Here is a 463569-nt window from a genome sequence, read left to right as displayed (position 1 = left end):
AGTAATAGATTTAATTAAATAGCTAAAAGTCTAGCTTAATAAAATACTTTCTTTTAAAATATATATAGAAATATAAGTAAATAAAGTAGATATAGTAATATACTTTTTATAAAAGATTATTTATATATATTATAGCCCCTTATTACTATATATTAAGAAAGTAATATAAGCTTATATTATTTTTATATTTTTTTATAAAGTTAAAGCCTAGTTTTTAAGTAAGGAAGTTATAAGTATATTAATAAATATATAGTATTTTATTAAATAACTATATTAAGTTTATTTATAAGCTTTAAAAACTATAATACTTATCTAGAAAATAACTTTAATAGTAATAGTATATTAAGAAATTAAACTCCTTTTAATAAACTAGCTATTAAAGATATACTAAAAGTATTTTATAGCTTACCTTAAAATACTTAATTCTTATTATTTACTAATTACTAAAACTTAATAAGCTAATACCTTTAATATAAAGCTTATAATATTTTATATCCTTACTTTTAAATAATTAATATACTTAATTTAAATAAATAAGCTAGCCTTAAAGGCCTTTAGATTATATTTTATACTTTTTATACTATTAGTAAAACTCTTACTTTAAAATAAAGAATTAGAAATAATAAAATTTAATAAGTAATTTAATTTCTTTCTTTAAAAAAAAATTATAGTATTTTCTAATAAGTTAATAATTAATAAAAGTATAAGCTATAACTATATTATATACTAAAATTAAAAACTTATATATAAAGGCTTTAGTAGACTTTAATAAGCTAAAGTCTATAATATAAAAATTAAAAGTATATTAATAAGACTTATAAAAGCCTTAACCTTAATAAAATAATAAAATCCTATAACTATTTATATAAATAATATATTAATAATACTAGGATTTATAAAAAAGTTAAAGAAATCCTTTTAATATAAATTCTTAAAATTCTAAAGCCTTATATAAAAATATAAATAAGTCTAGTTTTATTAAAGCTTAAAATATTAAAATATATTAAAAAATAAAAAAGCAAATATATTTACTAAAGTAAGATATAAACTTTTACTATTAAACTCTTTTTTAATTATAGCTTATATAAAATAGTAAGCTAAATAAAAAAGCTATAATAAATTTATAAAGTACTAAAATAATAGTACTTTAAAGTTATACTATATACTAGACTTAAAGGCCTAATTAAATATACTTAAAAAGTTAATATTTAAATAATATTTATTATATTACCTTCTAGCTATAAGATCTTACTATATAGACTTTATAAAATATTATAAGAAACTTAATTATAAAGATATAATATTACTATACTTATATAAGTAAAAGAAATTACTTTATTACTTTTTTTATTATTATAAAATAATATTATTTTAAAAGATAAAGCTAATACTTTTAGCTCTAAAGGTAATATATTATATAGTAAGTAATAATTTTAAGACTTTTATTAACTTAATAAAAATAACCTAGTTTTTTATATAAATCTGCCTTTATTAAGGTAATTAAAAGGCTTATAAAAATAAAAATATTATTTCTTTTTTCTTTTTTTTATTATAAATTATATTTTTTTAATTAAAATAGTTAAAAATATAAATATAATATAGCTTATTATTAGCTAATTTACTTATATTTATTTTCTTTTTTTATTATAATAAATAACTTTTAAAAACCTTTAAAAATATTAATAAAACTAGTATTATTATAATATTACTTTTAAAGAATAATAACTAAGCCTTATTTATTTTTTATAACCTATTAATAGGTATTAAATATAAATAAAAGTAATAATATATATTAAAAAATATATTATTAAAATATTAAATAGTTAAAAAGAAGTAGAAAAGTTAATATATAACTTTAATTTTTAGCTTTTTTAAAAATAAAATTAAAGATTTATAAGTTTACTTAAAGCTATTTACCTTCCTTAAATTAGTAAATATAATATTAGCTACCTTATATATAGAACTAGCCTAATATATCTTCTTACTCTAACTAGAGGTTAGCGGCCTAAAGCTATAAGACAGAAATTAATAAACAAATAAATAAACAAACAATCATCGTGTAAGATAATACAATAACCAGGCAATTCTTGTGGTTCAACCCTGTTCTTTCGCAGCTCGGTTACTGACTGACACTCAAAGTCTTGGCTACAGGTATTGGGCAGCCATTTCGTCCGCGTGAGGCAGACAGCAGCAAGGTAGCAAGGTAGCATGGCAGCATGGCTGTCATCCAACTCAACATTACAAGGGTTTAGCATGACTACACAATCATGAGCTTTGACATTCGATTAACTTACAAGTGCAAAACAACTATACATGAAGCTCTTACATGACTACGCACCTACAATAACTTATTTCAGGGTACCATGCTAGACAAACATGTCATATCATCACCCGCGTCCCCCCACCAGGAGTTATGTTAAATAAGAGCCATCCTGTTGGTTCGGATATGCCCCCCGAATATCACCGTAAAGAGATGAATGGCCGCTTTCGCGGGGAATAGGTTCTAAGGCTACCTCTTTTGGCAACTTGATCTCATCCCCCATACTTTGAATATGCGGAGAGATCACTCCACGTAAAGAAAGCATTTGATGCCGACGCGGCGGCGAACCGGGCTGTCAACCATCAAGGCTGCAGTTACAGTCATGGCATGTGAAGTACTAAATGGGTTCAGACACACAAGTGAACATGATAGACGGTTGCCTGCATGTACTGTAAGGAGGCAGTGTTTGGCGCTCCGTCAATCAAAGTGAGTTATCATGTTGCTTGGGCTGCTAACAATGCCAAACGTGCGTACAGCTCACAGCCTGGCTGAGCGTGCCTTAAACGTTACATGCTGTGCGCCCCAAGCATACTCTTCCAGGGGCCCAGGATGAGAGCATTTTACGAGCCATAATTCGGAGTCTTGGGAGCGGACTTCGGGGCCAGGACAGAACATCCGGCGGCAGTCCAATTCACCTTGGCACTTACACAGGCTCACGTACTACGGAGCAGGATAGAATCAATACTGGTCCCTAAGGTAGCTACAGCATGCATTAACCGCGCTTGATCGACAGTAACAAATAAAAATACATTACAGTCTTGCACCATACTCGTAGTCGCTGAACCAAGACATAGTTTCAGGAGTCGGAGAATAATAGGAACGTAGGGATTGAGCATAAAGAGCATACATGTTGTCACGAGGCATTGTACAACGGTGTCCATGCAGTATTACGGAGGATAGACCACTGAGAAACAAGCCAGCCACACTCGGTATACTGTACATACATATGTTCGATGAGACAAAAGGCCAGAAAAGCTGAGCAGTAAGAAAAATGGCCTATCGGGACCATCCCCGCGTTACAGTACTGGCCTGTGCTCCCTAATAATGGCAATCAATAAAGTCGAGGACAAGGAGTCTGAAGTGTCATGATGCATGGTTCGATAGACATGAATGAAACACGGACAAAATAAGAAAGGCAGTCAGCAGAGTCACGGTCGTGTAATATTCGCATGATTGATAAGAGTCATACTGAGACTCGTATCAAGCCATGAAAAGACAGGGACAGCGGCACAACGTGAAGGCTTCTGATTCATAGTTTATGATATCCAAAGCTTTGCTCGAACGATATTCAAGGCCAGTGCGCTGGGGAGACAAAAAGTGACTGGGACCCCACGGACGAATTCACGACGCCTAAGCGCCCACGGGTAAACATGATTCGTGGTGGAATAGGAGTTGAAAGGGGATGGAATGTTAGATTGGACGGCATTCATGCGAGATGACTGTCGCATTATTGGTCTCACCTCTATCTCACCGGGCGATGAGACGAAAAGACACGAGCAAGGAGCCAAGCGCTGAGCTGTAAAGCAAGGTCAGGGTGAGAGTGACGGTGACGGTGACAGGTCAGCCGCTAATCGAATTTCACATGTTGCATGAGAAAATGAGGCGCCTCTTTAACAGCATCGACCAATTCTTACGCATATTGTGAGGGTAATTCTGTATCTCTACCAACTGCAGAAACCACAAGAAGACCAAAGATAACGGTGGGGGTAAGTTGACTGTCCCCCTCATGCAATGCGATGCATGTGCAGAAGCGAGTTTAGTTTTTGCTCCTCGCTTGCTTCGCTTTGCTTGGCTTGTGAAGGTTCCCCCGCGGCGAGATCGGAGAAAGCTGCACTAGGGATGACTCCTTTTGGGTTGAGGTGAAAAGGAAGCAAGGATCTTATACCTTGTAGGAGCTTCCAGCGCTGGAGAAGAAGGTCTTGGACTGCAGTAGCGCGGCGTCTGTTTCTTTGAGTGAGAAAGGACTATTGGAGCTTGACTTGATGTGGTCTAAGACGGCGTATGCTTGGTAGGGGTGCCATGCATAGCTGCGAACAGAGGTTCGGGGTTTTAAAGTACCGCCGGATTAAGTGCACATTTTTTGAGATGAGAGACATGAAAATTAAGCTTGAAAATCACAATGTCATTGTAACAGGCCTTCAAGATTCGTTTCCGCTCTGACAGTGATGATCTTGATACTCAGACTAGAAGCAGCTGACTGCTAGACAGAGTTAATGTGTTTTGTGTGGCTTGCAAGGAGGGAAGGCATCCAAACATGAAAAAGACCCAAGCTACGGAGGACTTGGAGCCCTAATTGTCTGAAAGAGAAGTCTATCATGAGAAACGACAGTTTATATGAAATAAACTTGTCGTATAACTCAAGCAAGGTTCTGGCTGCAAGATAAATACTTTAACGGGTGTTATTTACAGTTATGGTAAACATTTAAAAATAAACATTAATATTTACTTGGGAATTGTAATGCATGCTCAAAATTCAGAGCATATTCTACCACAATGGACTGGGCTGTCAACTGACGCGTATGTTATCTTTAAAGCTTTGTAACACTAATGAGACCTATGATAACTACCCGTGGATCTGACTTAATAGAAGCCTTACTTAAAGAGTAGGCAGTAAAATTATAAAATAAAAGTAAAATTATAAAATAAGCTTTTACTTTACCTAATTATAATTCTATAATTTTTATTACTTAAACTAAAGATTTTAAAGATATTTTTAAGTATTATTTAATTATATTATATATTTAAAAATATCTTATTTACTAAATCTTTAAAATAACTAATTTTTATAATTTAAACCTTATTATAATAGTTACTTAAGTAATTATAATCTTATAAGCTTATTACTATAATATTAAAAAAAGCCTTTTATAATCTATATTACTATTAAAAGATATAAAGCTTTAAAGACTTTTATTAATTATTATTTTTAATTAATAAAGTTACTTAAAAAGCCTGCTTTTAATAATAATAGTATTAGTTATTTAAAAAATCTTAATAAAGTTAAAAAATATATTATAATTATATATATTATTTAATTTAAAAAAGGAGGTTTTTTTTATAATTAGTAACTTATTAAAATAATAATAAATAATATAAAGGTATTATAAATACTTTTAAAAGGCCTTATTAAAAATAGCTAATATAAGAAATTCTTTTATAATAATTTATAGCTATAAAAAAAGAAGTTAATTTAAACTTTTAATTAAAATAAAGTAAGATTTAAAGTTAAAGATATTTTTAATTTTAAGTAATTTTATATTAACCTTAATATAGTTATAAAAGAATAAGAAATTAAGGCTTTATAAATATTTAATATTAATAAATATAGTATTTAAATTAATACTTTTTATAAATAATTTAAGATTATTATTATAAAAAAAGAGTTTAATACTAAATATAAAGTTATTTTATTTATTAATAGAAAATTATTTATAATACTTAAATATATAAATATAGCTAAATATAAGTAATCTTTTAACTTTAAAGTATATATTAATATATTTTTTAATTATAATACTACTATTAATAGTATTTAAAATATAGCTAATAAAATCTTAAAAAGTTAATAATTTAAATAAAGGTATTTACTTTATAAGATTAAAAAGTAGTTTTTTTAATATTAAAATCTTAATAAATTAGATATAGTATTTTAATTATAACTTTTTTAAATATATTATAAAAGTATAGGTAAAAAGTATTATATTTAAAGATTAATTTAGCTATAATAAATTTATAAGAAATCTTAATAATCCTGACTTTATTTAAAAGAAATTATAATTTAAGTAATTTAAAAAGTAATAAATTTAAAGATTTTTTATTATTAATAGCTTTATTAATAAAACCTCTTTAAAGTTTATAGATTATTACTTTTACTTTAATATTAAAATCTTTATTTTACTTTTTTATTTTATATATTTTATATAGCTTTTTAATATTAGAGTTTTTTAACTATTAAAAAGCGCTTATTAATAATATCTTTAATATTATATTTAAAAAGGTTATTTTAATTTTAAATACTTTAATTTTATTAATAAGTTTAATAAGATTTTTAAAAAAAGCTTTACTTTTTATATAATTATAAATAGCTTTAAAAAAAGTAAAATTTTTCTTATAAATAATATAAAGGTTATTTATAAAATTAAAGAAAAAAAAAGTTTTTATTTATAATTATAAATCTTACTATTTTTTTACTTTTTTTAAAAAAAATATAATTTAAAAATATTTATAAAGTTTTTTATTATTTTAAATATAATTATTATAATAGCTTTAGTTTTTTTATTTATTATTTTTTTAATATTTTAAAAAATATTATTTATAAAGTTATTATTTTAAATAGCTTTATAAAAGAGTATATATAAAGTTAACTTTAATATATTATTTTTATAAATAATAAAAAAAATAAAAAGAAAAAGGTAATATTATTAAAGAAATATATTAATAGTATTTTTATAAAGTAATTATTTTAAGTATTAATTAGCTATATTTACCTTTAATTTATATTTTTTATATTACTTTATATTACCTTATAACTTAATTTAATTTATTACTAACTTATTAAGCTAGCTTTAGCCTGCTAATATTTATAGTTTTTCCTTTAATACTAAAACCTTTATTTTATAATTTACCTTTTTACCTCTCTTTTCCTTTTTATTTCCTTTCTTTTACCTTATAATAGCCTTTAATTCCTATAATATAATATTTATATTATTAATTTAATTACTTTAACTATATATTTTACTTTTATAAACTATACTTAATATTAGCTATTACTATTACTTAATCTAATAGCTATAATAAAAGCTTATTACTTTATTAATAAGTCTTAATCTTACTTTAAGTAATTAGCTAGGCTTTCTAAAGCCTTTAACTTAATTATAATAGTTAAAATAATAAATATATTTTATATATTTAAAAGCCTTATAATATAATTAAAAATTATAAAATTAACTTATTATATTAGTATTAATTTATTAATATATAGTAGATTTTTACTTATAATATTTAAATATTAAAAGAAAGTATATAAATTAAAGATATTATTAATATTAAAATTATTAATATTAATTAAATTACTATTTATATAGTTATTAACTGCTATAATAGGATAGTTATAGCTATTAATAATAATTATATAGCAGTATATTTTATAATAGTTTATTTAGTTTTTAGCTTATTTTAAGATAATTTATTTAAGTTAAAGCCTTAATATTAATTACTTTAACTAGGTAATAATAAAAAAGGCATTTAGCTTACTAAGGCTAAGGAAAATATCTTTTTATACTTATAGATTAAGGCTATTTATTTAGTTAAATTATAAGGTTAAAGGCTATAGTATTATATAACCTTAAGACTTGCTTTTAAAGTTATTATATTTTTTAGTATTATATATAATACTTTATATATAATATATTAAAAAATAAGTATTATATTATATTATTCTTATTATATAAGACCTTATTAGCTATATTTTATATATTACTATAAAGATATTTTAATATTTTAATAAAGTAATTATAAGAAAGTTTAAATACTTTAATAAAAAAAGACTATAAAAATAAGCTTTATTACTAATACTATAATTTAAAGTAATTATATAAAAAAGAAAATAACTACTTTAAAGAGAAATAAAAAAAAAACTATAAGTATAATATAAATAATAATAAAAAGCTAATTTATATTAGCTTTAAGTATTAAAAGAAATAAAAAGAATTAAATATAAAAAATAAGATTATTTTTATATTACTTTTATTATAAGAATTATTACTAACTTCTTAAAAAGGCTTTTTTATAATATAAGTAGCTTAATATAATAAAAGCATTTTTATAAATACTTTTATAATATTTTTATTATTAATTTTTATTAAAGCCTTTTTTAAAATATACTTATATTACTTTTAAGTAATAGTATTAAGATTATATTTAATAATTTTTAATAAAATCCTATTTATAATAGCCTTATTTTTAGAAATTTTAATAACTTTAAAGTTAATAAAAATAGCTTTAAATTTATTAATTTATTATAGGATTATAAAAAGCTTAAGCTATTACCTTTTTTTAATTTAATTTTTAGCTTAAAGATTAATTTCTTCTTTAAATATTATAAAATTATAAATACTTTATACTTATAAAGGTATATATAATAATATATTATTATTTTTTTTTCTATTAATAAAAAAATTAAGTATTAAATAAAAGTATTATAAGCTAAAGAAATATAACTTAATTATATTATAATTAAGCTACTTACTTTTAATTATAATACTATAAGAAATAAAGCTTATATAATAAAATATATTTAAAAATATCTTTAATATACTTTAATTTATTAACTATAGTAATTTTAAATTAATTATAATAAAATTAGAAGCTACTATTAATAATTTATTAATTTTCTTACTAATTCCTTATTAAGTAGGCTATCTTATAATTTTACCCTTATCCTACGATTTTACCGCCTACTCTCTAAGTAAGGCTTCCATTAGGTTAGATCCACAGGTAATCCAAAAGCTTTATCCCTTCCAGCCCTCAACAACTTCAGGAGAGACAAGTGCCAGCACAACAAGACACAAGCGAACCAGAGACCAAGCTCGGTGAGTTAGAGATTCATTGGTGCGAGTGTCTCAGCAAGGGTCAAAAGCCACCGTTCCGTGTCTCAAAGGCTCTGGTGAACCATTTAAAGCCAAAAAGCTTGGGGGGAATTTGGGGGCTTGTAAAAAGCATACTCACTGGAATCTTGTATAGGTAGAGTTAACAAAAGGAGCCAAAAATGGCTACGGAGTCGTGAATCCGAAGTCCTTGAAACTCAGCCACTAGATGTAGTCCAAAGGGACGAATCCGAGAGGTGCGTTGAAAATACATGCAGCATATCTCGGATTTGTGATACCGCCAGATGCCATAGATTTGAACAACCTTGTCCTGGACACGCAAGACCACGACATGCCATACTGTATGGTTATATGGCGGGATTCTCGGTACATGATTATGTGAAGGAGCTGGCAGGTGTTGAACTAAAGAAAAAAGGAGGCCCAGCTGGGCGGTACATATGCTCAGGGATCTCGGGTCCCGGGACATGTTATTTCATTTAAGATGCACATACAGTGCCTCAACCAGACCATATTGTTGAGAATGAGCCTATACCTGTTGTCTGCCTGGAACGTGCTTCAGTATACAAGCCCAAAAGGGGGTGGAAGTGACCTGGGATCTTGATGCAAAGTCGCAGGGCATGCTGTACCTGAAAGCCAGTTGGTGTGTAGGATGCACAGCTGAGGTTGGCTGGTTGGTTGAAAAAGTACAATGATGTAAGATGTAAGTCGGTACAAACAAGACCGAGGGATCGATCCAATGCAATGCAGCGCCACCCAAGGGCGACGAGTCTCGCGAGCCACTATCCCTAGGCCAGCAGACACACCTTGGCTTGACTTTCTGACCTTTCAGGCTTTCACCATAGGTACATACAGTTTCTGACAATTGACCTTATTATTGGCCCTGAAATTTACCTTGCGGTACAGTAGAAATGGATTTTCCCGCACACTTCGTTAGCTCAAAACCTGAAGTGCCTGCCTGAGCATTTGGGGGGGTTTGACTTTTGACGACTTGACTCTGCGGCCATTTACTCGGGGCTCCAGCTTCTCACCCGTCCGTTAATAAAACCACCGACACGGGCCCTCGACCACCTGGGCTCACATCACCTCACATCGCCTCGCTGCTCTCCTGATATTCTTTCAAGTGTACCAGCAACCCTAGTCAGGGCAACCGAAATACCCAAGCAACACATTTCGAGGCTACCAGTATAATAATTGCAACCTGCTGCGTTTCGATCTGCAGACCCTCTAATGGGCACAGCCTATTCTGGGTGACGTATAACAGACAGACACAACCAGCAAAAAGACAGGAAAAAACGGACTGCGCCAAGCACACGAAGTAACAAGCCTCAGCTCAGATTATAGGAAGGCGAGGCATACAGCACAGCACAATAACAACACAGAAAGTCACAACACACGGAGTTTATCGACTCATTGACACCAAACACCAAGAGACTGGAAAAAAACAGTAGGGCAAGGGCTCAAACTCAACAACTCCAAAAAAGGAAAGATCTCTATCAAGCCAGACCTCAACTTCATTTTATCCCATCAGGGCCTGGGCTCTTACAAAAACAAACCATCCACCCAGCATCCATCGATTCAACAAGTTCCCGCGGGATCAGACCCTCGACCCTCCACTCTCACTCCAAGCCAACCTTACCTGAACCTGGACGACATTAGCTTCTAAGCCTGTGAAGAAGCCAGCGAGCAACAGCCAGCGCCACTACCGCAACTTTTTAGGGTCCTGCATTCTTCCCCACTGCTAGTCGCGGCACGGCACCACCGAGCCCACCAACGACGACACCCCCAAGACCTCCAAGTCAGCCTCCAACTGCACTGGGACTGGGCTGCGTGCGACCTGGTGGAGGGCCCTCCATCTCTACCTGCCATCCATCCTTTCAGTTCACCTCACCTCACCAAGACTCGACTCGACTCAGACTCACCTCCGGTCAAAGGTCAAGACAGCGAAGCTAGTGGACGCCCCGAGCACCCCGACAGATTGACGCCACTAAAAGGTACATACAACAGCGGAGGAAGAGGGACCCCTACCTCAAAGGAAACACACACCAAAGTCCACTGAGGAGCCCCTGTGGACCACTACGCCGGACCTCGCTGGGGCGATTTCTATTGTTCATTGGTCGACGTGTTCCTTGCAGAGTCAGAGCCTGTCGCCAATTGCTCGATTTGGAGTTTAGCCTCCCTCGTTACTCAGATGCCTTCAGCGATTCCGGTGGCCCCTGCAGGTACGTACATGGCCGTGGTTTCCTTGTCCTTGCCTTGTTTCTCGACAGCTTCTTCCAACAATGACTACGTATTTGCCCTGCCATTCTCTCATGCTTTATTAGCCATTCAACTGCTGCTACACATCCGATCTTTCTTGTTGCTTTTCTTCTTCTCATTCAAACTCTGAATCTCCAAAAAGATCTTCGACACCCATTGCTACCTTGTTGTTTTTGATCAAATCAAATTGTTTCAATTCCGTTTATCATAACTTGAGCCCCTTATACCTACGCGATCGCACCTAGCACTCCGAGACACCAAACAATCAACCATCGACGTATCTAAAATTTAGACGCAGGTCGCCGACAATCAAAACAGTCCGGACTGTTAAAATCTGTGATGCATAACCTTCTCGGCGTATCACCTCCCTCGCCAGCGCTCCCAGCGCAACAGACATCCTCAGATTCTCTACCACCTACATCGAATCCTAAATCGAATCCGACGTCAAACCCAACTCCAGATCCTTCCTCGAATCCAAACAATCCAAATAACTACGCGGTTCTTCCTCCACCAGCAGATGGTGACCATGACCATCTTCCTCCTCCAGCAAATGCACCTTCCTCGTTGGCTGTGGCGCTGCGATCGCTCAACGATTTGACCGAAACCCCCACATATGCGCGAAGCGTCACTTCAACAGCGCCGAGCTCGCCACGCATGTAAGTGCCGTCATTTTTTCTGTTTTTTTTTTCCACAGTTGGGGTCGCGAACCACATATCCACCACCTTCGGCCCTTTTAGTACTGGCGATCCCGCTTTCAGAACCCCTCAGTTGACGTATGGAAATAGTCCCCCGCTACGACAGAATTCTGGACATCAAACACCACGAGTCCGGCCACATGCGACAACGCTCAACATCCCGGGCATGACCCGGTCAAGAGTCTCGCCTGATGGAAGAATTCCTTCTCGTGATGTTGCCGCAAAGCTTGTTATTGTCATGGTTGGCTTGCCGGCCCGAGGAAAGTCTTACATCACCAAGAAGCTTCAAAGGTATCTTTCTTGGCAGCAGCATGATTCTCGCATCTTCAATGTCGGAAACCGAAGACGTGTAGCTGCCGGGCGCAGAGTTTCTGTCCACCCAAAGTTGCAGCCTGAGCCGGAACACATGGATCCTCCTGTGCATGCGGCCTCCATTTTGCTAAATGGTAACCCGGCACCGTTTGGTCCCGAGCAGGCTGAGCCGGAGAAGCTTGATTTGAACGATGCCGCTCAATCCGAGGTGGATCAGTCCGCTACATTCTTTGATCCCAAGAACCAAACTGCCGCGGCCATGCGTGAGCAGTGTGCTATGGATACTTTGGACGAGCTGCTGGACTACCTTCTCGATGGAGGTGGCGCTGTCGGCATTCTTGATGCTACGAACAGCACTATCGAGCGAAGAAAGAACATCACCAACCGCATCAAGCAGAGGGAGCCTAAGCTGGGTATTCTTTTCATTGAGAGTATCTGTCAAGACCCTACTCTCCTCGAGGCGAATATGCGCCTGAAACTGTCTGGTCCTGACTATCGTGACAAGGATCCTCAAAAATCACTGGAAGATTTCAAGAAGCGAGTCGCTGCATACGAGAGTGCGTATGTTCCTCTTGGTGAATATGAGGAAAAGCACGACTTGCAATACATTCAGGTTTGTGGAATTCACCATGATTTTGACCACCAGTAGCTGACCAAATTATAGATGATTGATGTTGGTCGAAAATTGATCCAACACCGTCTCAAGGGTTTCCTCAGCAGTGGTATTAGCACTTACCTCGCTAGCTTCAATCTTGCCCCTCGACAGATCTGGATTACCCGACATGGCCAGAGTGTCGATAACGAGCTTGGAAGATTGGGTGGAAACTCACCACTTACCGAACGCGGCCATTGCTACGGCCAAGCTCTTCACAACTTCATCACTTACCAGCGCAAGCACTGGCTTATTGAACAGAAGAGCAAGAAAGCTCAGGCTACTTTCCCTCCCGTACCCGGTGATAACACACCTCCCTACCCTGAGATGTACCGGGAGATCGAGGACAAGAACTTTTGTGTCTGGACTTCGATGCTCGATCGCAGCGTGGACACAGCTGAGTATTTCGAGGCCGACGATGATTACGATGTGAAAAACTGGGAAATGCTCAATGAAATGAACTCGGGCCAGTTCGAAGGTATGACATACGCCGAAATCGCACAGAAGGAGCCCGAGGAATTCGCCAAGCGGGCACAGGACAAGCTCAACTACATCTATCCTGGAGTTGGCGGTGAAGGTTATCTGCAGGTTGTGAGCCGTCTGCGCGACATGGTTCGAGAGGTTGAGCGTATTGAAGACCACCTTCTTATCATTGGACATCGCTCTGTGTGTAGAGTCCTGATGGCCTATTTCATGGACCTGTCCCTGGCGGACATCACAGACATGGACATTCCCCTTGGCATGCTCTACTCTATTGAGCCCAAGCCTTACGGCCTTGACTTCCATGCTTACCGGTACAACGAGGACCAGGGCTGGTTTGACGAGCTCCCCAACTACAAGCCTACCAAGACGGCCCGCAACAGCATCATCAAGCCACAGCATTAATCGCTTCCGGCTGTTTGCCGGAACCATCCGGCTTGTACATCATATATACTACGATTTGGCATTTCCTCCATGTACTTTTTTTTCCTTTGGCGTTATAGCGGGGGCATGATATTATACGAATGACGCGCAAAAAGAGGGACTTTCCACACCATCAATGGAACGGAATGGCATCATACACAAAACAACAAAGGAAGGGCTGGCGTTTTCCGTTCAATTGATAAAGAGAGATACCTCCGATGTTGCGACGCAATTATTCGCATCGGTTATTTCATTTAGGCGTTTTGGGAGTAAGGTTTCTCCTCATATTGAGATGATCGAGACTGTATGGATTTGGGCGGTTCTGGTCGAGTCACGTACCAGCTTATGTTTGGAAGGTATCGGTCTCGGCCTACGGTGTTACGTGTTGTGTTTTATCCCTATTGTCTCCTTGCCGCAGGCAAAGAAGGAATGAAGAGAGATTCTCAGATGGGATTTGGAATGGGATGGATAGATACGCAGCACGACGCTCACGCCGACGGATATGCCGCTCATGAGAAACTTTAAAGCTTTGAGTGCTTGTTCGAAAGGGATCTTTTACTGTCTAGATCTAATAGTTGCAAGAAATTCACGTTTACACATGTATATTCCTCCAGTCTGTTGCCTACTTGATGTCTGGCTTAAATCAAATCGAAGTCAAACGTCTGACATCTTGCACTGAGGTTTGTCTATGAATACGAATGGTATATTCTTCAATAAAGTCATCTAGATTACCCATGAATAGACGACCCGAACGCCTTGCAATGCCCTTCCGTGCCTTTGTAATCCCACTGAACTTTTCTCATTGCTGCAACTGTAGTGTAAAATTTTCTGCACTCCCCTTACTTCTCTCTCGCCAGAATCATCTTTTCTCTCTCTCCCCTGCGTCTCTCGAATTGCTTCTTAGTATGACGACGCTCATTCTCCTCACGGCGCTTAATGCTCTTAAGTTCCTCAGCCTTAATCTCACCGGCCTTCTTGAGGACCTTAGGCACATGACGGTGACGGTGAATGCGGCGAACTTCAGGCATGTGCTGGTAACGCTCGATAAGGGCTTCGTTGTACTCCAGGGCTTGTCGTTGACGAGCGGACTTGACGCCTTCGCGACGAGAAGCGTTAGCGCGCCAGAGTCGAACGTTACCATCGTCAGATCCGGAGAGAATGTATCGCGCATCAGGGGTCCAGCTTGCTGCTGTAACACGCTGCATGCGCTTGGTGTGGTAGATATCTCGCGAGTGACCGCGGTCCCGGTTCCAGAGGCGAACTGTTCGGTCCCAAGATGCGGATACAAGCTCTTCACCTGTGGGAGACCACTCGACATCCATAACGGCGGCGACGTGATCCTTGAGAACGTTGAGAGCACGGTCAAACTTGCGCATGTCGAAGAGGTAGATGTTGTGGTCTTCAGAAGCAGCAGCCAGGTTGAAAGCCTCCATAGGGGACCAAGACAGGCGGTTGCTGGCGAACTTGAGGACGGTCTTTGTGACGGGTGTAGATGTGCGAAGGTCGTAAATGACGATGGAGCGGTCGTTGGAGCATGATCCCAAGATTGAGGTCTCGACGTAGTTGAAGGCAACGTCGGTGATGGTGTCGATAGATGTAGGCCACTTGAGAATTTCAGGCGCAGCGGTGTGACGTTCGAGATCGTAAATGTTGATCACACTGGAAGCAGCAGCAAACGAGTTCTTGGAGCGATGATGCGACAAGCTGGTAAAGGCACCGTTTCCAAGCCATGATGATATAGGAGCCGCTTCGCTAGGTGTGTTATAAGGATCAAACAGCTTGATCGTTTTATCGGCTGCACAAGTCAAGAGCTTTTGATCGCGGGTCCATTCTAGACCCTTGACGATATTCTCATGAGCTGTCGCATGCCATATCTCGTCTCTATCGGCTAGGTCCCAAACCTTGACCACACCGTCACCACTACCACTTGCAAAGTGCTCAAGAGAGTTGGGATCCTTGGCGATAGAATAGACACCGTCGACATGACCTCGTCCTAGCTGGCCTACGAAAGGCTGCGCATGCATTCGCTCGAGCTTGACGGCATTGAGGGCTCGCTGGTACTCCCGTGCGCGCTCAAAAGGATGGAGGGCGGAATCGAGGTTTCGTGGTTGCTTTGTAACATCTGAGCCGACTGCTTGTTGAGCCGACACGGGGCGGCTGAGGGCCTTGATCTTCATGTCGAATGGCCCTGTAGAGTTGAATTTATTGACTGTATTTGTTCTCGAGGCTGGTAATTTTGGCGGGGACTGAAGCCATGGATATTTTTTTTCTGTTATCGCTGAAGCACCCCTGTCAAATGGGACGATAAGAGCGGGATTACTAATGTTCCGGGCACGAGCCAGGTACACCAGCAGGTCGCATATGCACGTCTAAAGTCAGGGCCTCAGTTCGCATTGTTGCGAAAACTCACCCTCTTTATTCCATTTACACCTTCACCTCTTGATCCCCGCAGTTTCCAATCCTTTTCCTTCCCGCACATCGACCTTTCAATAACGGTTTTTGCTACTCGCCATACTGCGCCTACCTTGCTAGTTGATTCTTTCAGGCGCGCAACGCTTGCAAATATGGATGGAATGGATTACGACCCGATGGTGATGGATGGGGAGCCAGAGCAGCCCCAAGTGAAGATCTCTGCGGTACGAGGAGGCTCCCGAACCCTTTTCTCTTTCGGGGGACACTCAACTGATGTGATTTGATGCGACTCAGGCCGACCACACCCACGTCGATTTCGAGCTATCAAAGACGAACCTTGCTTTCGCCAATGCCGTGCGGCGAATCATCCAGGCAGAAGTGCCCACGATCGCCATTGATCTGGTCGAGATCGAGACAAACAGCTCCGTGCTGGCCGACGAGTTCATCGCCCATCGCCTGGGTCTGATTCCTCTGAACTCAAAAGGAGTTGACGAGCTCAACTACTCACGAGACTGCGACTGCGAGCAGTACTGCGAACAATGCAGCGTCACTTTGACACTGCACGCGAAGTGCACGTCCGACGAGATTATGAAGGTGTATGCGCGGGATCTGGTGGTGGATGGCCGTCATATGAATGGAGTGGGAAGCCCCGTGATCACAGATCCAGAGGGTTACGGCTGCTTGATCGCGAAGCTGCGCAAGGGCCAAGAGTTGAAGATTAGCTGTATTGCCAAGAAGGGAATCGCAAAGGAGCACGCCAAGTGGATGCCTACATCTGCAGTCGGCTTTGAGTATGATCCTCATAACAAGCTCCACCACATTGACTGGTGGTTCGAAAACGACACAGACCCTGCTGTTGAATGGTGAGTTCTATGAACAAGTGTTGAGGCTATGGCTAACGGCGTACTCCAGGCCCAAGAGCAAATATGCTGAGTGGGAAGAGCCTCCTCAAGAAGGCGAACCTTTCGACTACGATGCAGTTCCAAACAGGTTCTACTTCGAGGTTGAAACGTCAGGGAGCATGGAACCTGACCAAATCGTGCAAAACGGTATTAGAGTTTTGCAACAAAAGATCGGTGGTCTTCTCAAGGGCCTAGACCCTCGGAAGTATGGCGGTGACGAAGCTGAGTTTGATGGTCCTCGAAGCCCCGATATGAACATGGACGGCGGTACCACACCTTGGCAGGATGGAGGGTACACTACGCCTTACGGTGGTGGTGGCGGCCAGACGGCGTACGGAGGTGGCATGACAGCTTACGGAACAACACCGTATGGAGGATCTTCTTGGCAGTAAGGAGCAGGGGCGTTTGATGGGTTATGCAATTCGTAATCAAGAAAGGTTTGGAGGTATAAACAGGGGGTGATCTGGAAACCAGTAACAGTCTCGAAAAAAAAAGCATAGCACGGACTTAGAATGGGATCTTTTTTTCAGGAGACAATGTTGGCACGATGTATACATTTTAGTGCTTTGAACGACAATGCTAATTTCTATACCCATCCTTATCCTCCTCTATGTTGAGTATGTTTTACAAACCAGGTTCCTACACAAGATGCTCGTGTAAGAGATCTTGAGTAACAAAGAAGTAACGCCAACAGGATGATCGCCGCTCTTACGTGACGAAACGACAAAACGAAAACGCCAAAGCATGCCCATCTTCTTGGTCTATCATGTCATGTCAAGTCTACAGGTTAGTATCCAAGCCCTTGACCTTGCGGTAGGCCTTTCGGTGCATCTCTAGGAAGACAAATGTACAAATAGTTTGTCTGCGAAACCGTTAGGTGAGATTTGACACAGAGAAAGGAGATACGTACGGTCCGAGTCGGAGGAAGCTGGGAACCCAGCCCTTGAACATCCACATAAGACCGTCAGTTCGGTGAATGTCGCGAATCAGGTGCAAGATGTTGTGATCATATGCTGAAGACATAACACGAGTCTTGATGACGTCGATAGGGCTTGTTACAGTAGCAGCGACCAAACCAGCGATGAACGAGGAAGTAAAGTGAGTCTTGAGGTTATCCTCCATGGGCGTATACTGGAGAAGCAGACTCTTTGAGACATCGTAGCTGGCAAGCTGACCAGCAGTCATGAACATGGCACGGCCACTGTTGGGCAACCATCCACGGAACATACTCTTGGGCCCCTCCTCACGCGCCATACGGACCATACCGTCAAAAGCATGACGGTAGTTTCGGCGCTCAGCAGGAGGAAGCGCAGCATCGTGTTGCATGCGCACGTTGAGAACATCGGCAAAGTTTCCAGCAATGCCTCCTACGAAACCAGATCCAGCGGCTAGGGCAACGAGTGTCATGAAAGATGGATCACGACCTTCGTTACGGCGTGTAAGACGTGTCTTGACCTCTTCGTAGACACCGAATCGCACGGTTGAATATGTCATCTGGCGCAAGAGAGAGGCGGATATACCGCTGTAAAGACCGAGAGGACCATCGTGACGAAGAATGTGGACGAACGTGCCGACCATGTTCTTGGGCGCATTGCCTGTGCGCATTTGAAGACGAACCTAGAAGAGAGTAAGACTTTGTTATGCTGTCACGAGACGTTGTGAAGAGTTACCTTGACTGTTCAATGTTAGCTGAATTTCGTCATATCTCGAGATCGCAAAACGCACCAAGATCCAAAGGATGTGTAACGCAAGCTGCCATGCTACTGGCACTTCCGCCAAACCAAAAGGGGTATCTTATCGTCGTCTTCTTCGCATCAGCCGTCGCCTTTCCTGTCTTTACAGGCGCCATCTCCGTCGATTTGCTCATTGCTTCCTGGCTGGTAGCCATGACGTGGGTTGGTTTTTTTTTTTAGTTTCACAAGCCAAAGCAAAATACTGGGAAAAGGACGAGTTTAGCTTAGACTATCTAAAGTTAAGCTGCTCAATGTCGATCAACTGAAGGTTCCATAACTTGACTTGACTTGACTGTAAGTTAAGTTGAGCCAAGTTGAGATAAGAATGGAAGTGGATGATGTGGGAAGGTGAAAAAAGAAAAAGGTCGGTTAGTTATGATTACTACTACAGCAAGGGCTCGCTTTTTTTTAAAGTGCATGAGCCTCAGCTGTTGCTACCGACATCGCGGAAAGTTATCAATTGGCCCGGTGTTTAGCTACTGTAACCGGACAATCGGAGCGGGATCGGCTGTCAAGTCGCCGAAGCGACGCAAGGATAGCGCTAGGTTGTAATGCTATCTCTATGCGAGGCCGTTGGAGAAGAGCTGAAGTTGAATTTAATTGTGAGTGAACTGCATTGGACTGGTTATGTCCGGAGGAGCTGTAAGGCCGAACGCCGAACATTTTTGCAGCTTTGGTGATACAACCAACCAATCGTGGAACCACTTTCGGCGTTCGAGTATTCAATCTACGATAAAGCAATCAGCCATTGGCGTCTATTGCGTGGCCCGTTCGGCCTGTAATGTAATTGTCGAGCTTCACAAGTCTTCAGAATGAGACTCTACGTCCAGGGCATGCGGTGTCTGAGGGTTTCTGCCCCGCGACCTGCCCAGCTTCCCCGAAGCTCTATTCTTCTACCAACAGCTTGCGCCGCGAGGACTTACTCGTCGGGTCGGTCTACTTCCAGTCCATTACTTGCATGGACATCTCGCTGACTGGTTCGGCCTTGTTGCAGCACGCCCGACGGGAACTCCAGGCTCCGTGACTATCCGCGACCAGACCATCAAGACCGATCCTCAATGGTTCAACGTACCCGACAATGTCCTCGAGGCCACTGCAAGGAAACTTCACCTCTTGAAAGATCACCCTGTGTCCATCACCCGCCAGATTATCCAGGCCAACTTCCCTGAGCCGACGTTCAAGTATCACAATGAGTTCAGCCCTGTGGTGTCGACAGCTCAGAACTTCGATTCGCTAGGGTTTCCCGCGAACCATCCCGGCCGCGCCCTGTCCGATACATACTACTTGAATAGCGAAACACTACTGCGAACGCATACGAGTGCTCACCAGGCCGACACATTCCGAGCTAACCAGAGCGCGGGGTACCTTGTGTCTGCCGATGTATACAGACGAGATGCCATTGACCGCAGCCACTATCCCGTGTTCCATCAGATGGAGGGTGCAATGTCATGGGATCGTACCAAGGTTCCCAATGGTGATGTTGCTGCTGCGGTATGGAAGGACTTTGAGAAGCTACCCGTTCATGGAGTCAAGGTCGATGACCCAAACCCTCCTATGCATCCTGAGACAAACCCTCTCCAAGATGCTCATCACACAGCTGCTGAGGCTGAGGCTATCGGTGCTCATCTCAAGAGGTCATTAGAAAACATGGTCGTCGATATCTTCTCTCGGGCCAAGGCTACTGCCATCAAAGATGACCCCAACTTCGTGGACGAGCCTTTGCAAATGCGATGGGTAGAAGCTTACTTCCCCTTTACCAGCCCCTCATGGGAGCTGGAGGTTTACTATGCCGGTGACTGGCTCGAGGTACTGGGCTGTGGTGTGGTCAAGCAGGATATCTACATCAACGCTGGTGTACCTGACCAACTTGGTTGGGCTTTTGGCATTGGCATCGACCGCATTGCCATGCTTCTCTTCAAGATCCCTGACATTCGCCTCTTCTGGTCAAAAGACAAGCGCTTCCTATCCCAGTTCGAGGGCGTGACCGACAATCTCGATAACTTGAAGCGCTTCGTCCCCTTCTCCAAGTATCCTCCCTGCCCCAAAGACGTGTCCTTCTGGCTTAGCTCCACGACAGCAGCAGGTGGCAACACCAAGGGCACATTCCATGAAAACGACGTTATGGAAATTGTCCGTAACGTGGCGGGTGACGTGGTCGAGGATGTGCGCCTGATTGATGAGTTCACGCACCCCAAGACTGGCCGCAAGAGCATGGCGTATCGCATTGTTTACCGCAGCTTGGAGCGGACTCTGACTAACGATGAGGCCGTCGCTTTCCACGAGGATGTGCGCAAAGCTTTGGTCAAAGAGCTGGGCGTCGAGCTTCGATAGACTGGGCCAGAGCTAGGGTAGCTGAGCTGAAATAAACGTGTGGAGAAGCTGGTGCTTATGGGCCCAGCTCGACATGGCAGCTTGGACCCTTGATCGCCTTGAGCTAATCATGAGGCTGTATTGTAAATCTGTAGACTAGTCGCATCTGTATAGTATCTGCTGTATGAATCAATGAAAAGTCCGATGCTCGCGGGCTTAGCTCTCCTCTGACGTTGTCGAACAGTACTATCACGAGCCCAGCTGCTGCGCCATAGGAAAATCACGGGCTTCGTTTCCATATAAGCCAAGCCACGAATCAAGCGTGGCTATTTGCAAATTGCAGGATTCATGAATGGCATTGCTCGAGTGACGTTATTGTTGATCTGAGCCACGTCTGGTCCGGGCTCTGGGTTCCTTGCATGGATGAGCTGAACTGAGCTGCCTCCCGGCGGGGCGGTATCGAGAACAGGGATGAGACGGGTGGCTTGTGCGCTGTGGCGTTGCTGGTTTCGGAGGGTTTAAGGGATTTGGAGGCCAACGAGTTATTGGATTCCTCGGTGTCGGGCAGAGGAGACAGGAGAATATCACTATATTCTCGTATTGGAATTGGAATTGGAATTGGCTATCGATTCGAGACTCTCAATTAGACTCTGGCCGTATCCGCGAGAGATATCTGATTCGACCACCAAGCCTTAGATCAGGAACCGTAGTTACAGAGTAGTAAACCGAGGCCTCTAACCAGATCCCAGGGATATTCTCATATAACCGTTTTGTTATCTTGATTACATAGTATCACAACTTGTTCTACCGATCAATCAACCTTTTGAGAGTCACCTCAGACCTCGCCTAAAGTCCTTTATCGTGTCAATGTCTGGACCTCCAGATCGGGAAGGTATAGGAAGACTTTTTTTGACTCTAGTTGGTGTTGAGATAACTACCCGTCTGAATATCCCTGCAAGGATTTCGATTTTGTATGTCACTGGATAAAACATGGGACAATTGTAAAGCTTGGCTGAATTGAGGAGTTGTTAGTCTAAAGACAATGATATGTTGGCATATTCTGGGCTAATGTTGGCTTGAGGCGCAAGGGTTTAGTTGATTCAGAGAACAGTCGTCAAGAACATCATTGAATCGCATCTCGTGACTAGACAGCACGACAAGCTGCCTCTTTGTCCCGTATCGGAATGTAGACATTGCAGGAGTTGGCAAAAGTGACGACATTAACGATAGTCTCACCAAGAGTTGGCCAAGGCCTCACCCACGAAACGAAGCGCCCCGCTCGGCATAGAGAACTCCATATCCCGAGGCCATTCCTTGTATATGGGGTTGGACTAGACTAGGTAGCCTATGCCGTCGGTTTCGGGACGACCCCAGTCTAGCAAAGAGGGCGGAGGTTTACCGCAATCTCGCCAAAAGATATAGCCACAAGACCAAAGCTGGAGGCAGTACAGAATATTGATAGTAGGAGGCGTTCTAGGCTTTGCTGTATGGGCTTAGGCCTTAGGATCACACTTGAGGACCTCGATCGCGTGTTCGGGAGGCTCGGACGAAAGAGGAATGAGCTCGCTCGCTCAAAGATTGGGATTCAAATTGTTGTTTCTCCTCTTGCACAGCCCCCTTGGCCTTTGATGTTTTGAGAAGTGTCATCGGGTGTTTAAGAGCTGTGACTGGCTGCAGCTGATGTGCCGTGGGGGATCCTCGCGTTTAGATAGGTAGGGAGTCTTGTTAACAGTTCAATCGATATCTAAGAACATATGCTATTGCAAACTGATTGAGAATAGAACAACATGCTTTTAGATGGACATAGTATTCGCAAAATGTACTTTATTCACAGAAATATTGATCTCGTGTCGTGCAATCTCTTGTGACACCTGTTCATGGCAAAAAGTATATCGAGGTTGAAGGTCCGGGGTCAAAATGCAATACACTGCAGTAGCGCCATGCAGGCTTCCAGGTGGTGGGTGTGTCAAATTCATGGTTGGATCGATTCATGAGCGGTAAAACATTAGATGGCTTGGATGGAGTTTGAAGATGGCATTTCGAGACATACGATCAGACAAGCCAACCTCTGGTACAAGGGCTGTGATAGATTAACATGACAACTCACCGGTTTCCATAAAACGTTATTTTTGTCTTTTCTAAGGATGACAGTATGATTCGAGGAATTATAGACTTCCTATTCTAAAAACATACAAAGATGTAATACCTTGAATGGTAGCAAAACTTGGCCAACCAGGTTCTGTTTGATAGTCATGAGTCTCTAGTCCGCAGGACCATCATTAGTCGAGACGGAGCAAGACAACCTTGGACAACAACCATGAGTCGAGATGGCATTGGCATTTCTTAACACAGCCCTCACAAATCTCCTCAACAGAAAAAAAAGGATACACGGACCTTGCTCGTTTTGATTTATCGCAGGAGGGAAAAAAGCTTAACATTCTGGCCCGGACCAAATGGAATCGCCATCGCCAAAGCCGTCAAGGCCTCACTGGCCCAAAAGAGGCAAAATACTGGGACCTTGCAGTGCACAGCCCCGAAACTCCATGAACAACACCCCCTGTGAGTCCGCTAGCCCTGTTAGGCTCTGTTCTGTTCTGTACGTGCGTGCCCTGGCCACCCGACTGCACAAGGGCGAGCAGCGAGTTCCCCAGCCGCCGGGAGGCTTGGTTGACTTGTCGTCGTGTTCCTGAGGCGGGAGGCGGCGCTTCCATTGGAAAGTGGAAAACCATAGAAATATAATAGACACCGACCTTCGCACTTTTCCGTCCTATTCATTCAGCTCAACTCAGCAACACTCAGAAACAATCTAGAGAAACACCTTTTCAATACTCGATTCAAATATCAACAGATCGACAGGAACCTCCCGCAGATCTTGCACTGTTTACATCTCCGTCTCTACCAACATCCAGAGCCAGTTATCATAACTGCTCCTCAACCTCACCTCTACATCCACATCTAATACACAACAACCACCTTCAAAATGGAGACCTCACCGCAACACTCCCGATCTTCCTCCTCCGCTTCGCGTCGCTCAAACCTCACCCTCGACCTTTCTAATATCCCACCCATGACCCCGCCTACGCCTCCTTCAAACACCCTCCTCTTCACCAACCTCACCGACCCGGCCATCTTCCTCCCCGAGAACCTCCAGGTTATCCGCGATCTCATCACCCACTCCGCACCCATCCACGCTTTCGCGCCGCTAAAATCATTCCGTCGCATTGTCGTCTCCTTCTTTGACGAGCAGGCTGCTATCGCCGTTCGCCAAGTATGGGATAACGAGGCAATCATGGGTCAGCAGTGCCGAGTCTACTTTGGCATGCCTACACCCGTCGATAAGCGCGATGAGCACCTTGCTCTTCCTGATGCTGGCAAGCTCTTCTTCATCTCGCCGCCACCTAGCCCTCCCCATGGCTGGGAAATGCGCCTCGAGGATGCGCCCAACAAGCTGGTCCACGCTGAGGATCTCGCTGATGCGCTTGCTAAGCTGCACCACCGCCCTGGACCTATGGATGAGGACCAAGACTCACCTGTCACTCCTCCCGACTCTGCGCTGCCTGGCCGAACACGCTCGCGCTCTTCTACTCTCATCTACAAGCCTGAGGATGCGGCAAGCACCATGCCTGCCGTCATCGTCGACGACATGACGGATGAGCCCGAGGAAGTCAGCCCTGTGGAGCAGTCGAAGCCTATCTTGGCACACACTGCCCGACCTCCTGTTGAGCTTATGCACCACGCTTAAGCTTGTCGCATGAACCTTTTCAATCATATTGTGAATTACTTTGGCGTTAAGGGCACGGATAACGGTAACTGGGGATCGGTGACGGCACGATTGAGCGGTCTGTCTACCTAGGGTTACAATGGAGCATTGCATCCTCTTCAGCATGTGTTGTAGGAGTTGGTAAAATATGTCTTTTGGGGTTACTATCACGGAAATGGCGGTAAATATGCCACATATCGTTGGCTTTTACCTACTGGCGCAACTGTACAAAATAGCTAGTGGCTTAACAGCAGTTCTGAAATCAGAATGACACCACACATATTGTTTTCAACCACGCTCAAATGATTTGACTTATTGACGACCTTTCCCAGTAATTGATCAAAACACAATACTAATCAGCCCAGACGAGGCTTTGCTGCGCCAAGACAGCCGAGAGTAAATGGCGCGGTATATTCGATACGCCCACGAATCTGACGAGGCTCACCGCCGTAATAGCTCCAAGAACCGTGCCGACTAAGAGCACTGCCCTCCTCGAGATGGTCATGCTTTTGGAGGAGTCCGCTGACGTTGTCCTTTCTGCCTCAAGGTCCTTGCGTACGCCTAGTTCAGTGAGCATACCTAGGCGCGGAAGATACTGGAACTCAAAAGTGCTCGATTCACCGAGACCGCCCGCTTTATTATTGTGGATCATGAAATACGCAAAGTTTTTGAATCTCTGTTACACGGCGTCAGCCACAAGGTTCTCGGGTTCGTATTAACCGTAGATATAGGAGGGGTGAGTGATGAATACGTACTTGTTCTTGTCGCTTCTGCATGTAAGTGGGCATCCAGGGGTAGCTATAGCTTATGAAAAAGAGAATTGTGCATTGTATCCATACGACAAGCCGGGATCGCAAGTCAGGCTTTTCGATACCGAGTGCGCTGGCGAATTCGTCCCCATTGAGTCTGTATGCGTGTGCGGCGAGTACCTCGCGTGGCATATTCAGTGGCGGAGCTCGAGCTTCGGCTGTGAGGATATTGTTTGCGAGGATTTGGGAATTCGCTGATGGGGCTACTTCAGATACTGCTATCGACTCCAGCATGGCTTTGGCTTGTTGTGGTGTTGCCATCCAGTCCACAGGTGTTCCAAGTAGATATCCAACATAACGCCATAAAGCGAGATAGTCAGCAGTTTGTTGCTCGGATAAGTATATACCCTGACGCGGAAGAGCCATATAGACAATAGCAGCGGAATACGCTGAAATAGTGGCGATTGTATGCAAGTCGTTGATAGGAACTCCCCATTTCTCCATGTCGAAGTATCCCGGATTTTGATGCTCAAGTTGCATGAGCCGTCTTCGAACTGAAGCATGTAAGAGACGCACTCGTACAGAAGAAACATAGCCTTTCCCTCCGGGCTTTATTGCATCGAGATCATCAACGACTTCCATGAAATGCTGGAGTGTTTCCAGAAGTCGTCGCCTAGTGACATTGATGCCGAAACCACCAGTTCGAGAAAGAGTCTCGACAATTCGATATGCCCCCATTCCGCCTAATAATGACTTATACATGAGCTTACAAAAGAGTCAGTAAGTTTAATTCTTGATAGAAGTTTCATGACTTACACCGAAGAGAATCTGTCCACTGAACTGATACACAACCTGTTGTCCACGCTGAATCTGATCCCAGTCAACCCATTCTGGGATCGTAGAGACTTCTTCCCATAATCGACCGAGCATCTCGTCAGAATTGGCATGTTTCTTCAGCAGTTCGTAAATGTCTCTCTGGCCCGGGCCAGAACCGTGAGGGCACTTCCATCCCTTTGTCGTAGGTGGGGAGATGAGGTCTAGCCGATCGAGAGCATCTGTGGCCAACTTGTCGTATGAATCAAGGTAGTTGTCTAGTTCCTCGGTGGTCTTATGTCCAGAAGTCCAGTTGAATCTATGGCCACCGATGATTCTACTGTCTTTAAAGTTAGATGGGTAGCGGTAGTCCATAGTTAGATGTGTCACGGATCATAATAAAGTCTGGTGTAGATTCTCATAGACCAAGAGTCAAGAATATACTCAATCTGATTATGGGCAACAAAATGAAGTTGTTGTTACTCCCAATTCTTAACGAAATTGGGCTTCTGACTTATGCACCACAGCTTATGATGCTTCAAAGGTCTCTAGAGACAGCACTACTACCCAGGCGGCAGTGGTGCCAGCGTGGATATATACTATTAAAACACCACTGGGAATCTTCCATGACGAGGACGATGTAACGAATAGCAGCACATGATGCGGGATAGTTTCTACCACATCAACTTACACTCCATCTCGGATCGAACGACAGGGGCACTAAGGATGATCGGCTCGACTTTTACTCCAACGACCATGTTGTTGGCACGTTAGAGAGAACAAAGAAGCCCAATGATATTCATAAAAAGAGAAAAATGGGTAAAATGGGAGCGGGGGACAACACATTCCCATACGCATACATACCTTAGCCAAAACGAATCTGTAATGGTTCAGAGAACATGTTAGCTTGACTTTACCTGGAAGAAGCTCCGGTCCCCATCATGTTCCATCGTTATTAACGAGAGATGCTTCATAATGACATTGCGTTAGCATTAGCAGTCATAGCTACTTCAGCAAAGTCAAGGCTTCATCAAATCTGAAGTGGACACAAGACTAACGAGGTTGATAATGAAGCCTAGTTCCTGGGCGTTCGATGCACGACCAAAGACACTAGAGGTTCGCCTCTTGATCATCCCGTTACTTAGCAAACTAGACAGGTTCTTGTGTAGCCAATGGCAATGCCGTTGATATACTCGAGGAAGTGTAATGGTTGAGGGCATAGATGGGGCATGTTTGACAGCGTGGCTCAAGCAACGGTTTTCATTATCCGGCATTGGTATCGACACGAGCAAACGAAAGTATCTCGACTTATTAGACGTATAGAACAATGTAGCATAAAGTGAAGAGGAGTGACTCCGAAGATGAAGTGGCGAGACTTTATGCAACACACCAACACCACAAATGGAGGATGGTTTCCTTTTTAGCGTCCCTGGAATGGAAATTCGAGTCGTGAGGGGGGATCAATGACAACGACATCTCAATGGTAGTTTGGGTAGTATTGGAGAATAGTTAGGGCGCATGTGATACAGCATCGGGCTCATCGATAAACCCGATACTAATGGCTATGGGATTTTGCAGGAAATGAAGGAAGATCTGCAACGTATCATATGACTTATATCTGAAGGAGAAAGCAACGGGGCGGGAACCTTGGGCATCGTATCAAGTAGCCAGTGAAAAGCAGGACAGTAAGAGATGTGCCATTCAAATTTATCGCTGAAAGGACTGATGTGCTCATTAGAACAAAGAGACCTTTGAACTCCCATGATGCTTCCTATAAGCAAAGTTGTTGCAGCATTACACTGACGCTTGGCGTAGTGCGAGTGAGACATTTCATTCTCTTGCTGGCGTAGTAGATCCGAATCACATTGCATTCGATCATCGGCGATTATATGCCGAGTATCAATATGGATCTTAGTTGATAGCAAAAAAGGAATCTAAAGCCAACATTGTTATACTGAAATCATGAAACAATCATGTTGTAAGAGGGAGGTTTGGAGATGCGGACCAACATAAGTCCGTCGTACCAAATCGAGTCAAGCCCGCAACCTTCGGCCCCACTTCCGGACCCTTGCTCCCATCATGAAGCCTCTTTCCATTGACCAAATTTGGTTCACATTTTCTTGTCACTCTTGGGATCGCACTCGCCGATCCAACTTATCATGATGAGTTGTACATGTCGAGTCACGCCTCTAAAAATATTTGTACAAGGTCTATCTCAAGTTCATAAAGTCGACGCATCACCTTCCGTTCTCCGTCTGCCGATCCGAACTCGACCAGCGTTGTACCAGAATAATTTTGCCTTGGCGCGACAGGCCCGGTCTCTGCATTTTTCGAAGGCTCTACAAGATTCTTCCGGAGAAGCCGCTAGAGACGATGACCTTCTCTCTCATATTCAGCCAGAAGATGAAAACCCAGTCGTAAACAACGACGACCCTTTCGCCATTGACGAAGATCCGGAGTCGATACCATGGAAAGCACAACCAGGCACCAACAACGAGGCTCAAAAGCCTCGGAGGAAGAGAAGAGAAAAGCCAGAAGATTTCACGACCTTAAATTATCGCCGAAACCAGAGCGTGAGACAGCAACTGGAAGATGATGACGAGGCAGACGAGCTCAATAGCAGTCGCAACCGACGAATGAAGGGCCCTTCCTCGTTACAACCACAACCAAAAGAGAATTACTGGAAAGTCCAAAAAGCGGCTCTGAAGGAGAAATTCCCAGAAGGCTGGCGTCCTCGAAAGCGCCTTTCTCCTGATGCTCTGGCCGGTATTCGGGCTCTCAATGCCCAGTTTCCCGACGTCTACACCACCGAAGCCCTGTCGAACAAATTTGAAGTATCAGCCGAGGCTATCCGTCGTATTCTGAGGAGCAAGTGGCAGGCCAATCCTGAGGAGGAAGAGAAGCGAAATGCGCGATGGTTCCGTCGTGGAAAGGAAGTCTGGGAGCAGAAGGCTGCGCTGGGTATCAAGCCGCCGCAGAAGTGGCGACGTGAGGGTATCACGCGAGATCCTAGTTACCATGACTGGAAGAAAGAGGCGGTCGAGCGAAACCGTGCGAGAGAGGAGCGGGATGACTTGGAGATTAGGGGTGAGAATGCCCCCCGTCGACGTACTTATACTCCACGATCCGAGGGTTATACGCCTCGTTCCGGTCCTCGATCTGAGGGTTATACTCCTCGGGCTCGCATTCCTCGAACTGGCGATTATCCCTCCCAATCGGTCCCTCGAGCTGGACGAGGACGATCTTAAAAATGGCGAATGTACGATGGCATGATGAGGCTTTGCATATAGACCGGCGCTCGGGCATTGTACTATAGTTGTAAACCAACTCTACTATTGAAATGAATTACGCATGTTGGAAATGTATATCATGATGCAGCTCTGCAGGGTATCGGATAGGAGGAATTCAGGTATATAAACAATCAGTATAAATCTTGTTATATAAACAACGTATCAGGAGTGTTTCTACCAATGAATTGGCTCATCGCTATCACACTTTGTTGAATTCGCTCCTTGTCAATGGGTGTTCTCGTTTAAGAGCCTCGGGCGAGGTGGGCTCATGGTGACAGGGGTAAATGTGTTTTGTAGCAAGCTGGGCGCTTAAGTTAGAGATGGGTTTCACTGCCACATGCTAACGTTTATCGAGTCTTGGCTAACTTGACCACTTTCTGGCCTTTTCGTTTCTCTCATAAAAGGTTCATCTTGAACTCTGCACTCATCCAATTCCTTCGCAGATATACAATACTCACTTAATTCTTACTTGTGTATCATCCTCATCAGCCATACACCATGCCCACACAATACCCCCGGCCCCCGCAGCAAGAATCGTGGTTTGCGCCACTCTCCATTGACCTCTTCCTCAAGGTCCTCAACACAACACTTCTTCACCCCTTCGTCTGCTGGATCATACCGTTATGCTTCCGTGCGCAGACAGTGAAATGGGAAGCGCCGCCTATGGTAGCCTCTATTGCGTGGGCTACTATTGTGACACTATTCTGGATGGCCAACGTGGTCAACCAGCGCATTGCTCACGGGATCCCGCGTGAGGTTGACCTTAGCGAGGAGGTCATTGTCATTACTGGAGGTGCAAGTGGAATGGGCCTGCTCGTTGCTGAGGTTTATGGTATGCGCGGCGCGACAGTGGCTGTGCTGGATGTGAACGAGATGGAGAACACTGAGGCGAGAGGCGTCACGTATTACAAGTGTGATGTCGGCGACAAGGGTCAGGTTGCAAAGGTTGCGCTTGAGATTGAAAAGGATGTAAGTTTTGAGCTTCTGAGAACGTGAGATTCGTTATTAATGAGACACCAGCTCGGCACACCGACTGTGCTCATCAACAACGCGGCTATTGTTATTGGGAAGACTCTCTTGGATCTGTCGCTTGATGAGATCGACAAGAGTCTTACGACTAACCTCCTCGGACCATTCTACTGCCTCAAAACTTTCTTACCTGCCATCATTCGCGGTGGAAGGGGCGGTACCATCGTCAACGTCTCCTCTGTCATTGGTACGGTTGGTGCCGCACAGCTGACCGACTACGCGGCTGCAAAGGCCGGTCTCACAGCCATGCACCGCTCTCTGACAGCCGAACTACGTGAGAGCCATCCCGAGATCCGAACAGTGTTGGTTACACCTGGTCAAGTGAGCACGCCGCTCTTCTATGGGGTCCAGACACCCAACTCCTTCATCGCGCCGGTTGTCGAGCCCGTGGATGTTGCCAAGGAGATTGTAGCTGCCATTGATAGTGGAAGGGGTGCTACAGTTGCTATGCCACTATACGCCCGTTGGGTTGACTGGCTCAACGTATTGCCTGTGGGAGTGCAAACTATTGCGCGATGGGCAGCAGGTGTGGACCGTGGGATGAAGACGTTTGTGGGGAGGGAGGGACAAAAGCTTGAGTGAAGTTGACGCTGGCGTCAGTTTCGATGAATACGAAGAGTGTAAAGTTTCGACAGGATGAAAAATAATAATGTGAAATTAGATGATGCATGTTTATTGGAGCATTAATATACTACATAGAGTCAGCACAAGTGGTGACCGGGGGAGGTGATCCCGAGGAACTCTTTGGCTGAATGAGAATACGGTATTCAACTCATCGAGTTCTAGGAATAGCCAATGGAAAATATGCCGATTTTATCTGACCGGCTTCTTGACTCTTGTCAAGTCTGTCGGAATAGTACCGATCCATATTATCTCTTATAGGCAAATCATTCATGAGAGCCTGTCGTCGTCGTAGCCTACCACTCAAGTTGCGTGACAACCTAAGCGAAAACAACTTCTAAGCTTACAAATGCATGAAACATGCAATCAACCTTGAGGGAGAACGAAATCCTATAGGAGGAGAAAGGGGATCGAGCGATTGACCCCTGGCTAACCGGGCTTTAGACAGTTTAATACCGTTGACAGCTCTGGATAGGTCGGGTTGAGCGGCCGGGTACAGAGAACCGCATGGCATCATGAGCTGGAGAGATGGAAGAGGCCTTGTGCAGCTCTGCGGGCGCTATTTAGGTTGCTGTACGGCCGTTGGCCACATGGGATTTGTTTGTCGCTTGGACATACCGGTAAAGGTTAGGAATGGTTCATGATGAGAGCTCTGTATGGGGTGAGACTGTTGTCTCTACTTATTGTTGAGTCTGAGGAGTTGCTGAGAAGAGAGTAGACGGTACAATATAGTATGGACTGTGTGACTATATGACACAGGAATGAATGTTTGAGCCCTGGTTCTCCTTCGGTGACGAAAATGACACTGCGCCCGTTGTTACGGAAGAAGCGAGGCCGGGTGAGGTTTCATGGAATAACCCGAGAGAGTGGAAAGTTTGCAAGCCTAATGAAGTCTCTTTCTGCCTGTGTTGTTATTAACAGTCTTTGTAAGTGGTGAGAAGAGAGGCTGGGGCTGGTACATATTGGTGTACTGTACTGTACTGTCCTGTAGGTACCTACCTAGGTGTAGGTTGGTTGTCAGTCAGTGGTGGTGGGGATAATAGACCCTGCTTGGCGGGGGGAAAACCACCTAAACGTCATGTCACTTGAGCCTTGTCTACGCCCGCAGAAGCTGCACCTTGATCCATTGACGGGTGGATCGATGTTGGAAGTATTTTCAGCAGGTTTATGTACACTCGAGATGTGAATCGATCAAGTGCTTGCCATTGTATCTGTCTGATATTGTTTGAACGAGAGATCTAGTAGTTACCTTAGTCTAGGTATCAACGTTGGATCCGATATTGGAACATGAGCACGCGACAATTAAGCATTGGACCAAAGCCCCTGCTTCCCTTGGCTGCAAGATTAATTACCAACTACAAACTACTTATAAATCGAATCGGGACCGACGACCCGTTGTGCTGTAATACGCCCGCTGGTTCCGTTACTTTACGACATAAAACGCCCGCTACAGCTAACGTATGTAGACCCAGGAGTTACGGAGCTGGTCAACGCTTTGGAAGATGTTCATGATCATCTGGAATCAGACAATCGTCTAGCCACACAGCAAGCCAACTACATCATACATTGGATGGTACAACACACTTCTGTCTGTCTGTAATGATGCTGTAATTTGACAAGGTGATTTGCCCTATCCCAACTCGATCTTCAAAAGTTGTCACCCAAGTCCTCCCCCCCAGAGAGACACTAAAAAGAGGTGCTTGCACTCTACTTTAGAGGCTAGACCTACCTTATCTGACCCTTCTCCACCAATCCAATCACGCCGCCATCACATTCTGCACCCAGGCCAGGCCAGGCCAGCCCGCAGCCCGCAGCCACGGAGCGGGCAATCCCACTTTGGCTGCAGAGATAAGCCAGTCCAAAGCCAGTCCAAGCCAGTCCAATCCGTCCTCCATTTTCTCCCACGCCCTTTTCTTACATTCATTGCAACTACAACTCCAGCTTGAAGAGTCCAATCCAATCCAATTCAATTGCAATTCACTTTGTCACTCCGTTCATCCTACGGACTCTGTTCTGGAACTAGCCATGCCCATGCGTGTCCGTGTCACGCCTTGAACCATGAGGCGAACCCTGATACTTTAAACCTTATCCCTGAACATCACATACAGTACAACTCAACTCAACTCAAACTGAATCATACATACATGCTTTCATATGAAACCACTCAGGTCCCCTGCTCCCAGCCTGTCAACTGTCTGTCAACCACAACTGCAACTGCAACTATAACTTACTGCACCGCTTTCACTGTCACTGCTACCATCTCGCCGAGTATTCTGGCCTATCAAACTCTCATATTGCTTAAACTCAACCGTCAACCTAGGTAGTCGCCGAGACATACACTTTATTGGTGTCCGTCACCTTATGAGAGACTCAAGCAACTGCTATATAATCGGCCCCCAACTTCTCTGTCGACAACCACAGATGCAGGTCTAAATCACAAACATCGCACCGCAAGGGGTCTTCTCCTACCTTTCATCTCATTAACTGAGCCGATTCGACAATGGGACAGTGGTGGGTTGACTCTCGCATCGAAGCTACCGTTACCCGGTCTTATGTCGCCAGTCAACTCCTCCCGGATGAGATTGAGCGCCTAGATCGCCCAGTCGCCTTTGGCGGCGAGGACTTGACAGAGCGCACCTACTGGGAGAGCATTCGAAATGATGCGCCTCGCTTATTCCTCATTCTCGTCGACCTTGGTGTGCCAGATCAGATCTTTGGTGTTGTCGACGACGGCTGGGATGACGCTGAGCTACCGATTGCCCTAGAGGACGTGGATCGCCTCTTGTTAACAGCAACCCGTGATGAGAAAGTCGAGAAGAAGTTTTATCAGCGCCAGTTTCATTACCTTCTCAAACCCTTGCAGCGAGGGAACCATGTGTCGTACAAGGACAACGAAGTAGTACCCCTAGACGTGGTCGAGAAGCCTTCCTTGCCAACGCACAAGTCGCACGGAAACGACAAGGTCAGACTTCCAAATGTTCCAGGGGAAGTCTTTTATCGAAGACGATATGTGCTGGGTAATGGACCTGGGACTATGCCCGTGCAAGACTTTCTTGATGCTGTCCATGGGATCAAGGGTCTGCAGAACGAGCACATGATCTCTTATTGGGCGTCGTATACGCAGCATGGGTATGGATACGTTTTGTTTACGCCAGCAGGTGACTTTACTCTAAAGTCATTCCTGGCGACGACACCATCACAGTTCAAACATCTTGCCAAAGCTCGTCGGAGGGAGCTTGTGATGAACTGGATTTTGTGTCTTGTCGACACACTCTGTGACTTCCACGGAAAGAATCAATCGCATGGATACATCAAACCTTCAACCATCTTCTTTACCAACCAAAATCACGTCTTTTACTCCGACTCAACACGGCTCACCCCCGACAACGTGATTCTCCATACCGATAAATCGTCGTTTGACCGTGAACGGTACGACTATGCAGCACCAGAACTGTGGTCTCGACCTGCAGGAGCGACGAGCCCGACCGGTAGATTCCCGTCTGATGAGCATTTCGGTATGGTGCAGACGTACGACCCGAGCGGCTCACCAACCGCGATGTTCATTGCGCCAAACCCTCAGCTAAGCGGACAGCAAGCCGACATCTTCTCAGTAGGCTGCATCATCCTAGAGCTCTTATCATTCTTAGTCAAACGGACGACGAGCAAGTTTGCGACCTTTCGATCAGCGAAACACAAGACGGCCGGTCGAGGCGGCGCAGTGTTGGACACGTCTTTTCACAAGAACCTTGGACAGGTGGAAGCGTGGATGTCAGGTCTTGCCAAAGATGCGTCTCGGAAGTCATCGTCGAGCAAAGACGGCGCGAATATTCTCAAGGGTGTAACACCTATGCTGCACGTCGTGACGGGCATGCTGGCGATGAACCCATACGACCGACCTCCGGCGATTGAAGTGCAACAGCGCATTTATCAGATTCTGACTGAAGTTTGTGGTATCTCAGAGCCACACTGCGTACATCAGTATGCGCACGATCTCGAATCCTCGTTTGGAGGGCTGCAGATTCAGGCTGTTGGTGATGGCATGATGGGCGTCAGTCCGCCTGGGGGGTCCAACACCACCTATGGTACACCACGGACGTACGAACACAGCCGAAATGGCAGCAGTGGAGGTTATTCACAAGTAAGCCGGACGACAGGAAGCAGCGAAACCGACATGGATGCTATACACACCGTAGGGTCAGTCGGTCTTCAACAGACACGGACTCAGGGTTCATGGCCTCGCAATATCGCGTATACACAGCACACGAACGTAGCGCAATACCCCGTGGGCCAATGGGATGCCATGTGAAGACATGTGATGTTCTCCTAGGATGATGACTTTGATGAGCTTGTGGGGACCGAATCCTCTTTATTAGGATTGAGGAGATGAAACGAGATGGCATTTATTACCTTCTGTTTGCATCGCGCATGCGGTCAGCAAATTTGTGCTTCATTTATATGATGCAGGGCTGATTTTACGGCATATGAGGCTGACTTATACCAACATTGAATTTATTTGCCGGAGCAGGTGGGAATGGAAAAAGAAATTATCATTATCAACTTTTGATGAAACAAACGAGGTTGGATGGTGATTATTATTGATATGGGATTAGTTAGGATTAGGATTGGTCATGTGGAATTATGCACGATTTACGATTGAATGAGACTTCAATTTCGATTTTATCATATCATCAGCTAATAACTTGACCTACGCCGACATGGATTGACTGGAATGCATGCATGGAATTTATGCAGGGTTCAGCTTCGCTTCAGCTCAAAGGGTCCTGTCTGCTTCACGTTGGTTGTATGTGTGTTTGAGACAACCTAAGCGTGGAAATGAAACACTCGAAGGATTCGAGACTTTGGATGTCTTGACTAATAAGAAAACATCAACGTAGCAGTAGGAAACAGCTTCATAATTGCGATATTCTTCAGAATTTTCGGGCCTTGCCGAGTTAAGCATCATGCAAGACCGTTTCAAGACATGGATGGAATAGGATGAACGAACCCTTGACAAGACGTGATGTACGTTTACATGTGCCAAGAATATCCTGCAAGCTATGACTTTGGCAGTTTTTAATGATACAGATACAGATGCAGATACAGATCAACATTATTAAAGCGTTTATCCTCCGACAGATCGCTATCTACGTATTCATTCACCAGACACAAACTCAGTCAGGATGCCCTGGTCTGTTAGTTACGGAGCATCCAATCGGCGCAATAGTGGGACCGTGTTGCAATTTTTCGAGGCGTACGTCATGAGCTATGGGAATGTGGGGGATTAGACTGGTCTGGATGGAAGAGGAGTATGTAGGTATCCAGGCAGAGAAGAAACAGGAGAAACTTTGAGAGAGGAGAGAGGAGAGGGGAGAGGGGAGAGGGGAGAGGACACGCGGTAATCGCGCAGTCATAGGGAGGAGAGGGCGACAAAGCTAAAAAAAAAAAAAAAAAAAAGAGTGTCAGTATGAGGGGTTTTGTTTATGTTGATGGTTCCCTCTTGTTTGTTTGTTTGGCTTGGTTTGACTTTTGACAGCTAGTTCGAGATCAGCCTCGTCTCTTGCTTCGGGCCAGTGGGCGGCGGTACAGTACAGTAGTTCAGGGGCATTGTGGCAAAACAAGTGCTTTGCGTGTAGCGCCATGAGTCGTTAAACCTCCTGAGGCTTTACCTTGCCCAAGAGACTTTCTCTACCTCTACAGGCCACAATGTGTGTATGTATGTACGCCCACGATAACACAGAAGTGAGACTTGTTCTGCTTGATCAAGAAATGCCCGTACATTGAATGTGTCGTCAGTATGCAACTCAGCGTTACATTGGCACAATCCCAGCCCTGCTCGATCACTCGATCCCCCTGCTCTCCAAGCTTGGACTATTGTAGAACTTCTTGCTCTTCCATCCTAATCCCATGCAAGGCTGCCCGCCCAACGAAAAAGACCGGATCTGACTCAACCTCAGTTGGCACGCTGCACGTCCCACTAAAAGGAAAACACTAGCACAAGGCTTGCCTGCTTGCTTGGTCTTTCCAGCCCCGTTAAAGGGTTTTCTTGGGACGGAATCAGGAAAAAGAGAGCAAGAAAATTCGAGAGTGTCTAGAGTGTCTAGAGTGTCCAATCGGTTGAAACTGTTTTATCGGGATACCAAGCTAAAAAGGGCAATAGGTAGATCCACTTGAGCTTTAGCTCAGAAGGCTGCATATGCAAACTTGCGTAGCTTGAATCAAGGAAAGGGATGCGGATAAAAATGGTGCAGAGCAGTGCTTGCAGGGGGTCGATCCAATATCGATTGACAGACACACAGTAATGAATGAAGATGAGAGGATAAGGGTCAACCAACATTCGATCCATCATAAAATCTAATCCACTTCTTTACTAAAAACAAGGAGAGCAAGCGAAAAAGCTTGAACTACTTTAATATCTGGCTTTCCCTTACCCTCCTTCCCCAGTCAGTCCAGCGATCAATTGATTATTCGTTCCTCGCGTTATTATCCTCCTTTTCGTCGTCATCAACAAATTGACTTCTCCTTGAAGCTTATCAGGAAGCTCTTTTCGCCTTCTCCCAATCAGCTCACTCCCGATAAAAGGAAAAAGGCCTCTAAGCAGGACCCGAATCAACCCCCCACGATCGGAACGCCCACACACACTCCTCAGCTCATCACACCTCTTTCTAAGCCGTCGTACGCGTGGCCGGCCCGTCCAATCGTTTTCTCTGCATCTTCCTTTACGGTTTTACGGTTATTCAGCTTGGGCTGCGCGCACCAGCGAGGCTACCAGGAGGGAATATCCACCCGCTTCGAACAAGGTCTTTTTGAATCGGGGGCCTCGTCACCTTTCGTTACAAACAACCCAACCTTCGTTACAGTTTTTGGCTTTTTGTCGTAGTCTAAGGGACTGGAAACTTTGGAAGGAAGGGAGACAGAAAAGGGTTAATTGCCTTGTCGATCGATCGTTTGCGACATAAAGCTCTCTTGTCTTGGATCACTATCTTTATACTACGCCCTATCCGTTTGATCTTTTTTTTTCTTTCTGGAAATCTTCTGGTATCGTCTATATCGGCCCACCATGCGCTCGCCAATCTCGCTCCTCATCTTGCTCTGCGCACTCATGGCTTCAGCATGTGCTGCTGAAGTTCACATCTCGAATAACAGAGCTCCCACATCTCAATTCGCGACACATGGTGAGTTACTCCAATCGCGCGTTCTTTAAGCTTAAAACATTAACATCGTCAAGGTGTTGCTTCCCAATTACCTAACCGCGACCGAGACATTCACCCTCAAGACCGCGCGCGACAAATCGCCTTATCGCAAATGATCGGCTCAAGCGCGAAAGTATCCATCGTCGAGACCGCGTCTCTCAATGTCAAGGCATTTGCGCATGGCGGCATGAGCTTCCTCTTTGGTCTGGCATCTTCTTCCAACGACGTACTCGATTACATCAACAACGGTACCAACTCTGTGTTTTCACGCTCTGTCACCAGTGAAGAAGGCAGTGGAGCTTCAGGGCGAAAACACGTTGCTTACACTAGCGTCGCCCTGGTTCTCGTCATGCTCTTCTTTGCTGTGTGGATGTGAAACAAGAACAAACACACAGAGATACAGCATTCACTCTTTTTTCGCGCGCATATTATGATACCCCTACCGGATTTGGCGTTTCATCTGGGTCGGCTTTTTTGCATTGATTATTTACTCATTATTTACTTTCTCGCACTTCGGTACTGGTCCTCTGAGTGGATGCTGGTTCACGGTTTGGAGAAACATTCCTTGGTGGAGCTGGGCAGCTGTGCTGCATCCGGAAGAGAGTGTTGGTTGAATGGGTGGACGGATGGATGAATGATTATGGTTTGACAACTAATGATGGCTACGTAATGACGTGTTCGGAATATGATGTACATCACATCAAGGGTTAGGTTGGGCATACTCCAGGGAGACAGAAAACCTCCAACATCTAGCTAGGATGCCAAAATAAACTGGTGTAAAACCCTACTAAGATATACCAAACTTACTTCCAGTCTATTAATCACGTAAACAGAGGTCCTGAGCTTTCTTGCCTCTCCAGGCATATTCCAAGGACTACCGATAAAGTATATGGGGAGGAAATCAAGCACAGAGTTGCAGTCAGTTTCTTTGCGTTTTTGATAGAGCTTCAATATTAACGTCTAATCAAATAACAAATATTGGGTTTTGGCTTCCTCCTCTGCAAGCATGTAGGATCGGCTAGTAATAACTGCGACGCACTCGACTTGGGGCAGTCATGTTCTTCTCCAACAACCTCGTTGATCCTGAACTTGTTGGTAAGGGGACGACGACGTCTATGCCAAGAGAGGTGTTCACTGCTGTTTTGGTTGCATGATTTAACATCTACAGAGTGCGGCGGGTTAGTCAATTACGTTTGTGTTTGATGATGAGAATGAAACGGACCTGCGAAGTATTTATAGCGGTTGGAGCTCTTTAACACAAGAATTGGAACGACAACTGCAGCCACGATAATAAAGACGTAGAAGGCGATACGCATGATGCCGCCGCTCCCTCGGAGGCGTACCCTTGGGTGGTGGTGATGATGTATAAAAGGACCAGGAGGAGGAGGAGGAGGAGGAGGAGGAGGAGGAGGAGGAGGAGGAGGAGGAGGAGGAGGAGGAGGAGGAGGTGGTGGTGCTGGTATGACGAACGCCATACTGATGATCGCGGAATAGACCTGATAAGGATGTCGTTAGGTTATATAGCATTTGTTATGGCAGTTCAAAATGTGTGTCCCGAGTCTGTCTGAATGAAATGACGATGGAGTTGTTCAAGTCAAACACTGCTCCTCTCGCCGAGGGAATAAACAAAGGGCCCTGCCATATCTTTCCTCCATGTGGAGGAAGAAACCAACAACCCTCAGGGCAGCTCTGGGTAGGCAAGGTACCTAAGGTAGCCCTCGAGACCGTATGATTTCCTCAAGAAGGTGGAGAGTCAGGGCGGATTGCACTCTAGAACCAGCTGACGGCCCTGTCTTCTGGCCTGAGGTAGGTAGACCCGGAACCATTTTCGAAGCGGTATGGAAGAATCCATGCACCCGGAGTCATTCTGATTACACATCCCCCGGCTGTTAATGAGGGACATTGTTACTTCCAGCGACATTAGCTGTAGGTCCACCAATATGGTTAGGTACGTGATACACGACGAAAGTAGGGACCTGATATGATACGCTCTAACTTGTTATTTTGTAACAACGGATCACAATACTGAACAAACAATGCCAAATGCAAAGAAATCAACCAGTTGTAAAGTTGGCCTATAGAGAAGTCTATCATTATACTAGATAGGGAGAAGTTCGACGGTTTCTTTTGCTTTTCGGAGCAACATCTTGCTTCCTACCTTACTTCACGATGTTATTATTATCCTTCATATGGCAATAACTATAACTTCCTACCTTGGTATAGGTAAGGTAGGTAGTAAACTAGCATCAGAAGGAACCGTATAACTTGGAGATTGCGAGAGATACTTAGACAACTGTCCCTCTACCCCAACGATTCGGAGCTGGATACACTTCACTGTCAGCTCCGGAATGTTATAGACTCTATCATTTGTCCAGTTGCTAGTTGATAACTTCTTCCTTTTGCTGTATGTCTTGCAAAGCATTTCAATAACCACCTCTACCAGGTGGTATGAAGAACCCCCTGGAAATATGGCTAGGATAAAGAAGAGAAGATGTATCAGTGCCATGAACGAGAACTCGACCATGAGTAAAACTTGCTAGCTATAAAGTAGCACTAAAATGATTAAATAGTATCGCTTTTCTATCTGTTTACTATAAAAATAGTTGTGCATCTGCGCCCGATTTCTACACTCACGACTGTGGTTACTAGCACCAGTTCCTGAGCTGTCTTTTATCCCCCCCCCCCCTTTTTCTTTTTTTTTTTTTTTGAGGTGAAGTACCTCGCAGAGAGATCATGAGAGAGATCCTGGCACTTCTGTTTTTGAGTGCTCTAAACTGCATTTTCTAGGTATGTGGTGCAATGAACAAGACAGTGTAGGAATACTTTTTGGGAGTCTTTCACTTCTACACGCATTCAAGCTTGGAGGGCATCACTTACACGGACGAAGTATGGCCAATCAAGTCTCTTGCATTCAATTTAGGAATGCAATTTTTAAGAAAGCGTTTCCCTAGAGAGCTTTGCCCTCTTTATAGCCAATGAAACCTCGGGATCCCAATCCCCAGCCATCGTCTGCATCAATCTAAATCGGCGCTGGTAATGGCCGATCCCCGCCTTACCATGTCAAAAAATCTTCAGTCGAGGCAAGTACTGATCAACTTTTGATGGACCTCCCAGAAAAGCATAATTTTTTGATCCAATAACAGTATAATTGGATAAAATTATAAGCCTTTGTTGATTCAGAAGCACGCCAACTTGAATCTTGCCCTCGCTGCATGTATACATCACCAAGGTTCTTCTGTTTTGAGGTGACTTCTTCGAGTTTTACCGCCCCACTTTTCTTCTGTGTATCGATAGTAGATTTCGTAGGGCCGTTTTGGAGGGCAAAAACTTCCAACAATCATCATCCGCTGTATCAACGACTACGCCGCCGCGCCGAACAGCACCACGCCTCGAGCCTATCCCTGGGATATATTCTAAATCTACCGTTGGACACTGCTTTCACTGCTTATGCTTTAGTGAAGTCGAAGTAATGGCTGAGCCTGGCCAGCCGGAGCTCAACGGGGGAATGTCCCCGACGGGTGCGTACATGTCCCGCTGCTTCACGGCAGACATCTGTCGCGACGGACGAACTTTGCCCAATGCTGACTGTGGTGACTCTAGGGATCAAGAAAGAGCCCACTAATGAATCTGACATTCTCGAGGGCCTTGGCCTTGACCTCGATTCCATCATGCAAGCTGCGACTAAACGATCATTTGAAGACGAGTCTAACGGCGACGACCCGTCGAAGAGGGTCAAAACTGAAGCCGAACCTGCCTCTGAGCATGCACTCGATCTTCCCCAAGGCGCTGAAGAAGAACTCGAAGATGGCCTTGCGCTTCTCGTACAGAATGCGCTCAGCAATGTCAACGACTTCGTCTTTGGTTCCTCGAACGATCCCATGGAGATTGATGGCATTACCGACCATAGCTTACCTCCGCCACCTCCTCCTCCTTCACCTCCTTCAGTCTCATTCTTCTCCGACCCTCAGAAGTATTTGCGCAAAGCCAGTCGACATGCGCTTGGCAACTTGGTAGGTGGCGCGACTCGAGAGATACCGCAGCGCTTACATGGGTGGGATAGGCACTTTCTGTCCTCCTCTTATTCTCACAATCATTCGACGACTCGATAAAACCTATTCAAGATGCCGACTCACAGCACGCCAAGTCATTTCGCGACCTACACGCTTCTTTTGCGCAGATCAAGCAAATATATTCTTCGGGGCCCATTCTGTCAGCCGACGATCCGGACCTCCACGACCACGAATCCCGTACGATCCTCGATCTAGCGAACCTTGCTCAATTCGGTATCTGGCTATTACAAACCACGCCATCCTATTCCGAAGCTCATCAGCACTTCCATGCCATCTTCAGAGGCCAAGTTTCAGACCTCGGTTCGGATGCGCTCGATCTATACATTTCCCTCAAAACCCAAGTAGCCATCGATGCGCTTGCTACAAAAACCCAGGAACAATCCAAGGAGCAAGTTTTGGAAGAGGCACTAATCAATGGCATGGAAGAAAAGCTACGGGGGCTTCATAACGGGCTCGATCTTACACCCGCCGATTCTGAGTTTATCGCTTCTGTCCGAGCGAGGAAAACGTCTCTTGAGGGTGAAGCTTCTACCGAATCTGGTGAGTGATTTGTCGGCGACGATGTAGAGCTTCTTACTCACCAGTACTAGCTGTTTTGAGAGAAAAATACAAGGTTGACGATTTATTGCGGCAAGTCTCGACATGTGTAAAGACACGGCTCGCATTGATGTCGGACCTTGGATCAAGATTAGGCCATCCTATGCGATCTAGCGAAGAGACTGCAGTTGACCTCTTGGGCGATACGACCGGCGATGCGAATCTTGACTTGGACGAGCTCTCATCCTTCTTTGAGAAGACAGCTTCCGGGCTGGTTCAAGATGCTTTGGCTGGACTGACTGAGGATACCACTGCCACCCCTGCCGAGGCCAATCCTCAACCTGAGCAAACACCCACTGTCACCGAAACAATCGAACCGCCAGCCGTGGTCGAGCCTACCAAGAGCCCCGAGAAGGAACCTGCCTCGACTCCTCAGGCAAACGGCAAAGTGGAATGCACTCAACAAGATTACAAGGAACTGGAGGCGCTGGTAGCCCAAAGTACAGATCACTATGTCAAGACTACACTACATGGCTTGTCGCCGGTACCCTATCAACCTACAGTTCCCACAAGCACGAGTGAGTTAGGTTTCAGAAGAACGCAAAGATCATAAGCTAATGTGAACGCAGCCCAAACTTATCTAAACCAGCTCCAACAACAACAAGCCCAGAACCCGTACTTTTCATCATATACGCAGAGTATCCCTGAGCCACAACCACCGCCTCAAGAACCAGGCCATCAGCTCCCGCCACATCAGACCTGTTCCAGTGCATTACTGTATGACAAGGCTCGTCAAGCAGCCCTCTCTAAAAATGCGTCTCATACAAGAAGAGAAGGCATCCACTCAACACGTCGGCCGTGGACTCAGGACGAAGAGAAGGCTCTCATGGCAGGCTTGGACTTGGTCAAAGGGCCTCATTGGAGTCAGATACTCACCTTGTTTGGGGCGCAGGGCACGATATCAGATATACTTAAAGATCGGACACAAGTCCAGCTCAAGGACAAGGCTCGTAACCTCAAGTTGTTCTTCCTCAAGACCAACTCTGAGATGCCATATTATCTCCAGGCTGTCACGGGCGAGCTCAAGACACGAGCTCCTACACAGGCAGCGAGAAAGGAGGCTGAAGAACGAGCAAGGATGACTTCGGAGGAGGACCAGGCCAAGATTCAAGGAATCATGACACTGGCTGGAGGGTTGCAGAACTCTTCACAAGGACAGGGAAGGGCTGCAGGAACGCCAGCATCAGCCGTTGGTTCAGGAGTTATGACGCCTGCTCAGAATGCGGCTCAGGCAGCGTCGTCGCAGCAAAGCCAGGCGCACAATCAAGCAGCTGCCCATTCGTATAACCCAGCCACCTCATCGGGATATCCACCGTCGACCTTGCCGCAGTCAAGACCAAGCGTTATGTCGGCAACACAACAGTCGCCCCACCAAGCAGCACATCCTCAATCACAAATGTCTATGTCTCCTCAGACCCCGCGATCCCAGCAACAACAACTACCTCAGCAGCAGCACAGTGCTATGCACTCTCCCGCCCACGCCCAGGCTGCTGCTCAAGCTCGTTCCCATACGTCGACACCCGTCGGGCAGCTACATCACTCCCCGCCGCCACAACATACACCAACTCCTCAGCCAGTTACTCAACACCATCCTCAGCCTCACTTCCCGCCAGCTCCACATACTCAGCTCACATTCCCTTCTCCTCCTCCGCCTGCAAATGCCACGCCTAATTTACACACACATGGTCAGGTGCCAGTTCCAGATACGCAAACACAGATAGATCAACACATGCACGACAATGCTGCGGAGGCCGCACTGTTGCAAGGACTTCAGGCAGCAGTGGCAGAGTCTATGTAGCACAACGTTGGACAATATGCTTGAAGACACGACCACATACAGTGGGCTTTTTTGATGCACGACCTTGTTAGGCTCAAAGAACTGTTTGGTGTTTCTGTTCACTTTTTCTCCTTCTTATAAATGTTGATTTCGACGGCGGACCAGTTGCTTTAGAGCGAGCCATGGCAACTAGGTACGTATCAGGGGGTGCTAGGCGCAGTTGGCTATAGTCTTTTCCGTGAAAAAAAAAAAGTTTCTTCTTCTATAGATAAGAAAGCCTCGATGGCTGAATTAAAGGAAAAGGGAGGGAGGGGGAGAGAGACGAGAGGGATGTAGACAGCGCAGTGAAGTGGAGGTCTGGCTTGGAATGATACCACGAATTAGGAGGTGAAATGATAGATGATGACTGGAAACAGCGGGAGATAGACAATTGAATCATCCCCAACCTTCAACAAAGATTTTGTTCTGGTACTGTGATATGCCGTGCTACTGACGATGAGTCAAGATTGAAGATTGCCATCGTGGGTGAGGTTACTCATGCCACAAGGTTGAAAATGCCTGAGTCGCCTATTCGCGATCTTGCAGCCGGGAGCTTTCAAAGGCATCCCAGTGGTTCGTTTCATGATGTAGCTCGCCGTGTGTCCTGCATGAGTAGTGGTACAGATCCACGTTGGTGGCAGCCCATGACTTCGGCTCTCTATCTTGTGATACGTGCCGTGGACGTTCAGTTCAAGCGCAGAGCCGCATGGGCACGATAAATGAGTGCATAAATTGCCGCTCTGGTCCTGACTTCTGGGCCTTGAGTCTGAAGCGCAGGAAGACAATACATCTTACCCCTTTTCAACATGTATCACATGCCATATGAACTAAGGCGCGGCTGGCATTCGACCTGTGCGGCGACAGGGACCATGTGTCGCAATCAACCAGTCCGTATACAAGTGAATGGGCGGATGTATCCGTCAATTCATTGCCAGTTCCATGCGTGCTGGCAAGTTCAGAACGGGCGAGCATGCCCTATACAGACGTTACCCAGAGCCTCTGTATGCGCTCGGCGTGAGTTGTCATTGCCAATCTTTAACCAGGACCAAATGGCTGACGGGTAGGTAGATATTCAATGTCAGGCAATAGACAATGGAACGAAATGTAGATTGGAGGTCAAGGAAGGGGATATGTTGGCATACAGATATTGCCCACAGCTTCGTAAGACAACGCCTTTCACTCTTCGACTCCAAAGCTAACAATTACAGATCTTTGCGGGTATCAAGATTGTCAGAATCTGAGATCACGACATCATGATCAATACCTCCCCCTCTGCGACGACCACCGCTGCCAATACGACAGCTGTCGCAATCCTAGAGACGGCGGCGCTGGTGTGTTCTGTCGATCTCATACTTGTAACGAGCCTTACTGTGGTGCCTTTGCTCCAGGCACAGATCCAGACGATCCTCAACGCTTCTGTGAACGTCATCGTCAATGTCTTAGACCGCACTGTCCACGCCTCTGCCATACTCGCGAGAACGGACACCCCACACCCTTCTGTGGTGCGCACTATTGCGAGGCGCATGACTGCGACGATGGTCGTGAGAGGGGTGCTTTCTGCAATGCGCATACGTGTGTCGAGCCAGGCTGTGTAAGAGGGAGGCAGATCCCTGGCGAGTACTGCAGGGAGCATACGTGTAGGACTTGGAACTGCCACATGAGGAAGACTGGGAGGGAGTTTTGTCCGCAGCACGAGTGTGCCCACGATGGCTGTGACGCTGAAGTGGAGGAGGGTAGGTTTTGTGGTCCTCACTATAGTAGACATATGGGGGCTAGATATGGAGGAAGAAGATATCCGGCTCCAGGGATGAGATATCCTATCTACGACGACGGTGAGTTCACTCGATCTGTTCTGTTGCAGCTGCTGACTCAGGTTCCAAGGGATAGATCCCTATGATATGTGTCCAGGCATCCACGACAGACGAGGATGTGGCCGAAGACCTGAACATGGCAGTCCATTCTGCCAACACCACATCTGTCACGTCCACGACTGTCCAGCCCCTAGGACCCGATCATCCCAGTTCTGCGTTGATCACGAGTGCCCTATAAATGGGTGTCCTCGTCCAAGGAATACGCGACCCCGCGGGATTAGAGATGGTGATTCACGATTTTGCGACCAACATACCTGCAGCCATCCTGGTTGTGCTATGCATACTGAGGAAGGTTCAGACAGATGCATGCTTCATGGGCATGATATGCCTATGTATAGGAATAGGAACAGGAACAGGATGGCGGATGGCGATGGGGTCAGACTGGGGAGATTTCCTCGAGGTTTCAGAAATCGAAACTGCGATGATGAGGATGAAGATGATGATGGGCCTCCGTTTGGTCAAAGACAGTTTGGATGGGCTCAGCCAAGGCGCAATCAATTCGCAGCATGGGGTAGAGCAGTCTGATAGTACCAAGGGTGGCTCATTTCATCCAGACACTCAGCCACAGTTGACGAGGACTGATTTGTTGGGGGCGGTCTTTGGTGGGATACATTAGTGCCTAGAGTAGAATGTGAGGCTATTCACAGAGACATTTGCGATTGTGGATGCAGGCAGGCAGGGTCTTGACCGTTGCTGGGCCGAGCCGAAGAATAAAGTGCTTGCATTTTGGTTTCTGCAAGGGCGAGCGGAAGTGCAAGGGGTCCCGTGGTGATGATGCCTATTTTTGAAGATGATGGTGTTGAAGAGGAGAGACTGGAGGCCTGATGTACCTGTCAGGCGGACAGGCACAGTCATTTCCATAAATCACACTGTATAATCGCTAACGTCAGTATGGGTGTCTACAGTGTGTCTACGATACCTGCACAGTCCCCTCTAGGTCTCTTGACTATCAGCCCAACCACGCGATGTCCCGCTCACGCTCATCAGGAACCAACACCTGCACATGCACGTCACTCAGCTAAAGATGCACGACACATGGCTGTTTTGATCTTCTATAGGTGCCCTTTCTTTAGTAGTATTCATGAGCCGCAGCCGCCAGAGCTTTAATTTCGTTGATCTCTTTGACGCGCTTTGACAACTTCATTAATACACTGACCTATCAGTCCAACTCAACAGCTCAAAGAACTTGCAAGCTCCGATCAATGCATAAACATAGCATTATATATCATGACTCTTACTTCGTCAAGCTATTGTATCTAGTTGAGTCCTCTGAGCGTATTGCTGACTTTCTCTGTCTGTCTGTCTACCTGCTCTGTAAAATGACCACCATCATCAATGAGACAAACTCAACAGATGGCCACGCGCCACTCCAAGGACTCCAAAATATTCATGTTGGTTCTTCTTTTTCAACCCAAACTAATTTTAAAGTCCCATACTATGTAAATGCTCTGCCACAGTTTGAGTCCTACGCTCTAACTCAGACACTCACTCACTTACACTTTACCACATCATACGCTTCTATAAGCCACGATGTTGAGAATTTCGCGTCCGCGTGCTTCTCAAAGTGGAACATTCAAGTCAGAATGTCTTTAATGCGAGTTTTCTGTGATTGCGCAACTATAAGTGATTGCCTATAAAAAGCATTTGCTCTTCACGGGCATAATTCCCTTGTTCAAACACTTCTGACCTTCTTTGATCACCTGCATTGACCCGACTGTCTCTTTCAACTGTCATTCTTTATATCCGTGGGAGCTATTTCGAGACAAGAATAGGTCATCCATATCACCGCAAGACCTTTTCATAAGTCCTAACTCATCGAGACACTTTCCTTATATCTTCCATCATACCCAACTATCTTAAACCCGGATCTTCTGTCTTCTAAACTTGACGCAACTCCCGGTTATCTCGACTATCAAACACAAAAAGAAACTCAGTGAAACGAAACATCGATCGACATGTCTCGCCGCTGTTATGTCGAGACCAGTCCTGATGGACGTCCTCAACTCGTAACCATCAAGCGCTCCAGATCCTACCACCACTCCCACCGCCATCCATGCGAGTACTACAAAGTCAGTCGCGAAGAATGGAGGACTCTTGTACGACAAAACGAACTTCTCGATGAGGCCAACCAAGCATACGCTTCCCAGAACGAAACCCTTCGATCTCGGCTTCACAATTCCGAGGCAGAAACTCATCGACTATGCCACGTCGTCATCCCCTCTCTAAACGACCAAATCGCCAAACTATCCCGCGAGAACGAATGCCTCCGTCGTGCAGCCGAAAAGCCCTGTGATCCCCCAGTTCACACCTATCACTTCGAGCTAGAGAAACTGCGCGCCAAGATATGCAGACTTGAAAAGGAGAACAAGACTCTACGAGATGATAATGGAGATCTTCGCTTTAGAGTACGCGAGCTGTCTAAGCAGATCGACCAGAGCATCAGTCGAAGAGTTGCAGACTTGACTAAGCAGATTGAGTACTGGACGAACCAATCTGGATTCTGGAAGAAGAAATACGATGAACTACGCGAGCGACATCTTGGTCTGATTACAATTGTCGAGTCCAAGACTGAGAAGACGGAGTATTACGATGATGTTCTGAAGAGACGGCGCGTTTGTTAATTCTTTCATCGGCCTTTCTTTATAGCCTCAAATGGTTTTCTTGTGAGCATCATGATATTATTTAAATAGAACAATGGTCAAGGTCTAGACGGGACCCTGCTTTCCCCCTTGTCAACACCGCCATCATCTGGCACTATTCCCTTTCGCGATTCCTTTCTTCCATTGAGGTTTTGTTCTTTTGTTTCCAAGGTATGAAGAAGTCTCTCAATCTCATTTGGTGGTATACTGATACTCTGCAGTTGGATACTCCCCTGTCTGGATGAAGGCTAGATTTCAGGTCATATGAACTCGGTGTGGCCTATGTCTTTCGCCATGGCACATTCTACTACAAGAGAAGGCATAGCAATACATTAGACAGAGTTTGTTCATACACATATACCCTATGTGATCGAGTAGAGAGAATGATAGTCTCCCACTAAGAACAACTTGCACCCCTGTTGAACCTACCAACTATTCTATGTGACCGCGTGGCTAAGCTAGACTGCATGAAAGCTATCTTGTGACGTACAAATCCCATCATAAATAAAAAGGAGGGAAGGGTCATGAGAACTCGACTCGACCCAGGGTAGCATCCAGATATAAAATGTCTTAGAAACTTCACTTTTGCAACGACACTAAGCATCAGGTAAGCAAACTAGCAGAACAAAGATATCGTTAGAGATCTGCGGTTCCGTCCCAGCTCAACAGAATCAAAAGGAACAGGCTGGATTGTAATTGTTCGAGCATTATGCACTGCCATGGCGTAATGTGGCATGATGGCAGTGCATTTGAGCCGCAATAATCGCATGCTTTGTAAGACGGCGGATGTTCTCGACGGCTCGATATGCACACTGGTGCCTTACTGTCTCCTGGCGAACCATACTGCACTTGCATTTTTGTTTGTAATGAGCCGAGCACTCTACGCGGTGCAACGCGATATCCCGTGGTATCGCGCATCTTCTCCCGAAACTCGTGGGGCATGTCATAGATAACGACGACGTGAAAAGGAGGGGCAGGCGAGGCAACCAAAGAGAGAGGGGTAATGACTGAATGACCAATAGAGGCGGCCTCAAACTTAGAAAACAGGCGGGAAATGGCGAAAGAAAAAGTCCTATTCTAGGCAGAAGGGGACTTTGGCACCATAAGGATTGGTCGCCTAGTTTAAGTGGAAAAAGGCGACCAGGATAACCTTTGGGGGCCGACGAAACATTGGATATTGATGTGTGGAACTGGTGGAGGAGCGGTTTGAGAATATGTACGCATGCATATACATCCATATGGCAGTGCCTTGATCCGTGAGAGGGCAGTCTGATGAGGGTGTGGTAACAAGGGAAAATGGCAGCACACCGAACTAGTATCGAGGTTTAAGGGACCGTTCCGTACCGTGAATGAAAGAAAGGGTGTGGAGTACACGGGAGGGACCCGTAGTGGTGGTATCGTGACGGATGTGGAGGACGTCGAGCATGGCATGAGAGCGCCTAGAGGTGTGAGTCTGAAAGCGGGTGACCAGTGCGAAGAGGTTGCGAAGCCTGGCTCGAGGTTGTCTGGGTGAAGTAAAGTTGGCCTAGGAGCTGGGGTGCAGTATTTTCACATGACCTTTCCTAACAGCATTATCCAGTTTGACTCACATGGAGGGCCTCAGAATAAATTGGTCGCACTTATCAAAACAGGGGCTGTGTATGTGCAGTGTAGAGTCTAGGAATGACAAGCAATTTGATCAACAAATTGCATTGTAAAAAAAAAAGGCACACCTTGACCTCGAGTGTGCGTGACTTGAAAAGGCGATATCGCAATTTGCTACGCCTTTGGTTGAGAATCGCCAGCAAGCGGGTAGATCCGCAGTTTAATTGGCGATGCCACGGTAAAAGGTTTGGCGTTTACTTTCCGAGTTCGGAAATCCAATAGAAACCTGTTGACCGTGTTAAACCCGCATCGCAAGTCATTTAGCGACCGTTACCGTTATAGGCAAACGAAACCTGGAGGTGGAGGCCCGGTGAACGGGAGCAGCCTCCCGCTGGATCGGTAAGGCAGGGTACGTACCAGCTGGGCTTGGGGCTGGAGACCTCGGGTCGGTACACAGAATTCCACATCTGAAATTGGTCAACAAACTGTCAAATTCAGGGGGTGGGAGTTCATACGCACGCAATAAAGCATAAGGAGCTAGGGCTGGAAACGTGGTAACGGGGCAGCTTGGCGACGGAATGCGGGAATGCAAGGAGAGCCCACGATAATGACGGAGCTCGCTCAACTCTATCCACAAAAGAGCTCATAATCAAGCATTGAATGCCAGCAAGAGTCAAACTAGCTCGAGGCCACCTAACGAGCCGAAAACAAAGGGGGGCGCTTGTCAGTCTAATGACCCAGCCCCCAGTCAATATCAAACACTCCATTCCCGCCGAGTCAGAATTTTCTATTCTGCCCCAATTTTGTTCTGACAAGCGGGTAGGGAAAGAAGCTCGAGCGTTTACCGTAGGTTAATTATTAAACCCCCAGAAGCGGGAGGCCCTCCCGGCGGATGTCCCCCGGGTCCGGGCCCAGGCGACCGGCGATGGGCGGCTTCTCGAGGACTAGGGCATGGGTCTTGACTTGAAATAGTTTTGCTCTCCACACACAAGCTCTTCCATTCCGACCTGGTGAGCGATGTCTCCCCACGATTATGTATGTTGGAATACCAGCTAGAAGCGCAGCACGATATCGTACCTACATAGGTAGTGCAGTGTAGTGTAAATCGTTTCCCTCCATTCATGATGCGCATGATATCGCACATCCTGCAGAATACATCATGGGTTACCAACCGAAGCCATGCTGCCACTCATCTGCTCCCATATGCAAGAAAGCGAGCTGAAGGGTTGGGCGACCAAAGACAAACGAACAAGGGGGGTTTCACACGCATCACATCAATGGCTGCCCTGGTCCATAGTAACGCACCACGGGAGTTGAAGTTGGATGTGTTTGCACACACACGAAATAATTGTAAAGCTTTCTTTCCATGTGCCGAATAAGTCGCATTGACGACAAGGATGACGGCGCAGAAACGCAACCAACGATACGGCGAAACTTCCATGTTAACATGTCGCACGTCAAGCGAGCCCCCTTCCCTCCGCCAGCCCGATGAGTCACTCTCCTATAGCTTCCGTCCAAAACGGACTCTTTTGGGTGCTTTGTGGGCAGCGGAGGCGCTCCAGGGGCGGCGTAAGAAGTGACTTGGTCGCTTGCTCAGATGGCGGTGTCCGCACCGGTGACAGTACTTAGCCACGAAGCGGCATGAAGCGGAGTCGTCGGCCAGCAGATAATCAACAACACGACCTTTTGTCAAAAATAGGCTGGTGTTGGCGAACCAGTATTGTAAACGTTGCGACGAAGTGAATCATAGTTTCTTGCGTATCCTTTTTTGGAGGGTGGTTAGTGGGAGGAATGTAAAATGTTCGTGGATATCATGACAATCAACGGAAGTGAAACTGGCTGTTTCCGACCCCCCTGTCTGTCATCCAGGGTGTCTGGCTGATGACTGGGGGTAGCTTTTAAAGACGGTGACGATGTCGGCAACGCTTTTCTAAGCCCTCTCCTCTGTCTAGGCCTTTTCTCGTTGCTTTTCCGCTGCAGGTGTTTTCTTTTGCTTTGCCTAGGTTACGGCGTAGCACAGGCCAGGGATTAATAATATATACAAATATCCCATATCATGCCCCTTTTTCGGCGATATGAGGGATTCAGGAATCAATGTCCAAGCAAAGAGCCGGGGGTGGTATAAGAGCACAAAAAGACCAGAATTTAGAAGCCGAACCGGCAGAGAAACAGAAAAGGACCCCGGCTTTGACAGGGGTTTAACGTTTGGAGGTGTGGGCGAAGTGGGCATTGGGCTCTAGTCGGCTCCCCTTGGGCACTGAGCGTTGGTTGCGGTCCCTGGTGTTGGCGTCACAACGCTTTCACTCATCGACTCTTCGCATACCGCACTGGCGGGTTTAATGTGTTGAGAAAGGATCCTTGGCTTGTCTGAAGCGCAAATGCGAGTCTGAGTGTGTGCGCCAGGCCCAGTTTCCATTTACCATGTCTCTGATGTTCCAATCACGAGGTTGGAAAAAGAGCTCCCTTTCACTCCCTCTTTGGTGGTTCGCACACCCTCAACTCCCTTTATTCTCTCAGTCTGAACAGGGGTTGATGCTATTTTGTAACGCAGTGATGAGGATGGGAGAGGAAGAAGATGGCTGTTCTCTATTCCTCGGGTGCATGTGCGGTGTGGGTGTGTATAGTACTGCATACCTAGGTAGGTACACTAGTATGTAGGATCAGAGGAGGAGTCTGCATTCTGTCTGCCTGTCTGTCTGTCCCTTTCCCGTCTCTCCGTCTCTCTCCGCGTTTGCGTGCACCGCAATGTACCGACTCTGCATAGACGTGCAGTTGAGTATGTATAGGTGAGACCATAGCAGACCGCAGATAATTGTCTCCCCATCTGCGTTTTGTCGTCATCTGTCCATGTTGAGCATAGATTAAAGAAGAGCGAGCCTATGGATGTAAGTGTGTAAGGCGATAGTAGCTGAAAAAGCAGGGAATCTTTTCCCAGAAACTCTGAGGCAGACATAGACGACAACAACCATGTCTTAGAAGGAGCACCTCATTCACTTCAATTTCCTTTCTTTCCATATTGATACTCCATCCCCTGCCTCTGTGTCTGCCTACCTGCCTTGCTTTGTCTTAGGCCTGGCCCTTCCTTTATTGCGCCCCCCTTCTATAGCCCACCCCCCATTCCAGCAACTAAGACACCTGTAGCCTGTAGGCCTTTTCTTTTTTTTTTTCTCTCCCACAGCCGAGTTTGACAAAACCCATATCAACCCGAATATTCTACTTTTTCCCTCTTCTGCCTGCACCTGAACTCACTTCTCTTTTCACCACACACAGGTTTATTCCAACCTTTTTCTCTCGAATATTCTACTCTACTCTGTACTGTGCTACAGGAAAGATATCTATCTATCGTCTTTGTTTTACTTGTTGGTAAAGCAGTAGTTAACAACTAACTTGAGTTTACACCTCAACTCACCTCTCTTAACTCGACGTCACCTTTTTTTTGCCTTTGTGGCCCCTCGCGCTCCCGCTCCCGTTCCCGCTACAACCCCTCCAGTAGAGAGCCTCCAGCCAAAAACGCCCGCGCTTCTACCCGCCTGCCAGACCAAATTACACCGCTGGTCGTTGGGCAGAGCTGCACCGCAGCGAACAGAGTTAACACCACAAAACAACCACGAACACACATCATCGAGACGACTTTGGCGTCACTTCTCGCCTCTTCTCTATTTCTTCTTTCTTGTTGTTGGCGATCGTAAACAGCCCAACCCGACGCCATGCCTCTCCACCAGCGGACTTCTGCTAGCCCATCCAAGAGGAGCAGCTCCTCTGTTAGGAGCACTGTCTCCGCAAGAAGCACTAACTCTTCCTCCTCCTCCAAGTCAAGGGCCTTGACTGGTATGTTCAATGGTCGCCTTTCAAGTTCCCCGCCTCAGCCGACTAACACAACCTTTTCTTTTGTAGTGCAAGACCATGACTACGAATATGAATTCGATATCGAATCCGAGCTGCGCGACGATCTTCAAAAGGCCAACACAGAACTCAACAAGGCCAATGCCGAGAACGACAAATTGAGCGCCCAGAACGACAAGCTCAAGGCCACCATCGAGCAGCTCACCCGCAAGTTGAACGAGTCCAAGGCATCACTCGAAGAGACCACCCGCAAGCTCAATGAGTCTACAATCTCGTGCCGTGAGCTCAAGGCCCAGATCGAGGGTGTGCGCTCTGAGGCTGATGTCCTACGAGAGGACAACCGCCGTCTTAACACCGACTTCGAGGAACTCAAGGGCGATAAGCGCCGCCTGAACAATGAGTGTGAGGAACTCAAGGAGGAGAAGGAGGCCCTCAAGGAGGAGAATGAGCGCGTCAAGTTCGAGCACCATGATCTTGAGCAGCGCTTCATCGGTCTCCAGGCCAAGCATGAGAACCTGACCATGCGCCACAATGCTGTAAGCAGCCAAGCTCCCTCGTCTGCCATGACGAGCCCCATGTCCAGCCCAATGCCCAGTCCTCTTCCCGCCCCTATTCAGGAGGGCCGTAAGAACCCCTCCCGTCCTTCCAGCAAGGCTTCTAGCAAGGCCTCTAGCAAGGTTTCTACCAAGTCATCCAGCAAGCGAGAGCCTCGCGAGGACCGCCACCGTGAGCAGGAGGATCGTCACCAGTCTGAGCGGGAAGAGAGCTCTCGTGAGGAACACACTCGTGAGAGACGTCACCGGGATGATCGCGAACGCCGCGACCGCGACCGCGAGGATCGAGCACGCCCCCCGCGCAGCGAAAAGCCCAAGGACAAGGAAAGATTTGAGGCCAAGGAACGCTTGTCGAAGCGGTTTGATGAGCGCCCTGCCGTGGCACCTCGTCAGACCAGCTTCATCGAGCCATGGGGTCCCGGAGGTTGGTCTCCTCGTTATGATGCCCCTTCAAGCGACTTTGACGCTTACGGCCATATGGCAACAGGACGCAAGGCCGCCAGTGTTGTGTCTAGCGGGGCTTATTCCAATGTCCCTCGCACGACCAGCATTGTCAATGGTCACTTCAGCAGCGACAGCAGCGCATACGATGATGAGCGGTATGAGGATGGTTCTTACCATGCCTACCCCATCCCTAACTAATCATTCTCTTGTCTTGTTTGATCTGCCATTCTCGAGATTACGTGGTCTCTGACTGCATGCCACCAAAGAGAATGGGCTACAGGTCAAGACAGGATATTCATGGGGATCGACGTGATTCACATGAGCACACACTCTCTCCTCGAGACGCCCTTGAGGAGTGAGATCCTAGTAGGTAGGGCTTAACACCAAGCTCCACCTCTTTATCTCTTCCAATTGTTACCGATGATCGGATTCTGGCCAGTCACCTTCCTATTATGACTCAATTCCAATGGCGAGTTGTTCCAGGCCTAGTCTACTGATGTGTCGCCTTTCCCCCGCATGGAATATGGTTACCGACGCCGGCCGAGATATTTAAGCTCCCCACAGGATTATCCAATCCCACTCGCAGCATCCCAACTTAGACTTACATTTATTTTTCTGTTGGTTTTTGCAGCTATACACAGACCCCAATCGAGTTGATTGGGATCTCTGCTTTTCATACATACGTTTTACATCATCGCCATGAAGCTTTACCCTTCCATTCCTGAGGACCTCGCCGCCTGGGTGCAGCAGCAACCTGTATTCTTCACAGGCTCTGCTCCTACTCATGGCTCTCATATCAATGTCTCTCCCAAAGGCCTTTCAGACTCGCACTTCGCTGTTCTAGGACCCAACCAGTGTGCCTATATCGATCGCACTGGTTCCGGATGTGAGACGATTGCCCATTCCTACGATAATGGCCGCCTGTGTTTGATGTTTATGAGTTTCGGTCCCGCCCCTCGGATTGTCCGCTTCTTCTGCCGGTCCAGGATTGTCGAATGGGATGACCCAGCCTTCCCAGATCTGGTCCGCCGAATCTCCAAGGGAAAGCGTTCTACATTTGATGGCGCCAGAGCCATCATTCTGGCTGATGTTTTTGAAGCCCAGACAAGCTGTGGCTTCGGTGTTCCCCGGGTGAAGAGGGGTATATATGCACCTAATGAGACCTCTGAGAAGAACTTGTCTCTTGAGCAAGTCCTTCAAGAGGGTGTGGATGGTAAAGTGAATGAGCTGGCTGTGTTTGAGGAGAGGCCCACAATGGACATGTGGGTGGCAAAGCGAGTTGAAAACAATACGTTGTTGGATTATCATAAGGAAACCAACGTGCTGAGCATGGATGGTTTGCCTGGACTCAGAGCTGCTCGTCGGAGCGTGGGAGAGATGTTATGGTTTACGGATGCAAAGGCGCATGCAAGGAAGGTTTTTGCTCAGAGCGAAGCGATTGCAGTTGGATTTGTTCTTGCATTGTTGTTGTACGTTGTCATGGTTTCAGTTGGAGCGATTTCAGCGTCATGGCCAAGGATTCAGGCTTGAATGGATATAGGAACGGCGCAATTTTCGGTTTTGGGATACCAAAAAGTACAGTGTTGTTTGGCTTTCAAAAAAGGGTGTTCCCTCGAAGGGATTGGATTTCTTTACGTCTTTACGTCTTTATGTCCTTACTTTTTTCTTCTTCTTTTTCTGGTTCCTATTTTCTTTTCTAGATACACATTTTCGTTCTTCTTGTTTGACATACCAGATAGATTTGTAACGCGTTTGCTACAGGATACGGGTCCAACAGCCTGTGTAGCAACGATACCACCCATGTTAGGATAGTTTATTAGTATTGGTAGCACTAGAGTCTTTGATTTAAAAAGTTCTTTTAAAATACTTGCTTCCTTTTCTGCCTCTGTGACCATGAGTTCCATATCTGGTTTTCCCCTCACTTTCTTGACACCTTGTGAGTCATAATGGACTCTCCGCACTTGATTCAGGGGTTACGCTCCCATGTACGCAGTGACCAACTGAATGATGGCATTCGCCAAAGAGGTTCTTGCGGGATTTATCTGATACTATGGTAATAATTGAAGCCCTTCCTCGGTTCATGCAAGATCAAGCATCAGCATTGTTCTGGAGTCAAGTATTCGGAAGGCCCATGAAGCACCCGCATATGCATGTTGGCATTTTGTCCCAAGACCACACCGCACATCTAATTACATACTCAATGTAATCACTTATCAACACGAACTGTAGACGCAAAAGTCATATTGCTGCTTCGATCTCTGAACCTAGCATAATCACCCCCCTTCCTCGCTATGCAACCTGCCGCTTCCTCAAACGCCACTTCCGCTGGAGTAATCGTCTATCAAAAGATCGACTCTGTATTGGATTCGTCGCATGCGCGCGCAAGGCAAAAGCACAAAGACGATAAATCAGCCGTGCTCTTATCCGCTTGCAATGTTTCAGCTGCTCTGATGCCCGACTCCTGACTGCGTAGTGTCCATGCTTTGAGATAAGTTGGACTTGTTAAGCAACTGTGTTGCACATTAGGCTCATAACAGCGGCACAACGGCGCAGATTAGGTTGTTCGCTAGAGGGGTAAAATGTTCGAGAAAAGTCCGGAAAACATCTCTTCGCACTCAGCCACCAGCATTGGCCGGAGCTGGACTAGGAGGAGCAGTCCCTTGATTGTTGGGACCAGAATCCTTTGCCTTGTTGCCTCCACCTCGTCCACGTCGACCACGGCCAGATCCCTTCTCTGGCGCAGCAGATCCAGCAACTGGGGCTGGGGCTGGTGCTGTCGTTGCCGCGTTTGCGTTCGTGTTGGCAGGCTTCTTGTCCTTGCGCTCCAAAACTTGTACAGTGCCCTGTGCAACAGTGATAGGACTGGCAGTAACAGCCTTCACAAGACCCTCGTGTTCAGCAAAGTCAACATAGGCAAACCCCTTTCTCTTGTCAATTTCAACAAAGATAATTGTGCCAAAAGTTGAGAGCGTTTGTTTAAGCAACGCCTCAGTAACACCTTGAGAGGGGTTGGCATGCTTGACAAAACCACGAGTAGCGTCAGGAGAAACAGTAGGAGCTTTCTTCTGGGTATTGGACCCCTTATTGGGTCCGCCTTTAGAGCCACCAACTGCATTTTCTGCTTTCGATCTCCCTCCCTGTGAGGCCGGCGCTTGCGTTGCGGCATTTGCTGGCTTCCCCGGTGGGTTGGATTCGGCATCTGTAGCCTTTTTCTTGAGGAGCACAATTGGGGGGTTGGGAGCTGGTTGGCTCGATGTGCTCTCTTTAACTTTCTCTTTCTCTTTGCTGTTTTCCTTGCCCTTCTCCTTTTGATTACTCTTTTCAGCGTTCTTCCCGCCTCGAGTTCTGCGGTTTGCTTGCTGCTGTTTGTTCGCATTTGCAGCACCTCGTCCCTTCGGTTCTGGTGCTTCGGCATCTGCTGATTTTGCAGGTGTAGATGGGCTTTCAGAAGCACTAGCCTTTGTTTCGGCAGCAGATGTGTTCTCCTTTTCAGGTGTCTTTGCATCTGCATCTGCTTTGGCAGCGTCTTGACGTGCCTTTCTATGCGCGCTTCCGGGACTGAGACCAAGATCTCGTTGGAGGATCCTTGCCGCAGCCAAAATTCCCGCACGTCGACTCTTGGGTGCAGTTTCTTGGGCGCTGGAGTCATGGGACTGGCTTTTAGCGTTGGTCTTCGAGGCCTCCGCATTCGGCTCAGAAGTCGCCTTCTTGGTGAGGATCTTGACGGTTTCCTTGGGAGCCTTTTCTCCCTTTTCGGCCTTGGACTCTTTGCCCTTCTTCTTACCCGAGTCCTCATCCTTGGACGAGTTCTTCCCCTTGGTGCTCCTAGAATCCTGCCCGTGTTTGGAATTTTTGGAAGATGAGCTCTCTTTGGCTTTGCTCGCCTTCTTCTCCTTGAGGTACTCGATGAGTGGCGTAGTGGTGACTTTAGCCTCCGCCTTACCAAGGTCGTCGCCCTCTTCTCCTTCGACGGTTTCTTTTGGTGGTGGTGGATTCGCCAGTTCCTCCAAAAAAGCCATGAATTCAGGATCCTGATCGATTGTTCCCTGCCGAGCATCGGTGCGCTTCTTATTGCTTGGAACCTTTTTGTAAATAGAAAACTCAACAGAAGGAGGACCAATCAAAGAAGGGCTATTAAAAGATGCCTTCGCATCCTCCCAGACTGCGGTTCGCACAGCATTGCTCAGAGGCAAGATATCATCCTTTTTCATAACATGAACGTGGGCGCGACCAGGCCGGGAAGGTTTCGAGGGGCTTTGGACGGCGTTAGTAATATAGAACTCGGCGGCAGTATTCAGTGCCATACTCAGTAGAAATCTTTCCTTCCACGAAGGAAAACCAGTCAACCTTGCCCTTACCCAGCTCCCACTCGCTTCCAAGAATCGATACAAATTCTGTCTCAGTCATTCCAGGAGGGAGACGACGTATCACGAGCTTTTCACCCTCATTATGAGCCTTAGTCTTGGTCGGTTTTGGAGTTTCGTCCTCATTCGCATGCTTTTATCATAGTTAGTCAGAGTGTCGTCGTTTCTCACGAATCCCGTCATGTCACCTTATGGGCCTCGGTAGATCTTGCATTAGAGCCTCTCCCTCTGGCTTTTCCATGAGAACTGTTCTCTTGTGGCCCCTTTCCCTGAAACAAGTCAGATATCTATGTCCCTTGCTCCCGAACGTCACTAATCACCTTTGTTGGTTCTGAGGTCTGATTTGATGATGTCTGAGGACCTCCGTTTGCCCGTCGAGACAGGACTTGTGGTGTTTGAGCTGACATCTCGCATACCGTATATACCTCGGTTTGTAACTGATGATGCCGTAATGTTGATCGATATAGCGAAAGGCTCAAGTGAGTACTGTAAGGCTTGATGAGTCGCGGCCTTGCTGCCCCGCCAGTGGCAGTGGGGCGATACTGGAGAGATATGCGATTATCCACCGAACGATGAATTCCTCAGGTGTAGTCTTGGTTATTGGTTCGTATGATATTTTTAATGGTAAAGGGGAATATTTAAGTTAGTAAAAGAGAAATCACGAAGTGGGTAAGAATCATTTACAGGATTAACCAAAACAGCAGGTGAATCTTGTTCAAAGTTTCTCTCTCTGGTCATGGCCGAAGAATTCCCGGCGTTTCACTATCGCACCCCTCCATAGCAAGGCAAGCAGGCCTAAGCATAAGCCCCACCCGATTCGCCGCATGTGTACCAGTACCACGACCAACACCTCACATATCGCAGTACAGGCTTCGCTGGGCTGGCATATCTCTCCCCGCCATCATACTCCCACATAGACCTTTCATTGAAGGGGCATGCTAGATCATGGCTTCAGGCGTACCTCGACCGGGCCCTGCGAACCTGGGGCCCAATGCGGGCCTTGATGAGTGGCTAGAGGAGGCCAAACAATGTCATTACTTGCCTGAGCGCGCTATGAAGGAGCTGTGCGAGAAGGTCAAGGAGATTTTGATGGAAGGTGAAGACCGCCAGATTCAGATGCACCGCTGACCTGCTGACTCGGTACCTCAGAATCCAACATTCAGCCAGTCTGCACCCCCGTCACTGTGTGCGGCGACATCCATGGCCAGTTTTACGACCTTCTAGAGCTCTTCCGGGTATCTGGCGGTATGCCAGGCGAGTCCAACGTGCAGGCGCCGAAGACATCTACCACCGTCATCACCTCGGACGATATCGAGCCACCAACAGAGATCACAAATCCCAAGTTGAGGAAGAAGATAAAGTCTTCGGGCGAGAATGCAACATCCAGCGGCGCGGAGGAGACCGAGGCAGTCGAGGCAGAGGAGGATCCTGATTCCACAATGGCAGACCAAACCGAGTCTGGCGTCACAGTGAACAAGTCAAGTCAAAGTGCCGATACTCGATACATTTTCCTGGGAGATTTCGTGGATCGAGGTTACTTCAGTCTGGAGACATTCACATTACTAATGTGCCTGAAGGCGAAGTAAGCACCCTCTGGCGCTGGTCGCGTGTCTTGGCTAACCGCATTCCACAGATACCCTGACAGAATAGTGCTCGTTCGTGGTAACCACGAGTCTCGACAAATTACCCAGGTGTATGGATTCTACGAGGAGTGTCAGCAAAAGTATGGCAACGCCTCTGTCTGGAAGGCCTGCTGTCATGTGTTCGATTTCCTCGTCCTTGCCGCCATCATCGACGGTGAGATTCTCTGTGTCCACGGTGGTTTGAGTCCTGAGATTAGGACGATTGATCAAATCCGAGTTGTTGCCCGTGCGCAAGAGATCCCCCACGAGGGTGCGTTCTGTGACTTGGTGTGGTCAGATCCAGAAGATGTCGAGACGTGGGCTATCAGCCCTCGTGGCGCTGGATGGCTATTCGGAGACAAAGTCGCAACCGAATTCAATCATGTCAACGGTTTGAAATTGATTGCTCGAGCCCATCAGCTCGTTAACGAGGGTTACAAGGTATTTAGCGTCATTCTATCTCGACAAGGGTTGTACTAACGATGATCAGTATCATTTCCCAGAGAACTCGGTAGTGACAGTCTGGTCGGCGCCCAACTACTGCTACCGCTGTGGTAATGTTGCTTCTATCATGGCTGTGGATAAGGACTTGAATCCCAGGTTTAGCATTTTCTCTGCTGTTCCTGACGATCAGAGACATGTCCCAGCAAACAGAAGGGGGCCTGGTGATTACTTCCTGTGATGAAGAATGGTGTACGTATAACGGACTTAATGGCATATGTTGCATGTAGAATAGCATAGGGTCAAAATACCCATGGTCCATCGGTGATTTTTAGTGGGAATGCAAATGGATGGTTATGGATTGGGTAGAGTTGGTATCTCAATTGCGAGCAAGGATAATCACTTCGTTCATTACATTTGTGATATTCGTGATGTTTCCTGTTTCCGTAAACAGTAACTCTATTCTATCAAGTGGTTCCTCATGACATCGACAACTCTGTTTTGGTAGAAGTTATCTGAACCCTTCTCGGTGGATCATTCACCAAACTCCACCTACCACCAACATGTCAAAACTAAAGGCCCCCAAGAGCAACCTCATACAAAACACCATCAACGAATGGCTTGGTTCAGGACTGGTCATTGAAATAGGCAAAGATGAAGAACGGAAAGCCCAACTCTTGAACAGCGCACCCAAGCGCTTTACCATTTATGAGCCCATGGTACTGCTACCCACAGGAAGCTTCACATCCTTACCCTGGACAACCGCCTTACAAGACGCCGGCCCAGATTCATGCCAACAACTCTGGTCTAAGATCCTGGCACGGCTGTCGACACAGGCAAAGGAGCCATTGACCCATCTTGCCGTGAATGAAGGCATCCCTCTACACAAGGCAGGTGAGGAGGCGGATGAGAATGTGAGAAGAAGTCCAAGTGGGTTGCGCACTCTCTACGGAGATTTTGGGTCTTCAGATGCCTCAGCGGATGAACCTTCTGAAGAAGATTTTGAAAACACTTTATGGGTCTCGACGAACCAAAATGGAATTTTCCAAACTTGGGCACCCAGATGGACAATGTTTAGCCGGGGAAATGTCAAAGAGAAAGCAAGGTTGTTGGATATGGGGAACAAGACACTGCAGGGCTCATGGGCAGTTGATCTCTACGCTGGAATCGGCTACTTTGTTTTTTCATATGCTCGACTTGGCATGAGAGTCTTGTGCTGGGAGATCAACCCATGGAGTGTCGAAGGTCTACGACGTGGCGCCAAAGCAAACCGATGGAGCGTTCGAATTGTTCAAGGTGAAGATCTGGCCCTACCAAACGAAGACATCGTAAACGGAGGAGAGCAGATTATTGTATTCCTGGAGAGCAATGAGGAAGCTCGAAAGAGGATACGGTCGCTACAGGGTAATGATATGGCACAAGACATACGGCACATCAACTGTGGTTTCCTGCCAACAAGCGAACCAACTTGGAGAGACACGTGGGATATTTCCTCTCCAGGCAGTGAGACATGGCTGCATCTTCACGAAAACGTTGGCGCAAACGACACGGAAACAAGACGCCAGGAGATACAGCGCAAATTCGATGACTGGAGCCAAGGAACAGAGCGGACAGCCAAGGCTGAGCATATCGAGCTTGTCAAGACATTCGCACCAGGCGTCTGGCACTGCGTCTTTGACGTCCATGTTTACAAGATCTAGCTATATCGTGTATCATGCTTATTATCCCAATAATATCGAGTACATAGAATTTCAGATTCATCCATCATGATGTCATGCGCCCCTATCACACACGCCCCGAGTCCCTGCCCCAGTCATGGTATTCTAGGTAAAGTAAAATACAGTTCAGTATCGCGTTCTATCGTCTATTGTCGTCGGAACTTTTGAGGAATGTTGGCCTCGACGATGGAGAGCTTCTGCATTGCTTCGAGGCGTTCCTGGGCATCCTCCATCTCGTCGTGTTTCTTAAAATGCTCAATGTCTTCGGGATGTGTCAGGTCCTCGAGCTTGGTGTTGTCGTCGTGGTACTTTTCCCAATGATGGATCTCATACTCGTACTCGTCATCGCCGTGGTGGCCGGGGCCAGTGTTAAGGTCGGGGAGTGTCTTTCCAGACTTGATAAAGTCCATCCACTCCTGGCGACTGACAGAGGAGTCGCCGTCCTTATCGAGAAGACCCAGCAGAACATCGCGGACCTCGTCCTTCTTCTTCTCGTCCATGCCCTTGTTTGATTCGTCGAAGAGACCATACGTTCGCATCAGCTCAGCAGCTTGCCACCAGCCGTCGCTGTTGTAATCGTGGAGGGTGAAGAAGGAGTCGGCGTCCCAGCCTTGAACATGATGCTCCTCTGGAAGTATTAGGTTAGTATGTTTGTAGCGCAATTCAGAGGGAACAGGAGAGTAACATACCCGCCATATGTTTGGTCATCCAGTCTGCATTGGCATCAACCACGGGCTTCTGCGAGTGAGCGCCGCCATGAGCAAAGACGGTGGTCGCAAAAGCGACACTGAGCAAGATACCGGTGCGCATTGTACTGTAGACCTGGCGCGAGAAATGCAGAAGTCTAGACTTGTGCGATGCAGTTATAACGAGGCAATTGACGCTGGGAGAAGCCGACTTTAAAGGAGTGAAGTTCCAATCTGAAAGGACCCAACGGGACCTAGCAACGACTCAAGCGAACGTGGTCCCTACTGATCTGGAATTGGAGGTGGGCTGCCAGGGGTCCCGAAGCGCTGAGCCACTAAAAGCTTATCTCCCAGGTACAACGTTATGACTGATGGACGGCCTCAACACCGAGTATCAATAACCTGGGCTGGATCGTTCTTTTAACTCTGGAGGTATGTAAATTAACTTTTATATTTTCCGTGGTCGATCTAGAATGGGCGCAAACTTTCTGTAAGTTCACTGCCATACATACATACGCTTTAGGTGTGACTCTATTGAACTTCTTTGAGTCAATCCCTACAAACTCATCTCCATTCCTTGTCGTACCGAGGGATCTACAAGCAATATTTGGTGGGGGATTCTAATTAAGCATCGTCCATATCCCGTGATTTGGCGTCAGAAATAAACCACTGTCCAACGCGTCTCCATATCAACCGCGTTCTCTAGCTAAATATTGACTCCTCGTTATCACAAACTACCTACACCAAACCTGGTGGCCACAATAATTCAGACCTCAACATGAGTCGTCAAATTGAGCAAGCATTGCTCTCATTAATGCCAACATATGGCTCTGATCTACCTCCTGCTCTCGTTGAACTTGCAGGTTCTTTGCTTGCCCAGTCTCGGCATCAAGCGAGTACCCTGAAGGCAGATGAAGAGATTGCTAGAACATACGCTTGCGCAAACATTGCGTGTGATCGGTATGTGTTATGGAATCACTTGGGGATTCGAAGCTGACAATAACAGCCTAAAAATTACTCTTGATCTTCCACCTATCGAACCAAGACCGCCAATTCCTCCTCGTATCTACAAGCGTCTCTACACTCATCTTGATAATATTCTGCGCGGCAGCTCAACTCCTACAAGAGCTACTCCAGGACGAACAAGAACACCAGGTTCAAGATTCCGTGATGCCGATAACTCACCCTCACGACCACTACCGTCAAGAGCAACGCCAACAAAAGAACAAAGTTTAGCGCAATTCAGGACACCAACAAAGGGGGCTACCGGTACACCGACAAAATCTACTCGCAAGAAGGAAGCTTTTGCCGGAGTCAATCTCCATGCATGGATTCAACCTACCACAAGATGGGTATGTGCAGAAACTGACCACAAGAAGCTGGCTCCTACAATTTTAGCTGGCATGGAGAACATCATAACACCTGCAGGTCGACGAACAGATGACGAGTGGGTTCTGCAGAATCTGACGGCCTTGTTTGCCGCTGTCTACTTCTTCGTAACTATGCGGGTCAAAGCTCTTGCTTCTGGCGAAGGTATTGATAGGGAAGGATATGTCCCTCTTCGAAAAGAGATCCTTGCTCTTCTCGCCAGAGCACGAAATGAAGTAACAGTTAAGGATCTGGCGGAAGAGGATGCCTGGGAAGGTTGGTCGACCGTCAAGTCTAAGGATTTCGATGATGCGGTTGCCAAAGTCAACGAACGAGCGTGGCTCACGGGTGACTGGTATCAAGGCATCGCAGATGTCGTCAAGCTGTCCCAAAGAAGCCATCTCGAAGACGTCGAGATGCAGGATGAGGAGGTAATCCTGAAGATGCAAATCAAAAAAGCAGACACCATGTTTCAAGACAAGTACGACTTTCTCAGCGAGGCGAAACGGACAAAGTACAGTCACTGGAAGGAAGATATGTTCGCCAAAATTGCTCTATCGACAACTCAAGGTGCTGCCATGGAGGTAGATACATAGTGAAGTGCTAAGCTCTGCTTTTCACCCAAGAATTATAAACACGAACTATCCTCTTCGTTTCCTAAACCTCGAAGATCCATCAAAATCATTGTCTATTCAACAAGAATCCATTTACTGAGAGGATCGAGCTCGCTTCTGGAAGCCTCCGTTCTGGCCATCGCCACCACCGAAGCCTTGGCCGGGGCCAGCGACGAAGGTTGGGACAGCACCCCCGGACTGGTTTCCGCTGCCGCTGCCGCTACCGGCTCCCGGAGTCTGAACAGGAGTCTCGGGGACGTCAGGGGTGTTGTTGTTACCGCCACCGAGGCCAGCACCGGGAGTAGGGTTAGTGACGGCACCGTCACCACCGCCGAAACCGTTGCCGGGTCCAGCGACGAAGGTGGGAATGGTACCGCTGGGCTGAGTCTGATCACCGCCGTTTCCACCGCCGTTTCCGCTGTCGTTTCCGCTTCCGCTACCGGGTTGAGTAAGGTCACCTCCGGCTGAGTTTCCACTGCCGGGTGTCTGGACGGGAGTGTCAGGGCTGCCAGAGTTGCCGCCCTCACCGAAACCATTACCGGGTCCAGCAACGAAAGTAGGAATGGTACCGCTGGGCTGGCTTCCACCTAGACCACCACCAGGCTGGTTTCCGGTACCAGGAGTCTGAATGGGAGTGCTAGGGCTGTTACCGTCACCGAAACCGTTTCCTGGTCCAGCAACGAAAGTAGGGATGACACCGCTGGGAGCAGTGCCTGGGCCCTCGAGCCCACTGCCTGGGGTAGGGACAAGAGTGGGAGCGACGGGAGCATCAGTGGCACCGCCGTTTCCACCATTGCCTCCCTCGCCGAAACCGTTACCAGGTCCGGCAGAGAAAGTAGGGATGGCACCGCTAGGCTGGCTTCCACTGAGGCCGCCACCGTTTCCACCCTGAGAGCCACCACTGCCTCCAGGGGTTGAAGGTGAGTCTTGGTTGCGAGATCGACCACGGCCTCGGAAGGATGCACCTTGTACACCACCTCCGGTGCCCGGAGTTTGAATGGGAGCGGGGACAGAAGCACCACCGCCGATGTTGCCATCATTTCCTCCAGGCAGACCACCGGTTGGAGCTGCAGCGGGGGGAGTGTTGGTGTTACCTCCACCACCGAAGAAGCCGCCTCTGTTACCTCCTCCGAAGAAGTTTCCAAGGCCGGGAAAGCCGCCACCGCCAAAGAAGCCACCGCCAGTGCCTGGAGTGGTAGCAGGGGCATCGTTACCACTGCCGCTGCCGGGGAAGTTGAAGCCACTGCCAGGGGTTGGGATGGCACCTCCGCTTCCACCTCCTAGGCTGGGAAGGGCTGAAGGAATGAGGCCAGAGCCGCCGCTGGGAAGGGCAGTAGGGAGAGAACCACCGAGACCAGCACCGGGTGTTTGGGCATCGCCACCGTTGCCAAACTGTGGGCGAGGTCGGGCCATGGCCGGAGAAGAAAGGGCCAAAGCCAAAGTGACAAGGTTAAGGACAGCCATTTTGATCTTGAAAGAAGGATATAATGTACTTGAAGGAAAGAGAAAAGAGGGAATAGATCGTGGAAAAAGGACTGACCACAGATGCCTGCAACTGAAAGTCTAGTGATGAAAGAAAAGAGCGAGGGAAAGTGGCGATGGAGAGAATCAGAAGCTGAGCAGAAGCATCAGAGAAACGGACGTTTATATACAATGTGCCTCGAGACTAAAACATGGGACGGTCTTTAAAAGTCTGCCAACTAATTATTCCTATTACCGAACGTAACCCAGAACTCGCGTAGACGTTCCATATTGACACCAGCGAATCCCAGCTCCGATGGCAAGCTGATGGTTTCAAGATCCAGAGGCTCTGACAAACACAAGCAGGGATTTGATCAACGACGATTGGATCCCCTGGCGATCTCTGCAAGGGACAAGGGGTAAGCTTTTGACTGCATTAGTGGAAAGATCTGATGGATTGAGTTTGTTAGTCTGCAAGGAAAAAAGGCCGATGGATAAGGCTAACAAGCTCAAGTTTCGTATTTAGAGACCTTGTCGATAATCGATATATCGGGAGCCGATGTGGGCGTCTATCCGGAAGTCTTGGGCTTCACTGGTAATCAACGTTGAAGATGACGCGGCTCGTGTTTATCGATCACGTTTTTGGAGAATGTTTCCTTGCTGTTGCATGGATTGAAGCTCCGTTGATCCAGGGTTTCTCCGTCGTTGGGTGTTTCAGGATCCTTTAAGGGGGCATTTTGATGTTTGAGTCAGGATTTGGTTTCGACTAGAGCCGTACTCCGAAACTTGAGTATCCATATTTTAAGTCGACGGACATGTTTAATTCAAACGAAACGACATATAGATCATACCATCCTTTGAGGTAATGGGGGATCTAGAGATGGGTGTTGGTGGATTATTGCGTTTTGGTGATGGTGTGACGGAGAATTCCAGAAGTTTAAAGTTCTCCTGATGGTGTCATTCAGTGATCTTTGTTTGAATCAGGGCTATAGTTATTAGGCAGTAATAACGGCATGTAAACAAGGGCAATGATCAGCTTGTACCTTGACAACAGTTTGCCCGTTGCTGAAAGATCTATTGTATATACAGTGTCGTGAACAGTAAGTAATATCAGATTGATGACCATGAGGCGGTACACGGAGAGAACCAAGATAGTTGAAAGCGGCTATCGCAGCGAGTGAAAAGGCCAGAAAACACGTGGGAATATAGAATACGGGCAGAAAGAGAAACAATATCTGCCTCGAGTTGGCAAACAATCATCGTATCTCGCTCGATCATGATGCGATTGGTAGAAAGTTCAGTTTCGTCGGAACGATCATCACATCCAAGTTTCTGGACTCGCGGAGGTTACCGCCTGAGTAAAGACTTGCGTCGATCTTGGGACAGGTTTCGATGCAAACACGTCGCTGTTTGGCGGTTCAACTTGACTAGTTTGATGGGTATAACAAGTGTGTCTTGTGTTCAGATATAGGCTTGATGCAGCAAATATCACAGATTTACTCATAAACACTCCAAGGCAAGGAGGGAGAATTGGAAATTTGATACAGAAAGCAGCGAGTATAGTGATATGAGTATTCAGAAACGCTGTGGTATGAGCTGAAATACGAGTGTCTACACATGAGGCCTAGTGTCGTGGGTGGTATAACAGAGCTGAACTATACCGCCCCCCTGACAGACAATCAGCCCAGTTTTCCAGGGACAAAGGGGTGCCCAGCACTCAGCCCTCCATCTACTGCCCATGCCTGTCCATTAACATAGCTACTCTCATCACTTCCCAAGAAGAGCGCAACGCGAGCGATCTCGTCAGCATGTCCGCCTCTCTTCATAGGGTTCAACTGTCCGATCTTCTCCTCACTTCCACGGGCCCTCGCGGCTTCATACATAGGCGCTGTCATGCCAGTCTCGATGAGACCTGGGCAGATGGCGTTCATACGTACGCCGGTTCCAGCGAGTTGGTATGATATGGTCTGGGCGAGAGATACCACGGCTGCTTTGGAGGCTGAGTATGGTGTGGATCCGGCATTGGAGCGAATTCCTGCAACAGACGCTGTACCGATGATACTGCCGCTGGCTTGAGGCTTGTCGGCAGAAGTCTGCATCATAGCTGGTGCCGCGTACTTGGCCGCTAGAAAGACACTGCAACATAATTTAGATGATACCGATCCAGTATATACTGTGGGGAACGCCGCATACCTTGACGTGTTGGTGTTGAGTATCGACATAAACTCATCTTTGCTGAAATCAGAGAACAGCGTGGTTCGACCGACGACTCCAGCATTAGCAAAGAAGACGTCCAAGCGACCATAGCGTTGGATCGCGTCATCGACTACCTCCTTGACCTTGTCCTCATCGGCGGCATCGAAACGCCTCGTGTGAATTTCCACGTTGGGAAACGCAGCGTTGATCTCCTTTTTATGAGATTCAAGGTGCGTATCGTCAAAGTCGCAGAGATACAATGCTCGGGCACCGCTTTCAGCGTATTGATGCGCTGTAGCACGACCGATACCCAGGGGTGAGTTTGTACCTGCACCGGGTCAGCAGTGTTGATTAGAGGAGTTCTCGCGTTGTAAATACCTGTTATGATGACAACTTTGCCCTCGACGCGGAGCTTACTTGAACCCGGAGCTACCTTGTTGATAGGTGGAAGAAGTTGGTTGCCAATGGCATTGATACGACTCTGCGCCTTGTCAGACATGGCGTGAGTGTGTCTGTGTCTGTGTCTAGTCTACCTGCAACTGTGGTATTATGTTAAGTAGACCGAGATTACGAAAAAGGCGGGTTTTTATTCTATTAATGTCTCTATCATGGAGCCGAGGCTTGGGGGTTGTTGTATCTGGGGTATGTCCCTGTTTGGGCAAGATTTAAAAGAAGCTTTCCCCGGCTAAAGTGGACCCATGAGGGGAGTTCACCCCGGAGCCGAGGCTCGGGGAATCTATTCATGTCTTCCGGGCTTTGCTTCCGCTGAGTCACGTATACCTTTACATACCTTACATACATACATGCAATCGTTCATTACTCATACTGCCTAGGAGAGTCATAATAGTTACACAAAGCCTACTCAACTTCAACAACATCATAAATTGGAACCATCTCCAAAAGCGTCGCCTCCAACATCTCCTTCTGCTCCTGAAGAAACTCCCTCACGGCGTCGGGGTTGAACTTGATACCCGCAGCTTGCTGCTCACGAAGTTTCTTTGCGTGTTCTCGAAATCGTATCTCAAGGACGTCTGCTCGGTAGGTGCAGTAGTCATACACAAGTTCTGACTGATTACTTATGGGTCGAGAACCTGTGAGGACCATCTCGTCCTTGACAAAGGGAGACTTGGGACGGAATGCTGTGATGAAGGAGATTCTTTCTTTACCAATCGCCTTGAGTGCAGCGTGTTGGACATAGCGACCTTGAAGAATCACCGCAGTGCCCTAGAAAATATTAGTTTATATGTTCATGTTAAGTGACAGGTAGCTCACCATGGTTGGACCGCGAACTTTGAGAACTTCAGCGTCACCTTTGAGGACTGCAGTCTCGCCACCCTTCATATCCGAACAGTCAGAAAGCATTGTAACACAGACAAACGGAAAGCTATCATAGTGCCAGGAAAAGCCAACGTTGTCGCTAGCTCCCTTCTTCTCGTCTTCGCCGTCGCTAAAGAGCAGGTTGCAATGGCCGATCTCATACTCAAATGCGTGAACTAGATCAATACCAGCCACTTTTGAAACAGCTTGCTGAACTTCAGGACTCTTCCAGAGAGCGTGAGCAAAGGGTGCTTGCCTGTAAGATCTTAGCTAAATCACCTATCATTGTGTCTGGAGTGATGTACTTTTGAGTATATCCTCGAATCTGGTTCTTCGTAAAGGTCGAAGCATACTGGCACGTCCTAAGAACATCCTCACTGAGAAGTTCACGTCGGACTTGCTTCACGGCAGCTTCAGTGAAAAGAGAGAAAGGGTCCGAGGCAGCAATGGGGGAAACGCCCAGGTCCTCATATCCCCATTCTTTCATGGTGTAAGTCCGCTTGGGGAACTCGAAATTTACATGCTTCTTGGCGTCAAACTCTTCGATGGGTGTGGCCCGAGCTGTATCGATGATATCTTGTGGGATCTTGTTGGTAGGTCGGAAAGGGGCTTTGTTGGTTGGGCCGATAACGAAGGGTGCTGGTTTTCGAACCGGAAGGGTGGTAGGTGTGTTGTAGATGACTGAAGGCATAGTAACTAGAATTTACCGAGATTCTATACTCGTCGTTAGTGTAGATGAAGTCCCAGTTGAGATGGGTGTATGTATTTGTCCTGAAATTGCAGAGTTCTAGATAAGAAGGGCAAGGCATAAAGGAGGTCCAACGTTTTATATCTTAGATGCTCCTGGCTGGCCTGCATCTGACTACACCAGATACACTATATTGCCCAATGAAAGGGGTGGTCCCTATCATACATGTATCCTTGAGGGAAGGGTGTATATCGAGAGCTTCATTCTTTGGTCAAATGATCATGAACTTCATTAGTTCATGCCAAATACCGATGCAAGAAGGGGAAAGAAGCATGTCAATCGTTGAACCAATCACCCAAAATTGACTGATATCTCGGATCTCGACCTTCTAGCGCTTCTGTTACTTCTGGGGTTCATGCTTCTATTGCACCGCCTTGTCGAGTTTGGTGATAGCTCGGTTCAGCTGGTGTGTAGGTCGGATAAAGTTCCCGCGACCAGGGAACCTGGCCTCCGGTTGAAGTTAGATAACGACAAAGATGATCAATAACATGAGTCCATGTGATATCAGACTTGAGTTTTGTGCAGATGATATACAAAAGGCGAAGAGTTGGCAGTCACCAAACTTCCCTGGGGGTACAAAGAAAACAACACTGGTCAAGAACATGACAGCAACAACAAAAGAGGCATAAGGACTGATAAGGCATGTATATTTCTTAAGAAGAGACCCTGTGGCTGCTATCCATATGATTACTTCCAAGTCATTTCCCATCATTCGCAAACACCCGGTCACAATTGTGTAGTCAAAACAACAGTCTATTTAATCTTTGGGAAACCAGATGAAACCCAAAATGAGAAGTGCAGTAGCTCAATCTCTGCATACCAGACATTGATACCACACCCCGAGCATTATCAGTATGAGATTCATGTTACAACTCTTTACTTTCGTATTACATGCACTGACACAACGGGGTTTCATCTCTCTATAAAGCTCTTCACTCGTGTGACTTCCTCACCGTGCTTCTTGACTTGTACGAGAAACATCTAAGAGGGTTGGAGGTGTAGATGATGTGAATTGTGGTATCTATCCCCTTTCCTGTCTTGCCATGATCGTGTGCCACCTTATCTCGGCAACATAGTTTCGTATCGCTGGCTAGCTTTCTTACATCTATCACTGAAGATGTCCTTGTTCAAGCTAAGAAGCCTGCCTCCATGACAACCAAGTAAGGCGTGTGCTTCTTGACATACATCGACACCCCGTACAAAGTTTGTTCATGAATAACTGCATGGCATATTAAATCATATAGATGCATGATATATTGATTACACAGTAGGCTGTCGGCTATTTTTCTCTTATCATCTGGTACAGCATAAAGGTATCATCAGCATCCTCATAACGCTTCCACTTGTGTGTATGTCAATAGCTTCACATCCCGCTCCCCTCCGCTTTGATTCTCATGCAAGACTTGCAAAAAGGTTTCCTTGGGAGGAATGGTGCACGGCTGAGGTAGTGTCTTGATAGTTGATCCCGAGCTCACTAGCCATCAGACGGTACACTCTGTATCTAGGCTCGGCTTCGATTCCGATCGGCTCTGAACCCCGAAATGCTATCGCGAGCGCAGCTTTCGAAGATCAGAATTCAATTCTTGGGGTAAAGAGGGGAATCAATGTTGGAGAAGGACCCTAAACAATTTGATTTCGGTTGCTGACCCCGACGACGGGATAAGCTGACCCAGGGGACGATGCTTGATACAAGACTACTTATTTGGAGAACGGCGGCATAATAACGACGCGTTCGGTTGCTATTTCCAACTCAAACATGACAGCGTGGCTTTCTAACTTTAATGGAACGTTGGAGAATAGTGTGTTTGGCATTGGATCTGGTCAACGATGTCCAGGATATATACGAGCTACGAGCTTTCCGACCTTTTACAGAGCGAGATGCCGCCCCTGAACAATACTCTACCTAAACCCGCATACTCCCTCCTATTCCTATCAACCTTTAAATCCTAGTGATATAAACATGGGTGTAAAGAAATGGCTCGGCGAAGCTGATTTTTGGCTCTGAATTGTCAAGGTTGTTCTCTTCTTCACCGTATTCTTCGTCACCTTCATCACAATGGTCGATTGTAATTCCCAACACGACGCAAAGAGCAATCCAGGCTTTTTATAGAGTGCATAACAGACGGAGGATATTTTGGAAGGCCCCAAGAGTTCATCAACCCCCTTTAGATCGTAGCTTTCACCTGTTTCGGCCCTGAGTATGTCTCTATAATCGCCAGAGAGGCCAAGTTGCCGCGCGTTTATCTCAAGAATGCCTTCAAAATCGGATTTATCCAGTTCTGTATTTTTCTATCCTTTCATCTTTCTGTGTTAGTATCATTCTCCCTTACAATAACCCTACCCTCATCGTGGGCATTGCCAACGAAGGTAATGGTGCTGGAACAGGAACTGCTTCCCCTTATGAACGGATTTGAGGAAACACATTGAATCGTAACGGTGTAATCATTGCTTCATCTATAGACTGGACTTTTTAAAGGAAAAACAGGAAAGGAGGGCCATATCAAGTGCTACCTCTCAGTGGTAGTCTGGGTCTCCTTTCCCTCTTCCTCCTTCTTTTCCTCCTCCTGCTCTCCGTAGTTTTCCAATTTCATGTCCTTGAGACCAAGCTCCTCCTCTTCCTCATCTGTGCGGGTATAGTTCTCACGGTGAATCTTGGGGTCGGGAGCAGGCGGGTCTACGAGAGGCTGAACGTAGCTGCTGGCGAAGGGGTCGGTAAGGACAATTGTGAAGGGCTTCTCGCCACGAATGGCGGCGTCAAGGCCGTCAAAGAAGGCGGTCCACTGAGACTTCTCGTGGCTGGCAAGGGAGTCACCACCCTGGCCCGAGCCGTCGGCCTCGAAGATCTGAGAGTGAAGATCACCCCGGACCTGGGTCAGGAGACCTTCAACAGTGGTGAAGCGGCCACCCAGGGTACCGGGGTTGACCTGGAGCTTAAGCTCGGGGCACTCAAGGCCGCAAGTCTCACTCTTGAGAATATCGCGTGCCAAGTCAGCACCGTCGCTGACTTCAAGGATAATCTTCTCGCCCTTCTCAGGAATTTCACCACCTGTCTTGACGTCGTTGGAGCGGTAGCCGCAGTCGTCACAGACAGTGGACATGAGAACTACCTGCTTGAAGTGGGGAATATCGACCATCTTCATGTGTGTAGTACAAGGATGCATGCAGCCAGGGCATGTCGCGGGGAAGCTGTAGACTTCATTGGGGATGATTTCACCATCAGCCGTCAAGCCAGGGTTTTGCGGTTGCTGAGCGTTGGCATCGGAGTCAGAGAGACCAAGGGCGGCGTTCTGTTCAGCAGTTCGGGCATATTCGTGCTTCTCCCACTTTCCAACACCATCCTTGAGATCAGGGGCAATGAACGAGTTTCCGGCAGGGTCATCGACCCAGACACGGAAGGGAAAGGCGTCACCCAACAACATGGCGCGACCCTTGGCGATAATCTCAGCAACCTTAATGTACACCTCAGGAGCCTGCTCCTTTCGCGCCTCTTGTCCCATCTCCAGATCCTCGATGACAGTCGTCAGGAGACCCTCGACATTTGTAAGCTGGCCACGGCCAGCAGGAATCTCGAGATCCAGCTCGATGAACTTGACGGTGGAGGTATCGGACTTGACAACCTGTCGCGAGAAGTCGGCGAGGTCTGTCAAACGCAGCTCGTAGTGGGTTCCCTTGGGCTGGACGGTTCCGGCAGCCTGGATCTCGTTGTTCTGGGTATGGCAGTGCTCGCAGGAGAAAGACATGATAACGACTTCGCGGAAGTAGGGGATCGCAGTGAGAAGAAGTCTGGTGACACCCTATACAGTCCTGTTAGCCAGATTCCTATGCGACTTGTTCGATGAAATGTTGCCTCACATTCTTGCCGCAGTTCATGCAAAGAGACTCAATCTCTTCGACAGCGCGCTCGTCGTCGTCGGCATTTTGGGCATCAACAGTAGCAGGCGCAAGTTTGTTGACCTTGTCACCGATGCTCTGGAAGAACTCCTCGGGAGTCTGCTTGGTTGTGTCTTCGGTAGCCATTTTCAATTTTTTGTCTGCTGGATTCGAATCTTGAAAATCCAATCGTCTTTTGGTGGTTGAATCCATGGAGGGGTCATGAAATTTTTGGAGGGGCAAGCCCAGTTATGTCATGGGGTCCAGGGTGCAAACTTTGGAGGCGGGCATGCACTAGAACGTTCGGGACGGCGATGACTCAGGATAGCGGGTCTAGATTCATCCGATAGGCCTACACTCAAGTCTCATGAGATGGAAAGAAGTCATGATGGCAAGGCGCCTACTGATATTCCTCATTTCATAAAGTGAGAAAGACTGAGTGGGTTCGTTGTTTGTTGCTTTTGTCCTGAAAGCAAGGCTTGTAACCCAGCTTTTCGGTTTTTAGCTCTTTTCTTGCTGCTGGCATTCGATGTTTGTTTGGGCTGCTCAACAGGTGTAGAAATTTTCTTGACTTTCGACTGTGCTGTTTTTCGCCTCACAGCTGGCCCTGGATGCGGCATAACAATCTTAGTGTCCCGTTGGCAGTTGTCGCAGTGCAAAATCTTGCAGGGTCCCTGGAGATCTTCTGTTGGTTTAGGAGTCAAGTTGCCGCTTGACTTTTGGCTTTTAGCCTTCCTCCTCTGAAGACTTTTTCGAGCATCCAACTTCAGTGTTGCTTCTTGACCTGGGATCATGATAATCCCACAGCCTCCACATACGTGTTGTCGCTGAACATCCGAAAGTGTTATGCCATGTTGTTGAAGAAGATGACCGCGTTGGCTCATGAGATGAGCAGAAGTCTCTGGGGCCGTGGCCCATAGGAGATGTGCTGCATCGGTGAGAAAATCGATAGTTCCTGGAAGTTCTGATACCGCCATTTTGCAAGTCTGGGGCCTCAGAATCTTTTGATTGTTGAAGTTGATTCGAGATTGAAGCTCAGGTCGCTTGAAAGAACCTTTGCGGACAACCTGAGGTAGACATATGGTGAAAGCGGGTCTGATAAGATAGATTATGGAGATATGATTGGTCAAGTTGTTGACGACCTACAAATTAGGCAGGGGACGATTAACCAACAACTTATATCTTTCACATTCGAAGCCGGTTTGCTTATGACTATGTTGTAGGGGCATCTCACTCCTCGGGCCTGCTCGAATGCATCTCTTTTATATGGCTTTTCTATCCTATCCGAATAACACAACATCTCTGCCCCGACGCTCCAAAACACCAAACAGCTCAACCCAACACCTACATATACCGAACTTCAAGTCATCTTAAGAGCGGCGGACTTCCCACTTGGCATCATTGATGCTCACTTCCTCGTTAGACTTCTCGTCATATTCGAACCACTCGCCCTCCTCCAAGTCGATACCAGTGAACTTGGTCCCCGTCTCGGCGCCTTCGGCCAACCATTCACCCTAACAGTTCGTTAATATGCTCTCCAACTATTTGGTTTTTCACATACCTCAGCCTTGAACTCAGTGAACTCGAGACCTCTGCAGTCGAACTCGAGGATCTTTTGAGGCTTGGCTGGTTCAGTTTGCTCATAAGGAAAAGGTCCAGCCTTGACAGAGGCTGACGACTCTCGCTTTGCATAATATTAGTAAGATGAAAATAACTCGATATCAAATAACTTACCTTGCAGTTCTTGCACTTCCATACAAAGTTGGCCTCTCCTCGACTTCCACTCATCTCATTGGTCTCCTTCATAAGGTATTAGTATACGGTTTTCAACCCTGGCGAGCCGTTACGTACAAACCGGTTGACTCCAACATGGTTTGCATGAGTCTCTCGACAAGAAGTACACTGAACCTTGAACATGTACCAAAAAGGGTTGTCTTGAGTGTCGTCGGGGCGCAAGTTTGTGACCCTGTCATATTGGAATTGCCCCTCACGTCAGTAAAGCTTGTTTGAGTTGGTAAAAAGCTTTTGGTACATACCCTTGCAAGTCAGCCGTGAGATATAGAGCAAACATGTTGTGAAATGCGAAAAGGGGCCGAGTTGATAGGTTTTGTAGATGGGTATGAAATTCTCTGACATTGGAGGCTTTAGAAGCAAAATACAGCCGTTTCAAAGAGCTCCGGCGTCGATGAACATCTAGTGGGATGTGGTGGGGTGTGACGATAGCGCATTCCAGGTGCACCCGCGGTAACCCCCACGTGACTTCAATAATCGAATGATCTGTGACTGGCCAATTTCTTGATTGATGATGGCTCCATGAAACACCTCAATTGAACGATTGCCGACAGCAACGATTCTCAATCGCTTCAGAGCGATGTCCTGAGCTTCAGACCGCCACCTAAAATGCAGGCTTTGTGGTCGAGGGCCGGCCAGGTCCATCGCTGCGGATGTCGCGCCTGCGAATCCGTCGTGAGCTCTCTCGGCCGGCGAGTGACTACCGCGGCTCGACCACGAAAAGTCACCTTTGCCGATATCTTCACAGCATGCTACAGCTCCATGTTTGCGACTGCCGCCATTGTTGATGCCGTACGAAAGGAGGACCGAAGGCAGGAATTGGACCGGCAATTAGAGGAGACGAGGCGTGAATTGGCACAGCTGCAACTCCGGAACCTCGAAGCAAGCCAGACGACGAATGGCCTTGACTCCGCCCAGAACGAGGTGACGCTACACCAGATGGATCAATTATGGGGGGCCATCAAGAGTCTGTACACAAACCGACCATATATGAAGGAGATTTACAGACCTGCTACCATCCGAATCGACGAATTCTTGAACCGAGCACATACCGAGGAATACGAGTGCCCCGACCAAGCAACGATGGATGCTCTTAGGCGTACGGACTACAACCATCTTGAGCAAGAGATCATCCGCGAAGAAACAGACGTTAGCATCCGTCAAAGAAGCCCGTTGAATACCAAACAGCTCCACAACGCCGGACGAACGCTCAGCCATCTCGTTCAACAATTACTCAAACGCGCCAATGCCCATGACAAGTCGGATATGCCGAGCCCCAGCTTCGACGAAGCCATGCAACTGGCAAATGACAAGACTTCTTTCAGATATCTTGTGGAGAATGATCCTGAGAGAGTGATAAAGAACCGGGTCGATCTGAACTCTGATCTCCGCAAAGTCGTTGGCTCATCACTGAGCCTCAAGGAGAAGGTGGGTAGAGTGTGTTATAATCTGCTTGTATCTGCATATCCAGCCGATATGCACACGTACAACACGTTGATCGTTGCTTTTGATAAGCATGGTTACAAGTATCTATCAGAGCCAGTGGTCAACTCCTTCTACTACTACCGCCGACTAAGACCAACTCCATCAACATTTGTGGCCATCTTGAATCACTACAAAAATTCAGGCAACCATGGCCGCTTCTTGCGCAGTCTTGCAAGTCTCGCTGGTCTCGATGGCGAGACAGGTGCCAAACTGAGACGAAGACTGGTGGACGAAACATATGATGGAGCAGTTGACGAAAGGCGCAAGAGATACAAGGTTCAGACATGGACCCAGACGGGCGACTACTTCTGGGAACATGCGCCACTGGACAAGCCTCTCATCGAGGCTGCTATTCAAGGCCTCTTACACATGAAGCTCTTTGATCAGGCTGCTGAGTTTTTCGTGACGTGCATGAAGGCCAGGGTTGTGCTCAGCACGCATGTAATCAGGCAGTTGTTTGATGAGTGTATAGTGGCTCTTGACTGGAGATCTGCTGTTCGCCTCATCCAAGGTTTCACTGACTGTGCAGTTACATGGCCTTCGATGCTTCTTGGAAGGGATCAAGACACTTCTTACCTGATCAGTCGGGTGCGTATTCTTCTCGACCTAGCTGGTCTTCAAGATGCAAGCGGCGAAGTGCCCAAATCTACCCTCGACAATTTGTCTATATCACATTACCGTTTCTGCAAGTTCCTGTGTGATCTGGCAAGCGCAGACTTGACATCTCAAATCGATATGCAAGGGTCAAGTGCACAGACTCGGGATTCGGCTTCAGACCCTGTCAGCGCCTCAAAACGAAGACTACTCCAGATCGAAGCGCTTTGGAAAGAACAAGACTTGGTTGAAAAGACGACACGCTCTATCGAGAGCAAACTACTCTATCCTGATTTTTCACCTGAGTTTCGCATGTCAATGGCCTTCCACATTGGAAACGCCGCGGCGGATCAAACAGTGGAGTTGGATGGGGAGATCATGGAAGTTATGTCACAGCTTCCTCTTTCAGAACGAGTGGAGAGAGGAATTACGGAATGCAAGTCCTTTCAAGATTCGAATATTAGCCGCGCTGAGAGCGGCAATATCATTGAGGAGGTGCAAGAATTAAGGCAAGATACATCAGAGGGGCAAGGTAAGGAACAAGCCGGGAGGCTTTTACGAGATGAGGAGCTGGATATAATCTCGGCTCAAAAGGCGATACCGGTTAAGCGGATGAATGCGAATGCGGCAGAGCGCACTCTGAGAGCAAGGCCAATGCGGCTAACGGCATGGCCTGTGACGGAGCAGCAAGTTGGCTATTTGCAGAGGGCGAGTTTTGGTTAGGAATTGAAAGCGATGAGCCGCATGTAACATACTTTTGATTGTCTGACTTACATGTTTTCCTTTTGTGTGTTGTATTATACTGCACCAGCATATCAGAACCTGCATCAGCATAGAACATGAATTATAAACGTACCAAGACTTTATCAGCAAGACGTACTTTTTGAGAAGCTTATCATTCCCAGCACTTAGTATGTCGTCTTATCATAAGCTTGCTCGGTGTGCTTGGTCTTGTAACTGTGACCTCGGCCACGCCCCTCGAGGGCAAGAAAACAGCGAACCTCAATATAGGGTGTCAAAATAAACTCAGTAAAAGCTATCCTAAGCTTAGGCTATATTACCTAAGTCTTTTTGTCATCTAGAGTCAAGGTCCTGTGTTTTCTTTCCTCCCCTAGCACGACCGAGTTGACAATGCGTGAGTGTGCAGCCAAAAAAACGCCGCCACTAAGCGTTTCCGTTCGTCATCGTGGGCAAACCCCTGGTCATGAGTTGACAATTGGTGTTTGTAGCACAGTATCTAACACTCATTGAGAAAAGAGTCCCAGCCAACAATGGCGGTCTGCAACCTTAACTGCAGTCTATAGTAAGTTTCCTCGTCAGCTGACACTGTATTCATTTCCAGCCGCATTGTCCGTTCCTGGAACTTGACAGGTTCCAAGGGGTCACGATGCGACCGCTTCAGTGGGTGCGCCTTGAATCGTATCGTCCAGTCACGAGGCCGTAAGGGGTCCACGGGGCCAATTGGATTGGCTCGACTCCATTTTCTTAGGGGTCCTTGTGCAGCCTGGTACAGTCCAGGTACAGCGACAGGGCAAGTACGAGGCGGTACTTGGAACTACCCCAATATGTCAGTGCGACAAGCAGGTACCTTTTCCCCCACATTGGATGGATCACATGAAACCCATGGATCCATCATCTATCGGATCGACGAATGTTGTTTCAAGAATCAGTCTGGTCTTGTTCTTTTTTTGTTTCTAGGCTTTGTTCTTACGATTCTGCTTGTGTGAGCGAGCGAGCGAGTGAGAATTGGATCCAGTCAGTCCCAGTCATTTCTCCATAACATATCTCCAGTAGCTTCGTCATTCATCTCTTTTTTTTTTCTTTCTTTCTCTCTTCCTCTTCTTCGACATACATCTTTGTCATACCCTCCCTCTTGGTGTCTCGAGGAGGTTTGAGTTATACGTCACTTGCTCTGTCACCTCTTGGTCAACTCAAGTCACTAGTTACTCTTGATTGTGCACTGCGCGCAACTTACTTTGACGTCACTGGCCTGCGAGGATAAGCATTTGTGTTGCATTTGACCGGGAAAGACGAAAAATTCTTTTATCAGCCTGGTTGTGGGCACCGTTTCTGTGATTGCGACAAACTTTCTGTGTTGGACAACTATAAACGGTCGAAACGCGGTGTGCTGTGAAAGCAAGCTATTCTACACCAAACACAACCTTTCGGCGCTACGGTGGCGTTACCTCCCCATCGATTTTTCTTATCTTCTTTGTTACTCCGATTAGCGATTTACACAGCATGAAATTCGGAAGAAAGTGAGTACTGATGCAACATGCGCTCTTCTTGACACAACCGACTCACTGCTCTCACTAGTCTACCGCGCAACCAGGTCCCCGAGTGGGCAGGCTCGTATATCAACTACAAAGGCCTCAAGAAGCTTGTAAAAGCAGCAGCAGAGAAAGCAAGGAATGGAGAAAAGGTGGATCCTGCAGGTGGGCGGCTTTGACGACTCTTGGTGTCGCACACTGAGCCTCTCCCCTAACCCTCGATGCAGAATTCTTTTTCGCGCTTGATCGAAACCTCGAAGATGTCGACTTTTTCTACAACAAGAAATACGCAGAGTTTTGTCGCCGTTTGAACCTCCTCCAGAACCGATATGGACGAACCGCCGATGTAGTCGCTACCCTGGATCAGGATGAAGTGGAGGAAGTAATGGGAGCTTTGCTTGAGCTGAGAAGTCAGTTCAGAAATTTGCAATGGTTTGGTGAGATTAACCATAAGGGCTTTGTCAAGATCACAAAGAAGCTCGACAAGAAGGTTCCAGACCTTGTCACACAAGGTCCTTATATTGATACCAAGGTCAAGGTCAAGCCCTTCGCCAAACAAGCAAACACAACAAGACTTCTCGATGAGATTAACAAGTGGATGTCTGTGCTATCCGAAGCCCAGACTTTCGATGACACAATGTCTGAGCACTCGACCCGCTCCCTGGGTCGTGCCTCAGCTAAAGGTATGCTGAGCCTGCCTCAAGCTCAGCTCGATGCCCTTGACCAGGCTGTACGCAACGACGATGTTCCTGCTCTCGAGGCTGGCCTCAAAACAAGCAACGTCGTCGAGGAAGGCGCCCAGCCGCTCATGTTGGGTCTCTTACAGCGATCGATTTCCTCGCGTTCGAAAACTTGTCTCGCGTTTCTACTAAGCAACCTCAAAAGCCTGGACGAGCCAGATGATATCAATTCTCGTAACTGTATTCATCGTCTGGTGATTCACATTGGCCGGACAAAATCTGTTCCCGAAGGAGAGCAAGTATCAAAATCTCGACCCGTCCCTGCAGGCTCACAATTTAGCAACAAGCACCTCGAGCCTGGTCTGGCAACTTCTAAGGCGCCCAAGTCACTGAACCAGAAGGAGTCTCTACTTCTGACCAAGGATGACGAGGCTGTCCAACTATTTATCTTTTTGCTTGAGCAACTGCGCCCAGAGCAGAGGGTTGCGCTCAAAAGCCGTGACTCTTTTGGGCGCATGCCGCTCCATTACGCAGCTCAGTTTGGCATTGTGGTTGTGTGTCAGATCATCATGTCCAAGATGCAGCAGTGGGACCAATTCCATGTCAAGGATGGAATTGATACACCTGAGTGGCAGGATAACGATGGCTATGCACCTCTTCACCTCAGCGTCGTCGGGGGCCATCCCTTGACCACTCAAGCTCTGCTGCAGGGCGAGAATTGGGAGGGAAGCAGCCCGTACAAGGCCGAAATTCGAAAGTCTATCTCCAAGTCGGGTGCTGTGCTAGCCATCGCTACCAAGTCCAACTACAGTGTCATCGTGCAGCTTCTGATTGATGCCGGCGTTGATATTAACTGGAGGGACAAGACAGACGAGACAGCTCTTCACGTCGCAGCTAGATTCGGGCACGAAGAGTGTGCTCGGATTATTCTGAAAGGAACCGCGGATCAAAAGGCGGATCTCGAAGCTACGGAGAGCACCTACTCATGGACTCCTCTGCATGTTGCCGCTGTGGATGGCAAGTACAACGTTGCAGAACTGCTGGTCGAAGCTGGAGCGGACATCACCCGCCTCGATTCTTCAGGCTGGACGGCGAGAGAGCATGCTGCGCTGAGAGGTCATATGGACATTGCGCGACTGCTCGAGACCAACGATGTTGAGATCGAATCGCCTCCAACACGACCTGTCGACGCATTGCCGCCAACTCCATCGGACATGTCATCTATCGGCGAACGTCGCTCGAATGGTAACGGAACCAGCAATGGCTCGCGTGCTCCTGATGCTGCCATCAAGAGCTTTGGTCATCGATACCTGACCAATGAGAGCCTTGTACTTGTCAGTCTTGGATCGATGGACATGCGAAAGAACATTGAACCGGTCAGTTTGGATCGTGTTCCACTTACCGAAGCTCATAACACGCAACTTGACACCGCTCTATCGATCGTTGTATCTGCTATTGGTGCCAGTGGTGAGCCCACCATCATCGATCTCCCGGTGCATGATAGTATTGCCACTGAACCTGTCGTTTTCACGACAACAGATGCCGCCAAGGTAAAGCTTCTTTTCGATATCGTCCCGACTTACTCGGGCAACGACAAACACAAGGTTGGACGCGCTGTGGCGCTCTTGTCTTCTGTTAGACAAACCCTGGGATCTAGCCGCATGAACCTGCAGGGAGATGTTTGCGTTCCCATCATGTCAAGCAGCTTCGATGTCATCGGAACGGTCAACTTCAACTTCTTGGTCATCACCCCTTTCCACCACCCCAATATGGAAATCACATCGAGACAGACGTACTGGAAGAAGCTGGAGTCAACCATGGTGATTGGTCATCGTGGACTCGGCAAGAACTTGACAAGTAACAGGTCTCTCCAGTTGGGAGAGAATACTCTGCCATCCTTCATTGCAGCGGCTAATCTTGGAGCTCAATATGTCGAGTTTGATGTTCAACTGACCAAAGACCATGTTCCGGTCATCTATCACGACTTCCTCGTCAGTGAGACAGGTATTGATGCACCAGTCCATACCTTAACACTGGAGCAATTCTTGCATATCAACCCCGATAAGAATCGGGATTCCAAGCAACAAGCAAGAAAGAAGCCTGTTCCCACAGGTGAACCTGGTGATTTCCGGGCTCGTAGCAACAGCCTGGCACCTAAACGCTCGCAATCTATGGGGTTCGCTGGCAGTGGACCTGATGAGTTGGATGAACGCATGAAGCACACAAAGGACTTCAAGGATAAGGGCTTCAAGGGAAACACAAGAGGAAACTTTATTCAAGCTCCTTTCGCCACTCTTGAGGAGCTCTTCCGAGAACTTCCTCAAGAAACTGGCTTCAACATCGAGATGAAGTACCCTATGCTCCACGAGAGTGAAGAGCACGAAATGGATACGTATGCAGTAGAGCTCAACTCATTTTGTGACACAGTACTCTCCAAGGTCTACGACCTTGCTGGAGAACGTCACATCATCTTCAGCTCCTTCAACCCCGACATCTGCCTTTGTCTAAGTTATAAGCAGCCTTCCATCCCTATCCTTTTCTTGACAGACGCAGGCTGCTGCGAAGTCTGTGATATACGTGCATCATCCTTACAGGAGGCAATTCGATTCGCCAGACGCTGGAACCTGTTGGGTATTGTTGCTGCCGCAGAGCCTTTCGTTAACAGCCCTCGCCTTATCAAAATCGTCAAGGAGAACGGAATCGTCTGCTTCAGCTATGGCACACTAAATAACGACCCTGAGATGGTTCGAGTAAGTCCAAGTACACGCAAAAAGATGCATGTCAATTTTACTAACCGTCATTGCAGCGTCAAGTCAAGCAAGGCATCGATGCTGTCATCGTCGACAGTGTCCTTGCCATCAGAAAGGGGTTGACAAGCGGGGAAACTCCCGCTGAGCCTGTCAACGGCGAGAATGGAACAAATGGTACTCTCAAGCCGAATCACGAGCTCAAGGAGCAGTTGGACGAGTTGACGATCAATGGCGGCGGCCCTTGAGGACAACAGAACCGAGAGTAAGCACTGCTAGATGGATAGATAGAAAGAAGTAAGACGAACACAGCCTTCAACAGTTGGCTCCCACAGAAGGACAGAAGATTCGCTCAACCCTTTTCGGGAGCAATCTTGCAAATGGCATCTATATGACACTATGACCACGAGTAATATCCCTACCATGGTGTCGAGATGACATCTGACGTCTACCATTCGTCCATGAACAAGAGTCATGTTTAGTTAGCAAGTATTGACCAAGTCTTGACGTAAAGAGTAATCAATGTGTAGCTGCCGCCTATGCAGTGTGGTGGTATTGTGATTACAACGGCTCAAGCACCCCCAGCCCATCACTTCGCTTCTCTTCAGATAAGAAGGACCAGTGTGCGCAGCCAAACTGCAAGTCGTACGATTCTGCAGTCACTGACATAAAGCCATGTCTCATAAGCCTGCCTATCGCTGGTATCACATATTCCATCCTATCTCGCGCCGCGGAAATCAGATCTACAGCTACGCTGCATCGTTTGGAGAAGGTTACAGTGCCTGGGGTGCAAACTCTACATAGTTGCCGTGCTGATCTTCAAGGTTTCTCTACCAGGGCCCATGTTGTGTTCTCGGTCAGGGAGAAGAACGAGGACGAAGATGAGGCGGAAATAGTCAACCGGCGGCTGTTCTAGGCCACAGCCTAGGTAGGTAGTCATTCACGCATGTTCCTGTTTGTGCTGGATCCTCATGCATAAGAGAGGAGATGGACTCCTGTGCAATATGTATGTCGTACCCGGAATGGGAAGCGGCATTCTCGTTTGAGATAGTTTTGTTTCATGCCCTTCCTCGAGCCCGTAACCGTTACGTGAACGACAAACGTTATCCATTGAAGTAATGCTTCGGAGCTGGCGGGATTAGACACGCAGAAGACATGTCTCAAGATCTGCCTGATCCTGGCACGCACACTGTAGGGTTCGCTCTCATCCGAATAGCGTGTGATGGCTGATCATGGTGCATTGCAGAGCAGGGTGAGGGTGACAGAGTACAGGCATCTTCGACTCACTTACTGAATCAGTAGTAGCCTGTGATTTCAACTTGGACCAACTAAACGTCGAGATACGCCAAGTACTCTGCTGGAGTTCTGGGCCAGCAAGGGTAGAAAGGAAGGTGACTTGACGACTCACTCGACACTAGTTAGAACCTGTAGTAAGGTTTAGAGCATGTCTCAGTCTAAAGAGTTATCAAAAGTGCCAGCCTATCTCACCGTTTCCAAGATTTGTTTGTTACATCGAAATTCGATAGATCGATGTCTTGACCTGGAGGCCTTGGTTCGAACTAAAGCAAACAAGTCCAAACTGGATATACCGTTGATCTTCAAAAAGCCCGTTAGATGGGTTGCGTCCGCCTCCTCAACTACCGATAGTTCCAAGGAAAAAGAAAAACAGGGTTGACAGGAAACCGGGAAACTTGCGCGTTGTTGGTGACGAGTCAAGCTGTCAAAACGGTGAGATTGCGGCATGATCATCCTTTAGTGGGTTTAGCTGGTCAATTGGCAGCTGAATATAGGAGCTAGAGAGCTCGCGATGTGACCCAGAAGGATTCGTGGTGGAATATCATAATCGACAACTCATGCTTGATTCAGGTAACCACGCGGTCAGTTGAGAAAACACAAGTCCCTCACACCTGATCAACACCCTTGAGAAGCGCGAGAAGGATAAGGCCATGAGGGATCATGAGGAATCAAGGGAGAACTAACTCACCGATTCGTTTCCATTTCCTAGTCAGGACGAAGGCAGCTCCAGCAATTTGTTTTAGCGAATTTAATATTACTGCGGTTCCGCATAGGAATCTAGGTATAAACAAAGGAGACCTGATAGACAAGGAAATCCCTAGTTCGCAGAGGATAATATTACGGTCAATATAGTCAATATAGAGGCATACGGGCACCAATATAGTTGGCCATATACCGACCATTATTCAGGGGATGTGAAGATGGCGAGGCGAACGAGACGTCGCAGAGCAGATAGACCAGGGCATCATGGTAGGCACCGGTATAGCTACCATGGCAAAGGCTAACTCCGAGCCGCTTAGCCCCCCTACGATGTAACGCAGAGTATGGGCTTCTCCAACTGAGAAGATCCGCGTCCAGGATTTTATGCACGTTGAGGGGATTGCTGCAACCCCGAGAGTATGACGGGCGTGTGGAAAAGGGCGGGAAAGGGCGCCTAAAACCCCCAATAAGTGTTAATCCATCGAACCAGACAAGATAGACGTTGTCTTTTCCCCTGTCGCCATTGTTTGTGTCCACGTACTGTACGTTCTAAGATTCTCGTATTAAGCTACCCATGTCGAAGTGACGTTTTGTGATATGTTGCTGAGATCCGGGGGGTCCCTAGACGGCTAGCTTTCTGTCATATGTCACATTTTGGCGGAGACAAGGAGTGAGTCCGTAAGAAGAACAAAAATGGCCAGGTGCAATAACTGTGGACTCGTGGAACAGCACGCAATTGTTTTTATCGAGTTATGTTGTTGAAAGACTGTGAGGGTACTCCATTCTGCCAATTTCGAAGCCCAGTCAATTATCAAGAGTCAAGCCATAACATATAGGCCGAGTTTCACTGAGTGAGGCTGGGCTGGGCTGGGGCTGCAAATCCGCAACCCTGCTCATATCAATATCGTGTGGGGATTCGAAATGACTCTTGGGAACAAGGCCTGTTCAGGCAACAATGTGCAAAGAGCAGTGAGCAGGTCGAGCCTTGGCGCAAGATTCTCGATCAATTGATCGTCGTGCAAATTGGTAGTTGAATACCCCATCTAGCCCGTTTCTGATGAGAGTTGTGTTGCCCAAGGCCCCTCCTCTTGATATGCCTCACTGCAAGGGACTCGGCGACTATGCTGAGTAACTTGTTGGAAACTTGCTTTTCCTTGTGCCGCTGCATTGCTTTTTTGTAACAAAAGCGTATGTTTCTTTCCGTCATGGGCCACACCTGTGCCAACTCACCGGTGCCGGTTGGTCATGATGGACATGCTGCGTATTGATTCACGGCCCAATATAAATTATGCCTTAGGGTAGTTCGACATGGAATTTAATGACGTGACTGAATGTTCCCTGTTACAGTACCCGCCAACCTGTCTGGGAAAAGACATCCTGAATCTGAATCACTCTCTGTATCTGTACATGTTTGAGTCCCCTGCAGGATGTCTGCCAGCCTTAAACCAACCACAGTTGCGAACTGCGGCAGAAGCAATCGTCAACTGAGTTTACCGTTCACACTACTGTGATGCCGTTGGCAAACTCAATTGTTTCCGTTCGTCCTTGTTTCAAACATGTGATTCTGATGTCGAGGACCTCAAGGCACTTGGCAGATCGACAACGACACTGGACGTTCCGGTCTGAGGAGCTGCGAACCACTAAAACCACCCTAGATCTCGAACAAGTATACACATCGTCAAAGAAACGAAGCTTTAGTGGGGATATCAACATAATGAACTTAAAGAAATGGTGTGAGTTCATGACTCGCCACACCCAGCACAAGTTTCGCTTGCAAGGGTAGAGGCGTGAGCTCTACCTAAGTTAGATGTTCTCAGGTTCGGTTCTGCTTGATGTTTTCCGCTCCCCACAAGTGTCAGGGACAAATGTCTGTGAGCTCGACTCGGCCGATTGCTCATCTCATCGGGATCAAATGATCAGCAACAACCCAGCTGCCATGTCACGCCAAAACAGAGATCCATTTAGGATGACAGGGAACAGACAGTGCGCTGCCGCGCTAAGAGCGAGGTTGCCGCAGATTGAAAATTTTGTGAGCCTTCACTCCTCTTCGTATTGCTTGAGGCATATGTCGGATGTTAACGTAAACCCTGTTTCCCTTTCCCCTTCAATGTGATACCCTGTCACTGACTGCAGGGCAATTGCTCTCTATCTGCAAGCATTTTATGGCTTCGATAAAAGTGTTGACGAGCACCCATTGTCCCATTATCTTGCTCCGAAGTTGATCAGCACCAGGAAGTTGATGATTTACCGCCGTCGCCGCGGTATTTGGACTGGTCCCACGCCTGCGCCATGCAGATGCCGGCGGCATCACATAAATTTCATCCAAGGGTCTTGATACATCCGCCGGTCCTCTTTTATCATTGTCATCTCCTAAAGAGGGTCGCTCCGTCGGCAACGAGTTGGGTGGTGACAGTTATCTTACGGTCCGCTCCGTGCCTCGGTTTGTTCCAGTGTCGAACACGCTGCAATGCTGGTGCCGTTCACCTCAAGGGACATGTTTGTGTGTTATTCCAGAGCCAAATTGGTGTAAATACGCTCCAGGTCCGCGGCTTAGCGTGATATCAAACGCTTGAATGACTCGGGCTGTCTGGAGCTTGAGATTGACCAGCGTACTGATAGATCCACGACAAGGTCAGTCTGGTCCTGCATGGAATGAAACGAGATGGATATCGTGTCCCGATGTTGCCGATTGGACCCTTCATTTCTCGGTCCTCAGAGCCACGTGTGGTGTTTCAACGGTAGGGCTTAAAAGAGATCATCGTGCAATGCACTGCCGAGACTGCCTTTAGTACATAAACTCGCGTCAATCGTTGAACGGCAGTTGGAGGCAGTTGCTGCGTAGTATTTGCTCCGGTTGCGCACGACCATCGCGCTACTGTCTTTCATCATGAATGATCAATATACATCTGACGAAATTTGCCCTGTCATTTCGCACACAGTATCCGAGGCTAGTAGAGCATGGTGGCGAAGATTTGCACAATCAACAATAATCCGGGGTGCTTGTCGAACTCTACGATTAATACGACCTTAGTTCCATACTGTTATTCGTTCAGTCATGAGGCTGTAACGTCGCAGTCACACAACGGTGACAAACCGGCAGTCAAACATAATATTTCCGACATGGTTGAAGTTGACACCCTTGTCAGTCTTGGGAGTTTTGTGCCCCTGGTGTTAAACCAGGTCCCAACCTTGTTGGGCAGCGCCCAAAAAGGACCTAGTTTGCGAGCTGAAGTTACACTCGTGACTTCATTCGAGTTGGGGATATGATCTTCAGGTTGGAGATCACCCGAACCAGGACCCTGCCCCAACTCCCAAGAGCCGAAACACAGAGTAAGCCCCCCCACCTGTCAGTTCGGCTAGGATTGCTAGTGGTTCAGCTAGATCCCTGCTACTGCACTCGACGTCCCGCCAAGCTGTGGACGATTCAGACTTTAGATAAGCCTGTCCATCGCTGATATTCTTCTTCTTCAATGCGACTCTATAAAATAGCCAGGATCGCTTCGTCAGCCTGGCATGTTGGAAGTAGATAGCAGCGAGATTGCACTCCAGCGTTAAGCATCCCTGCATATGATCTTTCGTGGGGTTTCAGGCACAAGACTGAATGAGTGGCTGGCTCTCGACGTTAAGCAAGAAAGACTCCATAGGTCTCAAAACGGCGCCAATCAAAGCCCAGTATTGTAACTTGGGTTAAGGAATTGAGTGCAGCAGAAGTTCCGTGTCTAAACTTTTCCAAAATACGAGACTCGTTTGGAGGCAATACCGAGCCACTATGCCCCCTGGTCACGGATAACCAATCTTCCATAGCTCTTAAGGATGAATTTGTCGAGATCAGGCTAGCAAATCGCTTTTTGTTTTGGTGAAACGAAGACATAACGTCTTTTGAGAGTTGAAGTCTTCAGTCTCAAGGGCCAAATGTTGTGATCCTGGTCCACTAGCAGACTTCATAGCTTGGGGCACCCGAGTCATGCCGGTACCAATTCCTGGTCGTTCCGCACCCAAGTAACGGATAAACATCAAGATCGAGATCGTTGCTAAAACATCTTTGACGGTGCTTGATTAGTGTCGGTCAGGGGCCCAGGGACAGTTGGCCTCAGCTGACAACTTAAAGGTACTTTTCCCGGAACCAGCAGGTAGTCCACGATACCATCGTCTTGGACTCGGAGATGAGAGACAATCTTGGAACTACTGGCCCGTGCCTCATTGGCCGTGTTTGTTTCTTGCCGTCTCGACCGGTGAACCATTGAGTAGCCGCCAAGAAAGTTTGAGAATGGGTGCGGGAAAAAAAAGAAAGGGAAACGAACAGTGAAGATCCAATACGAGCGGTTTCGAGTAGCCAATTTCAACTAACGGGCCGCCAAGAGAGCGAGCCGTTTAGGCAGCCAAATTATCAAGCCATTTGAGTTCATGGTAATTCCAGTGCCCCTGGCCTTGTTTGATAATGGCAAGCCAGCGGTTTGCTGTACATTGTTCTCTTGTCCCTTTCCAACACTCACTCGAAAATAGAAACATCCAGGTCAATGCAAAAGAGAGCTCAGGCTCATTGACGATCTGACCGGCTCCTCTGGACGGTTCCTTCCGATTGGCGTGGACAGGCATGTGGCACGTGGCAGCCAGCCAATGCTAAATCCACCGTTGTTTCGAACTGGTCTCAAATCAGTTCATGACCCAGAGCCTGGAGTTTGCAGGGCTGAGATTGACGTAGACTAGACGCACCTCAACGCTCTTCTCAGCCAGAAAGGCGCTTCAGAGTTCAGATCTGACCCTGCATGCGATTTCTGTGGGCTTGGTGACATGTAACGATAACGCACGGTAGTTGCGGTTAAAAAAAGATCAACTGTAAAACAAACACTGCGCTTGAAGTCTGTACATGCCGGTCACACGGAATTTGGCTGCACGGCTATCAATGCTTTTGAGGCCCTCTCAGAGCCAAGGGAAGCCCAGAAACCGATGACGGTATCATTTGCTTCAGTTGATGGTGAATTGTATGAAGATGAATCTGCTTGCCTCGTCTTCTGTAAGGTAATGAAACTTGAAAGAGCACCTCCTGAACCCGTGACGTGGCCGCTTCAGGCTCAAACGTCACTTTCTGGCAATAGACCGGATCGATAGTTCCTGCCAATAGATGGATGTTCATGCTTCATTCTATTGCACCTGGCCCGAATGTCATTATTGGCACATACCTTATCATTCAACCTCAAATACGCCAGAGCCACAGGTACAGTTAGTATGTCCTCAATTTCCGGGGAGATGCTTCCTTTCTTCCGGAGTTGAGGCGTGTTCAGATGGCATCGTTGGCATCATGCTTCCTGCACTAGTGTCAGCAACTCACAGACTGCATTCAAAGCGTTATGCACTGTAGATATGTTCAACATCTGTCAAAGCGCATCGAGGATGTCACGCTTATCGGCATAATAGAGGCCATCACAGACGTGCCTGAGTGCTGTGCGTTAGTTTAGCTATGAAGTTGAGTGTTTCAGATGCTAAATGATGATGATGATGATGATGATGAAAGTCATCCGACATCAACAAGCCACAGAACGATCTGGCCAGAACAGGACTCAGAACAGGATAAACCCGTAAGCGAACAGAGTCCACAGACCTATCAGAAATTCCTAACGACATGCAACGGCTAAAACAAAAACATATGCTCATTTCTCGAATCAGCCGTACCGGAACGCTCGCAACAGGCCGCCCTCAGTTAGCTCACGATAATAATACAGCCGCATTATAGCTGAGCCGCAGCCCTCAGGAGGGAATGACAGCGGGCACAACTGAGGATGGATTGCGCCACTGAATGCTCGAACCAAGAGATGCTCTCAACTCGACACCACTGACAATGTGTCGTTGTGAACCAACAATCTCCAGCCTGTAGCATCCTTGGCGAATGTCATATTCAATCACTGAAACTAGCGTGGCGGATATGCATTGACAATTCCCGCAGAGTGTCGGCACCAATCTTCCCAGAGCTCGGGACATCGCATCACGAGCGCCTCTCTGGTGCTGCAGGATCGAGAGCACAGGTGCAGGTGGCCGTGGGAAGCGGTGAGATGGAGTCCCCGTAAGCAACTGCAGCTATCGAGAGTCGAAGGCATCGCTACCGTTACATCGCAAGGTGAGCCATTCAGGGTCATGCCTCGCAAATCTGGCAGGGTGATGCCGGTCGAGTGATCTTCACGGGCATGTTACGGAAGGCCAGGGCTCCCCTCACTGAATTTGTTTCAATGCACGTTTTGCACAAGTTGCTTTCGGAAACAAACTCGGCCGAGGAACGAGTTGTGCAAATCGGAGCAGGAGCAGGGTCCCCGGTTACGACACTGCGAGCCTCACGGTCTAGTCCAGATGATCAGCGCATTGCGTCTTCTGGGTTGACCCTGGAAGGGTCGGAGAATGAATTTGTGTTGGTCCTGAAGAACTCTCGGTCCGCAAACCAAGCCGACTGGTGATGAGCCAAGCATGTGGGGTCGATAAAGGCAACCGTAGCCAGCCTCTTCCCCCAATTCTAACTCTAATCCAGGGTTGAAGGGCGTCTATCACTACCTATCTCATGGTGTAGAGGTAGCCTCGAAAACACGTTGCTAGCCTGGCTCTGGCACTTATCCATGACTTTCAGACTATAGTAACTCCTGTTATTATCTGTCAATGCTGGGGGATAACCATAGGAAGAAACAAACATAGCTTGCGAGATCGCAAGCATACCCTGAATATGGATGTTTACACGGAGGACCCGAAGAAAATACTGCTACTTTTGACTATTCTCGTTTCCTAAGCCTGGCTTTCTTCGAGCGATGACACAATGCCTTCTGTTTCAGACTCATGCTTCTGGTACCCCGGGGCACAGCTAACGGCTAAAGGTACCTTGGTTATTGGAGTGGCGCGTTGGTGAGCAGTCGTCATTTTCCCATCCACCGTTCATCATGCTTCTGGCCCAAAAGGAACACACCATACCCCAAATATTCGATGATCAATTGAACAAGGAATGCTCAATAGTCTGGCATATACTGTCGAGTTTTGCTACAATGCGGCTTTGTGTACTGTACTCCTCAGAACTGTCATCACCTAGACCGCTGACTTGGCGTCAGGGGAGGCAAGAGGGCTGTGCATGCATCGCCAGCTGATCAGCACTCAAAAGCTAGCAGCCATATTTAATGCAAATACTCCGGAGAGATGGTGTCGTGCCCTGAGAGGCTGTTGATCACTTGGTCTTGTCTAAGGAGAGCAGGGTTGCATTGATGTCTTCACCTCAACAGCCAGCTTCAGCCCTGAGGATGAAAATGAGACAGGTCAGCTGCCCAGACCCTGCTGCGTGTCAATTGAGATAGGCTGGGCTGGGTGACTTCTGTCAATCTTAGTCCAAAGGGATCAACGCTTGGGATTAATCTCATTCTCCAGTTGTTGGCTGAGCGATGTGGAGGAGGCGTTGGAAACGTTGGGGTCTCAGAGAGTAATTTGACAAATCAGCATCAACGTAGCCCACTCTCAACTATCAACCACAAACACTTAATCTCATTGCACCACCAAGCCCTACGGGACAAACCTTCAACAATTTTAACATTTCAAGGGGCGAGAGGATTAGAGACGAGATGACATGGCATGAGGAGATCGCGCTTCAGTAGTAGGAAGCAAAGATGGTGTGTGAGTTGTGCATTGGTAGTAAAACTCAGGAAATAAACAGAGGCTGTAGGGTTTGGTCCACGTTGAGGAGGCGTTCAAGGGTGCGGTAACCGGCATGCAGGATGCTGTATGGCAACAGGGGATCGCCTTGATAGTGGGAGCTCAGTTGAGGCCCCTGCCGTTCCGTGGCTTTCAAGTTGGAGCCAGGAGCGTGGGCAAGGCTCAATTGATTTATGGACTTTGGCTTAGAGACAAGGATTAGACAAAGTTTGGGCAGGTCACTGCTTGTGTAGCGCTGCGTGTAAAGAGCCAAGTCAGGAACGGCGTGAACAATCAGCCGGGTACGACAAGGGTTTTCACCGTGGGCGGTGGAGCAGAGATCTTGGTACTAGGTTTTATGGTCTGGCGGTTTATCCATTTCAGGGTAGAAAATACGTATTTTGCACGTCATGGTTTCTCCTCAAATCAATGCAATGTCTGTCCACCCTGGGAATGCTCCTGTTGATGGCTTGTTCTGTGGCCTTTTGCAGTTGGAAATTGCTTCACTCCAACTCCGTATTGTGAGCCTCTAAGCACTTGCAGAAATGTTAATCTGTATCTCCGGATCTAAACGCCGTTACCTGTTCGGGTCTCTGCTCGGACGTCTTTAGGCCAGGAATGGATGTTGGTGAACGAAACGAGGTGTGACACGAGCGCCCAGGCCCGGCACGAACCCTTAGGCCCATGTTGGTGAAGTGTCGGTGCTGGTGCTGGTGCTGGTGTTCACATACGTACTGCCAACATTACTGGATCCCCACCGTTTGGTTCAACTCCCGTCTTGTCCAACGTCCCAAGTGCCGTGAGAGGCAAGTTTATTTAATCGCCGACGACACCTGTCAGTAGGATTTGTCGAGCCATGGGGCATGGGAATACAAGCTGGATATAAGAGATAGTGATGATGATCACCTGCTCACCGACGATCCTCTCTTTTCTGATGTAATTGATTCTCCCCTCGACTCAACTCTGGAGAGGAGTTACTGGCAACATGTCTTTGGCGGGGGAATGTCTGGTTAAGCAGAACCCCTGTTTTCTTCTTAGCAGTGGCTGACCATTGCAACTGCCTGCATAGGAGCCCCTGTGCTCGTACCAACGGACATGGATATGCCGACATTGGAGGTCTTTGGTTGCGATAAGGCATCAAGAGAGGCTTGAAGTTACATACGGTGACTTGGCGTGTGACGAACATAGACTGTTACGTCCTGTACCATCAAGTAGGTGGCTTGCTGGATTACCAAGTTCTGTTTCGAGTGGCAGAGGCCAGAACCAGAACCAGAGCAGAAACAGAAACAGAAGCAGAGAGTAAACGTCTGGACGCTAGACAAGCTAACAAGCCTTTCGAAGTTATGAAATCCAGCCAAGGACCCGTCTGTGATCGACCTTTACAGTGGACGGATCCACTAGCAGTTATCCACTGTTCATTTTCTCCCCAATCTCCAATGCTCCGGTGAACTGGTCAGGCTGGTCCATCCCGTCCGTCTTGTCTTGACTCTAAGAAAGAAAACCGCAAAGGACCACTATCGCACTCGGATCTAGCTTCATTGATCGTGGGAATACCCACTAAAGAGTAGGGAGGGAGGGGCCCTGCGGGCTGAGCCTGAGCCTGCCCGACCCCGGCCGCGGCGCTTTCCCAAGCCAAGCCAAGAGCCTGGGTGCCCCCGTCTCGGTCTCAGCAAGTAATGGACCTCGGTGGTATCCACTTTGGATCTCATCTCATACGCCCACGATGACCCTCTCTCTCTGTCTCTGTCTCTGTCGACCTCCTCTCTCTACAACACGCCCACACTCTCTTGGCTCCTCTGGCCAATGCCTCATCTCGGACCTCAAACGCAGCAGCAGGACGAGCCACTGTTACAGGTTAAGCACCCTTCGGCTCCAACCGGAGTCTGTGGTTCGGTGCTGCAAGACGGAGGCAACTCAAATTTTGGGTTCCCTCTTCTCGATCTGTAACCAGGTGTCTGGTCGTCCGTCCGTCCTTGGAGGCGGTCCGGTCCCCTCTTTCTCCGCCACAGATTCCAAGCTGCTGGCTCAATAACCGTCAACCTGGGTATGCGTCGTCCGTTTTCACTAAATCCTGATCCCATTTCCGACGAACAATTCTACTAGCGTTGATTCATGCATACATACTGCACTGTATGTATAGCCAGTCAGTCAGTTGTTATTCAGCCTTCCAGCCAGTGGCCGCTCCCACTTCCACCTCCGCAGAGCAACAGATAGCGGTCCTTTTTAGAGGGATCTGCCATCCCTTGCCTTGACGCCCCAAACTCGACGCCATCAACTGGTTTAGACTCCTCGGCTTCTGTCCCCCCTGTCCCCGTCCCCGTCCGCCGCCGTAGACTGGTTAAACGTCCTGGAACTTGCAGAGGAGAGGGTGCCTCTAAGGTAGTGCGTGCCAAAATGTCCCTCCCCTCCTAATGTGCTCTAACCTGGGCTAGCTGGCCTGGTTAATAATGCTTTAGGAATAAAGACAAACCAAAAAACATCCAATGACTCCAGGGAAAAAGTGCTGTAACATGGGGTAGAGTGGCGAGATGGTCCCTACACAATTACACCGAACGGCAAGTTGCCAAAGTCAAGTCGCGTTGCAGCGAAATACAGTAATGGGACCAGAGCGTTAGTGAGCTCCAAGGGCACTAAGAGACTGGATAGTGGCCGGCACTACACCACCTCGGATCATTATTCGAGTTGGTACATTCATAGAACATACCATGCAATGCCATTTTTATACGGTGCAATAAACGAGACTATGTCTCGAGGACGGTACAGAGGCGCTATTTGCACTTCTAAGCCCACATTGGAAACTACTGTACGCCGCCATCGACACAAACCAAGGTAGCCTAGAGAGGTATCGACGGATGGATGCTACTGTACTCATGTTGGAAAAGGTCTACCTCGTCTCAGTTCTGGTGTTAGTGCCAGCCCTTTTCTCCATATCTTGCCTTGCCTTGCTTTACTTTTCTTTGCTCTTCATCCCTGACCCTGGGTACGTCTGTCTTCATCTCCCTCTTTTATCAGTCTCCCTCTGTTTCCTTTCGTCACGCTCATCCACCCTCCACCTGCCGTCCTCTCTCGATCCCTCATCTGTGCCCCAAGTTCACTCGCTGCCGGATGGGACCCACTGAAGCCCGCTGTTGCAGTGCAGGGATCCCTTGACTTCTCTGATCTCCTGCGTGGTTCCTTGATAGCCCTGGCGTATGTATACCATGCTCGCTGCACGCCTACAACTGGAGTCAGATTTGCGACGGCCCATCCTTTGAGCTTGCGTTATTCAGTCTGGTATTTAGCATCTGCATGGCCCTGGCTATTTGCACTACACTGCACTACATCACACTATCCTCTTCGTCTCCCAAGCACTCCTGATCTCCACTGCCCTTACCCAGCGGGACCGGACATAGGCCCATAGCCCAGTGACGACCGTTGTTGATATCTGTCGCCGAACCCCCAGTATTGTCTGGCTTGAATGGACCTGTTTCAACTGTCTACCTGACTCGATTCACATCAACTAGACGTCAAATAGCTTGTTTTCACGACTCAACACTCTCAGGCGAACCTCGGAGTCCAGTCATATTATCGACTCTTGCTCGCTCCGAGTCCAATCAACTATAAGCTTCAATATTCCCCTGGCTCGTCTACTTGGTCTCTGGTATTATCCCTCAAAAACCACCACCACAGCCATAAACCTCTCCCCCAGCCCCAGCCAAATCTCTTCCCGATCCACTAGGCAATACTTGGACCGCCTGCATTAACACGGCACGCCCTGTTAAGACTTAAGCACTCAGCTCCCACACAACCTGGCTTCTGGATCCTCAGCTTCACCTGTCTTTTTATATCCCACCTTCAGCCACTCTACACCTTCACCTTCTTATATACCCACAATCGCACAACTTCTTCACCTCTTCAACAGTGTATACACTCTTCGCTTGTCAGATCAGAACTTATACGCCACCTTATAATCGCTGATTTATTTACGATTGGATCTCACCGCCGCATCTTATACCCTAATCCAAGGCATTTGGTAAACGTCTACCTGTCGTTCCTCCAAGTTTAGACAACATCTTTTGCATCAGATCTTCTACTCTGCCCCAGCGAGCGTCTGAAATTATTATGCTGTGACAAGTCAACATCTTGCCAACAACTATTTCCGCCTCATCTCTGCATCCTACACAAGCATTGCCTCAGAGGCTCGTCCAAGTTTTACAAAATCATGGAACTCATGGAACTAGTCGAGAACGAGCCCACTGCTCGTCCCTTCCAGTGTGACTGGCAATCGTGCACAAAGGTTTGTTGCCAGAATCATTCGTGGCCGTAGGACTTGACTGACTCCTGCTGCAGAGCTTTAATCGAAAGTCCGATCTACAGAGGCATTATCGTATACATACTAATGAAAGACCATACGCTTGCTCTATTCCTGGCTGTGGGAAGAGCTTCATCCAACGGAGTGCTCTGACTGTTCATATTCGGACACACACAGGAGAGAAGCCTCATCAATGCCAGCACATCGGTTGTGGAAAGCGTTTCTCGGATGTAAGTGTAGACTAGCCAGTGGTTCGAATGGGATTAACAGATAACACAGTCATCAAGTCTGGCTCGTCATAGGCGGATTCATACTGGAAAGCGTCCATATAAATGCGCTCACGATGGATGCTCTAAGAGGTAGGCCGCAACATACCCATTGATTCCATCACGTACTAACTCGACCTCAGCTTTTGCCGTAAAACAACCATGGTCAAGCACCAGCGGAGATCCCACCAGCAAGGAATGAACCCCAACGACATCGACGATTGCTCCTCGGATTCTGACGATGACGAGTCTCCCTCCACTCCTCAGCACTCCTCGATGACTTGGTCACCTCATGAGATGGTTTCCATGAACCAGGGTGCCCCTGGCGGGCCCTTACATCGTGCCTCCTCTTACGCTGATTTTGAATCACAAGTCCATGGCCACCACATGCCACAGCATTACGGCAACCGGCAAGGAATTCCTGCCAATGTTCCTCATGAGTACCACGGCACTCCAGTTCCCGAACAACACGCACACGTTCAGCTCGTCCATCGAGCAGCAACCATGCCGAGACAGGCTTACTATGTCACTGAAGCTGGGAATCCAGGTGTTGCTACCATGACAAGCACTGTACCGCCTCATTACCAGCTATCGCAGCAAGTGGAACGACCTCCTATGGAGCTTCCATATTCAGCACCCGGAATTGCGACGTCGATTCAAAGCAGTCCAAGCACCTTTTCTGCTACATCGGTCCCCAGCCCTATGATTCCCGAGGGCTTTTATGCGCACCAGCCTGGAAGCCAGCCAGCATACACAACAGCCGAATCTCAGCCAGCAATGATTCAATACCAGCAACCCATTCAACACCATATGGCTCAGCCACAACAGCCAGTGGTATCCCAAGCGCAGCATATTCCCCCAACCGCCGGACACTACGCTCCACCGTCAGCCCACCCACAGCAAGAGCAGTGGCCACACTATGACCCGCCGATCGAAGTTACAACAATCGGACAGTTGCCTGCATATGGAACTGCAGTTTATGATATTTACGGGCCAAAGATTGAGTTTGAGGATCCTTCATTGCAACTACCCAGCAGCAGACTGGCGAGTATGTGATGGATGACTGCTTGCCTATGTTTTACGAACGCCATATTCAACACATTAAGCAATTACCCCTTTCGATTTACGATAATCACTTGTAACATCACGATCATACCAAGGCTGGACCACACAACGATCTCTGTTTCATGAACTTAATTATTATTCTTGAAGAGGATATACCCATCGGGACATTATTGGAGGAAACGTACTGTTCTATTGCATCCACGAGCATATCTCTAGAACGCATGGAAGCTGTCATCCGCGATTTGAAAAGCATGTCATTTGGCGTTTCTGTTTTGCTTCTTACCATTAGTGGAATTTTGAGAGCAATTTGCCTTTTGCAGCCAATGTTCCAGCTTAACATTTCTGATATTGGATGGTTGGCATTACAGCACACTGTGCCATTCATCCTTGATAGCCTGGATCATTAATGGCACTATGCTTCTTTTCTAAACTTTCTCTACTCTTGTTGGCATTCACTTTCTTTTTTATTCAGCATTGAACAGCACCTATACCCTTTGAGAGAAATGTGTCGATATTGGATTAGACAGATAATTAGTCAGGGGGGAGGGGGGGCCACTGGGGATAACATTTTGAGAAGGCAGAACAGGGCTTCATGAAGATTCAAGAGGGCAAGAAAGGTTTATTGGGACTTTTGGGGGGCGATAGGGGCGATAGGAGAAAATGAGAATACCCACGCATGACAGAAATGGAGAAAGTAAACGAAGCTCCTTATTTACATCTAATATACCCACATAGATATCCTTCCATGAGATCTAAGAAACTTAGAAACTACCCTTTACCTGGTGAGAAAGCATTACCTGAGATATTGGATGAAGGATATAGAGTAGCAAGGCCTATCACAAAGAGGCTCGCCTATGTTGATCTACGTCTCTCCGAGTGTTTTTGTCACTTAGAATTGACGTCTCAACATGTCTTACTTCCACTAGCCTGCCAGATCTATCCCCCAACACATACACTAGGCTTTCACTGATCACAACAACCAAAGTCCCGAACACAAGCTGTTTTGCAAATTCGCAGTCAAAGCATTACTGCCACTTACACAGCACCTATTCACAACCAATGACGAGAGGGTTGTGCCATGACCGCGATCGGGAGACGGAAGATCTGATGGCCGAGAGAGGATGACTCAGCATCCTCTCAAATAGGAAAGGGCCCATCGTGTGATGCCGAACAGCGGACCAGAGTGGCAAGCGAACCGAACTCCCCCCATCGATTACATACTGATGATGCCTGCGCGCGATTCACTATGAGTGCATCCCGGTAGACAATCCATTCGTCTCTTTGAGTAGACTTAACACGAAACAATCTCGGTGCACGGCAAACGATTGCCTCCCGAGAAACCGTTAGACGTGGCGGAGGCGCAGACCATCTGCCTACCTACTTGCACGTCGTCAAGACACTTTACAACCAACCTTTTTCTGAGCGTCAGTACGAAGATCATCATCCCGAAAGCACTTCTGGTGCATCTAGTTCCCAAGCATGGCTTATAATGCCATGATGCTGCCTGTATGTTGTTGCGGAGTTTAGGCGAAAGCTATCGCCGACGGTAACTAACGGGGCTCTAGAACATGGCAGCGACAACAACGGAGTTATGGCCTTCGATTACGAATATCGCCATGACCCCCTGGCGGCATATGACTTCAGTCACACCCAGTCGGTCGGTCCCTTCGAAGAAAGGCGTGGAACAGACAAATGTGACGGAAGCTCAACGAGTATGTCGCAACTGTTTGACATTTTCAACCACCATACTAATCTGTATCACAGGTGACCGAATTCCGAATCCCCGAATTCCTTCAACAAGCTGACTTTGGTTCCCTCTCTCGCTCACGATTCTCTCCCATGACCCCGATGACTGCTCAGACAACTATCTCCAATATGGGCCACATTGGCCTCCGAGCGGCCAACCCCATTTTGCGACACCCTCAATTTCAGCCCCGCGTATCGACCCAGTCGTCTTTCCTACGCTCGTTTTCGCAGTCTTCTTCCGGTATTCTCTCATCTTCTCGTGGTATCTCAACTCTCGGTGCATTTTCTGTTCAGCGCAGAGCATTCGGCAGCTCCAATGGCATTTCCCGTAACCAACTGGCAACTTTGGAGGAATCCGCCAATCGAAACCCCGGTAATGCGAATGCGCAAAACGCTTTCTACCAGCTCCTTCTCCGCGCCAACATGCCTGCTATTCTTGTGGAACGATATCAATCTGGACGCTTTGCCTCCAACGCTGCAACCAACGATGCTTACCAGCGAGCCCTCACGATGCTTGGTGTTAACGCTAACCAAGCTGCGAATGCGCAAGGTGCTGTGAACGGAAACTTTGCTGGAACTCAATGGCCAACTTATGAGCAAGGCATTGCCAACGCTGCTGTGGCTGGGTCCGCCAATGGTGGTAATCCTATGGGCCACAAGGGTGAGCCCATCCACGTTATTGTTCAGGAGTCAACTCGGTCTACTATCTTCCGCTGGGTTAAGTTTTTGGCTATTTTCATTGTGACCACCTATCTCTGTTTCGCCCTTGTTACTATTGCCATCGAGGCGTTCAGTACATTCCGTCGCGGTGGACCTAGTAGCAAGGCAGACTCTGAGGTCAAGGCTGAGAAGCAAAATACTCGGTTCAACGATGTTCACGGTTGCGACGAAGCCAAGGAGGAACTCCAAGAAGTTGTCGAGTTTCTGAAGAATCCCGAGAAGTTCAGCGATCTTGGTGCTAAACTGCCCAAGGGCGTCCTCCTGGTTGGTCCTCCTGGTACTGGTAAGACGCTTCTCGCTCGAGCTGTTGCCGGCGAAGCTGGTGTCCCTTTTTTCTACATGTCTGGTAGCGAGTTCGACGAGATCTTTGTTGGCGTTGGTGCCAAGCGAGTTCGTGACCTTTTCACCGCGGCCAAGAGCAAGTCCCCTGCTATTGTTTTCATTGACGAACTTGATGCCATTGGAGGCAAGCGAAACCCACGCGACCAAGCTCATGCCAAGCAGACACTGAACCAGTTGCTTACCGAATTGGATGGCTTCGATCAGGACAGCAAAATCATCATCATTGGAGCCACCAACTTGCCCAAAATGCTCGACAAGGCCCTTACCCGACCCGGACGATTTGACCGCCATGTGAATGTTGAACTGCCCGATGTTCGTGGCCGCATTGCTATTCTCAAGCACCACGCCAAGAAGATCAAGGTTGGACCTGATGTTGACCTCGAAGCTATTGCTGCTCGATGCCCCGGTCGATCTGGTGCCGAGCTTGAGAACATGCTGAATGTTGCCGCTCTCCGAGCCAGCCGGGCCAAGGCCAGTGTTGTTCGGAAGCAAGATATGGAATGGGCCTACGACCGAGTCACCATGGGTTCTGAACGCAAGTCAATGGTTGTCACTGAGAAAGAGAAGGAGATGACTGCTTATCACGAGGCTGGCCATGCGCTTGTCCAGCTTTTCGACAAGGAGAGCTCAAACACTCTGTACAAGGTCACAATTCTCCCCAAGGGTCCCTCGCTGGGTCATACCGCCCAACTTCCTCAGATGGACAAGTATTCCTACACCGCTGCTGAGTATATGTCAAACATCCGCGTCGCACTTGGAGGAAAGATGGCCGAAGAGCTAAGATACGGCGACGACAAGGTGACATCTGGTGTTTCATCGGTAAGTTCTAAAGGAGAAGCTATAACGAACATATACTCATTTTTCTTAGGATCTCGAGAGAGCCACCGACCTGAGCTTCATGATGGTGACACTCTTTGGCATGTCGAGTGTTTTGGGACCTGTTGAATATGGCCGAAGATACGAGAACCTCAGTTCGGAAACAAAGGCAGCAATTGAAGGCGAGGTTCAAAGGACAATACGAAAATCATATGAGGATGTACGAAAACTGTTGACGGACAAGCGAAACGAACTCGACTTGTTAGCCAAGGCTCTCGTTAAATACGAGACTTTGGACAAGGCCGAGGTGGAGAAGGTGATTCGCGGTGAAAGCCTTCCTGGGCGTATCATCGCTCCTAAGGGACCTATGACATTGCCTATCCCTCAGCAAGCCCCGACACCTCCTGGCCTCGGTGGCGTGGCTCATCCTCAACCTCCGGAGACACCTGCACCGCCAGCTGCAGCAGACACATCAAACACTGAAGGATGAGCTCCGAGATTTGGTAGTGAAAAACACGCCAAGACTGGGGTCAGAGAAGGTGAAGAGGATGCGATGGGTAGTTCACGCCACATGCATTGTGTGACACGTGGGAAAAAGCGGTGATGATCCAACTCAAGCGCATATTTCTACAGCGAGCATTGCGTATGGAATTGGATGGCATACCCTTGCGAGACATGAACGAGAATGGGACTTCCTAGCGAGGGGCGAACTGGCTTGGGCATATGCTTAGCGATTGATGTCTATATTGATATGGACTTTTATCCGTTGGAGCAAAGTGGCAATGTGAAGGAAGTCAGGAGCCGAGACGAGCATCATTATCAACTAGGAATAGGAGATTGATGCAGCGAATCTTTGGTATAGGCCTACACTAAGCGTTACATGGAATTACCCTCTCGTTTATCTGTCTCGATTGTAATAATTTAATTTGTATGTGTATTTTATGGATGGTTATGAGATATGTGATTGTACTTCAGTTTCTTCTTGTGAGTGACCAGATATGTGTATACATATATATATATATATGTATATTATATGATCTGATATGCTAGGGTCGTCAGATACAATCTTGGGCATATTGATGGAGATTGTAGTTGAAGTAAAAATCTCCGGTAGCGGAAGATGACAAAAGAGCAAGAGAACGTGGGGGAGGGGAAAGTGAATCGTCGAATCCCCCAACTTGGAATGACGAATGCGGGCCCAGTTTATCAAAGACCCCCCAACCTGTATCCGAGGTATAAGAGGCCATTAACGTCAAACGACGAGATATTGCGTCTTGAGATTCTTCTTTACCTGTTGGTACACACTCAGCAAGCGCAGAAACTCAATTATACAACTGCATAACGCTCAATTGGCAAGGTTATCGTCATGACAAAGGTTCTCCTCACTGGTAAGCTCTCATTACACCCTCAAGGTGAGGCAATCACTAATGATAGCACAGGTGGCTCAGGCTTCATTGCTGGTATGTTGTGCTTTTGGGAACGATGAAGGATAGCACTCACCCAACAAACGTTAGCTCACACCTTGCAACAACTCCTTGAAAAGGACTACATCGTCGTGACAACCGTCCGCTCAGAGGATAAGGCCCAAAAGATCCGCAATGCATTCCCGGACAAAGCAAAGGCTGGAAAGCTAGAGATTGTTCTTGTGCCAGATATTGCTAAGCCTGATGCTTTTGATGAAGTAGCAAAGACACCTGGTCTTGATGCTGTTATTCATGTTGCCAGTCCTTTCCACTATAATATCAGTGAGTCTCAGTGCATCTTGGGCCATGCTTGAATTACTGACTGACAATGTCTAGCCGACCCTAAGAAGGATCTTATAGACCCAGCCGTCATCGGCACAACAGGTATTCTCAAGGCCCTCCACGCCTCGGCCCCAGGCGTGAAGCGAGTTGTCATAACATCATCCTTCGCCTCAATTCTCGACGAAGCACACTTCACAGACGGCTCGCACGTCTTCTCAGAAAAGACCTGGAACCCAGTCACAATCGACGAAATTAGCAGCTCTTTCATGACTGCCTACCGCGCCTCAAAGACTCTTGCTGAGCGTGCAGCTTGGGACTTTGTCGCTGAGAAGAAACCCTCTTTCGACATCGTGACTGTTTGCCCGCCTCTGGTCCTGGGACCTGTATCAAAGCATCTTGCTACACTTGAGAGCATCAACACTTCCAACGAGAGGATTGTAAAGCTTCTGAGGGGTGGCTGGAAGGACGAGATCCCTCCTTGTACACCTGTTCCGTTATGGATCGACGTTCGAGATGCTGCTCGTGCTCACGTCAGAGGTCTCGAGGAACCCAACGCTGGTGGAAAGCGACTCTTTGCTACGGCTGGATGGTTCTCGCACCGTGAGATCATCGACGCTGTTGCCAAGAACTTTCCAGAGTTTAAGGATAGACTGCCTGGGCCTGAAGTCAAGGGCGGAGAGCTTCCTCCCAAGGATCAGATCTTTAAGATTGATACACAGGAGACGGAGAGGTTGCTCAAGATTGACTGGATCAGCATTGAGAAGAGTGTGACGGATCTTGTCAAGTCACTGAAGGAAATTGGTATTTAGAGGATGAGATAGATAAGTAAGTATGTTACATGGAAGAAATAAAGTAAAGTACTGTAGTGAAAGTTCCTGTTAAGGGTATTACATGTTGTAGATCGTGTAGCTCTTGGCCACTGCTCTGTGTCATCATGCATACATACATGCGTCGTGTACGATATCCAACGTCTGTCTTGGTGATCCCATTATCTGTAGTCTCCGACATAGAATCATCTTCTATAAACTCGGCATAGTTTCGGGTATGATATGGACTTGGGTATCTCTCAAGTTTCAGAGAGGCATCGTTCCTTTTCCAGGTGGCGACGTTGGAGTAGACGGGCGATAAGGAGGCGTTGATGGAAGTGCCCTCGTGGGTGGAGGCCCAGGACTAGCGAGCATGTTGAATGAAGCATCGCGAGATCTCGGGGGTCTTGGTGGAGAAGTTTGAGTGTTATAGCCAAGAGGTGCTATAAGAGCGGAGGGCGGAGGAGTGATAATTCCATCACTGAAACTTAGCGATCCATCATCCCTGACTTTTCCTCCATCCGGAGCCGTCATGACTATCATGGGAACTTGGTTGGCACTATAAATCCTCGGTGTCCTCTCATGTCGTGGCGAGAGCTTACTGCTTGTTGGTGAATACACCGGGGACGTAGGAAACCCATTCGGCTCATCAGCTAGAAATCTTCGCTCTCGAAGTCGTGCAGGCGGTGTGAGCGGGACACCATCAGGATCTGTATGAGAAATAGTGGGTGAAACCAAAGGTGTAGGTGAGTCTGCGCGGGGAGGAGGTGAAGATGGATGTTTGATGAGTCTTCGAATATCGGTCTTGCGAGATCGACGTCGTCGAAGAAGGCAGAATATGAGGGCGGCGATGGCGAGGAGACCGACGACTGAGATGATAGCTATGGTGACTTTGACGCCCAAGGGCATTCCTTTATTGTCATTGTTTGAGTCGCTACTTGAGGGGTCGGAAGTTGCGAGTGTTGAAGGGTCTGTTGTGGTGGAATATGTGGTTTCTGGTATTGAGCTTTGTATTGGAACTGAAGTTGTTTCTAATGTTGTTGGGTTTGTCGTTGTTTGTAGAGTACTCTCTGCTGTTGAAGCCTCAAATTTCGTTTGAGATGATGCATCTTGTGATTTGTCTGTTCCTTTTGCTTTTTGGCAGTCTTTGTCCTCGTTGAGAGATTCAGGATCACAAATGTGATATGGCTGTGGAGGGCCTGGATCTAGTATAGAGTGATAGCCATAACTTTTATGTGTCAGTATGAGCACTCAAGAGATACAGTAGAGATCAGCTTACTCTTGGCAAGTATTAATGAGCCAATTCACATTCGCTAGACCTGTTAGCATCTCAACCACCCAAAGCCATCATCACATACGATCTTTTCCACCCTCGCCCAGATTATCCACGCCACAAGCCTGAGCATCGCAACAATAAAGCGCCCGAAACGGCTGCTCCTTTTCCATCCAGTCCCTGTCTTGAAGAACCTCGCACACGCGCTCAATTGTCTCATCCCCTGGCACCAGCTCCTTGAGGAACCTCTCCCTACACAAGCTGATGCATAGTGGCGGATCCTGAACATCAGGCGCAATGAAGCCCCAGCTATGGCCGCTGCAGCCTTTTGTCTTGGTGGACATTTGAAGAAGTGAGAAAGAGATGGGGAGGGGGAAGGGGAAGGGGAAGGGGAGAGAATGGATGTGTTATTGATGGGACATGCTCTGGGGTTTCAGCTGAATTAAGAGGAGACAACTCGAAGCTAGCTAGAAGGGATATAGACGACAATGACAGAAACGGAAAGGAAATAGACTAATTCATAAAAAACCGGGAAGAGGAGAGGGAGAAAAGAGAAAAGGGTCAAACGAGCGAGGAGAGGAATACTTGAGGAGACGGCATCTCACATAGTTAGCCTGTCCCTTTTTCTTCTCTGGACCTATAACAGTTGCAACTGCAGCTGTAGCTGCCACTCTAATCATCCTGTGATCAACAAATCACAAAACAAAGTCTCTAGGCCCAGGCCCCAAAAGTACGAAGCACAAACCGGTGATAGTTCCCACGGCAGGATCGGTAGCATGGACAAGATCAGGCTGGTGCCTCGGTGACTCTACCACTATCATACAGCCTCAATGTAATGCATGTCTACGTCTTTTGTTTGTTCAAGTGTTACACGGCATCAACACTGCAGTTACCCGCGTCCGACGAGAATAGCCTCGTATGCCTTTCTCTCTCTCTTCCCTCCACTCAAACTTGGTAGACACGAAGGGGGCTTGCATCGTGGCGGACGGAGAATATTTCCTATACAAGAAGGTTTTCGAGGCCTCTTTCGCCGTTTGTTTCTTTAGCAGGGTTGTCTAGTTGTGGCTGCCACGATGGATGGATGGGAAAGGGACGGAAAGTCTAGAAGCCGATGTTTGTTGGTGTAGGACATGAAATGACATTACAGAAGAGGACGGTGTTTACAGGGGAACAGTAGCCGGAGAGAGAGAGAGAGAGAGAGAGAGAGACTTCAGCTGCGCTGTGTGTTGCAATGGCATAAACGGTCGTTGTTTGGCAGGCCAAGCGAGTATTCGACAAGGATGTTGCATTCTGGGTAACCAATTACGCTGAATGTGTTTTCACTAATACAATACCTAGAGTGAGGGTATATCCTAGATATTTTCTCTGAAAAGCCAGCGGCTATTCTTGTCGAGGTTTCGAGTAGAAGGCCATGCAAAGGACATGCACATACGATAGTGTCCTTGTATATGTATCTATCCTCTTCTCTCGTTCGAGTTGAGTTGAGTTCTCCCTCAGTTGCGCGTTCATCGTTTGCTGATGGTTACACAAGACCCTCCCACCCCCACTGAAGCCATGTTTTCCCGCGTGTTGGAAGAGCTGAAATGCACTGCAGGTTGCCACTTTTTTTTTTTCTTTTTTTTTTTTAGAAGGGGTCCCCCGTTTGAAGTTTGTTTTTTTCTCTCAATCTCATGTCTATAAGACGGTATCTTGCAGTAGATCATCTACCCTCCGCATTTTTGATCCTGCTGCTACTATTGCTACTGGTAGACGTTGACACAATCAGAGACACATGATTCAACTCTGCATAACAATTGTTCCAAAATATGCACCTCGCTTTTGCGGTGAAGACGAGACATTACTACTGTGCTGTACCGTGTCTGTCTAGGTATCTAGTGCACAACTCTGAGCTGAGTCGAGGCTGACTCTCGGCACAGCGAATTAGGGTCTACTACATAGACTACATACAACGTGCTCTGCTCTACTCACCCTCATATTGTGAAACAGAACCTCGGCAGCAGGGGTTATGTATGCACAAGGGACGAACGCCATCGACCTCTCACCGCATGAAATGAGTCCTACTCACGTGGGAGTTTCTAGAGTCTGGGAACTCGCCCCAAATAGAAACTTCTGTCTCTGTGATATACACGATTGGCCGAGTCTGAACCTCGTATTTGGCGTTAGCTCTCCTGAAGAGCTGATAAACCCTTGCCTTGCACAAATATCAGCGAACCACTCGCTGCGCTGCCTGCTAAAGAGCAAGCATACAGTAAGTAGGCCATACCATCCCGACGGGACTCGTCGACGTCATGACGATATAGGCTCTTCGGGAGAGTCATCATCCGTGTATGTGATGACCAGCCGGCTATGGCCTCTTACTCGTTGCTCTTCTGGTCATCACATTACACAAAGTGAGATTACTCCGAGTGCATCTTTCTCTCGTGACTCTGTCCCAGTCCGTCACTCTTGGCAACTGTAGATTCTCCGAGATAGCGGATTACACATTCGAGTATATTTCCGCAAAGGGAGTCATCTCCTTCGTGATGTGTTACAGGCCGCGCAAAGGACCGATATCTTTCCTGAGGCCGATCATCAGACTGTGCAAGGTGAAGGAAGGAAGAGTTGATCTCTATTGAGGATCTGACAAACAGCTTTTTAACTAAGCCCAACGGATAAATCGCAAGCCGTAATACATCCTATATATCATGACGTTTACGTTTATACGATTGTGTAGCAGTCAAGAACCATCGTGGATTAATAACAGCGCCTACCACAAAATGCAAAATAAACTCCAAGCATATAAAAGAGTGCATGAATCATAATTGCAAAAAATTGCAAAAGATAATTCTTTTGCCGTCAGCAAGACTCGAACTTGCGTTTTCAGTGCTTCGAAGAGCCACAAACTGATGTACTGACCCCTATACGATGACGGCTTGAGAAGATTTGATGCAAGAGTGGCCACAAATTTTAGTATATATCCCACATACGCACTGCGTCGCACCAACATGATTATACATATTGAGTAAGCCATCCTCATTGAATATACATAAATTCGTATCATGGCTCCAATCTGTAAGCACTTACCATAATGAATAACTCAAGTATGTAACCGCGTTGCAGTACATGTCACTGTCATCCACCGGAAGACCCAAGTCGGTTACGTTACAATAGTATATACTCCAGTGCTGCGGTACCAACTTCGTCGTCTTATAGTCGCTCGGCTGCATCTCAAAACGAGATATCGCCTTCTGAAGCTGATTTGTAACTATTTCGGTGGCTGTTTAACACAAATAGGCTGGGCATAGCGATCACGGCGTTAAGTTCGGTCCAGTATATGCTTCCAGAGCATCAATTAATAATAAAAAAGTATGTCTAGTTCATACAAGAGCAATGAAATACCGTCTGCCCATACCGGGTATAATTCTGCGGCACACCGACCCCAAACACCGTCCTTTCCGTTTCCGCGGAGTCTAATCTGCTAGACACATCCATCCCACCTCCCAGCCTTGAGCTATAGTACGACGAAACACAACCATCAGGTATAAAACAAGAAAAGAAAAGTAAAACAAGATAAAATGTTAGCATCAACAGCCATTCTAGTGCAAGTGGGCCGAGTCCTTTTTTGTAGACCCCCCCAAACTTCTGTCTTGCTCAAAATTCAACATCTTGTCAAAAGTCTTCTCCTTTCCCACCGTATACGGAAGTTGAACCTGACACAAAGGCGTTTTGCTGCAGGTGATGTGTAGGTGAATATTAAAGGTAATGTGAGCTGGTGATGTATTGGGCTTTGTTTCTGCTTCTAAGCGCTTCGTCCAATATGATGGGTGCTTCCTAGTGTTCATATGCCTCAGTCATCATTCTAGAAGAATGATGGCTTAGCGAGAACACGGTACTCGATGTAGTCCTCGCCGTCAATATTGATAATGGTGCCTTGTGAAACGAGTTTCCCGGTAAATGGGCCTTGCGTCTTGCGTTCATATTTCACCCCGGCATACATCTTTGCGTCTTCGGCATTCGTTCTTAGTCGGAGGCTTTCCTGACGTGCCCAGACCTTATTAAGACGTTGCATTTCGTCCCGCTCGTGTAATTGTTGCCGTCCATTAACAGCTATACCGGGGATGTTTGCTGCAGCTGCTTGGGCTGCCTGAGCGGCCGCGGCTGCTGCCCGTTCACGGTTCACTGCTTGCATATGAGCGCGATCCTGAGCGAGCTCGACGCGTGCAATCTCACGCTCCGCTAGAGCAGATGTTCTTTCGATCGCATTGTTGTTCAACGATGTTCTACTCGTGCTTTGGCGAGGAGCTGGCGCAGGCTGAGGGGGAGTGTCGATATCTATGTATGACTGGCGTGCTTCGGCTCTGGCGGCCTCGACGCGGCGACTCTGACGCAACTCATGGCCACCATATCCCATTCGCCCTGTCTGATCAGATTCTTCTCCATGATCGCCTGGAAGACGGGGTAGAGCGGGTGCAATAGACAATGGGGCAGGCGCCTTGTAATTCGTCCCCGCAGCCCTTGCCTGTGCCTCATAAACAGCCTTGGTCTCGTTTGAAGTTCGGTCCCCTTCTTTCTCTCCCATATCTATCTGGTACTGCCGAACACGGCAATATTCCTTGATCTCGTTCCGTGCAAGGTTTTTCAAGTGTGGCTCAAATGCAACTTCCTCGTATGCAATCCAGAGTGCACCAGCCCCAGCGGGAAAGTTTCCTTCAACGAAACGTCCGTCGCGCGTCTCTCGTACCAACTTAACGCGGAACATGTCATTCTGTCCCAAGATCCCGTACACTGCATGGCGATCACGGGGGTCCGGCGAGTTAGACTTTGCCCAATGCCCAATAAGAATTCTAGTAGGCCTGGTGCCGGGCAGGGGATCAACAGTATGCCGCAAAGGTTGCGGGCCACCGGGGGCTGGCTGAATGGGAGTGTGTTCGATGACAGGGCCATTTGAGGGAGGAGGGTTGGCTGGCGCAAATCCTCCGCTCGTCCTCCTCCTTTTAGCATCGCGATTCTGTTGCAAGTGTTCGGGAAGATCAACACCATAAGCGAGCTGAGGAAGATTTGTGCCGTGCTCAGCAGTGGAGTTGAGATTGGCCCGACGAACTGCTTCTTTAACGGCAGCCTTCTCGGCAGCAATTCTCTCCCCCTCAAGCTCGTCTGTCCCAGTTGCTTCGGCACGGATCTTGACATACTCCTTGACCTGTAGCTGGTCTAAGCCCACAAGATGATCCAAAAACACAATCTTGTCAAAGGTTACCCAACTTCCGCCAGGTCCCGGTGGCAAAGGATATTCGTCTGATATTGTTTCTCCAGATAATGTGGTGGGCTGGATACGGGTCCGTAATCGCTCGCGAACATCGATGAAACCAATGACAGCATGTTTAAGATCCACAGTGGGAGCCTCTGAGTCTCTCCAATATCCAATGGTGACGCCTTTGACACTTCCGGTGCTCAGACGTGGAGGCTTGCTCTTCGTTGCTGTTGCTTGTGGTTGTCGTTCGTCAGCGAGAGACCTCACCGGCTCCATTTTCCTCTCATTCAGGCCCTGGAAAATGGAGTTGCGTTTTCTCTTTGGGTAGTGGGAAGCCACGGGCTCATCCTCAGCATCTCCCATAATCTCGTCATCGCCTTCAGATGCTGGTCGAAGAGGAGACGACTTGCGAATACCGTTAGTGCGGGCGCCCACTACTATCTCGTCCTCAAGTTCGTTGAAGTCGACTCCTGACGGAGAATGTACAGTGCTCAGCGGCTCACTTAGCTCGCTTTCAGCATCTGCCTCGCCGATAGAAACCTTGCGACCGTTGATCTGTCTGTGAGGTTGAGTTAGATGCGATTCATTGGCCAGCGTTATATCCTGAAACACAGTGTGATATAAGACAAACGCATTGAATAAAGTCAACTATCGCTGAACTCGGGTAGAAAGTAAGATGACCAACGACCACTCGATCTAATAGAGCATCGGTGTATATAGTAAAAGAAAATATGCGGGCTGAGGCTGACAGGATCCCGAATCTATTGTCAAGTTGAGGTGAGGTTTGTTAGGTTGATGAAGCCCGGTGTGGTTGCAGGGGTGTATGATACAGTACGAGGTGAAAGATGACGATGTTACAGGGGCAAGGATGTGAGACCAAAGGGGGAATGGGAAGAAGAGCTGGGGTACCTAAGGTCTTTGGCAGAAACCACAGTCTTGGGTCCACACCCTGAGGGTGGATGTGAGAGCGTGTGGTTGGTTCCAAAATCCTCCTCTTTTCCAGTAAAAAGGTCAAAAGTATAGTTAATTTTGTCAAGAAGTTTGAAAGACGAGGTTGTATGTTGAGGCAAAACAAGAGGAAATAATACAAAAACAAAGATGAAAGCGTGAGCAGGAAAGAAGGTTTGAGCCAGGATGAAACAAGAGAGAGACGTTCGCTGCTGCCAGTTGTCATTGAAGCAGGAAAGTTGCAGTGCAGTTGAGTTAGCTGTAGCTCCATCTCCAACTAAAGAGAGTGAATGCAACTTGCGGTAGTGAGTGAGTGAGTGAGTGAGTGATTCAGCCTGTTCGGTTCATGTTGGGCAACATTCGACACCGCTTGGGATCAAATCCTGCCACTTGCTTGATTCGTCGATTGTGATTAGACTCACAAGTCACCGTATCTCTCAAGAAATCACCATGAGATACAGTCAGGCCAGATGCGGTCAACAACAATTGCCCTTGTGTTGACAAATCGGGCAATGCCAACTAACTTAGGCCGTAAACCCTTGTTCGAAGCCACGCCACTCGCTCACTCTCTGGCTCAATCACTTGACTGGCTGAGGACGCGAAAGACAAGATGGCGAAGCAATCGGATACGACGTGAATGTTTTGATGAGTATGGGGGAGACTTGAGGACAGGCAGAGAAAGAAAGAAAAAACAACCCATAACAAGAGAGATATGACTTGCCTTGGTGATGCGCTTATGGCGGCAGACGGAGCAACTACTGGCGACTTTCCATTAGCAGTACTAGGTGAATGCGCGTTCACCGGTGTTGGAGCGCGATCCCTGGCAACTGGAGCTGGAGTTGATGCCCTCGGTAATGGTGATGGAGGCATGTCTGCTGGTGGAGATGCGGCTCGAGGTGCTGTGGTGGCAGATATGGCAGTTGTTGCAACGGTGACAGGTGCGCTCTCAACCAAAGGGCTCTTAACCTTTATGGCGCGGGCAGAATCTGGCGTCGGAACACGAGCTGGTGAGGCAGCTCTAGAAGTTGAAGGCTTGGGAACACCAGAAGAGAGCGCGGGTGATATGGGCTCAGGTGGCGCAACCGGCCTGGGCTTGTCGCTGTCGGTATTTTCCATGACGCGACTCGAAGGAATAACCTCACTTGGTTATACTGAGGCGCGAAAGAGTTGTTTGTTAGTTGACTGGTTTCAGTCGATGAAAACGCAATTGGGTTGACTGTTGGGGGCGTTGAGAAAAAAAAAAAAAAAAAAAAAAAAAGACGAGAGAACAGAGAATTAGGTGATGGCGCGTTATCAAAAATCGAGTTTAGGTAGTTGCAAGAAAAAGAAGTGAGTTGACTTGCGCGTCAATGGTCGCAACTCAGGTTGCCAATTAATTACCTTGGGTATTACCTGAGGCTAAGGTAAGGTAAGGTAAGGCAAGGCAAGGCAGAAGACTACCAGTAACTAGTACAGCCACTGCCACAGCTTGCTTGGGAGGTGAGGTGAGATGAAATAAAATAAGGTCACCTCAGGTAAAGTTGAAGTGGATGGCGTCGGGAAGCAGGAATGGGAGAGTCAAGACCAACACCCTGGTTGGTTGAGGATCTGATTCTGGAATCTTAGAGCCGGGGGCCCAGGGCTAAAGACAATAAGCGCAGTTAGTTACATCAACTTGGCAGATAGGAAGTTGACGAGTAAGGACAAGAGAAGTGATACGTACAGGATAACTCAGAGGTTAGTTGTACGAGTTGTGTAGAGACTGAGATCAGAGCTCAACGGGTGAGAGATTGTCGAGTTGACGACGAATAGTCGAGGAAGGGGAATGAATAGGAAGGAAAGGGATAAGTTAACGTTAAGGTTGAGAAACGACGGGAGAATGAATGAATAGTAGGTACATGGAAGTCCAGGAATCTCAAAATGGGGGCGTGTGGGGCCCAGCAAAGAGCTAAGGCAAAAGTCAACAGTTACCTTGCGTCGTAACGGAATTGCCAGGGAGCCCGGAAGAGAAGTTGTGCGGAAACGGTAGAAGAAAAGAGTGGATTTATAGATGCCTTGGTTAAATCTTACGAAATGAATCAATCACAGGCCAACGCTATCTATCAGTTGAACCCTTGGAGGCGAGGGTATCTCATGCTTGGAGAACTTGTTCTGCAACTGTATCAGCACTGACACGATACTTACTTAGTGTTGTGACTGGTAAACTTCTCCCTTGGACTTAAGACCTTGGCTCGCCCCTCACTGAACGAACTGAACTGCATTGAGTGACTGTGCCTTCGATTCTCATTCTTCGTGATTGGAGATTTACTACAGCATCAACCTGGCTTGTTCTGATTGGCCATGAGAGTTGCCAGCCTTGATTCAACACCACACTTCGGTGCACCAAGAGCAGCAACAACGAACTAATAAGACGGGAGAATGTCAAGGTTCATTGCGTTTACCAGGTAACTCGAGGTCAGCTCTGCAAATACTTAAAGGTAGTTGTGTACTTGACCACGGAGAGAGTTCGTATCAGCCATCAGTGCTTCCACCCATCATCTCCCCTTCAATCATATTTAGCTTTTTATACCCGCTCATCATTTCTACTCAGCTTTTTCTGACCTCTTTGTCTGATGATGAATCCCCTTTCTTGTGGTTGCGAATGTTCACTCATGAAACATCTCATAGGCGGATGCTTTAGACCAACTCATGCATTACTCCGTACACGCCTATGAATATCCTCAGTCACCCCCATAGGTTCGCAGTCTCTTAGATAAGGTGTTGTCGAGTTCTGTACTCGAAGCGACTCAATGTGCCGATACAGCAACTCTAATCAACAATGGCCCTTGTACATATCTCTATTGAACTTTATCACGTCGCATCATTACAAACGTGTCTTTCCAATTCCCCTCATTGGCACCTATCGGGCTGTACATCATTCTACCCGTGCTAGTTGACAACTACTGACGGCATACACTGACACCGCTCGCTCCTAAAGCCCCATGAATAGACGTGTAGGTAGGCGAAATGTCAAGGATACGAGATTGCAAATTGGTAGCGAGCGCTGTCCGGTCACAGAGAGATACAACAACTCGTTCTCCTACCACTCACTAATCGCACCTAGGTAATGAATGATTCATCCTCTCTCTGTCTGTGACTGATTGAACCAGCCAGCCAGCGCAACACCACCCCCTAGCAGCAACGCAGCGCCAAGACAAGCCTTGTTTGATAGCAACAATGATGCCACGATTTCCCATCAAATAGTCACAGGCTCAAGCCATTAAAAGCAAACCCTTCCACATTACATCACAAGTCCCGACAACTCTCCCGTCCTCTCCTCATGGCCAACAAAATTAGCTCAATTCGGCACTTTCACGTTGTTAATTTGAAACCTTGGCTTGTGGTAGCACTCCAAAAAAGTCAATATCCTCATATTGCATATGCCGGAAAGTGAAAAGTTGAGGCATGTGCTGATTGAATAGTGCCAGTACGTTATGATTATGATGACATATTTAGCTCCTTTGAACCAATCACGTAACAGCATTGTGTTCCAGTTCTGGACAGTAGCCAATAGAGAACAGCGAGTCTTTTTGCGGGAAAATCTGCAATCTCGCAACTTCATGGTTCCCGCGCTTATACGCACGCCCTATCTAGACGCTAACACACGCCTCTCAATTTGGGCATCGTTCGTCTTTTTTATTTGCAGTTCAGCTTCCTGTGAGAGTCATCAGCCTATGTATCTCTTGGGCAATCTCACATGAATATCTGATGGCGACCGTTCTTGGAACCCACGACCATATGGTTAACTTTGCCAACAACTCAATTACACTGTGAAACTGCCGAGGATGAAAACGAAAAAGGGTATCGACCCTCGAAACTTCAACGGACATTAGCTCAACTCAGCTCATCTCAACAACCAGCGGTTGTACAGAATTGTACAGTAACGCACACAGTGGCAGGGCTAAGGACGGATAAATAGCTTCATGCCGGCATAGTGTCCGCGGCCAGTCTTCTCGAATCCTGCTTCTTCTTTGCTTACACGAGTTGATGACTGACTTCTCGTCAGCGTTGCTCCATCTGGAGGTCGCCGAGACAGTCAAGCAAGATATATAGTACAAGTGCTTACGAAAGAATGAGTTCCTCAGGACATGTTTACAACAGCAACAACACCAATTGCATTGCGCAAAGACTCTGATCATCTACATATTTTGCCCCAGAGACTTGTGAAACTTGAACTCATATTACATGACTCGCTTGTCATCAGATTCAACGTCAAAGTTCCCAATCTCGTAACGTAACCGGGTCTTCGCGATCGGCCCATCTCACCCACTAAGTCCCGACAATTCAGCAACCCCTGTAAATTTTATTATTAAGAAAAATTGAACTCTCCTCAGAGTGTCAGAAGTCTTTCAGACCTACTCCGTACTCTCTAGAGACCTTCCTATCAGGGGACAAAAATAGACTAGTCAAAGAGCCTACTAAGTTTACTCTAAGTTATCCTAAACCTATCTCGGTTTTTATGTCACTGAGAATTGGAAAAGTCCAGGTTTCCTCTCGTTCCCTAGGCCCTTTCTCGATTGAATAGGAGCCGATAATACCCACTGCTAGGTCGTCCTGGTTGGTTATCATGAGTTACCGTGCCTCTCTGCCAATTATGCACGTCTCGCGAATCACCAACTCTTTTGCTGTGTATGGTTGAGACAAGTCACAGCGTCGCGCCAATGATGCCTCTCTGCATTGTCTATCATCATAATATGCCTGTCTGAGTTTTAGGGTCCTTTATGCTGTGTTGTCATTAATTCCCTCATTTTTGTTGGTCGGCTTCTACCAAGTTGAGTTGTCAACTTCTTCAAATAGTGTCTCGCTGTGATCACAATGTGATTCGTCCGCCACAACTGCATGCTCGGTCTCTGGAACAACGCCACTGTCGTTCTTGTTCAGGGCAAGGATTTTGTGTTCCGGAGATTCGACGGTAACCGAGTGTAATTGTGTTGGAATTGTCATGTCTGTGAAACGCCTCCCGGGTAGCACATACTTGCGACTGGTTGAACTTGAGGACAAGCGATCCAGCCGATATTCTTAGCCGAGTATTGCCTGTTTAATGTAAAACCTGACTCATATCTCATGTTGGAATACAGCTGTGGGTGAACTACCAGGGCTTTAATTTGTTTTCACTCATCAAGTCAGTTAGTGGTAATTACGTAGTTGGGCCTGCATATGACCATCAGAGCCATAAGAAGCTGCCAAGGTGTACTAACTCAAAACCCAAGTTCTGGCATTGTAAATCCGACAATAAGTTGAGGACAGTAAACACGAGCTTGCACGATGAATATGAGTAGTTGATTGCGACAGGTAACTTAGTCTGTCAATAGCATGTCGAACAACGAGATAGCTCTTACTATAGCATCATGAGAAAATCTGACACAGTAAGCTCATCTGCATGATCCGTTGCAAACATAGTAGCACGATCAGAATTTGAAGTCAAGTCATTCAATGTCGTTGCATTCATTTTTTCATTGTAGCTGACATCACCTCCCCCGTCCTCGACCACGGCCTCTACCCCGACCGCGTCCTCTGCCTCCACCACGACCTGTCTTTGGCCCACCTCTCTGGCCGCCCTTATTATCAAATCTCTCGAACAGTCTTTCCTCTCCAAATGCCCCCTCGCCAAATCTCATAAAGTTGACGAGGCCGCGATCCACAATCGCTACCAGCACGTTGCGGTGTCCGTGCTTTAGTCGCTGATACATCCGTCCTCCAGGGCCCTTCCAAGCCTCATTGGGCGGGTCGTAAGGTGTAGATTCTAGAAGAGCTTCGATTTGCTCGAGAGTTGGAACGCACGTATCGCTTGCGTCAACCACCGCAAAGCGGAAGTCAGGCGGTGGTGGGTTCTTTTTCGAGAACGGCGGGCCACCTGATTTCCATACGTGAAAGAAAACCCGCCAAGGATCTTGGGGAGGATGAACCACGGGAGGTGTGGGCAGTGGCTTGTGGCGGGGAAGGATGGCAAGTTGATCGTAGATGGGCCTATAAGCGCGATAAAGACCTGGCTGAACAAGAGGTCCATGTGGGTTTCGCTTTGGTTGCGATTCTGAGCTGAAGAATGAGAATAGCCATTGCCATAGAGTCTTGGACTGGGGTGTGGATGTTGGCGCCTCGTATGGTGGCGCCCGTAGCACGTAGAAGCCTGCTCGCTTCAGATGCGAGTAAACTTGGTATTGTGGTAATGTGATTTTGCCCCTCTCACCCTCGTTTCCGATAAAAAGTGAGTATGCCGCCTCAAGACTCAATGGCAGTCCGACATCATAGTTGTCAGGTCCCATATCCGTCTTCGGTTTTCCATCAGCGTCGGGTAGGATGTCCTCCAGTTGTAAATTTGGCCACCAGAGATCCATGGTCCCTCTCTCGATGAGGAAAATAGCCTCCTCAGGCAAAAGCCAGAGTTTCCCCGTACCCAAGCGCTCCTTGTGTGCAGGTACCGCCCGTCCAATATCTTTCTGCCATGTTCCGCGCTCATGCTCAACCATGACAACTCTGTCACGTAGCCATAAGCCCTCCTTCTCACCAGCTTCCTCTACCTTGGACCACCAGTCGGGAAAACACCATCCTCGAATCCATGAATCTTCGCGGTGTATCCTTGTGTAGCCTAAAACATTATCCAAGACAGAGCGACTGGCTTCGAGAAGACTATCCTGTGCGCGGGTGCCATGTGACTCGAAGTCCTTCTCGCCCTTACGAATAGCTTTGCTTGATACACCATTCTTGTCGAACATGGATAGGAAGAGCTTAACGTCCGGCGCGTCATCATCAATATCTTCTGCAGCAGCACCACTGGTGCCTTTGGCTGGTTGTGCTAAGGTATTGGGATTATCGTCATCGTCAAAAGGCATGGCGATTATATGGCGAAAGAGCTTTCCTAAGCTTCAGATGATATCGAAATCGCGTGAAATACTGTCGGGAAGTGCTTCGTAGGCGTCGAGAATAATATTTGGCCGACTGGCGTGAACTGATGTTGAAAGATAATTTTATGCAAAGCTATGAGCTCTGATGATAATATTTTCTGACCCCACCGAAATTGTGGTGGTATATACTCTGGCAGCGCTGCCGTTTCTAACAACCAACGAATCATCATCGCTAACTTGGCCGAGTGGTTAAGGCGCTGTGTTTAGGTTCTCGTCAGAAACCAAACCCGCAGTGGGAAACCGCGGAGGTTCGAACCCTCCAGTTAGCAAAATAGCGATTCAATTTTTGTTATTTCTGTCGTCGCTCAAATGTTTTATATTTTAATTTGTTCTTATTGGCTACGTAATTGAGGATCTAGACAATGTGCTGCTTGGGATCATGCTTCAGGTCAAACCTCTCTGCAGTCTCCAATAAGTCTTCTATTGAAATCTCGAATACAATGACCTTCTATTGTTTGCAAATGTCTTTCGAAAGTGTTTCCCTCAGTACGCTCTCCTTTAGGCCGACTTTAGCTCCTCATGCTGTGGTTGTGAACTAACTCTACTCATACGCTAGACCAGCCCGTAAGACTCATGGCTTCATAAGATTCACTATATTTCATTCATATCACTACAACGTGTAGAACATTTACATCGTGCACTTGCCCACTGCCTGTGCTCATTCCCTTCACCGAAGCGCCCCCGGAACGCCATGAACTATGCCCGTTAGTAAAAGAGCCCTATCCCTTCTTCGCCAGTTTCCCCAAAATGCAAACACCCCTGGGTATACTTCAACTGGAGGGAAACCTCGATAGCTCAGTTCCGTTATTGCCAGGTCCTTTCTTATGCCGTCGTGCGACCTGTTTCTCTACCGGTGTGCCGTTATGCTAGATCTGGCATGGGAGACATACTCCCGACGCGGCTTCAGTTGCGGCTCGTTGGCGCAACGGCGTCCTGCCATCTTCGGGTGAGCGTGGCGCCTGGCAAAAAGGTTCTTGAAAACCATCCCTGGATCGCCTAGTTTATCATTCAATGAATGGCTTCTTCTGGCCTCCAACCATGCATAGGCCCAATGCTCGTAATGAATCGCGGTCGTTGGCAAGAATAACAGTCGGCGCTGGAAGCATCGGGTTGGCCGGATCGACGTGAGAGGCGTCTTTGGCCGCCTGTTCTATAGCATCCATCTCTTCCTTACAGGCCTGTTGATCTAAGGGGCAGATGACAATCGGCTGTCGTATCATTACATCTCGAGCACCACTAAGATTGACCTTGGACTGTTAGCGCAGACGAGGCATGGAAACCCAAAGGGCGCATACCTTAATAACCAAGTAGAACTCGATTTTGTAAAGGGTAGAAGTCGTGGTAAATGATGTGACTTCGTAAAGAGGAAATTGAGGCTTCCCCCGCCTGACAACACCGTCTGGATCTCTCAGATCCTTGGATGGAAAATCCAGCCCGATATTCGTGGCGTAACCCGCCTCTGGCATCTTTGTCTTAACTGGTTGGGTCTGTTTCGAGACCCTGTTGATCTTCTTCGTAGGTTCATCACCTTCTGGGTTGAATGTGATTTCCTCCTCGACAGTCAAGGTAATCTTTTCAATTGTGACACGTTTGGCTTTACTTAACCAGTCGAGGTTTGGCGACAGTTTGATATATACTGTGATGGGATCCTTGGGGCCGTAGCTCCACCGTGGTAGATTGATGCCGAGGTGTACGATATTATCGTTGGTGACCAATTTGGATTCGGGCTTGTTATACATTCCAAATGTGGAAAGTGTATCATAGCGTTGTAAAGGTATGGGAAAGGTGTACTTGTACTGGTTGCTGTGGCCTTGCTGAACAGTAACGACGAGTTCGTAGTATGTTTCGGCGGTTCGGCTGGGTAGTTGGAGGGACGCTGGAGGTATACGCCGATTCGATTCTTCGCCGCCGCGACCAAAAGGAATAAACAGAACGAACGGTAGATCCATGGCAATGATCCTCTCAGCCTCCTTTCCCGATGAGCAGCGAAAGAGAAGCTGCTCTTTTCCGACCAGATCCGTGGTCTCGCGGCGGGGGGCGCCTAGATGTCGTTTCGCAATGCTATCGGCATCGGGATGTATTGTTTCTCGGCGCTGAAGACATATTCGAACGAGGGAGACAGGTACGGGCATGGAAAAACCCTGGCCAGGGCGAATTTCGACTTTCCCTTCGATGCGCGGCTACAGAAACCAGCAATGTCAGCATAACAAGGTCCGGCGCACTTGAACTGGTGAGGTAAGGATGAGGGCGTAAGCAAAGACGAGCTGAAGCTGAAATTGACGTACCAGAGTCGCAGAGATACCAGGATAGCCCACAAGAAAGCTACTGTTTGGAGGACCCGAGACCCTCACGCTCGCAGGGCCCGACATGATCGTGTGTTTGTTGATGCAGCGTCAGACTTAAGGTTTGTGAGGCCCTGTGAGCCGAGTATCCTAGTGAGGAACGGTACCTAGAGCAGCGGTGTCGAGTGGGGGGAGATGACGGCGATGAAGCGGGATCGGGAGCGGAGGGGGCGGCTGGCTGAGCCCCGATGGCGACGAAAACGTCGGACTACGCCAGAGCCAGAATATGTAGAGAGTTGCGATGCCAGAATTGAGCGTAAATGCCGGGAAATTGGCGAAGTAGTGGTGTTCATGAATCCAAGAGTTGCTAGGCGTCGATTGTAGGTAGTTTGGTGGAGGGGAAAGCTTATGGAGCCTTGGCGACGAGACCAGTAGCTGCGTGCGAAAGACAGAAGGCGGTTGCTCGTGTTGGGTCCTAGGCTACAGCCTTCAGCTCCCACTAAAGCAAGGATATCGTATTACTCTCTCCAGTGCTGGAGGTGTTGGACTAAGGTATTCACAGAGTGTGGGTGTCTATGAGGAATGCGTCAATGTTGCCAAAATCTAGTTAGGTGGGGGCAACAAGCAGCGCTTAGGTCAATAATTCGAAGCGCAGTGAGTTGAAGATTATTGGAAGACGCTATGTTGTTGAGAATGACGAGAGCATCACCAGCCAGGATGACGTCCGAAGAGGCAGGGAGGAGGGGTTGTTCAAGCTTCGAATCGGACCAGAAGCCGGAAGAAGCAGGTCAATAAGCAGAAGTGCTTGCAGCAGAAGAATGGAAGAAGAATCTGATCCAAAGAGAAATGGAATGGCATGGGATGGGATGGGATGGAAGACACTGGAGGCTCAGCCTAAACGTGGAGTGCAGAGTGGAGTTTATGCAGGTAAAAGGAAGGAAATCGGAGCTGAAGCTGAAAGATGCAACCCTCTCAGCGGTCTTCGCGGAAACGAAACGAGAGAAACGTCAAAGAAAAAAATAAGTGGCAGAAGTATTGCTTTTTCACCGAAACAATAAACCCCCCAACCTGTGTGTAAAAGGCCCTAATGCTAAGCGCTTGCCTTTCCTCTTCCCTTTTGGACGTGTAATCAATTTACCAGGTTCAGGGTCCTGTCAGCATTCAAAAGCGCCTCTGCCAAATCAGAACATTTGATGGCAATTCATCCATCTCACGCGGTAAGGCAGTCTTGAAGACTTAAGGCTGACTGCCCAGACAATATGTGGAGGCGGTGATTATGAGAGCGAAATGAATGATATTCGTATATGTATATCAACGGTAACTAACTACTGTAGATACTTGGATATTCGATATTGATCGACTAAGACATCGATATAGACAATGTCTTGGCTTAACAGAGTTATTCTTAATTAGCTCGTTGACCAACCCTTAATGCTCTTAAGCTGCGCGGTCGTTGCTGCAGCACCCGCTTAGTAGAAAGGTACAGTATGAAGATGCTGTCATTGGATTGGGCCATCATATCCATGTGATCGCTAGTTCCATTCTTTTCATGGATGAATATTACCTGCGTGTAACCGAGTCTCGTTTTCGCTAGGTATTGATTGACTAACGTCTTACAAGATATTGTACCGAAATATATGCAACATTCTCCACCTAATACGACATGAGTTTCTCTAATAAATGTTGATATTCACTATATCAATCAATGGACAAATGCTTTCATTCCTGCCAAGCATTGACTTTCTATCAGAGATCGTGGCGGGCGGGAATAAGCCCTGTTTATCCCCGCTGTCGTAGATCAGGATCGGCATGGATGTAGGAGCCACTTGTGGCTGGAGACCCATCAAGATATCTCGAGTTCCATCTTCGGTACTACAACCTCGATCTATCATTTTTCACATGGACTCGAGAAATGCTCATTCTCACCATCATAAATCTCATTCTTGAAAAAAAAAAAAAAAAAAATCCAGCGCAATATGGCTGTTGCTGAAACTCCATATCAAGGCTCACCAACTCTCGAACACAACCTACTTGTTTTCGCAAAATCAATAGTGCAGCACATCTACCTAGTTTATAAATTACTGCCTCTTCCTCCTCTTTACTGATGCTGACTTGATAGAGCTGTCCTTACCTGGCAAGGCTCTCTTCTGCGGTGTTGCCCCTGCTTTCAAGGCCACTTGTCTTTCAATGCTCAATATGCTTGTGCTCTTGTCTTCCTTAGAGTCCCTGTCAAGAAGCCTTATGCCATTGCCTTGGTGTTCAAATATTACCGTTGGGCGATCCAAATCCTCGAACTCGGCCGGACGCTCTACGATATAGGGTTCCTTATGCCGTTCCCATCGTTGATGACCTGGCATGCGATCCGCTCCGAGTACATCGCGCCGGTCTTCTCCGAACCAGAAGGTTGGTGCTCCAGGAGCTCCAGAGAAGTAGCACACTTGAAAAGGAAGCATTCCAGACAGGCGGCATTCATCCTGACCCTTATAACGTGCGGCGATAGCCTCCTCAGAAACATCCTCGCCATTCTTCAATGCCTCTTTATACCATTCGCCCAATGGTTTGCTTTGGTCCTCTGTTGAGTCAACTAATACCATGACTGGTACGATCCCACCAACTTGTCGACGAGCGTTTGGGAAGACTGGCTCTTCACCCACAAGTGACTCCCCATTGTGTCGGCAGATGTCAACGCGTATTTCATACAACGCCGCAACCGTGGTTGAACTTGCAGTTACTACTGTTGTGTGAGTTTGTGCTGGGTACGTCTTGCTGTCGATAGCCAGATAGGCTATATCGGTCTTGTGCAGAGAAGGATGAGTGGCGCCACTGTCGAGCTGCATAAAGAAGCATACTCGGGGCGCCGTATTGTCATCTTCGACGAAGCACGTGCCTTTCTCAGGCGTGCCACGTTCTCTCATTCTCGTTTCATATGGAAGGACCTTTCCAGTATCCTTACGCTTAGGATCATTCAGCCTTGTGGCAAAGCGGCTGTGAAATCCCTTCACACGCTGGAAGCCCATGTGTATAGACCACGCATGAGCATGGTAGTCCGCCAGGACGCCCCAGGACCCGGAAGGCTGGGCCCAAGTGGCGGCCATTAACTGCTCAGGTTGGTAGTTACCGTTTGGCGCCAAGGGTGCCTCATACCAGAGCCAGCCATCCCCGTACATGCTGTGATACCGATCAAGCCTCTCGTCTCGATCAAGGGTAAAAGACTCGTATGAGGGACAGAAGTCTACAACGTTACCAGCATACAGAAGCGTCCACTTGTCCCAGCACTTAATACGCTCAGACTCATACGCCTGAATTGCAGCGCGAATGTTGATGTCGCCAACTGGACACTCACTTCTCTCGAGTGATGCTTTTAATAGACTTGTTCGTTGTTGAATCCGTTGTCGTTTGGTTGTCTCTAGCTCATCACTGGAAAATCAGCACATATGTCACCATAGCCCTTCGCGGGGCTGACTTACACAGGCATCAAATTTTCATCGGTATCTTTCATCTGTGAGAATATTTGTCTGGCTTTGTGCAGTTGTTGTTCGAGACCAGATAAGTCTGCTAACGGCTGAGTTATCTGAGCATTTTCGACAATAGCTTCCCACTGAAGAACTGACCGCTCTGCTTCTTCCAGGCGACTCAGATTATCCCCAAGAGATTCACCAATGGCCAACGGTGGTTTCCAATCTGGAGGAATTGGTCTTCGGGCCCTAGAGGGCTCATGATGAGCAGAGGATTTTTGTGCAGATGTATCAGGCGAACTAGTCGATGCTGCCGTCTGTTCCCCTTGACTTTGCGCAGAATAGTCTTCCGCTGCTGCTGCTTTTCCTTCTCCTTCTTCTTCTACCGTGGGAGGCGGTGCTGAGAGCAGCTCTGGTCGCATACTTTGAAGTCGCTGGCTTCGTCTGAGTCTGAGGTTGATCTCACGATTCGCTGGAGATCTGCCCGGACGCTGTCCAAGCCTAGAGGCAATTGTTGTTCCTTCTGTTTGCCGGCGAATCCGTCTCCCGGAATCCTTCTTGGTGTTCACGCCATTTTTGCTAGCCATAGTTGCGCAATTGCTTTGCTACAGACAGGAGAGCAGCAATGGAAGAAGGGTTGTTCAGACTTGACTGTCTCAAACCATTCTGTATGTTTTTCTATGCCAGCATAAAATCTCAATTGTACCAAATTCGGCTCATTTCTTTGTCTCCTTTACGGGTTGGCATTGGGACCATCTTGGATTGTGGCGTCACGTTGACAAACAAAGAAACAACAGATTGCCCACCATTCACTCCATTTTAAGCCCCCAGCGTGATTACATCTCCGACACAATTCTGTCCTAGTGGGTGTATTTTTCGCTTCCCTGGGCGGGAGTTCTGTGCTCAATGCGGAGCGGGCGTGCCGACTTCTTTGTTGGACTTACTGTGAATGAGATGATAGAATATGTCAATGCCCATGCTGCCCGTCCCTGAATGCATTCCTTTGTTCATTCTAGGCAGAGTATGGAACTGTCAATGCTTGTATTGACTTGGTGAAAGAAGAGTAGATAGACTCTTCTTCTTTCATTTCATTCCATCTCCCATTTCCTATGGTTTCCTTTTTTCTTTTCTTCAACCCGGCCTGGAAGCTCACCACCTCCTTCACACTCATTGTTCACTTGTCTGATAGCTTTTTGAGTCTGATACCGTGATTAAGTTACTACCAACTCATCATGGAGGAGCCTATGGATGAGGGAAGCCCTTCTCGTATCCCCGGGCTGAACCTGGCTGGTAATCCCCCTTCGGAAGATGCGCCAGCTTCGGCGAGTAGCCCACCGCTGGCTCGTCGATCAGACAGAATCCAGGACCTCTTGGGTAAGGCAGGTTTCAGATTTTGTGCGTTAGACATACTTATATGCCTCAGAAATAATTATCCTGACTTTCCGCTTCGACTTCGAGCGCCTCCCACCTGAAGCCCAACGATCATACAATCGCTTTTTAGAAAACAAGAGCTATAATGAGTTTGCAGCTACACTGAAGCGCTTGGTGTTGGGTCGAAGACTTGATGGCTTCATGGAGGGATCGTCCAGTTGCCTGATTGCTGTCACAAAGTTATTTGACAGTAGATATCCCCATCTAGGCCTCAAAAAGCTCCGTGATGGTATGAAACAATCTCGTTCAAGGGCATTCCATATACTAACCATATGCCCAAGACTTAGTGAGCGGCAGAAAGAGAGCTGGATTAGGGGTCGGGCCACGTCGTCGGCCACCACAGTCACTACATCGAGCACAGCAGGAGGCCTTGCCTGAGACTCAAAACGAGCAGGCCGGCGAATCTTCACGGCGTAAGTAACATACGGATTATGATACATTCTTCCTGTTAACTTTTATAAGGAACCTCTCAAGCAAACTTGGCTAGCACCCTCACCTTGCCCGGGCGAGTTCGTACTACATCACGCTCCGAAGGCCGAGTGGTGCGTTGGGCTCGAATCGAACCAAGTTCCACTCAGGCAGATCCAGAAACCGCCGGCCCTCCGAGTGATATTCCACCTAACCCTATTGAGGTTTCTGAGCCTGCTGGACCTGCAGGTGATCTGGAAGACCAGTCTGCCCCTACCCAAAGGCCTTTGATACCCGGTTTCACGATTAGTACTCGAACGGTACCTGTGGATCAAGGCAGTAACCAACCGGCAGTTGAAGAGTCCGGACGTGAACAGACTCGCCAGGAAGAGAGTATAGCTTGGCTGAAAGACTATAATGAAGCACGCGGTGGTCCAAAGTACGACTTTAATCTATATCCCTACAAGGGATGGAAGATTGAGCCGCCGGAGATCCTACTCCATCGTGCGATAAACTTCCTTGCCGATGAAGACATCGATCGGACTCTGAATTGGGGCCAAAAGGTTGCAGAGCTGACTGAGTACTTCTCATACCTACTCCATAATTGGCAGGGTGAAGAATGGGGTGCAGAACTCCATGAAGCTATTGATATGCTTCATACACACTGGCTGTTTGAGCAGTATCACTACGGGAAGCCCAAGCTGAACCTCAAATTCGATAATGTGTGGCCAAAATATAGTAAGAGGCTGCCACCCATTCCTGGTGTCGAGGCCACGGTCGAGAAGCCACAAAGCGAATTGGGCGAGCGCAGATTGCTCCTCAACGAGGTTCGACCAGCCATTGATATTCACTACGAGTTGCCTGGCGATGATCTCGAGAGGTACATCGACCTTTATGCATCCGAAACCTCCAACTTCTGGGAATCTGCACCCCATTCCCGATCTTCCCGTCATGAGCTGGCCCAGATCGAGAACAATGCTTTTGAGAAGTGCGTCTTTTCGGACATTGCAACAACCGACAGCCTGATCAGAGCATCCGAAGCCAAGTTCAAGTCGGAATCTCAGCGAAGCAACTTCAGCCAAAGTGCTCTTCAGGCGTTTGCCACGCTTCGTGGGAGTCAACGAGCAGCCCTCCAACAGACCCTGAACCAACTGGACAATTCTGAGAATCTTGCGGTCTGCAACATTTTCCGCACACTCATTCTGCCGCCACCTAAAATTCCAGAGAAGCCAGACGCAGGTGTCCTTTTCCCTACTATACAAGTAGCAGAATTTCCTGAAGAGGAGTCTCGCGACCCTTTCAGCTACACTGTGGCTCATAGATGGTACCTCGAAGCAGAGCGTTTCTGGAAAGAATGGGGGGATGCGTATGCCGTCAAACAATGCTACGGTCACAAACAATGGGAGGAGCGCCAGAAGCCCATCATGGATTTGCCCAAGAACTGGTTGGGTCCTTTCGTTTACGATTTTCTGGACCATGACATGAAGAAGACTCTGGAGTTGCTGAAGAGATGCGAAACCCTGCTCAGGCGGATATTCCTACAAGACGAACGAGCACCACGACCCTTCCTGGTCGATATGACGCGAATGATATTTGAGGGACTCTCGGGCAGGCCTTGGGATGAAACTGAGTTGGACTTCAAAGGGGAAGACTTCGTGCCTGGCTCACAGGATTTGGCTCATATCCGTCCCTTGGAGGAAGACTTTTTGCGATTATTGGGCACGGAATCCATCCATTCCAACACTATCGATCCAGAGATCAACCATATTGGCATCAGTCCTCTCTCTACCATATTCGAACAGAGAGTTCGGGAAATCATGTATCCACGGGGCTCAGCTAGTTCTGGCTCTTACGACTTTACTAGTTTCATGGTGTCACTCAATGAAGTATGTGATGGCCCAGTGAAGCGCTGGAGATTCGCTAATGAGGAGGCCTTGGAAGAGCTGGAGCATCTTGACAGAAGGGGAGTGATTCAGTAAGTCCCCTATATTCAACTCATAGTAGGAGCCATCTTCTAACAGATTAGATTGAATGAGGACAACAGTGTATCATGTCCTGTACCTGACCTTCATCCTGAGCAACGTGTTCGGTGGCTCGACACTGATGATGACCTGGACGCATACATGCAAGGTGTTAAAGCGACTAGGGGAGGTCAACCCGGCGATGGTGACGATGATGATGGTGACGACAGCGATGATAGCGGTGGCAGTGACGACGAAGATGAAATTATGACCATCTCAACAAACGTCAGCGTCCCAGAGTCGGAAGATCTTGGTAATTACATGTTTGGTCTTCCCAAGATCCAGAACCTCCGCAGTTGGTTAGGGCTTGGGACTGCGAGTGGCCGAGAGGATAGCGATAGAGATATGCCTAGAAACCACAGGTTCTTCCAACGACTCTGCTTCCGACTTGGAAAGACAATAAAGGACCTTCGAGCGAGGATGGAGACATACAGGAGGCAGCTTACACCCGAAGAGCAAAATCGCAACCGCCATTTTCTCGACACAATGGTGGACGAATGGGAATCAAATACTAGAACACGACCAGATATGCGCGAGTATAACCCCAACAAACCCGACATAGAGGACCATTCTTTCACCCAGCCAGACTACGCGGAAATCATGCGTGTATGCCATCACGAACATGATTTTGGTGAGAATGGGTATCCCGAAATCACTTACGGAGGTCAGGACGACAATTACAGGATTTCTGTTGATGCCGTTCGAAAGGAAATTCTCCGCGAGGCTTATGAGAACAAGAGTATGCTGTTGCCAAACCGTATTGATCGCGGCGTGGATGAAAAGGGGCTGCGGACTCGATCCCCTCTTCGACGTGAGCCAGTCTGGTCCTTTGCTCATCCTGATCGCAGAGGCAAAGCACCACGGTTTTGGGACATTAACCGTTGGCCGCTTCATCTGCAAAGCGAGTCAACAGCTGAGAACATAAGATCCGGACGATTCTACGAGCCTGTTCCTTCACCCCTGGCACCAGAATCCGCCAAGGAGTCACGGATCTCGGTACGGGTTGCTACGCCTCCGGTATCACCTATTTCATCCGATTTGTCCAGAGTTCAACGAGAAGTGCATCGCGAGGTCCAGCCTGAAACCACAACTCTGGCCCCAGACATGACTGAAAGCATGGACACATCCGAAGATCAAGTCTACAGTTTCCCTGGCTTTGGTGAGAACTTCACCGTCACGTTCCAGGATCTAGCGGACTCTCGTCGGACTTTCACAACTGGGTCTTCTCAGTATCTTCTTGGAGACACCCCTCTGCAGAAGAAACATATCGAGGATCTCATCAAGAGTGGTAAGCATTGGCATGTGTACCTCCAGTCTCTGACTAACATGTTGCTGTAGGTATACAGACAGAGGAACCACCGACTTGGGCCCAGCTCCTAGGTACTCTATTTGGTCGTAAGAACGACCCAATGGATCCCGGTGCGCTGCCCAAGGTCAGTCCTCGCGATGTTCCCGAGAGTAAGCCACGAAGCGAGCCCGAGGTTTCAGACGACGAGCCTACTCAAGAGGATAGTTCTTTTGCTGCTCAAGGAGAGGGCTCTTCTGCTGGAGGCGAAGATGTTGAAATGGACGAGGCTGCGATGCAACTTTGGGAAGAATCTCAAGCTGGCCCATCTTCAGAACGACGCTCATCCATTGCCCAGCCACCTTCGCCAATTGACCCCACTGAGCCTGATTCTTCTTCCGTATCCCCTACAGAACCTGGGACTACCCAGGGAGAATCGAGCAACGTTGGTTTGTGGGGACAAGGCTTTCCCGGGGCTTTGCCTAAGCGGCTGAGACTCAGACAAGCGACAACTGAAATACTGTCCCACCCGGTTGAGTTGGAAGTGATCGAGCCGGGGTCTGAATTGCCAGAGCAGCGAGAAGAGAGCGAGCAGTCAGATAATGATAGCTTGTTTGGTTCGTAGTGAAATATGTAACTGGTATCGACTTTTCGGCTGTCTAGTAAGATCCACTGCTTTATCCTTGTATTAGTTGTTAGGTATTAGTGCTTTGGCTAGACTTGGGTATTTGGAGTTAGATTTTGTGTTATTAGCTCAGTCTTTCAATTTTCACCACTTCTTTCATCACCGCACGCAGGTAAATAATGAGGGACAGGGACCGATGTTTGTTTTGCAAAAAAAGCAATCATGAAGGATGAAATTTCTTTTTCATTCAGACCTTAAGCCATTATTTCTCATAGCCTCAGATCCGACGTGTCCTAACCGGCCAACCTATGCAATGAAACACAAGGAATCGTGACTCCGCGGCACCAGTTTCCAGCTCCCAGCATAAAACTTTCCCGCTCTAGCTCTAGTATCGCTTACCCTCCCGCAGTGTGTCGGCATACTCGTCCAGGGGGCTCTTGATGAGCTTGGTCTCCTTCCAGAGGTTGGGGGTAAGGAAGCCGTAGGTGTTGGAGACAGCCACAAAGGTAGCCTTGAGGGTGTTCTCGAGGGTCTTTGTGGAACCGGCGGAGGAGGTGTAGGCGTCCTCAACACCGGCGAGCTGGAGGAATCGCTTGACAGCGGGAGAGGCAACGAGGCCAGTACCACGGGGAGCGGGGATGAGCTATAAAAACAGTCAGTTTTTCCATGTTCTTTTGATTCGAGGATATTCGCTTCTTTGGGTGGGTGTACGTACACGGACGGTGACGGAACCGCACTTGCCAGACTCCTTGCAGGGCAGGGAGTGAGGCTGACCAAGGTTGGTACCCCAGTAACCTCGTCGCACGGGGATGACGCTGAGCTTGGCAATGATGATAGCGGCACGGATGGCGGTAGCAACCTCCTTGGAGGTCTTGATACCGAGGCCGACGTGGCCCTCGGAGTCACCAATGATGACAATGGCCTTGAATCGAGTTCGCTGACCGGCACGGGTCTGCTTCTGGACGGGCTTGATCTGTAGTTTGTGACATGACGAGTTAGCAAGCCATTTTTCCCCTTCCAATAATTGTGTGTTTGCGTGTTGCTCGAGTTGGTGTTTTCGCTTCGTTCTAGGGCTTTTTTCGAGTGGTAGATTCAGGGAACTGTGATTCGCACCTTCATGACCTCATCCTTGAGCTTGGGCAGAAAGTTGTCGACAATCTGGTACTCCTTGATGGGCAGAGAGTGAAGGTAGATCTCCTCCATGCTGTTGATCTTGCCGGCCTTGACCAATCGACCGAGCTTGGTGACGGGCTGCCACTCCTTCTCCTCGTTCTTGCCGCGACCACGACCACGGCCACGTCCACGTCCTCGGCCGCGATCACCGCCTCGGGATCCGAAACCACCGCCGCGAGAAGCTCCACGATCAGCCATTGTGAAGGATTTTTGTTGTTTTGCGCTGGAGGGGGGTGGGAGGCAAGATGTGGTCTGCGCAAGAGCAAGATGCTGCTGTTGGTGTTGGCGATACTGGAACTTTTTGGCCCGGGTCAGGTGGGGTGGATAACGCACATAATTTTGGTTGTTCACGTTAGCGAGCCCTAATTGGAATTGGAGCCTTAATTCTTAGGCTGTAGCCGATGTGAGAGTAGTGGGGGTGGATCTCACCTTGATTCTCACCGAAAATAGGATGGTCCAATTCTCGGTGTGAAAAAGCCACCCCGCCCATCATGAGTGATCGGCAATACAACATCCCGGTCCGATACAGTCAGTTTAGAGGCTCAGACTTAGACGTAGACTCAATATTGACGATTCCATCAGTCAATTGCTTCACACGTATACACACACACACATATATACTTAAAGGCAATGCAAAAGTGTGGGGATGCTAGAGGGCAACCATAAGCCATTTTTCTCGTCCTTAAACGGACACCTGAACCAGACACAGAACTAAACCATGGAGGGGAATTGGGAATCCATGCTCTTCTTTCTCTTCGTACACGCCTGTTCACTACAGGCCATCATTAATGAGGGTATCGCAGCTCGACTACTCAGTATTCCGCCACCTTTCAGACCAGACACCAAGTCACATTACTCCTTCGTTGTCTTGACAATCAAGTTTTCTGAAGGTTGCACCCGTTGAGCCCACTCACTGTTATATATTAGCATTATTCATATCATAAACTTTTCAAATGAGGCACTTACGTCCAACTGCCATCGTAGACCCTCCTGGACTCTGGAGAACCAACGCCAGCCTCCTCAAGAGCAGTATCAATAACACAGGCAGTCACACCAGTACCACAACTTGAGATGATAGGTTTTTGAGGGTTGACACCCTTCTCCGCAAACAGCTTCTTTAGTTGATCCTTAGGGAGGAAAGCCTTGGTTTCAGGATCCAGAACAGAGCTGAAGGGGATGTTGATAGATCCGGGAATGTGACCAGAAGAAAGACCCTCGCGGGGCTCAGGGGATTCGCCAGTGAAACGTCCACGGGGTCGGGCATCGAGAATTTGAACGCCCTCAGCGCCCTCCTTGTTGTGATCCTGTGCGACTTCCTTGACCTGCTCGAAGCTTGCAACCCGGCTCTCCTCCATCTCGGGGATCTGGTAAGGATAGCATTCGATACTGTAGAGTTCTCCCGACTCGGTAGGCAGACCCTGATCCACCCACAGCTTGAAGTTGTTTAGTACGTGAACCTTGTCATGGCCAAAAACCTTCATGGTCCAGCCCACACGCGGTGCGCTGAAAATACCAAGCTCTTTGCTGTCGTACACAACCACAATGTCCTCTTTTCGGATACCCAACTCACTCATGGCAGCAGCGAAGCCTTTGGGGTTAGGAAGCATGTGGGGATAGGGACTGCGCTTGTCAATGACCTTGTCTAGGTCAAAGAAACGGGCCTTGGGAATTCTCTGTTCGCGAAACGTTTGGATACCGGATCGGCCATCGTTTGGGAGAAACCATGATGCGCAGAGAGGAATTACTCGAGGATCGGTGCTGATCGGCGACGGAGGGTTCTTCTTGAGGGCTTCGTGAAGCTCTTTCGGGGTAACGAGATAGGATGAGAAGTTTCGGCGGGTGAGCAGGGAAGGTCGGAAAACCTTGGAGCCCCATTGAGGAATGCCAGCTCTTGTTGAGCGGTAGAATGCGATGGACGCCATCGCAAAGATGTTGTGTTTCGGATACGAAGAGGTGGTGGGAGTTCGTCGGACTCAGTGACTTGACGTAGGGCAAGTTCCTGAGCGACTGATAAGAGTCAGAGCCAAACGAAATGTAGTTAAGTTCGCAGGCCAGACACTGTAGGAAAAGACAGTTAGCAAAAGGCTTAACTGTCTGTCTACGTCCTCATTCGTCGGCGGGATTAGTACCGCAAAGAATTGTCTGGTGGGCTTGACGTGAGGCGAGTGAGGTTGATGACGAGAGGTTAACGACCAATCGAGTCGACTTTGAATGGATGATACCTTTCGCGCAAGTGCGGGCGAGGTTGGCGAAATCGTGAGGAGCTTGGACCACCTCCATCAGTCATTTCCAACGGTGGGCGATGACGGAGTCGGAGGGGTCTCTACAGCGGGCTACAGCTTGTTCAGTGGGTGACTTTCGGCGGGTGAGGTCACTGAAGCGCCAAACGGATAGGCGCCCACCCACCACTACAGCCCAATCCACTTGGTTGGAGTCTTGGACCTCTCACCTTGTCAACCTGGGCTCATGTGCCTCCCCCACGTCAACGTTAGTGCTTCAAACCTTGACCCTTCTTCACTCAAAGGTTGCACGGCCACTTTGAGTCTCGATCCTAGCCCCAGAAATCCTCATTTCTACAATATCGGTCCCGTGGCTTTCTCCTCAAAAGCATCATGAAGGTCACCATCAAGAAGTGGAATACGGTCGCTACTTGGCGCTGGGATATACCTGAAGACGATGTTTGTGGTATCTGTCAGGTCCACTTTGACGGGACGTGTCCGACATGTAAATATCCAGGCGACGATTGCAGCCTGTGTAAGTAAACATCAGGCCATCTTGATAAAGATAAACTCTACTAACGCAATATGAACCTCAGTGTCGGGGAAGTGCGGTCACAACTTTCACATGGTCCGAGTTCACCTTATCTCTATCTCTGTAATCCTGAATTTTTACGTGCTGACTGTGACGGTGTTTGTGTTTAGCACTGCATATTGGAATGGATCAAACAAGATTCATCAAGAGGGCAATGCCCCATGTGTCGTCAACGTACAGCCCCCAACTTGCATTTTCAACCAAATCAGGCTGACGTTTGTTTTCAGGATTCGAGTGGAATGAACAACTGAAGGAACCAGTCACGCAAGCCGAGTAAGGATGCTCGTACATGATGTTATGCAAGGCGTCGGGCGTTTTTCATGGCATACATAGAATTTGGCGTCAGGCATACCCGAAATGGACTTGGGCAAATCGATTCAGCCGCTTACTGGTTGGTTTATTGGCACATTTTGTGAGTTGTGCTGTTACATGTTACATGCAAGTTGGTGAGCCCATGCACAACTCAGCTGCTAGTGTGAGGGAGCCCACAGCCTCAATCAAGCTGACTGTGCCATGCCAGTCAGTCAAGCCTTGATAGCCTGGACATTCCCATGACAGCCCCAAGACAGTCTCTCAACTCTGCTAACTGTCCTTGTTCTCTCTTTGAGGCTCTTTGAGAAGATCTTGTCTCTTTTGGCGGATCATCACCATTATCTGAGCTTCGTTGAACTCTCATTTTGATCGATTGACCGACCAATTGTCTCTGAAGTCAGGGATTCACAACCTCTGTACTCACTACAAACTCCGCTGCCCTTGTCTTGGAAGGATTCAAAAGCCAAGACTCAAGAGCCGCTCTCAATCCCTTGTGACTCAAGACTTATCTTGGAGGTAAGGGACTTTGGGGGCTGTCGAGTTGCACTTTCAGAGGGTCCCGTTGCCTTGCTGCCATCTCAGCTCGTGGTTCGCAACCAACCACACCCAACTGCGCAGCTGCGCAAAGGCCTCCAGATTTAAATACGAGCTTATCCCCTCAGGATCTCATTTTCGCCTCTCCCCATTCCCGGCTCATTAAACGAGATCTTATTTCCATTTATCTGAAACCTAGTTCAGAAGATATATATACAACACATATATATACCTTATCGTAACTAGTATCACTTGGCTAGCGCCGTACAACAATATAAATCAGTTTATCCAACAAGAAGCTACCATCTATAAATAAGCTTCGCCTCAGATCAACAAAGGCGATTTCCTGTACCAACAAATCGTCTCAATGTACTCGTACCCTACGCCCCTACCCGAATTCACTGCCCAATCTCAATCCCAGGATGGTCTGCATAATAGACCAGTGGCCAATTATCCCTGGGCAGTGCAAGGAGGTCTCAGCGCTATCAACACCAATGTCCGTCCACAATATGGGTTCTCGGAGTCGCCTTTGCCTTTGAGTTCCTCAACCAATGGTTACCCAAGCTACAACATGGCTCTTCTCAGCCAACCCACTTTCAGTCCTCATCCAAGCTTCTCGCCAGCTGGTGAATGGTCACTTTCCAGGCCTCAGCGCGGCTCATCGTCGCAAACCGTCGTCCCAGCGACTAAGACCGAAGCCATCAAAGTTCTGATCAAAAGATTTGGGTGGCTATGGTTGCTACTCAAGGTCAGATCAAAACTTCGAGGCTCGGGTCGAAGGCATCAACGTCGACACAGTGCTTCGGATTACACATCACGGACAGCTGGCCACAACAATGGTCGCTATTTGGCATCGTCAATGAGTGTGTCCTTTGCAGACGATGCAGCGTTGGGCAACCTAGTCACTGGGGACGAGGCCGATCTCATCAACCCCATTGATTCCACAAATCATGTGTGGTTTGATAACGCTCTGGGAATACTCACCGGTGATGGAAACTCACCGTTCCCGGTGCCAGCGGATGTGCCACGACCAGCCACGGTTCTCTTTGAAGAGGATGTCCCGGCTCCAGTTCCGGAACAAAGACTCATTGAGTGTCTGGATGAGACAGTTCCACCAATCAATTTCATGAACCAGCCTCAACAAGAGGTTGTCGCGCCTGGCCAGTCGAGAAAGCGAGCTTTTGACTGTGCTGAGCTCGATGATTCGTCAACGGACGAAGCTGACGGGACGCCTGTGGATAAGAAACGATCCAAGACGACTTCTACAGCACCACGATTTGCCTGCCCCTTTTACAAGAATGACCCAGAGCGCTATGCAAACACAAGAAGTTGCTGCGGGCCTGGGTGGGAGACGGTCCATCGAGTCAAGTAAGTGATGTTCACCTCAAAGCATCTAGGAGTAGACTGACATGTCTCCAGGGAACACATCTTCCGCAGTCATACACACCCAGAACATGAGTGTCAGCGCTGCTTCCAGTCTTTCAAGACAGAGTTGAAGCTCTCTAAGCATTTAAGAGCCTCTGAGCCTTGCGAAGTCCAAAGTCGCAACACCCAGGAGCACGATGGCATCAACGCAAGCCAGTCTAAGGCACTGCATGCAAGGGCTCGAAAATGCGACCCTGGAGCAGATCTCAAAGAGGTCGAGGAACAGAGATGGAATGATGTGTACAAAATCATCTTTCCTGGAGGGGGCCTGGTGCCTACACCGTGTTAGTGTTCAACCACATACACTACAAGAACTGAGTGCTAATAATGCCCAGACTACGATCGCTTACAGAAGAGCAACAATGATGACTTTGACACGAACCTCATGTCTGATTTTGAGCAGCGTATTCAGGGCAAAGTCGGTGCGATGAAGAACTTGCAACCTACACTGGCACCTCTGATGGTCCAGCTAGCTTGCAATACGCTCAGGGAGAGTATGCAATCTTGCCGCCAGAAGCCACAAGACGGTAGCAGTCAAGGCTCAAGCTCCATTGTGTCTCCGACACAAGAATTCCAGTCATTTCTTGATGGGGGGCTTCAGATGACGGGTGTTAACGAGAACTTTTTGCGGCGCCTAGATAGCCAGTACTTCATGCAAGCGTTACGGGATTCGGGTTTTGATTTGTGATCTACAGGCTTTGCGAGCCTATGGAGATGATGAAAAGGAGGATTTGAGATACCAATTTGATTTATGAGTTGGGCCTTTGTATTGCCATGCGGGCCATATGACAGCCACGAACTGAACACGATAGACGGACAAACATATAGACTTGGAGTTTCTTTTTCAAGAGGCCATTTCGCTTTGCCAACCTTTGTAAACTATAGTCGCCGTGTATGTGCGCCAATGTTCCTTAATTCGAAGTACAGTTGGTGCTCGTAACAATTTCAAGCAAACTGAGAATCACTACCGGTCCATACTTTTACAAGGAATCTACAAGCAATTCAGGCCTAGAGACTTTGTTTCGAACCGGGCAGCCTTAAGATACGGCAAAGGGCTGTAGTATATATGGGCTGCTACTCCAATGGCAATACTTTTTCGAAATCAGGTTCTGCGTAGACCTAGGATCCCATGACTCACGCATATTGGCTGCCTGGGAATGAACCTTGCAGTTGCATGTTGTCAATGTCACTAATGCATAAAAGAGTATTAATTCTAGTTCGTCCGTTTGTTCCTGCGCAAAGGCGAAATAAGGGAGGATAAAAAGAGCCAGTTTCTTCCGCAGACTGTTAACTTGAAACCCTCAAAAGTCACTGCTTTGAAAGACCACAAACAACCCTACATCTTCCAGTACCTTGAAGCATCGCAGCTACAAAGTCTCTAGGTGCTGTTGTCGCATCATCCAAAATCCTTTCCTGGTGTACTCGCTTAGCCAAACTTGTTGCCACAACTTTAGTCACGTCCCACAATGAGCTTTTCAGACTTAAGGCTGTACCGTCATTGCCCTGATGATTTGGAGCCCAAGGCTGTTCTCGACTTTGGCTTTAGAGGGGGCGGTGGAGGCGGGAGTGGTGGTTGGGTGGCTAGAAGACCAACATCAGAGGACGCAACTCATCAACAAGGCGATTCCGTGAGTGCATCTATTCAGTATCTTAAATCGTCAACTCTATTAATTCATGCAAGGAGGCAAAAGTTCAAAGTTCCCTATCAAAGATAGACATACCGGATTCCCTAGACGGCTCATATCATGGTAATTGCACAAATGGCAAATACCCTACGACGAGCACTGAACAAACCAAAGGGCGGGAGTATGTTATTAAAAGGCTCTCTCCGTCCTTTGAGTGTTCCAAAAATTCTGCCCATGATGCTCCCATCAATCCTGGCATCGAGGACTCCGTCACTGTGCCCAAGGCATCCAACTTCACGTTGTCAGATATTCCAGACAACACATCTGATGCACAATACTACACAGATAGTGTTGACTCTTCTTCAGGTACTGATAGAACACCATCAACTTCTGATGTTGTCGAAAGAAGAAAAGGTCATATAGTAGACCTCCTGATGGTCAGACTTCAAGAATGGCTGAACTCAACCCTGCGAGAGCGAGGTAGTGGCAACGGGCAAGGCAGTTCAGAATTTACTCAAAGTACAGGGACGACAGTCCTCAATTACTTGGGTCAGATACCAGACAAGCCACCTACTCAAAAGCGCCGAAGAGAGTATTCCGATGATGAATATGACGAGAACAACGACGGGGCACCAGATAGAAACCAGAAGGAGACGTGGGCAATGCATGAACCTGCAGAGATGAGATATGTCTGTCCTTTCTTTAAACACAACCGCGAGAGATATCAGACATCTCAGTGGAAAAGCTGCTGTTGGCCAGGTTGGACATCTGTTTCTCGAGTCAAGTATGGCGGAAATATTGGAAAATCATGATTCGAAAGCTGATATTTGTCTAGGGAACATCTTTATCGTCGACACATCCTACCCAAATTCCGCTGCAATAGATGCAGGCAAGACTTCAAGTCAGCCTTCAACCTGAATGAACATCAGAGGGCCGACAATATTTGCCAGAGGCAGAATGAAGACCTCGCAGAAGAGGGCATCAACGAAGAACAGGAGAGATTACTCCGTGTTAGAAAGAGGAACAATGGAAAATCTCGACAAGTAGCGGAAGAAGAGAAGTGGGTTGATATGTACAAGATTCTCTTTCCTGACGACAGCCCAGTCCCTACTCCATGTAAGCTCAGACCTCTAAACATTGAGATCCGCCTAACATGTTCCCAGTTCCCGAATTATGTCATTTGCAATCCGGACAAGAATTCGTGCTGCCTAGGGCGAATGTGCTGGACAGTTTTGAGGACTACGCACGACGTGAGTTTTCAAGACGTATGCGGCCCCGTATGGAGAGTTTAGTCGATGGAATCCTGGAACAAGCGCTCACCTCTCAAACGATCACCGATGTCGCCAATAACGTCCTCCAAGGTATTATGGAATCCTTTCGTGAGAGTCAAAACCAAGAGGCTTGCCAACCAGAATCCCAGAACTCGAGAAGCCCTAGCCCTCAGCAGAGGCCTGTTGAAGGCTCTACCCAAGTACCTCAATCAAGCCATGCTTTTGACGGTGGCCCCTATTCGAACTTGGAAATTGACCTGGATGATATACTAAACTCTCTTGATTCTAATCAGTCATTTGATTTTGAGCAATGGGGAGCGGAAGATGAAGGCACGAGCACATTTCATCCTTTTGCGCTCCAGGTTGAGCAGTACAATGAGGCAAACGCTTGAGGAAGAGGGGTCTCAGCGAGTAGGAAACCTTTTGTCCTATAATCAGGGCACTAGGAATGGCTAATTTAAATGACCAGTAGGTTATACTATATCTTAGTCTTTTTGTCCCTGAAGTTGCTGGTCTGAAGGTTTATTACATCTCTAGGAGGAGCTATCCCGCTGGTATCTCAAGTTCTCGTATCATGTATACAGCTGTGCCTAATCATGGGCTTTATGTGAACTTTATGATACCGCTGCCAAACCCTAACATCTATGAATGCGTTTCTTTCTAGCTTTACAAGACAGTCCCACTCCTCTCTAAGACTCGGGGACGTATACACCGTCTTTACACAAAACAACGACCTTCTTGAAGAATCGTCGCCACTCCAGGGGGTCACCCTTGACCTTGACGAAGCGAATGTCAAGGACCTCTGTACCATCCGGCAGAGGCTGACGATCCACTTGAATCTCGCCATGCAAACTTTGTTGACGACCGTCGAGTGCTTTGACCTTTATCTTAGCGACAGGGTTGCCATGTGGATTAGGCGAGATATGCGTCGTGGGGACGTTGAGATGGTGGAGAGCATCGTTAATCATCTGGATGATGTGGGCCGGAGGCACAGCCGAGAAGAAGCGAGTAAGTGACTCTGGGGGACAAATGTCGCGGAAACGGCGGGCTTGCTGGGTGAGGGTCATAGAAGGACCAGGAGTCTGAGAGAATTGAGACATGGATGGCTCGTCGGCGAGTGTATCGAGCATTGCTCGGCTCGCATCGTGAGTATGTGGGAGTGATGAGGCTGGCGAGGCCATAGAGCGAAGTGGAGGACGCTCCCAATCCCAGTCCTTATCAGCGATTGGTGTCTCTGGCTGAGTAGAGGAGAATTTCCCGACATTCAGGCCAGTATCTATGTCCATATTGTCGCTGGAAGAAGGTTGTGATGTTGGGTGGTGGTTGAAGTCGATGCGGAGATTCTCCAGCATCTGTGTCGCCAAGTTAATGGGATCTGTGACTCGGCCATCCGAGTTCAGGAGGGCATTGTGTCTAGTGTACCAAGGATGTTGGCGCACTTGAGTAAAGTTGAAGCGTTTTGATGAATCAATGCACATCATCCCTCGTAGTAGAGATAGTGCTTCTGCTGGGACCCTCCCCCATAGAGCATCCGTGCTGCGACCAGATGTTCGTACATATTCCTGAAACTCCCAGCTGCCTTGTGATGGCTCATCCCACGGTGTGTTGCCGACAAGAAGAACGAATAGAATAACACCGCAAGACCAAACATCGACCAGATCTGGCGAGTACTTGGCAGCGTTGGGTAATTTCTTGTCTGCACGCCCACAAGCAAGGATTTCAGGGGCGATATAAGGTGGGCTTCCACATAGTGTTGAGCTCAACTTCCGCTGACCCTTGTACTCAAACATTGTGGCCATACCAAAGTCTGCGAGTTTTAAAGATCCATCTTGGGAGAGGAGAATATTCTCAGGCTTGAGATCACGATGCGCCACGCCCTTGGAGTGCATGAAGCTCACGCCGCTGATGAGTTGAACAAAGTAAACTTGAGCAATATTCTCGCGGACACCGACATCAGCCTCAATCTTGTCGAACAAATCTCCACCTTCTGCGTACTCCATGGCAATCCATCGCCATATGTCATCTTCTCCTGAAGCGAACCACTCGATAATGTTGGGATGCTGGCCAATGTGTGAATGCAGTGAGACCTCCATGGCCAACTGCTTGGTAGAAATGCGACCATGTTTAACAGCATAGCCCTTGTGAATGAGCTTTACAGCAAAAACTGGTGTTGGAGCGTCGAGGGGAATTGCTTTCTTGATGCTGTGTTGAGGTCATTAGTAGTGAACATCTCGGTTATCGTGAGTGAAACATGGGGTAAAACTAACGAGGCATATGCTCCTCGACCCACGGTCTTGGAGACGATTCGGAAGGGAAGATCCGTTGGTAGAGGGTCTAATTGTGACTGATTCATTGGTTTGTGTTAGTGAAGATGAGCCTAATGAAGTTATACAAGATCGAGATTCACAGCAGATTGGGTAACTGTGACTAGATATGACTGTGAATCATTCACAATCTCCTTGATACTGACCATCTGCCACTGGAGAAAAGCTTGATAGACACTATTGATAGGGGCTAAATAAGGAATGTCCTACTTACCATGGTGTAGAGGTAGTTGACTTTATGATAGTGTCTGAAATGTGTTGCTAATTTTCCTGTTCAACAATAACCAATCGTTCAGTTGAGGAATATCGTCCTGATACTTCAAGTCCAGAAGTTGCACGCGTTGATCCGCGTCTCTTCACCGCGTAAAGTGTTTTTTGTTGCTGTGAGACCCCGGCCCAGGTCCCCTAAAGATAGCGTCACTTAGCGCCCTGTGCATCCCCTCACAGCACAAACAGACCCTACAGTTTCAGCGCTGTTGCCTTGTACTGAATACCATTGGCTGTGGTGTTTCTGTTTCATTCACCTGGACCCTAGTCGCGCTGGTTGCTGCGGTAAACAGTTGGAGCCTTTTGATCAAGCTTGAGTCGAGAAATCATTGCCCTTCCCTCTATTCAACTCTGTCGCAATCCAAAACAATCTAGTTATTGCCCATCGTCTCACGTTTAAAGACAACTCAGAACCCGGGCTTTCTCTCTATTCACTTTCATCCCTTCCCGCGTACGCCACAGCCAAACGTCTTTTTGTCTCCCTCAATCCCGTCGCCCCTGCATTCGTCCACCTTCACCTCTTTCCACTTGCGGAATTGTTGTCTGTACATAAACAATTCGTTACCGCTCCCTAGCAACCTATAATCGCATCTACTCTTCTGCTGCTTTCTTGGTTGTTGGCATCTCTTCATACTCAGTTTAGTTGAGGAAACTACATCAGCATCAACATCTCACAATGGATTACAACATGGAGGATAGCCAGAACTCAGCTCCCGGCAGTGTCCAGGCCGCCAAGCTCAACTCTGGTCACAAGGGCCCTGACTCTCAGAGCACCACCAAGAGGTGAATACTCGTCCCGAGACATTATGTTCGCTACGGATGCTGACTCTAGACAGGCTGCAGACCGAGCTGATGCAACTCATGACGTCGCCTGCTCCCGGCGTCTCTGCCTTTCCCGGTGCGGATGGAAACCTCCTCGCTTGGACTGCCACCATCGAGGGTCCCGACGATACTCCCTACGCTGGCTTGACCTTCAAGCTCAGCTTTGCATTCCCCTCAAACTACCCTTATGCCGCTCCTACGGTGCTCTTCAAGACACCCATCTACCATCCTAATGTCGACTTCTCCGGCCGCATCTGCTTGGACATTCTCAAGGACAAGTGGACCGCTGCTTACAACATTCAAACTGTTCTGCTGAGCCTTCAAAGCTTGCTTGGCGAGCCCAACAAGTACGTACACAATTCAAGCTTGACCATAACAATGTCACTAATAAATGCTCAGTGCTTCACCCCTCAACGGTGAGGCTGCCGAGCTCTGGGACAAGGATACCGAGGAGTTCCAGAAGAAGGTTCTGGCACGCCACAGGGATGTTGAGGACGAGTAATTAGGCTTTACTAGGGAGGGTTTGGTGCTTTGATAATTGTATAAAGGAACAGGAGTACCAGGTGTACGGAATTTGGTTTGACTTGTTAGGTTACAGGATTGCATGGCATTTCCATAGCTGGTTTAACAGCGAAGGGAGGGGACTTTGATAGGGTCAGAAACATGTACACCATTGTCGATAGCAGACCCTCTAATCGACGATTCATAAGATTCGCATCACCACGTCAGAACGTAAATGATTATTTTCGCCCTCATAAAAAAAGCCTTGTCCATAGACCACTTCACGCCGAGGCACCGATTGTCGTTTGTGTTGACTTCAAGCTTTGATCACATTTTTTCCCTCTGTGTATATTCAGCGTCAAAAGCCAGAATGCCGAATGCAACTCCAAATGCCATGCCACCATAGAACCTGTCCCAAGAGAAACTTTTTTATATTTATTCCTCAACAACGACTGTGGCAAGACCCTTAGGGTTCTTGACGTTCACAGCCTGGACGTAGCTGTACAGCTTCTCCTTGGCACCCTCCTCGTCGTTTCGTCGTCGGGAAATTCGCACTCGGAGTCGGTAGTCAACACCCTTGATACCCTGCTCCCAGACCTTCTTGTTGAGCTGGGGGTCGATGCGGACGTCGGAGGTACCCTGTCATCAAGGTTAGCACGCGTGGTTCAAAAATGACAACTTGGCCCTCCGCAATTGCTTCGCATTCGGCATCGGGCTCTTTGGGACGGACAGTCGTACCATGGACTTGGTGGCAAAGGCCTTGATCTCCTTAATAGCACGGGGAGCCCTCTTCTTGAAGGTGACACCATGGAGCTTTTGCTCGTCAGCATTTATCCCAGAAATTTCAAGCTTCGTTTCTCGAGCTATTCTTTGGCGAAGCAACGTACTCGCTTGTGCATGTGGATGGTGTACTCGCGGGCGACGACATCCGCGATGGCGGAGCGCTGAGTCTTGCCGGAGGGCTTCTTGGACGACATGGCTGGAAATATAAGGGTTAGTCCTTCGGTCGACGAAGTTGATAAAAGAATGAGTCGCTCGTGCTCGTAGTCTCTTGAGAGAAAAAGGACTTCCAGGGAGGAGAGGAGGGAGTATTGGTCGTACCTGCGGCTCGTCTCTTCGAGATTGGTCGTTAGGAAGGTGTGATGAAGTAGCTGGAGTAATTGCCAAAAATCTTTGTGCGTAGCCCTCGAAATCGGCAGGCACTCTGTGGGCCTGGCGAGCCAACCAGAGCGCAGCCCTGATTACCCACCAGACTCTCACGTGATTACAGTCGATTCACGGTTCGGATAATAAGCTAATCCCAGATGGGCTAGAGGCGTTGTATGGTCCACGTTTAGCCTCCAGTGGTGTTTACCGCGAAGCAAGCATTGCATCTAATCTTGGCCGTTGCTGCATAACGATTCCATCATTCCAGCTTGGGGCAATTGATTTCAAGGCACCGCAAACATCGCCATCCTTTGCGTATAAGCGCCTCATTTCTCTCATTCAGAGACTGCTTTGCTTAGGAGAGTGTGCGGTTGCTTCGACAAGACTAAGCGGCCTGTCGTCGGTCGTAATCAGGGGAACTTCCCCTACCCGGACCCTTCCATAAAGCTTCCCGGCAATTGCTCCGCGCGCCAGAAACGCCTCTTCATTTTAACATTCACTCTCACCTTATCGACCAACAAGTATAATACGTTCGCCCGACATGGCCGAACACGAACCTGTTACCACGATGGCATCGCCGTCGCCTCAGCCTGACATGACGAGAAACCGACTACCTACGCTCTTTGAGGTCTTGAGTCGTCGCACTCTCCCTCCCGTCGACCTTTTCTCGTTCTATATCTACATGCGCGATCAGCAACGTTCGGTGGATTATCTCGACTTCTGGTAGGTTCATGCAGGATTGACTTTCCAGAAAGCTTAGCTGACATAGCCAGGCTCGATGTTGCTCAGCACATGTCGCTCTGCCGACATTATGTTCGCGAACTTCGACGATCCGTCCTTATTGGTACTCCCGAAGCACAATCAAAACGATCTTCAGCTATCCTCGAGAATATTGGCGACTTGGAACCTAGAGCGGCAGGTCCGTCCATGTATGCGACTGAGAAGGAGAAGAACCAAGATGCGCAAATGTCTGCATTCCTTAGAGAGGACCAAAGTCACGATTCACCTCAGAGTGCCTCTGCGCCTGTTAGACCCAGCCCTCAGTTCAGCAACTCTCACGAAGTCACTACCGAATCCAACTCGCCCGCTCATACCGTTGCGCGACAGGATATCCGAGCCTCAGCTGAGAAAATTCTCTACACTTTCCTTCTTCCTGGAGCTGAGCGAGAAATCACCCTCCCAGGTTCTATTACCGCAGAGGTAACTACTGCCATCGAAGAGTATGGTCGCGACGATCCCGAGGTATTCGATGTTGCCAAGGACTATGTCTTCCAAGCTATGGAGCGAGATGCTTTCCCAGGCTTCCTTCGAATGAAGGCTCTAGGCAACCTTATCCCACCCACGCTCATCATGCGACTTATCCTTGGTCTTATTGCCATGTTTGCCGCCCTCTGGGCTGCGTTTGTTCTCATTTTCCTTGATTACTCTCGTGCAACCAGATGCTGGGTAAGTTCTCATTCAAGGTAGCTCTCGAAAACTTGCTGACTCTCAATAGCTCATCCTTCCATTCACCGTCGGTGTCTATTTCCTTGCGTCTTACCAATACTCTCTGGACCCAATCATGGCCCTGGTTGGTTACAGCGAGTACACCCCCTTCAACTTCTCTCGCATTCGTGAACCCTACGTTCGCAAGCTCATCGCCAAGCGTGCTATCATGGTCCTCGCAGTGACTGTTCTCATTGATGCCGCACTCTGTGTTCTCTTCATTCTTGTTCCAGGAAAGCGTCTCTAAGCAACTATTCTTTTCACATTCAACCGCGGTCACTAATGCCGGCCATTAATGGCCTTTCGAATTCCCATTAAAAGAAAAAGCCATCTCCGCGAAAATCTCTTTGGACATCATATCAATACTCACGACTGTAATGATCAGGGGCCTTGATTAAGCGGCAATACTACCCCCAGTCTCTCGATTGAGCTCGGGCGTTGCTTTCTGGAGGCTGGCGTACGGAAATCTACTGTTTAACAACCAGGTCTTCTTTGTAATTTAGCTATTCCCGGTCTGGAACATGATCCTGAATCATTTCCGACCATGCGTTTTTTCTTCTTATTTATGACCTTATCGGGTCATTAGAATTAGTACAAGTCTCAGGGCGGCATTTTGTACGGACGTAGGGCTAATAAAAAGGCGTCATATCGTCTATTATGTCATGATTCTTCGTGATACATGTTTTGCGAGCTTGACTTTTGGTTCGCCTGGCCCGACAGAGGTGCTATTTTCACAGCTTGCGCTTATTTGCTCGTTTCTTCTCCTCTTCGGCCTCATCGACATCCATACTGTCGTTGTCCACCAAGTTACCTGTATCCATGACTGATCGCTTGTTAAACCCCCGTCTACCCAGGTCCCGTGTCATGTTTGGCAGATCGTACTTGCGTCCCATTCCCTCTTGTTGTTCGTTGATCAACTGCTGCAACTTCTCATCGGCCAAGCGCTGCTCACGCTGTCGAGCTGCGGCTGTTGTTCGAATCTCCTTGATCTGGAGATCTAGGTCATCGAGAGTGGTTGTACAGCGGTCAGACCATTTCTTCAGTGCATCGGCCAAGTCAGGTATCGCTCCAGGGGCAAGGTCACGTAGAGGCGCAACACTGGTGACCTGCACGACTGCACGGGCTGGGTCAAGCGTGGCGTGAAGTAGACCAGCGTAAACCGCCGAGATCACCAATGCCTCCACCTCACGTGCTCCGGGTAGATCAAGTGCTTCCTGTAGTGCAGAATAGGAGAGGTTCTGTCGGTCTCGGACCAGTGAGAGAAGTGATAGCTGCCGTAGCTTGGTTGCCTGTACTTCTTCGAGCACTGGTAGGCCTTCTGTCGTTTTGTATGAAGAGTACGTTCCATGGGAAAATATCTGGAGAACTTTGAGATGCGAAGAGAACTCTGAGTCGGCGAGATTTTGGATGGCGGGTGTTTGTAGGAGATCACTGAAGAGAAATGTGTTTGGTGCTGATGTAGCTCTGGTGACGAGATCGGCAGCTGCGCGAGGAGATGTCGCAGATTTGGAGAGAGCGATGAATGGCTATTGCAGGTGTTAGTCTGTTTTCATTTTGCTTTTCCTGGCGACACATACCTCCAGCGCGTTTAGAGCCTTCGTCTGCTCCATGATGTGTTGTGGTTGAGGCTATAGCCTCGGGGGTTAGATGACGGATATCAAGTACGTCACAGTACGGAGAGAAGCTAAAGGGAGTGGCTGTAGTGAAAGTCCGTAAGTTCCTGTGCTCTATTATACCTTCCCGTTGGGGCTCAGGCCCAAGAAACAATCTATGTTGATAGTCGCAGCTTGTGCAAGTGTTAGGTCAATGAAGTTCAAGATGGAGCATCGGAGCTTAGGTGAGGCTGGAGCGCTAGGCAGAGCAGCATATGGTGGGTGCGGGGCTCATGGGGTGTGGGGTCGAATTGAGCGTAGGTGGGGTCTTCCAATGTGAACTCGACTACCCTGTACTAGTATATATGTGACAAGCGATGCGTTCTTCGATACCGTCGTGACTTGGAGTCCTTTGTTCGGTAAATACTTCATTTCTCATATTATATGAGCACCTCAAGAAGCTGTTTTAGCTTTTGATGTCGGAGCTCGACACTGTCAGTTATGTTCACGCCATGGATCGTGTACCATACTGGATTCTATGTCAAAAGCGAACTCCAAATCGAACCAATACAAACCACGACCAGAAGACATTTTATTGAAGGCCAACCAAATGATACTCGATGTAATGTTTGAGTATGCAATGGCCGTGCAAATCATTTACAAACTCAATTCAACCCGTCAATCACCAAGGAAACTGGCAAGAAGCCACGGCATACTTTATACGATAACCTAGCCACTGTTGGACTTGTCTACGCTCTACTGGGAACTTATTGAGTTTAGCTACAAGAGACAGCGAGTCTAGCGTTCGTACTGCTGATGGGCTGTAACGCAAAGGCATGCTGACTGCATATGCAGCTGTAGCCCTACACGCGACACATCGACATCGATTGTCGGAACGTGGAACATCCGCCTGAAAGACCTCACAATTGGATTTTATTGCGTCTTACATATAGTAAGACATTACTACACCAAAAGACACACGATGATTGGCGATGGTGGACTAGAGGTTCACGGCAGAGTTGCGATCGACAATGACAGGAAATTGAAGATTGAACTCATGTTCAGTTCTAAGCTAAGTTGAAGTCTTCCCAAAGAGAAGTCGGTGCGCCTAGTTCCGATAGTTCATGAAGGGTAAAAGCTGGTTGGACAGTCTGGGTGCTGAATGGTTGCAACTTGAACGATCGACACTTGCGCCTTTCAGGACAAGAGATGGCGCCATTAGAGGCCAGCTGAAAGTGAGCCATTGCAGAACTTTAGTTACCTTGTGACTGAGAAATAAAGGAGGGATAAGAATAGCTAAGGTAGTGATGAGGTATAAACATCAGCGGCCTTCGCCTTGTGGCTATGGTTGCACTGATCTCACTGATCTCACTGATCTCACTGATCTCACTGATCTCACTCTGTCACAACCATTCACAGACTTCTTTGAACTGTCTGAGGATCTGTCACTGCTCACTAACAGATTGCGGCCAATCGACCAGGGTTTTGTTTAATAGCGGAGTCCCCTTGTCTCAGGTCTCAGCATTTTCTGGCCCCAAGCTCCCTATTCATCTCCATTGTTCAAAGAGACCCCGGACATCGTTTGGGAATTTCTGAGTCTCTAGTGAAACATCCCTGCAAGCGAGAAATCTGGTGCTCCAGCAGTCGCATCTTTGTATTAAATCCACCAACGAGAGGTATCAACTCGTCTTGGATATCAGCGGAAACAGACCCCAAACTGGAACTTGACCGTATCAGCCGCTGAGCCAAGACTCGTCCCGGATGTGATGGTTTTTGGGCCTCTCGCCTCGCGAACTGTTTTGTTGGTGTTTCCTTGCTAATAGCAGTGAGTGTTTCCCCTGAATCGTAGTTAAAACGCCGAGACGCCGTCCTCTGAAATCTTGCTCATGTCATGTCCTTTTGTTCTTGGCCTGGTGTCTTCTTCTTCTTGTTCTTCTTCGTTTCTCGTACCCAAGTGGTCGTTCATTTCGTTCTCTTTCTTTCGTCTCACTAACGCCAAAAATAGCCGACATACTGTGCGTACGTACACACATACATCAGCAATTGAAGCCGGTCTTCGTGGTCTTATTGGCGTATTTGTTATCAACTGGCATAAGCTGTGACCTTCCAGTCCAGGCTTGATACAGTATCTGATCTTGACCTCCGATTTCCTTGTTCGTCCAACACTGCGACTCTTCTTCTTTATCTCTTTTTTCTCTCTTTCTGCCGAGCTGCTGCTCGATTTATTGTTTGCGTCGAATCTCCACCAAATTGAAATGCTCGTGGCTGGACGATTGAACTAGAACCCGTTCATTCCATTATTAGCAACCAACCACCAAACGAGTCTAACCGCGAGAGTGAGACCCAAGACCACAAGTGCCGTTCATCCCGCTTTCCGCCGCCATTTGGCAATCAATCTTCAACTCCAAAATCTCTCGGCTTCTGAGGATCGCAACATATTCACGATCCTCGAGTCGAGGCTCACGAGCCACAAGCTGTTGCGATGGCTCCCGCCTACATCCAAGTCCCTAACAAGGACACAAATAATGTCGCGCTCTCCGTTCCGAGGAGTCCCGGCGCCGGCGCCCATCTTGCTACGACGACGCTTCGAGTGGACGGCATGACGTGAGTTTGGTCATAATTCTATTCTTTTCCTCAACTTCCGCCGGTCATCCCGGGACCCAGTTATGGAGTTCCGTTCGGCTTTTGCGGCCCCCTGCCAAGTTTATACGACATGTTCGGGAATATATCACTGACCCTGTTTCCTCTATAGATGCGGCGCATGTACTTCTGCTGTTGAAGCTGGCTTCAAGGGCGTCGATGGTGTTGGAAACGTTTCAGTCAGTCTGGTTATGGAGCGAGCAGTCATCATGCACAACCCTCAAGTTATCTCCGCCGACGAAGTCAAGGATATCATCGAAGACCGAGGCTTCGATGCCGAAGTCCTCTCGACCGACCTCCCCAGCCCTGTCGCCAGACGCTTTACACACAACGAAGACGACAATGACTTTATTACGACAACTATCGCCGTCGAGGGCATGACCTGTGGAGCCTGCACTTCTGCCGTTGAAGGTGGCTTCAAAGATGTTCCTGGTGTCAAGAGCTTCAGCATCTCATTGCTCTCCGAGAGAGCTGTTATCGAACACGATCCCGACCTTCTCACTGCCGAACAAATCGCCGAAATCATTGAAGACCGCGGCTTTGATGCTACGATTGTCGACTCGGGCAAAGTGGTGGCTGACAAATCTGGCAAGGATGCTGAAAATGCTGGCAACCTCGCCATCACGACAGTAGCAATCGAGGGCATGACATGTGGTGCTTGCACATCGGCTGTCGAGGGTGGATTCAAGGACGTAGAAGGCGTCCTCAAATTCAACATCAGTCTTCTCGCGGAACGAGCCGTTATTACACATGATGTTACCAAACTCTCGCCGGAGCAAATAGCGGAAATAATCGACGACCGTGGCTTCGACGCGGAAGTTATTTCTTCACAACCAACCAATGATCATCATAGCGGGTCATCATCCACGGCACAGTTCAAAGTTTATGGTGTTCCAGATGCGGCTGCAGCACAAGCTTTGGAGGCTGAGTTGACGGCCATGCACGGCGTCGATTCAGTTTCGGTGAGCCTTGCTTCATCACGCCTCACCGTCACTCACCAACCTGGTGTTATTGGTCTCCGGGCCATCGTGGAAGCTGTCGAAGCTAAGGGATACAACGCCATTGTGGCCGATACCCAAGACAACAATGCACAGCTCGAGTCACTCGCAAAGACAAGAGAGATCAATGAGTGGAGGACGGCTTTCCGAACCTCATTGGCTTTTGCCATCCCGGTCTTCATTCTGAACATGATCTTGCCTATGTGTGCGCCATCTCTCGATCTTGGCAGGTTTGAGTTAATTCCAGGCCTCTATCTTGGAGATATCATCTGTTTAGTCCTTACGATACCCGTCCAATTCGGCATTGGAAAGCGTTTTTATATTTCAGCATGGAAGTCAGTCAAGCACCGCTCACCAACAATGGATGTTCTTGTTATCCTCGGAACATCTTGTGCCTTCTTCTTCAGCATTTTGACAATGACGGTTTCTTTACTTTTGCCTCCTCACACCCGGCCAAGCACTATTTTTGACACCAGCACTATGCTCATCACATTCATCACGTTAAGTCGTTACCTTGAGAATAGCGCGAAGGGTCAGACATCCAAGGCTCTTTCTCGGCTCATGTCTTTGGCACCCTCTATGGCTACAATCTACGTAGACCCCATTGCTGCTGAGAAGGCTGCCGAGGCTTGGGGTAAGGACCCAACTACTCCCAAAACGCCAGGAGTTGGTGGTTCAGCTCACGAGGAGCGGTCTGTTCCTACTGAGCTTCTCCAGCTTGGTGATGTCGTCATTCTGCGGCCTGGTGATAAGGTGCCTGCCGATGGTGTCCTCGTCCGAGGAGAGACCTTCGTAGATGAGAGCATGGTAACGGGTGAAGCCATGCCTGTTCAGAAGCGAACCGGCGATCACGTCATTGGCGGATCCGTTAATGGTGACGGTCGTGTTGACTTCCGAGTCACTCGTGCCGGTCGTGACACTCAACTCAGCCAAATTGTCAAGTTGGTTCAAGATGCTCAGACCAACCGGGCACCTATTCAGCGACTTGCCGACACTATTGCAGGGTATTTTATTCCTGCTATCCTCATCCTCGGCTTGAGTACGTTTCTTTGCTGGATGGTTCTCAGCCATGTACTTGCGAACCCACCCAAAATCTTTTTGCAGGACGCCAGCGGTGGTAAGATCATGGTCTGCGTCAAGCTCTGCATTTCTGTCATCGTTTTCGCATGCCCTTGCGCCCTCGGTCTAGCTACACCTACTGCCGTCATGGTTGGTACTGGCGTTGGTGCCGAGAACGGCATTCTGATCAAAGGTGGCGCTGCTCTTGAGAGATGTACCAAGGTTACACAGATTGTCCTCGATAAGACTGGCACCATCACCTATGGCAAGATGAGCGTTGTCGAGTCTGCCCTCGAGTCCGAGTGGCATGATAATGAATGGCGACGTCGACTTTGGTGGGCTATTGTTGGTCTTGCTGAGATGGGTAGTGAACATCCCGTTGGAAAGGCCATCCTCGCAGGAGCTCGACAAGAACTCGATATTGAGGCCGATGATGCTCTTGAGGGAAGTGTCGGCGAGTTCAAGGTCACTGTTGGCAAGGGCATCAACGCTCTGGTTGAACCTGTATCGGCTGTTGACCGTAGCCGCTATCGGGCGCTCGTCGGTAACGTTGCTTTCCTGCAGGAAAACGGCATTGAGGTTCCCGAGGATGTCATCGAGGCATCAGAACAACTCGACCCCAGCGCAACCAAGGCTTCTAACAAGGGACCTGCCACTGGTACCACTCACATCTTCGTGGCTATTGATGGCAAATACAGTGGCCATCTCTCTTTGGCTGACTCTATCAAGGAGGGTGCTGCTGCTGCCATCTCGGCCCTTCACAAACTGGGTGTGAAGACAGCTATTGTTACTGGTGACCAGCGATCCACTGCCCTCAGTGTTGCTGCGGCTGTGGGCATTCCTCCCGAGAATGTCTATGCCGGAATGAGCCCCGACCAGAAGCAAGAGATTATCAAGCAAATTCAAGAACAAGGCGAGGTCGTTGCCATGGTCGGCGACGGCATCAACGATTCACCTGCACTTGCAACTGCTGATATCGGTATCGCCATGGCCAGCGGTACAGACGTCGCCATGGAAGCCGCCGATATTGTTCTCATGCGCCCAACTGATTTGATGGTTATTCCTGCGGCGCTGGACCTCACTCGGTACATTTTCCGTCGCATCAAGCTGAACCTTGCCTGGGCGTGCATGTACAACGTTATCGGTCTGCCAATTGCCATGGGTTTCTTCCTGCCCATTGGTTTCCACATGCACCCCATGATGGCTGGTTTCGCCATGGCGTGTAGTAGTGTCAGTGTCGTCGTGAGCAGTCTTTTCCTCAAGTTCTGGAAGCGTCCTCGATGGATGGATGAGGCTGCTGCTGAGAAGAGCGGTGGTCTTCGCTGGAGGAGTGGAAGAGGTGTTGTAGGCTGGGTGCGTGAGACGCTGGGTAGGAGACGAATTAAGAAAGAGGAGGGTTATGTGCCTTTGGAAAACATTGAGACGGAAGCGTAAGAATTTTTGTTTTGTTAAGCGATGGAGTCATGATGCTTGGTAGATGTATCGTCTTGAAAGTTACCTTATATATCGATGAGATCCTAGAAAGAAAATAAGAGCGAGCATATGGACATACATGATTTTTAAAATTTTCAGATAATCTGTTCTTGCTGGCCGTTTTATCTTATATAAACGTCAGAGATGTTCTTTATCGGCCCTAAGATGTAAGAAGTATCATGATATATGAAGGTTTCTCTTTGTTTGTCGCGTGTTGGTCGTACGTTTGCATATCCCGTAGATGCGTAAGTGTTTTGCATATGGGCTAGGAGCACAACTGATAACGCCATTTTCTGACTCTCCAACACGGGAATAGTGGAATTGTTGAATACCAATGAATGATTGAGAGCTTAAACATTCAAGATAGCCTGGAATACAGCTTTGTTGTTCGTGATTGGGCAACTTTGATTCAGACCTCCAGCTGGAGACTTGATCGGATCTGGAGAGTCTCCCTTGAATAGAACCAACGGTCACGGGAAGCCAATGGAATGTAAATAGATAAGGGCGGGCAGATGAAACAGTCATGGCGCAAGACCAGAGAGATATGAAGACTTGAAGTGTTGCTTGGCTCTGGATTTCGGAGCATAGATATCCGCATAAGTAGACATTGTGACTATTAGGGAACGCAAGTCTAGACGAAACTGATCTCTAGATCCTACACTGGAGCATCAGGATCGACGTTGCGTTGCACTGAAATTTAACAATCATCATTGCAGAAATCACCGTTACATTTCGCGTCAGACTACTCTGTACTACGTATTACATATTAGCATCCCTGCCTCTCTATCCTCATAAGGCGACATTCCTCGAACTAAAAACTCCTGTCCGGAAGGATTCTAGCATCATAAGCAGGGGACTTCTGTAAGGGCGGCATCGGCCTTCCGGGGCTGAGACACAATCAGATCCTTGCATTCATAGACTGATCTTCTGAATCAACCCAACGGATAGTGACAAATAAAGTTATCGAGAATCTGAGACATAAACTAACAAGAATCCCAGGGGCTGTTTTGTTGGAATTCTGATACTGGCTGCCAAGAACAAATTATCGGATCAACGGTAAATGGAGTCTCATGGAGTGGGAGAAAATTGGATTGCTGTGCAAATCGTAGGAATCTGCCAAGGCTATTCACACATGTTAAGGCGCTTGAGTTTGAGGCGACGCAACAATAAATGAATGGATGAAAGGGGCGGAAATAACGGCTTTGGCTGGCGCAAAAGTCAACGGCCTCGTTACTCCTTTTTTTTTTTAGTTCCAGGAATTGGTCTCGTGACAGCTTTTGAATGGTGTTTTCTTTCTCTGTTTCTCTATACACATCAAAAGGAGATATCCGTCTGACACTCTCTGCATGCAGATGTGGTTCGTATTGCTCACTGATAATCGTATCGAGGTCCAATCACGGAGTGAGCTCAATAACTAAACGCTTACAGTCTCATGTCAGTGATGATTTTTCTGAGTGCCGTTAGAGATAGAAAGCAAGTGCCGATGCATATAAAAATAGCTATGAATACGCGGAACAGCTGTCCATCGTCTTCTCCCACTGTCCCTTGGCCTACGTAACCCCAAGCTTGCGTATGTATTCTTGATGATAGACGGGTTTCCTGGTGCTTGGCCCGTTTCACGACAACGCGGCTCAACACGTACATGTGCGGGTATAAATCAACTCCTACTAGAGAATGACGTGCCCTTTCTCGCTTGTAATACCTCTAGAGATTGAGTTATGTCCACATGAGATCCGTGCTGCGAGAGCGGGTGTTGAGAATACTACATACGAACAAATACCGAGTACAAACGGACACTGCTTTATTGTTACTAGAGTTTTATTATACCCACTTGGAAGAAGAAACTCCTTTTCTCCGTGACCATCAGATAACCTTACCCTGAGGCCTGAGCAGTCTGGGCCAGTCTCAGAGTCTGTTCAGCTCCATATTCGATATTGTATCAACTCATATCAGCATAAAACTACTGACGCCTCTCTCATTAGCCTACATCACCCAATCCAGTGACTTGCTAGAATTGTCAACACGAGATGCTGTGATTGGTCTGAGATGCTGTATTCCTGGTCTGCAATGAGATGCCCCCGCCCCCTTTTCTGATTAGAGTAGAGTACCATCACGTTAGGTTCTTCTGAACCCCTGGACTACACATGTACAGGTAACAGGACCACGTTCCAAAGGCGGTAATAAAAACGATTTATCGAAAGTCCTTTCCTACATTAGGTCATTGGAGGGAGTAGTCCCGAGTCTGCATTCAAGCATCCTTGTAAGCTTGTTTGCTGAATGAATTGAGTTTGCGTTGGTTGGTGAAGGGGGATAAGATGAGATTGATCCTCTAACGGTTGTACAGTGGAGAGGTTTCTAACCTCTATCCGTGGCAGTGGAGGTAATAGCCTGGTGAGATCTGGTGCGGAACTCTATCAATCACTACTGTTACTACCTATGTAATAGCGATCACCTTAATTTCCCACTGCAGGATTCAAAAATCCAATCCATTTGGAACAATAACTACCTACCTAGCCCACCCAAGCTTGCATTGCATGGCTAATCAAGTCAAGGCTGGTTATGGTTACTGCGAGCAGGTTCCGCCAATGCTGACAGTTGTTCACTAAATCTTGACACAGACGCCACAAGGTACCTCACCTCAGTGTACCTCGACTCACACTCCAGTGGCTTTTCCCTCCAAACTCCGCACCCCGATCCAATAGCTTCGTTTTTGTAAGCCACTTGTAAGGCCCCGCCGACTACTCCCTTTAGCAAGCACCCCCGCTATCAATCACTGAAGACTCCGAAACTCCCCGTAGATATTGATTTGGGGGGTACAGATCACACAGGTACAGTAAGCCTGAGATCCTTTTTTGGGCTTGTCTCCCTAAAAACCTTCCTCCCTTTTCTGCCTCCCAACTCTTTCTTCTTCTTCCCCATCCCGTCACTTTAAACTCTCTCTTATCCCTCCTTTTTAAGCCCCCTTCGAAAGAAACAACTCTTCATAACTTTCTCTTCTTTTTTGTGTGTGCGTGTTGTGTAAGATCATTTTCTTACCTGGGATCAGTACTTGATTTTTGCCTGTCTCCATATTCATCTCCCTGTCTGGGTCCAATCGCTCGCTTTATTCCATCATATTACGCGCCTCCGCCCCCTTCTCCCTTGGCTTGGCCCCTGTATTTTCTTTCGCTTCCATCTATCTCCGTGTTACGTTTCCACTTAACAACTACCTACAACTACATCAAAGACTCGGCTGCACCTTGGTCTGCATTTGCATTTTGTCGGTAATCGACTGCGCTTGCGGATTTCTTAGTCGGTTCATCGTTATTGATTGAGTCGACTCCGGGTTATGCTAGAGACCCCACGATATTCTTAACGTTCGTCAACGGTACCTGATCGCATCCCCACGAATCTCCGGCGCATCCATCACCATGTCTTCCCGTCCCAATAACGAGGAGCCTCTTCCTCTCCTCTCCGCCGAGGAGAGAGAGCGTGATATCAAGGGCGAGCTCGATGTCGAGAGCGACGCTGGCCGAGCCGAGCCTCCCAAGAACAACAACCTTGAGCATGAGTACTCTATCCCCAGTACCGTCAAGTTCGCATGGCTCGGAACCTACTTTTTCTTCTCTCTGCTCCTCACTCTTTACAACAAGCTTGTTCTGGGAATGGTAAGTTGACGACATCAACCGCTTATGGCACCCTGATAGTCCAAAGACTAACATGCGCTTCCAATAGTTCCACTTCCCATGGCTCTTGACTTTCCTCCACGCCTCGTTCGCCAGTGTCGGCACCTATGTCATGATGCAAATGGGTTACTTTAAGCTCTCACGATTGGGGCGTCGCGAGAACCTCGCCCTCGTTGCTTTCAGTGCTCTCTTCACTGCCAACATCGCCGTTTCCAACCTGTCTCTCGCTATGGTCTCCGTTCCCTTCTACCAGACCATGCGCATGCTCTGCCCGATCTTCACCATCCTTATCTACCGCACTTACTACGGCCGAACCTATAGCACCATGACATACCTTTCTCTCCTGCCTCTTATCGTCGGTGCTGCCATGACCACCCTAGGTGAGATGAGCTTCACTGACGCCGGCTTCCTTCTCACTATTCTTGGTGTCGTGCTCGCCGCTCTCAAGGTACGCCCTTTCCTGACATGGCTCAAACTCTTCATTAACCATTTTATAGACTGTCGTCACCAACCGATTCATGACTGGATCTCTCGCTCTCCCCCCGATCGAGTTCCTCCTCCGCATGTCTCCTCTCGCTGCTCTTCAGGCTCTGGCTTGCGCTACTGCCACCGGTGAAGTTAGCGGCTTCCACAAGCTCATCACCTCTGGGGACGTTTCTCTCCCCCCCGCTTTCGCCTCGCTCTTCGGAAACGGTTTCCTCGCCCTTCTGCTCAACATCTCGTCTTTCAACACCAACAAGCTTGCTGGTGCTCTGACCATGACCGTCTGTGGTAACCTCAAGCAGTGCTTGACTGTTGCCCTCGGCATCTTCCTCTTCGACGTGACCATCGATCTGCTTAACGGTGCTGGTATGGCCGTCACAATGCTTGGTGCTGCCATCTACAGCAAGGCCGAACTCGACAACAAGAACCGCAAGAGCCAACAGGCTGCTGCCGCCGCTTACAAGCCCGTCGAGCAACAGGCTCGGTAAACTTGGTGCGCTATTGAGATCGGATATTCTCACTTTTAATACATGACCTTTTTATAGACGATCGGGCGAGTGAAGACTGGCAAAGGCGAACTGCTTCTTTTTTCGGCGTCTTTTTCTTCGCTTCTTGGGATCTCTGCTGGGTGTGTAGCATGGATTGACATCTGGTAAAATTCTATTTGTACTTGATATCCGGCGGCTCCCCGCGGACTCGCCCACCACTAAGCAGGATCGGGGGGAGATTGGAGACTGAGGGATGTTATTACTATCATGATCATGGGCTATGGGTTTTTTTTTTCAAAAATGTGCAGGCCCGGAAACTATGTGGCCTTTTCTATACAACTTTGGTTGTTTCTTCAATTTTCTTGAATAGGGTTTGCATTTCCAGAGTAAGAATAGATACTCTACATCAATGCCTGCGTTGCTGTGTCTGCATTCGACATGTGTATATACTTGATAGTGAAAGTGAAAATCTTTTATTCCCGAGGAACTCCCGTGCTAGATAGACAAAGGCTGCGAACCTATTTGGATTGATGTCCTTTCTAACAAAACACCACCCCGATAAACATTTTTATTAGGAAAAGACAATCTTTGAAACTGCCGTCCATTAACGCCGTGCTATGCGAAATATAAGGAATAGGATGTGTCGATTTCAGATGTCCTCGTACGAAGCATGTACAATCGAGGCATCAGGAAGGGTCTTCTTTTTCAAGGCCAAAATACTCTGCTGAACATCGTCGAACGAGGCATTAGTTTGCAGGCCCAGTGTCTGCGCCAGTATTTCGAGGTCACTTGGTGGCAAGGCAACATGGCCTTGTCCGGATACGCCATCACCAAGAACAGGTACGATAATGGCAGGATCAGTACCAGTACCCTTTGCCTTGCTGAGCATGCCGAAACGGATGGCTACTTCTGTAACGGTAACCATGATACTAACGATAATGAGGACAATGATGATCCAAGTGATGTAGCTCATCTTTGCGTCGGCAACAGAGTCTGACAGTATCTCGGCCAGATCGAGGAAGACACGGCATCGCTCGTTGAGAACCTTGATGCGTGGATCAATCTCAAGGTACTCGCGGATGGCGGCGTAAAGTGGATGTAAAGTTGGTTCAGAGTCCCAGAAGAAGTTGGGAACATCGAGGATATTGGACGCTGTGAAATAGTTAGACCAAGTCACCGTAGTTTGGGGTAAATAAACTTACAGAGATTGATGTCGACCCGGCTCTTGAAGAGTTGGCCCAACATGCGCACGATTTCAGTGCGGGTCATGTTCAGCTCTCCTGTTAGAGCCAGCGTCTTGGGTACATGCTGAGCACTTATCATAGTCTCACTCATGCGTTCTTCAAAGAAACACAGCCGTGTGCTTTGTGCAATAGCATGGCTGATGGTGAGTTTGATCATATGGTCAGATCGCGGTAGCAGAGTGATCATGTCGTTAAAGATGCGAGGACGCTTGATATCAGCGCTGTACTCGAAATGGAACTCTTCAGTCTCATAGTCCTCCTGGTCCAAGGGTCGAGTCAGAAGACTAGTAGCGCCGTTCTCTGTAGCGTCGGCATCGGCAAAAGTAAGGTCGGCAAGGATGTCCTTCTCTTGGTGCTCGGTAAAGTTCCAGAAGACGACGACACCGTAGGAGTAGACAAACATTTCGGCAAAGTTCTTTGCGTCGGGCGCAAGTCGGTTCATAGATGAAACGTCATCGTCGTGGCGGAAGGGATTGCTGCGCTCAGGAGTTGAGGGGCGATCAGTCAAGTGAGAAGGCATTTCATGGCCACGCTCAGGACTCGGGTTTTCGTATGCATCATCCTCAAAGTACCCTTCATGGTGGTCCCTTTGTTCGCTGCGTTCGATTTCTAGGTCGAGAACTGTCTTTCCAGTTCCAGGGGTCTTGAGAATAGGTCGACTTCGTACTCGATAACCATCAGTACCGTTGAGTAGCGGCAAGGCGTAAATGACGTATAGACAGTCGTCGTAAATTTTGGTTTTAGCCTCATGTTTCTTGCGCAGGAACTCGGCAGTCGGCTTAATCTTGTAGGCTTGCGCAGTACAGTATGCTGTCAGCCTGCTAACCTTTTCTGTTCTCTGCATCTTGGACAGCCTCTCAGCAAAACTCTTTCCGCGGATTCCGCCCCGTTTCTTGAGAACATCCAGCTCTTCGTCTTTCAGAGGTCGATTCTCATCATCGTGTACACGGCGCGCGAGCACCGACTCGCTCTCGATCTCCTCGTCGACGTCATCGTCGTTATCGCCTGTTTCCGGAAGAAGTACCAGCTTCTCGCTTATCTTTGTCGTTCTCGAGGGCATTGGCTGGCCGGTGCGAGACTGAGCATTGGGTAGACCGCCTGAAGAGACTCGGCGACTGAGAGCGCCGCCTGCGGGTCCTGGATGTCGTCCTGGAGGAACTGGTGCTGGAGGACCGCGTGGCTGGCCTGATGGGATTTGAGAGTTGTACTGAAGAACATTGTCGACGGTCATGAATCGCATTGGTGCCTGGGATCCGCCGGCGCCTGCACCAGTGTCTTGTCGTTGAAGAACTCTCCTTTGAGGTGGTCTCTGTCTCGCGTCCGTGACCTGAATGGTATTAGTAGTATTCATGGACGCGCGCAGAGTTGATGATAAGTACCAGGACTGATGGACGTTGCTTTGACGCCATTGCGGCTCCCGAGGGGTCAACACCCTTGTGTAAATGGTTAGTATGAAATCAGCGATCTTTATAGATACAGGTCAATTGGAACGAATTATCGCGGTTGACGGTGTAGAGAAGTTTGGAAGTCAAAACTCGGTTGACAAGGGTTGAAGCTTCAAAGATTCAAATGATTCTGATCCGATGGGGTTCGCAGCTCGGGCCAATTGCTTTGGGACTGGCTCTACGCTGATGACCTCATATAACCCCACTAAACCACAACGTATCAAAAAGGCTTCCAAGCTGTCGTGGCTCTCCACTGACAATGCCAGGCGCAAACATGTGCTAATAGATGTTTGCTCGACTAAAGCTTTGGCTTTTCTATTATTAAGGCATGTTTTTATCAACAGAACCATTGACAGCTACAGGACAGAGTCATCATGTTCCCAGCCTGTTTTGGTTGTACAGACGGTATACCAGTTTTCTGTCTTGTGCCTTGTGTTATGTGTTACTCGTGAGGTCGCAACCCGTCTTTGATCTACAGTAGCATTGACTACCTCTGTATATATGTATATTTTTCATGGTATGTTAAACTTATCGCATTGGAATTGAAGCGTACCTCGTTTTTACCAATCCTGGTAGGTGTCAAGAAACAAGCATCAGCCGAGGAGACTTACATATATGGCGATCCATGGCTCTAGGGTAGCAGAGCGACCAACCCATGCGTATCCGTAGAACCAACATCCTTGCTTGAGCAAGGATCTCCAACACTCAACAAGTTGACCAATTGTGGACTGATGATGCTTTGACCTGTTTAGACTACCAATCTGGCAATAAACTTCGTTAGATACAGGCTGAGCATCCACAATATGGAGTTTTGCTTGTTTTGATTGACGACCTGGAGAGCTGTGACACTAGATCTGCAAGGGGAGCAGGAGTCTACTTGATACAGAACAGTAAATAAACAACACAACTCAAATTTACTCATGATATTCACTTGTTCATGTATGCAAATATCAATTGAAAGACCACACGTAGAGAAGAACACTTCACAGCGCATAATAGCTGCTTCTGAACCGCATAAAACTGACCATGTTGAACAAATGAGAGACTTTGCAAGGATAAACCAGACAGACATAAAAGCGGATCATCAGCCGCATGTCACCAATCGGGACTAGGCATGGAGGCCGTTGCTGGGCGGTTGCCCGTTGTTTTGTTTACTCCGGCAAATCCAACGCCCCGCCATCGGGTGCCTTGACGCTCACTCGCTCGCTATAGCATCCCATAGGTGCTAGAGTTCATTTTCTTGGGCATAAACTCGTCTTATTGTCTCGTCACAAGAACAAAGTGACGGCATTTGCGCTGCTTGTATTGGGCGCTAGCATCTTACCTATTCTTTGATCCTACAACACCTTGACTTTGGTGTTTGTTTTTTTTCGCTTTTACACTTTATCTGCTGCACATAATTCAGCTTGTCTTGGATCTTGAAGGATTCCAAGCCGCTACGCCTTGATACAGCATTCCTCTGACGAGACGAAGCCGAGCAACGCTCGAGACAATGCGTTAACGTCACAGACGGAAAATCGATTCACTACGTTCCTGAGCAGAGACTCTAAAGACAAAATCAAGAAAAGACGAGACAAGAGTTTGCGGGCTTGGCCAGCGACTCCCTTCTTAAAAGACTTGAACAATGTCGTCCCGTACTCATTACTTTCAAACTCAACACCATTCTCCAAGCCAAGCGCAATCGCAATCGCAACCACAATCTCATCAGCATCTGCGACCTCTTCGCCAGTCGCTTACAATCGACTTCGCCTCCAACTCCAACATCTCGCCCTCTATCCTCAACCGCTTCCCCTCGACAACGTCATCCTCCGCTTCATCGGGCTACTCCCACGCCTCAGACCACAGCCTCAATAGTCAATATACGTCCGCCTCTAGTTCAGCTGGTTACGGAACTACAGTGCATGGCCACAAGCGAGCGCAGAGCGATGTCAGGGCAAGAGCAAAGACTTTTGAAGCTGGGGAAAATATGACCTCAAAGAAAGCCCCCGAAAATATCTATAGCTCAGCTCGGCATTCTCTTCGTCCACTCCCACAGGCTCCAGCATCCACGCCTCCTTCAACGCCTCCCCATGCAGTTCCTCGCCATGATCGCGGTAAGAGCGTCGATATTGGCAAACTGTCAATGGCGCACATTGATGGCCACTCGTCGCCAACAAAAACATCAACCTCACCAATCAAGACGTCGCCAGTAAAAACGTCATCGCCTTCTCGCCCGCTACCGATGCGACCAAATTCTATGCTGCTCACTCGATCCGACTCGTTTCTGCCACCAGAAGCCACCCAAGCTCCTTCATCACCCCATCATCTGCATAGCACGCACATAGCTCGGGATGAGTTGGAAGGACTGGGCAAGTCTTCCACGAGTCAATTAAGGACACTTTCGCGTCTCGTATCGTCTGACTCACCTGAAGACTTTACCATTACCTCACCAGCGCAAGAAGTTGTTGGCTTGCGCGGTCGACGAAGATTGCAACGAGCTGATAGGAGCAATGGCGGCCAAAGCCAGAAGTCCACTGGCTACAGTTGGGAAGGGCGCAACTGGATGGACAAACAGCGCCAGTTCCTTCAAGCCTACGAATACCTTTGCCATATTGGTGAAGCCAAGGAATGGATTGAGGATGTCATCCATAAATCTATACCTCCCATTGTTGAGCTTGAGGAGGCGCTCCGTGACGGTGTCACGCTTGCAGAAGTGGTCGAAGCTCTAAACCCAGATCGGCGTTACCGAATCTTCCAACACCCCAGGCTCCAATATCGACACTCCGACAATATTGCTATATTCTTCCGATACCTTGACGAGGTTGAGCTGCCCGACTTGTTCCGTTTCGAGCTGATTGATCTATACGAGAAAAAGAACATTCCCAAGGTCATCTACTGTATTCACGCTCTGAGTTGGCTTCTATTCCGCAAGGGTATAGTCGACTTCAGGATAGGCAACCTCGTCGGTCAGCTTGAATTCGAACATCATGAACTGGAAGCTATGCAGAAGGGTCTTGATAAGCTCGGCGTTACAATGCCTAGTTTCGGAAATATGAGTGCTGACTTTGGTGTTCCTGAGCCCGAGCCTGAACCAGAAGAGACTGAGGAGGAAAGGATCGAAAGGGAGTTGAGGGAGAACGAAGAGTCCATCGTTGATATGCAGGCACAAATCCGAGGTGCTCTTCTTCGTGTTAAGCTTGGTGAGACTATGCAGACCCTCTGGGATGAGGAGGAGTGGTTAATAGACCTCCAATCTCGCATCCGAGGAGACTTTACACGACAAATTATGGACTATCGACTGCAGATGAAGCGCTTTGCTATCCAACTGCAGAGCTCAGCACGTGGATTCCTGGCACGACGAAGGTTGGATCGACGCGACCAGATCCTGGAAGCGCTCGAGCCCGATATTTTGGAGTTGCAAACCATAATCAGGGCCAACAAGGCTCGAAACCAGGTACGAAATGTGACTGCTCAGCTTGCGAAATGTAGAGGGCCCATCAGGGAGATCCAAGCAATCTCCAGGGGCTTTTTGGCCCGCAAGAACCATGTTGCGCAATACCAAGAGACTAAGAAATCTTCCGGTATTGTCGAGAAGCTGCAAGCAGCAGCCCGTGGAGCTTTGCTAAGAGGCAAAGTCGACCAGGATCTTGAAGAGTTGGAGGCGGAATCCCCAGCGATTGTTGACCTGCAGGCAGCGGCCAGGGCTTTGCTGACTAGAACTCAGGTCAACCGCGAGCAGCAGCATCTACGCTCCTTTGGACCCCAATGGAAGAAGCTACAGGCCTTTGCCCGTGGATTCCGCGCTCGCCAGGACGACATGGCTCTAAGATCTGAGCTCAACAAGCATAGCCCCGCGATTGAGCAGCTCCAGGCTCTTGCTCGCGGACTGTGTGTTCGCCAGAATGATCAGGCACTACGAACTGAACTTGGCCAACACGCCCCAGCAGTAGAACGACTTCAAGCTTTTGCCCGTGGACTCCGCGCTCGCAAAGACGACAAGACATTAAGAGCTGAGCTCAAAAAGCACACGACTGGTGTTGAGCAACTTCAAGCCTTTGCTCGCGCCGCTGCTGTGAGGAGAGATGTTGCCGATACTCTCGATGCTCTTAAGGAGAACGAACCTGCATTCATTGGCCTTCAAGGTCTTATTAGGGCCATGCTTGAGCGCCAAAGAGTTGCAGCCATCCTTGAACAGCTCGAGGAGCAAGAATCTCAGGTCACAGCCCTCCAGGGCAACGTTCGGGGATTCCTGTACCGCCAGCAGCACCAGGCGTTCCTCGACGAGCTTGAATCTCATACCCCTAAGATCATTGATCTCCAGAGCATCCTAAGAGCCATGATGGAGCGTGCTAGAGTTGAGGATATTATGGCTGAATTGGAGCAAGAGGAGGAATGTATCGTTGCCTTCCAGACCGCAGCCCGAGGTTTCATCGTAAGGGCTCGATTTGAGGAGAAGAAGCGTTTCTACAACGAGAACATGCAAAAGGTCATCAAGATCCAGAGTTTTGTCCGTGCCAAGGTTCAAGGCGAGGCTTACAAGAGCTTGACCACTGGAAAGAACCCTCCAGTCAACGCCGTCAAGAACTTTGTCCATCTTCTTAACGACAGCGACTTTGACTTCAACGAAGAAATCGAGTTTGAACGTATCCGCAAGACAGTCGTTCAACAAGTCCGACAGAATGAGATGCTGGAGAACTACATCGATCAACTTGATATTAAGATTGCCCTTCTGGTCAAGAACAAGATTACACTCGACGAAGTCGTGAGGCATCAACACAACTATGGAGGCAACTCAATGCACTTCATCGCCAACAGCTCCATGTCTTCTGCCAACCAGTTTGATCTCAAAGCACTCAACAAGAGCTCGCGCAAGAAGCTCGAATCCTACCAGCAACTCTTCTTCAATTTGCAAACACAGCCACAGTACCTCGCTCGTCTGTTCAAGCGCATTCGTGAGCAAGGAACAGCTGAGAAGGAGTGCAAGCGCATTGAGTTGTTGATGATGAGCCTCTTCGGTTATGCCCAGAAGCGACGAGAGGAGTACTATCTGCTCAAGTTGATCGCTCGATCAATTCGCGAGGAGATCGTCAGTGCTCGAGATGTTCAGGACTTCATCCGCGGCAACTTCTTCTGGTCTAAGCTTCTCAACAACTACACTCGCTCACCAAGAGATCGCAAGTACCTTCGAGATCTTCTTGGTCCTCTCATCAGAGACAACATCGTGGAAGATCCTGCTCTTGATCTTGAGAGTGATCCCATGCAAATCTACCGATCGGCCATCAACAATACTGAGTTGGCCACCGGTCGACCTGATCAAAGGCCACTCGATGTTCCTCGAGAAGTTGCTATTCGCGACCCCGAGACTCGCCGCCTCTTCATCGACCACTTGCGTGATCTTCGAGAGATCTGCGACCAATTCTTCCTCGCCCTTGAGGACTTCCTGCACAAGATGCCTTATGGTCTTCGATTTGTCTGCAACCAGATCTTCGAGAATCTACGACAGCAATTCAAGCGGGAACCCCCAGAGAACCTTCTGCAAGTTGTCTCTAGCTGGCTTTGGCGCTTCTACTTGCAACCAGCAGTTGTTGCTCCTGAGAATGTCGGTGTCATTGAGAAGGCACTGAGCCCTCTACAAAAGCGAAACCTCAGCGAGGTCGCCAAGGTCATCAGCCAAATCGCTTCTGGCCGACCATTCGGCGGTGAGAACGTGTACCTACAACCCCTGAACGCTTTTGTTGCAGAGTCTGTTGAGCGCCTGCACCAAATCACCAGCGACCTGATCGCAGTGCCCGATGCCGAGAGGACATTTGACATTGATGAGTTCAACGACCTTTACGCCAAGAACAAGCCAACATTATACATCAAGATGACCGACGTCTTCTCCATTCACAACCTGGTGGCCGCTGAGCTTCAGACAATGTGCCCCAACCGTGACGACGTCCTGCGGGAAATCATGCACGATCTCGGCAGTGCTAAGAACAACGAGAACGAGATGAACGCTGCGGGCTCTTCAGATATCCACATGTTCTTGACACCCAAGCTCCACGATGTCGACGACCCTGAGGCTGATGTCAAGGCACTCTTTATGGAGACCAAGCGATGCGTGCTGTATATTATTCGTGTGCAGACTGGTGCCAATCTCCTGGAAATTCTCGTCAAGCCTATTTCACCAGAGGATGACCACAAGTGGCGCATGCTCCTTCGCGACGAGTTCTCCGTTGGCAGCAACACTCGTGGAGCCTACTCTGATGCCAACATGATCGACGTAACACGCATGACATACCAGGAGCTCAAGCGCACAGCTCTAGAGAACATCATGCGACTTGAGAAGCTGGGACGCATCACCAAGCACAACTACTACCAGGATGTCCTTAACGCCATTGCACTCGATATTCGAACAAAGAGCCGCAGAAGGGTCCAGCGACAGCGGGAGTTGGAAGGTGTGCGCATGACATTGAGCAACTTGCATGAGAAGGCCAAGTACCTCGAGCAGCAGCGCAAGAGTTACGATGACTACATTGAGTCAGCAATGGCGACCCTGCAGAACAAGAAGGGGTAAGTACCTTTAGTAACGTTACTGTAACACAATGACTAACATTTCAATAGCCGCAAGAAGTTCCTGCTACCCTTCACCAAGCAATACAACCACCAGCGTGAACTGGAACGTAGCGGCCGTGTACCCAAGTTCGGCAGTTACAAGTACAGCGCGCGTGCTCTCTCCGAGAAGGGTGTCTTGGTGTCATGGAGTGGCATCAACGACTTTGAGAAGATCAACATGACCATCTCATGTGACGAAGTAGGTGTCTTCAGCCTTGAGGGTTCGCGAGGACACATCCAGATCCCCGGAGCCAGTGCTCTGGTGCCCATTGAGGACCTCTTGCAGGCTCAGTTCGAGGCGCATCAGTTCATGACTCTGTTCGAGGGCAGTCTCAAACTCAACGTTAATCTGCTGCTGCATCTCCTCTACAAGAAGTTCTATAGAACTCAGTAAGAGGCAGGGCTGTAATCTATACTTCTACCGGCTGGCCCCTGGAGGGATGGTCCGAAACCACTTTATAGGAGGCGATATATGTCAGACGATACCTATGTTTCAAGGAAGAAGGGGGAAAAGACTGGACGAGCATTGCAACTGGCGTGATGGGAAATGGTGTTTGTGTGACAGACAAAGTACTGGTGTTTTTCAGGCTGATTTGTATGGGAGGAGCGTTAGCGCACAGGGTGCATCACTACAATGACGGTAAAATATGGCAACTCATGACGGATTTTAGGGCATTGGAGTGAAGTCGGAAAGGGGATATTGCTTTTTTGTATTCATTCGTCTTATTGTTGCTTCATGGTTGACTGAGCAGAGATGAGCGAGCAGCAAGCAGGCGAAGCTCGATGTGATGGAAGGGTTGAATTGTTAGGATATCAGTTTGATTGGCATAATGCATGAAATGTCATTAAAGTTCATGTTTTATATCTTCTAGGTATTGTAATAACCGCAAACAGTAAATAACGAACTGTATATTCAACGCATCGTTGTTCGCTCCATGTCCTTGTGATCCTAGAGTTGTCAGCACACATCAAGAGAGTTGTCTTCTCGAGGGAAGAGGTTGTCGGCCATCGGCTGTCGGAGAGGCTAAGCCATGATTGGCCAGTTAACAGTAGTTCCACGGAAACTTGCGCAGGAGGAGACAGAGCCAGCCAGGACAACTTTTTGGTGGAGAACAGAGGAAGCTAACAGGGTTCTCCTTGAGTCGAGCCCAACGAGAAAGAGAGGCAATCTTGATAGGCACGTCTCCGGGAGTTTGGCTTGCTGAAACTACTGTAGGCAGCAGATAAACCTGCTAGGGGATAGATGAATGGATCAACGAGGGCGAAGATTCGGCTCGTATCAGGGTCCAGAGGCGTAGCCAGCAGGCTAAGCACAAGAAGGGAAAGGAATGTGCATAGGCCATCAATTTGAGGATGGCTGGCAAATAATGGTCGCGTGAGGCTTGCTCGGTGGTTAGTTCTTTGCCGAGAAGTTAACTAACTAGAAGTAATCTCGAGCCAGGGTTGTCTGTGAGCGGTAAAGAACGGCTTGCTTGGTTGGCGGCCGGTTAGTCAAGACGACAGAAAGATAAGCATGGCTTCGGTCAAGCTTTTGGGAATACATGGGACAAGTGCTACGGTGCATTACTACCAGTCATGGTATTTGGTCAACATCCCTCCCTTGGCACAAGGAGCCAATCGAACATTCATGTTTCCAACGTCTTCGGATGGCAGTTGAGAGCCAGGCGCAATCAAGGAGACGAGGTGACTCTGGGCTGGAATCTGCTTATAAGCATATCCTGCTGGTTCCCGTCCTAGACGGAGGTGACATGGACTCGCTCGATACGACCGTGGGGTAGTTTCTCAGGCAGTTTGTTTCAATGACTCGACCATCAATGCATCTGGACAAAATGTGACCAAAAATTCCCAGTTCGCACGCGTGGCAGTTAATGAGTTGTTCTTGTGCTGTGCAACACAACGTTTCGTTTCTCGGCTCTTCGTGGTGGGCTGATAAGATGTGTCCAGCCGACTTGCGGCTCGTGAAGTGAACAACGACTTCAGCCAAATCCTTCATTTCAGACCCTGATAGCTTGAAATAGCTGGGACCAAAAGGATTGCTGCAAACAAGGCCGGAACTTGGTAGAAAAGATGAAACAGATCGAGCCGGGAGACCCGGCGTGTCAATTGAAGGATTTCAAGAACAGGAAATGGTCCGATATTTTCAATGTCGACATGGGGAGTTGGAAAGATGTGATTGTCTCCATATTCGGCAACTCGATACCCAATTCCAATCAATTAACTTTGACAAGATCAAAGGTTGCAAGCGCATGGTCCATGATGGCTGAATTGCTAGGAAAGTGGTTGACGGCCCCAGGATTGCACCATCGCAAGCTGACAAGGCGTTATGGCACTAAGGGAAATGCGCTTGGTGTGTCCCAAGTAAAGCCTTTGCCGGTGTTGGGCGTATATTCCCATAGCCTCAAAACAACACATGAACTGACAACGAAAACCGGCGTTTCAATACTCGATTGTCTAATATTTGCTGATTGCTCTGCTTTGTTCTCTCATTTCCTGACCTTGTTCTCATTTCTAGCCGAACGTGTGGTCAGACGGACATCATCGCCGGTGGGAGGGAGGAGGAGGAGGAGGATACGAAATGCGTGCGTGTCAGAACGAGCGAGAGCGGACATTTCGGATGCGTACAGACGCAGGACGTGGCGGGCGGCGGAATGGCGAGCTGATGAATGCAACAGGAGGGGATTGTCGTCTTGTGGATCGCGTGAGGGTTGTGAGAATTACCTATACAGTGACTTGACACGGTGGGGAGAGGGGTTAGTTCGCGGGGCCATACAGTACCGTGTAGGATATCCATGCACCGTATAGACAATTCTTGGAGGTTGAATTTTTCGAGACCTTGGAGGTGAAAGGAAGTGCAGATAAAGGATGCAGGGACCGGCTTATGGCGTAAGAGGGCCAGTGCGTCGTTCAAACCCGAGGACGGTGGTGCTTGAACAACCTTTACACCCGCTAAATCGAGGCCGATTCCTGGAAAGATGGTGGGACGAAGCGCATCCTTATCACTGAGGCTTGCATGCTGCATCGTGGGATTTGCACAAAACGGGGGACGACAGTAGACAAGGGCTTCGACAGGCGCATGTGGGGAAGATGAAGGCGACTGGTAAGACGGCCGGCATGTGCGTGCGTTGAGACTGATGCATCAACAACATCACGACGATGTTATAAGTTGAACGCGCCAAGATGTGGGCGACGGAGATCGTGGTTCATGTGATGAATCGACGCATGGACATTGCTATGACTGTTGATAGACATGGCTTCTGTTTCACGGATGAGGGTCGCACTATGCATCCAATGCCTAGGTATGACTGATAACCATCATGGAATATCATGTTGGAAAGATCTTGTCCTTGCTGCTGCAGGAGGAGCCTAGATGAGGCTGTCGGAGAGCGTTACATATTGATGACTTGTCAACCCAGAGCTATGGAGGGGGTTGCGATGTATGATGTATGATGATGATGCTTCTCGATCATGATGGGATGAATGGAACAGAAGTGGCTTCGCGGCAGGCGGATGATAAAGCAGAGAGTCTAGAGAGTCTAGAGAGTCCTAGAGAGTCTAAGGCAGAATAGAGAGGTGAGAGAGAGCTTGGGCCGGGGTAAATCTGCACTAGAGTTCCAGCTGTCAATCTCTGTGGGTTCTGGGCTTGGCCAGGGAAGGACTGGGCAAGAATTTGATGAGCCAATCGTGGTTGGGTGCTGGCCGAATCGAGTAGTCGCTTGGAACCCCTGCGCTGCCAAGATTATTCCCTTGTAGTTGCATAAAGTAAAACAAATCCAATGGGATCTTCATTTTTTTGGCTGGCGACGATCAAATGACAACAGACAACTCAACAGGTATAACACGGCATGAACCTAATAGACTTAAGTATTAAGTTTGTGTGAGCCTCAACTTATACACCTAAACAGGGCTTGGGGACCCGATGTGCAACGTTTCTACCCGTATCTTGCGTTCTCAGTCTCACAGACGTGGGATATGCACCATCTGTGTAGTGGCATTGGCTCAAGAATCTTCGTAGACGGTTATCTACATACCGCCGCCGTATCTCAGAAGCGTAAACTGGAATCAAGAAAAACACGATAGACAAAGCAAGGGTAGGTAGGCCAGTAAATAAGTAAGCATGTGATATGACTCTCATTTCCCATATCTGTCCTAAACACCATCATTTTTGTAAAATGGTGGTGTATTAGCCAGACATTACATTCAATTGTGTCTACGGAGAAACACAATGATACCAAGCGACGGGATTGACGATGGTGATAACCTAAAAAGGGTATCTGAGAACGAACAATGCATACGTGTTGATCACGATCCTCGTGACTCAATTTGTGTTCATGATAAAAAAAAACAGTCTTGGTCCAAGACGTCGGGTTCGAGGTTGGCCTCAAGAATAAGGTGGACTTTCGGATAATTGCATGTGTTACTGCATCCATGTTCTGGAAGAAAACCTCACACGCCCCCCCTAGACTCATCTACAGATCCTCTTTCTGCATGATGGGAATTCGGACACGGTTTATTGGAATAACCCCTGGCTATTGCTGCTGTTGCTGCCGCCGTAGGAGACACACCCCTAAGGCTAAGCTAAGCTACTGTGGGCCCATACCCAACCAAGCCCACCGCTACTGTATGAGCCGCCTCCACATCAAAAAGAACTTAGACACACCCCAGCTCATTTTTAACATTACCTACCTACCTTACCTGACCGTTCTCTCTTGTTTCTGGCTGATTGCTCTGCCTCTTAAAAGTCAAAAAAGATTGGCAAGATGAGGCGAGACAAGACAAGACAAGACAAGACAAGACAAGACATTGTTCCCACTCCCTTTTCGATTGCAAAACTTGTGGCGTCAATCACCTCACTGGTTGCTATTCCTCTTTTGGCCTCTTGTCATCGGGATATTCACATTAGTTATCTTCTTATTTCCCACCAAATGCTCGCTCGCCCACGGCATTACTCACCCTCGTGTAGATCTACTTATTTCCCCATTCCTCCACTCTAACTGACCCCTGTGAGATGATAAATGCATACGCCGTGTCTGTATGCCAAGGTGTTGCCTTGCCTCTCCGTACCGTACCGTGCCCTCCGCTCATCGCCCACCTCCTCCTCTAGGCTCTCACTCATTGATCTGAATCATAGCCCTAACAGGGATATCACGAGACTGCTCCCTTGATAGACTAATCTAGTACCTCTCCGCATTCACTTACTCACGAGGCTTCGGGTTACAGCTGACTAGAAGCATTAAGTCGACTTCCATAACAAACCCTAGTTAAACTCCACCCCTCGACCTACCTCCTGCATATCTCTCTATCTATTTAACCACTCACTCGCACTAACTTTTCACCTTTCTACTCTTCTTCACTAAACTCCCCTCCTTCAATACTTCTTTCTTCAAGCACACATTTCTAGACACCCATCTCCAGTGCTTGAAAGCATCAAACTATCTCAAGAGATTCCCACTAAGATCTTATATTTGACCATCCGTTAAATCGAACCAAATAACAATGGCTCCTGATCTGAACTCCCTCCCCCCCTCTAACGGGGAGAGCATGGCTGCTCCTCAACTCACTTCAGAGTCTGAGACACCCAACATCCTCTTTATCATGGCCGATCAACTGGCTGCTCCTCAACTCAAGATGTACAACCCCAACTCTCAGATCAAGACACCAAACCTCGACCGTCTTGCTTCAACTGCTGTTCAGTTCGACTCTGCTTACTGCCCCTCACCACTCTGCGCCCCATCGCGCATGAGTTTGATCAGCGGTCAACTGCCTATGAAGATTGGGGCTTACGACAATGCTGCCCAGATTGGCTCTGATGTGCCAACTTATGCCCACTACCTCCGTTCCAAAGGTTACCATACTGCTCTTGCTGGCAAGATGCACTTCATTGGTGACCAACTTCACGGTTACGAGCAGCGACTTACCAGTGATATCTACCCTGGTGACTTTGGTTGGGCTGTGAACTGGGATGAGCCTGACACCCGCCTTGAGTGGTACCACAACGCCAGCTCCATTCTCCAAGCCGGCCCCTGTGGCCGAAGCAACCAGCTCGACTACGATGAGGAGGTCATGTTCAAGAGCACTCAGTACCTTTGGGATCACGTTCGAGAGGGACCCAAGAAGCGACCTTTCGCATTGACTGTTTCGCTTACTCACCCTCACGACCCTTACACCATCACCAAGAAGTACTGGAACCTGTATGAAGATGTCGATATCGCTCTCCCTGAGGTCAAGATGAACAAGGAAGACCTTGATGCCCACAGTCAACGCCTTCTCAAGGTCTGCGACCTTTGGGACCAAGACTTTTCAGAGGAGCAGATCAAGCGCGCCAAGCGAGCTTACTACGGCTCAGTGAGCTATGTGGACGACTGTATCGGTCGCCTTCTTGAGACACTCGAGGATGCGGGTCTGGCCGAGAATACCATTGTCATCTTTAGCGGCGACCACGGCGACATGCTGGGTGAGCGTGGACTCTGGTATAAGATGAGCTACTTCGAGTCATCTGTTCGAGTTCCCATGCTGATCAACTACCCCAAGCGATTCACTCCCCACCGCGTCACCCAAAACGTTTCAACTCTCGATCTTCTACCAACTATCTGCGACTTGGTTGGCACTAAGCCATCGCCTTACTTGCCAATGGATGGAATCAGCATGCTACCGCATCTCGAAGGCCGCGAAGGTCACGACACTGTTATCGCAGAGTACACTGGCGAGGGTACTGTTCGTCCTATGATGATGATTCGACGAGGTGATTGGAAGTACATCACCTGCCCAGCCGATGAGCCTCAACTTTACAACCTTGCACGCGACCCCAAGGAATTGGACAACCTCGCCCGTTTCAGAAAGATTGCAGCACAGACACCCGAGCAGGAGGAAGCCAAGGAAGTCTTCCACAAGTTCGAGGCCGAGGCCCATGCTCGCTGGGACTTTGACGAAATCACCGAGAAGGTCCTTCTTTCTCAGCGCACACGGCGAGTTGTGTGGGACGCCCTCAAGGAGGGCGAGTTCACTAGCTGGGACTTCAACCCCGATGATGATGGCAGGAAGAAGTAAGTGGATAACCCAAACCCTCCCCACAAGTGATCGTTGCTCCGGAAAGCCACGAAATCACATCATCGCATAGTTTAAGACGTGCTAACGCCATACGCCGCAGGTACATCCGCTCCACCATTCCTCTTGATGATCTGGAACGCCGAGCTCGTTATCCATTTGTTGATGCCAATGGATACGAGAGCAAGGCCGTATCCCATGTTCGCAACAGCTAAATTTCACACCCCAAACACTGATGAGCCATGACCGAGGTATCCTTTGATTCGGCGTTTTTCACTTTAGCAGTTATCCTTGATGTTATTACAGCATGGAAGATGTTGGAATTATGACCTCTTTGTTTCGCATCAAGCATAGCCAGCTATGATTTCTTGTATTTAAATTGATTGAAAGCCATAAATTGATTGAATGAACCCATAATGAGCTTAAGAACTTTTGTTGCCCCTTTCGGCCTACCTGTCTACCAGTCAATCTAATTCTGTAGCCTAGAAGCTTTCAGCAACGTCAAGCTGATATCAGGCAAGCAGCTGTTTGTGACGATTATCAATCAGTATCGTTAGGTATTATCAGATCACCATGAGCTGCAAGAAACATCCAGCCAATAACTTGGATATCCAAATCATTCGCAATTCCAACAATATCACAAATGTCATCCTCCTAAACAGCGGAATGTCGGTTTCCGGGCCCGATGCGGCCGATCGCCCTGTGAGATCGACGCCGTTACGGCGGCATCCACGGAGCTTGTCATGTAAGCGCAGATTGTGTGATTTTGGCACTCATGTCGCAACATGGCCCATGACGTTGATGAAATTATCAGAATCTGGGGTGAGTGGAGAGATCTCCGCTTGTTTCAGGGTCTAGGTGGTGTATTAAAAAAAAAGTTCCGTACGGAGTAGGGTGGTGATATAAGGGGAGGCTTTCGTGCCTGAACTGCCAGGCTTGATATTTGAGCTCAGCTTTTGGGGAAGCTCCGCTACACCGAGCTCGGTGAACACACGGTGAGGGACGCGCTTTGTTCTGGAAGCTTTGAAATGCCCCGCGTCAAACCTGAATTTCTGTTACAAACATCCAACACTTTAATTACCAAGCATCAGGAGCTTGCTACCTTTGGTGTAGTATACGCTATCAATATCGCATATTTTTGTAGCATCGTTCGTCAACTACAAACCATTCACGACCAGCAGAAACAACCATCTACGTCCCACCACTTCCGGCGAAGGCATCATGGCCACTCTTAATCTGGATGACGATGAGCTCAAAGCCCTTGAGCAGACACTGAGCAAGGTAGCTCAGCTATCCAGCAGCGTGCAGAGCTTCAGGCAGGATCTACTCATGAGCAACCCTCTGCCACCTCCGTATGTGTCTACACCGCAGTGCGCCATCATGAGACAGCAGCTAATAAATACCAATAGAAAATCAATTCAAGCTTCAGCCAAGATTCTTCAAAAGAACCTCAAGTCGCTCCTAGAGAGCACGAACGAAAATGCAGACCTCTTCAATCGCATGGCCATCAGACCCTCGACGAACTACCCAGGCCGAACTCAAGAAAACGTGCTTCTCCAACTCCTACGCAAGAAACTCGAACCCGACGTCGAAGAATTTGTCAGTCAAGGTCTTGAAACAGCACGACTCGCTACACCCGAGGGTCTGGAATCTCTAGAACAAATCTGGCACGAATTGCGAAGTTGGCTCTCGGACCGGGTAATTCATTTCATATCGACAGAAAACAGCGATCCCTATACGGCGGAAGAACGTGCAAATGGAGTTAAGAACGTACGCACTGGTCTACGAAGGCCTATAGATGACGATGAAGAAGAGGAGGACGAGGAGGAAGGCGACGAGGAGGATGATGATGATGAGCCAGAGAAGCCAGATATCCCGGAAGTCAAGGTGCGAGGAGCAGAACCAGAGACGTTGCTTTGGTTTGCGGCACGGGGAGACTTTGAGGTGCCGCGCAACGTCGAGTATGAGCGCAAAGTGGACGTCTACAAGGGGCTCCAAGGTATCAACATACCACCCAGTGACCAACAGCAGCAACAGCCTCAGCAAGGTTTGGTTCCTTGATGAGCAACTGATCCGTGGTCGGAGCCAGAGGCGTAGTGGCATTCTGCCGTTATGCTGGCAAACTACGTTAACTTGAAGGCGTTTTCGAGGGATTACGGATGAGTGGTTTGGTGTTGATATACCCAGTTAGTAGTGAGATAAGCTGACGGCTGTTTAGGTCTGATGCGTTAAGATAGCAGTATCTAGTCGGCGATCAGAGACGGTCTTCTGAGTCCCAATGCATTCCTTCGACTATTTATACAGTTTGAAAGCAGTGCATTGTACAGTTTATACAGTCTTATTGCGACACTTCTCCACAATACTCTGTACGAACCTCTCGGCACTTTGCTTCATGACCAGACTGAGGACAAGACATCTCAGCTTGAGTTGGGGACGTTGAAACCAATTGGTATTCTAAGCTGACCTCATTCCAATCCTCATCCTCAGTTCTATATAGATATTAGCTTCAAGCTAGAGAGAGCTTCATCGCGCCAAGCCCAGGTTGTCCAGTAAGCTGACCTGAAGACGGCTGTGGCCGATTCGCGCGTGCATCTGCATCAATCATTCGTCGCCATGCTCAGCCATGTCGTCACTCAAACGTCCTCAGCGTCAAAGCTACTCATTCCCCGCGTTTTTGACAGCGCATGGCTTGAGCTCACGAGACTGTGGCATTGAGAAAAATATCGGGACAATTGATAACCTTATCTGAGCGTTGTGCTTTCTGGCACTACCGAATATTGGAGACATGATGGGCGGGCTACCTACTTATACAGCTGTGAGGAGAAGCTGGGCTCAACATCATCTCCTCATCATCACTCCCTGAGCTGCCATCTTCACACAATCACGCGCAGTGATGACGGCTTCTTATAAGATATGGTGCCACGGCGCTGGCATGCCTCCTAGTACATATCGCCGTATCCCAGAAGCGTCTCAACCGTACCTGGAAATCTTGCCGATCGATGAAGTCGTACCACGCACGATGCCGTGCTTTGCGACCGAGAAAGCTGATAACAAACTCGCTTTCCTGTCATTGCCCCTTGAAATTCGACTTAATATCTACCACTGGCTTCACCTCATGTGTCCAGTTCGCCACGCACAGCTTGCACCGTGGTATCCAACCCCAGTGCATTGTCAATACATTCTCCACAGAGTTGATGCAGACACTGCAAGTGAAGAGGATAAAACAAACCGTGACGAGCAAAAAGACCTAGGGCTTCTGTCACCATTTCGTCCCCTCTCGGGCCTTCCTACCAGCCTCCTTCGCACGAATCGCCAGATTTACAGCGAAGCACGCCTTTTACCGTTCACACAGAACGAGTTTGTCTTTGTAAACTGGTTCGCATCAGGCCTCTGGGCCGCCCGTGCCTTCACTCGAGCCCTAGCTCCATGGCAGCGAGGTTCTCTCCGCTATGTTCGACTAGAAGTACTTGCACGAGACGTCGTGGTCGGAGGTGCAGGCCGTGAGGAATGGCGCGCCTTGTGTACTGAATGGGCATCCGGAGTCAGAGGACTTCGGATGAAGATGGTTCTCGGAGCGAGTACATCGGTAGTGACAGGCCCAGAGTTCGGAGGCGGAGTGGAGCGCAGGGCCGAAGCGGCACGGCGATGGGTCGGCGAGGGGCTTGCACTGATGGAACGACTGGAGAGGGTTGAGATGGAGGTTGTGGCGAGAGAGCTGAGCGACGTGGACAAACTTGAGTGGTGTAAGACCTTGCAAACAGAGTTGAGGGATGCAGGACTGGGAAGGACTGTGGTTGTGTGTACTAAAAAGGTACAGGAGAAGATGGAATGGATCAAGAGTGAGGTAAGATGGAGAAACCCAGAGACTGAAGTCGGAGCTATCACGGAGGCTATGGCAAACAATTTGATAGCGGAAAGGGCTACAAGAGCTCGTGCATAGTTGTTTGCGTGGGAATGATGGATCATGAGTTATGCCCTTGGGGTTTTTACTGGCCAAGATAGTTTATCTGCATTAGCATTGGTATGGTACTGTGTTATGGAGTTGAAGCATACGAAATTGAGTTAGGGGCTGCATAGTATTGGCTTTTGTACTACACTGAGAGTGCTATATCTTCAAATGCCGTTTCTGCCCTCTATAACCTATTGATGCCCATTGTGCCATGGAAATGATATTATAGATACTCCGGTAACAGGAAGACGCCACAAGAAACACAACACTTTGGCTTGTCCGATTGGAAATAGCCCAATCCAATGCCAACCTGAAGTTTCAACATCTGACCGTTGACGACCGTTCCACAAAGTCAAGTGTAACGCCCAGAACAAAGGCTGCTACCACACCGCATACAGTAGCAAATCCGAGGCTATTCGAGGCATATATAGGCTAAATGCCGAGGACATCCACGAATAAGATAAGAAAAAAGTGACGATGAATAACAATAATAATTGCATAAGATAAGCAAATGGCTCTGTAGTAAGCCCGGGACAATAATTAGGACGTCTTTGTACCCCATGTGACTTCGCGCGAGTCTCGCCAGACTGTGCCGCATGAGTCACGTACTGTAGTAGCACTGCAAACGCGGAGTCAAGCTTTCTTTTATCTCTGAGCGATAACGGGGCGAGACTTTTTGTTCTACTGTGTTAGTAATACTCTGTTTGTGTTTCTTCTTTATAAATGTTGTTTTGAATCAAGTTGAATCCTTCAAGCCTCATTCTTTTTGTTCGAGTTGGCATCCAATTGGCGATTACTGAACCCCGCCTCCACACGACGGCCCAGTATTGAAACCTCCACCTCGAGTTTCGTGTGTTGCGAAACGGCGTTTTACACTGAGGATCGAAACTCTGCTTACGAATTTCGTCACCATTGAAACTCGTCGTCTTGCCGTTCAGTTGAATCGTTCTCTCGTTCGCAACCATGGAGGCCAGGTGTCAATGTGGTTCAGTGACCTTCAAGACTCCCCTCCCTCAGCCTCTGGCGCTCTACATCTGCCACTGCGATGCTTGCAGACGGCAGACTGGTTCAGCATTTGGCACTTCTGCCATCTTTCCTCGATTTGAGCTGCCTGACACAGACCTACTGAGCGTTTACAGGTAGGAAACAACTGTTTGGTGTTACGAGCTGGACTAACTGGCTTGGGGTATTATAGTCGACCTACAGCCTCAGGACATCAGCTTTACTGGTAGGTGTTTTAGAAGCCTCATGTTTGTTTGACTGGGCGCTAAGCGTTACAAACAGTTACTTCTGTCGCAAGTGCGGAACTCGTCTCATTCACTCAACACCAGTACGTAATCGCACCTTGGCTTAGGGTTATTCTCCCACTGACCGAACATAGTCAAAAAACGTCATCTCCGTGAAAGGTGGATGCCTTGATGGCCTTGACTGGAAACGAGCGATTCATATCTGGACCAAGACAGCCATGGTTCCTATTCCCGAAGGATCTGAAACGCACTCTGAAGAGTCCGGCTATACGGACTATGGATCAACTCAGGAGGAGCTGGATCAGCCTGGGGATCTTGTCGGAAGCTCGGGTTGTAACATGCCTGTTAGTGAAAGGGCCTCGAGCTCTGCTGGGGTGAATGGTGATGATAACATGAGTGGATGAGTATTATGAATGATGGCGTTGGCGGGTGTTGATAGGCAGATTGTGGATTTGGAGTTGAAACATGTTACTCGGTGAGAGCATTGGGAGGTGATATCATGGGAATAGGCGCAATAAACGAGTAGCATATTCATAGTATGAAATTGATGAGTTGTGTTTTGGTGAGTTTTATTAGTCATGATAGTTGTTCTGGGGGAGGTAAGAAAACGAAGAATCTCTATCACGAGTATGAAAAAACGTAGGTAAGTTGGGGATAGTTTTTAGACAACTCTAGTATATACTTCGTGGCTCTTTATTCGACTTAGTGTTTAGATATCAAACGTTAGAAGTTGTATCTGAGGCCGTATTGTGGGAATGGGAAACAACCGAATGAATACAGTATGTGGGTGATGAGCCTGTGTTAGTTGGCTTATTATTGCTTAGGTACCCAGGTATTAGCAAGATCATGATAATTTACTTTGCCTATTTAGAAGTTCAATGGCACAATCCTTTGTGAAAATTGTAACCGTATATTTGTAACGGCATTGTCTTTAACCTTTCACCAATAATGACATGCATCTATCATCCCTGTATATAATCGCTGTAAGTTTGATGAGCACTAACAAAGTAAAAGAGTTTCTTTCAACGGCATTTGACTTCCTTATCTTACAATTGGCACGCGTATCTCAAGACTCAGCCTTATTCTGTAAGTAAATTAATGAATTAATTAAAAGCTGTCAACTCGAAACTTGACATCCATTAGCTTCCGGTAGTGTAATCGAACGAGGCCTATTGAATGGCTCTTGGCACTTCGGCCGATTCACTCAAAGTAGCGAGGTCGGGCCCCCTCCCGAAACCTCGGATGAACAAGGGGTGCTTCAGTTGCGTCTCGCTATTGATGGAGAATTCTAGGCATTTTTTCGCGATGTTTTTGCCATGGTAATTCGCTTGAGAATGGCCTTTTTTTCGTGAGGTATAAGACCACAGTGGGAGAGACCGTTTTGTGATAGTTTGCTGTACCTGCATTTCGGTCGCCCAGATGGCCGCTCCGTTGACTCTCTTGTGATGATATTGCAGAAGTGCATTGTCTCTTGAGCGCTTACTAAAACTTCCATGATATTATCGCAACATATCTCGTCTCGGTAACTATTGCCAAGCCCCGGCAAACGGTGGTGCCTTGATTAGCCCCCTTTAGTCCCATCTTGACAGGTAGCGCCAAGTCTCTTCATCAAGACTTTGATATTGAGCTGAATTGTCGGGATGTGGCCATCAAACTGCGAGTTTATACACAATGCCGATAAAGTTATCGAACTAGCGAGCTTACACTGCAGATCGTGAACCCGGTCTCTCAGTCATCACCAAATAATATGCCTGATTCCCTCAAACTCCTTGTCGCGATAGCATCGTTTTACCCCTGAACCCTAGCTCATCCCCAAACTCGCAACCCTAGCCCGTCCTAACCCCAAGCGTCACAAGTCTCCGTTTGAGCCTCAGATTCCAGAACCATGATGCACCAAGACGTGCCCCTGCTTTGTCTGCGACGGTGTGTGCGGCGGAGAGGCGCGGCTTGGCTTGGGTCTGAAGAAACCTGAATCATCCCATTTCTCTTCTCCCTCCCTTCCCTTTGCTTCCGACCTTTTTTTTTAGATTCTGAATTCTGAATTCTGAATTGTGTTGCTGTGTTATGTTTATTGTTTTCTATCCGTCGTGACCTTGTCAATCGCTCGCTCTTTTCACTGATTGACTTTGTAAGTTTTGGTGCTGCCCGGGCTTTGGACTCGGCGGTGCTACCACTACCCATCGTCACGGCTTCTCTTCTTGTTCTGCCCCGGGCAATCATTCTTTTACTGTCCCTTTGACTGAACGACTTTTAATACCTACTCGACATATCATCCTCTCCAAGATTTAATCGCTATTGTCGAACTGTTATATCTGCCGCTCTTTTACAACTGGACCGTAAAAACTCATAAACAGCTGGACTGTTGGAACATTCACTCACTACGCCAAATCAAATTCTGAAACCTATTGGGGAAGAGCTTGGATCATCATGAAGTTGTTACTCTGGCTTACCGCCGCCCATGTTGCGCAGGTGAGGATATTCAAAACTCACACCGAGATGCGACAGAGTCTTGAGACTGACTTTGACTCGAATAGGCCGCGGGAAGACATGGGATAATGAAAAAGAGGCAGGCAGAGGTTGAGGGTGTTGCTCATGCACTCAAGTTCGAAGGGTGAGTTTAAGCCACAAAACACCAAAGTTGAGTTTTCAGTATTAACAAATCTATAGACTGAGGCTGTCTTATATCACCGAGACTGAAACTGCTACTCAAAAAGTTACCGAGACAGAGACGGCAACTGTTGTTCAGACTGTTCAGGGCGAAGCTGAAGCTGCTGCTGGTGAGGTTGTCACCGTTACCATCAACGCACCTCCAGTTACTGTCACCGAAACCAAGACTGAAGTCGTCAACGAAGTCCAAACTCAATTTGTCACTCAGGTTCAGGTTATGACTCAATATGTTACCCAGGTCGCAGCAGCTCCTCCTGTAAGTAATATAAAAACATTTCAAGAAACCTCTTTGCTAACTGAACGATTTCTAGCCTGTCGTTGAAACCGTTACTCAGGCTGTAAGTCCCATAGCTTGTATCCCTCAGCTGTTACTAACTCCTCTAAGCAACTCGTTACAGTGATCGTTCCAGGAGAAGCCCCAGTAAGTTCTTTTGGTCAAAATTCCTATCTGATACTGACTTAACCCAGGCGCCTGTTACCGTGATTCACACCGTGCAAGCCCCCGCTGAGTCTGATGATGCTCTTGGGAAGTTTAACCCTGGTGTCACTACGATCCCCATTCCCGAGAGCCTTTTGCCCAAGACGACACTCGCATCTGACCCCTTTGCTGTGGTCGGGCCAATTAGATCGGAAACTATTGTTCCTCAGCAGCCTTCCAGCATTGCCAACCCTGTTGAGAATCCTGCCCCGACGGCGGTTGCTCCTCAAGAGCCCAGTTCTGTCGAGCAACCAGCCACGACTCAAGTTGCGCCAGTAGAACCCAGCTCTATCAAGCAGCCTGCGACGACGCAGCCCGTAGTTTCCGAGCAACCTACTACTACTTCTGCTGCGCAAGGGGCTACTACGGAGTCCACCGCTTCTCAGCAGCCTGCCAGTTCCATTGAAGAACCCATGGTTAAAGCTTCTTCCACACAAGGAGGGCAACAGACATATGCGCCTTCAATGGAACTCGGCAACATGGGCCCCGACACCACAGGGAGACTCGCACAGCCCGCTCTCGACGGAACCAAGCCCACCACTACTGCCAACGCCGAGTCAGCTTCCAGGACACGAGTCCCCATCGATCTGTCCGACCCTTCAAAGCTCAGCAGCGTGCTCAACCTGGGCAACTTGGTTGGAGGAAACGGTGCTCTCAAGGCTCGCGCCACTGGCAAGCCTTGAGTCTATGGTTGAAATGCGTTAGGGACGATGATGTGAATGGTGAAAAACTTTGAGACGGACTTGGGGATTTCTTTCGAATGGGCATTCGTGCTCGTAATGTTGTAGCTAGTCTTATAATAATGTGAGCAAGTCTCCAGAGCATACCAGTCAGCTTTGTGCATCTATCTATGGGTATCATGATGCCATGCTGTCTACCTATTCGCGTCCTAGAGCGCCAATCTCAAATTTCTTATTCCTTCTCGCTCGCTGCATTCCTCGAGGCTAGCTTCATCTTCTTTGCCTGCCGTTTACTGATCTGCTGTGTATCTTCATCGCCAGTCTTGCGCTTTTGATTCTGATTTTGACCCTTGTTCTTTGGTTTCTTGCCGGCCTCATCTTTTTCTGAGCCCTTTTCTTTCTCGGCCACTTCAACGATGTTGATAACGCCCTTGAATCCATTCCTCTTGATACCCTCATTTACCACAACAGATCGAGGCACTTCGCCAAACCCTTCAAAGCCTTTCTCGTTGCTTAACCCCCCCATAAAATTGAGCATGTTTATCACATCGGCAGGCGCTCGTAGGGATAGCGCATTCTTGGCTTCGCTGCTAATCATAATGCCCCTGCCGCGCGTCGCCCGGATGAGACTTTGCAAGTTTGAGATAAACCTTGGGCGCCCTCGATCATCGCCATTAATCACTTGGCCGTAGCAGACCTCAAAGCGGATGCCACGGTTGATAGCAGCCATGCATGGCTTCGGCTTAAGATGGAATTGTAAATCCTGCGTCAAGTCGAGTGATATGATGGGGACGTCGAGCGTTAAACAAGCATTCTGAAAGGCCTTGTCCGTCAGTGGACGGGCCGCGATGATGTCGTATGTCGAGATGAGCGATGGGATTCGGTAGTTATTCGCTGAAGGATCTGAGAGAGGAAGAGTCGCGCGGTGGAGGATGTTTGGAAGCTTGGAGCCTGGCTTGGGTTCTATGGTTGGGAAAGGCGCGGTGTTGTTGGCGGGAAGCGGCAGCGTGAGCGTGTGATTCAGCGCGACGGTTGAGTATCCAAGCGTCGATGCGCGAGTGAGTGATTGGAGAAGCTGTTCATCTTTGGTCGTTGGTGACCAGGCGATATTCAGATCGTAAATCATGATGCTGGGTTGTGGAGGTTTGTTGCAAGCTTTGCGCAGGAAGCTAGCATTTACTCTCGAGATTTTTTTTTACGCCGCCGCAAAGTTTACAGGTCCTACAAGTATATTTTTAGCTACTACCCTCGACCACCCTCGCTTTAGAAGTCGCAAAAGAGACATGCCGTATTACACAAGGGTTATTGAATATCTATTTCAATTCAGAGAGTATCATGACCAGTATAAGATAGCTCATGAATAGAAGAATAACACCATGTAAAATCCATTCCCTACGCCTCACCAGTCAAGGCATCCATTTCTAACTTGAGTAATGAGCTTCCATTACCTAGTCGTAAAAAGCTGTGGTCCGTGCACGGTGAGCGTTGTCACTAAGAGCCAGCCCCTGCCGGTTCGTCATCACCTTGTTCTTAGGTTGTGCCTGTAAACGGAAACTCTCCTATACCGGCACTTCCATGGTTTGAACATGATACTTACTTCTCGTGTAGATACTTTCTTTATTAAACAACCGATGCTAGCACTCCTGAAGAACAAGTCTTTATCTCTTACCGACGTTATAAAGCTAGTATCTTCCATTTATGCATAGTACGTGCATGCATGACCTTTGACCTTAACTTTAAAGCTGCCATGCCAAGAAACTGCGCCGCCCAGACCACGACTACACAACGCGCCACTTGACCTCAAACCCCAGCTCCTGGATCGGCATTAATTGACTTCCCTTAAACACATCACATCACATCACATCACACGCTTCACTACTTCAACGAACGTTCGCCCGCGGCTTTACACCGCTCCCTCCTCTTCCTGCTGGCGAATCTTCCTAAACATCAATCATGTTTTTCTTCTTCGTGTGCGGTGAGCACACATTCCGAAAGGAAGTCTCGGAGTATCAGGGCATGATATTTCAATGTCACCACTGTGGTAACATGGCAGCACATGTCCAGAAAAGTAACCCATGGTTCACCTTCTGTTGGATTGTAAGACTACTCTTCTCTGGCTCTTCATTACTGCCGACTAACCACAATCGCAGCCGATCATTCCTTTGTCCATCTCTGGCTACGTCGATGTCGCATGCCGTATCTGCAACTTCCATCAACCTCTCGTAAACCGACCCGACGTCAAGGCCGTGACAAGTGGTGGAGGAGGAGGACCTCCCCCACAACAATACGCACCTCCTCACGGTGGACCTCAAGGACAGGCACCTATGCGATATGGTTAATAGGAACGATCTTGTCAAGTTTTGAGGAATATGCTATCGACACAGGCGTAGCGTATGCGCGCGCTGTAACTGTTCGATGTTGCGACAGTGCCTTCTTGGTTTTTGTTTGTTTAAAGAGGCGTTACAGCCTGGTGTTGAGGCGAATCAGGATACCCCATGAAGGGGGCGATGGCTGGGTTTCTTTCGACAAAGAGCATTTCGCTTGAATTCTATGCTACCAAGAGACTCTTTGACCTTGGTATCTTGTTGAGGATGAAGCGCAGGTGAAATTGAGCTTGGGGCATATGATTTGGACGCATTTTGGAAGCACAAATTCTACTTCCGCTCATCTTGGGATACCACCTTTTAGGAACATTTCAAGGCAGCTCTGCCTCTTACAACCATTTCTGTCTACCCCAGTCTCAGGAACCATCGATTGGCACCTTTCCTCTTAAGGGAGCCAAGTGTTGTTGACCACCTAGTATCTGCAACCGTCAATCGTCAAAGTCCGTCCTGGCTTCACACCTTTCACATACGACCAAAGCTCGGAGAGAATACGGGATCCCGTCCGCTCTCCCATAGTCAAGCTCCGAAGCGCCGGATTAGTAGTTGGGTCGGTGACGACCAGCGAATACCTGGTGTTGTATGTTCAATTTTTGTGCTTTGTCTCTGATTGCGATGCCACTTTTTTGTGAATTTGGTGGAGATGATAGTTCCCCATATTATTAGTGTAGACTTCCTGCGGCCCCAGAAGAGAGTTTCCCGATTCATCTCCAATTCAAGAACCAATGAGTATGCGGGAAAGAGACGCGATGACATCCAAGACATTTGATCGTGTCTAAAGTCAACAATTATTCCATTGGATGTCTAGAAGCACGCTACAGACTTACCCATACGCGTTATGGACATGGGATAATTTGATAATTCCCGGTTGCGGGGCAAACATTCACAGTTGGCAGCTACGATCTGCACCCTTGCCTGTTTTAGCGGGCCGTTGCCCAGCAACGCCGCCAAACACGGCCTGTCCACTGAAGACCCTCGACCCGATCAGGGACCTGCAATAAACAAAATCCATCATTGTACATGATGCAGCCTACTTAATCTCTTTCTTTTTCCATATACTAACCATACACCAACAACACAGCGAACCATAATCACCATGGAATCACCACCCAAGAGAATGACCCGGGCCAGAGCTGCCGCAAAGGCCACTGATCCCTCGGTCAAGACAACAAAGATCGTCACAGCTGCTGCGCGGGCAAAGAGTACCGCGACTGCAGGCACAAAAAGCACAGCCGCTAAGAGAAAGACAAGAGCGGATGAGGAAGAGGAGGATCAACGCGAAGTTGCTGTTGTCAGAAGAACGCGTGGTCGACCAAAGAAGACTGAGGACCAAGAATCTGAGGTTGAACCTGTAGCACTAGCGAAACCCACAAGAGGCCGTGCAATCAAGAAGACGGCCACAGAACCTCCCAAGGAGACTGCTGCACCTGTCAGAGCTACTCGGGGACGGCCTCGGAAGGCTGTTGCTGCTGAACCAGAAGAGTCTGCTCCGGCACCAGCCCCTAAAAAGACAACCACTCGCACTCGCACAACTACCACAACAGCTGCAACAACAAAATCAACAGCTGCCGCCAAACCTGCTGCCAAACCTGCTGCCAGAAAGGCTGTCAAGTTCCAAGAGCCTGACAAAGAGAACATCGAGCCTGCTACCGAGGCCAAGGAGCCTGCTCGGCCAGGAATCAGAGGCCGACCAGCCAAACGTGGAGGAGCAGCTGGAAGTCGAACGACCAGAGCGGCGGTAAGATTCGCCGAGTCGACAGACAACAAGCCTTTAAGTCCTAAGAAGATTACCCAGATACCTGTTTCGAGGGACGATGATTCCGAGGACGAACTCGCCGGTGACATGCCGCCTGTCAAACCGATGAAGAAGAACCCGATCAAGCCTCCTACAAGTGCTGCTAGAGCCCAGCCTGAGACGACCGAAAAATCTACCGAGTCAAAAAATGCTTTAGATAGCATCACAAATCCGCCAGACCTTGGCGGAATTAACCTATCTCCTGCAAAGAGACGTCCAGCCTCGCCACTCAAAGACACAATGAGATCGCCAGCACGCCGAATCGGTCCTGTTGCTCTGCCTGGATCTACAATGAAGAAGACACAGGACGACACCACGCAAGCTGCAGAAGGTACTTCGTTCAAGAATTCTTTACTCATGTCGGCGGCTAAGCGACCTCAATCACCCATCAAGGGATTGAACTTTGCAACGTCGCTCAAGCCTCAACAGACCCAATCAGCAATGAAGGCGTCACTTCTTCTTTCACCTCCGAAACGGGCCATGCCTGGACTGAAGCCGGTCACAGAACCGCGACCTAGAGATGTTGCGGAGCTGGGCGAACCACCAGTCATGAAGCCTCTGGTGATGGATACTCCTAGTCGTGCCCCTTCTACCCGATCTTCGGATAAGCTTATGTCGGAAGAGCAAGCTGAGCTTGAGTTTGATGCTGTTGATGACGATGTCTTCAATGACCCCATTGAGAACCTGCAATTCCCTGGCCGTCTGTCTGCTGTGCTTCCTCGTCATGCTGACCCTGCCTTGAAGAAAGAGATGGGTATTGTCGATGAGACTGACGAAGAGCCTGCTCCAGTTGACGCCATCATCGAGACTCTTGAAGAGCCTCAGGCGGAAGTCGAGACTGCCGTCGAGGTTGGTGAAGATATTGCGACTGAGGCTGAAGCAGTCCAAGAAGTGGTAGAAGAAGTGAACGACCTTACCGACGAGGAGGACAGCATGGCCGTTGACGAAGAAAATGCTGAGGCAGATGATGTACCTGAGGAAGTTGAGTCCAAGAATTCAACTCCCGCTCAGTCTCCCCAGCAAGAACAGAATCCCATGTTCCAGCTCAGGGACAAGGATTTGGAGCCCTCTCAAGACTCGGATTCTGAGGATGAGACCATGGCTATCAAGGGTGTAGCGCCTACCACCCCAACACCATTTGTTCGCAAGACACCCAAGACTTCTCGTGCTTCTATGGGTGGATTTAGCGCACTCGCTGATCGACTTGATTCTTGGAAGGCCAGTACGCCTATCAAGATGGCTCCCCTCGGTGGAGAGAAGCTCTCTAACAAGTCAGCTACTCCTCGATCTGAGGCCTCACCCGCTTCGACTCATTATTTCGAAGATGAGATGACGGTACGTGCAGGTATGGAAGAACTTCAGGCGGACAGGACTGCCGAAATTGTTGAGCCCACTTTTGATGACATGGAGGTCACTGAGGAGGATGTTGAGTTGGCCAACGAGGCTAATGAGATGTCTCTGATGGAGCCCGAGATTCTTGAAGAGGTTGTCAATACTGAAGCTTTTGACGACACTCTCTCTGAGGCTAGTCAAGAGTATGGCGATGAGAATGAGGCCCCTGTTTCTATGACACCCATTACACCTGTTCGTCCAGTCATGAAGACCTTCAACACCACCACAAAGGTTCCTCTGAAGCCTGCAGACGACTCATCTCCTTCCCCTCTGAAGAAGCGCAGCTTCAGTGCATCGCGAGTTGCTCCCAAGCGCCCCTCAGGGCCTACCAGGAGTGCTTCTGTCATCTCTTACTCCCCTACCAAGGGTAGAAAGAGTATGCCCGCAACCATTGCCGAGGTCCCGTCTGTCCCTTCAACACCTGCCCCTGCCACGCCCTCAAAGTCTGAGCTCTGGTCGTCCTTGGGCACGCCCGCTAGAACTCCCCGACGTGACGTCGACCCTGCTCTACTTCGTGGAGCTGTGGTCTTTGTCGATGTTTACACCAGCGAAGGAGCTGATGCCAGCAGCATCTTCGTGGAGCTGCTCACGCAGATGGGTGCCAAGTGCCTGAAGTCATGGAGCTGGAACCCCAATGGATCTGGCAACGATGTGACATCCACTAAGGTTGGAATCACACATGTTGTCTTCAAGGACGGCAGCAAGCGCACACTGGAGAAGGTCCGTGAGAGCAACGGAATCGTCCAGTGTGTCGGAGTCAGTTGGGTGCTTGAGTAAGTTGACATCTTCCTAGTTTGTTTTATTCAGTGCTAACCAGAAATAGCTGTGAGCGTGAGAACGACTGGGTGGAGGAAAGTCCCTACAAGATCGACACAAGCAACGTCCCTCGGGGTGGAGCTCGTCGCCGCAAGAGTATGGAGCCCAAGGCTTTGGCCAACATGAACGGCACCCTCGTCAACAGCCCTACCAAGGGAAGCTCTCGCACAGCTCCCTCTACGCCGATCAACCGTCGTGAAAGCACACAATGGATGTACACCCCTTCAGATCAAGGAGACGAGGACGATGAGATGGAGGATTTTGAGTATTCCGAAGCCATCCTGACCCCTGTTCCCAAAACTCCTGCCCCGGAGGCCATTGCTCGCTATGCTGCCAACCTTGTCCCTGATACTCCATCTGACGATGGTGACGATGACGACATGGGTGACTCCCCTAGTAAGGATGCTCTCCTTATGCGAACATGCCCTCCCAAGGCCAACCCCTTCCGTGAGTTGGGTGCTGGCATCATCAGCGAGACCAAGGATGATAACGTCCTGATGCGCCTCATGGCCGCTCGACGCAAGAGTCTTCAGTTTGCCCCCAAGATTGGAAGCCCTCTGGCTAGAACTTGGCAATAGAGTAAAGTAAAGATGTTGTGTTGTTGATATGGTGGAGGTAGAGTAATTGTGCATGGAAAGGTTCGGGTCTGGAGTTTATGGGTCACATTAGAATTGCGAACACACGTCATGGCATACAATCACTCGTTTTGACGGGATGGAATGGAATACCACGGGATGGACAGGACCTTTGACTCGGCGTTTGGAGGATTGACTGATTAAAGTACACATATTTTGTGTTTGACATACTGATAATTCCATCATGGCGATTGACATTATATTTGTGGCTCGACTGAAGGTGACTGCTGGAACTGTGAGACACTTGTGTAGCTACGCCTGGCTAGTGTATGGGACATCGCACCTCATTGCATTTTTCCAATTCCCTTCCCGAGCTGACTTTTCAAAATTGTAAGCCTTATTGTAGTCCCTCATGCATTAATAAACGCCCTCATAGCTTTAACAGCATCACCCTCATTACTCTTCAACAACTCAGTCGCCTTTGCCTTTGACAGCTCAAGCTCATCGACGAGGAGTGCGACGTCAGCAGCGTCGACCTTGACGTTCTTATGAGAAGCGGCGGCAGCAGAAGTCTTGTTTGCGCCGCCGAGGCTCTTGATGGCTTTGCTGGCAGCGTCGGCGTCGACGTTTTGTGGTGTCGAAGGTGAGTCTGCGGCGTCGAGATTCTCGAGAGCGGAGGCTGCTTTGCGGTCCTCGGCGGACTTGGCGGTCTGAGAGGGCGTTTCGTCGGTCATGATTGTCGTGATGTGTAGAAGTGAAGTGAAGTGGAGTGGAGGTGAAGGTGTGGTGTAGAGTTGGTGAAGATTAGTGGTTGGTAGTGGAGAGAGGGAGCTACGAAGATGAAGCTGTGGTGGGGTTGGAGGGGCAGTTCAGTTCTAGCTTGGTTGTGGAGACCTATGAAGTTTGTTAGGTAGAGTGCGGAATAGAAGAACATGAGATGACTGTTGGCATGTTCTAGTTAATAGAACAGAAGACGGAAATATCAGAATCGAGTTTATTGGATGGTTTGTACCTCACAGCCGTTGTAAGTAATCTGAATAATGGTTTTCGTAGCCCATCCTGCTTCTTCAACTGCAAGGAACTAGGAGCTCATATCAACAAGCATAATAGCCGCGCCCTCACATTTGAGGGACATCCTCTTTTGTGTCTGATAGTACCAAACCATCACCTAAAAATCCCCAGACAATAGAAATGCTTATGTTGGTGTTCATATTGTCTAAGGTAGGTACGCCACATGCGCCGCTTTTTAAGCCGAAAGTTGAAGTTTAGGTAGTGGCTACCATCGGCAACGCCACATTTCTTTGTCAACTCAATTAAACTTCACTTTTTTTTGGTTCCAGGTGCAGGTGCAGTCCAGGGTGCGTCTTGGCCATCTGTCCCGTCTTTGTCCTTGTTCTGTGACTCACTCACTCACTCACTCTCCTCTTGATACAAGAAACCTCGACTCCTCCACAAATATTCAACAACTTCATATAAACACTACAATACACTAATCAAGTCGGGCACTTGATTTCTTTCCTTTTTTGCGGTTGACTCCGCCCAATTTTGAATCTGTCGTATCACTCCTTCCACCTCTTACACTCAAAATGGCTTCGTCTTCATCATCTGCCGGCTGGGAACCCTCCTCCTGGCGCTCAAAGCCCATTAAGCAATCTCCCAATTACCCTGATGCAGAGCCTCTAGCTAAAGCTGTTGAGGAACTGACCCAACTTCCTCCTCTGGTCCATCCCAACGAGATCATTGCTCTCAAAGCTCACCTCCGCGATGTCGCACAAGGAAATGCTTTCCTTCTCCAAGGTGGTGATTGCGCAGAGCTCTTTGACTACTGTCGTCAAGGCCCCATTGAGAGCAAGATTAAATTGCTATTGCAAATGAGTGTTGTTCTCATTTGGGGGACCAACAAGAGAGTTGTGCGTATTGGTCGAATGGCTGGACAGTATGCAAAGCCGAGATCTAGTCCTACTGAGATGGTTGATGGAAAGGAAGTCCCTAGTTTCAAGGGCGACATCATCAATGGCTTCCGCCTTGAAGATCGAGAGATCGATCCCAACCGCCTTGTGAAGGCCTACCACCACTCTGCTGCAACCCTCAACTACATCCGTGCCGCTCTCGCCTCTGGCATCGCTGATCTTCATCGGCCTCTCGACTGGGGTCTCGGGCATGTGAGAGACCCGGAACTCAAGGAGAAGTACTCAGCCATTGCTTCAAGTATCCAGCAGACCCTGCGCTTCCTGCAGGTCATCAATGCTCGTCCCGGGGAGCTCGATTCCGTCGAGCTTTTCACCAGCCACGAAGGTCTTCTCCTTGATTATGAGCAGTCTTTGACTCGCTTGCTTGAGAAACCTACCGCAAGAACCTCAAGCCCTACTCCTGCAGCTGACGACGGCGAGAAGAAGGAGTACTATGATACCTCTGCGCATTTCATCTGGATTGGTGACCGTACTCGCCAGATCGATCATGCCCACGTCGAGTTCTTCCGCGGGATTGCTAACCCAATTGGTATCAAAGTCGGTCCCACAACACCAGCTTCAGACCTCCTTTCTCTCCTACGCACGCTGAACCCTTCTCGCGAGCCTGGCAAGATCACCCTCATCACTCGTTACGGTGCTGCCAAGGTGCGCGATCTCCTCCCCACACATATTCGCGCGGTTGAGGACTCCGAGTACCGTCGCACGGTTGTCTGGCAATGCGACCCTATGCACGGCAACACACTATCCACACCCACAGGCATCAAGACACGCCGTTTCGGCGATATCTACCGTGAGCTTGAGGAGACACTACGCATTCACAAAGAGGAGGGTAGCAACCTTGGTGGTATGCACCTCGAGCTCACTGGCGATGCTGTTACAGAGTGTTTGGGTGGCAGTGAGGGATTGGATGAGGATGATTTGTCGACAAACTACACTAGTTTCTGTGACCCAAGACTCAACGAGAAGCAGGCCCTCGAGTTGGCTTTCCTGGTCGCTGATCATTTCTCTAGAGAGAATAAGGCACGATCGGCCTGAGCATATAAGTGACACTAGAATTTGACATGAAGAAAATGTACATTGGAACAAAATAGGAGCAGTGAATATCATGGGAGCAACTTGGGAATAAGCAGAAAAATGAGACTTTGAAACACTTGGTTGGGTATGAGAAATCTCGAATGATAAAACACAGCACTGACGGCCGTGATCTTGTGAGTTGGTACCTTCTTTCATCTCTAATCTAAGCATAAGGGCTTGTCTTTCAAAACACAAGTTAATTCATATCATGTCCATCTCAAATTATTGTGCTGCCGTTACGTAAAAACTGTCATATCTTGAATCTCCTCACTCCCTCACTCTTGCCAAGTCAGACCAGAGTGATGGTCTGCGCCGCCTCGAAAGCATCGCCCTTCTCCAGCTTCTGCCATCCCTTGACAGAGCCGGGCTCAACACAGAGCATGTTCTTCCAGCCGTCCTTGGGAGTAAAGTCCTTGATGCCGGCTGACTTGTCGACCCAAGGGTTCCAGACGACGACCTGGTCGAGGTTGTCACGGACGATACGGAAACGGGGAGTGCCGGACTCGGAGATGACGACTGGGTGAGAGGGACCCTTGGCGGGGGTGTAGATGGAGTCGGTTTCGGCGGAGAAGGTGACGGCGCCGGATTGGGTGGCCTCTGAGCTGGAGACCTTGGAGAAGTAGACGGAGTCCTCGAGACCGGTGACCTCTGTGGAAGAGATGTCCTGAGACAGGTTAGTTACGATGTCCCACGTATAAGCACTATACAACATACGCTGATCTTGAAGTAGGTGTGAAGAAGAGTCTGGAAGTCGAAAGCAGTGTCACCATCGTTGGTAACAACAATAGTAGTGTTGAGACTCTCAGGGTCAAGAGAGACACTGTAGATGAGGGCAAACTTGTAGGGCCAAAGAGCCTTGAACTCTTCGCTGATGCTCTCGGAGGAAAGACCAAAGTCGAGCTTCACGCTAGAGCTAGAGCCCTCGCTGGTAGACTTTCCAAGGAACTCCCATCGCGAGTTACGAGCAAAGCCGTGTTGGGGAAGCTTGGCTACGGGTTCGTGGTCGGGGGCAGTACCAAAGACCTGTAGATGTACAAATCAGACAAGCTATTATAAGGGAGTGTTGGAGTTTTTTACCGGGAAGACGATGGGAATACCTCCTCGAACAGCAGCACTTCCGTCAAGAGCAGCAGACTCGCTGACCCAGAGCTTCTCAGCCCCCGAAGCATCCTTCCAGCTGATGACAGTAGCGCCGTGGAGAAGAACCTCTACGCTCTCGCCGGTGGGAAGAACGGCCTTGACGCGGGAGTTGTCGTGAGTGATGTCGACGGTGGGTTGAGGAGGCGCGGCGGGGGTAGAGGCGAGCGCCGAGGGCTTGTTTGGACGGTCGACCATTGTGAATGTCTTTTTTGTAGGGATCGAGATAGGTAGAGAAGAGGTTGAGCTTTGGAGGAGATGGAGCTAGTAAAAGTGAGGTACTAAGGTAAGGTAGTTAGAGAGTAGACGCAGGTAAGGTAGAGAGGTAGGTAGGTATCTGTACCTAGGTAAGGTAGTGGCGGAACTGCTCAGGTGGGGTTGAAGGGTCCGAGTGGGGGTGAAGGTAGAAAGAACAAGTCAAGTCAAGAGCAGACAAATAAAGTTGCAGGACTCTAAAGCAGTAAAACACGAGGCTGAAGGGCCTTATAAGGGTGATGCTAAGTGTCTGGTTCCCCGTAGCTTTGGTTCGCTCAGGCAGAGTTGTAGTATCTGTAAGATGCGATCCCAGGCCGTGGATGCTTCAAGTCTGAGAGGAGGTCGACACCCATGTAGGCAATGGCGGGGTAGCTCAAGACAGCCAATGGTGACCCAGGATCGAGCTGTTTAGTGGAGATCTGCTGCTAAAGTTAGAGCTGTTACCGGCCACACTCAAAGCTGAAACACGTCTCAGATTATCGGCTTGTGATACATCAAACCACAAAAATATATCACACCCAGAGCCAGAATCTGGCATTTGGTTGGTGAGGAAGCAGTTTCTGACTCTGAATTTAGGCATAATTAGCCTTAGCCATAGTTGCCTATACGAAAAAACTCACTCCAAAATCTCATTGCCTCGTTGTGAGCGTCATGTACTATAACAGTCTCGGAAATACAGTTTCACAATGCAACGGACGGGCCGTTGAAGCAGTCAAAGTTACACAAAATTGGTACAAGATTCTTACTCAATCGGGTATCTATATGCTGCTATATGTTTCATCATGACACTTGACTAACTAAATTTCTTCTTTCTCTCAACCACTCGGTATAGTTTCCAAAGCCACCACTCATGGCATCGCCGTTCGTTTAACCGGTAGCACCTCTTAGTTCTCTCGACGCTGGTTCTCTTCGTCATGTGAAGTAAACATGGCAGCATTATTACCTTCGCCGCTCTGTCCACTTGAGCTTCCACTTCGATGCTCAACGTGTCCCTTTTCCTCAGCCTCCTCAATGGCAATGAGAAGGTTTCCGTTGTTGTCATACCGTCGAGGCTCGACCTTGGCCTGCTTGACCACATCGAGTGCGCCCTGAAAACCATGCCCCACCTTCTGGAAGATAGTATCCATTTCTTCCAGAGATCGGTATGCAGTCTCAGGGAAGAAGAAGTAGACTGAAGGAACCATGATGGCGTTAATGACTGCAAAGATGACATATGTGTTGGATCCAATGTTCTCAAATGCAGGAGGAGTGATCATAACCACCAGCCAGTTGAAAATCCAGTTACTTGAGGTCGATAGAGCGTTGGCAGGCGCACGGATTCGAAGAGGTGTGATCTCAGCAGGGTACAACCAGGTCATGCCAAGCCAGCCAACAGCGAAGAATGAGTTGAACACAAACAAAAAGACAATCCCAATAATCTGACAAGCCCTCGCATCGCTGGAACCAACCCCAGCAAGAATCGCCATGGAAGCACACTGGCCTGCGGCGCCAAAGAGCATAAGCTTTCGACGGCCAACCCGCTCAACCAGCCAGATAGCAGGGAGTGAGGCCAAGAAATATTCGGTACCGTTGAGAGCGGCCATGAGTAGAGGCATGTGACCAGTCATACCGAGTCCAGCATAGATGGTAGCAGCGTAGTAAGTAATCAAATTGATACCAGAGATCTATTTCGATGTCAGTAGCTATTTGATTCCTGGGACTTCATGGGTCTTACCTGTTGAAACATTTGGTTGATATAGGCAATAAGAGTTCGGTGGAGGTTCTTGTTGTGGTTTCGTGAGAACAAGTCTGAGAATGATCCCTTACTCATCTCTGCAGCAGTCTCCTTGATGGCCTTGAACTCGTTTTCCACATATTTGCTCTGGACATCCTGGTTGGCAATGACAGCAATGACCTCCTTTGCATCTTCATCACGTCCTTTGAGCACAAGCCAACGTGGAGACTCTGGAAGGTTCATAACAAAGGCCATAATAATTAGACAGAAGACAATCTGGAACGCCATTGGGAAGCGCCAGCAGGCAGATGTGTCTTGCGCAAAGTACATGCCGTAGTCGACCCAGTACGAGATGGTAATGCCGAGTGTGATGAGCGCACCCTCGATCATTACCAGTTTACCGCGTTTATGGGCGGAGCAAGTTTCTGATTGCCACATGGGAACAGTAGATGTATTGCCGCCGTTACCAAGACCAGTGATGATTCGTCCGATGATGAAGTGTTCCAGAGTGAACGCAGAAGCCTGAAGAGCAGCACCAACAACCATGATTGTGGTACCGAGCATAATCATTTTCCTGCGGCCGAGCTTGTTACCAAGAAAGATGGTAGCTATTGCACCAAAGAAGCATCCCAGGTTGTACGACGAAACAGCGATGCCTTGATAATTAGAGCGGTCCTTTCGAACAGCCGCCGATACTGTAGGATCATCGCTATGCATGTCGGGGAATTGCTCCATGAAAGGTGCCATTGTCAAGATACCACCCATAACACCTTGGTCTATAAGGATTATTTATTAGCATCTGTTTCCATGGCTTGACTTAGAGCCGTTGTGCATAAAGTGGCAGGTATTACCATAACCAAAGAGCAGGAAATCGGTTCCGGCAATGGTACTGATGGCATAGTTGAGGGCCTGGCCTCGAAGGCCAAAGTACTTCTTGAACATGATGAAGAGTTCGAAACCAAATAATGTTTCTTCAAACTCAAGGTCACTGGGACGACAACAAAGGTTGGTATTGAGAACGGTTGAGGCCGGGGGATACTCGGGCTTATAAAGAAACGCAAGCTCAAGGATCTTGCATGTCGTACTGCAGAAACAGAGTCATGTAAAGTAGTGCTCGACACTGGATCCACGGCCTCTGGGTGTCCACCCCCAGGCCATGCGAGAAGCTGGTAACTGAGACAGACCTTGGCTGCCCATCCATTATTGTCTTGGTCTTGGCCATTTGTGATGGACCCATCGGCGAAAAGTGATAGTGCCTATGACCATACTGTGCATACAGTAAAGTATACCGAGATCCGCAGTCGTGTGCACCCATGGCCAGCAGGGCAATGATCCCTGCGTTACGGCATCGTAAAGTTTTCAGGGCGTTGTGCGAACGAGTAAGTGACAGTTCAGCCCTGGAGGTAACTGTCTGGGTCTCTCGTATGATGCATTGCTCTGGTTCATTGACTGGCTACTGTATAGAGAGTCAATATTATATCCTTCTCTATAATGTCACCTTGGAAACATAAACTCGTGGAGAAGGTCTTAAAGTTTACCTCTCGCCTCCGCAGAAATCGGACGAGTTGGGGAAGTAAACATGGGGAACTTTTAGAAGACTGGAGCGTGGGGAATACGACGTCATCGCAAGTCCCTCTCAACTGAGGGCCCTTTCGGGGGTGTGAAAATCGGAGCACTCAAGGCGTCAGTGTTTTGTAGGCCTCCGATGGTCCCATTATTGTCGCATTTTCTGAGGCATTAGCCATAGTTTGGACTTTAGAAGTTTCCTGAGGCAGGCAGGAGCCTGTTGGCAATGTTTTCTCGAAATCGAAATTTAACGTTGGGTTGTGCCTTGATAGTCGGTTTGTGACGGATCTTTGAATCATGATTGGGCGAGAGTAGGCAAACGAAGGAGCCAAGGTCCTTGGACAATTTAGAGAATTTCACAGGTTTCGTAACCTCGGATGAAGTCTTAAAAGTCCGGGTTTCTGAATGGAGAATGGAGATGAATCTGAAGGAGAGGTTGAGGTTTCTACACGTGATCTTGACTCTGGGCAACCCAAGGAAGGAACCGTGGAAATAGCATCCTTCTTGCCAATGTCTTGGTCTATGCTAGTATCGCCCAGTGATGAGGCTCTACCTTACCTAGGTAAGTAGGTAGGTACTTTACCCTGGGGTATTCTGCTTTCTTTGTGACCTTCAGCCTACAATGGCAACTCCAACTTGAAAGGAATGATATATGTATGAGGTCTGCAAAACCACCATCATCACTCTTGATCAACGAGACGGAGACTACACAGTACAAAACAGTACACTTTTGAACAAATTGACCGTCAAGAACGGAATTGAACAGTCAGAAACGCGCCATTTACCGCGCTTCAGTCCCTGTCACGTACACGCCAAGATCCAGCCTGCAGTCCGCTGACTCCATCACAAACCCGCTGTAGACATCAACTGCCCAATCAGTTTAAATAGACAAATGCGAAGAAAAGGCCTCGCTGACCGTAACGAAGGACACTATCCACCGTCTCTGCCCGGCCCTCCGCTTTCAATTCCCTTTTATGGATGATAACGGCTATAAAACGCAGAATTGCTAAACCCCAGAACCCCCGGACTGTTAACAGTTGACGTCATTCTCAACTCGGCGGGCCGATTAAGGCCAAAGCATCGTGATGGTTGCTCAGATGAGATGAGATACATTATCAATTCTGTGTATGTATCCAAGACAAGTGCCTACAGTCCTCGGGTTGCCTACAATGGTTAATAACATTCGGCCTCAACTAGGACCTCGCCATGAAATTCCCGAACTGGTCAGGTTCATCACAATCGATCGGTGCAACTGCCGGACGCCAGACCCTAAACATACGCCAGCCAATGAGGGTTTCTCAGAAGGGAACCGATTTATCATAGAGTCTTCAAACGGGAATGGACCATGTTCTCGTTTACGATGCAATCTAATTCTTTATATGTTGTTCTATGTTGTTCATTGGCTGCTTGGTCAGGCATTTTATGAGCCACTTGACTCCTTTGGGTAGCCTTCTTCAACCTCATCCAAAACAACTTCAAACGAGGCAAACAAGAGTCCAAGCACAGGATTCAGCGGAGAGTAATATCTTACCGGTAATGGCCCAATTCTATGCCATGGTCTCATAAGAGTACAAACCGAACTGCCTTGTGTCTATCAGCCAAGGGCCATCATCTACAACAGCTTAGAGACACGCATTACGTGCTGTTCGTCAATGTAAGTTTCTTAGAAAGAAAAACCAACGATTTATCCTCTCATTTAATAGGTATAGTCCCTCGTTTTGTGAATATTCGTTGCTTTTCCTCGGCTCTTTTGCAACAGGGTTATGAAGGCATCACCACTTACACCATTTGACGCCAATCCATTTTGAGTAACTGCTTATGTCTTCATCTTTAACCTCATGGTATCTACGATCTCTCAAGCCTTTATTTTTACAGGTCCCTGTATTTCATGCCACGATACTTTCACGCGATAAACTCTCTCAGTCAGTGGCAGACATCAATGGTGTTAAACCTGCAAACCCATGTCAACAACGGGGCAAACGTGCACATCATTGCTGTGTTAGTTCTCCGCCTTGGGAATCTGCCTGACGTAGGGATCGCGCCAGCAGTTTTTCCTTGCTGTTAAGAACAGGAGGGAGAGCAGCATGTAGAACCCTTGACCCTGGTTCATCACCAGAGCTGAATCATGCCAGGCAGCAGCAATACGGTCAAATCTCGAGATATGCGGAGTCCATACTGAGCCGCCGATAGAAAGGTACACTGCTGTACGGATACTGAAGCATCATCGTCCAAATTAATTCCCGAGAGCCGCTTATCACTACGATTTACCCTTTCTAGAACCTCGGTTTCACACAGTATCAATTATAAGGCCCGTCTGTTACACCAAGATCAAAAACCTGGATCGATAATCGACCCTCTTCCCCGTGTCACACTGCGACTCCGTTCATCGGATTACCCGTTTAGGAACGTCCGAAGCTGCTCTCAAAGATTACATCTGACGATCCTCCACATTATCATATTATGCTTCCCCGTATTATCCTCATGGACAATGGTGGATACATGTACACGGGACGTGTGTTTCTGACTCGTAACTCGGATTGCTTACTACTTTTGGTAACAAGATCTCACGTGCATCAACTCGAGTATCTCCCAGCCATAATTGTTGGTATACTGTTTCACTCGGCACATTGGCATGGCATATTCATCTCATCATTTCTTTGATTGTTTCCTTTCTACAGAATATGTAAATGTACAGATACCCATGCAATGCTTTTAATGAGATAAGCGACAGGCTAATCAGGCAACTCTGTACATGGAGGTATTGTATTATAAGCAGTTCCCAAGAATAAAAACCCCAACGCGCCGATGACAATGCTTCCCGTCTTAAATTCATTTCCTAATCAATGCCTTCCTCGTCGTTCTGCTTCGAAGAGCTCCCTCTTCATATCCATAAGCATGTCTTCTAGCTGGTAAACCTCGTCGCGGCTAAGTGCTGCCGCCTGCAATTGCTGTAATCCACCACGAAGAGTGTCCATGATTGACCTTGTCTTGTGTGGTACTGGTGTTTCTTCTTCGTCCTCGTCTTCTTTTGGCTCGGCAACTTCTTGACCCTCCTCTTCTGCTTGTGGCTGATCCTCCTGGACCCCTTCACCTGATTCGCTAACAATTGGTAGAACTTCCATAGAGTCCTCAATGACTTCATCAGGCACCCGAAACTCAGGCTCTTGGCTTAGCGAGGCTGCAAAGGACTCTGTCACCAGTTGTGACATGAGTTCCTCATCGGTGTCACCGTCATCACGTGCATCGGTCGGCTTTGACGTTGTCTGAGGCGCTTGGGAAGATGAGCGTGTAGACCTTTTGGTAGGCGAAGCCTGGACCTCTCGGTTTCGTAGCTCCTTGCCCTTTTGTCCAGCATTTCGTCTAGATGACCGTCGCACGGTTGGAATAGGCGAGGCCGTTTCTTGAGACGTTGACTGGCTATCTTCGACCTGCTCTTGTCCTGATGGGTCGGCCGACCGTCTCTTTTTGCGACGTGTCTCTGCATACACGGCGCTTCGCTTTCTCTTCCTCTTGCTACTAGTTTGGTTTGTGTTTTGGCTTTCATTCTTCTCTTGGCTTGATTCAACAGGCGTAGAGGGAACAACACTAGATGGCGAAGGCTCCTTAGTGTCATTCTGTTCTTCGTCGGCAGAATTGTCTCCTTGGACCTCTATGCATTTTTCGGGAGATGCGTCGTTCTTTTTCTTCTCAGGGGAAACAGAAACTGAGTTGTACTTGTCAAATGGAAGATGGCATCTTCTAGATTCGAGTTCCACCACAAATCTCACGAGACTGCTTTCATCGCCTTCACTGAGCGCGAAAGATGAGTCTTGATTCTGGCTGTTAGCCACCTTAGACCCGCTTTCAACAGCCTGGTCATCAACGGCCTTTGCAGGGCTGCTCCTGGCATCCACAAATTCGTCGTCTGCAGACTTTGGTGTTTCCAGAACCTGTGCTGGAGGCGGGGCTGTTCGTTGAGGGCTTTCCAGCCGGCTGAGGGCAGGCGGTTCGATATGTTCCTCTTTGATCTCTTCCACATCTTGGCTAGGTGGCGCATCTGGTAGTACCTCCGCGTCTTCGGCCACCACCTCCTGACTACCAAGACTTGAGGGAATGACCTCCTCCTTCTTTGATGATTCTGCCCTCCTCCTGCGTCGCTTAGACCGTGTGTTCTTACTAGAGGTCTTGTTCTTAGCAGAAGGAGTCTCCACCTCAGCTTGGTCTTCATTAATCTGTTGACTGATGGAAGGTGAACCAGGTGGCGAAGAAAACTGCCAGTTGACGATCGAGTCTCTAGCCTTTGATCGAGTTTGTATTTCAGATAACAGAGGGTTGCGTCTCGGGTCCGGTGGTGATGAAGGTGGGTCGTTCAAGCCCTCGAGATGAAGAGCTTGGCCACGTCGAGGAGTGGGTGTCAGATTGATGAACTCATCGTAGGAAGCTGCGCGTTCAGGGGTAGTTTCGAGTCTGCTGGGTTTATGTATCTCAGCATCCTTGGAGCTCTCCTCGATCGCAGCCTTTGCTCGAGTCCGTGGGCTCGATCGGATACCGGGATACAGGGCGGCATTTTCTTCTTGTCGCTCACGGACTTCCCTCTGCCTTTCAGTAAGATGTTGGGACTCCTCAAGCAATGGTGATGAGACAATTGGGGCAAATTGGATCTGAGAGTTGTCATGGCGAAGACGGGGTGTAGCTGTTCGCTTAGCCGGTTTTGCCTTTGCAGATTCAGGGGTGGCATCTCTGCGGCGCTTTCTAGTCGTCGCACCCCTAAGACTCATCTTCGATATGGATGGTACAGGTGAGGCTGCTTGCTCAACACCTTGCCCCGATGACTTGGCAGATGATAGAGCGACGAAGCTCAAATCTTCCTGTGTATCGACAAAGGTTTGCGCTTGGGCTCCGAACTCGCCGCTGGAATGTTCCATGCCAGGGAATGAGACATCAACTCTTGGCCGTAAGGAAGCTATAATCGACTTGAGGCTCTCAGAGCAGTCCAGGCTCTCTTCGTCCTTTACTAGAGCGTTCCATGTCTCTGCCATCTTGTTTACGACGTGACGATGTTTACTTCTAAAGCCCGCAGCGACAAGAGGCTCGACTGTGTCGAGGACCTTGTCCTCCAATCGACCGAGTGTCAATAGCTGGCCACAAATGTTATCCCACAGAGTCCGCACCTGGAGATAATTAGCATATAGAAGAGTGCACCCATTGGAATGACTTACAGATCCAGAGACAGGAGAATCACTGCGCAATAAATTATGCGCTTTTTCATCCTGGATCCATGGACTGAGTCCTGTTTGCAACTTGGGGAGAGTTTTGATGCCATTTTGCGAAAAGGATGAGACAATGAAAGCGTTGACAGCCTCAAAATAGGCCGCCATCTTTTGATCATTGCATTCGGCCTCGTTTTCGTATAAGTATTTCATACTCTGACCTTGAAGCTGGTAAAGATACTGGAACGGATCAAATGAGGAGGATCGTGAAGCCGTGGGAGGGGCACCCCAGAGTCGTCGCCGAGCAGCCTCAACAGCCTGACGATCTCGGGGTAGTTTGGCAATCTTGAATAGCGCAATCGCTACCGCCAGCGCCATCTGGTTTGGTCTTTCAGAATCCTCGAAGAAGTTGTCCGTAACAATCTTGGAAAGAGGCTCTACAAGGCCAAGGGCGCGACCTGAATCTCCAGACTCTTGAGCGATGTGGTCAGATAACAAGTTGAAAAGAGAGAACCATTGTTCTTGAGGGAGCGTGGGGTGCGAAACAAGTCCTCGTTCGAGAAGCGATACTATCTCCCGGTATTCAGGTCCAAGTAATCTCTCGCTGCTAGGTGGTAGCGAGCCGGATGGCGATGGGTTTTGATCTAGCAAAGTACGAATGTTCTGAGCAGCGAGAACCCATGGACCGTATGGTGAAAGAGCGTCTCGCGGCAAGAGTCGGAGCATCTCTCTAGACAGCTCCACGCGAGCTTTTGAAGATTTGCCTTGGAAGAATGGATCAAAGACAGCTAAGAAGCACTCGGCAAGATCTTCATCGTCAGCCAATCCTGGTGGCTTGGAACAAAGTATGGAAAATAGGTGATAAAGCGGCGTCTGAACAGTGCCGTTTGACTTGTCAGTGCGATCAATCCGGCTAGGAGTTGAAGCAGGCTCAAAGGTATTAGCAAGAGACATGGATAGCTTCTTCTCCGTGAAGGGGAGCAGGCCAAGGTTGCGAACAAGGACATCGACATAATGCCTGACACTCGACAGATACTTTGTGCCTGCAGACTCAGACCCTTCAGGCAGCCCGGTTGACCACACCTTGGACAACAAATCGAAAGCCTGGGCGATGAATCTCGCTGTCTCGTCAGTCACCTTGATATCCTTTGCCGAGGCGACAGCAATAGAACCAACGAAGGCTTGCCAGAGTCTATAGGCTAGACTTTCGGTATTAGCCAAGTCGTGGAATTTCTTCTCCAGAATTGGTCCAACAAGGCCAAAGATCTTCTCCGAATTCCGGCGAGCCCATTTTGAGTCGATTGAAGGCAGCTCCTCAGGGCTTATAGGAGCAACATCCTTGATCCTTTCGTCTTTCCAGCTTCTCGGGGTCGAAACGTCGAGGAGTCCGGTCACAATTCGGGTCGCTTGCGTTACGGAGTCAGCAGAAAACTCGGCTTGCGCATCGAGCTGAACTAGTTGTTGCGTGATAGGTGCAAGGATAGTATCCCAGGCAGCGTCGATCCATGTAACATCTTGACTAGGTCGGAAGGCATAGTAACACAGGTTGCAAATACCACCCATCACTGTTCTGCGAAGCTTCATGGCTTCCTCTGACTGCTTCGAACTGAATTTGCGCCGGAGTTGGCTTGCTAGGGGTTGTGCCATTACACCCAGAGACTTTGGGGGCAATTTGTTGCTGGTGATTGAAAGATAGACATAGCGATTCCAGCCATAGTTGGCTTCCAGTTTAGTCTGCAAATCGGTGCAGTTGAACGAGTCCTGCGCAATCTTGAACCATGGAGCAAAGTGTTGCCATCGACTGAGAGGGCATTGCAGGAAAAGGGTCACAGCACCCCAGATCTGTGGAACAGTTGACAAGAGTTGTTTCTCTTTGAGCATAGTGTCGAGTCGCTGGATGTAATACTGAATATAGATTTGTTTGTCCGCCGTCGACTGCAGAATCTCGGTCACCTTGCGCATCACAGGCTTCTCATTTCGCAGCGAAAAGCCAGCTTCCGTGCCCAAAAGAATTGCTTGTGCTCGAATGTCTCGAATCGGAGTAAGCATATCGTTAAACAAATCCTCTAGCCAGGCCGTGTGGACAGCCATATGGTTTCGAGATTGCTTCACAAGACGCTTGTAAATCTGGATACGGCCCATGATGATACTCTTGCCAGTCAAATGGTCCTCGATGTTGTGCAACGATGTGACTAACCGACCGACTCGATCCGAAGACATGACTTTTGGTGAGAAGGACTGGAAAGCAACGACTTGCATAAGGTGGCGTGCCAAGTCCTTCGAGATCCCTGGGTCCGAGAAGCATCGAATGCAATGGTCGATTATGAAGACGCCGAAGTCTGATGTGAGAGAAGAAGCAATGGCTGGAAAATGCAAAAAGGTTGTTAGAAGACTGAGGGCTTGGAATATGAGAGAAGAGTCAGGAGACCCTTCATCTCTTTTGGATTTGACATCTCGTTCGATAAAGGACATGAATAGGCTCATCTTGTCTTGTAGGGCAACCCGGTCTGGTAGGTTGTTGGAAGCCTTGAGAGCACGAGAGAGCATCATGTATGCATCGAGTCGCGAGTCCCGGTCGGAACCGGCGAGTTGTTTTATTGTCGAGTCCAACATTTCGGCGATACTAATCTGGCTTGATAGGCCGTTGGGATGGCCATTGAGAGGTGAAGCAAGAGGGTTGGGAGACGGTGACGGCTTCAGGATACCCTTCACGGGCCTCGATGAAGCAGAAGGGGTCGTAATCGGTGACGATCTGAAGAACTTGGACGCTTCTCGATATTCGGTATGGCTTGACCATTCGACCTTCTTCCTTGTCCGCCTTGAGCCTGAATTGGTGTTGGTTGCCCCGTTCGACGATGGTGTATTAGCGCCTGGTGGTGTCTGAAGACTCAGTCTTGGGTCGATGGGACGACCGACTGAAGCCTTCATAGGAGCTAGTTTATCTGGAAAAGATTCTCGAGGAGGAGTTGGCGGTCGGGGAGAAAGTTCGTCGAGGGTTGTGGCCTTGGCTGAAGATGCCATGGCTGCCAGGCAGCGTTGGCGATCTAGACAGCAGTGAATTGGCCGAGAAACCACTAAAAACGCATGCGAATATTAAGGAGATTAAGAGTGGAACAGTGGATTTTGCTGCGACTTAAAAAAGTGCAAGCATTTGTATATTATCGCAAAGAGAACGAACGAGTCGGTGTAAGTGAAGATGGTGATATTGCGTAGCGTTGAGGACTTTGAGTAACTACCTAAGTAACTATACCTGAGCCTGGAGTATCCGTAAGTAAATGCTTGACCGATCCGCGCTTCAATTCTCCGGGCCAACGCGCGAAGCGAACGCGATTTTTTAGATGAGCAACCGCGAATCAATTAAAGATTCAGGGACCGTGCGCGTCAGACGCCCCAGGATCGGCCCCTGTCTGTCGCCTAAAGGCGTCTTTCATGGCTGAGGTAAACGAAACTTTACGTGTTCCCGTTACAGATCAGCACCCTGCTGTGTCAGTGAAGCACATGCCAGAACAGGTCGAGAGAGAGCTACGGATTGGACCTCACCTCGATATTGGCCTTGTCATTAATAAAGTACAAAATTTACATAAATAGAAGTGAAAGAGCAAACATGATGTCCTATCGCGCTCTAAACACTTGCCAGATTCTCCAAAACTACCTGTAGTACTCCTTCTTAAAATGCAATAACACGTTTTGTTAGTGGCTGATGTCCAGTTTCCATCATCTTCTCCCCGCTCATCTTAAACCACCACACCTGCCGTCAACATCCCCCTCTTCACTCATCATCAAATCATCATGGCCGCTCAGCCAGCTTTTGGTCTACCCACAGGGGCTCAGAAGCTCAAAGAGGTCACGGAACTGGTTGAAGCGCTCACTGAAGATCTCGAAGAAGATCAGTTTCTTCCAGATGGTGAGTCTCCTGACTGGAAAGAATAGCAATGCATCCTCTCCTAATGCTGTAGACAGACCGCGCCTTAGCTCTAGAAAAGCTTAAGCTATACAGTCGAGACCCCAGTAATGCCGAACCTCTCTTCTCGGAAGCAGTCAGTGCACACCTGTTCTCATATGAGGGTCAAATGATTTGAAGTATTGCTAACTGTTGTCAGGGCTTCACTATGCTCCTCCGCCATGCCTATGATAGACCATCTACCAAATCAGCTCGGGCTGCACTGAAGGTTATAGCTAATTTGATGCTTCTCGTCCCTCCTACGCGGCATATGTTTGTCGACAAAGGTTTTGCTCAGAAAGCCATCAAAGAACTAGACACCGGAAATTATGATGATGAATTTCTCAACTCTCGTATCTTGTTCCTGACCACATATGAAACAAAGATCGACCTGAAGGAGCTCCTCGATAAAGATAAACTGGCCGATCGCATTATCAACAACCTAGCAAAGCATGCAAAGGAAATGGACACCAAGGCCAAGGCTGACCCCATGCAAGACATGGCGCTCACCGAAACCGTAAAGCTCTTGTTCAACGTTACACATTGGTGTAAAGAGAAAGCCTCATTATTCAATCCTGCAGTCCCTCATCTGATAGCTGTACTGTTCAAGGCTGACGTTTCCCAAACGAAGCCGCTTGACCCTCCGGTCGGATTCATCATTAACGGCTTCCTTAATCTTGACCTGAATACCCCAGAGAACCAGGAGGCTCTTCACCCCAAGGGCGATCCTGAGAGGGTAGTATCTAGGGTGATTGACATTCTAGATGTCTCCATTCGAACAATTCCCGACAATCAGAAGGATGCTTCCATTGTCCCAGTCCTTGGCCTCGTAAGGTCGATATACGAGCATGCGCCTGATTCTACGAAAGCGTTCATTCGCGAAAAGCTCTTGCCGACGGAGCAGGAGAGAAAGGATGTTCTGGGCAAAGGACACAGCTTATCAGCCAAACTACTCCAAAACAGCAACAACGCCATGGCCCCGTCATTGCGCAACCTGATCCAACATGTGCTCTTCGAGCTGTCTGATAAGGATGCCTCCAAGTTTGTCGAGAACGTTGGCTACGGCTTTGCATCTGGCTTTCTTTTCCAAAATAACATCCCTATTCCAGCTTCGGTTGCAGAGGCTCACGGCGCTGGTGAGGCGGCCAAGGAGCAGAAGCCTGTCAACCCCATCACTGGCCAATTTGTTGATGCTGAGAAGCCAGTTGACGAGCCTGAGATGACGGAGGAGGAGAAGGAGCGAGAGGCTGAAAGACTCTTTGTATTATTTGAACGGTAAGTTCACACTTTCTATCTACTCACTTGTTGCACAGAGCTAACAGGCATTTTAGATTGAAAAAGACAGGCATTATTGACGTTCAGAACCCGGTGGAGACCGCCTTGAGGGAGGGTCGTTTCAGAGAACTCAGAGACGACGAGGTGGAAGAGCTTGATTAGGTAGTGAATTCTAGCGCTCTCCCTTCTCATTATCAGCATGTTGAAGTCTGGCACTTTGGTCATCCGGGCAGTGATCTCATATCAAACGGAACCTTGCAGATTGCCAGGAACAAAAGAAAGCATAGATGCATACATTAGTTTAGGAGTCTTCGTTAACAAATGACAGTCTTATTGTAACAGAGAATTTGGCCAATGTATCATATCAAGTGGTCGATAAGGTAGTCGACTATTGTTCATTCTCAAATGTAGTATATTCCCCGATCAATGACTGTAGTTTCTCTCTCCCACCTCCATCCACCTCACTTACCTGCCAACCTACTTTACGATCCTCCAGGTCGCACATCCTCTACCGCTTCGGCTCTTAGCAGTTGCCATCACTGCCAACGCCTCGGGTTATTTGTTTATTTTCTTTTTTCAAAAAAAAAGTCCGCCCTTCACCTTTTCTTAGTCCCATTTAATTCAGTCAGGTATTAACTATATTTATGAGTACAGGTGAATCTCATCTCACCCTTATTCTAAAACAAAGTCAGAGTCGCGCAACATCATCCGCGACACGATTTCCTTACAACGAGCAAACTCACACAAAGACTTAACTCTCAAGAAGACATAGGTGTCGCAGCGTCAAATCTTTCCACTTCTCTTTCACTCTTCACCAAGATGCCGCCTTCCAAGTCTAGGCCCACTGTCTTCTATGCACGCGATAAGTCCCCTGTGGAGGAGCACAACGGGTAAGTTCTTAGGCTTCATACTTCGACGCAGTAGTTACACTTGCTTATATGAAAATCCTAGGCCTTGTGCTAGTATCGAGGGGGATGGTGATGAAGATGAAGAAGAAGAGCTCATCCCAAAAATTACTTCTGACCTTGTGGACTATGCGAGTTCCGAAGAGGAACTCAATTCTCCTGAGTCTGAGAAAACTGAACAAGACTCTAAGCCCGAGAAACGCGCTCCTTCGCCTGGAGAGGAGAGCGATGAAGAAGCCGCAGATGCAAAGGCAGCCCCTCCAGCCAAGCGCCAGCGTCGGTCGCAAGTGAACAGTTTAGCTCCACCTCGTCGTTCTAAGCGTGTTGCATCCACTGCTAGCCTTCAGGATGAGGATACTTGTGGCGCGGAGGAGAAGAAGCCCGTTGCTGGAAAAAGAGGTCGCGGTCGTCCTCCAGCCAAGACAAGAGTGACCAAAGCTGAAACAGCCTCAGAGAGAAGCCCTCCTGCCAGAAAGAAGGCTACGCGTAGCGAGTCTACTACCGAATGGGAGGTTGAGAAAATCATTGATTCTCAGGTTGACGCCGATACCAAGGTGCTTTACTACCAGGTCAAGTGGAAGGGTTTTGGCAACAAGGAGAACACTTGGGAGCCTAAGAAGAATTTGAGTAAATGCGCAAAGCTCATCAAGGATTTTGAGAAGGATCAGTGAGGGGGCTATGATGGTATGAGCTATGAACTAGTTGACAGCAATGGGAACTTTTTGGGAATGAATCAGATCACTGGGCTATGGTCATGGGGACAACTGAGGGAAGCATCTATCAAGGAAAGGTCTGGCGACAATTGCTTTATGGGAAGTGAACCACTGGATTCAAAGCGAGCGAATGGGAGAAGTATCTAGATGGAATTATCTCGACGATTACTTCGGGGCAGCGTTATCAAAGCCTTTTAGCATAGGAGAATGAAGCTCTAGTACTTCTTTGTCGAGACCGGGACATCTTCCATTGAAGGATAAATAAAACACAGGTTTTCTTTATGCAGAATGTACTGATTGGGACGAGTCTGACTTTTTTTTGTGCTACACCATTGTTTTGTTTATTTTGCCCGCCCTACGACGGTTTACCCCCATGTCACATCTTCATTCTTCCCTGAACAGAGTTGAGAAACCCAGGGCCGCTCCAGCAAGAGGAAGCAGACTTCGAACCAGGTTCAAAACTCCCCATCTTCTAATCAGCGTAGCCACGTCCTCCTGTGAAGCATCCAAGGTTCCAGCAGACGCCTTGAACAAAAGGTCGTTTGTTGAACTCATGAAGATAGTGGTGAAGGGAACGATGGAGACCGTCAAAGCAGCACTGGCAGCTAGTCCCTTCCAGTTACGACCTTGCTGGTCAGCTGTATATGCGGCGTATAGATAGGCGATTGCTGTTGTTCCGGCAAATTTGGGCATGAGAGCGAATCCACGGTTGAAGAGAACCTGCCAAACGGAAACACCAGGGGGTCCTGGTAGTTGCAGAGCAGCGAGGATGCCAGCAAGTGAAAGAGAGGCAATGAAACCTAGAATAATCAGTCAGTGTTCTATGGCCTGATTGTACAGTCTTACCGGATGCATAGGCTGAGCCAGTGATGCCTGTGGCGGTGGCCACGAGAGAAGGAAGAGGAATAGAGATGGGCATTTTAAGAGCGGTAAGGTCAAATCAAGCTTCGTATAAAATATTTCAATTATTTTGAAAGCTACAATAAGTTGATGCTGCTGAAGTCATCGTCATATATATCGGCGAAAAGTGGAACCCCGTCCGGACCTGGAAACTATCACGGACTTCCTCAGATGTCCGGCCGCGTCCTTGTCCGTTTCCTGCATCGTTATTGATCAAAGACCCTCGTTCTCGGATCAGGCCGATTGGTCAAATGGCCTGTGTTATATCCTTATTCGGTTGTCGACCTCGCTTGGCTAAACGACAACCTTTCCCTTGCGAGCAACAAACCCATGTAGGGTCACTTCTTGAGACTCGTCTCTGGTATCAGCTTCCGTCCACGACGACACGAATTTGAACCCAGCCTTTTTGAGGACGTTTTGACTGGGAGCATTTTCGCTCAGCGTGATGGCTGAGATGCACTCCTGTTTGACCTCGCCGTCCTCTTCGAGAATTGTGTTCTTGTCCACTGTGAGCTCAACTTCGTTCCTTGGGAGCGACCACCACTCATCGAGGTAGACTTTCACAAACTCAGACGCATAGCCTTTGCCCCAATGCTCTTTCAGAAACATGTATCCCAGAGCCGGCCAGCCTAGTTCACTCGACCATACGCAGGTGCCTCCTAACCCGATGGGCTCGCCAGTCTCGATGAGGGAGATGAGCCAATCGTACCTCTCGCCGTCCTTTGGAGGCAGGCGAAGACTGAGACTCTTTTCAGTCTGTTCCATTTCAATATCAGGACCTCCTTGCGACGACCATTTCATGCTATCTGGACATGTGCGAAGAGTTCGAAGAAACCCGAGGTCATCCTCAGTCATGTGACGCATCGATAGACGTTCTGATCGAAAAGTTCTTCGTTCATGATTTGGTGGAAGTGGATAAACAGGAAGTGTTGTCTTGACTGTTACAAAGTCAATCGAGGAAGTTTTTGTGGATTCCATGTTGAAAGTTTAGGGTAAGTTGAGTTGATTGCGGAGTTGACTATCGTGAATGCAAGCCTGTAACCGTTCTGATCCTGAGAAGCTCTAGACCTCATATATCTTCCATCTCCCTCCGTTTTCACTCCGAGATTGTCTGTGCTATGTGTAGGTACTATGTCACAGAATTGTGAGTCATGGGCCATCACGACCGTTGATTGTGAGTCGAATCAGCAGGCTTTAATTTCAGGTGTGACAAAAGTACCCCTCGGCACCCGACAATTGGGGCAATATTCGCGTTCACTACGTATGCCTTCATAGGCGTTAGATGGCCTGAAACTGGAATCAGGGTACGAAAACTCACTAATCAAAGAACTGTTAGAATTTCTCTATTTTATAATAACTTTATCTAACCATTTCTTAGGTTCAAAGTCTCAGTTTCTAGGCATCCCCAAGCCTGTTCAGCATGTCTGGCCTAACTAGAACCGTTGAGAGTCAATAAGGCTAGCCTCACTCAGCCTTAGGATTGCAATGCATGCTAATATATGCAGGGAACTTGATAGGCAGGAAGGGAATCAGGGTCGAGACAAGAGACAAATGTCACCCAAAAAAATCTAAACGTCACTAAACTCAAGTCGGGTGGGGCCGCGCCGGCACTTCCTCTGTCTGTCTGCTACAGATCATCAACTCTGGGTCTTGCTTTAAGTTAAACTTCAACGCATATAACGACTTCAACGCCATGATTATTTGAGACAATCACTGCGGCAATCTAGGCTTAACTCACCAACACAACTATTCACACATTGTTGGTCATTATCGGCCAGAATGAGCTCCCGTGAAGGCCGTCCGGCCAAAGTACTCAGCTGTTCAAACTGTCGCACACGCAAAATCAAATGCGACAAGATACAACCGTTATGCGGTCAATGTTCTCGCTTTGGCCTCGACTGTGTCTTTCCCTCAAGAAAACCAACAAGACGTACTCCAAGGCCCCGCCAGAGTGAATTACTCGACAGGATCAGTCGTCTTGAGAGCATCGTCAACCAGGCCGACCCCGCCAAACTGAAGCAATTGGATGAGGGGGACATCCAGAGTCTCCGAGGCTCAACCTCACTTTCGGCAACGCTGGATAACCGATGTGATGAGTCTCAAGCAGTAGCAGCGCAGGCTGCCAATTTAGAGACTGGCGAACAGTATCTCGGTTCGGGCTTTTGGGGAAACTTATGTGCTGAGGTTGAGGGAATTCGACAAGCGTTGAATCAACCTTCTGAGGACAGTGACGATGAAGAAGAGGGTGAAAGCCCGGAGTCAGTAGATATGGCATCTACGGGTCCTTCGGGCTTCTTACTTGGAAACTCCGACTACACATCGAGGCAACCGCTAATACACCCTCCACCGAATATGATGATACGGCTCTGGACCATTTACACCCGCAATGTCGATCCTCTCATGAAGATTCTGCATCGACCAACCATCAGCAAACATTTCCAAGCCTACATCGAGTCACCGACAACACACACATTCACTCCCGAGATCAACGCTGTCTTATTCGCCATATACTTCTGTGCAGCTGTTTGCCTGACACCAGAATCATGTCTGAAGCAATTGGGTGAAAATAAAGAAATTCTCACAAGACGATACCGTGTTGCGGTGGAGCGGGCACTCGCCGAAGCGGACTATCTCAGCACAACCAAGATCGAGCCTCTGCAAGCCCTGACGCTCTATACAAGCATGATGCGTGTTCATTTACACGACCGGACATCTTGGGTTCTCACATCACTTATTATCCGAATTGCCCAAGGACTCAACCTCCACCGCGATGGTGATGGTCACCGTTTCACACCATTTGTCGCCGAGATGAGGCGTCGTCTATGGCATTTCATCGTTGTTCTCGACATCCGCGGGTCAGAAGACCGCGGTTCTGATGCAATACTTACCCGGTCAGGTTTTGATACAGCAGAGCCCACGCCCATTGATGATGATGATTTTGGACCTGATTCTATAGGTCCCTTGATACCCAAAACAACGCCTGCCGACAACGTTGTATGTTTATGTACTGCCATGTGCTCAGGCATCTTCGGCTTCATATCGCATCCGCATTACAGCCCTCGAGGCGAACCGGAGCATTTCTTATATACCGAAGAGGAGCTGATTTCTCATATACGTCAATTGGAAACCAGCTTCATCCACACTGCCAAACCTTCCCATCTCCCCTCTATTTACGCCTCTGAAATTGCTCGCATCGTCATTCTAAAGCTTTGGCTTAATATTCAATATCCTTTCACCGGTGGACCAGCTCCCGACCGACCTCGAGTATCAAAGGAGACCATGTTGCGCACTGCGATCTCGATTATTGAGCTGCGAGAGCGTATGACAAAGAATCAGTGGGAAGATCGGTTTGCCTGGTGGACAGACACTTATGTGCAATGGCATCCTCTCGCGGTTGCATTAGCAGAACTCTGCGTGCAGACAGAGGGAGAGTTGGTAGACAAGGCCTGGGTAGTCGTGGAGAGAACATTTCCATCGTCACGAGAGCACATTGCAGATACAGCGAAAGGTTCACTTTGGCGACCTATCAAAAAGCTGCTCAAGAAAGCGAGAGCGGCGAGAACTGAAGCGCTTCTCAAACGTATGGATTTTAACTCCAGCATGAACCTGGACCCTGCAGCAGCTTTCATACCCCCAGCTATGAATAATATGGCTCAACCATTGCAGTATGGTACAAACCAACAGATGAACATTCCTTCATCTGGGCCAGGCTTGGCAGCACAGTACGACACGAGCAGTATGGATCCCTCAATACTGTTCGATCCACCAGAAACATTGAATCTCGACTTTGGTATGGGCTTGGAGCAAGGCGTGCCTATGGAATGGACATATTGGACAGAATTTTTCAACGATACACAGATAGAAACATCTCCAGGGAGCGGGACAGGCGAGTCGACATGATAGTTCGCAATCAGTAGTCTTTGTTACTTTTTAAATCCCAATCAATTGTTTTCACACCAGGCAGCATCCGCATGCTCAGAATTTTTGGTTCATTCAATGCCCGTTTTATTGAGCAAAGTCAGTTGATATTTCCATGATCCGTTGTAACACCCGCAGAGCCCCAACCGTCCTCTAAACCGAAATCATTCTAAGCGAAAGTGGAAGGTCGCTTCGCGCTGAAGAGCTTCTTGGTGTTCTCCTTGGTGATGCGGTGGGGGAGAGGGAAGCTGAGTCCCTTCTGGGTCAGCTGGCGGATGTAGGGTCGCTTGATGTCCTCGGTCTTCTCAATCTCGACGACGCGGAGGATCTGAAGTTTGTTAGTGACTGTGACGACTACCTGAGCGGCAGAGTTGGACGTACGTGGATGGACCTGAAACGAGCACGGTGGCGGGCAGCCATGTCGGAGTAGAGAGACTCGACAGCATCTGTTCGGGACAGCTCACGGTACTCCTTGTACATGTTGTGCGTGCCGGAACGAGAGTCATATCGGATCCAAATGCCGAAATTCTTAACCTTGAGGGGGTGCTTCTCGTGGATCTGATTATCCCAGTTAGCCTGGCCATTGTTTCCCGTCGTGTGGATTCTTGCTACGTACAGTCTTAACGCTGACAATCTCACCAGTGGCCTTCTTGACCTTCTTGAGACCGCGCAAGAAGTACCAGTATCGGGACTTGGCGACCGTCTCGTTGGGAGCGAAGATGGTCATGCGGTAGAGGGCGGGGGTAGGGTTAGCCTCGGTGGGCAAGTGGCGCCCAATGACCTCGTATTCCTGAAGACGGCCTGAAGACATTGTCAGTATGAGACGTTGTAGGTGATAGTGGTTGGTTGTTGTGATGCCGCAAGCCGAGCCGGAGGATCAAATGGAAATTTCGAGTGCGTGGTGCTAGTGCCAAGTCGAGGTGTTGACGAAATTCGAAATTGGCTCTTGGATCAAAACTTTGACACGCCCGCTTCAGCAAACAGATAGAAAATTGTGTGAGCAGTCGTCGATGTTCTGGAGCAGCTGAGAGGTGATCCTTCGTCCTTCTGTCCCTTTCGTAGCAAGTTGTGAAGAAATATCGAAATTTGTTTCTCGTCGTCATAATCCTCCGGCGGGCGGCATCGTTGCAATCGAGCGCATAAAATAGAAAAACTGCTTACCCATCTGTATGATTGTTAGTGGGTTTCCCTGTATGAGTCCCGGTATGCACTTACGGTGACTTCTGGTGATTGACTGGAAGGTTAGTAAATGGCAAGTTTGCAAGATCGCAAGATAAAAAAGTGTGCGATTAGGAGGGCAAGAGCCAGTGGGTCGTACCTTCCGGAGGGCTTAGGCCCCGTTAGCGATTGGTCGACCGATTCTCCACTTCAGTAAAGCGTCACGTGCGGCATCGAAGAAGGAGCTCTGGACGACAGTGGATCCAATGGCCAATCAGAAACGCAGGCGGGCAAGTCAAAGAAGTTGGGAAGAGAGAAGATGAGTTCAACGACAGAGTGAGAGGCCAGTTGATCGACTTGTAACATCACAAACCTTGGTAATACAAACTTGGACGTTTCACAACCTTTTCACTGGATCATTTAATCAATCATTAAACCGCTATCATCCATTTCGATTTTGCTCATGCTCAATTTGAACCACCCACAGCACTCTTACTGAGCATAAGATCCTGCGTGTCTAATACAGAAACCATGAACACCCTCTTCGATCAGTTTGCGGAAGCTCATTCCCAGAAAAATGGTTACAAACTCGCGCAAACACTATCGCCTGTAGCTCCGCCAGATGACCCTCATCGCCTCATGGCTGTTTGGCGTAGTACGAATTCTCACAGCGTTAAGGGCGACATCAAGCACTTTGTCAAGAGCAGCACATCCCATCGACGGAAAATGAGCCATGATGAAAGTACGGGCTGGGTTGAGGTGTACACCTCATATTGGAAAGCTATTGCTGAGATCTTGGCGGGAGAGAGCGGCAAGGTATGAGGCTTGTATAGCTAACTCTGAGAACACCATACTAATTCTTGATATAGTCTACGTGGACTAAAGTATATGAGGCATGGAAGGAACTGACCTCAGTACTCATCCGCGGATACAACTCACACGGTTTCGAAGCGTGGACTATCCCCTCACTCTATATGGTGGGCAAGTACCTACGATTATTTGCGATTAAATCCGACGAGGAGCGCCAAGCGAAGACTTTTGACAATGGCCCTGGAGCTTCGTTGATATCGGACGATTTCGACCCAGAAACGGATAAGCAACTTCAATTAAGAGACTGCGAAGGACATCTCAAACGCATCTTTTCGCTTTGTCTTAATGACAGGTATGATCATCATAGTCTTGCACGTTGATAATGGCTGATTGCGTCAAGAGCACCCCTTGAGGAATCACGGAAATGGGGTATCTACTTCGTTATCAACCTTCTTTTCAAGACCTACTTCAAGTTGAACTCGGCTTCCTTGTCGCGAACTATCCTTAAGACGCTGGCTGTGTACAATGACAAGGGCGATATGCCGCCTCTGGAAATGTTCCCAAAGTCCCAGCGAGTGACTTTCAAGTTTTACGAGGGCGTATTACTATTCCTTGAGGAGAATTACAATAAGGTGAGTGTACAGCTACTCGCCAATGTCACCATCTAACAATATTCGAGGCCGAATCCCATCTTAATGAAGCGTGGCAACTATGTCACAAAGACGCTCTCCGTCAATCCGAGTGAGTGAAGTATCGACACACGCTGTGAAGCGTTTGCTGATGTAGATGTAGACGAATCCTGACCTATCTCATCCCTTGCCGCCTCCTCACCAGTCATGTCCTTCCTACCAAAGCCCTTCTCGAGAATTATCCTCGTCTACAGGGACTCTTCCTGCCTCTGGCCAACTGTATCAAATCCGGTAACCTACAAGCCTTCGATAAGGCTCTACAAGATGGTGAGGCTGAGTTCGTCAAGCGGCGTATTTACCTTACCCTTGAGAGAGGCCGAGACATCGCCTTGCGTAACCTGCTACGTAAGGTCTTCATTGCTGGTGGCTTTGACGAACCAAAAGAGGGCGAGACGACCCCGGTTCGCCGTACAAGAATACCTGTGGCCGAGTTCCAGGCTGCAGTTAGCATGGGAAGCGGTCATACGGTCGACCCGGATGAAGTCGAGTGCATGCTGGCCAATATGATTTACAAAGTAAGTTCACGGATCCCTAGTGTGGATAAGGCGCTGGCTGCCTTTCCGGTCCAGTAACTTCTTGGCCCAAAACGGTTGAGAGTTGTCGTTGGCATCTGCGTGGCAGTCAGTTGACTATATAATCGTCACCAAATTGCTGCCTTAGCCAAGTGTCTGCCTGGGGCATTGAAGCTCTTTATCTACACGCCCTCCACCTCAGCCTTACAAAGATCTGAGTCACTAACGTTTGTTTGTTTAGGAACTTATGAAAGGTTATATTGCACGAGAACGAGGCATCGTGGTGTTGTCCAAGAAAGGCGCCTTCCCCGGCACAGGATTGTGAGACTGCAGGCTAAGGCCATTGGCTAAGACACGCCTGACGGACGTATGAGAAGCTTCAGAGCTTATCTGCATTTCTTAAACCGACGACTACTACTTAAGAGACTCTAGTAGCATGAGGCAGAGTGGATAGACGCTGACGCCAACAAATCGTAAAGCTCTTTCAGCTATGTCCGTTTTGCATTTGCTTTTTCAGCCCAGCTCACAGTTGCGCTGATTTGACCTCCTTGCTTGTTCCGGCTGTCTTTGCACCGTATTCACGCTTGAGAATAACACCGTGAACCACCCTTGCGTCTCGCAACTTCGAGCCTGCCCCCTCGTCCTTGCTCTTCCTCAACTATTGATGCTTCAGAAAAAGCACCCTTCCATGCATCTACTTACTCGATAGCCATGGTCGGACAGTTCGGGCCTTTTGTCAAAAGCGAGACGTTGTTGAGCCCCCCACATTTCACACTCGCAGTTTGCATGGTTCGCTTGCTTCCTCACAAGTTAGATCGCACCTTATCCGACAGCGTGACTCACAACCGGGGATCTCTTCCGTTACAAGCGACTTGTGTTTCACGATGTAACTGATCCTTGGCGAACCTTGTTGGACGCCACATTTGACTGTTCTCAACAGAACTTTTGGAATCTCACTGAAGGAAGCACAGCGAACAAAGTAGTGTAAGCCATAAAATGTATTTGAAAGCTCGCTCTGTTCAAGTTCGTGAAAACGAGCGTCGTGAATAATAATACATATTTTGGTCCATCCATCTCAGATGACAGTCTTGGTATCCTCAGCACAAAATCATCGTGAAAAATCCAATATCAAGCAACAGGCTCGCGTGCAGCGTGGCCGAAACCCCAAAACCCCTGCTCCAAATAGTAGTCGAACCCTCTAGGGGTCTGTAAGAATAATAGTTGTACAGAAAAGAAATGTCCACGCCATATTTCAACCGTTAAAACTCCGTGCATAAAGCATCAATAAAGTGCCTGAACTCCACCCCAATATTTCTTTAGTTTTAAGGTATCTGTCAGTACTGTGAAGTCGACGCCTTGTATCGGAGAGAAAGGAAATTCATGTTTCATTAAATGGGAGTAAAATCACCGCAGATAAGGAGGTGCATTAAGAGAAGTGGCGGTTTGAGCGAGGAGTGTTTCTATGGCCTTGTTAGTGTTTGCTGAGAGATAGATGCTGGGACTTAAAACTCACTGTGCGGTTGAGATGTCATCGACATGATTGCAAAGAGCGACAAAAAGGTCGAAGAAAAGTTGAGTACCGCCGTTATACATCTCGAGTTGCATCGTACCACTTCGCTTGAAAGTGCTTCGTGAACGAATGATGAGTGCAAGATAGTGAGCTCGTAGCTTGGAGTCAGTATCAGGAGTATTGGCGTAGGCATATCTTGCCGAAGCAAGGATGGTGCTGCACTGGATGCCGGACTCTGAGAAAGTTATTAGTAAAAAGTTGAAAAGGGAGATACTGTAAAACTTACGAAGTCCTTGCTTTCGTAGCGACAGCTTCTTCAACTCATCAAGACCATACTTCTCTGCCGCACAATAGATGACAGTATCCTTGAGAAGATCACCATCGATGCCACGGTGATAAACTGTGCTCTCGACAGCAGCACGCTGTTCCTCACTGGCAGCTTCAAGTTCGTACGAGTTACGACGTTTGTTGTGAACGAGACGGGGAGTGTAGTCTCCTTTGTAGAGGAACTCGAGAACAGAGCTGAAGATCTCGGGTTCTTCATCGGGAAGAGAGATACGTTTGCTGGCGACGTCCATGTATCCATTTCGTAGAGCATTGTTAAAGAAAGGGCTAGTGGCAAGAACGTCTTCGTGAGCGGCGAAAAGACGTTGCTCGCTGCCAACCACGAGAGTGACTATAGGTGAGGCCATGTTGTTGCTGAGTCGTGTAAGTGACGATACAGGGACTGAAGAAAACAGTGGCTTACTTGTCCATCATAGTATCACCACTGGCACTGGTCATGGAAGTCATTGTTGGTCGCCGATGGCGAGACTCATGTCTTCGCTTGGTGATGCCACTGTCTTTGCTGAAAGAAGAACTCGTTTTGCTGGCCTTGTGGCTTTTTGAGAAGCTCTTGCTGGAGCTCTCATGGCGTCTGGAAGAGGAGAACATGTTGATAGCTTTTTTTTAAAAGGAGGTTTCGAGTGAAAGTGATTTTTTTAATTATTGAATGATGGGATCCTTGAGTTGTTTTATACTCGTTGGGCCGATAACGTGGATGGCGAAGCAGGCAGAGACAGAACGAGGCAATAATAAAAGAATGAGGCAGATGAAAGAAGACGCCGTAAGAATATCGTTGGATGTTTTGGAAAATTGAAACCTACCTCAGGTTCAAATAGTGATTGGAAATGATCACTCTTCTGATTCGTCTCAGGATACAAGAACAACTACGAGATGGGAGAAGACACACCATCTTTATAACTCGAGATGGATGCCCCGTGCGGAACAGTACGAGATGGGCTGCCTGATGCAGTGCTACCCCCGCTAATGAGCCATCCATTCCATCCATTTCTCCTTTGCATGAGGCGAGTCAGCCCCGTCGGTGGTGATAGGTAGTGACCCAGACGCGTGTGCTAAGAGGGGGGTACGTGTAGAGTGGAAAAGTGGCCTCGCGATATTGACGCCAGAACACGTGACGCCAAAGAGAGTGTTTTGATCAATTAATGGGTGTCTGTTGTTAAAATATGAGCAGGGATTGAATGGGAGTCACAGAGGAAAAGGGGCTGGGAAAAGGAAAAAAACAAACGAAAGCATGGGCTTAAAGGTAAGGGGGCCTTGTTAGCGGTTTGACTTAATTGAAGCCGACCAAAGTCTCGGGGAGGGCATCCTAACAAATTAGGGACTGATACAGCATGTGCTTCCACTGTTGGTGGTGCTGGGATGATTAATTATGGGGACCTTGCGTGCTGAATGGGGAACGCCTCAAGGCAGAAGCACTCAAGCTCATGGGACTGCATGATAACGCATGCTCGGCTAAGGAGCTGCAAGGCTCTTGAAATATGGTCGAGCCTCGTCATTTTTTGCATCATTTGAATCGTCAGCTCTTGCAGAATCAATTGAGATCAATTGACGGTCCTGCTCAATCGGGTTGATGATGTATGGCCATTACGAGGCCTCGTTGCCTATCTAGTTCTCACGACTTCACATAACAGCTTCTCCCCTCCAAGCACACTCTCGACCACAAACAACTTTTTGCCCTTTAACCCCATGCTGTTTTAATTGATAGTGGATCTTTTAGCCTTTCGTCGGTGGGTATGATTTGTGATTTAACCAGGGGAACCAAGGTAAGGTACCTGACATAGCTCCCAACACCTCCACACTCGATACAGCCTGTTGGGTTCTAGTGACCCTTAGTGCGAGGCTCGGATGAGAAACCTCCCTGAGATTTGAGGGCATCGACCCTGACAATGCCCGTTATACGGTTGACCGTGACGGCATTTCCTGTCACACACACACTTAAGATCCCTGTACGCCATGGCTGCAGATGACCGATAAGTCCCGAATTCACGCCAGAGAACTCGAGACTTGGACGTTTTGCCCCTCAACTTGATCAGTTTCAAGTCGAATCCTTCCCTGCATTGTTCACATCTTCTCCTTTTCCTAACAAGTCCTGTTCCCGTGCCCGTGTTGCGGCCGTCGAGATGGACTGCGCAAGTGCTTGTTTGCCCGAGACTCTCACCATGGCTTCGTTGTGAAGTGCCCCGCGGATCTTTTGGCGCTCCACTGGGAGTCCAACCTGTTGGCATCGCTGAAGCAGTTCCTCGCCGTGATTGGCAGGTACAAGCTCATCTTTTCCGGCTTCTACTATGTATATCCCCGGTGGCGCATCTGGGAATCTCTTGGCTATCATGCTGAGGTTGGTCCAGCTGTCCAGGTGGTTTCGGAGAAATGGCCAGAGATATTGATAAGGAAGCCACTTCTGTGGATATAATGCTTGGAGCATTGCTCGGACGTTTGTAAAGGGTGTTTCCAGAATAAGACCGTTGAGTTTTATATTGGGAGGGAATTCGCCTTTGGCTGCTAAGTTAGTTGCAAAACCACAGCCAATGCTCTGTCCCCAGAGCAGTACTGTTGGTTTCTCTTGATCAGCATTCTCTGATCTACTTTCATGTAATTGAGCTATCCATTGTAATGCTGCTTGTGAATCAAGATTTATGCCTGGTTCTGATGGTCTATCATGAGATGTCCAATACCCTCGATAACTGAGGCAAACCAGTGTGTAGTTGACTGAGGGCTCATTATCATGTGCTCGCCGTATGATCCAAGAGAGATCAGGTAGTCTGGGTGGTAAGGACGATGCATTCCCTATAAAACTGAATAAGTCACCGAGCAGTTTCACTTATAAGATTGGCAAACCTTGAAAGTAGAGGATATAAACTGGGTGCTTTGTTTTACCAGCACTCGCTTGAGATACTGGGGGAACATCTGCTACACACAAGGCAATCTCTGTTCCATCCAATGACTTAATCCTCTCTTCCCTCCATTTCACACGTCCACAGTCGCGGGAGAACTCCTCAATGGTCAAACTCCGAGAATTGGGTGGTAAGAACGGATTATAGATGATCGTATTCTGGAACAGAACCATCATCAAACACTTCCAACTCCACAAAGCTACAAACAAGCCAGTAAACACCAACGGCGGCATGAGAAAAGGCGCAACATGCAGGGACCTAGCGCGGCCCAGATGAGGCCTCATAGTTGCATGTGTACATATACGCGGCCGAGTCCTTATGCAAACGCCTCGCGAGCGCATGGCCGATAAGGTGATGGCATGCGAGGCCATGGGAGCTGAGCTGGCGATCAAAGAAGCAACTGGCAAGGGGAGGGAGAAACGTGGATTGATGTAAGTAGTTAGGTGCAAGGGGTCCAGGTTTATGACATGTTCGAACGCGACTGGGCTTGAGGGATATGCGACTGTGCGAATTGGGGATGATGTGCAGTGAAAATGAGGAAGACGACAGCTGATGGTGAGATATATCTGACTTCATTGTAGGGTGTAGTGATGATAAATATCTCATAAATATTTCAGTACAATCTTCAAGAACATTATAGCTCTCAACCAATTTGTACTAATTTACGATCAATTGAGGCGGATTTAACCTGTTTAATCTGTCTGTGGTCCGATTATTGAGGTGATATCATAATGTCACCCACAAAGTTACAACGGTTTTAAGCACCGCCAAACACTTGCTGTTGTGTCCTGCAGGTAAAGTAAGGCACCCTCAGGAACCAGCCATCCATAAACAGAGGCCCAAAGTGGAAGTACAAGTGGAAAGCACCCGATATTTCAGGTCAATTTCTCAGCTTTTAATCAGCTTTTTTCCCGCCTCCATCACGTTCTTGACAATCCCATCCCTCACCATTTCTCATTCTCTCTCTCTTCTTTACCGTTCCTCTCCCCCACAATCTCAAATCGTCAACGCCTCTCGCTAGACTCAAAACTCGCCTACAAACTTGCATCACATCTGCCCCGCCATTACCGCCCATCTTCGTGAACAACTACATCATCGCCCATCTCGTGCTCTCAGAGAGCTCAGCACCACAGCCATGCCTGGATCCGATAAAGAAAACGACGGCCATGCGCACATCGAAGTCCCTAGTGACAGCGACAAGCCTTCACCGCGCCCAGATGGCGAGTCAAGCCCTGGCCTCAGGAACAGCAAGGGTTGGGATGGCAAGCTTCGCATGCCAAAGTCAGCTTCCATGACAAACCCAGAGGCTCTCACCGATTCTGACTACTCCGACGATGAGAATGTCATGAAGGGAGAGCAGATCGACGCTGATGAGGGTATGTGCTGCACATCAGCTTACAAAGAGGGACAGTTTGGACTAACACGTGCAGATCTCCTTGATGACGAAGATCCCGAGACGGACGAAATTATGTGTTCGCACTCTCGAATCGCTTCGATTTCCTCTCTACGCCTCGAACGCTTCAAGAATGTTTCCCGTATCTGCCTCCGCCAAAACAGCATCGAGCAAATCGACGGCCTATCCGCCCTAGCCGAGACCCTCGAAGACCTAGACCTCTACGACAACCTCATTTCGCACATTCGCGGCCTCGACGAGCTAACAAACCTTACAAGTCTCGATCTGAGCTTCAACAAAATCAAGCATATCAAGCACATCAACCACTTGACAAAACTCAAGGAATTATACCTTGTCGCCAACAAGATTGGCAAAATCGAGGGGCTGGAGGGGTTGGATAAGTTGACATCTCTTGAGCTTGGATCGAACCGCATTCGCGAAATCAAGAATCTCGACTCTCTGAAGGCGATCGAAGAGCTTTGGTTGGCCAAGAACAAGATTACTGAGCTCACTGGTCTCGGTGGTATGCCTAACCTTCGACTACTGAGCATTCAGTCCAACCGTATACGCGATTTGTCACCACTCAAGGACGTCCCTACGCTTGAAGAGCTATACATTTCACACAACATGTTGGAATCTCTAGAGGGTCTGGAGCACAACCCCAAGCTACATGTGCTGGATATCTCAAACAACAAGATCACCAGCATCAAGGGTCTCGAGTCACTTGCCGAGCTGGAAGAGTTGTGGGCCAGCTATAATCTCATTGGCGATTATAAGGAGGTTGCCAAATATCTTGCTGATAAGAAAGAATTGACGACGGTGTATTTTGAAGGAAACCCGCTGCAACTGCAGGAACCTGTGGCATATAGGAACAGGATCCGAATGACCTTGCCGCAGGTCAAACAGATTGATGCCAGTAAGTTGCACCGAATTACACAATTCTAGGGATTATAGCTAACCATTTTTGCAGCATTTGTTCGAACATGAGTTCGACTTTGGAAGGCTTCGTCACAGAAAGCATGGCGTTAAGGCAATGGAGTTTGGCTTTTTCGATATTCAGGGTGGCATCAATGGTGCATTCAATCAATGGTTCATTCAAAGACAGATAAAGCTTTATGTGAGTTACAGTTTAGACAAGGTTCTAGAACAAACACAGAGTTACCGAGGGCATAGGCAGTCACACTGCGGGCTCAGTCTTGGTCATATCATGGAGCAATCATTTCCCAAAACGAAAATCATATCATGCAAAAAGTGACCAAACTTGTTGAAGGGTTAACTGTCTTTTGTATTCTATGAGAGCGTCTCATCAAGTCCTTGCGGTTCTACAAAATGCAGCCCATCGTCATGTAACGCCAAATATCCCAAACAATCATGTTTCCAATGCTTCTTTCTTTTACTATCATATCATTTCATTGTCATTATTTAAGCGAAGATCCAGAGCTTCTCAGTAGGGAAGTACTAGGAATGGTCAGTATCATCTTTGGTAATCAAATGGTAGTGAAAACTTACGTTGGTGGGCTTGTTGAACTTGAGGTTAAGGTTCATTCTGGCAATGCGCTTCATGTCCTCCTCATCAATATCCCAGCCGACACAGTCGAAGTTCTGGGCCATGTACTCGGGTGTGGTGCTCTTGGGGATGACAGCAAGACCTTGCTGTGTGGCCCATCGGAGGAGAACCTGAGCGGCGGTCTTGTTGTACTTGCTGGCGAGGCCAGTGAAGACCTCGTGCTGCATGAGAGGAGAAGCAGACTTGGCAATGTCCATATCAAGCTCCATGAAGCCAGCAGGGCCGAAAGAGGAGTAAGCAGTCAGAGCAATGCCCTCAGCCTTGGCGAGGCGGACAAGCTCGGTCTGCTGGTGGTAGGGGTGAAGCTCGACCTGGAGGGTGGCAGGTCGGATCTTGGCGTACTTGAGGAGATCGTAGATGGACTGAGCCTGGAAGTTGGAGATGCCAATGGACTTGGCAAGACCCTTCTCAACGAGGCCCTCCATGGCGCCCCAGGTCTCCTCGTTGGTGGCCTTACTCCATCGGATCTCGGTGCCGGCGTCGTCGTAGTGCCAGCCAGGGGGGTAGCGGACCTTGGGGTCGACGTACTCGAGGGCGACGGGAAAGTGGATGAGGAAGAGGTCAAAGTAGTCGATCTGCCAGTCGGCGAGCTGTTTGCGGGTGATGGGCTCGACGTTCTCCTTGTCGTGGTAGGTCTGCCAGAGCTTGGAGACGATGAAGAGGTCCTCACGCTTCACGATACCATCCTTGATAGCGCGGGCGACACCCTCACCGCAGGCCTTCTCATTTCCGTAATCTGTTGTGAAAAATCCGTTAGCCTTTTCTCTAAAACTCTGGTTTGGCCGGGTAAAAAGAGAAGTCATGAAGCTATCATGGTGTGGGGTGAAGCTCCAAGTGTAGTGGAGGGGTAGTTTTACAGGGGTAATGTGGCTGTTTTCTCGGTGCAATTGACAATTGGCAGGGAAAATGAGGGGCAGAGAGACAAGGATTATCTGGGGAGGGGCAAAGTAATGGGATTATGGCCGTGTGATTGAAGTTGGGCGACGGGTAATTGCAAAGGCAATTGGGGGCTCGGGGACAAACATACCGCAAGCACCGTCGAGGAGACGGTATCCAGCCTTGATGGCCTCGTAGACAACATCAGCACAGTTGTCGTCAACCTTCCAGAGGCCGAAGCCAATCTGGGGCATGTCGAAGCCGCTGTTGAGCTTGATAGTAGGAACGTTGACCATTGTGATGGGTGTTGATGTGTAAGAGATGTGATGGTTGGTGGATAGATAGAGTAGAGAGAGGAGGAGAGGAGAAGCAAGAATGGGATAGACAGCTCGGAGGAGGGGACAGTAGTATTTATATTTATGCTAAGAAGAACACATGTTGCTATTATCCTCAGAGGTAGCTACAGTACCTACCTAGGCAGATATCGTATGCCCTCATGGGTGCGGCATGACAAGCAAGGGGCAGAGTCCATACTACGTAGTATGACATGGTCTGGTATTTGATAGCGCTACGCCTTCGAGAAGAGAAAAACCATGAATAGCGTTGGCATGAGTGCGCGTATTGCTTCCGCGGGTCATAGCATGTCACTCCTTCAGGCCTGCAGCATCTGGTGCAGTATCATAGGATTGCTTCGGGGGTGTGTAACCCCCAAGGTACAGCAGAGTAGAGAGGTGTGTGAAGGCGGCAAATGTCTGGGTAGAGCCCATCATGCGAGCCAAGAGAGAGCGAATCGCCATATTAACCAGCCCAGTTCAGCCCCAGTTTCTTCTCTGCCTTCCAGATTGTGCCACTGTTGGTGGGGCATAGAATTGGAATTCACCCGGCGGATGAGATGGCGGGCATAATTATTGGATGGGTCGTCATTGGGTGAGGATGAATGCCATGTGTAAGTATGTAAATATGTAGGGTTCATCATTGCAAGGGAAAGAATAATATTCTGGATAAACTAAATCTCATCGCTTATCGCTGTGAAACTGAATATCCTGTTATATGTCATGGTTCATGATATTACCATCGTCGCCGATTATTACAGTGCCTGCGTGCGTACAGATGTTACATATGACGATTGGATATTTCAGTGAAACAGAATCTGATCATGAAAACTTTCAGCCAAAAGAAGAAAACGAAAAAGGGCACTAAAGTAATGGCCGAAGCTCCCCGAAGCAATCCCTCTAATCACTCACTGTACATGTCCCAGGGTATGGAATATGGATGCTTCACCCCGCAAATCTAGGACTAGACCAGCCACACCAAGACCCCAGTTGAGAGAGACAGATGAAGATGAAGAGGAAGGATAAGCAGGATCTATACCACAAAAGCAATTGTCTTCATGCGCCGCAGATTCTGTATGTTTCATGACATATGTGCCCCTGGTCTCAGAGTCGGCCTTTGTGAGCACCTATTTGTGCGTTTATTCTGTATCTTCAAGTGCCGCGTCTAAGCCAAGTCGACCCTTACTCGCCCGGGTGTGTCTTGAGGCATCTCCCTTTTCTGTGATTGATGCGCAAAACCTGTGACAGTGACAAGAAGCAACTCCTTTCCATCTTCAAGGTTAAACATCCATACCAACATAGGCGTAAGGGTCCCCTAACTCCGGGCATTTCGCCGCATGACCTCCCCCTTCTGCTACTCTACTCTATTCTGCCAAAATCTCTGACGTGGTCCATATCTCTCGGCTCGGCGTAATTCAAAGGTTCCCTAGTCTAGGTAGGTACGATATTGTCCATGTCATGTGGATTTATCGCGGGTGAATAGACCTTCAAACTCGGGGCCATAGCCCATATCATGATAACTAAAAAGAAGATTTAAGAGCCTCTCTGAGGGTCTTGTCCTTCCGGAAGAAACCATCGATTTAGCCTAAAGGCAAGTGCCCCACGGATGAGCTGCCCGTCGTCCCACAGCAGCGGGTAATCTCCAGGCACTCACATACAATCCCCACTCTAAATGTTGCTCTGTAAACACCCCTACCTACATCACACCCATCATCCATGACAACCTAACTTAGTGGGCAAGTCCCATGATGGGGGGAAAAAGAACGGATGCCCAGGGTCGATCAAGAGCTTGAGATGGCCAAGGTCAACCTCAATGGATCCAATTTGCCCAAACTATTGTCAGAGGCTGACGTTGAATAACCTCAATTGCTATACGACAAAGACTACTCCCTCTCAGAGTGGTCCTGACTAGCTTACACCAACAATAGACTCGACGCTTTAATCATGACGGGTACCTCTCCAGCTTCAAAGAACACTTTCAAGCTTGCGCATAGTCGCATCCGTGATCATGGCTCCCGGCGACCAAAATAGGACCATCTTGATAGGCAGGGCGTCACCAGGCTGATGGACAAAGAAACCGCAAAACCACCAACCCTCACGGAACCACCGTACCTCTTTGTCCAAAGACACTCAATTTCGGGTCCGATCCTCTCACAATGTCGTCCTCGCTGTTCCTTTCAGATCCCGGGGCTATCAATTGTCAATGTCCAACACAAGACACCCGTGCCTTGAAGGACCCAAAGAGCAGCTCCTTCGGTCTTTGTTCAGTCGAACAAGTTTATTACCATCGAATCTTCCAGCCTTTCCCTGTGTGATACTCACTTTCGACACCATCAAACTCGATTCGGCACAGTCTATCCAACATGCGTCCCCAAAACATTAGGATCAGAACAGTCCAGCTGGGCCATGAGCAACACCAGCAGCGACCCCTCGAAGACTGTTTAATAGGACAGCGAAACCTTCATGCTATACAATCAGCTCTGATTCGCGGCGATGAAGAGGTCGTCCTTTTTAATTGGAATTCGATTCCACCACAACTGTGGCAGGACCTTCATCTGAGTCAACATCACATAGGCCAAAAGGCAGTATACCCTTTCACAGCTTTTGCACCGCGCGACGCACCCTGCGATCCTCGTGGCAACCTTTCACAAGACGCCCGAAACAGTATAGAAAACAAACGTTGGAGTGGCCTGAAATTCAAGTTTGTCAAGGTGCTTGCCGAGGGTGGTCATGGATACGCCACACTATGGGACGTCGTTTTCGAAGACACGTCTGTCAGGAGGGTTGTGATTAAGAGAGCTATAAACCCTTCGACCAATGCCTTCGATCCTCAAGCAGAAGCCATGTTTCACTTGCGGTATGACGGTGCCCAGCACACGACACAAGTTATCGACTTACATCGCGAGGTAGTGGCTATACGCACTGACATGTTGAACCGTGGCACACTTACTCACAGTGCCTTCAGAAATGGAAAAGAGTGGAAGGCCGAAAAACAGAATTGCGTTGTCTTTGAGTATATGAAATTCGGTGACATGGTCAATATCATGCAAACGGTCACTACGAGAAAGGTTCAAATCCCAGCTCAAGTTCTATGGGGAATTTGGGAATGCCGTAAGTCATCTTGCCCCGAAGCATTGTACCTTACCTTCTCGACTGATTTCATTGAATAGTTGTGCTTGGTCTCGCAACTATTGCTTATACGCCATCCGAAAGCTCTGGCAACTCCAGTTTTGAAACGTGGTGGAAAGACGTAGTGTCTGACAGGGAGGAAGCAATAGCCTTCCTCGACCATGTCGACAGAGAGTGGAACATTGAGCACGATGTTCATCTCGATCTAGAAGTTCTCAATGGTAAAAGTTTACAAAACATCTATGAAGGCCTTCTGCTAACCTCGTGTGTCTAGTTCTCGCGGGCCATGATCCAGCCACGCATCCTAATCAGCCTATTTTCAAGGTGAGCCTGCACAACGACGGCTTTTTCCCTGTGTACATGTGTTGACTTGATCTCCTTAGCTCCATGATCTCGGTGCCTGGAGCTTTAATATGAACCATGGTTGGGAGACTTACAACGAAAGCCAAATTTGGCAAATGAGAGGACCTGTTAAGCTTCATGCCACGACACCGGTACGTAATGACATGTCCAACCATTATTGCAGAACTCATCACTAATAAACACCAGGAGCAATTCAGTAAAGAATGGGATGATGTTTTACTCAGCCTAGAGACGGATAGCTTGAGACAACTCTTTGCAGGTGAAGACTTGGAAAAAGTAGGCGGGACGGAGGTAGCCGGACGTTTTGGCATATGGACCAATATATTTCTTATTGCCAAAGTTGTAAGTTTTTCTAGTCATAACTAACGCGACAAAAGCACTAATGATATGGAAAGATGGAGTCCATCATGACGAGAGAATTCAGCAGGTTTCCTTACCAGACTGTTATCCATGATCGAACAAACAAGCCGACATATGGAGGGAAACTTCAGAACCCACAGTTCCATCACATCGACCTCGAATTGCGAGATATCGTGGCGAGGTGTCTGCACGAGAAACCCAAAGACAGGCCCCGTATTACCCATCTTTTAAAGAATGTGTTGGACCGAAAACAGCTAGGCTTCAATAATGAAAGCCCAGAGTCTGTTCATACATGGTGGGAAACCCTCTTCGAGCCTCAAGCGCCAAAGCCTATCCCTGCACAAGCACCGCCGCCCGCGAATCCTGTCAAGCAGGCTGTGGTAGCCTCTGCTGCGAAAGGAGGCTTGGCAATCGCGTCTCACATGGCACAAACAGCTAGAAACCAAGGCGCGCCGAATCAGCCTCATATTCCTCCTCACATACAACAAATTCTCAACCAACAAAGGAACCAACCCAATATAAAGGGACCCCCAGCACAAGCTCCAGCACAAGCTCCAGTTCAACCTCAAGCTGCTCCTCATATTCCTCCTCACATACAACAAATTCTTAACCAACAAAGGGCCAAACCCAAGGTAAAGGGGCCTCCAGCACAACCTCCAGTTCAGCCTCCAGCTCCTCCTAAGGTTCTCCCTCACTTACGACACGTTCCTGCTCACTTACGAAATCTTCCTTTTGACCAACGAGGGGTCCAATATGGTCCAAAGGAGCCTCCTGCCCAGCATCAAGCACCTCCTCAAGCTCAAGCACCCCCTCAAGTTCAGCCTCAAACTCCGCCTAAGGTTCCTCCCCATTTACGACATGTTCCTCCCCACTTAAGAAAGCTTCCTTTTGATCAACGAAGGGCTCAGATCGCTGTAAAGGAGCCTCCAGTACAACCTCCAGCTCAGCTTCAAGCCCATCGGCCTCAAGCTCCTCCTCAAGGCCAGTATCAACGTCAAGCCCAGCCTCAAGGTCAGCACCGAGGCCAGCCCCGAGGCCGACTTCAAGGTCAACGTCAAGGTCAACGTCAAGGCCAGCGTCAGGGCCAGCATCGAGTTCCGTACCGAGCCCAGCAGCCCCCAGCCCGGCCTCAAGTCCAGCCTCCAGTCCTACTTCAAGCCCGCTGGCCTGGACCCCAGCCTCAAGTGCAACCTCAAGCTCTGCAACCTCAAGTTCGACCTGGAGCCCAGCCTTATGTTCCTCCTCACCTACGAAGGGGCCAACGTAATGTAACCACTTCTGCACTGGGTGAGAATTTGGGGAACATACATCTCAAGCGCGCGACCCAGATATCTACTGCAAAGGTTACACCTGACATTTCTCCAAAATCTGTCAAGTCAGGCAGGGTCAGCAAGAAGGCTCCAAAAGCGAAGAAGGCCAGTCGCAAAGTGCCGCCTCGGAAGCACGATGCTATTGCAGATTATGTTAAGAAAGTGTTGCCAGATATGCCTGTGGCTATTCGCAACCTTTTGACTCGCTCGCAACATCTCGAATCGGAACTCGAGAAAGATGGCTTTCACGTGTTTCCTTTCGTGAACTAAAGTCATACGTAGGGAAATGGTTTCTATCGGTGCTCTTATTTTCGTTTTGATTATTGTGATGGATAGTCTGGCTATTGCGTCAAGTGATGCAAAATTGCAATGTTTATGGTGCTTCTGGTCTGTCCTTTAATCCTCTTTTCTGGCAATATTTTCATATAGAATTGTTTCTCGCGTGTCATTGCTTTTTTTTTTTTTTTTTTTTTTTTTTTTTTTTTTTTTTTTTTTGGTTTCCAATACAATTAATTGATTATAGAACTTGTTGGTCCTGGGTATCACTAACTCCTAACCTACTATATCCATCCACCTTGGTTTCCTCGTAACGAAGTCCCAACATTAACTCGTCCAGCTTAAATACAGATAGAGACAATCTAGTTAATATCGTAGTTTGCATAGCGGCACTCGCACGCCCCAGACTCCGACTTTACATCGCCTACTTGGCCACCCTCGCTGTCGACACAATTTGGTGATCCTCCATTAAATGTCTTGCGCTGAACAACATCAACATCGCCCGGCCAAGCCGCAAACTTTGTATTTCCAGCCGCCTCGTCGCCTCTTTTCCGCTGCGTCCACAGTGTAGCTTCGAAAAGCGTGTCGTCGAAAGTACACTTTGCTGCACGATTGCTCGACGAGAGCTGATCATCTGGCACGACCGTCTTGTTCATTGAGAAAGAAAACTGAAGACGCTCGAGAGATGTATCCTTGTCAAGCACCTTGAGAGTCAAGTTCGTGAAGGATGGTGCGAAGGGGTTTTCTGTGGATGAGATGTTGTACGAGGAGCCGTTGGTAGATGAGATTATCCAGAAGAACGTTGCTGATGAGCCTTTTTCGTACGGATAGCAGCGCCATGTTGACGGGTTGGAAGTACAGTCTGTGGTGGTGTTTTGAAGATCTGCTTTGAAAGCAAAAGAACCAGCCGGGAATGCAGCTGGAGTTTCTGAAGTTGAAGTCTCCTGTGGAGGTGCTCTGTCTCTGAAGATGGTGTTAGTTAAACCCAATGTCTCGGATGTTCAACTTACTCGTCCTTCAGCCCTATTGAGAGTCCAATACCCAAAGCAACAGCGACAATAGCAACACCCACGAGCGCAATAACCAATAGACAACATCCTCTGCGCTTATCGAGTCCACAAACCTTCCTCTCTCTATAGCTCCCAGCTTCAGAATACTCATGCTCTAAGAATTTACCCTTAGCATCGCTATAGTTGTAGCTGTAGCTAGGCGGTGGGTTATAGTGCGCCACGGGCGGAGCATAGTATACTCGTCCTCTAGGTACATACGCCGGTGGAATTGCATTGTTGCGAAGAGCGCGCCGGGGTGATTTCCGGGGGATGCGAAGGGGAGGTGTTGGAGGACTGTGAGATGAAGGTGTAGAGGCGATTTCGTTCTCGTCGATTGAGGGGAGGTAGGGACGAGAGATGGAGTTGAAGGAGCCCGTTCTGTAGTTGTGATTTCTGTTCATTTTTGAGGTTGTCTTGTCCTTGGGGAGTTTATGGTTTGGTGGCTGACGATAGTAGAGTGTATAATTGAGTTGAGTTGAGCGATGACAATGATCAGCGTCTATCGTCTCAACTGATTGACGATGAGTAGGATAAAGAAGATGTAACAAAGAGAGTAAAAAGACTCAATTGTCAGGCTGAGAGTGAGTATGTGAGCGTGAGTGTGAGTGTGAGTGAGTACGTGTGTTTGCTGATCTGCATGCAATAGATGCAAGCCTCCATGAGTTCAGCTCGGGTCAGCTCAGCCTACTTCAGTCTTCAATTGACACAATCAGGCTCTGGATTTATTCTCGACGACCTCATACATATCTAGGAACTGAAAACAAAGAAGGAAGAGAGTTCGGTTATCAATTGATGACTCTATCCCTCCTCTAAACTATCGATCCGTCTGCCCTGATTTTTTCGCCTCCCCCTCCGACGACTACGACGGTTGAGAAATTCAATTAACAATTCAATGACCCGCCCACGCGGGATCGACCTCATCCGAGGGAGGCGTTTTTCCTCTAGCGCCTTTGGTAGTTCGTGCTGTCTCTGCTACCTCGTGATTGGAGTCGGCCCTGGAAAAGTGGCGTTGCAGCTGTAAAGCTTGGCTTAGGAAATATTGGTTTTGGTGCCGAGTTTGGAGGGATCTGCAATTTATCTTTATTTGATCTAGAATTCCATCTCACTCCTGCACGTTGAGGGTCGACGATAAAAATGGTCCTATATATCCAAATGTGGTCTATCTTTGACGGTTGATAACCCTTGACTCTATCCCTTGCCCTATCTCTCCAACGTCACTTCACGTCAGCCAACTTCTGCTCTTCTGTAATGATAGATCGTCTATGTAGATCCTGGAAATAATAGATACACAAATCCCGCTGCCTATGCCTACTCCGTGCCATACAAAATATCCCATCATCTAAACTCCTCGGGGTATTGCTCTCTGCTTACGTCAATCAATCAACCCTTCGATCCACCTTTCGCTTACTCCTGGCCCTCAGCTGCCTTCTCTGCATATGTCGGAGCCTCGAGCACCTCGCCCTGGTCGGTCCAGACTGCTGCAAGCTCAGTCTCGATCTCGTCTCGGCGCTTCTTCCACTCGTCGACTTGCTCCAGCCGCTCACGTAGGTCTTGCAACTCCTTCTCGACCTGCATCTTTTCACGCTCGGTGCCAATTCGCTCAAATTCCCACTCGTCTCCCTGCTCACCCATACCAAGGACCAGGTTGTATGTGTGGTACTTCTTGAGGGATGCACGTGTTGAGATGGTGATTAGTGCTGTGGCATGTTAGTCTGATGTCCCCGTCAGAACTCGAAACAAACTATGACTTACTGATGCCTCTCTCCTTGCATGTTTCATACAGTAGACCTTCTACGTCACTCGAAACAGCGCTGGTGCCTTCATCCACGATCGCATATTGGGGCTCGTGGTAGAGCACACGGGCAAAACCCATGCGTTGCTTCTCGCCACCACTGAGAACATCCTTCCATTCCTTTCGTGTATCCCATCCACCCTCTCTGTCAGGGAGGTATCCGAGTCGTGCAGCGTCCAAGACGCTCTTGAGGTCATCCTCGGACTTGCGCTTCTCCTTCATATCCACATGACCATCCGGGTAAATGACTTGGTCACGGAGTGTTCCGGGGCTCAGATAAGGTCGCTGGGGAAGGAACATGATGCCGTCCTGGCCAATATCCTTGGGGCGACTGACTAGGCCTCGATAGACTGGCCATAAGCCGGCCAGGATTCTCGCAATAGCGGTTTTACCCACTCCATTTGGTCCAGAAATCTGATTGTTGTTAGCAGTTGTACATTTCCTGTCATGGGATGACTTACTAATAGATGTTCACCCCTTCGCACGATGATGGATAATGACTCGAGCAACTCCTCACCTCCTTGAGGCCACAGACCAGGAGCTACAACTGGAACATGCTCAAATCTAACGCCATCAAATCCCTTCTGGATTGTTCCGGAAACATCAGATAATGAGTATAGTTCGCTTTGGCCAGCCCGAACGTGGTAGGCATCGGCATGTACCCGGTGCAATGTCGAGATGAGTGTGTACACACGGCTAGTATAGCCTGCCAGTTCTGAAAGGTCCTTAATCGAGTACATCATACGACCGCCTGCGTCAGCAAGTGAGAGCATGAGCCTCTTGTTGGTGATAAAATCCTTCATACGGTTTCGCTCTCGACCTCCTCGTACACCATTCTCAACCATCTCGGCTCGGCCACCAACGCCACCCCATTGTGGTAGGAAGACGGGAAGCGATGCCAGCAAATATCCATAAGCACTCCAACTATATTTGAGAATGAAATCTTCCAAAATGTTATAGCGGATCTTGAGCATGTAAATACCCTCCATCCAGGTCTTTAAAGACTTGAACTCGCGGTTCAAGAATGTTTTCTCGGTATCTGCACCACCATAGAATGCAACCTCTTCGGCATTGGCAATCAAACGGGCATGTAAACTTCGGAAGTCACCCTCTTTTCGGCCTTCAACCGCCTTTAGCTTGCCAAATGGAGGTGAGAGTCTTCGGAGGATGCTGGCAGTCAAGAAGTAGTTGCTCATAAGGCCGGTGAGCGCAAGAGGTCCCAGAGATCGATAAAGCTGGTAATTGAAGACACAGAGGTCGACGAAAGGCTTGCCGAGCGATGAGTAGATGTTGGCTGCAGCCGCACAGAATAGAGTCAGATCTTGGGTGATGAACTGATCGGCACTTTGGCCAACACCGCCGTCGAGATTAGACAGCTTGTAGTAGTTGAGGTTATCGTTGAGGTAAAGGTCATGGATGTAGCGTGTAAGTCGCGTACGGAAGGCAATGGAAACCTTCGACTCCAGGAACTTAATCATGGCATTGGTATATGAGGCAAACCCTCCAAGGCCGCACCACTGGGACATGTGAGTATAATGGCTTCAATCTGAGGTCAAGTACTTACCTTGAGAATACCCCAGAGGAACGCCTTTCCATTTCCAGCCACCAAATCACGAACAATCTCACCATCCAGACGGGCGACAACAAGTGAGAGATATGTCCTTAGCATCAAGAATACACCATGACTGACAAGTAGCCCGGCCTCCTTGCTAGACCATCTGGGGATCATAATGCTCATCAGACTGAGGAATTGGTGCAGGAAGGCAATGTTCAAGCCTGGTTTCGTTTGCGCCGCTGGTACAGTTCCCTCCCGGAGTCCAGATACCCGAGGGGGGTTTAGGAATAAACGGCGATGGGCGTCGAAAGTGAGTGGCTTGGTTGTGTTGATGACCACCTTTGATGTGCCATCCTTGTATGGAACGTAAATAGTACGCGAACCGTCCTTGTTGTGAAGCCAGGAGTTTGTGCGCACAAGTTTCCGACCCTGTTCACGCTCATGCCGTCGGTTCTTCCACCATCGACGCCCGCCGACTCCTCCGAGGATAATTGAGACAGCAAGGGCCAATGTCGCGAGTAGACGAGTCGTGCGAGTCGTTCCGCGCAACCTTGTCTTTATCTTGCCAGTCCATTTGTCGAGGAAGGCGGCTAGCTGCTCCTCGGCAGCAGTATGCCGCAGCGTTGATTGCGCAGCCATAAGAGACAAGATCCGATGGTGAGGTGAGATGCAATGTTTGGTGATGACGTTGAATACCGTCTATTGTCGTTTGGAGAAGCTTCCCCACAACCCTCGAGTCTCTACGAGGCTCTAATGCGCTCTCTTCACGTGTCCATTAGTGTATCGCGTGGAATGTGAAGGTTTCGCCGGCAATGATTCAAAAAAAAACGTGGTTCGTATGAATATCTTTGCTAAGTCCAAATATGGTTGAGGCTGACTTGTATCAAAAGTTGTCATGAGCATGTGAAATACGGGTATCCGAGGCAAGTGGCACATGGGACTGTCTGCGCCTGCTGCGACCTCACCTAAGCTGCAGCCGACGGATGCGGCGAGCGGGAATGACGACACAGTATCCAATCACATGATGGTCAAAAAGCTGGGGAAATATGGGGGAGCATCTGTTGATGGATTAAGCTCTTGATTGGTTCGATCTACTCTAAGTGGGTGCAGTAGCTACCCTACAGTACGAGATAAATCAAACGATTCACATGTGCTCAACGATAGACTGAACATACTAATTGCTTATTGACCGATGTTTACTATATTCTCTGTCACTTGTTGCTATTTATTTATGGGACCGGGGTTTGTTGAACCTTTGCTCGACTGTTATTCATGATGTAGATGCTAGATACCTCTGGAATTTACAAGTTTCTGTCAAATCCATGTTTAATGAGCACGGATATCACAAGTAAAAGACCGAAACTTCGCAGGAAAGACGTAACATCATAACCATTATACTATTTAACTAATAACAAACATAATCCAAATTGGTTGTGGGGTCTGCAAGACTGAGGCCATGATCGGGCGTCTGAAGTGCATGAGATGAGAAGTAATCAAGTCTTGACTTGGATCACGCGCAAGGAGTGCTGGGCATTCAACCCATCCCACGACTACACGAAGAGTGTGGATATTTAGCGAGAACACTAGAAATCTCACAGTTACGCGGCGACCTAGACTCCAGCTACGTCCATATGGTTTAGCGGGTTGCTGATGAGTACTGTGCTCCGGGTTCTCCTTCGCCTAGCTCTGGGGTTGCTGGAGTTTACGGATGTATGATTAATGTGATATGATATCGGGACGACTGAGAGAACGACTAACAAGCCTCACTTGATGATAAGTGGATGGCTTACGATTCAAAAAAACGTGCTCGCAAAAGCCACAGCAAACAAGATTCATGGAAGCGGTTGACAGAAGTTAACGAGAACGCAAGGGTCCATCTATCCCATCCCATCCCATCCAGCACAAGCTAGAGGAGGTCTCTGTAACCGGCCACAGCGGGTATGTAGGTCTCTCAAGTGGTCGAGGCCAAAGGGCCCACGATGCATGGAGACATCACCGATCCGGGCGCCAACGCGACCAATTATACCACACGGGTAAGGACATTGCTCCCGGTCCGACAGGGATCATGTCTCTTTTCCGTGTCTCAGTCGTGAAAGAGCATGGAATTGTGGTTTGGAGCTTGAGTGCAGAATGTGAGCATGAAAGACAAGAAGTTGTTTTTAGCGGGTATTCGTGAAACTCGGTGAAAGAAGGATCGATAAGAGTACTCTGCAGTAACCATAGCTTGCTGTTGAGTGTGCACAATCAACTAGCGAGTCAATGACACCGACCTCCCAGCTAACGAGCCCGGTTAGGTTGGCAGAGCATGGGCTGAATAGTATCACTTGCTTCTAACCCAGCAACATCATTTACGAGCAAAATAAACTCACCGGATCTAATAACCATAAACGACTCATCAATAACCCTCGCTTGTGGTTGCATGCCACGAGGAAACATTCAAAGAGCGTGCATCAGGCATCTCATCCCGTACGTCAGTGGTCATGTAGCACACGGGTGTGAGACATGGTGCCAGCCTCAAGACCATCCTCAGGATATGGATGGAACAGGACAGACAAGGAAGAAGCTTGAAAAGTTGGGGATGAAAGCTTGGGCCTGGCTTGCCTGGTTAACGAAAAACATCAATCCGAGTGAGGTCTTTCAGCTGTTCGTTTGTGCAGCACTTGAAATTAAGCTCCTTTTTTTGTTCTGGTGAGAGTGCTAAAGAAAAGCCCACTGTTGGAAGATCGAGGACATGGGTATAGAGAAAAGGGCACTATTCCTTGTTGGTGGACTGGAGGACTACCTAAATGCTCTTGGTTGTCTGCTAACTTCTCACCGGAGCATTATCGGCCTAGTCCACGAGGGGCATTAAGATCAGAAGATGGCTTCTGATGGCCGTGGCTTTTCACATATCGACTCTTGCAGTGCGAGTGCGGTCTTCACATCTCATGTTCTGAACTCTCACATCGACTTGACAGAGTCGACATAAAGTAATGTAGGAACATGTATAAAGCCAACAAGGACAAGGGTCTCTAGGCGCCGCACCAAGCCATGAGCGGGCCTTAGCCAGCCATAGGACAGGGTGGTTAAGATGAGCTTGGCGGGCACCATTATTAGCGGAGATGAGAGACAAGGGGTGCTCTGTCACGCTATTGTGAGGCGTTGTAGATGTAGGTTTCGAGACTGTGTTGCTCGCTGATGGTAGTGCTCAGAATACAGTGCTAATAGACAGAAAACATACAGTATACGATACTCCCCTACCACACTGGATGCTCCCGGAGTGCTAATCTCGAGTGAAACCCCACTCACACCTTCCTCTCCAACCCACCTCAGCCTATGGGAGCAAGAAAACCTCAGACTGCAAGAGAGGATGCCAAAATAAACCGACTCAATAGCTCAATAGTTATGTGGTATCTTGCTTACATATTTCTATCACCGCTGATCGAAGTCCTCAGTTTTCTTGCTCTACTCCACCCCAGTCAAGCCCAATTCGAGCCCCATCCCGTTCGGCCATTCTCAGAGGCATCTCACAGGCTCACAGTCTTCCGCTATCCCCAGCGACCCTGCTGCTCACTGTTTCCAGCGCATAGCACCCCCGGCTTCCAGCACATCTTCCCACTGTCGCTGGCACTCGACCCCGTCACCGTCGCCGCCGCCTCCGCCAGCCTTTCCATTCACCAACCTTGACCTTTTTCACTCTCCATTTCTCATCATCTGTAATAAACTATCCTGACCTGACCAGGGAGGAAAAGAGAGCCTGAGAAAGTAAAGACAACCTAGCCCCCTGCGCGCATTGCAACTGCTGTGCCTGGCTGGTTCTGTTCTGTTCCCCCCCATTTCCCACCTCAATTTCCTCTTCTTTCAGCTCCATCTTAAAGGCAATCATTTCGCTTGCGCGCCCAGCAGCCCAAGGTCTTTTTTTTCAGCCTCCAATCCGCCCGCTTTCGCCTTGCCTACTGTACGGATACCACTGGCCTCTCTCCTCCGCCCGCCCTCCGTCCTTCCTCATTCACACCGAGCGAGCTCCATCCCCGACCGACGCAACCCCCCCGATCAGGTTTCCTGACTTCTGCGGCCGTCTCGACAATTGGGACAATTCATTCATTCATTCCTTCGTTCACTTCTGCGACCCTTTTGGCCGGTTTTACAGCTTCGCTTCATAATCGATTTCTCGGTGCCGTTTGACTTCCAGCCTCCCCTGCCTCGGTCCAAACGCGCCGTAATTTCCCACCGTCGCCCTTTTCCTCTTCGCCAGTATACCCCGTCGACTGTTTCACACTCGCCGCTCCGAACTGCTTCGTTTCTTGTCGCGATTTAGGCCTCGATAGGCCATATTTGAAAGAGTTAGGGGTTATAGAGAATAAGCTGGTTTTGTTTGTCCGTGGTCAACGACGTGAGTTACCTATCATTCCTCGCGCGCTTGCACAAGAAGTTGCGCGATCGATGGGACAGTACGATTTTAGCTGGAATTTGTTCTGAAATTCGTTGCGCGGAGGGAGCAGCTGTGCTGGGACGAGCTGATTACTGCATCAGGCACAGCAACCCGTTTCTCTGCACTCCTGATCTATCAGCAGTTCTATCCACAACGACCTGCTTCACGATCCTTTACACCAAGTTTCAAAGAAACACCAGCTGACAATTTCACAGAATAATAGCAAACATGTCAGACAAGCTACAATCAAATTCGAACGACGAAATTCAGCCGCAGGCGAACTCTGCCAATGCTGAGATGTCTAACCAGGGTCAATTATCTTCAGAAGGGGGAGCGAGCTCTAAGAAAGGTCGTGGTCTCCTTAAGGTCCCATCAAGATCATCATCACAGCGGAACCAATCGTCACCAACATCTACGGGGTTGAGTGGGGCTACAGTCAGCGATCCCCGGAACAGCATCGGCAGTCGATCGAAAGACTCCAAAGGTAGCCTCCGTGCGCGACGACGGAACGGAAGCACTTCAAGCAACAGGACAGGCGGCGAGACTGAACCCACAAACACTGCTGCAAACACTCAGCCAAACTCTCCTGTCGCCCCCGCACAGAAGAAGAAGAGCCGTGGTGGCCTGTTGGCTTTTCTTGGATGTTGTGGCACCCCCGAGGGCCCAGCTGGAAACGAAGATAACAACGAAAACGTGCACAAGCTTGACGTCCTACCTCCGCGCCCAACTTCCGCAAGGTCACGAACCAACACTCCTCAGGAACAGCCCAGACCAGCCTCTCAGAGAGAACCTCAAACAACCGTATCTGCACCAGAGCCAAAGGACGAGGCTACCTCGTCAGGCTCAGCCAACAACGAAACCACAGCGACAGAGCAAGCCAACAGGGAATCGAAGCAATCGATTCCTCCTGCAGTTACAGTGGAGCCCCCCAAGCCCACACCCACAGAAGAGGAGCCAAAGGTAGCAGACAAGGCGGCTAATGACGGTGATGTGAACATGCAAGATGCTGCCACTGAAGAGCCAGAAGAGGCACCATTGGCCCCTGCAGTCGAAGCCCCAGCCCAAAGGACGATACCACCTCCTCCCCCACCCCCAGGTCCTGGTCCGGCTGTCGTGGCACCCAGCCAATTCACAGACGCTGGCCCATCAGCACCCGAGCCTCAGAAGTGGTTATTGCCTCCCATTGCCCCGGAGCACAAGGGTCGAAAATGTCTTGTCCTCGATCTTGACGAGACTCTTGTCCACAGTTCTTTCAAGGTATGCTTTGAGTAAAGGTGGATCATAGGATATGCGCTAATTATCATGCAGATCTTACATCAGGCCGATTTCACAATCCCTGTCGAGATAGAGGGCAACTACCACAATGTCTACGTAATCAAGCGACCCGGTGTCGACGAATTCATGAAGCGAGTTGGTGAGCTCTATGAAGTTGTTGTATTTACAGCATCTGTTTCCAAGGTGAGTCTGCCCAATTAGGGATGATAAATGAGCAAACTAACAAATCTGCAGTATGGAGACCCGTTATTGGACCAGCTCGACATTCACAAGGTCGTTCATCATAGACTATTCCGTGAGAGTTGCTACAACCATCAAGGAAACTATGTCAAGGACCTGTCCCAAGTCGGACGTGACCTGAAGGATACCATCATCATTGACAACTCGCCCACCTCATACATCTTCCACCCACAGCACGCCGTCCCCATCAGCAGTTGGTTCTCTGATGCGCACGATAACGAGCTACTAGACCTGATACCCGTTCTCGAAGACTTGGCAGGGCCCAACGTGGCCGACGTCAGCCTTGTCCTTGACGTCACTCTCTGAAGCATGAACCTTTCATAAAACAACTTTTTTTTACTTTGTCAAAAACACTTTTCAACGATTCGAACTACAACCCTTGATCTGCAGAGTTGCCATCATAGCGGAAGGCGTTTGGTTGAGAGCTTTCGTTTCCTGGTGTAGATGTACTATTGTCTAATCATACATAATTGAGCGGGTGGCACGAAACGAAACGAAACGGACCTTACCATTACGCTCCAACTTCCTTTTATACAAAAGATACCTGGCGGTCTTTGGTCGGCATGCATCAGCACAGAAGCCTCTTGAGGCAGGCTTTACCATTACATCTCACAGATTCGAAGCACAAAAGATGGATCAGCATCAGGAGAGGCAACGGGACACATATCAGGGGCTCTTCATCTCCAGGGACGGAGAGGAATGATGGGTAGCATGTCGTGTGCAGCATACGCTGGGCTGGACTGGCTGGGCTGAAGCAACAGGCAGTCTCACAAAAAGAGCCAAGAACCTGTCTTACCATATCCTGGGGATGATAGAGCTGGAGGAGGAACTGGACAAGTGGAGTGTATGGGATGAAGCGCCTTCGAAGCGCGGAATGTTTTTTGTTATCTTGATTCCCTTTGTCTTACTGTTGTCTTTGCTACCGCTTCTTATTCTTCATCTTGTCGTTGTTGTTTATTATTTTTTTTTGATTATACACCACCCCCTGATACATTCATAACGAGTCTGCGAGCGGACTCGGAAGCGAGCAAGAGAGCGTTTGTCGTTGATATCCAATCGGCCTGACCAAATGATAGGATCGACAGGTGTAGAGGCTACAGCCATCTCTCCCATACATAGTCTCACTAAATTGTAAAATTTCTTAACAAACCAACCCAAAAAACAGATGATGGTGGCTTTCTTGAATTGGATAAATCACATGTTTTCCTTTTGAAGCTTGACTTGAATTGGCAAACTATCGCATGGTCCGCTAAGTTAGCTTGTGCTGCAGTGGTGGAGCTTTACGGATACAGCACATGGAGCTCATATTGTGGAGAGAGCTGTTCCCTGTGGTCCCTGGCCTAAACTAACGTTAGAGGCTGGAGCTCTCTCTAGGTAACTCGGACACCAACGCCACCGGAAAATCATAGCACCGCGTCCCCTTCTTTCTGGTGAAGGTGGCCTCAACTAACTCCCTAAACAGGGTGCTCCATTTACGGGGGGGAATTGCACAACACCTCCATTAATTTAGTCCCCGTGTCGTCTCTCTCAATCTTGGTTCCATCCATCCATCAACGTCCAACTTCGTACCCAAACCATCCTCTCCTTTATTTCTCGGTTCTCGGAATCCTGCAGCGATTCCTTTGTCAAGTCTCCTTCTCCAGGTTTAATTCTTCAACAATGGTATGACTGCTCTACTCCCACGACTTGAATTGAAGCTACTGTCGCATTTGCGACTAAGCTCGAGTCTTTGACCCAAGAACATCAATTTGCTGACAGATACCGTCGATAGTCTTCTCCTCGTCCTTCTTCCCCCGTCAACGGCGGCGCTGCTGCCAGCGGTGCTAACATTGGCCGTCCCTCATCGCCTGCTATCCCTGGTGGTCCCCGTACTGCTATCCGACGACGCGCTGCTGCCGACCAGAAGGAGAAGATTGCCAATGCTCGACCAAGCAGCACTCGCGCCGCTGGCGCCGGTGGTTCCAGCAGCACCATGCTGCGTACGTTGCCCTTCGTGTCTCGATAATTGGTACACAAAAGGCTATCAGAAGACTGTGCTAACAAACTCCACAGGACTTTACACCGATGAGTCGCCTGGTCTGAAGGTCGACCCTGTTGTCGTTCTCGTTCTGTCCCTTGTCTTCATCTTCAGCGTCGTTGCTCTTCACAGTACTACCCCCCTTTACCCCCGCAGATATCAAATGTGTGTGCTAACTCTATTTCAGTTATCGCCAAGATCACCCGAAAGTTCTCCAGCTAAATTGCACGACGACGAAGGGGAAACTCAAAGAGAAGAGGGGGAGATGATTTTTTTATGGAGTAGGACCTCTCACAGAAGAGAGGATGCGCCATCTGCAATGGGGTTAATACGGCCACACTGGAAATTTTGTTTGTTGTATTGCGGTTTATGAGGGGAGCCTTTGTATTATATCTCGGGAAAAAGGGTCCGAACCGACAATCTGGACTTTGACTGTTTTGGCGCAAGAGAATGAGACCTATGCTGAGTGTATGTGTGTGGGTGTGTGTGTTGAACATTTGGCGTAGCATGCAGTGTCTTTCAAGTTGTCGACCTAAGCGGGGGCTATATTGTTGATGGGTCCGTAACTGACATGGCATTTGCTGAAGAGCCAAAAGCTCTATCATGGTAAGTCATCTCTGTTAAAGTAGCTCTCGTAGACTGGAGGTCGCCTATAGTTACTAAACAGTTACTATCGTACTTCGTCACTCCGCCTGGCGTCACAGATTGCCCATCAGGCGTAGGCTTTCTACAGTTTCTAATTATATCAAGATCGAAATGATCTTGTAGCATTAATAGTCTAGAATGTACTTGATCGTCTATGCAAAATATTTATCCATTGATGGTGTACGATAACTACCATCTGAGGTGACCGGAGTGACGGTGAAGTATGATACTTGTCAGCATTTGAATCATGGCAAACTCAACTTTGTGATTAGCAATGCAGAAGTCCCTGAGACAAGCAGGTATATTCAGAGGCTTACATCATTGTTGATATATCTATGCCTGAGCGAGCTCATGATGTCTTGGGGCAGCCTTTTCTGTACCATCCTCTTCAATGTAATACATATCTTTTCCATAAAAAGCCCAAGTATCTGGTGTTGATACGACAAATCAATCGAAAAGAGTCAGTTCAAAAAACGAAACGAAACCCGGCATTCAAATAAGCCTCCCTTCATCTTAAGTCTGAAAAGATCACATAGCTGCTGCCTTCAACTGCAGCATTCAGCGGAACAAGACTGGTTAACAGACGGAGACTGGCTCGGTAGGTCAGCAAATAAGTCAAACCCTGTCACAAGAAAAAGCAGTATGATAAATGCAGTACGGGATTACTCGAAATCTATTCTCTATAGAAAGGCCAAAGAATCGAATGGTGACACCATAGATAACTCAAAAGGGGGGTAGAGAGGCCAGTTTCCTCTCTGATGGCACTTATCTCATCGAAAACCTGACGGACAAGTTTGTTGGTTACTTCAAGACGATTTGCGTTCTAGCGGTTGAAATTGATGGGGTTGTTGATGTTCCGGTCACCTGAAGCTAGGATTTGTTGCATGAGACTGTTGTTGGCTTCGACACCTGCGGCAATTCGATTCAAGGCTGACTCGAGGCGGCGGAACGGACACTGGGGCTGGTTGTTGTAAGGTCCAGGGCCATCCTGAGAGATGTCCTGGAAAGGGTGCCCCTGAGGATCCATGAACCCATCTGCTGGGATGTCTTGGAAGACCGGGGGATTCTGAGGAGCAGCAAAGCTTCCGGGAACAGACATACCCTGGGAAGAAGCCATGTGGTGCTGCCCAGACTGGATGGGATGCGGGGGAATGTTTGAAACGGGTTGAATGTCATCAAAAGCAGGCGAGTTGCTAGAAGGAGCAGGCTCGGATTCCTCAGAAACGCTCTGCGATTCTTGACCAGGAGCAACACTGGGCATCTCTTGGATCGCGGTGAAAGATGCCTTGGTAGCCGTGGCTCTCCGAAACCATTCGGCCTGCGTAGCTCTGTCACCGGCCTTTAGAGAGTCAGCGTACCAAACATCGTGGGGGAAAGGTCTCAAACTCACGCTTTGGCTGTCCGCGATGTGGCGGGCAAAGTTCTGGAGCTGCTTTCCAAGTTCAGCAGCTTCGCCCACAGGCTGCCAAAGAAAATTAGAGATAATCCATGGGGATTAAAAAGGGATGAACCCTACAGGCTTGTAGCTACTGTGGTGACGGGCGCAGTCGTAGCAGGTAGAGACGAACTTGGCTAGCCGTGGTAGTTAGGACAGGTCTCGCATCGACACCGACACAGACATCGACAAAGACAGCGAGACGGAAAGGAGGGCGACTTACAACCTTGAGAGTAACAAATGTGCTTGTGGCCTTTTTCGGCCATTCTAGAAATGCATCTCACGCAAGGGGTCTCACGAGGTTTATCCTTGATAGGGATGCGATTTTTGCTGGTGCTCTTCTTTTTTGCCGGAGGAGAATCATTGTCGATACTGTTACCGTTCTTCTTAACAGCGCCGGAGACGTCGTCAGTATTCTCAGTAGTCTCGAGGATATCAAGGCTGGATGCCTCCGGGTTCTGCATCTGTTCGCATCAGCTCGAGATGACAAGAGGGTGAGGAGGGAGAACGCACAACTTCGTGGCCCTCGCTACTCTCTCGTTCGGAGAGACTATAGATACGAGGAATATCACTCATTGCAGCATTATGATACCGAATCTCGAAAAGAACTTTGCTTTGTAGGAACCAAAAATGGGAAGTGGGTGGTGATGAAGGAGCAGGAGACTTGGGGCTCAGGAGAAATAAAGACCTCTCCCATCTGCTAGTCAATCGGACCTGCCAGGTTGCCATCACTGCCAAACATCGAGTAAATACCTTAGCTTTTACTTGCACAAAAACCTTTCATTCTTCTATTTCTTTGAGTGCAAACGTAGATCTGCCTGGCTTATTGTCCGTCTCGACATGTACAAGATCACTTCACTACGGTACGGACGATATAACTCTTACAGCAGCAGAAACTGGCGTCTGTAGGAACCAGACATGCATATAAACACTACTCTTCTGTACAAACTAACTAAAGGTGTAGTTACAGGCCCCAGATCTACTATCCAGAAGACTCTTCAACACACGCTGCCGATATCTTCAGCATCCAAGGTCTCGTTACACGTCAAAGATAAGTATATGGTAGAGGAGAAGCTCAATTTGATGTGGCAACTAACGTCTACCCAAACAAGTCCAATGCAATACGACAAAAGGACGATACGGGCTCCTCATCCTCAGACTTGGTCTCCACAGCTGGACCGTCCTCCCAGTTCACTCTGAAGAGCCTTGACGGCTGAGTGAAGCCCTTCATACCTGTTTTCCAGAACCCGAATATCCTCAGTGTTTTTCTTCAACACCTCGGCCTGACTCATCCCCCCTGTCCCTGGACTCTCTACTAACCTTCTCCATGAGGGCCAACCATTTGGCAGTGGGATTCTGGGGTGGAGGACGCGGATACCGCTTCTTCTTGCTGTCAACTTTGGCCTGTTTCTTCATGTTAGCATCTATCGGAGGCGTATGCGTTGTTCTATGGACTTACATGTCTTTTGGCACTGACACTCCATCCTGAGGAGACTTGGCTGTGGACGGGTCTGCAACTTGTTGCCCTGATCGCCTAAGAGAGACGTCAATACAAAGACTGAACAAGACGCTGGATGTATTTCACTTACACTTTCGTTCTCTTACTCAGACATCTTTACTGGTCTGGTCCGTTGGCAGATCAGGGATGATTGAGTATGGTAGTTGTGGTGTAAGTCGTGAACGACATGAGATGTCCAGGTTGAAGGGGACAACTGACTGGAACGGGTGCCATGATTGACCTATATATACTAGTTTTACTGGCCCTGCCCTCACTTTATCTGGCAAAGACGTTGATAGACAGAGACAGGGGAATGGATACGTGGTGGATTATTAGTTAATATATGCACGCCGACATGATGCACGCCGACATGATGCACGCCGACATGATGCACGCCGACATGATGCACGCCGACATGATGCACGCCGACATGATGCACGCATACACTAACGCGGCTGTTTGCACAAATAGGCACGCAATTGCAAACGGCACCATTCATTTGTTTCGTGCTTAATACGGGTATCCTAGGTAGTTTATTGCAGGTTTGTCGAATTCACATCACATCGTCGTCTGTCCATTGCGTTTACCGCCTCATCTTCCTGATGGGCCTGATGCATCTCCCCGATTCATCTTCAAACTCTCCTCCATTGCCCGCTTCAACTCCTCGTCATCATCATCGCCACCACCCGCTGCACCCTTCCCCTTTGCCATTTGCTTTCTATACTCTTCCTCCGCCAAGCTCTGTCGCTTGACGTACTCCATGACGATATCTTCCTCAGACCGCTGGTTACTTTCCTGCTCCATAGCTTCTTTCGACGCTACAATGGCCCATTCAAGTTCATCATCATTCTCTTCCCTCGGCGGGAGCGCCGGCGGAGGTTGGTTCCTCGAGGCTTCAATAGCTCGCCTGAGCTCCTCATCATCTTCCTGGGTGGATGTCTGGGCGGGAGGCTGAGACACAGTATCCGTTGCATCGAGCTCTGGCACATCAGAATAGTCGGGCAATGGCACATCGTTGCCTAGACTCTGCTGGATCGCCTGCTCAACGAGGGCCTGATACTCCTCGTCCGTGATCTGATAGTCGGCGTCTTCGAAAATGGAGGGATCCTTCAGAGGAAGAGGGCCTGCCTCGTTCGACCCAACCTGTTGCCGAACAGCCTTGATGCTCTCGCGGATAGCTGCCTCCACATGGGCATCTTCCTCACTGTTGCCACGCGATGTCTCCCGCACTGACGCCTGAATGGCCTTTTCAAGCTCGGGGTCCTCGGATGAGCTCGTTTGTATACTTGCAGCACCACTTGCGTTTGATTGTGGGACAGGCGCGTCCAGGAATCCCCTCTTCCATGCATCCTTGTCGGCGTGAAGTTTCTTTCGTTCTTCAAAAGACATATTCTTAGTCTGTCTCCATCCTGTACGCGGCCTCTCAAACCCAGCCTCTGAACTGTCAAGACGGGGCTCCTCAGGGCGCTTTCCTGCAACCTTTTCCTTTCTCTTCCACTGATAGAAGTTCTTGAGGTCGAACTTGACGTTGTTCCATCTTTGGACAACATCTTCTCTTTCGCCAGGTGTTGCCTCGTGCATCTCGTGCTGACCCTGGATAGCTCGCGATGAAGTAATATAATTCTGGACGCTCTTGGCAAAGAACTTGGAGACCTCTGCATTCACACCCTGCATGGTGTAAGCTGGGATGGCCCAGAAACCTGTTTTATGTCAGTACAACATTCCCAACTTTTGAAAACAAACTTACCGGCTGCCGGCTTCGCAATCAAACCTCCGATGCCCTTGCCAAAGCCTTTGACCAGCCCCTGGACTCCCTCCTTCTCGGCACCTTTCAAAGGCTGTGTTACCAGACCTGTAATGCCGTCAAACAGGCCATAGCCAAACTCCTTGCCTGCGACGACAACCCCGGAGCCAACTCCCGTTACCTTTTCGACGGGACGAATAGTATCATCATTATACAGCCTTGGCATGTTTCTGAAACCTCTGGCTAGTCCAAGGCAGAAGTTCATTGGTGTTCTGGCACCAGTGGTCACAACCCGACCAACTCCCTTTCCAGTTCCGACGGCTGCATTAACATAATTGACAGACGAACCACGGCGCTGTTGCTGCTGCTTGCCAGCCGCTTCTTTGATCTGATCTTTCCAAGATTTGTCATTGATCGATCCTTGGGTACTAGATTGGTCTGGTGACCAAGGACGAGAGGAGCTGGATGCTGTGTCACTCAGCGTTGGCTGTGAGGCATTGGAGTGAGCAGTAGTAGAAACAGTAGAGCCCAAAGTTTCTGTGTCTGTAATACTAGGTGCAGGTGTCGATCTTTTCTCCGGCTCATTTCCCTGAGGTGCGGGGAGCGATGTCTCGCTACCTGATGCCAGAGGGCTTGTGGCATTCTGTGCTTCTCCTGCTGCGGAGTTTTTCTTCTTGGGCTGCGACATGCTCTTGAAGAGCTCTCTGGGCATATCGGCGATTGCCATTCCGATCCCTCCTATATCAGTGACAAGTGACAATGTGCAAGCAGAGATTGGGTCAGTCGGCTGTTCTTCTGTGTTGTACTCCGTCATACGGTATCTGTACATGTTAGCCCAGCCCTGGCGGTTTTCATGTCTCAACTTACAGTTTCAGGTCAGACCATTGCAGTAAGCCTTGCTCAACCAACACTGCAGCCGCAAACGCACTCAGCCTTACTTGACTTCTCCGTACGCGCCATGCCGCAGCTCGGCTTGGAGCCAAAGTACAACGCAACTTGTCCGTGTCCAGATGATCGTGGAAGCTCTTACCACCAACGTCAGTTCCTCGCTCTTCTCGGATTTTCTGGCCCAGAATCTTGGCCTGCTCCAGAGTCTCCGGTTTGACACAGAATTTGATGGCTTCTGCAAGCTTCTCTGCTGTCAGTTGCCTGTAAGGAATGGGGTCGGGGCCAGCATTGGCTCTCGCTATCATAGCACCCCAGAATGGTTGATCACCGAAGAAGGGGACCACGAGAGTAGGTTTTCCAGCCTTGATACCAGCGGCAGTGGTGCCAGCACCACCGTGATGTACCACACATGAGACGTGCTCAAACAGCCAATCGTGAGGAACATTGCCAAGCATAAACACACCATCAGGTTTACCAAGATCGTCAGCACCAAGTCCACCCCAGCCCTTAGAAACCAATGCTCTGACGCCTGAAAGTCTGACTGCCTCAAAGATCATCTCGGTCATGGCATTGGGGTCATCGACAACAATGGATCCAAATCCGATGTAAACAGGGGGCGGGCCATTTCGGAGGAATGCTTCTAGGTTTGGATCAGGGGTGTATGAGGAAGCAAGGTTGAGAAAATAAAAGCCAGCAATGTCTATATGTCGTCCCCAATCGTTGGGCTTGGGAATCAATGCCGGTGACCTGTACCAAGTTAGATATATACCTGAAATGCACTAGAAGAACTAACCAGCAATATGTCCAAGAGATCTTGAGTCTTGCAAGAAGTCCAGGTGCCCAGATCAGTGAAAGTGGGGGGAGATCGAGTGCCTTCTCCCGGAACCTGTTGATGACATCTCCTAAGCCCTGCCATGTCATCATTTCGACGAGTGTGTACGACATGTAGTTCGTCATCACGTCGTCTGTATTTGATGACTGGATATTTGCCAAAGGGTGAGGAAAGGCTCGTGTTGGGGACCAAGGCATGCTAGAGGAGCGGTCAGTATTCATCAGCATTGTATCAAAGAAACAAACTCACGTAAACATCATGTGTACCGGGATGCCCAACTTTTCAGCAATGTGGACATGGGCGAAGCTAGGAGGGTTTGCGATGAGAGCATCTGCAACAAATGGCTCTTGACCAGGTCCGCCTGGCACCTCCAAAGACACGTCCAATGGAGCATTTGAGGCATGTGGTTTTGGTGGCGGACCGAGACCGTTTCCTCCTTCGATACAAGATCGCCAACACCCCATAAGAATTTCTTGAATACCTTTTCGGCGTTTGCTAACTTCGCCACTTGTGATGGCATCGAAACCAGGCATGAGACCGGGGTGTTTGACCATAAAAGCCATCAGCTCGGCAGGGTCGCCTCCAATACTGAAGAACTCGAGACCATTCTCCTCAACAAAGGATTGGAAAGTAGGATGAGTAGCGATTCGGACTCTGTGTCCGTAAGTTTCCTTGAGGACCTTTCCCAAAGCGACAAAGGGTTGAACATCACCGCGAGATCCCACAATCTGCACGACGACATTGAGTTTGGGTGGTGGTGTTTGTCCAGGCAGACCTCCCAGACTGGGAGGGATATATGCTGGAGGAAGTTCAGGCTGCTCGGGCTCAGGTGCAAGTTGACCTTGGAGCGTTGGAGCCAGAAGGTCTGTAAGCCTCCTGTTCTTAGCATTAATATTAATATTGACTCGACCATCGCCTAGAGAATGACGCAGGTTAGTTTATACAAGCTTGATATGCAGAGACGGATGGCATGTACCAGTTATCGCTGCACCAGCGTCAAACCCAGGCTGAGAGAAATGAACCTGATCATGACTCTCTCCATAAGGGGGTGGTGCTCCAACTCCTTCAGCAGAGTTAATATCCGGTAACTGAAGGTCGTCTGAGGCCACAGCCCCTGTGTTTCTGTTATCGCCATCGCGGGGTTGATGCTGCTGACCCGCAGCAGCAGCTTTTTCATCAACAATGCCTGCCATGAGCTGCTCACAGGTGATGAGAGGTTTGAGGGGAGATCTAAGTTTGGACGATCATTTGATAGTGAAGAGTGAGTCTTGTAGGTACTAGTTATAGATAATGCGATGAAGATAATAAAAGAGGTCGACGGTTAAGTTAGCAGTTAAGTTAGCGGTTGATGTTAGTGGGGGAGGGAAGTTGAAATAACGACGTCAGCGGATACGAATCAGGAACGAGGCAAGGATGTTAAGCTCTCAGCCACACGAGACCTAAATAAGCTGCGCTTGAATGCTTCCTATTGTGGTAAATTAATCAATCAATTTTGTTTCTCAGAATCGCATTTTGTGAGAGTGATTAATTGTTGTTAGCAATGAGCTTACTCTTTCACTTACGCAAGCTGTGAAACACGAGATCAAGCACGCCCGAATAGGACCTATATAGGACTAATGATTGTGATTCTGCCCCGTACGGAGTAGACAGAGTAGGGGCGCAGTCTTACAGCATTGTCCGTGTATGAAATAAAAATACGACGGGAATAAGACCCTATCGATCAAGGGATAGCTAGACTCTTGCATGAGATGCCTTGACGTCTGACGAATCTGCCCAAATACTCTCGAAGCCTTTGCATGACTTGTGCTTATCCGCCCTTGTCCGTACGCAACTCAGCCTCAACTTTCACATTGATTCACATGCCGAGACTACTAGACATTGACATTTGAATTGTATCATCAATCTGAGCACATGCTGTGACAAAACCACGACCTGTTGTCAAATTATAATACAACGTGACCGAGTGATTAACGCGATGCTGTGCCATCTTGCACAAGACATTAAGGCGCCGTGCTCAGACGTAGGCGAGTTGTGCCTTTGTAGTATTGCTTGAAGTCACAACTGACCCGAAGTAGCACTTATGAGTTTACGTAGTTGTGGTACATCTCGGGTGTCAGTTGTGTGAGAATACAGGAGAGAAAGAAGGCAAATGGTGTTGCTCCGAGTGAAAAATATAATGGCGACTTTACTTGTTCAGTGACTGACATCCTCAGCATAGCCACGAGCGGAAACTATATGGTTTCCTATTTGATATGTACTCCAGATAAAGCACTGTCAAAAGAAGCAGAAAGAATCCTTTTCCTCATGAAGAATGAAAGTATATTTGGCAAAGAGATCTCGGTGTGTAGCCCGGGGAGTTTGGTAGGAAGGCGATAGTGCCACAAACCTCAGCCATATATTTCGGCATTATTGACTATCTTATGTAAATAAGTTAGTCACTTTGGCCGAGTGGTTAAGGCGATGCCCTGCTATCTCCGGAAAGCAAGGTTAGGCATTGTGTTCGCACGCGTAGGTTCGAATCCTGCAGGTGACGTTTCATTTTTTCACCATTTTGGTAAATGAATCAATTATATGATACTTGTTGTATAACAAATACACACATCAGCGCCGTTGTTTTTTAATTAGTCGTAGAGAGGTTTATTTATGTGTTAAACACAAGATTGTACCTTTAGACTGGCCCTTTTATTATCCTTAATATTATAATTAGGGACATAGTTGTTAACTGCGCTAGTCAGTGTACTTTAAGACTGCAAGTGGACCATTGCCAAGCGAACTGTTACTGATTTGTATATGACAGGCGATAGGTGCACTGAGATGCAGGTAGCATTTCGGTGCGATCAAATCTGACAATGCCATAGCCTGGATCAGTACGACTCTCACCCTGGAGACGAAGGAGACATAACAAGATCATTATAATACCTGTGTATCTTGATATGATCGACAGGCAGCACGGGCTCAATCACACTCGGGTGCTGAGACAGCGTCTTATAGTGTCATATTGGTCGTAACAGGCACCTTAAGGTGTCAGTTCGAGGGGGGAAAGCATTTCAGCTCTTGCAGTTCGTTTGCAAATGATCAGAAGACGTGAGTGAGTCTGAGATGTCGGTTGATACCCAGTCACATTACTTCATAAATGATCCACCAAAAGACAATATTTGATATTGTTTCTCTCCTGTAATGGAAATATCCTCGCAGTCTCGGAGCTAGCATGCCCTCGTCGGACGGACGAGATGGACGACCGAGCTGAATTTTTCCGACCAAGAGAGATTGTCGATGGTAGGGTCAATGGGTCTCATACAAAACAAGGCATTCTATGATCGATCAATGCATTCATTCATGATCAGTGGTTATTGAGTGTTCTGTTTGGCCTAACTGCTTGGCATATTGTCGATAGATCACTGTTGATTAACTTGTATTCAGTATAAGGCTTACTTGATGAACAGCATCTGATCAAAGATCATAGATTGATAAGACGAAAGATCAAGGCTGAGTTTACGTGAGGGGGGCATCCTTTAGATAGGCCGTTTGCGGCGCCATAGTTTCAACTCCAGGCGAGCGGGACGATGCTCTCTAGCGAGAACCCGGCACTTGAGTGACTAACGGAATCTCTGCTGTGACCGCTCCCGGCCTGACTAAGTCTGTTTCTGGCAGCTCACAAGAAAAATTGACCGATAGACTCAGGAACTGGACCGAGCAGGAATTCATGCCGAGAAGAAGGGGACGTTTCCACAGAGAGTACGACCCTTGTTATCTCGCTATGGATGATTTGATACCCTGTAGTTGCGCATTCGGAAGGCGTTCTCCGTTCCCTGCTTTGGAAATGTTCTAGAAGACTGAGAGCGCACATGAATAGAGACCTTGCATGGCGTGGCAAATGTCCCGACAGAGGTAGCTTGACTCGTCATGTCTTGTCTGCGCCTCATTTTCAACGTCATGTTCTGTTCTAGCTAAATTAGTTTATCAGACAAGCATAAAAACTCTAAATACTGCATCCACCAAGATTACAAAACATGGTGGAGACTGTATCCGAGTGGGATATCGAGACTAGGAGTGACACTCACTCAAAAGATCCACCGAGAGATCCTTAACAGTGAGAGATTATTCAGTTCCTTGGCTTGTGATGTCCCCGTGAAACAGACGGAGGATCAACTGGATACAAGATGCTCTATGCGTAACAGGGGATTGCCTCATATGGACCACGGATCCTTATGTGAGCATTAGTGATCCAAGACAAACTCTGCTAGCTTTACGATCATCGCCTCCCTAGATGCCCTGGCTGTTGGTTATTTTCTAAGCTTAAACTACCTAAAATTATCGTCAAACAAAACATTTCAGCTCAACCACACAAGGGGCTGAATGACTCGTTGCTTTGTTAATGCCAACCACTAGAGAAGCATGCTCATGAATTGAACCTGTCACACTGTATAGCCAATGCCCGATCTAGTAACCGTCTCCCGCGTCGTAAACTTCGGCGCGGTTGAACTATGCGATCGAGGTGTGAATGACACGAGTTACAGGGATCACCATGCCAAGAAACATGCTGTATCACTCCCAGCATACCTAGACTAGCCCTCCACATTTATATCCTCGAGAACGGATGAATTCTGAACCGGAGCATTGGGCCAAGTTGCCAAGATTTGCGACTGCGCGTATATGACGAGTAATGTAGTATTCTTGATACCATATAGCAAATAACGGGCAACAAACACCAAAGAGGAATGTAGTATAACGAGAGGACCTCTGCTATCTTCTATCACTATCACTATCACATACCTACAGAGTCCAAGTGCCCATACAAAAATCCTTTCACCTGTTACAGAAACGGATCAGATAGAGTAGAAGCTGCTACAGGCGCAATCTCGGTAGTGGACCCAAGGCAGCGGCACTCCGATGCGTGGCTCATCCTCTGCCGTTGCATCGCATTACGAATCGATGTCATTGGCCTTGGTTAGTATCTCCATCTCTTAGACTTTGCAAGGGGCACTAACACAGACAGAGCAGCAGATGGGTTCATTGTTAATCAAGACCAGGCAAACATCCTTGACCATGGCCTTGAGCTTGACCTTGACCATAGAATCCATGTTTCCGTAGTATTCAGTCTTGACATCAACTCTCATTCTCTAAAGCTTAAAAGAGCCGCTTCGCCCTTCTGATCAACACTTCTTATTCCCCAGCCAAGACACTCTTTACTACCCATCACACACTCATTCTCATCACATCACAATGCGCACTCAGATCTTTACCAGCGCCCTCCTCTCGGGGGCCATGGCTGCTCGTCCTTTCCTCGAGCAGCCCGACACTGGTCTCGAGATCATCGTCAGCGATCTTCCCACCGGAAAGCTCCCCAAGCTCGAGCAGATGATCGGCCTCCCTGACTTTGAGTGGGCTGCTAAGAACTACCTCCCCATCGAGAACTACACATACTACCGCAACGGCGCTGCTGGCGAGTGGTCGTACCGTAACAACCTCGAGGTCTTCCAGCGTTACCGCTTCAAGCCCCGAACTATGGTTGATATCACAAACGTTGAGAACACTCTGCCCACCAAGATCCTGGGCCACAACTTCTCTGCTCCTTTCTTCATCAGCCCTTGTGCTAGGGCTGGTAACGCTCATCCCGATGCTGAGCTTAACCTCATGAAGGGTGCCGGTGAGGGTGACATTCTCTACATGCCCGCTCTTTACGCCTCTCTCACCATTGAGGAGATCGCCAAGGCCAAGTCTGAGGGCCAGGTCGTCTTCCAGCAGCTGTACCTCACCTCCAACGACACTGAGACCCAAGAGCTCCTCGACCGCTCCGAGAAGGCTGGTGCTGCTGCCATCGTCTTCACCGTCGACTCTGCTGCTGACGGCAACCGACACCGTGCTGCTCGATTCGGTGTTGGTTCCGCCGACTCCGACTACTCCTACATCACCTGGGACTACTACAAGAAACTCCAGAAGATGACCAAGCTCCCTGTCATCATCAAGGGTATTGGCTCTGCTGCTGATGCTAAGCTTGCTGTTCAGCACGGTGCTCCCGCTATCATCCTCTCCAACCACGGTGGTCGCCAGCTCGATGGCAGCCCCTCTGGTCTTGAGGTCGCTCTTGAGATCCACCAGGAGGCCCCCGAGGTTTTCAAGAAGATTGAGGTCTACGCTGACGGTGGTGTCCGATATGGCGCTGATGTCCTCAAGCTTCTTTCTCTCGGTGTCAAGGCTGTTGGTCTTGGACGTCCTTTCATGTACGCCAACGTCTTCGGTGTCGATGGTGTCAAGAAGGTCATCGACATTCTCAAGCACGAGATTGCCATTGACGCTGGTAACTTGGGTGTTCCCGATGTCCAGAAGATTAACCCCAGCTACGTAAGTTGACATTTGAATGTTCATGTCTGATCAATCACTAACACAATGTTTAGGTCAAGTGGCAATTCAACAACTGGAACCAGTAAATATGCATTGCGATGGCGTTAGGTGGTTGAGCTGTGGTGCTGGTACATACACATCTTGATTCAATTGTTTATATTTCATCATACATATAGATCCAAGAACATAGAGCATGAATCTTCTTATTACTTCAAATGCTAGTCCGAATCCTCCGTTACTCGTACCTTGTGGTCCAAATGTGTTTCTTCACAAAGCGTATCTTGGCGATTGGTCATTATATGATACATTTACTTGGTTTCTCTCTTGTACTCCTGACAACAATTTACTATTTCTTCACTATCTATTTATGATATGGCAAATGGAAGAGAATAAAGGATAGCATCCGTAGGCCCGTATATGTTTATGTTGCCGACATGTAACACAGATAAAGCGTATCCATATTCTAGAATTCCGATTAGTTGACATGTAAGACATGCACATGCAGGTGCAGCTCTGAAACACATAAATCATCCTCTATTGCATGCGGAATAATCCCCCGTCCCGATATGGGCCGCGTCTTGTACATGTGAGAGTCATATCATGTCAAATGATCTGGAAGAAGTCGTTAAATAAATGATTTGTTTAGAAAATCCTTCTGTCAAATTTCCTGTCATAGTCGGATTAAAAGATGCGGCTTACAATCAGCGCCCATCCCGGCCCCGACCCGGCCGACTCCGGGAGTTTCCCGACTTCGACTGGAGCGGTCGTCCGGAGGCAGCATATTCCCTGCCATAAAAAACAAAAAAATGGCCACCTGAGCGAAGACGTGTCCCTTTGCTTACAGCTCCAGCATCTTGCAGATAATGTCACGTTCCGTGAAGCATCGAGGGCCTATAGATTCGTGATTCAGGTGGAACACAGGCCGTTCAGCTCTTATGTCGTGCAGTTACATACATGGATCATCCATCTACGATCTCCCGGCGGCCCCACGAGGCGGTATGGCCCGAGTTACAATCCGAAATGATAGCAGATTGCTGTACTGTTGAGGTTGAGTTATAAATACTCGGAGATATCCTGAGCCCTGTCCCATTCCTGTTCTTGTCTGGTCTGGTTGGCTATTGATTCTCAGTCCATGTGCTATTTTTGACCATAAAACTTATACAGAGCCCTACCTACCAAACTCATATGGTCTTTCAGCCTCCCGATACAGTCTCTCTATAAGCTCTCAGAATAGCCGGCTGTACTCCAGTCATCCCTGTCACTTCGATCCCGAGCCTGCCACTTCCAAGACAAATCTTCACCAGCTTCCTATCGACAGTTGATAGACAGTCTCGACCCCAACTAGAGCATTCACCATAACTCAACATGCCTGGATCTATCAAGTCTCTTAAGCGTCGGCCTACAGCCAAGTCAGCTGCCAAGCGCATCGGCCGAATGTTCAAGCGTATAAACAGCGATGACCCTGAGGCAACTTCACCTGCAGATTCGGGCTTCTCCAAGGACTCGTTTGAAAGTTCTCGAGTTTCGACATCTTCTCGATTCTCTACGTCCTCAAGTATGACTGCAAAGGAGAATATCGAGCAGCCTCGGCCTCCTGTATCTCGATACGACACTGCACCACCGAAAGAACGTGAAGTGGTACCCCCTCACCCGTTCTTCTCGTCCAACTCAGAGCCACTTCTTGAGCATGGCAAGCCTGTTGGGCCTGGTATGCCAGTTCAAACTGAGAAAGTGATTGAGCCCGGCACGTTGCCTTCACCTGTTGACAAAGAGTTAGGGGATGAACCCAAGTTGTCCCAAACAAAGCTTGAACACAAGCCTCAGTTGGTTGAGAAGCCTGAGGATATGGACAACACATCAGAGTCACTTCAGCAGATCACTACACCCAAGCAAGCACCACGCCCTTTGCCAGAGCCCCCAGTAAAGAAGAATGTACCTCCTGAACCCAAGTCGCCGATTCTCCCAAGAAAATTCAGAGAGGAGTCCAAGGTCACCCCTCAGCCATTGCTCAAGTTCGAGGTGAAGATGTCACAGAAGCCCGATCCAAAGGTCGAGCCAAAGGTTGAACCCAAGCCAAAAGCTGAGCCGATAAAGAAGACGGCAGTTCCACCTCCAACTGTGGAAGATGAGCCGGAGCCTATCGTCATGCCCGTCAAGGAACAAGCAAGACCCAAGCCCAAAGCTGGACTCCAACACAGCCCTCCAATCGTTGACCATCAGGCGGTATCTAAGGCTCACCCTAAGGATGTCCAGCCAAAGATGGAACCAAAACTCCAACCAAAGACTCAGATTCATAAGAAGAGCTCACCTGTGCAGCCTCTTCCTAGTTCTGAAGTCACCCAAAAGCCATCAAAGGCACCGTCTTCAGAAGTCCCAGCTACTTCATCAGCGCCAAGTGTTCCCACGACGCCATCTGCTATAGTAACATCTTCTGCCCCAAGAGCTTCTTCTATCCCCAACACAGCATCGGTCCCTGTGTACTCAGTCACACTCAACACAACAACAATATTTGTACCCAAGACAGCCCCGGCTCCTTACACAGCTCGAGCCCCTACGACAGCCCCAGCTCCAGTCATAGCAACTGCACCCAAAGTTGTCATGTCAATGCTTGGCTGGACTCTACCAAAGCCTGCTCCGATCCCTAAACGAGCTCATTCTCCAGCAACCTCGTGGATCGTATCTTCTGCTTGAAGTTTGATGATTGGCATGCTGCTATAATTCAGATAGTTTCCTTTGTTTATGATGCCTGTTAGGATTGGATAGTTCTTTACGTGTAATTGGTCAAGATCGACCCAGAATAAACAATAAAACAACTCAGCAAACTTGAAACTTGACGATGCATAATTATGAAGTCTATTATCTTGACCTTGATACGATATGTGGCATGATTCAAGTTCTCATTCCTGTACGATCTATCTTTACTCTTAATCTGATGATTTCTCAAGATACCCTTGTGAAATCAAGCCCTGGACGAAAGCAACGACTCCTTTGATAGCAACAGGCTCGATAGTTCCCGGTTCATCATACGAAGGGTCAAACGATGCAATCGTCAACGATACCGGCTTCGTCTTTGAAGGGATCATCTTGAAGCATTTCTCCAGATCATCTGCCAGCAATCCACCATGCGCAGAAAACTTGTTGACATTGCCAACAGAAATATCGAGAGCGTCAAGATCCAAGTGCACCATAGTTTGACTAAACTTCTTCTTATCGAGGACCTTGCCAAGTTCACCCTCAAAGTCAACATGCTGCTCTATATCTCCCCAAATGATGGGGAATCCAGCCTCCTCGACTCGAGAGCGCTCAAGGTCTGTCACATCTCGCATACCGCAGTGCACAAGGTTTTGCTTGAGATCCATGGCCTCAAATCCGTGAATACTAGCCAAGAGAGTCTTCCAGCACAGACCTGCCATCATGGCAACAGGCATTGAGTCAAGATATCCACTCTTAAGGACATCAGGCGTGTTGAAGTCGTCGTGAGCGTCAAACCACACACAAGAAGGTACTTCCCCAAGCGCAGCTGTTAAACCGGCTTGAACACCAACAGTGGTTGAACAGTTACCAGCCAAAATGATAGGGAATTCTCCCCTGCGAGTGATATTTTCTGCAAGTAGGGAAGTGCGACGCAGAAGCTCGAAGAGGCGACTGATATCACCGTCAAAGTCATCAACAGGTTCGATCTCGTGAGCGTTGACAGTCACGCCCAGGTTGCGAATTGCGTCGATGAAGCCGGCATTGATGAGCGCTTTTGGCCCAGCGCCAACGGCAACATCTTCGATACCAAGATGACAGGGAGAACAGAGAACAGTTATGGATTTTGCGGGAGACATGTTGAGTATGTATGATCAAGTTTGTGTGCCGTTTTGGGGGATGCGAGACGTAGAATAAGGCTTCTTGTGAGCTAACAATGGAATCTTATCAAATGGTCTAATCGAAGCACACGGAGAGATACGAATAGTTTGAAAGCAGACGGAAAAGAATAAACAATCAAGCAATGACTACCTAGGTACGGAGTAGTGTTCCCTTTATATATGCGATCATGGTAACTCCTTGACCCTTGCCAAAGCCGGAGCCGGAGCCGGAGCCGCACGGATATCAGGCAGGTATCTCCAAGCTTTAACCATCCACTGACAAACACTAAGAGAACGATAAGGTAGTCCTTGCTTTGGCCCTTCAAGAATCATGTCGTTCTTACCTTGAGCCTGACGGAATCGGGGTCGAGGTTGAGTCAGAGAGTAGTCACTGGTACCTTACCTTAGCTCTAGCTCTGACTCGTCCACTTAAGGGCGCGCATTTTGACAACGCTATTGATCAATGACTGCAACTCCAAAGAACGACCCGTAGCCTACGTAGCCCTGGAGATCTTAGTCAATAGTTATTGGTACCTTCATTCACCAATCGAATGACTTTACAAGACTCTTTGAATTCAAATCTAGTAGCTGTCTTCTTCCATCCAGAAACACCCCTAACCCAAAAATCAATTCAACATATTCCCGAGTCCTCTGCTACACGGGTCTATCCCGTCCAACCTATTGGACCAAAAGCGCCAGCTAAAAGAAAACCACTCATGCGTACTCCATTGTGTCGCCTCCTCGGCGCTCTCCAAACAGATATGCTGCCTCGAGACAAAATCGTCCATGTCCTCTTTCCATGCGTCGTTCGCTGCCGTAGCAGATCAAAACTGCGTCGACGATACCGCTCAAGATGCCTTCCATCGCGCCCATAACAGAGTATCCAATGAAACTGGCCATCATACCAACGACGTAGGCATAAGCCGAACCTCGGACACCCACGCCATCTGGCAGCTGAATTCGAAGCTGCTTCGCGGTAATCACCCAACCTGCAAAACCAAGACCAGTGGCCATGATAAGTCGTGTTGCCACAAGCAGCAGTTTGGCAAGTCGATAGGGCAAGAGTCCATTGGGCTGTCCGCGATTTCGCAAAGCTCGCGGAGTCAATGTAGTTGTAGGGACCGTTGGGGATACAAGCTCCATCTGATCCAGGCCCCTGGCCGAAGTAGCAAGATTCTGAGAATGTATAGCAGAATAAGTAACAGTCAGTGGGTTCATCAGTGCGATGACCGGTGTTGGGATCCAAAACGATGCAATATTTGTGACGGTAGCTCCGAGTTTCCTGGGTAGGAAAATCAGAGGTGCTCGAATCAACAGAGACAAAAGAGTTGATTCGCAGAGACTGCCAAAAACAGTCGTGAGAGCATGGTTGAGAGCAGCTGAAACAATCTCGCGCGAAGGCGTAGCAGGCCCAGCATTACGATGAAAGTACCACTGGGATACCGTTGCGGCTGTGGTAGCACGATGAACAGCATTGATCACCGAGACCGTCCACATGTAAAGGAAGATGAATGCAGCACCTAGCCACCAGCTTGAAAGCTGAATTACGAAGCGGAGCATGGACTTGCTAAAATGACCGCCCATGAAGACCCTGGTAAACATAGCGAGCCATGCCCAGGTCCACACGACAATCAAGGCCAAACATCCAAAACCAACGAACAGCAGCGCTGAGTTCTGGGCTAGAATACGGCTGGAAAACTGAAGAATCTCAATCGCCTGTTGGATGGCGCGTCGTCCTCGTACTACAAGCCAGATCCATAATATGCAAGAGATTGCAGGGATTATAGAAGCCCATCTCATGACAGAATCCTGGAAACTGCTCCCGTGCCATCGGCCTTTGAAGGACGACACAAAGGAGTATATCGAAAAGGAGAACAGGATGACTGGCACCGCAATCAAGATCACGCTGACCAGAGGCCGCACAAACGATCGTAGGGCTGCCAGCCAGATGAACGATACAAACACGGCCACTACTGTATCCACCGCAAGCATGTGAAATGACTTTTGTAGTGTAGTGTAGATGGTGTCGCCGACCGGGCTTTTCCGTGGTGATGTGTGAAGCCATACCAAGAAGAATGTCGAGAGCATGCCAGCAAGACTGATTAAGAAGATCCAAGCGAAGAAAGGATCATGTCGAAAGATTTCACCCTCGATGTATTGAAATGTCGTTTGTACAGGCTCTTCGTCCTGGGGAGCACCTCGCTGTATACTGGCATCGGTCTCTGTCGTAGACTCTCGCCTCGTCATGAATGGTGTTCGTTCCGCATCTGTGCTCTTAAATTGCTGGAAAGCCGGAGGGCTGCTTTCTCGCGGAGTTTGTCCTCCCAAAAGCGAAGCCGGAGGGTCCTCATCTGGATCATCTTGCGACTCGAGTCCAACGTCAACCATTTTGCCTTTAGCATCGGTTCCCTGACTACTGTCTCGGTCTAGACTTGAACGAGCATCGTCTTCGGCTTCTTCACCTATGGTATCTCTCGCAAGTCCTGGGCGGTGAGTGCTTCTCGTTCCATTCCAGCTGCTTCGAATACCGCGGCGCATGCTCATATCTCGATATGGACCCTCCTGGTTTAAGCTGTCCTCCAAAGAACCCCGGCTATGGGCGTCGGATTCAACACTATCGGCGAGTTTGCTTGCAGCTGCTACCCGCCTTGACCTCTGGAGAGCAAACATATCGGCAGCCTCTCGATCCCTCTCTTCCTCGTCGTCCTCTTCCCGAAATTCGTCCAAAGTGCTGTGGAATAGTGGTGCATCTTGGGCAGCTGATATGCGCGATGCGAAAGCTAATTGACCAAACCGAGACCCGGCGCCGGTTTGTTGATATGGGTTTCCTCCATAGCCTCGACCCAAGAAAGATCTACTTGGTCCATTTCCTCGTCCTGTTTCGCGCTGATTCCGTGTGGAGCGGGATGGCCACTCTGATTGTCGTGGAGGATTGTCGTTGTTATCGGCTTGTCCGAAGTTCGATAGCCTGGATTGTGACTGGGCTAAGAACCTCGATGCATCTAAAGAACAAGTCAGCTTGCTTGCAAGACGGCGTAGGGAATAATAGGACATACACTCCGAAAACATCGCGCGCTCTCGACTCCTTCCGCCTCACGTGCGGGCAAATATGTAGGAGCCAGTCCTTGTTGATGTAGATATCTGACGTGACGTAAATACGGTGATAGGCAACCACAGGTATCGCCGTGTAAGCGCAGAAGACGACTGTTGTTTGGGATTACGGGATCGCAATAATGGAGGCTGGTAGATAGAAAGTGGAGGTGGTGAGGAGATAAAACTGTCGTCCAGGCAAAGGCAAAAAATCACGGCTGAGATGCAGATGAATGAATGGCTGGTTGTTAAAGGTTAAGGCAGAGAGTGGTGGAAGTACCCGACCCAGGTCATGAGGCGAGGCGGCAGATGGCAGATGGACGGTCCGGGGCTTATCAGCGAATGAGTCGCTGACCGATTGCGTCCATCCCCAGTGCAGTCAGTGCCAAAGGTGCCTAGGCAGATCCGCTGGGAGGACCCCTGTTAGTGGGCCTAGCCTCTAGGTACCTTAACGGACAGAGCCACCGAGGGGGTAAGAAAACACCGAACCTGGATATAGGGTGTCAAAATAAACTTAGTAAAGAGTCCCCTAAGCTTAGGCTAAATTTACCTAGCATTTTCATCACTTAGGGTCAAGGTCCTGAGTTTTCTTTTCTCCCCTAGAGAGCCACCTGGGCAGGCGGTCAATGACCTGAAGACGCGAGCACCTCAGGCGCCACAGGCAGCCGTGGGGTTGAGGCACACGACATGTCTAACAAGTACCAGCTAGAGTCAAAGAGCGGCTTGAGATACCTTCACGTGAGGTATTGCACCTCCAAAGATGCACGCAATCACTCTCGTTTATTTAGCCTTCAACTCCACTTTGTTGACGATTCTTTGACTGCATGTTGTTGCCACCAAAGAGTTGCGATGGTGATGGTCTTTGTTGATGAGTAACCCGTATCTCATTCACATCATCAAGATTGTTTTGAAACTCTCTTGACTCGTCGCTACTTGCCAAGTTGAATCAAGCTTCGCTTGGTCTTGTGACACTTTGAAGATCTCTTGAGTCTCACTCAGTTCTCACGCGGAGGCAAGTTGCTTGCGATATCAGACACAGCGACAGATGACTTTTCCCGTATCAAAGAAACAGATCAAACGACTCTTTTCTCAAAGATAGTATTGATACATTCACTTATACGTACTTATCAAAGACAAAACGCATCAACTGACCTCAAAGACCAAAGGACTACCTAGGTAACAAGACGATATCGATCCATTCCCCTTGCGTCACTGATAACCACCAAGAAACCCCTAATCCCCATTCGGAGAGGGCCCTTCAGGCACGAGGTGCAGCACCAAAGCACCCTCGAGGCTCCACTGATACTGGATCTGATCTGATCTGTTTGGTTGCCGAGTTGCTTCACTGAGTTAGCTTGCCTGCTTGTGTCGTACAATGCTGTAACTCGTGACAGCTCAGCATCTCAAACCATAGCCACAGGCTCCAATATCTGACTTGCACTACTCTCCAGTTCCCTCTATTTTCTATTATTTCTACTAATTGTGATCTGTACAAACACAACACTTGTCTCACTTACACTATTTTGATCTCTTATCGTCATTTCGTGTCTATCGCCATCTCTAAGTCTGAACTTAGCCCGCCCCGAGCCACCTTTAGCTTCTAGCTCCCCTCAGATAAACCACCAGCTTCCTCCAACCCTAAATTTCTACCACTTACAACCCATCCCTTCTCATTACCAAGTCACGTTCGCGAAACACCAGCATCACCGAATCAGATACTTCTCTTATCTTACTTTGTACCTCGGGTTTGACGTCGCACCACCGCGAAGGACAGCTTGCACGTGCTTAACTCCATCCTCTTTCAGCTCGCGGAAACCAAGCCCATCGATCAGCTCTTCTCCAACGAACCTCTCCTCTTCAATTCTCATCAGCCTTCTCAGTCTCTTCCCATGTCGACCACACCGTGGGATTACATCGCCAAACTCGTCTGCATCGGCGACTCAGGATGCGGCAAGTCTAGTCTTACCATCCGTCTCTGCGAAGGACGCTTTTCGCCTCATCACGACGTCACCATTGGCGTTGAATTCGGCTCCCGTATCGTCCCCGTCGGCCCTCCGCACTCAAAAATTGGCGCTGCAAACTCTTCAGACCCCGATAACAAGGACCAAGAAGCCGACGGTCTTCCTGAACCTCCTCGGGATGACTCCAACACACCCCAGAAGCATATGAAGCTTAGTCTTTGGGACACAGCTGGCCAGGAGACATACAAGTCTGTCACCCGATCTTACTTCCGAGGCGCAAGCGGTGCCTTGTTGGTCTTCGACCTATCTCGAAAGCAAACCTTTCAGCATGTTACAGACTGGCTCAACGATCTACGACAGATCGCCGAGCCCGATATTGTGGTTATCCTGGTTGGTAACAAGGCAGACCTGACACAACAGGAGGACAACAAGCGTGAGGTCACACGCGAGGAGGCAGAGGAGTGGGCTAAGCGTAATGGCGTTATGGAATACGTCGAGACAAGCGCAAAGAGTGGCGAGAATGTGGAAAAGGCTTTCATGCGGGTAGCAGAGAGGATATACAACAACATCCAGGCGGGCAAGTACGATCTTAACGACAGAAGATCCGGGGTCAAGGGTGCAGGGGCTGGTGGAAATCGTCAAGTCAAGCTATCTGGAGATGCCAACAAGTCAGCGGGAGGTGGCTGCTGTTAGAGGATAACCCAAGACAATGCGAAGAGGAGGACACAAATGATCTACAGACACACGACGCATCATGATACCCAGTCAGCCAGCAAACGTCGTCATCATGGAATAAGTGTATGAAAAGCTCAACATGAATTGTACACAATAATGCATAATACATTGCTGGCCTTACCGAGGCCACCTTTATTAAGGGCAACAGAAATGACAATATCATAGCATTACCGAAACAAGATCCATCCGTAACTGCCTTATTCCGTTGATCCTGTTTCGTCTTTTTCTTCCTTCATTCCTTGCTTTGATTTCCCAACAAATCCCGCGACCCGTCTTTTACATGAGTTCCCCAATTCTATATCCTTGCAGCACGTTTTCGAAATCGAACAATACAAAACACGTCTGCATGGCGATGCATGAGACAGCTCGTCTGGATCACTGTGTGATCAAGATGAAAAGAGATTGCTCAAAACATTGATGAACCCCTTAGTCGGTGACTCGCCAGTTGTCGAACCACTTCATGTACTTGTACTGCTTGTGGTTGCCAGTCATGCCCCAGCAAATGGGGATGAAGTAAATGTAAAGGCCGATAATGACGGTGTAGAGAATGCCATACACGATGGTCTGGATGGTCTTGTTGCGGTTGCGAGTGAACCAGTCAATAAGGAAGCCAAAGTTGAGAATGGCAAAGTAGAGAGCCGGGTAGTAGTGATGCACGTAAGTAACACGAGCCATGATAACAAAAGGAAGATAGTGAAGGAACCAGCCGGCAAGGGGGTACAATGCCGCGTAGTGAATGTGGTCAATCTCGTTCTCGCTGAGATCGTTAACACCTCGTTGCCATCGAAGAATGTACCAGACGATGACAAGGCCAGCAATTCCAAGAGAAGCAGTAGAACCCCAGTAGACGAGAGGGTTACCGAGGAGGAAGTACTTGACGATATCATCACCCCACCCGCACATACGGAGACCGACATGAAGGAAAGGCCACTGCCACCACTTGGAAGCAAGGTCGTCCTGCTTATCAGGATCGGGGACCAGAGCGTTGTTGGAGGTCATCATAGCGACGTTCAGGTGAACAAAGTCGTGGAAGAATGGGGACTTGTAGACACCAGCCTCGGCGGGAGGGACTATATAAAGTTAGCATGAGCGAGTCTACATCATTTTCTTCATTACTTACGCTTGTCGTTCCAGTGAGCCTCTACGTTCCAGTGGGTGTAGGTGTCACGAGGGTTGTTCTCCTTGGTGCAAGTAACCTCAATCTGCTTGAAACCCCACTGAGGAAGGTTGACGTTGCCAGCTCGGAGGTAACAACCAAGGACCTCGTGCTTGAGACGGAAAGCAGTGGTAAGAGTCCTGATCTTGCTGCGGTCGCGAGAAGCAGAATCACGAACAACCTCAACCTTCCAGTGGTCCTTGTCATCGCCAACAGTCAGGTTACCGTAGCTGGAAACTTCCTTATGGCCTCGGGTGACGGGGGCAGCGATGTCATGAGAGTGCAGGTTGCGGCCAGTCTGAGCGTGGATAAGTCGAATGACGGAGTTGTCACCAATGAATCGGAGATCACCCTCAGGGTTGTAGTCCTCCTCTCGGCGGTTAGGGTAGAAGAACCAATCGTTGTTGGTGTCCTTGTGGTGGTAGCAAGTAACCTGCTGCTGCTTGGAACCCTCGGGGTAGGTCTGAACGTGAGAGTGAAGAAGACCACCACCGTAGCCCATGTTCTTGATAGTAGCGCGAGAACCAATCGCGATCTCGAGAGGGCTGTCCTTTCCAACCTGGGTACCCTTGAGGTTAGCCTGGAAGAGGGAGCTCATTTGAGCATCACCAGGGCCGGAGCGGTCGAGAATGGCGAAGTGCAGGGCGAAAGAGAGGAGATAGATGAGGAAAGGGATGACGATGAGGCCAACAACACGGGTGATGACGTGGGCACCAAGAGTGGTCTATGGATGGTTAGAAAAGCACAGATGTCAGTCGTGATACTACTTACAACAGGCATCTTGGTGTCGCCGAACTTTCGCCAGAGGTCCTCAATGGTGTAAAGACCAACGAGAGCGGTAACGAAAAGACCAACAAGCTTGACACTGCAGACACAGCCAATGCTGAGGCCAGTCAAGAAGAGCCAGAAGAACCACTCGGGCTCGAAGCTGTTGTGTCGCTGGTTGTGGAACTTGGACCAGCAGAAGACGGTGGCCACGGTACCGCATAGCAGCATGGAGTCGAGTAGAATGAAACGGCTGATAGTGGTGTAAGAGTTCTCGCAAAGAACCATCAGAGTAACAAGCCACACAGCAGGACGTCGAAGCTTGAGCTCACGGGCAGTGTAGTAAGCAAGAGGAATACAGAAGATACCGAAAGCCGCATTGAAGATGCGCATGATGGTGTAGTTGACTTCCTCGGGGTACTTTTCGCCAGACTTGAACTCGAATGTTCCGTTGTAGCCAGCCAGGACTCCAGAGAGACCGACGAGCATCTTGCCAAGAGGAGGGTGGACATCGAAGTAGTATTCATGCTTGATATAGTAGGAACCGAACTTGCCGAAGCTATTGGAGCGTTAGAAAAGGTTCGCGGGACGGTGAAAGTCAATTCGACATACTGAGCTTCATCCCAAGTAACGATATTGCTGATACCAATCTTGTAGAGTCGAGTGAAGATAGCCAGGAGAGTGAAGATCAGCGGGGCAATGACAACCTCCCACTGGTCGAGTGTTTGAAGCAATGAGGGCTCCTGAGGTGTGGTCAGTATCGTTCAATGGCACTTCTTCGACAGACAGGTGCAGTACCTTCTTGACAAGCTTCTTGTTGTCCTCGGGCTGAGGAGTCGGGACTTGCAGGTTAGCTTGTCCAGCGACAGGACGCTGTCTCAGACCATCGCCTAGGTCAGCGCCTGAGGCGACGGCAGCCTTGTCGGCAGCCATGATTATTCAATCGTATAGATACCGGTTCGAAGTAGAAGTCGCGATGTTTGTAAAATGGATGATTTGATGAGGGCCAAAGGGGGTTGATGTTGGCGAAGTAAGCTCGACAGAAGGGAGAAGGGAAAAAAAGATTGGACGAGCTGTCGAGACTCAAGGGAACCTGGGAGGGAGGAACACCAGCTTCAACGAAGGAGCCGTTATCTAGAATCCTGTGATCATAGAAGAGAAACACAGGTCGGAAGGGGGAAAAAAGAAGAAGAAGAAGAAGAAGAAGAAGAACCAGGAGAGGAAAAAAGAATTGGAGATGCCCGAGTCCAAAGAAACGAAACTGAACCGGATCGGCTTGTGGTGGTTCTAAGGAAGAATATTACACGACAGTGAATCTCTTCCAATCTGTCCCCTGAAATGCCACATATGCTCTACGGGCGAGTCGTCACCCACGCTAAACAGCTGCTCCCGTACGGCTCCCCTTGGCGTGAGCTCCCGACCAGTCGATAGACTCGATACTACCCCCACCTCAGCTTAGTCCAGCCCTTCCAGCTCCCATGCCCGTTTTCGATAGCGCGTTGCACTGAATGTTTTAGGGGCAATCAGCTACAGGGATCCAGGGATGAAATTCAAAAAAGTGGCGCCGTTCTCTGTCAGTCCAGGCGGCTCAGCAACATGTACTTGTGAGTGAACGAAAGTGACAAGAAACACTCGAGGTCGCGTGGCCCAATGGCAAGGCGTCTGACTACGAATCAGAAGATTCTGGGTTCGATCCCCAGCGTGATCAGTTTCTTTTTGCTGTTTCTCGATCTGAATCTGAATCTGTTTCTGAAGCTTCCTTGATTGAGGTGTTTGTTTCGAATGTAATCGATAAAGTGAAACGGCGCAGCAGTTGTCAAGTCAGCAATGAATAGCTAAATTCTAAAGGCGCCTCTTGTCTCAATGCCAGTAGTAAGAACTACTACACTGGCATATACCATCTTGCTCGATAAAATTAATATCATTTTGTCGACGATCACATGCTTCTTTATGTTCTTGATTCTGAATGCAACCTCTTCAGGCAATGAGACATTGATTATCAGACAGCTGTCTTCTACTAATGACGTCCATCTCTGCAACCTCCCTACGCAAGCGAAGAGACAGAGAGACATGCAGAGCCGAAGGCGTTCCAGGACCCACGGTACGTTATGAAACACGAATAAGTTCAGAGTGAATGGCCTTCAAATACAATTTCATTAATTGAGTTTCAGGACTATAAACTATCTCAGCATCGTACAGTCTCGACGGATGCACTCCAAAGGGTCCAGAAAGGATCTCCCTGGCCTGACGGCTTCAGCGGAACATACCCCGATCTTATCTGTGCCTCACTTATACAGATGGCTTGAAACCAAGAGATTGACCGCCGAATTCAATTTGTCCCACCGTATTTTACCGTCTTTGGCACCATTGATCCTATTCCTACGCCTCTCCTTGGGGGGGCAAGAAAACACCGGACCTCGATGTAGGGCGTTAAAATAAACTCAGCAAAGGGTATCCTAAATCTATACTAAACTCATTCTAAACTTACACTAAGTTACCTAAGTATTATTGTCACTGAGGATCAAGATTCTGAGTTTTGTTTCCTCCCCTAGCCTCCCGTTCAATTTCCCCACTACATTCCCTATATATCCGAATCCTCGTCTGATCGAGGTTACGACAACATGCGGTTTGATCCGTTCCCGTAATCGGAGCGTGCCTTGCCTTGTACTTATGGAACTGACAGAAATGTTAGTTGGGGTTCCAACGGCTGCAGGCGAAACCGTCGATTTTGAATTGGCAAACCGACGGGATTGAATTTGTTGCCAACAGTCAATCTTTGATATCCAATGACAATTGTATAAACGGAATAGACTCGGAGGCCTTCTGTGAACCACAATCCACAGTCACATGCTAAAAAACGGCCCCTATGTTCCCCTTCTGATCGCTCCAAACGCTGCACTTACTGCATATTCTCCGCTTCCCGTCCGCTATTCGGAAAACTCCACTGAATGTCACTGGGGAACAAAATCGCCTTATGTCATCCAACTCCAGTCTAAAGTCAGAGGAACAGAGCTAGAGACGCCGTAGTCTCTGGCTTCTCCAGTCTCTCTTCATTCCGTTGTCTAGAGGCGCCTGGTCCTGTGCCGTTACCGTTTCTCCTCACTGCTACAGTACATTCCTACATTGCAGTTCTCTTCTACCTTGCCAGATCCCCTCTTTCAGCGTCGTTCTCTATCATCCTTCTCTCTCCTCCACTGTATCAGTATCGGCGCAAGTACAGTACAGTACAGTACAGTACAGGTCCCAACAAGCAGCTCCTCTATCTTATTAGTGCGCCCGTACGGTATCTTGGATCGCCGCTTAGGCCTTTCCCTCTTGCCAACTTACTTTAAGCCTCCACTCCAACTAACCTACCTACCAACTTGATGTCTTCCCTCGTCTCAGAGTTTCTCATCAACCCCGTCTTGCGTCAGGCTCGTCGATTTTCCGAAATCTCGCGATCTACCTTCACTGGCGATGGAGGCGACTCGACCGAACACGCTGACGCAGTGAGCGATTCCGGTCATCCTGATAGTCCTGTCTCTGCGCCTGTACCTGTATCTGTACCTGTACCTCTGCCAGCACCTGAGCCGGCACCGGTGCCGATCATCGAGTCTCCCCTCACCAGACCCCTCAGCGTCTCGACCCAAGAAACAAGAGTCGAAGAACCCGAACCAGTTCCAATCATGTCCCAAGAAGCTCCTCCCCGCGATCATATAGGGATCGCTCTGAGCCCGCTCAGCTCTCGTCGGATTCCCGAAGATGATGGTATGCGCGAGTTGCGATCCCGGATCCATTCGATCAACGCCCAAGACATACCCCAAAATGATAAAGCGCGGTTAATCCACGATATTCTGTTGGAAGGATATAAGTCATCCAAGACAGTACCGCTGGTGAAGAAGATCCTCGAGAGTGGTGAAGGCTTGGATGTATCTCTATCGCAGTCACCGTCGTCGCCAGTATCGAGGCCGTTGAAGTTCTGGCAGAATCAACCGGATGAGGAAATATTTATCCTGAGCGAGGAAGACAAAGCACCGACGTATGTACCTATGAAGCCGCCGAAACGACATGGAAGTGAGACTCCAGTGGAACCTTTACAGTTAGTACCAGAAACGGAACAACCTCTTGGATGCCAACACTACGAACGAAACGTCAAGCTCCAGTGCTTCACATGTAAGAAATGGTATACCTGCCGTTTCTGCCACGATGCGAACGAAGATCACAGCCTCATCCGTACAGAAACCAGGAACATGCTCTGCATGCTTTGTGCAACACCACAGAAGGCATCGGATATGTGCATCAACTGCGGCGAGTTGTCGGCATACTATTATTGCGATATTTGTCACTTATGGGAGAACCGCCAAAGTAAACCCATTTACCACTGTAACGACTGTGGTATCTGTCGTCGAGGCATGGGCCTCGGCAGGGACTTTTTTCACTGCAAGGTGAGAACAGTCATGCCTCTATGATAGGTGTTACTGACTAGCTGTAGACCTGTCGAGCATGTATCTCAACCTCAATTGAGGGCTCTCACAAATGTATCGAGAGGTCAACAGATTGCGACTGTCCCATCTGTGGCGAGTACCTCTTCACTTCACCACGGCCTGTGGTCTTCATGCCTTGCGGTCATAGTATTCATAAGAAGTGCTACGAACAGCATATGAAAGTGTCATACAAATGCCCGATCTGCAATAAGAGTCTCACGAACATGGAGAGTCAGTTCCGAAATCTGGATGTTGCCATCCAGACTCAGCCCATGCCACCGGAGTTCCGCGACACCACTGCCGTTATTCTGTGCAACGATTGCTCCGGAAAGAGTACTGTTCGATATCACTGGTTGGGTCTGAAATGCTCCATATGCCGGTCATATAATACGGTAGAACTGAATATCGTGGGAGGGGACCGGGCAGGATCACAAGCACCTGCTGAAATGCAACCGATTGTGGAAACTGGACGGGATGCCTCTGGATCTGTGAGCGGAAACCGAGCACCTATCGCAGTGGGAAACAGGCGCAGACATTCGTCTCACGGTGTTGAGGCCCAATACCGCGCTCCAGATAGAGTTGCACGATCAGTGTCCCCTGGCAATATGGGTTTCGACTCGATCATGGCACACCTACCACCAGACGAAGAGTCCGAGGACGATATCCTTGGGATTTGGAGAATTCGCAACCGTGGCAACAATGCATCAGAGAATGACGAAGACTCTGAACTGGATGATCTCAGCGACACACTTTCGGACGCTGAAGAGGAAGACGACGATGATGACGAAGAAGACGAAAACGAAATTGTTCTTATTGGACATCGATGAGCAATCACAAAACAGCATGATATAAAAATTCAAAATGGTTGGCTAGGTTCTTTTACTGCAAGGCGTTTGGGGAGTACTGCATTAACTCGGTGGGGGCATCAGTTGGAGGCTACTGACTGACTACTATATGTGTACGAAGGGATGTGACTAGGTTGGTGGTCTGCATCTTGGGCGCTTATTATTCTGCGTTGATCTTGGGTTTCTGGATAAGATTCAACAGACACAAAGTAAGGTAGCATGATTGTTTGAGTATGTACCTAGGGCATTGAGTACAACAAAATCTCTATTCTGGCAGAGTCTTGATTGCGCCGGTTAAGTGAAAGCATTTCCCTATGAACGCCTACCGAGACGATATTTCCGTAATTCCAAATTCAATTCATGTCAAATCTCTGTATAGAGTTCATCCCGCTCACTTCAACGTCGTCTTGCCGCGGCTGCAGGTTGCTGGGCCTCTTGTCTGAGTTCCTTGATAACTTGCTGCACGGAAAATACATATTAGAAACTCTTTCAACTCGTAAACAAGGAAAGCTAGATTACGCACCGCTAAAGCCTCTGGATTCACTCCACGCTCAATCATGGAGATGCAGATTGATAGAGTCCGGCGATCAAGGTGACAGTTCTGTAGTCTCAAGTCAGCGGTCAGGTTTTCACGCGTGTTGTTTTATGGATGAGCTGTCGTACTAGGATAGTAGAAATCTCATGGAGAATATCTACGGCTTGTTGCGCAGCGGCGTGCTTATCTGGTTCAGGCATGATGGCGGTCGATGGCGGGTTTAATATGGTGTATGAAGAGAAATGGATGTGGAGGTTAACTTAATTGATCATGGCGGGGAGACGCGGGTCGCGGTCTGGCTTGGGCTGATAGACATCATGACACCCAATAAACAGCAAAATTGTCACGAGAAACGGTATGGCTACTGGGTTTTTAGAAGGATATTTCAGCATGATAATATAGTTCAAGTTTCGATCTTCAACATGATCTTGTTGTAAATATAACCAGCATCTAGGATACCACTTGAGCAAACAGTCCCAAGATATATGGATCTGAGATAAACTCAAAGGTTATTTCAAACAAAAACAATCATCCAAGGTATAATTATCGTTCTTAAAACAGCATTGTCGCACATAAACGGTCGTCGCAGCATAATCCATCAATCAGGTCTTCAGGTCTTCATAGCCTCCACAAACAACTCCCTCATGCCCTTTAGCAGAACAACCAATTCCCTCGTCTCATTCAGCTTATCAAGCACCCTCTCAACCTTTTCCCGCTCAATCTTAGGCCTACAGTGCTTCACATCGTAGTCGCGCGAGCTTGTAACAAGCTCAAACCAAGCCTCACGCTCCCAGTCCTTCTCGTCAATATGCGTGTACACAAACTTGAGACGATCGTCGTGGCCAGCGCCTTCAATCTTGAGGCAGAGGTTGGTGATCCAAAAGTCCAGCTCGGGGACGTTGAAACGAGACTGCGCTTGTTGCTGTTGAGCGTATTCGCGCTGGGCGGCAAGTCGGGCTTCGATCTCGGCTTGTGTTTGTGCGATTTCAGCCTTGAGACTGTTGCGGGTTGCGAGGTGGTTATCGCGCTGGGCAGCGAGGGAGTTAATAGCGCTCTCCATCTCGCGCGTTTCTGCCTCTTCCTTCTCGATTGTTTGTTGGTGCGTCGAGGTTTTGACTTGAATGATTTCGATGTCTCGCTTCTTCATGCGTTGATCCTCTAATGTAGTGGTTAGAATGTATCATATGCGCCATCAATGTTAGGGCATACCTTGAAGCTCAGCAACGTTCATGCGAAACTGGTTGCGTTCTTCGAGAACGCGCTTACGGCCCTCTTCAATGAAAGCATCGAATCGGGCTGTGAACTTTGCCATGCGATCGCGAAGGTCATCGAAGCCAAAGTTGATGTTGGGCAGCTGGTTTGCGGCAGAGGGGCCGACGGGGGCCATGCTCTGTCGCATGCTGGCGGATAGGGAGGACTGAAAGTCGGTAGCCATTACGTATGACTTAGGATCGTGGAGTGGTTTGTCTGGTGTTGCTTTCGGCTTCGGAATCTTGCTCCCTAGGGTAAATGGGATTGATCATGAAGATATAAATTGGGCATTGTTCTCATGCATGCATGGATATATTGTAGTATTTACACCGCGAAATTGCGTTGCTCGGTCGACTAAATAAATGTGGCGCTCCTCGCTTGCACCGCCACGTGGGGCCGTCGAAAGCTTCACTTCTCATCGCATGCGCTGAGCATCTCGTTACTTTCAACGTCTACTTATACTCACCGATACTTCTCTTCTATAGATACATTTCAGCTTTCGCGGCCAAATTCCTCATCGCATGACCTCATATGACATAGGATGCCTTTTTAGTGCTTCAAATACCATTGACTCCCGCTCGAGACTCTCTTGCGCCTGTACTAGCCCATCTCGCGATGAAGAAAGGAAAATCGGCCAAAATTTCAGCATATTGGAAATCAAGACTTGGGCCAAATGGCTGAGACCAGGCGACTTACGGACCTGATCCACGGTCACGTAGGAAGTCTTACTTACATACCACCTGAGAATGCGACTGCGCAGCCTGGGGCTTTTCACACCAGTCGCGTAACTGCTGAAGGTGAGTTCTATACAATCGCTATGCGCGCATCGCAATACTTACAAAGTTGTCTAGCGCCGCACTTCAAGGTTGTTGGATCTTCAGCAGAGTTATACCCGCCTTCAAAAACTCCTGCTCCAGAGATCTCGTCCAACCTGTGGCAGGAAAGAAGAGTTCAAAAGCGATGGCTACTCCAAGCTCATCCCGAAGCCTTCATGGGTAACTCGGCGCTATCAGAACTTCTACAGGAGAACATGAATCGCTACTCAAAAGTTGAGGGCGAAGTTAGCGATCAGCCATTACTTGCTATCGGCCAAATGACGAATGTGTCGGATCATTCGAGAATCGCTGGGTCACCCATGCTTGCGGCTGCCACGGGAGAGTCAGGAGAGCTGCTTAGACTGGCTCGGATCGATCAATCGAAATGGAAATGGGGGAATGACAAGCGCACGACTCTTCAACCCTCAGTGATAGACCCTGATGATCCCGAGGAAGAGGCCATTTGGGCCAGCGATGGTCTGCCAATCTCTCAAGTCAAATTCGCAACCAGTCTCACCCGATATGATGCCACCCGCTGGCTCATCGTTCAAAAGCAAACTTCGACCACGATACTCCATCCAGAGTATCACAAGGTTCCGGTAGCTCAGTCGTCCGCTTCCGATCCCATCATTCATCAACCACGGCTGTCGCGAATCGATCCTAAACCGATCCTGACCATCTCGCATAAGTCGACTGGTGGTAACGCGCAGGTGGATGTCGCTTTCAATCCAAGTTCCAAGGGCCTGCCACCACAGATCGCCATCATCGATGAATGCGGATATTGGTCAATATGGGACATCTTAGGGGGGAACAAGCTGAAAACACGACTTTTGCCTTACTCATGTGGGCATATCTCGGATGGGTTGTTGAATGAATTGCCCTCTACGACAGAGCATCCTGCTGAAAAGCACGGGGTTCTATTTGTCGGCACAGCCAAAGTGGACAGTTTCTGGGAAGATGGTTCACAAAGTTCTGATAACTCTAGAGAATCTGTACGCCGATTCAGTCATCTACTGATTTGGAACAGGGAGAAGTATGAAGTCATCGATCTCGTGTCGCACATAGCTCTGCCTCGACTCTCGTTGTTGGCTCGTCCAAAGTCCAAGCCTGATGCAATTCTTGACATCAGAGTCAGTCCAGCCGACCAGAATCACATATTCGTCTTGACTATGCGCACTATTTACTGGATTGACTTATTTGCGAAAAGCACGCTGGAGGAGGAGCAAGGGCCAAACCCGACTATTCTGATATCCTGCCCTCGTTTATTGGACAGAGAAGGATTGCGAATGACAACGTGCCTTACCTCAGAAGGTGGGCAAGAAATTGCTATGGTGTTTGTCTTTTCTCCGACTCACAGACGACTTCAAACCTACTGGTTTGGGCAGTCAAAGACAAGTGGCCTTCCTTATTGGCATCGTGACACCCTCACTCTTCCTCAAAAGGGCGAATCGGCCAGTGGTGATATTCAATCACTCGAAATTCACCCAGTCAAGCTCACGCGGGATGGGGATGCTTCGTCTGGCCTTGGGGCCGATTATCACCGTGCAGGAGTTCAATTCTACCAAGGCAGCATCCTAAGCAAGAATTTGGGTGTGCAATACTGCATCTGTGTCTCAATCAAAGATCGCAATATGCAGATTACGTTACCTACTGGGCGGGTTGGACGTAACAAGTCCGACGAAGCGCAGCGCTGGAAGAAGAAACGAAAACAGTTCATTAGACATATGGGCAGCACGTTTGTGCTTCCAGAAGGCATGGCAGATGAAAATATAAAGCATGTGGTAAAGCCTAACAATCGATGCAAGGACCTCGACAAGCTGAAGAGCAGAGCATCTGCTGTTTTTGGTCCCATAAGCTTGAACTTGGATGGCTTGTGCCGTTCTCTTCAACAGAACTTGCTGGCTATTTCAGACAGTTCTCATGATATACCCCCCGCTCTACTCTCAGCTATTCAGGAGAATATCACTGAGGGGGTAGCTGAAGGGAGACTGCCCCTAAAGACTTGGAAAGAAATCGGCGACGGGCTTGGTCCAATGGATTTACGAAATGGTTTTCACGAAACACAACCCGATATGCTTGATTTGTTTGCGGGCAATGATGGACAAACGGTCGTGACGCAACTCGGAAGACAGACCTCGCAAGAGTGGATTCGGGAACTCGTCAGCCTGTCGCATCTTAACCAAACATACGTTGATCTTTGGCTTGATCCGCTGGAGGGAAGAATACCCCAGCAAGAGGAGGAAATAATAAGGGGATGGATCGCAGACTTAGCTAAGGATATGTTTCTGGCAACAGCTGGAGTCATGGTACAAGATGTGCCTCTTCTAGGACCAGCAAGTCGGGAAGAGGGTGGACGAACTCAGCCCACTCAGTCGAGTGTAGTTCGAATCAAGTCATCGCAGTCATCAGAAGGTGGAATTCCTTCATCGCCTCTCAGTGCGACACCAAATAACACTGATGATGCAGCGATCAGACGACTCCAGCTCCTCGCGCCATCATTGAGATTGGACAAGATGGAAAACGCCAAACCGTCAAACGTGCTATCATATTGGCCCACTGAGCGTGGTGTCAGCACAGCTGATTATATATCTAGTGTTGCCGTTGCGACCGACAGGAAGTTTGACGACGCAAGATCACGACTGCAAAGGATCGAAAGCAAGCGAAAGGCCCAGAACGACAAGTACAAACTTCCACCGTTTCTGAGAGATGGAAGGGACCCCAAGGCCATAAGGACCTCTGTGCGAACTACAGCGGGCAACCCCATGTCTTCGCCGATGCGTCCTCGGAGAGAAGAGGCTATGGCGCTGCCACCAATATCTGTTGCTCCCACACCTCAGACAATGTCGAGCCAGCAAGGCATACCTTCATCGTCACAGAGTCAAGGACTCTTTGGGCCATCGTTTGCTATGAGCCAGCCTGTATCGGGCACCTTTGGAGATAGGAAGAAGGCGAAGAAGAATAAGAGGAAGAGTGGTTTTAGATGAAGCAAGCGAAGCGAATCACAGGAGTATTGGCTATACATTCAGGGTTATTGATGATATACATGACATATATAATTGCTATCATTTAATTGCTAGTCGGGAAATCATGAAGATTGGTTGTTTCTACCTGTTGTTTTGGTTGTGTGACCTTGAGTCTGTTATTAATGTTCATGATATCCTGGCTTGGGCGCTTATGTAGGGGACCCAGTGCTAAAACGTCATCCTCAATTGTTAATGGTTCACTTGACTTACAACCGACATCAATTCAACCATCACCACGAGCTTGACTGAAAAGTCACAAAACCAACTTCTTCTACGAATTACTCATTTCAGGACTATTCAGATCAATTTGACATCATGTCTCACTGCCATGAGGAACATTCTGGCCATGGCCACGACCACGACCATGAGCATGATCACTCCGACGACATCACACCAGCAGTGCAGTTCTCACTCTACAGTCAAATCAACTTTGATCACATTGTCACTCTGAATGAAGCCCAACGAGATGCTGGTCAGAAAATCGTCAAGAAGACGTGGCAAGAAAGGCTCAGCGTTGAGCCTGAGCTAGAGAGTGATGTTGATGAGCAGCTTCTCATGACAGTGCCGTAAGTGAAACCCCATCTTATACACAAATGTTGTACTAAACTGTACCAGATTTACGGCCCAGATCAAGCTTCACTCCATCCTCATCCGCACATCCCCCTCGGCCTCAGCCCCCAAAACCCTCCATCTCTTCATCAACCGAGATGATCTCGACTTTGCAGCCGCCGAGGAGTCAGATTCTATTCAAACCCTCGAACTCTCTCAGACAAGTGATCTACAAGAGATTCCAGTGAAGAGAGCCCTGTTTGGAAAGGTGCAGCGGCTGGTGCTCTTCTTTGCGGACAACTTTGGCGATGGCGATGAGGATGTGACCCGTATCTCGTATATTGGTTTCAAAGGCGAATGGACTCAACTTGGACGAGCGCCTGCAAACATCATCTACGAGGCTGCTGCGAACCCGGGAGATCATAAACTCAAAGGGACGAGTGTGAATCAGATGGGGAGCGGCATTGGAGGGAGGGGTCCTGGGATTTAGAGGTGATGAAGGTCAACGACAGTATTCAACAACTACCAAAAAAGACTGAATAGAGAGATTGAATGATAAAGTCTCATAAAAATCAAATAAGAATTATATTTAAACCGCTTCATTAAACTATTTCATCTATCCATCTCTCGTCTTGAATGTCGTGCCATTTCACCACAGCCATTGCTAGCCGGGAATTCTCCGGGTGCTGCAAAAGCTCTCCAGTATCTCAACCTCACCCAAAATCTTTCACCACTATCAACCGATCCGACCCATCGCCCTCAATCCCACCCACGGCGGCCCAATTGCTCTCCTCGACAGCGTCACCCGCCGCCGTCGACACGCCGCCTTCATTACCAATTATGCCTCCCCGTCTGCCAATTCGCCTGGCCCTCCCACGGCCCTGCGCCGTCGCCGCCCGGCCTCTCCTCCTCCCGCTCACAGCTACCCGCGGTGTCAAGTATGGATGGACCACGGCTCCTCCTCGCAGCAAGCACAAGCGATTCAATCAGCCTTCTTCCGGCCTCCCTGCGCTCACGAGCGGTCCTGCTGCTGCGCTGAAGCGTCGGGAGAATACTACGCCTCTGCGTTCGGGTGTCCTTGCTACCAAGAAGGGCATGACTAGTGTGTTTGTTGGAAAGACCCGTGTGCCTTGTACTGTGCTGCAGCTCGATCAGGTCCAGGTCGTCGCCAACAAGACTCGACAGAAGAACGGTTACTGGGCTGTGCAGATTGGTGCGGGCTCGCGTGATGGTCGAAACGTCACAAGCCCACTGCTGGGTTACTACGAGGCCAAGGGCATTGCCCCCAAGGCTGAGCTCGCCGAGTTCAAGGTCCGAAACGAGTCTGGTCTTCTTCCCGTTGGTGTTCAGATTCTTCCCGATTGGTTCAAGAAGGGCCAGTACGTCGATGTCAAGGGCCGATCGCGGGGTATGGGTTTCGCTGGTGGTATGAAGCGTCACGGCTTCTCCGGCCAGGAAGCTTCGCACGGTAACTCCAAGAACCATCGAACAATCGGTACAACAGGTCCTTCGCAGGGCAGTGGTAGTCGTGTTATGCCCGGCAAGAAGATGCCTGGTCGTATGGGTAACGAATTCGTCACAGTGCAGAACCTCAAGGTCATGATGGTGGATAACGACTTGGGTATTGTGCTAGTCGGTGGACCTATTGCCGGTCCCAAGGGCCGTGTTGTTCGTCTCCAAGACGCCAAGAAGCGAAAGGCTCCCCCTCAACCTCATCGCGAAGCTGCTTTGGCTACTCTACTAGAGCGCAACCCTGATCATGAGGCTAAGCTCCAAGCAGCACGGGAAAGGCATCTTCAGCTGAAGAATGAGAGAGAAGCGGCGCAGCTTCAAGACTAATGACTTTTACCATGGATTGTAAGAGGGACTTTGTACTACGTATGATAAAATGGGAGAGATCATAAGCGGGCTTTTTGTATTATACACACACACACACACACACCATCTACTGTACAGATTCGACTACAACCGGAGTACCCAGGGTTATCAAATTCATTTCAACAACAATGCTCGCCTCCCATGTTCCCTTTGAGTGGCCCATCATGCCTCACTTGTATTCGACCTGCTTTCGGAATCCTCTTGTAGGAGCATCCTCCTCTACAGCAGGAAGATCCTCAACACCTCCAGTGAGCGCCTTGAAAGGATCACCATTGTCCAAAAGATCCAACCTCGTACCATCGCTCATGGTAAGACTCCACTCTGTAGTTGAGAAGAAGCCCTTGCTGCTAGGTCTGTTGCTAGCAAAGCGCATGACACCCTCGCCCTTTGTGCCTCGTACTGAGAACCAGATATCGATACGGCCGTGAAGCTGGTTCATCTCGCCGTGGATCCAGGGAATCTGATGCTTGAAGTAGATCTCATCACCGAGGATATCGCGAGCATCTTGGTTGGTTCGTAGAGCGTAGAGTGTCGAGGAGACGACGGGTGAGGACATCTTTTGGTAGTTGAAGATGGCGACTGATGAAGCGGCCATGATGAAGAAGAAGATGGGGAAAGTACGGCGCCAGCGGAATGTCACATCAGCTACATCTACACAGTCACAAGTGTCAGTATAGTTCGATTGCTTATCGGGTTTTAATTGTCCGTACCTGGAAGCTCTCGGTCCGCCCTCCTCGACATCATGGGCCCATCTCCAGGCTTCGGTGCGGGAGTCATCCATCTTCTCTGTGCAGGTCTCAACGTGACAGTTCTTGAATTGAGAACAGCCGCCAAGCGTCGTCGGACGATCCGAGGTAGCGCTAGTTGTTGCGACATGGTGATTTTGGGCTAAATTTCTGGTAATCAACTGAGTGGGAGTTGATCAGCTGAGGCTCTCAATTGCTCGATATCGGCGAAATTTTGCTGCCGGACGCCGATCCGATGTTGCTCAGTGGAGGTGGGCCTTACGGAGCAAGAAAACACTGAACCTTGATGCAGGGTGTCAAAATAAACTTAGCACAAAGTCACCTAAATCAAGGCTAAGCTTACCTAGATATTTTCATCACCTAGGGCTAAGGTCCTGAGTTTTCCTCCCCTAGGTGGGGCAAGGGCCTGTGTGGCGTCATAAGGCTGAGCCTCACTGCAACCTCGTGGACAGTTTTACCATGTGACTGACGAAAGACAGGCTCTTGCATCACAACCTGGCCTCAACTCTTTCTTATTCTTAATACTGTATATTTTCTCTTCAGATCAAGTCTTTTGTCGGGTCTTAGCGACTTTATCATGCCTGCTTATCGGGGAACGACAGCCCGTTTGAGGCGCACATTTCACTATCCAGAGGAAGACTCTACAGACTCACAGCCTGAAGCTTTGGATGAACAAGGTATACCATAACAGTCTTAGCAAAATACTCAAAATGCACATCTAACACTAGCATTAGAACAAGAAGACTATATCAATCAGCTCGCAGCGGAAAATGCCGCTCGAGATATCCAGTTTCGCCGCTTCCTCCTTGCCATACCCCTTCTAGCAACCATCCCCTATCTTCCCGCCCTCATAAACCCTCCTACAGCACTTCTCGCTCTCCTCAGCCTAACTTCTCTCTTCTCCACGGCATATTTGCTTCATCACCAACCACCAGCATCATCAGGAATTCCATTTCTTGATAGTTGGGCAAAGCCCAGAACTCCGCGACCCACTCGCCCACCATCCCTATCAACAAGGGAGTCTTCAGGCGTATTTGACGATGACGATGAGGACGAAGTAGACGATGTGCCGTATGTACCTCGTGGGAGGCCACGACAACGTAGGAGTTCGTTCAGCTACGTCGAACGAAGGTCGCCGCTCGAAACTTATCTGCCCTACCTAAATTTGGGTCTCGGCCTAGTTTTGATTTTGATGGCCTGGGCAATAGGCAGAACAAAAAGTGAAGCCGTATGGCCCGGAATGGGATACTTGCCCTTGGTGGTCTATGGTATTATTCTGGTGTCAAAGATGGTCATGGGTAGTGTTGACCCCGAGAAGGAGTTGTCGTCGCTCAAGTATGACTACAAAGGTGCCTAATCATAATTATCAAGCATTTAGTTAATTTGGTATGACAAGTGCAAATACACAGTGGAGAATAGTTCTATCCGATCAACGCATGTCTTCAGATCCCTCTTTTTCTATCCGTCCCGGCCATTTCAGTCGTTATTCGGGCATGTCTCATTACAGCCACCTACATGTCTATTGAATCATTGAAACGCAAAATACCATGGCTTTTCAGAACTCCATCGACGCCCTTGGGTGGTCGAGGGAAAGGATCAGTCATTGGGCTCGCATCCGGTGAGTCCGATGACTTGTCTGTCACCAAAGCCAGCCCATGAGACTTGACAGCATCTACCAGTGCAGGTACCATGTCCTATTGGCAGTCAGCAAAGAGTTTGTCAATAGCAGAGAAGCGTAGTTTCAACATACCAGTAGTCGAGAATAACATATTAATCCCATGAAGTTATTGCTTTGGGCAATTCTCACGACCTCCTTAATGGAGGTACTGCGCCTTCCACTGGGTCCCGAGGTCTCCTCTCGTCCGAGGTCGTTACACAAGAAAACAGGGAAATTGGGCTGCTTCCAATTCAAGGCCGTACATAGTCGAGGGCTGAAGCTGCTGAATACAATCGATCGGACCACATCAGGAGCCTGTGCACGTTGTGTTCGCGCATGCTCGAACACAATGTTGAGGATTGAATCGACAAACACGTTGACATCCAAAGCAGGCCCAAGCGAGAAGGCCTTTTCTTCCTCGGGAGTTGGGTACAATACTTGTAGATTGACATGCATTCCAGGGTTGAGTAAAGAAAGTGCTTCCTGAAGTGTCACACCGGCCGTCGCAAGGATGTGATAGACCTCAGCCATGCTTTCAGCTGACTTGGTTTTCAAGTTGGGGAGTTCTGCACGGCTGTTGCTCCTGATAGTCATGGAAGTGAATTGTTCCAGAGTCAATCTGCAGACAGGAATATCAAGGCCACCGCAGGCTATTGTCCATCTAGGCCAGAGCACAGGGACACCGTCACTGGTATATTGGACAAATAGCCTTACATAATCGCCCGAGAGGCTCGATCCAGTGACAATAGCGCTAGTTGGTTGGTTGAATTGGCTTGTTGCTTTCCAGTAGGTTTCAAAGTCGGTAATCTCCAGAGGCTGCCCTTGGAATGGCTTGATGACCTGCACAGTGAAGCTGATCTGTCCAATGGCGCGAAGGCGGGGATCAAACAATGGCAAACAACATGCCGAAGAGCCTTGTAGTCCCTTGAAGATGCTTGATAGGGCGACCGTCTTGGCAATAACCTTTGCGCCATATGTGGGGAACACGTCGATATCAAGACTGAAAGTGTCCAAGTTGTCAACCTGGAAGGATACCATACGAGTGTCTTCTTGGAAAGGCAGAATGATATTCTTCGGTATAAGATCCGAAACCTTTGAAGAAATCGTGAGGCGAGCGGCAGGGTATTTTCCATCCTGGAAGAAGACAAGGGGCTGTTCCTCGAAATCTCCGAAAGAGATCTGAACAACTGTCTTTGTGTCAAGGAAGTTGTGTCCGTATCGGCGCAGAGGAATGATTGGAGGAGGAAGTTCGAGTTCGGGGATCGCATCGGGATCAAGAGACATGGGCAGAGGCGCTGTACTTGAGTCCATAGGACCCAAGGCAGGCTGCACCATGAAGGGACTGGCTCGTGGTCGTGTGTTGAATGGAGTTAGCAATTTCATACACGCAAGGTGTCCCTCCCAAGCAGCATAGTACATGGCTGGAAGGTCCTTCTCATCCACGATGCTTGCATCGACCCCGACCTTGAGTAGTGCTTGAAGACAGTCGACATTGCCTTCGCTTGCAGAATGTACTAGTGGTGTCCATCCATAAAGTTTATCAATTTGGTCGAGATCAGCGCCATATTGCTTGAGGAGTAGGAGCAGTTCTGAGGTTTGGCCAGCCCTCGCTACGAGATGCTGAGGGTAAAGGCCTTCAGCATCAGGCAAGATCTTGGCCCCATGCTTCAACAGCATCTCAACCACGGCCACCGAGCCATGTTCGCAAGCGAGGTTCAAGGGCACATGATCCGAATCAGAAAACGGATCGATACGTGCAGATCTGGCAAGGAGAAGTTCGATGCAGTCGAGATGTCCGTGGATAATAGCATGAATCAAGGGGGTGAAGTTGTCGTGGTCGATGAGGTCGATGGTTTTTTGATTTGCTACACGGTAGTCAGCCAACTAAATCAATACACAAACATTGTTCAGCAACTTACCGTCCAAGAGGACCTTGAGCATTTCCAATCTTCCGTGAAGGCTGGCATAATGCAGAGGAACCCGGCCATAGACATCTGTTCTATCCACAACGACATTGACTGACAAGCCCCACTCCAGGACGTACTGCTTACCATAGATGGCAGCTTGGTGCAGGCAATTTCTCTCATTGATATCATCATAAGAGTGGAGATCAACGAGACCTGTGTCGAGTAGAACTCGTAGGGACTCTTGTGGAGCTTCTGAGATGGCTGCTAAGAAGGTCCGCGTGAGCCTTTCCATCAACGAGCTATCTCCATCTCCAGTGTCGTTGGCGGAGCGCATCCGTTGAAGAAGATCCTTTAAGGACTCGAGGTTTCCTGTGATAACAGTATCAAGTAGCAGTGTGTCTGCGTCCCCTTCATCAGTGCCGACGAAATGCTGCGAGGTCACCACGTGCCCCGACTGAAAGTTCACTTGGATTCCATCCGACCAAGCACCGAGCTCTTGTAGACTTGTGGTGGCCTGATCAGAAAGCTCGCTTATTACCGTAGCATTGAAGAATGGCTGGACTTCGACGGCTCTCGAGAGGTAAAGCTCCTTTGTCTTGGACTTTGATGTCTTGTCCCACTTTTTGAGAATCTTTGAGAAAGCAGTACCGTTGATCTCGACAAACTGTTGAAGTTTGTTGAGGTCGGTAGCAAACTGTTGGAAGCCTTCCTCGAGGGTAGTGAACTTGGCTGAGCGCCGAGAGATGCCATGACGAGACTGTATCACCTTCTTCTTATCAAGGAGCGTCTTGAGGCGAATTTTCAGCTACGGTATGTTAGCTGCATGTGCCGTTGTTATGTTTCGGACGTGATACAAACCTCAGCTTCCTTCTGCAGGTAGAAGGCGTTGACCTTGTCGAGTTCCCGTTCCTGTTCCTCATTTAGCAACCATGTCGGGATGTTCATGACGAAGACGTAACACCTGAGTGAACTTACCAGTTGGAAGAAGAAGGTTGCTTTATTGGCCTGGAGAGCGGCCTGGGAATCCACAGGGGTGGCCGAGCGGAGAACATCGTTCTGTGAGGTTAGGGTAGGGGTCGCAGACAGCTTCTTGATGAGCTACATGGCGGCATGTCAGTGGAAGAAGTCCCAAGAATTGGTCGAAATGCAATCTGGTGGCGATGAAGAAACGTGGATGGGTAGAGGATGACGAATAGAAAAACAAGGAATTGCTTTTGGCCAGCCACTGCCACACTGCACAATGCTTCATACCCCAAGGTGATGGGGTCTACGAATGAAGCAGGGCAAATACTCGGAGAATGATAGCCCAGAACGGCAGTGGGAACAGCAAGGGCAAGGGCAGGGACACGAATAGGAAACTAAGAAGCCAGTTGGCAACCAGAGCTGAGAAATGCAGACCGAGCAGCTGGAAGAGGAAGGATTGTAAGGGCCTTGAAAAGTGATAGTGGACCGAGCACTGCAGCGTGGGAGATGACAGCGGAGTCGGTAGATGGACGGGGCTCTCGGTGGCAGGAACGAAAAGGTTAACAGGGGAGGGAATGGCATGGGCGTACCTTTTTCAGGGCCTTATAGTTGACAAAGCTGGCAGCATATTCAGGCACCTCAAGCTGACGCTTCTGGATCTGCTTGCCAAACTTCCTATAACAGAATGTGAGTAAGCCATGTGCTCAAAGTACAGACCATGACGGCAGAGTTGCCATTAGTCTCTGAAGAGCTTCCGGCTCAGAGTGGGTTCTTGAAGGGTTCCTGAACCACTGCGAGCTGGGCAACTCGAGACATAGAACAAGGAGCAAGGAAGTACGGATATATCTTACATGCTGCGGCGTGGGCGCCCGTGGGAGCTCTTGGTGACTTAGAGAGCAGACGAGGGAGCGGATAGGTGAGAAGGAATGGTTGACTTAGCGATCGTTGCTTGGAGGGAGAAGTGAGCGAGGATGTGTGGCTGGAAACATGCGAGTTTCAGTGTCAGTTACAGCGTCCGTGTGGTATCTTGCGTGTGTTTTGTGTGTATGTGCAACAGTACGGTGTTGAAGGGGAGGGTAGGCAGGTAACGAAATAGAGAACAAACAGCCAGCAGCGGAGACATGACCAGGTCAAGCAAGACAGAGACCAGAGCAAGGAACGGGGTCTTTGAGAAGCTCCATAAAGATGCACATGAAAGATGAGCCAGGCATTAAAGGTGCATGTCAAAGTCAGACCAAGATCAGCTCAGCCCAGGCAGAATTGTTGAAGAGCCCCGGTGGAGTGTGAGTTGAGACCCTGTGGATGCGTCCCGTTTCTTCACAGCAGCGCAAGCAACCACTTGTTTTCCAAGTAATTCCACTTCTCTTTTCCTCTCTTGCACAAGCTTGTCATGTATAGAGTGACACACACACGATAAACGCCCGGTTTATTCAGGGTCTTTGCTTGGGCCTTGACCCATCACCCGACAGCCCGGTTATCCTTAGACGACGTCCGAGATCGACTCCTGTAGGGCACGTGGGGGGGTACCTTGACCAGAGTCTATGCCATCACTTTGGCTGAGCCAGCGGCGTGAGAGAGGGCGTGAACTGCTGACGAAAAAAAAACGCTCGCGAATAGCGTGGCCTCCAAGTGTGTGTGTATAGAAACGAGATGCAGTTTATGGGTAAGGGTTCAAATAGAATCATGAGAGTGAAGGGTAAGGCAGGGTTGAATCGGATTGGATTGGATACGATATTGGAGATCCTCACTCACCAGAAGCCGAGGCACTTGCTCTCAGAGACTCAGTCAGTAAAGCACAGACCGATAGTCAAATCAAAGGTGTTCCTTGATTGTTCCAGGCCTGTCAAAGGGCCCTGTTCGTTATGTGTCGAGCCTTGAAGGGAGCAGAGTCCACTGACACGAGGCTGGACTGGCTTGAGGTTGTTAAGTTTCGTAAGTTGACTCAAGACGACGTGACGTGGATCCAGGGCGTGTTCAAAAACGGCAAGTGATTTTAACAACAACAATTTCTTCTTTCCAATAGTGAGACCTCCAATTGTATTTGGTAAGAAAGGACCTCAGAATATAATCAACGTCGTGGTGATGGTGTTTTTTTATTATGTCAAAAGACGAACTTGATGGGAACCAAAAATCTGCCCCTCTATGGATGGATGCTCTAAGGTAGGTAGGTAAATAAAGGAAAGCACAAGCTCAGCCCAGTGAGTGGCTCTTGCAACGAGACGGTCAACCAAAATGGTAATGGAACCATTCACCAAAAAGAAAGAAGCGGGGACACGAAATGACATAGGTAGATTGACTGTCTATAGCGTCTCAACTCCCTAGGTCTAAGCAGTGAATGACCTCGTGCCTTGAATAGTTCCCTTTTTACTTGCTCATTCTCCTCTTTCTCGACTCGATCACGACTCTTCATGGTCCCACGACGTTACCAGCATTGGATGGCGGGGCATTTCAAAAGTTCAAGTCGCTGACTTGCTCCGCCCAGCTAGTCCCCTAACAGATCACCACCACTCATCACCCACTCGGAAGATACACCACCATCAAGCATAAGGTCCCGAACAAGCATCCGCTAATCTCAAGCCGTCCGTTGAACGATCCGCACATCCAATGACCGTCCCGTATCCGACCCCGTGCTCGAGCGACAGGCGGACCGGCTCACAGGTCCGGGCCATATCTCCATCTTTAGCTGTGCGATGCAATGCGATGCACGAGCCTGTCTAGCCTGTCTCCTCTGCCTCGCAACGGGACCTGCCGGGTGTTTCTCCGCGCGTACTTCTTCCACTTACGTTACAATAATGATTTCAATGACCTGCCTTGTTTCCATTGGTAAAACCGAGACGGAACGTCATGGAGCAAGGGGTCTCGAGAGGCTCCAGACTCAAGAGGGAGTGACTGCACAGCTCCTAGGAAATTTCTTATGTCATTTTCCCCAACTCAGCTCCATCACCATGAGGACTTGCACGACTCGAGGCACGTCTCCGTTTCCTAGTTTATGAGTAAGGAATGAATAATCCTTCAGGCTTGCTCTATGCCTGTCACTGTTGACATTGGTTGAATGAAACACAAACATCCACTATGTGAGAGCTCTTATCGTTGTATGTCCTTCAGAACTGGATATGCTATGCAAGCCAAGGAACGAACATCGAGTCTGCACCGACGCCTCATGATACCGTCACTCGAGAAGCGTCACGGGTCATAATGCGCAATGTGAAAGGATAGCAGAGTATGCCAGAGTATGCAAAACCAGAAAAGAAAGGCTACTATATGCTACCTACTGAACCGTCGTGAGATACGATACGGAGCTATAACCAGAAACAGACCACCCATGTTTGTTATGACAGCGAAAGTGGCACCAAACTCTTCGACTTGCTGCTCTCGACTCTCGGCTACGTCTTCATGACTTCCATCCTCTTCCAAGGTCTGTACGACTGGTCTACGTCAATCTGCTAACATCTAGTTCTTCTTCGCCTCCGAGTCCTTAGACTCGCTCAGGCTATCAGCCATTGCCTCGGCAGTAGCCTTCTTCAAGCGCTCGCTGTCATCAGTCTTATCGTCCTTGGTCTTCTGATGTGTTTCCCTCTCATCTTCACTATCTCCCAGACTAAAGGGGTCGTTTTCTGCGATAGGGCTCGGCTCAACCGCCGACATGGGCTGCCACTTGCTACCCCTTGTGCCACTCGCGGGAGCTGCATCCTTGGGTGGCACCCTAGGTGAAGAGTCGTACATATTGATTTCTTCAGTCTCCTCCTTGAAACCAACTCGTCGGCCGTTGCTAGGCTTGGGTGAAGTCGATGGGGGAGGGGGCTTGTACATGCCAGTATTGGCCATAGGTCGATTCACGGGAGCTACGAGTTGTCAACATTTGCTTCAACACAATACAGGTATCAGTACTCACTTCCATCAGAAGAAAACTTCATGCCAGCGAAATCATCGCTGAGAACTTGAGGATCCGCATCATATCGGTCATAATCACCGCTTCGCCTGCTAGACTCTCCAGGACGACGGAAGGGCTCTCCTTGTCGTTGCGTCTGCTCTTCACTCTCGTCAAAGTTCTCCTCGATCTTCTTCTTGATGTTTGTAATCCATCCGTTGACCTTTTCCTGTGTCTCGAAGAATCCCTTGCGTAGGTTTTCGCGAATGACAGGGAGGTCATCGTCAATGAAGCTGTGCTCACGGTCGTCACCCCATTCATCACGACCTCGCTGTCCCTGTCTTTGGCCTCGGTTGGCAGTGCGCGACTCGTAGGCACCAACATTGTCGTAGTGTTCTGCAAGTTGGCGTGCATATAGTTCGTCTGCCTCCAATTGCGACATCTGGGTTCGGTTCTGAGGCCTAGGGGGTTGAGGAGGGGGGACTTCTTCGGCGGGCTCGTTTTGCGCAGCATCAGGATCGGTCATCTCTGTACGTAGATCAGTTCATCATGCCCTCTAATAAGAGTCTGTGTAAGCGTACCCAGCAAAGCATGGAATGCAGGCTCGACGCGACCACCGCTAGCTCTCAATACAGCCTTGATAACACTCAGCTCTACAGTAGGGAAAGCTTCCTTGAGTATAGTCTCATTCTTCTGTGCTTCAGAAACAGGCCGGGGCGGCTTAGGGGGTGCTGTCTCATTCGTGGGTGTTGGTGCCTGGGCCGGAGCCTGAGTGGTAGTGGTGTTAGTCGCAGCAGCGGGTGTGGTGTTGCTATCGAGAACGCCAGATTCCTGAACATCATCGTCGTCGAGATCAAGAGGTCGCGCAGTAGTTGGCGACTCAGGTCCACTCTCGGCGGTGGCCTTGTTCTAGCAGGAGAAGTCATGTTAGCGGAAATCCTCCAACATCAGCCATCTAAGACAGTTCTCGAAAGGAGTAGTAGTATACCGTTTCTCCAGGGGCTGACATCCTGATCGCACTTGTGGTTGGTATGATTGAGTTTCAGTCTGAAGCTATCACGAGTTTAGAGTCGAGATTTGATTAGAAGTCGGTTGAAAGATGGGCAATATCCAGGGAAATTGGGGATTTCGCTTCAGCCTGGCCTGCCTTGTGATATTAAAGTTGAGGCGCGAGGGGTCAATCAGCCTACACGAAGCTGATGACGTTGACCCACTCGCCACAATGCATTCTTAATGGGGAAGTTGCTCTGATTGGCCGTAGCTCTGACAGCAGTATCAAGTCTAGGGTAACTTTTCATGCGTCTTCGTGAAGCTTGACTTTGAACATAATGCTTCATGCAAAAGAATCGTGTTCAAACAAGCTGAGTTTTGTGCGCACATAGAGGGAATTACTCACAAATGGTGTGAGAGACTCTGCGTTGTTCTTAAAAAGGGCCCTAAATCTATTGAATCTGGTTGACCCAATCCAATATGGCAGATCTGGATCTAGATGCAGCCTTTATCCCAGCTCTTCACAAGCCAGCAGCTCTACTCCCAATCGCAAAACATCGCGAGAGCCTTCTCTATGTGATTGAAAATTACCCAGTCACGATCGTCATAGGTCAAACTGGTTCTGGAAAAACAACACAAATACCTCAGTTCTTAGAACGAGCAGGATGGTGTTCAGATGGAAAGATCATTGGCGTCACTCAGGTAAGTAAACATAAAACCAGGACACCATACAAGCTGACCTTTTCCAGCCTCGTCGTGTCGCAGCTACCACAGTTGCGGTGCGAGTCGCCGAAGAAATTGGCTGTGAGCTTGGCAAAGAAGTCGGATACTCGATACGTTTCGAGGATGTGACCTCGGCATCAACAAAGATAAAGTTTCTCACAGATGGCCTCCTCATCAGAGAGGCTCTGGTCGACCCATTGCTGACGCGTTACTCGGTCATTATGGTTGACGAGGCGCATGAGAGGTCTATCAGCACTGACGTCTTATTGGGGTTACTGAAGAAGATTCGCCGAAAGCGACCCGAGCTGCGTATTATCATCAGCAGTGCTACTCTCCAAGCCAAGGAGTTCTTAGACTTCTTCACAAGGAGCAGTGATGATCAGCCAAACAAAACAGACAAAAAGGATGAAATCGGGACCATCGTCAGTCTCGAGGGGAGAACGTATCCAATAGACATACTCTACCTGGAGTCACCGGCAGAGAACTATGTTGAGAAAGCAATCGACGTTGTCTTCGATATCCACACCCAAGAGGGCGAAGGAGATATCCTAGTTTTCCTGACTGGTCGAGAGGAAATCGACAATGCGATACAAGCAGTCAGCGAGCGTATGCTTGATCTTGGCTCAAAACACGGTCCTTTGATGCCTTTGCCGTTGTATGCTGGCTTGTCTACTGAACAGCAAATGTATGTCTTTGACAAGCTGCCGGAAGGCACACGAAAAGTTGTCTTTTCCACGAACATCGCCGAAGCATCAGTCACAATCGATGGAATCGTATTCGTGGTGGATAGCGGATTCGTGAAACTGAGAGCATATGACCCAAGGACTGGCATAGAATCACTCACTGCTACAGCAGTATCGAAAGCGGCGGCGTCCCAGCGTTCTGGACGAGCTGGACGCACAAAACCTGGAAAATGCTTCCGACTTTACACTGAGCAGAGTTATCAGTCGCTGCCGGATGCCAATATCCCTGAGCTTCAGAGGTCAAATCTAGCACCTGTCGTTCTGCAACTCAAGGCTTTGGGAATAGACAATATTGTGCGCTTCGACTTCCTATCTCCACCACCATCTGAACTCATGGCCAAGGCTCTTGAGTTGCTCTATGCTCTAGGAGCGTTGGATGAGTATGCCAAGCTCACTCGGCCTATGGGCTCAAGGATGGCTGAGTTGGCCGTTGAACCTATGATGGCGAAAACCCTACTAGCGGCATCGTCTTTTGGATGCCTCAGCGAAATGCTTACAATCGCGGCAATGACCAGTCTCGGAGGCAGTGTATGGTTCTCCCACGAAGGCGAGAAAAAGAAGATGGAGACATCACGCAGGAAGTTCGCCGTGGATGAAGGCGACCACTTGACTCTCCTCAATGCCTACCAAGCGTTTGTTACAAAGGGACGAAAAGAAGCCAAGTTCTGTCATGAGAATAACCTCAACTTCAAGTCCATGAGTCGAGCAGTCAGTATCAGAGCTCAACTAAAGCGGTATCTTGAGCGATTCAGCATCAATATAGATGAGACACTCGCTGGACAAGCATCACCGGAGGCGAACGTCAAAAAAGCAGAACAGATCCGCCGTTGTCTTACATCGGGCTACTTTGCCCACGCAGCAAGGATGCAACCAGACGGAACGTTTCGCAACGTCGAGGGCAACATGGTTCTTCACGCACATCCAAGTTCACTAATGTTCAACCGCAAAGCGGATTGGGTCATCTTCCATGAAGCAATGGAGACGGGTAGCAAGATATTCATCCGGGATGTCACCAAGATCGAGAAAGGATGGCTCTTGGAATATGCGCCAGAATTTTACCAAATCACGACAGATTGGAGAGGATGAGGGGTTCGATATGAAGGGAGATGGGGCCATCGATATGTGAAACTGCCAGGCCGGGGATAACTGGGGTGGTATATGAATGGCGGTTTCAAAGCTTCGGGATCAAGGATAGCAAATGTTGGTTAAGGTGTGAGGCATTTCCCCATAGTGAAAATATCATTTGCTTGATTTCTAAAAGTGAGATGGCATGAATGGAGGAAGCCTTGGCTGGTCAAGGGAGTCCTTGATTCCGACATGAACAGCTATGGATATCCATGGATGTTAAGCTGTTAGCTTGCCTGTCAAACACTGACCGCCATTGGATCAGACGAAACCCGATATTGATGTTTTCGTATGGTAATAGCGAGGATGACGGTGAAAGGGCCGAAGGCAAGGCAAAACAGAGTTCAAAACAATCCGCAGTATTTGCTACGTGTGAAGGTGAGAGTGGTGATAGCCTCGTCTCTCCGATGTAAGGGAGCTTGATCGTCCTGACTAATAATGGCGAACGGCTCAACTACCTAATAATAAATCATCCGGCTTCCCCGGCGGATCTATGTGATATGCCGTGAGATGGCTCGCGGCGGAAGTCACCGAATCAAAATTACAAGCTCCATACTGACGTAGGCGAACGATTGGTAATTCCTGCAAAATTGAGCCATTTCAAGAATATTTTCTACTGATGTTTGTGCGTGCGTACGTAGGCAAGCTGAATACTAATAATAAGCCAGCAGGATATGGGTGACGGAGATGAGGGCAATATTGATGCATATCTTAGCACTAGACAGCGCATAGTGGGTGAGGATTAAAATTATGACCCACGATAAGCCAAGATTCTAATGCAAGAATTCAGATGTGGGCACGATTCAGCTTTTTGTGACACCAGTGATATGCATCTTGATATAAGGGAGTTGGCGATCTCGAGCAGCCATTTGAGGCTAGTTTGATAGCCAGGGGTTGAAACCAGGAAAAAGACGGTGTGATTGATATCAAGTCTGACTGTGTTTGCGAGGTGAGAAGTGGTTTTCGCTTTCATTTCAGGTGGCTTGTCTTGCCTTGCCTTGCCTTGTATTGTCTCGCCCAGGGTGACAGTCTCATCCAGTTGACTAGTAGCGGAAGAGGATAATATGCTCTCGGGTTGTTACTGACACTGTCTTTGAATGGTTCCGTCCAAGACCATCGAGACCGTTCTCGATATGAGATAGAGCACCGTATCTATTGAACTCTCTGCAGTCTGCACCGCGTACCTGCAGCAGCCACTTCAGTTGACAAAGATATAGCCCCTGACGCCACTGCGGATAGGCGGGGAGGCTTTCTCCCCCTTTATTTACTTTCCTCTTCGGGGCTTGGTCTCGTCAGAGCAGAAGCTGTTCCATGACGTCCGTTGGCTGGTCTTGGTCCCGGGCCTCCACATGATTGCCGGGGTTAGCCTGGCTGCCGCTCGCGTGCCTTGCATGAAGCGCTCATAACTTAATGCATTCTTTGTGTTTTTACTGGTCAGGGGTCGATTGTGCATCTGGGTTATGCGAGATTGTCCCTGGTTGTGCACCCACAGGCGCATGCGGATGCTTCCTTTTGGGCTCTGATGCTCGATGTGACTGGTGGTTTTTTATGCGGGCGCTAACGGGGTGGCGAGGCAAAAAGAGACTTTTTGGAAATTAAACGGTTGATAACTGAGTTTTGTTAATTGATTGATTTTCGGATCGCTCTGCCTGAGAGAGAGTTGGTTGTTGTTGATTGTTGTCCGTGGGAATGCGGTCAATGCCTCGTTCACAAGAAGCAACCGACCTAGTCATGAGCTTGTGCACTGATTATCCATCGTACAGGGCTTCCATGACGAGATTCTCTTTTTCTGCTCTGACCAAGGCCTCGTTGCAAACCCTTTCCATGGGATCCAGTAGGATGTCCACCTTAATCTCTCTTGGAGAAGACCTTGGAAGGGGTCTGGAAGGTGAACAAGGGTTCAACCACCAATCCAATGGTTCAACCTAGTGTCACTCCATCTTGCTCCGTGTGAATCCCCTGATTGGGATATCGTTCCAGAGCTATGCTAACTAAAGCAAGGCTCATTCATTGTCTGGGATGGACGGGACCTGACCTGATCCATGAGTGGTCATTACCCCCCGCCCCTGGCCTGGTTGTCTGGGCCTGTGTTGGACTTGGACGGCCCCTCAGGCATTAGTCCGCTGGGAGAACAGCGAGTCTTGTCGCTGTAGCAGGTCATCTCAGGCCCTAGAATGACACTCCAGGTACCAGCTTTCGAGGCTGTCCTTGGTGGAGGTTCCAGTCCCAGTCCCAGGTCCTTTACTCCTGTGCCTCTCCCGTCGTTGCTCCACTCCTACATCTCCACCCACTCGCTAACCTCATCCTCCTCTTTACCTACTCTCCTTCTCTCGTCCATTCGTCGTTCCTTTCTTTCGTTCTCCAACTGTTCATCGGTCGACGACGACAGCATCATATCGTTCTGCATTTCTGCCAAAGCTGCCTGCCAGCGGGCTCGTCACTCTTTTATAAAAACTTGCTGCTTAATCTAGAGTCTTGTTTACACCAGACTCGAGTCATTCGTTTCGTTACGGTCTATTGCTTTAATGACCTAGTCCCTCTTTACACAACAACAAACATCACAGCCGCTCGCTCACTCGCTTTTGCTCCGCTGGCTTTTGGCTTTGTCCAGTCTTGTTCTTCTCGATATTACGGTGCCCAACATCTGCTTTGACGCTTCTCGCGATCCTTGGACGAAAACGATTTCAGATTCATTCGATTCCCGTATCAAGTTGGAGACGATAATACTCGACGCGTGCCAGCCGTCTACCGACATTGTCAATCGCATTACGGTCAGCTTAATGGTTATGACAGTTGTGCTTGGAGTTTAATATTCGACAATTCTTAATATTCTCACGCCCATTTCACTTTTTCGCGGAGGAAACTACACTTGACGATCAACATCTCTTTGTTTGTTTGGAAGCTTTGAGTTTATGCGCTAGCATACCACGCCAACATGGGGATCGCTCATTACGAAGGTGCTCGCCTTCGACCTCGCACCAACATTGAAGATGTCTCTTCAGCTTCCAAAAACGGAGTCGCATCGTCTTCCTCGATCTTTCGCCGACTCGTCACCCGAGAGAACTGCCAAGAAACAGACAGTTGTGCAGCAGCCAGCGCCAACACGAACTTGGTAGTTCCCATCGTTGTCGCTATTGTGTATGCTACCAGCCACGCCTTTTTCTTTCTTTTCGATTTCGGATGGTCAACTGGATCGCGATATGCTGACCATTTATGTGTAGGGTTCCTATCGTTCTGATCGCAATCTTCTTGTACTACCTCCACCGTAAGAACATGAAGAGGCAGATGCTTGAGGATATCAACGATCCTCACAAGAGCCTGGACTTTGGGCTCGACGGGGCCGGCGGAAAGAAGTCTACCCGTCGAAGTCTCTTTATGGGAGGGGGTGAGAAGGGCCTCAACCATAAACCCAGTCAGCTCTCGATGGATATGAACCTCTCTTCGCCCTACCTGCTGCCACCCGGTCTGCAGGAGTCGCGAGAGTCGCTCAACTCGTTGGCTAAGTCTTTGGGAAATGATAATCAGGACCCTTACCAGTATGTCGCGACCATCACGCAAAGCGAGACCGGCTCATTGCGGTCCTTTAATCCCAAGGACTCCCTCTCGCACAATACTAAATTTAGTAGTCCTCGTAACTCTGGCAAGCCTGGTAGCATGAAGATGCCCCCATCTCGCATGAACTCCCTGCCTGAGACTCCTGTCTCTGCCACCGACTCCAAGGTCGATCCTTTCGGCACTCCCAAGGCGCCTGCGCCAACCCACCAGCCAAACTCTCACTTCGACGAGAAGGATGGATTCCAGCCTGCCCCAATCATCCCTGAGATTGGAGTGGTTTCCGATTTTGATGAGAAGCGTGACGGCGCCTCCGTACAGCCACCTCCCGCAGTGAGGAGCAAGACTCCCGAGTTTGAGTTGCCCAACTTCTCCTCGGAGCCCGCCAACGATTTCCCTCTACCTCCTGCCAGGGAGCATGAGGCCACCGGTCTGGGTTTGAACTTCTCTCTTCCTCAGCCTAAATCCCCAACTGTGACGTCCCCTGATGCTCCCAAGTCCGCTCCTCTCCCTCACGACCGCCAGAGTGATGGTTCCAATTATCAGTCCTACACCCCCGCGGCTGACATTTCAAGTTACTACGAAGACCATGAGGACGATTCTCGTGGTCGCACCATGCAACGTACCTCATTCGTGGAGGATACACCTCAGTACCAAGGCCTAGGAGTTCCCCAGCAGGATAACAAGAGACTCTCTGTCGGATTCCGTCCTCTCCCTCCGGATGAGATCACAGAGTCTGAGGACCCCGAGTACCGTGCCAACCGTATCCGTTCTTTCTACAAGGAGTATTTTGAGGATACCAAGGAGGCACCCCCGCCTATGCCTCCCATGCCCTCAATGGCTCAGGGCAGACCCGGCCCTAAGTATTACGAAGATGTTGACCAAGGCTACATGATGGGTGGTGATGGAGCTTACTTTGATCCTGAGACAAACGCCTTTGTTATGCCCTACGCACAGCCTGTCACTCGCCGTGCCATGACACCTCCCCCAGCTGGCCGTCGCCCTGGTCCTGGCCGACCCGGACCTCGACCTCGTGGTCCCAACGGTTCTATCGGTGGTATGAGCTACCAGAGCGGACCTGGAGGACGTTCCCGCGCTGGTTCTGCTCTTGGCCCTCGTCCTGATTCTTCAGCCTCAGCTCGCATCCGACAACCCCCCAGGAAGAGACTTCCACCACCCGCACCCTTGACCACTCTCCCAACTCCCTCCAAGCTCAAGGATGATAACATCGCCCTCATCAACGCTGCTGACTTTGCTCCTCCCAACACCATCCGCGACACTGCAGCTGGCCGCTCTCAAAGTCCCTTCGGCGAGCGACGACCTTACTCGCCCTCTGTTCCTGCTGCTCAGACTCTAGTCTCGCCCTTTGAGGAGCTGACCGCTCTCCCCAGCCCGTAAGTTATACGCCACTACGCAATTAGATGACTTTTAGCTAACGTACAACAGCCATCTTCTCCGCAAATCCAGCACATTCACTGGACTTGACTTCGCACCTCCCAAGAGATTCAAGGATTCCGACAACATGAGCGACGCTGGAAGCATCAGGAGTAACCGCAGCGGCATGTCCCAAGCTCAGCTTGGTGCCATCCGCAACGGAGCTGGACGTGTGAGTCGCCTGCCTGGCGACCAAGTGTTCACCCAACAAGCGCTGCAAGATACATTGAAGCCTTCATGGGGAATCCGACCTTGATAAAAGGTAGCGCGTCAACACATTCAGTGGACTGGTCTATGCATGGGCTGCCACTGACATGTCGAAAAACTTTCTTAGCGTTGTCTTTTTGACATTGCATTACACAGCGTGCGCCGGTCTTGGTCAACTTTAAACATTTCTTCACTTCAAGGGCGTATTTATAGGGTCATGATGTCTTGCGATATTTTATTTCACACTGGGAACCTGCAGGCTTGCATATTATAGAAGGTCTTTGGAAACCACACGACAAACTAGATGACGACTGCCGGCTCGGACAACGTACGTTCGGCCGTTGTATATAGGTCAATTGGATCTGGCGTTGATTACTTCAACATGGCCCATCTTGTTTCTACCATTCTACTACTTATTCAAAACTGGATGAGAAACTACTGTGAGATTTGTGAATATGTCCATATAGAGATTATGACAGTGAGTCTAGGTGGCCAGTTCGTGAAATTCCCAAAAGGGCGGCACGAATGGTATCCATCTCCTGTTGGATCATCAGGCGCGCCCCTATCGCAACACCTCCGATCCTCCCGTATTTAGTGAAGTTATGATGTTATGGAATATCACTCAAGCAGGGCAAAACACGATTGGCAGATCTAAAAGAAAAGTTTGATACATATCGTGGATACCCAAGATCAGCGGCGTCTGTCGAATCAAGGCTTTGTTCCTGGGGCGATACGACGACACGCGATCAAAGTTGCTATTTTTGGTCAATGCTGTGCTTTACAGTAGTTGCTGCGGAGGCCGACGCCACCGGGGCAGAGCGAACCAAGAACTAAGCTAGGTACGATGAGAGGATACTGAAGCTCAGAGTGGCAATTGATAGATATTATTAACGAATTCGTTGATTTGTTTGGATGTGAAATGGCCTGCCGAGTTGACGTTCAATCGCTGAGTCGAATTACCTGGGCCGTGGAAGATTGAGTGTTCCTGGTTCAAGGGACGCTTACGCAGCGTCTTGAACCAAACTCCCCCTCTATCCCCTTCTAGCACCAGAATCGAGAAACGTGTATGTCCTAGATTTGACATTCCAATTTGAAGAGAGGCTTTTCGATTCAAAGTGCAATTCGATCTCAAGCCGTTCGTCCGTGTGAGTGTTGGTGCCAGCGTCGCATTGGATCGACTTTTCAGGACATGGCTCCGAGATTACAACCAGAGCAGAACGCATAATCCGTCCGTTAAGACTTGAGGCACGTGAGGACGCAAGATATCACTTTTGAGACCTTCAGCCGAGGAGATTTGATCAGATCAGATAGGAAAGCAAGAGTCTAGATCGTGCCCCAATGAGTGCAGACGTACATTAGAATGACATTCCATTGCTGCACGTTGAGATTAAAGGGTTCCCGGCACGCTATAGAAATACTTGAATGCCGACCAACAACATGTGATCTCACTTACTCACGATTAACCCCTCGAATCTCCTCAAAAGGAGAAGATTAATGTCTGCGAGGTATTTAATAATGGCTATTGAGATGCCTCTTGGAATCTGTTAGTGGAACTAGAGTCGAAGGGTTTAATTACTCTTGGCTTCATCATCATGACGTTGTGAGCCATGTGGTGAAACGACAATCAATTTTGAGGGTTCTCGAGACCCTTTTCACAGACAGGTTCATAATTGTTCTTCTGATATGCGTCTACAGCTGTTGGTCGTGGTCGACGTCTCGTGGTTTGAGCTTGACATTTGGATGCGCTGCAGGGGAAATTAAAGCCCCTCGAGCGGATGCAAGGGAGACGGAAACTTAATTAGTCATATAAAGAAATTAAATGTCAACAAACAAATAATTGTAAGCATCGCAATACTACACAGTACAAGTAACTCTAATACTTGTAAATAATCTCGACCTCTGACGTTTTCAGGTCTTGTCGCTCCGTTGATCGTCCCGAAGCCAACACAAACCAAAGAGTCACTGCCTCACTGGGGTGGCTCGTATCGTCTTGGGGGTCTCCACGCCAAGAGACCCCGGCTAAAAGACATCCAATGCCTTGGGGAGCAAGAAAACATAAGACTCTAGAAGAGGGTGCTAAAATAAGCTTAGTAAAGAGTCCCCTAAGCTTAGGCTACGTTACCCAAGTATTTTTGTCATCTATGATTCAGGCCTTGAGTTTTCTTTCCTTCTCTAGGCAAGATCGAGAGAAATGGCGATATCTAATTAGCTGCGGGTGAATGTGGCTGAGGAATACAATCGTCTGCCGTTTGACTTTTGAGAAAGAAAATTGCTGTGTCTAAAGGCCCGATGCTGATTCAAAGCCTGTCGTGTGGCACACTCTTCTCAACTTGTGATCTCTTTCTCTTTCTGTCTCTACTCTTTCTTTCTTTCTCTCCTCCATATTACACACGTACAATACGTTTCGTCCTGGTTGTTGATCTTGAGTCTTCTTGTCCCAAAGCGAGTGGACCTGGATAGCGTATACGCCTCCCGAAAGCAAACCGGCACCCGTTTTCCCTTTATTTTTAGTCGCCGTTCTCAACAGCGAGAAATATTATATATATTTTTGGGCTAAACCAACGGTCGATGAAAAGCTGAAGTTGAGTTGCAACTCAATTAAGCTTGTGTATAGCAGGCACAAACTCTGCTAGGTACGTACGTTACTCTTGTTACGTTACGTCAAATCCCAATTCCCAAGCACGTTCACTGTTCAACAAGAGCCTTGGAAGAAGGCGAAAAAGAACTGGATCTTTTGCTCAGGCCCATGGCAGCCCTGGAAGTTTAAGTTCATGGCCCCAGGTTCAGGCCCCGGTCAGTGGCCGTCCCAGTAAAAGCCTCCACCCCGAACTGACCTCCAGCGGCCGCTAGTACGCTTCAGTTGGGCTCTTTGCTGTCCGTGTCGTCTGTCTCCGTCTCAGTCTCACCCCCCCGACCTTCCAAATCCAATCACTCACCCAACCCAGCCCAGCTCAGCCCAGTTCTACTTGTAGTTAGCCAACCTCATTCTCGCTCACTCGCTCTCATTCTCGTCTTTCATCTTATTCTTCGCTTCTCCTCTATTTTCACTTCTTCTCATACATCACCAGGCCAATATCGAAATATCGCTTAATCGCTCTCGACGCGTCCTTGTTAGCGAATAACCTCGTTACTCCTTAATTCTCAAACGGATCGACGGTCGGTCAACAGTTCCAAAGGTACGCACGCCGTGTCACGATACATTGCATCCAATCCGATGCAATTGCCCCTGCTCACTCGCTATTCATTATCAATCCTTCAATCCAATTATCCCTCGGCGATCCCCATACAAGTCAATTTGAGGTCCCAGTTTGGATGAAATTTGTCGCCAATATTGTCTCCTATCATTCCGATCTTGTCGCGTCTAATCCATCAACGACCCCCTTGTGTTGATTGACTTGATTCGTTGCTGCACCATCTCTCTCGCTACATGCTCTCACTATCCTTGACCACTCTCTGAACACCCTCAATTCTCAATGCGAGTCTTTCCTGGTCGCTAACATGATTCTCGATCACAGACAACTCCCCGTCGTGAGCACGCTAGACTTAGCCATGTCCACGCCGGGTCAGGGCACTCAGCCCACGGGGGCGTCAGCCCCTAACCCATCCTCTGTCGACAACAACAGCAACGCCAATCCAGCTTCGTCTCCTGCTGAGAACTCATCACCAGCACAACCCGCAACTTCGAATCCAGCTTCGAACAACAGTCCTTCGGCCACCCAGCCGAGCCCATCCGCCGACGAAACACAACCGGCGACTAATGATGCGAGCCAAGCATCCGATAAAGCCAGTGCCTCTGAAACAGCTGCACCTGCGCCAACATCTGATAATGCATCGCCTTCTTCTGACGTCCCCGCGCCCTCACCGACGAGCTCTAGCAGGTCTACTCAAGCAAGACCAACCACAGAGGCGGCAGATCCATCCTCAACAGATGACAGCAATGATCGACAGAGCACTACGGAAGAAAGCGAGGCGTCTGCCACTGAAATTACTACATCCGAGGTTTTGTCGACTATTGTCACCGTAACGGGTAGCCAGGGACCTGAAACGAGCATCGTTTTGGTTACCGCGATTCGTACACAGAGAGTTACCGCTACCGAGGCCTCCGCTTCCGCCACCAGTACCGACGATGCTGATGCCGTTGGTAGTGGCAGCGGGAATGGAGGTGGTGGTCTGAGCCAGAAGAGCAAAGTTGCTATCGGCGTTGCTGTGCCAATTGCTGCGATTGCCATCCTCGCGCTCCTCGGTTTATTCTGGTGGAAGAAGCGCAAAACCCGACGACAAGCCGAAGAGGAGAGACGAAAGGAAGTTGAGGATTATGCCTACAACCCCAACGCCGACCCCACAATCCCAGCAGTTGGCATGGCAGATGGTGGCTATGAGATGAGGGAAGATGGCTCTTCCGGTTATCGTGGCTGGGGCAATACCACTCTTGGCTCAACTGGTCGCAAGGCTTCTACTACTCTGTCTGGCGGTGTCACTGGAGCCTACTCAGATATTACTTCGCCTACTCGAGGCAACATGTCAGACGGTCGCTCTGGCGAGCCTCTTATGGATGGTTCACACTCGCCAGAGGGCGAGATTCTCGGAGCAATGGGTCCTTCTGCTGCCAACAACCGAGGCGCAGATGTGCATCGTGGACCATCCAACGCTTCCTCCTCTTACAGTGCTGCTGGCCGATCCGATGCTTCGGACCCCATGGGAGTACCATATGGCGCTGGTAACGGGTACTACGACCAATACTCACAGAACCCCTATAGCGACAACGGGCCACAACAGGCAGTCATTCGCGATAACCCGGCACGACGAAACACACGCATTGAGAACCCGTCTCACTATCCACAGCAGAGCGCGGGTATTTCACAAAACTTTTAAACTCTCACTTGATCCTGCGTACTATCGAAATTTTTCGGTCACCACGACTTTTCCTATGTCTCTAGAAAGATACCCACGCCTTTCGATAACTCTCGCTAGGAGGTGGAATATGCACTTGAACGGCGTTTCATACTTCCAGCATCTCCTTTATTTCATCAGCCACCCACGTTGAGTAGGTTGCAACTTAATTACTGACTTTTTCCGGATCCCCTAAGTCTCATCAGGGAATCCTTCTCCTTTTTGGCTACCACATCTTCAAAACGGAGCATTTCTGGTTCTTCTTTCTTTCTTCGTATCTCGCTTACAAGGGCACCAATGGCAGGGTGGCATCCCCTTGGAATATGTTTACATCATGAGGTGGAATCTGTACATATGAGGAACGATGGAGTTATCTTGCTTTCTGTCTGGGATGATTCAAAGGGCAATTATTATTCGCCTGGTAATATTTGGGTTCAAGAGGAAGTGTAAAAAAGTTTATGTCCAAGTTGAATAGTGGTGGGGATGTGTGTGTCAGATGAGTTGTGTAAGGGGGATTTGGTGTGGTCTTCTATAAGTCACCGGTTGAACAATGTTGAAACGTGGATTTATAGAGGTATATAGCGAGCGAATTGATGAAATGTTACGCAACAGTACTTGTACGACCAGTTATTCACGGCGTCATCTAAGTGATGTCAGTTCTGAGCCTCAAACTGCCTGTCGTTTACATCTCCATCTTGACTTTTTGTTTTAAAACTTAGTGTATAACCGTAGAACCGTACATGTTTGAGTGGGCGTCGCGGAGAAGTAACTTGGTGCTTAATTGAGGCATTCGAGAGAAAAGCAAGGCTTGTTCTAGAGATGAAAGTGAGCTTCCATGTTGCCAATGCTGGTTGACAGATACCTCAAATGACCAGCCTCTCAGCTCTTTGTACGGGTGTTAACTTCTGTTCAGTCAACACTAATCACTCCATATGACACTCTCTGGATGAGGGAAACGAAAAGACAGGCAAAACAATTCTGTGATTTTATGATCTGATGATAGTCTCTGAAACCAAGATTTGCAGCAGCGTACAGCGGTACAATCTCTGGCTGCGTGAATGTTCCCTGGTACACCAATGTCCTTCGAAACCAACGGACAAACAAACGCCTAAAGATAGAAACCTTCGAAGCAACAATATCGCAATAACAAAAATGCACATAACCACTGCTATAACTCCAAGCCTTCCAAACTCCAGGCTTAAGGCAAGTAAATTAGGGAGAACGAAATGCCTCTACTCCACTGGAAAAGGCTTTTGCAAAATGTGAGACCAAGCACTTGCCTGTCTTCGAAGTAATCAGTGTCCCTTTAGGGACTCCAGTATGGCCAACTCCTTACGTCGTTTCTTCTCTGCCCATTCCCGGCTCGCAATTCTAGAGCGCTCCGCAGCCTGCTCGCGAGCAAGGCGTGTTGCTTCTTCACGTTCGCGTTTCTCACGCTCCCTGTCTCGTGTGAAGCTTGTGTTATCTCGCTGAAAAATCTCCTTCCCACGAAGTCTCAGTTGGTAAGCCTCTTCTGCAGTGAGTGTAGTTCGCTTTCCACCGCCGCTTCCTGTAGAAGTTGAGGTAGCCCTGCTGAGATCTTCTCGTGATGTAGCAGTGGAAAGGCGACCTCGACTCTGGGTGATCGGAGCCTCTGACAGGGCGGGTGGTCTTGGGCCCTGCATTGACATCCGCTTTGCTTTTGTTGAGGCTGATGTCTTAGTTACATCGTCTTGCGGGAGCTTCCCTTGTCGAGCGAGACTGGTAATCGTTTCTCGCGGAATGCTACCCGGCATTAAACTATGACGCACAGGCCTCGCCTTAAACTCCCGCTTCTTTTGTTCCTCTTCTTCTTGTGCCTTGAGCCTGGCTTCACGCTCTTCACGCTTACGGCGAGAGATCGCCTCCCCTGGAAGCTCAAAGTTCGGCTTGGTAAGTGGTTTACTAGACTTTGGTCTCGGAGGAGGCGCATAAGCTTTCTGAGCCTCAGCCTGTTGGGCTCGACGAGCCTCGCGCTGTTCCTTTAGGCGACGAGAGACAGCCTCACCAGGGAGCTCAAATTTGGGGACAGTAGGGGGCTTCGTAGACTTCACAGGCGCCTTCAATGGTGCAGAGTGAGAGTTGGTCAGCTTTCCGCGAGCAGTCTGTGGTTTCAAATCTGGGGTGTTGTCGGCATCGTCCTGCTTCTTGTCTCTAAATACCAGAGAGGTCGATCGTCGAAGAGGCAGCTGTGGTCGCTCAGTCTGTTTGATGCGGACTGTGGAGGACATGCCGATAACTGATGCCCTCTTTGAAACGGTCGGCTTCTTACTCGTGGAGGGTGGTTCGAGATGTTTATTGCTGGGCGCAGCATTCTCAGGCACAGGAATGCGTTGTGGCTGGGTGAAAGCTTTGATAGCCTCGAGCTCATCCTCGAGTTTATCAAGTTCCTCGAAAGAGTCCTCGATTCGGGGCACCGAGAAGGATCCGGTCCTAGAGGAACCTGCGTAACTACTGCCTCTCTCACTAATCAAAGTAAGAGAAGGCGAAACAGGCTCTACAGTCTCGATGACCTCGGGAACCTTAAGTGGGACATTCTGGTGAAGCTCATATGCTGGAGGGGGAGGAAGTGCCATCTTGGCTTGAGAAGGATCAAATCCCAAAGCCATATACTCTTCAGCAATCAATGGTGTGGCTAGAAGGTTGAAGACGTCAGCTTTAGAATTGCCGGCGGGGCCCGGACGTCGTGACAGCAAAGTGCAGCCATGAACCGCGATCTCGACGTCGTGGTGATCGTTCTCACTGTCGTCGGAAGAGCCGTGGTCCTTGGTGGTACTCGCTGGCACTGGAAACGCCACGAGCCATTCAAACTGACCTGCTAGATGAGTCTCTAAGTTGTGTCCAATTTGAGGCTCTGCATCCAACAACGGGTGTGAATTGACAGTTGTTCCTTTGTTGGCTAGGTTAGCAGATTGTATAAATAGCGAAGGGAATTTGCAAGCTGTGAATCAGAGTCATGATGGAAGACGGAAGAAACGAACCTTGAGAGGGTAGCTCGTGTGAAGTCAAAGCTGAAGACCCACTGGGCGCAGTATCAGAGTCGTTGGATTCAATTGATTCTTCAGGAACCGCATCGAGGAGTTCGAAGCTGTCAGAATCAATGAGTGAGCGCCGTGGCCCTCGAGATGGGATAGTCTTTGCGGGCAGCTTGATAGGACCGGTCTTCAAGTACAATTGCTGGCTTTGGTTGTTCTCCTTTCGAGACGAGTTCCAAGCAAGACTCTTGTTATGAACTTGATCGGCTGAAAGCTCTTGAAGAATCCCTCGAGACGACGGAGAGGGAGAGGGGATCGAAGAGGGACGTGTATCAGAATTGGGCTTGATGAAATTAACATCCTGGTTGGCCTCGGGCCTTGGAGAAGCCAGGGTCTCGTTAGTGGCACGGTGGACTTGGGGTTGATGACCCATGATGGTAGCCATGGATGATGGATGCGGATATGGATATGGAAGGCCTCTGAACAATGAGCCTCTTGGGACGGAGTTCTCGATGGAGCCGAGGGAGGCCCCTAGGCTAACAGCGAGGCTAGAAAGCCAGAGCCAGGCTGTGAGAGGCTCTCGAGAGACAATGATTAGAGATTGGAGCGCCACCAGACGAGTCGTAGTTCAAATTCCAGGGAATATTAGCCAGGGACCTGAGCGCAATTTCACGAGGAGCAGGGATAATAGTATCAAAGCGACGGCCAACAGCGGGGCCTTGTCTGAGTGTGATAAACTGCAGAGGCCAATGTGATGTGATGGAGGATGTGATCAAAAATTGATGAAACCGAAAACGATCAAAATGTCTAGCAATGGTGAATGGGGAGAGATGATGAGATGATGCTGCTGCTGCTGCTGATGTTGCTGATGGGGAGGGGAGGGGAGGGGAAGAAAGCTTGTAAGTTAGGCAGCGTCAATAAAAACAAACAACAATAAGAGCCACGGCAACCGCGAACCTGCATATTGCCATCCTACAGCAGTCTTGTGCAGTTACAGGCTGTGCCTTCTATTTGTTACCTACCTACGGATGCCTTCATTAACATCTCAAATACCTTGAATTTCTTGACTCTTAAGAATCCAACAGCCAAACGCCATCTAACTCTATCCATAACCTTCATAAATCAATTGTCGAGTCATGTCCACCATTTCACAATCTGAACGGCTTTTGTCTCTACGAACTCAAAATCGCTCTCATTGGTCGACTTATAAGATGGCTGCCCCAGAGCGGGAGCCCCACTGTGCAGCTCATACGTACATAAGTTCCAGGTAGGTTATATAATAATAATCACTTCAGCTCCAGATGTGTCTAAATAGAATCGTCATCTCGGTACTGCGTCTAGCCTATTAGACAGTTAAATATAGGCAAATCCGCTGATTAGGAGAGTCAACATCTAAACTTTATCAAGTCTTTGGAATCTTGGGGTTTATACCAAGCCTCCCGCGTTCTGGACCGTTATTCTCTGGATTCTTGGGCTTTTTATTTTGTTGCCTGGGATCGAGTTAATGAGATCCACTTCTGCTGCATATGCAGTTCCAAATTATAATCACAAGAAATATCCACAGTTATACTATCATGGAAATGATGATTGTTGTTGTGAAAGTTTTACTTGAGGGCTCAAATTAAGCCAGTAAACTCGCAACGGATACGTAATTGTTCCTTTGTTTCGGCTAGACAGTCTAGAGGAAGTTTGAGGAATTAGCAATGGAAGACGACATAAAGCATATAGCCACATATATCGTCGCTCCATACCAACATGAACTCTATCGACTAATTACTAAGCCTCTAAGAGCTGGTGGAGGATTCATAACGAAACACACTCCAATTCCTCGTTCAACCTGTGATAACTCCACCAGATCTTCCTCGGGTCGAAACAACTTCTGTTGCTTCTTTTCGGCTGACATGCGACCTATGAACCAACGTTGACAGGCGAATGCTTGTCCCCTCTTCATGGACTACCCCAGGTTCCCCCAGCGTCCTGGTGCCTTTGGCATGGAAACCTATCCCCAAAGATGGAAGAGCTAGATGTAGTCTGAAAACAAGCCTGATTTCTGGGGTGCCAATCTTCGTGCTGAACACTCATTCACCCGGGAGCCCTCTCCCAGGCATGAGTTCAGCTGTTTCGTAGGCACTGGGAGGCAGTCGAGGCTTCGTCATATCATCGCATTGTGATCGCAGTATACTGCGCTGAAATAGTCGAGAACTGCAAGTGATTGCTGCTGCCTGGCTCAAGGATGCCAGTATCCAGAATCAACCTCGTGGAGATGGCAAGGAATATGCGGTGTGTATCAAATAGATGTTGCCTGTGGTATTTCCCAAGGGAGGCGCCCATGAAGCGCAAGGCACTCTACAAACTGCCGGGAAACATGTCGGCTTTCGTAATTTTGGACCATGATCGAGACTGTTCATGACTCTTCTTCCTCGGCTGCGGCTTCTGCAGCTTCTGCCTGGGCTTGCAGAGCTGGTGCATGTTCTGTTGGAATTCGTACTAGAGTTTGAGGCAAAGGTCCTGTTGAATCTTCCGATGCGTTTGTCGGGTCGGCTGCCGTCTTGGCCAGTTTAGCTAGTGGAAAAAAGTCAGACAAAACCAACACCCATAAACTTTTGAGATCCTACAAGAAGCCATGTTGATGGCACGTAGCACATTATGCCAGTTTCCGACAACGGCTGCAATTGCTACTGAGAGTCAGTCTAAGCCCTGAACAACATCACATAGGACCTTTACCCTCTGTTCCATCGGACAGAGTCGAGAGTTTCTGTTCCAAAGCTTCCATTTGTGTTGCGACCGCTGCGCTGAGCTCTCGAAGCTCTTTGAGGTTTTCGAGTTCGGCCTTTTTCTCCTCGATTCGCGCTAACAATGCTGGTGACTGTCCACTTGAGGATGCAGACGCGCTCGGGGCGCGCATATGCGAGGAAATCGGTCGCGTTGGATATGACATGGTCGTATTTATGGCGTGTCACCAAACTTGGAATAATTCGCGACGTCTTTGGCAGTAAAGTCCAACACTGCGTTTCTGTCCAACGATGGTGGGGTTCAACGTGGGGAGTTCCGTCGCTGGGGCAACCAGTAACCAAGCGCTATGACAAAAACAGTTACGACAGTAAATAGATACAACCAAAAATTCCCTTTTTCAGACCGACACCCAACAACACTCTGTGACTTGTGCGAGGGCATATCAGCAACGTCTCCTACTAACTCGACAGGAAGCCTCTGCTCACAGTGCCACGATCCGTCGCATTATGAGCTATGGCTAGACTAAACGAACCCCCCGTGTCTACGGACAGTCTCGAAACGCGTATGTTCCAACATCTAGAACTCCTACGACTAACATGACGCGAGCTGACCATGTCTTGTGATGTAGTTCGAAAGAAACTCCTACGCCAGAACCGCGATCTTGCAAAATCAAACAACATACGTGCCCTCCGCATCCGAGAACTCGAGAATGACTGCGCCTGTATGCTATCAGAGAACCTGGAGCTCAGAGGTCGTATCATAGAGCTAGAGAAAGAGCTCGAAGATAACGGCACTCGACGGATTGCTGATCACGCACTTGCTATCAAGGCAAAGCTTGAATCCCAACTCACAGAATGGGGTACCCTTCTTGCTGGTCTTGGTCTTGAGCCGCCTATGAAGCGACACTCTCCACGACCGAGAAAGTCAACAAAGCCTAGGATGAGCTTCAACTCAGCTCGACCCAGTCCTTCACAGCGACGCCTTAGAGATATGGCCCGTGAAATTGAGGAACTGGGACATATTTCAGAAATCAAGTCCTACCCGAGACAGTCCATGAAGTGAGTCATTCGATTAACATAAACAGAAGTTCTCTAACAAGATGCAGCCAAGAACAAATCCTAGCACTTCGGTCAGAAGCCGACAACGATAAGATGGCCGACACATCTCAGTCACCCGAAATTGGACCTCCTCCTGTCTCCCATTTCATCGAGGAGGAAGAGGAGCCTGTCAAGGTTGACTCACCCACACGCTCACGCCCTTCACCGACAGCTACACCTAAACAAGCGCCCGTACAAGAAAGTCCCACAAGGAAACTCGCACCACCCGAAAAGCTCACATCACCTCAGACCACCAAGACCTTGCCGAGATCACCTTCACCCGAAAAGAAGCAACAAGCGAATGCCACTAAACCGAAGGAAACGGAGCCAGTCAAGGCAAAGCCCTTAGCAACCAGATCAATCGAGAACAATGTACGAGAAATTGTTGACGAAACCCCAGTACCTCTTCCCCAGCCAGTCAAGATTGGATCAAAGCGAAAGCTCGCCGCTCGAGATGATATGGTTACGAGCAGATCTCAGAGGGTGAACAACGAAAACGAGCTCCCACGAAACATTATCGACAAGCCCTCAATCCGTGAGAAGGCTGGAGGCCGAACATTGAAAGAACTGAGCAACATGCGAAGGGACGCTCGTGAAAAGGCGAGTGCGACAGGCACGAGGAAGCCCCTTGCAGCCAAGAGCACCAACGACGACTTGACCTCGCCCAAGAAGATTTCCAAACCAGTTGTGACTGATGAAGTCGCTGCAGCTAAAGCGGATCTCATGAGATCAAAGGCTTCTCAAGAGCGGCCTAAGTCCAGATCCAAGACCTTGGCTCCCATCACCATCGAAACTGTACTCGAGCCTCCTGCAGCCCCTGAAGTTGTGGAGGTCACATGCGGACTCACAACACCTTTCATAGACCCAGCACTTCTCTCCCCCAACTCACCAGATACTGCCGCATCCCAGGAACCCGGACGAGGAGGAACACCTCCACCTGGCGACGTAAATGCGAGCAGAGAACCAGCAAGGCCCAGCCGACGAAATAGGACTGCAGTCAGCTATGCAGAGCCTAACCTCAGAGACAAGATGCGGCGACCTACCAAGGAGATGCTCGACGCTGTCGCCGGTGAAGGCAAATATGCTCGGCGGTCTAGTGTAGCTGAGCAAGCCCCAGACACAACCCGGACGAAGCGTGAGAGCAGTGCTGAAGATTCATGGAAGAATCTGCCCAATGCCAACGCCACCAACACAGAGAACGAGCCTGGTAGCATTCCCGCTAGCCCTCTGGCTGGCAAAGGATCATCTCCAGAGGTCCCTAAACCTATAACTATGCGTGGCGGAAGACGCACCTCTATGATGATTCAAGACATTGTTGCCGGCAGCGAAACCTCACACGAAGATGGAGAAGTCAAGGAGGAGACGGCTTCTGACACTACTGGTGTCAGTGAAGTTGATGTTTATGAATTCACACCCTCATCACCACAAAATGACGAAGAAGCTTCTGCTGATATCAAGAAGAAGGTCACTACCCGTCGACCATCGCGGCGAGTCTCCTCAGCAGTTCACACCGAGGATGGCGCTGGAGCCAGGGAGCGAGCCTCATCAAGGCGAAGGAGTATGATGCTGTAATGATGCATATTGCAATAGCGGGAGTTCGGTAGAGCATTTGGGCGTTCTTGTCATTTGTTGTTCTTGTTTATTCAAAAGGAGTATGTTGCTTGTCGGCGCTGATACTGCTTCGCTGGATCATACAAACTGGTCACATGCCCAAGATACCTCTACAAAGCGATGGAATGGATAATGGTGTTTATTTTTGTCAATATTTGTATTTACAGTTTTAATGTCTTTATTGGACACACACAAGATCCAATTGGTTAACATTCGGCAGTTCGTCTTGCCAATTGATGCTTTGTTGGATATGAAAGTCCCATCTCGTGGTCTTCCAGAGTGTGACTGGGTATAAATTCTGCTGCTGATCTTGAATAAGTCGCTAAATGTAAACCCCCCTATCTATATGAATTTCATGATGACCCTCCCGCTGAAGGTTCAACTGGTTTTGTGTATGTAACCTTCTCAACCGCCACGTTCTCATTGCCCTTGTCGTCCTTTCGTAATTGGTAGACGTATAGGGTCAGCGAAATGCCTTGGACCTAGGGTAGTCAGTAAACAAACTCATACACTGACAGACTGTTCGTGAAGCACATACATCCATCAAACAGAAGCTTGGTGTTGGTTCTTCGCTTTCCAGTCCCGATCCCTCTATAAATGCGCCAGTCGCACTTCCGGGATTTACAAAGAACTTGTCCATATACTCGAAGGCATCAAAGCGGTGAGTGCCACCCCAGCACAGAACATCCACATCCAATTTGTTCGCCTCAGCCAGAAGAAGGTCGGGCTCATTAGAGACAAGTGTGAAGCCCTCTAGAAATCCAATTCGAAGGCTTCCGTGGGTGACAACCTGCGTCAATGGCAGGGAAGTGGCCTCGACGTCATAGCGGCCTTTCACGATCTTCAGATCGGGGGAGACGGATCGCAAGTACTCATACGTGTGCTTGTCGGTCAAGTTTCCGAGGCAAAGCGTCTGGCTGATCTTTCCGGGAGAGAGGAGCTTCTTGAACTACAGATGCAGAGACGCTGTTAGCGATGCGCGCGACCTTGGAAGCACCGCGCGTACCTTGGCCGGAATGTCGAGCGCCCGATCCGGGATATGGAGGTCTCCTATGACGAGAATGAGGAAAGCCATGATGTTTCTCTAAGGACGAGAGAGAAATCGAGGCTACGGACGTGTTTGCGATTGAGTAACGAGAGGCGCGAGCTGCTAACACCTTACCCAAGGTCAGCTCCGAGGGGCACAGCTACCGCGCAGTACGTAGGCGCTCGGATACAGCGGTAAGCTGACGCCACATCCTCATAACGGGGAGCATGACAGATGTGGCTTAGCTTCCTTCCGCCGAGAAAGTTCACATCAAATCCTTATCGGTTCAGCGGGGTGCGATAAGCAAGTAAAAATTTGGGAATTTTTGGCTGGGGTCTCTTTTCACCGAACGATTAATCCAGTTGGTGGTTGCGCATTCAATTGCTCAGAATCAAGATGGCGACCCCTTCTCTGGCTGAAAAGCTGGACAAGATCAAGTCCCCTGGACTTCAGAGTCAGAAAAGGGTATGTTTTACTTTACTTTGTCATCTCCGGCGTCTTCAATCTTGAGTCGCACACTAACAACTTTTGCTTGTAGACTGTCGTTGTACTTCAGGCCGTCGAGTCGACTCTCAAGGAACAGAACACGGCCCCTACGCCAACAGGATACTTTGCCGCTCTTCTCGCCCTTCTTCAGCAGGCGAACAGCAATGACACCGTGAATCCAGAATTGGCGACTCCCGTTGTCTACCTTCTCGACGTCGTTACACCTTATGCCCCACAACCTCTCCTCCGATCCAAGTTTACACAGATTCTTACTCTTCTCGCCCCCGTACTTTTGTTACAGGATGCCGAAGCCCCGTTGTTGCGATCGTCCATAGGATGTCTCGAATCTCTTCTTCTGGCCCAGGATGCTGCTTCTTGGGAGCTTTCTGTCTCCCAAATTGGTCCTCGACGAGCTGTTGCTGGACTCTTGAACATGTCTGTTGACCACCGACCAAAGGTGCGAAAGAGGTCGCAAGATGCTCTGAAGACGGTTCTTCGAAACCCGCCCCCGAGCCCCTCCTTGGACCACCCTGCTGCCGACATGTGCGCCCAGACTGCTACCAAGAACCTCGAGGATCTCGCCGGCAAGATTGCGCAGGCGCGCAAGGGAAAGAAGGCCGATGTTAGCCATGACCCTGCTATGATCCACGCTCTTCAACTGGTCAAGACTGTTGCGGCTGCTAGTGGAGGCTGGCCTAGCAAGAAGATCGAGTCTCTGTGCGAGCTCCTATTGGGTATCGCAAAGAGCGGAAACGAGTACATGACCATGGCGTCTTTCGAAATTTTTGAGATGATCTTCGAGGGCATGACAGATGAGGTCTCATCAGCCAAGCTCCCACGACTTATGGAAATCATCTCCGAATTGCGACCAGCTGCCAACGACACCCAGCTTGTTCCCCCGTGGCTCGCCATTCTATCCCGAGGATACGATGTTTCCGCCCAGGTCGAGCCTGAGGAGACTTTCCAGAACCTCCCCCAGCTGTTCGATATGGTCGCCCAGTTCCTCGAGGCTCCCTCCGAGAATATTCGAATTTCCGCCTCAGAATGTTTAGTGTCTTTCATGGCCAACTGTATCCCTCAAAATGTTATTCTTGAGCCTTCAATCTTCGACGAGAAGGTTCTCGAGAAGCTCGCCAAGTCAGCAGAGTCTCTTTTGACTGTCCAGTTCCAGGCTGCTTGGCTCCAGACTTTCAACGTTCTGGGAGCCATGTTCGATACTTTGAGATGGAGGTCTTATCCTATCATGATGAACGTCACGAAGACTATTGGCGAAATCCGAGAGAATGGCTCTTTCCGCAACAAGAAGGAGGCCGACGAGGTTATTGGAAAGGCTATCCGAGCCATGGGCCCTGAAGCTGTTCTTTCAATTCTCCCTCTCAACCTCGCAAAGCCAGCAAAGGGCCAGCCAGGCCGTGCTTGGATGTTCCCTATTCTACGAGATTACACTAGCAACACAAACCTAGCTCACTTCAAGAGTGAGATGGTTCCTCTCAGTGAGGTCATGTTTCAAAGGGTTCTGGATCATGGCCAGGCTGAGAAGACAATGGAGGTCAAGATTTACGAAACAGTTGTCCAGCAGATCTGGTCTACTCTTCCCGGCTACTGCGATCTTCCTCTGGATCTTACCGAGGCTTTCGACCAGGGCTTCGCCGAGATCTTGGCTAACCTCCTGTACAAGCAAGTTGAGCTGCGACTGGATGTTTGCAGGGCGCTGAAGACTCTGATCGAGTCCAACCAAGCTATTGCAAATATTGAAGACCAGGAGGAGGATCTCGTTCTTCAGAGCCGAGTCAGCCGTGCTGATGCTAAGAAGAACCTCGAATACCTCTCCAACTTTGCAGGCAATATGCTCGCAGTCCTCTTCAACGTTTACACGCAAACTCTTCCTCAAAGCCGAGGTCCTATTCTTCAGACCATCAACACCTTCCTTAGCATCACACCTAACGCTGAGTTGATGGAGACCTTTGACCGAGTCAGCACTATGCTCGCCACTGAGTTGGAGAAGGAGAAGCCAGCAGACAAGAAGAAAGAGAACCAGAAGTCCAAGGATCACATGCCTTCAACAGCCCAGACATTGATGGATCTCGTCATCACAATGTCCGTTTATCTTCCCAGGGAAAGCTTTGCCGCTCTTTTCAAGATTGCCGAAGTCATCATCAACAAGGAGGAGGAGCCTCAACTTCAGAAGAAGGCATACAAGCTCATCCCTCGTCTAGCGGACTCTGAGATCGGAAAGGCCGCTCTTCAGGAGAGAAGTGCTGAGCTCCAGCAACTTATCTTCTCTAGTACCGAGAAGGTCTCAGCTCCTGCTCGACGAGAGCGCCTTGCTGCCATTATTGCCCTCCTACCTTTCATTCCCGACACCTCCCTTCACTTCATTCCTGCTGTGCTCAGCGAAGTTGTCATCTCCTGCAAGGAGAACAATGAGCGTGCCCGTGAGACAGCATACGAGCTGCTGGTTCGCATGGGACACCGCATGGTTCAGGCTAATGGAACACCTATCGACAACAGCAAGGTTCCTCATATGCCCGACGATGCCCCTGCTGGAACCGCCAATATCGAGGAGTTCTTCACTATGGTCAGCGCTGGTTTGGCTGGCAGCACACCTCACATGATTTCAGCTTCTATCACGGCCATCAGCCGACTTCTATATGAGTTCCGAAGCGAACTGAGCGACGCTACTCTATCTGACTTGGTCCAGACCATGGATCTCTTCCTCACTTCCAACAACCGAGAGATTGTCAAGAGCTGCTTAGGTTTCGTCAAGGTCTGCGTTATTGGCCTCCCTGTCGAGCTCATGCTTCCTCGTCTGTCAACTCTGGTGCCCAACCTCATTGTCTGGAGTCATGAACACAAGGGTCACTTCAAGGCTAAGGTCAAGCATATTCTGGAGCGCATGGTCCGGCGCTTTGGTTATGACAATATTCACAAGAACACACCTGATGATGACAAGAAACTGATCGTCAACATCCGGAAGACCAAGGAGCGTTCCAAGAAGAAGAAGGATGCTGCCAAGGGTGAGAATGACGGCGACGATAGTGACGACGACGAGGCTCAGCCCAAGCGCCAGTTCGAGAATGAATACGACCAGGCCCTTTATAGCAGTGACTCTGATGACGATGAGGGTGAATCCGATGATGAGGCTCCTAGGCAAAGGAAGAAGGCCCAGAAGGGTGGCAAGACATATATTGTTGAAGACGACGACGAACCTCTCGATCTGCTCGACAAGAAGGCCTTGGCCAACATCTCTTCCACTAAGCCTGTTAAGATGCGCAAGCCCACACGCACCAAGGCCAAGGTCGACCTCGATGGCAAGCTCATCCTCGGCAAGGACAGCGACGACGAGGGTGCCATGGACGTCGACGAGCCCAACCCTGAGGCTTCAGGTGTCGGTGCCTATGTCGCTGCTCTCAAGGGTAAGGATGTCGCCAAGCGCGGTCGTGGAGGCAAGCTCAAGTTTTCCAACCGTCGCTCCAAGGAAGACGATGACGAGGACTTCGAGATGGATGACAACGATGTTGCCGCAGTCAAGAGCAGGATCAGCCCTGGACGGGATAGGGGTAGCCGTGGAAGCTTCCGCGGTAGAGGAGCCGGTCGTGGCGGAAAGAGTGGAAGAGGAGGCATTGCTGCAGGACGAAAGGGACTTGGTGTTGAGAAGAGACACGGAGTGTCTGGCGTGGGAAAGCCTAGGAGAGGACGCAACTAGATGCCATAGTTATACCCATTCGATGCGTCATGAGGTTTCGGCATTCGTTTTATTTTTGAAGTTCGAGTTTAGATCACGGGTTGTTTTAGAGTAAATAAAAGTCAAGCAATCATGAAGTCCATTCGTACACGGTCCATCCGATATCGCACTATATAAAATAAAAGGCCTGCCTTGTCCAAACGTCTAACCCTTCAAATACTAGTTCTTGTAGTAGTCAAGTCTTTCCTCCGAATCGGGATATCATCAGATCATGCCATCGTCCAAAGTTCATTCCATCACCAACGCTTTTGCCGGACTGCACTACCAACAATGTAACCTCCAACGCCTGTTGCCATGCTTAACGCGCTCAAATACTTTACGCACATGCATTATCATGAGCAAAACAAACAGTATCCGCATTTCTCCAGATCATCTTGCAGCATTACTCAAGCACAATTACATCCTCCATTCGACGCGGGTGTAGAGGCCGAGGTCGTCCGTATCCTTCAACAACGGGCTCTTCTCGGTAGTATCGATGCACTGGCTCTCGATGTTGAAAGGGTTCGGGTCCTCTTTCTTCGTAACGACTGTATCGTGTTAGTGTCTTTCTGATTTGACGAGGCCACGCTCTGCTTACACCTCGCGGTACGGTTCGTAACCTGGAGCCAACGGCTCATTTATGACCGGACGAGGCTCTGGGCCAGGTGGAATATAACGGACTGGACGAGGGTCTCGCTCAAAGTAACTTCTAATATCACCTCGAGCTCCTGAAGACACAGGGGCATGAGCTGGTCCGGCTCGGTTGTCCGTTACGATAGGGCGATGTCGATCTTCCAGAGACACGCGATTAATGGGGACCATCTCAATGCTTGTGTTGGTTCTGTTGCCTGGTACTAGCCGGGAGTTCTCCTGCCAAGGGCCCGCCTGTTGCTCCCTTGCAACTCTGTATGGCTCGGCAGCAAGTCTAAAACCAGGCCCTGCTTCATCACGAGATGATGATGGCAAATCTCCAGTAGAATGAACTGGGACTCGTTCATAGAACCCACCACGATCTTCCATGACAACTGGGGTATCACGAATTCCCGGTCTTTGTGGCTCGTCATATGGCCGACGACTTACTAAAATCCTCGCTGGGTTGTTCTGTGTTCCACGCGATCTTGTATCATAACGATGTGAAGGATCCAACGAAGCCGGAGGAGCAGGTACTCCATGAGATCTGGTATTATAGTGATGCGCAGGGGCATCGAACATGTGACCACGGGGTGGTGAGGGATCGTGACCAGAGATTTGGTAGGGCCTATCTCCATGAACCAACGGTTCACCCATTACAGGTCGTGATATTTCCATGGGCTCGCCTCTTGTAACAGGGCCTCGCAATGGAGAAGATATGATAACTGGATGCTGCATACTGGTGGTCATAGGGGGCTCGTTTCTGAAGCCTTGTCCCCGAGGGGGTACTGCACGCACAAAGGACGGTTTCATAGTATCAGGAGACGCTGGCTCAATGGACTGCACCAGCATATCCTGTAGTCGATCGGCCACTCTCGACACAGGTGGATGAGTGCTAGGTGGCGCGTCATAAAATGGTGACTTTACCTTGCGGGCAACTTGTGGCCCTGAACTTATAAAATGGCCATTTGCGGGATATTGAGGTTTCCCAACATAACCGTTCTCAAAAGGTGCAGGTCCCGCACCTCCAGAAACAATTCTGAGCTGGGATGGAGCAGGCAACTCATCGCTCAAGGGAACCAGAGCCGTAGGCGGCGGCGGACCACGGGTATACTGAGGGGAGGGCCCTTGTGGAGATTGGGGAGCTGGCTCTTGTACATTGCGGCTTCTGTCAATAGCATCTTGCCAAGCAGCTTGGTACCGTTTGAATCCGCGCTGTCCTTTCTTCTCTGCGGATGTCTTACGCTTTCTTTTCTTCACCTTTCCTTTTGGCTTGGGCGTGGCGGGTGTTCGTGAGCCCTGGTTAAGTCTGGGAGATTGGTGGTGACTGGGACCAGCCTGGCCAGAGATATTCGGTACAGGCCTACTGGGAACGGGATTCGTAGACTGATACACCACCTCTTCGATTGATGAGTCGGACTCGTTGCCAGATTCCTCACCTTCTGAGTCGGAAATCACAACGACTTCCCTCAATATCTCATCCAGCTGGTCCCGACCGCTCTCCTCATCTCCTCGCCACTTGACGAGGGTGTCTAAACAAAGAGCCTCGACAACTTTGCGAGCGTTCTGCCATGTGGTCTCCCTCAGCAGAGTGTCATACCTTGTGTGAGTATGACGAATGTGAGCGAGGACTGCAAGTTGAACCCTTCGGGCGAGTGTTATATCTTCCGAGAGGCCTACTTTTTCCTTGTTGTTTTTGTTCGTTGGATCCTATAATAATAAATACCTTGTCTGTACGAAGGTGTCAGGGAGGAGAACAAACCCGTCTGAAAGCATGTTCAATGATCATCCGTCGATCGGTGTTTGGAATTCTAGGAAACAGATCGCGTAAGGCAGCGTCAACTTGTGCATCGTATTCCTCTTGAGATTCGGGAATGGGCTCAGGAATACCGCTAGGGGCTGCAAGCATGTTCTCCATGACATGTCCTAGACCCGCGCGGGCTTCCTCGACGATTGTTTCTCTAACATGATGTCCGATGCGATGGACTTGGTGAGCCAAGATATTTGAGCCGGAAGCTTCTTTTGCGTTCTTCATATGGCAAGGTTAGTAACGGACGGCCCAGACCAATACATCTGTGTTTTGCATACCGATACGATAAATATCATGGCATCTTTTTCTCGGGATAGTTCTTTGCATGCTTGAGTTAGTTCAGGGTTGCCGGCAGGGACAAACTCGAAACCAGGAGGGGGTGTTTTCTTTGTAGTGATCTATACATGGTGGTGAGTGCTGTGATGACCTCGTTGCGCAACAGTCGCATTATACCTGGAATTCAAGCTTCTTTTTCTTGTCCTTGTTTTCAACAAACTCGAAGTACGAGTGATGTTTGGTTGTCTTTGGAAGAGCTGGTTTGGCAACAAAGCCAGGGGGAACAGGTGCTGTATGATCATACTGAGATCTTTGTGCACGTCTATGCCTCTCCTTTGGGCCACCTGCCACAGCCGCGGGCAGGTTTCGTTTTTCTCTCCCCATTTTGTACGGCTGTGGTCAGCTTACCATAGTGGCGAGTGATAGAGTTTCAGTTGATATGTTCCGACGAGGGAACTGAAATAGCAACTTGATAGGACCTTCTGAGGCCTAGTAGAACGCGATGTGTTTGCAGAGGACGATGCTCTTTGCAGTACCTGTTTGCAAGTGCAAGCTTGGATGGTAACCGTATCTTCAAAGTTGGAGAACACAAGCAAAAAAGAATAGGCTGTCGCGATGCGTGCGATGCGATGCTGCGCAATACTCTGTTATGCTATGCAATGCGATGCAACAACGAAATGTGACGGCCGAAACTGTTTCAATCTTTCACGAGTCGCAACAAGGCACAGATAGATAGACAGACACGGTATATACAAACCGATAAGCGCGTTCCAGTTCGACACTTTGGCCGGGCGAGGAATATGTCAGACACGACTGTTCAGGCGCGAGTGCAGTTGGGCGCGCACGGTTGTAGGACGTAAGGCTCCGACGACGTTCTCCAAATGCATGCAGATGCAGGCGAATGGGGCCATTGATGGATGGCCTCAAGAGGCTGAAACTAGAGGCAGGCTGTAGCCAATCACGGGTCAGCAGAGTCTTTGATCACGTGACTTGAACACGTGATTTAGCATGTGACCATGGATTATCTTGATCTCGAATTCATCGAGGCGCAAGTAACATTCACATGGAGCTATTTTTGTTACAGCAAGGACAATTTTTGAAGCCTCATCGCCTCTTACCTGATCACGGTCTTGGCAGAGGCTATGTCCTTGCGGTTCGGAACTGGAGTCGCTAACGATCTAGCTTCTGGAAAAGTTTAGACCTAGGCGATACCGAGACCAGCAAACCAAAGTGGCTAATAATTTGCATGGGCTGTGCTCTTTAAACCATATGAAATTTTATCAATGCTAGTAAAATCTTCCTTGGCCAGGATCGTCAAGATTAAGCTCCCATCACCGCCGGCAGTTGTATTAGATCTGAGAAAAGCGAAAGCGACGTCTTGGCGCAAGGTTGAATCAAGAACTTCAGATCAGAAATTGCAGATGGCTGAACATTCAATGAATAAGGCTAAAAGGGGTAAATTCTCAAGCCGTAACGTGAACTAGATGTTTTAAGCCTGGTACCGATAATCAGTCGATCGACTATAATTCGAGACTCCCGCCACGGCAGAAACCCCTAGCCAAAAGCTTGTTCGAGGCTTCCGGTATGTGGGATGAAGTGACGGAACCACTGTCGACGAAAGGAGAACCGTCGTTTTGTGAAACAAGTCTCGGTTGATGCATAGCAAAGCGTTTTGGATGAAACTCATAATAACGGCAAACGCCGTATCCTCTTGTGTCATTGTCCATCATCGTCAGGGGCAGTGGAGAAGATAATCAGGGCGGCAGTTGAGCCAGCGCCAGGGCGACCACAAACTGGGAAGTTCTATTTTTGTCGAGACTGTCGATCGGCTTGTCTTGTCACGGGAATCCAACACTCATTGGTTGGGGAGTGGCGAAAAAAACAAACCTGGTTTGAGGCTTGGACGTCAACACACCGTCCCGTACGGATACTAGCAGCACTGTAAACGCCGAAGATTACTCGGTGCCTTCAACATCTAGATCCCGCCAACGGCATAACGGCGTTATTAACACCCGATGCCATTCTTTGTGGCACGACGGAGACCACCAGAGAAGATGAATGGTTCAAATCATCGCAAGAACGACGATCATTGAGCTTACTTGGGAAGCCAAGACTCCAACTCTGATGACACAGCCTCATGGGTGCCCGCTGATGTTACTGTGTGGGTTTACACGATTATAGCAGCGTGGCACAGTAGAAGACAGTGAGCAAACTGGACTAAAGAGCGAGCAGTGAAAGATGGAGCAGCCAGCAGCGTAATTAGAGCAGAAGAGGAAAAGCGAACGGTGGGATGGACTCGGGACTCTTCAGGCTTCTGAAATGGACTGACTGTGCTTGCGGTGGTGGGATTTTGGGATATGAAGGCGGTGGCAGTGCAATAGATAGATGATATTGATGGTGGTGGTCATCCCCGCAGTGTCTTTACGGTAAGGCAAGACCTTGTCTGTTCATTTCTTATTGAAATGAGCAAAGAATCGAGGGAAATGAATCATATCAGCGAATCCTCCCTGATGATCTGAGTTGGCAACACATAGCTTGAGGAAAAGTAGCTGCATATAGCTATACTTGAGCATCGTAATAGTGGACTCGGAAGCAGTAGACAAGCTTTGGAAAGCATACCAGCCAGTGTAATAAGGGCACAATTCTATTGTTTTGTACAGCCACGCTCGGGTCGGACGGAAGACAAGTTTCAGTATCCGCCAACACTGATCAGTGAATTGGCTGGTATTTGTTGTTTACCTGCACTCCAGTCTGCAGAGTTCACACATCAATGGTCCGAGGCTTCTTGTATTTAGCAATTTGCTGACTAGCATTCCAGCCATGATAGCCGATGGCGATGGGCTGCCGCTTTGCCGTCCGGTTGGAGCAGCGGCCGGATTTAACGGCGACGATGAGACTGATCTTCCCTTATCACAAAACTATTGGGCGGAGGAATTATTTAGCCGTGCTTTTGTCTGAATCAAGCTTGATAACCTCAAACAGGAGGGAACGTCGGTATTCAGACGCAGGCAGAAGAATAATCAGCCTGAGGCTTGACCAGATTGAGCCCAGGCCACGAAGCCTCACAGGATGAGAGACGTAAGCTCGTAGATGCATCTGCAGGTGAAGTCGACGATGGACCAGAAATGCATACGAAAAAGCGCAGCCAAAGACGAGCCATGAGACTCTGAGGAGCCAAAACGACCAGCGCCATGCCTCCATCATGGGCTTTTTGGCACCAAGCCTGTCCCAAAGGGGCAGTTGAGCGTCGTCATCCTCAGGCCGCAGACGTCTCTGGTCGTTCGTTTCGCTCTCTTGTTGGAGCTAGACTCTCGCAAAGACTCGCACCTTGTTCGCTCCGCACCCCTCGGAGGGCGAAACAGGGATACGCTCGCTGCTGTCTCTGAGAGGCTCGGTCGTCAGAGGCTCATCTTGATTGGCCTCTAGAGTTACGGCGCTGCCTCAATGAGTTATCCACCTCCTTGGCCCTTGGCTTCCACCCTTGGCTTGCACAACCCAAGAAAAGAGCTGACGCGTCCTCACTCCTCTCCCTCACTAGTCGGATTCCCAGCCGCCGATCCATCCCTGCTCCCTGGTCAGCCCTGACAACGGCCGGCGTTACCAGACAGAGAGACCTGGATCTAGCGGTTCATAGCGCTCGAATGGAATCAATTCAGGGGCCGAGTCCCTGAAGTTGGGGGCCTTGAGCATGTTTATAGTGGATTACCTGAGTGGGCTTCAGTGGCTTTCACCAGTCTCTTCCTCCCTGACACGGCGGGGATCTTGTTGTCGGACCCGGCGGGTACGTACCGCCGACCAAGGCACCCACCCCATTCATAGAACACGGTCCCTCCCCAGTTCCCGATTTTCTGCCTGGTTCCATCTTTCCCCTTCTCAACTTCCAAACAATCGCTTCTGTTACTGAACTTCCATCTCTCAACAACTACTTTTCAATCATCTTCTAAACAAGACAACACAGCAGACTTGAATCTAGCGACAATACTCGAGTCTTTCACTGATCATCACTTGGGCGACGAATTCAATCTCTCATCACCAAAGACTACATCCTCCGGTATCGCCGAACTGATTCAACAATATGTCAGGTCCTGGCCAGAATACTGTCGATATCGACGCTCTCCTCGATCTTACCGAGTACGATAATTTCCAATCTCCTGCTACTACAGTATCACCATCAGGAACATCAAAGGCTACATTCGCCAGCCCTATCACAGCTGCTGTCGCTGCTCCCGCCACCACAACTGCCCAAAGCCTGAGCGGTCCCAGTCACAACTATGACATGTACCGACAACAGACTGGCTTTGTGCCCGGTGCCATCGCCAACACAATGGCCGTTAACCAGACAAACAACACTGGCTACCAAGACTTCCGCAGCATCGACTACCTAACCACCTTCAGCCCCGAGGCTGATCTGTTTGATTTCAACACATCTCCTTCGCAGGCTACTTTGGGTGCTTCGGATATGGATATGGATTTCGAGTCGCAGACCGAGACACAACAGTTTTTCACTGTCGACCCTAGTAGCATTGAGCAAGAGAACGCTGGTCTTCCCTCACCACCCGTTTTGCCTACACAGAACAATGGCCGTCTCTGGCCTGGTGCTCACTCCCAAGCCGCTCTTGCCAAGGCTCAGCAACAACAGCGACAACAGCAGCAGATCATTCAGCAACAACAACAGGCTCAGCGCCAGGCATCGCAGCCCAAGTCTCGTGGCAAGGCCCCTCAGCCTACCGACCCCATCGTTGAGCAGAAGATTACTCAGCTCCTGAACTCTATGCGAGCCAAGCCCTCGATGCCCGAGAGCCAGGCTACCAGCCCCATGGCCAACCTTCCCCGATCCAAGAAGGACGAAGAGGAAATGGATGAGGATGAGCGCCTCCTGGCTAGTGAGGAGGGCAAGAAGCTCAGCAGCAAGGAGCGACGACAGCTTCGTAACAAGGTGTCCGCTCGTGCTTTCCGTTCCCGCAGAAAGGGTAAGTTTGCTCCGTCACAAATAATTGAAACAGTATGCTAACAATGTCTTAGAATATATCACTCAGCTTGAGACTGAGATTGCCAATAAGGTCAGCGAGAACGGCGACCTCCGCGCTCAGAACCGTGCTCTCGTCGACGAGAACAAGCGTCTGACTGACCTCACCCGCATGCTTCTCTCTTCGCCTTCCTTCTCCAACTTCCTGGACAACCTCAGCAGCAACCCTACCACTGTTCAGCAGACTCCTCAACTCAAGGTCGAGCCTCAACCGGAACAGCGACAGGTGCCTAAGGACATCAACCCCTACAATGCCCAGCAGTCTTCTCAGCACCAGATTGGCATGGCCATGATCCCTGAGCAGAACATGGACTTCTCCATGCTCACTCTTGATGGCTCTTTCAACTTCCAGCCTCAAGTCTTTGTTGTTGACACTCCTGAGCTTCCTGATGCTATTGACGCTTCTGTTCTCTCTGGCAAGACCTCCAACTTCGCTGAGCCCATCTTCGACTCTGAGGAGGAGAAGCTCGAGGTGCCCGCCATTGAGCGCCCTGTTGAGAAGCCCGAGGTTGCTGAGCCCGTTGACGCCGCCCCTATTGATCTTGAGTTCGAATCTGACCCTGAATTCGCCCTGTTCCACACTGAGACCGCTACCACCACCACCGAGCAACCCAAGGAGTTTGACTCTGAGGGTCTATCGCATGTTGACATCTTTGGCGGTGTTGAGTCCGAAAAGGTGCTTGCCCGTCTTGAACTTATCGATGCCGGTGAGGAAGAGAGTCTCGCTGCTTTGGCCATGGCTCGTGTGCAACGTATCAGCGCCAGCTGTGACGCTGTTACGTCAAGGTTAGAGCTTCTTACCATGGACCTGTAAAGAGTGGTTTAATGGACAGTGGGGAATGGGAAAAGGACATGCACTAAGCGCTTCATTTCTTTCTTATTTGTAACTATGGGACTCCCAGCGGATTGGGATGGGATAAGGCGTTACTGGCACAAAGGATGAATCGCCCATGCGAGGTGTTATCGCATTATCTATTTTGTTTTTTATCTCCTACTTGGAACGATTGATGACACAGGAAAGTTGTGTATTGTTAGATAGAAAGGCCTACCGCCGCTTGATATCACAAATTAAACATTGAAGGCCAACATGATCTGTCTTATTTCTACGTGATGTACTCTGTACTATGCCTTGCATACCATCTTGCGTCTCTAACGTGACATTAGCGCTGACCCTACTACTGCTTGTAAAGACTGCCTGCATGGATCTCCGCAAAATAACCATGATGAGTGGCTGTGTTGCATGTTAGTAACCGTTCGTTGGTTCTGTTAAGTACCGTATCATTCTGTTTCTAGTTCAGTGATAATTGCAATGTCCCTTAAGTCTACATCTGCAGTTCGACTAATGAGTCGACGTGCTTTCCGAAAAAGAGCTCATACTAGTGATTTGACGATCTACAAAGAAACTAATTCTACGCCGCCGATTGAAGTTTCGCGAAAACGATCTAAAAGAACTGGGCCTCCAAGTTTCGGTCTGCATAACATTTCTCACCATCAACGTTCAACATCTCATTCTAGGACTCTTCTCAAAGTCAAGCCTCATCGCTCGACTGTGTCTTTGCTATCATCAATGGCCGATGGTGTCCAGCCTTCAGAACCGACAGCTCCAGAGTCATATGTCTATACACCATTCACAGATAACTTTACGATCCGCATTCTCACTCTTGAGCCTGGTACGGGCAATGACCCATTAGTCGGTCATCTCGGCTTTGAGAATCTTGATCTAAGCCCACAATATGAAGCCATCTCATATTGCTGGGGAACAGGTGGTCGATCCTCTGAAATTATATGCGATGGGAAACCGCTGCCATTGACGGAGAGCATTGAGGGTGCTCTACGCCGTATGAGACATGCAACAACCCAGCGACGCTTGTGGGCGGATCAAGTCTGCATCAATCAGGACGATATTGCTGAACGAAGTCAGCAAGTCAGTCTGATGAATGCCATTTACAAGGGAGCGAAGCACGTGTTGGTATGGCTCGGAGAAGACAAGGTAGGCCATGGGAAGGCGGCTACGGAGATGGTTCACTACCTTCATGGAGTGTTTAATGATGAGGAACTGCATAATGAATTCAAAAGAGCTCATTCAGAAGATTTGTTGAGCCAGGATAGAAAACCTTGGGTGCCGTTCTCGAATCTATCGAGGCTACCATGGGTGAGTTTATGATAGACACAGGAGAGCCTTATACTAACGAGAATAGTTTAATCGTATATGGATCGTTCAGGAAATAGGAACAGCAGCACCGGCGACTCTCTACTGGGGCGATGCAGAGATTGACTGGGAAATTCTATCGTCAGTTGCAGGCATCTTGAATACGACTTATCACTTCCTACGCTCGCGGTTCGCTGTCTTCACACCTAACATCCGATACTTGTATCAACGCTTCGTTGAGCCAGAGGAGGCATACGATGTCAACCATAACCGCGCAGCCTTCATATACGAACTTCACCGCGCAAGACATCTCTTATCCAAAGACCCTCGAGACCATGTCTATGCGTTTCTTGGCCACTTCTCCATCCACACTGGTAGTTCGAGCCTTGCAGAGTTGGTGGCAGATTATAGCAGATCGATAGAAGACATCTATTACGATGTAGCAGTCAGAGAACTCTCTGGGTGCGAATCACTTCTGCTTTTATCTGCTTGTCATGCTATACCAGTTACTTACAAGAAACGAATTATGGAGAGGGGAGACTTACCAACTTGGGTTCCTGACTGGCGTGTTGTGCCTCTCCATCTCATGGGCACACCCGTCACTCCTCACAAAGCATCAGGGGAGTATAGGCCTCAATTATACATCAACGAAGAAACGCGAGCTCTCCACATCTACGGCGTTTGCTTGGATCGTATCCGTCGACCATCGTGGATCTTCTGGAACAACGCTTTCCACTTCCGTCGCAACAACCCTTTTCGTCTCCCTATCGAAGCCCTATGGCGAGATATCTGTGGTCGAAATCAGCCCTTCAACCTACGACAACGCTATCGAAATGGCGACACAGCGTTCTTCGCCCTTGTGCAAACACTTACAAACGCATGTATCGGAGCAGATCGCTCACGGCCATATGAGAGTATTCCTAAGGAAGAGTGGCTCGCCAACGGCGCAGCGTATCTAGTCCGCGCGCTGGATAAACCTGGTGCTGTTTCACCGGAGATACAAGAGCTTGCGCAGACGGGAGATGGGTTCAAATGGAGCCATGAAGCAACGCTTGTTACACGGTATCGAGGTTTTGCGATAACTTTTGGGGGGTGGTTTGTTGTTGGGCCGGATATCATGCAAGCAGGGGATGTGGTTGTTGTGCTATATGGCGGGAGAACACCATTCTTGTTAAGGAGAAAGGATGATGGGACGTGGATACTTGTTGGGGAGTGCTATGTGCATGGGATGATGAATGGGGAGGTTTTTGACCTTGATGGGGTTGAAGAGGAGGAGTTTGTTATTGTGTGAGGCGTGTGGGACATAGATACCCCTTGGATAAACATCCATACTGTCATTTTACTAAACCAAGATGTCTGGATATCACTATTTCAACGATAATCGTGATACTTTTCTTGTCATGCAATGCCCAAACTCGGTCCGTGTCTAAGTGATAGTCTCAGTTCAGTCAATTTGAACTACCAGTTATATAGCAACAGTCCTTTCAGTGTATGCCACATATGGCCAATGATCAATATTTCCAAACGAGTGTCTATGGAAATTCGCCAATACCAACGCCTGTAAAATCCATCCCAGTAGGTATCAATAGCTCGAACGATTGTAAGAATCAAAGGGTATAACCATGCATGCAAGTTCCTCCATATAGTTCCCCTGTTCACTCACCCATACTACTCAAACACTCTCGCGAGCCTTCACTGGTGCCGCATTCATAACGCTGATGTCGTCATCGCTGTCATCCAAAGATCGTCTCTGAGGAGGAGATCCCATGTCCTTGGTCACGATTCCAGAAGTCTGAGGAGGAATTTCGCTTGGACTTCGGAGTTCCCAGCTACCGACGCGCTCATGGTGAATGCCCTGCTTTGTCACCACCACATCCGCATCGCCATCTTTCTTTTCTGGTCCCTTGAAGCCTCCTGTGGTACCTCCGACAGCAGCGCCGCTTTGTGTTGAGTCTTCAGGGCCCTTACGACGTAGCCGAAGACCGCCGCAGACACACAGGCAAAGAAGTAGAACACCCAGAACAGCGATCGCGATAATTGCGCCGATGACTCCTGCGATGACTGGCCCAATCGAAGAGTCATCTCCCCAGTTGGAGCTATCCGAGTCGATGGTGATGCACCAAGGTGCAGGTGTCGGGCTACATACGTCGCACCACTGGTTAGGTGATATTCCAAGGTTCTTCATAGTCTGTATGAAACTCGAGTACGCGATGCCATCAGGACCAGACTTGAAGATGGGCTGGTTCTGGAAAGACTCGTCCGGGTCTGCTGAAGCACGGTAGGACATTCTCACACGAAGACTATCCGTGGTTGGCTGCTTATCAGGATCATCAGGGTCTTCGCCAAAAAGCTCAAAGACCAATGCTGCGCCGGGCTTGGGAAGCGTCGACCAAGGTGCTTGAAACATGTTGTCTTGAGTCACAAGGCCCGAGAGTTGAATGAAGCTCACGATGGGATCGAGAGAGCCAAACATGAGTGTGAGTTTATTGTAGCTGCTTCCCCAGCGAATGTTGCTCTTGAACTGCGATGCGACTTTGTACGCCATGGTTCGGCCAGCGACGGAGTAGAGAGAACCAAGTTCACTGTCGTCGTCTGAACCGCGGTAGCTGTTTTGTGCGCGCTCCATGGACAAGGCGTAAGTGTTTAGGAAAGACAGCGTTGAGTTTGCGTTGTTGAGCCCCTCGTGGACTGTCTCATTGTGTCGATACTGATAATCGACGAATTCCCAGAGTTGGTATGCGTTCCAGAGATTGGCATAGTCAATGTCAATTGTGCCATCCAATGGAGCAGTAGAGAAGAGGTTTTGGTAGAAGGGCAGAGTTGAATCATAGAGCTCATCGAGACCAGTTTCCTGCGTTAGGTTTGTGGTGATCTCTGTCTGCCATGCTGAACATCTCCAAGTGCCTTGTATCCTGTATTGTGTTAGTCAAATCTAAGTAGGAAGAGGTCAATTAGCATACGCTGTTGATTCTGGGTCGTAGTATCCAGGAGCTCGAATGCTGGGGTATTGGTATCCGTCCAAGGGATATTCAGTCTTGTTGTCGCTAGAAGCCAAGTTCACGGCAATCTCTTCGCCTCCAGTGCTGTTATCAAAGGCATTTGGTGATGGCGGGTAGAAGCCCTGCATAAATGCCAAAGCACCAGTCGATACCCATTCATCTGTCTGGGTAATAATGTCAATGTCGTCGTTGTCAATCACATCAGGTTTGAGATTCTGGAGATAAGCAATCTGAATACTCTGATAGTCCGAGTTGTTCACACCGTCTGGGATATATCGAGCACGGAATGCAGTTCCTTGTCGCAGCATCTGTTGAGCTCCCTCAGGTGTCAAGACGGTACGAAGATTGGCTATTACGGGCGTCCTTTCGCCATGGTTGATGAATGCGACGGCAGCCCAGACCTTTTCTCCAGTGCCGGCGGATTGTGCAATAACGCCATGGGCGAGAGGTAAAGCTGCGAAGAGCTTGAACATAATCATATTGAAGGCTGCGTCTTATAAGACAATACAGTGGGGGGGGGGGGGGGGGGGGGGGTATGAGTAGTGAATCAAAGTGAAGCTCTTACTTCACCGCGAAGAGGTGAGAGGCAATTGAAAGAGAAGAGAGGCAAAGGCCCAGCCCAGCTCAAAAGAGGTGAGGGCCATAGATAGGTAGGTAGGTAGCTTATGGTAGAACAAGCTGCAGCTACATCTGCAACTGACCGTCATCCATCCACCCAACGGCTGATGCAGCTCTAACACGACCGAGGTTCATGTACAAGCAACCAGCGCCTAGTCACAGCGGCACAGAAACTCCTCGCAACATTCCATTGGCATTCCTCCAACAAGGCTGTCATTGGGGGCGGGCGGGGGAACACGATAAAGCCATGGAGGGCCGGCAAGTGATGAGATAGGTCAGCTCACCATGATGCCATCCAATGGCTGAGCTAAAGGATGCAGCCCAGCTTCTTTGATGCTGTAAGTTTAAACAGGGCCAAGATAGTGCTGAGTGCGGGGCGAAGGTGAGCCGGATAGAGGTAGCTGGGAGGACGATAAGCCCAGTGTCAGTTAACTGAAATGATCGAGATCTCGATGGAAGAAATATATTGAGTCAGTGTCTCTAAACAGCCAAGGAACTGGTCTATTCGTGATAACAAGTACCGAGACTCAATGCTCACTTTTGGCTTGGCTTTGACCGCCGACTGCGCAGATCTATCCATAAAGAGAATGCTTACTACGGCGGGGTTTGCAGGTCGCGCAATTGAAGGTCATCCTCGTGACAGAGAGTAAGACGGTAACATAGGGCCAAATCTAATTCTTTGATACGAAGAAAATGTTTTTGGCAAAACAGGATATTGACGTCAGTTGTCTTGAAGCTAGGCTCGGAGCTAGTTGCGCCAACTGACGGTACTTGTAAGTCGCAGTAACATGGGGCTCAACACCAATTCCTCGATATCCGGTTGGTGTTTGAGAAGTATTTTGACTTCATGCAGTGATTTATCTGTATCACTGAGCACTGCCCTATAATTAGTCACTCTATGGACAAGAGCTGTTCAGTGTCTCATATTACATCATGTCCAGGTACTATCGCAACTTAAAGGTACCCCTGGTAGTGGCTTAGTGCAACTTCGAACCTGGTTGGCATTGGATACACAAGCATGACCGTAAGTCACTTTCTTTATATTAGGAGCCCGAGATAACTTTTAGGAATATACATAAGAAGTTTGATAAGATACAAATTGCATACCTACCAACCTATAATACGATGTTTCGGCTACAAGATACCCGTGTGTTGAGCCTCGACGATCAGTCTGCAACGCTGGAATGGTTAATATAAATGATTTTTGTGGAATTCTATATGATTTGATACAATGCCTGCTGTCAAACATATCGGCTCAGTGTCGGCCCGCTCAGATCTGGGCAAATCGTCTAGTCCAGGGAGTGTAGTGTTTCCTTGATCTGCAAAGCCACGTTTTCGTGAGCGATATATAGAGCTCCTGTCTTCTGTAAGATGCAGGGAAGATATGTATCGTTCTCGCAGTATATCTTGCCAATCAACTTGAAGCTTACACAGGAGTGGCCGAGCAGTGACTTCAGTAAGACAATACGCAAAATAACGAGTTGGTAACGGTTATCACTTTGAACATGTGATCGCCTGCCTACTAACCTAGTCAAAGACCAACAATGATGAGCAGTTTAGGCCCTTCAAATGAAGATTTAATACACATGTGCTGTGTAACTTATTGACTTGACTGTATCACGATGGAGTAATTCGTCTGCGTCTACACCCTCCAGGTTCTTAGCTCACGATCATATTATGCACGATAAGGCACACAAGTGGACTCTCACTTTAGTCATCAACCCCATCATCTCAACAAAGGAGATTAATGCTCAGCTTCACGGATAGCTAGTGGCAGTTGATACATGGCATATTTCAACAAGGGCTGTCGTAGTGATAATGCTTATGAGCCACCAAGTAAGTTCTGGACTGGCAAACTTCATCAGTAGTTTACTATGACGAAAGGAGCGCGACTTGGGAATACCGTCAGTGGTTGACTGTGAACAAAGACATGGACATTTTCAAGAAGTCTTGAAGCAACGGACATGAACCTCCTTATGGGGTCTAGAAGTGGTTCCGGGGGGGAGACCAAATGAGAAAACTTCAAGAGATAGGTCTCCTTCATTGGCTCTGTCGCCAGCGTGTCGGTCAGATATTCAAGGAAACAAGATCAACATTAGACAAAGGAGTCTGCAAGCTGAAATAGACCGTGCCGTGAGAATGCAGTAGGACAATCGATCAAATGAGGCTGTCATACAATGCCCTTGACGTCGAGATGAAAGTATCTGTTCAAGTGACAACCCTCAATGGTCAACTCGAGCGAATCACGGTAGCTTACATGTAGGTGTGCATATGCAAGACATGGACACTACGAGCTGTTCGGTTGGAATACCACGATAGTGAGTTAAAGATGAAGAACAAAGCGGAGCTATGGTAACAGCAACTAACAATCACTTGACTCAGCCCTGAAGCCGGGGACCACAGATGGGGGTGAGGTGCTCGTGTGAGCTAAGGTAATGTCGCCTACGTAAGGTGGGACAAAGCCAGGCCAGGATGATCGGTAGTGGACGACGTCCCTAGCTTTTGGGGACTGGGTTTCAGATGCCAATCTTATCAATCTGATCAATCTGCATCAGATGAAGATCTTAAAACAATGCACACAACAAAGCCTATGTTATGTATGCGTCTAGAAGACAGAACTAGTCGCAGCACTTCCAGTGACAAATAAAAGACCATCATCCTTGAGAAATTTAATAGTTCCATAATCGGTAGTCCATTAGATATTTCGCCCCTGCCTATGCCTGACAGGCAAATAAAAAGTCGATTCGTTTGTAAAAAGGGGGCAAGTTTGCGACGACGATGATGATGATGGAAACCTCCGAAATCGAATGATGTGTGTTTAGCGGGCCCGTTTTGGGGGGTACTCCCCTGGGTAGGGAGGAAAGAAAACTAAAGGATCTTGACTCTAGATGACAAAATAACTCACGTAGCTTAGCATAGTCTCATGATACTATCTGCTGAGTTTATTCTAGAACCCTAGATCGAGGTCAGATATTTTCTTACTCCCTGATGCTCCCTGCCCTGTTTTTTCCGCTTGCATTTAGCCCAAGTTGAAATCTTAGCACAGTACGAGGCCTGTAGGTACCGCCTACCGAGGATAAGCCTAGAAGATACTTCCAATCGAGTCTTTTCATTCGCCCGCTAACAATTCTACCCGCATCACCTGCCCTTCTGACCACCAACTCCAGTAAACTGTACCTAGGTACCCTGCCACTCAGACTCAGGTTCTCACCCGCTGTACCACTTTCCAAGTCTGCGCTCACGCCCTTTTCGTCCGTCGTACTCAACACTTCCAGCGCAAAAGTATCTTGACAGAGTAATTGATTCTTTTCACCGCATCGATATTTTCAAACGTCTGTACTACGCCGCAGCGAGAAACGGACCCGAAACTTATAATTCCTCCCTCAATGGCAGCGTCGCTGATTGCGACGTGATCGCCCACCATGTCGGGGTCGACGTCCACGTCGATCGACGCTGGCATTGTTGTCGCTGCTACACCACATTCTCAAGATACAGGCGTTGCGGCTGCGCCTGTCGATACCAACGCCAAAAATAACTCGAGCGCTCAGCCTGGCGCTACCTTTTTGCATTCGCCTCCCAATAGCAACAACACGGCGAAGTCTGATGGTTCCGATTCTGAGTTGAGCGATCTTGAAGATGAACCCATCCTGAGCGATCCACCGCAGCCTGTTTCTTCTAGCGACAATGTCAGCAGCGGAGATAAGAAGGAAAATGCTGAAGAAGACATTGACATTGGGGAGGTCCTGCCAGATTCCTGGTCCGGTGCTGTTCCTATCTTCAAGCCCACCATGCACCAGTTCAAGGATTTCAAGCGCTTCGTACGTCGATCGCAAGTTCCCTCGTGTCCGTCGCTAACATATCCTTCAGATGGAAGCCGTCGATAGCTATGGAATGAAATCCGGCATCATCAAAGTTATCCCCCCGCAAGAATGGAAAGACGCCCTTCCCAAACTCGACGACCTTGTGAAGCAGGTCAAAGTTCGAGAGCCGATCAAGCAAGATATTATGGGATCCAATGGAACCTACCGCCAAGTCAACATCCTTCACGGACGATCCTACAACCTGCCCCAGTGGCGCCAGTTATGCAATCAGAGCGAACACCAACCACCGGCTAGACGTGGTGAGCGACGCGCCAATGCCGAGAAGCCCAAACCACGAACTCGAGCTGCGACCGCGACTGTGGCTAAACCTCCCGATCCTTCGACTCCTAAGAAGAGAGGTAGGGGGCGGCCTGCCAAGCGAGGAGGCAGAGGGAAGCGACACAAGCAAGAACAGGCGGATGATAATGAAGACCGGCCTATGACTCCGGTCTCACCCAAGCCAGAGATTGCCGAGACTGAGGACAAACCTGTCGAGTCAGTAGAGAAGGACCCTGGTGAAGAGGTTGAGGAGGATTGTGAACCTACCGTTGGTCGCATGGGTGGCCTCCGACAGGCAAGAACCAAGACACAAACAGTCTCGGCCCGTCGCAAATACAGTCGCCGAGAGGGATCCGCTATGATCGACGAAGCTGCCTTTAAAGACTGGGATTACAAGATGGACATATCCGAGTATACCCCCGAGCGCTGTGAGGAACTTGAGAGGGCTTACTGGAAGACCCTTACCTACGCACCTCCCCTCTACGGCGCTGATCTGATGGGTACGCTTTTTGATGAATCGACCGAACAGTGGAATTTGAACAAGCTGCCTAATCTTTTGGATGTCTTGGGTGAAAAAGTGCCAGGAGTCAACACAGCCTATCTCTACCTAGGCATGTGGAAAGCAACTTTTGCTTGGCATCTTGAAGATGTTGATCTTTACAGTATTAACTACCTTCACTTCGGTGCTCCCAAGCAGTGGTATAGTATCTCCCAAGCCGATGCCCGGCGGTTCGAGGCGGCGATGAAAAACATATGGCCTACAGATGCCAAAGCCTGCGACCAGTTTCTCCGTCATAAAGGATTCCTCATCTCGCCTCAGCATTTGAAATCGCATTATAACATTACTGTTAACAAATGCGTATCTTATCCTGGAGAGTTCGTCGTGACCTATCCATATGGATACCATTCTGGTTACAATCTGGGCTACAACTGTGCCGAAGCTGTCAATTTCGCACTCGATTCTTGGCTAGACATCGGCAAAATCGCCAAAAAGTGCGAGTGTGCCGAAGCGCAAGACAGTGTCTGGATTAATGTCTACGACATCGAGCGTAAATTACGCGGAGAAGAAACAGAATATGAAGAAACCGAGGACGAAGAGGAAGATGACGATGATGAAGAAGGTGGCATGCCAACACCACCTTCTGGCTCGGGTGTCAAGTTCAGACTGGCTGGTCGTAAGCGAAAGCGTGTACCTGGCGACAAGGGAGGCCAGGTCAAGAAGATCAGACTTCGTCTCAAATCGAAAGTCGAACCACCCTGCTGCCTCTGCCCTAACGATACTCCATCGGCCGATCTGTTGCCCACAGATGATGGTCGAAAAGCTCATCGACTTTGCGCGCACTATCTGCCAGAGACGTATACGGAAACAATTGATGGACAAGAGACAGTCGTCAACGTGTCGAAAATCCACAAGGATCGGTTCGAACTCAAGTGTCTCTATTGCCGCTCCAAACAGGGTGCTTGCTTCCAGTGTTCCCAAAAGAGATGCGCCCGGGCTTATCATGCAACATGCGCGGCTGCAGCTGGTGTTTTCGTTGAAGAAGAAGAAATCCCAGTCTTCGGCGAAGATGGCACAGAATACAAGGAGCAAGCCTTTGAGTTCAGCTGTCGATACCATCGGACGAAGCGAGATAAGAAGCTTGATGGAGATGCATTGGAGACTGACTCACGAGTTCGGACGGCAGCTTCAAACCTTCAGCCTGGCGAGACCTGCCAGTTGCAACACTTCAAAGGAGATATCTTTGCCGGTGTTGTGGTTGAAAACCGGCATGATGAGCAAACGTTGCTTATTGACATCTTGCCAAATGGGTATGCTAGAATCCATGAGAAACTCGATCTCGTCAAATCTAAACTAATTGCTTGCAGTGACCGCCTCGAAGTCGAATGGAAATGGCTACTGGTACCCGATCCAGCCGACTATCGTCTGCCAAAGGCATCATCAAAGGCCATTCCGATGCCCGCGTCCCAGAAGGCCAAGGAGAAGCTCAAAACAAAACGACTTCATGACGGCAAGCCCCAGAAGGACGATCCGTTCGTTGAAGGCTGTACTTGGGCCGAATTCAACAGCCACCCTGTCACAAACAAAGAACAAGTCAAAATCGATTTCTGCAAACCCGACCAAATTTGGTATTACTTGCCCAAGAACTCGACAGAAGCCCGCGCCCAGTTCACCGAGGATCCTCGCAACCCACGTCATAATCCCAGGGGTAATTTCCTATCGACGGTTCCCAAACCCGTCAAACCCCCAAGGCCGGTTCCAGTATATCCTCCCCGACAAGCCTACCAGCCCGCTGTCCCTTATCCTGCAGCGCGACTTGATAAGCCATATGTGTACAAGCCACGAACACCTGCTTCTCACAACTACCCTGTGATGGGCAACTTCACCACTCAGAGGTTTACACCAACTGCCCCTTCACCAGCCCAGCAACAGCCCGGAAGCTATCGTTATCCGTATGCACAACCTCTATCTATAGGACAACAAGCCGCTCCTGCCTACTCTGCGCAAAGGTTTGAGGTTAGGCAATCGCCCGCCTATACACCTCCTGCGAACACACCCAGGATACAGAGTCCTGCGAATACACTACCACACAGGTATCAGCAGGACCAATGGCACGGAAGACATACCGCTGCCCTTCCGGCACCCACCCCTAGTCATCCTGGAGTAGCCCATCCCTATCCGCAACCGTATCAGGCTCCGGCACCTGTAAACCACCACCAGGCATCGCAAGCAAGAGTGGCTCCGCAGGCAGATATATCTATATTCCAAAAGTATCCCTTTTTCCAGGTCAACCACAACAGGTACGTAGTATCGACTCAGCACATTGGTCCTTTGCTAACCTCTATAGGGACTCGACTAAGTATCGGACGCCATATGCTACTTGGGGAGGCTTCACCAACGGATACGAGGGCAACTTCAGGGCTCACATCATAACCAACAAGGATGCGTATCTCAACGGTACAATTAAGGATAATAGATTCCAGGGCAATCAGAACTTCGGCGCCTACCAGCCTCCGCATCACCTGCCTCCGGGGCATGGCCACCATGCGTCACCTGGGAGCCAGCCTCGGATCAGCCAACAACCGGACTTGAAGCAAGTGCCCACACCATCTCTGGGAACTGGCACCCATAGCTTCAACCAGTTTCCTCGGCCTGCGATAAAACAACAGTATTTGCCCCCTATGCCTATGCAAACGCATGCACCTGTGCCTGCACCTGCACAAGTACAGGCCCAGGCGCAGCCCCAAGCGCAGCCGCAAAAGTCGACCCCGAAGCCCCAACAGAGGCCTCTACAGAAGCCTCCGCAAAAGGCTGAAGAAAAGCCTCAGCAGAAGCCCCCACAGACCGCTCAGCCCCCTAATCAAAGCAGTAAACCTAAGATTGGGACTATTTTTAAAGAATACAAGGTAAGTCCCTGGAAATCTCGATAGGAATGAAGGGTCGGCTGAACAGCCCATCCAGATACCCCCGAAAGAGTCGCCAGTGCCGTTGCCTGCAAACTTTCTGGCTTCTATGGCGCCCACGTCCAAGACCCCTGCTTCCGTTGCCTCCGGAAAGCCAATCTTGCAACAAGCCGAGGGCAAAGGCTCACCTTGTACGCCCACGGCTGCAAAACCGATTCAGGCATCTCAGCAGACATCGTCGAATGGGCAGCCTATGAACAATCAAAAACTTGGGGCCAAGGTTTCCAAGACCCCTATTCCAATTCCGCGATTGCCGGGCATTGCTCAGTTCTCTTCGCAAGGTTCAGCCTCAGCTTCAGCCTCAACCCCAACCCCAACACAACAGCAGGGTGCTTCACCTTCCCAGGATAGCAAGTCGACATGTACGGCTTCAAATTTGGTACACGCGACCGATACAACTGTGCCGGCGACGAACACCTCTTCTGGACAACAAGATTTTGCAGACGTTCCTGGAGGTGAATCGATGGAATTCATGGACCGACTTATGGCGAGCATACGTACAATAGCCAGTCGCGACAACGCAGTCTGAGCTGCCACCGACACAAGCAGCTGTAGACTATGTATCCGAATACCCTCTTCAATTTTAGCAACTACCTTTGGAACCATGGGAAGGCGTTTATGGATTTCAGTGTTTTATGGCATGCATCAGGCAAATGGGAGTGGAGGCACATGGAGCGATACGGATATGACGGTCAGGTTAAGACGCATGACGAAGGGAAGTGTGTTTATGTAGTATTAGGTGCACGACCGGCGCCCCCAAAGACGCCAGAGAGTCAACGGAGTTTCAATGATTCAGAAGTCAAAGTGTCCAGCAAAAGGTGCTAGTCACGGTACTGGTAGACCGACCCGATTATGGCTGCGGTGATAACATAGCGTACAAGAGTGGAAACCATTGTTAGTCGTTTCTCTGGAAGCTGGCTCGAGATGGATTGTAATAATGTGCAAGAAGATATCTGATGTTGGTTGGAATGTCTAAGATAGATTCGATGAAAGGTATCCTAAACCTAAGTTCTTATGATAACCTAGGATCGAGGACAAAGCAGATACGTATGGGTGAGGGAACTCTGTCCCACCTCAGAAACGGCGATCGAATGGGCGTGACCTTCTTTGCGTATTAAATTACGTACCTTAGGTAAGTATCTACTTGAGGTAGGTAGGTACCTTAGGTACAGAGGGGGGTAGTCACATAAGATATTGCTCTGTTGCAAGTCTTGTATTAGATTTCTATACAAGGGAACAATGGCACTGTATCATCTGAACATGTGCGAAGACTCAATCATACAATTGGAGGGCCAGGTGAAGTTATTGACTTCATGTTCCAGTGCGAGATATACCTATTGGTTGTTCTTGCAGTGGCAGGCAATGAACAGTTGACACTGTCCTCTCATCTCTGTGACGCACAACCATTGGCAGCGGTTACACTGCATTGTGATCCGAATTTATACAGTACTTTCTTCGATATGGCCTTGCCAACATGTTTCCCTCTCTTCACCATCACCATCAAGCCTTTCGACCTTTTCAACCTTTTAACCTGCCTAACTTCTACCCTTCAACCTTTCCAACCTTCTCAACTATCAAGGCTCGTGCGTAATACAACAACATCATCCACCATGAGTATCACCGCCTGGACCGACGAGGATGTTCGAGCAGCCCTCGTCCCTCAGAACGAGTTCCCTCCTTGCTCCTATCTTCGAGGAACTCGACTAGGTCGAGGTGCATGTGCCAGCGTCTATAAGGTGCTGAACGTCAAGACCGGAGGCCTATTCGCCGGCAAGTCCTCTCCTCAGGCTGTCGATCACCTACGAGAGGAAGCTAGAAACTTGACTAGACTGAATCATGTGAGTCTCTATACACTACAATGTTGAATATCATGACTGACGATATATCTATGTAGCCCCAGATTGTCAAGTTCATCGAATACTGTGAGGACAAGCACAACCCAGCCGCCAACGTCCTTGTCATGGAGCTCTGCGCCGGTGGCAGTCTTCAAGACAGAATTCATGACAACTCTAAAGGCCTCAATGGTCAAGACACTCTGCGAGTCTTGCTCCAGATTGGGCAAGCAGTTGAGTATCTCCACGAACAAGGGCTTTTTCATACCGACATCAAGCCACGAAACATCGTGGTTCGATCATGGGCACCAGTCAATGTTGTCCTCGGCGACTGCGCCGAGGTAATGAAGGTCCAACACATTGACCCTCGGAAACGCCCATATGGAACCCGTTCATACTGGTCTCCATATATGGAGAAGCATAGTAGGAACAGCGGGAAAAGCGACGATATTTGGGCACTGGGCATCTCACTTCTCGGGATGATGGCCCAGTGGCCTCGCTGCCTCATTAAACAAGAGAAACTATACCCAAAGAAGTGCTACAACCATGCACACGAGCTACACAAGCTCAATCTTGGTGACGACCGAACCCAGATTCTATTGCGCCTACTGGTGTGGGATCATAACAAGCGGATCACCGCCCCCCAGCTGGTGAAGCTGACGGCTGAGCGTCTGGAGGCTGGCCCTAATTTTGTCGAGGAGCTGAAGTCTCCTGAGGGTTTCCAGCCTTTGGTGTTTTGGTAGAGAAAACTTTCTTGTCTTTTGCGGGGTTATCTGTCGCTGAGTTGAATCAAGAGTTCATTGATGGGAAATCTTGGAGCGACATGGGAGAGATTGAATATGGACAGAGAACGGCGAATGTCACTACGGAGTACCTTAGTACAGGATGAGACTTGTGTAGCAGTGTGTTCTCACACTTGGTGATCTCAACTCAATAAAGTCGTTGGTACTAAAGTATCTGATTTGTGTGTAGTATTTGTGACAGCGGCGAGTTGTTAGCTGAATACGTTTCAGTTCCTCACAAAGTATCATCGGTATCAGAACTATGAGCCGTATGTAAGTCGGCCCTTGCCGGGGATATCTCGATGGAGTCCCAGGTCGTATGTACTTTTCTGACTGATAGTAGAACGCTCCGGTGTCGCTATCTGAAAAAGAGGAGGGACAGAAGAGCTTATCGTCGGAACAAAGCCGATGCCTTCTACAGCATCAACTGCCGGGCCCAACCATGCATCGAGTTGTCAAGCCAATCCCAATAAACCAATTTCAGTGCTCATCATTGGAGCTAATGACGCGATTCGAACTGGAGAATTAAACCCCCGCAAAAGTTATTAGTCATCACTTATCGCTCCCGGTTACGGCGATGTCGCAACCGTTGAGATGCAAGCGACCTGTGGAGAGAAAGACTGCTGTTGATCCAATTGTCAAGGCGTAATTCCTATCAGTGGGAGAATTATACGTGAGTAACTCTCCTACAGTTATCGAAGGATCTGACTAATACAAGAAAAGAGCCCTTTCGTCGCTGTTGATGTTGCGCTCCATATTAACCCCGAGCTGCCCCTCCTACTCCGTGCTCCGGACTACACTCCGAAGCATTATCCCTCTTCACTCATCAAGATCATTCTCAAGCAGTGTCAGCGCCATGAGTAACCAGACTCAAAAGCTCAAACCCGCGGCTCGGGTCCAGGGCCAGAAGAAGGATGTTTGGTAAGTTTACTACAAATCCTGCTAGAAACACAACGATAACTAACTCGGCCGAAATAGGTCCATGATCAATGAGGCTGCTGCGTCTTCACCTATCCAGCCTATTGTGAACCTGGGTCAGGGTTTCTTTGGTTACAACCCCCCTGACTTTATTCTCAACGCTGCCAAGGAGGCTTTGGATCGTGTTGAGTGTAATCAGTATGCGCCTGCTAAGGGACGACCGCGGTTGAGGAAGGCTCTTGCGGATGCGTATTCACCATTGTGGAGTCGCAATTTGGACCCTGAGACTGATATTATTATCACAACTGGTGCTAATGAGGGTATGCTGAGTGCGTTCATGGGTTTTATTGAGCCTGGTGATGAGGTTATTGTGTTTGAGCCCTTTTTTGATCAGTGAGTGCCCTTACTTTGTACATTAAATACGGAGCTAACATTGGTGTAGATACATTAGCAATATTCAGATGCCCGGCGGCAAGGTCGTCTATGTTCCCCTTCATCCTCCCGAGACAGGAGCCACAAAGAACTCTTCAGCCGCAGACTGGACAATTGACTTTGACGAGCTAGAGAAGGCCTTCACACCCCGCACCAAGATGATTGTCATCAACACTCCCCGTGAGTACCACGAGCTTCCCCGCTTATATCAGCGCTGACCTACTGTAGACAACCCTGTGGGCAAGGTTTTCCACAAGGACGAGTTACAAAAGATTGCCGATCTTGCTGTCAAGCACCAGACTATTATTCTCTCGGATGAGGTTTATGACCGTCTTTTCTACGTGCCGTTTACGCGAATTGCAAATCTTTCTCCTGAGGTGGAGAAGCTCACTCTCACTGTTGGATCTGCTGGAAAGAACTTTTATGCCACTGGCTGGCGTGTTGGTATGTCCAGAGTTTGCAACAGACCATGGCATTTTGCTAATCTTCTTTAGGCTGGTTGATTGGTCCCCCAGAGCTGATCCAGCACGTCACTGCCGCTCACACGCGTATCTGCTTCTCAACACCCGCCCCCTTCCAAGAAGCCGCCGCCATTGGTTTCGAGCAAGCCGACAAGAACGGTTTCTGGGATGAGACCATCAAGGAGATGAAGGCCAAGGTCGACCGCCTCAACGAGGTATTCGAGGAACTCAATCTACCCGTGACATACCCCGAGGGCGGTTACTTCCTGCTCGTCAACATGGCCAAGGTCAAGCTACCAGAGGACTACCCCTTTCCCCCTCACGTCGCAAGCCGGCCTCGCGATTTCAAGCTGGCGTGGTTCCTCATCCAGGAGATTGGTGTTGCAGCTATTCCTCCTACAGAGTTTTATACTCCGAACAACGCGCACTTGGCGGAGGATTATATCCGATTTGCTGTGTGTAAGAATGACGATATCTTGGAGCAGGCTAAGGAGAGGCTAAGGGGGCTGAAGAAGTACATTCAAGAGTAGAGCGGGTTAGAAGGAAGGAAAGTTAAAGAATCGGAGCATGGCTAGATTAGACGGGTTTCGTAGATTTCACGGTAGTTCTCTGAGCCTTATGTGCAGTTGGTTGGTATCTCAGTCCTCCTGATATGTGCATGAGTTTATGAGATAGACTACATACAACCAGGGTGTGAGGTACTCCGGTTGCCTTTCTATCTTATCTGGATATCTGAGAACTGTGTTCGAGTCCGAGAAAATAGTACAAGAACGAGAGTATTTCTCTTGATCATCTTGCAGCTGCTGTATATACAGTTCACCGCTATATTCAGAATATCTATCGTCTTAGGTTGTCTCTGAACTCCGAAGTCAAAGTGGAGGATCCCGATCGTGGAACTGGCCTATCGTGGTCGCGGAGCCGGCCGTTAGCGAGCTGCATCGTGGGGTAGAGGCTCTCTTCCCCGCACAAGCAACAGAGAAGAACAGGCACTGAGTGGCTGCTGTAGCTGTGAGCGGGGGTGCAAATCTTGGGCTTATCAGTGGCGATGAGTTAAGTTAGGTAACCTTGACACGTCCCTCATTCGTTCTCTGTTTGGCTATCACAGGTATCTCATTAGGAAGAGGAAGGTGCCGTAGCACAAGATCCAATTGTTTTTTGACAATATGACGCAGGGAACAATCTCAACTTGAACCCGCTATCTAACCGCTGCCGGCCACGCCTCGCCTCGCCTCGCCTCGCCTTGACCCGTGAACCTGAACTCTTTAGTACTAGGTTAAGTAGGTATCCCCTCTACAGCAACTGAGCTGTACAACGCCTCGGTTCGTTTGTTGATAAGAGCCACAGAGGCCCCGTTGTCTTTTCTATCCTTTCTCTCTTTTGATTCTTGGACTCTTCTTCCCTTCCCAACAACCATTCGAGATACCTATTCCTTTTATTCATCGCTATCATGGCGCCTAGCGCTGTATCTCCCACAAGGGAATCCAATCCTGAGCCCTTGGCAACCCTAACCTCTAAATTTGATGATACCCTTCGATTCTATCTTAACGGAACCAAAGTCGTTCTGGACGACATAGATCCAGAGGTCACAGTCTTGGAATATCTACGAGGTATCGGTCTCACAGGGACAAAACTGTAAGCACTTATCGCCCCCAAACCCTTCTATCGTGGCTCTGACGATGGTAGTGGCTGTGGCGAAGGCGGTTGCGGAGCTTGCACAATCGTGGTCAGCCAGTATAACCCAACAACCAACAAGATCTACCATGCCAGTGTCAATGCATGTCTAGCTCCTCTCGTCAGTTTAGACGGCAAACATGTCGTTACTGTTGAAGGTATCGGTAGCTCCCAGAAGCCCCACCCAACTCAGGAGCGTATTGCCAAGTCTAATGGCAGCCAATGTGGTTTCTGTACTCCTGGTATTGTGATGAGCTTGTATGCTTTACTGCGAAACAACGACTCACCCTCCAAAGATGATGTCGAGGAGGCGTTTGATGGCAACTTGTGTCGATGTACTGGCTACCGTTCCATCCTAGATGCGGCTCAAACGTTCAGTGTTGATAAGCCGGGTATGAAGTTTAAGAAAGCAGGGGGCACTGGATGTTGCATGGAGAACGGTAACGGTCCACCCAGCGGAGGTTGCTGTATGGACAAGGCAAACCTTGATGATGCACCAATCAAAAGGTTCACCCCTCCGGGGTTCATCGAGTACAACCCAGACACGGAGCTTATCTTCCCACCCGCTCTCAAGAGGCACGAGCTACGGCCTCTGGCATTCGGAAACAAGAGGCGGAGATGGTATCGCCCTGTCACCGTTGAACAGCTCCTGCAGATCAAGAGTGCTCATCCTCAAGCCAAGATTATCGGTGGAAGCACAGAGACTCAGATCGAAACAAAGTTCAAGGCTTTGGAGTACCCTGTGTCAGTTTATGTTGGCGATATTGCCGAGTTGCGGCAGTACACTTTCAAGGAGGATCACCTTGAGATCGGTGGCAATGTTATCCTGACTGACCTTGAGAGTATCTGCGAGCATGCTATCCCTCATTATGGACGGGAACGTGCCCAGGTATTTGAGGCTATGCTCAAGCAGCTCAAGTTCTTCGCTGGTCGACAAATTCGAAACGTTGGTACTCCTGCTGGTAACTTGGTCACAGCATCGCCAATCTCAGATCTCAATCCCGTATTCTGGGCTGCGAATGCTGTGTTAGTGGCCAAGTCATCCACCAAGGAGACGGAGATCCCTGTTTCCCAATTCTTTACAGGTTATCGAAAGACAGCACTCGCACAGGATGCGATCATTGCGTCAATCCGAATTCCAGTCACTCAAAGCAAGGGCGAATTCTTCAGAGCATACAAGCAGGCCAAGAGAAAGGATGACGATATCGCTATTGTCACTGGAGCTCTGCGGGTTCGCTTGGATGATGAAGGCATCGTTCGAGAGGCAGCCCTCATTTATGGTGGCATGGCTGCTATGACGGCTGCTGCCAAAACAGCAATGGAATACCTTGTTGGACGACGATTCGCCGACTTGGAGACTTTGGAGGGTACCATGAACGCTCTTGGTCGCGACTTTGACTTGCAATTTAGTGTTCCGGGTGGCATGGCGTCTTACCGAAAGTCTTTGGCCTTTGGATTCTTCTACCGATTTTACCATGACATTCTGACAATTCTCGATGGAAGCTCAGAGCAGGTCGACAAGGAGGCTATTGACGAGATTGAGCGAGATTTGTCCAGTGGAGCAGTCGATGAAGACGCTGCTGTGGCTTATAAGAAGGAGGTAACTGGCAAATCTAACCCCCATCTGGCTGCTCTCAAGCAAACAACAGGCGAGGCGCAATACACCGACGATATTCCTGCCATGAAGAACGAGCTTCACGCCTGTTATGTTCTTTCAAAACGAGCACACGCCAAGATCATCTCTATCGACTACTCTGCCGCTTTGGATATTCCGGGAGTAGTGGATGTTGTTGATAAGGATGACATGCCAAACCCTGATGCCAACAAATTTGGTGCTCCTCATTTTGACGAGGTTTTCTTCGCTGAGGGCAAGGTTCTGACAGTGGGTCAGCCGATTGCCTTAGTTCTGGCAACTTCTCCTCTGCGAGCTCAGGAGGCTGCTCGGGCAGTCAAGATCGAATATGAAGATTTGCCATCCGTGCTCTCGATTGAGGATGCTATTGCAGCCGATAGCTACCACAACTTCTACAGAGAAATCAAGAAGGGAGACACGGAGAAGGCTTTCAAGGAGTGTGACCATGTGTTCACTGGAACAGTCAGAATGGGTGGCCAAGAACATTTCTACCTCGAGACCAACGCTTGCTTGGTTGTCCCCAAGCCTGAGGATGGAGAGATGGAGATCTTTGCCAGTACTCAGAACGCCAACGAAACGTAAGTCTTGGTTTGTTATTTCTGTTCTGCCAGTATTAGATATTAACCCTTTTTTCAGACAAGTATTCGCTTCGCGAGTTTGCGATGTACAGTCAAACAAGGTTGTTGTTCGTGTCAAGCGACTGGGTGGCGGTTTCGGAGGAAAGGAGTCAAGATCAGTGATTCTCAGTTCTATCTTGGCGCTTGCGGCAAAGAAGACCAAGAGGCCAGTCCGATACATGCTGTCGCGAGAGGAAGATATGGTTACAAGTGGACAACGCCATCCTTTCCTTGGCAAATACAAGGTCGGAGTGAACAAGGACGGTAAGATCCAAGCTTTGGATTGCGATGTCTTCAACAATGCAGGCTGGACATTCGACCTCAGTGCAGCTGTGTGCGAACGTGCAATGACCCATATTGATGGTTGCTACGACATTCCTAACGTGTACATCCGAGGACGCTTGTGCAAGACGAACACGATGTCCAACACTGCGTTCCGAGGATTTGGTGGACCTCAGGGCATGTTCATCGCAGAGTCGTACATGGAGGAGGTGGCTGACCGATTGGGAATGCCCGTCGAAACGCTGCGCCAGATCAACTTGTACGAGAAGGACGGTCAGACTCATTTTGGTCAAGGCCTTGGAGATTGGCATGTTCCCCTGATGTACAAGCAGGTACAGGAAGAGGCGATGTACGAAGCACGCCGACATGCCATTACCGATTTCAACCAAACGAACAAGTGGCGGAAGAGAGGCCTGGCTCTTATTCCGACCAAGTTTGGTATTTCGTTCACCGCTCTATTTCTGAATCAGGCTGGCGCTTTGGTGCACATCTATCACGATGGCTCTGTCTTGGTGGCCCACGGTGGTACTGAGATGGGACAAGGCTTGTATACCAAGCTCACCCAGATTGCAGCACAAGCACTGGGTGTTCCATTGGACAACGTCTTCATCTCCGAGACTTCCACCAATACTGTGGCCAACGCCTCTGCAACAGCTGCTTCAGCCTCGTCAGATCTGAACGGATACGCCATCTTCAACGCGTGCGAGCAGCTGAACGAGCGACTGGCTCCATATCGAAAGAAGCTAGGCCCTGAGGCGACCATGAAGGATCTTGCCCATGCTGCTTACTTTGATCGTGTCAATCTTTCTGCCCAAGGCTTCTACAAGACACCTGAGATTGGGTATGATTGGAATACCAACAAGGGCAAGATGTTCTTCTACTTCACTCAGGGAGTTGCCGCAGCTGAAGTGGAACTGGATCTACTGACTGGAACATGGACCTGCATACGCGCAGATATCAAGATGGATGTTGGTCAGTCTATCAACCCAGCGATTGACTATGGTCAGATCCAGGGTGCCTTCATTCAAGGTCTTGGTCTCTTCACAATGGAAGAATCGTTGTGGCTACGCAACGGTCCTATGGCTGGACATCTTTTCACACGGGGTCCTGGCGCATACAAGATTCCTGGGTTCCGAGATATTCCTCAAACTTTCAACGTGTCACTCCTCAAGGACGTAGAATGGAAAGAGCTACGTACCATTCAACGCAGCCGTGGTGTGGGTGAGCCGCCCTTCTTCATGGGAAGCTCGGTCTTCTTCGCTATTCGAGATGCACTCAAGGCAGCACGCGCACAGTTTGGAGTAAAGGCTACGATCGGCGATGACTCTTGTGAGGGGCTCCTGCGGCTCGAGAGTCCAGCGACACCTGAAAGGATCCGATTGGCGTGTGAAGATGAAATTATGCGCAAGGCGAGAGTCTTGCCCAAGGAAGGAGAGAGGAGTTTCTTTGTTGCGATCTAGTTTGATACATGACCTTTCTAGGAGGAACTATGAGGTCTAGCCAGGATTTTGGTGTCTGGGATACTTGTTACTATTGGAGTTAAGATTGACATGGCCAGGCACACTTTACGAGTAATATGAAATGGATATCATGTTTGTATGGCAGAATTTTTGACCTTGGTGATGTACGTGCGTCTTGGCCCAAGTAAGAACGAAGTTGCAAACAGAATATGGATCAAATCCCATTGGTCAAAATCATCTTTAACCTTCCAAAGTCGTTAACCACCGAACTGAAGCTACCCGTGAATCGGCGATATTCGGAACGAGAGCAACGAACTACAATGATACTTTCAATGGCAAGTTGGCAATATGACATCAGCGATATAGATAAACGAGGAAAGGATGCTATGCGGCAATTAATATAGTGCAAAAATGAGAAGGGATATTAACATGACAGAGTTGCAGTGAAGGAATAATAACGCGCAGAGATGCCCCAGACGAGCTGTTACTCGATTTGGACAAGTGTTTCAGCCTGCTGTGAGTTTATTTAGCGCCATTATTTTTCACCGAAGGTCAAGGTCAGCATCCATGCTCTGGAGTAGCTATCGTACCAGATCCTTTTCTAGAAGATCATGTCAGAAATGGTCAAGAAAAGACTCATGGCCCCTGGTGTGTGCACGGTCTGTTTTTATGATTTGAGAGGAGTGAAATGGCCTGATTGTTCAAGAGAATGGGATTGTACCTAAGGTAAGTATGAAATTAGAGGCTGGGGTCAGCGGATGTGAGATTTTGGAGTTCAATTAGAGGCCTGACTGTCTTGTTCAGACATGGACGTGTATCTCCCATTTTGGCAGTTATATGCCCTTCATAATGGTCTAGGTTTTACCCCAGAAAGTGAGGTAAATGCACAAAATACAGTTTTCGTCTCGTCTTGCAACACTATATAGTGTAATTACATTATGCCTATGACCTAGGTAGGTAATGAACTCTGCATAAGTAGTTAAGGTCCTTCGGCTGACTGCTGTTGCCTCGGCTGCCGGCAGTTGGAAGCAATTAAACTGGAAGCCAAGTTAACAACTAGCTCGACATTAGAAGCTCCTGAATCGATCATTATGATTAATGTACTAACTTGTGTATGTCTGCAGGTTTGAGGCTTTTGGGAATAGTAGCTCTGGACTGTGCTCCGGCGGTACGGAGACACGCCCGGACCCGCCCCGGCCGCTCGTTCACCGAGACCGGGGGACAATGACCACTGGCACCATTCCCTAAACCCCGCTATTAGAGTACCTAGGTCCAGCCCCCCAGAGAGCAAGTTCCCGCTGGTGGCCCTCCACTGCCTGGGTGAGATGATGGAGGGAAGTGCAGTTGACTTTTAGCTCTGGCCTCTTCAGTCTCTAAAATGAGGAGAGATCTCATTCTGTTATTTATAATTCTTGACTAACAGTAACTAGACCCATGTCAAACACGACTCACTTTTAATAATTATTGATCCTCTTTCGCTCTTGACGACGATATTCAACGTAAACTGGCTGATCCAAGGCCCACTTCGCTCGTGAGCTGTGCGCTGCTTCTACTTCTCGGCGCCCCCACAATCCTCAGTCAAGGACTCAAAGTCACTGGGCTGGGTGAGGTGGTCAGCCAAGCAAGGCCAGCCTATTTCGGCCCCAGGTCTAAGCCTAAGCCTAAGCCTACGCCTCCAGTTGGTTCAAACTTCACCGTCCAGGTCCTCGCAAGTCTTTTTGCCTTCTCTTTCGACTTGGACGGCTACAAGACAAGCTTCTGGTGCCCATTGCTTCACCTCTCCTGGGCCAGCCTCGGCTGCTGAGCTATCAATTCATCTCTTGCATCTCGTTGCACTCCCCCGTGCCCTTCAAAACCTCATCCTTTCGACCGTTTCGGCTCACACCACCTGCGCAGCCACTTTCCTCCCGTCCTCCCCTCCCCCTCCACGGGACCAATTCACGCGCGCGCGACTCCTCACAGAGAAAAGCTACCTACCTTACGGATACAGTCGACAAACCTACACCCGCGCACAGGACCTGCAGAAATCGCAATCGCAATCGCAATCGCAACAACTAGCCGCCGACAACGTGCGAATGGATCGTGTCGCTTCGGCTGAGCTGTAGACCCATACAAGTTTGCTGCAGCGAGCCGCAAATGATCTGCGAACCTGACGCCGCCTTGCGTAACCAAGAGATCCAATGGGAGCATAAGACACAATGACCGACCGGAATGCCTCTACCATGGGTAAGGGCGCTGAGCAGGAGCCTGCCAAAGGCGACGATGGCAAGGCTGTGAATCGCGACAAGAGCTCGAATGCCACTGCTTCTGGGAATAACAAGGCCCCTACGAAAAAGAGACGCAAAGTCAATCACGGTACGTTTTCCTAAGTAACGACGCTATCCTCCCTTGCACAGGTTCTAGATGTGGTGTTGCGCATGTGCTCATGGGAGGGTCCGCGCTGGGGTTTTGAGTAAAGGTCATGATGATGGATAGTTGCGATCAAAAGAATCTTGACATGACCAATCAACTAGCCAAGCCATCGACTCGTCAACTCTAATTCCAGGGGCAAGGTTCAGCATGGCGCATGCATCTATCTATCTATCTACCATAACAAGAAGAACATTGGGCTGACATCGCTGCGGCGCTCCATCATAGCTTGTGTATATTGCCGAAGATCTGTAAGTCAACCCCAAGTTCAACGACGCGCGTTCGCATTGGTTCTGTCTGGACCTTGAGCAGCTTTAGGCGTTCTAAGCAGCCAGTTCATTTGTTGAGCTGAAGTATTGTGCGACGGACATGGCGCCCTTGAGACAAATCTCGTCTAGTTTACCCATTACTTTGCATATGTGAGCTTTGAGAGAACTGGAGCTGACAGTCTGTTTTCTACCTGCGTCCAGCATATGACTTGCGATCTTGTAAGTACGATCCTAGGCGGCCCCTGCTTCTCGCCTTGATAACATGCTGGGACACCTGAGCTGCAGCTGCTGTGTTCAGCTATTGAGGGGAGGGGCTGGCTTTCTACACCATCAAAACCAAGTCACTGACGCCATGAATAGGAGAGACCATGTACCAGATGTATTAAGCGGAACATTGGACATCTTTGTCACGATGAACCTCGCGATGCCGATTCCAAGAAGGCAAAGAGTGTTCAGAGCACCCAGAGCATACAGGCGCACTCTGTAGTTGATGAATCGGACGCTCAGTCCGATATGGCTCGTAGCTCGATTTCTAGCACCATGGGCCCACCTCCCCCAGCGTTTGACACGACGAGGCAGCACCGAGGTTCCAAATCTTTTGGGGGAATGCTGGGTCAAGGAAGCCCACTGTCCATTGTGCAACCCGGCCAGGTCTCGGGCCTGCAGGGCAATGCGTTGAACAACGGCAACAGTAATGCGAATCAATGTACGTTTTGTGTCCCTTTGTCCTGCCCTCCACTGAGAGGGGCCTGTCCCTTGTTTCGATTTTTAATCACGAGCGGAGCGGAGCTGGGTGGGCTGAGGTTGGGGCTGCCCAGAAATCTGTTCCTGATCTGAGATCGCTGACACGCCACTAGTTGCGGGCTTCCAAGATGCGTGGATGACAGCTCAGAACCATTTTCATGATATGCACAGCTATCACCCCAACTACATGATTGCCTCAGAAGTCACTCACGAGTTCAATCTTCTCAACGATTTCCTCCATACGAGTCTACTCGATGACGGTAGTGTGCCGCCAGAGGAACAACAGAGCCCGGCATTCAAGCGGTCGAGCCAGAGCCAGTCGGAGATGCTACCCGGGTTTGGAAATAACACCAACACCTCTATGGGAGCCGGTGGTTCAAACACCATGTCAAACATGACAGAGGGATCAATGCTGCCACCCCCTCCGAATGTTGAAGGCAAGAACATTCCACGACCGGGAAGCGTTGTGCCCGCCGACAAGGCTCGCGAATACTATCTACAAGCCGCCGACCCATCAGGCAACGACACGCCAGAGGAGCGAATGGCACGTGTGCTCAGGGCCAAGTACGACGCTGGACTGTTGAAGCCGTTCAATTACATCAACGGTTATTCTCGCTTGGGTGCATATCTCAATTCACACATCACAACAGCGTCACGGGAAAAGATTCTAAGGACCATCGCCCGGTTCAGGCCCGCTTTTCGAGAAAAGGCACATGCTTTGACGGATATGGAACTTGTGTACGTTGAGATGTGGTTTGAGAAACAGCTCATGGACTACGACCGGGTGTTTGCAAGCATGGCAGTGCCCGCGTGCTGCTGGCGAAGAACCGGTGAAATCTTCAGGGGCAACAAGGAGATGGCAGAGTTGATTGGCGTGTCAGTAGCTCAACTGAGAGATGTAAGTCTTGCTTTTCTTGGCCTACACCTCCTCGTGACAGTAGTCTGGTGCAGTCCAAAGCACAGGGGGTTTGGCAAATGAATGGATTGCTAACGTTCGCTTACCCTAGGGCAAAATCGCGTTGCACGAAATCCTCACAGAAGAATCAATGGTGCGATACTGGGAAGAGTTTGGCACGATTGCTTTCGATCCAGCGCATGAGACCCTCTTGACGGCCTGCTCTCTGAAGAATCCAACCCCTGGGTCAACGCATCCAGTTGTGAAATGTTGTTTCTCGTTCATGATCAGAAGAGATGAGCACAAACTGTACGTATTCGTCACTCTGGCTCCATCTGCCTCCATCTGCCTCCCTCGCAATACTGACTAATTCGAATAGGCCAGCTCTGATTGTTGGTAATTTCTTGCCGCATGACCCACCAGCACAATAACCATGGGTGTATTGATATATGTATATGCCGTAGATATATGATGCTTCGTGAGAAGAAGCACAGCATGAGTTGCCACACTTGCAAAAGAGTGCTACAAGGCCTCAAGCAGTAGTAAGAAAAAGAAAATAGTCGAAATTGGGAAAGGCGCTTGGATACAAGGATTTGAAGCGTATGTATTCATTTGCATTACGTTAGACAGGAGATAACCGTTTGAATATTATCTTGCTTTCGAGAAGTCCCTCGGTGATGATTTTCTTTCGGGTTCTTGGGGTTCTTGACCTTTTGGGCCCGGTTTTTGGCTTTGGGCAGTTGGTTGGGCAGTTGGAAGGAGCACTTACATCGCTCCTGCTCTCAGATGTTCCGCAACAGACTCACATGACTCAATTCTAAATGCAGGAGGATCTTATGGGGTTGAGGTATTCCTTGCCTTAACATACCTCACCTATTCTTTCCGTTCATATACATGATAATCACATTATTCTCCAAATACCTACACAGCTACCGATACAACAAGGCGGCTGCTTTCCCCTTTTTCAAACCTGTCATGGCGTCGGCTGAAGTATCTACTATAAACCACACAAAGAAGCTCGAAGAAATCATAGGCAAGGATTGAACAGCGAATAGGCTTGGCAGGTCTTACTGACTCGCGGTATCGGGACAGAATTTGCCACGGATCTCTTTTCCAAATTGCCTACCTCATGTGACTCGAGCTCAACCGATGTCCTCCTTTCCGACCTGAACCATCACATCAATACAGCCAATAGTCTTGCGGAGAACCGCATTGCTCCTCCGATAGAAGTCTCCAAGAATCTAAAGGATATTGGGAGGAAGCTATGGAACGAATGTATCAAAGAAAGGAGAAGGAGGGACAACCTCCTGCAGTCTGCTTCTAGAACTCAACTGCTGGTTCGCACTCGGGTCCTGGCCTTCCTCGCCCATGCTCTCGCACGGGAGCATCGACGTGGTAAGAGGAGGGATAATCTGGAAGAAATAATATACATGATGGGCTTGTCACTCACGTTAGCACGAGTTTGTGTCGAATCATCGGACCTGGATGGAGCGCTTCTGAGTATGGCCAAAGCTGCGGACTACATCGAACGACTAAAGAAGATCGACAACTTGACTGCTGAGGATAGTGCGCAGGTGCAAAAGATTGAGGCTGAGTATTTGACCATGCGATGTGCTTTGGTGAGTTGAAAACAGCATCTCTGACGACTTGCTAACTGGTCAAGTCATGGAAACAGGGCCGTCTCGACGTTGCGGAGCACATGTACGCCAAAGCGGACGACCTCTTACACAACCTCGATCCAACTTCTGCTGAACATTTGGCTGACACGTTTCACGGTATTGGGGGCGACCTCTTGTCGAGAGGCGATAATGAAATGGCTTTGAAGTGGCTCCGGCGTGCACTTGACCTCATAAATGACCAAGCGCTAGAAACGCTTTCAACTGAAGGGCTGGAACTTCGAATATCCATCCACCACGAACTCATACAGGCATTTATCGCCACCGGATCGCAAGATGGACTGCAAGAAGCTGAGAATCTTGTGTCGCATGTTGAATCAGAGATCGGTGACAAGCCAGTGGTACTACATTGGAGACTCGAGATTCTTCAACGATCTCCAAGCGAAGTCTTCAACGCCGATGCATGCGCAAGTATACTACGCCGCATGATACGTTCGCTCGATATGTCGGACGCTGGGCTCGGCTTTCTTCTACATGGTATCAGCGAACTGCGAATGAGAGGTCCACGTTTAGCGATAGGGCTCGTGGATGAGTTATTACTCAGGAAACTTATGCCTTCCCGTAACATGGGCTGGATAGGCAAAGCCATTGTCCGGCGAGTTTGGATGGGCACGATGGAAGCAGATGCGTCTGCGAGCGTAGCAGATCTAACGCAGACACTGAATCAGCTCGTTCAAGAAGCTGGTCAGTGTGATGTTGAGGCCTCAACTGCTGCACTTTCTGTCAGTCTAACTACTTCAACACTGTTTTTTGCACGTAACTGACAATAGAAGCTCATTTGGAAGAAGCTTGATACCAGTTATTCCAAAAAGCAGTACAAAGAATCCCAGCTTTGGTGCCAGGTTGCGCTCCACTCCATCTTTGCGAATAGTGGCGAGGTATGCCAAGGCAAGTTCAGCAGGCGGCTGGTGCTATGCGCTACTTCTTGTAGCGATGCAGAGGCTGCACTTTCTGCATTTCACTCAATGCCTAGAAGTATCCAGGATGAGCCGCTCACCAGGTATCTCATGTTCAGGGTTTCTCTTCTGAACTGGGACCATGACTTGGGTCGTCAATGTGTCGAGTTCCTGGGTAAATTTGCCGAGAAATCTCAGTGTCGAGATATACTATACGCATGTATAAGAGATGCACAGCTCGTCGGCGATAAGCTGATGACCCTGGAAGCTTTGAAGGCGGTTGCCGAAAGCTTTGATGATGAAGGCTCTTTGACAATCAATCTGCCATCGATTCTGAGGTGCACAATCAGGCTTATACACTCGCTTGAGTCGCAAGAGTGTAACGAAGGAGATCCAAGTCCTCAACTTGCAGAAGAAACTTGCCGAATTTTCGAAAGGGGTAAGTTCTCCCTCAAAATGTTGACTGTGTTCTAACACGCACAGCTGGTGAGCACGCCAAATTGGAGCCAAAGGATGAGCAAGGTTGCAAAGTCTTCACAGTATCGGAGCTGCACTGGTTTCGAAAGAACGCATACAACATCGGTGTGACAAAGTGTCATGTCTAGGGGCTGTGGCATCTAATCCGCATTTTCCGTGCGTGTCTCGCATTTGTGGATTGTTACCCATCCGATCTACCTTCGGAGGATGATACTGATCTACGACTTATGTCCGTCCGTTGTCACTTTGTCGTCGCGGCGGCACTTATCTCCCAGGCTCGTACCGGGGACAAGGTAGATGAACAGCTGCAGCAGTACCTTGAAACAAGACGGCACATTTCAGAATTCGACACCCTTTTTGACGCTCATTTCCGAAACAACCCCAAGTCTCAGATATATCCCGACCTCCTGGCCAAGCTGTCAATACTTTTTGTCTTTGACTTTGAGGGTGCCGTGTGCTTGAAGAGTTGGGACGATCTTGGTCAGATTATTAGGAAGGCTCGAATTTGCAAAGATGAGATGATGTACAAGGCAATGGGAGACTGCTTGTTAAGGAGTGAAGCTTCAGGAAACGGTATGTATTGACTGGTTCCTAGCAGCGCACCCGGAAAACTAATTCCAGTAGTCGTATATGGAACCATGCGGCTTATAATCAATGAGATATTCTCACTGGAGCAATTTGATAATCAGCAACTCGCAAAGTACATGCGATGCATGTTCCAAGCTATCCTACCCCTGGACGACAGCCTTGCTTTCCAGGTTGTGGAACAAGCGGTCCAAATAGCACGCGAAGGAAGCCAAGTAAGTGGTTCCCATCACTATAGATTCTTGGTCGCGTTTATTTTTGTGGAGAGCTAACATTTATCACAGATGCAGAAGCCTTTTCCTGCAGAGGACTTGGATTGGATCATCGCAACAACATTTAATCATGCGATTGATATCTTGGCAAGAGGTGACGAGGATCTATGTCAGCAATGGGCTATGAAGGCCCTTGACCTGACCGAGTATATGGATGATAATGGCGATATGCGAGATATGCTGCGTGAGAGAGTTGTCAAGCTGGGATTGAGCAAAGGGGCACCCAGCTAAGTTGCGGCATATACTTGATTCACATCGATGCTCACGCACTTTTTCTCTTCAAAGTTGGTACCGGAATATAAATGAAACGGTCTTGATGGGATATCCAAGCTGAAACTTGTCTCGCACATCTTGTGCTACCACACAAACGGTAAATTCGTGTATCCATTATAACCGTTGCAGAAAGTATACAGCTCTATGGGTCATGTCCCAACAACGCCGGATGCGCCTCTGTGCTATGCAATATCCTATACTCATCTCATGCAGCGCGTGGTATCTTCGTGCAGATTCTCCCCAAGCAGTACTATACTATATTACCTGGAAGCAGCTATACGCAACAAAATATCAGGACGCCATGTCAAAAACAGAATGCACCAAAACCAGGCTGTTTATATGCGCCTCGTTCCTCCAACTTTTGCAGGTGAGCCAGCTTCCAGCACTAGACAAGGAAAACAAGGCTCATAAAATAAACATTAAAAATCGCTTTCATAATTCCCCACCAAACTCTTTATATAATATTGGCGATACTCAACCGCTCTTTGCTGGTAGTTGGGGCGGTTGCGCTTCCACTTGGTGTCCTGCTGCCCCCTGCCACAGGGCTAACCGCTGTGCTTCCCTCGCCCAACTTGGGTATCTCGGACCCGAAACGCGATGCATCCCCTAGCCTTGGGAGTTCCACAGCTGGACCAGGCGCCTCGCTCTTGATGGGCGGAGGTAACGTCCAGGTTGCAGTCGAGGGGGTCGGAGTCGTGGCTGGCACACCATTCAGTCCACGAATGGCCGTCTCGAGTCTTGCCCATCCACCCCAATCTTTGTTGTCGACTTCATCCAATCCTGTACGAGCCTCAGGGCTGAACAACTCGTTTCTGGTGGCCGATGAGGGATGCTGAAACGGCGATGGGGACTGGTGTAAATGGACTTCTCGCTCTAGGCCTGCCCAAAGCCACGAGGCATCATTTGATGCCTGAAGATCGGCGGAAACGTATACAATCAAATCCTCGTCGCGTGAAAGCATCTGTAGAAGAGCTGCTTGATCTATCGATGGCCGTGAAGAACCAAAGTGCGGCGGTGCACTCCTTGCTAGGTAGTTTGTACACTCAACTCTCTTGGCTGCCAAGGCGGATACAAAGAACGACAGGTAACGACCGCATGCGATTGTGATATCCCTTTGTCGATCGATGGAAGCCAGTGCTCTCACAGCCGTCACTGCAGGGTCTATGTAGCCTGTAAGGAGGAGAAATAGGGCACAGCGAAATATGTGCGTGGTCAACAATGTAGTTGCACTGTCGGCCAAGAGGCTTCCGTTCAATCGATGAAGCAGAGATACTGTTTCGAGAGCAATGTGGGTGCAGCTTTCAAGAGAAGCCATCCGAGCCTCGAGGGGGTACACAGGATCGAGATGGTGCCGATGTAGGAGAAGACGAGCGTGGAATAGGTATGCCAACGGAGCAAGAAAGCCAGGTGCAAGGGGTACACTACTCGCAGGGTCGCATGCTGGCGGAAAGGTGTTCAGGCATTTCTTCAGATGGGTATCAAGGGTTGAAAGATGGGCTGATGATATCGACTGGGTTGTCAGTGCTGTAAGAAGCGACGAATACGACCGTACAACATGGATGACGGCGAGCAGAGAGTGAGTCAAAGGTTCCGCTCCCGTAGGTACCAACATGCCTCCTTCGTGGATAAACTGATCGTCAACCCCGGCTGGCAATGACACGTCGCAGTCGTCGTCGTCGATCAAAACGGGTCGGCTAAGCTCAGTAGCCAAGGTCCGGTCAAGTATGTATATCATCCACCAGGTCCTGCGTCGCATCTCTCCTTCAATCACTGGCCACGGCCCTGATTCAACGTGCATGCCGAGATCTTGAGAGACACGGACAGCCCTACCTAACCATCCCCAGGCCGCTGACTTCAAGTTCATCTCGTTCAGGCAGAGAGTTACTAATGTTAGTGCCCGGGCATGTTCCAGAGTAAAGTCGTTAGACCACGGGTCAATCATCTTGTTAGCCATCTCAAGAAATTCGGCAGGTTCGTAAAAGGAGTTTGGCTGGGAGCCTGATGCTGGGCTGAAGAGACTGCCAGTTGCCAGGACTGCGAAGAACATAGAAAGCCAGGCTGGGGGCATTCTGTTGGACGCATTGCTGTTGTAGAGGTCGTTGATAGTAGATCGGAACGATGGCATATGTATGATCGGAAACATGGAGTGGGACGAGTTGCAATAGGCATGCAGCAGTTGGTCTACAACGTGCTTGGGAGGTAACTCTGGTCTCGGGGGGTCGAAGAATATAGGGGCTCGTTCACGATACTGGGCCGGGAGTTTCCAGATACCTCTCGAGAAATCGCGTACACTAGCCCTCGCTCTCGCTAGCTCTGGGACTGGTGTTGGTCTCTTTCGTCGCTTCGGTTCGGATCCAATGGCTGGTAAGCTAAAGCTGTTCTCGTCACCTCCTTCAGCATCGAGGTCCATGGGCCCTTCTCGATCCTGAAGCATACGGCGCAATCCACTGTTCTCCCTTTTCACTCGTTCCATTTGCTTCTCCAAGTCCTGCACCTGTTTGATGGACGACATACGCCGGTTCGTCTCCTTGGTGAATTGACATTTGACATTTCGACTCGAGCACTCCGAGCAACTTGTCGTCTCGGTTGCGTCACATTTCACCTTTCTTTCTCGACAAGCATCACAACTGGGGTCCTTCCTTCGTTGTCGGTATGCTCTCTTCTGTCCCTGGCCACCTGGTCCTGATAAGTGGGCGGATGATGGTCCCGGAGTGCTGGCTACAGATTCATTCGAAGCGAGTGAATCGTGTCCAAGAGAGGATGATGTGGTCATTGGGCCGTACGGTTGAAAGCCCTGAGTGACTGGAGGTAAAGGGGGGATGCCAATAGGTTGGGGCGTTGCCGGAACATTCAAGCGTGGGTTGGTACTCATGGCCCCTGGCGCAAACTGGGACAAAGATTTGGGGGAAGTTGCAGATGAGACTGAAGACGAGTCGTAGGATCTGTTTGAGAGATTGGGCGAGCGGGCATAAACGTTCTGCGGTGTTGACATAGCTGGGTGCCCTCTCGGTGCCCAGCCTCTACTAGGATTTGTCGAGGAAGCCTCAAAGGGTCCCCCAACGGGATGAACGTTAGGGGGGCGTCGGTCAACGAGCATAAAGGTAACTCTGTTGAACAAAAGCTGCAGGTCGTCAAGTACAAAGTGGGCAAACTCCCGTTCCTCGCTTTGCCCGGAAAGAAGAAGCTAGGATATGCCGTTTGTTTGTCAATCAACCCTGCAACGGAGCCTTCAATCTTTGCCGCCTGTGTCCTAGTCCGCAATCAACAGTGTGAATTCGTCTCTGAGAAATGGATATCTTGAGTGTCGCGAAGCTGTGTAACCCGAGACCTTTTTGCTCCGAAGTAGTTATTCGGCTCATCACTTGTTTGACACTAGGAATAGATTGCGGGTTTCCCAAACTACAATGCTTTGGACCAGGAACGGCTAAGCAAAGCTTTAGGCCGTTACCGTTGTACCTGATAGCACTCCTTCTAGACTTAGAATGTCTATTTGGGGCCCAAAGTTCCAGTGGTGGGCGAGAGTATCTGCGGCTCGGAGTACTGGCCGAGTTAGAACGAGTGACTTCAAGAAGAGCGTCGGCTGTGTGTTGAAGTCGCAGCCTTAGAGACCCGGGACAATCTGTTGTTCTGGAAGGGCCTGCGAAGAAGAAAAGAAAAGGCGAGGCCACGAGGCCGGAGCTGACGTCGTTAGGTTTGGTTCACGGCGACTAGGCTGAGAGAAAGAGGAAATGTACCGTATGGAAGAAGAGGCGCCTGCAGGCAGGTATATCGCTGCTCGTCACTAGGTACCTGGGCGGGCACAACAGCTACAGGAGCAGCAGGAGCAGCACCGTGTTAGTGGCGCTGGTCCGTGATCCGGGGCTCTCCGCGCGTTAACGCAGATTCGGAAATATTATCTGGGCCAGGCGATGGTAAATTGGGGGGGAGGGGTGGCCGGACCCTTGACGAGTTGGCTGAGCAGGGCTGCTGAGAGATCAGCCATGGCCGCTAATGTGTTTCGAGCGGAGACGGGCATCCTGGAATATGTTGCTAGTCATAATCCCAGATCCTAGCAGTATATCCATCGATCCAACAAGACAAGTGCTTGTACCAACCCAATACCACCCTCGGATGTCAGAACTCGGGTCCGTAGTGAGATCTTGGACTTGATCATCAACAAAAAGACCCTGTGCGCCAATTGCTCTCAGCTATGCATGACTTGAGGAGGACTATACAGAGTATGCTCTCAAAGCTTGGTTGGTCCAGTAAGCGCACTATAAGTTCAGTAACCAACGACTGAGTGAGCCATTTCCCGTCGCTGTGCTGACCGATATGCCCGTCTGGACAAAGCTTTTCTCGGCGCTGGTGTGCTGAGAAAAGCTTGGTACTTCCGGAAGATGTTATGCACAAACAAGCCGGTCGATATTCGGTCATCGTTGCCTTGTGTTATCCGCGATGCCATGTGCTACCCCCGCGCCTAGATCGGCGTGCCTTGTTGTAGTAAGGTCGGTCAGGTATTCGTAGATGAGGCCCAGAAAATTCGCCGAATCTCAACCTCCAGTCTCAAACACGTTGACTTGATTTAAAAGTACAAAATACCACTATAATAAATCAGATCCATCCCAGATTCCCCGGGCATAACACCTTGCAATAATATGCAGCAGAACCGAAGTTTGTATGTATCAATCAAACCGAGTTACTTACGTGATAGTGACATGTTTGCAGGCGATTGCACACATCAGGGTGTAGTCTCAGAACTGAAACACATCGTCTGTGCGGCCTGGCATGGTTCAGCGGTATCTGGCTACTATCTGACTGCTTGACTAGTGGAGCTATGGAGCTATGGAGCTCAACCAGTACTGGGCTGCGCAAGGCTCACTAACTCCTGATTCATGGTTGTCATGCCAGATATGTGGCGTCAGCAGCCGATAGGCAGTTTGAGGCCAGGGATAGAATGGTGATGTAGACGGGAACTAGAATAATTAGTCGCTCTCGCGTTTGTGTGCAGTCCGAGCATGTCGATTACAATGGCCCTTGGCCCATTCGAGGCCTTGCGCCGAGCTGGTGGACTGGAATCGTTTGCTGGTCGACTTATGTAGAGGGCTGCAAGCTGCCGTTGGGCACACGGCCTGCCGGGCGGGCATGGGTTCGGTCATGATGGTTTCCGAAGGTGCCACCTTGTCCAGGTGTTCGCCAATGGGACGGTTATATCCGCCGCCGTGGGTGGGAGGCGGATGACGAATCCCCAGTCAGGGTCGCAGTGGGGATTCGGGCTAGAGCCGAGTGAACCGCCGGGAAGGGAAGGGTTGGACGGGTGGCTCGCCCGGGCCCTATATGAGAGGGCAGGATCTCGATATCTGGTCAGCGCGAGGAATGAAGGTTAAAATAAACTGTACCATACAAGCATATCAATCAGCTAGGACACCAAGGCACTCGGTAGGGAATGCATGTATGTTAACGTCCAGGGCCATGAAAGGGTTCAAAGATTTCGCACTCCGCGCGGGACTGTACAATCACCAATACATACAGTGCTGCCCGGGCCATGACCCGCCTTGTATGTAACAGAAGGCAGGGGCATACTGTAAGAAAGCACAAGTCGGCGAGCAACCGGCGTTGGAGATTCGAGTGGCTTGCTTTCTATAGACATCCTATCGAGCCCACGTCCATGACCAAGTGAAGTGGGAGAGATGCGGGCCCGCCTCGTATGCTGGTTACATCCATACGCATTCTAAAATTCCAGAAGGGCAGAGGCAGTGCTTCGATGCCAGGATAGAGTTGGGACGAGATGAGTTAGTTGTCCAGCCAAGTCTGATTCGTATGCAAGTCAATCCCTACAATTCAGAAAACCGGCGACATGGACATGGACCATAGACAACTGATTCATATTTTAGTGGCGGCAGGGGCGCTTCGCCTTGGGAATTGTCACGCGCCTCAGACTAAAGCAATTCGTTGCGGCGTCTACCAACGGCCGATTGAAGTGGAAACAGATAGTCCGCCAGCGGAGGCAGCGGGGCCGAAACGTTATTCTCTGCTCAGTGCCTCGTATGGATCGAGTCGTGTTTGGTCATGGCCCCCAACCTCTCTGTGTATCCGTACGCAGTTTGGCATAATAGCAATGGATGCGCTACGAATACTTGGCAAAGCATCGGATCGCGAATTGGGGTGATGAAGACGAGGCCCTCATTCGCTGTTAGGCTTTGGCGTGTGCCCTTGTCAAGATCGAGGGGGCGGGGGGCGTATGGGCTGAGATTCAAGTTGTGGTTTCGGATGCTGACTACCGTAGAAGGGGTACCATATGTACATGCTATCGTTTTGCAGCAGGGACCACGATCTCGGAGACGGTTTTAGTGTGAGCTATGGCACCGTGTTATTGATACAGTACATATTCGGGCACTCGCGTGCACGCGAGAGAGCGAGCGAGCGATGCAGGCTGTAGATGCAGCTGAAGCTGAAGCGGAAGTATCTTTTTTTGAATTCGCAAATAGGAGTTGAGAAGAAGATGAGAATAACGTTGTTGGCGGGGGGGATGCATGCCGCGATACAACTTAGGCGAGCCTCAGGTTTACGCTGTAGACAGGGAAGGTAAAGTTAAGGTTGCCTGTGCTACAGGGGTCTCACCGTGCAGCACCTGCTGTGTTTTCTCTGTTCATACAGTGTCCGATGTGAAGTAGGTGGCAGTTAGCGACTTTCCTTGGGCTTGCTTGGTTAATTCTGGGAGTGAAAGAACGACTCTCGCTCAACCCACTGTCTCTGAGATGGTTCCTTCCATTATTCGATCGGTCGGGAATTTAGTACCTGCCTATAGTAGATAGAGTTAAAGATTAACTCCTGCCTCTAGAGTGGTACATGTCCATGTGAGCAAACCTGCTAATTTAACTTCATGGAATGTTTTAACTGTCTGTATAACTTACCCTATTCCTATGCTCAGATTTCCATGTCAACGAAGAAAACCTCCCCTGCTCCGTATGTTGATTCATCAGTCCCACTACCAGGTCTAACTTTCCCGTTTCCTATCTCTCCTCGTATTCTCCGTCGGCCTTCAATACCCTTTCTTCAAAGGACTCGCCTATTCCCTTCGGTCTGAGCTCCTTCACCCGGCCAAGAACCTTGCGTTTCCAACCACCACCTGAGAAGAGACGGACCTGGCGATCAAACATGCCCGCTGGCCCGGATTTAATAGTCAAGCCTTTGTTTCATCGGCCCGTTCTTCGTTTATGGGCCTTGTCATCCGGGAATGAGTCGCGCTTCTGAGTATCCAAGTCAGTCCCTGACGCAGATAGGGCAACATTCAACTCACTCCGAGTATCACACTGACTCGGCAAGAAACTCAACAATCGAAAGACTGCCTCAGAGTTACTCAATTTTGACAGTCAGTGGTTGAAGATTAGCCCATCGGTGCGTCTTTCCATCCTCTTGGATGACGGTAAGAACCGTGCTACCAATTGGCACCAGGGGTTTGTGAGTGATTGGTTAAATTTGTGAGTGATGGAATGTGGCAGCTCGAATCACCGCCACCGGCTGCTGCATACATCCGCTTGTTGATCATTATTCTTCCTGCCAGCTGTTGAAGTCTTCAACACTTTGACTGACTCAAAGACATCAAAAGGCAGCTGATGGCGCATAATTGATCAACATATCGCAATTAGATATGTATTCTTGAGGTACATTCTGTCACTCTTTAGCGGTTCATCCTTCCTATTTAAGACGATCCGCTCAAGCCACAGAAAACGTTAACATGTCAGGTTGACCAGGATGACCAATCATATAAGACGGATCTGTTGCACCTCACTTTTCAATTGGTTTCGTTGGGACTAATCAAGACCCATATCTCACTAGTATATACCGCCATGGGTTTGTACATATAGGCTTCATATCTCTCCAGCAACCTGGTTTTCGGACCAAGCATACGGTAATCGCCTGGTTGGATACGCGAATTCGGTCTTCAGAACCACGTCAATCCACGTGTTTTTTTTTTTTTACCGTGGCGGATCGTGGAGAAAGATTATGACAGTTGGATAAGCACCAAGGTCAAGCCTTTTCCTCCCTCAGCTCCGTTGGATACTTCCTCACTGATAAGTATGCAGGCAGCTGTGTGGCACAACAGTCGCAATTTCAAGCACCGGTAAATCATAGAGCCGCCACAAGCTGAGATTAGCACAAGGCTTTGAGCATTTGACATGAATCATTTAAGAAGATGGCATTCCGCATTCTTTACCTTGTTTTGAACAAATCTCCGTACAATCTCCTCTAGCCACTCGACTAGCTATCTGATCCATTTGCCTGGTCAAAGTGCCGGCAAAGCTTGGTCCAATTAGCATGTGGCTCCTAGCTCCTCCGCCCGATGTTTGGTTGCTAATCGGTTCTTGAGACATTCTAACCGTCGTTGACTGGGATGTTCTGCCCCTTCTCTCCACTCGCTCCGAATAGACCAAGCACGCTTATTCTCAATTCAACATCCTCGTCCCTCATGACTCCTGGAGCTTACGTACCCTGTTCCACATGGCCTAGTTCTAGGACCAGCCTGCCAGCTCCATCGTGATGGATTAGAGCTCCATCGGTTGAGTTATGACAAGGACAAATGAACGTCTCGGACAAGCAGATCTATAGCTTTGTACACGGCCCGAAACGCCCGTCTTCGTCTCCTGGACCGAGTTGAAGTTATTTTGAGACTTGCGACTGGTCCCCCAACTGTGTTCTCAATCGACGAAGCGTCTGTCAGGCAGGCAATAATAATGTACACTAGTATAGCTAGTTAACGGGACACCTGCGTTCCGATGCCATCTACCAGTTATATAAGCTACCGAACGGAATGGCGCCACTGACATTGCAACTAGTCCTCAAGCAGGTTTATGGTATCAGACAGCTTTGGCCGATTTCTTGTCACATCTATTGCTTTCGAAGAGCAAGTTATCAATTCTAACTCTTAGTAATATCAAATACACGACTCTATGACAGATAATGTATCCAAGAGGTGTTCGAGATTGTGTGGATTCTATTGGAGGGAAATCACACGGAGACTTATATCCTCTTCAGATCAGAAACACGACTGGGCCGTCCATTCTCGACAGCAAAGGCCGAGTTGGATGACATTCCGGACCTGCCTGTCGGGAGAGACTCATCAATAGCACACACATTGGGGTCCCTACATCTCATCATGGCTGCACAGATCCAACCAACCCCCCCCCCCCCCCCCCCCCCCCGCAATGTCTGAAACTGAGCCATGTACTCCGTACAGAGCAGTAGTGTCCCTGAGAAGTCGGGTAACCGGACTTTTCCACCTCTGTTGCTAGGAATCCATCTTTCCGAGAAACCGAAAATCCAATGTGAAGTGTTCTATCAACCACAATGCCCTATTGCCTGCTGGGAAGGGAGAGAAGCTAATTGCTGTCGATAGCGCATGTCACCCTACAGATGTTGTGAATCCTCACGCACATCCGATTGCGATCATGGGAACTGTTCCGATTCGCACCGTTACACTATTTGACGGATAAGATGCTACATGTCCTGACGAGGGTAGCAACCCAGCTGAAAGCTGAGGCGAGTCAAGATCAGAGGACCATCCTCCCTTCTCGGCGTGCACGCATACGGCTCCTACAGTAGGGAACGATAAGCCGGCAATTCTAGCCAGTAAGTTGCTGTTAATCGATTCTCCTGACACCCACATCCTTTGAGCCCATGCTCGGGAGAACACAAAACGCCTTGGCATTGAGACTGAAGAATACTACATCATCATCGCTAATACCAAGCTGGCACAGAAGCCCGCGCAGATTTTGGCGATGCCTAAAACGGAACTCAGAGCGAGGCAGGAAAAACTTGGAGTAATCAATATGAACGAATTGTCTCTCAAAGTTTGCTTGGCATTTGAGAGTGCTGAGATGTGGATTTGGGGCCGCAAGCCATCGATATCCCATCGGACCATCCCAGCCTGTCTGTTGCTGAGGTTGTAGTGTACTGTGTTCTGAGGAGAACTGGACAAGGTTCATTTGCTTTTGGCGCGGGTGTCGGAACGGGAGTGCGTCCCTATTCCTGGAAATGGATGGTTCAGGGGTGGCACGATAAGCCGCTGTTGATGTCAAGTGACGGTCAAGACTCAAGACACTCATTTAAGAGACTGGCTGGCATCTGAGGAGGAAATGAGAAGAAGCCTCTCAAGGGTGGAGAGACTTGTGTAGTCTCAGGCCGTGGAGTTCTTTGTGCATGTGCCATGGCCTAACCTGACAAACGACTAATGTTAGGTTAGGTACTATAGGCACAAGACGTACAGAGTAGTTACAGTACATAGGATGCTAATTGACCACTAGGCCGGGACTAGTACCCGAGGTCAGCACTTGATGTGATGATCAGTGGGCTTTGAAAGGAATTTCAATTGACAATGGCAAGAGACTCCGGCACTCATTTCAGCCCACGGATCCCAGGGCGACGTATGCGACTATGACAAGTCGCTTACCAAGCTTGCCAAGCAAGATACCTGTCTCAACACGTCCAGATCAACCAAGATACTATAACGACCACTTCAGCGACGCGATACCACCTACCCTACTACGTCTACATACACAGAATCCGCACATACAGTTAATATATCTATCTATCTACCTTATGCTTGATATACTTTCCGAGATCACAATGAATGAAACCACAAACAATGAATGACTTTAACGGGGCCGGGAGCTCCCGCAATTCTACGTGCTTTTATTGGACGAGATGCTCATCAATCTGGGCCTGGGCCTATCGAGTTCCATTGTCAAAACTTGATCAATCGGTGCGAATAATTCGAATTCTCCACAGTCTGATTGCCTCTATCTCTTTGCTGAAGGTGAAGAGAGAAAAAAAAAAAAAAAACTGCAGTGATAATCCCAAACAAGATCTCAACGAGACGAAATAAACTTGATCGTCCAAGATCAATCATTCAATATGTGCAAATCTCAGTTCCACAGCTTCCTCAAGGCCTTGCCAAAGGTTGAGCAGCATCTCCATATTGAGGGAACTCTTGAGCCTGAACTTCTCTTCTCCCTCGCCGAGAAGAACGGGATCAAATTGCCAGAGGATCCTGTCTACGAGTCGGCTGACAAGTTGCGAGAGCGATATGGGAGATTCACATCCCTCGATGATTTCCTGCACTACTACTACCTCGGGATGAGCGTGCTTATCACCGAAAACGACTTTGAGACTCTTGCGTACCAGTATTTCCAGCGCGCGGCGAGCGAAAACGTCCGGCATGCTGAGATCTTCTTCGATCCTCAGGCGCACATCGCTCGAGGTGTCAGCTACGACACTGTCGTCGCAGGACTTACAGCTGCCAAGCGTCGTGCTCAGAAGGAGTTGGGGATTACTGTCGAGCTGATTGTCTGTATCCTTCGCCATCTGCCTGTTCCCGAGTCTCATGCTCTGGTCGATACTCTTCTTGACCGTGGCCACTTCAACGATGGTACCCTGACAGGCTTCGGCATGGTCTCGAGCGAGAAGGCGTTCCCTCCTGAGCTCTTCACAGAGGTCTATGCCCGTGTTGCAAAGACTGGCACTCATCTCACCACTCACGCTGGTGAGGAAGCACCACCTTCTTTCATCACTGCCTCACTCGAGCACCTGAAAGTCTCGCGCATCGACCACGGTCTCGCAGCTGCTCAGGACCCAGAACTCCTCAAGAGACTGGCCGCCAACCGCACCCTCTTGACTTTCTGCCCCTGGTCTAACGTAGCTCTCTGCAACCTGCCTGAACTCGCCGACGCCCCTGTGCGCAAGTTCCTCGATGCTGGTGTCCTCTTCAGCGTCAACAGCGACGATCCTGCTTACTTTGGCGCCTACGTCCAGGAAGTCTACTGCCGTGTCCAGGATACCTTCAGCCTCTCCGTCAAGGACTGGGCATGGATCGTCCGCGGTGCTGTTGAGGAAAGCTGGTGCTCTGATGAGCGCAAGCAGAAGATTCTCAGAGAGCTGGAGCAAGTGTTGGAGGAGTATAAGGATTTGAAGGCGTGAGCTGTGATTCAAAAGTCAAGAAGGCGTTGGGGATAGGGGAAGGGATACGGCGGAGATAGCCTGATGTGTAGGTAGTTAGGACGGTTAGGTGGAAATGCAACTCGCTGTATTTCTGACGAACAAGATATTTATCATCTAAAAATACGCTGCAGTTCCTGAACCGCTGTTTGCCGTCTCATGTAAACTATCCCCTTTAACCAGGCCATTCATTCTCCATGCTCACCATGAGCGAAGTGAAGTACACATGCGCCGTCTCCCATCTTCGACAGACAACTGAACAAGTCTAATCAGATAATTTCCCCTTTCAAACCATTCTCTCGCATGATCTTAACCTTCTGTGGTATCCATGGCATCGCTCTTCAACTTGTCCTTGGCAGCTTGCACCCGCTCCTCTCGCCACTGCTCAATCCTCTCCTTTAGTTCCGTCTGTGGAATTGCATCATCGATGGTCATGGCTTGTCTTGTGAAAGGATCCTTAGGATCGCTTAGGAGATGCTGGACAATGGTTGATCGGTCAACAATATGCTTGCTGGGTAGCAAAACAGGATCCTTCATGAGATCACCCATGATGGGGTCCTCAAACTCGGCAGGGATGTCGCCCAGGTCGAGTTCCGCTTGGTCGAGGAGCGTCTTGGCGTCGACAAACTTCACCCTGAGCTTGTCCCAGCGAGCGACATCGGCAGGATCCTTCTGGTGCTTGGAAATGAGAATGCGTGAAACGCGCTCCAGCACTTCGGGCTTATAGGAACGACCATCTGCAGCAACGGCGTCGATGAAGACTGGTGAGTTGCCGAGATTGAGATAGATGTCGACAATGTCTGAGATGATCTGGATAGGGCGGAAGTGGTACTTGTCTCTGTTAGAAACGCTGAGCTCCGCAGCCGCCTTCTTTCCAGCTAACGTCTCCAGGTTGTAGTTGAGCATGCTTGCCAGACGAGACACAATCTCGGGCATGGTGAAGGCCTCACTCATAGCCTCTGTGAAGAGCTTCATCATCTCAAGCGTCTCGTTGGCCAACTGCATGAAAGACGTGGCCTGGTTAGCCAGCTGTTGCATCTCCTCCTCCTTCTTCTGGCGATCCTCTTGTGGTATTGACGGATCTTCAAGTTCCTTCTCGATAGCACGGATCTTGGGAAACTTGGTTAAAGCTTCGTCCAAGACATAAGTAGCATCGTTCAACAACATGTTGACAAACTGAACAAAGAACTGCTTGTTGACGCTGCAATGATGTTAGTGCCATCTCAACTAATGTCTTGGGGGTTACTCACCGACTCTCTCGTGTCAATTGTCGCTTGTAGTGGTCGTTGACCCAAACACATTTGATCACTTGGAAGATCTCATATCGGATGTTGAACTTGTCATAGAAAGCAGAATCCGCGCCTGTTGACTCGCACTCGATGTAAAACTTCATCAATCCCTTAAGAAGGTGATCGTTGGCAAATTGGCTGCCAACAAGCTGGTCACCTAGAACACCGCGCTTTAGGTGCATCAATGGCCAAGTCGCCGAGAAGAGTAGTGAAACCAATGATGACTTCAGGTACGGGTTCTTGATGTACTCAGTTGAGCGGAGGAATGTTACGCAAAGCGCAATCATTTCATCGCCAACAGCGCTGGGGAGAATCTTAGGTAGCCACCTGTTAACTTGTTAGTTGAGGCCTCTGTCAAATATCATCATGGTAGACGGACCTAAATATGAACTTGAAATTGTCCACGATATTCTGTAGCGTGTACTCTGGAAGACATGAGAATACATCTGACTTCTCTGCAGGAAGAGGGAGTCTACAGTTGTCAGTATCATCATCCATATTGCGCGCCAGGGCACATACTGTATCTCCTTCGACTCTTGACCAGGCTTGTACTCTGATCGAGTCACCAAGCGAAGCAACCACACAGCCACAATGCGCATGAAACGCAATGAAGTGCTCTGCATCCGTTCATCAAGCAGGACACCTTCAATGGAAAGCTTGACAGCAATGCTCTTTTCGAGAGCGTCGACATGTCTTTGAACAGCCTTGTCATATTGTTGAAGTTGGGCAGGATTGTTCACAAACTTGATACGATCTGCCTCCATGATCTTGACTCGTTTCTCCAAATACTTTATATCCCTATCCAAATTCTTCAGCTGGGAGTTGCAGGCCTCACTTCCATAATGATGCGCTGCCAGGGTCAAGAAGAAAGCCTCCGAGATGAAGTTGGTATCGCCTGGTATCTTGTCCGCATAGAATGATTTCGCATATGCATCGTCTGCGTTCAGCTTTGTCTCATCGCTGATATCTATCCGTGGTTGCTTCCGGAAGTAGTTGTCATCAATCTTGTTTACTTTGCTGAAATCCATATCCATGAAGGGTTCGCAAAATCGGTCTAGAATCGTGGTCACGTTAATCATAAAGCCGTTGGAAGCAACCTCTCTAGGGTCAACTTGTAGTGCTCTCCTCTTGTGATTTGAGTTCATGATGTAAGCGAACCAGTCCAGAGTTCGAGATCTGGTCTCCTGGCCTGCGCGGATAAAGGCGTTTGTGATGGCGAAAAGATCATCTTGGTGTGTCCTCAGCACCATTCGCAAAGCGTCTTGTGAGTTTGCGATTCTGCCCTTGTCAAGACCACGAGCCCCAGGGAAATAGCTCTTGATGACTTCATTCTGGAGCGGTGAGATGCGGAAGAACGGACCCAGAAGGGTGTGCTTTTCGATTCCAGCAGCTGACTGAGCCATGATGAAGGTGGGGTGCTTGGCGAGGTTCACGATTAGAGGAGGGAATCTGGTGTAAGTCAACATGGCCTGGATATACGGCTTGTAATCCTGGTCCATAGAAATTGTACCCAGCTTGTTGCTGATCTGAACCATGGCATCGTTGAACAGAGCAGGGAAAGCCTCGTCATCATCGAATCGCTTGATAGCTTCCTGTATAAAGTTGAAGCAAAGGCCGTTCTCGTCCTGTATGCCCTTCAACAGGTATGGCATGAGTGTATCATGCTTAGGGTTCGGCGATCGGCTACATGAGGCGTCAGGATTATGTCTCCGACGCGGTGGAATTGCTTACCCATAGAGATCCGGCATGGTCAGGGCAAACAAGCAGCCGCTCATACACAAACGCTTTGCCTCTTCATGCACCTCGAACTTGGGTCCCTCTGTTCCCTTGAACTGCAGCGACGCTTTCACAGCACGCTTCCAGCATGGCAAGAAGTAGTTCATGAGAGGCTTATCATGGGGATAGCTGCTGGCCGCCTCCATAAGAGCTTGATCTAGCGTGTTGACGGACAGCTTCAGAGGCTCTCCGGACTCGTTCAGTTCTTCATTCAGGTTCGGGAGGAACGTCAGCCGTTGACCACTGGTGTTGACCATGTTATGCGGATCAACAGTGATGCGGAAGATCTGTGACAATGTTCGGTCGGCATAGGATTCGTCGGACTCGGGTTGAGAGGTGGATGGCTTGGGGGAGGGTCGATCCGCTGGAGCGACGTCAATCTCAGATGCCAGTCTTTTACGATTCACAGAGGAAGTACCTGTTGAACTCGACGGCTCCGCCTTGACCCCTAGCTTGTCGAAGGGGTTCGGGCTGGAAGAAGCCGGCGGAGCGGCGGGAGTGACGTTGATTTTGGGCCGTGATTCAGCGTATGCGGGCTGCGGCTGCGGCTTCGGCGTTGACGTGCGCGAGGGGTTCGACGATTCGGAATCGGGAGCCTTGTTCTCGTCTGACTTGGCAGACACAGGCGTTGATGTCCCTAGCTTGGCGAGACGTCTCGCGCGAATCTGGATATCATAGCTTAGCATAAAGTCCCCATCATGAGCTCTGTTGGCGCAGCTTGCCTGTTCCATCTTCTCCTTGTCCGGGGCATCGCCTCCAGCCCATGAGGGTTGCTCGTTGGGGTCCATGATGGCGATAACGAGTGGAAGTGCAGATGAGAAAGGTGGGGGAAGTGAAATAAGACGAGAATTATGTTGAAAGAAGGGGTTCAGATGGGATGGCGAGGCTGAAGTGAGATGGACGAGATCTATGAGGTGTGGACCCAAGCCTCACAAAGACGTAGTACAGTTGATAATGATGAGCTTGGGGACCTGAGGGTGGGGGAATTCCAGGCAGAGCTGGGCCTAGGGACTGAGAGGTTCGAGGTGGGGCGGTGAGGCTTTAGTGGCTGCTTCTGAGCTGTGGCGCTGAAACTTTGGTTGCCTACTCGTGTAGAATGACCTGGAAGAAACAGTCATCGAGGTATTGGTAATGATATTAATGATTGATGTTAGATATCAGTTGAACAGAGAATCTACGATTGAAGCCGTAAGATTTATGTTGGCCTGCCAAATCATGTCCCAAACTCCGCAGCACTCTTCCAAACTCCGCAATATAAATAAAGTGGCTCACGGTTTCCGAGCACTGATGGCCATGTCTAAGCTGAGGTGATATAGACTCGAGGATGCAGCATCTCCATTTCCTGTATCATGATTAAGATCTAGGATTGGATCTGATATTTCATAGGAGGAGTTTCAAGACCAATCATGACGTGCTATTCTTGAGTTCTTAAATGATGAACTTTTGAAAGTCTGCGTGAAAATTGCATCTTACTTTGTTAAACACTTTCATCCCTTATGACCAGGCTACCTTTTTCGTAAAGTCAGAGCCAAAGCTTTTTTACGAATGACGATATATGTGAAAAAGAATGAAGTTCTAGACCCCTGACGTCAGGCTTTCAAAATCTTTAAGCGACGCAGCGTCATGTCTGAAATAGGCAATGTGTCACAAGAAGCATCCAAACATATAAAACACACATTGGATATCAAACCTGAGTCGTCTGATCAAAATAAATCTATGATAAAAGACTACCGCGATGCTCAATGATTCATAACCCTTTTCCGACTAAGCCTACGTGTAAATGCCGGGGTATTCCATAAACCGTTTACGCCAGTAAAAGATTAAAAAGAAGAAAAGTAGAAGAAAGAAAGAAAACAATAATTACAGACGGGGCAGATCTGTTCCTTCGACACTAGCTGATCGACGACGTTCCGCGAGACGAGGGCCTTCTACCGACCTGTCCCTCTGCAAAGTCGCCGTGGATCCAGAGCTCGCGGCTGCTCTTATGCGGCCTTCTTCGCGGCTTCGGTTCAGGAGCCAGTTAACATGCATTCGAATCATGTTAATATTGTTTCGCAGTTCAGTTACCTCCTCACGGATGGGCATGATTTGGTTGATAGTCCACATACTCTGCCGTGCCTCGAGGTGTGTTAGGTTCTGGTGAACTTCTTCGAAACCAGCGTCGAGGTCTTGAATTGTGCGGTTGTCTCCCATTACCGAGTCGCCCACACCCCGGCGGCTGAGAGATGAGTTGAATTCCGTGATGCGTTGATTTGTCTCGTCCTGGCGAGTCTGGAGTTGCTGTACTTGTTGGCCGAGGTTGGTGTAGGAATCGATGATTTCTCGTTGTGAGCGAATTATCATGCCTGACGGCGTATCTGGGTGGAATGCGCAAGCTAGAGTATGAGCGTCCATATGTCCGCGCATCGCACGAGCCGGACAACCAAACTCGCTATAAGGACAGTTGATGACAGCACCTTCGCATTCTAATTCATCATGTTCCTTGGTTTGGCTGCGATATACGAGCTTCCAGCATGTCTCACAGCGAGTTTTGCTGTTCGGACATGATAACAAATGCAGTTCCCGGTCAGTAGCCTCGATTGTCACTTTGCAGTGTAAACATGTATCCTCCTTGTGGGGGCAAGTATCATCTTCGGGTTTAGAACGCAATCTCTTGTCACAATCAGCGCCGGGGCAGGTAAAGTCCTTGAACCGGCATTCCGTCGTAGCATGTGTTTCAACAACCTCCCGACGAACTTCCGATTTGCAGCCTCGTGCATGGTAAGGGCACTTGACTTTGAGGTTATTAAGCTGAGTGCGAATGAGCCGTGGTGCGCTGAAGCAGTTGGGCCAGGCGAGAGGCTCTCGGTCAATGGGACAGGCCGTTCCGGAAGGACTAGAATCAATGCTTTGTCGCAAGCATCGGTAGCAGAATGTGTGATCGCAGGGAGTTGTAACCGGATCCACCAGCGGATCATGACAGATGGGACAGAGTAAGTTGGCATCTGGTTCATTGACATATGTCAAAGAATACATATCGAAGATGCAGTTGCCGCCATATCGTTTGGGTATTCCGAGGGAAGATGGATGTGGAGCTAGGAGGGGTCCGGTTCGACGATCCGAGTTAACGTTTGGTATCAAAAGACCTGAGTATGAGGAATCAATTCTGGCCCTGACATCTTGTCCAACTTGCTGCGAGGCTTGTGCTCCAACATAAAAAGTATCTGGCGAGGGCGGACGAACGAGACTAGTGACAAGGTCGGGAGTTGGAGATGTGCGGCGAAGGTTGCGGCGGGCGAAGCGGCGAGCGGCGGCCGGACTCAGACGAATTCCATCATCGCTAGATTCGGAAGCAGACGTCAAGAGAACAGGAACAGCCGCAGTCGGCGTAGGAGCGATAGGAGAAGCAGGAGTCGGCTGTCTTGAGTCTCGGAGGGTTGTAGCCGCAGCGGAGGGAGGAGTTGTGGCCATGATCGGTAAAAACGGGAGGATATGGCCGGCCGGATCAAAGAGAAGTCGAATAGGACCAGATCGGAAAGAAATTGAGGACTTGAGTTCGAGACATGTATTCGTGGATTGTGTGCGTGTTGTGCGACGTCGTGATGACGCTCATGGGCGGGGGAGTCGATGTTTTGATGAAGAAGGGGAGAAAGGGAGGATCTCGATGTGCACATCAGGACCGTATTAGGCGGAGGTAGAGCCGAGGAGGCCATGGCAAGGCCATGATGTGATAAGAGCACCAGGTGTATGTACTAACAATTTTAGCGGGAGTGTTTAGGAGGTAGCATGTTGGCGGGGTTGACAAAAAAAGAAGCGGATCAGAAGAGGAGCTTGGCTGTAGAAAAAGCAGGGGTCTTGTTACGATGCACGCGATGAGAATGATCAATTGAGGGTCTATAGAATATCACTGGGGAAGTAATTAGAGTCTATGCGATTACCATGCTGTGGTCTTTCCCTCTCTGTTTTTGTTGTTTACAAAAAGAGTCTCTGTTTCTCGTGATAATTGCTTCTAGATATCACCACCCAAATCATCAGCAGTTTCAGCTACTCCCGCGGGTCAGGGTCCTTGGCTCGATTTTTTTTGTCGATTACATCATCGGTCTGTCATTTTCGCCTTACTTTATTCTCTTCCCATGCCCGTATTGAGCATATCCCCGCCAACTGCCGACGGCGAACCCTTTCTTCACCACATTGGGCTTGGTTGCACGCACCGTTGACAGTGACAGTTTCAGGCAGGGCCCTCTCTCTCATTAGCCATTCCAGAATCCACATGGACGAAGGAACAAGCTTCAAGCCGGAACTCTCTACTGAGCAGTTAGTTAGAGACCAACTCTCACCATCCACAGGTTAGTTGTCTTCCAACGGCTTTTCACATTCCATAACCAGCGCCGTACCGTAAGCTACTGCGCCCCCAACGTTGCTGTCCCACGTCTTACAACTCTCGATGAGTTCTCTGTGCTCTTGAACTGTGTGCAGTTCCGTGAGAAACCCCGAGATGTCCGGCTCCGCGATGGAGTCGAGCAGTTTTTAGAGTTTGTTCAAAACATGGAATCGGCACTGGGATAATACCGAGAAAAGAAAAGGGGAAAGCGTTGGGTTGGTTGATTACCAAAAAAAAAAAAAAAAAAAAAAAAGGCGATCACTGGGTACCTTGCAGCGATAAGTGAAGAAAAACGGTTGTAGACTGACTCGTGAAGGGTCTCAAATCAAGGCCGTTGCTGAACCAAGTGGAGGCTGTCAAACCTGTCAAAGCAGCATCAGGCATTTATACCGAAACCTAGTTGCGCATTGACTGAATTGCCTGCATCAAAATAAATCGAGGTATTGAATCGAGATACCTACTCTTTTTAGAAGGTGTTTGGTCTTGAATGTCCAAAGACCAAGTAATGAACTGGGCCATGTTGATCCTTCGGCATCATGAGTCTGAACCATCCCGCGGCTATCCCACCCCGGATACGCTTCAGTCCAGGCGTACCATACAATTCCGAATTAGCCTCCCTTTCTGCCTTTTCTCCTCGTTGAGCCTCATCTTGCCTCCCTCGTCTCCCTCGTCTCCCTCGTCTTGTCCAGGCTCCCGCGAGGCATCTTCCCTGCTGACGTGGCAGAGATCAAGTCGTCTTTGATTCGTCTTGTTATCTGCAATACAACGTCAGACGATCCCGCTACAAAAGGTGAACCAACGGCCTCAAAATCATACAAAGCGGACTAGATCAGCCAATTCTGTCAACATGAGGCTTATAAAATCAAGTAATTGACTTCCTCGTGCTCTTCTGGGCATGCCCCTGTTGCTCTAGTTCTGACTGTTGTATGCTGGAAATGGCCCCCACCTCGCTGCTTTTAGGGTAGGTCGCTTGGCTTGACGAACGATTTCAGCCTTTTCCTTCGAGGCGAACCGTCGGTTTCGGCCGATATCTGCAATCATCAGCGAATAATGGCCTACATCGCTTCTTTGAACACTGCCACTTACATAGAGCCTCTCTTTCAACCCGCCGTGATTGTCCATGTCAGCAACCTATCAGAGCTGAGAGAATCCCATCATCTTTCGACGTCTCCAGTTATTGTCCTTTGTTGCCTAATTAACTGTAACGCTTCCTGCTGCGCTTCACCCACCTTTCAACCCATCACCTCTGACACAGCCTTGTTCGCGATGCATATTGTAACCGACTCGGAACGGGAAGAGAGCGTAAAGCGGCGGCTTACAGGTCAAGATCCATGCACTGCACTTTCAGTATACTTTGCGCAATCCCCATGTGCAACACGGCGATGCTGCTGTTACCTGGTGATCATCAGCCAAACAGGTCACTGCGTCTCCGACAAAGGCGTCCAATCGATCTTTACAAAGAAGACGCCTTGACAGGCTATATAGGACCCCAATGTTTCCAATGCACTTTAGACAATTCAACTCTTGATAATTAATTCTCAACCTAACCATGAAGCCAACTCCTCCTACTCCTGGCCCGCAGCCGACTCCTGCTAAGCCAAAGCGTAAACCTCTGAACCCTCAAGCTCTTGTTTCCAAGTTCTGGTCAAAGTATCACTCCAAGGCACCAGGCAAGGTCACTTCCATCTTCCCTCAGAGCCTCTATGAGTCACTTCTCACAGACGCCGACTCGTCTTATCCCAAGTCTCGCAATGCAGCACAGAGCTATGAAGATGCTGCCAAAGAATGCCGTGCTCGAGTTAGAGCCATTGTTCGGGAATGTGAACGAACCAATGCCAAATTCAGCGACCCAGACTTTGATATTGAGACCGACTTTTCGTCTTACCAAGATAATTGTCTCAATGGGTTGATGGGGAGACGGTTTGAGGATGACAGCAGTGATGATGAACCACTGCCATCCGAAAGAGGACCTAATATTCAGCGAATAAAGAAATATCGCAACATACGGAAGAAGAGCGACGAGCTGGAAGACGATAAACTTGACGTCAGCAAGAACAACTTGCAAAGACGCATGTTTAGCGGCAGAGACTATGGTTCTCGATACTCCAGACCAGGCTCTGTCCATCGCATTCCATGGATCTTCGAAAATCCTCAGTTCACAGTCGGCGGCTTTTCCAGCACAGACATAAAGCAAGGTGCTGGCGGCGACTGCTGGTGGTTGGCGGCTCTCGCAACTATCGCTCACCGCAAAGATTTAATGAAGAAGATTTGTGTCGCAAAGGATGAAGAATGTGGCGTCTATGGCTTCGTCTTCAACCGCGACGGAGAGTGGATCTCAACTGTGGTTGATGATAACCTTTACCTGAAGCACAAAGACTTTGGAGAAGATTCTGAAGTCTACGATGCGACGGGTAAGAAAGCTCGACTTTACAAGAAGCAGAAGCAAACCGGTTCTGAGTCCTTGTACTTTGCCAAGTGTGAGGACCCTAATGAGACTTGGCTACCCTTGCTTGAGAAAGCTGTGAGTAGTACCTTTGAGATACTAAAGACAAAAATTGACGATTTTAGTTTGCAAAGGTTCATGGTGACTATCAGGCTTTGGATGGTGGATGGTCTGGCACTGCAGTCGAAGATCTCACAGGCGGCGTCAATACTGTGGTCGCTGGTAATAGAGTCCTTCGCAAGGAAAGACTGTGGCGCGAGATGCTGGGATCTGACGGTGAGGATGGAGAATTCGTCTTTGGTCTGTCTGCCGGTGGTCCAGGAGAGGATCATAACAACGGAATTGTGTTGCGACATGCGTACTCGATTCTCAAGGTGGCCGAAGTTGAAGACGAAGATGGCAACAAAGTTCGCTTGGTCAAGATTCGGTAAATATGACTTGCAGTTTTGGCTTGGCTCAGACAACTAACACATACAGAAACCCCTGGGGACAGAAATCCGAAGATGGCCATGGCGAGTGGCATGGTCCATGGTCGGATGGTTCCAAGCAATGGACTCCTCACATGATTCGAAAGCTTCAGCATCAGTTTGGCGATGATGGAATTTTCTGGATGTCTTTCAACGACATGCTCGATAACTTCAAGTGGATGTACAGGACTCGTCTTTTTGATGAGCGATGGACGGTAGCTCAACAATGGACTAGTGTCAGCATCTCTTGGCTTACCGGCTACCTCAAGAAGAAGTTTATCATCGAGGTCAAAGAAGAGGGCATGGTGGTTATTGTGCTCTCACAGGTATGTCGACCATTAGCAAAGTCACCTCATACTGACAGTCGTAGCTCGATGAACGTTACTTCAAAGACTTGAAGGGGCAGTACGAATTTGTCCTGCAATTTCTGCTCAAGACGGCTGACGACAAGACTTCCATCTGCTCGGTTCGTCCGGTCCATAAGTGGGATCGACGTTCGATCAATTGCGAGGTCGAACTCGAGCCAGGTACATATGAAGTCATCCCCAAAATCACAGCCGAGAGATATTACTGGCTTCCGACAGTCCAAAAGATGGTCAAGATGGCAGCCGACAGTAATCCTCAGAAGTTACGCCAGATCGGTCTGCAGTATGATCTCGCGCATGCCAAGGGCGGAATCGTTGATGAAGATGAGGCCCTCCGCAAGAAGAAGGAACTCGAGAAGAAGAAGAAAATCAAGGGCAAGAAGCAAGAAAAGAAGAAGAAACAGATGGCCGAAGCTATGGCTAGTATGGAGGCGGCGATGGTGCAGATGAGGAATGAGTATAATCGGTCTCTCAATGAGAAGGACACTGAAAGAGATAAGACCAAGAAAGAGAAAGAAAAGGAAAAAGAGGAACCTGAACCAAAGAAAGAGGATGACACTGGAGCCAAATCAGATAAGGCGCCGCCTGGATTTTGGCCAGAAGATTCTTCCAAGAGTGACTTGGAAGCATTGTCTCTTGATGAAACACCAGCTGAACCAAAAGGGGGCCCGTCTTTGGTTGACACGAGCCAAGGAACCGAAGACAAGAGAAGAGGATCTACAGACTCATCCACCAGATATTCATCTGCCGACCACAGAGGCCGTCCATCTCTCGCAAACTCACCAATGCCATCACGAGATCACAGCCCCCAGCACAGCAGAAGAACAACCATGCAAAGCATAGACACAAACCCCGTCTTCACGCCTCCCACAGAACCAACCTCCGAGTCGGACCTCGACAGCTCAGACTCATCGTCCGTGTCCTCATCAGAGCCAGACGATAGTTCCTCGAGCTCAGACGACGATATGCTGCCCACGTCGCTGCTCCACCGACTCAAGAAGAAGAAGAAACAGCCGTGGAATGCCGTGTGCGTGATCGGCCTCCAGGTCTACGCTCAGCACACGGGCATCAAGGTCCGTCTCGCTGATCAGAGGGGCGATGAGGCCACCGAGCTCGTGCCTCCGCAAAGCAGCCCTGTCTAGTTCGTGAGCTAGAAGAAGGGAATATGCCGTTTGATATACCGTTGTTTGCCAAGATTGTCCAACGTTGCGAGTGGTTGTTTGTGTTGATGACGGAGGTTTATATGTGTATTCCACGAATAGGAGAATTTCCTTCGTATCAGAGCAACAAATAGGTTCTAACAGCACTCTTCTCAGTCATGTTCTTAGCATAGCGGTTTTACTTGTCATATATCATAAAGAATGAATAACTTGAACTTCTTTTTTCCTCTCCTCGCTAAGTTTCAGTGTGGATAGCACTATTCCTCGAACTGAGGTATACCCGAGACGCAATTTAACTACAACGCAGTCCGAGTCAGAACACATGATCAGTTGATGGAAAACGAAAATGGCTTTGACGATTAATCAATCGGCCAAGTTTATTGATTACATGATCTACTACAGCCGTGGTAATGGTATCTCCATGCGTTCCACATTGACTACTACTTCGGATTTGCCTACCGTCAAACAAAAGAAACGGGCGGCCCATTGTTTCTCAGTGAAACTGAGCGTATAAATGAGCCCCGAACTAGCATAAAAAACGTTCTCCAAAATATGGTACTAAAGTGTCTTGTTCATTTTGTCCAGTTCCAAACTTCAGACGCCGTTTCAACCGCACGGCCCAGGCCGCTGTTTCATCTGTCCTCGTCCCGTTTCACCATCCAAGCTCACCCCTACCAAGCCACCCTTGAGATTTACAAGACTGATCTACGAGATGGTTCCCGGCCAGGGTTGTTGAGTAACGGCTCGACAGAAGAATGATCTGAGGTAAGACTCACCGTCGTGAGGGATTGATAATACTCGGAGACCATTCCAACTCGGGAAGACCTTGCGGATGAGGTACGAGGTTTGGATGAATCTTTCACGATGCAGGGTTGGTCTCGAAGAGGTTCGAGCGTTGGAGTTGAGAGCATATAAGCTGGATAGAAGTCGTCGATAGAGTCGAAATCAGATCAAACTCAGCTCAGCTCAGCAACTCTGCATTCATTCGCTTTTTTCCTTTTCGTTCGCTTCTAAATAACTCCTTTCGTTTAAAAAACTTGATCTTATTCATCATGTTCTCCAAGTCTGTTCTCATCGCCCTCGTGCCCTTTGCAGTGGCTGGTCCCATTGCTCCCCGACAGAGTCTTGGTTCTGGCCTCGGTTCTGGCCTTGGCTCTGGTATTCCCAGCTTTGGACTTCCCAGCTCTGGCGGCGACTCTGCCGGTGGACTCCCCAGCATCCCAAGTCTAGGCTCTGGAGGCTCAACTGGAGGACTTCCCAGTATCCCTGGCCTAGGATCTGGTGGTTCATCTGGAGGTATCCCAAGCATCCCCGGTCTAGGCTCTGGAGGCTCAACCGGCGGTCTTCCCAGCCTCGGAGGTGGTGGCTCAAGCTTCCTCCCAGGAGGCTCTACTGGTGGAGACACCACAGGAGACACTTCTGGAGATACCTCCGGCAGTGCTTCAACCAGCGCTCCCGCTTCTCAGCCCACAGGCTCTAGCGAGACTCCCCGTGCTGAGAGCGGTTCATCCACCTCTCCCTTCGGCAGCTTCCTTGGATCTGCCGGTGGCAGCAGCGGTGGCTTCGGTGGTTCCACTCAGAACGGTCTCAGCGGTGACTGCAAGGACGTAACTGTCATCTTTGCCCGCGGTACCACTGAGATGGGCAACGTCGGCACTGCTGCCGGACCTCCTTTCTTCCAGGCTCTTGCTCAGCAGCTCGGAAGCGACAAGCTTGCTGTTCAGGGTGTTGAGTACGCCGCCAGTGTTGGTGGCATTATGCAAATGGGTGACCAGGCTGGATCCCAGAAGATGTAAGTCGAGCCCTGAGTTCCTGAATTCGTTTGTATCTAACATAAATAGGGCGAGTCTTGTTAAGGAGGCTTACCAGAAATGCCCCAAGACCAAGGTTGTCATGTCTGGATACTCACAGGGTGCTATGCTGGTTCACAACGCAGCCAAGTCTCTCCCTGCTGATACTACTGGCAAGATTGCTGCCGTTGTCAACTTTGGCGATCCTTGTAAGTAACTCAGCTCCCAGCAATCCCTCGGAAACTAACAGCTTTATAGTCCAGCGACAGGCTATCCAGGGCGTTCCCTCTGACCGCGTTAAGATTATCTGCCACGCTGGCGACGGTGTCTGCGCCGGTACTGCTGCTATCACCCCCGACCACTTGACTTATAGCCAGGACGCCAACACTGCTGCTCAGTTTGTTGTCAGCAAGGTCAAATAAGTGATGCACTGGCTGGACCAAATCAAGAGATGAGTGGAATGACGTAATGGAAATATGGCTGGAGCAGAGCTTCGGACGTGGATAGGTTTAAATTTCTCCTGTATCTTATAAAGTCGCTTGAATATGAGTAAAATCAATCATGTCCGAAAAACATATGTTAGTTTAAACGTATTGTGAGGCTGAACAGACTTCCTAAAGAGGCGACTGTTATGTTGAGCCCGAAATCCTCTCGCCAAGTTCCTGTGTCGAGACAGCATTGAGTACAGGCGTGAGCAATAGTTAGACCAGATGAGAATGTGAGAATATAAATAAAGAAATTATATAGGTTTACCTAAATTTATCAAGTATATTTAGCATTTAGGCCTAGATTAACCTAAACTTACGATGAAATCTTCACCCGGAACATGGGAAACCAAATGAGAAGGGCTATTCATTCAAGTTTCCCTTGGCCATAACCCTACTTCTCCTTCTCCTTCTCCTTGACTGCATGGCGGCCACTGGTCGAGCCCTTGATGACAACTGGCCTTGACTGGCGGCGTGTGAAATGGTCGACTTTTACAAGGGTTTCTCGAATTCATCAGCAAAGTTTATGCATAACACATCCTAAGATTTCCTAAAGTAATCATTAAATTGTCAAATCTATTCAGTATTTAGGCCTAAAGAACTCATAAGTTTAGACCAACTTTATGATAAGTTTCTCTCTGCGCAGATCATCCGGGGGGAAGCCCCAAGAGAAATATCATTCAAATCAACTGCCACAACCATCTGAAAGAAGCCCTTTCCAGCAAAACAGATGGAATTCTGCAGGCAGAGTGTAAGAGGAAGTGCTTTTCCCAAGCAAAAAGTAAAAGTGGGGTGTCGATTGTGAGCCCGACAAGTGATGGGAATGAACTTTCAACACCACAATATTTTCCAAAACAATCAGGAAAGCTTCAACAACAAACGGGGATATGGTGTAGGGGAATCACGTTCGCTTTGCATTGTTTCGAATGCTTGCGAAAGGCCGGGGGTTCAAATCCCTCTGTCTCCAAGCTTTTGTTTGTCGAGTTTGCGGCATTTTTGGACAAGCTCTGTCCAGTTGTGCTCACAACTCTATTTTTAGTTTTGGATACCCCACACGTGCACTTCAGTATGTTGACTAAGACTGCTACACATTCCCCAATAGGCCTCCGTGTCTTGGGGCACTGGGGTGATGATTGAGGTGAGTGTCTGATTTGGAGAGCGTAGATGGGAACCACTGCTCCAGGACACGGCAAGTGCCTGAAAACACACACGGGTATCAAGAAGCGGCAAGAGAATCAGCGACGGTATGTGCAAGTAAGTCCTTTCACTTGTTGCCATGCAATGGTTTCGCGAAGTTGGCCATACCTAGTTTGCCATGCCCTTGGTATACGTCGAAACCGCCGATGTATGTACGTCAAGGGCCAATGAATAGAGTCATTATACTCTGAAACAGTGCAACAAGTCTTGGCTCACTTTCTTGTCAAAGTTCGAGAATAACAAACCTCGTGCCTATATTCATATACCGTCCATAAGCGCATGTAACCATAAAGCCACTGGCCACTCGCAAAGCATCGATAATCCTTCTCTGTTTGTCAATGACAAGTCAGCCATGCCATCCATGCCTTGTTGCTGCATGTGATTGACAAGCCAGGGGGTGCTGCACTGCATTTGGAGAAGCAGACACGTGCCGCCGCAAGCCATTGGATGAATGAATCATGTGTCCCGCATGAACAAAACTCGCATTCCATTTCGTTTCCGGGCGATTAGTTAACTATTAGCCTTAGGGGAACTCTTTCAGCTGATGTGCCATGCATAATTGGGGTTTGCGACGGGAGAGGCTTGAGACCTCATGAGCAAGAAAAAAAAGACGTGGCATTTTTATGATAGTTTCTTTTGTCTTGCAATACGCAAGTTGTAGATGTTGGATTGATTTCTAGAATGTCATGTTGTGATATTCCCCATGTTGGCGACGTCATATTCAATGCGCCCCCCCCACAGAAGGATTGAAATGCCCCCCGCGTTTATCCCCGGAGTTTGGAGATGACACTTTCACATGTAAATACAGAGACAGACAGTAAGTGAGTGCTACGCTACCAAAACATGTCACGAGTCACGAGTCGTCATCTCACTTCGGCCTTTGGACCGAATTGAGCTAGGAATGATCCATTGTTTGCTCAAGAATTGGCCTTTGCCTCTGTTGCTTATTTTGTATCTATTCAATGGCTTCTGACTTTCACTCTCCCTTTTCCTCTTCTCATTGACAATAATTCTTGTGAACGTGAAACACCTCAAACACACACTCGGTACACTACAGACCGTTATACTTATCGACTTATAACGGCCAACTCATGATAAGGCTCCCGTAACCCTGTCCTGCCCTGTCCTGTCCTAGTCCCACCGCCGAGGATATTGAGTCGTGCGTGTTACAGGACTGTTTTTTCTTTCATGTGAACGACCATCAATTTATCCGAAAGACCCTACGACACGACAACATGTGTCTGCGCTCTAATTGATTTCCTTTGTCTCTCTGCTGACCTTGCATACTTCGTCGGCATTACCAAATAAAACATATACACAGACTTGGTCTACTCAGCATGATAGACCACGTCTTAGGACGGCCTTCGGTCAAATCTCGACGACTTCAGGTTCTTGCTGTCTTGACCTTTTGGTCTGCCTATCTAGTAAAGTAAACATTCCATCTTCGAATATGCACTCAGAGTACTAACGAACTTACAGAGGCCACAAACATGGCCCCCCAGGCGCTCAGTTGCTCTCGAGACTCTTCTCCAAGCGTCTAACAGCATGGCAAACCGTTGTGATAACGATGATCTACCTATACGCTGCCCGAAACTTCAGCACTCTGGTCGGACTCGCGAGCCCAGAGCCCCTGGCCAATATGTACGATGCCACATACTACCGAGCTACATGGGTCTTGACCGCGCTGGACGCGGGCTTCTGGACGGCCATGAAGATCAAGACAAAATGGTTGCGCGATATGGCGAGTATAGTCTTCTCGCTCTTCTACCTCGTCGCTGCTGAAAAGGCAGACGAAAAGGTCCGAAAGGTCCGGGGTATGATTACCGTTGAGCATTTGCGTGTGTCCTGGAATAAGGGCACCTCGCCGTATCTGAGCTTCTTCCAAGGACTCATGCGTCCTCGTTTCATGCGATGGCCTCCAAGGCAGATCCGGATTCCACGGCCCGCTGATAGCGACTACAAAGAGCCTGTGCTTGCGTGGCTGTACTATGATGGTCCTTTGTCAGATCTTCACCGTCACGATAGACTGATTCTCGACATTCCGGGCGGTGGGTTCGTTGCAATGGATCCTCGTTGCAACGACGACAAGTTGTTCTCATGGGCTGCCAAGTCAGCATTGCCAATTCTGAGTCTCGACTATAAGAAGGCACCTGAGTTCCCGTATCCATATGCACTGAATGAGTGCTTCGATGTTTACAGAACTATTGTAAACACCAAAGGTCGATGCATAGGTCTACCAGGCACCGAAGTTCCTCGAATCATCGTCACGGGAGACAGCGCTGGAGGTAATCTCGCTGTCGCTTCAACATTGATGATCATGGAGACAAGGCATTCAGCGTTCCGCAGACCAGGACAAACAGAACTACCAGCTCCCGATGGACTTGTCTGCTTCTATCCAGCTTTGGATATGAACATCGGCAACTGGATGACAGATGAGCAGATGTCTTTGATCAAAGACCGAAAGGCGAGGAAAACGAATAGAAGAATTATGCGACGCAAGAGCATGCAGTATAATGAGCTTGTGGGAACTCCCCATCACTCTGACGATGAAGAAGATGGATCCCCACCACCTCATACCAAGTTGAGCGCTTTGACAACGAAAGAAGCCTTGATTGCGGCATCTCAAGGACCTAGAAGTCCACACCCTGAGTTCTCCCACGTCGGCCCTCGCTCTCTGAGTTTCCCGAAAGATGCATCTGAGACCAACGAGAAGAAGCCGTCTCATCATCCTGAACCGATGAAGACGCGACTAGCTACTTCATCGATGATCTCTTACTTCAACGATCGAGTTCTTACGCCCGAGATGATGAGAGCCATGATTATCTTGTATATCGGTGCTCATAACCGACCTGATTTCAGCCAGGACTATCTTCTCAGCCCTGTGTTGGCGCCCGAGGCCTTGCTCGTCGACTTTCCTAAGACATACTTTATGACTGGAGAGCGAGATCCGCTGGTCGATGATACAGTCATCTTTGCAGGACGACTTCGCCGTGCTAAAGAAGCCGCATTTGTTCAGGAACAGTCGGAAAGAAATCAGAACGCCGAGTTCAATGATAGAGACGCGGCTGAGGTGATGCTGATCCCTGGAACATCTCATGGCTTCATGCAATTCCCAACTGTGTATCCTCCTGCTTGGCGACATTTTGAGAGATGCATCGATTGGTTCGACCAACTCTTCGACCACGCAGAAGTCATGCGCGTTCGCAAAGACAGACAAGCCCGAGCCGCGAGGTCCCAAACCAACGGCTTCGGAATCAACGGCGACGGCCGTCATCACATGCGCACCGAGTCCAGCGAGGAAGACCGGCCCCTCGAGATCAGCATGACCAAGATGAACCAGCGACGCAGCTCCAACCAGACAACACCGCAGCAGAGTCCCGACCTCAACGGCGGCAGTGAAAGCGGCGACACGACGCCACGGGCGCACACCAACGGAACGTCTTTATCAAACGGTGATAAGAACGCCAAGAGACGCAAGAGTGTGGGTCTCAGCAAGAGCAAGAATAGAAACAAGAGCCTTGTCAAGCTCAAGAGTTCTGATGATCTGCTGGGGAGACGTATGCAGGGACTTGCGAGCGGGTTGACGGGGATGGGCGATGACGACTAGAGAGTATCTGTGTGTACATACTGTGCAGCTCGGAAGGGGCGGGATCTTGCATTGAGATGGATACTGCATGATGATGTGGGTTTTGTCGCATAAAGCGAGATGAGTTGCATCGCGAGGTTGCATTTTGCGTAGGTTTGTAAGTTGGAGTACAAGATGAGGGCATATATGTTTTCTGTAGTTGATTCTTACGAAGATATGACTGTTTGTAGATACACATAGGACACCCTTATTAGAATGTTTTTGTACAACTTGTAGGCTGCAGTGAGGTGTCATGAGGACCAAAACAAGACCAGAAGGGCCCGGTCAACGTTGCAAGCTACAGTGCATCGAATTTCTAGAAGACTGCCCAAAGTCAATGACCATCGTCTCGAAATAGTAAGACGGGACAAAACGGATCGGCCAAGCCTGGATCGCGGATATTGAATCCCGGCGGACCGTCGCGCTGTGGGCCTGGTTAATGCGAGTTACTCCTGAGGCGCTGTGGCTGGAAGGATTGCTTTGAAGATGTTGGTTGATGTTAATAATAAAGAGTATGTAGTGTCATCGCTTATTCACTACTGCTGAACTGCACAAAAGTGCTCTCATAGCTGACAAAGTGGCCAACACAGCCTAATTTGCCTCCAAAGTGACATAAGAAAAGACCATCTGTAATCAAGCAACAGCGTTGCTCGACAAAAGTGAAGCCATTGGAAGCATTGTCTGCGTCTAGAAAGAAGCAGGGCTCAAAAGGGGGCGGACGGACCGTGTCTGCGTCAGAGCTCTCAGTCTCGGTGAGCACAACACGCGACATATGACAGACCCCACGAAATTGGGCGGGACTTGGGCCGATTGGATTATGAACAAGGATCAATTCAGCTTTTTCAATCCGGGGACGTTGGGCTGTGAGGAATAAGAAAGAACACGCCACTTGCATGACAGAGGTCAGGTTACTTGGAGTGAGAAAGCAGCTCACGGAGAAACCGTACAGGGTGCCCTTTTGGGGGGATTATTCTTCACGGATAGAGAGGCATAAATGATACGTGTGTTTTTGAGGAGAGTTTTGTCGATCGTTTAGAAACTCGTAATGCTTACCAGTAGACGTGTAGTTTTCTACGGGTCTAGATGGCCTCATATCAAACGATACATGGTGGATAATGCTGTAGCAAAGACGAGACATGGTGAGCGAGTCTAGCCTCCTTGGCTGATCTCTCGGCATTGTAGCCTAGAGTACTCGCTAATCAAGTACCTATAAGTGCCCGTTTCAACCTCAAGTCTCAGCCTTTGAGTAAAAGAGAGAGTGAAGCACTTCATACGGAACTCGGCCGTGGATGTGGGTCTGGAAGCCCGTCTCACCGGCCGGTAACCTCCGTGATTGGACCGCGCTTGTTGGCCGGGCTGCCGTCGCGACATTTCCCAGTCTATTCAGCCCTGTAAATATCAAGGGAATAAGTAAACAGAGAGGCTTTGGCCATAAGGGTACACGGCGATGATGGAAAAGGGAAGGTAGAAGGATAGAAAGGATATTGCTCATAACCTGAGTTGTTGAATTTACCCGGTTAAATTGTGCCTTTCTATCGCTGAGAACAATATTGATGCCCGAGCAGGGGCTTACATGGTAATGCTGCAAGTCATTCTAGAGCCTTGCCCTATATGAAATTCGATCATCTTCACTGAATGACGAGGATCGAATTCTTGTGGCCAAAATATGGGGGTGAACAACATGAGGCGCAAGATATGTATGCCCATAATCAAGATCAAGAGACAATGGAGCGAGTTTGGGGGTTCAACGCCCGCAACACTATCCAACATCCATATCGAGATGAGAACAGTAATACATAGTTAGAGCACATCGTAAAACAGGGCACACCGACTTTGCCTGGGGAAATACCATGCTACGTTAACTCACCTCCATCGTCCCAGAACAGGCCCAACAAATAGGATCAAGTTCCCCCCCCAGAACCTGCACTCCAAAGAACTAGGATATCTGTCCGATCTGCTTCATAGAAGATAAAAAAAAAAACAGCGCAACCCCTTTCCCACGGAGACTGACCGTCTACGTTTCGCAAAAAGGGAACATCATCAGATGCTTCAACCCTGGCCCGGAGACCAGAACCCGAAAACCGCGTGTTATTTCTCTCGGCTTCACGTCACCGAATCGACACTGACCGAGTTACCCAATGTAGTAACAGGGGGGCTGCCGCTGTAAGGTGAGCTGACCTTGACTACGACTGAGACAGAAAAATCATCGCTGGCTGGGTTACTTATTTCGGTCTACGTGAGGCCGCCCGTAAACAAAAGAACTTGAAGAATAAACCAGCAATTTTAATTAAGTCTATGAGGGATATATACAGCCAGCCAATGCTAGAGGCAGAACGGTAGGTGTCGGTGTAAGTCAAAGAACGACGAGTATCACCGAAAAAAGAAGACAGGGGAGGGGATCAAGCGCAAAGGTGAGCGACCGAGCGAGCGAGAGCAATCGTCATCCTCATGCCCCAATAATACAAAGGAGAAAGAAAAGAAAAAAGCGGATGAAAACGGGGTCGTTGATTTGGGTACAGATCATGTAGTTGTCAGGTATCTTTCTGGCGTGTTTCTGGCCGCGCTGGTACAGAGGGAGGATTAATACGGGCGATGCTGGGATCGGGATCATCAACAGGGCAGTGCTTGTAAAGGTTACAGAAGCCTCAGGTACCGGGCACGTTGGGCCCTTTGACCTTGGTTTATGGTGCGCGGGCTCCCGTTTGAGGTGCCGGATTTCCATGCTTGTAAATTTGGAGGCATTTATTTTATTCACGTCCTCATGAGAATTGTTTAAAAAGTCGGTGGCTCTGCCTCGACGAGAGTTCTTTTGCTTTCTCTCGATTCCGTTCGTATACTACTTTCTATTGCATCACTCATACATAACATAACCATCCATCTCATATATATCCATCCATCCATCCTCTGGATATCTAGCCCCCCTCATCTCTATCATAACAACTCTTGCATTACACGTCCTTTTCCCCTCCACGCTAAGGGACAGCTTCAGCTCTCAAACACCAGAAATTATTGCCGAGCTTCCCGTTCTACCCCTCCACTGAACCTTCACGGCTGCGGCTTGCCGTCATCGTCACTGTAGCTCTAACCAACTAAAACGAGCACATCCAAAGACGCGCCACGCATACCAAACACTTCACTGCACTATACGAAAGCAAACAAGCAAGGAAAGGAAAAATCGGCAGCTCCCGTTTTTCCCTTTTTGGCCTACTACATTGCACTACATTAGACTTTGTGTGTGATATCTACTGCCTATATCAAGAGCTACCCCTCTTCCCCCAACTCTTTCATCATGAGTCTCGTACAACATTCTTCAAGTGAGGCTGCCTCACCTGTTCCCATCATCGAGACAGACGACCAAGGAAGACCCGTGAAATCAACAAGTACAAACGGTTACTTCCCCTCCTCCAGCGGCCAACATCTTCCTTCTTCTGCCAACGGAACTGTTACTCCTTCGTTCATCGACAACATGTCCCATCTCTCTGTTGTCCGTGCCAGAGACGACTCTGAAGCTGCGTCTGTCCGCTCCACGAGCTCTCGCACCTCGAGAAAGCCCCAGATGCAGCTTGCGAGCTATCAGGATGAGTTCACCACCAGCGTCTACGGCTCTCGCTTTGCGGGCATGGATCTCCCCAGGCATCATATGCCAGAGAATGAGATGCCCCGCGACATTGCGTATCGCATGATCAAGGATGATCTGAGTCTCGACAACAACCCCATGCTCAAGTAAGTTTCCATTGCCTCCACTTTGATGATCCGAAAACAGCTGCTAACAGCTACTTCACTAGCTTGGCATCTTTTGTTACTACTTACATGGTACGTAATCAATCCATATCCGTCGTTTGCCAAGCCCGCCCACGGGCAGCGGAGACGAAACCATTTATTTCTTGGCTCTGGGGACAACACCAGCACTGACACTAAATTACCCCACCGTCGTATCTCTGAATAGCTTCACTAACACCCACAACAGGAAGATGAAGCCGAAAAGCTCATGGCTGAGTCCTTCTCCAAGAACTTCATCGATTACGAAGAGTACCCTCAATCCGCCGACATTCAGAACCGCTGTGTCAACATGATCGGCGATCTTTTCCACGCGCCTCCCGGCGAATCAGTCGGTACATCCACTGTTGGTTCATCAGAAGCTATTATGCTCGCTGTCCTGGCCATGAAGAAGCGCTGGAAGAACCGCAGGCAAGCTGAGGGAAAGAGCACCGAGCACCCCAACATCGTCATGTCATCTGCTGTGCAAGTCTGTTGGGAAAAGGCCACTCGTTATTTCGAGATTGACGAGAAGCTCGTCTACTGCACTCCTGATCGCTTCGTCATGGATCCTGATGAGGCTGTTGATCTGTGTGACGAGAATACCATTGGCATGTGTGCTATTCTCGGAACTACTTACACTGGCGAGTACGAGGATATCAAGGCCATCAACGATCTCCTCGTTGAGCGAAACCTTGATGTTCCTATTCACGTCGATGCTGCCAGTGGCGGTTTTGTCGCTCCATTCGTGGTCCCCGACCTAGAATGGGATTTCCGATGTGAAAAGGTTGTTTCCATCAACGTTTCAGGTCACAAGTACGGTCTTGTGTACCCTGGTGTTGGTTGGGTCATCTGGCGATCTCCCGAGTATCTTCCTCAAGAGCTCGTCTTCAACATCAACTACCTCGGAGCTGACCAATCCTCTTTTACCCTCAACTTCTCCAAGGGTGCATCACAGGTCATTGGCCAATACTACCAGCTCATCCGTCTCGGAAAGCATGGTTACCGTGCTATCATGAGCAACCTTACCCGTACTGCCGACTACCTGACAGAAACCCTGGAGAACCTGGGTTTCGTCATCATGTCAGAACGATCTGGAGCTGGTCTCCCCCTCGTTGCCTTCCGATTCAAGACTGTTGAAGAGGGCGGTGATCCTGATCGCTACTACGATGAGTTTGCTCTCGCCCACCACCTCCGATCTCGAGGTTGGGTCGTCCCCGCTTACACCATGGCTCCCAACTCTGGTGTCAAGATGTTGCGTGTTGTTGTCCGAGAGGACTTTACAAAGAGTCGATGTGACCAGCTTATCTGCGATGTCAAGCTGTGCCACGGTCTTCTCAAGGAGACGGATCAGGAGTCTATCAAGAAGCGTGAAGAGTACATCAGGAATCATATTTCTGCCATGGGTCGTGGAAAGCATGCCCACCCTGTTTACAAGGTCAGTCATTTGCATTCTGTAACAATTGCTCATTTACTAACATATCTCAGGGCGAGTCGCATTCTCTCCAGGGCAAGACTGGCAAGACACATGCTATTTGCTAGATTTACATAGACGGATATACGATATAGGATACCGGGGATGTTTGGCGTTGAGCGTGTCACGATGTGCGTTTTGTATACGGACACAGGCCATCAATTGACTTGAATTTAATCTACATTCTGAAATGTTTTTCCACATAGCTTTGTGATTTCCACTCGTAACATGGTTACATCTCATCTAACTTAGTGTTAAGTCCGATGACTCAATTGGCCCCTTTATTCATATCCATAATTGACATTCGTCTCATCATATTAATGGCAATCGCAAAACGTAAATCAGTATATGGTATCTAGCCTTTTGTCTAGTCTCGCTCTCATCTTAACATCAAACACTTTTAACCAGTAATCATAAAACACCAACTCTATCTCTATCGAGTAGCAGCAATAGCGGCCTCCACAATATCTAACCCCTGGTTGATCTCCTCATCAGTAACAGTCAGGCTCGGCACAAATCGCAATGTGTTAACGCCAGCACTAATGATGAGCAAGCCTCGCTCACGGGCAGCCTTGATAATGGCTGTAGGATCCTCAGACAACTGCAGACCCAAGATCAGACCTCGACCACGGACCTCTGTGACAAGATCGGGATATTGGCTCTGGAGCTTGGCGAAGCGCTTCTTGAAGATCTCGGACTTGGCGCGAACGTCGGCTTGGAGTTGTTTGTCAGAGAGACGGCCGACAATGTAGTGCGCCAGACGGCAGGCAAGAGGATTTCCGCCAAAGGTGGTACCGTGGTCACCGACCTTCATCTTATCAGACACATCCTGCGTAACAAGCACAGCACCAATTGGGAAACCATTTCCGAGAGCCTTGGCTGTTGTGAGGACATCGGGATGAGCCTCCTTGGGCAAGTTACCGTGAGCCCAGAGAGTTCCTGTTCGGCCGAGACCAGACTGAATCTCGTCGTAGATAAGAACAGCACCAACCTCACGACATCGCTTCGCAAGCGCAACAAGGAACTCCTCAGTCGCAGGAGTAACACCACCCTCACCCTGAATAGGCTCAACAATAACACCGCATGTCTTCTCAGTGACCAAATCATTGATCCCAGAAACATCGTTGTAGTTTCCCGTCTTAAAGCCAGGGACCATGGGCGAAAAGGGCTTTTGGTACTTGGGGTTCGGTGTCGCGGACAAGCTGCCCATAGTTCGGCCGTGGAAACCATTGTTGAACGAGACGATCTCGACCTTCTCGCCTGAGGGATCGACGACCTTTCCGGCTTTGCGGGCGAACTTGATAGCGGCCTCGTTGGCTTCGGAACCAGAGTTGCAGACGAAGACTGAGGCGGCGTTGTGCATGGCACCTGATTCGAGGGTTTTTTCGACGAGGAGCTTGGAGAGGGCGCCCGTCCATGGGTTGTAGTAGAGGTTGGAGGCGTGAACGAGAGTTTGGGCCTACCATTGACCGTTAGCAACTCAAGTTCCACCATCTAAACTATAGTTTTCTTACCTGCTCGTTCAAGATTCGAGTAAACTCAGGATCGCAATGACCGAGGCCATTGACAGCGATACCGGCTGTAAAGTCCAAGAACTTTCGGTCCTCAGCATCCCACAGCCACGAGCCCTTCCCCTTGACAAACACAGGCGGAGGACGAGCATATGTGGCAACCATATAAGGCGCATGCTCGTTCACAATGGCAGCGCTCTTGGAATCAGACGCGACGTCGGCGTTCGGTAGCGAAGCGAAACCTCGGCGGACGATCCAAGGACGGGCGACGGCAGCGCAGGACGCCAATCGAGCTCGGAGGGGAAGTCGCATAGCCATTGCGATTGTGTATTATTAAATAAGAAGAAGATGGGGGAAAAGAGAGGAAATGCAAAGGTGAAGTGAGTGTAATTGGGTTTGGAGGGGAAAGAGAGAGAGAATATTTGTGATTCTTATCTTATCAATCGCCTCCGCTATCGCAGTTGGACTTTGACACTAAAAACTTTATTCGAGTCACTTGCCTGCCAAAAAAGGATCCAATATGGAGACGTTTTGACTCAATCAATGGAATCATATTTAATCCTTGTTAATTTACGATGAATTTATATTGAGGAAACCTCGAAAGCGCGCCTTTGTGGTGTCATCTTGTTATTCAGAGACCAATGCTCTCGAAACTGAGTCACCGCGTGAATACTCATCAAGAGGATGAATGTGCATCTATCCTTCAGACAAAATTCATGACATCAGTCACAGTATATGACCTGGTGAGTCTTGTAGAAAACGTACGATGCCCGGGTAGCTCTGTGGTAAAGAGTATCGATGTCAGTTACTGGTAGCTCAAAACTGATCCAACATCATCATCTTGAAAGTCGCTTGTCTCCTCTTACACTGAAGTGTAATAGACAAGAAGGCTCACTATGTGACCAAACTATACCAATGAATTCACGTCAATCGTACCTATGATATGTTTATTCTTGTGCCAGTGTTTCGTGTAAAACTGGAGGCAATAAGTTAAGACGAACAATAGACTCGACGTGTCATCTTGGACTCTTGACTCTACCAATAAAGTACGTTACTCTATTATTTCCCCGAGTAAGCAATTGAGAAGCATGTCTCAGACATATGCAGTTTGTCAATTGAGCGAGTCGTGTTTTGTCTTGAGGCGACTCCGATCCTAACATTCCAACGCATGAAACATGAACATCTAACTGCATAGAATCTTACATACAGCTCGCAAACAATACACCGGACCATCTTTTCTCCAAATTCGGATCATATTAGAGATGAAATGATGTAATAGCCATTCCGTCCGGTTGATTCTTCAGCAGTGTCCCGTTTCACCGCCCAGCCAAACCCGACGCCAACATACAACGGCATTCCAGTCCATATCCTATAATTAAAGCCCGTTATACAACATTGTCACTATATCCAATCAAGTCAAAAACCGTTGCGCAGCCATATACAAGTCCTCTTTCATGTGAGCGTAGATCTCTGGATCGTGCACCGCTGGAGGAGTAAAGATTCACGCCACCGTTGGTCGCAGCCTTACCAATGCGTGTGATTAGTCCTCCGTCGACGATCCCGATGAGTTGAGTGATACAAGAGTCACCTACCTAATTGACGCAAGATCCAATACCCGGAGTGTAGAACAATATCCCCCTCCTCTGGCTAAATCATGGCGTCCAACACTCACACCGACTATACTTGGCGTTGTTCTCCTCGGCGCCCGAAGATCAGGCTGGAGTCGCACTCGGCCGGACTCGCACCGATCCGAAAAAGGGATTTGTTCGTTGTAGATCTAGACTTTTGATGGCAACATGTCTGCATGGGCTGCGAGAACAAAGAGGGTGTTGTGCAATTAGCCTATGACCCAAAGACTTGGAATTGGGAAACCTGAACGAAAGTTTCTTAAACCAGAATGGTTACACACAAACGGGACGATTCGGAGACTCCACAAACCGGTCTGTTGGTTCGTAGTCTGAAGCGTGGTATACTTCAGCTTGTGCCTTTGGCCTCAGGTACAGAAGTCTATTAACAAAGCTACACACTTTAGACTTGCCGTCTCCTGAAGAATAATACACTTAACTTAGACGTTGGAAAGTCAAATAAAGCGTAACGGTTATTAGCATTGCACAGATAAGCGTTTTCTCACCGTATTGCCATGTTATCAGCACAAGTTGGTCCAACCCCAAATGTGTACGCCACCAACTCCTTTTCCTCCTATAATATGCGAGACATGACGACGTAAGAAAAGGGCCTCGGAGAAGGCGGTACAAGGCTGGGCGATGCTGATGAACTATTGACAACTTCCAAGGCATCGCCGGATCTAGAATGTCTGTTGGATTGTTCACAAGTGAGGGCATCGCCGTGTACACCCACTCCTTTAGAAATAGGAACCAACTGCATATATGTCTTTCCAACAACATCGAACTCTATCCAGAGTCCTGTGTAACGACAAACATGAAGATTCTTCGAGTTCATTGGGTGCAGGAGTCTTTTCTGGATGCGTGTGGCTCGAAAATTCGCTAGATCGTGGTCTTGGGGGTATTATTCATGTGATAAGTGATGCAGCTGGGAATGTGATATGGCAAGTTTGCTAGTCCAGGCCTTTGGGCTTGTTAACAGCTGAGGTTGATGGTGGAGAGATCTGTCGAGAACTGAAGTTGATCACGATGAAGAAGGGGTTTGGAGTTGAGGAGAAGCTCTATCTTGAAGTTGTATAAGTGGAAGTGATGGCCAAACGAAAGAAGAGGTTCATCAGAGCAACTATCGCATCATCTCTTACACAGATATCTCTCTACCTCTCTTCTTATATCATTGATTAGTGTTGATTCAACTCAACATGTCTTCTATCCTCCCATCTCAGGCCCTCTCTTCCCTCACCATCAACCTCATTCCCACCCTTATATTCTTCTCTGTCTCTGTCTACGTTCTTCCAGCACTGACTCGCCATCTCCTAAAATTCCTCTCATCTCCAAGCTCCTTCAAGGAGAAGTCCTCCATCAATGACACCCCTTCCATCTCCAACCTCCCCCGCCTATCTGGTGTTGTTCCCTGGTTAGGCCATCTCTTTGGCCTGACCATCGACAGTACTCGCTACATCAACCGTCTGATCAAATCCACCACTGCACCAATCTTCACTATCAACATCCCCTTTGCACGAATCACTGTCTGTCATCCCAGCATGGACCGAGTTCTCTCTCGTCACGTCAATGACACTGGCCTTGCCCAAGTTCTTGTCTACGTTGGCCCTCGCCTCTTTGGCCTCAAGGAGGAGACTATCAAGGCTGTCTTCGGTTACAACCCTCAGCCTTTGCACAAGCAAAAGTTTGGACACGCCGAGAACATTGTATCCCTGAATCAACGCTCTAGCAACAACATTAGGGAGCGTGTGATGAAAATGTCCGAGACGAATGAAGTTCTTGTTGGACGTTGGGTGTTTGAGTTGGCTGTCTCTGCTACAGCGAGTGCAGTCTGGGGAGTTGCCAACCCCTGGAGTATGGATCAAGACTTTTCCAACGAGTTCATGTATGTTCTACCCAATTTAATCTGACAGCAAATACTGACAAACTTTAGGAAACTCAGCGAGACATTCGATACTCTTGGACGGCCCATCGCTTGGCTTACAGCAAATTCAGCCTGGAACTCTCGCAAGTACCTTCTCGCCAGACTTCGCGAATTCCATCTCGAGCACCGCGAAGCTCGTGTTAAGACTACCGCGCACAGTATCAACGTCGTGGCCCATAGCGATCCCAACTGGGAGAACAACCCAGACTACTACCACATTGAGATGGTCTCAGCTCTAGGTCTCCTGGCAACCACTAGCACTCTTGCAGTCTGGCTCACACGCCACTTGCTGACTGATCCAGAGTTGATGAAAGTCATCCTCAATGAGGTTCAACAGCTCAAACACGTTGAAGGGGAAGACAAGCCGCGTCTTGACTTTACCAATGTTCGTTCTGAGTGCCCCTGGCTGATGGCATCTTGGTACGAGACTCTCCGTCTTCACATGACAGGAGTCGCTCGCATAGCTCGCCACGATTTCATGCTCAACCTCCCCGACTCGGATCCCATTGCCGTTCCTCAGGGAGAGATCTTCATGCTCCCAATGTGTGCATCCAATCTGGACGTCGACAACTGGGGCCCTGATGCCGCGACCTTCAAAGCATCTCGCTTCATCAACAAAGTCGGTGAAGTCTCTGGAAGTGCCGTTCGCAAGGTCAGAGCTTTTGGAGTGGCTGGTAATATGTGTCCTGGCCGCGTGTTTGGCACTGATATCGTCTTTTCTGTTGTTGCTACTATGCTTCGAACTTTTGACATTGAGGCTGCTCCTGGTGAGGAGTTTAGAGTGCCGACTCTGCGTGGAGGATTCAACGTTGGGTTTGAGAGGTACGGGGATGATATCAAGGTGCTTCTCAGAAAGAAAGGCGTCGCTTGAAGAAGGTTTGGACCTATACTGAAAGGGGCTGGAACCGCGAAGTAGTTTCCAAAGATGAATCACGAATTTGGGAGTACCGGAGTTGAAGTGATATTTCTCAATATATGATGATCTTTAAATTATCTTGCTATTCGTTGTGACTTACCGGTAACCTCAGTCTGGCACCCAGCATTTATTCCTTGTAGCCCGAAAAGGACATTGTCTGGTGCTCATAACGACGAAGGGAGCCAGTTGGAAAAGGGACATACGACACGGCAATACTCCCATAATGTCGTTCTCAAGCTCAGTGACCATTAGAGCATCAAGTATGGCATTACTGTATGTCTTCTCCTTGAATCGCTTCTAGTTCTCGTTGTAGCACATGGCGACCATTAAGTAGAAGATGAAAGAGATAATGGCTCAACGAACTCAGCTCAGAAATAATTCATTTTTCTCCTAGTGTGTGTGGATGCTTCCCAAACTCCATAGCCAGTGTTGCTTCACAAAGCGAATGATTAAAGTGGTGCAGATCATTTGGGAAACGTCCCTGGTATTCACTATCTTTTCCGCTAATAAAGTAACTAGATCCTTTGGCTATAACCAATAACGAAATCAAGTTCGAATCTCGAGGTCCGAACGTCGGACAAGAAGCCACCCATTTCCAATTGTTGGATGATTCAACGCCATCACCAATGCCAATAAGGAGATGCCCCGATGTGCGCATCATCCTTACAACCCCATTTTCCTTATTAATCCCATAATATCCAGCTTAAGCACGACGAGCCTTCTCGCTGTGTCCCTTGATGACGGTGGACAAGTCGCCAACGGGGATTTGGATGGGGAAGTCGACGATGGCGAAGAGGACAGCGATGAGGATGTACCAGCCAGACATGCATGTAACGAATCCAAAGGCACCACCAGCCTGTGACAAGTCAGTAAGAGGTCAAAGTATAGTATAGGAGGAGGCATACCACCAGGAGCTTTTGTGCGAGCTTAGCGTTTCCAGTGAAGTCATCGGCCAGAGCCCAGAAAGCAGCAGTGATCATCAAGAAGCAGAAGGTCAAGCTGAAGAAGATCATGACGAAGACAACGTTGGTTCGGAAAGCACAGATGAGGAAGATGAAGGACAAGAGACCCATGAAGAGCAACCAGAAAGCTGTGTATCGTCAGCAAAAGATCATCATCCAGCATAGTAATGTAGACTCACCAAGACTGGCGTTGAAACCTCGAGTAGCAAGACCCTCAGCAGAGGATGTGGCATCGGCGGGAGCATAAGAGGCGTAGGCAGCAAAGGCAGGGATGAGAGTGCCACCGTAAGAGAACCAGAAACCGCCGAAGGAGCAGAAGACACAGGCAGGGAAACTGTTGCCGAGAACCCATTCGAGAATACCACCGATGATCATGAGGAGACCACCCATGAAGACGTAGACGGCGCTGATGCTGATGTTAGACGTGTTGATAGGGAGTGTTAGGGGATGAAGACGTACTTTGAGGCAGCACCACTGCCACCAGCGCCTCGCCAGCCCATGAGATCGCAAGTCAGGGGTGTGAAAGCGAGGAGGAAGCCAACAAGAGCACTATAATAGCTGTCAGTAATAGACATCTACAGAAGGAGAAGTCAATCGAGCGTACATAGGTGTAGGGTTTCCAAATGTCTGTCGGAGGTCTCCCTTGACTTTGTTCATAGGCGAAAGGTAAAGCTTCTCAAACAACTCAGGGCTCATCTGAACACTCTGGGCAGTTCGCAACCTGTTTAGACTCTCCAGGCGCTGGGCCTCGGGGTCGAAGCCATTGAGACCATCGTGCTTCTCGTTGAATTGCTCGCTGTGCTCGGTGGTAGCGGCCATGATGGTGATTTCGTCCAGGATGGGAGATTGTTGGGAAGAGACTGATCTTTCTTAGTGAAAAGGAGAAGAGTCGCAATGAGTATATAGAATCGAAATCAGATTATGGGGTAGTGAAGAGGAGAGAGAGACAACAAAGTCAATGCAGATGCAGGGACAGGGACGGACTTATATCAGGCCATAGCTCCCCTAATATATATAAATTACAAGCCAATACGGAGACATAAGCTCAAAAGCCAAGCCTGGCTCCCCCAGATTGGCACGGAACAGGGGCGCCACCCTTTGATCCGGCCCCATGTTGCATCTTGGGTTCATGTTGCTTTTGCTTCTGCTTCCCCAGGTCCTGTGTGGTCTGTCCATTCAGTCGCAGATCTCCACCACTAGGAGAAGAGGAAACAACAACGGCATCTGAGCGTCAGGAAAGATCAGCCCGCCTGTCCGTCTAGAAGCACAAGCAAGTATTGGTCTGGTTGGCATTGGCGCCGTGTCATCCGAGTCAAGGCATGTCTTCGATTCATCAAAGCCACAGCAGGGTTGGAGAAGGAGAAGGTCTAACTCTCCGATTCGACGAGTTTTGGTCTCGGTCTAACCTCTCGCAGCCTAAAGGAGTGTAGCATCGTACCCCAGCTTGGCGTTGCGCGTTTGCGTTTGTTCGTTGCGGGGGAGGAGTTTAGATTGGCAGCGCTAAGACCTTGAGTTGGAGTTCACAGCTTCTCTCTAGTCTCTACTAACCTCAGATGCCACCATCTCCACACGATCCCTTCGCCCGGCTGAGGGAGACAGGGACCAGGGAGGGAAGCAGCCTCACCGTTGATGCATTCTGTGCGGGGGGGGGTTTTGGGTTCTTTTTGGGGAGAGTGAATGTTCTACGCGTATCAATTGCTAGTTGAGGATAGTCTAGATCGAGAGGCAAGATTGACTTTTGCGTTATTCCCCGGCCAGCTGAGGTGCTGTGAGGGGAAGATTTGGGTGACTTATACAGGATATAGGAGAAACAGCACAACAGACAGAATAAATCACTTACAGAACTGTAGTCTGGGGAAAGGATTGAAATTACCCAACGAATGTGTATATTATGGATACGTATCAGAGATCACCGGGGCCCCGGACTGGTACTACCTCCGTGCATCTTAGAGTTGGTGGTCTAAGAAGCAGAACTTCGGATCCGCTGCCAGATGAGTGGATATCACTATACCATGGGATGTACATGAGATTTACGGAGGAGGCCTATAAGGTTACGGCAGTGGTGTAGGGGCAACGTGGCCGTGGCAGGGTACGTATAAGTCAGTCAGTGTCTGGGACAAGAAGCTTTTGTTGATGGGTCGATTATGATGCGTTCCAGTTTAGCTGGGCTGACAGAGGAGACAAGACCGGCTGTTGAGAGTGTTTAATCTCTGTATGGCTGGATAATAGTTGGTTACACGTTGTAACGGTCGTTGACTGACTCGAGAAATGCAACCCTCTTCTCCAATTCAGATTCTGATGGACTGTATCTCTGCTCACAATGAATCGAAGAGCATCTCATCAGTCAAAGCGCAATTCAGCATTGACTGTCACCTGATCCCACTCCCAATACAAAAGTGCATCGATCGTCACGTCCAAGGCCAAGAACGTCCAGAGTCTGAACAACTCCCTTTTCCCTTTTCCCCATTGCCCCAGATTCTGCCCCTGCAACGCCCTGAGATGAGGGGAAACAATGGTTTTGACTGCGGCTCCGTGGTTTAGTATCACGCTAAATCGCGGTTCCGCCTTTTAGTGCTCTCGCTAAGAATACGGTACTTGCAGTGCAGTATTTCCGGGGGTCGTCGGAAGAACAAAAGACCGAGACTCGACAATCTCATTGGTTGGTGAACTCACGCCGTCATTGATGGCATTTGGTCCACAAGTTCCATGCTATCAACTCGACTCGATCATTATGATTTACACATTTCAATCGCCATTTTATAACCGCATCGTGATTACAAGACTCAATAGCTTTGTCTCCTGATAAAAGGGCTCATCATTATCGACAATTGATCCATCATGGCTTGCTCTGGTCCCTGACGTCTTGCTGTTTATGGTATTGACTTACACGTCTATGCTGTCATCATGAGTAGCCCATATGTCATGACTGTATCAACGACGTCACAGACAGAGACAGTAAAAAACAAACAGAGGAGAGAAATCCATTCTCTTCACCAAACATTGTCCAATTGATCTCATCTGACCTCTAACTATTGCTCTGCAACACACCAATTCTAAACACTCAAACATCACTCACTCCCTAAAAACACCATCAAAATGAAGGCAGTTTTCGGTGCTGGCCAACAAGGTTCCGCTGCAGTTCCCATCATTTCAGGCGTAGCAGCTCTCGGTGCAGGTGTCTACTACCTAGGCAGATCCAAGCCCGAAACCACACCTGAGCAAGATCGCAGGGGTCGCGCGGAAGCCAAAAAGGCCGAAGGCCTCAGCGGCGCCGGCATTGGAGGAAATGCCGTCACGGGCGGCCACGAGCTTAGCCACGCCAACTCGAACCGCAAAGAGGGCACCACAGCACCTCCCGAGAAGCTTCCCAGCGGTGGAGTAGGCGGCGGAGTTGGCGCTGGCGGCTCCAACGTTCGAACTTCAGTTGAGATGTCTGCCAAGGACCAGCCCGGCACGTCGAGCACTTCTCACGGCAGTGGAATGCTGCAGGGCTTGTTTGGCACTGGGGGACCTAAAGCTGGTGACGGGTCTGGACAGGAGACCAAGGATACGAGAGTGGCTAGCAATTACGATGGCACGCCAACCAAGAGAAGCGCGACGAAGCACGACCAACATCAGCCTAGAGTGGACAAATCAGGTGGTGGCGACGACAGCAATAGCAAGGGTGGTGGTAGCAGCAGCGACAGCAAGAATAGCAATGACCGGTCAGCTAGTCAGTCCCTCCAGGGCGCCTTTGGACAGGGAGGAGGTAATGTCGCTGAGCGCGGTGATCAGAGCCAAGGATTCCGTGATCCCCGAGTTGCGAGCAATCACACCGAGACGACGACCAAGAAGCATGCCAACTAGGAGGGACAGAAAACCAAGTCGTAATAGCAGGAGTTTCTTAAAAGAAAAATGAGCAAGTTTTACCGAGTTGCCTCGTCGACATAATCTCCTGAAAGTCAAGGATGTCAAATCTAGAATCATCTCGTGAAACAAGCACGTTTAGTGAGACCTAGCAACGCCGTGATATTGTGCCTAGCAACATAATCCAATCTCCCGTGAGCGCATGGTTGAGTTGTTGAGCTGAAGTGACCTGCATTGCATCGCCAAGCCACTCCCCATAATCCTCCAAGACCCATGTTCCAAGAAGATCAACAAAACGTTACTAGATCTGATCTGATCTCATGTGAAAATGGAGAAAGAGAGAGAAAAAAGGAGAGACTGCAACTTGAGCGACCAATCGAATAGTGTCACCGCCACGCCCTCCGTGTCTCCGGATCTACCCCAGATTGCAAGTCCCGTTTCCCCAGACCATCCACCATCTGCCGTGTCAAACACCTCCAGCCTAAGCATTCTGTCTGGAAAACCACCATTTCCCCGGGAACTTTTGCTCAATGCTTGGTGGGTACGTCCAGAAGATGAGGAACGCAGTGACTTTGTTGAGAATTCGAGCTGACCTTGATTGATTTGGCATGTAGCGGCGCCAGAGCTTGTATTCGGAGACAAGGAGAGTGTTTCCAAGAGCGTTGATGAAACGGAATAACCTGCATTGTTAGTGTGATTCCTTTGTAGGCTTGTAGACTTACATGTTGCAAGCAATGAAAAAGATTGTTGCAATGTCTGCTGCTCGAACTCCCTCGGTTCTATTCCCCATGGTCCTGACAACACCCGTAAGGGGCGGAATCCAAAGCCCAAAGATTCCCATTTCTAGGAGTAAAGACCAGTGATAAGTCCTCATCTCTGAGCCTCTTACCATACTCAAGCAAAACACCCAGCATGCCATGAGAAAGTTGACCTATACTCGTCAGCACAACACTCTCTCCTCACATTCACTCACCTACCACTGTAGGTCCAACGACCAGCTTCTCCTTTTTATAATTCTTCCAACACAACGACGCTGCTGCTATGGTGATCGCACACTGCGCACACCCAACCAAAAAGTAGTACAGCAGTATCATCCGATATCGCCTATAGCACACACGATGGAACTCATACTCTTTCCACGCCGCATCCGACGTAACAGGAAATCCACAGTATCGACATACACAGACCGTCGCAAACGTTCCGAGGGTATACATACGGCCCACGACAAAACCTCCTCTTGAAGAAACACAGTCGAGACATTCGTTGGCCAGAGGGTATCTCGCGTCAGACTCATCGGCATGGATGAGGTGATCTCTCATCGCGTCGTAGCGAAGACAGCGAAAGCATGTTGAGAGGAGTTCGAATTTTATGCTGGGGAAGACTTCTCGGATGAAAGGTTTGTTGATTGTGTAGCGGAGGAGACGACATGTTCGTCGGAGACTCTCAACTTCGCCGAATGTGAGATGCTGCAGGATCATGAGTTGGAGTTCTGCTGGGAGTCGAAAGAGCTCATTCTCGGTATTGACTGCGATCAAGCTGTTGTCGTCCTTTGATGTTCTGTGGATGAGTCGTGATACTGTCTCCTTCTGAATATCCTCCTCATCACCGCTTGTTGAAGGTGCTTTCGTGTTATTATCATCACTAATAGGCACAGCCTCACCGCAAAACTGCAGTCGCAAGTGATCGAGTGCTCTCACAGAAATCATTTCAACTCAGGTTACCGCATCGCCAGTTCCCATGATGAAGGCTCCAAGAACTACTTTCCCGCGAAGAACCTTACAGTATCTACCTACATACACACAAGAGATCTGACCTTTAACAACTCTCGTCAGCTCCAACCAATCTTTTGGACTTCAGCTGACGATTATGGGTAATTCTGACACTTAGCTCGAATATTACTCGTCAAGGAACGTCGGATAAGCAGAGCTCGGATTCTCCAACACAGTCAGCAGACGTGCTTACTATCGTAAAACCACCACTCCTACTGTTCAAAGAGCTTAAGACTTTATTGTATCCAACATTCTTGGGCTTTTGCCGAGATACACTTGTTTTAGTGCTGAGTATTACTCTTCTTCGTGCTGTTGGCCCAGATTAGTTGGTAGATTGGTTGGCTTATAAGAGGTTTGGTCTGCTTCGGAGAGGCACAGCATGGCCGTTGTCGTCCCAGCATTGTCCACTCGCTTTGAAACATCATTACATGAGCTACAGGATGAATATATATCTTGGCGATCATGTCGAGCACTGCAGTGTGCGCCTTAGCCAGGCACTCAGTGATATCCTCTATCCACAAACGTGAGGTGTTGAGATGCGACAGCGTTCATATTGTTCTTTTATCTCGCTCCAATACAATTGCTTCCCTCGAAAGTTGTTCTTCTGAATCTTCATAGCCAACCTGCTATATGATACTCAGTAAGTTGGCGTGTGTCGTCAGTTCAAGGAACAACGCTTCTGTACACCATTTCGTTCCCACCTGTGAAAGTTACTGACCAGAACTTCGCGATTAGCAAACATGAAGATAAAATGCGCAAGCTCACAGTAATATGACTCCAATAATTCAATAGATTAGTTTTGCAGCATATACAAAGCATGCGGCGGAGGTCGATAGGCGCGAATGTGTCAGTCTAGGGTATATAGGTATGGATGTATCAAGGAAGTTGACAGCAACAACTGTCCGCTGCACATTTCCGTATCGTATTTGGTGATGCGGCATATATCAGATTGTTTAATTGACTGAAATCTGTCTAGAATTCAGTTTCGTTGGAGAAACGTCGCGAAGCCTCAAGTAGTCTCGAGTGTAAGGGCTCGCTGGTGTCTAAAGCTAGACCAACATTGGATTACAAGATCGCCAATACTGCAAAGTGTTGGACCAGACAAACACTGATTACATCTGAAATTGAGTTAAATAGTTCGTCATTTGTACCTGGTATCATATGCATTCTTACCATGGTGTAGTTGCCTTCTTACTTACACCAGCTCCAACCAACACAACCAACGAGGATCATAGAATGTATCCTTCAGTACCAGACACCATAATGCTGATTTCAGCAGGTATATTCCATGAAATTCAAGTATCATACCGGAGCTTTGGGTTAAAAAGAATAAGGGGATCAGTCTTGGTTCCCAGAGTCACGTCTTTTGGTTGTTGATGGACTCGCGCGACCTCGAATGAAGCACACGATAAAGTCCTGCATAGGGCATTTAAGACACCTATGAGATATCACTCCACCTGAAACGCTCATTTGGCTCGAAGCTTTGGGTAATTTCAGCTCCAGAAATCCGACTACGAAGAGATTCCTTCAAATTAGCCAGTCCTTTCCCGGAGAAGATATTGATGCCATCCTTAGCAGCGAGCTATATCCATCGTTCAACTATAGGCGCTACTGCACTGTCTCATCAAAAAAAACAAGAGATCTTCTGTATTATTGAACATTTCATGAAATGTGAGTGAGCTGTGTTGTCAAAAACTTCAGGTAGTAGTATATGTCACTTGCTCAAGCCCATGCACTCTCGAAACATGCGAATTTGCTGAAAGCCTGTTTACAAAAAAGCTACTAACTAGATTCCAACACACGGCCTTCATTGGTAAGAATCATAGTGGTTTCTGCCATAGTGACCGGAGCCTAGAGATCTTGGATATTGAAACCATGATAATACAGCTGAATCCGGACTGACATTGTTTTGGTCAACATTCATTTCTGAAAAGCTAAGCAGGGGATGCTACTACGAACTTTCATACTTAACGGTTCTAAGATCGCTCTACGGACATTCAACTAGAGAGTTGGTGAGATTAGGTGGCATGGATAAACCATGAGCTTGACGACAGCTATGAGTTCAAATATGTTAACCAGCTGCGAAGAATCATTGCTACATGACACCCCTAATTCACACAAGAAAGACTGTGATGATTCTAGATGATCACAATTATTCATCGTGTTCAGTCGGCCTAGGCCAGTTGAATTGATGACCAATTGATGTATAGATCTAATTTGGGAGTGTTTCGTGTTGATATTGAGCTTGTAATACTTAGATAGTTCCTTTCTTCTGAGTAAGTTATATATGCCATTCAAATCTGGCCTCGTAGCTATTCTATCACTTAATAGCATTGATTTACAGGCCAATACCATCATACTATAATTGAGTTGTTCCTGACAATCACCGTCGAGTCTTTGGGGCATGTCCCGTTTAGCTGTCAGCTATCCGCGTTGCCTATCCCTTAAGTTTGCGAGAGGACACCCTTTCTGTCAAAGATCTCCAATAATGTGGTCTATTGGATTTAAACATTTCTTAGCCTTATTGCTATAATTTACTGACGCTGACTGATTTGCAGCTGATAACTGAGTACCAAGTCTGTTTCTACGGGAAACATCAGAGGTGCTATCTCGGATTCCCGGGCATCTGACGGAAAAGCTCTCGGGCCCGTGTCCGCGGCCCGTGTCCGACGGTCTCTTCTGCCCTCTTGTTCCGTTCGTAAACGCAGTGCTGTACATAATGACAAATTGACATGATGACTCATGCGGTGACTCAGCTCGCTATGACTTGGTGCGACCCTTGCGTCGCGCGTGCGTTTATCCGGCCCAGCAGGTTTAGTAGAATATGCTGAGGAGAGATCGACAGGGTGGAAATGGGCTATTGCTACGTAGAGGTTGCAACCCATTTCTTTTAGAAGATAACAAAAGATCACAGTATAACCATAGTGTTAGATGTCCAAGTTTATTGCAAGCGGTCTCAAGATCGACATCTCTTATTAATGTTTTGTTTGCTGCTTGGCTATGAGTTCCACAGATCAGAGGTCTTGATGTGTAGGAATCTGTGTACCTACGGTAAATGATACGCCTCCAAGCGATACCGGATACAGACAGACAACTCAGTAAGCATCACCCCGGGGTTGCAATTGGCCAAGTTGATGTTGATATCCCGTTGCAACCACTGTGTATCATAGACTGAATACTCTCACTTCCTCACCACATCACCAACCTACGTACGTCTTGGCGTTACCCTATACAATTCCACTGCAATAACTAGCTATAGCCCATTTATTCTATAAGACCGCCGCCGTTGAATCTCTCAGCCTTGTCCCGTCTTCGGGGCGCATCCCCGAATTTCCTGTGCGATAAAAGCCGCGGCCCGGGCGGACCTCAGCTCGGCCCCACACGGACGGGACCGGACCTGAACTCTTTTGAGCTCTTTTGAGCTCTTTTCTTCTTCTTTCTTTTCGTTGCTAGAACGGACGGCACTGACCACTATGACGAGTTTCTTAGGTGCTTGTGGCGTGATAACGCACTCTTAGCAGTCCGTGTGTTTTTCTAGTTCAGGTCTTAATTAATGACAGGTCATTGACAGCTTTGTAGGCCGGCGCAAGAGTTTTTCGCCACCTGTTCCAAGTAATCAGCAGAGGTTTACCGACCCGCCAAGGACGAAATTTCGAATTTCGGCCTACTTTCCAAGGAATTCCTCATCTCACGCGATATTGATCCTCTCTGCGTCCCAGTGGGTGCATTCCTCCCATGTGCGTTCGCCGAAGCTGCAGTATGCAAGAGATCAATAGCTTGAACGAACTCCCCCATGTCATGCCATGCTCTGCCAAGGATTAATAGCACCATAGCACCATAGAGCTGGTAAAGATCTCGATGACAGCCGCATACTCTGCCCAGAAGAAGGAAAGGAAAAGCACTGGCAGACCCGAGAGAACGGCTCACTAGAACAGCCATGCAAGGAACGGGAGTGTCCGTTCCCAACTCCTCGGGAGGAGCGGAGCTTTGCCATAGGTCCCCGATACGTATGATCCCCGAGAACCCTGGCCGGCAGGCAGCCACCTGCGTCGACACCAGGTGAAATGTGTAGATGCCGCGGCGATGCCGACGCGCGATGCGACGCCCGTCGCACTGCGTTCCGGCTGCGTGGGACAGGTCCTGGCATCAAAACAAGACGATGTTACGCTCCAGAATTCCCCTGATTCTTCATGTTGCAGAAATGTTATCTAAAATGATTACAATTATGCCCCAATGGAGGCTAGACTGTTCTGCAACGCACATTAGCTGGGCCTGCTTTCCAGGTTTCCAGGTCCAGGGCGTTCTAGACCACCGCAGCACGAGCCTGCAGTATGCACGCACGAATGGGGACGCTTTTGTTTTGGTCTTGAGAGAAATGAAACCCAAGACAGAGACCGACCTGAACTGAAATCAAACCCAAATGCTCGGCTTCATTCCTGATTGAGAAGTTCATCCAGCCATTCGGGAAACCGTTCTGGTGAGGCACTGAGGCTAACGTTTACGGCTCGGGTCGCTGCGCTAGCGCCAAGAATGCACTGCTCGTATTGGGCCCCCGTCTCCTGCTTGGGGCTCCGTTGCGAATAGCTTCAAAGCCGCCAAACTCTATCAATTACCGTGCCTTGTGCCTGTAGCCCGCTGATTTTAGCCAAAAGGGGAGAGTTTGGTTCTAACACCAACGGTCCGGTCAGATTCCTTGTTTCCAGGTAAGCTCGGGCCCTTTTTCTTTGCAACGCCCTCCAAGGACTGGTCAAGATCAACTCTCTGTGCCGTGTGCCACCAAACTCTATAATCAACCCGTCAAAGACATCCTTACCCACAACGCAGAACATCTCCGTCTCTCCCCTCTCCCCTCCCCCCCTCGTCCATGATGCACATGCACGAGGGTTCGTCCTTCTATGCAAGGCAGGGAAAAGGGTCCATGGGTAGGCGAAGTTTTCCTTGTCAGCTGAGGGTCTAGACTCTAGTTTGCATTGACGCAATGCAGGGCACTTTGCTAGGAACCCCTTTGGCACCATTTGTCATGAATAGGCTGCCTATCGTGGACGACGCGTTGACGCGATGTTACTCGCTATAGCTGTCAGCTTGCTAGTTAGCTAGTCACTGTCTTGGAATCCATACCTCGGCTAGCAAGCGAATGTTTATCATCTCCTTACTTAGGAATGTGGTCAGAGGATTGTCAGGTTTGTGCTGACTGTCAATGTCCAGACTATGAGGGAATAAATCTGTATTGCATCAAAGCGCAACATCAGAGGAATTCGTCATAATGGAATCAATCCAAAAGACGAATTATGCATCGCGTATTTCCCCATCGGATTGATTATAATTATGAAACTCAATGCTAAGCGCACCGTTGACGTTGTTCGGTTCTCTCTAGCCCGACGTCAAAACGAGGGTATCAAAAGTTTCAGAACCAGTTCCAGACACACAAACAGACCCTTTGACAGACTATTTGATAAAACAAAGTTTGAAGTGTCCGGAGTATTCCTCGTACAATTTCTTCGGGCGGTACTTAGTTTAGACGCCCGGCTCATCTCCAATAGTCTGCGGTTTTGCTCCGTAGCGCCCTCTGGTGAGTCGAAACCTCGAGCTTCCCAAGCCAGTATCCATGGGGTGGACCAGGCGGACAGGTTCCACTGGCAGAATTGCCTTGCAGCTTGAGGTATTTTGCCCTGCCTTGGAGTCGAAACTGTTTTAGCTCAAACAGGACGTCTTTCATCGCGTCAAGCTCAACCCTTGTGGGCTCTTTGATGGCGGCTGACCTATGCCGACAGGGCATGATCGCCATACACCATGCTGTGTGAAAGACGAGTGCCGAAGAGGGGACGCCCGCACGTATTTGTGCAGGGGAGGCCGGTCCGATACGATCATGCACTTTGTAATGCAACGCCAGTTCTCGATAGTCTCGTAGCATGGGGTTGCTACTTTCGTTAGAGGCTGAGCCGACCCATACCTGGACCCTAGTGGACTTTCCATCCACCCAGACGTCTATGTCCAGGTAGTCAGTCTCCTGCTCCTTCTCCCTTTGGGAAACGGAAAACTCTGTCTGTTCCCGTTTCTGAGGGGGAGAGATAGCTAGCTCTCGAACGGGCCGTGGGTGCCCGCTGGCCTCGTCATCAAAGAAACTGAACCCCTTATCGCCTGAGTTCAGCAGTTCCTCAGCATCTATTTCGCCGGCAGTGTAGGCATCGCCCTCGTAAGCATCCTGCTCGAACTCGAGCCGGAAGTGACAGAGGCCGGCCAAAACGCTGGGACCCCGCCGAGATGACAGGTCAAAAAGCGCACGCTCCTGCGCAGAGAGGAGTTTTAGGAAGGAAATCAGTCTATTGATCAGCGGGCCGCTCGAGCGTCGCGGAATATGTGTCAGCGTCAGTGAGGTGATGCGTGGGTTCATATCAGGGACAAATGGCTCGGGGAAGGCCATGTCAGCCCGCGGCAGTAGTATGTTCTCAGCGATGTGCAGACAAGCCATGCTGGAGAATCCCTCAAGTTCCAATGTGGGAATTTGAGTCACTACTGAATGGTGTAGCTTGACTACCTGCAAGTTGGACGACAGCACGGGTCGTAGTGTATGTGTAGCATAAAAGCCATAGAGTTTAGCCGCCTTAGGCCACCACACTGCGGCCATAGTCCCTTTCAGAGGCGGAACCAGCATCATCGAGTCGCAGCTAAACTGCTCGAGGCGTCCACGGCACAGCGTAAGTAGCTTCATGACGCTGAGGGCTGAGACCCCATTGCCAGAGAGGTTGAGATGCGTAAGCCCTTGCGAAGCTTGAAAGCTCGCTGGTGGGAAATAGGGGTCCTCGCCTAGGAGGCCCCGGCAAACGGCGTCCGCCGCATCTGATTTGATGGGGAACATCCCGTCCAGTCGTTTAGATGCACATTCTTGGGGCAATGTATCGTGAAGATCATACAACGGCGCGTCGACGAAATGTCTGTTTGGGTGACTGAAAGAGGCACTCCATTCAGACTCAACAATGCGAGTCCAGGTCCCAAAGTCAGGGGTTGTGCGTCCGAATTCCAGCTTACCCTCGACATCAAAGTTGGTATCTGGGGGAAGATCGGATGGACACAAACAATGAGCCGCGATACTATCGAGCGCCTTGTCTGTTAGCTTGTTATTACTCAAGTCCAAGCTCCATAGACGAGTTCCAAATCGAGCGGTTAGATTCTCAACGGTGGTGTCGTCGACCTCCTTGCCTTGGATTTTCAGGGCACGTAATTCAGGGAGCACATCATCTTGGAATAGGGGACGGAGTGATACCGAAGTATACGACAGATCTAGGTAGACAATTCCGCGAAGGGTGTTGATGAACTTGTTTGACAGTGACACGGGGCAACCGGCCATGCTGAGGAGCTGAAGCTGATGTCCGACCTCTGCCAAGGATTCAGAAGGGTCAAGATCTTCATGGCCATCGATGAGAATACAGATCAGGTTTGGTAAGAACTTGAGTGCATTCTTCAAGCTCGTATTGAGGTTGGGACCCATGCTAAGAGAATATGTGTCCCTGATGGAGCGAGCATCAAAAACTCGAACAAGGCTCAACGTCTCGGATCTTACCCGACTGACGCCGTTGAAGACAGAGTTCATCAACCAATCCATATCTGACGAAACTAATCAGTTTCCTGCTGTGAAGACAAGAGACTAGGGAATTGTTGAGTCTGGCTCACCATATTCTGCTTCATCAAGGCTGGCAACAATGTCTGAGCGTGGGATACGACTCCATATGCGTGGGGCAAAAACGTCCCAGTAACGGCGACTCACGCCGCACAATGCCGGGTAGTCTTTGGGAGATACGTAAGGAGCCACTAGGGGCAGCCAGTCGGGAGAGATGGCATCTTGGTAAGATGGAAGCGAAGCCATCGCGAGATTGCTAAGTCAGCCAGGGCCAGCATCGAGACAACCAGGCTCCGGGATCCCCCCGGGGTTTGCGTCGGTCGAGATAATCCGGGCTTCACACTTGTAAGATCATGTGCATACAGTAAGAGAGAGATAGCGGGATAGATAGAGAGACGGGAATAAAAAGTGGTGACGCTCCGCTCCTCAGCTGGTTGCTAGCAGTAAGTGCATGTGCAGGCAGTGGAGATTGATGATATGACATTGCTCAGACGGCAATACTCCGCGAATTTGCCATTGGTTGTGACACAGTAGCCAATGGCTAGCGCACAGGCCTCTTTGTGAGAGCCTCTCTAGCCTCTCGCCTCTCTAGCCTTTGCAGGCAGTGGAGGCAGCCTGTTTTAACGGCTTATGCCAAGATCGGAGCTAAGTTACAGGGGCGTGGCGCACTGTGTCAATTCCGTCGCTAGAACTGTAGGGCTTCCCGTCGGCCAGGTCCATTCGTCATCAGTGACCTTCAGAGCTGAGTTAAGATTTCGACTTTGAGTTACAGAGGGTCTGTATCCAAATCCTTGAACAGCTGTCAAGACTGCAGTCGATCCCAATGTAACCCTGCGAGATTGACCAACAGGCAGTTCCGCGGGAAAACAGAGCTGTCACTGTAACTTCTCACAACTCGACAGATTATCACCTCTCGCTTTGCATGGCATTACATTACATTACAGTGCAGTGCAGTGCAGTGCAGTGCAGTATCCGGTGGCAGGCATTCCATCTTACCTCATAGTATCCCCACAAAATACCATGTAGGTCATGGTCCTGTCCCTGTCTCGCCTAGCAGACTTACCAACCAATTCAACGCATTCTTTCCCCGCGATCTATCACATCTCTCAAATCCAGTACAGTACAGGCGCGCAAATGCTTGTGATACGTTCACCCGACGGGGGGAGACTCCGCCTGTACAGTATCTAAGATTACTGTGTGTAGGCCTTGTCTATACGTATTACTTACTGTTCTATAGGCCAAAGGAATCGACCTACCTATGCAATCTAATGCACGGAATAGCATGTCCCCCCCATAGCAAGATCATGTTCGTTTCTTTCTTTTTTTCGCTTCTCTTTTTGTATTTACGTACAGTAGCCTTCTAATCTCTTGCGTCATCATCACCGCTGTACTCCATCACTTTATGCTGTACCATTGCACAATCACCTCTGTTTGCATTCCTGTGACCACAGTTTCAGAAGCAAAAAGAACCATCAACTCAACCATTTGCTCATCCACCCACTCACTCACTGCCTTGTGCTTGTTCATGCAGCCGTATAGTACAGTATTGCTGATTCTTGGGTACAGAGCCCGGCGTCAATCACGGGCTTCACATCTTACACCCGAAATCGCTCTTCAGCTTGACAAGGCCTGTTTTTCTGATTATCTGATCTACATTGCATTCTCCATTTTGACTGCAACCTCGTTTAGTTAAGTAAGCCGGTTGCTGGGAACGACCCATGCAACGATCATAGGTTCGTTCCCAAAGCATATTCCCACACACCCAATCGTAACAGGTAGACGTCCAAACACGAAATAGCCTCCACCAGTCCGTTCAAACTCTGTTTTCCACCGACAAGTGCCGGCCCATGGCGCAAAAAGAGACTTTCAGGGGTTCCTGGGCTTCACGTTCGACTAGGAGCTGCACTGTAGGTGAATTACTGTGTTGGGGAACCTCTGTGGAGCCCCGCCAATCTCATCAGCGAAGCCATTCCCGTAACTCAATAGCCCTGACCCTAGTCTCCGCGCCGGCCTTGTCACTAAACCGGTCTTTGCTCTATTTCCTTTATTCCCGTCTACGACCTCTGTGATAGACGTAATGCTCTCTCTCGGCCTATTTGTCCAAGGGCATCACGGGGTCTAGCAGATGAATGGTGACCTTAGCTCATATAACTTGTCATTTTTTTTCTTCTTCAAATGGGGGCTAACTACGGCGTTGTGATGGAGCTGAGTGCTGTCCGTACTCTATTAGATAACAGAAAAGGTCCCATATCTTTAGAGTCTACGGAGATCGCGGGCGTTTCGTTCCCGTCTCTGCTGTTCCTGAGCCTCCCTGAATCGGGTCTATCGTGTCATGTTCCAGTAGTTTCTCGTCCCCTTCCATGATCCATCTCGCGTTGCACATCGGCGTCTCATCTCAGCTCATTCCAGGCACAAACATCGCCTCAACGCCTCGATCCCATGGGAAAGGGTCTGTGCAACCGTACTGAACCCGTGGGAATCCTTATCCGAGCTGCAAAACACACACGGCATGAGAAAGAAGGGTCCAAGGGTTGTATGTCAGCCTTTATCCATTATATTAAAACCGAAGTATATTTTCTAACCTTATAACTGACTTATAAACTTAATACTACTATTACCTTCTAATTACCTTAAACCTTCTCTAGTTTAACCTTTATTCCTAGTAGTATTAATATATATATTATTATAAAACTTTCTTTAAGTTAAGCTTTTTTTATATATTAATATTTCTTAATAATTCTAATAACTATATATTATACTTATAAGAAGATCTTATAAGTAAATTACTATTTATATATTAAATATAAATATAATTTAAGCTTAATTTTATTAAATTAACTATATAGTTACTTTTTAAGTTACTTTATTTTCTAATTTTAATAGCTTAAATAATACCTTTTTTTTTATTAAATAACTTAAATAACCTTAATAGGAAATCTACTATAAGCTACTATATAAATAATAGTTTTATAGTTAAAAAAAGCTAGCTAAATAAGGAAATTATTACTTAACTAATAAAAGTTTTATATAAAGATATATTTTATAATAGCTTTATAATAATCTTTAAAATCTATAAAGCTATTATTATTTTATAAAATCCTTTTATATATAAATATAGCTTAAAATATAATTATAGCTTTATTAATATAATTATTAATATTTAGTATTTAATAAAGTTAATATTAATAAAAAACTAGTTTTATTAATATAAAAGTTACTATTTTAAAAATCTAAAGTATTTATAGTATTAAGCTAACCTTTTTTAATTAAAATATTAAAGGTATTTTTATATACCTTTAAAGCTAGTTAAGGAGTTATTATTTAAGTTTATATTATATTAGCTTTATATTATAACTATTAGTTAATTATTATAATATTAATATCTAAATTATAGGCTAGAAGTGTTATTTATAGTTAAGGCTTATAGCTAAGAGCTTATTCTAGTAAAAAGAACCTAGTCAGCCTTTATCTCAGCCACAGACTCTTATCCACTTGACATCGTATGTAGTGAATCATCATATGGACCACGTCCACTAGACTCTCGAGATGATGGAAACACCCTGACACCCCATCCAAGTGACCCCTAAACGCCTCAGTCAGTATTGGAGATCTCCTTCCCCTTGTCGGCACGGACTCGATCATGTTCAGCCTCATACAATGATCGACATTTCTATATCAGATCATATCATGGTCCCCTGTCTCTGTGCGAAATGTGAATGTGTGCTTGGCATCATAATTCCCCAATTCTTTCTCATCCCTACGCATCTCGTCACAAATCTAGATTGCACCTATACGGCAATTCTCACTAAAGACATCCATTGGCCATAAACTGCCTGACCCAAGCCGCGATGGATGAAACTGGCTGCACACCTCTCCCTGAAGAACTATTCCTCCCTCACTAATTTTATGTATTGGAACTATTTATGCGACCCTCCTGATGCTAAACGACCCCTTTGACACTCGGAAACTCTAATATTTTCTCCTTGAGGGTGTTGTTCTCTTCCGATGGTTTGCCCGTACGTGTTTGCATTATCTCCTCTAGTAGAGTCTTCCTCTCCACCACGGCCCGCGTAGTCTACAATAGCCCCCGGTCGAGTCCAAGAGACCTTTTTTCCAAGTGAGGAAATGCCTGTATCCGCTGTTTTTTTGCTGAACTAACTTTAGATGGTAGTCTACTCCGCGGCGGATCGTGTCCAATGTCTTAGCCGCTTACATGTCGTTGATCTTAGCATTCCTCTAGTCGGGAGGCAAAGACGGTTGACATTCCCTCTGCTAATATTGCAAATCAGAAACCGTTTGACATGTGTCTTCGTTACACCCGCAGTCCAAATCTTAATATTATTAGATCCAGACTCCCAAAAAAATGTCTCTGACCAGACCTAAGAGCTCCAATCACATCATCTGTCTCCCGTCTCAGCCACTACCGTTTGAGCCTCGTGTTAGCTCAGAAATATCATATATCACATCCGACGTCCATCGGAGTGTGCGCCGAGACCCCCAGAAGAACACACCACACCAAATGCCTTGTCGACCCGTCTTTTCTGCCTTTTTCATGTATGTACAGCACATCGAATCTGCCAGACCCAGAGCAGCGGGTGCTGCTACGCCGTATCTTACCATCTCATCCCAATCCAGCAGAGGCAATGGGCCTGTGCATGTACCTTGTCTATGCTAGGACTAGGGTGCCAGGGTGACTCGCGGATCGGCAGCCTGTCCTACCCCGAGATCTGAGACATTATGGAGGTGTCTATCAGAAGCCAAAGCATCCATCCCAACCTACCCATCCTACCATCCAACTGTCTCTTTCGCTCAACTGCTTGCTCGCTCTGCCTCTCCATGAAATGCTCCAATTCCGCTCTCGCTATGCGCTCGGGCCAAGACGTCCCAGAAACTCTAAAGCCTGCCGAAGCTGAAGTTTTCTCTGTCGGATGCTGACCTTGTCATATCTGATATCTTTTGGTATCCTACTTTTCTGGGTATAGGCCACCTGAAAGCCTGCTTCTAAACTCAAACTACATATCATCAAGCCAATCAGTCAGCACGTGAATGCCTTTCATCCTTGCCCTGCACTATGTAATGCAATCTCCAGCTTTGTCTGTCTTGTCTCTCCACGAACAGGCACCACTATGGCCAGGGCAGCCATGTCCCCAGAGGCGCCAGCGGCGCCAGCTCAAAACAGACAATCTGCTAGTCGATATGTCACTTGGAGATCATTATGGGAAAGTCATGACGAAGGTGTTCATTTGATAGTTGAAATTTCTTGTTTCATTATTTGCTCCAATCCTATGTCGCCACCGTATTGTCCCAGCCATTCGTTGTCCAGAATGTGAAGGGCAATAAAAGAGAAGAGAATAGCTAACCAAAAAGTAAAGTAAGAACGAATTCGACAAGATCCTCAACACCGAGTGAGTAAAAGAACAAAGTAAAGTAGAAAGCCTCCGCCCAAGAGTAGTAGAAACGCCCTTGCACCTTTGAAGTGGACCTAGTTGTGTGATAACACCATCATGCAAATGCCCCCCAAGTAACAGTAACAGTAAAAGTAAGGTCAAGTCAAGTCAGGTAATCCTTTTCCGCGTCTTCTTCTTTCAGACATAGTAATCGTACAGACCATTACACCCTCGTGTCTCCTGTAATTTCGTTTGCTTCCCAAAAGAGCTCTCTTGCCTGAGTCTCTAATGCAGCGGCGTCGACCATGGGACGGTCTGGCTGCAGAAAATGCTGCAATTCCTTTCTTTTTCCAGCTCCGTCTTTTCCGTATATGATGATAGTGTGTAGATGCGAATGTGTGTGGACGAGACAGACAAAGTATGTAAGTAGGTTTTGGGTATGTGTGTCTGACTGAACGTGTGTGTATCGCCCCAATCAAGTTGAGCGCGGGTCTTGGGTCTTGTTCTGCGTGTCTCATATAAGTGGCGCCCTTTTTGGGACTCGACTCTTCCCTGTTCTCGTTATTCCACCAGTGGCGACTGACGGAGTTCTCAAGTAAGGTACCCGAGCCAAGATGTGTCTATCAGTAAAAGCAAAAGTAGGCAATGCCAAGCAGTCAATGACTGTCTGTAGCTTAGTATTCTGAGCCCCGCTTCTCAGCAATCTTGGACTTTGAGGGCGCTCTTCGCTTCCTGCTTCGCTCCTCTTGCTCAATCACAGGGACTGCAGCAGGGATAAACTCAACTCCGCGGTTGCGGCTGTTGGGTCGTGCGTGTAGCTTGCGATGGTTGTTGAGGTTATCTTGGCGGTTGAACTGGTCCTTTCCACAGAACTCGCATGAAAAACGGTTAGGTCCTTCACCGTGGAAACTGCTTTTTGTTAGTGAAAATGTTCATTTTTATTTTTTTTTTTTATTTTTTTAGGAATCTCGGTAAATACTCACGTTTGCTTGTGACGCTTGAGATGCTCGTTTCGTCGGAAGGCCTTGTGGCAACCAGGGTAGTCACACTTGCACATGGCTCTTCGGACAACATCAACTTGAGCAGAGTCAGGCTTGATCGATCGCTTCCTCGATGATCGAATCTGAGCTCGCTGAAGCTCAGCACTCTTCTGCTGGATCTCATGCACCATCAACTTCCTTTGAGCACGCATGCGGTTGGGAGAGTTGGGGTCATGAAGGTGGTAACCAAGAGGTGACTGAGAGTGGCGGTCCATGTCAAAAGCGTCAAAGTCACCTGAGAGTTGTCTGTTGGGGAAGAAGGAGATAGGGCTATCGTTGGCACAAGACCATGATGAGCCGGTCTCGGCAGCCTCAGAGCCAGAGATACTTTGGGTGGGTGTCATCATGAAAGAGGCGGGACCCATTGAAGCATCAGGAGAATACGAGTACATGCCAAAGGAGTTTGATGGTGTTAATGAGCCCATTGATCCGTGATGTGCCATATTCATGTCCATCATGTGCTCATACTCGAAGCCGAGTTGCTCTCGCTTCATGGGAGTGTTGGGGAGAGAGTCGGAGAATGAGATGTGCTCAGGCTCAGGCTTGACAGGGCCAAACATGAACTTGCCCATTGCTGATGATGGAGGGGTCATCTCTGCCCCACGGTGGGAGACAGAGTTGTAGGGACCATCAAAGTCCATGTTGCCGAATTCATGAGGTGTTGATCGTCGAGACGTAGGGGTGAATGGGTCGTAGGCTGATGAGGCGGAGGAGAAGCTGGTGGTGGTGGAAGGGCAGGACATGGGCTGACTGCAGAGGCTGAAGGAGTCGTCCATGTCGAACCGGTAATCCGACTCGAACTGCATCTTGAATATATGAGAGCAAGGAGTGTTAAAGAGAGAATGGATGGGGAAGGGATGAGATAGATGTGAAGATGTCTTGAGTTGACCTTGAATGAAGGGTGAAAGTGTTCAAGGTTGGTCTCAAAAGGCTATGAAGAACAATCAAGAGTTGAGTGAAGTTGTTCAAAAGTCTGGTGAGTGAGTCTGATCGGGAATGTTTTTTCATCTTTCGAGGACGGACGCCCTTGAAGATATAGAGGTGAGGTGGAATGAGGTACGCAGCATCGAGCTGCGGGTCCTGAGACAGTCAAGCTGTTAACTCAACCACCCGTAGATCCTTGAACACAGCCGGTGCAGCTAGTAGGGAACCCGCGAGACAGAGCTATGATCCAATACCCCCAGGGCAAGAATGCGAACAAGGGTCAAGAGAACTCGAGCAGCTCGATCGAGATCGCTGCTCTGAAGAGGAACAGGTCCAGGTAGGGCGACGGGAGAGGCGTGATAGATCCACAGTTGAGCGAGTGGGTTTATTGCTCGCATAGAGTGAGTGTAATGTTTAGGATGAAGTTGTGTCAGTTATGATCAAGAGTCCCTGGGGATGTTTCGCTGGGCCCTCGACGCCCTTGGCTGGCCTAGTTGCCGACTAGTTATTACAGCAGCAAGAGAAGAGAGAAAGAGACCAATACAGACTTGGAACTTGATTCGAGAAGTTGAGTTTATGAAAGTGAAAGAAGAAGAAATACTACACTGCCATCGAGTAATGCAGGACTCGGAGAATAGGGACAAAGTGAAGAATCAGAACAAAGGCACGTATAATGGCAGTCGAGAATATGCTTGAACCAAGGGTCGGCATATGGGGGGTGAGGTATAGACTAGGATTGGTGGGTGTGTGATTAAGCCACGTCCCTGACTCTGGGACGGTTCCTCGCTCGAAGCCCCGGCTTTAAAGCCACCCCTGCAGCCGCCGAGCCATGACCATGCTGCGGATCCCAGGGAAAAGAAAAAAAAGGGTGTGGGTGTGTGATGCATCGACTCCAACTCTCACTCTCCCATTACCTGAAAGACTAGAGGCGAAGTTGAGTGAGTGAGTGGTTACTAGTATAGTATATCGGACCCTGCATGAGGTGCATGAACATAACCCCCGGGGTGAGAAAAAGGTGTCACTGACTGGACTGACTGACGCCAGTCCTCCATGTCCATGTCCATGTCCATGTCAATCTCCATAATCTATCCATCTCGCACATGTGCCACAGGACAGGGCCTACCTGTCAATGTCAATGTCAAGGTGAGTATGGGTAAGCCACGCCCAGAGCGTGGGACCTCTCTGTGTGGGTGCCCCAGATCTAGTGTAAGGATGTACGGATGTAAGTACGTACATCCTATCCATCCATATCGTCTCATCTCGGTCGGTCTCTTCTCACTCAGGAAAAACTGTTAGCTTTCTTGCCTCCGACAGTTATGGATATCGTCACTAGGAATGATCGGGGCCTGGAATGGGAGAGAGTGGAAATGTCGCTCAGAAAGGCCGTCAAGTGAGACAGTGTCGCGTCGAGGGGACCCAAGCCAAGACCATCAGAAGGTTCATGTTCCTGAGCGTGCCTGGATGTGTTACCTCTTGGGCGAAACATGCCCCATCCGAAAGGTCTTTTTGGTTTCCCCATATCTCGACTCCCTTGAGACTGAGCATACAGTAGTGTCGAGACAAGTGAGTTCAAGACAAGACAAGACAAGACAAGAGAGCGGAACGATTAGTGGGATATCTCTCACTCGAAGAGTCAAAGTGAAGATGTGGGTCGTCAGGAGAGAAGGTTTAGCAAAGGAGTACTTGTAGAGTGATTGAAAGGTAATCTGGCCCTATTCGTGAGAAGCAATCACAGGCGAGGCGTGGTGCAGGTCTCACCCAAAACGAAAGGGACCTGCGGGTGTTCCTGGCGATGGATGGGGCATTCACTGCAAGAACACGGGAACTGTGTGCTCGTATCCGCACATTACGGATAGAGTTGAGTGCATAGAGTGCATGAGTGAGTGTAAGGAGTAGGAGTAGACTGTATGAGTAGGTCGAGTAGAGTTTCTCCTCCGTGGACCCTGATCCGATAAAGTCTCAGAGTGTTGGTTTTTTTCGGCTGATGCTGCTGACTCTGCAAACCAACAACATGGTCTGTCTGGTCATACCTAGAGAAGAATTCCGTCAGAGGAGCGCTCCTTGTGATGTCATTGGACAGGAAGAAGAAGAAGAAGCTCTGTTGGCCCTGCACATCCATCCATCCACTCCAACCATCGGAAGGTCTGCTGCGGATGCAACACCAACTTCACTGTAGTGTACGTATGTACTGCACTGCACAGTAGAGCTGCAGACTGCAGAGTCGCATTGCAGCTTTGCAAGGGTGGCATCGGCAATTGTTAAGGTGTAAAAGGTGCCGGGTGCTGGGTAACTCAGCCATGCCAGGCCAGACCAGACCCAAAGAAGAATGTAACGTCAGAGCGGCTAAACTCAAATATCCATCATGATGGGGAAAAAGGGCTCGAGTCTGACCTCGAGAAAATGGAGATGTCGGATGGTAGCGGAGCAACCACGGTATCTATCCTTACAGCTCATATGCATAGAATACAAATTAAGTTCCTACTGACAGGTGAGCGTGCTCGTGGTCATGGTCAGTCAACCTGGTTAGAACCCCTGCTTCGCCTATCGTAACAGGAAAGGAAATGCCTTGTCTGTCAAGTTTGTGCACTAAAACTACCTATTCATGGTAGCCGCGCACGGTTCTCAATATGACAAAAGAGATAATAGAGACTTGCCAAACTGACAGACACTGACAAGAGAACGGAACAAAGGGCATCCGCCTCGCTTGCCAGTGGTGATTGTATGTAATTGTGCCGAGAGGGGGACTCGGTTGACCCTGAGAATGGAACTGAGAAACAGGACCGAAGTCGCCTGAATTGACTCTATTGATAGAGTTGAAACTCCTTAAGCAACTCCTTGGATCAAGGAGAAGGCAATATAGCCAATAGTGCGAGGCTGCCCTCGAATTCTTCATCTCAATGTCTCCGAGTTTATTATCCGCCGTCGGGCATTGAATTATTCCTCCTTAGGATGGAGGGGTCAAGTCAAGTCAAATCGAGTTGAGTACAGTAGACTCGAATAACCCCTCTCACTAACTACCCCATCTTAGCTCTGCTTGGCTCATCAAGCCAACCCGAGGCATACTATACTCATGCTCCCTTAGTAGGTAGCCCCAGTAAAAACGCGACCTGAACGCGTTCCCAGACGTGATAAGGGAACCTGGGACACTGAAGTCATAACAAAGGGAATGAATGTCCCTGGGAGAGTGTTCAGTTAGTGCATCGCGCAACTGTGTGGTGCGAGCACTAACGCGAGGCTCGGGACGGTAGCTGCGGGGCCCGCGTCCACTTATCGCTCGCTACAATAGCTAGAATAGGTACCTGAGGTAGAAATCCTAAGGTAAGGTAGCTTAGGCACCTCAGATAAGAGCGCGCAATGCCTTGAGCCAGTTGGTGTCAGCTCTCGAAGCGTCCCTAGTGCCGGGCGATCTTCCCGGGGAGCGACCCAGCGATCCTCCCAAGAAATCAAATCTAGGAACAGAGAGGGGACCACTCTCATCAGGGGACAGGGGCCTCTCAGTGGAGGGAGCCATTGGAGGGAGAGGGCTGTTTGGCGCTGGCGCTGGCGCTGGTGCTGGTGTTGGCGTTGGCGTTGGTGTTCGTTCATAGATCTGACTTTTTTCTTCTTAGGTCTGTTCCCCACTGTAAATCAGTCCAGGGTTAGACCTATCGGTGCGGTAGCATTACACGCCCCCCGTCTTGTAATGTAATGCAAACTCACACACTGCTGAAGGCTGGTAAGACACCTGAGATGGGCTGGGCAGTGTTTTTTCTTTCAGTTTGGTGATATATCGTTTTTTTCGTTTCTTTCTGTTCTGCTCTCACTTTGGCGATTGTGTCGTAACTCAGCCTAGGCACCTGGTTAGTCGAAATGGATGATGCGAGCCCGAGTTACTAACGCGATACGCAATACCTCGAATCCCTTGTCTGCTAACCGAACGGAAGATGCCAGAGTACAGTCAGTACAAGAGGCACATAAGATTTCACCATCATTGCCCTTGCAGTGTCTGAAGCGGATGCAAGTAGAGTCTCCGCCATGATGAGAGACAGAGTGTTCATCATCATCTCTACTATACATATGCATCCCAGATTAAGAAAACGGTGCAGTATTGGACAGTGAACGAATAGTGTGTGCAGCTCGTAGCATCGTCTCGTCTCATCTCATTTACACCAATGTGCAGGGCCAATTCAACTGCATACCCGACATCTGCAGTCCTTTCGTCATACGGCATCGCAAGTTACTTCGTTCGTCCTGTCTCTTTTGCCTGGCCCTGTCCTGTCCTGCCCTACCCTGAGCTGAACTGGGCTGGTCATACCGATCAGCGTAGCATCTCATACGGGCCCCCGACGGGAATCCGAGTGTTCCCATGTTTCCTATCCACTTCTTCCCGTGCCTAGCCTCTGTCTAACTCAGAGAGAGAGCGAGAGGTCTGAAAGAGGGGAGCACGCATTTCAGGCATGTGTACCAGGTTTTCCCCTGCTTCCCGTCTCCGCTGACTCAAGAGCTGAAGAGTCGAGACCCGTGATCTGACTGACTGACAAACAAAAGAGCTCCTCCTCAGCTTACACAGATGGGAATGGATTATGGATCGCGGAAGAGGCCCCCCCACCGAGGAAAGGCCAAGCCCGTTATTCCAAAGGCAGATCCATCTCCGGCCCGGCTTTCCAGCGCCGTTGCTCCTGTAAAGTATACGAGCTCCCCAAAGTAAGAATTACTATGTGCTGTGCCAAGGTGCTAGTATAGTAAAGGATTTTCGTACTGTCTCGTGTGATGAGAATGAGAATGAGAATGCTGAATTCCCCTCATGATAGACCGTGGAACAGATCTGCTGTTCAATCTTCTTTTTCATTTCTCATAATGGCATCATAGATTTATAAACTCATAGTCTCACCTGAGCTGCGGGCACGCTTCCGCAGGTTGTCCTACCAATCAGAGTCTTGAGTGTCATATCAAGCGCCACAAGTCCCAGCAGCTGTCGAGACCTTGTGTTGGGGCTCTTAAGTGATCTATCATAAAATGTTGCCCACTCTGCATACTCCACAGGGGATGGTCTAATCAGACAAAAAGTGGTCTCTTGCGCAGTAAAGTCCTTCTCCACGCACTGGCGACTGGTCGTCCCTCTGGGCTAGTGTCGCTGATGTACAGTGGGATTGCTTGGTTGGTAATGCCATATGCGAACACTGCGAGGCCCAATTGGGCGCATCGAGTTCCCTTGTGTAGAGCTCTCTGTGGGCACCGGGCCCAGGAATTGCCGGATTGACTTGGGGACTGTCACTATCACCAACTCATCAACCTGTCAACTCGCGTTGGCCGCATCCCTTGACTCCCGTATCGAGCAGACGATGTTACATCTGCTGCCCATTTGGTGTTTGTCTCCCTCTGTTTACGGTAATCATACGCTATCGTTCTTACTCTCCCTGGTTGACAATCTATCTATCAGGCTAGTTATCAGACGATTGTAGCAGTATACCACGCACACTACTGTACCTCGATCCATAAGGAGAATAACGTGCTGTAGCCATGTCAGGATTGCCTGCTGTGGCTATTATTGTGGCTTTTGGAGGCTGCAACAGATGAATAACGCCAGCATATTTTGTCAGAACCGATAAATGATTGACGGGCCCGTACTCTTGCCGACGGCAAACTGATCAAGTCCTCCACATGTGGTTCTCACTGTGACGGGGCGGCGAACCAACTCATGCTTGGGGGAGACCGGCGACCAGGCAGCGTTGGTTGGAGTGAGAGACTCGGCCGGCCGGGGTCTACGGCTTCTGGGCCAAGGGTCCCGAAGCTGTCAGTCTCCGCTGACATAGTTACCTTAGCCTCTGTAAACTAGGCATTGGTATTCTGCCCTACATTGATCTATGTAAAGAATGTCATCCAAACTCGGTGGTATTTGTTAGTGCTCTCTATCTGGATAGCTTTCAGTCCCTTGAGTATCGTGTCCCACTTCCCTCGGTTCTCTGCCCAGCCTATATATCATACCAGATAAGCCCAGGCTCATGAGATCGCCGATGCACTCTACTTTCTACGATGCGAGCGACCGAAATGCCATATGGCACTACTACATACACGTTTTTTTCTTTTTTGTTTCTTTGGGCCTGTGCTTGCTGGCCTGGCCCCCCCCCCCAGATCGAAGTTACAGCGCAGCCGCTGTTACACCCGGCGTGAATCTCCCGCCAACTAGGTTTGTGATCTGACGGACAGCGGGCGGGAGAAGATCACCATACTGGGGATAGTCAGGGGTCTGGGAGGCCAGATTTTCAGGGCCTGCTCCCTGTAGGAGCTTCTGTTCCTGTTCCATTTTGGAGGTTCTGTGGTCTACCGAAACCTTGGCCCTGCGTCATCTGCATCTGCGGCTGTATCTGCGCTGCATCTTGCGTCTGCGGCTGCATCTGTATCTGTATCTGTATCTGTATCTGCAGCACGAGATACGTCAGGGTATAGTTAATTAATTGGCCCTGGGACTGAGACCGAGACCGAGACTCTTACACACCATAACGTTAACGCAAGGTACAGAGGTTTTTCCCCGACACAGACCAATTGTTGTTATTCTTTTTTTATTCTTCGCCTCTCTCCCTCAGAATACTACCCTTGGCCTATAGGTTTCATTGACTCTCTTTCGCTACCGCTTCTCGCCTCTTGACGAGACGGTCATGCTTACGGTGACATTCGGATATCAATAGCACCGGAATGCAAGCTCAATTCGACCGTTTGACCGTTGGTAGTGTGGCATTACTTAACATACGTCGGGCCGGCAGCTAGAAGCTCTGGCCTCAAAGCAACATCGACTTTTTTTTTCTCTCACGGTGAAAGGCACAACAATTGCATTGCTCTGGGGCTGAGCTAAGCTGCTGTTTAGGCGGGAAAGACATTATCCAGTGGCCAGATCTCGCGGTTATATAACCGCGAGAAGCAAGTGGAGTGAATAAAGTTTCGCCCAGAACCGGAGCCGTGGTTACGCTTGGCTGTGTTAGTTCACTATTGACGATTTCCATTCCCTGAATGGACTTTAGCTACCCCGCCAGCCTAGTTAATGTGTAAATCCCTCTCGCTAAATGGATTGACAGTTTCCGCGGCCCCTCGAATTCACCATGTTGTTGACATTCATTTTCATTTTCGCTTTTGATTTATGCAGCTCATGACTCTTTACCATGGCTTTTCATACACTAATTCTCGATATTTCATGTTCTAGAATGCGCCTCCTTCAGTTGACACGATCGATCGATCGGTAGGAGATTTATTCTACCAATGAGGCTACAGAACATGTAGGGTAACCCAGGGCTTAGGATGGTTTGAAGTAGCTACACTTCGTAGGTCGTATGTTAAAACAGTTATATCTCTTCTGGGCTAAATCGCCCTCTACGTTCGGGCTTGTGTCAGTAGTTTACCAGACTTATGTCATCAGTGACCTCGTTGGTGACATGATATTGTTTTTAACTTGCTCAGTATGTGCTATGTCAGTCACCGCGCCACGACACCTGACACGGCTCAAGATAAGACAAAGACGAGACGAGACGAGGCCAGACCATCCAGATCCAGAATCGACTCGAGACCATTGAGCGACCATGGGATTTCTGCAGTGGAAGGGCGAAATAAGCATATCTGACGTCTTTCGGACAATAAGCAAACATGGGGAAGTTTGTAAATGGTATGGGAATACCATTAAACGTGGCTGTCAAAAGAGGTGCATATTCTATCTATAGAAAAAGTCGTTATTATATGAAAGCCACTTTGTTTCGTTTCAACATGGCAATCTAAACAATCGCAGCCCTGTAGAAAGATCCACGAAACTCAATCTATGCATACTGGACCCTACCTTTTTTCCTTTACTTTCTTAGTGAACAACAGCCTCTGCTTCAGCTTTCGATTTCAGTATATTCTCTCGATCTGCGGGCGGTGCGGCCGCCGTGCGGCATACTGCCTGACTTAACAACAAGCTGTCACTCTCCAGCCATAAAGAGGATACGCGGTCAGCCGGTCACTTCCCACACCCGCAGAGTGGACATTGCGATAGTCTTACGTTTAGAATGTCACTGCAAGGCTGGATTACCCGTCGTGGTTCGGTTCCGAATTCCCTAGATACCTTAGGCCCACGCGCGCTTACGCGTAGAAGGGAAGCGAACCAACAACAGCGACACCTTTTCCGATCAGCTACATCGTCAAAGCGCGGATAGAGAGAGGGACAGGCAGGTGGGTTGCAAAAAAACCGGGATTCCTTATACACTAAGAGAGCAGGCGACATAAATACCTGGTCACCTACCCAAGCTTTTTCTCGGCTAGCTGATTGCTTATTTCTGACCAGTAATACAGAAATCCCGGTTTTTTTGCAACCCACCTGACAGGGACGATATCTGAACACGCCCTCAATGTGTTAAGTTAAGTGAAGTGACTTGATTAGGGTGACATCGCATTAGTTTCGTCCCGTCTTACGATCGTCGATCTTATCCCCAACCTCGACAGCGCTTCACATCTAGTTAGTGCTGTTGCTATCGAGAAAGAGATATCCCCCAAAGTTTCTTGGTAAGAAACATCCAAAAGTGCAGAGTCGTACGATTTCCTGATCGGCAATGCTCTCCTTGCAGAGCTGCTGCTGTCCGGATGAACGTGAGGCGAGACATTTTGCTAAGCTGCTCGCGAAGGATAGCTCGGCACGGTTGGGAGGTGACATCGTGTGTCTCAAGTCAGACGTTTCCCGTCAAGCGATATTGAATCCAGCATTCGCCGGTGATTCCATTCCAACTTATCGTATTCCCCAGGTGGCGATGGCACTTTGACGGACATCCATTCGGCTTGGGCATACCGGGGGGCCTCGGTACTACCATGCGCTGTAAGGAAAAGTCTCGAACATTCAACACCACACGTGAAATGCAACCATAGTGGTGATATTGGAAGTGAGGGTAATAGCAGAGCGTCGGGTCGAAACAAACAAGCGAATAACTCTATTCAATGCTTCTCCGTTTACGGTTACATCCGAGATTCTAAGTTAATCCATCACTGCTTGCTCGGCGTCAGCCTCCATGTCCTGGAGGACCTCCTCCATCTCAGCTTCTGTGGCCTCCAAACCCTCAGAGCTCATGAGTTTGTTGTCCTTGTCCTCAGCTGTGCAGGGGTGGGCTGGTTAGCGTGTCGATCACCTCTAGGGTAGGAAAACGGGAAACGGGAACTCACTTCGAGCCTCAACGAGCAGATTCTCTTGGACCTCACAGTCGGTCAAGATAGATCCATCTCCAATGACTGCTCTCTTTCCGATAATACAACGTGTCAGCTTGCATGCCTTGCCAACAACAACTCCTTCCATAAGTAGACACTGGGAGAGCTTGGCACCCTCGTTGATCTGCGAGCCGGCGCCGATCACAGTTTCTTTGATAGAGGTCTTCTCCTCCACAGTTACATTCTCTGCAATGAGGCTGTCCTTTTGTGTGATTGTCGTGCGTGCCTTAACGCCTTCAGGGTAAGCGATCTTCTTTGCATGTGCATATGGTGATGGTGACTCTCCGCCTGCCTCTTCGAGTGATGGAAGCTTGGCCAGCTGAAGTGAAATAGCGAGCAGCAGCTGTGCCGTGTCAACGCGGCGAATCAAAGGAGCTGAGCTCCCACCCGGGTGGACATAGGCAATGATCGGCGGGACTTGGAACGATTTCGACTTCTCGGCAGCTGATGGTTCGTCATCAACTGCAATACTCGGCACTGATGTCTCGGCAGCTGTGCCTCCGTATGAGTTCCAATCACTTTGGATGTGATCTGGGGTGGAAACTCGGGAAGGCGAGCTTGGTCGTTCATCGTCCTTGGTCTCCTCAACCCGACCTTGGGCACAAGCACTCTCGAGCTTCAACTTGTCGGCAAGACCGGATTGCCACCCAGCCTTCGCCCACCATCCGACAACATCCTCACCAATACTCTCCATTCGCTCGTTATCCTTGACAAAATCGAGAACCCATCGAGGGAAGATGTATATGTGAGCATCTCGGTGTGTCGTGAACATTCGTACTCGAGAATGGGCACGCAACAATCCGTGTCGAATAGGAAGTGAGCCCTTGTCTTCTGTTAAATCTCTCAAAGAGTCTGTTGGCATGGAGTACACCAGCTTTGACAAGTTTGAGAAAAGAGATCCCTTTGATGGCGTAACAGGAGTTGAAGGCAACGGTGTCGTCGCAATGAAGTCTGTCTCCTCCTTCTTGACAGGTGCAACTGCCTTGGTGTCATACCAAACGCCAAGTGCACCGCTGTGAACTGATCGATGACCGTTGGAAAGCCTTGCAGTTCCAAGCAAGTCTGTCAGACTAGCTGACTTGACCATCCATGATTGTAGAAGCTTGTCTCCTCCAAGTTCGCAGACCAAGTCACAAGGGAGTACTACAAAATCACCAGTGATAATCTTCCTAATCTCTGGCAGCCGCAGGATCTCAGCAGTGCCTGTGTTTTGATCAAGGTCTACTGGTGAGAGAATGTCGGGCCGTGGCAAAGGCAGAGCAGTTAGGTGAAGGTTAGTGTTAAGAGCAGTTGAGATAGCCTCGGATGCTGTAGGAGGACAGACAAGATTTATGTCTAGTAGTTGTCAGTATGTATGCTTTCATAACTGGAGAGTGAAGAGCCATCTTCGGATATACTGAATGAGTCACCCTATAGCCCCAAGTTTGACTGACCTGTGATGCCCATTCGATAGCAGAAATCAAGCGCGTACCAGACCATAGGTCGGTTTGCAATAGGGAGAAGGGCTTTGGGGCTCTCATCTGGGTTAGAGGTGAATGTCGGGAACGACGAGCCAGGCCCGCAAAGGATGAGGGCTTGAAGCCCAGTTGACGGCATTGATACAGCGTGGGGCATAACACCGCGGGGTTCCTTGTTGATTTACGGGTGTAGAGGTTGAAGATTTGAGATAGAGTCAACTTTTGGTAGGTCTGCTGCGGCCTCAGTGTGCGGGTTGGTTCGTTAATGCCAACGCGAGAGCCGTTGTTGCTGTATGAAGTCAAATATGAAGTGAAGAGTCACTCAAATCCATTGCCAAGACATCAAAAATGTACGTTCGTGGGGTGCTGTCCCGCCTGTGGCTGCAGCTGTGGCTGTCCCAACGCACAGCCACATATTTTTATCCCACACGGATTCACGTGGACGGACTGGACCCGACCTCGGCACGGATTATTGGATAGTCCCCCGCAATTGAGCCCCTGAAACGTGCTGGGTTGCGCTGCGCTGAGCTCTTTGTCGGCCCTCGGGCTGCTGACCCCGTTGTTGCTGGGGGTAGATGGCCTCAGCTCCACTGGCTTGTTGATGCCGATTACACCAACCACCGCGTATCGACAAGAATCGGATCTGGCCCCAGACTTCGCTACTTTAACGGTTGCGCCAATATCACGCAATTACTCAACAGTCACAAACCCACGACACTCGAATTGCACCAAAAGGCCCTTTGCGCCTGCTGCCATTGGCGTCATCACCTCCACCTAGCAATGCGACAGTGCGCCGCGTAAATGTCGCCCGATCACGGATCGTCGCGGTCGCGACGGGGAGTTTGGAGCCACTGGGTCCCTCTCGCAGTCACTCTTACAGTTGCTACTGTAGGTGTGGCTGCTTGGGTTTGGAGCCAGCGAAAAGACGGAGATGACGAAGACGAGCACTACGGCTTAGACTACGGCAACCAAGCTCGCACAGGTGATAATCAACCCCACGGTTCCCGAGATATCAATTCGCGCGATTTTCAGGGCCCCGAGAAACCACCACGACCTGATGGCCAGAGCCAAGGAATTGCGCCGGCGGACGAAGATGCGGCCGGCGGAGGCTGGGGCTCGCGCATGTCTGGTGCTCTACGGCGAACACCGAGCCCGCAGCAGTTCTTTGACTCGACAGGTAAGACTGTGGCGGCTGGTGTCGCAGCTGCGAGTGCAGCTATGGGCAAGGCTTTGGCTAGCATTCGCGAGGAGGACAAGAGCCCCTTTGACGATACCAACCCCTGGCAAGAGGAAGCAGATGCTAAGAAAGAACGAGCGCCCGCCGATACGTCGTCACCACTCGTCGGCGGCAATAGGCGACGCAAGACGGTTGCGATTGTGGTGTCTGCCGAGACAGGCGCCGTGCCTGAAGAGGAGGATTCGTTCCACGAGCACGCTGTAAGTTGATCAGACTGTTCTCCGAGGTCGCGCACTAACACGCTCCAGTCTATCCTCTCCCACATCCCTCGAAACATCGATCACTCCAAGGTTAAGCTATTTGTTCTGATTTACGCTCCTGGTTTGAAGGAACCTGCTATGGATACTGCTACTAGTAACCTTCCGCCAACTTCGCTGAGCTCTTCATTTTCTAACATTGGACACGATCAAGTTCAAACCCCAGCTGAAGAGTCAAAGAACCAGCTGTATGCTTTACTTGCGCTATTGAATCGTGCTGTTGCTGACAACTCGTAGTGAATCCGCAAGCCCTTCTTTTAACTCCATCTACTCACAGGCTCTAAGTTTGGTCGAAAAGGAGACAATGGTTCTCCCATTCACCACACCCAACGGCCACGTCCATATCCTGCGACACCTCCAGCCAGAAGTCATCTATCTCCAGAAGGCTCTCTCTGGTCAGGATGGCAGCATTATCACCACCCTCCAGACCTGGCTTCGACATGACGTCATTCTGGTTGTTGGAGCTGATGGTGGTTCTGGTGGATTGGCAGATAGCGAGTCTGAAGCCGAGAGGGCCGGAAAGAGCCAGGAATGGTGGCAGCGCCCTGAACGAGTTGGACGAGGACGTGGAGTTGTGGTTGTCGACAGTATGAGGCTGAATGATGATTGGGCGCGTCGAGTTCAGGGCCAGGAGTGAAACTAACGCGTCTTGCGCAATCTGGCACGAAATACCATGAGCTTTGGACTTTAGTATATGCTATTAGGGTTATTTACAGACACGAGCACGCGTGTATTTATTCAATGATTTCATCTACCTTATTTGGAAAGTATTGAATTTTGAGTGTAAACCTCTATGCGTTTACAATGCGTTTACCTTTGCCGTGATGCGCTTGTTCAAGTCCCATCACGTGATGCGATCTTCCGTAATCGAGCCGACCTCATCCAAGGGAATGCACCCGTGATATGGCGACAAGGCGTGAACCATCATCGAATTAATAACCGACTTCAGCGACCGCGCAACGACACCAACAAAGAAATCGACGGCTCTGTTCTACTTGAAAAACCTCTGATGGACCATTCTCTTTGTTCTCGATTTGCGGTTCTTTGAGATACTCGCGCCCCTAACGTGAGACTACCGCGGCCAACTCCGCATCATCCATCAAGTCGACGTGCGACCAGCCTATTCTAATCAAACCATCCTCGAATTCCGCATCGTGCCGTTTCCCTTACAATATCCATGTTTGCGACCTGAGTAAATATTCCACCAAAGTCGAGCGGACCACATCGGCCGAGATATCGTCATAACCGCTAGCCCCCGCTGCGCAGCGCGACCACAACACGATGGCGCCAGTTGGACCTATAGTCCATCAAAATGTCGCCAACAAAGTGAAGCGCCCAGTGCCTCCTGGAATCCAGACGAATGGCGCTATAGCATCCTCAAAATCATCACCATCACCATCAATGTCGGCAAAGAAACCTCCGCCGAGTGCCAAGCAGCCGCCGCATTCGGCGAGCGACAGAGCCATTACCGCATCAACCGTCCGACCTGTCAACAGAGCCCGACGAGAAACCGCATCTCAATTACAGGGCCGGCACTCTAGGAATAGTGCTGGCCTACGATCAGCGTCATTAGCGGCAGACCACTCTGGTCACGACGCGGAGCCTCGACCCTACAGTATGCGATGTTCTGACCTATCGTGTTGTTGCGTAATGCTAACAGTAATGAAGTTGTCACAGACTCCTATATCCTAAACAAATTCGCCGGTCGGCCTCCCTCTCTTGTCTGCCATCTACACACAACGCATTTCCGATTCGATAACCAAGATGGCGTGTTTCCGTACAAGTCACCGATGAAGATATTTCTCGACCACGTCAGAAGCCGGACGATCCCCCATGATCTTCTTTCCTACTTCACTGATGCCGGTGTGCCATTCTATGATGGATGTCTTATTGTTCAAGTTCACGACCACAAGTCTCTTGCGCAAGCGAAGAACGTTGCCAAACCCACAAAAGAAAAGGGTTCCATGATGCCGTCTTCTATTCATAACTACAACCAATGTCTCACACCATCACCGAATGTTCCTTTCCCTAAAGAAAGTTTGTCAAATGGCGATGTCAACTCAAAAGGGAATGACGTGGCAGAAAAGGAAAATGCTCCAGTCATGCCAGCACCAGAAGAGCAAAAAGACAGAGCGACCAAGCCACGAGTCTTTACCATGGTGCTCCACCCGACGCCCGAAAGTTTACAGATGGACCTGTTAATAAAAGCTTCTACCCCGCGAGGACAGGGTGATGGCCTTGGCCAACCTCCCACCCCGATGTCTCTTATTCCCCCGACACCTACAGCCGGTAGCATGCCGCCACCCGCAAAACGCCAGAAGCGTGAAAAGACAGAGCTTGACAGCAGTAATATTCATGCTGCAGAGGGGCAGATCCTGTTGGCAACAAATGCGCCATTGGTGCTTGAGCCTACCAAGAATCTTGAAGAAACAATCCTCCTCTTGGAGGCGATGAGCCACCCCAAGCATGCAGAAGCTCCACCTCAGCCCAAAACACGCAAGCGAACTGTCGCCGAGATGGCTGCGGACGAAGCCGCTGCTGCAGAGACGGAACGCTTCATGCTGGTCGCCGACGAGCGTCTTGCGCCAAATGCGAATGGAGCGCAGAATGGTGGTACAACCGATGGCGATGCCTCAGGCGGCGCATCGGTATTCGAGCCTCGATTCGAACGATTCAAGGTTTTGGCTGACATTACTCGAGAACATGCCGAAAAGAAGGAACAAGAGAAGCTTAAGCAACTTGAGAACGACAGGAAATTGCAACAAGCGAAACAGCAGCAGCAGCAAGATGCGGTCGCGATGGCTCAGAAAAATGCTGAACAAGAAAGACTCCGACGGGAGGCCGCTGCGAGAGAAGCTCAGATGCGACAGGCAGAAGCTCAGCGACAAGCTCAAGCTCGCGCCCAAGTGGCGAATCAGAACAGCCAGAATAACCAAAATGCTCAGAGAGTTAACGGGAACCAACCACAGCACGGTCATCCTCAGAACAATGTCGTCACCAACGGAGTCAATAACACAACTGTGGCAACGCCTCAAATGGCTAATAATATGCCTCCGCAAGCACAGCCCCGCTTCCAGGCTCAGATCACTCAACCACCCGCATCTTCTCCAGTTGCTGGCCAAGGTACACCTCAGCATATGTCGTCTCCTATGGTCGGCAGCGTCCCAATGCAGCAGACAAACTCTGGAATGGCCAACAGTCCCCCTCGGCCGTCTTCTGTCGTGCAAAACGCCGCAGCTATGTCTGTCCCGATGGCTCATAACATGTCTTCCAGGGGTAGTCAACAGAGCCATCCCTCTGGCACTCCAAGAATGCCCCATTCAACACCCAACATGGCGCAAGGTACTCCGATCAACAGGCCTGCCATGGTGGCAACTCCCCGTATGAGCCAGGCAAGTCCTCCACCAGCTATGATGGCACAGAACTCGCAGCCTGGTCAAGGCATGATGATGAATGGCCAGGGCATGAACCAAATGAACCCACAATTTGCGGCTCAATTGGCACAACAACGCGCTGTGCAGCAACAGCAGCAGATGGCCATGCAAAACGGTCTTAACAGTGGCAACATGAGCCAGATGAGCCCTCAGCAACAGCAGCAGATGATGGCAGCAATGCAAAGGCAGTTGATTGCTTCGCAACAGGCACAGCAGCAGGGTAACATGATGAGCCCCCAACAGCAGCAGCAGCAGCAGATGGCGGCTCAATATGCCCAGCAAATGCAAAACATGTCGGGCAGCCAGATACGGTCGTTCCCTCCTCATGTGCAGGCACAGTTCCAGCAGATGATACGCATGAACCAAGTTAATGGCCAGATGGGTAATAGTCCCATGCAGCGTCAAGTTAGCGGACAGATGATGCCTAACGGTATGACTCTGCAAGCTTTCCAGGCGATGCAGCAGCAACGTCAGCAGCAGCAAGCCCAACAGCAGGGCAACATGATGAGCCCTCAGCAGCAGCAACAGGCCCAGCAGCAGCAAGTTCAGCAACAAATGGGACAAAATCCAATTCAGGCACAAATGCAACACCAGGCCAGGCTGCTTTTTAATAGGATGATGCCAGCAGTAGCCCAGAAGTACGGTGGCCAAGAGCATATTCCACCAGACGTGATCGAGAAGATGAAGACACAGAGTATGGGGCAAGCTCAGAGTCTTGTGCAAGCGTCAATGGCGCAGCGCCGACAACAAATGATGATGCAGCAGCAGCAACAGCAGCAGCAGCAGCAACAACAACAGCAAATGCAACAGCAGCAAATGCAGCAGCAGCAGCAGATGCAACAGATGCAGCAGCAAATGCAGGGGATGAATGGAATGATGGGCGGTCCCCAGGGAATGTGATGTCGCGAACGAGACCTGAGAAGATAATAGTGGGCAGAATTAATGTCACGGCAAACAGGAGCAGAGGATTCGATCATCAAAGGAGTTCAGGTTGGACCAGCATGCTCTTTTTACACGGTTTATGAGTTTGGGCAGGTTTATACCCCTCGGAAAGGTTTCCATCCAGGTTCAAGGGTTTCTTTCTTTTTCATTTGGCTGTTTGGTTCTGGACAAGGTAGCACAGTGATAAGTGTTGCTGTTCTTGGTGTTAACGGCTCAGGTTGGAAGAAGGTATTGATTGTATTATTATGAGGGATGGTCTATCATAGCATTATCTCTGTCAAGGTTGTGGGTGAGTCGCAGACCCTGTCAGTCGAGCTTTTTGTAGCTCTTCAGCTGGTCAGGCGACGTGTTCATCTTGATTAGAGTTGCTTGAGATGCTGTAGCCTAAAGGTAACCTTATTGATTAAGTTTATTGAGATTTCAGTCTGGCCAGAGACTTTATAGTTGATACTTTTGTGGCTGTTATTGGAATATCTGGGTCCTATTTATTAGTTGTTACTGGGTCAAGGCTATAAAAATAGCATTATCTCTTTTACGAAGCCCGAGAATTGACCACGAATAAAAAGAAAATAAAGAAAAGAAACAATAGTATTACCCCGGGATTGTAATGATATTGCCATGTGGTTTAGCTAGGCGGGCGACTCGTGAGCTCCAGAGACTGTCACGTGCTTGTGGAACCGGGCTCCTACCTTGAGCGCAATGACACAACCGCCAAGACGACAGGAGCTTCATATGACGCTAGCAAACCCGCGATAGCTCAAGGCAACGTGACCAATCCATCACATCACATCACACAGCACAGCACAGCACAGCTTGACAGCTTGTTCTAGGCACGCGCTTGTAATCTATTCTATCGAGTCTCTTCTTTCTTTTAAGCTTACACGGCACTTTCTGATACCACCACTCCATCGGTAATTCATCTCGGCACCATCGATTAGCAACCGTCTCTTTTTTATCAAACTTCTGCCTTCATCTATCAACGTTCTTCTCGATGCATCGGCCGGATCTGCTGGCTTTTCTACTGCCTTTGCTGGCAGCCCCAGTGTTTGCGGGAGAAACTCTAGACTGCGGAAAGATTCGCGCAGATGGCCATACCTTTGATCTTTCTAAGCTCGGTGGACCGCATTCGGTCCTGACGACGCGGTTTAAGCCCAGTCCTCCTGAACATTACAACACAACTTATACGTTAGATATATGCAAGCCTTTGAAGAAGAAGGGCGGCAAGAAGGATGAAGAATGTCCAAACGGCACTCGAGGTATGTACAAGATCTGCTAGGGATAACAGAGTCCTGACTAACACATCCAGTTTGCGGTATTACACACCTTCTCAAGCCTGGCGAGAAGGAGGAGAAGGATGAGATTACGAGTATCATCGCTATCGCAGGAAATCTCGAAAACGTCGGCGGCTCTCGATTCGATGCTACACCCACGCGACTAAAGACAAGCGACTCAACTTCCGATAAGGACAAAGAGGGCGTGCGACTAGTCCTCACAGGAGGCAGAGACCCCCTCAAAAAGGGTGATATTAAGCAGGTCGAACAAAAGGCCATTATCGAGTTCCTATGCGATCCTAAGAAGGAGGGAACAGAGGGCGAGTGGGTTACTTCGGACCAGTACGAGAAGCGAGCGGACGACGATAAGAAGGAAGGGGATGGTGATGATGATAAGGATGAGGGCGAGTCTATGATCGAGCACCAGCTGAAGCATGACAATGCTTCGCTTATCTGGAATAGCTTTGATCTTGAGGAGAAAGCCAAGGTTTTGCGTTTGACGTGGTACACTAAGTATGCTTGCGAAAAGCCGGAGGACAACGGCGGTAGTGGCGATGATGACACCTCAAGCTCCCACTGGGGCTTCTTCACCTGGTTCATTATCATGTGAGTGACCCCAATCAGCTTCCATTACGAATCCCTAACAAATTTAGTGCTTTCTTGGGCATCGCCGGCTACCTCATCTTCTCATCCTGGATCAACTTCACGCGCTACGGCGCTCGAGGCTGGGATCTTCTCCCCCACAGCGACACCATCCGCGATATTCCTTATCTACTTAAGGATTGGATCCGCCGCGTTCTCAACACGGTGCAGGGAACAGGAAGTCGAGGAGGATACAGCGCGGTCTAGGCGGGTTTCTTTTTGACAGCAAGTGTGTATCGTTATAGGTCTGAGTTGGGCTGGGCTGTGTGAGGAAATGGTACGGCGCTCACGCTAGTTGTATCTAGCTGGAATTGTATACATAGGTTGAAATTCGCGGGTTTCGGTTTTCTTAGCAGTGTTTAGATCAAGATGCTATCAAGCAGTGTTATCAACTGAATCCGCCTGATGGTCTATGCCAGTGTTGTTAATTGTTTTATAGAAAACGTGTTTTCATGGAACAGGTATGCTCATTATTCATTATCGTCGACTTCTCGAGCCAGCTCTAACATAACTCTTACAAAAACCTTCATATCTCCGCTCTGCAGTCTTGGTATCTACCACATCTCGCATGTACATCTCGTGAATCTCAATCATCGTATGGGAAGTATCATACCGGCACCGCCTCTCCCACGTCCTCCCCTAGATCCACGCCCAACACCAACAAAGCCTCCCCCGGCGCTGATCTCCATCTTCCTAGCCAGGTTATTCAGCTCCTTCAGCAGACAACAAGCCGCCACAATTCTGAAACTCTCCAGCTCACCCGTTCCGTGGTACACTATCGGTGCAGATTCCTTTCTGATACATGCAACTGCTACGCAGGCCCAGCATAGCTCCACGACGTCTTCTCTCCAGCGCGAAGGAGCTGCGTCTGCGTCGGTGGCTGTGCTGAGGGTCTCTGCGCCGTCACCTACACCGCGATCGCGGATCTGCTTGACGATCAATGTCATGATGCGGTCGATTTCTTCTTTTAGTTTGATAGATGAGTCGCCTTGGCGGCGTGTTTGGGCACCGCGTTTGTTGAGGATGAAGCCGCAGAAGACTTCGACTTCTGTGAGAGGCGCACGAGGGTTTTCTGAAAAGTGCCACATCTTGTCGGTGACAGTCGACTCGTAGCTGAGACTGTTAGCACGTTGAGCCAGTGGAAGGATATTGCAACTTACAGGCCTCGAATTTTCCACGCCTCGTTGGACCTGCGTGTCCAGTCGACGTCAAGTTTATACTTGTTTACCTCGCTTTCAACAACGGTTAATAACTGATCCCAAACAGAGGGTCCAGCTGTTTTGATAATCCGATGGATGTCTTCATCCCAGATCTTCTTCTCATCGACATTTCGATAGAGTCGACCGAGAATTTTGTCAGACTCGTAATACTTTGCTTTGTAACGAGCCATGCCATCGTCAGCGTTGTCATCTTCATCTTCGTCATGCAGATGATCGATCTGACCCTTTTCGTACATCTTCAGAGGCGGTGCCGTTGCAAGGCTGCAGAATATATCAGTATACTTCTGCTAAGCAAGGCAGAAAGGACTTACAAATCAGGACGGAATGGAGGGTTCCTGGGCAGATCTTTTACATCGACAGGGATGCCTGTCTTGGAGAAGTCGACGGCTGTAGAATGCATGCCCGCAAGGGAAATGCAGTAAGGGTGTGTCGTTCCCTCTTCATAATAATCGGCCAAGACGACGTGTCTTGTAGCGATCATGCCCAAGATATCAGTTCGCATAAAGTTAACGAAAAAGTCGGCAATGTCCTGGGGCTTGACTGGGCGATCTAGTGGCTTTGGCGTAACTCTTGGGTAGTCTGCTGGTAAGTAGTACTTTTCGGGCAATGCTTCTGGGTCCCAGATAATGTTGTAGAGGTCACCGTCTAAGTCGCCTCCACTCAGCATACTAGGTAAATCTCGCTCACCCTTCTGGCTGAAGACGATACAGTTCTGTAAGCTACGTAGAGGGTGTCCCTGTGGAGGGGTCACTTGGTTGACAATCTGGATGTCTCCTGGGTGAAGAGCTGGTGAGCGTGTGACAATGATTCGGCCATCTTTCAGCGTGGAGTTGATACGACGACCTCTGTAAACGCCGTGTGTCTTGTCGTAGGTGACAAAGACCTCACCAGCATTTAGGTAACCCGTCTCATCCATGACACCAAAAAGGGTCACTCCTTGATCAACAGGAATGCGGGCCTTGTGCTTCAGCAATCTCAGTTCTCGCAAGACAACATGTTCAACCGCTGACTTGAGGAACTTATCCCGGCGGTAGTCAATGCCCATCTTGTGCAACTGCTTGACCAACTTGGGCAGTCCCATATTGACGCCGATAGCCTGATAGTCCAGGAAATAGCTCGTGTTGGTCGCATCAGCTGTGACGTTGCGCAGTATGTCAAGAGCGTTATTCTGCAGTCTGAAGAACCAGTCATTAGACGTCCCCATATCTTCCAAGATCTTGATCATTTGGCGGTTGAGAACGAGTCGAAGAGGTTTAGATGAAGCGTCGCAAATGCCGAGCTCTCTAAGATCGTCACTTGGGAACTTCATCATTGACTCCTGTCGAATACAGAAAACTTTCCCTGTGAGTCGGGTATCAAGAGAAAGCATTCCCTTACAACCACCCCAGCGGATCTGAAGACATGTTGGCGCCGCAGCTCGCATTGAAAGATAAGGCCAAATCTCTTCTAACGCGTCTCTAGAGATCGTTCCAACACCATCACTGAATACGCGGGTTCCATCTTCAGATTTGACATCTGGAATGAACCGACAGTTTATGCCAGTTTCAAGGATTGGGATTGCATATGGTGTTTCTGAGAAAGCCTGGCCGATTCGTGCTGCACACTTTGCCGGGACTCGAATCTCGCTGAAGTCTCCCAGGGCTTGCAGAATAGCTGCAGGAGTCTGGCGCTCAAAGTTCGAATCCGTGAAAGGTGCAGAGAACCAGGCGGAGTGAGAACGGAGAGATGAATGGGAGAAACCCAGGAAATCAAACTTTCGGCCAGCGATCGTGATGCCCTCGTCCATGACATTACGGAACCTGGCAAAGATTGGTTCGTTATCGACTTTTGGATGAAAGTTGAGGTCCTGTCCATCTTCTTCGCAGAAGAGCACGCGTAAGAAGTAGTCATTGTTCTCGTGATACTTTCGCAACACCCTGTTCTTGCTGTCGGGTTCGGGACCAGAGAGAAGAACACGCGTGGGCGTCACCGTAGCCTTGAAGATATAGATCTGATGATCTGGAATCTTGGCTCCGTAGATTCTGTCACGCTTGGGGTTCTCCGCCCTGGCCTCAAACTCTTTATCCATGATGCTGGCCATCAATGTGACAACATTCAACTCATTGGGATCCGTGCCAGGACAAGGGTAGGGTATTTTCTGCAATAGTGTCTTCATGGCATCGGTAGTGACGGGAGCCGCAACTTTCTTCTCTTTAGCATCCTTAATGACCTTATTGAGGATATGTAGCAGTTCTATGCCGCTCGCGGGGTTGATGTAGTTGTTCCAGACCAGAGCTTGGACTTGGAAGAGGAGAGCGAAGTGGACATTTCCTGATGCCAGCAGGCGCTTAGCCTTCTCTGTAAATTGCTGGCGGCCGAGGAAATGGTTGCTCTCTGGTTCCATGTATGACCACAGAACGGATGGGAGATCGTGATAAGTGACGGCGAGAATATCTCGATGCTTCACAGACCGGAGGACTTCGGTCATGTCGTTTAAGGAAGTGAAGAAGATGCGGTAGACAAGGCAAGATGACGAGTATTCGCGAATGAGCCCCCAGCTGACCAAACCCTGTACTCGTTTCCACGCCTGATTAGGATTGTCTGACTTATGAGGAGAGTACATTTTTGGAGGTTCAGTCAAGACCAAGGTGATGGATGCATCATTGCGACTAGCAATAAGATCCTGAATAGTGTCATTGTGAAAATCCATACGGTATCCGTCTTCGTCGTAGACTGTCAACCACTGCGGCGTGAACTTGCCAATAACGTCGCCGACCAGGATCAGATTGTTGTGCTCAATGAAGGTGATTACCTGTTCAGGACCACGAAAAGTGTTGCCACCACAACTGATGCTGTTGATAATGAAGGCTCTATCTGGAGCCTGCCGGTCTTTAGTGGTGGTAGCCGCAGCGGCGGCGGCAGCAGCAGCCTTTTGTTGCTTCTTTTCGCGTTCATGTTTGAGATGTGCAATGGAATGCTTGTCGAGAGCGCGAGTACTCTTCTCAACAAACACAGCTGTCTTGAGAATATGTAGACGCGGTGTATCCTTTGGTCTGAAGTTGGTCTTGAAAGGATATCGGGGGTTGATGTTTTCCTTCTGTGGTTGGTCGTGACGCTGTTGTTTGCCGTGTCTTTCAAGAAACGAGTAGCCATCGCCGGGGCTGAGGAATTTGATCCATGCTCGGGGCCTTCCCTTTGGCTTTTCGCAATAAAAGTCCGTGATGTTCAAAGCTTTCATGAATGGCATGAGTTCTTGTATGAAGCCCTCTTCTGACAAGTCCTGAGGGACATTTCGACAAAGGACCTCCATTGTCGCAAGCGAACCAGGCCGCCAGCCTTGAGTGGTTCAACAACTTTGCGCACGAGTAGAAACAGAAGAGTAACAGAAAAGGTGACTTGAATGTATTTGACACAGGATGCGAGGTCTGAAAACCGTTAATTTCGTTGGCACGTCCGCATGTGGCGGCTGACTCTCACATGAGCTTCCTAGCGCATCCCAATGGACACATTGTAATGTTTCAAGAGGCGGGCAAATGAGTTGATTGGCGGCGCTATGTACGAGATCGAGTCCTCAGTGTCGCTCGATGTGGATAGATGCAGATTGTGATAACCGACGGGAACAATAGATTGGATGAACGGGATACTTCATGCGGGAGGCCGACTGCTGATATATCCTGGTATAATATACAGTGCCAGACAAAAGAACGAGAGAGAGAAACGGAGAGAGTGAGGAGGAGAAAGAGAGAGAGGAATCCGAACATATCACAGAACAATCAATGGCTTCGTAATGAGAGAAAGTGCAGAGTTAAGCACTGCTCAGCACTGGCATGGACAATTGCAGGCGAGGGCCATACACAAATGCCCTAAAATGACACGGCGCAATATTGCGCTGCCATGGATTTCTTATCTTCACAGTACATTCACATAGATGGGCTCGATGCGAAGTAGCTGCGCGCTCGCTGCTAGGTCGCGATGACCTCTCGGTGTGCTCCCGGTGTGGACCCCGTATTCACGGTGACCTCTCGGTGAGTGGCGGGGTAAACATTTATACCTACAGTGTACACCCCGCTACGTTCCCGGTTCCATCTGCCGAGCCGAATCGAAAACTCCCGCTCCACCTCCCGTCATGTAAATCGTTCTTCCGAAAGGGCCTGAGGGCGCTTTATAATGACTGGACAACCTCACATTGAGCTTCTCTCCTCAACTACAGCTCTCAATTTGAAGCACGATCACAATGTCTCCTCCTGGTAACCTCTACGTCACGATGCAGCCCAAGCCTGGGCTGTCTCTAGACCAATTCCACGAGTGGTATAATAACGAGCACGGCCCGACCCGACTTCGTCTTCCTCAGATCTTCTCCAACGGTCTTCGATATAAAGCGACGGATGGTCAAGAACCCACCTATCTCGCTGCCTACGACGTCACGTCCATGCCACACCTTGAGACCGAGACATACCTCACACTGCGAGCGAACCGATCTCCTCGAGAAGCCGAGACCATTGGCCAAGTTGACGTGAAACGATATTTCTGGGACTTAGTTCATTCCAACGAGTCTGACAAGTTCGTGCCCTTTGAGAAGTTGACCGACGAAGAGGCCGAGGGTCTGCAGACTACCGCTGTCACAATTGAGCTCAAGGACGTTGAGGGCGCTGCAGAGGAATATCAGAAGTGGCTGGTTGAGGAGCATATCCCCATGTTGGCCAAGGTTCCTGGTTGGCTGCGCTCGCGCGCCTTCAAGACTTCGTATCTTGAGGGCCAGGGCAAGACGACGTTCCTTGCGCTGCATGACTATGCTAAGGAGAATGGCCAGGGTGGGCCGGAGCACAAAGCCTCGATGGACACCCCATGGCGCACCAAAGTGTTTGACAACTTTGTTGCTTCCAAGGGTCGAAGAACATATTCTCTGTTCTACGTCTTTGGACCTGCTCCTCGAGAGCTGGAAGCGCTATCAAAGCTGCCGTCGACAGCTGCTTTCACCTCCCCGGACTCCAAGCAATCTACCACGCCTGGCCCCAACGCGGCTATCAACTCCTACATTACAACTTCGGATTCACTGGTAATCCCCTACCGATTGGAGGGTAACCCAGACCCCAAGGCTCCTACAATCGCTTTCTGCAATTCTCTGTTGACTTCGCTGCATATGTGGGATCCCCTTGTAGAAATCCTCAAGCGAGAGCGCCCTGAATTTCGAATCCTCCGATATGATACCCGTGGCCGACATGCCGTGCCTCAGCCTCCCGTAGCTGCCACAGTGGATCGCTTGGCTGATGACATTCGAGAAGTGCTTGATGCTCTCCGCATCACTAAGCTGCACACTCTTATTGGTGTTTCAATGGGTGGTGTTACGACCCTGAACTTTGCCATCAAGTACCCTGAGCGTCTTCAGCAGTTTATTGCCTGTGACTTCAACCCTACATCCAGCGCTGCCAACACACAAGCGTGGAAGGATCGCACTGCTCTAGCTGAGGAGGATAACGGCAAGGGTATCGAGAAGCTCGCTGGACAGACTGTCCAGCGATGGTTCCATCCCTCCACCAACGCTGAGACCGTCAAGTGGATGACGGAGATTGTCGTTGCTAATGACGTCGAGGGCTTCAAGTACAGCAACACAGCACTCTGGGATTACGACCTCAAGCCTAAGATGGGTGGCTGCAAGGTACCTGGCCTGTTTGCCGTTGGAGAGGAAGACGCCAAGGGTGCTCTCGTCAAGGCTATGGATGCATGCAAGGGACTACTTGGCGATAACGGTGCCGAGTTGAAGATTGTACCTCAAACAGGACATCTTCCGATGGCAGAGAATCCCCAGGCTTTCTGGGAGGCTGTTAAAGAATTCTTGTAATTTTGAGAGGAGAAGAAAAATTAGAATACAAAAGGGCTCAATCGGGCTTTGACAAAAAGCAAAAATTAGATACTATGGCTATGCGTCCTCTTTCTTCTGCTCAGCGGGTGCCTTCTCATCCAAACCGTACCGTGTATCCAACTCTTTACGTAGTGGAATATCTTTCTCAAACAGAGATAGTACCCAAGCAAGCCCGCCGAATGCTACAGAGATGACGTAGACTTTACTCAAAGACAGCATGAAAACATGTCGAATTTGAGTCTGAACAACCTCGTCAAATTGTAGAACGAAAGCTCGTGTCGCGCTCTGGTAAGAATCTCCTGAGCTGAGCCTTTCCCGCGCCAACTCGTTATCGATCATGTGCGAATACTGCTTCGTATACGTGTTGAAAATAGATCCAGCGATTGCTACGCCCCAAACAGCGCCGAAAGAACGCATGAAAGTCCAGTTACCCGTTGCAGCAGCTTGATCTTCCTCATCAGTCGCGGCTTGAAAAGCAGGCAAAAGGGTATTCAGAAGGAAGCCAGAGCCGATAGCTGGAATGAACTGCAGCAGAATCCAAGCCGCAGGAGGACTATCTTCGTGAAGAAGACCGAGGAGGCCAACACCGAGAGTCATGAGGAAGAAGCCTGATACGTGAAGCATCTTATACTTGCCCCATTTCGAGAGGACGACCGCAGAGAGCGCTGCGCCTGGGATGGCGATGAGAGCAACGGGGAGCATTTGCACTCCTGACCGCGAAGGTGTTGACAGCTTGACAGCTTGGAAGTACAACGGTAGGAAGAAGTAACACCATTGGATTAACAACATGTTGAGAAACGTGTTGATGTAGATAATGGATGATGTGCGACCTGGGAACAGGCGAATTGGCATGACAGGTTCTGAAGGAATTCCTGAGGCTTCGTATATAACGAAACCGACAAGGCCGAGGAGGCCGATTATCAGGGGAGCTATGATTCGAGCATCTGGCCAAGGATGAACGGGACCTGCCCAAGTAAGGGCAATGAGAATCGAGACGCTTGATGCGATGAGGATAGCGTTGCCGATGTAGTCGATACGACGGAGTTTATCCATGGTAGACTGACTTCGATCGTATTGGAGGTTCAGAAAGAAGTACGTAACGGCGATAGCAACGCCCCCTATGGGAAGATTGAGGTAGAATACCTAATAAGTCAGTATAAGTCGGCACGTATGGTGGATATACTTACCCATCTCCAAGTCGTGTTCTCAACAATAACACCACCAAGGAAAGGCCCAACAGCGAATCCAATAGTGGCCACCAGAAGAAGTATAGCGATGTAGTTTCCTCTATATCGAAGTGGCACCAGATCAGAGATGATCACATCGTTGACCATGGTGACTCCACCACTACCAATACCTTGAATAGCGCGTCCAGCGATTAGCATAGCACCGCCGTTAGCACCACCTGCGATACCACTTCCAAGTGTATATGTAGCAAAGATGAACATCATGACTTTCTTGCGGCCCCAGAGATTACAGAGCTGGCCAAACAGGGGTTGAACACAAGCTCTGCAGCATGTCAGCCCCGTATTGAAATCGAAGGAGGAACTTACGTGGTGAGGAAAAAGACATTGGTAACCCAGATGTAACTACTTCCAAGATTGAGACTCTCGACGATGGTTGGGAGAGAAGTTATGACAACTGTTGCTTCGAGGGATGCGAGGAGTGTTGCCAGGACTAAAGTAACCATGATCATCCAGAAGCGATAATCTCTGTTGAAAGCCGGTTTTGTCTTTGAAGTAACTGGTGTTTGAGCTTCTTCATCTTCTCGGGCTGTTTTCGTCTGGTCTGACGAGTTGACAGAGGGTGGCGATGAGAGTGTCTGGTTAGTTGCCTCGACTTTGTAAAGTGAGGCAGTACCTTTCTTTTCCGCAGAAGCCATCATGATCACTTTACCACAAGTCTAGTTGCACTGATGATATCGTCACATCTTCAGAGGAAGAATGTCAATTTATAAGACAAATCCATGAAGTCACGAAGTAACAGAAATAGAAAACGGAGGCTTCATTAAATGAACTCCGACTCCTATGGGAAACTAATTGCTGACACTGTTTTTCAAATGCTCCGTAGTATGGGATTTGTCAACTAAGCCAACATATATACGGTAGCTTGTCTGATATCCTATTGCTGGAGCTGGGCTTACGTTCGGATGCTTTCGACAGGAGTTAGCCTCCGTCCTAAGAGGTGCGGCGAATGTTTCACCCCGTCTTACCAAAAGTCTACAGATGCTATGGATTTTGGCTATTCGGAAATCGAAACCTATCATTAGGTAAGAATTGGCTAGAATAATAAGTATGCAAACTTAGAATAATTGCCGGCTGTGAAGAGTTGTCCATCAATTATCATCCGAACCTCGATTGGCAGCCAGTCACATCAAGACGACCTAGCAAAAAAGGAAGATCAAGAAAACAACAGGCAAAAGATGAAAAAAAAACCAATCGACGCAGGCCTGATTCGAACAGACGCCTCCGAGGAGAATAGATTTCTAGTCTATCGCATTAGACCACTCTGCCACTGCGCCTTAGCTGATTGGATGAACTTTAGGAGTGTAGCGTAGTAAAAGTAGCCCTCCGAGGGGAAGAAAGAAAACACAGGACCTTAAGTCTAAATGATAAAAAGACTCAGGTAATATAGCCTAAGCTTAGGATAACTTTTACTGAGTTTATTTTAACACCCTTTCTTAAGGTTTGCTGTTTTCTTGCCCCCCGAGGCCCGCATTAGCTCGAATGAGACAAGTCCTGGGTGCTTCATTCACAACAACCACCATAGAAGACATGAAATTAGATTGCTTTGCATTTTATGCTATGACTTATTAACTACTTAGTATTCTGATTAACTCTTCTAGATTCATTCCTGTTTTGAAGTAATTAATTATTTGTAGACCCAAGAATATAGTTGAGACGACTCGTGATCAAAGGTCGAAACCTAGGTAAACTAGTGGTGAAGACCTGACACCAGATGAATCGACCATTATTGTTGGCGCGACTTCCAAATTTAAGCCTTGATGAAGTTCTGGATGTCGCAGATGCTTCCTCAACTATGTGAAAACGATGATGCCGTCTTGAGGTCTAATTTCTTAAGAGATTCTTCGATCGGCGCCATATCTTCTGGTCGACACAGAGGAGTCAAAAGATCAAGAGACTGGCCATGAGACGATGTGATCTTGGTGAAGACCGTCACGTCGGTACGAAAAACGACACACTCGATTCGTCGATGCCTTCACATCTAGTTCCTTGGCGGCAGTGCTTCGTTACTGACATGCTGGGTAGGTATAAATCTCGTGAAATCTATCGTTCACCTGTAGTCGTAGGAGCTCGATCGTGGGTGAGAGGCCGGTCTTTCGCTGGACCTTGGCCTCGCAACTTCTTAAGGTCGTGGCCAACATCAATCCAGCTGATTTTGATCAATGACACCTGTACGTAGTTTTCCAATAGCTTCTTCAACAAACTGCCCTAGCCTTTCCCTTGGTTGAGTCGTCTGTGCTTCTTCCTACTACCTCGGTCCTCTGTCCGGGTATGTCGAGCATCAACCTTCTCCAATCTGCTGACCTCGTACCTATAATTCGATCGCATGATCCCGTTTAGCCCCCGATAGAACTTTTGCTGCGCCTTCTCCTGAAGCACAACAATCTCTCGCTGAATCTCGCCGCCTCCAGACATGGAACACCCAGGATTATCAGTGCCTTCAAGTTCAGATAACGCGCCATCTTATTGCTCTGAACCCCCAGCAGAGGTGATCCATGGCGTTTCATGATCCATTTGAGCTCTGGAGCGTGAAGAACAGCACAGGAAGTTGAAGGAGGTCCGAACAAGGTACAACGAGAAAGAAACTTCATAAATTTTGGCTGTTGGTATGTCTGCGTGGCTGGAACGCTGAAAAGATGGTGGGTCAGTATAGGCGAGCTCTTCACTAGTGCCGGCGTCCTGGGAAGAACTTAATGATATCGAATATTGATCTGTTTTGAGTGTTTGGTAAGTGTGAGATGTGATGCTCGGTATTGGCCTCGTTAGGAGAGTCTTCGAACCCCCCCCCTCCTGCAAGCTCGGCCTCGCGTTAGCCAGAAGAAGGAGTTCTGATGGAGGCTTTTGGCGACCAGGACACACAAGGAATTATATTCGGCCTAAGTGGAAACGGGGAAGCCATGGTAATAGTCAAAGCAAGTCATAAAATGGGCTTGGCAGTAGAAGAATCCTTTAGGGATCTGGTAACGCCCCCAAACGTTGGGAGATTGATGGTAGAAAGAGTGGAAGCCGTCGTGAGAGTGGTTTCAGACTCATCGATTTGCTGTTGTGAGTAATCTTGTTGGACAAGCTTTCATGCCGAAGTACATCTTCCCAACTTGGAGACAACTGCCGTATTTGTTGAAGAGTTTGGATGGCTATATGAGTCGTAGAGAACTTCAGGCTCGGCGGTTTTCTTGAGATACTTCTCAATAGAATTGTGAGGATTCCATAGTGTGACGTTGGTTGACTTCCTCAGTGATGTAGTCATTCAGAAGGTCTCCGTAAGCGATTGGTCATTTGCCAGGAAGGCAGGCGGTCCGGAAGATGTTGGCCGGTCTTGAGTCGACTTCTTGTCGCCGCGCTTCTTCGCCCACTGTTGAACGTCCTCGAAAGGCATCCTGTTGTTGTTTGAAAAAGAGATAGATTTAAGACGTACGACGGTGTTAATAGTATTATAGACTCGCACAACGGCTTTGGGGTAAGGGAAATCGGTAGACAGATGATGGCGGGAAATTAGCGAGTTCTTGGTGTAAGCCATTGCGCTGTTTTCCCTTACCGTGAGGTGAAGTGGATGGTGGCGGCTGTCCGGTATTGTAGCCACTCATTGTCGGAAAGGAATCGCATCGCATCCGTAGTTTCGATTTCCAGTTCCTCGGAGCAATAGAAGAGGTCGTCTATCATGACAGCTCGGAGGCCCTCATCCTACGTCCGGGCCGTAAGTGCACGTAAAGCCACACCAGGATCAGCAGAAGCAAACCTTGGACTATCGCAGCCTTGTTGCTTCCAATGATGGTTGAATCCAATGCCCTGATATGTAGGCTAATGTTGACAACCAGAGTCCGAGCAGCAGATTCTTTGACTTTCTCCTATTGAGCTACATCTGGCTTGGCAAATGTCTTTTCATCCCCAGAGGCGAACTCTCAGGGGAGCTGGAAGTTGGTTGCTTTCACTCAATTGGGATCGTGTTGGCATGTTAAGTCGTTGTTCGCAGTGGCGCGTGTCGCTGACTGATTGAGGCAAAGCTGTCGAACGGTAAACGCAGACGTTTACGACTTTCCCAAAATCCTCATCAAACCTTCGCGATCTGCTGTCATTTCTGCCATTTGAGCTTCCAGCTTCTCAAAATAGTCTTAACTCTCTGCCAGACTCCCCTTTAAAGCTTCGAGAGCGAGGCACTGCACGATTCCTTGCCGGATCAGCTCGGAATTCTTCTTTGAACTTCCCCTATCGATGCCTGCCATGAACACTTCAGGACAAGTGAGGATAGGGCTGTTGAGTTCAGTTCCATACCAGTCGTGCTTATTTGAAGGTTGATATGTTCCGAGTGGTGAGATAATGGCGATGCAGCAGAAGGAGACAGTACTGGCGCAGTCTCTGGTGATGTGACGCCCCAGAACAATCAACCAAAAATCAGTCTTAGACACTGGTGAGGATACATAATCAGAGTTAGGACCTCCTTTGGATCTGTGAATTCCTCAGGGCGAGCCAGAAGGTCCTTGCTTACAGTGCCTCTTGCAACAGCAAGCTCCTGCACCTGATGCCTCTTAAATAAAAGGCACTGAATAGTAATATAGTTGCCGACCAGGCATCGCGCGGCTCTTCCAGACTCTTCGCTGTGAATGCTTACAAATCTCGAAGTGCTTCTCGAAGCCTTCGTGTGAGTAGACAGTATCGCGAACTGCAGCACCAAATGAATAGTTTTGCTGTTGTTACTGGGTTTCCTTCTCCGCTTAGAACTAACGTTGCGTCAGATGTAAGATCAAAACATCATTTACTAAAAATGACATTAGAATTTGTCTTCTTTTCGATGTGTGCAGCCGGCGAGATTATTGCATTGTCATTTGTTAGGGGTAGCATACTCCCCACGCTGGCTCATTCATATGTTGGTAACCTCAGATTGTGGGGAGGGCCTGTCCGGGCGTCGGCGCCAGCAGGAAGGCAAAAAGTCTGTCGTAGTGACAGGTGGTGTTAGTGTGACGAGCAACAACACCATTCGGGAGCTGTCTGCTTCCCTTCATGTATGTGACTCCGTAATATTGCTGTTTGTCAGGTCGTCTTCGAAAGCAAGACTTGTGATGGTAGGCTTGTTGCTCATATATGAAACGACCCGAAACTTCTGGACTATATTCGGAGTATTCTCGTAAACAAGCCCGAGCATCTCTGTATCACCACTCCCAACCGAAGATCAAGACCCTGCGAGTCCCCTTTTTGAGATCAAGGTCTCGCTATTTGCTTCCAGACGACTGCGGTGCGTGTTTTGTCGATCTCAATGTAAAGAAGAACATCTTACGCTGGTTCCATGTCCGCAACTCCTCCCAACTGGTCTGGTGGCGGAGCTCTTTCAAGGACCAGTTGCGAAATGTTAGATTCGGATGCTCGTGGCCGATCGTAGCCCAAGGGTTAGGGAAGTTTATTTGGGAAGACATTGTTTGCGATAGCTCCAGGCAAATGATGGAAGACCTCGCGGTGTGAGAGGTGGTGCTTGTTGACCCAGTCTCCGTCAACGTTTTGGGAGTGGTACCAGAAGTTCACGGGGTCGAAGCACAGACTTGATTGCTGCGAACGGCTCCTGCGGAAGACACAGAAGGTTGTATGCGTGTTGCAGATTGCAAAGTTGCGATCGAACTTCAAAAGGCAGCTGTAGATCGATCCTTGATTGTTGCTCCAGGCGCGCCAGGACTCTTGGTTCTAGAAGATACTGGTGGTGATCAGGATGTTTGGGCTCAGATAATGATGGCGAGGCCGCTCAGGCGTCGTTCATCTGTTGGAGGGTCCTCAGTCGACTTCTTGTCGGCTTCGTCACACACTGCCGAACTTGATTGAAAGGCATTTTGATGTTATTTGGTGAAAGATGTGAAAATGTGTAAGATAGAGAGATGAGGAGTTTGGAGGATTGTTTCTTGAGAGAGGATATGCTTTGGTATGATTGCTAAGAAAAGCTTGGTGAAGAGGTCTAACAAGACGAGGAGGGTGAGGTCGCGAGATGATTACCTCGCTCTGGACCATCTTCCCCCTGAGGACCAGCCGCTTCTAGAGTTAAGTCTATTTCATCGAAGTAGCCGCCAAATGTATTATCGGTTGAGGTCTTCTAAGAAAAACCTGTTGGCAACAACCTTATCCAGGATTATGTCGTACAGAATCGGGAAGTGACACTAAAATGCCCCGGGATCCGGGCATAGACGTAAATCCTTGGAGCCTGATAAAGAGGTAAATAAGAGGATTTGTGCTGCGTGAGCAAGAATTATCACGACCGGGTTTAGATCATGCTCTAAGTATTTCTCGTTAATGCCGGTGAAGTCGTTATATATTGGGATAAAGGTAGGACGGGGATGGTGGAGGGCCAACATGATGGCCTAAGGGTTAGCGTGTACTGCAGATAGTACATGGCCGCGATCTCAAGCCCAGTCCAAGAGATGTATGAGCCAGGGGACCATGTTTTCTTGGAGAAAAATGGCCGGATCGCATCTACCTTGAGGCAGCGATCAATCTTTGCACCGGTATGCCCGCCTTGCCAGCTTGTCGGTGTGACTTGTAAGACTAGCGCAAGGCGCGATTTTGTGGTTGAACACTTTCTCTGAACTTGTAAGGAGCTTCGAAAGAGATCGTCCTGCAGCAAATGAAAGATGTCTAGCTGCATCTGAGTTGCGAATGCCGTTGTTAAAAGAATCTTGCGGTAATGGCGATTCCCATTCAGGGGAAGGCAATCCTCGCAAATCTCGTAAATTCGCCCCCCGACCAACTCCATCACTTCTGTCGCATCGCGGCCAGGGGAAGCGCGAAGTGGATGACGCGGCTCAGGGTAGAAATCGCGCACCAGGATGGCCAGTTCGAGGCATCCAGGCAGATGAGTTGCTCCCATGTGGCTTGTTCAGCATCGTAACGTCAAACTCCTTGACTACAGACATGGCGGCTTTAATGGCCCCCATCGGACGGACGATCCGGCACATTTGCGAGCAGGCCAGCATCAGATTACACAACACGTCGACTTTTACGTCGGTGTCGTCGCTGATTAGTTCGGAGATGAAGGCCTGGAGCTCTTCAGGGAGGCCGACGGGTCATATTGTGGGAGGTTGATGAGAGTCTCTACAGGCCTGTGCATTTGGTAGTACCCCTTCGTGGACTTCTACCATGAGTTATTAGAGGCCTCATTGGAAGTGTTGTATCGCGTCTGAGCATCCTGAAGTTTCCAAAATACTTCAGGAAAGTCGTCTTTGGAGTAGGTGAATTCGGCGGAGAGGATTCCGTGTCCGAGTTTGAGCCTGAGCAAGCGCTCGAGGATGGGATGGCATTGGATGGCATTGGATGGCACACGCCCATGAAACTAAATGCAGTTGGGCTCTTCGTAGATACTGCAAAGGAAGTCACAGCCGTCTGAAAATGTGGCGGTCGTGTCGCTCGATCTCCTGAAAGCCTCTGGCGAAGGCTCTCGCGTAGAAAGCCATGTTCAGCGCCAATGGAAGTCCGCCGATTCCCAGACAAGGAACAGCTTGTGTGGGCAGCTCCCAGCAAAGACGACTTTCTCCTTGTCCCAGCATCACCCCCTAATTTCATTCGTTTTCTTTTTCCTTTTTTACTCTTATCGAGCATGCATCCTGGTGCGCGCGCCGATACACCGCCGAAATATTCTTTAGTCCAGGTCGACAGAGATTTGCTGCGTTCCACATAACATGCCCGCTACACCTTGCAGATGTCGTTTATTGTAGTCGTCATGGGATGGGATCTCCACGTAAGCAGCATTCCTTTCACCCTCTATTAGAGGAGAAACAGTGTAAGATCGCTTAATACAATAGTGTACTATCAGCTCTTCTCGGGCTATTTCGTGTCCTCCCAGATCTGCTGGGATCATGTGTCTTGTATTGTCCCTGAGGAGGGAGAGGGCCCAGCATGTATGGAAGCCTTGAGACATGGGTTTAGTCGATGCTATTGACTGGCTCTGGTGAATGGCTGGGATTCATCCATCTGCATATTCTCGATGGCGGTAGGAGATTTGCTCGATCAGATCCTGGCCGCCGATTAAGTCTTGCAAAACCATAGACTCTTCGACCTGGTCTCCGTCAATGTTGAGTGACTGATTATCCAATTTCAACTGCCGCTGCTCCGAAGTCGGCATCCCCTCTTTGTCCTCATGCGCCTCTTCATCAGCTAGTGTGTAGCAGAATTAAATGGCACCTGCATGAGCCATACGTCGAATGGTGCATTTCTGGATGCAAACTTGGTGATGAATACTGTGCCAGTAAGTTGCGTAGCTCCTCATGTGGGTGAAGAGTGTCTCTCCGTGCACAGGAGTATACGCGCGGGTGGTAACTGGGTCGAGCTCAAATACGTCCGTCAGACATACCAACTCTTCTTCGTATCTTCTTTCCCACAGCTCAGAATCTTCTTGGGCCTCCTTTTAGTTCTGGGAAATTTGTTGTGGTACTTTCGTGAATGAGAAGTATTCTCATTACACATCTCCATTGATTTGTAGAGGACCGAGCTGACTGATGACAGTCGGAACGAGGTTTTTAGGCCTCGAAGTCATCGCCGGTTTTGATAGGCGCAGGTTGCTGAACGTGTCGTGATAGTTAGGCGCGAAGAAGATACCATGAGTTTCTGGATGTTGCGCTCGATGGGGGTTGTGACAGCCCGGGTCATGGGAGATCCGGAGGTGGCCTTGGGAGAAGAGACTGTGATAGTAGGCACAGCCATTCTGAGGGGGGAAGTTGGTCTCATGCCCATCATGAAACGGCACATCAAAGGTGACGAAGCATCGAATCCAGCGTTCTTTTTCTCCTTCTGGATTCAATCTAACGTGGTTTTCCCTCCACGAATTCTTGTTCTTCGCCGCCTGCTTTGCTTTCTCAGCGTATCAATTCTTTGGGCGTTGAGCTAGATGGGTCGTGTTGACTGTGGAATCGTGCACTCGAACCATGCCTCTTCGGATTTCGCACCCTGCTTCTTGTTGCCCGAGGCCCTCTACCTTCACTTTTCCGAAAAGGTCTTCTTGAAGGTTTGGATCTTTTTGGATCACTTGAGAAATCTTTTCTATACCCCCAGGGGACTTATTGGAATACATGGCAACTTAGAGGCACTCACGTCATCTGGACAACGTGACCGCAGATGTAGAGGGATGGGTCGATATATACAGGCCGCTTTGCGATCATCTTCTGAAGGACCTTGACGATAGATTCTGCTTGGGTCAAGTAGGCATTGGCGGCCATGGCCTGTCGTGCTGGGTTGGGTTGGTCACCGGGGTCGGGGGAGTCTTTGACGGAGGACATGGGCTTGCGCTGAGATGATTGTTTTGACCTGAAGGGCCCGCTTCAGATGATGGAGGTGTTTGTTCGGAGCCCGAGCTTACAGGCTGGTTCTGGCCTGAAGCTTGAGCAGTTCGGTAAGCTGCACCGTTACGGGTGCTGAGCTTGATTATCTCCCTTCTTGTACTTCAGGCTGAACAAGATAAAGGCCCACCTTTGCGAGGCATCATGCTAGGTCCTAATGAGAGCCAATATGACTGATAAGCTAAGGCCCAGAATTGGGCGACTTGAGATAGCGAATGTGTAAGGTGCTGGAGTTGTTGCGCCACCTTGGTGATGTCAGCGTCGGCCCCTGACTTGAGTCATGATGAGATTGAGGCTGGTTAGGAAGCCTGATGACTTGGCTATCGCTCAGTTCCTCTTGGCTAGAAATTGGCTGATCGACGCTCGGTGGCTGGGATATAGGAGCCAGATCAGCTCTTGGTTACTGGGACTGTCGGTAGGATTTTGAAGGAGAAGGTCTCGATGGTTAAGAATGGTATGCTCAAAATAAGAGATTAGGACTGGGTGCTTTTGCCCTGAGCACGCTGAGGACAGACAGGTATGCATATCTCGAAGAAGGAGGAATTATTGTCCAATCGTGTCCTGAATGTCGAGTTTCTATGCATAAGCATGTGTTGAGAATGAACCACTAGTTGGATCTCTTGGCAGTGTTACTCGATGCTATCTTCAGGGACATGGCCAGCGATTCGGTCCTCGTTGTGAAGCGTGCTGCTCGTGTTATTTGCGGGACACGACTGGCATCTGGCGATCGCTGTCGCTTTCTGCCAGGGCCTCGTCTTTTGGGAGGCCTGGTGGAATGATGTGTTCTGAGATCGATTTCTTGACTGCATGCAAAAAGTAACATCTGAAGTCGAGATGCCTGGCACGATAGCACCTTGCCGAATGAGACCGGCGTTTGGCTCGAAGCTGGCTTGCGCCCCTTGACCCCTGCTGCTCAAGACCCAACTCACCCATCTCATCATCGAGTTGGTCCAATGCCAAAATACCTTGGCCTCGACGTCTCTCAAGCCTCGGCGCCCGGCACAACATTGCGGTTTCCTGGTTGAAGACCACTTTGGGAACTGTGTTGTAAGAGTCCATAGGTCTCTTCCTTTCTCGGGCCCACTGCGAGATCATCACCATCTTCTTGGCAAGGTATATGCTGTCATACATCGCTTGCGGACACTCTTTCCTCTCCAGCCAATACCCTCTTTCTTAAGGATATGCTTGTTCCAGGTTCTCGAAAATTTGTCGACCAAATTTGATCCATCAACTTGAGCCGATGACAAGCTCGTGAACGAATCAGTTGATGCATCTTTGAGACATACTTGACAAGGCTCACCATTGCTAGTTAGCTTGTCTTGGCTTTTGGATCGTTACCT

General features: G+C 48.8%; 139 protein-coding genes and 6 non-coding genes across 145 annotated transcripts; 83 read left to right on the top strand and 62 right to left on the bottom strand.

Annotated features, from left to right (window-relative positions):
• Positions 1–12042: 12042 nt before the first annotated feature.
• J7337_000436 (uncharacterized protein) lies at positions 12043–13725 on the top strand (the record flags this gene model as incomplete). The annotated part of the gene is made up of 2 exons (XM_044818189.1): positions 12043–12801; positions 12853–13725. The coding sequence occupies 2 exons, from the start codon at positions 12043–12045 to the stop codon at positions 13723–13725; spliced, it is 1632 nt and encodes a 543-aa protein (XP_044685891.1).
• An 857-nt stretch (positions 13726–14582) lies between these two features.
• On the bottom strand, positions 14583–15920 carry J7337_000435 (uncharacterized protein; the record flags this gene model as incomplete). The annotated part of the gene is made up of 1 exon (XM_044818188.1): positions 14583–15920. The coding sequence occupies one exon, from the start codon at positions 15918–15920 to the stop codon at positions 14583–14585; it is 1338 nt and encodes a 445-aa protein (XP_044685890.1).
• Positions 15921–16307: 387 nt separating this feature from the next.
• J7337_000434 (uncharacterized protein) lies at positions 16308–17449 on the top strand (the record flags this gene model as incomplete). Its single annotated transcript, XM_044818187.1, has 3 exons — positions 16308–16379; positions 16450–17018; positions 17068–17449. The coding sequence occupies 3 exons, from the start codon at positions 16308–16310 to the stop codon at positions 17447–17449; spliced, it is 1023 nt and encodes a 340-aa protein (XP_044685889.1).
• Positions 17450–17837: 388 nt separating this feature from the next.
• Positions 17838–18945, bottom strand: J7337_000433 (uncharacterized protein; the record flags this gene model as incomplete). The annotated part of the gene is made up of 3 exons (XM_044818186.1): positions 17838–17919; positions 17968–18674; positions 18898–18945. 3 exons carry the CDS (start codon positions 18943–18945, stop codon positions 17838–17840), a joined length of 837 nt encoding a protein of 278 aa, XP_044685888.1.
• Positions 18946–19352: 407 nt separating this feature from the next.
• On the top strand, positions 19353–21121 carry J7337_000432 (uncharacterized protein; the record flags this gene model as incomplete). Its single annotated transcript, XM_044818185.1, has 2 exons — positions 19353–19392; positions 19638–21121. 2 exons carry the CDS (start codon positions 19353–19355, stop codon positions 21119–21121), a joined length of 1524 nt encoding a protein of 507 aa, XP_044685887.1.
• Positions 21122–24080: 2959 nt separating this feature from the next.
• J7337_000431 (uncharacterized protein) lies at positions 24081–24842 on the top strand (the record flags this gene model as incomplete). Its single annotated transcript, XM_044818184.1, has 1 exon — positions 24081–24842. One exon carries the CDS (start codon positions 24081–24083, stop codon positions 24840–24842), a length of 762 nt encoding a protein of 253 aa, XP_044685886.1.
• A 374-nt stretch (positions 24843–25216) lies between these two features.
• On the bottom strand, positions 25217–27180 carry J7337_000430 (uncharacterized protein; the record flags this gene model as incomplete). The annotated part of the gene is made up of 5 exons (XM_044818183.1): positions 25217–25366; positions 25420–25536; positions 25616–26374; positions 26426–26766; positions 27114–27180. 5 exons carry the CDS (start codon positions 27178–27180, stop codon positions 25217–25219), a joined length of 1434 nt encoding a protein of 477 aa, XP_044685885.1.
• Positions 27181–28584: 1404 nt separating this feature from the next.
• On the top strand, positions 28585–29670 carry J7337_000429 (uncharacterized protein; the record flags this gene model as incomplete). The annotated part of the gene is made up of 1 exon (XM_044818182.1): positions 28585–29670. One exon carries the CDS (start codon positions 28585–28587, stop codon positions 29668–29670), a length of 1086 nt encoding a protein of 361 aa, XP_044685884.1.
• Positions 29671–30210: 540 nt separating this feature from the next.
• J7337_000428 (uncharacterized protein) lies at positions 30211–31323 on the top strand (the record flags this gene model as incomplete). The annotated part of the gene is made up of 2 exons (XM_044818181.1): positions 30211–30681; positions 30733–31323. 2 exons carry the CDS (start codon positions 30211–30213, stop codon positions 31321–31323), a joined length of 1062 nt encoding a protein of 353 aa, XP_044685883.1.
• Positions 31324–33862: 2539 nt separating this feature from the next.
• Positions 33863–35668, top strand: J7337_000427 (uncharacterized protein; the record flags this gene model as incomplete). Its single annotated transcript, XM_044818180.1, has 1 exon — positions 33863–35668. One exon carries the CDS (start codon positions 33863–33865, stop codon positions 35666–35668), a length of 1806 nt encoding a protein of 601 aa, XP_044685882.1.
• A 2751-nt stretch (positions 35669–38419) lies between these two features.
• Positions 38420–38928, top strand: J7337_000426 (uncharacterized protein; the record flags this gene model as incomplete). The annotated part of the gene is made up of 2 exons (XM_044818179.1): positions 38420–38534; positions 38588–38928. 2 exons carry the CDS (start codon positions 38420–38422, stop codon positions 38926–38928), a joined length of 456 nt encoding a protein of 151 aa, XP_044685881.1.
• Positions 38929–42021: 3093 nt separating this feature from the next.
• Positions 42022–45017, top strand: J7337_000425 (uncharacterized protein; the record flags this gene model as incomplete). The annotated part of the gene is made up of 5 exons (XM_044818178.1): positions 42022–42070; positions 42153–42562; positions 42613–43162; positions 43213–43737; positions 43789–45017. The coding sequence occupies 5 exons, from the start codon at positions 42022–42024 to the stop codon at positions 45015–45017; spliced, it is 2763 nt and encodes a 920-aa protein (XP_044685880.1).
• Positions 45018–48861: 3844 nt separating this feature from the next.
• On the top strand, positions 48862–49527 carry J7337_000424 (uncharacterized protein; the record flags this gene model as incomplete). Its single annotated transcript, XM_044818177.1, has 1 exon — positions 48862–49527. One exon carries the CDS (start codon positions 48862–48864, stop codon positions 49525–49527), a length of 666 nt encoding a protein of 221 aa, XP_044685879.1.
• Positions 49528–54836: 5309 nt separating this feature from the next.
• J7337_000423 (uncharacterized protein) lies at positions 54837–56168 on the top strand (the record flags this gene model as incomplete). Its single annotated transcript, XM_044818176.1, has 2 exons — positions 54837–54957; positions 55024–56168. The coding sequence occupies 2 exons, from the start codon at positions 54837–54839 to the stop codon at positions 56166–56168; spliced, it is 1266 nt and encodes a 421-aa protein (XP_044685878.1).
• Positions 56169–56669: 501 nt separating this feature from the next.
• Positions 56670–57500, top strand: J7337_000422 (uncharacterized protein; the record flags this gene model as incomplete). The annotated part of the gene is made up of 1 exon (XM_044818175.1): positions 56670–57500. One exon carries the CDS (start codon positions 56670–56672, stop codon positions 57498–57500), a length of 831 nt encoding a protein of 276 aa, XP_044685877.1.
• A 1085-nt stretch (positions 57501–58585) lies between these two features.
• On the bottom strand, positions 58586–60377 carry J7337_000421 (uncharacterized protein; the record flags this gene model as incomplete). Its single annotated transcript, XM_044818174.1, has 2 exons — positions 58586–60224; positions 60277–60377. 2 exons carry the CDS (start codon positions 60375–60377, stop codon positions 58586–58588), a joined length of 1740 nt encoding a protein of 579 aa, XP_044685876.1.
• Positions 60378–61279: 902 nt separating this feature from the next.
• On the top strand, positions 61280–62638 carry J7337_000420 (uncharacterized protein; the record flags this gene model as incomplete). The annotated part of the gene is made up of 4 exons (XM_044818173.1): positions 61280–61430; positions 61484–61916; positions 61968–62397; positions 62447–62638. The coding sequence occupies 4 exons, from the start codon at positions 61280–61282 to the stop codon at positions 62636–62638; spliced, it is 1206 nt and encodes a 401-aa protein (XP_044685875.1).
• A 322-nt stretch (positions 62639–62960) lies between these two features.
• Positions 62961–64097, top strand: J7337_000419 (uncharacterized protein; the record flags this gene model as incomplete). The annotated part of the gene is made up of 1 exon (XM_044818172.1): positions 62961–64097. One exon carries the CDS (start codon positions 62961–62963, stop codon positions 64095–64097), a length of 1137 nt encoding a protein of 378 aa, XP_044685874.1.
• A 164-nt stretch (positions 64098–64261) lies between these two features.
• Positions 64262–64925, bottom strand: J7337_000418 (uncharacterized protein; the record flags this gene model as incomplete). Its single annotated transcript, XM_044818171.1, has 2 exons — positions 64262–64743; positions 64805–64925. 2 exons carry the CDS (start codon positions 64923–64925, stop codon positions 64262–64264), a joined length of 603 nt encoding a protein of 200 aa, XP_044685873.1.
• Positions 64926–65579: 654 nt separating this feature from the next.
• Positions 65580–66765, top strand: J7337_000417 (uncharacterized protein; the record flags this gene model as incomplete). Its single annotated transcript, XM_044818170.1, has 2 exons — positions 65580–65761; positions 65808–66765. The coding sequence occupies 2 exons, from the start codon at positions 65580–65582 to the stop codon at positions 66763–66765; spliced, it is 1140 nt and encodes a 379-aa protein (XP_044685872.1).
• A 111-nt stretch (positions 66766–66876) lies between these two features.
• On the bottom strand, positions 66877–68247 carry J7337_000416 (uncharacterized protein; the record flags this gene model as incomplete). Its single annotated transcript, XM_044818169.1, has 1 exon — positions 66877–68247. The coding sequence occupies one exon, from the start codon at positions 68245–68247 to the stop codon at positions 66877–66879; it is 1371 nt and encodes a 456-aa protein (XP_044685871.1).
• A 1676-nt stretch (positions 68248–69923) lies between these two features.
• J7337_000415 (uncharacterized protein) lies at positions 69924–70939 on the bottom strand (the record flags this gene model as incomplete). The annotated part of the gene is made up of 3 exons (XM_044818168.1): positions 69924–70380; positions 70438–70768; positions 70819–70939. 3 exons carry the CDS (start codon positions 70937–70939, stop codon positions 69924–69926), a joined length of 909 nt encoding a protein of 302 aa, XP_044685870.1.
• Positions 70940–71298: 359 nt separating this feature from the next.
• On the bottom strand, positions 71299–72448 carry J7337_000414 (uncharacterized protein; the record flags this gene model as incomplete). Its single annotated transcript, XM_044818167.1, has 3 exons — positions 71299–71664; positions 71713–72013; positions 72063–72448. The coding sequence occupies 3 exons, from the start codon at positions 72446–72448 to the stop codon at positions 71299–71301; spliced, it is 1053 nt and encodes a 350-aa protein (XP_044685869.1).
• Positions 72449–75012: 2564 nt separating this feature from the next.
• J7337_000413 (uncharacterized protein) lies at positions 75013–76522 on the bottom strand (the record flags this gene model as incomplete). The annotated part of the gene is made up of 2 exons (XM_044818166.1): positions 75013–76299; positions 76358–76522. The coding sequence occupies 2 exons, from the start codon at positions 76520–76522 to the stop codon at positions 75013–75015; spliced, it is 1452 nt and encodes a 483-aa protein (XP_044685868.1).
• A 1223-nt stretch (positions 76523–77745) lies between these two features.
• On the bottom strand, positions 77746–78446 carry J7337_000412 (uncharacterized protein; the record flags this gene model as incomplete). Its single annotated transcript, XM_044818165.1, has 5 exons — positions 77746–77889; positions 77937–78059; positions 78110–78175; positions 78227–78341; positions 78412–78446. The coding sequence occupies 5 exons, from the start codon at positions 78444–78446 to the stop codon at positions 77746–77748; spliced, it is 483 nt and encodes a 160-aa protein (XP_044685867.1).
• Positions 78447–78775: 329 nt separating this feature from the next.
• J7337_000411 (uncharacterized protein) lies at positions 78776–80968 on the top strand (the record flags this gene model as incomplete). Its single annotated transcript, XM_044818164.1, has 1 exon — positions 78776–80968. The coding sequence occupies one exon, from the start codon at positions 78776–78778 to the stop codon at positions 80966–80968; it is 2193 nt and encodes a 730-aa protein (XP_044685866.1).
• Positions 80969–82486: 1518 nt separating this feature from the next.
• On the top strand, positions 82487–86190 carry J7337_000410 (uncharacterized protein; the record flags this gene model as incomplete). Its single annotated transcript, XM_044818163.1, has 4 exons — positions 82487–82503; positions 82562–82680; positions 82743–85945; positions 86002–86190. The coding sequence occupies 4 exons, from the start codon at positions 82487–82489 to the stop codon at positions 86188–86190; spliced, it is 3528 nt and encodes a 1175-aa protein (XP_044685865.1).
• Positions 86191–100306: 14116 nt separating this feature from the next.
• J7337_000409 (uncharacterized protein) lies at positions 100307–101200 on the top strand (the record flags this gene model as incomplete). Its single annotated transcript, XM_044818162.1, has 1 exon — positions 100307–101200. The coding sequence occupies one exon, from the start codon at positions 100307–100309 to the stop codon at positions 101198–101200; it is 894 nt and encodes a 297-aa protein (XP_044685864.1).
• Positions 101201–102825: 1625 nt separating this feature from the next.
• On the top strand, positions 102826–105323 carry J7337_000408 (uncharacterized protein; the record flags this gene model as incomplete). Its single annotated transcript, XM_044818161.1, has 3 exons — positions 102826–102921; positions 102974–104836; positions 104886–105323. 3 exons carry the CDS (start codon positions 102826–102828, stop codon positions 105321–105323), a joined length of 2397 nt encoding a protein of 798 aa, XP_044685863.1.
• Positions 105324–106199: 876 nt separating this feature from the next.
• Positions 106200–107387, top strand: J7337_000407 (uncharacterized protein; the record flags this gene model as incomplete). Its single annotated transcript, XM_044818160.1, has 4 exons — positions 106200–106221; positions 106273–106293; positions 106348–106578; positions 106633–107387. The coding sequence occupies 4 exons, from the start codon at positions 106200–106202 to the stop codon at positions 107385–107387; spliced, it is 1029 nt and encodes a 342-aa protein (XP_044685862.1).
• A 264-nt stretch (positions 107388–107651) lies between these two features.
• J7337_000406 (uncharacterized protein) lies at positions 107652–109001 on the bottom strand (the record flags this gene model as incomplete). The annotated part of the gene is made up of 2 exons (XM_044818159.1): positions 107652–108295; positions 108743–109001. 2 exons carry the CDS (start codon positions 108999–109001, stop codon positions 107652–107654), a joined length of 903 nt encoding a protein of 300 aa, XP_044685861.1.
• Positions 109002–111487: 2486 nt separating this feature from the next.
• J7337_000405 lies at positions 111488–111569 on the bottom strand. The gene has a single exon. It is a non-coding gene; the product is annotated as a tRNA-His (tRNA).
• Positions 111570–112495: 926 nt separating this feature from the next.
• J7337_000404 (uncharacterized protein) lies at positions 112496–115948 on the bottom strand (the record flags this gene model as incomplete). The annotated part of the gene is made up of 2 exons (XM_044818158.1): positions 112496–114443; positions 115581–115948. 2 exons carry the CDS (start codon positions 115946–115948, stop codon positions 112496–112498), a joined length of 2316 nt encoding a protein of 771 aa, XP_044685860.1.
• A 4370-nt stretch (positions 115949–120318) lies between these two features.
• J7337_000403 (uncharacterized protein) lies at positions 120319–121680 on the bottom strand (the record flags this gene model as incomplete). Its single annotated transcript, XM_044818157.1, has 1 exon — positions 120319–121680. The coding sequence occupies one exon, from the start codon at positions 121678–121680 to the stop codon at positions 120319–120321; it is 1362 nt and encodes a 453-aa protein (XP_044685859.1).
• Positions 121681–121923: 243 nt separating this feature from the next.
• J7337_000402 lies at positions 121924–122021 on the top strand. The gene has a single exon. It is a non-coding gene; the product is annotated as a tRNA-Leu (tRNA).
• A 735-nt stretch (positions 122022–122756) lies between these two features.
• Positions 122757–124121, bottom strand: J7337_000401 (uncharacterized protein; the record flags this gene model as incomplete). Its single annotated transcript, XM_044818156.1, has 3 exons — positions 122757–123005; positions 123048–123932; positions 124038–124121. 3 exons carry the CDS (start codon positions 124119–124121, stop codon positions 122757–122759), a joined length of 1218 nt encoding a protein of 405 aa, XP_044685858.1.
• Positions 124122–126112: 1991 nt separating this feature from the next.
• J7337_000400 (uncharacterized protein) lies at positions 126113–128076 on the bottom strand (the record flags this gene model as incomplete). The annotated part of the gene is made up of 2 exons (XM_044818155.1): positions 126113–127451; positions 127502–128076. The coding sequence occupies 2 exons, from the start codon at positions 128074–128076 to the stop codon at positions 126113–126115; spliced, it is 1914 nt and encodes a 637-aa protein (XP_044685857.1).
• A 645-nt stretch (positions 128077–128721) lies between these two features.
• Positions 128722–133259, top strand: J7337_000399 (uncharacterized protein; the record flags this gene model as incomplete). The annotated part of the gene is made up of 6 exons (XM_044818154.1): positions 128722–128863; positions 128913–129149; positions 129208–129333; positions 129383–131303; positions 131355–132637; positions 132688–133259. 6 exons carry the CDS (start codon positions 128722–128724, stop codon positions 133257–133259), a joined length of 4281 nt encoding a protein of 1426 aa, XP_044685856.1.
• A 385-nt stretch (positions 133260–133644) lies between these two features.
• Positions 133645–134630, bottom strand: RPS2 (40S ribosomal protein; the record flags this gene model as incomplete). The annotated part of the gene is made up of 3 exons (XM_044818153.1): positions 133645–133902; positions 133975–134232; positions 134373–134630. 3 exons carry the CDS (start codon positions 134628–134630, stop codon positions 133645–133647), a joined length of 774 nt encoding a protein of 257 aa, XP_044685855.1.
• Positions 134631–135284: 654 nt separating this feature from the next.
• J7337_000397 (uncharacterized protein) lies at positions 135285–136354 on the bottom strand (the record flags this gene model as incomplete). The annotated part of the gene is made up of 2 exons (XM_044818152.1): positions 135285–135345; positions 135399–136354. 2 exons carry the CDS (start codon positions 136352–136354, stop codon positions 135285–135287), a joined length of 1017 nt encoding a protein of 338 aa, XP_044685854.1.
• Positions 136355–138456: 2102 nt separating this feature from the next.
• J7337_000396 (uncharacterized protein) lies at positions 138457–140202 on the top strand (the record flags this gene model as incomplete). The annotated part of the gene is made up of 3 exons (XM_044818151.1): positions 138457–139457; positions 139509–139798; positions 139850–140202. 3 exons carry the CDS (start codon positions 138457–138459, stop codon positions 140200–140202), a joined length of 1644 nt encoding a protein of 547 aa, XP_044685853.1.
• A 1371-nt stretch (positions 140203–141573) lies between these two features.
• Positions 141574–142802, top strand: J7337_000395 (uncharacterized protein; the record flags this gene model as incomplete). The annotated part of the gene is made up of 3 exons (XM_044818150.1): positions 141574–141794; positions 142029–142255; positions 142303–142802. 3 exons carry the CDS (start codon positions 141574–141576, stop codon positions 142800–142802), a joined length of 948 nt encoding a protein of 315 aa, XP_044685852.1.
• A 297-nt stretch (positions 142803–143099) lies between these two features.
• J7337_000394 (uncharacterized protein) lies at positions 143100–144763 on the bottom strand (the record flags this gene model as incomplete). Its single annotated transcript, XM_044818149.1, has 2 exons — positions 143100–144612; positions 144678–144763. The coding sequence occupies 2 exons, from the start codon at positions 144761–144763 to the stop codon at positions 143100–143102; spliced, it is 1599 nt and encodes a 532-aa protein (XP_044685851.1).
• A 914-nt stretch (positions 144764–145677) lies between these two features.
• J7337_000393 (uncharacterized protein) lies at positions 145678–146325 on the top strand (the record flags this gene model as incomplete). The annotated part of the gene is made up of 3 exons (XM_044818148.1): positions 145678–145784; positions 145838–146170; positions 146223–146325. The coding sequence occupies 3 exons, from the start codon at positions 145678–145680 to the stop codon at positions 146323–146325; spliced, it is 543 nt and encodes a 180-aa protein (XP_044685850.1).
• Positions 146326–146759: 434 nt separating this feature from the next.
• RPL31 (60S ribosomal protein L31) lies at positions 146760–147301 on the bottom strand (the record flags this gene model as incomplete). The annotated part of the gene is made up of 3 exons (XM_044818147.1): positions 146760–146963; positions 147063–147137; positions 147212–147301. The coding sequence occupies 3 exons, from the start codon at positions 147299–147301 to the stop codon at positions 146760–146762; spliced, it is 369 nt and encodes a 122-aa protein (XP_044685849.1).
• Positions 147302–148011: 710 nt separating this feature from the next.
• J7337_000391 (uncharacterized protein) lies at positions 148012–149202 on the top strand (the record flags this gene model as incomplete). The annotated part of the gene is made up of 3 exons (XM_044818146.1): positions 148012–148193; positions 148244–148916; positions 148966–149202. The coding sequence occupies 3 exons, from the start codon at positions 148012–148014 to the stop codon at positions 149200–149202; spliced, it is 1092 nt and encodes a 363-aa protein (XP_044685848.1).
• A 484-nt stretch (positions 149203–149686) lies between these two features.
• J7337_000390 (uncharacterized protein) lies at positions 149687–150565 on the bottom strand (the record flags this gene model as incomplete). Its single annotated transcript, XM_044818145.1, has 2 exons — positions 149687–150481; positions 150533–150565. 2 exons carry the CDS (start codon positions 150563–150565, stop codon positions 149687–149689), a joined length of 828 nt encoding a protein of 275 aa, XP_044685847.1.
• Positions 150566–153029: 2464 nt separating this feature from the next.
• On the top strand, positions 153030–156678 carry J7337_000389 (uncharacterized protein; the record flags this gene model as incomplete). Its single annotated transcript, XM_044818144.1, has 2 exons — positions 153030–153151; positions 153300–156678. The coding sequence occupies 2 exons, from the start codon at positions 153030–153032 to the stop codon at positions 156676–156678; spliced, it is 3501 nt and encodes a 1166-aa protein (XP_044685846.1).
• Positions 156679–160127: 3449 nt separating this feature from the next.
• J7337_000388 (uncharacterized protein) lies at positions 160128–161353 on the top strand (the record flags this gene model as incomplete). Its single annotated transcript, XM_044818143.1, has 3 exons — positions 160128–160364; positions 160432–160830; positions 160880–161353. 3 exons carry the CDS (start codon positions 160128–160130, stop codon positions 161351–161353), a joined length of 1110 nt encoding a protein of 369 aa, XP_044685845.1.
• A 649-nt stretch (positions 161354–162002) lies between these two features.
• Positions 162003–164006, bottom strand: J7337_000387 (uncharacterized protein; the record flags this gene model as incomplete). The annotated part of the gene is made up of 3 exons (XM_044818142.1): positions 162003–162505; positions 162556–163924; positions 163977–164006. The coding sequence occupies 3 exons, from the start codon at positions 164004–164006 to the stop codon at positions 162003–162005; spliced, it is 1902 nt and encodes a 633-aa protein (XP_044685844.1).
• Positions 164007–165666: 1660 nt separating this feature from the next.
• On the top strand, positions 165667–171012 carry J7337_000386 (uncharacterized protein; the record flags this gene model as incomplete). The annotated part of the gene is made up of 2 exons (XM_044818141.1): positions 165667–170576; positions 170628–171012. The coding sequence occupies 2 exons, from the start codon at positions 165667–165669 to the stop codon at positions 171010–171012; spliced, it is 5295 nt and encodes a 1764-aa protein (XP_044685843.1).
• Positions 171013–176111: 5099 nt separating this feature from the next.
• On the top strand, positions 176112–177874 carry J7337_000385 (uncharacterized protein; the record flags this gene model as incomplete). Its single annotated transcript, XM_044818140.1, has 2 exons — positions 176112–177658; positions 177763–177874. 2 exons carry the CDS (start codon positions 176112–176114, stop codon positions 177872–177874), a joined length of 1659 nt encoding a protein of 552 aa, XP_044685842.1.
• A 1006-nt stretch (positions 177875–178880) lies between these two features.
• Positions 178881–179720, top strand: J7337_000384 (uncharacterized protein; the record flags this gene model as incomplete). Its single annotated transcript, XM_044818139.1, has 2 exons — positions 178881–179011; positions 179069–179720. 2 exons carry the CDS (start codon positions 178881–178883, stop codon positions 179718–179720), a joined length of 783 nt encoding a protein of 260 aa, XP_044685841.1.
• An 871-nt stretch (positions 179721–180591) lies between these two features.
• On the top strand, positions 180592–181599 carry J7337_000383 (uncharacterized protein; the record flags this gene model as incomplete). Its single annotated transcript, XM_044818138.1, has 1 exon — positions 180592–181599. One exon carries the CDS (start codon positions 180592–180594, stop codon positions 181597–181599), a length of 1008 nt encoding a protein of 335 aa, XP_044685840.1.
• A 972-nt stretch (positions 181600–182571) lies between these two features.
• Positions 182572–183259, top strand: J7337_000382 (uncharacterized protein; the record flags this gene model as incomplete). Its single annotated transcript, XM_044818137.1, has 4 exons — positions 182572–182747; positions 182804–182836; positions 182893–182938; positions 182990–183259. 4 exons carry the CDS (start codon positions 182572–182574, stop codon positions 183257–183259), a joined length of 525 nt encoding a protein of 174 aa, XP_044685839.1.
• A 2151-nt stretch (positions 183260–185410) lies between these two features.
• On the top strand, positions 185411–186683 carry J7337_000381 (uncharacterized protein; the record flags this gene model as incomplete). Its single annotated transcript, XM_044818136.1, has 5 exons — positions 185411–185466; positions 185523–185778; positions 185834–185860; positions 185908–185943; positions 185991–186683. The coding sequence occupies 5 exons, from the start codon at positions 185411–185413 to the stop codon at positions 186681–186683; spliced, it is 1068 nt and encodes a 355-aa protein (XP_044685838.1).
• Positions 186684–186912: 229 nt separating this feature from the next.
• Positions 186913–187806, bottom strand: J7337_000380 (uncharacterized protein; the record flags this gene model as incomplete). The annotated part of the gene is made up of 1 exon (XM_044818135.1): positions 186913–187806. The coding sequence occupies one exon, from the start codon at positions 187804–187806 to the stop codon at positions 186913–186915; it is 894 nt and encodes a 297-aa protein (XP_044685837.1).
• An 827-nt stretch (positions 187807–188633) lies between these two features.
• J7337_000379 (uncharacterized protein) lies at positions 188634–189019 on the top strand (the record flags this gene model as incomplete). The annotated part of the gene is made up of 2 exons (XM_044818134.1): positions 188634–188777; positions 188831–189019. The coding sequence occupies 2 exons, from the start codon at positions 188634–188636 to the stop codon at positions 189017–189019; spliced, it is 333 nt and encodes a 110-aa protein (XP_044685836.1).
• Positions 189020–190157: 1138 nt separating this feature from the next.
• On the top strand, positions 190158–193642 carry J7337_000378 (uncharacterized protein; the record flags this gene model as incomplete). Its single annotated transcript, XM_044818133.1, has 2 exons — positions 190158–193021; positions 193072–193642. 2 exons carry the CDS (start codon positions 190158–190160, stop codon positions 193640–193642), a joined length of 3435 nt encoding a protein of 1144 aa, XP_044685835.1.
• A 407-nt stretch (positions 193643–194049) lies between these two features.
• J7337_000377 (uncharacterized protein) lies at positions 194050–194373 on the bottom strand (the record flags this gene model as incomplete). The annotated part of the gene is made up of 1 exon (XM_044818132.1): positions 194050–194373. The coding sequence occupies one exon, from the start codon at positions 194371–194373 to the stop codon at positions 194050–194052; it is 324 nt and encodes a 107-aa protein (XP_044685834.1).
• An 852-nt stretch (positions 194374–195225) lies between these two features.
• On the top strand, positions 195226–196644 carry ARO8 (Aromatic/aminoadipate aminotransferase 1; the record flags this gene model as incomplete). The annotated part of the gene is made up of 1 exon (XM_044818131.1): positions 195226–196644. The coding sequence occupies one exon, from the start codon at positions 195226–195228 to the stop codon at positions 196642–196644; it is 1419 nt and encodes a 472-aa protein (XP_044685833.1).
• Positions 196645–196972: 328 nt separating this feature from the next.
• Positions 196973–198018, bottom strand: J7337_000375 (uncharacterized protein; the record flags this gene model as incomplete). The annotated part of the gene is made up of 3 exons (XM_044818130.1): positions 196973–197347; positions 197398–197706; positions 197761–198018. The coding sequence occupies 3 exons, from the start codon at positions 198016–198018 to the stop codon at positions 196973–196975; spliced, it is 942 nt and encodes a 313-aa protein (XP_044685832.1).
• A 941-nt stretch (positions 198019–198959) lies between these two features.
• J7337_000374 (uncharacterized protein) lies at positions 198960–200731 on the bottom strand (the record flags this gene model as incomplete). Its single annotated transcript, XM_044818129.1, has 3 exons — positions 198960–199739; positions 199790–200565; positions 200641–200731. The coding sequence occupies 3 exons, from the start codon at positions 200729–200731 to the stop codon at positions 198960–198962; spliced, it is 1647 nt and encodes a 548-aa protein (XP_044685831.1).
• A 3464-nt stretch (positions 200732–204195) lies between these two features.
• On the bottom strand, positions 204196–209565 carry J7337_000373 (uncharacterized protein; the record flags this gene model as incomplete). The annotated part of the gene is made up of 2 exons (XM_044818128.1): positions 204196–206505; positions 206554–209565. The coding sequence occupies 2 exons, from the start codon at positions 209563–209565 to the stop codon at positions 204196–204198; spliced, it is 5322 nt and encodes a 1773-aa protein (XP_044685830.1).
• A 768-nt stretch (positions 209566–210333) lies between these two features.
• Positions 210334–211921, top strand: J7337_000372 (uncharacterized protein; the record flags this gene model as incomplete). The annotated part of the gene is made up of 4 exons (XM_044818127.1): positions 210334–210448; positions 210505–210581; positions 210645–211759; positions 211816–211921. The coding sequence occupies 4 exons, from the start codon at positions 210334–210336 to the stop codon at positions 211919–211921; spliced, it is 1413 nt and encodes a 470-aa protein (XP_044685829.1).
• Positions 211922–212578: 657 nt separating this feature from the next.
• Positions 212579–213335, top strand: J7337_000371 (uncharacterized protein; the record flags this gene model as incomplete). Its single annotated transcript, XM_044818126.1, has 2 exons — positions 212579–212649; positions 212711–213335. The coding sequence occupies 2 exons, from the start codon at positions 212579–212581 to the stop codon at positions 213333–213335; spliced, it is 696 nt and encodes a 231-aa protein (XP_044685828.1).
• Positions 213336–213761: 426 nt separating this feature from the next.
• J7337_000370 (uncharacterized protein) lies at positions 213762–214296 on the bottom strand (the record flags this gene model as incomplete). Its single annotated transcript, XM_044818125.1, has 2 exons — positions 213762–214177; positions 214224–214296. The coding sequence occupies 2 exons, from the start codon at positions 214294–214296 to the stop codon at positions 213762–213764; spliced, it is 489 nt and encodes a 162-aa protein (XP_044685827.1).
• A 275-nt stretch (positions 214297–214571) lies between these two features.
• On the bottom strand, positions 214572–215132 carry J7337_000369 (uncharacterized protein; the record flags this gene model as incomplete). The annotated part of the gene is made up of 1 exon (XM_044818124.1): positions 214572–215132. One exon carries the CDS (start codon positions 215130–215132, stop codon positions 214572–214574), a length of 561 nt encoding a protein of 186 aa, XP_044685826.1.
• Positions 215133–216145: 1013 nt separating this feature from the next.
• On the top strand, positions 216146–218177 carry J7337_000368 (uncharacterized protein; the record flags this gene model as incomplete). Its single annotated transcript, XM_044818123.1, is given in 2 exon segments — positions 216146–216228; positions 216245–218177. The coding sequence occupies 2 exon segments, from the start codon at positions 216146–216148 to the stop codon at positions 218175–218177; spliced, it is 2016 nt and encodes a 671-aa protein (XP_044685825.1).
• Positions 218178–218364: 187 nt separating this feature from the next.
• On the bottom strand, positions 218365–219006 carry RPL20A (60S ribosomal protein L20A; the record flags this gene model as incomplete). Its single annotated transcript, XM_044818122.1, has 3 exons — positions 218365–218523; positions 218577–218753; positions 218812–219006. The coding sequence occupies 3 exons, from the start codon at positions 219004–219006 to the stop codon at positions 218365–218367; spliced, it is 531 nt and encodes a 176-aa protein (XP_044685824.1).
• An 878-nt stretch (positions 219007–219884) lies between these two features.
• Positions 219885–221689, top strand: CSN12 (COP9 signalosome (CSN) subunit; the record flags this gene model as incomplete). Its single annotated transcript, XM_044818121.1, has 6 exons — positions 219885–220169; positions 220223–220515; positions 220564–220795; positions 220843–220904; positions 220956–221367; positions 221606–221689. The coding sequence occupies 6 exons, from the start codon at positions 219885–219887 to the stop codon at positions 221687–221689; spliced, it is 1368 nt and encodes a 455-aa protein (XP_044685823.1).
• Positions 221690–222873: 1184 nt separating this feature from the next.
• J7337_000365 (uncharacterized protein) lies at positions 222874–223566 on the bottom strand (the record flags this gene model as incomplete). Its single annotated transcript, XM_044818120.1, has 2 exons — positions 222874–223109; positions 223161–223566. The coding sequence occupies 2 exons, from the start codon at positions 223564–223566 to the stop codon at positions 222874–222876; spliced, it is 642 nt and encodes a 213-aa protein (XP_044685822.1).
• A 3676-nt stretch (positions 223567–227242) lies between these two features.
• J7337_000364 (uncharacterized protein) lies at positions 227243–228487 on the top strand (the record flags this gene model as incomplete). Its single annotated transcript, XM_044818119.1, has 2 exons — positions 227243–228416; positions 228471–228487. 2 exons carry the CDS (start codon positions 227243–227245, stop codon positions 228485–228487), a joined length of 1191 nt encoding a protein of 396 aa, XP_044685821.1.
• A 435-nt stretch (positions 228488–228922) lies between these two features.
• XYL1_1 (NAD(P)H-dependent D-xylose reductase (XR)) lies at positions 228923–230239 on the bottom strand (the record flags this gene model as incomplete). Its single annotated transcript, XM_044818118.1, has 3 exons — positions 228923–228958; positions 229010–229803; positions 230095–230239. 3 exons carry the CDS (start codon positions 230237–230239, stop codon positions 228923–228925), a joined length of 975 nt encoding a protein of 324 aa, XP_044685820.1.
• Positions 230240–232638: 2399 nt separating this feature from the next.
• On the top strand, positions 232639–233529 carry J7337_000362 (uncharacterized protein; the record flags this gene model as incomplete). Its single annotated transcript, XM_044818117.1, has 2 exons — positions 232639–233386; positions 233504–233529. 2 exons carry the CDS (start codon positions 232639–232641, stop codon positions 233527–233529), a joined length of 774 nt encoding a protein of 257 aa, XP_044685819.1.
• Positions 233530–234162: 633 nt separating this feature from the next.
• J7337_000361 (uncharacterized protein) lies at positions 234163–235707 on the top strand (the record flags this gene model as incomplete). Its single annotated transcript, XM_044818116.1, is given in 3 exon segments — positions 234163–235041; positions 235058–235390; positions 235456–235707. 3 exon segments carry the CDS (start codon positions 234163–234165, stop codon positions 235705–235707), a joined length of 1464 nt encoding a protein of 487 aa, XP_044685818.1.
• A 368-nt stretch (positions 235708–236075) lies between these two features.
• J7337_000360 (uncharacterized protein) lies at positions 236076–237163 on the bottom strand (the record flags this gene model as incomplete). Its single annotated transcript, XM_044818115.1, has 3 exons — positions 236076–236676; positions 236724–236736; positions 236890–237163. The coding sequence occupies 3 exons, from the start codon at positions 237161–237163 to the stop codon at positions 236076–236078; spliced, it is 888 nt and encodes a 295-aa protein (XP_044685817.1).
• A 1003-nt stretch (positions 237164–238166) lies between these two features.
• On the bottom strand, positions 238167–240748 carry J7337_000359 (uncharacterized protein; the record flags this gene model as incomplete). The annotated part of the gene is made up of 4 exons (XM_044818114.1): positions 238167–238459; positions 238515–238968; positions 239016–240071; positions 240119–240748. 4 exons carry the CDS (start codon positions 240746–240748, stop codon positions 238167–238169), a joined length of 2433 nt encoding a protein of 810 aa, XP_044685816.1.
• Positions 240749–244748: 4000 nt separating this feature from the next.
• J7337_000358 (uncharacterized protein) lies at positions 244749–246341 on the top strand (the record flags this gene model as incomplete). The annotated part of the gene is made up of 3 exons (XM_044818113.1): positions 244749–245777; positions 245829–245978; positions 246030–246341. 3 exons carry the CDS (start codon positions 244749–244751, stop codon positions 246339–246341), a joined length of 1491 nt encoding a protein of 496 aa, XP_044685815.1.
• Positions 246342–247694: 1353 nt separating this feature from the next.
• On the top strand, positions 247695–248274 carry SBH1 (Arf guanine nucleotide exchange factor sbh1; the record flags this gene model as incomplete). The annotated part of the gene is made up of 4 exons (XM_044818112.1): positions 247695–247697; positions 247807–248014; positions 248088–248183; positions 248240–248274. The coding sequence occupies 4 exons, from the start codon at positions 247695–247697 to the stop codon at positions 248272–248274; spliced, it is 342 nt and encodes a 113-aa protein (XP_044685814.1).
• Positions 248275–249520: 1246 nt separating this feature from the next.
• Positions 249521–250596, bottom strand: J7337_000356 (uncharacterized protein; the record flags this gene model as incomplete). Its single annotated transcript, XM_044818111.1, has 3 exons — positions 249521–250159; positions 250266–250399; positions 250431–250596. 3 exons carry the CDS (start codon positions 250594–250596, stop codon positions 249521–249523), a joined length of 939 nt encoding a protein of 312 aa, XP_044685813.1.
• Positions 250597–251389: 793 nt separating this feature from the next.
• On the bottom strand, positions 251390–251745 carry J7337_000355 (uncharacterized protein; the record flags this gene model as incomplete). Its single annotated transcript, XM_044818110.1, is given in 3 exon segments — positions 251390–251579; positions 251592–251666; positions 251738–251745. The coding sequence occupies 3 exon segments, from the start codon at positions 251743–251745 to the stop codon at positions 251390–251392; spliced, it is 273 nt and encodes a 90-aa protein (XP_044685812.1).
• Positions 251746–252221: 476 nt separating this feature from the next.
• Positions 252222–256287, bottom strand: J7337_000354 (uncharacterized protein; the record flags this gene model as incomplete). Its single annotated transcript, XM_044818109.1, has 6 exons — positions 252222–253330; positions 253378–254195; positions 254242–255009; positions 255056–255292; positions 255344–256010; positions 256071–256287. 6 exons carry the CDS (start codon positions 256285–256287, stop codon positions 252222–252224), a joined length of 3816 nt encoding a protein of 1271 aa, XP_044685811.1.
• Positions 256288–257528: 1241 nt separating this feature from the next.
• J7337_000353 lies at positions 257529–257627 on the top strand. The gene has a single exon. It is a non-coding gene; the product is annotated as a tRNA-Ser (tRNA).
• Positions 257628–260317: 2690 nt separating this feature from the next.
• Positions 260318–261522, top strand: J7337_000352 (uncharacterized protein; the record flags this gene model as incomplete). Its single annotated transcript, XM_044818108.1, has 2 exons — positions 260318–261436; positions 261490–261522. The coding sequence occupies 2 exons, from the start codon at positions 260318–260320 to the stop codon at positions 261520–261522; spliced, it is 1152 nt and encodes a 383-aa protein (XP_044685810.1).
• A 1279-nt stretch (positions 261523–262801) lies between these two features.
• Positions 262802–264127, top strand: J7337_000351 (uncharacterized protein; the record flags this gene model as incomplete). Its single annotated transcript, XM_044818107.1, has 1 exon — positions 262802–264127. One exon carries the CDS (start codon positions 262802–262804, stop codon positions 264125–264127), a length of 1326 nt encoding a protein of 441 aa, XP_044685809.1.
• Positions 264128–264360: 233 nt separating this feature from the next.
• On the bottom strand, positions 264361–265266 carry J7337_000350 (uncharacterized protein; the record flags this gene model as incomplete). The annotated part of the gene is made up of 1 exon (XM_044818106.1): positions 264361–265266. The coding sequence occupies one exon, from the start codon at positions 265264–265266 to the stop codon at positions 264361–264363; it is 906 nt and encodes a 301-aa protein (XP_044685808.1).
• A 735-nt stretch (positions 265267–266001) lies between these two features.
• On the bottom strand, positions 266002–268356 carry J7337_000349 (uncharacterized protein; the record flags this gene model as incomplete). The annotated part of the gene is made up of 2 exons (XM_044818105.1): positions 266002–268289; positions 268344–268356. The coding sequence occupies 2 exons, from the start codon at positions 268354–268356 to the stop codon at positions 266002–266004; spliced, it is 2301 nt and encodes a 766-aa protein (XP_044685807.1).
• A 1910-nt stretch (positions 268357–270266) lies between these two features.
• Positions 270267–271031, top strand: J7337_000348 (uncharacterized protein; the record flags this gene model as incomplete). Its single annotated transcript, XM_044818104.1, has 1 exon — positions 270267–271031. One exon carries the CDS (start codon positions 270267–270269, stop codon positions 271029–271031), a length of 765 nt encoding a protein of 254 aa, XP_044685806.1.
• Positions 271032–271499: 468 nt separating this feature from the next.
• On the bottom strand, positions 271500–273927 carry J7337_000347 (uncharacterized protein; the record flags this gene model as incomplete). The annotated part of the gene is made up of 5 exons (XM_044818103.1): positions 271500–272143; positions 272194–272953; positions 273001–273553; positions 273607–273737; positions 273793–273927. 5 exons carry the CDS (start codon positions 273925–273927, stop codon positions 271500–271502), a joined length of 2223 nt encoding a protein of 740 aa, XP_044685805.1.
• A 703-nt stretch (positions 273928–274630) lies between these two features.
• On the top strand, positions 274631–274702 carry J7337_000346. Its single transcript has one exon. It is a non-coding gene; the product is annotated as a tRNA-Arg (tRNA).
• Positions 274703–276359: 1657 nt separating this feature from the next.
• J7337_000345 (uncharacterized protein) lies at positions 276360–278284 on the top strand (the record flags this gene model as incomplete). The annotated part of the gene is made up of 2 exons (XM_044818102.1): positions 276360–277418; positions 277466–278284. 2 exons carry the CDS (start codon positions 276360–276362, stop codon positions 278282–278284), a joined length of 1878 nt encoding a protein of 625 aa, XP_044685804.1.
• Positions 278285–279447: 1163 nt separating this feature from the next.
• Positions 279448–280272, bottom strand: SPC25 (kinetochore-associated Ndc80 complex subunit spc25; the record flags this gene model as incomplete). Its single annotated transcript, XM_044818101.1, has 2 exons — positions 279448–279995; positions 280047–280272. 2 exons carry the CDS (start codon positions 280270–280272, stop codon positions 279448–279450), a joined length of 774 nt encoding a protein of 257 aa, XP_044685803.1.
• Positions 280273–280761: 489 nt separating this feature from the next.
• Positions 280762–283887, top strand: J7337_000343 (uncharacterized protein; the record flags this gene model as incomplete). Its single annotated transcript, XM_044818100.1, has 2 exons — positions 280762–280885; positions 280940–283887. The coding sequence occupies 2 exons, from the start codon at positions 280762–280764 to the stop codon at positions 283885–283887; spliced, it is 3072 nt and encodes a 1023-aa protein (XP_044685802.1).
• A 354-nt stretch (positions 283888–284241) lies between these two features.
• Positions 284242–284965, top strand: J7337_000342 (uncharacterized protein; the record flags this gene model as incomplete). Its single annotated transcript, XM_044818099.1, has 2 exons — positions 284242–284492; positions 284542–284965. 2 exons carry the CDS (start codon positions 284242–284244, stop codon positions 284963–284965), a joined length of 675 nt encoding a protein of 224 aa, XP_044685801.1.
• A 350-nt stretch (positions 284966–285315) lies between these two features.
• Positions 285316–286314, top strand: J7337_000341 (uncharacterized protein; the record flags this gene model as incomplete). The annotated part of the gene is made up of 1 exon (XM_044818098.1): positions 285316–286314. One exon carries the CDS (start codon positions 285316–285318, stop codon positions 286312–286314), a length of 999 nt encoding a protein of 332 aa, XP_044685800.1.
• A 208-nt stretch (positions 286315–286522) lies between these two features.
• On the bottom strand, positions 286523–287229 carry J7337_000340 (uncharacterized protein; the record flags this gene model as incomplete). The annotated part of the gene is made up of 2 exons (XM_044818097.1): positions 286523–287004; positions 287064–287229. The coding sequence occupies 2 exons, from the start codon at positions 287227–287229 to the stop codon at positions 286523–286525; spliced, it is 648 nt and encodes a 215-aa protein (XP_044685799.1).
• A 447-nt stretch (positions 287230–287676) lies between these two features.
• J7337_000339 (uncharacterized protein) lies at positions 287677–288456 on the top strand (the record flags this gene model as incomplete). The annotated part of the gene is made up of 2 exons (XM_044818096.1): positions 287677–287776; positions 287834–288456. The coding sequence occupies 2 exons, from the start codon at positions 287677–287679 to the stop codon at positions 288454–288456; spliced, it is 723 nt and encodes a 240-aa protein (XP_044685798.1).
• A 154-nt stretch (positions 288457–288610) lies between these two features.
• Positions 288611–292363, bottom strand: NUC2 (anaphase-promoting complex subunit Apc3; the record flags this gene model as incomplete). The annotated part of the gene is made up of 6 exons (XM_044818095.1): positions 288611–288793; positions 288850–290621; positions 290676–291468; positions 291522–291761; positions 292217–292301; positions 292344–292363. 6 exons carry the CDS (start codon positions 292361–292363, stop codon positions 288611–288613), a joined length of 3093 nt encoding a protein of 1030 aa, XP_044685797.1.
• A 2713-nt stretch (positions 292364–295076) lies between these two features.
• Positions 295077–296503, bottom strand: J7337_000337 (uncharacterized protein; the record flags this gene model as incomplete). Its single annotated transcript, XM_044818094.1, has 4 exons — positions 295077–295468; positions 295519–296022; positions 296076–296403; positions 296483–296503. The coding sequence occupies 4 exons, from the start codon at positions 296501–296503 to the stop codon at positions 295077–295079; spliced, it is 1245 nt and encodes a 414-aa protein (XP_044685796.1).
• A 461-nt stretch (positions 296504–296964) lies between these two features.
• On the top strand, positions 296965–299036 carry J7337_000336 (uncharacterized protein; the record flags this gene model as incomplete). Its single annotated transcript, XM_044818093.1, has 2 exons — positions 296965–297186; positions 297234–299036. 2 exons carry the CDS (start codon positions 296965–296967, stop codon positions 299034–299036), a joined length of 2025 nt encoding a protein of 674 aa, XP_044685795.1.
• A 2974-nt stretch (positions 299037–302010) lies between these two features.
• J7337_000335 (uncharacterized protein) lies at positions 302011–304317 on the top strand (the record flags this gene model as incomplete). Its single annotated transcript, XM_044818092.1, has 3 exons — positions 302011–302213; positions 302297–304021; positions 304074–304317. 3 exons carry the CDS (start codon positions 302011–302013, stop codon positions 304315–304317), a joined length of 2172 nt encoding a protein of 723 aa, XP_044685794.1.
• Positions 304318–307766: 3449 nt separating this feature from the next.
• On the top strand, positions 307767–309140 carry J7337_000334 (uncharacterized protein; the record flags this gene model as incomplete). Its single annotated transcript, XM_044818091.1, has 1 exon — positions 307767–309140. The coding sequence occupies one exon, from the start codon at positions 307767–307769 to the stop codon at positions 309138–309140; it is 1374 nt and encodes a 457-aa protein (XP_044685793.1).
• Positions 309141–310453: 1313 nt separating this feature from the next.
• On the bottom strand, positions 310454–312584 carry J7337_000333 (uncharacterized protein; the record flags this gene model as incomplete). The annotated part of the gene is made up of 2 exons (XM_044818090.1): positions 310454–312006; positions 312158–312584. The coding sequence occupies 2 exons, from the start codon at positions 312582–312584 to the stop codon at positions 310454–310456; spliced, it is 1980 nt and encodes a 659-aa protein (XP_044685792.1).
• A 1971-nt stretch (positions 312585–314555) lies between these two features.
• On the bottom strand, positions 314556–315056 carry J7337_000332 (uncharacterized protein; the record flags this gene model as incomplete). The annotated part of the gene is made up of 2 exons (XM_044818089.1): positions 314556–314713; positions 314876–315056. 2 exons carry the CDS (start codon positions 315054–315056, stop codon positions 314556–314558), a joined length of 339 nt encoding a protein of 112 aa, XP_044685791.1.
• Positions 315057–315397: 341 nt separating this feature from the next.
• J7337_000331 (uncharacterized protein) lies at positions 315398–317553 on the top strand (the record flags this gene model as incomplete). The annotated part of the gene is made up of 3 exons (XM_044818088.1): positions 315398–315446; positions 315513–315942; positions 315990–317553. The coding sequence occupies 3 exons, from the start codon at positions 315398–315400 to the stop codon at positions 317551–317553; spliced, it is 2043 nt and encodes a 680-aa protein (XP_044685790.1).
• Positions 317554–317945: 392 nt separating this feature from the next.
• On the bottom strand, positions 317946–318667 carry J7337_000330 (uncharacterized protein; the record flags this gene model as incomplete). The annotated part of the gene is made up of 3 exons (XM_044818087.1): positions 317946–318074; positions 318131–318541; positions 318599–318667. The coding sequence occupies 3 exons, from the start codon at positions 318665–318667 to the stop codon at positions 317946–317948; spliced, it is 609 nt and encodes a 202-aa protein (XP_044685789.1).
• Positions 318668–319015: 348 nt separating this feature from the next.
• Positions 319016–322811, top strand: J7337_000329 (uncharacterized protein; the record flags this gene model as incomplete). The annotated part of the gene is made up of 2 exons (XM_044818086.1): positions 319016–319084; positions 319158–322811. The coding sequence occupies 2 exons, from the start codon at positions 319016–319018 to the stop codon at positions 322809–322811; spliced, it is 3723 nt and encodes a 1240-aa protein (XP_044685788.1).
• A 612-nt stretch (positions 322812–323423) lies between these two features.
• On the bottom strand, positions 323424–325929 carry J7337_000328 (uncharacterized protein; the record flags this gene model as incomplete). Its single annotated transcript, XM_044818085.1, has 4 exons — positions 323424–325169; positions 325222–325488; positions 325548–325667; positions 325723–325929. The coding sequence occupies 4 exons, from the start codon at positions 325927–325929 to the stop codon at positions 323424–323426; spliced, it is 2340 nt and encodes a 779-aa protein (XP_044685787.1).
• A 3691-nt stretch (positions 325930–329620) lies between these two features.
• On the top strand, positions 329621–331385 carry MBZ1 (BZIP-type transcription factor mbz1; the record flags this gene model as incomplete). Its single annotated transcript, XM_044818084.1, has 2 exons — positions 329621–330515; positions 330568–331385. The coding sequence occupies 2 exons, from the start codon at positions 329621–329623 to the stop codon at positions 331383–331385; spliced, it is 1713 nt and encodes a 570-aa protein (XP_044685786.1).
• A 753-nt stretch (positions 331386–332138) lies between these two features.
• Positions 332139–334011, top strand: J7337_000326 (uncharacterized protein; the record flags this gene model as incomplete). The annotated part of the gene is made up of 2 exons (XM_044818083.1): positions 332139–332561; positions 332770–334011. The coding sequence occupies 2 exons, from the start codon at positions 332139–332141 to the stop codon at positions 334009–334011; spliced, it is 1665 nt and encodes a 554-aa protein (XP_044685785.1).
• Positions 334012–334392: 381 nt separating this feature from the next.
• J7337_000325 (uncharacterized protein) lies at positions 334393–336198 on the bottom strand (the record flags this gene model as incomplete). Its single annotated transcript, XM_044818082.1, has 2 exons — positions 334393–335632; positions 335681–336198. The coding sequence occupies 2 exons, from the start codon at positions 336196–336198 to the stop codon at positions 334393–334395; spliced, it is 1758 nt and encodes a 585-aa protein (XP_044685784.1).
• A 3561-nt stretch (positions 336199–339759) lies between these two features.
• Positions 339760–344467, top strand: J7337_000324 (uncharacterized protein; the record flags this gene model as incomplete). Its single annotated transcript, XM_044818081.1, has 4 exons — positions 339760–340155; positions 340205–343275; positions 343323–343881; positions 343937–344467. The coding sequence occupies 4 exons, from the start codon at positions 339760–339762 to the stop codon at positions 344465–344467; spliced, it is 4557 nt and encodes a 1518-aa protein (XP_044685783.1).
• A 1081-nt stretch (positions 344468–345548) lies between these two features.
• On the top strand, positions 345549–346513 carry J7337_000323 (uncharacterized protein; the record flags this gene model as incomplete). The annotated part of the gene is made up of 2 exons (XM_044818080.1): positions 345549–345776; positions 345833–346513. The coding sequence occupies 2 exons, from the start codon at positions 345549–345551 to the stop codon at positions 346511–346513; spliced, it is 909 nt and encodes a 302-aa protein (XP_044685782.1).
• Positions 346514–347408: 895 nt separating this feature from the next.
• Positions 347409–348893, top strand: J7337_000322 (uncharacterized protein; the record flags this gene model as incomplete). The annotated part of the gene is made up of 5 exons (XM_044818079.1): positions 347409–347473; positions 347531–347863; positions 347913–348082; positions 348131–348346; positions 348397–348893. 5 exons carry the CDS (start codon positions 347409–347411, stop codon positions 348891–348893), a joined length of 1281 nt encoding a protein of 426 aa, XP_044685781.1.
• A 917-nt stretch (positions 348894–349810) lies between these two features.
• J7337_000321 (uncharacterized protein) lies at positions 349811–354026 on the top strand (the record flags this gene model as incomplete). The annotated part of the gene is made up of 3 exons (XM_044818078.1): positions 349811–349995; positions 350047–352245; positions 352304–354026. 3 exons carry the CDS (start codon positions 349811–349813, stop codon positions 354024–354026), a joined length of 4107 nt encoding a protein of 1368 aa, XP_044685780.1.
• A 2198-nt stretch (positions 354027–356224) lies between these two features.
• On the top strand, positions 356225–358774 carry J7337_000320 (uncharacterized protein; the record flags this gene model as incomplete). Its single annotated transcript, XM_044818077.1, has 5 exons — positions 356225–356381; positions 357192–357410; positions 357562–358346; positions 358456–358652; positions 358723–358774. 5 exons carry the CDS (start codon positions 356225–356227, stop codon positions 358772–358774), a joined length of 1410 nt encoding a protein of 469 aa, XP_044685779.1.
• Positions 358775–359776: 1002 nt separating this feature from the next.
• Positions 359777–361520, top strand: J7337_000319 (uncharacterized protein; the record flags this gene model as incomplete). The annotated part of the gene is made up of 4 exons (XM_044818076.1): positions 359777–359962; positions 360007–360741; positions 360790–361354; positions 361399–361520. The coding sequence occupies 4 exons, from the start codon at positions 359777–359779 to the stop codon at positions 361518–361520; spliced, it is 1608 nt and encodes a 535-aa protein (XP_044685778.1).
• A 99-nt stretch (positions 361521–361619) lies between these two features.
• On the top strand, positions 361620–362480 carry J7337_000318 (uncharacterized protein; the record flags this gene model as incomplete). The annotated part of the gene is made up of 3 exons (XM_044818075.1): positions 361620–361965; positions 362017–362192; positions 362262–362480. The coding sequence occupies 3 exons, from the start codon at positions 361620–361622 to the stop codon at positions 362478–362480; spliced, it is 741 nt and encodes a 246-aa protein (XP_044685777.1).
• A 496-nt stretch (positions 362481–362976) lies between these two features.
• J7337_000317 (uncharacterized protein) lies at positions 362977–365072 on the bottom strand (the record flags this gene model as incomplete). Its single annotated transcript, XM_044818074.1, has 2 exons — positions 362977–365010; positions 365037–365072. The coding sequence occupies 2 exons, from the start codon at positions 365070–365072 to the stop codon at positions 362977–362979; spliced, it is 2070 nt and encodes a 689-aa protein (XP_044685776.1).
• Positions 365073–373412: 8340 nt separating this feature from the next.
• AAH1 (adenine deaminase) lies at positions 373413–374474 on the top strand (the record flags this gene model as incomplete). Its single annotated transcript, XM_044818073.1, has 1 exon — positions 373413–374474. The coding sequence occupies one exon, from the start codon at positions 373413–373415 to the stop codon at positions 374472–374474; it is 1062 nt and encodes a 353-aa protein (XP_044685775.1).
• Positions 374475–374801: 327 nt separating this feature from the next.
• Positions 374802–378345, bottom strand: J7337_000315 (uncharacterized protein; the record flags this gene model as incomplete). Its single annotated transcript, XM_044818072.1, has 5 exons — positions 374802–375693; positions 375743–376108; positions 376161–376253; positions 376301–377464; positions 377513–378345. The coding sequence occupies 5 exons, from the start codon at positions 378343–378345 to the stop codon at positions 374802–374804; spliced, it is 3348 nt and encodes a 1115-aa protein (XP_044685774.1).
• Positions 378346–379417: 1072 nt separating this feature from the next.
• Positions 379418–381007, bottom strand: J7337_000314 (uncharacterized protein; the record flags this gene model as incomplete). Its single annotated transcript, XM_044818071.1, has 1 exon — positions 379418–381007. One exon carries the CDS (start codon positions 381005–381007, stop codon positions 379418–379420), a length of 1590 nt encoding a protein of 529 aa, XP_044685773.1.
• Positions 381008–381806: 799 nt separating this feature from the next.
• J7337_000313 (uncharacterized protein) lies at positions 381807–382102 on the top strand (the record flags this gene model as incomplete). Its single annotated transcript, XM_044818070.1, has 2 exons — positions 381807–381850; positions 381883–382102. 2 exons carry the CDS (start codon positions 381807–381809, stop codon positions 382100–382102), a joined length of 264 nt encoding a protein of 87 aa, XP_044685772.1.
• A 1364-nt stretch (positions 382103–383466) lies between these two features.
• Positions 383467–386334, top strand: J7337_000312 (uncharacterized protein; the record flags this gene model as incomplete). The annotated part of the gene is made up of 4 exons (XM_044818069.1): positions 383467–384438; positions 384486–384787; positions 384838–385153; positions 385198–386334. The coding sequence occupies 4 exons, from the start codon at positions 383467–383469 to the stop codon at positions 386332–386334; spliced, it is 2727 nt and encodes a 908-aa protein (XP_044685771.1).
• Positions 386335–387404: 1070 nt separating this feature from the next.
• Positions 387405–388564, top strand: J7337_000311 (uncharacterized protein; the record flags this gene model as incomplete). The annotated part of the gene is made up of 3 exons (XM_044818068.1): positions 387405–388144; positions 388194–388351; positions 388401–388564. 3 exons carry the CDS (start codon positions 387405–387407, stop codon positions 388562–388564), a joined length of 1062 nt encoding a protein of 353 aa, XP_044685770.1.
• Positions 388565–389508: 944 nt separating this feature from the next.
• J7337_000310 lies at positions 389509–389594 on the top strand. Its single transcript has one exon. It is a non-coding gene; the product is annotated as a tRNA-Ala (tRNA).
• A 1680-nt stretch (positions 389595–391274) lies between these two features.
• On the top strand, positions 391275–393431 carry J7337_000309 (uncharacterized protein; the record flags this gene model as incomplete). The annotated part of the gene is given in 2 exon segments (XM_044818067.1): positions 391275–391285; positions 391304–393431. 2 exon segments carry the CDS (start codon positions 391275–391277, stop codon positions 393429–393431), a joined length of 2139 nt encoding a protein of 712 aa, XP_044685769.1.
• A 3307-nt stretch (positions 393432–396738) lies between these two features.
• Positions 396739–398747, top strand: J7337_000308 (uncharacterized protein; the record flags this gene model as incomplete). The annotated part of the gene is made up of 4 exons (XM_044818066.1): positions 396739–397172; positions 397235–397262; positions 397417–398643; positions 398694–398747. 4 exons carry the CDS (start codon positions 396739–396741, stop codon positions 398745–398747), a joined length of 1743 nt encoding a protein of 580 aa, XP_044685768.1.
• Positions 398748–399112: 365 nt separating this feature from the next.
• ARG8 (acetylornithine aminotransferase) lies at positions 399113–400508 on the bottom strand (the record flags this gene model as incomplete). The annotated part of the gene is made up of 2 exons (XM_044818065.1): positions 399113–400138; positions 400194–400508. The coding sequence occupies 2 exons, from the start codon at positions 400506–400508 to the stop codon at positions 399113–399115; spliced, it is 1341 nt and encodes a 446-aa protein (XP_044685767.1).
• Positions 400509–403011: 2503 nt separating this feature from the next.
• J7337_000306 (uncharacterized protein) lies at positions 403012–404607 on the top strand (the record flags this gene model as incomplete). Its single annotated transcript, XM_044818064.1, has 2 exons — positions 403012–403697; positions 403746–404607. 2 exons carry the CDS (start codon positions 403012–403014, stop codon positions 404605–404607), a joined length of 1548 nt encoding a protein of 515 aa, XP_044685766.1.
• A 748-nt stretch (positions 404608–405355) lies between these two features.
• Positions 405356–406433, bottom strand: J7337_000305 (uncharacterized protein; the record flags this gene model as incomplete). Its single annotated transcript, XM_044818063.1, has 5 exons — positions 405356–405508; positions 405558–405742; positions 405794–406020; positions 406074–406163; positions 406219–406433. 5 exons carry the CDS (start codon positions 406431–406433, stop codon positions 405356–405358), a joined length of 870 nt encoding a protein of 289 aa, XP_044685765.1.
• A 2277-nt stretch (positions 406434–408710) lies between these two features.
• Positions 408711–409460, top strand: J7337_000304 (uncharacterized protein; the record flags this gene model as incomplete). Its single annotated transcript, XM_044818062.1, has 1 exon — positions 408711–409460. One exon carries the CDS (start codon positions 408711–408713, stop codon positions 409458–409460), a length of 750 nt encoding a protein of 249 aa, XP_044685764.1.
• A 481-nt stretch (positions 409461–409941) lies between these two features.
• Positions 409942–411166, bottom strand: J7337_000303 (uncharacterized protein; the record flags this gene model as incomplete). The annotated part of the gene is made up of 4 exons (XM_044818061.1): positions 409942–410140; positions 410183–410303; positions 410350–410391; positions 410677–411166. The coding sequence occupies 4 exons, from the start codon at positions 411164–411166 to the stop codon at positions 409942–409944; spliced, it is 852 nt and encodes a 283-aa protein (XP_044685763.1).
• A 5590-nt stretch (positions 411167–416756) lies between these two features.
• J7337_000302 (uncharacterized protein) lies at positions 416757–419090 on the bottom strand (the record flags this gene model as incomplete). The annotated part of the gene is made up of 2 exons (XM_044818060.1): positions 416757–418831; positions 418898–419090. The coding sequence occupies 2 exons, from the start codon at positions 419088–419090 to the stop codon at positions 416757–416759; spliced, it is 2268 nt and encodes a 755-aa protein (XP_044685762.1).
• A 5815-nt stretch (positions 419091–424905) lies between these two features.
• J7337_000301 (uncharacterized protein) lies at positions 424906–426077 on the bottom strand (the record flags this gene model as incomplete). The annotated part of the gene is made up of 2 exons (XM_044818059.1): positions 424906–425140; positions 425215–426077. 2 exons carry the CDS (start codon positions 426075–426077, stop codon positions 424906–424908), a joined length of 1098 nt encoding a protein of 365 aa, XP_044685761.1.
• Positions 426078–435160: 9083 nt separating this feature from the next.
• On the bottom strand, positions 435161–436983 carry J7337_000300 (uncharacterized protein; the record flags this gene model as incomplete). Its single annotated transcript, XM_044818058.1, has 3 exons — positions 435161–435276; positions 435346–436722; positions 436821–436983. 3 exons carry the CDS (start codon positions 436981–436983, stop codon positions 435161–435163), a joined length of 1656 nt encoding a protein of 551 aa, XP_044685760.1.
• A 662-nt stretch (positions 436984–437645) lies between these two features.
• On the top strand, positions 437646–438975 carry J7337_000299 (uncharacterized protein; the record flags this gene model as incomplete). The annotated part of the gene is made up of 3 exons (XM_044818057.1): positions 437646–438281; positions 438330–438526; positions 438576–438975. 3 exons carry the CDS (start codon positions 437646–437648, stop codon positions 438973–438975), a joined length of 1233 nt encoding a protein of 410 aa, XP_044685759.1.
• A 644-nt stretch (positions 438976–439619) lies between these two features.
• Positions 439620–442672, top strand: J7337_000298 (uncharacterized protein; the record flags this gene model as incomplete). Its single annotated transcript, XM_044818056.1, has 2 exons — positions 439620–439953; positions 440007–442672. The coding sequence occupies 2 exons, from the start codon at positions 439620–439622 to the stop codon at positions 442670–442672; spliced, it is 3000 nt and encodes a 999-aa protein (XP_044685758.1).
• Positions 442673–443705: 1033 nt separating this feature from the next.
• Positions 443706–444834, top strand: ATG27 (type II membrane protein; the record flags this gene model as incomplete). Its single annotated transcript, XM_044818055.1, has 3 exons — positions 443706–443970; positions 444021–444591; positions 444639–444834. 3 exons carry the CDS (start codon positions 443706–443708, stop codon positions 444832–444834), a joined length of 1032 nt encoding a protein of 343 aa, XP_044685757.1.
• Positions 444835–445217: 383 nt separating this feature from the next.
• Positions 445218–449136, bottom strand: J7337_000296 (uncharacterized protein; the record flags this gene model as incomplete). The annotated part of the gene is made up of 3 exons (XM_044818054.1): positions 445218–445740; positions 445788–446108; positions 446159–449136. 3 exons carry the CDS (start codon positions 449134–449136, stop codon positions 445218–445220), a joined length of 3822 nt encoding a protein of 1273 aa, XP_044685756.1.
• Positions 449137–450060: 924 nt separating this feature from the next.
• J7337_000295 (uncharacterized protein) lies at positions 450061–451665 on the top strand (the record flags this gene model as incomplete). Its single annotated transcript, XM_044818053.1, has 1 exon — positions 450061–451665. One exon carries the CDS (start codon positions 450061–450063, stop codon positions 451663–451665), a length of 1605 nt encoding a protein of 534 aa, XP_044685755.1.
• A 78-nt stretch (positions 451666–451743) lies between these two features.
• J7337_000294 (uncharacterized protein) lies at positions 451744–453568 on the bottom strand (the record flags this gene model as incomplete). Its single annotated transcript, XM_044818052.1, has 3 exons — positions 451744–452829; positions 452874–453195; positions 453240–453568. 3 exons carry the CDS (start codon positions 453566–453568, stop codon positions 451744–451746), a joined length of 1737 nt encoding a protein of 578 aa, XP_044685754.1.
• A 557-nt stretch (positions 453569–454125) lies between these two features.
• On the bottom strand, positions 454126–454207 carry J7337_000293. Its single transcript has one exon. It is a non-coding gene; the product is annotated as a tRNA-Ser (tRNA).
• Positions 454208–461426: 7219 nt separating this feature from the next.
• J7337_000292 (uncharacterized protein) lies at positions 461427–462169 on the bottom strand (the record flags this gene model as incomplete). Its single annotated transcript, XM_044818051.1, has 2 exons — positions 461427–461598; positions 461985–462169. 2 exons carry the CDS (start codon positions 462167–462169, stop codon positions 461427–461429), a joined length of 357 nt encoding a protein of 118 aa, XP_044685753.1.
• Positions 462170–463569: the final 1400 nt, after the last annotated feature.

This window comes from Fusarium musae, chromosome 1, assembly GCF_019915245.1.
Source record: "Fusarium musae strain F31 chromosome 1, whole genome shotgun sequence".
NCBI classification, from domain to species: domain Eukaryota; kingdom Fungi; phylum Ascomycota; class Sordariomycetes; order Hypocreales; family Nectriaceae; genus Fusarium; species Fusarium musae.
This window is presented reverse-complemented; position numbering and strand designations above follow the sequence as displayed.